The following is a 476720-nucleotide window of genomic DNA, read 5'->3' as shown; positions in this document are numbered from 1 at the left end:
CACAAAGAGCTGCACGTTCATATCCGGAAGCTGAAAAGAGAAAACAACATATTATTGACAGAAGACACGTACCCAGAGCAAGATGTTTCTCAGAGCACGTTCTGGCAAACACAATGTCCCCATAGCAGTTCCAAAAGCCTTATAATAACAGGAGCTATCAGGGCCAGGGCCAGCAAGCTTCAGAGGCAGGGGTTCCATCTGCCCAGATTCTGTGGGGGGAGGCTTCCTTCCCACCAGCCCTGGAGTCTCCCCTTGCCCCTCAGGCTCAGTTCCACTCAGGCCCAACTGACTCTTGTCAGATAAGTCACTGCCTACTGATCAACAATTGTGAGGGAGAAACTTCTAGCCTTTATTGGTAGAGTGAGTTAGCAAACCGGCAGATGATGAGTCTGCCAATTACACGCTAAAATGAAGACTTATTGTCCTCCCATTTCTCATCATACACTGACACTATGTAAGGGAATGTGAAAGCTTGCACACACACACACACACACACACACACACACGCATGCCTGGAGTTGGCAGATTGGGCTCTGCCACTTCTCTGCCTGTTACAAACTTCTCTGCCTGTATAATCTAGAACAGCAGTCCCCAAACTTTTTGGCACCAGGGACCAGTTTCGCGGAAGACAATTTTTCCACGGGGAGGCAGGGGGCTAGCGATGGTTCAGGCGGTAATGCGAGCAATGAGGGGGATGGTTCAGGCGGTAATGAAGGCGACGGGGAGCGACGGGGAGCCGCAGATGAAGCTTCCCTCGCTCGTCTGCCTGCCGCTCACCTCTTGCTGTGCAGCCCGGTTCCTAACAGGCCCCAGACCGGTACCAGTCCGGGGCCTGGGGGTTAGGGACCCAGATCTAGAACACCTCCATCCGAGACCTCGGTTTCCTCTTTTGTAAAGTGACCCAGATGACTGCTGGGGACCCACCTGGTTCTAACAATTCAGTGACCAGGAGTGCAACTCACACCTTTTAGAGGACAATTCCTTCGGGATGGGGTGGGGTTGGGGGATGATAAAAACAGCCCAAACATATGGAAGGTCTCTACAGTGGGGACAATGAAAGTGCTGGTTCCAGAACCCTAACCACCCCCTTGATCCACTCTCACCCTCCCGACTGGGGTCACACACGGCCGGTGCTGGGAAATCTCTTCTGACATTTTCATTTGGCGCCTTCCTCTTCAGAGCACCTTTCTGCCCTCATTCAGATCTTTTGATTAATATCTGAATTCAATTAAAGTCGTTTAAGTAGTTAGCAGATAGTCACTGTGGAAGAAAGGTATGGAAATTTTCCTGGGAGAATTTTTAAAGGATGATTTAAGAGGCTGAGGCCTGTGAAAATTAGAATTATTCTACTGGAATTCCCCAGTCAAAGAGCCCATGTACCTCCCAGAAGGCTTCCGTGCTTCCTATAGATGCCAAAAGGAAACTCACCAAGAAAGGAAGCCCAGCGACTTTTCTACCCAAATAAAGAACAGCTCTTGCAAAAATAGATATACCCCACTGTTCCAGTTATCTCTTGCTGCATAAAAAGCTAACCCAAAATGTACTGGCTTAAAACAGCAACCATCTTATAGTTCCCAAATATGTGGGTCAGGAATTCGAGCAGGGTGTGGCTGAGTGATTCTTCCATTTTCTGTGTTATCTGTAGAGGTCATTTAGTAATTCCTGGGGGAGGGGGTTGGGGGGCAGGGTTGAAGGGGGCCAAGATGGCCTCTCTTGCACATCTGTTGCCTTGGCAACAATGGCCGGAAGGCTGGGCTCACCTGGCACTGTTGACTGGAGCACCCACAGGAGACTTCTCCCAGTAAAGGGTTCACAGGATACTTGAACTTCTCACTCAGCTTCTCAGGGCTCCGGCAGAGAGTATTCCAAGAGACCAAGTAGAAAGTAAAGCCTTTCATCATTTAGCCTCAGAGGTTTCAGAACGTCACTTCCACTGCATTCTCTTGTTGAAGGAAGTCACTCAAGCCAACCCAGATTCAAGGGGTGACGAATTAAATTCCACCCTCTCAGTTGGAAGAGAAGCGAAAAATGTATAGCCATCTAAGAATAAAATTTCCCACAGCAGGTCCAGTGGGAAATTTTCAGGTGCCTCGTAAGATTGTCTGCCTCAGAGTTCAGGTACTCAATCAAGGACACAGAACTTTCACCTCCACGCCTATAACATTTAACCCAAATGCTGGTGACTTAACACTAATGGCTAAATCCTGGAGTCTGTTTTTTTCCTTGCCACTTGACCCAATCTCTTCCTCACTCTCCTCACTCTTCTTCTACTTTCTGTACTACTAATAAATAATATGGTGTTTGTCTTAGTTCATTTGGGCTGCTATAACACATATACCATAGACTGAGTAGCTTAAACAACAATCATTTATTTCTCACAGCGTGGAGACTGGGAAGTCCAAGATCAAGACACTGGTTGATCCGGTATCTAGTGAGGATCCACTTCCTGTCTTGTACGCACCTGACTTCTTGCTTGAATCTTCACATGGTGGAGAGAATTAGATCATCATCCCTCTGGTGTCTCTTCGGATAAGGGCACTCATCCTATTTATTAGGGCTCCACCCTCATGGCCTAATGATCTGCTATAGGCTGCAACTCCAAATACCATCACACTGGGGGTTAGCCTTCAACATATGAATTTCAGGGGGACACAAGCATTAGGTCTATAGCTGCATTAATCACAATGTAACACATGCTCATTGTAGAAAATCTGAGATAACCTGGAGATAACCACAAGTAACATATCCTTCCATTCTTTCTTCTGTGCCTACATATTTTATTTGTAGTTTACATTATTGGGATCACATTATATAGAGTTCATATCTCGCTTTTTTTTTAATTTTTATTTTTTTTGCGGTACGCGGGCTTCTCACTGTTGTGGCCTCTCCCGTTGCGGAGCAACAGGCTCCGGATGCGCAAACTCAGCAGCCATGGCTCACGGGCCCAGCCGCTCCGCGGCATGTGGGATCTTCCCGGACCGGGGCGCGAACCCGTGTCCCCTGCATCGACAGGCGGACTCTCAACCACTGTGCCACCAGGGAAGCCCCATATCTCGCTTTTTAAATATACAATTCATGACCATTTCCTTAAGTGATCAAATACTATTTGCATTATTTTTAATGCTCACATACAATTCTACCACATGGAATATTGTATTTTATTTAACAGTTTTCTAATTGTAATTCATTCAGGTTGTTTTCAAATTTTGACTTTGATAAGTAGTACTCTGAACATTCTCACACATCAAACTTGTTCCACATTTTTAGTTATTTCTTTAAGGGAGATTCTGAGAGGTAGAATTCCTGAGTCAAATCCCCTACCTTGAAATCTTCCTTCCTTTGACTTCTGGGTCACTTTTTTCTTCAGGATTCCATTATCTCTTAGATAATTGGTCCTTACCATCAGCCTTCATCTTTTCCTCTGCATATGGCTGGTCTCTCTTTCCATATGAGACCTGGAAAGAAAGGCCTAGGAGAGCTTAAAATCCTAGAAAAAGAAATAAAAAGATTATTTGCAACTGGCAAAAAAGTATTCCTAATAAGCCCAAAGAAGTAAACACAAACATTAGCAAAGACTATTTAAAAGTTCAATAAAATGGTTATGAGAGCCATCTCCAAATTTCAGTACCATATGTAAAAAGAAAATACAGTTAAAATAGTCTAATGTTCCTAAAATTAGGCCAAAAATATAACATGGTCGGGAATCATCTAAGCAATTGGGGCGAAACACCATGTTCCTTAAAGAAGGAGGAAATACGGTGAAGATAAGAGTTCTCTCCAAATGCAAATCAGAGTTTTAATTCTATTCCAGTTAAAACTCTAATTGCATATTTTACAGAACTTAATATAATAAATGTAAAATTCATTTGGGAAAATAAAGAGAATACTTATAAAAAGAACAGTGAGAGACAACAAGCTTTACCTGATAATTGAGTTTATTATAATGCTGAAAGAGTCAAAATAGTATTGGGGGGATTTGCTCTGAAACATAAGCCTAGACCAACAGAACAAAACAGAAATGGAACATGTTCTGAAAGAAACATAAAATCTAATATGGAAGAAACTAAACAAAACAATGAACAGATATTCTTAAAATAATGGCATCCGTGGGGCTAGAGATCAATAAGTAGAAAATTAATTGAATTCACAGTTTAAATCAGGGATATTAAAGAATCAAAATTTTAAATTGTGAAGATTAACAAAAATAGAATACAGAAAGAGCTGATTAAAGAAAGGGATTAATAAACATTTTTCAAGCTATAGAAGTACTTGCCCTCCTCAGAAAGGACATTTTAAACAAACTCTTAGATGATCACGGGAGGAGACTAGAGAAGGCTATGCTATATGTCACTTTTATTTTTATTTTTTTATATGTCACTATTAAATGACAGAATTTCTTATTTCATGATCTGAAAAGTTCTGGAAATCATCATACCTCTGGGTCCCTAGGAGCCATAGTTCCTTACTTTCAGGAGAATGGTATATATACGGAAGGGATAAAGCCTGCTCGTAGACTTTCCCCTGGTGACGGGGAACCGGTCCAACTTCAGGTACCAGTATCTGACACAGTCTTCGTGGCCAGCTTCGTGTCCAAAGCTTTCAATTCCAAGATAAAGTGGTACTATCCCAGGAAAGAGCAGAGAGCAGGAAAGAGGTCTGTGGAGCTGCATTTCAGAAGAACTCAGGGAGGTAGAGAGCAATTGAGGGATCTGTCTGTAGATGACAGGGAGGTCTTGGAGGAAAATTATACAACTGGGATTCAGATTTAGATTGTTTCTACATCATGCCTCTTATGAGATTCCAGAGGAGACCGTGAACCTCAGGGGCAGCTCAGATAGAAGAAATGTCATAGGAAGAGGATCCAACCATCATTAACCACGTGCTGACTGGGTGTCATCTTGGAGAATATGAGGGTGGAGGTACCAGCAGTGCTGGGAGCCAGGCTGGATCACACCCAAGTTGATCCCAGCAGTAATTCTGTGCCTACCAGAAGGCAGAACATTAACCCTTTATCCATTTCCGTTATTGGTTGAAAAGGGGAGAGGAAAGTGGAAAAGATACCCTGCGCCATTTCCCATCTCCACAGGCATCTTTAAAAACGCAGCAGCTTCACCTATAAGAACAACAAATATTTTAGGAAACCTGTCTTTCTTTATGTATCAGATCTATCAGATACATTCTTACCACTGTGTGCTATAAGATGGGATGCCATTTTAGATACACACAGGGGAGCTGACATTAAAGGAACCCTTTGGTAAAACCATTTGTAAAGCAAATAATCACTGAATAAATCTGTCTCTAAATCTGGATTTTCATATTCTAGATCGGATTTGCCTGAACGAAGAGCTTTCTACAAATTTATCTTCTGTTCAAATTAGAATTCATCTGTATCCATGCAACCTTTAGAATATTACTTCTATAACAAGTCACCAAATGCATATGCTATAACAGTCCAACTCCGTCAACAACTTTAGCTCATTTTTTTGCCTTTTTCCATACTTCAGAAAATGTAGATATCTTACTGAACAGAGGCATGTTCTGTTTCTTTGTTAAGGCTTAGGGCTTTACACAAAGAAAGATCCACATGGCAATTATTATGTAAAAAGCAACTCAGTCTCACTAGTTATCAGAGAAATGCAAATTAGTGTCCCCCAGACACCTGTCTCTTCCAAGTTTAAGTTCCGGGCCGGGTGCCTGACAAGTTTGAGAAGAGAGACCTCAGGGCACCTCTCTTTAAGCAGAGCTGCGCTTATATACCTTAATGGCAGACTGGGCAAAGCCTGTCGAAACAAATGCTCAGTAGTTTTAATTTGTGGAGAGGAAATGTTATTTGGAAAAATAAAGTTCTTAATGCTCTGCAGTATTTGTACACTGTGGTAGGGCTCAGAGTGCTGCAGAAAGCACTTTGAGATGAGAAATCCAGCCATGTTATTAGAAATTCATTTGCTTTAGCACATATGGGAGATAATGCGTTCCTTGGCCCTGTGGTCCAGGTGGTAGGCTCTGCCAGCAATAATTTGAAGCACTTTTGAGCAGAGGGCCATGTGGGCTGCTGCAGGGTGGCAAGGAGGCTGCCCTTCTGCTGCAGCTGCTAGAGCAGCTGGGATGGAGGCTTCCCATCCTTTTGTCTGGTTAAAGCAAATTTCCAGGTTTAACTGACAAGAGTGAACCTTGCAGCCCAGACCCACTGAACGCTCTTGGTCAGCCCTTCTCGGAGCAACAGCACGTTATCATTTTCAACATTAAGACCTGACTGAACTCAAATCTCACATCATCTAAATGTCACATGGCATCAGGGCCATAGGGTGGAGTGGGGCACAAGAGCCGCATATTAAAATCTCGAGTGGATTCCTGTGCATTTTCAGCATATTTTGTGCAGGTTATCCAAATGAGCCCTCTAAAATAGGAGACAATATTGCTTAGTAAATTCACATGAAGCATGAATTTTACTTATTCGTCTCATTTAATTAGAATCATTAGGTAATCAATCTGTCAAACATCAATATTTACTCAATGTACCTTCAGTTGTCAGTGGCAATGGAGGAGAGCAAAGATACCCAACACGTAGATAGCCAACAAATACTTTTCATTGATTGATTACATACAAATCAGTGTTTCATCCAAGAAAATTGTGGATACGTAGATATTCAACAAGTACTTTTCACTGGCTGAGTATTATACAAATCAGTGGTTGATTAAAAAACAACTCACCCACTAGTTCATCTGCAGACCGAGCTTGCACGCAATGATGTCCCCTCACAGTTGGTGTGCCCTTCTTTTAATTGTTCTGCTCAGGCTGGTGCTGAAATGAGCTTGCATTTCTCAGTATGCACCAATTAACAGTACAGAGAAGTGGCCGGGAAGTGTGCTGCATGAGAAGAGGAATTGAATTTGGGATTAGCATTCGTACAGCATTTGCTGGGGGTGAGGGCAGAGGCAGCTGGTTCTTTTCACCTATGCAGAAACCTGCTTTGCTCACACAATCGTAGCATTTTGATGCCAACATGCAAAAAAGTCCTTCATACATTCCCTTTCATCTGTTTCCCTAACAGGCAAGTGAAAGCTGTGAGGTCACCGTTAAAATACCCTTTACGTGGTCACTGATGAATGGATCTGTCAGGGACCCGTGTTATCTGGGCGCCCATCAATCACCCCTATTGAAGGGCAGGATTGAAGTCATGCTCGTCCATTGTCTAGCCAGAGGAGAGGAGGGAAGAGTCCAGACTCTTGATATGTCAACTCAGGATTCACCAGGATGGTGCTGCCAGCCCTTCCATGAAGTTTGCTCAGCCATCTTGCCTCCCTGATGCCCCCTTCTGGGATCTCCTACCACACCCAGTGCTTTGCATCCCCTCTCGATGTTTATCGCTGTGGAATATTAGCCTGTACTGGTTCCATGAGCATTTACCTTCACTCATTCATTCCGTAGTGGGGTAGACTGGATGGTCAGGCCTGTGAAGACGTAATGCTGGGCTGATATTTCAATGATGACTGTTGCCAGGTGGGTTGCAGATTCTGGGATGCAGATTCTAGGATGGAGATTAGCAGATGCAATGTTGATTAGGGAGTGCTCTTGGGACACATGGAAGGGAAAGGAAGCAGCATTGGGCCGAGCGGGAAGCTGAGCCAGATGAAGTCCCACTGAAAGCCTCACTCAGCCCCACAGGGGACCTGGGGCTGAGACGGCCTTCCAGAATTGCCCTGAGCTGGGGTCGGGGGGCAGGTATTTATGCCTCTGTATATAATCAGTCATTACATGTGGGCTGTTTCGAAAAGGAAACATGACCTTGGGAGAGGCAGCTCCCTTTGGCTGAGGAAACTCCCAAGGGGGCTGACAGCTGAGGGCTGTCTCCCGGAAACACTTCCAGCAGTTGGGGAAAATGTCCTTCACTTCTGAAGAGGGATCTCAGCGGTGTGACACAGCATCCACAAGAATGAAATACAATACCAATACATGGCAGGAACATTCCAGATAGAGGGAACAGCAAATACAACAGCCCCAAGACTGAATGCGTGCAAGCAATGGGAAGGAGAAATACAAAGACGTTGAAGAGAATGTGGTGGAAGCCGGGGAGTGGAGAGCAGATGGGACCTTCTGGGTTATGAGTTTTGTATTTATTCTGGTAGCAATGGGAGCTATTTGAGGGCTGTAAACAGGAGGGTAACAGGGTTTATTTATTCTTTTAAAGATCATTCTGGCTGCCGGCTGAAAGTGGGGAAACAGTAAAGAGTGATTGTAGCAGGTGGGGTGAGACCATAGTAACACGGATTAGGGTTATGGCAGGGGAGAAGCGGTCTTGCTGATCCGTTGGATATAGGATCTGAGGTTAACAAGAGAACTCAAGATGGCTTCTAGGTTTGTAGGCTGCCCAACTGAGGAGGTGGTTGGAGCTTTAGGTGGGGAAGACTGAGAAAGAAATATTTTGGGTGTGAGAATGTGTGAGTGGAGGACAGAGGGGCAAAGGAGAGTTAAGAATCATTCTGATAATGCCATTTGCAGCAACATGGATGAATCTAGAGATTATCACACTAAGTGAAGTAAGTCAGACAGAGAAAGACAAATATGTGATATCACTTATACGTGGAGTCTAAAAAAGAAATGATACAAATGAACTTATTTACAGAAGAGAAATAGACTCAGACATAGAAAACAAACTTATGGTTACCAAAGGGGTAGAGAAGGATAAATTAGGAATTTGGGATTAATAGATACAAACTACTATGTATAAAATAGATAAACAACAAGATCCTACCTTATAGCACAGGGAACTGTACTTAATATCTTGTAATAATCTATAATGGAAAAGAATCTGAAAAAGAATATATATATATATATGAATCACTTTGCTGTACATCTGAAACTATCGTAACATTGTAAATCAACTATACTTTAATTTTTAAAAAATTTTAAAAATTCAAAAAGAAGCATTGTTCTGGCCACGGTAAATTTGAGATTTCCTGTCTTAGTCTTGGTTCCCCAGAAACAAATTCTGAGACAGGCGTCTGAGTGCAACGGTTTATTTGGGAGATGATCCAAGGAAACACAAGTAGGGAGGCAGGGAAGTGAGGTAGGGAAGAGAAGGCAGCCAATAGGGTGTATTTTATCAAGCAAGTTACCAATATATAGACAACTGGAGCTTAATATCACAGGGGACTCTGGAAAACAGTTTAGAGCATGCGTTTCACAATGGGCCTACCCAAAAAGTAAGGATGCTAGAATGTTTGTCAGCCATTCCTATTAGTGCTCCTGGAACCATTAATTCCTTGGCACCTCCAGCCTGCTGCAAGCTTGAGCAGAGAAGGCTCTGACAGCCAGAGAAAGTCCTTAGTCAGAGACGCAGTAACCAGAAGCCAGGCTGGTGGGCACTGAAATGGTAAGAGCTGAAGGGATACTGGTGGGAAGGAAGAAATTCAGAGTCAAGGCCTAGTTAAGACACCAGATACCACAAGGAGGCGGAAGTATCCAAAGGAGCCAAGTGCAAGGGCCAATCTCATAGTTCAGTCTAGAGTCACGAAGAAAAGACAGGCAGCCACGTGAGGCAGCGGTTGGATCAGAGAGAAGCCCATGGGCAGAGCTTACTGGCACTGGCATACCTTTTGAAGACGCCAAGTCAATATGAATAGCAACTATCTACAGCTCCAGAATGTCAGTGGATTGATTGGGATTGAATGGATCATCAAATGATGTCAGAGTTGCTACTCTGGGGATCTTGCCTGAAGACTGATTAGGTGACTTTTTCAAGGTCGTCTATAGACCTGAGATTCTGTAAGTACCCCTCTTTTACAAATGCAGAAACTGTGATGCAAGAAAGATAAAGGTTTTTCTTAGACTCTGAAAGTTTGCTGGCTTGCTCTCTAGAGAACAGTGCACACGTAAAAGCTCATCTCAGTAATTTTTTCCATGAAGGGGCTTGAGCATTTTATCAATATTCATGATAAATGTTTTTAAAGGTAATTAGCTTGTCAAAACATCTCAAACCTGAAGGTCACATTATTCAAAATTCTTTTCTTCTATATCACGCTTTAATTCTGTCATGACAGTCCAGCTCAAATTCCCCAGGCAATAGTAATTACTCCATTACTTAATTGAGGTCCTAATCAATTAGCATCTATTGTCAAAAGTAATCATCTATTTATTTTAAATGGGCTCTCTTTATTGAAGCCACAAGTACTAAATGGAAGAGTTGGGATTTTCCTACAAGAATAGTTGAATTTAACCTCTTATTGTTTTCCTTTCCCAGCCTCGGGGTCATCTTATCTTCTAGAACTAGTAGCTATTTTCAAGGCATGGGTCTTTCTTAGACCAAAAAAAGTAAAAACAATGCAATTTAAATATAAACAGCAATCCAATTCAGGAGATACTCCTCAAGCAACTCCATGACCTCGTGGGATAGCTGCTATTTCCCTCTCACTCCAACTCCTGATTTAGCAAATCTCTACTTGTGTCCTTCGTGTTTGTTTGGCTTAACTTTGTTCTTGAAAAGTGTTTATGGTCCAATAAACTCCACTCTTTAGGTTCTCAGTCAGGTGTTCTTATCCTGAAGCTCAGGGAACCCTGAGAATGCTTAGAGCTAAGAATTTACAAGTTGGTTTCAAGGATTCCATGGATTATTTGAAATTATACAAAATTTGATGTGGCTCTGCATTTTGGCTTTTCTAGGGTAAAGTTCTTTCCACAGATTCTTAAAAATGACCTAAAACAAGGCTAACCACCATTTTGTTCTTCTTATCCCCATTTTAAAAAAGGTTTTGAAACCAAGTCCCTCTAAAACCGAGTTCCCTTCCCAAGTTCATGATTAATCCCTCTATCCAAAACTTTATTCCCTTTCTTGTCCCCTCTGAGAGCAATCCTGTGCTAAATGAACACTGATCAACCAGAGTTAGATGACTTAAATTGCTGTAGTCAATAACATCGCTAATGTACTAAAATTGCTATTATAGATGTCATCATTAACGTGCAAACTCAGGTTGTTTCTCCAGGGCAAGGTGAGCTCCTAGACCCCCAAGCCATGGACCATCTGGCCAGAGAGTCATAAACCAGAGACATCCTGACTCCCAAAACTATGATTAAGAAACATCACAAAAATGTCACAAGATGATGATTAACCCCAGCCTCTTTGTTCCTCCCGTTTGAAAAACCCTTAATTCAAAGACCAAGTTGGAGTGAATCTGAAGCTTATCTCCTACTCCCTTGCTTGGCGCCCTGCAATAAATCCTTATGCTGCAGCTGACTACCACTGTCAGAGCTTGGCTTTCTGCGCTGTGGGCACCCGAGCCCTTTGCTTGCTTACAGTTTCATACAAATAATTTTCCTTTGTTCAGTATTTTCCCTTTAAACCAGCTCTTCGGGGCATCAGCTGGGCTGTTCCCCTTCACTGAACCATCCCACACTAGCTTCCACCAATCTTCCTTTTGCATTCATACCGGATAACTCTCATTTATACTCCAAACCCACACAGTGAGGTAGAAAATTGTTCCTCACTCTCTGATTCATAAAGTGTTTAATTTTTTTTCTAGAATGAATATTATTAAGGGTTTGTCGTTGTCTTCATTTCCTCAGATAGCATTTCCTTCTGTTATTAATATAAGCAACAAAACACTATAGTCTCACAACCTTGTCACAAGTCAGATATTTTCAAATCATAGAGCAGTTGTTACAGACATTTTGAAATTAGTTTGCACTCCTTACTACTTTTAAAACTCACAGTAGTTATTAAACTTGCTGCTAGATCTTGTTATTTAAGCACACATGTAACTGTTGTTCAAGAACAGAATTCAACTGAGTAAAATTTAACAATCTAATTGGCTTTATTGAACAATTCGTGAGCCAGGTGGCATTCCTTCTAGCAGGTAGAGGGGAGCTCCAAAGGGTGACAGAGAGGGGAAGATTTTAAAGGCAGGACAAAGAAGTTATAAACAGAAAAAAAGGATTATTTCAGATTATTTTCCCTTTTGGGGAAAAAGGGCTCATATAAGGTGGGTTACCTCATCTTCCTGTGGGGGATGGAGAGGGCCCATGTGACAGATGACCTCATTGGTGCTGACCACAAAATTCCTGACTGACCAGTTAAGACTACATTTCTGGGGGAAGCTGAAGCTTCAATTAGATTAGGTATTAAGCCTTGGTTTGGTGGCATGGCCTAGCATGAGTAAGTTCATTTCAGGTCTATGGGTTGTTTTTCTTTTACTACTATATGACAAATGTATTTCTTGATGTTTTGTTAATTGTATTTCAGCATAAATGTTTTCCTTTATAATCCTAGACATTTTATTTTATGCATTTAAAAATATTATTGGGGCCTACCTGGTGGCACAGTGGTTGAGAGTCCACCTGCTGATGCAGGGGACACGGGTTCGTGCCCCGGTCCGGGAAGATCCCACATGCCGCGGAGCGGCTGGGCCCGTGAGCCATGGCCGTTGAGCCTGCGCGTCCGGAGCCTGTGCTCCGCAACGGGAGAGGCCACAACAGTGAGAGGCCCGTGTACTGCAAAAAAAAAAAAAAAAAATTATTGTGGAAAAGGGCTCATGATACCAAAAAAAGATAAGAATCTTTAATTTGAAAAATACGAGTTCCAGAAAGAAAACAAGATATTAGAGAAAATTAAAGAAATGAAAGAAGAAAATATTTTGCAGAACTGAAGGACATTAATTTCCAGATTGAATGGGGCCTGCATGTATTTAGATCAATAAATGAGAAAGATCTGCATCAAAATCTAGGATCATGCAGATGCAGAACATATGTGATAAAAATCCCCAAAATCTTCCAAAGAAGAAACAAAATAATATACAAAGAACCGGCCATCAAGAATTCATCAGATTTCTCATCTGCAGCACTGAAAGCCAGAAGACAATGGTGCAAAGCCTTCAAAATTCTAAAGGAAAATCATTTCCAGTCCAGAATTTTATATGCAACCAAATTATCCATCTTAAATGATAGTGAGTGTAGAATAAGAAAATTTTCAGATAATCCAGGAGTCAAGAAATTTGTCTCTTGCAAAAACACTGAAGCTTCTGCTCCAGCAAAATGAAGGAAGAAATCACAAAAGCACAAGACGTGGGATCCAGCAAACTGGTGATCCAACATGGGAAGAAATGAAACAAGTTCCCAGGATTATGGTGAAGGGTGGTCCCAGGCTAGTATCTCTATAGCAGTCTTAGAGAGCAAGCAAGAGGGTGAAGGGTTGTCCCTAGGAACAAAAGCACATGCTAGTTTACATACATGTTTATTTATTTATTTATTTATTTTTATTTATTTATTTATAAAATAAATGTATTTATTTATTTTTGGCTGTGTTGGGTCTTCATTTTTGTGCGAGGGCTTTCTCCAGTTGCGGAGAGCAGGGGCCACTCTTCATCGTGGTGCGCGGGCCTCTCGCTGTCACGGCCTCTCCCATTGTGGAGCACAGGCTCCAGACGCGCAGCCTCAGTAGTTGTGGCTCATGGGCCCAGTTGCTCCGCGACATGTGGGATCCTCCCAGACCAGGGCTCGAACCTGTGTTCCCTGCACTGGCAGGCAGACTCTCAACCACTGCGCCACCAGGGAAGCCCGTTTGTTTATTTATATATTTGTGTTTCAACATATTGGTAGAGTTCATCTTTGGCAGAGTTTTGAGGATAAATTAGTGAGAGTTATTTTTTGTTTTTTAACATCTTTATTGGAGTATAATTGCTTTACAATGTTGTGTTAGTTTCTGCTGTATGACAAAGTGAATCAGCTATATGTATACATATATCCCCTTATCCCCTCCCTCTTGCATCTCCCTCCCACCCTCCCTATCGCACCCCTCTAGGTGGTCACAAAGCACCGAGCTGACCTCCCTGTGCTATGCGGCTGCTTCCCACTAGCTATCTATTTCACATTTGGTAGTGTATGTATGTCCATGCCACTCTCTCACTTTGTCCCAGCTTACCCTTCCCCCTCCCCGTGTCCTCAAGTCCATTCTCTATGTTTTTTAAAACAAAACAAACAAAAAAAGAGAGAAAAGGAGAACGTTGTAGTTTTAAAAATTATTTAGAAATCTGGAGGTTAAATACACAAAGAAACAGCTGAGAGAGTGATTGAATGAAATAGGACAGGGTTTCTCAACCTTGGCATTATCAATATTTTGGACCAGATAATTCTTTGTTGTAAGAGGCTGTCCCATCTTTGGCTTCAACCTACTATATGCCATTAGCATCCCCCCTCTTTTTTTTTTTTTTTTTTTTTTTTTTTTTTGCAGTACGCGGGCCTCTCACTGTTGTGGCCTCTCCCGTTGCAGAGCACAGGCTCCGGACGCGCAGGCTCAGCGGCCACGGCTCACGGGCCCAGCCGCTCCACGGCATGTGGGATCTTCCCAGACCGGGGCACGAACCCGTGTCCCCTGCATCGGCAGGCGGACTCTCAACCACTTCACCACCAGGGAAGCCCAACATCCCCCCTCTTAATCATGACAATCAGAAATGTCTCCAGACGTTACCGATGTTCCTGGGCAGTAAATCACCCCTGATGAGAACAGAAATAGGGAAGAGAAAGGAGGAGTGTTTTTGTTATAAGCCTTGTGAAACTATCAGATTATTTAAGTTCACTTAAATGATCATTTACTACTATGATAAAAATCAAAATTAAACTTAAAAAGTCAATAGTATTCACAGATACCAATGATAATCAATTAGACAATATATTTAGGGGGAAAAAGATATTGTTGACAATCACAGTGAAAATTATAAGGTCCCTAGGAATAAATCTCAAACAAAGATGACAAAATTGTGATGGAAAAAAAATTATACCCATAATTAACTGATGGAAAAAAGCCTAAGTGAAGATGCACCATGCTCATATATGAGAAGATAGAACTTCATAAAGATGGAAACCCTTCCAGAAGCAATATATAAATTAAATTGAGTTCCAATAATAATCTCCACAGGATTTTCACTGGCTCTGACAAGCTGATCTTAAAATCCAGAAGGAAGAGGAAAAGGTTAGAAATATAGAATGAATGGAAGAGAACAGAGACAAATCCACTCATATATGAAACTCGGTTTGCAGCAGAGAAGGAATTACAAATCTTTGGAAAATGGATAGCCCATTCAATAAACAGCCCCAGGAGAATCATCTATCCATGTGAAGAAGTAAAAATGGAACGCTATCACATATAGAAATCAATTCCAGGTACATAAAAAGCCTAAATCTCAAAAAATTATAGATGAGTATATAGGAAAATATCTCAACAACATATGAGAACACATATAATGGAAATCATTAATACATTTGACTAAATTAAAAATTTTAATTTCTTACAATCATAATACATAGAAAATACATAGAAAGGGCAGGCACTCTGGAAGAAGCCACTATCATGCATTAAGTGACATAGGATTAGTATCTAGTGCCTTTAAAGAACTTTTACAAATCAGTAAGATAAGGATAAACTTATCTGAAAAGAATGCATAGGAATAAGCAGGTCATTTTAGAAGGGGAAAATATGAATAGTCAATAAGCCTATGAAATAGGGCTTCCCCTCATTAGTCTACAGGGAAATGCAAATTAAGTCACAAAAATCTATTGTTTCATACTTATCAGAGCCTTGATTCAGTTCTGATAACCATTTCCTCCCCCGTGTCTCAGGTAAATCATGATTTAAGGCAATCACACCTAACAAGCAATGAAGCCATGTCTGTTGTGTGGTTCTGGGAAAGCTTCTTCACTCTAAAAAGAAAAGATATCCGTGCAAGTAACAGTCTTGGATATTGTGGGGTCTGCCAGCAATGCCTGGAGCTATGGCAGCCATCTTATGAGTGTGAGTAGAGTGAGCTCGAAATGAAGACACTGAAGACAACACAGGAGAAAAATGGAAGAAACCTGGTCCTTAATGACATTGTTGAGCAGCTGAATTAACTAACCCTAGAACTGCCAAACCAGATTTTGGGAGGTTTGTGGTTGTGTGTGTGTGTGTGTGTGTGTGAGAGAGAGAGAGAGAGAGAGAGAGAGAGAACAAATTCCCTATTGTTGAAGACATTTTTAGTTTGGCTTTCTAATACTTGCAGCTTAAATCATCCTAAAATGACCCTGCAGTTTAGGGTCATCTTTGACCCTAAACTGCAAACTACTCAAGGAAAGGGGTGTGTCTTGTTTATTTTTATCTTTTGCACTTAAAACACTGTGAAACAGAGGCTCAAAAATTCCTTATTGAATAAATGAGAGACTTTGTAGTCAGGATGGCTCTGGACAGAAGGGTAAAGTAATGAATGTTTTTATATTCCTCTTTCTTGGTCCCCTCTTCTCCTTCATCCTTCCCCATCCACACGCTCCCACCATGCCCACAGGAACTCCCCAAATTTCTTCTCATGCAAAATGATAGGGAATAAAATTTTTCTCCCCTCTTCCATGCCTCTTATCAAAAACATACCTCTTGTATTCCCATTCCCACCAGAGTCCCACTAACTACAATGGTTGATATCATCAACCGATTGTACCAAAATGATTAATTTCTTCATTTAGATTCTTACCCAGATCACACTTTCATTTTTACAGCTATCTACCCTTAACCAAAGAGGAAGCCAGTGATGGAAAGATGGAGCCCAAAGCTAGTGAGTGAGATATTGGGGGTATCAGGGTATTTTTCCAGCGCCTCTTGGCACCCATCACGTAGGCAGCCATGACTCTCACTCACTACCTTCCCTGTGGAGCCCACCCCACACACGTCAGCTGGGACTCATGGAGGAGGGAGTAACGTAGAAACTCCACAAGAACCCCTGTGAGGAATGTCAGGCCGAGCTCATGCTATACCCCAGGTGGTGGGACACTTGCATGTTTCTTCTCCGAGTAAAGCTGAATGAGTTAATTATTTTTCTAATCTGGGCCAACACTTGAACCATGGCTAACCAGTCGCCCAACTTTAATTGGCACCATCACTGGGAGTTTCTAGGAAAGCCCATAACATAAAGTACAGGGTGAACAGTGCCCCCAGAAGTTGTGTGAGGGTAGGCTACTAGTTCGGACTCGACAAACAATTAGGAAACATGAGATGGCCTTGAGATGATCTCTCTTCACTTGGCGGGTAGGAGAACACTTCAGAAACTTCCAGTGCAGGCTCTTGCCAGCAGTGCTTTTGTGGTGAGCAGGAGGGAGATAGAAGCCATACAGAGTAGAGACCGGTGTCAGGAAACATCCTTCTAAGGCAGTGGATCTCAACCCTGGCTGCATACAGGAATCACCTGGGACAGAAAACACTGACGCCTGCGCCTGATGTAATAGGTCTGGGATGCAGACTGGGCATCTGGGAAATTGGAATGTTCCTCAGGTGAGCCAGTGAGTGGCCAGGGTTGAGAATCACTGCTCCCAGCCTACCTTGGCTTGCACCCCCAGGGGCCGGTCCATGGCCTGTTAGGAAAGGGGCCGCACAGCAGGAGATGAGTGGCTGGTGAGCGGTGGGCGGACGAGCTAGCGAAGCTTCATCTGTAGTTACAACCCATCCCCATTGCTCTCATTACCACCTGAGCTCCGCCTCCTGTCAGCATTATGGTGAGTTGTATGATTGTTTCATTATATATTACAAAGTAATAATAATAGAAATAAAGTGCACAATAAATGTAATGCACTTGAATCATCCCGAAACTGTACCTCCGCCCCTGTTCGTGAAAAAATTGTCTTCCACGAAACTGGTCCCTGGTACCAAAAAGGCTGGGGACCAATGTGTTAAAGGTTGAAACGGGTTGTTTTAGGGATCTTTTATAAGAAACTTTTATTTTATAAGAAACTTTTTGGGGGGATAGTTTAAGATATTCATACCTGGGTAAGAAAATTGTATAATATGTCATAGATTTTCCCACATCTTTGATTCTAAGAATGCTACACATACAGTTTCTGTTGCCCTCTGTGTTTCTCTCCGTAATGCATTTAGCAGGTGGGAATCTATACAAGTGTTTGTATGTGTGTGGGTCTGAATACGCCTGAATGCTCTTTTAAACCAACATTTACAGCCAACTGCAATAGAATCTCGCCATATTTTCTCCAGGATTATGCCTTTACATCAATAGATATCAAACCTTTTGTGTTTTAAAGCAGGTTAACCAAATCTTGCACAAACTGCATAAGATAGATATTTAATTATGAGTTAGTAATTTTTATTTATAATAAAGGTGACCAGTGAGGAGATTAAGGGTATTTTGATGAATACAAAAACAATTTAATTTTTTATTTGAAAGAAAATGTCAAACTTGCAAAAGGAAAAATACAGAGAATACTGGTAGATCGTCTTCTATGATTCACCTATTATAAATATTTTACCCTATTTGCTTTGTCATTTTCTCCCATTCTCTCCCCCCACCTGCCCCCCCAACACACAAATAATTTCTTCCTGAAGGATTTGAGGACAGGTTATATATGGGGTGACCCCTTTATCCGTAAATACTTCAATGTGTTCCCAAGGATAAGGGTATTCTATTAAATAGTCATAATACAGTTCTCAACTTGATAAACTTACGCTGATTCAATACCCTACCGTCCTTGCTCTAATTTTGTCAGTTAACCTAATAATGTCCTTTACGACATCTCCCCCTCCACTACACGATCCAGTCCAGGGTCAGATATTTCATTTAGTATTTCTGTCTTCAGCTTCCTTTAATCTGGAGCATTTCCATTGTCTTTGTCTTTTACACCATTAACATTTTTAAAGAATTCAGTTCCCCTTATGCCTTTTTTAAAAAAAATAGGACACTCCTCATTTTGGGTTTGTCTGATGTTTCTGTGGAGATAGATGCAGGTTATGTACCCTTGTATGAATTGATGAATTCCTATTTTTTTCAATGGTTTATAAACTGTTATTGTGTTTAATCATTTCGGTGCTCAGATTGTATCAGATTTAGCTAGTGGGAGACCTTCAAGCTGGCTCCTGTATCCCCGGGATACACCCCTCATTGTTTGGAGTATTTCCTTATTTTCCGGCATAAAGAAATGTTTCAGGCTGGTACAGCTCTCAGGCTCTGTCAGGCTCTGGGCCAGTACCTCAGGAGGCCATGTGCTTTCAGACAGTCATCCTTGAACTTTTCGAGGTCCTCCTTGAAAAGGAGCGGGTTCTGGGCCCTGCCAGAGCCAGCAGTGTTATGTGGGTGGGGCACCCTGTCTCATTTTTTCCCTTCAATGCCCTTTCCCAACTTCAGTCTGCCCTCCCCTTCACGAGATCACTCCAGATTGGGCCAGCAACATGGTGCTGACATGCTGATTTGGGGTGACTCTCACTCATTTGGACACAGGATAAGAACAGGGTTCTGGGCTGTCTACTGTCCACTGCAGGACCCTGGACTTCAGCCCGAGTATGGCCCTGGGCTTCAGCTCTCACCTGTCCATGTTTTGATCTACAGCACGTGGGCCTTGCCTCTCCCTGCAGAGGGTTTTTGAGACCCTTGCTCTGTAATCAGTTAGTTGACCTGCACAGTGTGAGAGAACAGCCCCCCACAAGACTCCCATCCCTTCTGACACTAGTTGCAAGTTTTGGAGGTGCTCACAACATCACCCTCAGGTTTGATCATTCAGTAGAAGGGCTCACAGAATTCACCAAAACTGTTACATTCACAGTTATGGTTTATTACCGGGAAAGGATCCAAATTAAAATCAGTGAAGGGAAGAGGCATGTAGGACAGGGCCCAGGAGGGGTCCAAATGCAGAGCTCTGGTCTCCCTGTGGAGTCACGGACAGCACAGCCTCCTCCCAGCCACAATGTGTGACAATATACAGAGAGACTGCTGACCAATGTGTGACTGCTGAGCCTTCGGTGTTTAGAGTTTTTACTGGGCTCAAGCACCTCCTGCCCACATGACTGACCTTTAGTCTCCAGCCTTCCTGGAAGCTGGGCTAATACCTTTAGCCTCTAGTTCCTCTCAGATCACAACTGATATGGCATGGCACAAAGCCTCCTTCATAGGTCACACTGCTGGACTGTCTGGCCAAGGCTCCCAGGCAAACAAAGACATCCCATCAGGCAGGACATTGCAGGGGCCGGGAGATCACCTCCCAGTAGCCGAGGGTAAAGGCCAGCCCTCTCTTTGCGTAAAGTGAATTCTTCACTACACACTCCACAATGTCAATGAGCCTTTCCATTCTATGTTGTTTCTTGCCCTCCAGGTGAGTCTTAAGCTGTGCTCGAGGGGAGATACATATTTCTTGCATAAATGGTACTGCTCTTTTCACTCTACCCATGAGCCCCTCATGCGTCCTCCCTGCATTTGGTGGTGTGTGTAGTAAGGCAGGGGTGGTCATTGAAAGAGAGTGAATTCCAGGAATGCAGTGATTAAGGCCTGGGGAGTTCAAAAGATGACATGATTGGAAGACATGTTATTCCACATTTAGGCTGTAATATTCAGAATGGAAAATTTAACACGTCCAGAAAACAGTTAGTTATGTTTCCTGCATACTTTAGGCATCATGGAGATGATCCACAAAGCACAGGAACGACCTTTGATTGAGTCACTGGAAGTCTGCGTTCACGGGCTGCCCAATGGATGATGCAGCATCATGAGTAAATAGTCCTAGAGACCTGCAGAGGCAAGAAAATCCATATTGTTTCAATAAGAGCAGGTTGTGAAGCACCATGGCATTGTGAGCAATAAAAGTGTTGCTACCCTTTATTTCGTGGTGAGAGATATAAATGTAGCCACGGATAGTGCTTTTGACAGCAAAGTACAGGAAGGGATGATGCTTGAACACCAGGAAGAAACCCCACGGGTAGTGTTTTTTTGTTTTGTTTCATTTTGTTTTGCGGTACGCGGGCCTCTCACTGTTGTGGCCTCTCCCGTTGCGGAGCACAGGCTCTGGACGCGCAGGCTCAGCGGCCATGGCTCACAGGCCTAGTCGCTCTGCGGCATGTGGGATCTTCCTGGACCGGGGCATGAACCCGTGTCCCCTGCATCAGCAGGCGGACTCTCAACGACTGCGCCACCAGGGAAGCCCTATTTGTGTTTTTTACAGTTTTTTTTTTCCTGTAACTGATTTCCAATCTCATAGCGTATGGTCAGAAAAGATGCTTGATACGATTTCAATTTCCTTAAATTTTCTGAGGCTTCATTTGTGACCCAAGATGTGATCTATCCTGGAGAATGTTCCACGTGCACTTGAGAAGAAAGTGTATTCTGCCACTTTTGGGTGGAATGTTCTATAAATATCAATTAGATCTCTCTGGTCTACTGGGTCATTTAAAGCTTGTGTTTCCTTATATATTTTCTGTTTGGATGATCAGTCCATTGGTTTAAGTGGGGTGTTAAAGTCCTCTACTATTATTGTGTTACTATCTATTTCTCCTTTCATGGTTGTTAGCATTGCCTTATGTATTGAGGTGCTCCTATGTTGGGTGCATAAACATTTATAATTGTTATATCTTCTTCTTGGATTGATCTTTTGATCATTATGTAGTATTCCTCCTTATCTCTTGTAACAGTCTTTATTTTAAAGTCTATTTTATCTGATACGAGTATTGCTACTCCAGCTTTCTTTTGATTTCCATTTGCATGGAATATCTTTTTCCATCCCCTCACTTTCAGTCTGTATGTGTCCTTAGGTCTGAAGTGGGTCTCTTGTAGACAGCATATATATGGGTCTTGTTTTTGTATCCATTCAGCCAGTCTGTGTCTTTTAGTTGGGACATTTAATCCAGTTACATTCAAGGTTATTATCGATATGTATGTTCCTATTACTATTTTCTTAATTGTTTTGGGTTAGTTTTTGTGGGTCTTTTTCTTCTCTTGTGTTTCCCACTTAGAGAAGTTTCTTTAGCATTTGTTGTAAGGCTGGTTTGGTGGTGCTGAATTCTTTTAGCTTTTGCTTGTCTGTAAAGGTTTTAATTTCTCCATCAAATCTGAATGAGATCCTTGCTGGGTAGAGTAATCTTGGTTGTAGGTGTTTCTCTTTCATCACTTAAAGTGTATCCTGCCACTCCCTTCTGGCCTGCAGAGCTTCTGCTGAAAAATCAGCTGATAACCTTATGGGGATTCCTTTGTATGTTACGTTTTGGTTTTCCCTTGCTGCTTTTAATATTTTTTCTTTGCATTTAATTTTTGTTAGTTTGATTTATATGTGTCTTGGTGTGTGTTTCCTAGGGTTTATCCTGTATGGGACTCTCTGTGCTTCCTGGACTTGGGGGACTATTTCCTTTCCCATGTTAGAAAAGATCTCTTCAAATATTTTCTCAGACCCTTTCGTTTTCTCTTCTTCTTCTGGGACCCCTATAATTCTAATGTTGGTGTGTTTACTGTTGTCCCTGAGGTCTCTGAGATTGTCTTCAATTCTTTTCATTCTTTTTTCTTTATTCTGCTCCTTGGGAGTTATTTCCACCATTTTGTCTTCCAGCTCACTTATTTGTTCTTCTCTCTCAGTTATTCTGTTACTGATTCCTTCTAGTGTATTTTTCCTTTCAGTTATTGTGTTGTTCATCTCTGTTTGTTCTTTAGTTCTTCTAGGTCTTTGTTAAACATTCTTGTATTTTCTCAGTCCCTGCCTCCATTCTATTTCTGAGATTCTGGATCATCTTTACTACCACTACTCTGAATTCTTTTTCAGGTAGATTGCCTAGTTCCTCTTCATTTATTTTGTCTTGTAGGTTTTTACCTTGCTCCTTCATCTGTGACATATTTTTTTTGCCATCTCATTTTTTTTTTTTTTTTTATGAGTGGGATTGTGTCCTGTCTTACTGGTTGTTTGGCCTGAGGCTTCCAACTCTGGGGTTTGTAGGCTATTGGGTAGAGCTGAGTCCTGGTGCTGAGATGAGGAACTCCATGAGACCTCACTCCGATGAATATTCCCTGGAGTCTGAGGTTCTCTGTTAGTCCAATGGTTTGGACTCAGAGCTCCCACCGCAGGATCTTTGGCCGGACCCTGGGCTCGTGAACCAAGATCCCACAAGCTGCCTGAGGTGGCAAAAAAAGCAAAACAAACAAACAAAGTAAAAAATAAAACTAGACTAGGAAACTAACAGATATGTTAGGAAGAATATAAAAGCAAAAATATAGATGAAGCAGCAACTGGAAGGTACCTCAGTACAAGAATAGTAAAAAAGAGGAGGGAAAAGAAAAAAAAAAGGGGTGGGGGGGAAGGCCTTGGCTGTGGAGGGCAGGGCCTATGCAGGGGTGAGGTTTGGGTGGTGGGTGGAGCAAATACTCAGGACCCACAGGGCTGGAAAAGGCCCTGGGGGCTGTGGTGGGCGGGGCTTAGGCTCAAGGAACAGAAGGGGCCCAGGCATGCCCCCCACCCCTGGTCTCAGAGGGCATGGGACCTCACATGGGAGCCCTGCAGGCTTCCTGAGCTCGAATGGGCAGGGCAAACTCCCTCCTCTCCTCTCCTCCCCCTCCCACCTGCCTCTCCTAATCTCCCCAGCCTCCCTCCTATGCCCTCAAGGACCCACGCAGCCTGGAGGGGGTCTTGGAGGGCAGGGGACCGGCCTGGGAACTCAGCAGGCTCCCCGCGCCCGAGTGTGTGGGGCAATCACCTTCTGCTCCTCTCCCCCTCCCCCTGGAGGGCCCCTCCCACCTGCCTCTCCTATTCTCCCCTGGGCCTCCTTCCTTTGCTCCCAAGGACCCACGTGATGTGGAGGGGGTTTTGGAGGGCAGGGGATCAGCCTGGGAGCTCAGCAGGCTCCCCAGGCCGAGTGGGCAGGGCAATCGCCCTCCACTCCTCTCCTGCTTCTCCTGGATGGTTACTCCTGCCTGCCTCTCCTGATCTCCCTAACCTCCCTCCTATGCCCCCAGGACCCACGTAGCCTGGATGGGGTTTTGGAGGGGGGGGGGTACCGGCCTGGGAGCTCAGCAAGCTCCCCATCCCTAGTGGGCCAGGTGATTGCCCTCCGCTCCTCTCCCTCTTCCGGAAGAGTCCCTCCCGCCTGCCTCTCCTGATCTCCCTGGCCTCAGGGGCGCCAATCCCGTTTGGCCTCCACTTCTCCTCCCTGCTCAGTCCCCCTATGTCCTACCGGTCCACTTCGGGGTTCCTTCCGTCTCCTTGGGCGTCAGAGTTCCCCACCAGTGGCTGGCAGGCACCCTAGTTGTAGGGAGATGCTAACTCTGCATCTTCCCCCACCACCATCTTGACTCCACCTCTCTTTTTATATTTTGAATATTAATGTCGTCAGATAGGTCTTTTGCAAATATCTTCTCCCATTCAGTAGGTTGCCTTTTCAGTTTGTTGATAGTTTCCTTTGCTGTGAAAAAGCTTTTTAGTTTGATGTAGTCTCATTTGTTTATTTTTGCTTTTGTTTCCCTTGCCTGAGGAGACATATCCAAAGAAAAAATATATATTACCAAGACTGATATCAAAGAATATAATGCCTATGTTTTCTTCTAGAAGTTTTATGGTTTCAGGTCTTTAATCCATTTTGAATTTATTTTTGTATATGGTGTGAGAAAGTATTATAGTTTGACTTTTTTGCATGTAGTTGTTTGGTTTTCCCAATACCATTTATTTATTTATTTATTTGCTGAAAATTTTTCCAAAAAAATTTTTGACGTGCTTTTTTTTTTTTTGACCTGCTTCTTTTTATAGTCTTCTCTATTATGGTTCATCACAGGATACTGAATATAGTTTACTGTTCCAAACAGTAGGACCTTTTTGTTTATCCCAATACCATTTACTGAAGAGGCTGTCTTTTCCCCTATTGTATATTCTTGACTCTTTTGTCATAGATCAATTGCCCATATAAGTGTGGGTTCACTTCTGGGCTCTCTTTTCTGTTCCTTTGATCTATGTGTCTGTTTTTGGTCCAGTACCTCTACCTTTGTTCTTTTTTCTCAAGACTGTCTTGGCTATTTAGGGACTTCTGTGTTTCTACACAAATTTTAGAATTATTTGTTCTAGTTCTGTGAAAAATGCCATTGGTATTTTGATAGGAATTGCATTGAAACTGTAGACTGCCTTGGGTATTATGGTCATTTTAACGATATTAATTCTTCTAATCCATGAGCATGAGCTATCTTTCCAGCTGCTTGTGTTGTTTTCAACTTCTCTCATCAGTGTCCTATAATTTTCCAAGTATAGGTCTCTTATCTCCTTAGTTAGATTTATTCCTAGGTATTTTATTGTTCGTGTATAAACTAAAAAATTAATTTTTAAGAATCATTGTGAAAAGTAAAATATGGATTATAGCCTCTATGTAGAATCCTCAGAAATCTGCTAGATACCGCAGCTCTCTCGGGAATACTCTCTCTTCTCCTGTTCAGTTTTTTAAATTGTACTTTTCTAGGCTTGGATAAAGCCCTACCTCCCTCCTGGCATCTTCCCTATATCCAACTGAAAGGGAATCTCTCTCTTCCATGTGCTTAGAACAACTATGTCCCTTCCATGGCAGAAAAAGAGGCAAGATGGGGTTTTCCCAGACTGCTCACCATTTGGGCTTGGATGTTTTAATTTTATTTCATTATGTGTATTCTTTTCTCAAATATATTTTAAGCTCCTTAAAGCTCTGAGCTAGTTCTTGCACACATATCTGTCACTTGATCAGTCTCAAAGTCCACGTTTGCCCTTCAGACCCATTTTTATGTATTTAGTGTAGTGTTCCCAATCCTGTCACCCACACCTCTCCCATATTGCCTCAACCTCATGCCACCTGTACTATTTTTGCTAGAGATTTTTCTGCAAATAAACTCAACTTTTTATCTTAATTCATTTATTTTAAGAAGAAGTTTTTCATAAATAGAAAACCAGCAATGTTTTTCACAAATTGAAAGTAGAATAAACATAATTTTTTTTTTTTTTTAAACAACACTGTTATCTATTACACTCTAACCAGCTAGTGTTGCCTTTGGGCTTTGAGCCTAAGGGCAAAGGGAGATCAGCAAGTGTTAGAGAAACTTCCTTGAACAAATCAGAGGGATTTGGAAGAGCATCGGAAAGGGAATGCCTTTCTTTCTCACAATGGCCTTCGATGTGATTTAAGTTACCCACGTCATCCCAGACCAGCTGGTGTCACGGGAAGCGGATGCCCTCCGAGTTGAGAAGCACTAATATCAGGTGAGCAGTTGGAGCCGGAGTCTCGTGCTCCGTCTGAGTTCTCGCTTTGTGTCTCGCCAGCTCACTCTGTAAGCTCTTCTCCATTCTCTCTTGCATTTCATTGTAGGACCACTTCTCATTATCTGAGCCTTACTTTTCTTATCTGTACAATAAGAGAATTCTAACAGACTTCCCTTCTGGTTGCTTCCAGCCCTGACTTTAACCAGAGTCTATGATCACAAGATCATAAGGTAAAGCGTGCTCCTGTTTACAGTCACCACTCAGTGCTGGCTCATTATTTATCAGTAGCTCAGCACGGGCTCATCTTCGCCATGAAGGCTGATGATGGCCACTATCTTCCCCCTTCACAAAGAACCCAAATGAAGTAGATAGAGATCCTTTCTCTCACTCAAAGTGCTCAGGGAATATAAGAGGTATGAGCTTGGCTCCACACCCCCGAGTTTCCATTGTTTCAATGATTGCTGGCTCTGTCACATTTTACTTCCATAAAGGGAAGGGAATCCTAGACAACCTAAATATATTTTAGCGTGTAATCCTAGTTTAAGTTAGCTAAAGGGCAACTGAGCTATAAAATCATGCTGAAACCACCCAGAAATCATGTTTTAAAAACAGAATGTGGGGGGCTAGTAGAGTTGATGGCAGTCAGGATATGCAGATTGCAAAGCTGGTCTTCCTCTTTCCTGGCAGCGTGAATTTCTGGAAGGCCCAGCTTTTTCATCCATTAGATGAGAGATTTGGGCTTTACCAAACCATCTTCATGTTCTCTCCTAGCAATCACCTTAAATATTTATCAAAACTCCTAGTTCTAAAAAAAAAAATTTCAGGAATCAAATTTGTAATTGGTCCTAAAGCTACTAAATAATTCAAAAAGGAAATAGGAGTTAAGATTTGGAAATTGACCTTTATAGAGTCGTTAAAAAAATCTTAGGTGAAAAAATAAATGGGAATTCCTTATCAATGAGAGAAAATATACTTCTCCAACATGGTTCATATTAATATATAAAGTCATCATTTCATATAATGCTATTTCTGAATGAGCACCTCATATTTCATTCTGAGCAATATTAACGATAAAAATATTTGCCTGCAAATATATTTTGGAAAACTGTTGACTAACTGCCAAAATATTGGCAGCGCTCAACACTTAAACCTACAAGCCTGTTTGTGAAGATGTCATATTTTAACACTAAACACTTAGGCCAACTCACCTGTCTAGTCATTTTCTGACGGCAAAGATACAGGGACCACTTGCTATCAGGCTGGCAAATGTTACACAGAGAATTTAGAGACAAACTACTGTAGGGAAGAAAAAACCTTTTTCTTCTACCCTCCTAGGTTCTCAGCTGGGGCTCTGTAACAAAGGATGGATTAACAAAAGGAAAGCATACACAGTTAATATAGTTTTACGTGACACTGAGCCTTCCTAGGGAAATGAAGACCCAAAGAAATGATTAAAGCTGAGTATTTGTATACTAGGTTGTATGAAGAGTGGAAAGTTCTGGGGAAATGTGATAGACAAATGGGTATGAGTGAAATAGAGTAAACTGGGGAAACTAAGCAAGGCATGTTCACTGGGATTTTTCTTGGAGTCCCTCCTTGGAGATAATGACGTTCCTTTCCTCTGAGTATAGGGAAGGCAGCTCTACACAAAGGTCATAAGACCTGCTTTAGGGGCAGGTCAAAGAGTCCCTCCTGCACCTACTGTTTCTCAAATTCCTTCAGCTTAAAATATTCAATACGGCACCATATTTGGGGGTAGCACGCTCTGAACTTGGTCACTGCAAAGCTGATATGCTCATCATCCTAGGAACACTGGAATGTTTCAGCAAAAAGCAAGCCTCTGTGATTCTTTGGCGTAAGTGAGCGGTGAAGCTGGAGCCAATTCTACACTATGGGAAATGAGAGTCCAGGCTTTTATTACTGACTCTCAGGTTACAGTCTCTATTGGAGAAGGCACTGAGAAAGAGCAGAGAGTCTAATTTTCTCTCAGTAAAATCTGTCCCTGTGCAGGAGCAAGTTTAAGACTGTCTGCAAAATGAAGTGGTCATTCTCTGATTTTCCTTGCAGTCCTATCCTTCCTAACTAGCTAGAGCTGAAAAGCTGGTTCAAGTTATATGTACTTTCTCTCCACTTTAAGGAAAACTTACCAAAAATATATATAACCTCATTCACTCAGACCAGAGCTGGGTAGACAGCTTTTTGACTTACCTATGCAAACAGGTTTTGTTAAGTAAGCTAATTAGGTAAATAGCACAGGGGAAATTGTGGGGAGGGGGAGGGGGGACTTTTCACTACTAAAGAGAAGCAACCTTTAATCGTTTTTTTTTTTTTTTTTTTTTTTGGCCACAGCACGTGGCTTGCGGGATCTCAGCTCCCCAACCGGGGATCGAACCCACCCCACCCCCTGCCCCCCACAGTGGAAGCGCAGAGTCCTAACCACTGGACAGCCTGGGAATTCCCTTAAAGTGCTTTAAGAAGCATGGATAACCAACAAGGACCTACTGTACAGCACAGGGAACTCTGCTCAATATTATGTAACAACCTAAACAGGAAAAGAATGTGAAAAAAGAATAGATACATATGTATGTATAACTGAATCACTTTGCTAGATACCTGAAACTAACACAACATTGTTAATCAACTATACTCCAGTATAAAATTAAAAGTTATTTCCTGGAAAAAGAAAGAGAAGAAGAAGCATTGACTTCTTTTAAAGTCATTGGTGCACTGACATTTTTTTGTTCAGATAAATTTTGGGAGCTATTCTAACTACTAAAGATTTATGCTAAATCCTAGAGAGATGACATGCGAGTGGAATTAGAGTTACAAAGTCTGAGCTGCTTACAGCTGTCTAAGGATCTAGTCTAGTTATTGAGTGAAGGGCTAGTGCCATTTAGGTGAGATGGCAAATTGCCATGGGGATATTAAAAAGCTTCCAGAAATTATATGATGCCTGAGGTTTCCTTCTGGGAGGAAGGGGAAGAGTAGGAAGACAGTGACATAGATGAAACCAGATTGGCCAAGAGTTGATCATTGTTGAATCTGGTGCTGAGTACATGGGCGTTCATTATACTACACTCGATACTTGTTTGAAATTGTCCGGGATGAAATATTTAAAAGTCATTAAAAAAAAGAAATCTCACAGATGGAACATGGTCAGGAAATTGAGGAGCATCAACAAAGACACAGACAACAAAGTGGCTGACGGGAAAGCTCAGGACTGGAGGGAGGAAGCAGGCCAGCGGAGCAAGTGCGGACACAGCCGCTTGGCTGCAGTCGCAACTTGCGTTTTCACCCCTGCTTAGCGGGCAGGAGGGATCCCGAGAGGTCTGCCAGTGCCTGCCCTGGGTCAGACTGGGATGGTAGCTAAAGACACCTTCAGCGCTCCTTGAAATGCTCAGCCTTGGATTCTACCCCTTCCCAGCAATGTCCTGTCTGCAGGCCTACCTCCTTATCAGATCCCACTCAGTGAATGTTCTAGCTCACAATATTAATATTCTCAAGAACAGGACGGTGCTTTCCTCATTTGCATGTTTGTTCATGGCCTTCTCCCTGTGGACCTGTCTGTACATGCATGTCGGGGGAGGCGGAGGGGGAATTCTAAGCAGTGGAGGGGGTGTTGGAACAGAGTGACAAGAGAAAGAGAGTTTGTATTCAGCTCTGGCATCTAAAATAGGATTTGTGCCCAAAGATACAGTGTTACAAGCCACGCTTTGTTGAGAAACATGATTTACATTTTCTTTTTATCTCCTCTGAGGAAAGAGATATCAAGAGCCCGGTCCCCAGCAGCAAAAAGTTTTGGATTACAGAGGTCCCAGTGGCATATACAGGGGAGAGGAGAAAGCCAGACCTTGCACCCCAGCCAATGTGAGGAGAAGGAAGGGGACAGGCGAAGGTAGAGGGGAAGGCAGATGCTAAGATCCTCATTTTCTCTCCCTGCCCCTTCAAGGAATAGGTTGGAGGCAGTTTTAGAAATATCTAGAAAGGTCTTAAAAACTAGAAGGCAGCAGGGCATCAGTCTTGCTTCCTGTTCACAGCTCTAGGCTGCCTGCTTGCACCAGTTTGGAGGTATCTCCGCCAAAGTGAACGCAGCCACATGGTAGGGTTAAGCAGAGGGGGGAAGGCTGTAGCTTTGAGACAGGCTGGGACCTGGGACCCTCTGCTGCAGGGCTGCAGTGCTTGCATCTGGACACACCTCTCCTGGAGCAACGCAATACAAAGAAACTATATGGGACTGAAAATAACTGCATGCATGCGCAGTTGGGGCAAATTATGGACAAGAAGATACAAAAGACCAAAAAAAAAAAAAACCCTACTGCCCCTTTTGAAGAGCCTGGAGCAAAAACAGGGGGTTGGGAGCAAAAGCAGCGTACTGAGCATGCGCCCTGCACTCAACACCAGCAGAGGGGTGGGCAGACCGCCTAAGCCACGCCTCTGGCCTGACCCTTGGACACACCCTTACCCTCACCCCATACAAGGAACAAGCTCACTCACCCTGGGGAAGCCAGCAAACAAGGGAACCTGTTGTCTGTTCTCACTCCCCGCTGCTACAGCAGAGGCTCCAGTAAAGCCTATCCGGAATTTCTTGTCCGGCTTCTCGTCAATTTCTATTGATTGGGAAAGGCCAAGAACCCTGGCCGGTGTCAGCTTCATGTGGCACTAATGGAACCTCGAGGGTCCCTCCTGTATGTGAGGCTGAGGGGAGCTCAGGAGACCTCTGGGTGAAAGTCCGTGAGCCCACCATAGGCCGCCTAGCCGAGGCCAAAAGGAGAACACGGCAGAAACTCAGCCACATCCACGGTGAAAGTAAAAGCAGAAGGTAGACTGGGCTGGAGTATAAGGAGAAAGCAGCCAACCTGGACCAAGGTGAGAGAGCGAATGGTCAGTTCCCAGCGCCATGATGCCCAGCAGGGCGAGCAGCAAGCAGGGACACAGGGAGCGTCACCCCAGGGTCCAGAGGCGTCCGAAGACTCCACGCAGACCTCCCCTCCTTTCCCAGGGCCTCAGGGGCTTATAATCCAAACACAAGGGTGCCGTCTCAGGAGGGGGCGGGGAGGAGAGGATTTCTGAGATGCTCACCGTTTTTATGTAAAGAAAGCTGTTAACGTTCGCATCATACTTAGATTACCAGATTAGATGGAAAGTTCATTCATTGTTTTGTTACCCAGTGAGAAGGGCTCTTGAGGAAGACCTTACATCTTATCTGAACATCTCAGGGCAGCATCAGAGACATTGGGATCTCGTGTGTATATTTTCTTTTTTTTTTTTTTACATCTTTATTGGAGTATAATTGCTTTACAATGGTGTGTTAGTTTCTGCTCCATAACAAAGCGAGTCAGCCATACATATACACATGTTCCCATATCTCTTCCCTCTAGCGTCTCCCTCCCTCCCACCCTCCCCATCCCACCCCTCCAGGCGGTCACAAAGCACCGAGCTGATCTCCCTGTGCTATGCGGCTGCTTCCCACTAGCTATCTACCTTACGTTTGGTAGTGTGTATATTCTGTGAACTTTGTTTCAGTCGTTGCCTTAGTAGAAGTACCCGCTGTATCTCTGTGACTGAGGAAGGAAAGGCTGTGGGCATGGGCTCTAGACCCCTGCTCCTGCCATCTGCCTCTTCTGGCATGCTGAGTCTTGCATCTCATACCTGGGGCCTCCCGTGGATAGACCGATTGTCCACCGCACACGCCACTGATGTGACTGCAGCCACCGCCGTTGTCTAGACCCTTCCTATTGTCCCTCCAGTATCAGTGGATCTGAATGCTGACCCTGCTTATGACGATAAGGACCATGTTGTACTGCAACAAGGTGCCAGGCCCTGGACCAAGTGCTTTGCATCATCATCACTTTTACTCCTTAACTGTTACCTTATGAGGTAGGTACCAATAACAGCAACATTTTCCAAACGGGAAAATTGAAGCTTAGAGAGTATAAATAACTTGATCCCAAATAGTAAGAGGCAGAGCTGGGCTTTGAGCCCTTAGCTCTTAACCACCACACAGCTCCCACTCAGTAGCCCTGCACCTGGGGAGCACAAGGGCCGAGCTTGCTATGTTGGGTGCAGTAGACATTGCTTGGACCTGGGCTCCATCAACGCCCAGCCAGTCACGTCCCCAGCTGCATCTCCCAGCTGTCTTCCTCATCCCACGGTCCTGGTTGCTGAGATCCCTGAACGTCTTGCATCCTTTGTGGTACTCCTACACCTTCATCTCACATTCACGACTCAGATGCTAGTGTCACCTCCTGATTGGTAGAGCCTTCTGTGACTCCCCATGGCAGTGAGTTGTTCCCTCCTGTGTGCTTCCACGGCGTCTGGCATGTGGATAGAATATCTCACGTGGAAATGTAATTACATATGTATAGGACAGTGGATAGAATATCTCACGTGGAAATATAATTACATATGTATAAGACAATCACCCGAGTTGAACTGGAGGGTCCTCAGTGATAAGTCAATGTCATATTCACCTCTGATATTCTAGCCTAGAGAGGACATGGCGGAGACTGTGGACTGCCTTGCTGAAGCCTCTTCCAATCCTCAGTGTGTCTTCCAGCACAGCAGAGGCCAGAAAGCAGAAAAATGACATTCAAATTCATTCAATATCATTCAAATGACATTCAAATTAATCATGGTTTCCATGATTAATTTAGGTCCTGCCAATCAAATGCATTCAGGTGAGACTGAGTTATGTTTGGAAAAGGCAAGGGGCCGGGAACTCATTTTGCTGGAGCGGATCTTAGTTTTTAAACTGTGACAGCAATTCCTCAAGTCAGACAGATCTGTACAGTATGTAGTCCACATATATTTGTCACGGGGAAAAAAAAGAATAAATTTAATGAAACTGCCCTCTTAAAGGTTGCCAACAACCTCTAAGAACCCATATCAGTCCCTCATCTCACTGAACCTGTTAACCATGACTTTCCCACGTGCCTTTTCAAAGAAAGTGGGCTTTGTATTATGTTTGATTTAGATCTACTAGAAATTCTGTTAAATTTGCATAGATTCTAGTTGATGGGAAAAGGGTGGGAAATAGTAACCCAGAAAGACAGTATAATCAAAAGGAAGGATTTTGTTGGGCAGCAAAGTTGAGACAGGCTAGGACCTGAGACCTGGGACCTGAGACCCTTAACTACAGTGCTTGCACCTGGACAAATGTCTCCTTGATCAACAGAATACAAAGAAGCTATAAGGGACTAAAAATGACTGCACCCACGGCAGTTGGGGCAAAGTATGAACAAAAACATACAAAATTGGCAAAACCCAACTGCCACTTCTGAGGTGTCGGGAGCAAAAACAGTGTACTGTGCATGACCCCTGCACACAGCACCACCAAGGGGGCGGGCAGACCACCTATGCCACCCTTCCGGCCAACCCACCGATCCACCCTCACCCTCACCCCATTTAAGGAACCAGCTCAAGTGCCACCCACAGAATCATCCTCACCCTGCCCTCGGGGAGTGAGCAAGGGAACATGTTACTTATTTTCTCTCCCTCATGCTTCGGTCCCAATAAAGCCTTGCCTGAATTTCTTGTCTGGCCTCTTATCAATTTCTATTAAGGAGTCCCAGAACCCAGATTGGTAACAAAGTCAACAGACGTCTGCTGAATCCCCAAAATCATACCAAAGAGGCAAGAATCTCAGCTTCCACGTAATGCTCAGTCTTAACTTCTGTTTGTGTAATTTTGATTGTGTTTCTCTCTACCTCCAGGATTCTATGCTTCTATGACATCTATGATGTACAGTAAACCGTAAAGTACACCAGGAAAACTCCCTGTGGCAGGGGCAGGAGGACAGAGTAGAAAGTCCTGGCAGCATTTTACCAGCCAGGCAAAGGGAAGCTCAGTGATTTGCTGAAGATCCCAGTGAGCTGGTAATCAAACCAGCTCTCTTTCTACCGCGCACTTTATAAAGTGGTCTTATTTTCAATAAACTTCTTGGTAGGAGCTGAGAATGACCAGAGCAGGAACCCCCAGAGCCAAGAGGCCAAGCATCCCGAAATGCTTCCAGCCTCCTGTGCAGTCTGATGGGGAAATAGACACCACCTCATCAGCAGAGCCACGGGAATTAGAAAGAGGCAGGGAATTGTTCCCAGCATGGCCTTTGGTGCATCCCGATGGACAATGGCGCCGGGGATGAACGAGTATTTGTATGAATCTCAGTTTAAGAATCATATAGGCCAGAGCGATCGGTCTTTCACAGCTCTGTACCCAACGCTAAAAATAAAGCCTTAGTTTTGAGGTGATGCCAACAGTTTGCTGCATTGGTATGCAGGAGCCTTCCTCCAGTGCGAGTATTTACAACATGTTTTCAGTACCACTGGCAGAGGGGCTGTAGCAGGCATCCATTTGCTGAGCGTTTAAAGATAACAATGTACCCACGCTCCGTCCTTTCTTTAGCGCTAATGGACAGGAGCAAGCTGTATGGCTTCTTAAATAATACAGCAGCCTTTTGTGACCTCCCCCTTCTCAGGCAGCTCTTGCCACCAACTCAATTATTAACTTACAGCTGCAAGGAACATTTCAGACATTACTCAAGTATTCATCATCCACCCCACCCCACAAATGATATAAAAGGAAAATAATCAAAGACCCTTAAATAATGACAATTTTTAAAAAATATAAAGTAGAACAGACGGTTTTGTTTTAAGCTGTAAGTGAAAGTGGATTAATGTTTTTCTTAGAAAACACTTATTTGAGAATTTCAGATCAATTCCTGCTTTGCCCCCTGGTATGCCTTCTTCAATTGCAGTCACTGCTGTAGGTTTGACCCTGCATGTCTGTTAGTGGACTAGATAACAAATGTACCCAGGAAAAGTGCGGAGTAGAAAAGTTTGGATGTCTTGATATCCCTTCACCATGACCATGACCAAGACCGCCATGTCCTACACCACATCCATCCGGCAACACTCCCCAGGTCCCTCCCGGACAGCACCAGGGACTACCTGCTCTCTCCCTTCTTGTCATTCCCATTGCCTGGGTCTTCCCTGTTAAGGTCAGTGCCAAGGACTTTTGACTTCTTTAGTGCATCTACATTTATGAAAGTGAGATTCTTATCCAGAGGAGTTAAAGGCAACGATCCAGAAATGTATTTAATTATGAAAGTAACAAATCAATGTGAAAACAAAAGTTAGAATGTTGTAGAAGACTCTAGAGTGAAGAGGAAACACCCTCCTCCCTTTTCCCCATTCTGGCTTCCACTCCTCAGGAGGGCTGCTTCCAATCATTTCTCTTGTACATAATTCTAAATAAAATATGCCCCTATTTCCTGACTTGTCTCTTTAAATGGTATCTCTTGACTTCACACCACGAAAACGAGAAATTTACTTGTCATCTCCTCTTTCCTTCCTTCACCAAATTTTTGTTTATTATGTTTTAATCTTTTGCCTCTTCTATGAGTCAACTGTGGAAATAAATGAAGACCAATTAAATGAGAAACCTGAGGGCTATAAATTCTGAGCTTGCTAGAGCAAGGGAGTCAGTGTCAGTCAGTTATGCTTTGGCAGAGACTCAAAAGCAGACTCATTAGGCAGAGGAGCAGGAAAGGTTTACAGCAGAAAAAAGGAAAGACTCAGACGTGCCCTGATTGGGGGCTGTTGGCCTGGGACACTGTAGGCGGACCAGCTAGAAGTGGGACGTCTTATGTGATTGGTCAGGAGTGCATTGACTTCCTCTGGTTGGTCTTAAGTTGAAGGGGGGGCAAAATTAGGGAAGCCATCAGTTATTAATCAAGTCCTGGCCATTTGGGGCTGATTGTTACAGAACTTATTGTTTAGCATCCTGGATTGTCTCTAGAGATAGGACTCCGGCTCCCTGCAAGTCTGACTTACAGCAGGCTGGCTTCCTGGTCGTTTATTGTAGATAAGGGCTTCATTTCTTAGGCAAGTTGCTGCAGGTTGTGAATCAAAGTTCTATTTTTGTATATGGCCTGGCCATTGTCTGTTTGTATATTCAGTCTCTCACAACTTAATAAGTTTAAATAATAGAATTAAACCTCTATTTTTAATTTTTAAACCGTAAACAGTATCTTTTCCTCCCCATTCTGTAAGATTCCCCCACCATCCTCTACTCTCTGTCCCTCCACTTCCCAACTTCTGCCAGCTACAGCATTATTTTTATGATATAAAAATTTACAATACACTATTATTATTCCTTTCGGTAAGTACGCAAATTTCATGATGTGTCTATAGTCGAGTCTGAAAATTAAGAGCCAATAAGCAACATTTATAATACTATAATTATATAAATAAATTAATAATATAAATACTCTTTACTACTTGAAGAAAAGTAGTGGGATTCCATCCAGAGAAAAGGAACAGTGATTTTATGTCTCTATACCTGTGCCACTGGAAGGGTAGTATTTTAAGTGTGAATAGTGTCAACAAAAAATTAATCAGTTGATCTAAGAAAGAAATGGAAATTTTTTCGAGCCAAAATGAGGATTATAATTTGAAAACAGCCTTTCAGAAAGCTCTGAAAACTGTTCTGCCTGTTACAGGTCAAAGCACAGTTATATAAGTTTATGAGACAGAGGGCTGTATATTAAATGATGTATTATTGACAGTTTACACAATCCAGATCTATGAGGACAGAGTGAGTAGTGGGTCATGGGTCATCGTGGCCCATTACAAGATTACGGAAGGTTACCTCCTAAAGAGGTCTGGTTAACGCAGATGCACAACACATACTAAAGGAGGAAGGCCCAAATAGGCAAAGAAAAATTTTACATTTTTCTGGTCTTGCCATAAAATATGAACTTTATTTCATCAATATAGAAAATTCATTCTTTTCTATTATAGTTACAAATATGTTTTCTCCCAAAGGGAGACATGTCAGGGAATTGTCTGGGTACTTAATTCTAAGTTCTAGATTCAGGACCTTGAAGGCATTGTTCCATTGTTATCTACTATTCAGTGTCATGCATAAAATCATCTGATATCAATGTGATTTCCATTCTAAGTAATTTGTTTTTAATTTTCTTTTTAGAAGGCTTCAGAATTGTTTCTTTACCCTTGTTATTTGGAATTTAATGAAGATGTATGTAGAAAGTCATTTTGGATGAAGATCTAAAATCATCCTACCCATTATTCGGCCTATGACTAGGGCTAGTCCTCTCACCGGGATTATTAGAATCTCCTCCCCTTCAGACAAGGAGTCTCTAAATATTAGTTGCCACGGTTGTCTTCTAACTCTGTGCTTTGACAATGTCATTCCTAGTTTAAGTGACTCCTTGAGAGACAGCATATTACATCAGAAAGCGAACCACTTTAGAGTCATGGGAACCTGAGTTCAAACCACAGCTGTATCCTCCTGCCCCCAGTTGGGTGTTTTGGGCTGTCTGTTCTTTAGAACCCGCCCCAGTCCTTCTAGCTGGCTGAAGAGCATAGTAGAGAGCTGAGGTGGCAACCTTAGTGTTTCTGCTTCCTCCCCATTCCCAACCCCTAGTGTCAGGGGTGGGGTCCCATTCAAGGCTGATGAGCAGAAGTGTCTATGGTTATTGGCAACAAATTTGGGTTTCCTCCCGTCTCAGCCATTTCCTCCCTGTATCATTTTCAGGAAAAGTTACTGAACTTCCCAAAGCCTCCATTTTATCATCCATTAGCTGGAGATAATAACTCTACTTCTTAGGGTTGTTGTGAAGCATAGATTAAATGAGAATTTGCATATAAAACACCTACTACAAGCAAGAATTGTCAATTTCGTCATTAGGGTAAACACTGTGTCTGTCCAATGGGTTTGAGTCTGACACTCATCATTGGGAGCAGGGGAATGAGGGAGCACGTGTAAAATGATGGGAATCGTGATGTGTGTGTGAGTGTGTGCATGGGAACTAAATACTCATGAAATACCATAAGATATCCAAAGGATGTACATATAAAAAGAAAACCTGGCCTGGTCGATGTCCCTAGATAAACGGAAGGAAGCTTAAGTAACAGCATTTTTAAAGTGTCGAAGCAGCTCCGGAGTGGTTTTCAAAAACACAAGTGAAGATTGCAGGCTCCAAAGCAGGTATAAATGGACTACCGAACCATATATAGGCCAAGCAGCAGAAACTATCATTTGTGCCAAGTGTAAGTAGACAGGCAGGTGCATGGACCCCATCTGGGAAAAACAAGCGAGAGAAGAAGAGGGAAGGTGGCATTCAGAGAGGAAGTGACCTGGGGGAAAAATAAAATTTCTGAGCCGAGAGTAACTAAGATAGAGAACATAGCGTATTTGGGCGTGTGCGTGTATCTGCATGCTTATGAACGTGTTACTGGCCAGGTCAAGGGAGGAGAGAGAGAAAATAATAAAAGAAGCATACACTACAATGAGTGATGGCAGATCAATTCTGAAATAGATTTGGTACTTCTGAAACATTATTGATAAAAAAGTGAGGAGGAGATTTTAAAAATTTTTATAAAGGAAAATTTTAAGCATGCATACAACATTTTAGAGAATTGTTCACCCCAAATATTCCCCACCCAGGTTCAAAAATTGTCAGCTCATGGCCAGCGTCAGCAGTCACCCACTATGTGGTCTTTTGTGTCTGCTTCTTGTACTTAGCTTAATGTTTTTGAGATTCATCCATGTTGTGGCATGTATCAGTATGTTATTCCTTTTTATTTGTGAAGAGGACTCCATCTTATGGATATATCACTTTGTTTCATCCATTCACCAGTTCGTGGACCTTCAGCTTACGTCCAGTTTGGGGCTATTATGAATAATGTTGCTACGCACATTCATGTACAAGTCTTCATGTGGACATATGTTTTCATTTCTCTTGGGTAGATTTACTAGGTATGCTTACGTTTAACTTTTTAACAATCTGTCAAAAGTGTTTTCCAGAGTGGCTGTACCATTTTTTCTGACCAGCGGAGTCCCGGTTTCTCTATGTACTTGGTATTGTCTCTTTTTTATTATAAACATCCTAATGGGTGTGAGGTGATATCTCAAAGTGACTTTACTTTTCGTGTTCCTAATGGTTAGTTATGTTGAGCATCTTTTCATGTGCTTTTTACCCATGTGTGTGTCCTTTTTGGTGAAATAGCTATTCAAGTATTGTGCCCATTTTTTAATTGAGTTGTTTGTTTTCTTATTGAGTTGTAAGGGTTCTTTATATATTCTGGATACAAGTCTTTCATCGGATATATGGTTTATATAAATATTTTCTCCCAGTCTATGGCTTGTCTTTATTTTCTTCATGGTATCTTTTAGAACATGGGTCCCCAACCAGTCCCGCTCCGTGCCCTGTTAGGAGCTGGGCCGCACAGCAGGATGTGAGCGGTGGGAGAGTGAGCGAAGCTTCATCTGCCGCTCCCCATTGCTCACGTTACCGCCAGAACCATTCCCCCCGTAACCCCCATCCCCGCTGAGGAAAAATTTTCTTCTACAAAACCGGTCCCTGGTGCCAAAAAGGTTGGGGGCTGCTGTTTTAGATCACAAATTTTTTTAATTTAATGAACTTTAATTTATCAATTCTTTTCTTTTATGACTCACCTTTTAGTGCTGTATCTAAGAACACTTTGCCTAAATCCAGGTCACAAAAATTCTCTTCTATGTTTTCTTCTAGAAGTTTAGTATTTTAAACGTTTGTATTTGGTCTATGATGCTCTGTGTATGGTGGAGGTAAGTGTCTAAATTCACTCTTTTTTTGCATATGGATATACTATTGTCCTAGTGCCATTTGCTGAAAAGAAACCTCATTGACATGTTTTGGCATCTTTGTTAAAAACCAATTGACTTAAATGCCATAAATGTAAGGTTTATTTCTGGACTGTATACTGTTCTACTGACTTATTTGTTTTTACCCAAATTCTACACAGCCTTAATTAATTGTCAATTAAGTAATTATAGTAACTTTTGAAATTGGATAGCATAAGTCCTTTAACATTGTTTTCCTTTTTCAAAATTGTTGTTTTGTGATAAAGTGATCATTAATACCAGGATACTCCTACTTCAACTTTTAAAATTTGAGATCAAACCACACTGTAATCAAGCTTCAGCATGGGTTAATCTCTCTGGCTTAGAGACATTTATTTCTTCATCCACCAACTCTCTAGTGGGTGCCTTCTCTGGGGCAAGCGCATGTATTCATCACGTATTCATCTGGGGCAAGTATTCATCGTGATTGAGATTCAGTCTCTGACCTGGAGGGGTTCGTGGTCTCAGACCCAAATATGCATGTTCACAAAAAAGACAGTACCTCTTAAAGCCTAAAAGATCAAGTGCGTGCAAATCATGCATGCAAGATGCCATTGGCGCACAGAGCATAGACCAACTCATTCTGCTGGATGGGGCCCTAGAAGGATTTACATAGGAGGTGACAATTAACAGAGGCTTTGACAAATGGGTTGATTTTACCAAAATGAGCTGAAGGAGTTCATCCAGGGCTGGGAAGGGCTGGGTAGAGGCAACGGGGCTTAAAGGCAGATCAGAGAGAGGTCGTGTTGGAGAAGGTGCCAGGGACAGAACACAAGGCTAGAAAAGCTGGGAACAGTCTTTAGGGTCAGGAACTTCAGGCAGTGTTGACGTGACTGAGGGAAGCTAGGGCCTAAGGGGATTACAGAGGAGGCAGCTTGCTTACCTGTTCTGTGCAAAGACACAGTCTGCCCTACCCTGCTCAGTCCTCTCAAAGAACATTCTTTTCTTGTCGGGAGGGAACAGGGAGAGAGTGAACAGCCCACACAAATCTACTGCTCCTACGAGAAAGATTACTAGAAGACACCCTACCCGTGTGAGTCACCAATATCATCTTCTGACTTAAATGACAAAACATTCTTATTATTACCTGCACACTTGAAACCTGGACGGTCTGAGGTTAACTCGGGCCATTATCCAGCTTGACCAGAGGATGAGCTTTGCACCCTCCTGGTCATACATTTTAATACCTCCCCAAGGTTTATGCTCTTCTCTTCCTCCTTTTCAAAGTCTGCTGGGTATTATTTAAGACAAGCCTTTGCCCCTAGAGCCTCCTTTCCAACCACTGTTTGGAAAATAGTCACAGCAAATGAGATCTCTCTTTTCTGGTAAATTTTCACTGGCTGTAGACTAATACCGAATCAATTATGTGTATTACATGAACTGTTGAGATTATTTCTGCTTGGAATGGAGACAGAGTCTATATTTCAGGAATGGCACTCACAGAACACTACCAGGGTCCTCATCATAGATTCCTGCCAACAGGAATCTGTCTGATAAATAAGTGGCCCGGTACTGGACATCACTGACCCCATCCCAACCTTCTAGGAGTCAACATAATGTTGAGGTGAGACTTGAGCCAGATACGTAAGGAGAGGACCTGGGCAATGCCAGAGACATCTTTCCTCCCATTTTATCATGTCTTCTACCTTTTGATCCCTTAAAGACTTTGAGTAGAGGTAAAGTTAAGAATTTTTGTGATTTAAGAGCTTTATCAGTGTCAAGAGTTATGATACATATGGTCAGTTGGCTAAGACACAGCCAGTCCAGTCTCTGAGATATCTACTTATTCAGCCACCCTTGTAGCTAAAGACAATCGTGTACAGTCAATGAGCTAAAGAGAGGCATGTGACAAAATCTTCTGCAAAACGTTTTCCTTTACTGAGAAACATTTGAGGAAATGTTCTTTTACTGTTAGTCCTTGTCCTTCCTCCACAGCTTCCTAGTATGTAGTTCTGTTGCAGTGTCAGAAGCAGTAGCAGCCATTTGGAGTAAAAATCGATTGGAATCAGGCAGCACCAAACCAGCAGACATGAGAAGCATCAGGAGAGCTCCAAGGACGGGACAGAGGAGGGGGCGCGGTGCATACAGAGAAGGTTCAGAAGCAAAGCAGGGAAATTATTTGATTGGCTGTAGCTTAAGCAGTTGCCTTATTTGGAAAAGATTAGCTGGTTGTTTGTGATTGGTTGTCTTTAGGTTTTGATTTCTTTCCCCAGAGGCATTTCCGGCTTAGATTTGGGTTTGCCTACATAGGCTACTAAGACCACCTCAACATAATGACCTCTTTGTTGAAGTCATTTAACATCAGTCAGGTCTTCCCCGCACTCTAACACTCCTATTCTCTGCTCACATCTCCCTCTGCCTCTCTCATGTAAGGATACATGTGATTACATTTAGGGCCCACTCAGATGATCCACGATAACCCCTCCAGCTCAAGATCCTTAACTTATTCACGCCAGCAAAGTCCTTTTTGCCATATAAGGTAACTAGTCACAAATTCTGGAGATTAGGACATGGACATCTTTGGGGGTGATTAGTTAGACTACTGTACCTCACAAATCCACTTCTGCCCCTGACCCTCTCACAGCCAATCAGACTGCTTCCCCTAAGCCCTGCCCACATGGTAATTCCAAAGCTGCCCCTGGCTGTGAGCTCGCGGAGTGGTGTTGAAGAGGAGTCTTGGAATGTGGCAGCTGAAGCGACCATGTTTAAATCAAAAAGGCTTAGGTGTGAATGATTCAGGTGTTTCATTGAACCCTGTTGGATACTGTGCCCTGTGTAGCTGTACACCAATGACCTGGTAATAGCAGAGCTGGTACTGCTGATTCTTTCTCCCATATGAAAAGAAGAATCAGATGCATTTGTGTGGTATGTGTTAGGGAGGGGTAAAACCAGTTAATACGTTCTATTCCTACAGGATATAACCCCCTTCACCTTGAGAATTAAGTAGTTTAAGGAACTCCTTTATGTCCCTGGGGCCCACTAACTGGCACTCTTCTGAGGACCCCCTGTGATTAAAAAGCAATAAGAAAAAAATAACGAGAAGGAGGTTTGCTTACCCCTAATAAATCATTCACATGGCTCAGCAGTCATACTGGAACACTGGGACTGTAATACTTGCTGACTCAGCATCAGAAGGGCTTCATATTTAAGCTGATTTTCCAGCAAAGATCAATTCCTAGTGATCCATCAATCCATCCATGTACCTGTCCCAGGCTCCCATTTCTAGGGGAGATCAGGACCTAGGACAAGCCACATGGAATGATCCTATATGCATTTTTATGCTGATGAAATCAAATTGATATAAAGGCTGAGAGATGCAGAAGGGAGAGGAAAGGTCCTATCTGCTTTGCTTTGGTGATGGAGAAATTTTGAAACAAACGTATATATACAATCCTCATGTGTTTTTCAAAAGGTCACCTAAGAGATAACCATGATCTTTTCTATTTTGAACTATTTTAAGATTTTTGGAATACTTTAGAGACTTGATTATTAAACACACATGCATCTTTAACCCAGCTGTCAGACGTTAACATTTTGTCATATATAATTTGTATTTCCCTTCTTTTTTTAAATTTTACGTCATTTTTATTTATTTATTTATTTTTATTTTTTGGCTGTGTTGGGTCTTCGTTTCTGTGCGAGGGCTTTCTCTGGTTGCGGCAAGCGGGGACCACTCTTCATCGCGGTGTGTGGGCCTCTCACTGTCGCGGCCTCTCCTGTTGCGGAGCACAAGCTCCAGACGCGCAGGCTCAGTAGTTGTGGTTCACGGGCTTAGTTGCTCCGCGGCATGTGGGATCTTCCCAGACCAGGGCTCGATCCCGTGTCCCCTGCATTGGCAGGCAGATTCTCAACCACTGCGCCACCAGGGAAGCCCTCCCTTCTTTTTAATAAGTAAAATATAACAGAAGATTTTTAGAGCAGTGAAACTACTCTGTTTGATATTATAGTGGTAGATACCGGCCATTATACATTTGTCCAAACCCATAGAATGTGCAACACCAAGAGCGAACCCAGAGGTAAACTATGTGCTTTGGGTGATTATGAGGTGTCAGCGTAGTTTCATTGATTATAACAAAGGTAGCACCCTGGTGGCGATGTTGATAATGGGGGTGGTAGTGGGGGTGGCTGTGTGTATGTGAGGGTAGAAGGTAAATGGGAACTCTCTATACCTTCCTCTCTGTTTTGCTGTGAACCAAAAACCACTCTAAAAAAATAAAGTCTATTTAAAAATATATATATACATATATATAATATACATATATATACATATATAAAAATATACATATATATATATTTGAAGTACCTCATGTACCTCTCTATAATACCATATTCCCCCAGAAGTAGCAGCTATTCTGAATTTGAGGTTTATTACTCCATGCATGTATTTACAGATATATAAATATATATGAAGAACGAATTGAACTTATAGTTTAGCATGTTTTTAACTTTGTTTCAATGGTATACTGTATGTATTCTTCTGAAACTTGCTTTTATTGTTTAAAATTTGAGATTTACCATGTTGATACACGAGGCATTCTAATTCCTGATCATTTCATTGTGGTCTTTTTTTTTGCCCTCTGAAAGTTTTAAGGTTTCATATCGTCCCAAGTAGTTTTGCACCTCCTGACGCAGAGCCTTGGTTGTGGATCTATTTTCGTTCACTGTCCTGGGCAGTTGCTGGGTCCTTTCAATCTGGAAATTCATATCCTTCAGTTCTGAGAAATTTTCTTGAATTATTTCATTGATGATATCTTCTCTTCACTTTTTCTGTTCTCTGTTCGTATGGTCATCCTGTACTAATTCTCTAATTTTATTATATTTTCTCCCCTTTCCATCTCTGTATTTTTGCTCTGCCACCTGAAAAATATTTCCAGCTATATTTTCTAAACTTCTCTTGAGTTTTTAATTGATGTCCCCATATTCTTAATTTCTAAGAAAAATATTTGTTCTCTGTTCTCTTTTGATAACATCATGTTCATGTTTCATAGTTGCAAAATCTTCCTTACCTCTTTAAGAATATCGATAGTTTTTTTTTTAATTTAAAAATATTTATTTATATATTTATTTTGGCTGTGTCGGGTCTTCGTTGCTGCATGTGGGCGTTCTCTAGTTGAAGCAAGCGGGGGCTACTCTTCACTGCGGTGCACGGGCTTCTCATTGCCTTTGCTTCTCTTTTTGTGGAGCACAGGTTCCAGGGCATGGGGGCTTCAGTACTTGTGGCTCACAGGCTCAGTAGTTGTGGCTCGCAGGCTCTAGAGCACAGGCTTAGTCGCGGCACATGGGCTTAGTTGCTCCGGGCATGTGGGATCTTCCTGGACCAGGGATCGAACCAGTGTCCCCTGCATTGTAGGCAGATTCTTAACCACTTCACCAGCAGGGAAGTCCTGATAGTTTTTTTTAAAAAACAAGTTTTCTTCTACCTGCATAGTTTCTGTTTCCTCCAGGTTGCATTTTTATGTTTATTCATTTTGGTCTGTCTTGTTTGAGGCTTTGGTTGGCAGGCAGTAGTATTTGGTGTTGATTCATATGTAAGAACTGTGGACTAAAATGTTCTTAGAAAGCTCTGGGAATGTGCTTGGGGTTTATCAACCGTTAATCTCACTGCGGAATGATCTGGCTGGACCGTTACACTGGGAAACCTGATATTATTTGTGCCTTTAGGTGTTTCCTCTTCATCTGAAGAGGTTCTTCACAGCAGACTCTTCCAGGCTCCTGCCAGGAAGGTGTTGGCCTGGGGGCTGACTTTCTGGTGTCCCAGAGGAGGCGAGCAGGGCGTCCAGCATGCTTGGATTTACTTAACGCCCCACGCTTTTCAGTTCAATACCGTGTTCTCCATCCAGAGACCACCTTCAGAGAAAACCCCTGAGTCTTCTGCCAAAGAGAGGGAATAGTGGGGGAAGAGCTATGGATCTGACTGCTTTTTCGACAGACTTCAGACAAGCCCCCTTACTTTAGCAAACCTGTGTTTATTCCTCAATTTCAAAAGTGGCTGCTGTCGCCAGTTTTGCGAGCTTTGAGGCATCCATTCTGTGCTATAAATCAGATCGGGTCTCTCTTTTCCCCGCTGCCAGCTTCGAATTCAGCTTTCTTGGCTCTGCTAGGCCCCTTCACCAGCCATTTCTCCAGCTTCCAAAATTTGGTAGCTGCAGTCTCCTCTCCCATGCTTCCCATTCTTATGGGTTTATGTCTTTTCGAGAACCTCTTCACTGTCGTTTTAGTGAGGTTTCAAGAGGCAACGAAAATAGATGTATAAACGCCCCCTCCTTGTATGTGCCAGATGGAAAGGCAGTTTCCTCTCTTCCTCCTCCATCCCTTGAAGCCAGCTGGTTCCCAAGCACAGTGCCTTTAATTACACAAACATTTATAGAGCAGACACCATGCGTCAGCCCTGGACTTGTCCCTAACCCATGCCATCCAAATGGATAGGTTCCCTGAATTGCACCGCAGCGACGCGAGGGTTCTAAAGCGAGGCCCCCAGGCGTCCGCGTCAGCCCCGTCTCCTGCTCGCTCCATGCCCCCCACGGCTTTGCCCGCTCTTCGTGGGCAGCAGCCTTTCCAAGTTCCGGGCTGTTCAGGATTAAACTCATTTGCCTTAAACCTTCTTAGCGCTCTGCTCGGACCCAGCGTTCAAACGCAAAAGAACAGATTTTGAATTCTTGCCCCCCCCAAATATTTTCCACAAACACCACATGAAGGAAAGGGCAGAAGCAGCGTATGCTAAATGTAAGTCTGTTGTGTCACTTTCATTAGTCACCCTGATTCCTTCTCATTTCTAACCCTATAGGGTTGAACTGGATTGTTCTTTGCCAAGGTAACCCATACAGTACTAAAGACTCGTTGTGGGCTTCCCTGGTGGCGCAGTGGTTGAGAGTCCGCCTGCCGATGCAGGGGACACGGGTTCGTGCCCCGGTCCGGGAAGATCCCACATGCCGCGGACCGGTTGGGCCCGTGAGCCGTGGCCGCTGAGCCTGCGCGTCCGGGGCCTGTGCTCTGCAACGGGAGAGGCCACACAGTGAGAGGCCCGCGTACGGCAAAAAAAAAAAAAAAAGATTCGTTGTGTGTAATTAATATAAAGTCCTGATGACTCATTTGTTTAAATGGCATATTCAATGTGACCTAAAACATAAATAAACCCAAACCCAGAGATATTGCTTCAGATCTCAGACCACTCTGTTTTTTAATCTGAGGCATATTTTTATATATTTTTCCATATGCCAGGTACTGTTCTAAGCACTTTACAAATACTGTATTACCTTATTTAATCCCTATAACAACGGTATGAGAGAGGTACTCTCAGTACCGTCATTTTACATATGAGGAAACAGGCCCAGAAATGTTAAGTAACTTGCCCCAGTTTACATAATTAGTAAGAGAAAGAGCTGAGATTCAAAGCTTAGTCCAACCGCAGAGCCCATAAAGGTGTAGACTGTGGTGTATATTGTTCTTAGCCAGTGCTATGCTCCCGACTCCAGATGGAATGTGACGACATCTTTAGTCATCACAACTCCAGGAGGGCCGCTACTAGCATGAAGTGGGCAGAGGCCAGGGGTGCTGCTAGACATCCTATAATGCACAGGACAGCTCCACAACAAAGATGTATCCAGGCCAAACGTCAGTAGTGCCGAGGGCGAGAGGCTTGCTGGGGTAAGTTGGTGTGCTAGTCACAGACACTCGTCACCCAGTTTTCTAAGTTCTTCCCCCAGCCATATGGTAGAATTTGCATTTCTTTTTAAAAGAGTTTTATTGAAGTGTAGTTGATTTACAGTGTTGTGTTAATTTCTGCTGCACAGCCAAGTGACTCAGTTATACATGTATACAGTCTTTTTCATATTCTTTTCCATTACAGTTTACCACAGGATGCTGGATATAGTTCCCTGTGCTATACAGTAGGGCCTTGTTGCTTACAGAATGTGCAGTTCTTGAAGTTCAGTGGCTACACGACTTGCTTTGGCCAATGTCATGTCTCTGGAAGTGATGTGTATCACTTCAAGGCAAAAACATTCAAAACCAGTGCATAAATACCGTGTTTTCTTTTTTCTACGTTGGCCATCTGGGAAATCTTGGAAACACAAAGGTGGAGCTTCCCTCAGCCTGTGTCCTCACATGAGGATAAAGCAGAATAGACCCGTTTAGATGACCCGTGACAGGTAAGCAGTCTGAGTCACCAACACTCTGTAGTTTTAAGCCCCTGAGATTTGGTGGTGTTCACACAGCATAACTCAGGTCACCCTGACTGATGGGTCGCCATCCTAATGTAAGTACAGTTGTCCCTTGGTGTCCGCAGGGGATTGGCTCCAGGACCCCTGCAGATACCAAAATCCAAGGATGCTTAAGTCCCTTACATAAAATGGCGAGTACAGCAGGCCCTCCTATCTGTGGATTTGAATCCAAGGAGGTGGGGTCCATGGACACAAAGGGCCAGGGCCAGGTGTATGTATCTGCCTGTCTCACGGAACCTGACTCTGCCCCTTCTACTCAGTTCCCACGTTCGTCCCCTGGTGAGCAGTTTCCTGCATCCGTATCACGAGGCTTGGTGACTCTTCCTATGTTAAGAGTTTTGCTTTGTGACTGGGCTGAATATATTTAGATTCCACGATGATGGTCTTGTTTCCCTTTTTACGTCCGTCATTGCAAACCTCTGACATAAGTTGTATAATACTAGTTGCCATGACAACCGTGCAACTCAGATATTTCAAGTTAACACACACATTTGCTATTCTCACTATACCTCAACCAGCTCTGGTGAGGTCAGAATTATTAACGTTATAACACCTAGGATTACGTGAACTTTCAATTCCAAGGGGTGTGGGAAGCCTTTAGTTGTGGTATTCAACCTTATTCAGAAGTCTCAATGCTTAAGAAGTCTGTGTTCTGGCTTTACAATTGTAGACCTTACTTCATAAATCAATTTAAGCTACATAGTGATGAATTGGAGTTTCACTGAGTATGGATTGATTTGGAATGAGTTGGTGGCAACGTCACAACAGATTAATAGATAACCCACACAATAGTTAATAAACATTGTTTCTACCAATGAAAAATCTGGGTACTCAATGTACAATATACCTAGATTACAGAGCTGGACATAGCAGATAAGCATGTGCTTGTGAAATCCGGTAACCACGAAAAGACAGTAGAATCAACAGACATTACTACCATTTCTCCCCAGAAGAGAGCTGACAGTATCATCTCTTTAAGGTCCTTAAGAGGCCAGTCTTCTCTCTCCTCCTCTCCACGTCTACATAATTTTGTCATGCTCTTCTCCAATTTGAAATATCTTTCTGTCTCCTTTGCTCTCACCCAAATCCAATAAATTCCTTCTTAATATCAAGTTCAAGTTTCCCTTCTTCTCTGAAGTCTTCCAAGCCAATACTACTCTGTTTCCTTTCCTAGCATTTATAATTGGGGTCTCACATTTCGGTACTGGATTTTAAGTTCTTCAAGGGCAAAGATGTCATACATATCTTTACTTTCCATTCAGCAAAATACCTTGTATCCATTTACTTAGTCATTCACTCCACAGATTGAGCATCTATATCCTGAGTTAGATCCGGAATTACAAAGGCACTGAGCTGGAGGAGCTTATGGGTAGATTGGGGCTAATACGGTAGATACAGAAATAGGTAAATACCTTATGTTAAATACATAGAAGAGGTGAGGCTGAGTGTGTTGTGGTCTGTCTGAATCTCACCTGTGCTCTAAGAATGGTTCTGTTGGATCAAAGTAGGAATCACATACAAGGTATGGGACACACAGAGAAGTCTGCCAGAGTGGTAACCAAGGTCCCGCAGCCAGAAAGCAAGACCTGATGGTGTTCAATACCAACAGGCTAGAAGCTATCATCAGAAGTTATAGAAAGTGAAGAAACACACCAGGAAAGGCAGGTCAGTGTAAGTGAGGAGCTGAGATGGGAAATTAACTAAACCTGCTTGGTCACTACGGCTGCGTAACAAATTATTCCAAAATTTAGAGGCTTTAAACGACAGCAATTTAAATTTTGTTCATGAATCTACAATTGGACATGGCTCACTGGGGAGAGCTTATCTATTCTCTACTATCTCTGCTTATCACCTGACGGGGCTCAGAGTCTGGGAATTGGAGTCATCTGAAGGCCACTTAACCTGTCTAGTGGTTGATGCTGGGAGGACTCCAACAGCTGAGGGTGGAAACAGCTGGGGCTCCCTGGGCTGCCTCTTTATCTTCGTGTGACCTTTCCATGTGGTCTCTCCATTAGGGTGACCCACGGATGCCCAGCAGATTCCCACACACTTTGTGACTTAGGACGCTTATCTCACAGTTTCTGTGGGCTTCGTGGCTTAACTGGGTCCTCTGCTCAGGGCCTCACAGGGCTGCATTAAGGCGTTGGCTGGGCTGCATTCCCATCTGGCTGGGCTGCATTTCCCCCAGACTCAACTGGGGGAAAACACGTTTATAAGCTCGTTCGGGTATTCGGCTGAATTCATTTCCTTGAGCCGTAAGACTAAGAGGCCTGGCTTCCGGCCATCCTGAGCTCCTGCCCAGAATCAGGGGGAAGGAACACAGACCCCACATCTGAATAGAAGGGGTATCTGTTACATTATGAGAAGAGCATGTGGGAATGGGTATCTGTTGGCATGGCCATCTTCAGAACTTAGAATCTGCCACTGTTTGCCCTCTGGCCACAACAATTCACAGGCCTCCCATGTGCAAAATACACTTATTTCCTCTCCCCCAGTCTTTGATTTGCTTACCAAGCTATGGCACGAGTGAGTGTTGCCACACGTTAAGAGTCGAGTGGAAGAGAATTATAAACATGGTCTGGGAGAAAACCTTTCCAATGGGGGTTTTACATTGAGGTGAACTTTGGAAGGGGAGTTGGTTGGTGCTGTAGGAGCTTGTTAGACGAATGATATTCCCTGTAACACTGGGTACGTAGAGTCTGGTACTGCTTTCTGCTTTAGGTGTGTCTGTTTTTATCTCCCTGACAAAACTAGAATAGAATAGAGACATTGTCCTTTGTGTCTTCTATTCTGTCAATAGTGCTGGCCCCAAGGGAGGGACTCAGCTCGTCCCTGCTACATACATGAATTCCTCAATTCTCCTGAGACCTCTGTGTGTACATTACTGCCAATTCTTGGAAAAGTCTAACCTGAAAATGTCTGTTTATCAACTTTGAAGAAAGAATTGTGGATTAGGAGACAACAGACAGGCTGTGTGATATTGGGAAAGTGACTTCATCTCTCTGAGTCTTGGTTTCACCATCTGCAGGAGGAAGGGACTGACGCTCTAGGTCCAATCCGGGGCGAATGATCCATATAATAAATGGGAACAGTTACATAATTCTTAAACCTAGTTTTCCCTCCTCATGGGTCCTCCATCTTTACCCATGCTGAAGGGAGTGTGTCCCTGACCATAGCCTCTATCCTTAGGGATGGAGCAAGTATAAACTCCTGAAGAACAAAGACGACAGCCTTTTACATCAAGAAACACAGTGTGGGAAGGGTAAGCTGGGACGAAGCGAGAGAGTGGCATGGACATATATACACTACCAAATGTAAAATAGATAGCTAGGGGGAAGCAGCCACATAGCACAGGGAGATCAGCTCGGTGCTTTGTGACCACCTAGAGGGGTGGGATAGGGAGGGTGGGAGGGAGACGCAAGAGGGAGGGGATATGGGGATATATGTATATGTATAGCTGATTCACTTTGTTATACAGCAGAAACTAACACACCACTGTAAAGCAATTATACTCCAATAAAGATGTTAAAAAACAAAAGAAACACAGTGTGATTTTGAGAAGTCAGCTGAATGCCCAATGAAATGCCTTCTTTTTAGGAATCTGCCTCCACAAGGAGTAGCAGGAAAAAGGAAAGAGAAATATGCTGAGGCCTTTGGCTGTGCTCACCTACACGTGGACCACCCTACGGAAGGTTTAGTCTTGAAAAATGTCTTCAAGGTCCTCCCTGCCCCCTGACCAACCCCAGGGGAAGTAGTTTCTAGTTGGACGAGTTAAACTGGTGAGGCGGCTTCAAGAGCAGGTCCGTGTCCTCATTGCATTGAATCACCTTTAAAGGGATTTTTTTGTTTGTTTGAGCGGTTTTTTTTTTTTAGGTTTTATTTTTATGTGGACCCTTTTTAAGGTCTTTATTGAATTTGTTACAATGTTGCTTCTGTTTTTTTGGTTTCTTGGCTGTGAGGCATGTGGGATCTTAGTTCCCTGACCAGGGATCAAACCCACACTCCCTGCACTGGAAGGCAAAGTCTTTTTTTTAAAATAAATTTATATATTTATTTTATTTTATTTATTTTTGGCTGCATTGGGTCTTCATTGCTACACACGGGCTTTCTCTAGTTGCGGTGAGCAGGGACCACTCCTTGTTACGGTGCACGGGCTTCTCACTGCGGTGGCCTCCCTTGTTGCAGAGCACGGGCTCTAGGTGCACGGGCTTCAGTAGTTGTGGCACGTGGGCTCAGTAGTTGTGGCTCGCGGGCTCTAGAGTGCAGGCTCAGTAGTTGTGGCTCACGGGCCCAGTTGCTCTGCGGCATGTGTGATCTTCCTGGACCAGGACTCGAACCCGTGTCCCCTGCATTGGCAGGCGGACTCTCAACCACTGCACCACCAGGGAAGCCCGAAGGTGAAGTCTTAACCACTGGACTGCCAGGGAGGTCCCTATAAAGGGATGTTTCGATTCTGAGGTATTGAAAAAACAATTTTTTTTTAAATCAAAGCTAACCCTGAGCAGAGCTTTGAGAAAAAGTTTTTTTCCCAGTGCATCTGACCTTTCCATTTCAGGTATTTTTTCCAAATTTACCTCTGCCCAGAACCATTACAAAATATCGTCCTGTATTTAACAAGAGTTCTCCTTCCTCTTCCTCTTAAATAAATACAACCTGCAGTAAGGACAGAAATCAAAATCTATTTACATGAATGTGTGAATGACTGATAATTGCGCAAAGCTAGATTCTCAAATTTGACAGTGTCTTGGAATAACCTAGGAAGCTTGGTGAAACCCCAAGTCCCCTCATTGAGAATATGTGCATGAAGGGATCCATCAGAAGCCTCCCAGCAAATTTTTTTCTTGTCTCCATATCCCAGGTTTGCCTCTGAGAAGAACAGCTCACAAAGTGTAGGACGAATTGATGTGAATCTTACCTGCTTGAATATCTATGGTTCTATTAATTATTCCTGCCCACAATTCCCAAATGTTCATAGCCTCCCTACAAGATTGGATTTTTCTCTTGAAACCTACCTAGACAAGCCATGTATTTGTTCTAATTTTACAGGTTCTGTTCCCTGTGGAAATGCTTTTGATCAAATCTAATTCCCAACTCAAATTAAAATTTAACATTGGGGATTAAAATAATAACTAGAGAGAATCCCAAATTTGCTAATTTTCTTCCCTCTTGGGGTCCTTAGCACCATTGAAGCTTTGCTAATAGCACCCTTTCCTGATTCATCTTGCATCCAGGGCTGGCTGAAAATGCCTTTCACTACCCCTCTGGCCATAGCTTCTGTGCCATCCACTGTAGACCTGCACAACTGCTCCTGGAGCTGCACATTGGCCACACAGAATTTAGTGTTTCTGATTATTTCCTATTGTCCTGTGGTAACACAATCACTCATTCATTCATTCATTTTACCAACTATTCAAAGAATGATGGAGGGAAGGATAGAACAAAAGATACTTTGTTCTTCAGGAGTTTATACTTGCTTCATTCATAAGGATAGTGGGCGTGGTCAAGGACCCACTCCATCACTGGTAAAGATGGAAGACGAACGAGGAGGGAAAACTAGGTTCAAGAATTTTGTAACTGTTTCCACTTATTATATGGATCATTCGCACCAGAATGGACTTAGAACATCAGTCCCTTCATCCTGCAGATGATGAAACCAAGACTCAGAGAGATGAAGTCACTTTCCCAATATCACACAGCCTGTCTGTTTTCTTCAAATCCACAACTTTTTCTGCTATAGCAATAAGCAAGCTGAGAGAAACCAATACTTAGCTTATATTGTCCAGTCTTTGTCATTAAAATCTTCCTGGTTATCCAAATGGAAAAATGGCTTTCTGTTTCTCTGGTAAAAATTTCCATCACATTTTTTGGGTAGGCAGTCTAGATTTAAAAAAAAATGCTAATTATCACCAACCATAAAACTTTAGAATTTAAGAGACCTCTCAGATCATCTCTTCCAACCACTCCCTTTACAGATGTGGAACTTGAGGCCTAGAGGGTTGAAGTCCAGGCTCACAAGGCTACAGGGCAAAGGCAGAGGGACACTGGAATCCAGGAAACCCAAGTCCAAGTTATGACCACTTCCATTCTGCTAGCATCTCCGAAAAGTACATTTCAGGGTTGACCTAAATATCTATTTTAAAGACTTGGTCACATTTTTTTCTAACCTTTGTGTGTTTGCGCCAGGACAGTGTTGAGCCTTTAGCTCTCACCCTTTGGACCCTAGTCCTGGTACGTAGTGACGTGTCTCCACAGTGGGTAGGAATGACATAAAAGGGGAAATGGCTTAAAGATGCTTTAAAAATCTCTCCAAGAGGATGGTCTGTAAATGAATCCCTTAAGCATTATCTCAAAGCACAAGAGCCTGCAGCAGATTCAATATTTGATATAATATCACAACTAGCTCAAAATCCATATAAGATGAGATCTTTTAAAAAGGCACCACCAATGATGGCAGTAATAAGCCGGGGAGAGCGACAGGGAGCACATAATCATCTACAACCTTATTATTCAGTATGATCGTGGACCAACTGCATTGGCACCAGCAGCAGCTTGTTAGAAATGCAAATCTTAGGTCCACCCAGACCTGCTGAATGAAATCTTCAGTTTCACATGATCCCCAGGGGAATTGGCTGCAGGTAAAGTTTGAGAAGCCTTGGTCTACGGTACGATTTCTCCATTAATGAACAGAGAAGTGGGCAGCCGTAAAGGTTATAGAGTAGATGGGAGGCCTGGCAGCTCAGACCTCTGCTGCTCCTTGCATGGCTCCTGAATGTTTAACCAAACTTTTCTGAGGCTCAGCTTCCTCAAGTATCAACTGAAGGTTTGGTTGAAAAGGCTGTTGTAGCGAGCTTCTGGCAGACAGCTTTTTGCAGTCCAAGTTGTGTGGGATGGTTTGTGTGATGAGAGTTGAGTGACATGTGTATCCCACGTTTGGTACGCGCGATGAATGCTATTAATAAAAAATGTGAATCACAAATTTTACTCCCATTTGCTTCCCGTCTCAGGGAAGAAAGAGTACACATCGCACAAGTCACTGAATTGGGCAGCCGAAGTCTGATTTTCCTTCTGAAAAAATCCCGAGAGCCACCCCAGTGTTTGCGTCGTCAGGAATCCTGGCTCAGACTTCCAAAGCAAAAGTGTTGCTGGTCAAAGTAGACATGTGATTTTTCAGTTTCCTCATTACATTGCTTTAGTTCCTCCCTGTCTGAAGCTTCTTTAATCTGCAGACTTTCAGCTCCACCCTTGAAGTTTTGACTTGCATTTTTGATCCCAAAGTAAACACTGACTAAGGTGGCCTGCAAAATCAACATATTCTTTGAAAGGCGATTAATCTGGGTGTTGAATGAAATCAGATGTCAGCGACCTAGACATTATGATTACAAATGCTACTACACAATAGGGCTTTGAAGAATTCCTGTCTCCAGGTAGTAACTATTGATACATCACACCAGCTATTCTGGGTGAGGGATGGAATCTATGTTTGGCAAGGACCGAGGAATATTTGACTTCATAAATCAATAACTATTCTCAAAGCCACTATTGACCTCTGATCAGCAAATCCGATAGCAAGGAGAGGTTATAGTAACTATGCTGCTGGTAAAAAGCAAACCTGTTGGTTAAACATTTGCTGAAAGCCCTGACCTCTGATAAAAGTGAACCTCATTTGGCCACGTGTGCTTGCAGTTCTCTGGGATGTCGGGAGACTTAACTGCCTGACTCAACACATCCTGGCTACTGGAGCAAGAGGGTGATCTGGGCTGGTAGGGCTGGCAGAGAGAATTCTTTCCTCAGTTCCTCTTTTCTACCACTGGGCCTCAGGTAGTGGGATGTGTGTTAGGAGATTTTCAAATAATGACAGTCATTAACCCTTCCCAAGAGCCTCAAAAAAAATTCTTGTCAAGCTTGTTCCCACCTCCACAGAAAGGATGCAAGAATTGTTCTCTCTCCTTATATCACTGCCTAATATAGTGTTTTGTACACAGTAGGTACTTAATAAATATTTTTAAAAATTTAATTACATTTTTATTTTTAAATGCTTTATTTTGTTAAGCAATGTTAGGTTCACAGCAAAATTGAGATGAAGGTACAGAGATTTCCCATACCCTCCCCCCCACATACACACACACAGGCAAAGCCTCCCCCGTTATCAGCATCCTCCATCACAGTGGTACGGTTGTTACAATCCCTGAACCTACATGGACACATCATTGTCATCTAAAGTCCGTAGTTTACATTAGGTTCACTCTTGATGTTGTACGCTCTATGGGTTTGAACAAATGTATAATATAATGACCTGTCCATCAGTAGGTTATCATATGGAGTATCTTCACTGCTCTAAGAATACTCTGTGTTCTGACAATCCACCCCTCCCCTCCCTCCAACACCCTCTGATTTTATTGTCTCCATAGTTTTGCCTTTTCCAGAATACCATATAGTTGGAATCATAGAGTATGCAGACTTTTCAGATTGGCTTCTTTCACTGAGTAATATGCTTTTAACTTTCTTCCATGTCTTTTTTTTTTCTTCCATGTCTTTTCATGTCTTGATAGTTCATTTAATTTTAGTGCTGAATAATATTCCATTGTCTGGGTGTAGCACAGTTTATCCATTTACCCACTGAGAGACATCTTCGTTGTTGCCGAGTTTTGGTAAATGTGAATAAAGCTGCTATAAATGTTCATGTGCAAATAAATACTTTAAAAAAAATAAAGACATAGAGAATGGACTTGAGGACACAGGAAGGGGGAAGGGTAAGCTGGGATGAAGTGAAGGAGTGGCATGGACATATACACACTACCAAATGTAAAATAGATAGCTAGTGGGAAGCAGCCGCATAGCACAGGGAGATCAGCTCGGTGCTTTGTGACCACCTAGAGGGGTGGGATAGGGAAGGTGGGAGGGAGATGCAAGAGGGAAGAGATATGGGGATATATGTATATGTATAGCTGATTCACTTTGTTACGCAGCAGAAAATAACACACCATTGTAAAGCAACTATACTCCAATAAAGATGTTAAAAAATAAAATAAAATAAAAAGAAATAAATTACTCTCTCCATTGTGCTTCAGCTATATATAATTATCTATTTGAACACTTACCATATTGAATTGCATTATTTATTTATATGTCTATTTCCCTTTCAGTGCTACATCTTTTTAAAGAGTCTGGGTCTTATTCATCAGTGTTTCTCCATCACTTGGTACAAAATCTAGTGGTCATAGGTTTGGCTCATTCTTTTGTAGATTCTGGGTAAGTGGGGTGGTGGTTGGAAGCAGGATAAACCCTCTTACAAATACCTTAGTGATGAAGTTAACAAGCTCTTCTTTAAAAATATAAATACAAGACCTCAACTAAAAGAGTAAGACTGAGGATTTCCTCATAAAAGGAAAATGAGGAGATTAAGTACTCTCAGCTATATGGTAAAAGAAGAATTGGATTCCCATTAAAGCGATTCTGTGAAAGCCTTTATTAATATTTTCTGAAATGAACAGAAAATGAACAGAAAATGAACAGCCAAGAGTATCCTAAATAAGAAAATACCAATGATGCATTCATTACACATCTTTTAATTAGTACTGATGGGTGCTATGTAATTAATTCAATTTACCATCCCTTCTTCAGTAGAAACATCTCCCTTCCCTGCAGTTTCCACGAGATACTGTACATTTGTCCTGATTTGCTGCAAATAAGATGCTTTCATTTCCTGATGCTGGTTCTCTGACATGCAAATGTTTGTTGTCTCTCTGATTTTATGAATAGGGCTCTGATTTTATGAATAGGGCTCCTGGCTCTTTTACCGGAGAGCAGCCCAGATGATTTGGATGTTTGATCTAGCTCAGTAGACATTTCTCAAACCCCTTCCCCAAGATCTAGGACTATGCATATTTAACACCATTCCTGCTAATTTCAACTTCAGAGGGACCCGCTCCTTACCCAGATCTCAGCTTCTCCCTCCTAATAGATACCAGGGTGAACCCCAGCCCCCTGCTTCACTTTCCTTCAGTACATTTAGCACCACATTAACTTCTTTCTTTATTTTCTACCACTAATTCCTATTCTGAGGGTTGTAAACTATCTCAACCCTAATAGTCTCTCTTCTGTAATATTTCAAGTTGAGCCATTCACCACTGTCCCTCATTTACTAAAACACATGTCATATAATGTGTCAGCTGATGAAATATCAAATTGCTCTTTTGACTAATGATTTCAGATCATACACAAGGTCATGGACAGTGATTGCCTTTTGGATATGGACGGTAAAGAAAAGAGCTTACACGTTTCAGAATGCAGTGATGCCCATATTACATTACCTATTCCAGGAAAAGAAGATGAAATTCCCCTTTCTAGTCCAAAATGTACTCAGGAGGGATGAGAAGAGAACAAAACAGCTATGGAGGAAGACAATAGCAGAACTCTGCATAAGGCAGAGTCCAGATCAAGGACAAAATGGCTTTAATTAACCTCACAGGAAACAAATAGATATGGAAATGTGTGTTTCTTAGTAGTGTGACCTTCTGGCTGCACATGAAGAAGAAAAGTCTCGAAAGCTGACCTTTGCAGAAATGATGAAAAACCTGATCTGATGACACTTTTCTTTGGGAAAAGCCATTTTCTACACTACATCCAAAGAGAAAAACTTGAAGCCCATTATGCCAGGGCCAAGACTGTGACTAGCCATATGGTGTCTCTGTGGGCATTAGAAAAATGCTTCCCTTTCTCCAGGCAGATGCAACCCCTCATCAGGCACATGTCCTGATAAATAGAACACAGGCTCCATTGCAGTCCCTTTGTCCCCTCAGCCAGACACCCTTGAAAAGTGAATAAACATCATCTTTCATAACAACCTGACTCAAGGCACTACTGAAAATCTTTTAATGGTTTGTTTTTGCTCTCAAGATAAAATTCATGTTCCATTTTGTAGCCCCAATCTCGCTCTCCTGTCCTTCTGAAACTGATTAGGCAAATGTGAGACCTTTGAACTCTGTCTTCTGTATCTTTTAATTTCCCATTTATATTTTCCATCTCTGTACTATATTCTGCATAATTTCTCCAGACCTGTCTTCCAGTTCATTAAGTCTTTCTTCAGTGATGCATAATATGCCCATTGAGTTTTTAATTTTAGTCATTGAATTTTTTTATTTCTACAAGCTCTAATTTTAAAAATCTGCTATGTTAATTGTTCCCACCACTAGAAGAAATTATATTTATGTGATGTGATAGTGTTAGCTTAATGACAATCATATCATAATATAAATGTATCAAATCAATACAGTAAGTCCCCTATGTACGAACTAGTTCCATTCCGGGAGCATGTTGGTAAGTCCCATTTGTTCATAAGTCCAACAAAGTTAGCCTAAGGACCCAACTAACACAATTGGTTATTAGTACTGTATTGTAATAGGTTCATAATACTTTTCACACAAATAATGCGTAAAAAACAAACACAAAAAATAAACATTTTTAACCTTACAGTACAGTACCTTGAAAAGTACAGTAGTACAGTACAATAGCTGGCATATAGGAGCTGACATTGAGTGAACAGGCAAGAAGAGTTACTGACTGGAGAAGGGAGAGGAGGTGGGAGATGGTAGAGCTGAAGGGTCGTCAGCAATAGGAGACAGAGGGCAAGCAGCAATTTCACTCATGCCTGACATTGATGGCACAAGGTTTTGGTTCCTTGCTGGATTCAATTCTATGTCTGGGTCATAGCTCTTTTTTTGTCACCGTAGATGACACGGTAGCACTGGATTGAGTTCTGAATGGCTGCTGCAACCTTCGTGTACCGTTCTACGTTCAGGTCCTTTGCCTCAAAAACTAACAGTGCCTCCTCAAATATAGAAAATCCCCTTGTCATTTCCTGCATTGTGAATCTCTTCAGTTCTTCAGTTACTTCTTCCTCTTGTCTCTCTTCATCCTTTCTCTGGGCCTCCAATTCCATCAGTACTTCATTAGTAAGCTCCTCATGTTGCAGAGCAAGGAGTTCAATGAAGTCGTCCTCCTGCAGATCTAGCTTGAAATAAAGATACTGTACTACTGTACTCTCTACAGTAATGTGAAGTACACAAAAGCACAACCACTTGTAGAGAATGCACGCACGTGACAATGTACGCCAGACACGTGAACTAACTTGCGTAATTGGACATGCGAACGCATGTTCGCATCTTTGAATGTTCACAACTTGAAGGTTCATATGTAGGGACTTACTACTGCATGTTATATACCTTAAACTTATACAGTGTTATATGTTAATTATATCTCAATTAAAAAAGAAAACAGGGAATTCCCTGGCGGTCCAGTGGTTAGGATGATTTCACTGCCGAGGGCCCGGGTTCAATCACTGGTTGGGGAACTAAGATCCCACAAGCTGTGCAGCATGGCCAAAAATAAAAAAATATATTTTTAATTAAAAAGAAGAGAAAACAAAAAATCTGTTATGTCATTTTTTGGTATTGTTTCTTATTCCTTGAGGATATAGTCAAGCTTGTCTCTTTGTTTTTGATCTAGTAAGTTTAGTATTTTTAAAAAAAATTTCTTTTGGATAATTTCAACATCTGAATTTTTTTTTCCTTTGGTCACACCACGTGGCTTTCGGGATCTTAGTTCCCCCACCAGGGATCTAAGTGGGGCCCTGGCAGTGAGAGTGACAAGTCCTAATCACTGGACTGCCAGGTTATGCCCAACATCTGAAATTTTGTAGGTCTGTTCTGCTCTGTTTTTTCTACTGTTCTCACTCAGGGTACCCTGTTTGCTTGAATGTTTATTTATCCATTCATTTATTACTGTGAGCTATGCATTTTCCTTAAGAAATTATTTGAGGGAATTGCTTGAAGCCTAGGATGAAAGAGTGGTTCTCTGAGATTTAAATTTGTTTCTGCCAGGTTCCTAAAGATATTAACAGTCTGGGGCAACTTTAAGAGAAAGCCATAGCTTGAGCTTTCCTGGTTTACCCAGGAAGTGAATTGGGGCCACAAAATCCACAGGAAGACTTGTTTTCTATTACAGATTCTCTGGGCCGGGGGTTTAATTCCTCCTGATCTACTCAGGTCCAAGAAGACTTTCCTGACATTAAGGGTACAGCTTCAGATTATTTTCCATTATAGGTTATTACAAGATATTGAATATAATTCCCTATTGCAATACAGTAAATCCTTGTTGTTTGCCTATTTTATATATAATGGTGTGTATATATTAATCCCATACTCCCAATTTATCCTTTCCCCTCTCCTCTCCCCTTTAGTAACCATGAGTTTGTTTTCTATATCTGTGAGTCTGTTTCTGTTTTGCAAATAAGTGGATTTGTATTACTTTTTTTTGATTCCACATATAAGTGATATCATATGATATTTGTCTTTCTCTGCCTGACTTACTTCACTTAGTATGATAGTCTCTAGGTCCATCCATGTTACTGCAAATGGCATTATTTCATTCTTTTTTATGGCTGAGTAACAGGATCCCAACTTTATGTGTGAAAGATCTCCTACTAGATCCCTGGTCTTTGGCTTTTGTAGATCTTTATCCAAGAAGCCTTGACAACTGAAGTTCAAGTTCAGAAAACACCCTCGATGCAAAAGCATCCTCACTGTTCTACTTATTTATCTGGGTTTCTGCCTTTACTTGGATTTTAGCCTGATAGTTCTTTATTACCCTATCATGTCAGTTGTTAAATGCTTTCAAGAAGATTTTAAAAAATACATATTTGACCTAGGCTGTTTTTAGTTGTTTTCTGCAGGAGGGCTGGTCAGAACTTCTAGTTAGTCTTAGTACTGGCAATGAAAGTCTGATCTCAGTGTTTGCCCTCGGGCAGGTTACTTAACTGATCTCTGCTCCCTTTGCTCCTCTGTAAAATGTAAACAATAATAGCATTGGGTTGGCCAAAAAGTTCATTCGGCTGTTTTGCACCATCTCACAGAAAAACCCTAACGAACTTTTTGGCTAACCTAATACCTAGCTCAAAGAACAGTTGTGAAACATACATAAAATAACAAATGTATAGTGCTTAGAACAATGCCTGGCACATAGGAAGTGACCCCTGCTTTTCCAAGCTCCAGTCAGCCCGGCCACCACTGTCATCTGTTCTCACTCTACTTCTCTTCATGCCTTTTTGTCACGGTTGAACTTAAAACCATGATTTCTGTAGCTATTAGGTAACATCTGTCTCCCCAGTTAGATTCATCTCAAAGAGATGGGATTTGTCTGTCACTCGACTCTGTATCCCTAGTTTCTAGCATATGACATGGCTTACATTAGGCACTTAGCAAACATTTGCTGAACAAATAGATGTGTATTTCTACATTTTTAAGAGAACACAAACAGAATGTGAACCCTCTCTAGGTGGAGAGGGCTTAATGGATATTCCTAACTCTGGTTAAGCACACTCTAGAATTGGGTCAGGGGTGAATATCCTAACCTTTGTATCTCAGTTTCCTTTTCTGTGAAAGGGAGATAACAATAGCACCTACTTTGTAGGTTAAATAAAACACTTTAGTAGGGAGGCTGCAGGTGGTAAGAACTCAGTAAATGCTAGCTGCAATTATTTCACCTATTTTTTTTTTTTTGGTGACTCTCCTGAAAACAGTCCACTTCAAGAAAGCATAGACTAAAAAAAATAGGGGCCAGAGATCATCTGGAAAGTGGAGTATGTCGACGTTTTAGCTTTTCCGCTTTCTGAAAATGTGTATGACACGGTGTTTAGATGAAAAGCAGAAAAGAGCTTCTCACCGTGCCTGCGCTGTTATTCTTTTCATTCTCTAGGGTGTTACTGTAGCACTTAACTAGAGAAAATGTACACACATTTATAGAAAGAGCTGGGGGCTCCTATACCCCCGTCAGGTTTTACCATTTGATTTACATTTAGTGAAATAAATTATAAACATTTATAAAAGTCACCAGAGCAAAGTAATGGAGTGTCCTGAGGAATAGGAGGAAGGGACTCAATTTCTTAGGTGAGAAATACACGCCTCCTGGGCCTGTGAGGAATAAAACTCAAGGCATTCCAGATACAGCTGGAAACACTGTGGATGTCTTGGGTATCAGCCTTCTGACAGGCCTTATAAACGTACAAATCTAGGTTACAGTTGATTTCCATTTGTGAGGACCTCATTCATCATCATTTCAAATGTTGCCATCACTATATATTACCAGCTCCCGCTGAGGCTTATACATCATATTGCCCAATTCACGGATGTTGTGGAAGTGAGTTTGGTCCTCAGGTATCTTTTAGGCCAGCTTTTCTTATCTCATGGTCTAAAGCCCAAAGGAGAAATAATGTTACAAAATGAGTAACGCTCTATATTGAGGCTAGAGTGTGGTGGTTATCTGAGTTGAAATAAGCAGCAACAAAGCCAAAAAAAAATTAATGAAAACATGTTTTGTTCCTACTGGAATAATACCCCTCTACGCTCTGTCGGTCAGCAATGGTAACTGCCAATGTGCTGTCAATCACAAACCTCTGAAGGGAAGAAGCAGCACACTGGTGGTTATTTGCATGAATTTTAAAAAATGCTCATTGAAATGGAGGTCTCATCATATTCAAACCAAATGAGAATAAACTGTCCTTAAAATTAACTGACTGGCTTCCCTGGTGGTGCAGTGGTTGAGAGTCCGCCTGCCGATGCAGGGGACACGGGTTCGTGCCCCGGTCCGGGAGGATCCCACGTGCTGCGGAGCGGCTGGGCCCGTGAGCCATGGCCGCTGAGCCTGCGCGTCCGGAGCCTGTGCTCCGCAACGGGAGAGGCCACAACAGTGAGAGGCCCGCGTACCGAAAAAAAAAAAAAAAATTAACTGACAGCAGTGCTTCTCACCTTAACTGCACATGAGGTTAACCTGGGGGATCTTTAAATGTTCTGATGCCCAGGCCCCACCCCTGATCAAAATAAATCAGTATTCTGGAGGTAGGGCCCTGATGCTGGTATTTTTTAAGGCTTTGCAGGTTGTTATAACAGGCTGCCATGGCTGAGAACTGCTGACCTAGACTCTTGTTATTAAGGAGGTTATAGTTCTGGATGACAATATCACTATCCTTTAGAAAAGAACCAGCCTATTAAGGAACCTAAAGGAAAGTGAGGATCATATCCTGAGTAGACAAACCCAGTCTTGGAGAGCTGGTGACCTCTCAACATGGAGATGGCAGTCATGGGACAGTACACATTGTGTTACTCATCTTCTAGCATGAACTTCTGGACGTGCTGCCCTGGCGCTGGGATATAAGTTCTATGAATTGTTGGGAAGGCATGCCTCACTGAATGTAGTCACTCCTCTGTCTGGACGTAGAGACAGAAACTTTCATGGTGTAAACTGCATAGACGTGGTATTGAGTCAGACGGGCCCAGGTGCTAATCCTGGATGTGTGAACTTGAGCTAGCTTCTTAATTTCTCCAAGCCTCTCTTTCCTTATCTGTAAAATACTACAGACTGTATAGGATAGTTGCTGCTATTATTATTTTTTTGAGATGTAGTAATTGACATTATAATATAATAACATTATATTAGTTCCAGGTATATAACATAATGATTCGATATTGTATATATTGTGAAATGAGGACCAAGTAAGTCTAGTTAACAGCCATCACCATGCATAGTTACAATTTTTTCCTTGTGATGAGAACTTTTAAGACCTACTCTCTTAACTTTAAAATATACAATACAGTATTATTAACTATGGTCACCATGTTGTACATTATATCTCCCGGACTTATTTTATAACTGGAAGTTTGTATCTTTTGACCACCTTCACCCAACTGTTACTGTTATTTTATACAAAAAAACACTCATTACATTCTCTATGCATAGATTTTTGTATTTGGTACTGAGATAAATAAAAGAGATTTACAAAAAAAGACGAAGTGAACTTCCTTTTACTCTGCATCTTATCTGGAATAAGTCCATAATGGAATCTGAAGATAATTAATATTAATTATGAACCCTGAGAGTACCTTCCGAATTGTCCATACAAAGGGTATTTAGTGTAGTTTATGAATTGATGTATTTCTATTGAACTCTCATTTTTAGAAAATTAATAATCTAAGTATGTTATATGAAGTCTTTCTGCTTATCTGGATATTTAATTAACCAGAAAGTCAAATTTTGAAACTGTGTTGAAGAATTCATGGTTGCAGATGTGGTCCCATGTTCTAAATCAGTGAAAAATGGGACTGGAAGCAAGAAATGTAATCAGAGCAAGGATTCTGGTCATCTCCCTGGAAGGATCAGGAAACGTGTGTGTTGTGTCTTTGTGGCTGACAGGGTGAGTGTGTGTGTGTGTGTGTGTGTGTGTGTGTATGTTTCTTAAACTAGGATTCTGGAGATACTGATAAAATCCCTCCAAAATGAACTTACAGTGGCCAAAAGAAAAAAGTTTAGAACTAATAGCTGAAGCCCATAAATTCTAGGCATAATGGGGGCAAAGTACATTTTATTTTTATTTATTTATTTATTTATTTATTTATTTATTTATTGCGGTACGCGGGCCTCTCACTGTTGTGGCCTCTCCCGTTGCGGAGCACAGGCTCCGGACGCGCAGGCTCAGCGGCCATGGCTCACGGGCCCAGCCGCTCCGCGACATGTGGGATCCTCCCGGACCGGGGCACGAGCCCGTGTCCCCTGCGTTGGCAGGCAGATTCTCAACCACTGCGCCACCAGGGAAGCCTTTATTTATTTTTTAATTGTGATAATGAAATTATAAATTATATAATATTTTTCATTGTACTACCTCAAAACACACTTTACAATCATGAGCTAATTAATCTTAAAACTACCCCTCATGACTTTATTTTTATGATCTGTATCCCCTGCAGGAGAATGAAAGGTAGAGTGATTACATGATCCATATATTGAAGCAGGAGCCAGGAGTCTTGGATCTCAGTCTTCAATTTTTACCTAATCATTGGAACATTATTTGGCTAGAAGAAACCTCTTGAATAACCTTTTTGAACCAATTATTTATGTCAGAATAGTTAGATCATAAAAAAGAAATCTAGCATTTCCTTCCCTTTATTAAAAACCGTTGTCATGGAAATCTTTCGGTTCCCTATGTCCTCCGGTAGCCTACATCTGAACAGGTCATAAACAAGCAGATTGACTGAGGTCCAGCAAAGTCTTTTATGATGGAAGTGAGGTTCCTAACGGGCCACATTACAGAAATTTTCCAAAGTCCATTTCCCAGGATAAGGAGATAATAAAAGAAATCTTCGAGGCTTGGCTGTGCTCTATAACCATGGTTTCCTATCCTAACTGGTTTAGCTGTCTCCCTCCTTCTACACCAGATACACTAAATCCATTGCTCTTTCCCCTGCAGAAGTCTTTTTTATTTTATTTCATTTTGATCGACTAATAAAAAGGAAGATCTGTTTACTAGAAGTCCCATGGTATCTCTTGGAGACTACTTACCTCAAACATTGGAAAGTGAAGATATTTCCCAAGCAGTTCAGATTTGTTTTTTGCTTTTTAACCAAATGATTTCATTAACAGATACCGTCATTCACTTCATTCTGGCTAGGGAATCTGACCAGTATGATTTTATATTCAAAACAAAAATATCCTCCTTACCTACCTCAGTGTAAGACTTAAGTATCACATTCTGTGAATTTGTTTAAACATAGTGGTGCAAGAGTGATCACAAAATTCAGCTCAGAGCAGGAATGTTTCATATCCTGAATGGGTAAGAAGAGGAAAATTGAAGGTGCTGTCTTAATTCATGCCGGGCTCTGGGCGCAGAGGCTTCAATAGTTGTGGCACATGGGCTCAGTAGTTGTGGCTCACGGGCTCAGTAGTTGTGGCACGTGGGCTCAGTAGTTGTGGTGCACGGGCTTAGTGGCTCCGTGGCATGTGGGATCTTCCCAGACCAGGGATCGAACCCGTGTCCCCCGCATTGGCAGGTGGATTCTTAACCACTGCACCACCAGGGAAGTTCCCAAAATTGGCTTTTGAGACCATGAATCTAGGAAATGCATCAGACTGCTATCTATATCTTCACGCTTATTTGTGGGAAGAAACAATACACCTACATCCAGGCACACACGTACATGTATGTACACAGAGCCGGTTCATAGAACCTGGAGCAAAACATGAAAAGGATTGTGTTTATGATCTAAGAGAAAGACCAGGATGGTTTGTGTAGACTTACAGCTTTCATAATAACATGATAAATCATTCATAAAATATCCTTTATAAAGCCAGAACTGAAGGGCAAGAACAAATAGCTTATCACACTGGGTCAGATCACTGCCAACCAAGCCCATATCCTGATGGTGGCTTGAGGGGGCTGTATCATGGGATGCTGAAATTGCCCCCATGGTGTAAAATTCCAAAGGTTGACGGGTCCTAGTGAGATCCCCCAAAGGTTGTGGCTTTGCTGTGAGGATGGACAGTACGAGCCCTCCCTGAATCTGTTGTCCACTGACTTAACTAAACACTGTCTTGAACTCATTTTCCTTCTGAGGCTATATCACTTCCTGGGCCAAGCTTCACAAGTTTACTGTCCATGGTGTCAAGACTAAAACCACCTCTGTTAAATTTCAACTGGGTGTTCCAGAATGTAATGAACAGACTGGGCCTGTTGGAAAGGATCCAGTGGGTTAGAGAGGGGCGGGAATGGGGTCCAGGCCCCCTTGGGATGACTGACCCATAATAGGAGTAGGTAGCAGTAGGATGCGGCTGTCGTTGAGGAGATGTTTCTAGGTGTGGTCATGGGAGGCCTTTTTGATGGTTTCTGTTTTCTTCTAGAACCAGGAATCAAAGTCATCTACTGGGAGTGAGGAAGTAGAAGGGGCATCGGGAATATGAGAGCACAGTTGAGTTGGAGACTATGAATTCACAGTGGGCAGGAACTCTTGGGCTTCTTTATTTTCTTCAATGATTTTCAGCTACCCAGGTTCAGGCTCAGATAAAAGAGAAACAGCAGAAGACAGAGAAACACAATTGGGGAGTAACTGCAAGAACAGGACTGAAATGAGAGACTGGAATTTGTTAGACCAGGAGGGTGGTGACATGATTACCAAGAGGTCTCAGAATTAGAAGACAGCAGAGAGGATAATGGTCTTGATGATGACAAGGGACATGTGGGATTCTAAATTGGGGTGTGAGAGTCTGTGATCAGAGTTGGCATTTAAACCATTGATTTTGGAGATGGGAGCAATTTGGATGTTGACAAAGTCTAAGATGTAGAGGAGAGGAAAAGGCAACTGGAAATGAGGAGGTCAAGGGCCTGAGAAGCCGGGAGGTTGGATGGACATCTTTGCATCTGTTCACTATATCCCAGGAATAGAGGTGGATGGAATAATCCACCTCTACAGAATCAGGCACCAAAGTCTTCACTCAGCATAGGTGTGTGTGGGGAGTGGGGGTCTGACGAGGCGGCAACAAGGAGGAGGAGGTAGGATGCCACAAGCCTGAAGGAAGTGCTTTACAGTTATTAAACTGAAACTTCAATGATAAACTGAAAAATATAATGGAATGTATTTTTAATGTGCTGCAGTTTTAACATAGGGTAGCCAATGCTATAAAATAACACAAGACTTCTGACTATGTTATAAAGAACTTGAGTTTACATGATTATGAGAAATTTCTGTTACTATAAGAGCATAGGAGCTTTGTTTGTTTTATATTAATTGGAGTTGAGGCTTCATGGGGCAGATCCCGTGGACCATGCAGAGTGAGTGGCCATTAGCTAGCAGGGCTTACTGGAATTATCTATCAGAAGGTAACAAGGCCATTTTCCCAGGCTCTGTTTCACCCATGAGAAAGAGAAGATTCCTTCCCCATGGTCCAAAAATACTCGGTTCTAGGAGAAAGGAAAAGAGAGGAAGAGAAATTGTTTTTGTGACATTCCCTAAGGGTAGTTAGTAAGAATGGTCTTAGAAATCTTCCCGCTGAAACAGGTGGGGAGGCTTCAGATAATCTGAAGTTCTTCACCATCACAGCCTTCGGATGCCCAGAAATTTTCCTTTCACTTGGATGCTTTGTCAGTCTCTGTAAATGCTAAGAATGGGCAGGCAGCCAGTGTGTACAAGGCTTGCTGCTTGCCCCGAAGTGCTTCGCTGGTCACTAGCCTCCTTTCAATAATAACACCTGCCCTTTTCTTGCAGCTCTCCATTACGGCTGGCCCCAGAGAATTCCAGAGGCATCCACGCTGCCTGGAGCAGAGGGAGAGTTCTCTGGGCGTGAAACAAGAGCTGTTTTGTCCTAGCACAGGCGTGAGTCCTGGTGAACTTATTCCACTTTTACAGTTCAGAATCACCTTCTAAACTCCTGCTTTGTTTCCGCGTGACAGGCTTCAAGTTCCCTGAAAAATCTAGTAGGGTAAGTGGAGGGACCAGAAGCAGACTATGATGCAATCCAAACATGAATTCAGTAAATTGCCCTGAGTTCTTGGATAGGAAGTTTTAAGAAATGCTTACAGCTGCTTCCATTTGATACCCCAGAGAGGAAGGCTCCCGATTAGCTACTATCTTATATAGTCCACAGAATTTTGAAATCTGGACAAACTTTGAGATTGTCTCTTCCCATCACCTCGTTTTGAAAGGTCTGAACCTGTGTGGGCATCTCTTGTCCTTGTGTGTTCAATGGCCCCATTTCATTTGCGGTCCTTCCCCGCTCTCATGCCATATGGTCCTTGTAGCACTGTCAACTACTCTACTCTGTCCTCCCCTCCCCCTTGCACTGGGGTGGGACAGTGACCCAGGCTGAACCTACCTTGGTTTGATAGAACAGCTTGGGCTGCAAGCAATCTTCTCATTTATTATACAGAAGGAACCAGGCTGTAGAATGAAGCCAAGTACAGACAAGCAGAGCCTAGTGCCAGAGCCCTGATGATATTGTCTGTACTTCTGGATTCAGGCATGTTTTCCTATTTGCATCCAAACGGTAGCCCAGGATAAACATGGTTCTGCACTTTGCTTTCTTCGTCTTTCAGTTAAACAATATAACCTTGAGATACTCCATATCAGTATAGAGAGAGCATCCTCATTTATTTTTACAACTACCTAGTACTTCATTGTTGGATGGATCAGGAATTGATTCAACCACTTCTCTATTGAGGGACATCTGGGGTTATTTCTAACCTCCTGATATCTCAAATGCATGTCACTTCATATTTTCCCAATGCTGTTGGTCTTAGAAGTAGGATGACTGGATTAAAGTACCAGTGTAATTTTTGCCAGATATGGACACATTCTTCTCCACAGGGATTGTTTTGTATTTTACCAGCAATATGGGAAAGTCTTGTTTCTCCACTATGTTGCTCACAGAGTATGTGGTCAAACCTTTGGTTTTTTTCCTTTCCAGTATTTTAATCCTGTTCTCTTCAGTTTTGCCCTCCTTGGCAAGGCAGAGCAGCTGCTCACCAACGTCCATAGTATTGACTTAATAAGACTGGGGAACATTCAGTGGGGTTGTTCTGGAAATGCTGGTGAACAGAATCTAGAGTAGGTGGAAGAGTCATCTCTGTTGGGGATCAAATTATGACGTAATCATTGACATTGAAAGAATAGCCCATAACACTGGAAGGACGTAGGGGTAGAGGTGGGGGGAGGGATGGCAGCGAGCAGTATGGGAGCTGCATTCAGAGGTGAGAGATGGGAAAAAGTATAGAGAACACTTAGGGCGTTTGTCCCCTGCTGTTAGCTGTGTGAGTTGGTTTGGTTGATCTCAAGGGCTAACTCATGACGTGTGGAGCCACTAATAATTAAAGAGGATTTCTAGTGTGTGAAAATCTTTCTCTTTTCCAATCTTTTGGGAACTAAATCATCTCAATGCCCCCACCTCCACTTCATCCCTTCTCCAGCACACAAGTGAAAGCTATTTCAACATTGTTAGGGAAAGCTTCACACCTGTTTGCTGTTTACTAACTTTGCCTCAATCGTCCCATTTTTAATACAAATAACAAAAGTAGAGAAAGTCATTTTAGAAGCATAATTTCAAAATTTGATCAGTGGGGTAAAGGAGTTCTGAAAAGAAAGGACATATTTCACCCTTTAAGTAGAGTGTTTTCAAGTCACTTAGATTATTATTTTTTTAAAAAATCAGTAAACTTGTCAAAACTGTTAATTAAAGCAGCTGTTTCAGAACTTCTATCACAGAGTGGAAGGACATAATTTACTGCTTCTTGCAAATGAAAATGCAATGTGAGGAGGGAAAAAAAATCATTCCCTTTCTACCAAAAAATTGGACTCAAATAATTGAGCATTTGTGGCATCCAGCAAAGTATAGACTGAAATTCACCACAACACTTCTTGTGGTTGGCTGAATAATGGGTTCCAAAAATATCTAGGTCCTAATCCCTGGAACCTGTGAATGTTACCTTATCTGGCAACAGGGTTTGCAGGTGTGATTAAATTAAGGCTTTTGAGATGAGGAGATTATCCTGGATTGTCTGCGTGGGCCCTAAATGACCTCACAAGTGTCCGTATAAGAGGGCAGTGGGAGATTTGACTACAGGAAGAGAAGGCGGTATGACGACCTCAATGAAGGGAGAGACAGATCTCAAGATAGAGGGAGGGGTCCTGAGCAGAGAAGTACAAGGAATGCGGCTCTAGATGCCAATGGATTCTCCTCTGAAGCCTCCGGAGGGGGCGCTAACATGTTGATTTCAGCCCAGTGATGCTGCTTTCAGACTTCCGGCCTCCAGAATTGTAAGAGAATACATTTCTATTGTTTTAAGCTATCAAGTGTGTGGCGGTTTGTTCCAGTGGCCATAGGAAACTAATTTATACACTTCCAAATTTCTAGGAAATAAGAATTTGGTGTTTGATTTTTTTTTTTTTTTTTTTTTTGCGATACGCCTCTCCCGTTGCGGAGCACAGGCTCCCGACGCGCAGGCTCAGCGGCCATGGCTCACGGACCTAGCCGCTCCGCCGCATGTGGGATCTTCCCAGACGGGGGCAGGCGGCAGGCGGACTCTCAACCACTGCGCAACCAGGGAAGCCCCCCTGGTGTTTGACTTTAAAGTTTACTAAGTTAATGGAGAGGAATAAGAACGTAAAGGCATTATTTAAAAGAACAAATATGACTGCCTCTTTTAGGTAGAAGAACACAACTGCGTTACATTTCAAGTGCCTCACTTGTAAATAAGGTCAGTCTAGCTACCCTGAAGGGTCTCCCTGCTGTAAACTATCCTGACTTTTAGAATGTATTGTTAGGCTTATGTTAAGTAACAAATTAAGGCCCGGGGGTTTCATATACTAGTCAGCTTTGGCTTTGATAATGATAATGATGTGTAGCAAAAATCTCAAAACTTCAGTGGCTACAACAAAAAATATCTATCTAGTTCACACTGCATGTTGGCAGCTGTAATTTGGGTGACCTTGCTCCAGGCTGCAGGTCAAGTTCAGGGCAGTTTCTTGTGTGTCCTTATGGTACCCAGGTTTAAGGAGTGACGCTCACCTGGGATGGAATGTTCTCACAGTGTAGGCCAGGAGCACAGAAGAGGTGTCAAAAACTTGCAAAGCCTCTATGATCTCTGTTTTGAACTAGTCACACGGCTACTTCGGCTCATATTCTATTGGACTAAGCACGTTACACGGTCAAGTGCATTATCATTGGGGCAGGAACATTTATTCCTCCTGGAGGTGAGGAAGTGTATATCTGTTGAACAGTTATAATGTGTTCCATACCCCTCCACCCTAAAAAAGTTACCTGAAACCAAAGAAAGATGCAGTAAGCAGCCAGTAAATGCCATATCAACACTGCAATTAAGGGGAGACTAATTGGGGGTGCTAGTGACTGAACCTCACTCAGGCTTCTATATGAAACCGAGGCTCCCAAATGGGGCTAAAGTGGTCCCAGGGTGGTAGCGTCCCCTTAGCAGAAACAAACACAAAGCCACTTTGGATTGCCATAGACAAAGATTAACCAAATAAAATCACAACCAAATGAATTCACATTAAACATACGTGGAATGAAGTCTCAATGAGCAAGGGTCAGCAAAAACTACAGAAGACATATTCCAAACTTTTAGATATGACTTAGCAAAATATAAAATAAGTTATGTTTATATTTTGTTAAGTTATTTAGTTATAACTAAATATAAAATTAGTTATGTAATGTTTAATGAAATAAAATTTGGAAACACAAAATAAAAAACTATAAACAATGACGAGGCTGGGACTCCCCTGGCGGCACAATGGTTAAGACTCTGTGCTCCCAATGCAGGGAGCCTGGGTTTGATCCCTGGTCAGGGAACTAGATCCCACATGCATGCAGCAACTAACAGTTCGCATGCCACAACTATGAAGCCCACAAACTGCAACTAAGGAGCCTGCCTGCCGCAACTAAGACCCGGCACAACCAAATAAATAAATAAAATATTTTTAAAAAAGAAAGAATGACGAGGCTGATTTGAAAAAATTTCAGTAGAACTTTTGGACATGAAAAATTTGATTATTGAATAAAAAACTCAACTGATGGGTTAAACAGTTAAACTCAACGAAATACTTATCAAAGTGGAAGAGAGATCTGAAGAAATCACTCAGAGTGCAGCATAGACAGAAAAGGACATGCAGTATGTTCAACAGGTTAAGAGATACCGACAACAGAATTAGAAGGTCTACATCTGAATAACTGGAGTCCCAGAAGGACAGATATAGACAATGGAGAAAGGGCAATATTTGATGAGATGACAACTGAGCATTTTCCAGAAAGGATAAAAGATTTAAATCCACAGTACAAAGTATAATTAGACAGGATAAATAAAAAGAACATCACATATAGACAAATTATAGAAAATTTAGAACATCAAGAACAAAGAGCAGCTAAAGATAAAGCAGATGACCTACACAGGAACAGTAATTAGACTAAAAGCTGCCCATTCATCATCAACAATGGAAGCCAGAAATCAGAATAGCATCTGCAAAGCACTGAGAATGAGACAAGCATTTACCCTGGGCAAGACTATTGAGTAGTTTTTCTTAAGGGTGGTTGCATTCCCCCCAAAACCCCCAAATAAATTAACTTCAGACCTACACTTCAGAATGGTAGGGGTGGGTAAAATTAGTGACACTAGTCACATTAACAGCATTGATTTACGTCCTTCTACATTCCACAATGGCTTTCAGTCTGCTTCTAATACATAATTTTCACCATCTTGCATGAATGATGGTAGACATTTTCAGATAGAAAGAAACTGAGTTTATCACCGATGGACTTTTACTAAAGGAATTTAAAAGGGTGTCCTTACAGAAGAAAATGATCTCAAAGGAATGTCTAAGAAGCAACAAGGAATTCTTAGAAACAGAACCACAAAATATATTGGTAAAGCTAAAGAAATTGTATATAAAAATAATATCTAATTTGGTGGTTTAAAAAAAGTACAGAACGAAATTGGACAGTAATACCACGGAAGGAGTTGATGAACAAAAAGAGTGTCTTAAGGTTCTTGTATTGTTCAGATGGGGGATTAGGATATTAACTTTTGATTTGTCAAGTAACGTATGCATGTAAAATGTCCAAGGTAAACAGGAAAAGAACAGTAAGGCAGTGATTAACATCCCAAATATAATAGGAAAATAAAGAACAATAACAGCATAATTCAATAAAAAGATGCATGAAAAATAAGAAAGAAAACAGTAAAAATGTGAAAACAAATCAAACATTTCATAAATATTAATAAATGATAAAAGTAAATAGCTAATATAGTCAGATAAAAGGCAGGTATTTTGTTAGATTGGAAAGAAACTGGAATCATGTACCTATATCTCAGATATTTTATTATTTTTAGGGTGCTAGAATGAATAGCACACAGGTGTTCAAAATGTGTTGCTTAAAAAGCCTAGCTATTTTTATACAAAATGATTAGCTATTTACAAGTCATTGTAAATTTTGCTACCCACCTCTATGTTTGTCAAAAGTTTGAAGTATGGTTTATTTGCCTGTATAATCATACACACCTTAAATCTGTGAGATGCCTCTGTGTGTCAATGAATGTCACTAAGTTCCAAGATGACAATGGGTTTTACAGGTACATGTCCATCTTCAAAATGTTTGCCTCATGAGCTTTCTTTTTCAAGAATACAAAATACCAAAAATTGAAAAGAAAAAAAATACAGTGTTATTTATATGAAACACGCAGATATGTGACACTGTGTGTTCTCTTTGGGCACTTCCCAGACTTAAGATATACACAGCTTGCTAAGTCAACTCAATAATTTGTAGAGGCTTAGCATTTAAAATGTTCCCTATTTGTGATTACCCATTGTACTTGAAAATTGTTCTTGCTAACTTTTCACTTCTGGTGATTCAACTGAATAGCATTTACCAAGCACCCACAGTATGAAATCTAAGATGTTAAAGGCAGCCTCCAAGGGCAACAAAATGGAAGAAATTCCAGAGATGAATCTACAAGTTAGGTTCTATATAATTGTTAAGTAGACGTGAAACTGATTGGAGGATGAAAGGACAGTTTTGCTTTGGATAAGACTGCAGCAAGAGTTTCTCTTAAGGGTTGTGCTCCCTGAACTACCCCCCTGCAAGAAATTGGACTAATCTGAGACTTCAGAGTGGTAGGGGGTGGGGAAAACTGCTCCCTGATACTAGTCACACCAAGTATATGTGTTTACATCCACAAAGGATTTGAGTATGTTTAAAACATGCAATTACCTCTAAACTGAAAAGAAAAATGAAAAGATCATGGAAAACTTAAAGAATATCAGTCTGAGCCAGAGATCCCTAGATTTTGCTGCGCATTAGAATCACCTGGGGAGCTTCTAAACCTTCTGATGCCCATGTGGCACCCCTCAGCAATTAAATGAGATTGTGTAGGGGGTGGGAGGTACAGAGCAGTGATTTTAAACATCCCCAGGTGTTCCTCTGTACAGCCAAGTTTGGGAACCACTGGCCAGGCCTGCCATTCTCAATCTTACAGGGACATTAGCATCACCTGGGAAGCTATTGAAACTACCATTGCCTGTGCTCCTATGAAAGTTACATCGGTCCTGTGAACCAATGAAATCATATTCTCTTAGGCTGGCCACTGGGTGCCTGGTCATTTTAAAGCTCCCCAGATGATAACTGTGTATCCAGGGGTGAGAACCACTGTACTGGGGGAAAGCTGGTACATGATTACACAGGGGATTGATTTTGTTGTTTATGGGGTTCTTTTATGACTTAGGGCCATAAAATGGGTCCTGAGTTTCCTGGTGGCCAAAGTTAATAGAAAAACAAAATTAGTTGAAATAATTCTTGTCATCCATCATGGAAAAGCTTACCAATTCCTTAGAAGAAAGCTTTTCCTCCTAGGTCTGAAATAAATGTCTTGTTTGAGTCTTCTTACAGGAAACACTGAACGTTAAAGATCATGATTTTTAAATTTTTTTGCTGTGAGGCCAAGATCATTTTTTTTTACATCTTTATTGGAGTATAATTGCTTTACAATGGTGTGTTAGTTTCTGCTTTATAACAAAGTGAATCAGTTATACACATACATATGTTCCCATATCTCTTCCTTCTTGCGTCTCCCTCCCTCCCACCCTCCCTATCCCACCCCTCTAGGTGGTCACAAACCACCTAGCTGAAAGATCATGTTTATAAACACCTCTACAATACATGACATAAGGCAAGTTTCATATTGTAGTTTCTCATAATCATCCCTTAGGGAAAGCCAAGGGCATGACCCCAGAGTGCAGGCAGGTGTAGACTGCCCTGGTGGGGTTGTTGGAGCAGAATCATGGCAACAGGACAGGGAGAGGAAGGAGGACAGCTCCTACAGCTCCCAGATGATACAGCCTCACCCAAAGATAAAGTCCAGAACTGTGCTCCTCTAGGGCTGTAGGAAGGGTGTCCTGTGTAATTAGAAATCATAATTTTCTATTAGAAAAATTTTAAAAAGGTTACCCTCCCTCCCATAATGTAAACTGTACAGAACTTAACAAAGACCTGGCTAGCGAGGATAAAGACGCAAGGACTCCTATACTATATAAGTCACAGGCACGGTGAAGAGCATATTAGAATAGGGGTGTGTGCCTGTGTGTGTGTGTGTTTGTAAATCTTCATGAAAAGAAAAATATTCTAGGCCTGAAAAGGTTGAAAAACTTTGGTCTGGACAGAATGTACAGAGAACTGTCTTTTGAACTGTGCCTCCCTAAAGATGATTTTTTTCTCAGTTGGGCTTTTGTGGCATCTAAGTACCGTGGACTTAATGGCTCAAGATAGGTGGGGAAGGCTTCTGAGTACGGGGTTGACTCCAAGAGGCTTTGTCTTGAAAGAAAATCCTGAGTATGGCACGCATTTAAGCCACAGTAATGTCGTAGGAGGCAAAGGAGAGCTTAGGTTAGAGGATGAGCGTTTCCCTTCTTTCGAGAACGATCTACATGGGCACAAACTGATACTTAGCAAAGTAGCTGCGGTTTGGATCACGTGAGTTCTGCTTTCTGAAACAACTAACTTGAATGAAAATCCTAAAGGCACCCTGCGAATACCAAAGAGGGCACTTTGATGTTTTTTCAGAGGCAAATGCATGTTGTTTCTGTTTTCTTTTTGAACCCACAACTGTACTTAACATCTAAATTTAAGGAAAGGCTTCCTGAAAAAGTCGAGTGACGAATTTCTCTCTTATTTAAACTAGTCTCTGGCGTTCCTATAAATCTGATGGATTAAATGAACTGCTTGCTAGAGAAACAGTAGCTGGGATGTGGGAAGAATTCCTACCGTGGCTAATAGGACGTCTTAATGGTTTGCATATGCAGAGGATTACCTTAAACTTGGGTCTGAGATTTCACGTTGCGGCTCACAAAAGAGCTGCCTTTTATTCAAAGAATCACGCTGTTTTCGAGTGGGTGGGTGTGTACTCAGAGCAGGCGCTGTGTTGGTTTTGTTCCGTGTAAGGTTGACAAGGCAGTAGCGACTTGCGGCCACACCGGGGCAGCCTCTTCCCGGCTGGCGGCCGGGCCGGGCGGATCGGCGCCGGGGCGCCGACAAAGCACCGAAGTTGAGCTTGCCAACAATTTAAAGGGGTCCAGAAACATCCATCTTCCCCCCTTTAACAATTACGGCGAGCTCAGGGGTCTTGGTGAAAAGACCTCGGGGAAGAGAAATGGACTTTCTTGTGGAAAATGCCTTCAGCGGCCCCAAATGCCCAACCTGCCCGCTCCCCAAAGAGGAGGGAAAGCGGGAGGGGAGGGTGGGTCAGCTCCGAGGGGACCCGCTTCACGGCTGGGGAGTCCGCGGGGAACCGCAGGGGAGCGAGGGGGTGGGGTGGGCACTGGGGCCGAACTCCACCACCCCCGCGCCCGCGGCCCGCCCCCCAGCCCGGCCTGTGATTGGCTTGGGGGGCGCGTGTGCCCGCCCCGGCGAGGCGGGGAGGATCCCCTCTGAGCGCGGGGCGGGAGGAGGCGGAGGAGGGGGCGGGGAGAGCGGGGGCCGAGAGGGAGCGAGCGTGGGGGCGGACGAGCCGGGTTCCAGAGATCAGAGAGCAGGCTCGGAGAGGGGCGGAGAGCGGCGGGCGAGCTGGGAGGGAGGGAAAGCCCGGCGGGCGCTGCGCCGCCGCCGCCCGCTGCACGCCGCGCTCTCGGGACCGCCGGCCCGCAAGGCCCCGCAGCCTTCCGGGAGGAAGCGGCGCAGGCAGCGGCCGGGGCGCGCGCGCTCGGGCTCCCTCACCTGCCGGCGCCCGGCGGGACGCGCGCAGGGCCGGACGGCCCCGGAGGAGGAGGGAAGACCTGGCCGCCCGCGCCGCAGCCCAGCAGCCCGGGAGCACGTCTGATCCCGCGCGGGGGGCCGGCTCCATGGCGACCGGGCTTGGGGAGGCGGTCTACGGACTTTCGGAAGACGAGGTGAGCTGCGCCCCCTTCCCGACGGGACTCCCCGGGAGGTTCCTGTCCGGCGGCGGCAGGGAGTGGGGAGTGGGACGACCCCTTGGGTGCGCGTCCCCCGCGCCTGCAGGGGGACCCCAAAGGCGGGAGCGTCCGGGAGCGGGGTCCCGGTGGGGTGCTCGCTTCTTCCGCCCCGAGCCTGCCGCCCCTCCCCCCCGGCCCTGCGCATTGTTTGTAAATAAAGCGGCGCGACGCCCAGCGAGCCTGGGGTTCACTCGCCGCTCCCCGCCTTTGGGTGGAAGGAGGGCGCGTGCGCTTCTCAGCCCGCGTGTTCCTTTCCTCCAAGCCGCGTCTCTTGGGGCTGTGGGGCAACTTTCCGCCTTTCGCCCCTGCAGCCCTGGAGTCCATGACGTGTGTCACGTCTGGGTCGCGGGCTGGAGACCCGCGCCGCGCGGGGGAGCCCGGGGCCGCGGCAAAACCTGGATTGTCTCCCCCTGGAACTTTCTAATGATGGTGTCAGCAAGTGTTCTGATGCGTGTGTGCTTGTTACGGTGGGAGAGAGTGAAACGTTCTGAGCTGTGCGTGTCCGACCCTCTGTCTTGCAGAGTCTAAAGCCAGGAGTGTGGATTTCGGGGTCTTTTTGGTGGGGGGAGGAGGTCTAGGATGGGGGCAGGTGCTGCTGGAAACTTGGGGGAAGCTTGCAGCCCTGCCATTTTTTTTTCCCTCTCTGGGATCCAGCACCTCCGGGGTGGGTGGAGAGAGGAAAGCTCAATTGATCCTTTTTATTGATGAAGCGAATTAAGTAAGCCACGCCCCCGAGGCTGTCGATTCGCCTGGAAAGGGCTTTGTTTTTACCCTCACTCTCTCCTCGCGGGTTCCCACTCCCCCCTTTTGAGAAGATCCTGCTACATCACTGCTTAGACCTCTCCCGACTAGCCACACTCGGGTCTTATTAGTGTGTTGCTCTGCCAAAAGTGGGGTGGGCGGCTGTCGCTGGCGCGGCGTGACGGGCAAGCTGGATGGAGCAGGTAGGAGGGGTTTGCCATCTGGCGGGGCGCGCGTTCAGGTCTGGCTCCCCTTTCGAGAGGTGAATTTACAACCCAAGAGGCATTACTCAGCGGGGAGGTATTTCCTATCCTGGTTGTGCATTTCATGATAAGTTAATGTCTGGAAATTCAAGGATTTCTGGGTTTCTCTTTCTTCCTCTCCTTTCTTTTCTGAGATCCCCTCTTTCTCTGGTGATAGGGGTGGGGTTAATAGACACGACCACGTTATGGCTTCTCTCCCACCCTGGTAGTGTGTGTGTGTGTGTGTGTGTGCGCGCGCGCGCGCGCGCTGCGGAAGTGTGTAATGGAATAGGTGTTTTAGGGTGGAGAAGGTGTTGTGGGTATGTTCCCCCCCTTAATGTTGCTAGGTAAAGCTTGCTGTGGTATTTATTTTATCAAAGAATGATCACAATGCAAATAATGTGATTGGCGTTACCGATCATTTTGCCATGCTGGGCTCTTGTAAAATATTTCCCCCCCTTTTGTGCACTTACCTGAGGATGGGTGAAAAGTAACAGTGTTTCACTTACCCAGGGGGATCTCCTCTCCCTGTTTTCTCTTTGGGGAGCTTACTCTTTCATTCCCTACTTCTCCATTTAATTAGTAGCGGTAGAGGGCAGGCAGTGAGCTTTTAGAAAGGTGGTGAGATACACATTCCCAAACAAAGGGGCTTGAAGACAGATGCTTTTCATCTTAGGTCTTTTTAAAAAAATGACTTATTATGATTATTATTAAAAATCCCTGGAAAAGAGAATTCTTAAAGAGCGTTTTGGGAAAAGCAGCTGGATAAATGAATCACATGCATGTCAGTGTAGTTTCTGCTTTGTCTGCATTTACAGTTAGTGTCAGAATCGACCCAGAGCACATCTTACCACTTTTGTCTAGGTGAGTTAATACTGATGATCTTAATTGGTGTCTAGGGCAAAAGTGAAGGATGGAATGTAAACAGAATCAGGGTGTGTGTGAGTGTGTGTGTTTGTGTATGACTGGGTTCACTCCTGTATGTTGCTGGAGGGGAATTTAGGGCTGTATAGGGAATAGCAAGAGGTGATGAGGACATTATATTGATTGATTGAGTGGTGGCCATGTTGGTGATACTATTTAGTTCCACACACTATTCCAAAAGACAGGTCACATCTGTCTTCCCTTTTCAGCTTGTCCTACCAGTGGTGAGGAAAAAAAAAAAAAAAGGCAGGGCTGTTTTGATGACTTCACATTTTTATGGTATTTGCTTTTTATGGGAGGTTTCATGCTGTCAGGTTGCCCTTCGGAAGATCAGGGATTGCCTTCGTGGAATATTAACAAGAAATTGTTGAATTTGAACAGCTTGTTTTGTCTTCCTGAGTTAGCCTGTGTAAGAAAACAAATGGAAGATTTTAACAGGCTCTTAAAGTAGATGCCTGATGAAACAAACAGCAGGGTTGTTTTCCCAAGGCGTTCGCTTCAGCTCATACAGTTGGTGTGCTGTAGATCATCACAAACAAAGATATTTTGATTGCTGTGTGGAAGAGTCACCTTATAAACCTCTTAGCTAAATAGGCATTCGTACCTAGCAAATTTCATAAAAGTTTGTATTTTCATTGAAGGTTGGTGAAAAGCATTATCGTGTGTTTGGCATGCACTTAGTTGTATCCCGTCACAGAAAGACGCTTTAGCTCTAAGCACTGCTGGTGATGAAGCATTGCATTAACCCAGAAAATCGCGGGATGCCAAGACAGAGGGCATTGTTCCTAGGTCTGTCCAGCTTGTCAAATGAAAGGGATTAAATGTGGGCTTTGCTTGTGTGAGTGCATGTGCTGTTTATTTTTTATTGTGCCTTTCTGGCTGGGGTTCCTTTGGTGAATTATAGTTCATATTCACCCGGATTCAAATTAAGTCCATTTAGGTAATCAAATTTGAAATTGCTATCAGACGAAGGGCTTTTGGTATTGGAGGGATTAGCAGATTAAGCAAATTTCTGATTCAGGGCCCAGGATCAGATTTGATTTGGAATCAGAACAGTTTGGACTAGTTTCTGCGTTTGGCTTAGTTCCTTGGTGGTTTTTTGTTTTTGTTTATTTTTTGGCAAGCTGCAGCCCATTTTGGCATAGTTTACTCGTGAATGTTGCTGTGAACCTTCTGAAATCTTTTATTACAGCATCTCAGAAAGGTATCCTTTATTTACAAGATTTTCTGGTGAGTGAAAGTTTGATAACTTTTTCCTTAGATATGGCGTTTACATTTTTGGCGGTTAGAATGAAACAAATGGCATAGAGATGAAGGCCAGGCTGACGTGGGATGATACTTTGACACCCTACCTCTTTATTTTATGCAAATAACGCAAAAAATAATGCAAAAAAAATAGTTGGCTAACGTTTCATATGTTTTCTCTACACCTGGCACTGTGTTAAGCCTTTATGCACTTACCGTCTCAATTAATTGTTGTAAGAACCCAGTGAGGTGTGCTATGATTTACAGATGAGTGGAGGCTCAGAGAGGTTAAGTGACCTGCATAAGGACCCAGAGCGAGTTAAGTTGTAGAGCCAGGATTTGAACCCAGTTCTGTTGATTCCACAACCCTAGTTTTTAACATGCTCCCTCTCTTCCAAGTACTTGAAAAGTCTTCATAACTAAGTTATTCAGGATAATGTAGGAGATAAATGTCAGGGGTTGTAAACTGATGGCTTCTGGCCACAGTTGACCAGGGACCCTGCTTAGTATTATCTCCATAGTGTTTTAAATCTTGGGAATTTTCATGGAAAATGGTAAAAATCTGACTTCATTGGGGCTACATTCTCACCTGGCAAGTTAATGGGTCTGAGTTGTGGCCCTTGAGATGAGGCAGCTGTGCTACAGTTGCCACGGTCTCTTCTTCTCCTGTAGTCTTAGGAGTCTTCTTGCTCATTTGCATATAGTTACCCGCTTCATAACAAACATTTAAGGTTAACCTTTGGCATAGATACAGTATTTTCTTTACTCCAAGATGCTGTCAATTTTAAGATGCACCACTGTTTTATCGACCACTAAGAAAAGAAAAGCTGTCAAGCTGTGATAATACTGTTGATTTCGTGAAGCATCATTATTTCAGAGATGTTAAAATATGAAAACAAGGATGTGTTAGAATTCATTACTTACTCTAACCGGAAGCCTGGGATAACCCTGGGTCATTAGTTTCAAACACCACGCCCCATCAGTCAGTAATTTTTTTTGTGACTGTGTTGTGTCTTCGTTGCTGTCTGTGGGCTTTCTCTAGTTGTGGTGAGCAGGGGCTACTCTTCTTCGCGCTGCGCGGGCTTCTCATTTCGGTGGCTTCTCTTGTTGCGGAGCACGGACTCTACGCGTGTGGGCTTCAGGAGTTGTGGCACACGGGCTCAGTAGTTGTGGCTCACAGGCTCTAGAGTTCAGGCTCAGTAGTTGTGGCGCATGGGCTTAGTTGCTCTGAGGCATATTCCCAAACCAGGGATCGAACCCCATCTGCGGGTTCTTAACAACTGCGCTACCGGGAAAGTCCAGTCAATAATTTAAAGTCAACTCCACTCAGATTCCTGCTCTTCTGTCTCAGAGAAAAGGGCTAGCATAAGGGAAATGCTCTTAAGTGGACATCAGCAGAGAAGAAACAGGGAACCTAGCTGCTGGGCCACCTGATTAGCCACATGTGAGTAATTGAGAATAGTCGTTAATTTATAGAATGTGGTCCATGTGTGTTTTCTAGAGATTACTTGAGAAACCCTGCAGGCCATCTTTGCAGCTGTGCAAAAAATGGTCACAAGATTGCTTTCAGAAATTACAGTTTGGGTATTGTTTGGATCTGAAGGAGGGTGCTGAGAGGCCACTTCTCAGAGGAACATAAGCCTTGTCCCTTCCAGCTCCAAGTGCCTGCCTGAGTCAGGCCTATCCCTGCTGGTCGGGGAGCTCTCTACCCAGGACATGGGCTACCCCAGTTACATGTGTCATTACTGCTAACATTTGAGAAACAGATCCTAAAAGGGCCTAGGTTTTATGGTGACATTTGAAAGCAGTTTTTAAAATCGGCCAATATAATGTACTGGTTTTGTTTTGCTTTGTTTTGCGATACGCGGGCCTCTCACTGCTGTGGCCTCTCCCGTTGCGGAGCTCAGGCTCTGGACGCGCAGGCTCAGCGGCCATGGCTCACGGGCCCAGCCGCTCCGCGGCATGTGGGATCTTCCCGGACCTGGGCACGAACCCGTGTCGCCTGCATCGGCAGACGGACTCTCAACCACTGCGCCACCAGGGAAGCCCTAACGTATTGTTTTAAATTCTCCTCTCTGTTGGTTTTTCTTTGCTTCAAGGAGTCTATGGAATTTGCAAGAAATTGACATTCTAATGTATAGTCTGCTGAATTTTATAGTCAGAATGTTTATTTGAATTATGTCCTCACTGAAAAGTAGTTTCCTTAAGGAATACAATTTTTTGGTCAAAGGCATGAGGAGAGTGGCAAATGGGAATCCTCAGATGACTGCAGTTCTTTTCCATGTGGAATGCAATTTAATTTTAATTTTAAAATTATATTTCATTTTTTTGGCCTCGCCGTGAGGCTTGCGGGATCTTAGTTTCCCAACCAGGGATTGAACCCTTGCCCCCTTCAGTGGAAGTGCAGAGTCCTAACCACTGGACCACCAGGGAAGTCCCCAGAATGCAATTTAAAGGGAAGTGATTGAATGGGGCCTGGGCACCTGTCTCTTCAATGCAGCGAGTGCCCACATCACCAAGGAAACTTCCTTGGAAAGTTGTTTGGGAATTGTGGGAGCATCTGTATGCTTGGTATACATTCAGGAGAAACATGAATAATCTCAAGGAAGAAACCCCTGACGTTAAGAATGGTTTCAGAATGTGACATTATCACAGCAGTACTTTAGAATTCCTGCTACATTGCTTCTGCACGCACCCCGAAGGGAAGAAACTGTATGTTCATTGATAATTCATAACCTTTCTGTATTGTGCAGTTATTTATATAATACCATAAAAACATGGTAGTATGTGACTGGTGGAAGAAACAAATTAATTTCTCTGTGATAGATTGAGATCATATTAAATTTTTAATTTTGAGTTAAGAAGACGTTTAAACAGGTTTTATTGCTGCTTTTGAATTTTGGGTCCTAGACAAGTAACAGCAATCAAAAGAGACCCTAACTGGAGTTTTTAAGCATTTTGATGTGGTAGGTCTTTGAGTAAGTGTTTCTGTCCTACTGATAGATTTGGGAATTGGTAATAAACCTGACTACATAGTGATCTTTTGACAATCCATGTAAAAGGATTAAAATAATAAACGAGTCATATGATGATGATAAGTATTAAGGTCGTAGGATTAAGGAAGAGCATGAGAAGTGTGACAGTGTTACTTTCTGTTTTTATATTGTTTCTCTTCCAGGTCACAGTATAAACAAATATATTTCATTTTCCGACTATAGGTGGCAACGTTTGTACTGTTTCTGTTTAACGATGTTACTGTTGGCGTTGCTTGTTGGTGGAATATAGAAATGGGAGGATAATTTAGAGATGAGGATAAAGAAACTAGATTTAGAAAACAATATTCTCCTATTAACTAAAAAGTCAGTTCTTTACTAAAAACACTTAAAGTGATATTTCTCATTGTGGGCAGTATCAGGAATCATCTGTTTTCCAAGTTTTTCAGGGTTCCTCTTATCCAGAACATATTAAAATTTGGGGGAGGGACACGCATTTGGATTTGGGGGAAAAAGCCCCATAACCTACAGACACACAGGAAAGGTCCTTTGAGAACCACTGTCACATCCTTTCTTCTTGGGTGCATAAGGACTTCTGAATAATTCTACTTGCATTGTACAGACCGTTTCATGATTGCTGTCATTGACTTTGAGAGAAACTAACAATCTTCACTACTCCCGGGTATTGAATTGCTGGAGATATTCTTGGTTCCTGAGGCAAGACCGCGGCTCAGGTTCCGGCAGAGAGAAAAGCAGTGCTTAGAGATCTGGGACACTTATTTCATGGAAATGTAAGATCTCCTATAGGCATAATGTTTTATTCTGAACCCGTGTGGCCTGAATTAGGCTTTAGGTGAGAAGAGCTGTGTTACATAAGCACGTCCCAGGTAATGAGCTTGAATTTGACGCTTTGGTCGACTTTTTTTCCCTGAGTTCAGAGTCCCGTATTGATTCAAAACTGGCCAAGTTTAATGGTGAGCCTATCAGATTCCCTTGCTGTCATCAAATTCACTGTTTGGTGACTTCTTGGCAGGCAAGCGTCCACTGAGAGATTTCGTATTCTTTTTATGCTTCCTATTCACCAGGAAAAAAGGGCCATTCAAAAATGACTTTTCTTTTAGTGTAAAATGCTGCGACGTGAAATCCATCCTGTGAAGATGCCCCCTGGCGGGGTTTGTAGGGATGGTGGCCCCATGCAGGGGATGAACACACCCAGGGAATAGTCCCATTGCTGGTTAGGGTGGTGGCCCATCACCCGGGACTTGTCAGGGTTTCCCAGATAATGCTGAAGTGAATTTTTTTTTTTTTTGCGGTACGCGGGCCTCTCACTGTTGTGGCCTCTCCCGTCGCGGAGCACAGGCTCCGGACGCACAGGCTCAGCAGCCATGGCTCACGGGCCCAGCCGCTCCGCGGCATGTAGGATCCTCCCGGACCGGGGCACGAACCCGTGTCCCCCGCATCGGCAGGCGGACTCTCAACCACTGCGCCACTTGAGTGGCTTAGGTCACCTCTGTGGTCACCTCTGTCTTCCAGATGGAGACAGTGTGTTCCATCTGTGTGACTAGGTCCCTCCGGACTGAGGGAGCAGACCCGGGTGGGGACCCTGTGGAACAGCGACAAGGGCCTGAGCTGTGCCTCTTGTGATTCTTTTTTTTTTTTTTTTTTGTGCCTCTGATTCTTGCCTTTGTTAATACAGTTTTCATATTTTAATTATATTTCCCATTTTCAGCCTTGTTCAAGGCCCGGCTCTTCCTGGTCTCCTCAGGCGCAGTTCTGGATCACACTTCGTGTCTTTTAGAGCACTTTGTAAAGCTGGACTTGCCCTTGTGGGTTGTCATAGTAGTGAGGCAGCTGCAGCGAGAAAGATGGACGATTCACGCCCACCTGGCTGGAGGTCACGTGGAGCAGCCCCAGTTGAGCATCTGTTTTAATGTTTAAAACTTCAAAGTTAAACAGGTTTTTGGCGATCTGTGTGACTTAAAGTTTTGAATGTACATATTGGCCACCGTGTTAGGTGTCACCAATGTGGGGACTCCAGGGAAGACAGGCTTGGGTCCCAGGTAATGGAGCAGACGACGAAGATCCTCTCTACTAACTTTTCCTGGTGTTTAACTGAAGGTGTTTGTATCGAAAGGGTTAGTTTTTATTTACATGTATTAAGTTTTGCTTTTTAGTGCTGGAAGTCACCTTGGTCTGGTTTTCCCAGAAAATGAAAGCAAGCCGATGGTACTTAGAGACTTATTTTGCTTCGTAAGCACTCAGTATTAACTATTCATGAGAAAAAGTGGGCGGATGTGTATCCCGCTCAATTAGAAGCTCTACATACTTCCGACTCTCCCAGCTACTATCAGCTCTCGAAGAATGGGAATCCGTTAAATATCCTGTGCTTTCTTTTCTAAGTCTCCATTTTTTTCCTCTCTCAGTTAATCAGTGGTTTATCTTTGGGTGTCACCAGAGTGCTAACTTCATCTTCATTGGCAATTTGGTAAGGAAAGGGGAAGGAGTGTGGGGTTTAAAAAAAAAAGCAAAACCGAGCATCAGTTTGCTTCCTTCTATCCTTTCTTCTCATTCCTTTTGTGTTTTGTATACTGTGTGTGATGATTAGGAAGCAGCTGTAATTAACAGTAAGTTGGTTTTTAAACTTGGAACTGGCTGTATTTCCTTCTCGCCTGTTAACTCCTGAGGATAAATGAACGTGGTTCTTGAATTAAGCTGTAACTAGAGTGAGCTGAACTCTGTTGATTTTGAGTTCCAGAGTATGTTTTTGCTGATAACTGAGAAGTTGGTATGGGCTGCGCTGCCTGCCTTTGGAATAGAGGTCTTAATTGTCAGTGCGTGTTATTAGTGAAAGAGAACATTTTTTTTTAGATGGAATTTCTTCAGGTTTATTGAGATATACTTGACATATAACATTGTATAAGTTTAAGGTCTACAACATGATGATTTTTTTAAATATATTTTTTAACATCTTTATTGGAGTATAATTGCTTTACAGTGGTGTGTTAGTTTTTGCTGTATCACAAAGTGAATCAGCTATACGTGTACCTATATCCCCATATCCCCTCCCTCTTGCATCTCCCTCCACCCTCCCTATCCCACCCCTCTAGGTGGACGGACACAAAGCACCGAGCTGATCTCCCTGTGTGATGCGGCTGCTTCCCACTAGCTAGCTATTTTTACATTTGGTAGTGTATATATGTCCATGCCACTCTCAGTGAAAGAGAACATTTAAGCTGGAACTAAGAGCTTTTCCTCCTTTGCTGGGAGAAGTGAGATGGAGAAGGGTATTTATTGTGCAGCCACAAGGATGGGAGAGGGGGTGGGGAGATATTGAAGAATATTTAATAACATGGAGATGACAGTAATATAATAGTACGTGGGAAAAGTAGGTTACAAAACACTGGGTGTGCTGTTTCTCCAAAACAGTAGAATCCTATTGTGGTTAAAAGTGTTTATGCATAGGGCTTCCCTGGTGGCGCAGTGGTTGAGAGTCCGCCTGCCGATGCAGGGGACACGGGTTCGTGCCCCGGCCCGGGAGGATCCCACATGCCGCGGAGCGGCTGGGCCCGTGAGCCATGGCCGCTGAGCCTGCGCGTCCGGAGCCTGTACTCTGCAACGGGAGAGGCCACAACAGTGAGAGGCCCGCGTACCGCAAAAAAAAAAAAAAAAAAAAAAGGTGTTTATGCATAGGAAAAATGACCAGGAATATAACCCATGATGTTAATGGCAGTTATCTTTAAACAAAGGAATTACAGGTACTTTTTCTTGTCTTTTTTGTTTGCTTAATGTTTTCTATATTTCTACAACAAACTTTTTTTTTTCTTAACATAAGGATAAGTCTGAAAATGAGGTAGAAAGAAACCTCCCAAATGCATGTGCTTCAGGCTTTGGGTAAAATTAGAGCACTTGTTCCATCCAGATATTATAGTGTTTGCTCAGTTGAGCACATTTTATCAACGCCCTGCTTTGTGCTTTGTATCTGAGGACATCAAGGTCATTGCGTTGCCACTTGTGCCTTTCAGTAGGCTCCCAAGGTGGGAAGTGGAGGGGAGAGGTAAAAGGTTGGTTATTTTTTCAGAAAAAGTGGCTGGTCAATCCGACCTTCTTTTCACCAGCAGCTTGCAAACTAGATGTTTCATTTTCTCCACTGTAGACACGTATGATTTTTCATCCTTCAGGGCACTACAGTTGCATTAAAGTCATTTAAATCTTTAGTAGTGTTCTGACTTTTTCGTGTGTGTACTATGAAAATTGTGACCTGTGATCAAACTCAAATTTGTTTCTCTGTATTTTGTCTTCTTGGGTTTCGAGTGAGAGGTCTTGTTGTTACCTAATTGCAGCCTTGAGTAGCGTTTAGATATCAAGGTGATAACTGAATAGCTATAGTCATAGGGACACATAACAGAGTGGCTGGAAGCTCTTCTTTGTTTTGCCTTCAAGCTAAGTAACGTCCCTTGAGTAACGTCCCTCAAGGGTCATTGTTTCCCAGGGTATGTTTCATTGTTGTTCGTTCCTCAACGGAAGGACAGAGTTGGCAAATACTATGTTACATCTAACCTGGGACATCACTCTATCCGCCTTCCATCAGCCTTTTAGTGTTTCTGAAATAAGGATGCATCTTACAGTTGATAAGTGTGTTTAATGTGGTGGTAGGTTCCTTGCACGCTTATCTCCTCCGTATCCCCCATCGTCCCCAAAGTTACAGCTTACAGGTGATGGTATCTTAGAATTGTGGCACTTGAGTTGGCCAATCTCAACTTGTGTGTTATGGTAGATCCTTGATAGCTGTTATGGCGACTCCAGCCTCATCTCTCTTGTTCAGTTATGATGTGTCTATTAAGAAGTACCCACCTGGACCGTAGGACAAGGGCCAGCTCAATGATATCATCGAGGAATCAAGTTTGTTTTTCACGACTCCGCTATCTACAGCCTGGCCCTGTTCAGAGGCCTTATTGGTCTGAGGGTGGCTGCCAGTGGTGCTTAGAGCTTTGTTCTCTTTTCCTCCTTGCAGAGGAAAGATAATCGCTTCCTGTGGCTTTCCGCTTAAGATAAATGAAATTTCATTCCCATAATCACCCAGGAAATCTCTCGTTGTCTCTCACTGGCCCACAGAAGCTTCGTTCTGCTCATCCCTCAACCAGCCAGCGGGAAAGAGGGGGTGGAATTACCTTTATTGCCTTACTGTTTCAGCCCATAGTGCACCTGTTGGATAATTCACCCACCTTCAGAAATGTCCATGACTTCATGAAATCACATGCTTCCTTTCCCCAGGGAGGCAACCCAGATATTCATTTAAGTATTGCAGGGATCTCTGGGTGATACACTGTCACTTCTCTTCCACCTGAAAGAAGGTGTTTTTTTTGATCTAGTGACTATGGCTTAATTGGTTATGTTCCCCCCAACCATCCAGCCTCCAGTGGTGAAGAAGGAACAGGTTATTACAATAAACCTCCCGTTTGGAGAGGGAGAAAATAGGGAAGCTCAGGGTGGATGGTTGCTGGCGGAACAGGAGTAATGAGTTGTTGCCCTGGTCAGCCAGTCCGGCAGCTTCCAGCTCTGCTGCGTTGTGTCCAGTGTGAGGATCCTCCTTGGTCCTTGTCTTCTGCAGCCGTGCCTGGATGGATGGGAACTGGCAGAGCGCCTCCTCTTGGGTCCTGCTTGGTGTGAGTTTGGGACTGCAGGGTGGTTTGTCTGGGAGTTGAGCAGCCATAGGCTGGCATCATCTGAGCTGAATACGTGGCAGTGTTGCTCCCATGAAAACTTAGGTTCCGGGTGTTTTTGCTTCCAGTCAATTCCATGGGCTGGTAGTGACAGCCAGTGATCTTATCTAGATGAAGTCGGTGCTTCTGGGAATTTCTGTGTCTTAGTGACAGGTCTCTATGCCCTACTCATCCCATTGTTTCTGCCTCAGGGTGATTCGAAAAATAGCCTCCGATGAAGAGGCACAAAGTTTGGGTCCAGCAGACAACAGGGCACTTAAACTCACTCTCCCTTTGCTTTACCTGCTCAGAATGACCAACTTCTCCAGCCTGGTACTGTGGGACTCACAGGACCCTCTGCCTACCCCACCCCCCTTCGGGCATTCCAATTTTATTGATAATGCTACCGTATCACAAAATCTGTGATAGTTAGGGCTCTTGATTGCAAGCAACAGCGACCAATTCTGATGAATTTGAGCAGAAAGGGATTTATTGAAGGCATTTTGCATAGCACAGAGGTACCTGTGCCAAACCTGGGCAGCCAAACCTGGGCAGTGGTCAGGGACTCAGGGAGGCTGGACACCCAGAATTGCAGCCAGAGAGCCTGCAGGAAGCATCTGACAAGGGCTCCAGGGCTCTTAGACGCTGAATGCCACCTCCGACAGTGTTCCCCACCCGTCTCTGGATGCCGTGTGGCAGGGCTCCACCTGCTGTAGCTGCATCAGCTCTCTCATTTCCTACTTGTGTTGCGGGTCCTCACAACCGCTCTCAGTCTCCATGATTCAGCAGAAGGACTCACAAGACCCAGAAATGGGTACACTGACAGTTACAGTTTATTACGTGAAAGGGTAACAAAGCAAAATCAGTAAAGCTGGATAAAGATGCCCGGAGTGACATCCGGAGGAAACCAGCCGGGAGCTTCCAAGAGGCCTCCTCCAGGGGTGTCACACAGGATGTGCTTAATTCCTCTATCAGCTACTGTGATCACGTATAGGAAACGTTGTCTACCAGGGAATCTCATTGGAGACTCAGTGCCCAAGCTTTTTATTGGGGACTGATTGTGTAAGTGCCCTCTGCCTACCATGTACTAAAATTCCAGGCTCCCAGAAGGAAGGCAGGTGTTTGCACAGTCTGGGCACGCCGAGGCACACTTAGCATTTAGGGAACGTTTATATCAGTGGAGGGAAGCCAGCCAATCTTGCAAGTGGGCTTTCTAAGGATAGCAGCCTCAGGCCCGCTACACTGATTCTTTTCTGCCCACTGTCTCTTTGCGTCCCTAGTGGGAAAACTCAGGCAGGAGCCTCTGATTGGCTCACCACAACCATGGGCTTACATCCTTGCTGCTGGGGGAGGGGTGCGACGAGTCTGTTTCTTCCCCTTTTAAACTTTTGGTTTCTGTAGTGGGAGCTGGACCCAGCCTCCCACCAGAACTCACGCTGTGGGAATCCCCAAACACAGGAAGTGGTGTCTGATGCTGGGAAGCGCAGCATCCCTCTTCCCAGAAGCAGATGCCTCTTAAGCATGAATCAGGCCCTTCGTGGTGAATGAAGGGTTGCATGAAGGGTTGCAGCAGTGAGGCTGGGTGGTGTGAACATTTGCCATCTCGGCATTAGGGAGAGGCTGTGACATGTTTTTGCAAATTTCACGTCCCTGAGGGGGGCAAAGTGCCCCCGCCGGGTGCCATGGGTGTGCACCTGCTCTTCAAGAACCTATAGTATACTATAACAGCAGTTCAGCTGAGAGCTGAATGAGGTGTTGACAGCTGCTTGAGGTTTGGGGACAGAATATTCCAGACAGTGGGGATAGCAAACACAGAGGCAACAAGCTTGAGGAACAGAGAGAGAATTAGCCTGGCTGGAGCATGGGGGGCGGGGGTACTGGCAGGCAATGGTCGGGGGTGTGGACAGGGGACCGATCCAGAGGGCTGGGTTTTCTCAGCACAGTTGGGGAGCCATTGGAGGGTTTTAAGCAGAGGAGTAGCAGAATCTGATTTGTGGCTTGAAGCACCTCTGGGGAGAAAGGACTGTTGGGGCAAGGACAAGAATGAAAGCAAGGAGACCAGTCGGTAAACTCCAGTACTGGTTGGTCGAGAGGTGGTGGTGGGCTGGGGTCCAAGGAAGGGCACAGCGCAGTGTGGTGACGTGGATGGATTTGGCCTGTATTTTGGAGGAATTGCCTGGCTCTTGACAGACGGATATGGAGTTACCACGCAGGATTATGGTGTGAGCAATTAGGTGGTCAGTTACCGAGAGGAAGATCTCGAGAGGAAGAAGATTAAGGGGAAATGGGGAAATCCAAAGGGCTGTTTTGATTAGGTTAAGAGTAACATACCTACTCAGCCTCCCGATGATGCCAGCGCGCAGGTAGGTATAAGCATCTGGAGCCCAGTGGAACTATCGGGGCAGGGGTGGGACGTTGGGGTCCTCAGCATGTGGTTAGCTTGTGGGGCCTGGGAACTCGGAGAAATGAGGACTAGTGAGAGGAGAGCACAGGCCCTGGGTCTGTCAGCCTTTGGAGGTCTGGGCGAGGAGGCGTGGCCTGTAACCACGTGTGGCCTCGGGAAGGCTGCGGGGGTGGGGTGGGGTAGTGGGAGTGGTCAGCAGCATCCGGTGGCAGGAGGACAGTGAGTGTGTGTGGACGTGGCTAGGTGGATGCCCTGCTGATCAGGAGTGGGGGAAGGGATGCCCCAGGCAGGAGAGGAAGGAAATGTGGGCATGCAGAGGCAACTCTTCAAAGGAATTTTGCTGTGAACAGGAGTGAAGAGACGTGGCTGCAGCTAAGCAGGGGCCAGGGTCCTGGAGGATGTTTTCTTTTCTCCAGTTGGGAGATACCAGTGTGTGTGTGGTTGTGGCAGAGAGGGAGAAGGCGATGCAGAAAGTGGATCGGCTCGTGCAGTGAGGTTGGGGTGAAGGCCGAGGGGCTGGCTCTTAGGTGATCACAGCTGTAGAATTTCTGGGCCTACATTTGACATCATCTTGGTGTCGCCGTAAGTGATCCTTCAGTGTCTCAAGCTAAGGAAATAGGACCAAAATTGACTTAATACACCAGTGATGTCCTGCTGCCCAGTGAATGGCAAATAATTGTGTGCCTGGCCGTGTGAACAGAAGTTTCCATTTGCAGTTAAAAAGGCGTGGGAGAGGGCTTCCCTGGTGGCGCAGTGGTTGAGGGTCCGCCTGCCGGTGCAGGGGACACGGGTTCGTGCCCCGATCCGGGAAGATCCCACGTGCCGCGGAGCGGCTGGGCCCGTGAGCCATGGCCGCTGAGCCTGCGCGTCCGGAGCCTGTGCTCTGCAACGGGAGAGACCACAACAGTGAGAGGCCCGCGTACCGCAAAAAAAAAAAAAAAAAAAAAAAAAGGCGTGGGAGAATTGAGTCGACATCAAACACAGCTGGTAGCAGACCCACATGGAACCCCCAAGGAACCAGTGTGGTGACAGCTACTGCCATAGACCGTAGACCTAGTTTTACACTTCTGTAAATGAAATATCAATCAAAGAATTTCAGACAGCACAGAGAGGAGAGTTGAGAATTTTTTAACCCTTTAAACTGAGCATCAGGCTTGAGAAGTACTGTTCTAATGAGTGGTTGAGAACCACAGTTCACTTTCTGGGGTCCTTGGACCTTACTTCTCCATTCGAAGCCCTTTTATAGTCTTATATTTTGTATATTGTTATTTTGTAACAATCACCTTCAGTCTTGTTAGAATGAGGCTGGTCTTAATACACAAAAAGAAGATTAAAGAGTACAGGAAGGGGCGGGAGTGACCAATAATGGACAATTTGATGGATGGGATGAGATGAGTTGGTAACTCCCAAATTTTGTAACATCCTGTCACTCCAGGGAGGAGGGACTTCTCAGCTTCCCAGTCTTTTTTTTTTTTAATGATTAAAAAAAAATTGAAGTATAGGGAATTCCCTGGCAGTCCAGTGGTTAGGACTCTGCGCTCTCACTGCCGAGGGCCCGGGTTCAATCCCTGGTAGGGGAACTAAGATCCCATATTCCACATGCTGTGCGGTGCGGCCAGGAAAAAAAGAAAATTGACGTAATGTTAATTTACAATATTATGTTAGTTTCAAGTGTACAGCAAAGTGATTCAGTTACACATACATAAATAGATGTGTGTTTATATGTATATACACTCTTTCAGATTCTTTTCCATTATAGTTTATTACAAGATGTTGAGTATAGTTCCTTATGCTATATAGTGGTTCCTTGTTTACCTGTTTCATACCCAGTAGTGTGTGTATGTTAATCCCAAACTCCTACTTTATCTCAGTTTCCCAGTCTTGTTGTGGTGATTTTAACACCTGGGCAACAAAGAACTTGCCCTTCTTTGCCAGGTGACCTTAATTCTAGAGTCTGCGAAATGATGGTTTCAAGCAGATGCTCTGGTCTGGGCAGTGGCAGTTTCAAGGATTTCTTTGCCCTTTTAAAGAATCTGTGGAAACTAAAAACCAGTGTAAAATGATCAAAGGTGAGTCTGTGCCCTTCTTCTTTGGAATGTGTTTGCCTTTTACGGGGGCTTAGAGAAGCAGGAGACCTTTTAGAATTTTAGGGAAGGAGGATAGTTAAGAAAATTTTAAGTAAGTAATGATATAGACTAGAAAAATGGAGGGGTAATCTGTATGGCATGAGCAAATAAGGGTTTTTTTGGACCAGCTGATCTGGTGAGATTGTCTAATCTGAGATTCTGTCTTGTGTGGGGCAGCCACGCACGGGGCCTGATGTTGTGCTGGGGACTGAGATGGCCAGTGGCACACAGCCCTTGCTCTGAGGGTCTGACCTGCTTGAGGCGGGCATGTAAACAGCAATCACTTGTGGTCAGTGAAGTAGTAGCAATAACTGTGCAGGACGGTGCTGTTGAGTCTGGGCTGTGAAGGTGGGTGGAAAACACTGGTGTCCGGCTTCGAACACTGACATCTGAGCTGAGTTTTAGATTAAAATAAGCCAGTAGTTAAAATTCAGGCACTTTTCATGTGCTAGGTGCTGATGTGTATATCTGACGAAAACTCGTGGAGTCTTCACAGCAGCTCTTGGAGGTGGGTACTTTTATCTCCATCTCACAGATGGGAAAACTGAGGCACAGAGAGGTTAGCTAACTTGCTTGGGGGTCACAGAGCTAGTAAGTGGCAGAGCCAGGACTCGAACCAAGGCACTCTGGCTGCAGAGCTTGTGGGTGGAACCACCACCCCATGGTGTCTCGGAGCAGTTCTCCAGGGAGTGGGGAGGAAGGACAGCAGAGGCATGGGTGGCCCAAGTCACAGGAGGAAGTGGCTCTGTGTGAATAGCCTTGTGGACCTTGTCAAGGAACTGGAACTTTATCTTCTGAAGTGCTTTGAGAACCCACGTAGATCTGTGCTTTTCTAATGCTCACCACGCAGCACCGGAAGAATGGATGTGAGGTTGGACCACAGTGGGAGGTCCTGCAGCTGGCTGGGCAGAGTTGGTGGTGATGACAGTGGAACCAACCAAGCCGGCGGGGAGGCGGTATAAATGCAGGAGGTATATAGGAGACGGAAGGCATTGGATGTGGTTACTGATTGATTAGCTGAGAAAAAGGGAGCAGTCTAGAATAAATCCCCGCCACCCAGGTTTGTTTCAGAAGACTATTGGATGAGAGGAAGGGAGAAACCCTTTTTAAAATTAAATATTTACTAAATACCTGGTACAGTGGTTTTAAACTGTGGAGTAAGCCCCCTGCCCCCTGAAACACCTGGCAGTGCCTGGAGACATTTTTGGTTGTTACAACTTAGGAGGTGCTACCGGCATCTAGTGGGTAAGGCCAGGGCTGCTGCTAAACATCCTATAAGGCACGGGATGGCTGCCACGATGAAGAACTATCTGGCCCCAAATGCCAATAGTGCCAAGGTGCAGAAGCCCTGCACTAGTATATACCAGTTTTACGTGGTTATCTAATTTAATCCATTAACCCATCATGTGAGATTGTTAAATATTCTTTTCCACGTTTTTCAGATGACAAAAGCAAGGCTTAGAGAGCATGGGTGGCTTGGCCAGAGCCACAGAGCTAGTTAAGTGCCGGAGTTGGAATTTGAACCCGGGTCTTCTGTCTGTCCCAGTGTAGACGTGCCCTTTTCAGTTCTCCTGCTGTTTTATTCCTTGCAGAGCTGCAAAGGAAGAGGCACATTGAATTGTGGGGCTCTTTTTTCTATAGTGCTGGCTCCAGACTGGAGAAGGCAGGAAGGAAGGTGGTTATTTATACGCAGCTCTGCACAGGATCGAATTTTCCAGTCCTGAAGGCCTTACAGCAGGGAGTTCACAGAAGTTATCACTGTCTAGATGTCGGCTTTCTCCTGCAAATATGAATATGCACCATCTTTTCCTTTTAAAAATACTACTGTTAAATTAAGGTAAAATAAAATGTGAAAATGATCATTTTAAGCCCTGTTTATTCCCTGTGCATATTAACCATTGCAGCTTCTCAGTAATTTAATTACTGAGTATCCCTTGGGGGAGAGATTGGGAGGGTCATTCGGGACTGCTCTGGATTTAGAGATAGCAGAACTGTTAAAAATACCTTGATTTGCCAGAGGTAAGGAGCCCTTTTGAGAATTAGTTTGCTTTAGTGTGGTCTGGAATGACAAGAGGGCTCTTGATGGCTCAAGAGAGAGTGTGGGGTTTAGAATTCTGTCAGCTGCTGTCTGCTTTTAATGGTTATTATCTGGTTCCCAGGCAGCCTTCCTTGGTGGCCCGTGATAGTAGAGGCTTAGGGACAGAGTTTCCACATTTGAACTCTCTGTAATGTCATCTTACCGGTGTTTTCAAGGTTATGCATTTTAAGATACAGTCTTTCGATGGTGATCTGAATGAGGCTGCCCTGCTGAGATAGGTTTTTGTGGGCATGATTTCTCTGCATAAAACAGTCTTTGTGTTGACCCCAAGTCCCGTTTTGTGTCTGGCCTCCCAGCGGCCTGGTGCTTGCTTGGTTGGACTGCTGGGACCATTGGGTGAGCGTGCAGTTTCTGTCCTTTACCTATCAGCTCTTTTGTCCTTAGAGGTGCTGGGACTCCTGCAACCAGGCAGTGCTTCTTTGGGGGAAACCTGTTTGCTGCAGCTTCCAATCTGATGCCGATTCTGCTAGAAAGTAGAAGCTTAGGCGGGCAGGAGTTTGGTAGGCAAACAGCAGGGCCTTCAGCTTTATGTTAGGAGAGTTCATGTTTTCATAGAAAATCAGAAAAAAAAAATGGAGAAAAGGAGGACTCAGAACTTTACACAGTGTGCTGGTTGCTGGCCTGGATTATACTACATGCAACATTGAACTCGAGTGTGGTTTTTTTCTTTTCAAATTCCTCGTGTAGATTTACACGTATAACACGAAAGTAGTAATAGGACATTTTGACAAAAAAATTGAAGGGGCGATCAATTAAAAGATCACTTCTAAATTTAACCCAATATTGAAGAATAATAATAAAAATAACATGTTTTATTCACTATATTAATGTTACTGTTTGCTCAGTGCTTACCTGATTGGGCTTAGGTTTTTTCTTTTTTTTTTTCCTGCTTCAAGATTTCCCGATGAGGAGTACCTTATTCTAATATTGCTTGCCTTGGGAAGGACAGTTAATCATGGGTTTCCTTTTCTGCAGTGGGAAGGCAGCAAGCAAAAATTATATACTGTCGGGGCTTCCCTGGTGGCGCAGTGGTTGAGAGTCGCCTGCCGATGCAGGGGACACGGGTTCGTGCCCCGGTCCAGGAAGATCCCACATGCCGCAGAGCGGCTGGGCCTGTGAGCCATGGCCGCTGAGCCTGCGCGTCCGGAGCCTGTGCTCCGCAACGGTAGAGGCCACAGCAGTGAGAGGCCCGCGTACCGCAAAAAAAAAAAAAAAAATTATATAGTGTTTTTTTAAAGGCTGAATAAAGTACACCCCCTTGAGAGAAAGGACATAAATGAGAACTTCACGGGTTGACTTAAATTATTTTTATTATAATGTTTCTTAAAATATATCCAAACATAAAAGGAGGAATGAATGTGTTTATAATGCATCTATCACCATAGCTATCACTGTAGCCAACGCACAGATTCATTACAAATCCAGTTCCCCGCCTGATTCAGTTCAAATTAACTGCATGGTGTTTGATGTGGCAGGTGATGCTGATTTGTTGAAGCCGCATCTGTCATCTGTTCAGGAAGTACTGGCTGCTGGGCCAAGTTTTCTTCTCCTGACCTACCACGTGCCAGGTGGTGGTTACTCACTCTGTTTTCCTTTACTCCCATTATTCAGACATCTATTATACCATGTGCTGGAGCACAAACACATCAGTCTTGTTAGCTGGACACACAGTGGAATTACCGATGCCCTCTTGATCATGAATACTAAGACCAGATTTAGCCCCAGAAATCGTGGCGAGCACTCCGTTACTTAAAGTGGTCTTGTTGATGATCTTTGTATTAATATATTAAGATCGTCATGGCCTGAGGCTTCCTGGACCCGATGTGGTCCGCTCTCATCCAGCAGGGAGGGTGTTGCTGTGGTGGGTGGTAGAGCCTCTTTGGACAGCCCATGTATTTTGTCTGTCAGCTCTGTCATCACGCAGCTGTGAGTCATCAGAGTACAGATGATTCTCACCTGGCCCAGTAACCATCTACATTGAGAATGTCAATCAGATCTAATACATCTTGTGCCATACTTGCTATTCGATCTTGCACTGGTCTTCTCTTTGCTTTTAAAGACAGCTTTGTACTGAACATTTCCCTAGTTAGAGAACGCAATTCAGTCAGGCTCTCATCTTTCCATTCCTTAGCAACCCTCTTTCCATTGCCACCATCAGATGACCTTGCTGATTTTCCAAGTAAGAAATGCTTTTGTTGTATTGTTTTCAAGGCAAACAGAACTCCATTTTTATTGGCTCTGGAGTCCCCTGGCAAGGAAGGCACCTCTCAGGGTGCTCTGCTCAGTGTTGAGTGGGGGCCTCAGCTACACACTTGGAGTTGTACTTCCCTAAGTTGAACTTTAGGATTCTTGCTTTAAAAAAAAATTCCTTTCGCCCTTTGCTTATCTTAGCCAGGGACAACAGTAAAATAAGGAGCAGTTTATTTATTTTAACAGACGTGTTGGACGTTGCCCATCCAAAGGAGCATTGCCATTCAAGGTGGTTTCTTGGGGAGGCCTTGCCTGTACTCTTAACAGGGTAACCAGGGGTCAGTGCATTTCTTGGTAACCCTTACTCTGTCAAAACTGCCTTCTCAGCCAGGCTACTAGGCACATTAGGCTCATTACCTTATAACAACACCTCATTAAAATGGTCTTAACCGGGTTGAACCCTCATCTTAGTCACTATGGTTCGCTTTGAAGCTGTTTCTAGAAGTTAAATTTATCCCCTGGGAAGGCACACTCGCCCACCACTCAGGGTGTCAGATGTAATGGACTTCAGTGGCAGCTCCTCCAGCAGAGAAAGTCCAATTCCAGGTGTGGAATGCTGACTGACTATTGAAATAGGTGCTTAGGGTTCCAAGGTGGCTGTACTGACACGCCACACTTCTAGTGTTACAGCAAAAGAATCAGCCACGTTCTTTAATATTCATATCTCGTAGAATTAGAATCAGGAGGGAAACTTGGTAAATCTTCTCTATGTTAACAAAAGTAAAAGCAGAAATTACTGGTGGGTTTTTAAACGGTAGAAGCATATACACATTTTCTTATTTTTTCCCCATAGTCTCTTCAGTTGCTTGTCTCTTTCCTGTTACATCTCATATCTTTTGAAGCCTTTTGTGAATGCTTTTTTAGAGCCTCCGTTTTCGTAGACGTTAGGAGGTTCTGGGGTTTACTTTTGACGTTGATTGCCAGGCGCTAGGAGATAACTAGTTGGGAGAGCTTTTCCTCCCTGAGTGCTGCAGCGTGTCTGGGGACTGGGTTTATTGGGGGAGGTTTATAAACTTAGATCCCCTCATACACACCCACACTGTAATTCAGAGTTTGTCATCTTTAAGTGTTTTTCTATTTAAGCGCTTAAGGCCCACTCTCTTAAAGTGAATATTTAAATCTAAGCGCATTTTGGTTTGTGCCAAGAAAGAACAGGAGTGGATCGAGTGAGAAGTTGGCATAACAAAATGTAGTTCCACAGAAGCAAATTGACAGTGGAGAATTGTGTTGCTGGTTTTTGGTTCTGATCAAGCACTATGGAGTCCTGGTATAAAACAAGCCTGGGTAAAAGTCCACGTTCGCACATCATACTTGGAAGCGTTTGGACCCAATATGGGGGAGCTATATGTGTACGTAATACCACTGCTTAGCTCTCTGGTACCCTTTTGCCGTTTGCATTGGAGGAATTATCGCAGAATGATTTGACATGTTCTGGTTAAAGCAATGGCTAGGGATAGGGTGGGGTGAACCGCTGCAAGGGCCTGCAGGGCCATACCTGGCTTACCTGGAACACCTCGCACACCTGACTGGGGGGCCCCTGAGGGTATACCTGGATTACCTTTCATACCTGTAGTTCTCAGGGAATAGCGTCTTTTAGCTAAGAAATGAAACTCTAAGCGAGCAAGTAAAATGAGTAGCCCTGTGGGACCTGAGCAACACTTTGAGTACTTCTGTGGCCGCCCACGTGTATTGTCCTTTCTGCTGTGTAGGTAGTGTCCCAGTGGAGCTATTTGAGTCGTGGAAGCTGGAGAAAGAGATGTCGCACAGTGTTTTGCAGGTGGGAGGTGAGGTGAGGCGGTTTGGGAAGTTGGCACTCCTTAGCCTGCCTGGGAATGCGAGGATCCCAGATGGCAGGTGATGGTGGCAGCAGGGGCTGCAGGTGGACTGGGTCAGGGCTGCTTGGGCTTGGGGGTGGACTTACCTGAAGGCGAAACGGGACTGCGCTGTTTGGCAACAGGGCTGCAGAATTCTTAAACCCAAGCAACAGAAGCATCTCTGTCCTCGCTCTTCTCAATCCCAATTTGTTTTTAGTCTCAGCAGAGACAAGAATGATCGTTACTTGCAAAGTGAGGGAGCTAGGTGAGGGAAGAGTAAATATGATTCAGGGCCACTCAGACACGAGTGAGCAAATTCTCTAAATGATCTTGTGTTAGGTGTTATCCCTTGCCTCAGAATTGCTCTGCGGAAGGCTGACAGAAGACCTACCAGGGGAAAAGGTCAGAATTCCCCACCTACAGTTTCTTTTCTCCTTTTCCATTATTCATTGAAGAAAGGGAGAAGCTTGAGGGATGTCCCTGAGGTGTGCATGGCCATGGACCAGGCTTGGCCCTCAAGCGATGGGGATACACTCTGTTAGTAGGGGACCGAGCGGGGCCTCTGAGGCACTGCCTCCCTTAATTTTCCTTTTGAAAAGGATGCTTTGCCCTGTGTAACCTTGTTACATGCTCTTCTCTAGGATGGTTTATCAGAAAGTATGACTGTCTGTCCATGCCCTTCCTCAGCAAGTGTGTTAACAGCAGGATAAGCACAGTTGTGAAGCCTTTATTTCCACAACTTTTCAAGTAGCTAAGCCCCAGCAGTGTTAGAGTTGAAAATGGGGCCATCTTATCAGGAACTGACTTTCAGATGTTGAAGTAAATATAAATTTAGTAATGTGGGAAACTTATCACTAAAAGTACTCCATATTTGAATCATTTTTCTCTTTTGTTAGCTCAGTTTTAGGAACAGTCCTAGGGGTTCCCCTGGAAGAAAGTTTGGCTGGAATAGAGGGCAGTGATTGTGAATTCTCCAGATCTTTCTTGGGCATGCTGTTAGGGGAGCAGCAGTCTTTTGGAATACGAATAGGAAGTGTTGATGTTGTAATGCTGACTGACACAGTGATACTGAGTTTAAAATGGTGGTTAATACCTCACTACAGTTTCACACAAAAATACAGGTAAGGGCCTTAGAATTCCACAATGGTGGAGTAAGGACTTCTGAAAATCTACTCCACAAAAGCATTGAAAACACTGGCAAGACATATCAATATCAACTTTTGCAAAACTTTGGAAACTAGCTAAAGACTTGGAACAATCTGAGGAATATTTGTTCAGGAAAAGCCATGTGATCTCAGCAGGAACGGTGAACTTTGTGTGGTGTTTTAACTTGTGCTCATCCCATCCCCCTGCCCCAGCTCCACTGTGGCCTTGGAAGCCAACGGCTTTGCAGCTATGGTAGCTGTGAAAACCAGCAATCTAGTAGCCACTGGATGTGGAAGAACAGAATCGGAGCTCCCCCAGAGGCCCACTTCCAAAGAAGTGTCAGCCCGTCTGGCAGCTTGCGTAAGAGCCCCATTCTTAGGGCTTGTCTTTATTTGATCTGACTCAGAGCACACTTTGTGTAAGGGCCCTACTCACTGAGCATTTGTTGAGAATGGTCAGTTGCAATTGTTTAATCCCAGCTGCCTGAGATGGTTTTGCTGTTTGGGGCCAACAGTAGCTGATCAAAAAAAGACTGAAAGAAAAATCTGGGAATGAAATGCCCCTCAGGAGCCTTGTACAGCTCCACCATTTTTCTGGGAATCTGCAAGACTCTGCAGATGCCCAGGGAAGACTGAAGAAGGCCCTGAATTCTCTTGTTGACCTTGAGGTTCTACGCAAGCAGAAAGTGAGACTAAGGTAGAGTTATAAACTGGCTGGCAAAGCATTGAAACCATGAGCCAACACATACACAGAAGCCCCTGGTAAGGGCTGGAAGATGTATTAGTTCAAGACATTTAAGGAAATCTCTGTTCACCTACTCCTGAACCACGAAGCGAACTAATCAGGGACTTCAGTGGCCACATGTGACAAAAAATACAGACGTCATAGACTTAGTCCAAGAAAATCACTAAACAGTAACAACAAACAACCCTGAGGTCCATAACAATAATTTTGGAATCTGATTTCCACACATGGACACATTATATTATTTTAAACGTCTAGTTTTCAACAGAAAATTATACGACAGCCAAAGACACAGGAAAATATGGCCCATCCACAGGAAAAAGTCAATCGATAGAAACCGTCCCTGAGGAAGCCCGGGTGTGGAATGTACTACAGAAAACTTTACATCAGCTTTGACAGACATGTTCAAAGAATCTATAGGAAACCACATCTAAAGAGTTAAAGGAAAATACGGAATGATACATCACCAAATGGAAAACGTGAAAAGAGATAAAGATTATTAAAAAGAAAAAAAAAAGGAATTCTGGAGTTGAAAAGTACAGTAACTGAAAAGAAAACATTGACAGCGTTATGATGGGTGAAAGAAGCCAGACACAAAAGGCCACCTTTTTAGTTAAAATGTTCAAAACAGGCAAATCCATAGAGACAGAAGGTAGCTTAGTGTTTTCTGGAGGCTGGTGGGAGGAAGGAATAGGGTGTGACTGTAATGGGTACAGAGTTTCTTCTGGGGTGAGGAAAAATTTCCGGCATTATCTAATGGTGATAGATGCACAGCTTGGTAAATATATTAAAAACCAATGAATTGTGTATACTTGAAAAGGGCAGACTTTATGATCTATGAATTAAACCTCAATAAAGTTATTTAAAAATAATGTATATAGATAAGGCCACATCCAGACGCATCTAGGGTGTAAGAAAACTGTGCCATAGGCTTCAGTATCTGGCTTGTGCAGACTTCGGGCGTTTTGTGCCTTGAGTTGGATTCTTTTTTTTCTTTTTTTTTTAAAATTACTTCTTCGGCAGGTCCTGAGGAGACCAGGCTCCTCTGCCTGGGGAGAAATTCCAATGGCAGGTTGGATGGGTGACACATTGTCTTCCTTAGCAGGGAGCAGCCTGGGAACTCCTGCAGAAAGTCCAGCAGAGCCCCACTCACACGGGGCCACCCACAAAGCCGTGGCCCCTCACTCCCTCCCACCAGCCCACTTGAGTTGGATTCCTAACTCTGCATCTCAATTTCCCCCCTCCACTCTACTGCCTCTGGCAGCGTCTGCTTCCGTGTCACTGGACTGAGGGAGCAGCGTGGCAGTGTTCCTCCATTCTGAGAGGGTGATGGGGGCCATCGGGCCAGTAGTACACTTCTGCCTAATTAACGCCTGAGCTTAAGCTTTCATCGATGTGGGATGTGTCAGTGTTTCTGCCCATTCTCGCACCTTGTACCTTGGCATTTTGCTCTTATCCTCCCAAGGTCGGGCTAAGAAAAACTTAAGTAGCACAAGGGGGAGAAATGCCATAGAGATGAGCTTGGCCAGTTTGAGGCGATCAAAAAGCATCTGCCTGATAGATGGTGTGCAACCCCAAAGTTGAGCAAGTGATTACAAAGCGATCAAGAATAAAACCAAACTCTTATCCTCTGCTGGGTACCTCGAGGGAAGAAATGGTGCTGCACATTAAGGCAAGGAGACAAAGCCCAAATGACACACATAGGAGAGAGGACGCTGAGAGGTCAGCCAGTGTTGGCTGTACAAGTCTCAGTATGTATTGGATGATTGGCTCAGAGTAAGAGGATGCTGGAAATGATGCAAGAGGTGGGGGCGGGGCATTGCGGGGAAGATAGCTCCATAGCTGAAGAGTCGGATGGACAAGCAGTTGTTTGGACAAAAGAATAATAACAATAATAATAGTAAAACCTGCATATATTTCAAATACTTTCTATTATGGATTCATTTCACCCATTCTTAGGAGGAGGGCGTATGTTTGCACAGATACAATTTATGAAAAGTGTCTGGACCAGAGAACATCATAGTGGCAGGGATTTCCTGTCCAAGAGAGCAAAAAGGAAGTAAAAAAATAGGAGACTCCAGGAGGCAGTTTTACGAACTTTTTTTTGGTCTGAGGTCATTGGAAATTGTGTTTCGTTACAGATTTTCCTCTGGTCTGGCTGCACAAAGTGATCATTAGGTTGGCGCAAAGTGCTATGGAAAACAGCCGTTGCTGACATCAAGAGAAATGGTTATGCCGTTTGGTAAACACAGGAAACTAGATTGCTAAGGAGCCTTTCCCTTGATTGCTTGAACTGTGGCTCAGTGGGAAAGTTACCTGTCTGCTTTTTGTGGTCAGGAGTTTTTATAAATCGAGAAGCCCACACATACGTGAGACGGAAGGTGTTGTACTTTAGGCCCAAGCCAGACTGGCCTGGTGCTAGTACTTGGAGTTGTGTAAACTGCAGTGAAGGGGGAAGAGCTGGTGGCTGGTGTCACAGGAAGAGCAAACCCCTAACTTTTATTCCTAACGTATAATAGGACACCTTCCTTTCTGACACTGGGCACAGTAAGGGATGAAAGACTTCAGCAGCCTGTGAAGAGCTCTGCCTCAGGCTTGGGACCATTAATCAGAACAAGTAAAATAAAATCAGGCAAGGTAGTCAGGTTTGTTTTATTTTAATGAAATAATAAGATATAAAACAAGAGATAGCAGGGCCACAGAGCGGGGAAAGCGCTGGTGGACTTTTTCTTAATCCTGTTTGAGGTTTGGCTCCATTTTCTTGAGCTTCTTCGCTTACCTTTGGCGAACTCCATAGTGGGTAAAGTGAGACGGCAAGATACAGCCTGTGTCCTTCCACCAAGAGAGGAGTTGGACTCATTCTTTCTTTACATCTTTTTTTTCTTAATTTAATTTTTTTGTGACCTTTTTATTTATTTAATTTATTTTTTTTTACATCTTTATTGGAGTATAATTGCTTTACAATGGTGTGTTAGTTTCTGCTCCATAACAAAGCGAATCAACCATACATATACACATGTTCCCATATCTCTTCCCTCGTGCGTCTCCCTCCCTCCCACCCTCCCTATCCCACCCCTCCAGGCGGTCACAAAGCACCGAGCTGATCTCCCTGTGCTATGCGGCTGCTTCCCACTAGCTATCTACCTTACATTTGGTAGTGTATATATGTCCATGCCACTCTCTCACTTTGTCACAGCTTGCCCTTCCCCCTCCCCATATCCTCAAGTCCATTCTCGAGTAGGTCTGTGTCTTTATTCCTGTCTTACCCCTAGGTTCTTCATGACATTTTTTTCCCTTAAATTCCATATATATGTGTTAGCATACGGTATTTGTCTTTCTCTTTCTGACTTACTTCACTCTGTATGACAGACTCTAGGTCTATCCACCTCTTTACATCTTTATTGGAGTATAATTGCTTTGCAATGGTGTGTTAGTTGCTGCTGTGTAACAAAGTGAATCAGCTATACATATACATATATCCCCATATCTCTTCCCTCTTGCGTCTCCCTGCCACCCTCCCTATCCCACCCCTCTAGGTGGTCACAAAGCACCGAGCTGATCTCCCCGTGCGATGCAGTGGACTCACTCTTATTTCAGTGGTTTTCAAATCCTGATCATAAGAAGTGCTCCAGTCCCCACCCACCCCCCACCAACATTTTATTATGAAAAATTTCAAGCCTATGGAAAAGTTGAAAGAATGTTCAGTGAACATCCATTTACCCACCACCTAGAATCTACAATTAATATTTTGCTGTACTTACTTTATCATCTTTATCCCCTCTCTCCATCTTATTTTTACATAGGTTTCAGAGTACACAGCAGACATCAGTACGCTTCAGTCCTACACGTTGAATGTGAATATCATTAGGTACAGTTTAATATTTGCTTGCAGATCACTTCCGGGAATTTTTTTCAAGATTAAATTCCCAAGCGCCATCATAGAGTTTCTGATGCAGAAGGGTGGGGGAGAGCCCAGGACCCTCTGCTTTGAAAAGCCCCCGGGCTTGGGGTCCTCTGCTCCAGGGAGAGGTTGGTAGGGGTCTTCTTCACAACGTCTCATTTGACTCCATAGAGAACGGCTTTCCTGGCTCTCGATAAAGAGGCATTTCTAGTATTGCTCTGGCTACTTATCTACATTTTACTGGTCTTTGGGAAAACAAAATGTAAAAACAGAAAGAGGGCTTAAAAAAGGAGGCGAGAGAGCTTTTCTTGAGGTGAGAATGGCGGGATCAGTTGGGAGACAGGGCTTGCGCTGGCCCTGCCAAAGAGGAGGAATATGAGGGTTAAAAGGGAGTTTGGTGGGCTTCTCTGGTGACACAGTGGTTGAGAGTCCGCCTGCCGATGCAGGGGACACAGGTTTGTGCCCCGGTCCGGGAAGATCCCGCATGCCGCGGAGTGGCTGAGTCCATGAGCCGTGGCCGCTGAGCCTGCGTGTCCGGAGCCTGTGCTCTGCAAAGGGAGAGGCCACAACGGTGAGAGGCCTGCATACTGCAAAAAAAAAAGGAGTTTGGGTCAGCCCATTCATTCCTTGTTGGGTTTGTTTCAGGGACCTGGGGCAACCTGGTGGGAATAAAAAGGCAGCTGGATTGGGTGAAACTGGACTTAGTCTCTGGATGGGTCTGTTCACTTTACCACTTCATGTCTCCTGTTGAGGAAAAATAACACCTTATATGACAGTGGTGGATTAGATGAGACCACGAATGGGAGAGTGTTGATAAAGTTTCCTGTGCAGCCCCAAATGCTAGGACTTGTTACTTCTGGGTGGAAGAAGCAGTTGGGGCTGAGTGTGGCAATGTGCTAAGACTCCTATACCTTCAAGTTGTGTGTAAGGTGTGCATGCCTAACTCAGGACAAATAACCTGCCGGTTGTGCTGCAAGGAACGCTGGTGAAGTTTTCTCCATGGGAATGCTGGCTCGGCTTTGGGGTTTAATTACAACGTATCTTTGGGCAAATTACTGAGTGTCTCCCATGTTAACTTCCTTCATTTCTTCATGTCTGAAGTGGAGGTACTTGGATGGTCTTAAAGATCCAGTCATCTTTAGCATTCTCTGCTGTTGAATTCTAGAAGGAAGGCTTATGGGAATGGGATGACAGTAACGAGTGGTAAGCGTGGTCATAGACGGGAGGGTGCGTACCCTTTCTCATTTATTTAACAAACACAGCGATCACTGTGTTCCAGGTCCTGTCCTCAGGACCTGACCTCGTTTTTAGTTTTTGAAACACCTTATAAAGATAGGTACTACTATTATCCCCATTATGTAGATTAGGAAACTGAGGCTCAGAGAAGTTTGTGATATGCTCCTAATCACAGCTGGGAAGTGGCAGACCTTGATGGCATGCAGGCAGTCTGCCTCTGGGATCTAACCAGCTGGCCAGCTCCCCTGCCTGAGGGCTTGAGAAGGCTGCAAGGGAGTCCCGGGGGGCTGTGGAGTAGGGGGGGCACTTGCGAGCTTCAGGCATGAGGGTGTGTGTTGTAGAACTGAGGAGTCGTTTTGCTCTGGGTGGGGTTATGGAAGTTACTTTCTGTTTTAAACTGCTGGGGTTGCAAGTGTTTAAATACTGAGAGGATGGGTCAGGGGAGAGGGCGCAGGGGCAATGAGGTGGTCCCTGGGAAAGCTGGGGGGCTGGAATCTGGTGCTTGCGGAGAAGGATTCATTTGGATGGGGAGTTCACCTGGACACTCGGCTCCAGCAGGTGCACAGCTGTCTCAAAGGAGCAGTAGTTGACGCAGGTTTCAGAGTTCTGGGAAAAAACTTCAGGTTTGACTTCCTAATCCTTGAGGTTTTTGGTTCTCACGCTTTGGATACACTGAAGCGGGTGGGTTTGATATGGAGAGTAAAGTGGGATTATTTCTGTTAGCTGGCCCTATTCCCTTTTTGGTCTAGAAAGGTGAGAAGCTGTTCGTTAGTGCAAGCCACCTCATGGATGATTTATGGAAGAAATAACTGTTACGGGAAAGCATCTGTTGCTCTAGAGAGCAGAGCCAGGCAAGGGGGACCAGGGGGATGTTCGTCATTCCTGTACCTGCTGCTTATTTGGAAAGTATCCCCACGTGTTTGTGGAAGTAGCCACACTTGGATGCTATAAATGCAGAACTTCCTTCACCTGTGTTGGTGTTATGTCCCAATAAACCCGTTGTAAGTCGAAAATATCCTTAAGTCGAAAATGCATTTAATACACCTACTGAAATGAACATCATAGCTTGGCCTCGCCCACCTTAAACGTGCTCAGAACGCTTCCGGTAGCTTACAGTTGGACAGGATCGTCTAACACAAAGCCTATTTTATGATGAAGTGTTGACTATCTCACGTAACTTGTTGAATACGGTATTGAAAGTGAAGAGCAGAATGGTCGTCTGGATGTAGAACGGTTGGAATTGTACCGGCTGTTTACCCTCGTGATGGTGGGGATGGCTGGGAGCATCACGAGAGGAGCGTACCGCACATCGCTGGGCCGGGGAAAGATCAAAATTCAAAATCCGAGGTACGGTTCCTACTGAAGGCTTATCGCTTTGGCACCATTGTAAAGTTGAAAAATTGTATTGAGTTGAACCATTGTAAGTTGGGGGACCATCTGTAAAGAGGGTTTCTGTTTGTTTTCTTTTAACCATCAAGTATAAGCAAACAAGAAAGAAAGAAAAAGAAAAGAAGAAAACAGTCATTTACTAGATGACAGAGGGAGCATGGGCGCTGGGGAGGTGCCTCAGGCTACCTGGCCTGTGTGAGATGAGACAGAAGGTTCTGCTGGTGGCTGGCCAGCCCTGTTGGTGGAGATCAGGGTCAGCTGCTCTTTTCTCAGTCCCTACCCGACCTCTGCCAGGAAGAGAGAGCAACAGTCCCCTAGAGCAGTCAGTCTCTCAAGCTTTTAAGGGAAAAAAAGAAAAAAAGCTGCTTCGGGGATGGGGAGAGGTAGGGGTGGGTTGAGGGCAGCCCTTGTTGGAGAAATGTCAGCAACCAGGCTTCTAAGCATGAGAACCCCAGGGATAAAGAGTTGTCTGGGCCTTTCAGCTCCTGTATGATAATCAATATCACCATGGCATTGTCCTTTGCTGTTGGCCATGAATTAAAAGCTTGTGGTGTTCTAGCTACAATGCAAGTTAAATCCAGAGTTGTGGACTAGCTTCGGAAACTCATTTATGTTTGGGGAGATGGATTCCAAGTTTCAAATAACTGGCCTCCAGATGAAATTCTGGAGCTCAGTCCGTGTTTTAAAGCAGGAGATTTACTGTTATTTTGTACAAAAGGACATCTGAACACATGTGGAATGACCTGAGTGCAAACAAAATAAAATACGTATATTAAGCCATTGTATCTTCCTCTGCCCTGATGTGAACTACAAGCTTTGTTAATTTTCCTGTTCCCACCCTCACCTTTGAACCTGTGTGGTACAGGTTCAGAAGTACCTACCTTAATTATTAGAGAAATAATTAAGTGTTGGCCAACTCTGCTGCACTTTCTGCTTTTCCCAGGCAATTTCTCTCTAGCATATGTGTTTTGCATAGAGTTCAAATTGCCCATTTCCCCAATGATCTAATAATCTCTGCTTGTATTTGACAGGCTGTTTATATTTTTGAGTGAAATAATGCATCTCTTTCACTTGAGAAAGGAATGGTACAGAAAATGATTGCAACCCAGGACTAAAAATGCAACATGAAGTCTCAGCTATTTGTTTATCCGGGTTTTGAAAACCAGTTTTAGCTTTAGCTCGGGATGTGTACTGTATTTGTAATTTATTGATTTCCTTCCTTATCTTGGTATCATACATTTCATTATTCTTTCTTGTTTGTGTATATTTGGCTTTTCTTACTTTTTGGTCATTTTTGCTCTGTTACTTGGTGACATCATTTGGGGACATACGACTTTTCCAAGAGTTGGGACTGCAAATTGATCTTTAAATCTTTATAATTTTACACTTTGTAAGATATCAGGTGGTGTTTTCATGGAGGGGGAGTTTGGAACCTGGATTTTTTTGCCCATGTCTAAAAGCACTTAACGTCATGACAGGAACAGTCATAGTTACATGTCACAGAAGAGTGTTATAATTTTTCAAGGTTAAGAATTGTTGTATAAAGCATTTATTAAGCGTTTATAATAAGTGTCTATTAGGTATATGTAGTAATTATTTAGGAGTAATTTACGCAAAGGATGTGGGAAATGTAATGATTTAATTTGAGATGATTCCTGCCCTTAAGGAGCATACCTTAAACATTTTTGGATCTTTTTTATTGTGAAATATAATATGTGGAAAAGTGCATGAAGCAAAAATACCCAGCTCTGGTGAGCCACAGTGATCCCCTGTGTCCAGTGCCCCCCTCCCATCAGTGCTCCTCCCCTTGACTCCTTTGCTCCTAAGCTTTCAGATTTAAGTAGAAACTCCAATTCTTAAACATGCTGATGTTTTAAGGGGTATGTGTTCATAGCTCCAAGTGTGAAGGAGAAAGAAAAAAAAAGTCTTAAGTAACCCAACCAGAGCCAACTGATGTTATTTTTTTTAATGCTTCTAGTAGTTTTCTAATATTCTTTTATACAGTGTACACTGCCTTTTTAATTTATACAATAAACATTTCCTTTTTTAAAAAAAGGTTTAGTAAACATTTTTAAAAAATTTATTTGGCGTGTCATGTCTTAGTTGTGGCATGTGGGGTCTTTCGTTGTGGCGTGCGAGCTTCTCTCTAGTTGTGGCGTGCAGGCTCCAGAACACGTGGGCTCCACGGTTGCAGCATGCGAGCTCTCTAGTTGTGGTGTGCGGGCTCTAGAGCATGAAGGCTTAGCTGCCCTGTAGCATGTGGGATCTTAGTTCTCTGACCAGGGATTGAACCCGGGTCCCCTGCATTGGAAGGCAGATTCTTAACCACTGGACCACCAGAGAAGTCCCAGTACACATTATTATAAATGATTATAAAGTATTCCATTATATGGATGTTCTCTTATTACTTGTCTGTTGCATATTCTTGGACTGTTTTTCCCTCATGTGTCCCATGTAACGAATAGGCTGTGGGAAGCAATTTTATTCATCATGATCTTTCCTTTTAAATTTACAACTGTTTTCTCTTAATGAGTCAAAGAGCATATACATTTTTAGGAGGAACTTAAATTCTAAGTCAGAAGTTAAGTAGTAGCATGCAATAGATTGAGATTTATAAGGGAAGAGAGGGTATCTGTTTTGCCAGTGGAGGATATAGATTTACCATGGTGCCTTAATATAGTAGATGCTCAATGAATGTTTATTGACTGAATGAATGAACATAAAAAGGCAGCGCTCATAAAGGGTCTGGTTAGTGGTATGTACAGGAAGTGCTGCGGTGGTTCATAATAATTAAGATAATAGCTAACGCTGGTTGTGTAACAGTTTGATTGAAGCAGTTTACATGGTGTCCCAGGGGGTTTGGGGAGTGAAGGGAATCCACATCTAATGTTCACACTCTGGGAAGAAAGTTAAGACTTTAAAATTAGGTGGGCTTAAAGAATGGAAACAACTCAAATGTCCATCCACTGATGAATGGGTAAACAAAAATGTGGTATATCCATCCAATAGAATATTATTCAGCAATGAAAAGGAATGAAGTACTGTTACTTGCCATAGCCTAGATGGACCTTAAAAACATGCTAAGGGAAAGAAGCCAGTCATAAAAGGCCACATATTATATTATTCTCTGTATATGAGGTGCCTGGAATAGATGCATCCATAGAGACAGGAAGTGGATTAGTGGTTGCTTAGGGCTAGGGGGAGAGGGAAATGGGTATGGTTTTTCTTTTTCTTTTTTTTCAGGTGGTGACAAAATTTGATGGTTATCTTGGTTGCATAATTCTGTGAATCTATTAAAATCCACTGAATTGGGCTTCCCTGGTGGCGCAGTGGTTGAGAGTCCGCCTGCCGATGCAGGGGACACGGGGTCGTGCCCCGGTCCGGGAAGATCCCACATGCCACAGAGCGGCTGGGCCCGTGAACCATGGCCGCTGAGCCTGCGCGTCTGGAGCCTGTGCTCCGCAACAAGAGAGGCCACAACAGTGAGAGGCCCGCGTACCACACACACACAAAAAAAATCCACTGAATTGTACAGTTCAACCCATAACAGTAGTTACCAGTTTGAGATGAGGAACCCAGGTGAATGGAGATGCAGGCATGGGCCATTTGAGCTGGCAAATCTTTCTGGAGCCAAAGGATTGACAGTAGTGGGAGGTGTGCATGGAAATGGGGGCTCGGCCAGTTATGGAGGGCTGTGTGTGGCAGTCAGCAGCGCGGATGGACTTGGTCCTCCAGGCAGTGAGGGGGTCCTTGGGGTCAGCTGAGGGTGATGGAGTAAAAGCATCTTCCAGAAAGTTAATCTGGGCTGCTTTGAAGGTGTGCTGCAGAGGGAGGAGGCTGGAAGGAGGGAGGTGAGTGTGCAGGATGATGAGGCAAACACGGGGAAGGTACAGGGATTGGAGGCCTTGCACAGGCAAGGTTCAGAACTGAAAAGTCTGAGATGACTTCAGAGTTTTGAACCTTGATCCTTATAAGAGCGGTAATGTGAAATAGGGAAATTAGGTAAATGAAAATACAGGTCCTGCCGTTGGTTAAGTTTTGTAATATGTTATCGATACTATAGTATGTTGTTTTAGTCAAAGTAAAAGTGTATAACAGCTCGCATAGCTTTCTTCCAAGCTGAATCTTTGCAACCAATCTTTTTTCCCTATTGAAAAAGGAATCTTTTATTCTACGCTAATTAGCCACAGATTCTCCTACAGGAGTTTTCAGGAACCGGACTCTAGTGGTTGGATGGAGACAAGTGTATTTGATAATCTTTTGCATTAGTTCATGTTGTATCATTCAGCAGGTTTTACAATTGGCTCCTTGGCAAGGGATGGTTGAGATTCCTACTGACTAATTATGATTTGGGGTTTTACCTTGTTGATAACTATCCGAACATGAGGGTGTACTCCTTGGTTTGGGTAAATTTTGCTTGTAGATATTGAGGTTTGGGCTGTTGAATTTCCTATGTATTTTATTTTGGCTTTTAATCCTTTAAAACATTTGACTCTGACTTTACTGAGCACTGTAAAAAATTCACCATCCAGACCCTTGTGAGGACAAGACCCTTGGCAGAAACCCTTGAATGGACAACTCTCTAGCTAATTTAAAGCTCCCTGAGATGCAGAACAGTCTGTGAAATAAACTAACTGCTGTGTCGGGAGGGAGAAAATAAGATGTGATTTTAATATTTTTGCTTGTAGCTGCGAAAAAGAACTTTGGAAGGATTCCCAAGAAACCTAGCAATAGAGGTGCCTCTGGTGCTTTGTGTGTGTTGTGGGAAGGCAGTGGAGAATGGGGGGCGGGGCTGGCAGGAGGGAGTCAGGGTGAGGGGATGTTTTTACAGTGTATCATCTGAGGTGTTTTTTTGAGTTATGTGAAGGTATTACAGTTGTCCCTTGGTATCCTCAGGGGATTGATTCCAGGACCCCAGCAGATACCAAAGTTTGTGAGTGCTCAGGTCTCTTACATAAAATGGCATAGTATTTGCATATAAACTACGCACATCCTCCCATATACTCTGAATCATCTCCAGATTGCTTATAATAACCAGTACAATGTAAATGCCGTGTAAACAGTTGTAAATACAATGTAAACAGTAAAACTTTCTGGAATTTTTTGGGAATATTTTTAATCCACGGTTAGTTGAACCTGTGAATGTGGAACCTGCGCACAGGGCCGGTTGTACTCATTTAGGAAAGCAATTTCACTTTCTAAGAATGTTAGGGAAAAACCCTTGTCCTTGGTTTTTCAGTCTTTTTTTTACCCCTTGTTCTGCCATATCATATAGGACAGATTGTCACATGCTTGATATATTTTAAGTATAACCAGACTTTGGCTAACTTGACTTTTCCCTACTTTTTTCTAATCAAAAAGCATTTTTAAATCCAAAAGAATTAGAGGAATAACCTTTACTCCATGTTTTGGGGAAAAAGTATATTATTAATTATATTAGTTACCTAATGCTAAGTAACCTCAAAATTTAATCACTTATTTAAAATTAAAAATTTAAAACAATTATTATGTCATCGTCATCCTTCCTTTTCTATGAAAGTTAGCCTTTGTTTCTAGCTGAATAAATTTCTCAGTCAGCTTCTTGCCAAAAGAATTTTATTCTGTACTGTTTCTGTGCCTTTCAGTCCAAGCTGTTGATGTTGCTGCGAATATCATTCTTTTAAAAATGTTGTGAATGTCCTATGAATCTTATTGGGGGTTCACTTCATTAGACAAAAGTCGCATCCCCAGATCTCCTCAAGATAAGTAGTTTCCTTCATTGGGCTTGTGCTGAGTCTACGGAGGGACCACACCCTTACTTCTTAGAAGCCTGTTTGTTGGTCTGAATGGTTCTGAGGCAATGCCTTGGAGTTTTTCTGAGTTCTTAACGCAGTCTTTATAGGTGGCACCTTCAACACTCTGCCTGGACATTTCCTTAAGTCAGGCAGGCAGCAATGCTGCTGAACTTTCTGTCGCTAAGTAATAAGGATTCTTTGCATTCCAGCTTGTAATGACATTTCCCTCCCTGAACGCGATCCCTTACAGCCTCCTGAAAGACCATGAGAGTTCTACTGAGCTTCATCAGAAAGCTTCAGCCGTGTCCTTTGCGTCCTTCCAGCTTCTCCCCACTGCCAGCTTTCAAAGCGCCTCACACATTTGGGGTTTTTATTACGGCAGCACACCAGTTGCTGGAGTATAAGTGAATCCAAAACTCAGTGGCTTAAAACAGAGAACATTATTTTTCAGTTCCTGCAGGTCCAGGGATCCTAGAGCAGCTCAGGTGGGTGATGATGGCTCAGGGTCTCTCCTGAGGTTGTCTTCAGTATATTGGCCTGGGCTGGAGTCCTCTGAAGGTTTGAATGGGGCCGGAGGACCTGCTGCCCGGTTGTGTCACATACGTGCCTGGCGAGTTAGTGCTTGTTGGCAGGAAGCCAGTTTCTTGCCATGTGAACCTTCGTCATGGGACTGCTTGAACATCTTCACGGCATGGCAGTCACCTTTCCTCAGAACTTGGTTCAAAAGACAGGTGAGGGACTTCCCTGGTGGCGCAGTGGTTAGGAATCTGCCTGCCAGTGCAGGGGACACGGGTTCGATCCCTGGTCTGGGAAGATCCCGCATGCCACCGAGCAACAGCCCGTGTGCCACAACTACTGAGCCTGCGCTCTAGAGCCCGTGAACCACAATTACTGAAGCCCGCGTGCCACAACTACTGAAGCCTGTGCTCTAGAGCCCACGAACCACAACTACTGAGCCCATGTGCCACAACGACTGAAGCCTGCGCACCACAACGAAGAGTAGCCCCGCTCACCACAACTAGAGAAAGCCCGTGCGCAGCAACGAAAACCCAACACAGCCATAAATGAATAAATAGGTAGATAGATAGATAAATAAAAATAAATTTATTAAAAAAAAAGATGTGGGTAAAAGGTGAGATGACGGGGGGCCGAAGTCAGGGCGGCTCCATGCCTTGCCGCCAGCACAGCATCTTCCTTTCCGGTTTGAGACACCTTAGTCCGGAGACCAGCTGGAGGATGTCGGCAACACGGGAGGAAAACGTGTGGACACACCAGCTAAAGGTATTACACGGGAGATGGATGATGGGAACGCGGGTCACAGATGATTCGGATCTGCCGGGAGTTGAGAGGTTGGGGTGGAGGGAATTGTGTGCAGGATGCAGGAAAGATGCCGAGCATCTCTTATTTGGAATCTGGAGGTAGAAGTGGGTCTGGTGGGGCACCACGTGCCAAGGCCCAGGGCACATGAGGGGCGTAGCAGAGATCACAGTGCTGAGCAGGGCAGGTAGACGGCAGCAGGCAGGAGGATTCTGATGGGACCAACACGGGGACCAGGAAGGAGGTGCTGCAGACAGCGCTGCCCCAGACGTCATGGAGAGGAGGAGACAAGTAGAAGGGAAAATTCGGGATCCAGAAGAGCTTGTGGTTTGTTTAGCAGCCTAAAAGCAATAGCATTTTACGTAGGTGCAGGGCAAAGCGTCAACATTTCAATTTATGTGGAATTTAAGAGTTCGCAGATTTTAAAAAGTCCTCTCCCTGGTACTAAAGGGAAAAAGATCCATGCATTCCCTGTTTTGAGTGGAGTCTCAGCAACGTGTGGACTGATTCTCTTTTAAGATACACAGTCAGGGATTCATATCATGAGTGTTGCTTAGGCAAGAGGCCATCTCAGTGAAACAGACGGTCGTATGTAGGTTCCTTCATAGGCTGCGAGCTCTTGGGAACGTGGATTTTGCCGAAGAGGGTGATTTTTAAATTTCACACTCTCTAGCCTGGTGCTTTCACGTAGGAGTTTTTCAAGAAGTATTCGTTCCGCAGCGATCTTGAGTAATAGCAAGCTGTTTGGTAAGAAATGCATAAGGCATGGTGGTAAGCACTTCCAATGTCTCATAGTTGGTTAGTAATAGCATTTCATAATGGTCCTTGTCCCTTAGACTAACTGGTATTGCAGCTTAGCAGGTTTTTCTTGAAAAGCAGGAATAACAAAATAGTTATCTCTAGGCTGGGTGGAAAAAAAAAAAAACCACCCCACCCAGAATGAAGCTGGGTACAGTCAAGTTGCTACAGCCTGCATATGTTCATTTTCTGTGGTGAGTATCTTGAGGAAACTGCCACATAAAGATGTGTGACACAGCTGGCGGCCCCGCCTTCCTTTGACCCGTGCTTTCCTGTTGTCCGATGGTATAACACAGAGGTCAAAGGTTGTACAACTTTTTCTGTGGGAGAATTCTCACATCCACTCTCCAAACATAGCAAACACTGACGCGCCAAGGGAATGGTCCGCGTTTTGTAGAAGAGTGACAGCAGGTCCGAAGTAGGTTCAGACTGGAGGAATCATACTGTGCAGTTTAAACGGGCGCCGTTCTTTAAAACGCGCTGCCGACCTCAACCTCGTATGATGTTAGCGGGGGATTTGCAGTCCCCACCCAGGGCGCTTCCAGAACAGTTGAGGCAGGACTGTAGCAAGGTTTCTTGAAGACTGACCGCCTTCTCTCCTCATTCCTCTGCGCTGCTGTGCGGCCGGCCTCCCTGTCCACTTCTTGTAGAGTAAAGGCCCGGTTTCCTGGCGCAGCCTGCAAAGCCCTTCTCACCTGCAGGGCAGCCTCACCTGGCCGCCCTGGCCCTACCAGCCTGCTGCTGCTTCTGTATTACCTGGTGCTCTTACGCCCCTGATGTGCTCTGGCCGTGTCCTCTGCCTGGAGCACACCTGTTCGTCCCTTGCGTCTCGACCGATCACACTCCAGGGCCCGTCTTGCTGTCCCCTTCTCCGCGCGCTCCACCCCTGCAGAGCTGACTTTCATCTTTGCAAGTGGATCACATGGCAGAGGGCCAGACTGGATACATGGCGGGACCTGGGAGGGCCCTGGAAACCAGGCAGCTGGGGGTGCAGGGGTGAAGGCAGACCCTGCATCTTTGAAGCTGGCTTAGTGACACGTGAGAAACGTGTAGGCTTGTAGGACAGCTCTGTTGCCTCCACCTCTTCCACGAACACCTAGAAAGAACATCTGAAAGAAAACTGCAAAGAGCGAATTTGCCTGTTCACGGCCTGGAGTTTGGAAACAAAGGCTTGGTGATGTTTTTAAATTTAGGCGTCATTGGGGCTTTCCTGACTGCTGGGTTGATAGGTTAGAAGGATCTAGGTGTGTCCTTAAGATTTTAGATTATCCATTGATTGCATATATACACAGACTTTAACATTTTTCTAGCTGTGTTGCAAGTTAAGCTGTAGTCTAGGAGGTTATCCTTATTTTGTTCCTTGTTCTTTTCCTTCCTCCTAGCGTGATGTTGCTGATCTGAGGTCTTCGTCCCCGAGGGGCTGGTTGTCCACTGGTGTTTATTGAGCTGTGAGCTGTGCTTGGCTCCCAGGGCTGTGGACCTGGGTGAAGAGGGCCACGATTACTCAGCAGATTGGTACTGGGGGCGTGGCTGCTAGGTGCTTGCTCAGAAAGGGAGAAAAGGCATGGATACTGGCTAGTCCTGAAGGAGTGCGCCCTTAGGGGAGGAAATTTAACAGCTGCCCCTCTCCTCTGCCAGCACTGCCCACCCACTCACTCTTCCGCTGTGACACTGGCTCACTCCCACACTCACTGATTTATTTGCTCTCACTCTCTTGTTGCTTCACCCTTTGTCTTGCATGTCTGTTCTCACAGAGCCCAAGGCAATCTGGGGCCTGCGCTGTCCAGGAAAGAGGGAGGCTCTGTTCCTTAAGGCAGGATTGTATTTGAAAGGGGAAAAGATAGAGGGCAGGGTGGCGATGGGGGAATTAATCCCAGGCAGCAAGTGTAGCACAGACACGGGTGTGAAGGCCAGAAAGTACCAGGATCCCAGCAGAGAATGGTGCATACTTGGATGTCCCCCTCGTGGGAGGGGGGCAGTGGGGGTGAGGTGAGGTCTGGACAGGTGAGCGGGACTAGATTGCAGATCCCCCCTCCCCCGTCCCCCTGAGCTCAGTCTGGCCTGAAGGGCAGAAGGGGCAGCCTCCGGGGAGGATCTGGCAGGAGGACTGCCAGTGCCGCTGCCTCCCAGAATCACATGGACTCCTCACCCATGGGTATTGAGACTGTAGGGCTGGAAATCCTCAGTTAGGGTTTGAATGTCTCTGTGGGTTCCCTGTGATAATTTCCATATTTTCTTCTATTTCTCATCGGGGACGTTTTCTAGTATTTTTATTTGAGCATAAAACAAGGTATGCCCATACACGTTAAATTCTGTCAGAAAGCTTTGACTTGTAGGATTAGAGTTTTAGGCCTTAGGTTTTGGGAATGCCAAGTGTTTACCTTTTGGGGCTGCTTTTACTGGGAAGAGCTTACCTCTTCCCAATGGGAACTCCTTGGTAAAACCTGTTAGCGTGCAAGTCTTTTTATTTAGGTTGTTTTCACCTCTACGGGGATACTTTATAGTCAGTAGCTATGGGAGGATTATTTTTGAATGCTGAATCACCTTTTCAGGGTGATTTGGTGACAAAAGTCATTCTGTGGCTGGCCTTACCTGAAACTCACTGCCCTGGCTTTTGTGTGAATCTAAATTTCACATTGTGACTAGTTTTGTTTAAAACAGGGAGCATCTGTGCATTCAGAAACCAGCTCTGTGCTTCCACTTGCTGTCATGAGTTTCTCCTTTACTAGTGGAACAATACGATCGGTTTGTCCTGAGGCCTGTCAGTCATGGAATGTGGTGTGTCCAAACATAAACTCTTTGCAGCCTTGCAAAATTATTATCAGTGTGGGAAATTGGCATGTGGAAGAACAGCAGGTGGCATTTAGAAGCTTGGGAGTTTTTCTCCTCTATGGATTTCACATCAGCCATTTAAGGCTCTAATCTTCAGAGCACTAAGGTCAGTGCTTCGTAAAATTACAGATCACACCGTGGCATCTCAGATGGCAACCCATTTAGAAATCGTCCTTAAATTACTGGGGGAAAGAAAAGAAAGAAAAAATGGTAATGAATGAACGATGACTGTTTTGTTTCCAAGACTTAGGACGGAGCCCTCCAGCTCTGTGGCTTTTTATTCTGATGTGAAGGTAATGAGACCATTGTAACTTACTGTCAGGCATGATATGTTAGTGCCAGCTCTGTGCTAAGTGCTGTTTAGAACACAGAGCTGCTGAGTCCTCGGCCAGACCACCGTCTGCAGTCTGCAAGTAGCAGGCTGTGGAGGCAGAGGCCATTCCAAGTAGGAGAAGCCTTCTGTTCCCCCAGGGAGTAAAGGGAGAACCCCAAATAGACAGGTGTGTAGTTGAATGGATACAGCGCCAGGCCAAGTGCCCTGCTTTTCATGCGCAAAGGATGTCAGAGACATGAAGTCAGAGCTCCGAGTTGCATCCTCAGCGCAGTAGCAGGAATCCTCGGTTCTTTATCTGGTTGGAGTGAGTCAGGGCGTGTGTGACATTCTATCTAAAGTTTAAAGTTAGTTGAGCCCCAGGACCTTCACTTCCGAATAGCACACACCGGAATCAGATCTGCAGATGGCAACAGGAAGAGAGGAGTGGTCTGAAGATACTGACCTGGGGTGGTGTCTGCCGGAGGAGGGTGACAGGTGTTAATGTTACTGAGTCCAAGCTCGCCGCACGACAGGCCAGTAAATCGAGAGACAAGTTGTTGGAGCAAAAGTAATAGTGACTTTATTCGGAAAGCCTGCAGACTGAGAAGATGGTGGACTAGTGTCCCAAAGAACCATCTTACCCCAGATAGAATTCAGGCTTCTTTTATACTAAAAGGGGAGGGGGTGTGGTTGGTTGGCGCAGACTTCTTGGGAGTCGGCATCCTTTGTTCCTGCGTCGTCGGTCCACCTAGGTCACGTCAGGATGTTCCTGTAAACCTCCAAGAAGACTAATGTTATTCTCTGTTCTGCAACTTTTTATCTCTCTATGAATGGAAAAGTGTTATATCTTTAAAGGTCAGAGCCTTGAGAATGTGGTACCTTGTATCTTTCAGGATATAGGCAATGTTCTTAACTCTAAGCAAAAGCAGAAGAATCCAAAGGTTAACGTTAGATCCAATATGGAGTCAGATTTGATCCTCCCTATTACATTAAGATAGGACAGTAGCAGAGAGAGGCTTTTCTCCCCCTTAGTTTTATGCAGAAAATGGTCATGGAATAATGGGGAGGAATCTGGCAAATGGCAGGATGCAGGGCCCCAGGAAGGGGAGAGTTCAGGTGTCAGGGCAGGGCCAAGCAGGGGAGGACTGAACTGAGCTGCAGAGAGAATTCTGTCCCGGGCTGAGCAGTGGTTTTGCAAAGGTGGCCCGTGGGAGGGCCGGCAGCAGGGGACAGTCGTGGGGGTCAGGCAGTGTCGCCTCCTCCTGCAGGTTTGGGAAGGGGCAACCACACACAGGGCACTCCCGGAACGGCAGATGTCACCCTGGTAACTCCTTTCAGGCCCCATGTTGCCTGTGAGGCTCAGACTCCTGCATCTAGAAGGGTCTGTAAGGCCCTCCTGGAGCCTCACCCCCACCTCTGGTCCCCTCTTCAGGTCCTGTTTCCCGTCATTTTCTAAACACATTCAGCCTCCAGGCGTTGATCACGGAGTGCTGTGAATGCAAATACAGAGGCGTCGTCCTGAGTGTTTAGAAGCAGGGACCCCTGCAGCCCCCCACCATCAGGATTCCAGTCCTGGCTATGCCACTTGCCAACTGTGTGTGTGTGTGCGGGTGGGGGGGTCCTCTCTGAGCCTCAGTTTCCTCAGCTGTAAAATAGGAATAGTAACGGTACCTATCTTATAGGGATATTGAGCTGTATAGGCGTTAGTTGCTGCTGTATCATCACCGTCATCATCATCGCCAAGCTCACACATTTCCCCCAAATCTTTATTCTAGATTCCCTGTCTTAGTCTGTTTAGGCTGCCGTAACAAAAATACCGTAGAATTGGGTGGCTTATCACAGAAATTTCTCACAGTTCTGGAGGCTGGGAAGTCCAAGATCAGGGTCCTGGCAGACTCAGGGTCTGGTGGGGGCCAGCTTCCTGCTTCATGGATCACTGTCTTGCTTTGTCCTCACATGGAGCAAGGGAGCTCTCTGGGATCACATTTATAAAGGCACTAATCCCATTCCTGAGAGCTCCACCCTCGTGATCTAATCACCCACTTCCAAATACATGGGGAATTGGGATTTAACCTGAATTTTGGGGGGAAACAAACAGTCAGTGCCCTTCCCTGTGGAGGCACAGAGGGCAGTAGAGTCAGAAGACGATGATTCACAGCTATCACTATGTACTTATTAGGCTTGAAGACTTATCAAGATACATTCCTGAGCCTCAGTTTCCCCATGTGTAAAAGAGGGATCGTGACACCCTACCCATCTCACAGGGTTTTGTTAGCAAATGCCAAGCCACAGTGTAAGTACGTGTTCTCAGCAAGCGCCAGGTCCCTATCACTAATTTTTTGTTTGTTTGTTTGTTTTGCGATACGCGGGCCTCTCACTGTTGTGGCCTCTCCCATTGCGGAGCACAGGCTCCGTACGTGCAGGCTCAGCGGCCATGGCTCACGGGCCCAGCCGCTCCGCGGCATGTGGGATCTTCCCGGACCGGGGCACGAACCTGTGTCCCCTGCATCGGCAGGCGGCCTCTCAACCACTGCGCCACCAGGGAAGCCCCCATCACTATTCTTATTATGAGTTTTACTTTCCAGCAAGTGTTATAGTTTTCCTGATCTTTTTTCCAATTCCAAATCGGGACCCTTGGAGTCAGGTAAACTTATTTGCAGATATTTGAATTTGGGACTGTATTTGACTATCTGGGACCTCTTTTTGTCCAGGTTCCGGTATTTTGACTTCATTATACCCCAGCAGCTCGTAAGGAGGCTTCCTTGAGGCCAGCCCTCGTGTGGTCTTTGTCATCTTTATTTCCCTGGTGGCTCCTAGCACGTGCCTTACTCATGGTAGGCATTCGGCAGATGTTCTTGAATGCGTTTAGTATTAATACATGTTCAGCTATATTTTATGGACAAACAAATGCTTGGATTCACATGTACGTAAGAGACATCTGTTGACTCTCTGCTGTGTACCAGCCATCAACTTGTTTCTTGTAATGTTATTCTCTGCTACAAAGGAATTGTGATATTCCAGGTCACCAAGTGACATTTCAGGACAATTACTCGTTAAAGGAAATGTAAATTTACGCATTAAACAGCGCCACTGAATTGCACAACGCCAGGAGGCTCTATCCACGTCGCAATCGGGAGCCCTGCTTCACTGGTTTCTTGGTACATAGAAAGAGTCGGAGGATCCGGCGTGGGCGTTTGAAGTAGACCCGAAGAGGTGTCAGGTGGTCCTTCAGAGTTCTGAGACTGAGGAATGGTTTGAGCAGTTACATTAGTCGCCACACACAACGGAGAAGAGCTCTTGAAGGACACCCAGCCTCGGGTCAGAGAGGTAATATTCCACTTCTGTTGCTTGATACTCTGCCTGCTATAGAAAATAATCTGAGACAGCTTATAATAAAAGTGCAGCCCCCATAAAATGAGAATGATTAACATACAGGAAGGAAAGGATAGGAAATGGATTTCAGGAAGCTCTGAGTCTCCTGGCAGCCAGAACAAAGAGAGCCCTTGCTGGGGTGATGCCTTCTCAGTTGAAGGAAGGAAGGGCCCCACGTCCTGCTGGCAGCTGTGGGTTCGTGGGAATAGATGTTGAAGTGTTGTACCAGCCTGTCGCTGGAGCATCTGGCTGGGGTTGGGTGGAGAGGGGCACATCCTTGCCCGGTAGAGTCATGAAGGCCCCTTAGCATCCGGTTGTTCCTGAAATGCCTCTTGGAAAGTTGAGGATTATAATGTTAGACTGTGGCTTCCTGAAGCCAGTTCTCCTGGAGGCCAGAGCAGTGAGTGAGTGTGAAGTATCTGCATCTGCTTGTGAGGGGTCATTGGTGGAAAAGGGACTCTCCCCAGGTGACACTGGTGCTTCAGTGAACAGACCTGGAAGGGCAGATCGTGTGTTCCTTCCACACCAGCACATTATCCTAAACCCAGCTTTTACCGGTGGGACAAACACAGTCTTTGGGAACCCCTCCCACCCTGGGGACACTGCCCAGTACGCCAGTCCTCAGTACCTCCCTGCGCAGGCCCCCTGAAGCTTGGCTAAAATACTACAAATTGCTCCACTGGGGGAGATTCTGACTCTTGCGTAAACCATATTTTCTGGTGGGAGTAAACCATATTGATGGTGGGAAAGGCCTAAAAAAACTTTTTTTTTTTTTTTGGCTTACTTTTCTTTTGCTTTCTTTTTTCTTTCTTTCTTCCCGCAGAACCACCGAACCACCTTTATTTATTTAACTTATTTTTTATTGAAGTATAGTTGAATTACAATGTTGTGTTAATTACTGCTGTCCAGCAGAGTGACTCAGTTATACATGCATAAACCTTCTCTTTCATATTCTTTTCCATTATGGTTTATCACAGGTTACTGAACATAGTTCCCTGTGCTGTACAGTCGGATGTTGTTGTTTACCCATTGTATATATATCAGTTTGCATCTGTTAGTCCCTGACTCCCAATCCAAAAGTACTTTGGCTTTACTTTTCTCATGAAACCTGAGAAAAGACCTTCCTCTTACCCACCTCACTGATAATAGGAGTTAATGGAAATGGATGTTAGTGTACGACATTCCTTTTAGGGTGTTTTTTAAAAAAAAGAAAAAATTGCTTTTAGATCTAAGGTGTTTTTCTGTAGCTTTAAAAAATACCAGCAGGGAATGCACATCTTATTCTTTTAGATGAAATGTCAGTTTTCATCATGATAGAGCCAACCAGGAAAGGAAAACGATTAAGGAGAGAGACTTAGGTAACTGGAGCCAAACACTTCTGGTTATAAAAGGGGTGGGCGTGGCTTCTGGGCATGTTGAGTGTGGCCCAGCTGTGTTTCTCCCAGGCCATGTCCTCCTTAGGGTCTGTGAATGGCTGAACTCAGAGCAAGTCTTTTGCAATCTGCGCCTTCTGAATACAGGTTTTGTTCTGTTGGCTTAATTTGCATTTGGTGTCTGGAGTGCCTGGTCATGGAAAGAGCTGATGCTTTGTTTTGGGTAATGAGGGCTGAGGTTTCAAATCAGTGTTTCTAGGTTTACCCAAGTGTTAAGTGTCATTTAAGTAACAAGCCACTGTGTTGCTCATCGAACTGAGGTCCTGCGGGACTCCATGTGCAAATCAGATTTTTTGTGTATCTCCAAGTCAGTAGCTAACAGAATGACATCATGAAAGAGAGAGCTACATTCAAAATTCTGTTCCTCTTATATGCATTTTTATCCCAGGACAGATGCCTTTTTAAACTTCTTCAGATGCTTGGTTCTGTCCTTGTCAGTTATTTTGTAGCAAGTGTCAAAGTAAAACCAGGAGAAAGGGAGGAGCTAGTGTGGAAGACTGTTTTTTTTCTGTTTAATTTGGTGCTTCTTGGAAAGTGCGTGAAATATTCATGATGAAGTGAATGGGGGTTTTATTTTAAATTAGTGTAGCAGCAAACGGTTAGCCCACGTACTGAGCTGCTGGTGTTGATCTGGCCGCCAGGAAGCTTGACGACCACGAAGAGCCTATGTGTTGTGTTCTTGGGTTGGCTGGTTGGTGGGCTACATAGTGATTTAACTCTAAGCCCAATTTTATCCTCCTTTTTTTTTCTTTTTTTTTTGAGTGGTACGCGGGCCTCTCACTGTTGTGGCACAGGCTCTGGACGCATAGGCTCAGCGGCCATGGCTCACGGGCCCAGCCGCTCCGTGGCATGTGGGATCTTCCCGGACCGGGGCACGAACCCGCATCCCCTGCATCGGCAGGCGGACTCTCAACCACTGCAACACCAGGGAAGCCCCAATTTTATCCTTTTCTGTTTTTCTTTTCCTAAACGGTGTTTTCCAAGCTCTCAATAATTCATTATGAAGTAAAGCTGGGCGTATGGTTTCCTTTCTCCTCCAGCTCCGCCTCTCCTCCCCATCACTGCACCACCTGGATAACATTCCCCTTGTGTCAGAGGCAGTACCGATACCAAGGGGAAGGTTAAGCTCTTGGAGTACTGAGCCCACGTGTATACAGAGGCATGGGTTCTATGAAGTCTAACTTAAAAAAAAATGCCTCTATTGTAATAGCTCACTGACCTGAAACTTATCGTTTTGTAACCTGAAAATTTTGGACCCTGCAAATATGTGACAAAAATTCTGTACTGTAAATAGTATGCATTTTTAGAGAGTTCTTGCTCAGGGCCCTCTCTTAGGCCCAATTCTGAGGTCATTTTGTTTTTCTTCCAAAAACATGTACTGTAAAATACAATAGGTCATACACAGATATAATCCTGCAAGTTTGATCCTATGGTAGGTGCTGTTCCAAGCTGCTCGGCCTTTGTTCCCAGGCTCAGAACCAGCTTGTGATCTCGTGTCTGAGATCGCAGGGAATGAGAAAGGTTGAAGATGCTCTTCGTGAGGGTAGGGCTCAGCTGGCTTGTCACTCACTGTAGTCAGTGGGCACTCAGTGACTGGGGGTCCAGAACCAACTGAATGGAATGGAGAGGAACTGCATCTTGTATATTTATTTCTCCGTGAAGCAACGGTGGCACTGACTTCGTGCAGAGCTACTCATCCTCAAACTATTTACTATGTATGACATGAGTTCTGCATAAATGTGTGTCTATATGTTTATATTACTATATGCCGACATGTATAGACATTCCTTACTTTGCACAGTTCTGATGCTGTAGCAGTTTCAGTTACCATGCATTAAATAATACCAGTCCCTTAACACAATTCAAATTTCAGTTCTCCCGGTGTGTTAACCTGTGAGCAATCATATAAAGTACACACACTTTAGTACCTGTGCTTCAGTTCACAGATTGCTACATAAATAACAGATGCACCTCACGATCAGTGACCAGTCACACCATTTCTTTCAGTCTCTCGGTGATCAGTCATTGCACACGTCACTCAGTTCACGCACAGACAGCAAAGCGTGTATTTGGGTTGCAGACTTGTCCTCCTGTGCTAAACCAGTGTGACATTTTACAGAAATGTCAAAAATTGAGAGGGAATTGGCCGAAAAGATCAAAGTGCAGCAAAGGAGTTAAAAATGATAACGCTGGAAGTGAACTTCAGAGTGGAGTAACTGCTTAATGGGCACAGGGTTTCCTTTTGGAGTGATGAAAATGTTTCAAAACTAGGTAGAAGTTGTGCTTGCACAACATCGTGAATGTACTAAAAGCCTCTGAGTTGTTCACTTCAAAACGTTTAATTTGGGCCTCCCTGGTGGCGCAGGGGTTACAAATCCGCCTGCCAATGCAGGGGACACGGGTTCGAGCCCTGCTCCGGGAAGATCCCACATGCCGCGGAGCGACTAAGCCCGTGTGCCACAACTACTGAGCCTGTGCGCCACAACTACTGATGCCCGCGCGCCTAGAGCCCGTGCTCCACAACAAGAGAAGCCACCGCAATGAGAAGCCCGCGCACCGCGATGAGGAGGAGCTCCCGCTCGCCGCAGCCAGAGAAAAGCCTGCGCGCAGCAACGAGGACCCAACGCAGCCAAAAATTAAAAAAAAAAAAAAAAAAGTTTAATTTTATGTTATATGAATTTAGTTAAAAAATACAGTTGTCCCTCTGTATCTATGGGGGATTTGTTCCCAGACCTGTGAGGATACCAAAAGACTGCCATGCTCAAGTCCCTTGTATAAAATGGCATAGTATCTGCATATATAGCCTCCATACATCTTCCCATATACTTTAAATCATCTCTAGATTACTTATAATGCCTAACACAGTGTAAATGCTATGGAAATTGTTGCCACTGCACCGCAAATTCAAGTTGTGCGTTTTGGAACCTTCTGGAATTTTTTTCCCCCCAAATAAATGTTTTCAATCTGTGGTTGGCTGAATCCAAGGCTATTGAACCCACAGATGTAGAGGCCCAACCGTATGACGTTTGGCCAAGGCGTAGAAAAGATGCTTGCTTTGGTTGCCAGTTACGCTTCGGAAGCTGGCACTTTTAAACTATTCGTGACATGTTGTTAACAAAGAAGTAAAACACTTCAATTCTCAATGTTTCTAATGTTTTCAATGGCAGGAGTTTTACTAGTTTTTGGATAGTAAAACTGTTTCCCTAGTTTTCTGGCTACACTGTAGATCAGTGCACTTTATTTTTTTATTTTGTATTTTTTTACTTAATTTTTTTTAAAGAAGATAGAATTTATTAGAGGGAAGGGTCACTGCCAGAACAGCGGGCTGACTTCCTAGTAGGCCGGGAGAGTCGAGCCCGAACATGTGCTAATGATCAGTTTTTATAGCCAGAAAACAACAAAGGAACAGTCTGAAGTGAAAATTTCGTTTACTGATTGGTCGAGGCACATATACCTTCTTTCTGTAGGGTGGGAGTGGGACAGGGCAGATGCCTTTCCTTATTTGGGACAGGTCCCGTTGCCCAGGCGGGCGTCGCCCAGGTGGGCTCAGGAATTTCGTGACCATTGCAACATGGTGGGGAGGGGATTAAGAGTCTGGTAGGGGGTGTAACCTTGAAACTTTTCCAGGCAGGGTCATCCTTTGAAGCACCATTGTCCTTGGAGTACCACATTCCCCTCTCTCTTTATTTATAGGGCCAATTCCTTGGCCCTGTTGGATACCCTGCTCATATCTACCTAACTGCCTATTCCCTCTCGGGCATTCGGGAACCCCTTTTGTGAGTGCAAAAGATTTCCCTGTGTACATTGTAACCTGACAGAGATTTTATGTTTTGACAAAAATAAGGTTATGGAACAATTGCAGTTTTTTCCATTGATAAGATAACCTTGCAAGGTTTCAGTTTGCATGGTCATTTTTTTTTTTAAGATGGTCTTTGTTTGTTTGTTTGTTTATTTTTGGCTGTGTTGGGTCTTTGTTGCTGCGAGTGGGCTTTCTCTAGTTGTGACGAGCGGGAGCTACTCTTCGTTGTGATGCTCAGGTTTCTCATTGCGGTGGCTTCTCTTGTTGCAGAGCACGGACTCTAGGCGCGCGGGCTTCAGGCAGCCCGTGGGCTCAGTAGTTGTGGCGCACAGGCTTAGTTGCTCCACACCATGTGGGATCTTCCCAGACCAGGGCTCGAACCTGTGTCCCCTGCATTGGCAGGTGGATTCTTAACCACTGCACCACCAGGGAAGTCCCTGCACGGTCATTTTTATGGTCTTGTACTACTGTACAAATTGAGGGCTCCCTGTACCCCTAACTTACCATATGCACACGTGATAATTGATGTGCATATCCGTGACAGCACATCGTGGCTGTAACAACCACCCACTCTGCTTGTGAGGATTCTGAGATGTGTCTTCTACAGCAGAAAGGTGTGCTGGGCTTGTCAGAAAAAAAGCAGAGGAAGATAGAGGTGGGATAGTAACAGGTAAGTGGGCTGACCCTCATCTCCTTCTAGGACAGGGAAGGTAAAGTTCAGCAGACATTAGGAACTGATGAAAAGTCCTGGCTTACAAGGTGTGGGCAAACATCCCAGCTGCCCAGGGAGGGCCTGGTAGCAGCTGTGTGGCCAGCAGCTGGAAGAAACAGTGGTCCTGGATGTGTCTTGGCTTCAGGAAATCTGGTGGCAAAGAGAGCACGGGCTGAGATGCCCGATGCCCAGAAATGCCACAACGGACCATGTTGACACTGGTTAGCATTCATTCATTGGGTGTGTTGCTTTTGAGGATCCCTCTGCCATCTCATTCTGCTTCCCCCGCGTTGCAATACAGGCTATGCTTGTGTTACGATTCAGTTTGCATGTGACCTTCCCCAGCAGACTGAGACTTTTGAGGGTAGGGAAGTGTGTCTTTTTCTTTCTAGAGGCTTCTGGGCCTGGCAGTGCATAGTAGCAGCTTAATAAATATTGTTCATGAATGTAACATAAAATCAAGATTGCAATCTAAATCTTTTAAATTAACAAAGGAGTTTGTTTGTTTGTTTTGCTTAGCGATCACTGGTATTGTTTTCTGGCCAGAGCTGTTTTTTTTTTTTTTTTTTTTCCTGGGCCATGTGTTTATTTTTTCACTCCTGTTTCCTATTTATATTGTGAAAATGGTTAAGAAAATAGGTGGTATTGGCCCTGGGCTCATGTCACAGGTTACTGTGATACTGTGAAGCCGATTCCAGCTTAGTTTATTAACTACACATAACAGCCCAAACCCTCTCACTCCATCTTAGTTTTAATAGACTAAATTGAATGACTCTAGGTTTTTTTTTGGTCATTTTCTCGTGTATTTTCAAATGGTGCTTTTTGGAAGAATGAAATACAAAAGGCAACTCATGAGAAATCGTCTGGTGTGGACCATAGTCTTTGACGTTGACTGACTTTGCTTGTAAAGCAACTTTTTGCATTTTCCCGGGGTCAGCCTTCCAGAGCAGTTAGATAACAGAACTGTCTTGAGAATAGAAAGCACTAGAATGCCCAGCAATTGATGGCGGCCTCAGCTAGCAGCGAAACAAAGGCCGTGTTGCCCCGTAGAGAGCACCATCCTTACGCTGGCTGTGGATGTGTCCAGTGGGAGGAGAGGCCTGCCTTTTCTCAGAGGGCTGGTCCAGGTATCAGGTGAGGCTCACGGGAACGATGTCGCGATGTGGTGAGGTCCCTGCTGCAGTGGTGGCCTAGGATCCCGAGATGCTGTCCAGATCAACTTTCTCACCGAGAGCTCGTGTCTAGAACTGTGGATGAAATTTATATGGGGTTGTGGAAGTTCCTTTGTATTCACTCTTAAGTCTTGCATCTTCAACTCCAGCTCAGGTTTTTAAAATCCTAGTGGAAGCTTCATTTAGGTATTTAAGATAATTTTGAATCTACCACTCTGTGGGGCGATTACCACAAAACCCCCTAAAAGCTGCTGCTCTTGGGGAGTTTACAGGCTCCCAATTGTTTAGTCTCCTGAGTGCCAGGCGCTGTGGATTCAAGAAGGAGTTAGACGCAGACCCCGTGCTCTGGGTGGATGAGTCTGGGGCAGTGGTCACAAGCCCAGTCCTGGAGCCAGGCTGCCTGGCTAGGGGGCCCGTTTTTACTTCTCACATGTGACTTTGGGCAAATCATCTGTAAAATAGGCTAATGAAGGACTCATGTCAGGGTTGTTACGAGGATTAAATAAGTTCTTAAATTTGAAATATAGTTGATATACAATAATATATGTTACAGGTGTACAATATAGTGATTCACAGTTTTTAAAGGTTATATTCCATTTCTAGTTATTATAAAATATTTGCTGTATTCCCTGTGTTGTACAATATATCCTTGTAGCTTATTCTATACCTAATGGTTTATACCTCTTAATCCCCTTCCCCCCTCCCTCTTCCCACTGGTAGCCACTAGTTCTCTATGTCTGTGGAGGCTTAAGTAATTTAATGTATGGAAAGTGTTGAGAGCAGTGCGTGGCAGATGGTAAGTTTTTTAAAACCACAATTATTATTATAGAAATATAGTGCATTAACATTTCTGGTCACATTTAATCCTCAAAACAATCACGCACGGCAGGTGGTTCTATTGCCTGTTTTTTTGTTGAGAATCTCCACCCCTTGCCCCAAGTCACAGTGTTTGAAAGGGGATCTGAACTTGTCCCCTAAATCCTTCCCTCTCTGTTTCTTGACTGACACAGCAGGAGAATGATAAGGAAAAGTATTATTCTGTTTGTGCTGCCATGACAGGGTGCTACAGATTGGGTGGCTTACACAACAGGAACTTACTTTCTGACAATTCCGGAGGCTGGAAGTCCAAGGTCAAGGTGTCAGCAGGGTTGAGTTCTTCTCTGGCCTCTCTTCTTGGCTTATAGATGGCTGCCTTCTTGCTGTGTCTTCACATGGTCTTTTCTTTGTGCAGATTTGCTGTGTCCAAATTTCCTCTTACAAGGACGCCAGTCATGTTGGATCTCAGGGCCTACGCTGATGACTTCATTTTAACAGTTACCTCTTTCAAGACCCTCTGTCCAAATAGTCTTCTTCTGAGGTACTGGAAGTTAGGATTTCAACGTGTGAATTTTCAGGGGATGCAGTGCAGCCCATAACAGGAAATGATTAGTAATCAAAACCAGAAGAATTGAACACCTAGATATTAAGAATCGATGTGAAGGCAGAGTCAGGGAGCAGTGGGGCTGACGGAGGCAGAGTTTTGATTTCCGACATGGTTTTCAAAGGAGTTGGTCACGGACAAAGAGGAAAGGACTCTGTGTGACGAGAGGAGCAACCCCAGGATACGGTGATCTGGGATCTGCAGGCCAGTCAGTTGTGGGATCAGCAGACGCATTAAGTGGTTCAAGCTTGGTGCATTGGAAGAGGTACTGAGTAGCTGACTGTGGGTGAGAAACCGCAGCCTGAGACCAGTGTTTTGTTTTGAAAGGCATTGGAGTCATTCACTGAGCACATCTTTATGGAGCACCCAATGTGCTGCAGACTGGGTCATGGCACAGTCTCCCCAGGGGAGACTTTGAGTCCCATGTTAGATCCCCGAAAGTGCCTTCTGACTCCAAAGTTGTTTGAGTCTGCGGTTGGAGAGAAACCGAGTATGTAACTTTTCTAAAATTAAACATCCTAAGTATGCCTTAATTTTATTATTAACAAATGTTATTATTTTAATCACCAAGTTGTGGAGCAGTAGAGGTTAAATTTCGAGGTAAGACCATCTGGGTTTAATTCCTGGCTTTGTCACTTGTTAGCTTTGTCAGATCTATCATATGACATAAACTGACAGAGCTTCAGTTTCCTCAGCTGTGAAAAGTGGACAGTCGTACATATTTCATGGGTTGGCAGAGTGTGTACATGCAGTAATATATGTGAAGGTTCTAGTACTGTGTATTTCCCATGGGGTGCACTCTTTATGATAATCCAGGAAGGCGGAGGGAATTCCCTGGCGGTCCAGGGGTTAGGACTCCACTGCAGGGGGCCGGGTTTGATCCAAAGGCGGATATAGTTATGCAAATTCAGGGCTTTTTTTTTTAAAGAGAGGAAAAGAAATGCCAGCTTTGGATTAATACTCTTATTCACTCAATAACAGGAAAAATGTCTGACATAGAAAAATTACCATTACCAAAGAGGAAAGGGGGAAGGGATAAATTAGGAGTATGGGATTATCAAGATACAAACTGCTATACATAAAATAGACGGGCAAAAAGGATTTACTGTATATCGCAGGGAATTATATTCAATATCTTATAATGGCCTATAATGGCAAGTAATCTGGAAAAAATATTATATATAACTGAGAAAAAAAAAAAGAAAAGGTCTGAGAACCAGCCAGTGGTTGGGTGCTGGGGATTAGAAAAAGACAAGCCCCCGCCCTCAGCAAGCTTCCAGGCCAGGTCGGGGAGACCAGGAGGGCGTGTAAGTACCGCCAGCCAGGTGTGCTCATGTTACCCTGCTGGTATTGCAGAGGGCTGCTTTGGGAGAAAGGAGTTTTGCAGGAAGGGTTTCACAGGAGAGCAAGTACTTGAATTAAAATCTGAATTTTGGGGAGAAATACATCACCTAGAGTGGAACATTTATTTCAGGCAATGGTAACAGCATATTCTGAAGTCTAGAGGTATAGGATAGAGGGTACACGGCATGGTTGGAAAGTAGCAGTTTAGGGGTCCGTTCTACTGGGGGGTAGAGGGTGGAGGAGGGCAAGACCAGACATGAAAGGGGGGGCAGATCACATAGACAGTGGGGAGCCACTGAGAGATTTTAATGGGCAAGTGATGATATTAACAGTTGAGGAAGACTAAACCGATGGTGACGCAGGATGGTTTACAAGGAGGCAAAGTGCCGACTGAAGAAGAGTTTTAGAAAGATTTTGTGATGATCCAGATGAGGTGGAAGGCCTAAACGTGGGCAGCAGCTACAGGAGCCCGGAGAAGAGGACTGAATCCAGAGCTTGTGAGGTGGCTGGTGTCAGGATAGATGTGGCTGGGCTGGAGGTGACGCTGGGTGTTGAGCTCGGGTGTCTGGGTGGATAATGGAGCCATTCATACAGAGGCAGGGGAGGAGGGCAGGCGAGCAACCACTGTGATGATCTTTGGTTGGGTGAGTTGGAGATGCGTGGGGACGGTACAGGTCCTTCTTTCCCATAGGTAGCTGGCCAGCCGCTGGGTCTGGGGTTGTGTACATATGAAAGGACAGTGAATGCAAGTGCCTCTTTCTGGAGGGTTGGCCCCGACGAATAGAGCTTGAGATTTGGTGTCTAGAGTCGTCGTCAAGATTGTTCACAAATGTTTGGACCTTTCCTCTTCAGGATAGATGGTGGAATTACATCTCTCTGCCCCACTGAGCCCAGGCATGGTCATGTGACCACCTTTAATTAGAAAATGAACAGGTGAGGCTCTGGTAGATTTTGTGCCAAAGCAGAACTCACAGGGGTGCTCTCAGCTGGGGTGCCTGAGGACGGTCCGGAGGGCAACCCAGCTGTGCTCTGGGCCTGGGTCCTCACATGAGGTCAGTGTCAGCATGGACCGGAGTCTGGTCGGCCTGTGATGGACCTACACTGACAACAAAACCTTTGTTTTAGGCTTTTAAGATGATTTTGAGATGTTAGTGGTGGTTTTCTAGCATCATCTAGCCCTTCCTGACTCAAGTTGTTTCATAAGAGGAAGAACCTTACTAATTTTAAAACTATAAATCAGTTTTGAACTTACTTTTGTCAGTATATGCCTACGAATATGTGAGTGCACAAACCGGTAGGTAAAGGTAGCTTGGACCAAGAACATTTCTTCTGTCACTGTTAGCCTTCCACTGTAGGTATGTTTAATGAATTAAATGACAGAGATGCACACGCTCTTTTTTTAAAAACGACTGTATGGAGAGAAAATTCCCAAACCATACAATTCATCCATTTAGAGTGTATTATAATCCCCTGGCTTTTTTTTTTTTTTTTTTTTTTTGCGGTACACGGGCCTCTCACTGCTGGGGCCTCTCCCGTTGCGGAGCACAGGCTCCAGACGCGCAGGCTCAGCGGCCATGGCTCACGGGCCCAGCTGCTCCGCGGCGTGTGGGATCTTCCTGGACCAGGGCACGAGCCCACGTCCCCTGCATCGGCAGGCGGACTCCCAACCACTGCGCCACCAGGGAAGCCCTCCCCTGGCTTTTAGTAGATTCGCAGAGTTGTGTGATGGTTATCATCACAGTTGTAAGACGTTTTCGTTACCCGGAAAGAAAACCCTTCTCCAGGCCTCCCACACATCCCCTCCCCAGCCGTTGACAACTTCTAGTCTGCTTTCTGTTTCTATAGGTTTGCCTGTTCTAGACATTTCATAGCAATTGAACCATACGCTATGTGGTCCTTTGTGACTGGCTTCCTTCACTTGGCATGTTCTCAAGGCTCATGCGTGTTGTAGCATGTGTCAGTACTTCATTTGTTTTTACTGTCAAGTAATATTCCATGGTGTGGAATGCAGTCTCTTGTAAAGCCATATATATGCCCACCCCTTTGTCAGTTAATGGACATTTGGGTTGTTTCCACCTTTTGAATTATGGATAATGCTGCTGTGAATGTCCACGTATGTTCTTGTACAGTCTTGTAGAAGCTATTCTGCAAACATGTTTTCGTTTCTCTTGAGCTTATACCCAGGAGTGGAATTGCTGGGTCATGTGGTAACCCTACGTTTAACCCTTTGAAAAACTGCCAGATTTTTCCGAAGCAGCTGTGCTGTTCCACCGCCCCCTCAGTGGTGTGTGAGTGTTCGGAATACTCCACGCCCGCACCAACCCTTATTATTGTCTGTCTGTGATTATAGCCATCCCAGCAGGTGGCACAGGTTGCTTTAAATCATCTAACACGAAATTTTGATATCACACTTCTGTTCTCTTTGCACATCCTCTCTTCTATTGTCAACTCATGCTTTTATTACTTTGTACAGGTTTATCAGTGTTATCAACATGTATGTTTGGTAGGGAAGTGCTTCCCTTCCATTATTGGACCCACATTTGCAGTTTAAAATGTGATATTTTGTCCAATGTTGGGTTCTTCAGCTTAACCAAGTGGCAAGTCCTATGGCTTTTCTTTGAGAAACTTTCAAGCTTAAACGGGAATGAGAATTAATCATGCTTTGCCACAAAAATCCCATCACTATCACTTCACTTAATTGAGGGACTTTGGTGATGGTTCCTGTTTGTCTTCTTTCTTTAGCCAACTTCAGTTTGTGATGCGTAAAACCAAATGGGATTTTCAGTATATATTTGAATATTTATATTTTAAAACCACATGGTTTCTAAAGGTGAGAACCTTCTAGAGTTTATGCATTCAGCCAACACGCTTTATCGAGTGACTTGTCTGCCGTGGTGTTGAGACCGGGTCCCTGCCTTCGTGGAGTGTGTCTTCTGGTTTGGGGACAGACCTTAAGGAACAGAGGCAGATGGGGTTACAGATTGAAACAGGGCTCAAAGGAGACCTCTCTGCAGGAGCATGGTAGGGGCTCCCAAGTTGTTTTGTGTTTGGTGGGGGATGTGTTGGGAAAGACCTCAGTGAGGAAGTGACACTTCAGCTGAGACCCAGAGGAAAGGGCTTTCTGAGGTGGGGAAGTTCTGGAAGGTTAGAGGAACTGAAATAGAGTGTGGGGGGCCATGGGAAGAGAGGAGGGCAAGGTAGAGGCCATATTGGGCAGTGCCTTGTGGACATGCTAATAATTTGCACATTATTCAAGATGACGCGAGATGGCGTTGAAGGGCTGTAAGTAGGAGAGTAGCGTCGTCTGATTCATAAAAAGAAGATCCCTCGGGTTGCTGTGTGTCAGATGGATTGCAGTGGGGGAGGGGGGCGGTCAGGGTGATGGCCTTCAGGGAAGGGATGCAGGGATACACGTTACGCGTTGAGGCAGGGAGGTTGGGGATCGGATCTACCTGCCTGGGAGCCCAGGTAGAGGTGTCATCAGAGCTGAGCCTTGCACTTGGGGCTCTTGCACCATTGCTTTATTCTTGTTTTCCAAGAGGATGTGTGTATTCTTGTGCCAGAAGTAGGTCCCACCTGCTTGCTTCCGTCGCAGGGAGATAACCTCCTTTAACATTGGTTGTTGTAAACCCACTGGCAAAGACGAGGCAGAAGCCACCTTCGAGCTTTTAGGGCCTTGCTTTTTCTCTTAAGCAAATATTTGAATGACCCTCCCATAATTAACATTTATCAGCCAAATTAGAAAATGTGTTTTCACAAGCTTCTAACACTTGGGCAAATCTGTTATTATTTACATGGGGAGCTGAAGTGTGGCTCCCAGGGACAGTTTTGCTGTTTGGGCAGTGTTTGTAGGGTAAAGATGTTTGGCTTGTTTGTTTTTTTTCTGTCGGAATCACTTGGGAGATTTTTTTAAAGCCTTCATCTTTTTCTCCTTTTGCTTTTTAAAAGCCAGTATGTCTTTTTTGCCTAGCACTTACCATAGATCAGAAGTCATTTTAGTCCTCGAGAAAGGAGCCACAGACCTTCTGGGGCATCGAAGAAAGGTTTTCCATGGTTGCTTAGAAAATCAACACATTTAGTGGCTTAAAACAATACACATTTGTGATCTTCTAGTTCTGTAGTTTACAAGTCCCACGTGGGTCTCATGGGCTAAAATCATGGTGTTGTCAGGGCTGCGTTAAGTCCGTGAGCTGCAAGGGTGAAGCCCTTGCCCTTTCCAGCTTCCCTGGATAACCTACACTCATGAGCTTATGGCCTCCTTCTTCCGTGTTGAAAGCCAGCAATGCAGCATCTCTGAACATTGCTTATTCATAGGCACGTCTTCTCACTCTCCTCTCCTACTTCCTCCCTCTTCCATTTTTAAGAGCCCTTGTGATTACATTGTGCTCACCTGAATAATCCAGGATAATCTCCATATTTTAAGGTCAGTTGATGACCAACCTTAATCCCCCTTTTCTCTGTGACTTGAGGTCGTCATGGGTTCCTGAGATTGGGACGTGATCATCTTTGGGGTCCATTATTCGGGGGTAGACTTACTCTTAAGCTGTCTGACGTTAGGAAATTGGCCCAGTGATTGGCTTTTCTCTTTTCACTGGATTCCTGTTGGTATTTACCTTAGATTTTTTTTCTCTTTTGGGCGTACAGTAGGTGCTTTTAAGATCACGGAGTGGAATTACCTTCTGGGAACATGTATAAGGCCTCCCTGGAATTCATCGGTAGCTGGAATGGTAGAGGTTTTTAAAGCAGCATTAGGAGAGATGGAGTCTGCTCAGGTTTGGATTTTCCACAGAGGTTATTTTGTTTAGGAAACATGAAGGGTTACCTTTTTCTCCTTAATGCAGGATATTAAAACACTGCAAGAGGAGCCCAGGAGTCCTCCCAAGATGAATTTAAAGGTTTGTCATAATTGTAGAAATTCTTGAGAAATAATTGGACTCTAATTTCCAGTGCTTGGGTCGGCTAACACCGTCCTAATGGAGAACAAGGAATTACGGTACGATTTTGGGAACTTTGAAGCAATGGCTTGTGCTTTTATTGTTAGTTCTGTTGAATAGCTCCTTTAATGGAGTGAGCGTGCGTCCTGGACGGAGGTGTAGAACAATGCAGTTGGGACAGTTGGGACTTGAGCCGTGGATAAATGGGGATAGATGCGAGCACAGGTGAGAATATTGTTCATACAAGGTTAGTAAGTTTTGTCTGAACTTGGCGTTTTGTGCACTCTTGACATCACAGGGCTTGGAATATGATTCTTTTGCCTCTGCTAAGAGGTTAGAAAAATCAGTGCGCTGTGTCTGTTTGCCAGGCCCTATTAGACAACACTCTACCTTTCTGAACTTCAGATTTGGGCTGGAGGTTGGGGTTTGTTGGGGGAAAGATGTGTTTAGACCTCAGCATCTTTAGGTAACTCGATCATACCCAGGATCGCCAAGTTTTCCGCCAATCTGCGGCGTCCCCTCTCAGCGGCCCCTGCCCGGTGCGCGGACCAGGCACCCTCCACGGTGCGCCTTCCTTGGGGCTGCGGGTGCCTAGGCTGACGTCCGGCTGAACACAGTGATGAACTGACGTGTCCGGTGATCTTAGCACACTCGGAATTGCATTTGCCACCTGTAGTCTTATCCTGTGAGCATTTTCTATGGGTCACTAAAACAGCCAGGAAATCGTTTCATTTACAGAAATGGAAAATCACATTTATTGGTAACATGTTGTGTGTCTTAAGCTCCCAAGCCTGTCTCAAAGGGTGGTTTTGGTTAAGCTGTGGTTGTCCGTGGTGCAGATTTCTGAACTCTCCCCAGGCCTGCTTCATCAGAATTCATGGGCCTAGGGGTCAGGAATTTGCATTTGAAACAGTCCTCTCCAGATGAGTCTTTGCGCTTTAAATTTGGAGCCACTCCCCACCCCCCCACCCCCGCCCCCGAACTCCTCTGCCTTGTATAGCAGCACAGTGCTAGGACTCAAGGGGGTCCAGTAAACGCATCCCATCAGAGAAGTAACAGAACAGTTTGGGGGGTGAGGGGACGGGGTGGAGGACCAAAGCATCATCTCGACTTGTGCCGGAGCTTGGCACAGGAGGACGTGGCACATGTGGCCAGGCCCGTGGACTTGATAACGTGGAAATGGGCAGACTTAAACCCCCCTCATGCCCACCCTGGAGAGGACCAGCACGGGCCTGGGCTGCCTCACCAAGGAGAGGGTCCATCCTTGGGCAGATCTCTGTATGGTGGGTAAAAAGGAGCCAGAGGAAGGGGCTTGGCCCGGCACAGCCAGTTTCTTATCCAAACTCAAGCCAAAGCTGGCGTTTCTTCTTGCCTTGGGTGGAGGGAGTGGTTTGGAGCTCCCTCCTTCTAGAAAGGAATTCCAGGGGTGGGAAGGAAGCATTGCCCAGCCCCCGATACCTAGGGGGACATAAGTGCTTAGTAAATATTTGAGGTATGAAGTAAGAGTTAAAACTGGGATTCTCCTAGTCCAGAGCATTTGCAGAACTGCCTCTTTTTTCCGGGTGCATATTTAAGGCCATGGTTCCAGATGCGAATTTAAATCAGCACATATATTATTGAGGATGGAGGCCCTGTTTGCCTTCGAGCGGGAAAAACAGCCTTTCCTTATTACTGCCTAGAATAATTTATGTTCAAGATAATATGCAGTCAGTGTATTTTTTTATTGTGTTCAAATTTGATTTAAGTACACGTTTGAGTTTGGATGTCAGCCACGTTGCTCCTGCACGTTAATCATTATTTATGGGGAAGCAGTTGGCCGTTTTTCACTCTTTTCACTCTTTTCACTCTTTTCACTCTAGTAGTTTTCTGGTAGCATCTTTAGGATTCTCTATGTAGAGTATCATGTCATCTGCAAGCAGTGACAGCTTTACTTCTACTTTTCCGATTTGGATTCCTTTTATTTGTTTCTCTTCTCTGATTCCTGTGGCTAAAACTTCCAAAACTATATTGAATAATAGTGGTGAGAGTGGACAAACTTGTCTTGTTTCTGATCTTAGAGAAAATGGTTTCAGTTTTTCACCATTGAGAAGAATGTTGGCTGTGGGTTTGTCATACATGGCCTTTATTCTATTGAGGAAAGTTCCCTCTGTGCCTACTTTCTGGAGGGTTTTTATCATAAATGGGTGTTGAATTTTGTTGAAAGATTTTTCTGCATGTATTGAGAGGATCATATGGTTTTTCTCCTTCAATTTGTATCATAGTGGAAATGGTAAAATTCTGAGCTAATGAGACCAAGTCCGTAGGTAGGAAAAACCATTCCTCTGAATGTGTTTCCCTCCGATCATTTGATGTGGTGTGACTGTGGCTCTGTTTACCCTGACGCCTTCGCCTGTGACCCACACAGAACGTTTCCTCTCTTTGGTAACACTGTCCTGGCCTCTGGTTAATGGCTGCCTCTCATTTATTCAGGTGTTTTTCTCGCCCTTTTCTTTCTTTCTTTCTTTTTTAAGAAGAGCTTCTCCAAACTTACTTACTGTGACGACCCCTCAGAAAGAACATACTTGATGCTGGAGGCAGCACAGCCCACAATCCTTTGTGTCCTTCCAGCATTGATAATTAGTTCCCTTTACTTCCCTTCTCATTCATGACATATTCCCCAAAGCTCGAACAAGAATTACCAAAACGTTCCAATAAGCCTAAAATTTTACATGAGGCATAGAACACATCTGCTTTTTTAAGTGATCCCACAAATCACTGTGGAACATATTGTTATCAACATGGACATACCCTTCTGTGTGCTGCGTCATTCAGTTAACATTTCCTGCATGTTTAACATTTATTTATCTTTTGGCCGTGCCGTGCGGCATGTGGGATCTTAGTTCCCCGACCAGGGATTGAACCCGCGCCCACTGTGGTGGAAGCGCTGAGTCCTAACCACTGGACCGCCAAGGAAGTCCCATTTCCTGAATGTTAATCATTGCTTTTCAGGGGCCCTTAAAGCTGCTGACCCAGTGTTCACTGTCGAAAAACATTTATGAATAGATCAGAACCGAGGTGGTGAAGCAAACTTGGGGCTCTTCATAGTTTTTTCATCTCATTTACTTGTGTAACTAGCAGTTCTGCTTCATCAATGACTGTGCTAAATTTGTTTATAGGTAGAAAATCATATTTTCTTGTTATGACAGATTAATTTAAAATCTTCCCTCCCTTTGATTAAAAAAAAAAAAAAAACCAAAAACCCAAACAACTAGTTGTAAGAACTGCCCTGCCCCTTTCCAGGCCTGTTCACGACTCTGGGAAGTTGGATTCCTTCCGTTTTGTTGCTGTTTTCTGGCTAAATCATCTTTTGCACCGCATCTTTCAAAATTTCCTGAAATAGTTATCAAGCTGTAGATCGTTAGGGCTGAAGGGAAGCCTGTCTGATTTGCTCATTTTCCAGCCAAGGAAGCTACTGCTCTTTCACCTACAGTAACTGTGGCCCCAGGACCTTGCTCCCTCCCTCTCTCCCATGAAGACTCCTCTTCCAGCTCCAGGACGCTGATTCCAGATCCCCTTTGGCCCCCAATACAAGCGGGATATCTTCTGAAGATCCTGACCTCGGCTCACACCACCTGCTACCACTCTCCTGGGGCCATACTTCCACATCTCTTGGTTTTCATCCGTACCCAGGCCCCTGCATCATCCTAAGGGTCTTTGATATCCCTGTGGATGGGCTAATACACTAGCCTCGTCATTTCTTATTGAAGTCAATTCAGTAGTATTTCTCTTTAATCCAAGCCACTGCTTCTGTTGAAGATGCTTGACCTCTAAGCTCTTAAATTCTGCAGTCTTCTCTCTCTGACATTACTTCCCTGTTTCATTTTTCTCCTGTCTACACCTTCTTCTGTCCCAGTGGTCTCAGTGGGACAGAGGTACCAGAAATACCTGGGAGGACCAGAATAGTGGGGATGTAGAGGGAAGGTGTGACACTCATATCCGTCCCTATGTTGAAAAGGTATCCAAGCCATTCTGACATCCCTGCCTGTCCCTGCCTGGTCCCTTGGCCTCCCTGGATTCTCCCTGCCTGGCAGCTGCAGTCTGGCCTCGTCTCTGTATTCAGCCTGGTTTCCTTTATCAGCTGCTGCCACAGTACCTTTGTACCCACTGCACACCCTTTAACCCCTGACCCACTGACCTCTCCTGGAAGACCTTGCTGTGCTGTTCTTTCTGCCCCTCGCTGCAGAAAATCGTTGGTGAATGTCACCAAGCTAAGTTGTGTAGCTTTATCACAAGTGCATGCTGTTCATATTGGCTGGACTTCTGAGAGTTTGCAGTCCTGCCTCCCTGCCCTTTGTTCCTGCCCAAGTTTTGTCCTCTCAGATGTTGGTTTGGCCCAGTGGTTCTTAATTCTGGCCACACCTCAGAATTACCTGGGGGAGGTTTGAAACTTTTACGGAGGCCCTGTTCATGCCCAGAGATCCCTGTTTCATTGGTTCAGGGCAGGCAGGCCTGGGCACTGGTGGGTGTGTTTTAAAGCTACACAGGTGAGTCTTAGAAGCAGCCAGTGTTGAGAACCAAGGTCTTTTCTGTTCCCCGGTCCTCCCTTAATCACACTTTACAGCAGAGCGTCGGCTACTGTATCATCAGACACCTGACAATCTTCCTTAATCCTCTACCTACTGATCCTTTGAGGAAGAAACACTCTTCTTGCCAAGGTCTGACCCTGCCTGTCTCTGGATCCTTCCTTCACCTGCTCTCTTTAGGACCCAGGCCCATGAACCATCTTTCTACCTGCATTGATGTTGGCCCAATTGGACAACGCAAATAAAAATGTCAGAATATTGTGAAAACCAGACAGCAAGGGCAGAGAGGGGCTAAGGATGGAATGAGATTCATGTCAGCAGTAAAGAAAGCACCATGTGATCCACTTGCCAAAGGCTGCAGTTAGAGAAGGTACAGATTAGACCTCAGTTTGAATCCTGGCTCTGCTACTTGCTGGCCAGCTGTGTTTCCCCTCCCTCTATAAGGAAATTCATGATAAAGTAGTCCTTCCTTATGCCTGTGGGGTACCTCCCAAGACCCCCGTGGATGCCTGAAACCTTGGGTAATACCGAACCCTATACAATTGACCCTTGAACAACACAGAGGTTAGGGGTGCCGACCCTCTGGCCAGTCAAAAATCCACGAATAGTTTAGAGTTGTCCCTCTGTATCCATGGTTCTTCCATATCTGTGGATTCAACCAACCGCAGATCATGCAGAACTATGGTCTTTACTATTGAAAAAAATTTATATATGAGTGGACCCACACGGTTTAAACCTATGTTGTTCAAGCGTCGATTGTATATACTGTTTTTTCCTATGCATATATACGTATGATAAAGTTTAATTTATAAATTAGGCACAGTAAGAGATTTAACAACACTAACACTGAAAAAAAAAGTATTATAACAATATGCTGTGATAAATGTTATGTGAGTGTGGTCTCTCAAAATGTCTTATTGTATGTACTCAGTCTTCTTGCAATGAAGTGAGATGATAAAATGCCTAAGTGATGAGATGAAGTGAGTGAACGATGTAGGCGTTGTAATGTGGTGTTAGGCAACGATTGCCCTTCCGGCCATACTTCAGAAGGACAGTCCTCTGCTTTGAGTGATCCTGGAGCCACGATGATGTCCATGTTGATGGTTGGATGCTGGGAGCAGACAATGTTGTTGGCAGTGGGGTATCCCAGGTGGGATGGCTTGAGATTTCATCATGCTACTCCTAATGGCAAACTATTTCAAACTTAGGAATTGTTTACTTCTGGAATTTTCCATTTAATATTTTCGGAACTCGGTTGACTGCAGGTAACGGAAACAGCGAAAAGCCAAACAGCAGATGGCGGGGGCAGTGGGAGGATGGGGGGTTCTGTAGTTACTGCATAGGATTTTGTGAGGATGGAATTTGGTAACAGAAACTACTTATAGCCCAATGCTCAGCCCATAGTAAGCACTCAGCAAATATTCACCCTTTAAAAAATGTCCTTTCCTACCTTTCACCTCAGGGCAATTTTTCTCAGTCCAGCAGATGGAATGTTTTACCACCCGTGGAATCCCTTGGTACTTGGATGATCATTACCCTATTCCCCTTGTACTGTTTTTTTTTTTTTTTTTTTTTTTTGCGGTATGCGGGCCTCTCACTGTTGTGGCCTCTCCCGTTGCGGAGCACAGGCTCCGGACGCGCAGGCTCAGTGGCCACGGCTCACGGGCCCAGCCGCTCCGCGGCATGTGGGATCTTCCCGGACCGGGGCACGAACCCGTGTCCCCTGCATCGGCAGGTGGACTCTCAACCACTGCGCCACCAGGGAAGCCCCCTTGTACTGTTTTAATAAACTGCAGGTGATTTGAAGATAAGGACTAAGTGGGAGTATCCTCTAATTGAGTGATGATTATGTTTTTCATCAAGAGATGAAAATGTCAACCAATATTTGTTAAAGTATAATTTAACTTAAGAAAGACATGCTGTTTCAGGTACACAATTTCTAAGTGTTTCCCCACGGCCCCTTTTTTTTGGCGGCGGGTGTGGGGAGTGGAGGGGAGAGAAGGGAGGTGGGAAAGATCCTGGAGAAGTAGAGAATTGACGAATAAACGCTAACGTTTTAATAGAGGATGAAACACAGAAAGGAGTCCCATGTATTAGGATCTGGGATGAGAGTTGGGTGTTATTTTAATTTTGTCACTGTTATTTGAGCAAATTACTTAATCTTTTGAGGGCTTATTTTCCTTTGGGAAAAAAACAGAATTAGATGTGATGGATTTTCGATCCCTGCTGAACGAACGCTGTTTGGGAGTCTCTCTGTAGTTACTTTGCACAAGGTTTTGTTTAATGTGATACATTTGCTATCTATATATTGGATCATTACATTTTTAATGCATTTTAAAGTTATACAAATAATATGTGAATGCATTCTTGAAAAATACTCAAACAACACAGCACATAGACTGAAAAGTGAAAGTAAGCCTTTTTTTGCGCATCAGCCCCTCCTACCCCCATATCTTACGTTGCCAGAGGTGAGCCACTGTTGACCAGTTTGATGTCAAGCCTTTGAGACCTTTTTATGTACATATCCATGCACATGGCCCCTCTGTCTTCTTACAGTATTCCATCTTCAAAATTCAACTAAGAGAATTATGAGTTTGAGTGAAATTCCAACCAGTGTCCGCTTCTGCTTAGCACTTTACTCAAATTAGTGCCTGGGAGTTGCTTAAGTCTTGGGGCTGTGTCACCCTCTAGTGGTGGCTGACTTTGGTGTAAAGCGGCCGTCCTGCTGTAGGGCTGGAGTGGAGGTGATGGCTATGTCCCAAAGAGCTGGTGACAGGCTTGGCTGTATTCAGTCACCGACACGTGAGCTCTGCAGTTGCCATCGCCTTTATACCTCCAGCTTGCCCTTCGTAAGAGGCTTAAAATTTATGGTAACTTTTTTTTCCCCCCCCGGCTGTGCCGCGTGTCTCGCGAGATCTTAGTTCCCTGACCAGGGATCGAACCTGGGCCCTCAGCAGTGAGAGCGCAGAGTCCTAACCACTGGGCCACCAGGGAGTTCCCTGTGGTGACGTTTCACATGAGGTGTGCAGAGGTATTGCTTATACCCAGCTGATTTATTTATTTTTCTCCACCAAACCAGTTTCAAAGGGGGGCCCACCCATTACAGTATGTGCACTGGCTACACCGTTCTTTCGCCTGTTCCCTTTTGGGTCCCGTCATCAGCAGAGTCCCCACGTCCTCTGCCTCCTGAATGTTCCCAGGCCTCTTCGCTCTTGTGAAAACCTGGCTGGCTGTCCCTGGAGGACCCTGCTTCCCTTACCGTCTCCTCAAGGAGTAGTTTTTCCCTATTGCCACTTCCCGCTAACCTACCTTTCCCCCTGTTTTAAATCTCAGCTCCCGTTGAAATGTGTACCCTCATTTGTAGCTTCCCTTCCCCACCTCGTTCTGGCATCATCTCCTGATCACCTCCTCCTCTGATGTCTCCACCCACCATTGTCCGTCCATCCACCCGGCAACCTGGCCTCTCAATTCTTGACCTCCCCAGCTCCAGTGACCTTTCTGCACCTCATTATTGACCCTCTTTAGATCTCATTATCTTTTTTTTTTTATTTTTTTTATTTTTTTTGATCTCGTTATCTTGATTAACCTCCAGAATCCGGAATCGTGATTTCAGGCATTCGCCTCCCAGATCTCCATGCCCGTCCTTCCTACGTGAGACTCTCCCTTCAGAATTTAGAGTTCTGCGAGTCTGTGGAGCCCCATCTCCTTTTCTCTACCCGTCGCCACCGTGGTGCCCTGAGATGGCAGCCTAGACTTCATGGGTCCCTCCTGAGAACAGCCACACCACTTGGATACTCTTATTCATTTGGACTGCCTGATGAGACCCCAGCCAGCCCCAGTTAGACTCCCCACCCTGGTTAAAATCATTTTTCCAACTATTGCAAGACTGTGTGAACCGGCCTCATCACATCTGTGACCACCCACCTCTGATTGGCATCTATCTTACTCCACTTTTGGGGTAATTTCACCAGTTGCAAGAAAACTGTTTGACACCTTCTGATCGGTCGTCAGTTCTCCCACATCTCCCTCCTCCCCTTCTCAGCTGATGACTTTGCTTCTTGTTTCATTGAGAGAAGCCGTGCAGTCAGTCTTTCTTACCACCGGCTGCATCCTCTTCCGCTGCCTTGGCCCCTACAAGAGCTGAAGCATTGGCTGGTTCTTGTCTAAGGTCAGTCCTCTCCCCCCAAGAAATCTTCTGTCACCTTCTCAAAGATGTCTCTCCTGCAGCTCACTCTTTTTGCTCCTGGATTCTTCATTTCTTCTTGTCTTCTGGATTCTTCCAAACGGCCTAAAAACTAGGCCTTATAATGTTTCTCTTTGAAAATTTCCATAAAAATTCTATGTTCCTCTCTAGCTGTTGCCCCCTTGTGCTTCACTGGATAGCAGGCACCCTTTTACCTAGATTTTACTCTCCACTGTCTACTTTCTTAGCTTTTTTCAAGCTTGTAACTGTGTCTCTTTCTACTCCAGTGACTAGGGTGACCAGTGGCTGGTACCTGGTTGGGATGCCAGCCATCGGTGCCCACCTGCACCGTCCTGGGAAAGCCTGCCCATGTGTGGTCTGCCCTTGTCTTCCTTAAGCCTTCAGCTGCATTTGAAACCACTGGCTCTCCTCCTTGAAAGCCTTTCTGGTCCCCCGTGTTGCCCACTGGCTCTGTTCTTCCCTTGCCTCGTGGGTCATTCCTTCTAAGCCTCCCTCTGGTTCCTCCTTTGCTTCCAGGTCTCCAAATCTTGCAGGCTCCAGGGGTCGGCCCCCATCTTCTTTTTTCCCTTATTCACTCTGTTCCCTGATGTTTCATCCAGGCCAAAGCTTTAAGCCCTCCCTGTAAGCTGATGAGTCTCAAATTGTATTGCCAGCCTGGACTCCTCCTTGCCTCTGAACTCACACTTAGAGAGCCAACTTCCCATCGGACAGGTCCCCTTGATGGCCCATGAGAAGCTCAAATGTAACCTGGCCAAAGCAGAACTAATTCCTTTCCTTCTCAAATGTGCCCCCCACCCCCCAAAGTCTTGCCCACTATCTCTTAACCAGTTTTTCAGTTAAAAACCTAGTTTACCATCTTCCTTCATATTCCCCATCTAGTAATAGTAATCACAGGCACCTGTTGAGGGCTTACTACATCCATGCCAGGCACTGTTCTAAGCATTTGAAAAAGCATGTCTTAAACTGTAGAGGAAGGCTGTTAGCATCCTGTTTTACAGATGAGGATGTTTGACACAGAGAGGTTAAGTGGTCTCTCCACAGTCACAAATTTTCTAAGTGTTGGAATTAAGATTAGAGTCCAAGCAATGTGACTGTAAGCCTGGGCGCTTAATAAAGAACCCAGCGGGAAGAGTGGCCAGCCTTGTCTGCAGCCGGGACTCCTGCCTCCCTCCCCATCTTCCCCCACCTCCTGTCCAGAGTGATCCTCCAAAGTAGAAATGAGATCACGTCACTTCCCCATCAGACTTGGGTCCCAAAGCCCAGGCCTGGCTCTAAGCCCCTACGGGAGCCGCCCGAGTCCCCAGCCCCGCCTCTCCCCTCTCTCTGCTCTGCTCTAGCGCTGCCGAGAAAAGATGCTGCGAGCCGTGAGTACAAGGCACATGTGTACCCTTCCTTTTCTAGTAGTCTCACGACAGAGGAAACAACAGGTGACATGAAGTTTAATGTTTCAGTTAACCCATTCTGTCAAAACGATTATTTCAACGTGGAATCAATACTCACACAAAAGATTAACGAGATCTTTTACATGCTTTTCTTTTTATGCTGGGTGTTTGGAATGTGGTGGGTATGTCACCCTTGGAGCATGTCTCAGTTTGGGCCAGCCCCGTTTTGGGGGCTCAGTAGCTGCTAGGGGCCACCCCCTTGCACAGGGCTCGCCAGCCCTTCTGCCTGCAGGTCTCAGGAACTTGGTGTCTGCTGTTCCTTTTGCTCAGAACAGTCTTCCCCTAGATCTTCACGACCTGCCTCCCTTTAGCCTGGGAAGGTCTGCTGCCTGGAGAAGCCTTGCCCCCAAACTGCAAGTTTTTCCCCTGAGTCATTCCATCCTTTTCAGGTTGCTGTGTAGCATTTACCCAGCCTGAAATCAGCTTATTTCCTTGTGGGTGCCTGTCTCCCTTCTCAGGAATCTCAGCCGCCTGAGGGTGCTCGCTCACCCCAACCCCTGAGCGTGGTTCCCACCCACCCAGCCTGTCTGTCCTCCCTTTCCGTTGACTGTGAGCTTCTGTCCATTGCCCTTCGGGTGGGGGTGAGACCTGGTGACTGACTACTTGCGCTGCTCCCATTTGTGACCTTCCTCTCTCTGCATCTCCCGACGCTGCGGTGCTTTTTCTCTGACGACACCGTGTATGCTGGCATCCTCCGCCACTTCCTGGGAATCAGAGCTGCACCTGCCGACCAGCAGGCGCTAGCTGTGTGAGGCTAGTCAAGTGAAGATTAATTAGAGCCAGATAAAAGTTAAAATCTAGGTCTTCAGTTGGCGTTCGCCACATTTCACATGCTCCGTGGCTGCATGTGGCCGATAGCTACCATGTCGGATGTTCCCGGCATCCTAGAAAGTTCTGCTGGGTGGTGCTGCTTTAATATTCAATACAGTTATTTGATGGCACGAAGGTTCAAGATACTGTTACCTTTCCCATCATAATTCATTTATTCAACATCCCTGGTTGTGGTTCGTTGTAAAATTCTTCTTATCCCAGGAAACTTAATGGGGTAAAGAACCCGAACTCTGAAATGGTTTCTGTGGGGGTGGATGGGAATTTATATGTCCAGCTGCCTCTGAGTAAATAATACTGACAAGGGTCTGGACAACTTGAGTCCAAAATGATAGATTCCATTTTGAGTCCAAAAAGATGGTAGATTCCATAATATAAATGACAGATTGTAACCTCAGCCATGTTGCCATTTCCTCCTTCACCGGATCCCTCTTTTTTTGGGTTCTGTTATCTTACCGCTTGACCGGAGACCTGATCTGGCCTTTCCAGGTTTGCAGGCAGGTATGTCTCAGTAGCACTTGCTGTTACCATTGTATAATGTTGGGATTCAGTGAATTAAAACCTTCTCTGCTTAACACACTGTGGTTGAACAGCCCATTGAGATGCCTGGAGCGTAAAATGCAGTCTCTCTCGTGGCTGTTGAGGGCAGTGGTGCTTTTGTTTTTCCTGGCTGAGTTTGGCCTTTGGATTACTGGGCACACACTCTCGCCGTACTCGGTTAATGATTTCCCACCTACAGTAACCTGCTCGGCTGCGTGCACCCAATACGGTGCGGTTAGTTCCAAGCTATGAAGCGCCTGTCATGCATGTAGAAGATTTCTGTTATTAAAAGAGGGTGTTTGTCAGGGGGTGAGACTTTCTGGCGTGTGTTTTCAAAATAGTAAACAAAACAAAACAAGAAAACCCAGATTACAAGTGAGAGATTTAAAAAAAAAAAGAGCCTTGTGCTCTATCGCCTTGTTGAACATGAATTCACGCTGCTGGCTCAGCTCAGGTTGCTGATGGAGAGTGTCCTGAGAAAGTTGTCTAGACAGTTGTTGTGCCTCACTGCACAGAGTCTAACCGACAAGTTCATGACCAGCCTTGGCTGCCACTCCTCGGCCTTCTTGGGCCTTGTCCGTGTTCGGTTATCAACAATGAGGGGAAACGGGACAGTTGATTCAGGAGGGGCAACGAAGTCCTCCACATTTGGCTTCCATACGTGTACGTATTGCCCGGGAATTTGAGCATAACTCTGTGCATCATGTCCTGGGATCAGATAAAAGAATGGAGACACACAGCGCATCCAACTCATCCTTTTACTTGGTCGTTGTCTGCCCTGCCATTCTAGAAGCTTCTCCACTAAAACAGAGGACCCAACTAGGGTTTCCACTTTCTCTTTTGGGCCCATCTCAGTTGGAGGAATTAAGTGTTAGGGTCTTAAATCTCCTGCAGCTGCAGGGAGAGTGGATCCACAGATGATTTCATTAAGCTCTATAAGTATGTGTTCTTCCTAGAGCTCTTGAAAGATGCATCACAGACAAACCCAAATGTGGATCCTGTGATCCCAGTTGTCCGGGATTCATTTCCTGCGTCTGTGGCCTCATTGTGACTTGCTTGGCACTGTTAGCAGAACTGCTGATGGCAGAGCAGTGGCCTGATGCTTTTCACCAGGTCATGCTCTTTGAACTTTTGTTTCGTATTTCACGTACAGTTGCTTCTTGGACTCTTGTGTTGAAGTGCACGTGGAGAGTTCTGGAAAGAACTCTCAACAAATTTGAGACAAATTTTCTCAACAAATTTGATTATATCATTTGAGACATGTTCTCATATAAATATATTCTGAAAAGGTAGGAGAAAACATCCACTTTCTATTCTAAGACACGCCCGCCTGCCTCTCTGCCAGCAGAACCTGCATCGGCTCTGCGTCCTTGTCTGGCTTCCTTTCCTCATTTCTGGACCAGAGGGATTAAGCCTCCAGGACTCTAAAAGCTCCACGTTAACTGGAGGAAATGGAAACCACAGAGTCAGGGCTGATCGGACAAGTCTTCTAAGTTCTGTTCTCCCTTCGCTGGGGTCAGGGTAAGGGTTAGCTAACCCTAGGTGTTCTAAAGCCTTTTAGCGTTATCCCGACTCTCGCCAGTTAAAGTGTTTGTTTTTTTGCCACCCACTGGAAAGGGGATTAGGAGAGGAAGACCTGTGGGACTTCCTTAGGATGAGTTAAATGTGAGGCAGCCACATGGGAACGGGTCCAAGGGATGTTGGATTTAAACAATTAGGTTGTTTTGCAGGTGTGAATTAACCCTTGCATACAGTACTGCCCTGGAGCCAGCATTTTCCTGTTTGGTTGCTGCATAACAAAGAGCACTTGAATAATTTAGGGTCTTTACTTTTGAACCCTTGGCAGTCAGGTTGGGTAGTGGTTAGGTTATGTTACCGAAGGTGGGGTCCGGCAGCTTGCCGCTCAGAAGCCGATAAAGAGGCACGGTTGGTGGAAAGGAACGTTTGCTTTATTTGGGATGTGCTGGCAACGGAGTGGGGGTGGTCGGGGTGGAGAGAGGAGGGTGGACTCCTGTCCAAAGGCCTCCTCCCCCCACCCCACCCCCCAATCAGTGGGCAAGAGCTTATATAGATGGAGGGAGGGAGCTATAGGCAGAAACAGCACAGTCGGCTCTGACAGTCATCTTGATATTGGTCATGCATTGGTCTGACCAGAGCCATCTTGATTGTTTTAAGTACAGTTAATCTTCAATTCCAGGGTCAGTTTGTTCCCATTCCTTTGAGGCCAGTTCTCGGAATTGTGGCAGCTTATGTCATGGCTACAGTCTAGTCATCAGTCATCATGTAGTTAACTTCTTCCACCTAGTGGGCATTTCAGTATCTACAAGGTAGCTCACAGGATACGGCTCAGAATATTATCTGTAGCCCTTGAGAAGGAACTAAAGGTTCTTGACTATGCTTAAGGACTAAACTATAATTATTTAGTCCTGTCGGACTGTTTCCCTTTGTTTCTGCATTTTCTCACTTCTCTGATTAAACTTATTCTTTGGCTAAGGTTTTTGTATAGACAAAAGGCAGGTAAGGACATTGGACGGGGGGCAAGGGAGGGGGCGTAAGGACCATAGCGTCCTGCTCTGTTTCAGTTACCCTGTTCCAGAATGCTCTTAGCAAGTTAATTAATCTACTGTATATTCCCCAGTTTCCTCATCCAGAAGGTGGCATAATCATATGACTTAGAGTCATGAAATTTAAGGAGTTAATAAATATATGGTGCTTGGCGTACGGCCAGTCCTCAAGCTGATCCCAGGTGCCTTTCTGAGTGTCGAGAAGTGTGAGCTGTTGGTGTTATTCTCTGGTTTGGGGGGTTTGTTTCGATTTGATTTGTTTCATGAAGGTGATGAGAGTATCTGTGATTTACTTGTGATTAAAAGCTTTTTGTCTGTGGACAACGTCAGGGTTACAAGGCAGTCTGTGAAAAGTGATTCTAACACATGTGGTGGGTAGAGGTTTGAGATCCCTCATGTATCGAGAGATCGGACAAATTGAGCAGGAAATCATTCAACTCAAATAGCGAAATGTTGGTTAACTCCTATTTAGGAGGTTAATACTTTAATAATGGGCTTAAAAACCATCGTGCATGTCCCCAGACCAGGTGGAGGGGCCTCTTTCAACGCAGATCTCAGTTATTCATGGTGCTAAGTGGCTTCGTCTTCTTATACGCCTGGCACGTGGTACTCAGTAAACGTCTGTCGAATGAAGCATGGAAAGAACACGAGTGACAGTTGAGAGCTGGGTGTCTTTTCTGATTTATTTGGGAGATCCTGGGGTTTTGACCCCAATAGAATTCTTATGGTTTTATGTGCTTAAATGTTACTGTTTATTTAAAGTTTTGAAGCTTTGAGCAAAGGGTTAATTAGGAGAATGAGCTCCTGAAATTTCTAGGCCAGCTGTTTTCATTTCTCTAGCATTTGCAGAGCTGCAGGCTTTACAGAGGGTTTCCCACAGTCCCACCTTGACTCTAGCCCCTGGGGTGGATGTCACTTCCCTTTTATAGATGAGGTCAGAGCTTGAGGAATATAAAGAAACTTGTTCACAGCTGATGTGCCAGGACTTGAACGCAAATCTTTTTACTTTGGATCACATGCTCTTAGCATTAATGAGTGTGTGTGTGTGTGTGTGTGTGTGTGTGTGTGTGTGTGTACATACGTGGGAAAAAGTATATGTATTTAAATAAGGAGCGAAACTCCTAAATTGCAAATTGATTTTTTTCTTAATATACTAATGTTCATAATGAAGCCAAGGTATCATTTCCCTTTCATCTACACTAGACTGCCTTATCTGTGTTTCACCATGAAGATGGAAAAGCCAGTGTATTAAATAAACACATTTTTGACCGGAGACGTATTACAGCCACAGACTAGTTTCTGCAAAAACACCCCGGTTGATGATGTGTTAGGCGTGCCCTCTGTGCTTGTCCATGTGCTAATTGCTTTATGAGTAGAGTGTGAGCTCATATAATCCTCATAACGAGTCTCGGAGAGAGGTATTAATTTTTATCTGCCTTTTGGGTGTGAGGTTGTGAGGTAAAGAGAATTGAGCTTCCTATTCTTAATTCTGCTGTCATTTATCACCCCAGTCAAGCTAAGGAATTCCACTTCCTAAGTGAAATCTCAGAATTACCTTTTTTTTTTCCCTTCCTTTCAGAACTAGGGTTGCTGTGATGGCAGTGTACCCTTTGTATCCTCAATTCAAGGGTTTCACATTTTATTGGGATTGCCTGCTTCTGCATTTCTGTTTCCTCGAAGGCAGGGACGGGCCTTCTTATTTGTCTAATACCAGCCTCCGCCGTGACGTCCATCCAGAGTAAAAGCCCATTGCAGTGCAGTGAATGAGTACGTGAAAGAAGGCAGGAGTGAGCGCTGAGGAAAGGAGTGATGATTGAGCGAACGTTCCCAGCATCTTGAGATCTGCAGTGACTCTGGCCTCATGCTGTAGTGTACTGACATCTCTCTTATTCAGGGAATGCGCTTTCTAAACTGCGGTCTGTCGTGAGCGTGAGTGTGTACATCTCCTCTTGGAGACAGGGTAGAGCTGTGTTATTGGTGCCTTCTTTTTTGGTTTGCTCTTCTGATTGTAAATTCCCATTGAGACGGAGGCCATCTGACCTTGAACTGAGAGATAAAAATCAGACTGTGAAATTACAAGTTGTGATCTCAGGCATTCTGCACAAACTAACCTTTGGCCTACTTGGCTGCAGCCAACCTCTTTCTAGTAAATTCCCCATTGGTTCTTGGCTTTTCTTGTGGAATTACCACATTGACAAAGTTTCCTTCATTGGTATTCCTGGTGCGTGGGCTCGAATATCCTTCACCCCTTGATTTGTGGGATCGTTTTGTTTTGTCTGTGATGAGAGTTTTAATGAGAGAGAAGCCAGAAGCCACACCGGGTATGGGAAGAACGGAAGCCTGTCTCTGGCAGGGAGACCCCAGGTTATTCAAACGGTCGTTGCCTGGGTTTCCTGAAGAAGACATCGGCTTTTCATTTTGCTCGTTGATGTAAATACCCCTGGAGTGACTGGCGGGGAAGCTAGATGCCTGCCCCCCCTGGTGGCTGAATAGAGTAGTTCCTGCATCCACTAGGGAATCAAAGGGAGATTATAAGTGTAAACTCAGGAATTTTTGTGTGTTAGGGGTAAACCAAGGAGATAATGAAGATAACAGCTCATCTGCTGAGGGTGTTTCCTGTGTTTTTATTGTGGTTGTTAGTAACAATTTTGGCTCTCCGCGGGAAGCCGTTTCCTAACTTAATCAGTTGGCACAGAAAGTGCTTCAGAGATGATGGTTCTCCACAAGCAGAGAAAGTGGGGTTTCAAGTAAGAGCCGAGTCCGAGTGGAGATGGTCTCCTTCTGACTAAGTTACCGATAAAGTGGTTTTAATGACAGATGGTCTGCTTTCTTGGGGGCTGGTGTGGACCCTTGTTTATTTACTAAGTGCCCTCCCTTCCCAAAGTTCAAGCTGGGTTGGCGGTGAGGCAGAGAAGACACAAAGAGGTCAAAGTCGGGAAATGGGAGGAGAACAAAGGGGTGGGAACCTTGGGGCTCCTGACTGGGGTTACAGGGGTCTTTCCGGGAGGGAGACTTTGAGTCTGGTTTGAAGTAGTGAGGGAAGGGTTTAGGGAGTAGGAGAGGTTTGGGTAAACTCCTCAGGTTTAAAGTAGATGGAAAGCAGAGGATCAAGGGCATTCCAGAGGGACCCAGAGAAGCCCAGGGAATTGGGCATTGAGATGTTGAGGATGTGAGGAGAGGCTGTTCCAGACCCAGCACTGGGCTAGTACTTTCCTGCAGGCAAGTTTTTCTGTTTCATCAACTGCCTTGAAATGTACAACCGCAAACTGAACAGGTGAACCCCCAAGCAGACCAGCCGGTGCTGTGTGCACTGGCTGATGGGTTGTGCCACTAAAATGGAATCATAGTCTGATTTTACTGATTCACAGAGAGGAAAAAAGAAGTAAAGAAACGGAGGAGATTTTTTAAAAATTTAAATAATTTCTCCCACGTTGTTTTTCGTAAACATTTGGTCCCCGCTACTGTGTATTTGTGTTGAAATCAAGGTTAAAATGATGTCTGATCTGGCAAAAACACAGCTATTTTAAGTGGGAGCAATATTTAGTGGCTTTCACAAAGCAAAGAGAAGAATTCGCTTTCTTCGACCCACACACCTCTGTCCTTGCCACACGTTGGTGAGGTCGGTTTTCTGTGTTTACCTTGTGATGAATCTGGAAATGCTCTCGACATGTGTCCTGGGTAGTACACAGGGATTACTCTCTCTGCACAGCTTTCCTTTTCCTGTCTTATATCTTGTTTGCTTCAACATTCCCCAGCTCTTCTGCAGCTGGGTAAATCCCACACACACTAGGTGGTCTGTCTTGTCTGCCTGTGTTTGTGAAAAGTCTTTCCCAGAGCCCTCTGATGTGGCTGACCTGGTCGGGGGCCCTCTGCCCGAGCCCGAACTGGTGTTCCTGCCGCGGCCTTCAAGATTGCCTTTACTTCACTCTCACAGCCGGGTCTCCGTTGGATGGCTCTTTTCTCTCTCTTGGCTTCTGGTATTTTCTAGTTCAGTGGTGCTAGTTTCCTCTGTTCTATTTTAATTTTATTTTAGTAAATAAGTAGGATCACTAGGTTGATTTCATAACCATGGGTTGGGTGAAATCACAGGGGAAATAAACAGCGGGCGGGTGTCACCCGCAGCAGTGTTGCCATCGCGGTATTGGTGACAGGTGCTTGGTGCTCCGGGGGCAGAGCGGGGTGCTAGGGCCTGTGCTGGGTTGGGTGGGGGGAAGGTGCTCCAAGCTGAGGGCTCAGCATGTGCCCATCTGATGCTGTGATACTTAACCCGGCTTGAGAAGCAAGCCATTTTCCTTAGTTTGTGGATAAATTAGTAGAATGTGGGAAATAAGCACTTTCATCCTATTGCTTCTTCCTCCTTGGCCAAGGGACCGCACTGGGCACCGTGTGGCTGACAGCAGGATGCCAGAGTCCCCGGAGCACCTCGCTGGCTCGTTTCACGGGGGCCGAGAGTCACCGCGGCCCAGTGTCCGCTGGTTCTCTGGCCGTTCTTCTGAGCCTGGGTGCTCTGCCTTCCGACAGCCTAATGGAGCCCTTAAAGCTGACATGCTCTGTACTTACTACGTTCACTTAGTACACTTGGCCGGTTTACAATGCAAATTCGGCTCCTGTTTGAAAGACGGGAGGTTGTGTTTTGTAGTGTTGTGTAGTCCGTGTGTGATTGCTGCAGATTTCCTAGGGCTGAGCTGGGAGGAGAGGAGGATAAGATTCCTCATTGTCTCCCCCGCTCTGAACAGCAGACCCTCAATTACATTCCTCTCAGTACCCTTGGCTGTTTGGGGGTAGAATCCTTCATGAACTGAAACTTTGGATGACATGGGGAGAATGGGGCTGATATATTCAGAGGATAATCCATTCTATCGATTTTATAATCAGAAAAGTATATTTAAACCAATGCATGTTTGTTTTTAAAAAATCAAATACACACACACAAAAAAGCCCCAACAAAGTAGAAAGTGAAAAATCCCCTCTATCTGGTGGTTGTTAGGAACAGATTAAGGGTCGAGGGTGTCTTTCGTCTGTGTTGCTTGATAATAAAGTCACTCTGCTTCCTGGTCGAGCAGTATAGATCTGGCTGATTGGAGATGTGTCGGGAGAGCTCAGCTTCGGAGCAGCTGTGTTCATACATCTGCTTCCTTGCTAACCTCCAGAAGGGGGGAGCCTATGACATGACTGTAGAGCTCCCCCAGCCCCCAAGAGTGGGGTGTGGCCGAGGCGGAGTGTCAGGTGGGAGGCATGGAGAGGGCTGAGGCCGGCCAGGTAAAGGTCAGGGGTCAGGGCCCCTGGAGTGGGAGAGTTTTCTGGAGGGTGTTGACATCAGATTTATATTTTGGTTCCATCGCCCTGGTTCAGCCTTTAATGTACCGGAAGAGGGCAAGGGCAGACAGAGGCTGGGGCATGAGATAAGAGCTGTCCAGGTCATCCAGGTGAGAGATGTTGGTGGCTTGGATAGGGTTGGAGCACCCAGAAGGTGGATGGGGCGATGAGGTACCCACACCTGGTCTCAGGCGGCTTCCCTCTGGTTAAGAACATAGCGTCCAGCCTGCAGTCCTACTGCAGATTATAAACAGGAAGTGTGAGGGGTGAAAATTCAGCTGCAAAGATCAAGGAACCTCTCAGGTTGGGATTGATGAATTTTTTTGCTTGATTAGAATCAAAATTCCCAAAGCTTATAAAACCCCACTGTTTGGGCCTTCCCTGGTGGCGCAGTGGTTAAGAATCCACCTGCCTGTGCAGGGGACACTGGTTTGATCCCTGGTCCAGGAAGATCCCACATGCTGTGGAGCAGCTAAGTCCGTGCGCCACAACTACTGAGCCTGCGCTCTAGAGCCCGCGAGCCACAACTACTGAGCCCATGTGCCACAACTACTGAAGCCCGCGCACCTAGAGCCCGTGCTCCGCAACAAGAGAAGCCACCGCAACGAGAAGCCCGCGCCCCACGACAAAGAGTAGCCCGCGCTCGCCGCAACTAGAGAAAGCCCGCGCGCAGCAACGAAATAAATATATAAATAAATAAGTTTATTTTTTTTAAAAGCCCACTGTTTGCCCCACAAAGGACCACGAGCACGAGGAAATACATTTTGTTCCCTCGTCATATGACAAAAATGCAGATTGGTGCCGTGTGCTGTAAAATGTCCAATCAGATTGGTTCCTTTGTAATCAGTGGATTCTTTTGTCCATTTCTGAGCACAGGATTCCTTTCCCCTTCAGTGGTGTATCTGAAGTGTTTTTTTTTCTCAGAGGAGGAATGCCTGCCTCGTGTAATCCATCCATTCCCCCCTTTGCAGCAAAGTTCCGATGAATGAATCCTTTGTGCAGCCCTCAGTCACCCGCAGGTCTCCACTGGAGATAACACAGGTGCCACTGCCTTTGCTCGGAGTCGTCAGTTATTTTGCTGAGGTTATTGGAGGCCTGAGAGGAAGTGTTCAGGATTTCACTCTGCTACAGGCGACTGTCACTTGGCGGCCCATGATTCTCGTGAGAGTGCCATGGGGAAGAGAGACCTGGGTTTGATTAAGGCCTGGCTCCTCCACCATGAGCCGTCCTTGGGCTTGTGGTCATACCCCTCCGGGCCTCGGCTTCATCCTCTGTAAGAGGAAGACAGGAACACTGTCCTCGTGGGCTGCTTGGGAAGCTGGTCTTGGCCAGGTGTGTCACATCTCTGGCCTCCAACAAAGGGCCGATGGGCTGGTTGGTGTAGATCAGCATGAGTGGTCACCCGCAGGTTAGGGATTCATGGGGCCGTTACCTTACGGGGGACTTTGCAGTGTGTTCTAAAAGGACCTCTTATTGTCTCTCCACCGTGAGGCTAGGAGAGAAAGCAATACGAATTATACAGATTAGAGAAAATACGAACTCTTGCACAGTATTGTCACAGAGAGACAAGTATGGTTTTGGGGAGAGGATGAAATGAGTAATCCTGAATTAGAGAAGAAAAGAAAATTCCTCTACAGCATCAGGGGTGAGGTGGAAATGAGGCAATAGATTGACCTTTTCTTGGAAAGAGTCTGGCTAAAGTCTTTTTTATTTTTGAAACCTTTAAGTGCTAGATCATTTGGCGATGGTTTACTCAGGTTTCCTTGATTGTATGTACAAATTATTGAAATTCATATAATGAAATTCTGTTTTTCCCTCTAGACTGGTGTTATGAGTGTGTCATGTGACTAGTGTTATGAATACATCCATGTGTTTGTATATGTATATATATCACTTAGATTGAGTGTAGCTAATATGAATATTGGAAAAATTGCCATCGCTTGTCCCCAGTTTCCAAATTAAAAGCGTGAAATAATCCTAGAACCCATGCCTGTGGTTAGAAAACCTGGCTGGCTGCTGTCTGATGAAGCTTGCAGGGGCTGTGAAAACCAGTGCAGCCCTGTTTTGTGAAAGCAAGTGTGAGGCTGTGGTCATGGCAGATTTCAGCTGAATGTCATGCTGGCAGGCAGGCACCTGGTTTATCTTTTCCCCCTACCAAAATTTCTAATTGAATTTGAATCAACCGCTTTAAAATTCTGATTCTAATGTAATGTCTGTGATTCTTTCTATTCGGTTTTCAGAAGGAATAATCTGTGTCCTCCGATTGGCGTGTTTAGGGAGCTGGTATTGACCGTTTCCTGTGACTTGTTATAGCCTAACAGATGGGCTCCCATGTAGTAACCCGTAGAGGATGTCTGAATGGCAGAGTTTGAAACTCAAGCTATAAAGCAGGGAGTTCTGGGAATCTTAACCTTGTACTCTGTTTTGTAGTGACAACTGTACTGAATATATTTCTCATTACTGGCTCAACCAAGTCTGTGTGTTGAGGAAAAGATCTTCCCACTTACCATTTTAATGCCAGATGTTTAAGGGACGTTGAGGCCCAGATAATGAGGTCTCTTGAAATGAGAATTTAATTTCACGTCTCCTTGAAAAGGAGCTTGAAAGGGAAGCTTGAAAGTGCCAAGCCTCACCTTTCCTTATTTTTCTAATTGTTTCTAACTCCATTTAAGAAGGACCCTCTAGCTCAGGTGTTGATTGACTATCAAGCCACCAGTATGTGGATACCGGCAGAGTCTTTAGAAATGGAGGTTGGGAAAGAGGAGACCAGACTACCTGATGGGGTCAGATGTAAAGTGGGGAAGTACCTGGTTAGCGCTCAGGAGACCTGGCTCCTGGTTCTGAGTTGGAAATGACATATATTGCTGTCCTCCTGTGTGCTAGGCACTGTCCTAGCTACTTTGTGTCATATCATCCCTCCTAGCAACACTTCCAGATAAAGGAGTCTATCTCTGTCCACTGATAGGGAAATTGAGGCTTAATAGTGCCCGAGGTTAAGGAGCTGAAAAGTACCCCTCCTCTCTTGACCTTACAACACTGACTCAACCTCACGAGAGAGATCACAGCTGCCTCTTCTTTCCAAAGCGTTGGGCTGTATCATCAGTAGTATCTCTTGAGCTAGAAATTTCCGTAGTTTTCATAATTATTCTTGAAAAAGGGCAGTTTACGTCCATATTTCTTCCTTATCAGCAGTGACGATAAGGCTCTAAGGGTCTCTGGGTTACGGTATTTTAGACCCAACGCCAGAAATGATGCGGTGCTGTTTGAAGGTCATACAGTAAAGCTAACCAGAGAGGAGGGGCAGAAGTTCAGCGGGATATTTATGCTCTAGGGCAGAGGTCCCCAACCTTTTTGGCACTAGGGACCGGTTTCGTGGAAGATGATTTTTCCATGGGGCTGGGGGGGGGGCGGTGTGGTGCAGGCGGTAATGCGAGCGATGGGCAGTGGCAGATGAAGCATTGCTCGCCCACCGCTCACCTCCTGCTCTGCGGCCCGGTTCCTAACAGGCCTTGGACGGCTACCGGTCCGTGGCCCAGGGGTTGGGAACCCCTGCTCTAGGGACTCCGACGGGCTAGGCCGGCCTGTGCTCTGCATTCACGTCCTCAGAGGCTGTGACAGACGAAGGCATCATCGAGGAGGAGAATCAATCCTTCCTGCCAACGGCCCTTACAAAGAAGTCACAGCAGTGGGCTGTGGGACAGGCAAGCCAAAGGACTCCTGCAGCTGTCCAAGGACGGGAGGAGAGAGCCCGAAGGGCCAGCTCTGGGGTTTTACAGATACCGGTCCTGGTAGCGTGAGGCTTTGTGCCGTCTCCACTTACGTAAGAGGGGAATTAGTTACCATTATCTAGAATTGGCCTTCTCCCTGTAGTCGGATAGTAGGCACCTAAAATAGTACTTGATGTGTTAGTAAGTGATAGCTTTCTGTTTAGAAATATACCAGGTGCTTCAGTAGGTTATTTTTTGCTGTCGGAATTGTATCTGGGATGGATCTCTTCTGATTTTATTTTTTGGGGGGGCCAGAGCAGAGAATATTCTGCCCCAAACATCATTTCATGACTGTATATTAAGAGCAGCGTCTTTTTTATTTTCCAGGTTATTCTTCAGCTCCTCTTACTGATCTCTGAAGCATTATGGAGTTCGGAGAGGCCGCTAGTTTGTCTACTTTATTTTAAAATTATGTATTGGCTTTTCTGATTATAAAAGTATATATTCACTGAAAAAAAATGTTAAAAACCATAGGAAAGGATAAAAAAGAAATAAAAATGACCCACCATCTCACTAGACTGAGGTAAGAGCAATCACTGTTGTAGCATCTGGACCTTGTCCTCTGCAGATCAGCATCTTGGTTGGGAGACAGGTGCTCTGAGGGCAGAGCTGAGCCCGGCGTGGTGGTGCTTGTCCTCGGCACCTGGAGGAGGCCCTGGTGCACGGCAGGAGCTCAGTAATTACGTGTTGAGTCGTATGTGCAGTGCTGTCAGTCAGGGTCCGACAGAGGGGACCTCACCCTGGGAATTGCCCACACAGGTGGAGGCTGAAAGAACAAAAGGGCTCACCCAGCGATAACCCAGAGATAATATCTGCAGGAAACGGGGCTCACCCCTGGGGGCTGGGGGAACCCAGGGGAGGACTGGGGTGGCCTGAACCAGGGGCCGTGGGAGACCCAGCAGGGATGGTTCTCAGCCCCTGTGGAGGGGATGTTGTCCAGCTGCGGTGGGACCTCCGTGGGGTGGGGTCTGGTGGGGACGCTGAAGGACTGGGGCTGGGAGAAGCTGGGGTCGACTGGTAATACCAGGGCGACACTGACCAAGACAGGAAGGAAGTCTGTCCCTCTCCTCCCAGCAGGAAGTTGGCCAGAAAGGGAGCCAGGAAATGTAGTTCATAGGGTGCTGGTCCCAGCAGCCCAGGGCAGAGAAGGGAAAGGTTGGGTTTGGAGTTGAGAAGACAATAAACAAGCACTGTCTGTCATTTTAAAGAACTAGATCTGGAATTAGATCTGGAATCCAATTGTGCTCTGTTCTAATGTAATTTACATTTTTTACTGCGAATAATACGTCATGGGCATCTTTCTGTATCAATAGATACAGCTCTACATCCTCTTTCTCTGTGGCACAGATTCCGGAGTCAGGTTCCAGCTGAACTACTCATTAAGTGTATGACTGGCCAGCTTGTTTAATGATTTAGGCAACATTTCCCTCATTTGTAAAATCTACCAAGTTGTGAGGATTTAATGAGATTATGTCAAAATACTAGCGCGTTACCCTGGCTGACGATGACGATGACGATAACAGTAATGAGAGTTATTCAGTTCAGTCAGTCCCAGATGATGTTTAATGAATTATTTGTGTTGTTTTTGCCTTCATGAATATTCGTGGAAATACATCTGTGCCCAGTTGTCTGGGTCTTTCTGCAAAAAGTGGACTGTTCTCATTGAAGTCTGTGCTGTTCGAGGTTGGGCTGTTCATATACTTTAGCAAATGGTTCTCTAGAACTCTTACATCAGTTTTTAATCCTCCTTCTATCAGTACCTGTGTCCCCAGCACTCTCACTAGTCTGGGTGTGGTTATTCTTTTTGCACTTTGTCTATCTGCTGGGTTGAAACCATATACTCTTGTTTTTTTTTTTTGCTGTACGCGGGCCTCTCACTGTTGCGGCCTCTCCCGTTGCAGAGCACAGGCTCCGGACGAGCAGGTTCAGCGGCCATGGCTCACGGGCCCAGCCGCTCCGCGGCACGTGGGATCCTCCCGGACCGGGGCACGAACCCGCGTCCCCTGCATCGGCAGGCGGACTCTCAACCACTGCGCCACCAGGGAAGCCCTACTCTTGTTTTTTATTTGCGTTCTTTCGGTTATCGATGAGCGTGAAGGTTTTTCCCAGACTCAGGTGGCGGCAGTTCTGCCCTGTGATCAGTCAAGCACCTGAGGCCTGGACTGCTCGCTGGCTGGTCCAGCAAGATCGATTTCCTCACACTCTCAGCATTGTTTTCCTTTCTGGAAAACAGGATTGTCGCAGTAGTACCCATCTCACGGGGTTATGGTAAGGACTAAGAGAACGTAAGAGTGTTGAGTCAGTGCCAGACTTTTGGTAGTTCACCTTCTAGTTTCCTGTTGAGTTAACCTCAGCTCCCACCCCACTGTTGGTCTGTTGATCTCAGAAAGGTGAGCTGGAGAGACCTGAGGGTTGAGGAGGGGACCCTGGGGTTAGGGTTTTCAGAGACAGAGCATTCCTGAGTGGGGGTGAAGTCCGGCATGGCGATGGGTGGCTGAGGTAGAAGGTGGGTGGGGGTGCTTGGGGTTCACGAGGCCATTTGGGAACGGAGGGCGTCCGTGGGCCCGGGCCCTGACGTCATGCAGGATCATGGAGGATTTGAGCCAGGGGGGAAGGTGGTGACCCAAGTTCCAGGGTCACCTTTGAAGAGGGGAGGGGGGTACAGGAACACGTTGGGTGACTGGCCAGGTGGGCTGTGGACAGCAGGGCAAGGAGGGCTCTTCATGACAGGTGGAAGAACCAGGGGTATGGAGGCTGCGGTGGAAAGTTCCAGCGTAGGACTGAGTCCTGGCCTCCCCGGGCCTGTCCTCTGTGCCGAGCCACGCTTGAGGTGTGACAAGGACGTGATGGGAGCACTTTGGAAAAGGATGCAGGCGAAGGGGGTCCCAGTGGGCCTGCTGCCGAGGCGGGGGAAGGGTGAGGAGTTGGTGCAGGGTGGCTGTGGCCACACGGGGCCCCGCCCTTCTGACTGGGTGATGCCCTGCGCTTGGTGTAATGCGCTAGAAATTTCGCCGGCTTGAAAGTTTCAGACAAAGGGTCCACATTTCCATTTTCCAGTGGACCCCACAGATTGTGTAAGCGTCCAGAAAGATGTGTGGGGGTGGGGGGAGAGTCGACCAAGTGGGCGTGGTCGGAGGCTGGGATTCACTGTCTCAGGATCCAGGTGGAGCCCTTGTGAGCTTAGTCTGGTGCCAGAAGCCCGAGGACTGGGAAGTTTCTCTTGATTGAAAACGGAATGTTTTGCATTGTGATCGACAGCTTTGACTTCGCGCCTCTCTGTCTCTCTCTAATGCCTTGGTGTGTGTTGGTAACATTCATTCATTCATTTATGGCTGCTTGGGTCTTCGTTGCTGCACACGGGCTTTCTCTAGTGGCGGCGAGCGGGGGCTACGCTTCGTTGCAGTGCGCGGGCTTCTCATTGCAGTGGCTTCTCTTGTTGCGGAGCATGGGCTCTAGGCGGGTGGACTTCAGTCGTTGTGGCAAGCGGGCTTAGGAGTTGTGGCTCACGGGTTTCGTTGCTCCGCGGCATGTGGGATCTTCCCAGACCAGGGCTCGAACCCATGTCCCCTGCACTGGCAGGCGGATTCTTAACCGCTGCGCCACCAGGGAAGTCCAGTTGGTAACTTTAAAAAAAAAAAAAATGATCTCAAACTTAGGGAAAGGTTGCAAGACTGTAGTTGCGCTGGCTTGGGTTCTAGATCACAGCTTCCTCAGGGTGGCACTGTCAGCTGTTGGGCTGGGCAATTCTTTGTGTTGGGGGCTGACCTGTGCGTTGTGGGATGTTTGCGGCGTCCCTGGCCTCTATCCAGTAGAGGGTAGTGGCACCTGCACGCGTGGTGACAATCAAAAATGTCTACACGTTGCCGAATCTCCCTTTTAGGGCACTCACCCCGGTTGAGAAGCACTGTTCTAGGAAGACCTGAGTTTCTGCCTGACCTCTGCCTCTCACAGCCCCATGACCTTGGTCAGGTCACTGCTCTCTGCCCCTGACCCCCAAGCTTCAGCGCTCCTGTCTGCAAATTATCATGCTCTGAATGTGCTGCGTCTGCATAAACAGCGTTGAGTGTTAAAATTTTGAATTTCTCCTAATTTAAGAGATTAAATCACATATTTTAACTTGAATATGGTGATGAGGAAGATGGGCCAGTATTTCACATGTGAATTTGCCGATTATATGTTGCCGGGTTGATTCCTCTTGCCCTTTGTTCAATTTTTGTTGTTTTCTCAGTTGGGGATTTGAATGCACGTGGCCTCTCCTTGCTACCCCTTCTTCTCTGCCAGCCAATCTCACCCATCCTGCTGGGCCCACCTCACCTGCCAGATCCTGTCTACAGGGCGGGGGGGGGGTGCTGCCCTCTGGCCGCGCTGCCGGAGGGGCCAGGCTGAGAATGTGGTTTGCGGGTCATGACATGTGCCCCCGGGGAAGGACCCAGGACCCACGGGGTTCATCCTTTTTTCTCCCCTAGAATCGCCCATCTGAATATCGTTTTCCCTGCTGTTATGTCTTGTACTGGTGTCTTGCTTAATTAATTGGTCATTTAACTCCAATTTTCTCTTTCCAACTCTGTGAGTTTGCTTGGGCTGCTGTATTGAAATAGGGCAGACAGCATGGTTTCAACAACAGAAATTTATTCCTCGTAGTTCTGGAGGCTAGAAGCACGTGGTCTTTCCTCTGTGTGTGGGTGCCTGGAGTCTCTTCACGTCCAGATTTCCTGTTAAAAAGGACACCATAGACATATACACACTACCAAACGTAAGGTAGATAGCTAGTGGGAAGCAGCCGCATAGCACAGGGAGATCAGCTCGGTGCTTTGTGACCGCCTGGAGGGGTGGGATAGGGAGGGTGGGAGGGAGGGAGACGCAAGAGGGAGGGGATATGGGGACATATGTATATGTATAACTGATTCACTTTGTTATAAAGCAGAAACTAACACACCATTGTAAAGCTATTATACTCCAATAAAGATGTAAAAAAAGAAAAAAGGACGCCAGTGAGACTGGAGAAGGGCCCACCCCTCAAGGCCTCATTTTGACTTAATCACCTCTTTAAAGGCCTTATCTCCAAATAGAGTCACATCCTGAGGGGCAGAGAGTTAGGGCTTCAACCTGTGGATTTGGGGGCAGGGGTAGAGGAGGAGGAACACACTCACTTCAGCCCGTAACACCGACTTAATTTTATGCTTTTTGTGACAGTAGGCCCATGTGCAGCAGCTTGTTAGATCTTTCTTAGGAGAAAGGTGAATCCGTGTTTTGGGTATTCGAAGATCTCATCATCTGATTGATTGCTTTAAGAGGTTGCTAAGACTTTAAATGTCCCTTGACCGGATGATAACACTGCTGATGGTCTCGCACATACAAGGAGACTGACATTTATCCTGAGTGAAACCATGCAGATGCTTCCTGAGAAACCTCCGTCCAGCTGTATCATTACATAAATGGGAAGGGGCAGAAGAGGAGCATTTGCACAGGGAAGAGATGACACTAAAAGGGTTACTTGAAGACAGGGTGTACCCCTAAGCATTAACCCAAGGTGGAGGGGCGCGGACCATGGAGTTTTCTGCGTCTAAGTCATTACGTTTCCTAAAGAGGTCACGTGTGGGGCTCTGAAAATCTGAATGGTGGTGTCGAAGGGGCAGGTTCCTTAGGTGATGTGACATGAGGTGGGACTAGAGCAGGGCTCCTCAGAGAGGCCCACACCTGGGCTGCACTTTGCTGGGAGGGAAGTTAAAGCCACTGTCTTTTTCCCTGTCACCGGCAGTGGAAAGTTACCCTTGGTGGCAGCCAGCACTTCCGCATACTCTTCAGAACTGGCCATTCCCTTGAGTTTTCCAGCTAATGTCACCTTTAATGTTTAGTTATTCACCTAAACAAGACGTCTTGCGTTTAAGGAATTAATGCCACTCGGTGAGACTTTTGTTTGGAGGGGTAAGGCGTTTTACCTTCCTGGGGCATTGTTAAATTCTGCGGATTCATCCAGAGTCATAGTAGTTTGACATTACCTTGAGATTCTTCAGCCGGTAATTCAACTCTAACATAGTTGACCTAGTTGACTTCTCTCTGGAAGGATTTTGTTCAAACTCAGGGTTGTGAACTTTTGTTTAGAAGCAGGTCTTAATGGGCCTGATAGGTTTTCTTAAAGGAGAAGTTACTTTGGGGAAAAAAATCAAGAAAATGAATGGCTTTAAAGTGTATGAACATTATGAAAGTAATGACTTTTGTTGTCTCAAAGGAAAAAGAAGTGGGCATCTGTGAAATGTTTCTCTTAAATTGTAGAGTGAGAAATGAAGCTTTACTGGGGATGGTCATTTATTTCTATGCAGTTTACCTGGGTAAGGCTCTTTCTGATGCTGAATATTGAGTACAGATGTTAAATCATTTGGGGGAAGAAAGATGAGTTTTCTTTTAGGTTTTGTAATGCTTCATTATTTGCCTGTTAAAAGGATTTGATGAAGATTTAAATATAAGTAGCTGAATTACATAGCATTCTGTGTGAAGGGATGGTGCCTTTTAATTGTGGAATCAGTGCATCCTTTTACCTGTTACTTGCCCTGCTGGTCTGTGCCACCTTCCTTTATGTTTCTGATAAATTTTAACAAATTTGAAATCTTTGTTCCTAGTGCTTAGAAGGAGAACATTGAGAGCACTAGTTACTCGGGCTGACAAAATGCATTTTAGACTTCAGATGGTTAGATTGCTTTGAGTATTTACTTACGGAGGGGTGGGAGTGAGGGTGCACGGACAGCTCCTTTTCTGAGGCAGGCACAAGGCATTCATTCCTTCAGGTGTAACCGCGACTTACGAGCTGGCCGTCATTGCCTGGTGCCCGGAGCTGGCAGGCACCAAGGCCAAGAGCACTGTTTTCCATACGGGGGGACCTTGGTTCAGTGGGGGTGGGAGTCGGAGGGACTCCCTGTCTACTGTGACCTTGCCCCGTCCCTTCCCCTCTCCTCTCCTTCCCTCAAGTAAGTTACTGTAAATCCCCACCTCCTCCAGCAGCAGAAGGACTTTGAACTTGAACTCTGTTAGGGAGCGCAGGCCCCGCCTCAAACAGGCAGAGAGTTTGGAATCTCATCTCTTTTTTAAAAGCCTCTCCAGGGGATTTCATAACTTTCCTGAGGGTCATTTTCTGGTGACTAACGACGTTGGTTCTGGGGAGCCCTTCCTTTGCCAAAGGTGCATCCCTCATGTGCTCTCCTAAAATGATTCTGAAAATGATGCCTGTCTGTACACACCGTTGGGACCCGGGCTGTGGGAAAGGAACTGCTCCTTCTGCCCCAGAGAAAACACGGGAGGGGAGAAACCCTTTTGAGAACTGCTCTGCAGGTTTCCGTCCTCCTGGCCCACCTGTTCTCTTCCTGTTTCTTTCTCCACAGAGTTTGTCCAGGCTCCATTGTTGTTGCCCATATATTTTGATGTGTTTTTTTGCATTACGGTTTGTTGCAGGAGGTCAGGGGTGAGTTGTGGTGATTCAAAATGTAAATTTCTGGCGCGTAGTAGGTGCCCAATGAGGGTCACTAAATATGAAGGTTTCTGTGTGTGAAAATACAGAAATCACCATAGCATGGTCATTTACGGGATGGTTGTGAAAGGGAAGGCTGTAGACTGGTGACGGGACTCAGTTGTGTGTGTGTGTGTGTGTGTGTGTGTGTGTGTGTGTGTGTGTGTATGTAGGTGGGGGGGGCCGCCTGCACTAGGCTGATGAGTATTTTGAGTCATATTGGACACATAGGGTCAAGTGTTAATAGTAATGGAGTTGACTCTGGGATTAGAGAGCAGAGAGGGTGGAATGGGGGTCCATGGTCACAAGAGAGTCCTAGACTGATGGTGACCAGGGCTGCCTGCGTGTTGATGCCTCAGCACAGGAAGAGAATGAGATTCTTCAGTAGGCGGGGGGAGGGGGGGAGGTCGATTTAAATATATATAGTGAAGTTGAGTATCAAATCATCTATACCATAGGGCAGAAAGAATCGGCAAGATTGGGTAAACGTGGGATGACATAAAAAGAAACTGTTGGCATAAAGCGCTTCTACCTCCTCGTGAAAACAGTTTAATTTCTCATTTTGAAAGTAAAATAAATACTCTTTGGAGAAATAAAGAAAAGATAAACAGAGCAACTCAGGCGTGATGGAGAATTACACTCCAAGTGAAACAGTCACTTTTTCTGCCATGCCAGAGGAACCGTTGGAAATGTTTTGGTGTCTGTTCTCTCCCACAGAGTGATTCTTGGTAAGAGTCATTGGGAAGCTTCGAGGCGTCGGGACAGAGGGAGGAGGTGAGCGCTGAGGATCTGTTCACTTTTGGGTTAGATCCCAGCTCCTCTTCTCGGCATTGCTGGCTCAGAGAGAGACACAGGGCTGGGATGCGGGAGGAGGGCTTAGGGTTGCAGGTGCAGGTCTGGGGTCCCTGCATTGAGAAATTTTGTTGGCGCCTCTCACACGTTTCTGTCCAAGTTTTCCCTGGGAGAGGGGACTAAGCTTGTCCCCGCAAATGGGAGATCTTAAAAACGGGTGCAAATTGCCCATTTTGCTGCATGATGCTTTGTTTAATATAATATTCTTCCGCAAACTTTATTGCACTTTAGGATCACCTGGGAGCTTGTAAACACAGATCACTGGAGCCCAGCCCCAGAGATTCTGGTTCTGGGGTGTTGGGTGGGGCCTGAGAACCAGCATTTCCACCAAGGTGCCAGGTGATGCTGTTGCTGATAGTTGGGGGTCCACACTCTGAGAACCGCTGTCCTATTCATCAAGACGTCCAGAAAAATTGGTACTCCAAGAAGATGCTCCATGCCGGCCCTTTGGGTTCCTGGCACCGCTTCCTGCATAGACTCTTGCAGGGAAGTAGCACCGGTCCAGTGTGGGAAATGCACAAATTCCATGGTTGTGAACGGCCACTTGAAGGGTGGGTGGCTGATGCTCTCTGCATCCTCAGGGTTTTGGGGAGAGGAGAGGTGGAATGAGCCGGTCCAGGCTGTGGAAGGGATCTGGCTCAAAGGCTCCTTTGAGTGGACCGGTTATATATCATGGGCTTTATCATCCTCTGGATGGATGGTTGGTTCCTGTCTTTCTACAGTCTCTCACTTGATAATAATTTTAAAAACTTAAAAATCACCCTTATAAACATAACAGGCTCTTTATAGATGGTCCTGAAGGACAGCAGAGGCCTTGTGAAAGGTATAAAACGTGTTGCTGCAGGGGAGGAGATCGCACTTGGAAGTGGGAAGAGGTTGATGTGGCGTCCCCTAGGCTGGCATGTTGGTAGATTCAAAGGAGAAGCAGGTTGGTAAAACTTTGTGAAATATTGACCGTCAAAACCAAGTGCAGGGCTTCCCTGGTGGCGCAGTGGTTGAGAGTCCGCCTGCCGATGCAGGGGACACGGGTTTGTGCCCCGGTCCGGGAAGATCCCACATGCCGCGGAGCGGCTGGGCCCGTGAGCCATGGCCGTTGAGCCTGCGCGCCCGGAGCCTGTGCTCCGCAACGGGAGAGGCCACAATAGTGAGAGGCATGCGTACCGCAAAAAAACAAAAACAAAAAAAACAAATGCACAGAGCTTGGCGTTAAAAGTAAACATGAATTTTGGGCTTCCCTGGTGGCACAGTGGTTAAGAATCCACCTGCCAGTGTAGGGCACATGGATTCGAGTCCTGGTCCGGGAAGATCCCACATGCCACAGTGCAACTAAGCCCGTGCTCCACAACTACTGAGCCTGCGCTCTAGAGCCCGTGAGCTGCAACTACTGAGCCTGCGAACCACAACTACTGAAGCCTGCGCACCTGGAGCCCGTGGTCCGCAACAAGAGAAGCCACCGCAATGAGAAGCACGCACACTGCAAGTAAGAGTAGCCCCTGCTCGCTGCAACTAGAGAAAGCCCGCGCTCAGCAATGAAGACCCAATGCAGCCGAAAAAAAAAATTAAACATGAATTTCAAAATATAGAAAGAAATAGCATCGGATAGAAATTGATCAATAAAATGAATGCAGTATTCAATAGAAAACTCTTAGGAAGTAAGAAATGGACATGAGACGTGGGCCTTAAAAAAGGCTGTAAGTCCAAGAAAAAAGTTCCCTAAAATGAAAACACTGTACACAGGTGGCCCTCACCTTGCCCGATTCTGTGGTAGCTAAACTCAGTTCTGTGCAGAGCGAAGCCTGCCTGTGAACTCTGCTTCAGAGAGCAAGGACTGGGGGGCGCAGAGGAAGATACGGGATTGTGTGCTGTAACCACAAGGGGCCTAACTAGGTGATGATCACAGCTCTAACTCTGAATACCCGCTGAGTCCCAGCCCCCATCTGGAACCGGGAAGCTGCAAACAGTTTGCCAAATGTTCAGAAGCTGCTGCCAGTGCAACACCCAAATATTATTCATGATACCCAGTTATCCATCACATATTGATGAGGACCTCCTATGTTTCAGATGCTGTTCGGATACAGGGAGATGTGTGTGTGTACATTTGTAGGTAGAAAAAACAATGAAAGCAGTTTTGAAGGGATTACTTCCTTTTGGAATTTCTCCCCTCCTATATTATGTGAAATCCATATTAGGACCATTCAAAAGTAATCAAACGTCATAAAATATTACTGTGAAAGGAATAAATATTTTAAAATGTATTTCACATGGTCTTTCAGAGAACTCGCTCCGTAACACCATCTAACCTCCTACAGCTGTCTGAAAAAAATTTCCTGAACCTTCTTGTTTTCTTTTTCCTCCGAAATCGTTCTTTTGGAAGTAACACATTTGTAATTTTAGTTCTGGTGTTACTTCACTATACCTCTCTTTGGAAGCAGCACACACCCACGTAGTAGATGAGATTATTTTGTAGTTTGAAAAAGGGCTAGAAAACTTGATTTTGATAGTTTTAAATAAAAAAAAAAGTCAAAGCACTGATTTTAAAATTATCTTATGTAGTTTTAGGAAGAAACTGGAAAAAAAATAATTTAGCACAATTCTGATGAATTAGGAAATAGAATTTTTGAGTCACCATCTCATTAATGAGTTGCTGATATGAGTTATGTCTTTGTAATAAAGTGGCATTGCTGGGTAATGAGGCTCAGCTGAAATATGAAATCTGATAGCACACATTTGCACATTTTAAGGAAGTACAGCTATTAGAAACAGTGGTTCTGCCTGACATGAGATTATTACAGCCAGTAAGCTTGTCTCCTTTTCAACGTGAAGCCAGTGACCCTGAAGGTTTTGCCTCAGGTGTCCAGATACCTGGTAGATAAATTACAGGTGAGCATCACTCATGGTGTACTGCTGGCTTTCGGCCACAGACGATGGTAGAAGGGGAGTCAGGAGGGAGGGATGCGTTCAAAGTAAGGGTTGCTATCTGGGCCTCTGGTCCCAGTATCCTTGTCCCCCCCCCCCCCCCGGATCCGCTGTCCTGTTGTTGACGCCTGCAGCTCTCTAGGTTTGTGGCACCGGGTGCCGTGGCTTCTTGACGTTCTGATGGGCCAGCTCCGTTCTGTTGGCAGCTTCTCCCTGGGTGGGATTGATCTTGACTCTCCCCTTGCAGCTGAGGCTTGTGCTCCTCCGTGGTGTTTGAGTTTAGCTCTTCCTGCAGCATTCAAGCTAACTTCAGCCACTCCTTGAATCAGTGACCTCCTGCCCTGTTACCTAGTCCTTCCCTTGTGTTAACTCTTGAAATGATTCTAAGACCAGCCCATTGTAGAAGTGTTGCCATTCTTCATAAAGGGATTTTAAACATCACATATAGAGCCAGTCGGCCACCGTAAATCCTTTATCGAATAAGAACAACAACAAACAAACCAAAAAGAATACTGTTTACAGATGCTCTTAGTTCATTTCTAAATTATTTCATTCGTGTTGTTTTGAAACTGGCTGAGAGTCAGGAAGCATCCTGATTTATGAATAGTCTTGTGTTTCAGTGTGTGGTGGGTGGGGGTTGTGATTCTTACTCCTTTGTTTTGTCTTAGAGAAGTTACACGTATCCATTCTGCTGGCGGGGTGTGATCTCGCATAAATTTCAGACGAGTTCTTCATCCCCGCCCCCCATGTACCTGTCTTCTAAAATCGCGGCATCTCGGAGTTGGGAAGGGGCGCCCGGGACCATTTGCTTCATTGTCTTCCTCCCTGGTGATACTTCTGGCAGGTGCTGATCTTTTCTCTCTCTCTGGGGCTAACCGGCCATCTCTCTGCCTCCGGAGGCCACCTGCTCCGTGTTTGACCAGGGTTGACAGCTGGAAGTTCCTTCCCTCAGGGAGGCGCATCTGCCTTCCTGCAGCTTTCACTCCTGGGGTTGGGGTTTGTCCTCTGCGGCCTCATAAGAGAAGATGACTTGGTTTCTGCCAACCCACCCACTTCCTGCAGAAAGAATCTGCTCTTAGAAATGTGTTTAACCCGTTTTTCTTTTTTTTTTTTAGTCTTCCAGTGATGTTTGTTTATTAACTATCCTGGTTACTTAAAAACAATATTTTTGAGTTGTTAATACATGTAAATGGTTTTAATTAAAAGCATAAAAAAGGCCATACAGTGATATATGTGTGTGCTTGTCTTCCTCTCTCATACCTGTCCCTAACCAACTAATTTCTGTCCTCAATATCAGCCAGTGGTACCAGTTTCTGATGTCCTTGCAAAGTTTACTTTATGACACGCAAACACCTAATCCGTGTGTATCCACATACACACGTGTCCGTCCATCTCCTTTTTATGTAAAGGATGGCGTTAACCCCACATCTCTACCTAGCTGTTTCATGTGACAGTACATCTTGGATTTTCAAATCTGTCCGTAGAGAACATCCTCATTCTTATGGTTGCTTAGTGTTCTGTTATATAGATTTTGTCCTATTTACTTAAAAAATCAAAGCAAAACGACCACCTCCCTCCCAAGTCATGCCTCTTGGGTTTGCACATAATGCTGGTCCAGGGCACCAGTGTGATGACGTTCCCTGCTCTGGACTGGGAATAATTATACTGTCACAGAGTTGAGTCATATTGCACCAAAGATGAAATAAAACCCCAAGAATTCCACCCCCCCCCGGCTTTTGATGCTCTCCCATTCTGTTTCTTCCATCCCTCGGCATTGACTCAGGCAGCTAAGCACACACAGCGCTCACCACTATAAAACTCCATCCTGTGAGCTTTGGCCCGTCACCCATTCTGATGAAATCTTGTTGGATTCTGATCCAGTTATCTGACATTTTATCTGGTTGTGTGTATCAACTACAAATTGGTTTAGCCTGCCATCAATAACCCCCTCCAGATTTTCCTGGCTCACAACATGGCCCAGGATGGAGCTAATCATGGAGCTCCACGACATGAGCCCCGTGACAGAACCCCCGGAGGACCCCTGGAGTTTTCTAATGATTAGGCTTTGGATAAGAGTGAGCAGCTGGGTGCAGCTAAGCCCCACCTCACTTTAGCATCACTTCACCTTCACATCATCATCTTGTCTAGAAGAATACAGTGTGTTTTGATTGTAAGCTGGCCAGGGTCCATGTCCACTAGTATGCAACATGCCCTTGAACTTTTCACCTTCTCAGAAAAGGGAATAAGCGTGCATGTCTTTTATTCTTAGCAAACCTTTGCTGGAGATCTTTCTTTTCTAAATGTTCATAACACATTTAGTGATTCACTCTAGAACATTGCTTTGGATGAATATCATTTATTCATTCCCCCTGAAACATGGGGTGCCGACCTCTTTGCTAGAGTCTAGGAGAACAGTCCTGAGCAAGGGGAGTGGTTGCCTTGTGTCTCTCTGGCGTGGGGCGGCTGCCCGTGGACCATTCTTCTTGTCAGTTCCTGAGATCTGTCTAGCCTCTGCCCTCCGAGAGCTTCGTCTTTGGCCATGGTAGCTAATTTAAAAAGCCAGTGACCAAAAAGGGTGAGAGGAGAAATACAGGGTCCTATGGGAGCTTATTGCAGGAGAACTTAACGAATCTAGGAGCCCTGGAAAGACATTTTCAGAAAACGTGATACTTAAACTGACACCTAAAGACAAGTAAGGAAGAGATCTGAGCAAAAACAGCCAATGGTGGTGCTGGTGGAGGGATGAACTGCCATAGCCCCGTCTGTATAATTTACAATGTGATTCGTAACTTCTTTAAACGCTGGGACCTTGGCCCATCTCTTGATATTTGTCTGTAATTTCTCTGAGATGACCGGCAGTTTCTCTCAGCCATGGGGAATTCACCTGGGGAATGTCTTCTTGGGGACCCTTGGGAGTCCCTGCCTCCTGAAACTCAGACCTCTTCCAGTTCCTTCTGGCCAAACTACACACTCCCCCCAGAAACCTAGATTTCACTTTATTGCGAGAGGTCAGAGTTATGACTGCCGTGAAAAAGACAGAATTTTAGGGACTTCCTTGGCGGTCCAGTGGTTAGGACTCTGCACTCTCACTGCCGAGGGCCCGGGTTCGATCCCTGGTTGGGGAACTAAAATCCTGCAAGTGACATGGCCAAAAAAAATAAAATAAAAATCTATGTAATTTTAGATTTGGAGCTATGATTTTTGGCTTTCAACAAAGTGCAGCTGTTTATTATCATTTTTAGAACTAGAAACACAAGATCATTCTTGTCTTAGCCATCTCAAAGGAATTTAAAAATGTTTCCTGTCTTATGATTAGGTTTGGAACAAAAAGACCATTGATAAATGGATTCTTTGAAGACCTTTTACATGGAGTTTCACCAACTCCTACGGTACGAAGAGAATTTTGAATTAGTGGAGGAGAGTGACGATGTCCTGGAAACCGGGACTCTTGCCAGCGCAGCCGTCTCGTGGACATCGTTCACTGGTACCCTCCCTGCCCCTCCCCATCGTCACTGAATTGCTGTGGATTCTTGGCCTTTAAGGATTTAACGTTTCTAACTGAGAGCCAGTCTAAAAACCTGTCCATACGTGGAAGAATCTGCATGCTTGCCGAGGCATATGTTTGAGTCATGTTAGGTGTGAGGCCTGTGGAAATGCAGGTGCCACTTAACCTGTGACTGACCTTGGCCTTCACCCATTGCTAACTCCTCAGCCTCCCGCTGACCCCTAAGCCCACCTGCTCCTCCATCGCTTCTTCAGGGATGTATTTCCAGGTGAAAGGATATAGAATAGTGATAACTGCAAAGGACTCGTGGTGACCGCTGGGAATGCCATGGTTCTGTTCTATTTGAGAGTCAGAAACAGAGACATCCAGTGCTGTCACCAAAAGAAAGAAATGTAATGCCAGCACTTTTCAGGCCAAACAGTCAACACAGTATTTGGTCGGAGGGGTGGGAAGGAGAGTATGAGACAGACCTGCGTGGTTCGGGGCAAGCCATGCAGAACTGGCATTAGAAGTGACAGAAATTGTATGGGTGCTCGAATGTGATTCTCGTGGAATTTGTCTTCTGTGACATCTGTGCTTTTCTGGAGCAGGTGGACGTGGTCGCAGCCAGTCTGCCCAGATAGAACTGTTCCATCCCATGCGCTTGCGGTCTTCTCCTGCGGGTCATCCTGTGGGCCTGGTCTGGCTTCCCTCTGGGTAGTTTTCTAGGTCATCGGCCACCCCCACTCCTTCAGCTGTGTTCAGTTCCACCAGCCCTTTGCCTCTATTGTCCAGGAGGTCCATAGTTCTCTTAAAGGGACCAAGAATCCCTGTTGGAATTTTACCTCTTTTCTTTCCTCCTGAATGCTTTTTCTGTGAATATTTTGCAGGACTTAGCAACCTTGTTAGGATACTGGCCTCATCAGCGAAAACTCCCAGATCTGTATCACACTCGCTATGAAGTCACTATCTCTGCAATTCTCCTATGTATAGAACGATTTTGTAAATGTCTAGACGCAGGGAGACCATGCTGTACTACATAGTATTTGCTTTATTAGTCTTCTCAGCTCTTAATCTATAGGTACATAATTTGCATACTGGTCTTTAATCTTTGAGAAGAAATCTTGATCCTAGAACATGTGATTACCATAACGCCTGTCTCATTTCCAGATAGCTGTGTTCCATAGTTTAACTCTTCTGCAGTGTTCTAAGTTATGACTGGGGTCCTTTCCTCCCTCCTGCCCTTCTTTCCAATCTTCCCTCTCGCGAGACGTAATTCAAATCCTGCTACCTTCCTGCATTGAGTTGGTGCCCTTAGAGCAGCACCGTCCAGTAGAACTTTCTGTGATTATGGAAATGTTCTCTGTGTTGTCCGGTGTAGTAGCCATTAGGCATATGAGGCTGTCGAACACTTAAAAGTGTGACTGATGTTACCAAGGAACTGAATTCTAATTGATTTTAATTAAATTTAAATAGCTTCTTGTAGGTAGTGGCTACCATATTGGACCTTGCAACCATGGGGTTTAGTTGAGAAAATAAGACTTACCTAACAAGAAAAAAAAAAGGACGACAGTGATTTATGACTTAAGTACCAGAATAAATGGTCAGTCTGAAGGCAGGCTCAGAGGCAGGGCCTCCCACACTGGGGGTCCACTTCTGACCTCTGGACTGAGCTCTGGTTTCTGACCCCTGACAGCCTCTTGGAGATCTCTACCTGCACGCTGGGAAGATAACCCCAGATCGAGAAACCCAAGTCCTTTTATTTGCCTGGCCTCAGACCCCGCTCTTCTTCCTTTGTTTTCTGTCATCTGACTGCATCTTCCCCCAGTAGCACCGAAACTGGAAACCTGACTTGATGCCGTCTCCTTGTCTTGCAAAGCCAGTCTGTCACCAATCCATGCTGCTCCCCCAGCAATAGCTTTGGAACCAGTCCCCTATCCTCCATCCAGGGCCACTGTGCTGCTCACCTGTCAGACAGTGTAGCAGCCCATGTCATTGCTTTCCCTGTCCTTCTCTCTGGACCCACCTGCCTTCATTCTGTCCTCTGCTTGTCACCTGGTGAACCTGTCCCTCACCTGCTAACCATGTTTGTCTTGCACAGCACAGAGGATGAAACCAGGCCGGGACAACTCTTCCCTTCCCCCATAGCCCTGCTCACTAACCTTCTTTCCATCTGGAGGGGCCCTCATGCTTCTCTCTTTGTCTGAAAGGATGCTTTTCCTTCTCCTCATTCTTACTCATCTGGGGCTTTACTCAGCCTTCTAGTCTACTTCCCTCTCCCCACCCGTCACACGAACACTAATTTCTTCCTCCTCTGAGTTCCCACAGAATACCATCCATTGCTTTTATTAAACTTACCATGTCGTCTTGTAATTACATGTGTATGTTGTTCTCCTGATACATAGGCAGTGAATTTCTGTGGGTGTGAACTGTCTTATTGATTCCTTATTCCTTATACTTTTTTCACGACAGAGTAAGCACTTTTGGTTGAATAACCACATGGACCTGAGCAGACCATGGGGCGTGAATAGGTGCTGTCTGGACAGGTGCAGAGGGGAGGGCAGTTAGGTCCCCATGAAGAGCACAGGTAGGTTGGGGATAGAGCAGGTTGTGGTGACCCTTCAGGGAGGAGTTTTAATTGGGTCCATTTGTCCATGGGGAGGTCCCACTGGAGCAAGGAGAACAGACATTTTAGAAAGATTGGGCTAGTGAGGCGGCAGGTGAATTAGGACGAGAGAAGCTGCCACACATCAACGGCAAGGACATAGAGCAGGGCACATAACAGGCATCCAGTAACTATTAGAAGAAGGAACAGTTGAGACTATGTCAGTTGGTTGACGGACCATCCCGCTGTTAGTGATAACTCAAGTTGAGGCTGCCAAATGAAGAAAACGGGATGAATTTAAATGAGTGTTGTTTTTTTGTTTTTTTGTGGTACGCGGGCCTCTCACTGTTGTGGCCTCTCCCGTTGCGGAGCACAGGCTCCGGACGCGCAGGCTCAGCGGCCATGGCTCACGGGCCCAGCCGCTCCGCGGCATGCGGGATCCTCCCGGACCGGGGCACGAACCCGTGTCCCCTGCCTCAACAGGCGGACTCTCAACCACTGCGCCACCAGGGAAGCCCTATCACCATTCTTTCTGGAATTTTTTTTTTTTAATGTCATACTGATGATCGTATATCTGAAATTTTCTGGAGTTGTCCCAGTTTCAGATTTTGACTGTACTAACAGGGCGTGGGGGTTCCATACTACTTAAAATAATATAGCTGATGCGCTTATATTGAGCAAGTCAACCAAATTCTGTTAATCCTGCCTTAAAAATGCCACTGCTTGTTACATGATAGAAAATACAGGCAATGGTCTTCTTCTCACTGGTGTTTCATTCCTTGTATTGAAACATTGTCCTGATGCACAGGAAAATCTCAATTTAGCAAAGAGAGAAATCAGGCTCCCATTAATTATTGCGTGGGATTCTCCACGTGCGTTAGTTCTTTATTGCCGTGTAACAGATTATCCCTAAACTCAGCAGCTTGAAACAACAAGCGTGTGTTACCTCACAGTTTCTGTGCGTCAAGAGATCAAAGACGGCTTAGCTGGGTGGCTCTGATTCATGCCTTGGTGGCACATAGCATGCAAAGATCTGTCATGAGGTTGAAGTATGATGTCAGCCAGGAATGCTGGCTGTTGGCAGGAGGCCTCAGTTCCTCGCTACATGGACCTTTCTTCTCATCGGGCTGCCTGAGCGTCCTCACAACATGGCAGCATCTGGTTCCCGCCAGAGTGAGTGATCTGAGAGGGGGAGTGAGACACAATGCTTTGCTTTTTATGACCCAGTCTTCAAAGTTACACACCGTCACTTCCTCCACAGTCTGTTAGAAGTCACCAAATCCACCCCCAGCAAGGGAGAGAAATTAAGCCCTGCCTCTTGAAGAACGGAATTTCAAGAATTCATGGACCTATTTTAAAGCCACACAACATCATTTCTGAAAGTCCGTCACCTTGTGCATTAAAATTGACTCTGCCCTGGAGGGCCATCCTTTCACTTCTTCCCGTTTGTTAACTTTTCCATTTGACATTAAGAATGGTTGTAATCTAGTAGAGGTTAAGAAATTTAGGTTGCACAGAATCCTGTATTTCTGTAGCTTTTTCCGGAACTGATATCCTTGGGACTTCCACTAGTTTCAGATGTTGTGTGTTGGGCGGACAGTGGTGAACAGCTACTGTGGATGGTCCCGTAGGTGCGGGCTGTTTGCTGTCATTGGTGTTATCTGAGGTTGAGCTGGATGTGTAGGCTTGGTATTGGGCTGCTCTCATTTTCCATCCTCTATCTTTGTTCTCCCCACACGTATCTCACACCTCTGTTTCACCCCTGTATTATAGGCATATTTCAGGTATGTGTGTACTAACCTCTGCAGCTGACTGTAAGGCCCCGAGGGGCAGAGAAGAATGCATCTTGTTCAGTTTTGAGCTCCTCCTTTCTGCTAGCAAAAATTCCTTGAACATAAATCACTCAACACATTTTTTTGGTTGAATGTGTCATAAGGTCAAAGTGGAGAACACACACACACACACAGAGAGAGAGAGAGAGAGAGAGAGAGAGAGAGAGAGAGAAAAGTTACCAGCAGTGTAAGGTTGGGAAACCCCTCGAGAGTGAAGAGGGGAAAAGGTTTAGGGGGCAGGAATTGGGGTAGAAAAGGCAGAAAGAAGATAAAGAGGACAGGATATAACAAGAGTTGGAGATGACAGGAACGTGGGGTGATTTGGGGAAGATGGGTCGATGTAGGAAACTTTAAAAAATGTATGGCCCAGGATCTTGTCTCCTAGTTAGGGCGAGAGCCAGGTAGGAATGGGGAGATTAACAGTATCTCTTGGGTAGCAGGCACTATGTGGACACTCCCCATATGTTGTTTTATTTTTTAAAGCAACTAAAATTAGTTGACTTATATAGAACTTAAGATATTTCAGTGGTACAAAAAATATCAATTATCTCTCTTAATCTAGAGAGTGGTTACTGCAAGTGTCATGGGTAATAACTAGAACTATAAATATACTGTAGAATTGGGAAGGTAAAGACATAAATTAATTTAGGGGAGAATAATCAAGATGTAAATCCCTGGCTTAGGACTTCCTCATCCACAGGGACAGCTGGTGTGTGTGTGACACATGGGGTCACAGTGGATCCCTATGGAGTAACAACACTAGTTCCCAGCCCAGATATCAACTTTCTTTTTTTGGGGTGGGGGGAATCTGCCGTTGTTAAGAATAGGGAATCAAATATCAATATAAAAGTTATCTTCTCAAGGCAGATTCACAGGAGACAGGGTGAATTCTAGTGCCTGTGTTGAGCTGCCCTTGAGATTTATTTTACCACAGGAACGATTTTGACAGATTATGTATTTAATAGGTTTTGTGGGTGGGCATGGGAATCTGGTAACCACTTACACACGGTTTATATGAGCAGGCTGCCGAGTTGCAAACAGCTGACTTACAAGATGAGCCTTCGGCATACCACCTGGCTTATGGACTTCCTCTGTGCCACTCATTATGGTTTGAGCACTTTATCTTGTTTAATGTCTTGATGAAGAATTAGAAAATTAAGTGGGAAAGAAAAACACCTGTCAAGTGCAGAGAATCCTCCCTGTGACACAATAACAATGCAGGGCAGTTGATGAATAGAATGGGAGGAGCCCCTCTAAGTCATGGGAAAGCCTGTGGTTATCTGGCCTCACCTCTTCTCTGCCTTGCTTTCTCTGCCTCATACAGGCCATTGCCAAATAATATTTTCACTGTCATAAGCCACCTTAGTTAAATATTTAATTCTACAGAGTCATAGCCAGGGACCAAAATGTCATGCGTAGATTTTATGAAAGTAATAAAATGCTTCAGAGAGTACAGTTGCTCGGCGTGGGGCCCGTTGCATCTGATAAATGAGTCACATGCCTGGTCATGTGTTTCCTCACAGAGTGACGATGGCTGCTTATCTGTGTGCAGCCTTGTTATTTGGAGGAAACAAAGATAAGAAGTTTTTGCTGTATGTGTGAAACCCACGTGTAAAAAACTATTTTTATAGAGTAGCCTTCTCTTTCCTGCTCTCCTGCCCCTAAATATTGGAGCAAAGTGAAATTTCCTGCAACAGCTGCTTGTAAATAGTAAGCGCTCATTAAAGGCCCTCTCTACCTTTTATCTCCCAGCCGTTGCCTCCGAATTACGTAAGAGGACCCTTTTCACATCCTCCAAATAGACAGCTCTATACCTTTGTGAGTTGGCTAAAATACAACATGTAGCTGTGTTTTCTTATGACAAAAGATTTATTCATTTTAGAAATATGGAAGTCTGTTTGCCTAAGCCTGTGATTTTAAATTTTTCCTTTTTTTCTTATGTATTTCCTGAAGTTTCTACAAAAATGTAGTTTCCAAACAAAAATATTTAATGTTTCAAAAGGAAAATAATGCAAATATGTAGAAAGATGTTATCCATTATCCAGAGGTAATCACTATTACCATCATCCTCTCTAGGGCTTTTCCTGTACATATATGTAATTGATATTTATTTATTTATTTTTTACATCTTTATTAGAGTATAATGGCTTTACAATGGTGTGTTAGTTTCTGCTCTATAACAAAGTGAATCAGTTATACATATACATATGTTCCCATATCTTCCCTCTTGCGTCTCCCGTCTCCCTCCCTCCCACCCTCCCTATCCCACCCCTCCAGGTGGTCACAAAGCACCGAGCTCATCTATTTTAAAATGGGACTGTATCGTATGCAAGGGCAGGCTAACTGCTAAAGCAACCTTCAGTTTTCAGTGGGAATAAACTGTACCAGTCTATTTCCACTTCACTGTCTGGGAAGGGGCAGTAGGTGGTGGTGGACAGGGCAGGGTGAGGCAGGGGATGCTCTATTCCACTCCCCTCCTTTCATGGAGTTCCCCCTTCTTGGCCTTCAGGATTTTCTCCATTGAGCGGGGGGAACAGGGAAGAGAATGGAGGTGGGTGAGTGGGGGGACCTTGTCTGGAAAATGTGTCCATCATTTTTGTCCACATCTCATTGGTCAGAAGTTGGTCACATGACTGCAATTTAGGCTGGGAAACGTAGTCTAGCTGCAGGTCCGAGTCAAAAAGAGAAACAGTCTGTTGAACCACGAGCTGCTCTCTAACTCAGTTGTGTAAACTGTTTTGAAACTTTCAAAAGAAACCAAATCGTTTATTTCGAACATGCTTTTGTGTGCAAAATCTGGTTCCCTCTCCATCTCTACCCTATGTGAAGCCCCACCGTCTCTTGCCAGATCTTCTTATAATTGGTCTTCCTGCTTCTGTTCTTACTCCCCTGTAGTCGCTGACCCCCAACAACTGAAGGGGTCTTTTAAAAACTGAAGTCAAATTTTATCACTCTCCTGCTTGAAACTTTCCAAAGATGGTTGCATTAATGCCCACCCTCTAATGAGGCTGGCGTCTCGGCTCTCTGACCCCACCGGCCATGCTGCCCTCCCTCCCTCTTCTGGCCCTCTGGCCTCTCCTCTTGGACTTGCCCTCTGCAGGCGGTGGGACTTGCCAGCGTCCCTGAATGAAACTCCCCCCACCCCATCACCCGTCAGCTTCAGTGTCACCTCTCCAACCACCAGTCCTAGAGAGCCTCCCCTCTCGCTTTACTTAGTTACTTCTATTTAACTGTCATGTTGTTGTCAAGGCACTCAACCACCATCAGAAATCATCTGGCTTGTTTGTTTGTATATGCTTGTAATCCATCTTTCTGTTTCCTAGATTGTGGGTTCCTTGAGGCGGGAGGAACTCCATGTTGCTCCCATCTGTGCCCCCAGATAATGAGTCCTGCACGCGGTGGCTACTTAGTACATACTTGTGGGATGAATGAAGGTCTTGACAGATTCTCATGTTTTTTTTTTTTTCCCAAGGACCTCTGCTTCATTTTTTTTTAATTTTTAAATTCTATTATTTTTTTATACAAGTTCTTATTAGTCACCAATTTTATACACATCAGTGTATACATGTCAGTCCCAATCGCCCAATTCAGCACACCACCCCCCCACCCCCACGCGGTTTTCCCCCCTTGGTGTCCTTACGTTTGTTCTCTACATCTGTGTCTCAACTTCTGCCCTGCAAACAGATTCATCTGTACCATTTTTCTAGGTTCCACATACATGCGTTAATATACGATATTTGTTTTTCTCTTTCTGACTTACTTCACTCTGTATGGCAGTCTCTAGGTCCATCCACGTCTCAACAAATGACTCAATTTCGTTCCTTTTTATGGCTGAGTAATATTCCGTTGTATATATGTATCACATCTTCTTTATCCATTCATCTGTCAGTGGACACTTAGGTTGCTTCCATGTGCTGGCTATTGTAAATAGAGCTGCAATGAATATTGGGGTGCATGTGTCTTTTTGAATTGTGGTTTTCTGTGGGTTTATGCCCAGGAGTGGGATTGCTGGATCATATGGTAATTCTATTTTTAGTTTTTTAAAGAACCTCCATACTGTTCTCCATAGTGGCTGTATCAGTTTACATTCCCACCAACAGTGCAAGAGGGTTCCCTTTTCTCCACACCCTCTCCAGCATTTGTTGTTTGTAGATTTTCTGATGATGCCCATGCTAACTGGTGTGAGGTGATACCTCATTGTAATTTTGATTTGCATTTCTCTAATAATTAGTGGTGTTGAGTATCTTTTCATGTGCTTCTTGGCCATCTGTATGTCTTCTTTGGAGAAATGTCTGTTTAGGTCTTCTGCCCATTTTTGGATTGCGTTGTTTGTTTCTTTAATATTGAGCTGCATGAGCTGTTTGTATATTTTGGAGATTAATCCTTTGTCCGTTGACTCATTTGCAAATATTTTCTCCCATTCTGAGGGTTGTCTTTTCGTCTTGTTTATGGTTTCTCACGTATTTTTAATGACAGTGTTATAGCCCATTGCACGGAATTGCTGTGAATATTTAACTGTCTACTTTTGTGGCTTTTTATTTATTTTTTTAATTAATTTATTTATTTGGCTGCATTGGGTCTTCGTTGCTGAGCACAGGCTTTCTCTAGTTGCGGCGAGCGGGGGCTACTCTTCCTTGCGGTGCGCGGGCTTCTCACTGCGGTAGCTTCTCTTGTTGCGGAGCATGGGCTCTAGGCACGTGGGTTTCAGTAGCTGTGGCTCACGGGCTCTAGAGCACAGGCTCAGTAGTTGTGGTGCATGGGCTCAGTTGCTCCGTGGCATGTGGGATCTTCCTGGCCCAGGGCTTGAACCCATGCCCCCTGCATTGGCAGGCAGATTCTTAACCACTGCACCACCAGGGAAGCCCCTACATTTTTAAATTAAAAAAATGTTTTGATGACTCCGTTTAGCTAGTTTTTGGGGAATTTTATGGATTTTTTATTTTATTTTTATTTTCTTAGGATTGATTCCTAGGTGAGAATTTGTTTACTGAATGGGTGTATGTACAAAATATTAAGGTGTTTAGACCCTCCTGGTTTGTTTCCCCATGTAGTTGAGGGATCTGGTATAGCACACTCTCAATAATACTGGAAGGTGGGCTGGGAGGGGTGGGGGTGGGAGTTTTGTCTGTCTTCATTGCTGTATCCCTAGATCTTAGAACAGATGTTCATGTTTACTAAATGAATAAATCAGTTTCCATAAAAAATTCTAGGTATCCCTTCATTTAAATTTATTTTTATTCATTTATTTGTATAAATGTTTCCTGATTTTTAAAATGTATGCTTTTGCAGAGTAGGTCTGTCCAATGTAAGAACATTCGCCCAACGTTAAACCTAAGGGGTGTGGGTGTTAGCTGGGCTCACCCTATTCCTTAGAATCCAGACAAGGTTCCTCTGAGCCCCCTCTGGAGTTGGTGGTAAGTCCAGGATTCTGCCCAGGATTTCCGAGAATCCCAAGGGCTGTGAGACAAAGAGACCATTTCTAACCAGAATTCTTGTCTTCTTCTCCGTGACTTGTGATTGACTGTAGTTTGGTTTTCATCACACCGTCCCTTCTTTATTGCTCCCACATCAGTCACAAGTGCAAGACTAGGTGTGTTGCTCTGAGTTGGTCATTGGAAGAGTTACTGCTTTGGAGACCCTCTATCCTCCTCCACAAAGGTCCTTTCACCCTTCTGTGGCCAGATCACACATCTGCTTCAGCCAGCATCAAGGACGGGCCTGGAGACGTAGCGCTTTCCTTTAACAGTATCCACCCTCTGGGGGTTGCAGCCGTTGTCCCCCTTCTGCACAGTGGTGTCTGGGAGAATTGCTGATTTGCAATATTTGTCATTGCTGAGAGGGGCAGAGAGTTGGGATGGGGGAGGCAGGGGGACAGAAAAAAATAAGTTCCTCTCCAGCTGTTCCTTTTCCTCATTTCTTCTTCTGAATGATTCCTTATTCCCCCAAGTAAAGTCTTAACCTCTTCGCCTTGCTGATGAGGATTTCATTTTAACCCATGGTTCTCCATTGGTATGCTAGGGGCACTAGTGGGTCATAAGCTCTTCCCAGGTGTATTAGGAACTGTCCACAGGTGTGTTGCCGAATTTTGATCCACGTGTAAAAATACTTCAACTGTGGCGTTCCTCGAGCTGAGTAGGCCTTAGGAGCTGTCGAATGATGGCTGTGGGGTACAGCCTGCTGTGAGAAACAGAAAAGAGCCTTAACCTAGATAACGTGCCAAGAAAGAATCCCTGGTGATGGGTGGTGAGCTGAGTGTGTAAGAGAAAGGGGAGGGCACTCAGCACCTGCTTCAAGGACCAAGGGAAGAGCATGTAACCCTGGGAGCTTTGGTAAACCACATAGTAGGGTCCTGCTTTAGGTCCTGTTTAGTAGGGTCTCTGGCTTGGCTCAATCCTTTCATGAAGGTTGCCAAACATATTAAATCCTGCCAGACTTGAATGCAGGCCTCCTTTGAAAGGGAATTATAAACACACACGTGTTGGTGTCCCTTGCTGTGTTTGCATGTGAGCAGCCTTATGTCGGGGGTGGATGGTTGGAAGGGTGAAGGATCCTGGAAAGTAAAGGTTCTCAAACATGGGTTCCGATTGCCTGTATGTGCGCTTGATCTGGGCGGCTCATCGATAAGGTTCAGCACCCTTTTCACTCCATGTTTTATTTCACCCTGCCTTTATCTCCTTTGACAGGACATAACGTACAGATCATTTAGGGTTTCTTTCCCTCACCTGTGTCTTGACTAAACACATTGGGTAGATGAATTTCCTATTACTTCTCTCTTGCCCCTCAGCACTTGGGTCCCCGAGGGCTCCATCCCTAGCCATTTTTTCTTCTCACTCGTCTTGGATAACTTCTCACAGATCTTGAACTCTACCTACCACCTGTCAGCTCTACACTGATAACTCCCAAGTCTCTAGCCCAGACTAGATCTCTCTCCCATTTATCTGTTTAGTCATCTCTTTTTTTTCCCACCTGGTTGTTTCACAGGGCACCTTGAATTCAACCGAATCCTCTGTTTCAATTTATGTTAAGACGTAGTGGCCCAAACTGGAAATCTGAGAGTTATCCTGGACTTCTGCCTGCCCTTCCCCCTAAGCCATCTCATCTCTCCTGAATGTCTTAGCCCTTAGACTAGACTTCTCCTGGCATGGTACCATCACAGGGTCCTGTGCTGTCGTCTGCCCATCACTCTCAGTAGACTGTAAGCATATCCATGTCTATATTTCACGTCCAAGCTCAATGCCCATAGGAGCTGCTTAGAAAATATTGGAATGAATAAATAAGCAGGTGGATGGGATGAATGAATGAATGTTTTCTGAGGTGTTTTGGGGTGACTTCCATTTAGGATGATGCTTTTTATTTCTTTTTACTGGAATGAGACATTATTTTTGTTTGCCAGCACCAACATTTTGAAACCGTAATTTTGAGGAAATATTTTACCATGTGAAATTCCTCTCTCAGGCCACACACACAAATATATTAACTTCAAAGGAGGAATTATTTATGAAATTTATGGTATGTTATTGCACTTGGTCATTTATCTAGGTGGTTTCGTGTGTGCGGTTGTGTTCTTGGTACAGCTGGGAAATATTTACTGTCTGTGGCAGGAATCATTGATCTGCATGACCTAGTTTGAATTAAACTTGAGCTTAACTTGGATGCTCTCAATGTCTAGGGTTGTAGGATTTCAGAGCTGGAATGTTGCTTTTTGAACTTCAGCGTAAGGAAGGATCGCCTATGCGTAAAGAGTAATCATTGACTTTGCATGTTGGCTGAGAGAACGATCGATTCAAAGTCCATTTTGTAAACTACTTTTTTTCCCTCTCCAACAGGGAGAGTCCCGTATCCTCAGAGTGAAGGTTGTTTCTGGAATTGATCTCGCCAAAAAGGACATCTTCGGAGCCAGGTATGTTTGCTTTGTTATCTGGTAGGCTTCTGAAGAGAGTTTAAGCAAGCGCTTTTCAAGTTCAGGTGCATCGGAATGACCCGGCGGGGGCGGGGGCGGGGGCGGGGCGGTGCTTCTTAAAGCAGAGATTGCTGGGCCCTGCCTCCCGAGTTTCTGATGGAGTAGGTGATGCTCACGCTGCAGCTGGTTCAGGGACCACGTTCTTGCAGGGGTGTAGACCTTGTGCAACAGCGGCAGTTAGCGGGCTTGGCCTTCCTACAGGTTGATTTCATGAGGAAATTCGATTCAGATGTTTCTGTTTTTCTGCAGTAGAAAAATAAGTTTAAGAACATGTCTGTGTTCATTTTAATATATTCCTGTTTTTTGGTTTTTTTTTTTTTAAAAAAAACCCTAGCTGAGGGAAACAAAGTATTGTTTTGTTCCTGGGAGAACTGGATATTTTTTGGCATGTGTAATTTTGGAATTAAGAGACTTGGTGATTTCTGTGGCATTTATGGAAGCACCCACAGCCTCCTCATTCTGGCTGTTTTAGTTAGCTTTTTTATTTTGCGTGTAGCACCTGGTATCCCTGTATCTTTCAGTCAGCCCTACTGGCTCTTGACAGTGTGTTGCCTTAAGTTGCTGGACTGGTAGCAGAGTGAGGATTAGAGCTACTTGGAACTAGGATTTGAACCAGATTTCGGAGAAGAAAGCCCTTTTGAACTTTTGACCTAAAGGATATATTAGAGATGATGTAGTCCAACTTCCCTGTCGAATGGAAACAGGAAAGGTTACTATTTAAATCCAGTCACTTATGAGGCCCCCGGTCCCTGCTCAGTGCTCTCTTCCAGTTGGGTACCTGATGGGGTTGAACCAGAGGGCCGTGCTGGCCGCTAGAGTCACCACATTGGAACACTGGGTCATCCCGTGAGTCTCTGGAACCATTGCCCGTAGTGACGCTCGGGTTCAGGGCCTCAGCCTGACACTGGAGACCCTGAGTGATGAGGCCTCGTTCTGTCCAGCTAACCTCATCCTCCCAACACCGCGCAGAAGCCCTCGTCTGCCGTTGGTCGGCACACCTCTTTTATATTCTGTCCTGTTACCATGCCCATTTTGAGTTTTGTCTAGCAAAGAAATCAGTAAGCTACTAATGGGATTTGCGTTAACGAGCAAAAATAAATCCAGGCGTATCTCACTTCGTTGCGCTTCCCAGTACTGTTTCTGAACAAATGGAGGGTTTGTGGCAATCCTGTGTTGTCAAACAATGGTTGACATTTTTTAGCAAGAAAGTATTTCTAAGTTAAGGTATTTACACTTTAAAAAAAAGACATAATGCTATTGCATATCCAATAGACTACAGTATAGTGTAAACATAACTTACGCACTGGGAACCCAAAATTCGTGTGACTCGTTTTATGGTGATATTCGATTTATTGCGGGGCTCTGGAACTGAGCCTGCAGTATCTCGAGGTCTGTCTGTAAATAAGTAAAATCGATGGACGTTCCAATATCAGGGAAATATTTTTTTTAATTTCTGATGCTTACGTGTGCCCCAGATGACTAACTGAGGGTTAGCTTTCTGAGTTGTGTCACTGGGAAACCGCATGCTTTGGGGCACTGCCATCAGCCTGAGCTGCAGGTGATGGGGTGGGGAGGGGCAGGGGAGGCACATCCCACCTGCAGGCTCTCTCTCATTTGACTGTGAAGCCACCCTGAGCGGTTTACCACGCGCCTGCGCTAATGCTGTAGCATTTCACTTGCCTCTTACTAAATTAGACGTTTATTGGAGACAGAGACATCTTACTTTTTAGCATCTTTCTTCTACTGCTTAACACACAGAGCACCACGAACAGGACTGGGTCAGTTGGTTTTTAAATTTCAATGTTTGCATGCTGGCCAGTAGACTGTGCTCTTACGTCAGAAATGCCTGTTGCTCTCACTGGCTCTTTGCATCAAATGTTAAGAGTTTGGAAGGAAGAAGTTGGATTTGGAATATTACAGTCACGTTTCCTTCGATTCATTTTTGGTTTGTTTTGTCCAAAACTCTTCTTAAAAAAAAATGAAATTGATTCAGATTGTGTTTTTTAGCCTGTTCAGAAGCTCTGAGGTTAAGATTGGTAGCAGAATTGGGCTCCAAGTCGTAAAAGTGCCGAGCAGATCTGAATTGTTACATTTATATGAAAAGAGGAGGGGTCATTTCTTCGGGGCAGGGCTGAGAGGAATTATAGATAATGCCTCAGGATGTTCAGTGTTGTGGCTTCATGAACCGACTGCCAGAAAATGAGCAGAAGCTCTGAATCTGCGTCTGCCCTTCACTGTCTTAGCTTAATAAATTCAACACACACACCCCTGCCTGCCTGCCTCCCTCCTTCCCTCTCCCCCTGTCTCAGGGGCCAGAGTGCTCAAAGCACCCATTTGCCCGTGAGTGGATGCCAGTTGGAGGGTCAGGTGACCCTGCAGCGTCCCGCTGCACTGGCATCTCCCTGGAGAGTGGCGACAGTTCTTGCCTCGTTATTTTGCCTAGTGACCTGTGGTCTCTTCCACGTTGTCTCATGCACATCCTTGCAACCCACCTCTGTCACAGAACGTTAGCAGGAAGCAAGGAGAGCAGTTTTCTCGTCACCGGCGGGCGGGGTCGGGGAGAACCCCAAGATGACTCTGGTTGGCTGGCAGCGCTCACGTGTCCTGGGGGAGTAGCCGTGAGTGCGGCAGGTGTTGTAATGTCTTCTGCGCTGTCCCCTGGAGTGAGACCCTTTTCTCTGTGTCCTTCCGAACCACAGGCCGGCAGGCCCCCCTTCTCCCCCAGCCTGTCACTGAATCTTCCCTCCACCTCTGTGTCTTCCAGGACCCTGATTCTCCCTTCACAGAAGGAGGGCTGGGTAGGCACTGGGAGCCCTGATGGATGGAGGAGGAAGGACAGTCTTCCTCAGCAGCAGCGTCAGGCACTTGGAAGTGGTAGAAATCAGATAGAGGCTTGGATGTGTTGGAAGACGGATTTACAGTCTCTGGAGTCAAAGGAGGCTGCCTGGGTCACGTGGCCTGAGGGTGGGGGAGGGCCGGGCATGTTGGTCGGAGTAGGCGATGCTGGAGGGTAGAGCAGTGCCCTCCTGGGCGCCTGAGGAGAGGCTGCCTGAGGCTCCAGCGCTGAGGACTGGCATCGGCGGGGGGACCCTGGCCTCTAGGCCTACCTCTCAGCTTGGTCTCATGAAGACCACCCTTTCCCAAAACAGAAGCGGGCGCCTTCTGTATGCAGTGTTTGTAACATGGTATTACCTCCCTTTTGACGTGTTACTGGCATTTTGCACATGGCCTACCTTTCTAAAGAGTCTGATTTTCTTTGGCCCAAGCTTTTAAAAAAGAAAGAAACTTTCCACTCACCGTGCACCTGAAATGCCCTTCTCCTTACCTGCTCTCTCTGTCCCAATCCAGTGCTGAGGACACAGGATCACTTTCCAGCTTCCATCCAGCAAAGTCTCACTTTATTAAAAGAGTCTTTATTGTTGGGAATGTCCTGGCGGGGTCCCATGGTTAGCACTTGGCGCTTTCACTGCTGGGTCCTGGGTTCGATCCCTGGTCGGGGAACTAGGACCCCACAAGCATCACAGTGCAGCTATTTAAAAAAAAAAAAAGAGCCTTTATTGGAAGAAGATTTGATAATTGAGCTGTTGCTCCCCTGGAACTTCTCAGCAGTTGGTCTGTGTGGAGAATTGCGGCAGTAGAGAAAGATGTTATCTTTTGGACCCTACCTTCAGGTGGAGAAGGGCAATCCTATAATCTGTCATCTAAACAAGGGACACTTTTGTTTGCAACACGTGCTGAATCAAATGGGAAGTCAGGACATGGGATGTAGGTGGAGACGGTGGTCACCTTGGGTCAGAGGCACCCAACCGTTAAGATCCATACTGTGAAAAAAAACGCTGTGCAAGGCTTTTGACCGTTTGTTGTTACTGTCTTAAGATTGGCCAAAAGAAAATCAGACTCTTTCAAAAAGTAGGCCACGTGTAAAACGCCAATAACACATCAAAAGGGGAGTAAAATCATGCTGGAAACACCGCATACAAGAGGGGTACCCACTTCTATTTTGGAAACAGGTTGTCTTCGTGAGACAAAGTGCAGCGTTAGGGGATCAGGGTGACACCGCCACCTGGGAGGTCCCTTGGATGCTGTGCCGGTGGATGGTTTGTCGCTACTCGCTTTCTGACGACCCACCGACATGTCCACACCTCCCACCCTCCAGCCTGCCGCAGAGCGTTTGAGCTGAGGCGCAGACCTAGCCAGAGGAATCCCCTCATCCCCTCCTTGCCTGGTTTGATCTGCGTTTGCCTGTGGGCTGAAATCCCAGTTTCCTGTTAAGGTGGAGGTTTCACATCCCTTTGTAACGCAGTGTGCCACGCCCTCTCTGGTTGGTTTGCCTCCCGCTCTGGTCCCACCCTGGCAGCTGCCTGCTTCACAACCCGCCCCCCCATCCCTACACACAGCACACTCTGCCTTTGCTCCCTCCGCCCCTCTGCACCCCTGGCCTCACCCTCACCTGCCAGGCAGCTGTGCCGGTCATCTCCTCTGCTGGTCCCTCCCAGTTCCCCAGCAGATCACTTCCTGTCTTTCATATGCCCTACAACCCGGAAGTATTATGTGTCCCTCTGTTGTTGTTTTATGATTATAACTATTTCTTTCTCCCAGACTACATTTTTAGCTTCTGACAGCTAGGGTTTATTTTATTTATTTTTTACTCTCCCTGCCTTACACGATACCGGCACATAGTGGATTCTCAAGAAATATTTACGGAAAGAGTGAACGATGACCTCATCTCTTCCCCCCTTCCCTCCTTTTCCTGCCCCTTCACTGAAAACTCACCTTCCTCTAAGTGCGCCGTGGAACGGGCTGCTTCTTGCCTTTGCGGGTGTTTCCCCCTCTGCCTGGAGTCTGCTTACATCCTTTCTGGCACTGCTCGCCCAGCTCTCCAGGTCCAGTTCATGTGGCAGCACCTCTGCTGGGCTCCCCAGCTCAAGAGGAGAAAGCAACTCTTGTGCCTAGGCTGTCCTGGTTCCACAAGTTTCCCCCTCCCTCCAGCCCCGGTCTCAGCTCGGAGGCTGTAGCTCTTGTTCCTGTTTGTAAGCCCAGAGAGATCCTGGCACAGGGCAGTTGCTTGAGTTGACTTCAATAGTAGAATCTAGTGATAGAACCTAAGCTATGGTGCAGGGTCGCCAGCCTGGAGGAAGGGTCACTTTTTTCTAATTCTCAGAGGTGCCCTTAGCTCATCAGGCATCTCCCTCACCCCCACCCTGCCATCCAGGGCAGGTGCTTTTTGTAATTCTCACAAAGGGTCTGTGTAGACCAGTGGAGGAGGCCCGCCTAGGACTCTGATAAAAGGTGAGCGTGGAGGAGGGATTGAGGGAAGTGAGCACGAAGGCTGGTGTCAGAAAAGCATCTCGGGGAGCCAGCGGGATGGCAGGCAGGAAGGGTCTCCGTTTGATGCTGATGTCTTTGCAGAATCACTGCTTCAAAGCCCACAGAAGGGAACACACTTGCTTGTGGTGGTGGATATAGAAACTTCTACTTGGGGGGCATGAGGCTGAGCTGGGGCTGCCATGGAAGGTCAAGACCCTGCACCAACCACTTAGTCTTAGGGTCAGGATGGAGCCATTGGCACGAGTCATGGGTTGGGGAGCACGTGGCTGTCATTCCTGACAGGAGAGGTAGAGGCAGTGGGCCGGGCTCTTCACGGGCAGTTACAGGTGGGGTCGGTGGGACCACTCTCACTTCCCAGGGAGGCTTTTAGGTACTTTCTGATGTGGCAGGGATGAGTCCTGCTGTTTGGCCACAACGATGTGTGCAGTTTGGGGTCCGTGAGTCATGCTTTCCTAAAATGGGGTATAAGGAAGGAGGGGAGCGAGTCATGATAGCTCCTGTTTATTGAGTGCGTCCTACGTGCCAGGCATGGCCTGACCTATCTACACGGGAGCTCGTTTGATTCTCCCCAAAGCCCTTATGCCGCAGGCCCTATTCTTCTGTCCATTTTGCAGACAAGGAAAACACGGCAAGAAAGAGAAGTTGCAAAGTCTATATTCCGCTAGTAAGGTTTAGAGCTGTGAGCTGACTGAGAGCCTAGGCTGCAAAGTCTATATACGACTAGTAAGGTTTAGAGCTGTGAGCTAAGCTGACTGAGAGCCTAGGCTCTCAAGTTCTTTACAGACTACTTTGAGTCCTTCCAGGTTGGCTGGCCTAGTGCACGGAACGTGCTATGAAGTCATCAGAGTCTGCCTTTATGAAGAGGGAATAATCATCTCCATTTTTAGGTGAGGAAGTTGAGGTTCAGAGAGATTGTCACCAGCCCGGGATGAAACCACTCTGTAGTGAGTGGTGGGACCAGCGGAGTCCAGATTTATCTGACTTCAGAGCTCTTTCCCATGGTGCGTTAATACGCATCTTGAACGGCCAAGGGTCAGCCATTGGATGGGCCGTTGGCCTAGGTGACTGTTAGATTGGATGACTAGGCATTTTTTAAAAAGCAGATTTAAAGAACTAGCCAGTGTGTGTGGTGGCAGCTAATCAAGTGCCTAGAATTGTGAGTGAATATCATCAAGTATTAGATTTCGAATAGATAAGTAAGATCTGTTTTTTTTTAAAACTTAAAATACCTCTTCGCGTTTCAAACTGTATTCTTTTTCAGGTAAGCTTGTATCTTAAGACATCTAACCTTTTGTCATAGGCTGAAGTGGTAACTGAATAGGATCATTTTAGTGCAAGTTTTAGATCTACCTTCCCCCCTTTTCCTCCTTAATTATGATCAGAGTCTTTATTCGAGGTTACAGCGGGTGGAATGCTTTGGAGACTATATAAAGCTGCTCCTTAAAATTGAGCAATGCTGGGGAAGACAGACCAAGTCCAGAATTTGATGCGTTCGTGCAGAAAGTTTCAGGACCCAGATTTCACAGTTGCTTCTCTATTGTGTGGGTTGAGCCTCAAGTTAGACCTGTTTGGGTTGCTCTCATTTTTTCTTCTGGCAGCTGGTGATTTAAAATTTAAAACACAGACGACTCGGGCATTGGAGGGATGTGGTAAAAAAAATCCTTCTGTCTTCCAGTAATTGAGACTGATGGGGACTTAGTGCCACCTAATGACAGCTCTGTGACACCAGCTTACTCCAGTCCCCACCGTCTGCATTTAAGTCGTTAACATTTTGCCGCATTGGCTGCATCTGTCTTTTTTTCCCTGAAGTATTCAAAAGGGATCATTCAGACCTCATGACACTTAGCCCCTAAATACTTCAGCCTGTGTCTCTAGGAGAAAAAAACAAAAACCCTGTGCCTTCATAACTAACCATCATGCAGTTTTCACAAAATTAACGATAATTGCCTGCTGGACTCTATTACCTGGTCCATTATCTGAATTCCCCCAACCTGCCCTGAAATGCCTTTTACAAGTGGGCTGCTTAAACCAGAATTCAGTTGAGAATCACGTATTGCAGTTAGCTGTGAGGTCTCTTAAGACCCTGTTAATCAAGAACAGTCTTCGCTCCCCTTTTTCAATGACCTTGAGGGGTCAGTAGGTCGTCTCTCTGACCACATTTGATTGTTTCCTGTGGTATCATATAATGTGTTCTTCTTTCTCCTGGGTTTCCTGTACCTTAGAAGTTGGATCTAAAAGGTTGATCAAATTCAGTTGAAACTTGTAAGACAGGAATGGGGGATGCTATTTGATCCGGAGGGACCCAACATCTGGTTGTCCCGTAACTGATGATGCTAAAATTCATCCCTGGGTTAAAGTCTGTTCCCTCCACTGTTAAATTACATTTTCCCCCAGGGGACCAGCAAGAAATGGGCGAGGTGATAGTTTGGCACTAGATACATGTAAATTTAAAAACACTAATTTGCTTTTTCTCCCAAAGGATTAGAAATTGTTTTTTCTTTTGCCCCTTTTGGAAAACAGCGCACAAAAGAACTCTCCTCCTTTTACAGATTGAGAAACGTTGAGGCCATAAGTACCTTGAGGGTCCCCTTGCTAACTGTCAGCACTTCTAGGACACGATGAGGCCAGGGTTTGTATAGTGTCAGGGTTTGTATAGTGTGGGTTCTAGACTGAACCCACAGGTGTGTCTCTGTGGCCCGTGGAACACTAAAACAAAGAAATAAAAAATTTGAGCCAACGTTTGGGAGACTTCGTATTAAAAAACCAGATTTCTAGGTTTCTGGAGAATCTCGACGACCTAGACATCCTGGCCCGTGTTCCTGTGAGGCCGCGTGGCTGGAGCTGTGTGCTGGTGGCGCCCTTTGGGTAGGGCCGTGCCCTTGGGGCCACCATGGACCCCACACCTCCTGCTGTGTTGTGTGTGGCTGGTATCCCCCACTGACCTGGCCCTGAGGTCCCTGGAGGGACCGCCTGCATTGGGTGCTGACCCTGCCCTGGGTGGTCTTCGTTGTGTTGAGCTGACCTCCCTGAGGCACACCTGGCCCCTTACGCTCTGCTGACACTGTGTTTGTGACCTGCCAGCTCTGTGCAAAGCTCCCTCTCCCTCTGGAGGCCTGTTGGAGCAGCCTTAGCTATCTAGGGCATTGCTGAGAATCACAACAGCAACACTAATGGCCTCTGGGCATACTTTAAGACAAAAGTATTTGTCTTAAAATCCTTGTACCTAAGAGCTCTTACAGAGCACAGAGCACCCAGCTCTCAGACTGTTTATTCTCATTGTTCTCCCCTGACCCCCAAACCCTGAAATGACGTTAAAAGGTATTAACCCTTTCCTCCCAAATAAAGACCTCTTCTAATTCTGCAGCAGACACACGGCTTTTTGTATATTTGTGCTTATCTCCTGGTCTTTGAATGGATGAACAGATGCAACCTCCTTTTTATAAAAAAAATAATTTTTAATTTTTTTTTTTTGGCCATGCCACGTGGCATTTGGGATCTTAGTTCCCTGACCAGAGATTGAATCCATGCCCCCTGCAGCGGAAGCGCGGAATCCTAACCACTGGACCGCCAGGGGAAGTCCCTGCAACATCCTCTTAAAATATGTCGATCACCGTTTGCACACTGTTCAGGCCACCAGGTTTCCCAGACAGAAACGTGAGGAGTGGCAGATGGGTCAGTGCGCAGGGCAAGCACGTCTCCATCCTGCCTTAAGCCCCAGGCTTGCTGTCCTAGAGCCAGTGCTGTAAGAATGGATGTTTAGAATGACCTGGACTCCCTGAAGAGGCTATGCTGGAGTATGCACTGATTCAGAATTCAGGGACTATCTGATCAGTTTTAAACTATACCCATATAGACTGGCCTTTGTGTCTTTCCAGTTTTGGTAAATAAGGGCGTGAAGTAGACGGGCCACATTTATGTACCATTCCCTGCTGTTATGTTAATGAGAATCCCTTGTTCAGAATCCCCCCCTTTGCCTCAACTCCTGACACATGAATGTGTTGGCATCTGTCACCTAAAGGGCCTGGGCTCTGCCACCTGCTTTAATACAGAGAGGAGGGAAAATTGCAGGATGTCTCGCCCTTACCTTCATCAGTGATGGACGATGCTCTGGTCCCTGAGTCTCTAGGGCAGGGAATTCGATGCGTTTTAGGAAGATGAGAGCGCCCCGCACGTAGCAGATGCTTGATAAATTTTGTTCATCTGGTCACAGTGGAGCCTGAGAAAATGGAAAAATTAAAAAGCAGCTGAAGAGCCGTGGGCAGTATTTTAATCCACTAACATAATGAATTACAGAGGGCACCAGTGGGGGTTGGAAGTCTGAGGATGCCTCTGGGGAGTGGTGAGGTTGGACCCTCTGCCTGACATCGCTGTGTCCCGGGGCTCCAGCATCCTTCCTCTGCCTCTCGCCCCATCTACCCACCCAACCCCGGCCAGGCTGCCTCCCTCCCCTCCTTCCTTCCTTCCTCTCTTTCATTCCTCAGCTGCCTGTGTCCCCCCCAGCTCACCCCAGGAGCCTTACTCTTGCTTGATCCTAAAGTTTATTCTATATTTGTCTCCCAGAAGTTCCCCTTTTGGTGATGGGAAAGGATGTAAGGAGCCTAAAGTATTATAAGGAAGGGAATGTTGCCAACTTGAGATGAGTCAGAAGTGAAAGCGTTTGGGGATGTGTAAGACAATGAAGATAATATTTATTTCGCAGAAATGGAGCCTTCAGGAGCATGGCCAGTAGGTATTGCATGGAGAGAGGTCTGACGTTCGGATGGTGTATGCTATAGTTTCACCACTAAAGGAATGAGGGAGACGTTCCTCTCTCTGTGAATGGTTCCCCAGTGTTTTAGGTGAGGGCTGACTCCCCAGCTCATTCTCAGTGGTAAAGCCTGGAGGAGGCCTTGAGGGTGGGCTCACTGTGCACCTGCACTGGCAGAAATGGCACGACTGAAGGTGAAAAAATTGTTATACCTAAAAAGAAATTTGCATTTCAAAATTTTCAACATTGCATTTCCATTTGCTTTTCAAAATGCACACTCCACAATCCATTTTGGTTTGCAAGGCGGAAACAGAGACACAGATGTAGAGAACAAATGTGTGGACACCAAGGGGGGAAAGCGGGGGTGGGATGACCTGAGAGATTGGGATTGACATATATACACTAATATGTATAAAATAGATAACTAATAAGAACCTGCTGTATAGCACAGGGAACTCCACTTCGCTGTACAGTAGAAACTAACACAACATTGTAAAACAACAACTATACCCCAATTTAAAAAAAAAATCCATTTTAGATGTGTCTCTCTGGAACCCCAAAATATTATTTTTCAGATCCAAATCTCGTATGTTGGATTATTGCATCTTCTAAGAAACATTCATAAAATTATTTCTATTTAATGTTTATATTTAGGGCAGGAACCTGGAAAATGAAGTTTTTCAGACTGCCTTAGAAGTTTAACCAAGCTGGCAGGTCCTCCAGTGGTAAAGACAACCTTTCCTAAGCGCTGCTGCAGGCAGTCTGAATCGGGGCCAGCAAACCTTTTCTGTAAAGGGCCAGAGAGTAAATAGTTGAGGCTTTGCAGGACTTACAGTCTCTCAAGATAGGACTAAAGCAGCCAGGACAGTATCTAAATGAATGGGCTCGGCTATGTACCAGTGGCCTGTGGGCCACAGAGTTTGCCCGCCCCTGAGAGTATAAGCTATTGATTCTCTATAACATATGTATTTAGAACTGGGGGTGTCAGTATTATTCGGTCATGATTTCCAGATTAACTGTTTCGTTGAGCTCTTGGTTGGTCAGTGGCAGACAGGAATTTAGCCAGTATTGACTTTTTGGGCATGAGGGAGCAGGGTTCCTAGATGCAGCGGTAGCTTTTAATTTTTTTTCCTTTGCTCTCCAAGGGCTGCATGCTTACGATACAGCTTATGAAACGTTTCACATAGGCACTGTGGATTTTAAAGTCTGCAAATGAATACCACTGAAAAATGTTTTTGTCTTAGAGAAAATGATTTCTCGGTGCTTTGTATATAACTACACGAGTAAGAAATAAAGTTGAATTTAATGCATCCCAGCAGATGCAGACACATCGTTTAACTTAGGGTGTGGCCATTAAAATGTTGCCTCTTGTCTCTACTGAATATTTCTTAAACTTATGACCTTACTGCCAGTAATGTTTAATAAGGAATCTGCAATGTGTAACTCCTCAGTAAATTATTAAAAGGACTGGCATTCCTACTGTATAATATCAACACAAGTGATGCAAAGTGTGCCTTGCCCCAGTGGGTATGTGCTAACATTCCTTCTGGCTTGCGCAGAGGGATGGGGAATAAATAAACTGCAAGGTTTGTTTCCAGGTCTGTCTTTGGTTATTACAGGTACGTTGTTGTGCTTCCCCTTTTGAAGAACTGATTATTGTTTCAAAGTCTCTGCTATTTTTAGATGCTCGAAATTAGGCATTCAAGATTGGAAGGTAGAGAAGCAGTTGAAAGAAATACTGTGTTTCAAGTTTGAGGGCAACTGGTTGTGAAATCAAAATGGATGAATCATAACTTTATCACAGTTTCTTTTTCTTTTTGCTAGTGAGAAAATGATAGTGTTGGTTATATAGCCGCTCTCTCGCACTCTCACTTGTGAACCCTTGGGAGTTCATTGCACTCAGTGGCTTTAATTTTGTTGAAGTGATTTTCAATGTTATCTGCAGTTTGGACAGCAGAAGAAAACATGCAAATTCCTTTCTTCCAAAATGGATTACTGGCTCCCTGCAGTGTGATTTCATTTCCTCTCTGTTATTAAGTATGTAGTCGAACCATCATGTGCTAGAAATGAGATTTGCGTGACTATATACCTCAGTCAGGCTCTTTTGTCTGCAAAAACAACAACAAAACCAGTCTCTTGGCCTGAAATGTCAAAATATTTGGTCTTTCTCTGGACTAATCTTTCCCAGCCGGTGACTCCACCGTCTGTCTGGGCATCCAGGTTAGGGACCCGGGAGTTGTCCTCGGCTGTCTCATCCCTCCAGCTCTGCCTGGTCTCCGTGTTTGTGCCGAGGGCTTCCTGAGCGGGGGTCACACCTTCACGTCTGTCCTCTGCATACAGAGAATGCTCCCTCTCAAACTGACCGTATTCCGCTCCTGGCCGACCCTCCAGCGGCCACTCGTGGATCAAGGTCCTGGCTCCTTAGCCCCGACTCCACCGCCCTCCTGGGCAGCCGTTGGCCTCGGCCTCCCCCAGCAGCCGTGCTCAGTCCGTGCCTCCCAGTGAGATCTCCTGCAGGCAGCTTTCCCGGTCTCTGCGCCCGCCTCGCCCAGGTGTGCAGCCTCAGCTTCGTTTGCACATCGCTGTGCTCAGTGGTCACACTGCACGGTGTTGGGACTTTGCTAGACCGTCATCTCCGCACCCCGCTGTGGTCCCACACTCCCAACCCTTTTAACGCACCTGGCAAGCTATGGTGCGTGCGCATGCCTCACGGCCTAGTTGGTTCTCAGGGCCCTCCCTGCCACTAGGCTGAATTTCTTTTTCCTGCTTTTGTACCCTCCCAGTGATTTGTAAATGCCCCTATTTTCCTTACCCTCTCATCTCATAATTTTTAATTTTATTTTTCTGTATGTATTGTTAAGCCCCTCATTCTTTGCAATACTCAGGTTATACATTTTAATAATATAAAAAGTCTCTACCAGCACATACCACATTACTTTTAGCTCCTTCCTACTTTGAAGTTACCACAATTGCCTTTAACTTTAAGGAGTGTCTCACCCTTAACCCCTCTGTCCATGTAAAGTTCGCTGGAGGAGAGGAATTGTGAAGCATCCCTAACCATCAAAGCTTCTGAAGGGCTCTTTCTTGTGTTAAGGGTCCACTCGGGTGTATGGGGGATTATAGCTCCCTCTGGTGGCCAGATCATCAGGTGCATTTTTTTCTGGATTTTTAAAATGGTATTCAAATCTAATAATTCTTTGGAGTTCTTTTTTAATTTTAAAAATAATTCAGATCTTGTTTGTTTTGGCAGGTATTTAAATCATTCTCAAGTAGTGACACTTACACAGAGGAATGAATAATTTTACTTTAAGCATCCCATACTTTTTACACGGTTGGGTTTTAAAGTAGACAGTGCATAGCGTTTAAACTTTATTTCCCCCCGTTTTCCTTCCCTTCCCCAACCAAATAATTTCCTAAACTTGTAGAATCATCAAAATAAAATGCCACGAACTACAAAGGAATAATTTACTAATACGGGGAAGAAATGAAATTCTTCCAATGAGGGTCCAGAATGGGCCCAAAGACAAAATGAATTTAATGCATTTTTAGTTTCACGTCTTAATGGATCAGAGCTTCAAAACACATTTCGTTTTCTTTATGAAAGGAACTTCCAGGCTGACATTCTTAATACAGAAAAATATTATAAAGAGTTAGCTATATCCACGCTAATATGGGAAACAGGTATGGATGGTCTCAAAAATAATTGTATTTGGCTTTGGAAATTTAAAAATATCCTTTAATATGGTTCTGTCTGAGGTTGTGGGAGTTGTTAGCATTACAGAGAAGTTAATGAAAGCAATCCATGACGTGAAAAACAGACCCAGGGAAGACTAGAGAGGTTTTACCATTTTTCTCTTGTCATCTCTTCTGTGTAGCTAAATTTTTAAAGATGCATGCTGACAGCAGTGCTTCTCAGATTGATGACAGTGACCCTCAAAGAACAATAATAGCAGCAATTTAAATTGTTTTAAATGCAGGATTGGCTAATTTTCTCTCAGGTATGCTTGGGGTTTTTTGAATAAAATCCTGTTGGGAGCAGGGGAAGGGGTCATGAGTCTTCATGGGCAGCCTGCCTGATTGAGTAGGTTACAGTCAAGGGCTTATTTAAACAGCAGGGAGTGGCTCAGACACCCCCAGAGGAAAACAGCACGGGTCATTTCTCTACTCATTTTGCAATAATGTTCTTTTCTCCCTTTGCCATTTCTCCATGTCTGCAAATACTGACAAAACACCATGAGGGCTTTCAGTGGGACAGAAAAATTGGGGAGGTACTAGGGAGAAAAAAGTGCGTGTCAGTTTGCGACGGTGTTAAAATAGTTTAATGTCTTTTCAGTTGAAGACATTCGGATTTATTAGGGCTGTCAGGAGGGTTCTCTTGAGATAATGTTCTCATGTGACAGCTCGTGAGTGCTGAGACATGAGACAAATACAAGGTCTATTGTGTGACACCTCCCCCTGCAAACAGCCAGCCTCCAAAGCAAAGAGGTGAATCAACAGCAACAACGAAAAATCCTAGAATCATCTCAGCTGAGGAGAAGATGCTGCTTAAGTGGAAGGGTCCTTCTTTTCGGTCCAGAAGCGTGAGAGATGTGATGCGAGCTCCACGGGCTGCAGAGAGAGGTTCAGCCGTCCGGAGGGTGTTAACTGTTATCACAGGAGACGTTTTTTGGTCGCCATGGGTCCCAGCCTCACTCAGCTTTCCCTGCCTTTTGCCTGCCTCTGGCTTCGTTTTATCCTCCTGGGCATTTGTGGTAGATCGGAGGCTTTCTCTGTGGAGTGGACTAGGTAGAGTGTCCCTCCTAACAGTGAGGACGGGAAAATAAACATCGCCGCGCCCGAGAGGCTGGTGCGTCCTGTAAGCAGGGCCTAAAGTTGGGTTGAAATGATAAGAATGTACAGATTAAAGAAAAGTGTGGCAGGCCATTGGAGAGAGATGGATCAATTCTGTTCCATCTTTTTTTTTCCCAAAAAAGAAATCCCACAGTGCTAATGGGCAGCACATGATAAATAGTTTTCCAGTTTGATAACGAGAAAGGCAGATGGGGGGGGTATTTACATATTGAAGTGGTATAGAAAACGGTGTGTATTTATTGTGGAAATCTCAGTAGACACGTAAGAGAGGAAATTAAAAGCCCCTCTCCGCCTTCTGCCCCAGGCTTGCTTACCCTTTGACCCTTTGAGCATAGCCTCCCCGTCCCCCCATCTTGGTGTGTGTGATGGGGGAGGGAGGGCATGAGAGTCCCACTGTACGATCCTATTAACTTGTTTTTAACTCCCCAGTGCCCTGTGGGAATGTTTCCGGGTCACCATAAGTATCTCTGTCTTAGCCAAGTAGAGTCTGAGAACGCTGCAGAGCCAGTCAGTTGAAGGGCAGGTCACCATCTCTTCAGGTCCAGAGCAGCCAGGACTTGGCTTGGTAATGGCCTCCTAGTTCATGTGGCCAGAAGTGACAGCAGCGGCCCTTACTGTTGTTGCAGCCGGACTCTTGTAGTTCGTACCTTGATTTTCCAGGTATTTTTTTGAGCGCCTCCAATGTTCCACGTACTGGGAAAGGCACTGGGTAGGAGGAGCACTTAGGGTGCCTGCCCGCTCAGAGCTTAAATTCCACATTCCCTTCATCATCGAAGTCTTTGGCCAACTGCAGAGGAAGCCACCGGGAAAGATGCCCCCACCTCCCCACCTTCACCCCTGGACCCCTTGCCACTGGGAGTCCTGGCTGGAGGACTCTTATTCCTGGTAACCTGGTTGCTACTGGTGCTACATGATGCTCCAGATGGAGGTCGCCTGTCGGGCATCCTTCACCCTTGGTGTGAACACTTGCCCAGACAGGTGTGCTTATGTTAGGACGTAGTGAATCCTTAGCTGGGCGTCCCCGGCAGCGCCATCCTCCAGCAAGCTCTCTAGGTGGGCCGAACGCCATCACCTGCGCCCTGAGCCACAGCTTCTCAGCCCGCTGGGGCCCCTCCTTGCTGAGAGCTCTTCCTGGAGCATGCTTTTTGGCTGATTGAGTTGAGTATTCCTTAAAGCTCTTTACTGCACTCATGGGCCTGTTAGCTCCCGCTGACTATTTTTTGCCCCTGTGGGTATTATTTAAGCTTGCTTCTTCAAATGTGAATGACCTAAGTTTTACTTTGGCTCACTCTGAGTTTGCAAAAACCTTTTTTAACCTAAAAACTTCCTTTAAAAAAAAAAGTTTGCTTCTACCCTCTTCCCTTTTCACCGTCTGTTTTAGTCATTTCAACTTCGGATGTCAGAGGAGTTCCGGGTTCATTTACCGAAAGAAACAATGAGTTATACGAGCGTTATAAAAGGAGAAACCACAACCGAAGGGAAGGAGGCTTGTGCTTTGCGGCCCTCAGGATTGAGTATGTTGGTAGTAGACTGTTGGACTTTCAGCGGAGGGGGTAGGTGTGCCTGGCCTTGGTGTCACCATCTCTGAGGACCTGCCGTGTTGCAGAGTTGCCTCTTGTGGGAGGAGGTTCTGGGGTCGGGTGTGGTTTTCCCTCTCACAGGGCTTCCTCGCTCTTGATTTCCCAGCCAGCAGCCTCCTGGGTGGTTTTGAATGTGGAGCTGAGGCTTCGCTGCCCGGACCATCTCGGAGGCCTTGTGGGGCATGTGGGACGGTGGCTCACGGTTTTCTAGAGGAGCAGGGTCAATCTTTAAAGTTTCTCTCAAGGATTAGCACGTGTCTTCCAGAAGTGTTTTTCAGAGTCTGGTTTTTTGGGTCCAAGAAGGTGTCCTTTTTTTAAGCCCTGCTCACCCATCTCCCGCAACAGGGAATCAGCCCTGAGTAGTGGTCGCTAATCAGTGATGCTAATTAATGATGGTCCTTGGTCTCAAGGCACCTGCGTTAGAGGGCAGTACGTGTGTGCAGCTGAGCAAGGAGCACAGGTTCATGCTGATGCCACGGGAGTGATGGGGAGGCCTGTTGTGAGAGGACCCTGGGGTGAGGTTACTCGAGTCTGTGGCCCAAATGTGACTCACTTCCCTGGAAGTTTCTGCTCTGGGCCTTGGAGTTAGGAAGAGTTGCTGGGACCAGATTTCAAAAGGAATGATCCGTTTCCCATAATACACGCTTTAAAGCTAACAGTATCCGCAAATCTTAAGATTTTTTTTTTTTCCAAAAGAGGCTCAAAGTGGTTTCATGTCAGTGACAACAAAAAATTAGAGAAGCTATGAACGACCAGACTGAATTATGTCTAGGGTATGCATGGCCAAAAACACGCCAGAAAGATTAAAGAAAGATTAACTGGGGATAATACTGCCAGTTTCTAGGAACAGAGAAAGAGCCAATTTGCTTAATGTAAAATGACAACCTACAAACCAGTATAACGACCTATAACCTAATTGAAAAATGATCATCAGAGAGTACAAATAGAGAGAGAAGAGGGGATACCAGTGACAAACGTATCGAGGTAGTTAACTTCACTTACAATAAAAGAAATGGCAATTCAAGCTCTAATGAAAACCCTTTTTCAGCTATCATGTTGTCAAAAAGTAAAATTTTTAATTGCAATATGTTGATATGAGTGTGAGGAAATGGCTCCCCTTTGACCTGTTACTGGAGGGTGTTGAAGTGGGTACAACCTCTAGCAATTTGGAAATGCTGATCGAAGTGACAAGTGCCGTAGAGCCAGCACTCCCAGTTCTGCCAGTTTATCCAAAAGATACACTTGCACATGTGTGAAGTGATCGGGATACAAGAATGCACATTCCCTTGTTGTTACAATCAGAAAAGATTAGGAATAACTTAAGTGTCTGTTAAAAAACAGCTGATTCCTGTGTTCCAGCCTCAGCCTCAGCTGTGCTTTCCCACCCTCCCTCTTCTTTTTTTTTTTTTTTTTTTTTTTTTGCTGGTTTCATTCTCAGCAAGGTTTCCTCTCTTTGATGGAAGCTCTGGGCTCACATTCGCAGCAGAGAGAGGGTAGCCCCGGCAAAGTTTAGGACTTGCCTTTTATTGGGTCACCCCCGACCTGTGAGCTGTCGAGTGGAATGTTCTTTAAAGTGACCTGTTGTGGAGTAAATCACTCCTTTATATTAAAGAAAAAATCCAGCCCAGTGAGTCACACGCCCTCCTGTCTTCATTTCCTCTTCGTGTTCCTGGGTCTCTCTGTCCCTTGTTGTTATCATTTACAGATGAAGCAACAGAGTCCGAGACGTACTGTATTTTGAGACATTGTGGTTTTATGCATTATAATTAAATTGTCATCATCACGTCAACCTTAGGAGGTGGAAACTATTCTTTGCGGTTTCCAGATGAGAAAAATCGAGGATCAGAAAGGTTAAGCAACTTGCCTAAAGCAAGGAAGTGGCAGAGCTGGGTTCCACCCCAGTTTGCACAGACTCTGTTCTCATCCTCACTGCCTGTATAGCACCTGGGGCACCCTGGCCTGGCTCCCAGACAGTCTGATGCAGCTGGTGTGAGGGGAGGCCTGGGCATCGGTGTGTACAGCCCCCAGGGGATTGGAATGAGCTGGGAGCCACTGGTCTATGCCACGAGCAAAGGATGAAGGTCCCTGATGGTCTTCACGTGGCAAAGGACTCAGACCCCTTGCTCTCTGCTTCCAGGCAGAAAACTCTTGTTCACACTGTCAGGCCTGTCTTTATACAAGAAAGTAGAATCTGAGGCAGGAAGGACTGGGCATAGTGCCCAGTGCTGTGAGGGTTCTAGAAAAAGCTGTCTTCCCTGTGTGTGTGGCTGGTGGCCTTCGCTGGTCAGCCGTTGTCAGTTTCACGTGAGGTGGCCCCAGGTGGCCTGGGGAACCTGGAGGAACTTTTTTTTTTTTTTTTTTGCGGTACGCAGGCCTCTCACTGTTTTGGCCTCTCCCGTTGCGGAGCACAGGCTTTAGGCATGTGGGCTTCAGTAGTTGTGGCACACAGGCTCGGTAGTTGTGGCTGGTGGGCTCCAGAGTGCAGGCTCAGTAGTTGTGGCGCACGGGCTCAGTCGCTCTGTGGCATGTGGGATCCTCCCGGACCAGGGCTCGAACCCATGTCTCCCGTGTCGGCAGGCGGATTCTTTTTTATTTTTTTATTTTTGCCGTATGCGGGCTTCTCACTGTCGTGGCCTCCCCCGTTGCGGAGCACAGGCTCCGGATGCGCAGGCCCAGTGGCCATGGCTCACGGGCCCAGCCGCTCCGCGGCATGTGGGATCCTCCCGGACCGGGGTACGAGCCCGCGTCCCCTGCATCGGCAGGCGGACTCTCAACCGCTGCACCACCAGGGAAGCCCAACCCGGAGGAACTTTGTGACGTCCTCACGTTTGTCCTCTTCTGGGCATTACGTTTCTGCACTCATTCCTGGAAAAGTTACTCAACCACATTGGCGGGTGGCGGACAGGAAACTGGGAGAGAAGTGCAGCTTCTGGATGGAAAATCAGACACATGGGGTGAGGACTGGGGGAAGGGTTAGGAAAAAGTCTTTTCTTGGGGTTCTTGTTGTCAATTAAAAAAACGCACAACATAAGAGCTGTGAGTTTCAGTTTTTTGGGGGGCCTTACTGAGGACCACAGCCCTGGAGATAGCCTCTCAGATAGGTCTGAGCAACTGTTCTGAAGAGGCGAGGGGCGGGGTCAGCATGTGTGTGATTTGGGTGAAGGGGGCGTGTGCAGCCAGGCCCACATCTGGGTAGAAGGTTGTCACGGTGAGCAGGTGTCTCCATTAATGATTTTAGTGCTTTTCTGGGCAGGAGAAGATGCAAGAAATTGGGGTCATGAAATCTTCTCCTGAAAATATCTATCTAAAGGCCTGTTTGGCCAGATTTCCCAGAGCACAGAGTGTCCTGTCCTGAGCTCCTTTCAGGGAGTGTGAAGGTCAGGGATGGCAGAGGCTACTGACTTCATTCCTGGAGGACCAGATGGCGAGCGACATTTTTTTAGTTGTCACTGTAAACCAGAAGAGGAATAAAGCGGACATTTAGAAAACTACATAATTAGGATTTAAGTTGAATGAGCTTCATGACGTACAAACGTTGTACTTCTTTCCGTAGGTGGGTGCTCACAGAGGCTGTGTGGTCCCGTCAAGGCCAGGACCTACATCCGATGAGTATCATTTGCTCCTCTTTTCAGACAGGGCTTCACTAACCTACTGGGGAAAAAGAGATGTAAGTCAAAATACACGTATAGAAGTTTAGAGCTGAAAGAGACCTTAGAACCAGCGGTTCTTCAGCCTGGCTCTACCTTAGAGGAACTCCAAAAATATATTGGTGTCAGGACTCACTGGAGACATTCATTCAGTTGGCCTGGAATTGCAGGTAGAGGCAGGATGAGGGCTTGGGCCTCCTGACCGTGCCCGGTCTGTATTCCAGTGACCACAGCAGGCATAGCGTCCAGCCCCAGGGCCCTCTCCAGGTCTGTGTCGCTCAAGTCCCACAATCTCTGCTCTTGACCTTCCAAACGGCATCACACTCCTGGGCAGGTGTGTGCACAAGCCTACCATCCTCTCACACCTACTCTTGAATGGTGGAAATTGAGTAAAGGCACACCTAGACCTGTACTGAGGAGAAGACGGTCTCTCTTCACAAGTAATCAGGATGTGTTAGTCTTGCAAGCGGGTTAATTCATTCATTGTCTTTCTAATGAAAATGGTTGCACAGCCTAATATTCTTCCAGTCGGTCTGTGTGGCAAGATAGAAGCAGGGTGTTAGTTCTTTCTCTGAACTGCTCTCCAGTATCAGAGACCGAACCCTGACCTTCCCTCCCAGGCTCCTTTGTTACGCAGCAGGGCTGGGATAAAAGACTTTTCTTTCAGCTGTCCAGGGTGCCAGACGGAGGAAACTGGACCAGGGCTTTGTACACCCCCAGTGACTCAGAGAGCCTTTATCCTCGTCTGATGTTTACTCAACACCCGATACCTCCTGGGAATCTTTAACATTGTCGCGGGAAGAAACCATTCTGCCTCGGGTGCCTATTTTTAGACTGTATATAAAGCCCACGTTGGATTTCTGCTCCCTTTCTCTCTCTCTCCGCTAAGCCTGCTGTTTGCAAGGCAACGGGATCTTTTGTCTTTAAAAGTTCAGCACCTCTGGCTAGTTCCCCATCTGAACCCCAAAGCCCTGGAATGCTCTGGGGTATCTCTCTTCTTTCTTCATTCTGACCAAAACCGAAACCACAGGTGATGACCTTTACACCAGAGCAGTTGAAATAATACAACTGACGGGAAGGAAGCTACTTCAAAACAATGAACCTTGAGTTAAAATGAGTATGAGTTGGTCTGTCTTGATCAGCCCCGGCTGTACTGAACCTGTTCAGTGAGACTGGTTTGAGCCTTGGGCTCTTCGGTGGGCTGTCCAAGTTCAGGACAGGTCCATCCGATGGTTATGAGCTGAAGGAGTGTTGCCCGCCATATCAGTAAACAATGTGACCATCGAGCCCTGGGCCACTGCAGCCGCCCTCACTGTGCACCCTGAGGGGATTCAGGATGGAGAAAAGCAGGATACCGGCCCTAGATAGTTAAGGAGCACGTCAAGGAATGATTTCAGTGAGTCCAGACTCTTGTGTCTTCCCATACGTAAACATCTCAAGTTAAATTCACTAACTTTTTTCTTTAATTAACAGTAATCTTTTGATGTCCTCTGTGGTTTTTGTTGCAAAAACTCTTATATATATCCCAGCTCCCCCCTTACCTCTTCGGAGCAGTCCCTCAAGAGTTATGTGACAGGCTGCCCCTCGGGCTTTTGTCCTCAGCAAAGTACACCGGATAAAACATAATTCTCAGCTTTTAGGTTGTGCATTATTTTTTAGTGGAGTTCAGTGATGAACTGTATATAAAACAGGATTAAGGTGTTGAGGGGGGGATCTTGACCGCATTCTCATCAGCCTGGGGTGATTTCCTCCTTGGCTAGGGGTTTTGGCTTTTTTCTTTATGTGAAGGTCACTGTGTGACTTTCAAGGCAGTGATGATTCAGAGAGAAGCCTGCAACCCAAGGGCAGTGGTGGGGGCAGTTTTACATCCTCTCTCCTCTTTTTGCTTTTTCTTCTGTTTTTTCCACCTTTTCCCCATCCTTGCTTCCTTCTTCCCCATCTCCATAGGGGGCCATACAGGAGAACTCAATATCTTTTGTATTTCCTATTGAATACAAATTTTATGATTCATGTTACTAAATTAAAGTAGACGAATTGAATATTTTATATGGAATTCTCTCTAAAAAAAATCAAAACTTCAGTAAAACCAAACTGAGTGTTCCTTTAGGCAAAAAAATTTTTTAAATTGTTTTTAAAAAAGGATATACGTATAGACATAGAAAAGACTGGAAAGGGTGCATAACAAAATCCCAACACCATATCAAGGTGGTTAAGATTATCTGTTACTTTTGCTTTTTTCATTTCCTAAATTTTCTTCTATAAATATATTAATGTTATCAAATACAGAGAAAGAAAAATGCGTGGGCCTGATGATCTAACTCACATACTTGAAAGGAACTCATCCTGAGAGAATACTGAAGAATTTATTATATCCTTATAGAGTTGAAGGATGTATGTTTATATATATCCTCTTATATATCCAAAGGTTTAGCTATAAGGATGAAGCATTGTTTGTCATAATGAAAGAGTTAAAGCAACCTAAATTAATTATGGTAAATGTCTAAAATGGAATAGTATGAAGCCATTAAAAGTGATGTTGCCTGGAAATATTTACTGATATGGAAACATTTTATAACATCGAGTGGAAAAGTAAGTTGGATTGGTTTGTATCATTTGATTCCATCTCTTTTGTAAGAGATCTTATAGATATGCTCTACACCTACGTAGAAATATAGAAGATCTAAAATATAAAAGATCTATTAATAGTGTTCAGAGAATGGGATTCCTGTGTGTTTATTTTATTCCTTTGCGTGTGTGTGTGTGTAATTTTTCTGTAAAGAATCAATATAGCTGTCATAAAAATTGGGAACGTTTATTTCAGTTTTAGAAAATCGCCTCTTTACCTGAGTGAGAACCTGTGGTTTAAACTCATAGTCAACCTTTTACCCCCATTGTTAAATCCATCTTCTTCTACCTTCAAGAGAATTAAAGCAGTGAGCTTAAATTGGCAGATGGATTATTGATAATTGTAATGGCTGAGATTTTTAATTGCCATTTGTATCAATGAAGTTTTTTTTCTTTTCTGTTGCGTTGGGGATTTTACAGGAGAGACAACAGTGCTTCTATCATACTTTACCGCAGATTAGAAGCTTCATCGTAATGGGAAGCTAAATAATGAAGCTTATTCAGAACGGTGTTACAATAAGTGAAGCTCTGCGCCCACGGGCCTGGCCGTGGTGCCTGTGATTTCAGAATTCAGAAGCTAGTTCTGTGTTCATTGAGGCTTTGCAGTTAAGTTGCCTGGGCCAAGGCTGTCTCCAAGAAGGCTGGCTCCAAAGTAATTGGTAAATTACTGAAGAAGACATTGGCCGTGCTCCATAGCAGTTTAAAATTTGACTGGTGCCGTGAGCTCATTACAGAACAGTTACAGGAAGCTTGAGCTTCGTGCGTAAGCAGCGGAAAAGCTGTGCACAGGTGACATTTATTTCAGAAAAATAAGACCTGGATGGGCAGTGAGAGGCCGTCTCCAAGAAGCCCTTCCACCCTGGAAACCCCAGAGCCAGCACGGTACTCGGCACACGGTAGGAGCTTGAAAAATTCTTGCCGAGTGAACTGCTGACTTGGCTTTTCAAACCTGGGCTCCTATGTACATAAGCCCGGATCATGTAACTGCAGGATGAGAAGGTGTTCCTTTACGTACAAGCATTTTGAGACTAAGATTAAATGAATGGTCCAGGATCACAGATGACTCCCAATTCTCAACACTGCTGACTGCGCGTCAGGTGCACCATTGATTCAGTACCAAGAGGAGAGAGTGGCAGGCACGTTCCTTGATGACTTTCCGGTCAGAGGCTTGCTGACTTGGGAATGGTTAAGATGTTGAGTTGCCTTAAATAGAGCAGAGAAGGTCGTCGGTAGCATCACTAGGGCTGATTCTCAGGTCTCCTGACTCCCCCAGTTCAGTTTAATGATTCTGGTTAGTCCTCTGACAGTTGACCTGATTCTGGTTAGTCCTCTGGCAGTTGACCACCCACTGTGCTGTCTTTTTTTTTTTTTTTCCTAGGCTGCCTTGATGGGCTTTGAAGTGTCCACCTGGGTCCTTTGTCCCCTGCCTGGCCCAATGCAAACCTCAGTGCTTTCTGCTCAATGCGTTTGTGGGGATACAGCCCACAAGTGCTTGTATCTGTCTTTCACTGGAGTTCTGCCACCGTCTTTTCGTGCTGAAAGGTGCTGTGCTGGCAGCAGGAGAGCACAGCAGCTTGGACCTCCAGAAACTTACCATCAGTTACTAATTTGAGCTGAGCCTGGCCCTTGAACGTGGGCCATAGATTTCTAGATTGGGGATCGGGGCAAGGGAGATCCTTTAGTGTATAGAGTTGTCTTTCTGCCTGCTTGCCTAATTTCTGATTGTTTCAAGGAATTGGCGTCCTAGTCAGATATTGTCATGTTCCACTGCGACATACCAGCCTGTGTGGCCTTGGCGGTGTGCTTGAGTTGTTTGCAGACGTTTTTAAAGTAAAGGACCTAAGAAGAGAGCAAGGCCAGTGTGTGGGGTAGAGGGGGTGGGGCGCTCCCGTGTGGCCTGTGTTTTTTGATACAAGCTATTTCAGGTATGAGCCATTTCACATACGAAAGTGTACCTCTGATGGAAAGACAGAATGTACTAAACTTTACCGCTTTAAAAAATAAAATGTACCTCTTGAATGAGTCTAGTGTAAAACTGAACTACATAGCAATCAGATACTTAATTTTATAGTTGTTGCAAATATCACCTTGGGGTAGTATGGGTGAAAAGGGCAGGACGTTTTATGTAGGATAAAGTCCTGAAATTTCGTATGTTCTTTTGTTACTGAAAGAGGCATCTTCTCTTATATGCCAAGCAGATGCTGACACTACATGGAGAAAGATTTGCCAGCTGTGGTACAGCTGGTCGCTCAGGCCTTTTCACAGCTGCCTGTAAAACCCACGTGTGTTGTCTTCCCCCTCAGTACTTGCTTAGAAATCGCTAGCAGCGTTGTAGAGCGTATCCCAGTGACGCCGCTTACCTATGAACTTTCCCGTTTCTTCTGTCTCCGTGACCTTCACTTCCTCTGGCAAATTCTTCCCAAGGTTGTTTGCTGCTCTCGGGGCCCCCTGGACTTAGATGTATTTGCCCAAGATGGATGAAGGTTTTGGAGGCGTGAAGTGCTTAAGAGCATTTCATGGCAGCGTCACCTGCTTGGTAGCTCTTTGTGTGTGACCTGACTTCCAGCATGTTCTGTCCTCCAGCTGCAGAGATCCTCTTCCCGGAACCCACCCCCGTCTCGCTCACCAGTCAGGGCCGTCTCTTCTTTGATCCGTCCTGGATCTTCAACTGGTCTGTTCACTTTGGTAGTAGAGGTGCCTTCCTCCTAGTTTGTCATGAGAAATGGCTCTTGGCTGTTATGTTTTGGGGACACACTGGTGTTTTGCTTCTCTTTTTTCCACCTGAATCACTGGGTGTTGGATGCGGGAATGAGGTGGTAGTGAATGAGGAAGGTTGGGAAGATGATTCGGGTTGGCAAGAACAAAGGTTGTCCTAGAGCGGCCAAAGCAGCTGAGATTCAGATGGGCTGCCTCTTGGAGAATGGACTGGGGACGTGTGCGTCTCACAACTGCAGTGTGTGTGAGCCACCACCAGAGGGTGATGGCGGCTTTTTGGCCCAGCGGGGCTCTGCGCTCCCCCTCCCCCAAGGTCTCTGAAAGCATAGCCTTGAACAGGTGGTTCTGCCATTGTCTGTCGCTCAGACTTAACAGTGGTCTTATAAGGAACCTGGGGGTTCCATTTTGAGAAATAATTGCCTTTTTAAAGGGAACGTTAAAGAAGAAAAAGAGCTTTGGGCTCAATTAAGAGCCTATTCTTTTCCTCAATACTCTTTGCTCTCAAACGTGGGCATGCTCTTGGCCTTAAAGTGGGACGTTAGAGGGAACTGGGGACAGAAACCTGCTCTAATGTGGGCTGCAACTTGGTGTCCCCGGCAGTATTGGGGCTGGGGGCCTATATGTCCTATCTTTGACTGTTGCATGCAAAAGTGATTTTAAAATTGGCCCCCCTAACTTATTGGAGACATCGGTTTAAAATAGTAGGAGAATCATCATTTGCTGTTGGCCGTGCATTGGATCAGTGTTTCAACGCAGGGAAGGTGACGGGGTGTCTGGTTGATTTAGGACAGCCTTTTAGAACCTCTGCTGCTGAGGGCTGATCAGATACCTCACAGATCCAGGAAGGACGTTTCAAGGCTCCATTTCTATAGATGAGGAAGCCAGAGGTGCGTTAGGCCAGGAACTTGCCCGGTGTCCCCCAGCTAGTAAGGTGGTAGAGGTGGAATCCAAAGTTAGTTTTGTCTGATGAAAATATATGCTCATTCCGTATATATAATGACAGTGGAGCCATTATTTAAACAGTAGTAACCAGAGGGGTTTCTTCTCTCCTGGAATGCCCTTCCTTTCAACATTGGCATGAACATTTGGGGCGGGGAGGAAATGCCATTAATTTTCAGGAAGGGACATTCCGTGTGCCTTGGGGTTCCAGAGGTTCCAGGGTCACCTGTGTTGGCTCTTAGAGTTCCTGTTTTGCTGCGGGGGCAGCGTTGTAGGGTGCGGCTTGCATTGTTTCTGGCATTGCTTGAACCCACAAAGTTCCCCCTCTAGTCTCTAGTTCTGCTGCCTCGGATGAGCCGCTTCTATCTCCCCCGCATCTGAATCTGCTGCCCATTTGAGCGAGGCGGCGGTGGCGGCAGCTCCCAGACCAGACCGGCTGCAGCACGGCACTGGCACCGACCGGTGCAGCTCTGGGGCGTCTGGGGTGGGCGGCTCTCAGCAGGGCCCTACCTGGGCGGTAGTTGCCGCAGAGCCGTCCCCTCGCCCCTCCCTCAGACGCGGCACCTCCTGTTCCAGGCTGTTGATCACCTGTCGACAGGGGGACCGGGCTGAGTCCAGGATTTCTCCTCGCTGCTGCTGTTGTCAGGGGAAACCAACAGCCATCTGCATCTAGACCAGCCTCGCTCTATCCCTCTCCCCTTTAAAGTGAGGTCATCCTGCCTGGCATCTGGTAAGTGCCACAAAGGATTCTGTTTTCCTTGGTTAACATCAAGAAAATGTTCTCTTATAATAGATCCATTAGCTTTAATCTAAGTGTACCAGGATTTGGGGAATTGTTTGATCCTTCTTTCCTTGTCTCTCTCTCCCTCTCTCTCTCTCTCTCTCTTTCTCTCTCCCTCCCTCCCTTCCTTCTCTTTTTCTTTTTTCTCTCTCTCTTTCTGTTCCTTTTTCTTTCACTCTTTTTTCTCTTTCCCACTCTCTCTTTCTCTGTTTCTTTTTCTTTCACTTTTTCTCTTTCTCTCTCTGTCTCTCATGTCCATTAAACATTTTTCTGCATGATTCAGAAATCAAAATATAGACAGTGAAAAATTATTTATGTTTAACCTGTGTCATCTTGTTTGAAACCTATTTTCTTTTCAGTGCGCTGAAAAATTATTATACAGCTACTGCTCTGGTGCCTCCCTCCCCCGTCACCCCTTTATGAATAAATTACTGCATTTGTCATCACTGTGTTCCTGAAATGTCAAAAATAGACACAGTGGAAGGGATCTGTCATGCAGAGTTTGGAAATTTGGTACAAAACCCCAGGTGAAATGAGGACAGATCTTTTATTTAAAAACATTTTTTTAGACTTCATTGTGTATCAAGTTCAATTTAAAGCATAGCGAATGCAGTCAGCGAGGTCGAGGTAGGACAGGTGTCCGCCTCTTTATTGGTTTAGATTTACCTCCTGGGATACAATCACCTTCCTTGTTTGTTTTATAACCTTCACAGGAAGTGCTTGAGGATGTCACATGACTCCTAACTTTAGTTTTCACTTGTGTTCAGAGATTACATGCTTTTGCTCTTATATGGATACTCAGTTACGAACTTTAAAAAGTTGTAGATGAGGTGCTTGACGATTAGATCATTGTTCATTGTCTTTTCCCCACGTTCCTCAACCTCCAGGCATAGAAACTTGTATTCCCTTTAAGAGAAAAGAGAAGCAGCCCTTACATTTTCTAGACTCTGAGTTAAAGAGTACTCGGGTTTAACGTCATTAAAAGAAATGAATCTCCAGGAACCTATTGTCTTTCCATTTGAGGTTAATCTCACTAACAGGAATTAGTGTGGTTATACATTTTTACACTTCAGTCACAAATAAGGCTCTGCGGCGAATATGTAATCGCATTATGTAATACCGGAATGGAAAACCAGAGCAGTGGTTGCTCTTTTAGGGTGAGTCCATCCATAAACGACGAGAAACTCGGGCTGCCTCAGACAAGGGATGAGCGAGGAGCTGGGGCTGATTGTTATGAGTCATGAAAGGAAGAAGGAGCATGTACAGAAGCTTGAGGCATGTCAGAAAGAACACTTGGCAGAAATCTGCACTTGCACTTCTGACCCTGTTTGTTTGATGGTAACTTCTTGTTGTACCTGAGAGTTGAGTGGCATTGGGTGCCTGGATGTGGGAGAGGCAGCACAGCCACTCTAATGGAGAGGGACCTGCCATCCTTTTGATGTGGGACCTGCAACTCTAGAGTCAAAACCATCACCTTAAAAGGAGATGTTTCCCTGGAGAAATGGGAAATCACAGACAACAGACCCCGCAGACTTCACCTGTTTATACTTCCTCACCTGTACTCTCCCTTGAATGTGAGGGGACAGTTGCACCTCATGAGGGGTAAGAAAGAACAGAAAGTAAACCCTAGAGAATGAGCTGCGGCTCTGGATGGAGAACAGTGGCGGAAGAAAGGCAAGAAATGCCCCCCTCCCTCCTGAGACGCCCCCCGTTTGTCTCTGCCCCTCCCGTGCTATTGCGGTGCCCTTCTGAAATGACCCAAACCGGGTGTTTGGCAACAAGAGGCTGTAACTTTATCTAAATGAATTTTTGCAACTTGTGTGAACTCTCATCCCTGCCAAGGGGCCCGGGCGCCTGGTTAATGATCTTTAATGTGAATGGTTCTGTGCCATGATTAGCATTTAGCTTGGTTAGTGCCCCACGGGCTGAACTCTGTGGTCGTCCTGTGTGACTGAGTCTCTGCCCGCCGTCTGCCCACCTGGGGGAGCTGGGCACAGCCGGTTCTCCCTTGATGTGTCCTCTTTCCATGGGGGTGGGGACTTGGTGGGAGCCGGAAGAGGTGGGACCGAAGATCTTCAGCAGAAGGATCAGCTGCAGAGCGCGTGGCGGAGGACTCCCTGCTGGCTCTCAGGCTCTGGGATCCAGAGCTGACCTTGTACGCCTTTCCAAGGAGCCTGCTTTAGGGACTTGTGTCCAGGTGGTGGTGATGTTGGGTGATCAGCATCTCCCAGCCGCAGGTGTTGACTGCCTGGGTCTCTTTAAAGTCACCTTGGCAACCATCTGTGCTTCCCAGCTTCTTTCTGTTAAGACACCCGTTGGCATCCTTCCATGAAGGAAGGAGGCATTTGGATGCAGTTTACAGGGTGGATAGAGTTAGCCCTTTTCTTCTGACCTAAATAGGTTGTGGAGGTGACTTCTACATGGTCACACTGACACCTACAGAAAGAGAAGAAATCAGCTTTCGTAATCACAAAAATGAGAAATGACCTTTTTTATTATAAGAAACAACTTTTAAAACCAGTTATTATAAATCCAGTGACAGCAACCCGCAATCTCTCAGGTTTCCCTTAAGAACTTACTCATCCAGTTCCACTGTTGCTTATAAAATATTCTTCTCCAGCCCACCCCTAAATTAAGCAGAGTGACGTAAAAAAAAACCTCGACACTTTTGCTGAAAGCATTTATAAGGAAAGCACCTACTCCCATTAGATCTTTCTTCTCTCCCTGGCCTTCATTTTCTTCTAGGGAGCGGGGTGTGTTCTAATTGCTGGTGGCAAAATGACCCTTGGGCAGCGTGTCCCCGTGGTCCTCGGAGGCGGAATGTGGGTGGGTTGGGTGGCGCCCAGTGGTCATGAGTTGTCCGTTTTGGCCTCCTTCCGAGACCAACTTCTGCCTTGTGCTTGGCTGGTCTGGCTGCTGGTTGTAGAATCTGATGTTTACTTTAGAATCCTGGGATGGAGAGGGTGACGAATGATCTCTAACCCTTGTTTCTCGGGAATTATCAAATCCTTCCTTTTTTTTTTTTTTTTGGTTTTAAAAATACTAACTCGTAACAGTTGAGGGGAAAAAACAATTTTGCTTCTTTGGTCATCCACAGTGATAATATTTTCTGAGACAAATACTGGTTTATATGGTCTAATAAAAGATTTTTTAGAAGCCATTTAATCCACATTGAAATCTTACATTGCTATTGAAATAATATTACATTTATTTATTTATATGTATCATGAATTGCTTCAAGGCACTGCTTCTCAACCAGGGTTGATTTGGCCTCCTCCCACCCAGGGGACATTTGGCCGTGTTTTGGAGACTTTTTTTTTTTTTTGCGGTACGCGGGCCTCTCACTGTTGTGGCCTCTCCCGTTGCGGACGGAGCACAGGCTCTGGACGCGCAGGCTCAGCGGCCATGGCTCACGGGCCCAGCCGCTCCACGGCATGTGGGATCTTCCCGGACTGGGGCATGAACCCGCGTCCCCTGCATGGGCAGGCGGACTCTCAACCACTGCGCCACCAGGGAAGCCCTGGAGACATTTTTGACTGTCCTTGAATGAGGACAGGCCAGGGATGCTGCCCAACCTTCTGCAGTGCACAGGACAGCCCTCTACTACAAACAGGTATCCAGCCAGCCTCAGTAGTGGCAAGGTTGTCCAACCTTGCTTTAAGGAATGTGCAGAATTAGAAATGCCATGGAGAATCTGAGAGCTCTGAGCAGCCTTATCCATAAAGAGCAAAAGTTTGATTTTTGCGAAAAGTGCTCAGTTGGGCCAGGTTGAATTAACAAATTAGTGGAGCATGTGGATTATATAACATAGCAGTAATGTAGTACATTTCTTTCAAGTTCAGATTATTGGCCCAGTGTCTTATTTTAACATAATTTATTTAGTAGTTGCTTGGTAGTTTGCTAATATGAACGACCTGAATGGAGGGTTAGTTTTCATTGTCAGGCAGGAAAAGCGCTCTCCATTTGTGGTGGAAATCACTCCATGGCAGCTGGTGGGAGGACCCTGTTGTGGTCATGTTGTCTGAGTCCCTCTGTGGCCAGTGACGATAGAGGGATATCCCTGGCATTAACCTCGCTGTAGAGACTGAAATAAGAAAGGATTGTGGAATTTTAGATACAGAAGGGGATCTTAAGAGTCAATTTAGTCTAACACCTTGTATTTCGAGATAAACTCTAGCCCAGAAAGATTAACTTCCCTTTTCGAACCACTCTGATGCGGTTTCTCCCTCAATTCAGTTCTTGGGGAAATTTTTGCCTGTTTATTGAATTCACTTTCCATTAGTCATGTGTTCATTTTCGACACCTTTTGTTGTCATCCTGCCTTTGCTCTTTGAAAACTTCAAGGTTAACTTTTTATGTGTTTACTTCTAGATGCCTTAATTAGATTAAACTAACCTTAGGAGTGGGACAATGGCTTACTCACTAGAGACGTGTTTTGTAAGTTTCAGTCCCCAAGAAGCTATTTGTTGTCCTGAGTTATATGACACCCAGCTTAGCGCGACTGAACCAGTTAACAACTCACTTTTCATACATGGAAGCTCATTATGTAGTTGATAAATGTAGGTGGTTACTGTAGCTATAGATCAGGATCGGTCTGTCGAAGAGCTGAGTCTTGACGGTGATTTCATCCAATCTTTGCATTTTTCTTGGGCTTAGCATGCCTTGAGAAGCATCATTTTAGTCTTTTATGCTTGTATTTATTATATTTGCTTAACTAGCCTTCCTATGGTTGAATTTTAAATTGAAAGAAAACCAAAATTGCATCCTGGAACAGGAAAAGGACATTAGGGAAAAACAGGACATTAGGGAATAAAGTATGGACTTTAATGATGATATATTAACCTTGATTCATTAATTATGACAAATGTACCAGGCTAACGTAACCTGTTAATCATGGGAGAAACCAGATATGGGATATGTGGGAACTCTGTGTACTATCTTCGCAATAATTCTGTAAGTCTAAAACATTCTAAGGTTAAAAGTTTATCTTTAAAAAATTGCTGTCATTCTGTTAAAGGATAGAGTAGTAAGTTTTATTGCTGCATTTTTCTTTGGGATAGACTGCTGCTACAAAGCTGAATTCCCTGTTTGCCTCTTAGCTTTTTGCTTAGGATAGCCATGAAGTGCCCCTTTCCAAAATGTGCCCAAATCAGTCTGAGCAGCTTTTCAAACCATATCATGTGATTTTAATTTGCCGGCCATTGCACTGACTCATTTCTAGGTGGTATATTTAAAAGACTAGACAGAATTTTCAGGTTAAAAAATTGCATCAACAGAAAGTGTATTTGTAGGTGCCAATTGAATTAGTATTGGCTGGGAATGCTACCAGCAATGTGCTTAGTTGGACAGTGGGACGTGTCCTCTTTTTTTGCTGGGCCTCCAAAGGCATCTGGGTGACAGATGTCCCTGTCTCATTGCAGCCTCGTGTAACTCAATGCCTCTAAAACTGGAATAAGGAATCATGGGTTCATCAAGCCATAAAATATATATGTGGGTCTATTGTATTTGATAAGTCACTAAAAATGTTATTTTCGTGTTAAAACCAACATGGGTATATTGTGGAGTAAATAAAAATTAGAATGAATTTTTAAAGTTCTGCCTGAAATTGGTGGCAGCGTCCTCAGGCCCTCAGGTGGTAACCACCACCCCGCTGCTCTGTTGTGTGGGTGCTGGGGACAGTACAGAAAGCACTGGATGTGGAGATAGACGGACTTGACTTTGAATCAGTTTGAGGCAATTCCTCAGCTATAAGTGGGCATAATTGTCATCCTGCAATTTTGTTGTGAAAACAGAATGAGATAAGATACATTTGCGTAAAGTAAGATCTGTACAGATGCTGAATATGTTACTTTATACAATAGTAAGAGGCAGCCTCCCTCTGCACTTGTAGGTAGAGGTCATATTAAGAACGATGACATTCACTTTGGTCGACAAAGGTTGGCTTTGGTGCCAACCCGTGCTCTCTCTCGTTCTTGCTTGGTGTGCATGTGTTAATAATGTTGGATAAAGAAGGTTACTTAGAAGGTTGATTTTTTAAAAATTATTCAAACATATACAGTAATGGAGAAAATTACATCATGGCAAACAGCATAATGAAATCCCATCACCCACCTTCAACAGTTATTAACACTTTGCCATTTTTATTGCTATGGAATGCAGTTTAATATTTCTTTGCAATTCTTTTAACCTTAGCATTACATCCCATTAGGGATGTAGGATTAAAAACATGTTTCAAAGGCAAGTAAAGTAATATTTCTCTGTATGATTGCACCACCAACTTGATACATTGTTGGTTTTATTTGTTCCACTTTGTTTTTTTCTAAGTTTAATTTTCTTTTCTAATTGACTGAGTCATAACTATAATATTAGTTGTATTAAGTCAGCCTTCCATCCCTATCCCCCTACAGGTAACCATTTTTTGTTAGATTTGGGGTCGTCCCTCCATTGTCCTTTTTGCAAATGTAAGCAAATATATGAGTATATTTTTTATTTCTCAGAAAGTAGCAGAATATATGTACTGTTTTGAACCCGAATTTATTTATTTTTTAACTTAGAACTGTATCCTAGAGCTCACTCTGTATATAGAGAACTTCCTGTGTTTTTCCCAGCTGTGTTAGTACGCCCTCATACAGATGTACCAGAGCTTATTCAGTCAGTCCCCTACTGATGGACATTCGGGTTGTTCCTAGACTTGTCCATTGTTTTGCAATAAATAGCCTTGTGTGCACGTCATTTTGTATTTTTGTCGAAACATTCCAGTAGGGACAAGGGGATAAGACGAAAGAGGCAAGTACATCAATTCCTTCTCTTGTCTTGTAGAAGGATAACTCCTCAACAGCCCTTCATTCCGTCCAGCTCTGGCCTCCCCTTTGATACCAGATTTAACAGGTGAAGCTCTTCAGGCTATAAACCTCCCTTCCTGCTCCAAGAAAGAGACCTTGGGGATGGGCCCATCTTCCTTGTGTTAACAGATGAAGAACCAGAGACCCAGAAAGCAAGGGGAGAGCTTTGAGCCCAGCTCTCCTGTGCCCCCCTCTCCTCCTCTCTGCCCTCCATTGGCCAGGCTGTCCTTGAAGGCAGTGTTACTCAAAGCTTGGTCCACGGACCGGCAGCATCACTGGGGAGCTTGCTAGAGATGCAGAATCTCGGGCCTTGCCCCAGACGTACTGAATCAGAGTCTACTTTTAATGGGATTCCCAGATGACTAACAGTCAAGTTTGAGAACGCTGATATGGTAGCTGCCTTCAGACACAGCTGTGGTTTATCAACAGGGATGGTACAGGTCATTTCCAACAAGTGGACTCACCCCCTCCTCCCGATGCACCCCTCCCGTCTGCCTGTCCCTGCCCTACACTGACCCCCCCCCCCGCCCGCCCCCTACAAGGGGTTCAGCATTGATCTCTTCAGGGGCGGGGTCTTTTCTGGTTCTTCAGCTTCCATTTCCCCTTCACATGCAACCTTTGTTCTGGATTTACCTCTGTTCTCTCAGCTCCTCATGTCAGGAAACTGCTCTTACTTTTGTTTCAGGACTCTGTTCATGCTAATTTGTGTATTTATTGAGTTTAGTGTGCATCTGCTCACCACTGATGTTAAGGGCTTTAAAATGCTTGCTGTTGTGTAAGAGTTCCATTATTTGTATTGTTATTGTTTACCATTATTAGTTCCATTTCTTCACTTTACTACTGCTGTGGGGTGTGTGTATCTATATCCATACCTATAACTATAACTGATGCTTGGCCCCAATGCATACTTGATACACTTAATTGGAAATTACTCCTTAAATTATCCACAAACTGAGTTGGCAGCTACAGTGACTACAAGTGGTGAAATCATTGTCTGAATAAAAATAAGATCCTTCTACTGTGGGATTCACTATTTCCAGTCTCTCTTACATTTGAGTTTTGGAAGGTCAGTTTTTGGAAAGTGGAAGTAATAATTTATCTAGATTCAGTGCTGAGGTTTAGTGCACCGGAGGAAAGATGTTAGTATAATAATACGCAGTGTTGGTAAATGTACAAGAATAAGTAATTTTTTTTTAAAGGCAGCTTTTTATACTAAGAAACAGATGATCTTTTTTTCTAAACTATGTCAGCTGCACTCAAATTAGTAAATGTTAAAATAACTATGACTGGTAAAAACATTTTTCAAATTCTTTTTACTTTTTATATAATTAAACGAAATTCTCCATTTAGTAGTTGATCTCTCAGATAAATTAAGTCTTGCCAGACTGTCTGAGGAGATAGTGAATCAGACCCTAAAATCTTGTAGCATTTGACAAATAACAACTATGTACTGCAGTTTATAAGGGCATAATTCAAGAAAAATTTTCAGTATTTTAAAATTTGTACTAGTAAATTGGATCCTGGTTTAGGTGAATCCAGTTCAAGTCAGCTGCTGTGAAAAAAAAAGTCGTGGCTTCTAGTCGCAGACAATAACCAGTGTCAAAGAACGACTTTTAATTTTTAAAAAAATTCCACCTTTTTTGAATTCGAAGGCCTAGGTGACCTTATTAACATCCGCACTCCACTTTTTAGGTACTGACACATTTATGAAATAGTTCAGGATGATTCATTTTTTTCACAAGCGTTGTTTTGCTTTTGGTGTGACAGGTGATTATCTGGAATACAAAGAGGATTAAGTCCTTTGACTTCTAGATACTTAGACTAATAGAAACCTTAAAATCTTCACTGGGCAAGGTATCTTGGGATCACTCCAGCCAAGTAAATGAATAGGCATCTAAATAGATGAAAGTTACTCTTGTTACAATATTTGACATTATGTTGACGGACAGGCTGTGATGTATGAGAATTGCATGTTTCTGAGCTTTAGCTAGTGTTTTGAAAATTAGGTTAAGAATTTCCATAATGTTGATAGCATTAAACATTCATCACATAAGAGGTTTCGTGAGTATTGTACATCTTGGTGAGAGTCAGTTACGTAAAATTTGAAGAAGGTACTAAAACACTGGAAAGGAGGTCAAATTCAAATAGTTTGTGAGATGAAATGAAACTCTCCCACTGTAAAATCTGACAGAGTACAATGAAGAAAGAAAAGAAAAAATAGATTAAAAGATAAAACGTAGGAAACAGGAACTCAACATTATATCAAGTAGAATGTGTATCAGATGCAAATATCCAATAGCCTGTGAGCGCTTCGATATATTTGGGTTGAGAGTTAAACTATTTGAATACGTAGTAGCTTATGAGTAATCTCAAGATGTTCTAAGATGATCTAAGATCCAGTATAGTAAGTAATGTAGACTCAATGGTAGGTATCCTCATTCGCTGTGACCCATTTGTGCTTTCTGCTAGTTAGATCATTAGTCCTCTTTAATTGCTGGTGAACTAAAGTGGTTTTATGGCCACCAGCATCTAGCTAGTACTTAAAACACTGAGCTAACTAACCCTTCTGATAATCTGTTATGTTCACAAATGGCCAGAGAAATAACAGAGATTAAAGAAAGATAAATACAGTCATCTGGCAAAGATATTTGGCCTTTCTCAAAATGATGGAAGTTGTATGTAGGAGAAGTGTTTTGGGGAAAAATATTTGAAAGTTTGTTTTATCGTCACAAGTAGCTTTGGGTTATTTTGCCTAGAAGGAGGGGTGTGTGTAAGAGAGGAACGGGGAGAGAAGGAAAGGAGCAGCTGTTACAGGCACTGTGGCATTTGTCAGCTGGGAGAAGGAAACGAGATGATTAAGTTAATTGGTGTCGAATAAGAATAGAAAACAACGTGGGAAGTAAAATCTTGAAATTTCAGGGCTTTGCATTAGTCATTAGTTGAAGACTTAGAAGAAAATAATGGAAACCACCAGTAATTAAGAAAAGAAAGAAAATTATTGCAAAAAACCATCCCATATCCTTTTCCTGGTGTTCAGGTAGCATGTAGTTCTGGTCCAGTCCAATTCCCCTCTCACCTCTTTTCCACTCACTCTGTCCTTGGCAGGTTGAACAGCCTGCGTTCCCTGTGTACATCCTGAGTTTCTTTTCCTCTGTGCCATTCTTCAGGCTATGCCCCGGGTCCTCCCCCTCCCGTGTGTCTGAGCCCAGCTCACCTGGTGAGCCCCAGTTCCATACCAACTTCTTCTGTATGAAGAATTATGAGGAATTCTTTTCATTACTCATAATTGAAATAGGGCGATTCTCAGAGGAATCAATGATGCTCCCCTATGCACTGAGTATGGGATTCCTTGAAACTTGGAGCATAAGCGTGGATAGTTGAGTTTGGTGAAATCAGTTTAAAGGTTACACCAAGTTTTCCACTTGGACAGACCCTCCTGTCTTCAGACCTCAGTCCTTAGAGGAGGGGATGAAGCCATCTCTGCCTGACGGAGTAATTCGAGAGTAGAGAGCTGGTGTTACGGTTTAAGATTTGTGGGAGAAATAATACCAAAAAGTGGAGAGAGGACAGTGAGAGCAGAGGCAAGGGGACAGGCTATACCACTGAGGTGACAACAGAACTGCTGGCTAGTCTGGAGGCATTACGGGTGTATATGTTTGTGGGGAGGCCTGGGGGTGGGGGGTCCGTCTCTCCTTGGCCTCATTAGGCACGCACAGCAGCACTAACAAGCCTGCAGGAAGCAATCACGTTCCCACCTGGGCACCTCGCACATCATCACCGCGGTCCCCATTGATGGGATGGGAGTATGGGGCGACCCTCAAATACAGTCCTCCCACCCCTCCCTGCCCAAGAAAAAGCCCCTCCGAGTGCCTTGCTTCCCTCTTGCCCTCTGCCCTATGAAAATACACTCTAGTTCTGCTGTCTCCTCTCTTCTTTTTAAGCCTTAGCATGTAATTATTTGCTAAGAATAGAAACAGAAGTATTTCCGCCAGAAAGTGAATTTTAAGTACTTCAAAAGATAATACGAGAATATCTGGAAATTCCAACACGCTCAGTCCGATTATTCCTTGACCATGACAAGTAGCTGGTTGCCATTGAACTTGGCAAACACAGATTACTCCATTTCCTTTTGACCCATGAAAACCAGAATGCCGTGCAGAAAAGAGCCGGCCAACCAAAGACCTCATTTTAAAGATTTTTTTTCTGGAGAACTGAAGACAATTGCTTGTTTATAGCCAGTACTGGGCCTTAAATATGAACCTATGACTGATAGTTCTGGAGTAGTATCCCCTCCTGAAGGATGGGTTAAGGCAGGCAGGGTTATGTGCATACAGGACAGGTATGTAGACTTGATAGCTTAGGGCCCCCAAGACATCCTGCACTTTTTATTTATTTGTTTGTTTGTTTATGGCTGTGTCGGGTCTTCATTGCTGTGCATGGGCTTTCTCTAGTTGTGGCGAGTGAGCTTCTTATTGCGGTGGCTTCTCTTGTTGTGGAGCACAGGCTCTAGGCGCACGGGCTTCAGTAGTTGTGGCACGTGGGCTCAGTAGGTGCGGCTCGCGGGCTCTAGAGCACAGGCTCAGTAGTTGTGGTGCACGGGCTTAGTTGCTCCGCGACATGTGGGATCTTCCCAGACCAGGGATCGAACCCGTGTGCCCTGCATTGGCAGGCGGATTCTTAACCACTGCGCCACCAGGGAAGTCCCTACTGCACCTTTTTAACACATCTGAGACTTAGTAGCAGTGGTTCCCATGCCAACCCCCCTGTAATATTCTCAGGGACCCAGGCACACCCTTGCCTTTGCCTCTGTACTCATACAGGCACTGGTGTCTCGACATCTGGCTGTTGATCAGGATATGCAGATCGCTTAGACAGGTTGTTATATGAGGTGAAATGGTGGTCCGTTCCCCGAAAGCAGTGCATAGGGAAGGGATGTATTATTTCCTCACTGGTTTCAGAGACCCTCGGGAACATTAAATGGTTCCTATTACCAAAGAGTTCCTGTTATAATGGGGTTTTAATAGTAACGTTTTATTTACTGGGATTCACTGGGGAAAACATCTAGGAACAAAGAAAAAAATTAAACAGAGAACATGTTAAAAATTTCTTTTGGGTTTTGGTCCTTACCAGGACTTAGGGGTAGCAACCCAAATAGAAGTATTTGCTTTAACCAACAGATAAATTATTAGCACATTGGTCGTTGACACGAGTCAGAGCTTCTAAAATTTGTTCCCATAAGTAGGTTGAGCCTCCTTCTCTGCCTGTTGTCCTAGGGTCTAAAAATGGAAACATGAGTCTAAACTCTTTCCAGATCATAAAAATAATTTTGAATTAGTAGACCATAAATGAATGTGGTTTTATTTGAGTGTCATCTTCAAGTTCCCCCAGCCATGTTGGGACCTTGTAAGTCTTCTAATGTTCCCTTTAGTGACGATTAAGGAAATGGTAGCTGCTTTGCTTCTGGCCTCAGACAGTTTTCTAATTAGGTCAGAGCCGCTCACCCTGGGATAAGCAGACACTTTCTCTGTCCCTTCGGCATTGATTTTTAAGAGTTGCTGTCTGAAGCAGTCACGCAGACAGTTTGCTTCTTACATTGCTGAACCTGGGCACAGAGTGGGTTCTGAATAATTAGTTCTGATCACCTGAGAGTTTTGTATCAACCTGTCCTGAAGATGCAGCTCAAATGCGTTAGGCCGCATTCTTGCATTACTTAAGTTCGCTATCATGACAAATCTCTGTTGATTCAGGATCTTGTGGTGCCCTAGATCTGGAACATTGTTCTGACTACAGATAGAAGTTTTAGTATTAGGCTAAATGTATACTGACTGAAACGTTTATTCTGGTCGTAATTTTTTTAAAAAAAACCTGTACATGAATCAAATCACTTTCCCCAAAATGTGAAATGCAGGGTGAAAACCTGCCAGTAAGGGAGATGATAGAATTTTGTTTAAACTTGGCCTCTGTTAAGGAAATGGTGATGACGCTTCCTCCTCCTTCACTGGTTTATTAACCCTCTGCTCGTCAAATGTCAGCTAGTGGATTAGTACCATTGCCTGCTTGTATTGTGGCTCTTAAAATTTTCATCTTAGCTATTTTTATTTCTTGTTCTTCATGAACGGTTCTAAATATTGTAGGAACATATCACCTAGAAAGGGAAAGCTACCTTCATTATTAAAGAAGATGAAAAATAAAAGAATATGCATCATAGGAAATTTGGGGGAAAAAAATCCCAACTAAAAAAACAAAAATGAAGAACTAGGAAGGAAGAATTAAGACGTGACAAAGATAAAAGTTAGAATTAATAAAAGAGAAGATAAGATTTTGAAGGATAAGTAAATCCAGTAGCTGCTTATTTGAAAGGACCAATACACTAAACTCCCATCATCCTAACTGAGGTAAAGGGAAGGCAAAAATAGCTAACAGGCATGAGAAGGGAGACACAGGAGGGATTAATTAGCTGTATAGGAAAACGCTACATGTAGCCCTCTGTAAACACATTTGAAAACGTCGAGTTGACTTCTCAGTAAAATACAAATTACCAGAATTGATTCAAGAAGCATGGAAAATGTGAAAAGACCAATTCATATAGAAGAGGTAGGAAACGTGGTTAAAATTACTAGTGAAAAAGGCACTAGGATTCCATGGGTTTCGAGCTGAGTTTTATTTGACCTTTAAAAAACAGAAAATGTTACAGACCAATATTTATGAAAGCAAATGCAAAAATTCAAAGTAACTTATTAACAAATAGACTCAATAGTTTATTCCAATAATGCTAGTGTGATTAAGTGTTAAGAACGCTTATCACCATCGTCCACTTTTGTGCCCCAGCATTTTAAAGGAGAGAGTTTATGACCAGGTCAGTAGAGGCTGAAGAGCCAGTTGATAATTTAAGCAGCCATTCCTAATATATTATAATCTAAAAAACCAATAGGAAGGGCTTCCCTGGTGGCACAGTGGTTAAGAATCCGCCTGCCAATGCAGGGGACATGGGTTCGAGCCCTGGTCCGGGAAAATCCAAAATGCTGCGGAGCAACTAAGCCCGTGCACCACAACTACTGAGCCTGCGCTCTACAGCCTGTGAGCCACAACTAGTGAGCCCGCGAACCACAACTACTGAGCCCACGTGCCACAACTACTGAAGCCTGTGCACACCTAGAACCCGTTCTGCGCAACAAGAGAAGCCACCGCAATGAGAAGCCTGCGCACCACAACGAAGAGTAGCCCCCACTCGCTGCAACTAGAGAAAGCCCGTGCATAGCAACGAAGACCCAACGCAGCCAAAAATAAACAAATAAATAAATAAAACCAATAGGAATAAAAATAAATTACTTAAAGGCTATTTATTACCCCCCCCAAAACCAACCAACAATAAATATTTTCTAAAAGGCAAAAAGCACTGTTTCAATTAAAATTAGGAATTATAAAAGGATGTCTGCTTTTACAATTATTTGACATTGTCTTAGGGGTTCTAGTAAATCTTGTAAGACAGTGAAATGCTTGCATGTCTAGAAAATGCAAGAGCCTATGGTGGGAAAAAAATCCAAAGTCAATTGGAAAAATTGTCATGGTAGCTGATAAAAACAAGTCTCTAAAATTGATCGTTTCTCTGTTTTGAAAACAAGCACCTGGAAATGGAAGTTAAACCTCTCTTTTCTCAATAGCAGCAAATAACCTAGGAAGAAGTTGACCAAGAATGGTGCCTATATCCTTTTCAGTGAAGGATTTGAAATAAAAATATATACCATGTATACATCAGTTATCCCCAAATTAATACATTTATTGCCATTCCCTTTAGAGTTTCCAAAGCAGTAAGTTTTTCCTGTTTGTTTTCTTTTTTTTTAACTAAATGAAATAATCCTAAAGTGTATGTAGAAAAATAAATGCATAATACCTGTGAAGAGCACATTCAAATATGGAAAATAAAACCAGTGAAGGGGGGGGCAAACTTGGTTGACAGGTGACCACAATATGCTAATAAGAGAGTCTGTGATCAAATCATTGTGTTATTGATACAGGATTACATAAATGGTCCAGTGGGACAGAGCAGAGGATCCAGGACTGTGTATCGGTAAGCAAGAGAGAAGTTAATCCATAATAAGACAGACAGTTCAATACTGTTGAGGAAAGAATGCACGAGTTATTCAATGGTGTTGGCACAGTCATCTGTTTATGGAGTGGGGGGAGATGGGCCTCTATCTCATAGTTAAGGAATTAAGTTAAGGAATCTTCAGCACCTTAAATGTAAACAAGCAATTCAAATTTACAAGGAAATATGAGAGACGACTTGTATGATCTTGGAATGAGGAAGAACTTCTTAAGCAAGACAGTACCTGCAAGCTAGACAGTTGGGGAGGGGAATGTATGACAGGCAAGGGGTTACTGTCTATAACTCTTGTGAACTGGCAAGACAAACATGACTCGGGCAAAATGGACAAACAATATAAACATGCGATTCCCAGAGAGCAAATGCAGACAGCCAGGAAGCCCGTGAAAAGCAATCCATATTTGCTAGGGATTTGCAGATTAAAACAACAGTGAGAAGTTACTTTAAACTCACCAGACTGGTTAAAAAAAAAAAGAGAGAAGAAACACTTCTTGCTAGCAGGGATGTAGTAGAAGTGGTATTCTCGTAATAGTGACAGAAATGTGAACGATCATGCTTTATTTGGAAAGTAAAGTGGTAAAATGCATATTAAAATCAAACATTAAGGAGAAATGAAACATTTCTCCTTAGCAGCCTTTCTGCTGGATACCTATCTGTCTTCTAAAAGTAGAAGTGTCTAGGGACTTCCGTGGTGGCGCAGTGGTTAAGACTGCGAGCTTCCAATGCAGGGGCCCGGGTTCTATCCCTGGTCAGGGAACTAGATCCCACATGCATGCTGCAACTAAGAGTTTACATGCTTCAACTAAGGAGCCCGCCAGCCGCAACTAACACCCAGCACAACCAGATAAATAAAATATTAAAAAAAAAAGTGTCTGTACACAAAGGCATATGTAAAAGGCTGTTTATTGTACCATCATAGTGGCAAGATGTGAAAACACAAGTGCCCGTTGCTTGAAAAATGGCTAGCTTTATGGAATATTTGTACGATGTCATATTATGCGGCCATTGAATGGGAAGCCGTTGAAAGCACTCCTTCTCCAAGTCAAGAGGGGCTGAGTGGAGGCTGGTGTGGATGACGGTGGGTTGGGAGGAAGCGGGGGAAAAAATCCCACCTGCGGTTAAGTGTTAACCACATTTCATGCTTTTCCTTGTGGAGCAAGCTGAACCGTACTGCGGTCTGAAGTTAAAAATCCTGGTTCCTTCTCTTAGACCTCTAATTCTTTTTCTTTCTCATACCAGCCTGTGTTGGTTTTGATGCCCCGGTGCCCTGTCGGATTTTGTGAGGATATTAATTATGCATCTTTAAAATTCTTCTTTTTCCGACTCTGTTTGTGTGCTCCCTATGCAAGCTCGTGCCCCTGGTGTTTCATGGCCTGGTTTTCTTCACGTGTTTGACGATTCTGGGTTGTCTGTTGGTCTTGGCACTTGTGAGTCCTGTTGGCCCCGTTTGCATCTGAGGAGCCTGGCGCTGGTGTGTGTCAGGTTGAGGCCCTGGGTAGGACTTGGTGGGATGGGCAGCAGGTGGCCTCTTACGTATGGCTGCTGCATGGCCTTCCTGGCCCTCTTTAGCTACCTGCACTTTCCAGAGTTAGGACCACTGTCCTGCTTTCACCTGCATTAAGAAGGCAGTGACCGTAGAAGCTAGAGGAAGCGAAGTTTCCTGATTAATCACCCTGATTGTTGCCCAGGTTCTCTCCAGTCCCTTGTGTCAATTGACTCCTGAATTTCTGGCACCCAGAAATATTTCCACCAGTTTGGCTCTCTCCTGCGCACTCGGTGGCTCTGGTTTTGTTTTTCTGTCCATTCAACCCATCCCATTTATGTTCAACTGATGATAGTCTTTCTGGGGGAATTCCCCGGTGGTCCAGTGATCAGGACTCTGCGCTTCCACTGCAGGGGGCCCAGGTTCCATCCCTGGTCGGGGAACTAAGATATCCTGCAAGCCACATGGTGCGGAAAAAAAAAAAAAATAGTGATGGCAGTCTTTCCTCCTTCCCCAGAACGTTTGTGGATGTGGTATTTAGTCTGGATGGAAGAGGGGGAGGTAGGAATGTGTGGTCAGAGGGCCATCTGGATACTAACTTCTGTTTAATCTCTCTAAGCCTTAGTTTTCTCCTCTGTAGAGCAGGGGTAATACCAGTACCTATCTCCCAAGGTTATTGTTAAGATTAAAATAAGTGATGCTCTTAAAGGGCTTAAAGCAGTGCCTGTCCTGTAGGAACAATTCCATCAAAGTTAGCTGCTGCTGTTTTCAAAACATGGGATCATGATAGAGATACCAGATTTCAGTATGTTTTTTTCTTCCCAGTTAATATATCCATGATGCCATCCAACACCATGTTTTAAAAGCTCTGTGGTGTCTATTGATGTATCTATGTGTGCGTGTTTCTGTAAATAAATCCCTGCAGTTGAATTTCTGGACGAAAGGACATGAACATATACAGTATGATGTTCAACAATATTGAGGAATTGCCCTCCGAAGTATTACACTAGTTTCCCTGGATCCATTAGTTGATGAGAGTACCAGTTTTTCCCATCCTCAGTGTTACTCCATTTTATCAATCATTTAATCTTTGCCAATATGGAAGGTAGAAATAGTTTATGTCTTTAATCAGTGAGGTCGAGTATCTCTTCATATGTTTGTATTTCCTCTTTTATTCAGTGCTAATTTGCAGTCCTAGTTCATTTTTCCTTAAGGTTGTTAATTTTTCATTGATTTGTAAGAAGTCTTTGAAGAATAGGGGGTTTAACTCCATATCTGTGATATGTTACACATGTTTTTGAAATATTGTATACCTTATATAGAAGCTTTCCATTTTAACATTGTGCTTTTAAATATGCCTTTTCTGTGGTTTCTTGGAAAGCTAACAACTGTTTATATAGCACTATTTCTTTGTTAAAAATAAGGGGTATTCTCCCTATAATTGTGAAAGTTACGCATACACGTTTTTCTCGATCTGAAAAAAGAAATCAGAAAGAAAAAGTTACCAGCAACAGAAAGAACATCACTGTTAATATTTTGGCATTTTCCTTTTAGTTGTCTTTTGGTAGGGAATGTGTATTTTTACACAATTAGCGTCATAATGTAGGTAGACATTATAGCCTTTTTTTTGGTCGCTTAACATCCCCGTATGTGGCATACAGCATTCCAGTTTCTCTGTGTGCAATATCTTAATCATTTCTGTCCTGTTTAAATTTCTCATTTCTCATATAAGAGAAGAAAGGTGCAGTGAATATCTGTGCAAAAATTTTTAAGTTGGATTAAGTTCTGTACCTCCCTGGAAATGGAATTACTGAATCAAAGAATGTTAGGATTTAAGTACTTTGATATGTATTACCAGTTTGCTTTCCCAAAGCGTGGTACCAGTTGATGCTTCTTTCAGCATAAAGACTGTCACTTCACTTTAATCAGAAGATGAGAACCAGCCTGAGCACGTAGGGGAAGAGCCTTCAGGAAGAGGCACAGCCAACGTGATGCAAGGCCTCACGTGGAAGTGAGTTTTTTCAGAGATTGAGGAAGAGCATTATGGCCGGTGGGGCTTTGGAGAGGAACGGAGCAGGCGGGAGCCGTGGCTCTTGAGGGCTTTGTGGGCCACCGTGAGGAATTTGCATTTTATGCCTAAGGCTGTGGAAAGCCAGCAAAGAGAGCTGCCAGACAGACAGGGGAGTGGCTTGGTGTGACTGTCTGTTGCAGGTAAGAGTGGCCCTTGAGGCCAGTTTGGAGGCGGTTGCAGTAGCCTGTGTGAGAGAGGATGGCTTGAACACCTGGGTGGTAACTAACACCCAGGATGGAGAGAAGGGGATGTTTGGGGATTTTTTTTGGCCATTGCGTCCTTAGGGCCTGCCAATGGACTGGTGTGTGAGGGACACACAGAGGAACAGAATCAAGGAAACTTTGGCTTGATCAGCTGGCCGGATGGTGGCCACCGAGATGTGAAGGGTTAGCTGGGAACAGATGCGGAGGCTGAATCACAAGCTCATTAGGTCTCTTCGCCCTCCGAGTGGACATGTGAAGGAGATGATGGTAAATGAGAATGGAGCTCAAGACAGAGATCAGGGTTGCATAGGTTTTTGGGGGGAGTCATTTGCATTTAGATGGTCTTTACAGCAAAGGACCTGGACCGTATCACAAAGGATGAGGTATTTCTTCCATGTGAAAACGTGTTCAGGTTCCTGAGTAACTGCCCTAAAATAATGAACATTAGGAACCACAAGCGCTTCGTGAATTGGGTATGTGTGTCTGTAAGCTGTCAGGTTATAAATGCTTGGAGGATACAAATAACTGGGTCCTGGCTAACGCCTTGAGCAGAGTAGATGCAGGATACGATGTTTACTGAGTGATGTTTAAAGATTCAAGAGACCTTTCCCCCTTCTTGATGAGACAATTTTCTTTTCAGATGTTTTGATAAAGTCACTAGCAACTTGATCGCTTGTGTTAATGGTTAATTAATTGTGTTAATGCTTGCTTCACAGCATTAACCTGTGAAGCATGTAAACCCACATCATCCTCTTTTTGTAAGGTGTTGGAAGAAAAGGCTAATCCAAGTTAGGAGGATTTAAGACCTTGTGAGGAAATTCAAGACTGCGTTTTAATCACCAAACCTTGCCTGTGTTATGTAAAGATTTTTGCCTGTGTCATGTCATCCTTGTTTGGTTCAATTTATTCCTCCCCCTCCAAGTGTCCTAGTTTCTTTTCTAACTGTAGCTGGATTTGAACAAAACAGAAACTTGGTGTTTTTTTTTCTCCCCCAGCATTTGGAGTCTTCATTTGATTACTCATTCTTTATAAATGAGTGATAGTATATTCTTAGCAATTTTTAAATAATTCTTTTTTTCCCTGATTATAAAAGAATTAGACATTGGAAAAGATGAAGTATAAAGCAATATCCACCTGTAATCTGAATAGCCCGAGAGAGATCGTTGGTTACCATCTTGTTTTATTTCCTTCTAGTCCTTTGGCTGTATTTTTATGTGCATATAGGAAATAGTTTATGTATTTGGAATAATGCTATAGTATTGTTTACAATGAAGCTTTTTAACAAATATTTTACAGTGAACATTTTATAAAAACTTGTATTATTTTTAGAAGCATGGTTTTTTTTTTTTGACATCTTTATTGGAGTAAATTGCTTTACATTGTGGTGTTAGTTTCTGCTGTATAACAAAGTGAATCAACTATACGTATACACATATCCCCGTATCCCTTCCCTTTTGCGTCTCCCTCCCACCCTCCCTATCCCACCCCTCTAGGTGGTCACAGAGCACCGAGCTGATCTCCCTGTGCTATGTGGCTGCTTCCCACTAGCTATCTGTTTTACATTTGGTAGTGTGTATATGTCAGTGCCACTCTCACTTTGTCCCAGCTTCCCCTTCCCCCTCCCCGTGTCAAGTCCATTCTCTGCGTCTGCGTCTTTATTCCTGTCCTGCCCCTAGGTTCTTCAGAACCTTTTTTTTTTTTTTTTTTTTTTTTAGATTCCATATATGTGTGTTAGCATACAGTATTTGTTTTTCTCTTTCTGACTTACTTCACTCTGTATGACAGACTCTAGGTCCATCCACCTCAGTACAAATAACTCAGTTTCGTTTCTTTTTATGGCTGAGTAATATTCAGAGGCTGCAGAGTATGGGTAAATTTATACTGGCTTTTATGGGGGAAAAAAAAATCTCTAGATGATCTCAGTAATTGACAAATCCTCCTAAGATTAAAACCAAAAGCAAACAAAGTAGAAACTCTGAAGTTTTTGGAATGCTACTCTGAAATTCAGGTTTTCTATTCTTAATAAGATCTTGTTTTGAAGGAAGTCAGTCTTTGTACTTTTTAAAAATTCTTTTTGCTTATGTGAACTTAAAATTTAATTACCTTTTATGTATTTCCTCTCCTTTCCATTGGAACATACTGATCCAAGATGACCCTTTGCGGTGGTTCATAAAATCCCATCTTATAAACCATCCCAGTCTTCTAAGTGTAGTAAGCAATAGTGAGCAAAATTTGGGGGTAATGTATCAGAAGTGCTAGGAGCCATATGAAGGTTATGCATTTAATTGTGTAAGTAATATAGAATTAAAGAATTGCCATGCAGTTTTAACATTATTTCAAATTTTAAATTTAAAAAAATAAACACCAAGGGATGGAAGCAGCCTTTCCTCTTGGCAGACTTCTGGTAGACCCACACCTCGTCATTCACAGGTGTGCCTTCCGTGGCCTCTCCTTGTCAGTAAGGACTGTGGGGAATTCTGAGAAAGACTGCTGTCCCTTCCACTCCCTTTGCTAACTGCATCCTGCCAACACTGTGAAACTCATGTATCTGTCTTAAGATACCAGCACCTTCCTGTTCATCAAATCCAGACAGGCCTGATTTGCTCAGCACACTCCCCTTTAACCTTATGTAGCCCTTGACCCTTGTCTTTCTTGGCTGCTGGTTCCCCTTCTTTCCTCTCTGACCACTCCGTCTGTTGCACCACCTTCTCCAAGACCGCAATCCCATTTTCTTGTGATTTTTTGTTAACCTTGGAAATCTCATAATGACTTCTATTGCTTTGGTGGAGACTGACTCAGGTGCTTTAAAAGTGTGTACATGTAAATATGAACAGTTTCTAAATTGGGCTACGTCATATATAGTTTAATAGCTCACATTTTTAAACATTATACTGTGAATGTTTTCCCATGTCTTAAAATATTCCTTGAGGACGTGAGCATATAGATATCTGTAATTTATTTTCTCTGTGGTTGGACATTAAGGTTGCTTAGTGTTTTTATTTTTGTAGTGAACTTCTTCTTTTTTTTTTTTTTTTTTTTTTTTTTCCGGTACACAGGCCTCTCACTGTTGTGGCCTCTCCCGTTGCGGAGCACAGGCTCTAGACGCGCAGGCTCAGCGGCCATGGCTCACGGGCCCAGCCGCTCTGCGGCATGTGGGATCCTCCCGGACCGGGGCACGAACCCATGTACCCTGCATCGGCAGGCAGACTCTCAACCACTGTGCCACCAGGGAAGCCGTGTAGTGAACTTCTTGATGCTCAACTCGCACCCCTGATTATTTCCTTGGCAAGATTCCGTGGGTTGGAATTAAGTCAAAGGGGATGAGTTTATTTAGCCCTCTAGATTGTCAGTAGGCTCTTTATTTCTTTTTCAGTGATACTCCATCTTTAGGCTTTCTATTGCAACAGATTCTAGCTGGTTTCCCTGTTTTCAGCTTCAGCTGATGCTGGGTTACTCTGCTCCACTGCTGACCACAGTGACCTTGGAAACTACAGCGCATCTGCGGTACTGTGTCCATAACCCTTGAGGAGCTCCAGTTACGTTCATCTAGCCAGCCTCCACACCTTCTTTCTGGATCCTCTGACTGCAGTCGGAGCCTTCAGTTTTGAGCCTGCTCGGGCCACTCTGTTTATGGTATTGTCTTCCCTTAGGCATCCTTGCCTCAGCCCAGCTCTGCACCCTTTCTGCTCTCTGGTGGTCCCAGACTTGGATATTCCCAACTCAATCTCTAATCCCCTTTCCCTCAGCTTATGACCCAGTCTTCTGCTTCTTTGGAAAAAACAAAACAATAAAACACAAAAAAGACCCTCGTTGGGGGAAATACTACACCCTGCCTTCCCTGTTCCTTTTTCCTGTGTCTGCAGCAGCACTTGTCCTTTTATTCCTCCGTATCACCTCAGATGCTACTTCCTCCTGCTTCTTTCTCCAAGGCCACCAACTCCTTCGCTCTGCACAAGGTTCTGTCCTTTTAAACCAGTGGTTCTCAACTAGGGATGACCTTGCCTCCCAGGACACACTTAGCTATGTCTAGAGGTATTCTTGGCTGTCACACCGGGGAGAGCTTCCATCTAGTGTGTAGAGGCCAGGGATGCTGTTAAACATCCTACGATGCACAGAACAGCTTCCTGCAGTGGAGAGTTAACGCCAAATGTCAGGGGAGCCCAGGTTAAGAAAGCCTGTAGCCTTAGTCTGTGACCTTGGTCATACTCCATCTTGTCATCCAGCGTCTGCATCCTCTTTTCTACAGCTGCTCCGTGGAGCAGTGGTTTTTCTTCGTGGGGCTGGAGAGATTTGATCATTTCAGGCTGTCCTCAGTGAATAGTGTAGCAGAAGCAGGGCTAGTAACACTGGATTAGGACTGCGCGTCTGGGTTGAATCTGCTTTAGCATTTATTCCGAGATTGTGGTGCTGCTCTGGCTGGGTCCTCACTTCTTTCTCTAGACAGAAGGACTTGAACTAAAGAGACTTCTAGCATTTCCTTCATTGTTAGCCTTTCCTAATTCAGTGCCAGGATTGTAGTTGCCGAGGTTTGGTTGCGTTGTTAGTGGAGATTGGGCAAGCTGATTGTCCGTTGGGGAGTAAGTAAGATGTGGATGGAGACCACTTCGTCGGTGAGCCTGACTGTATAAATCGAGGAGGCAGAAGTGGAGTCTGAAGGGCGTGTAGGCTTTTTACCCCCTTCGTCCAGAATAAGGTTTTTCTGTGCACTTTTCAAGGCAGAGCCTCTGTGGACAGGGAGGGAGTAAACACACTAAAAGGAGAATGGTCATTACTCAGAAATCTGAATTCTATCTTCATTTTTTTGTATGAACACTTGGAATGCAATCATCATTTAATTAGGGTATTAGTTTGCTGGGGCTGCCATAACAGTGCCACGGACTGAGTGACTTTAAACAACAGAAATTTATTGTCTCACTGTTCTGGAGGCTGAAAGTCTGAGATCAAGGTGTGAGCAGGGTTGGTTTGCTCTGAGGTCTCTCTCCTTGGCTTGCAGACGGCCGCCTTGTCTCTTCCCTGTCCCTTCACATTGTCTTCCTGCTGTACCTATCTGTCCAAGTTTTCTGTTATAAGGACACCAGTCACACTGGGTCAGGACCCATGCTCATGACCTCATTTTAGCTCAGTTATCTCTTTAGAGCCTCCAAACATAGTCACGTTCTGAGGTACTGGGGTTAGGACTTCAATATAAGAATCTGTGGGTGGACGATTCAGCCTGTAGCAGTTGGGTAATATTTCATGGGAAGTATAGGTGCCTTTTATCTTTAAGGCATCAGGAAAATTGTTATTCAGCTTGTTTAGGTATATTTTTGTATACTATATTGTGGTTCTTATTTTTTTTTAACCTCCCAGTCAGTGTGTGAATGTAAAACCTCTTAATTTTATAATTTAAATACTAATTTTAGTCAAGGAAGGTAGAGTTCCTGCTCTTAAATTACACTGTTTTGCACTTGTGTGCCCTTACCTGCTCAGTACTAAAAACTCAGGGTATTTCTCTCGTTGTTTAGAAAGTTCTACAGAAAATGGTTGGACCTGTCAGCCTGCGTCTCTGAGGGTGTGTTTGGGGACAGGGTTTCTGGATAACCAGGTGTGGACTTTCTCCAGCAAGCTTTCAGTGATCCTTCCAGCCACTAGAGGTCACTGGCTCCCCTGGTGACTTGTTTTGTCGTCCCAGCACCTCTGGGAATCCCAGCCTTCCAACACCTGTGGGAACTTGAAAGTCTAGATTATCGTTTCTCAGCTGACATGCCAGGAACGTTTGGGTTCATGTGGAAAGTTAGCTTTTTGCTACAAGTGGGAGCACTTCCTGTTGCAGCTGCACCTGCTGGGGTTGTAGAGTGGGAGTTGACTTGCTTCCAGTAAGAGCCCAGAGGTGTAACTGGTGCCGGTCACTAGCCAAGGAAAGAAGACATGTCTTAACTCGGCCTCAGGGGTTCAGTAAGGGGTGGTCAGGTGGCTGAGCTGTACCCCGTAAGGAGGACACAGTGCCGAAGAGTATCCAGGTGAGCTCTGCCGACCTCACTCTGCCCTTGACCTATACCGTAGGGCACCCAATGAGTTCATCTGAAGATGGGCTTGCACACCAGAGATGGTGGATTTACAGAGTGGTGCTGTCTCTCATGACACCAAATGCCCCCAACCTGTCAGTTCTGTTTGCCGTTGTCGTTTGCATCATAGTTACCTTTACTCTGCCCTGCTTCCCCCCCTCCCCCACGAAGACTTTGAGTTCTTGGTGGGCACGGTAGGGCTCTCAGCAGGTTGTGCTCTCCGCCTGCTTGGTGTGCAGCCTCCCACGCAGGAACGGGAGAGAAGCCGAGTTCACTGTAGAAGGTGAAGGACAGACCTCTACTGCCTGTCTTCCCAGAAAACTCAGAAACAGCTTTAAATGAGCAGCTTTAAATAGTCTAGCCCAAGTTACAGTTATTCACGAAACCACGTGCACGCTCGTTATTACCCGTCCTGTTTGGTAGCCCTGGGCTCCTCTCCCTGCCCGCTGAGAACTGCCACGGGGAGAAGCGGCGCTGCCGGTAACCTCAGGTTAGGGCACCTGGAGGCTGTTTCAGCTAATTGCCGAGCTGCGTGGAGTTACTTAATCCTTACGGTAGGGGTGGAGTTGACTCAACTCCTTTTCCACCAACAAGCATTTCTTTCTAGCTGTCGTTGAAGTGAATCATCATTATAAGTAGCCAGCTCGGGGGCATTCCTCGTCAGTTGTGTTAAAACTTGCTGGTGGTGGTTCCCGAGGATCAGCAGAGGTGTGAGTGGGCAGCCCTTCAAAACCGGGAAGGAAGCTGGGGCTGGGAACCCAAGGGTCGTGGCGGTAAAGTCCCAACCGTGACTGCAGCGCTAGCCCCCCAGACGCTTTCCGGCGGGAGAGATGGCTTGCTTTTCATGAGCCTTGAGGACAGCTCTAGGTAAGGATAAAGGCTCCACTGTCTGCTTTTATTATATGAATGCACAACGTCTGCTGCTGGCAGAGTTTGCTTTCGATGCAGTCCCTTTTGTATCGGTGGCATTATTCTAGCGCAAGATTTCCCTTCGTAAATTACTTCTTCTTGGTGTTCAGAGTTCCCTGTAGTTGGTCAGCTGTGCTCTCCGTATACATAGACAGGATGGCAGCAAAAAATGAAACTGGAAAAGAACTGTGGTCTGAATTCTCCTGATTCTCTCCTCTCAGCTTTCTTATCTCTGTCTTGGCTATTTAGAAAAATGTACACTTTCGATTCCGAAGATGAGAGCACCGTGGATACTCTTGTTTTCTTTTTGGAAATAATGGAAAATGTCGACCACTTAAGTTCTGTGACCGTTGTTCTCTGATTTAGGAATCACTGGTTGGGGAGGAAACAGTTATGTTTTTCTTCCTGTTTTGTTTTGGATCTCTGTTTTCTCTGAGTATTTCTGACTTAACAATCTCACTGGAGAAGAGGGAGACACCAGCTGTACTTGGCCTCAGATGAAATCACATCTTAGGTCATGAAATGGTTTGCTTGGAGAATGATTTATGGTTTATATCTGAAGTTTTGGTTGGTAATGATAGAAATCTTTAATGTTTGACTTACATGACTTATTCTAAATGCATTTATTATTACTGTTATCTTTGATTGGACAGAGCAAAAGTTTAAGCCCAGAACATATTCAGCTGGTTTCCTTTTAGGTTTTCTTATCATTTTCCCACCCTCACTACCCATACGTATGGATATGTGTTACGATTAACACGTGATTTTTGTTTCTTTACTGTCTCATTTGATGATGATTCATAAACTGTTAACTAGTTAGTGTATGTCTGTGTGTTGCTAAAATGGATTGGAGTGCAGGTCATACCTTTACATGAACGAGCCAGGTTACGTTCAAGAAAGTGTTCCTAATGTCAAATGATGACGAAAAGGTATCAGCAAGGTGAAATATGCAAGCCTGCAGTCAAATCAGAGTTATTCTTTATTTCACATTGTGAAGTATGTTGTTTACATGTGTTCAAGTTAGATTGTGCCCATCAAAGAAACAGCAAGCAACTAAACTATAAGAGGGAGTTTGAAGGACTTACGTGGTAGTGCCTCCCTCCCCCCACCACCTTTTCTAAATGTTTGTGAGGAAGAGGTGAACTTTCATTCCCATGGGAATTTGAGGAAGCTGATGGTGAAATTTTTAAGAAGACAGGAAGAGGAAATGCTTTCTATTTAGACAGGAGAAAAGCAGTGGGAACGATTCTCATGTACAGTTGTTGCAGGGTTTTTTTTTTTTAATTTAAAAAGGCTTTTTGTGTGTGTGGGGGGGAGTCTTGTAGTGCAACTAAATGTTGATTTTAGAAAACACCACATTTAGGACATTCTCTTATCACTGTGGACTGTAACTTAAAGATATCAAATGAAGGCAGGGACAGAATGATGGGAATTTGTTACTTGAGGAATGTAAGAGTTTTATTCTGACGTGGTTTGTTTGGTGGGTATGGGGAGCCCTCTGTACTTACTGACAGCATCTTAGAGGCAGTTGATAAGACTTTGGGGGTTATGACGGTTGTGTTGGGGCGGGAGGGTTGTTCTGATTTTTTGTGGTTCATTCGAGGTAGTACATCAGCCTGTACTTCTGAGGGCGTTTCCGAGTCGATTTTCAAGAGCTGCCACGCTTCTCACCTTGGCAGAAGTCTGTTCCGCCTTGTGATTTCCCTCCTGTGTGTTTTGAGTTAATGATGATTTCATGCTCTAGCAACGTCAAGGGCTTCTCGTTGTACAGGTGGGCTTGTAGCCTGCCTGCCGGCCTCTCCCCTCGGATCCCAGGGGCATCTGAGTTCATTCACCTTCACGGTGATGGCAGAAGCACAGGTTCCCAGGTGTTTTCAAAACCTATCTCAACCATGTTTTCAGTGGCTCAGAATTCCACCGAGGCTCACTTGGCATGCCTTCACCTACAGTCAATATTTGTGTGCCCTCCACCCTTGGCTGGGTTTTCTCTATATCCAGGTAGACGGGGTCACAGGTAGGCAGCTCCCCGTGCCATCCCGCCCGCTGGCCAGGACTTGGGGGTCGGGCCTGGCTGAGACCCCCCAGCTGCCCTCCTGGAGTCAAAGATGGCTGGCTTTGTTCCTGGCTCCTCTAAAGGCCTGAGGTCTAGATCGTAGAGAAAATCCTTCCTGCTTCAGTGTTGTCGCCAAAACAGCATGAGCCAAAAGCATCACGAGATCTTTCCAGATAACCACCAGCTGTACTCTCAGCTGTTGAGAGAGCTGTGAGCTGCTTATTCATCTTAGAAGAGTAGCTACTGGGAAAAAGGTTAAAGTGCCAACTCCCGGTTGACATTATCCCTGAAAACAAAGGCTTGATTCTCCTGCTCCTAGAGAACGGACATGTCCGTGGAAATTTTTGGAACAGCACATGGGCACGTGGCAGAGCGTCACCTCCCAGAGGCAGTTAGCGGTGTCGCTTCACACTAAGTGGAAACTCAGAGATGATAGATTCCGGTGGGGTAAATGTGGAGTTGAATAGGAACCCATTAAAAAAGCACCACCTGCAATGATGTAAGCTGTCCTGCTCACCGCACTGTTACTCATCCTGCCGCTGCAGGCAACCGGGTCACATGTGATCGTAAAGCACCTCTGACTCAGGTCAGTGACTGGAAACGCCGTCACATTACGGCGGGCATTTGGTCACAGAGTCTGGACCAGAGGCCAGGTGCAGTCCTGGGGCTGTGATCTGTGGGAGCATTTTCCAGTGCAGGGACTTGAACGTGCAACTCAATTAACAGGGTTGGCGAGTTGATTTTGTCCGAGATCTGCCATGCTAAGTAGACTAGCCTGAGACTCAAGGAAGTCTCCAGCTTCGTTAAAGGAAATGGTGTGGCGGGCTTTAAGGCATTTTAATATGTCCCACGTTTTCTTCCTTGCCCTGTTGTGTTGAGGTTTTTCAAGGGCATAATTGTATGTGAAGTTAGTGAGTGATATGTCTGAAGGACACTGTCCTGTCTGATAATATGGTGTGTGACTATTTTAACTCATCGACAAGGTTATTGAGGACATTTGTAATACTGTGTTCGTTACTTTGAAATAATTCGTCTTCTCCTTATTCTTTGAGTCTGTCAGTGACTGAATATTTATTATCTTTGTGCTAGACATTGAGGGGTACCTGTTTTTCACTTATGCTTGGCAGTTTTTGTGGACCTAAAATTCTTTTAAAAGGTTGATTGCTTCTTCCCCTGTCTCTTATTGTTTTCACTTGATTTTATTTATTTATTTAGATTTTATTTTTGAATACACACTTGAACAGCCCTTAAGCTTGGGGCTGAGTGAGGATGGCAATCAAAGACAATTATGATTTGATTGATGGGTGAGATTAATCAAACTGGCAAAAATAGGTCCCCTAATTTCGTTAGCTAGTTAAAACATTTTTTTCTTTTAAATTTTTTGTTCCTAAACGGGAGGCCACACACTGAAGATGGAGCGATTTTCCCTGCGTGTGTGCGCGCCAGTGGAACTCTGTTTCCAAAGGAAATAAAGAACTTAATGGCTAGAAAGATTATGTAAGCTGAAAGGTATGCCTGTCAGAGAAAGAGAGAGTGAGTGAGAACGAGAAGACCAAACCAGGGCCCTGTCGCTTACCCGGGACTGCAAATCCCGGGAGATGAGGCATCACCCACTGCAGGGCTGTTGCCATGAAAATTAGATTTTGAGCATGACACAGTACAGAAAGCTTTGATGACAAAGCCAGCAATCACCACCAGTTCAAGGCTGAGACCCACGGACTCCCCAGCGAGACTCAGCAGAGCATTTGTGGGTGAGGCACCCCAGCCCTCCCTGGCATCTGCCCAGAGCTGCAGGCCTCCTGCAGTTGCCCCATCCTAGGTATGGACCGCATCATAATTAAATCACCCTTTTGTCATGCTTGTGAACAATCTATATTTAGCTTGGCTGCTTTTTGTGGGGGAGGGGAGAAGTGTGGGCAGAGAACAAACTAAAAAGCAGTTTGTGAGCTCCAGATGAAGAGCACACCAGTAAGGGTCTAAACGGCCTCCCATTCTTGAGGCGAGGCTTGGTTATTTATTCAACAAATGTGCCCTGGAGCCCCTTGGGGGGCCACTTGGGAGCTGGGTGCTGGGGAAGCCAAGTGCCCATCGGTGCCTGGGCCCTCGGGCCGCATAGCATCTGCAGGGAGCTTCAGCCGATAGTAACCAAGGGAGCGTATAATAACCAAGCATGGGAATAACAACTGCATGGGTGGACAAGCCTTTTTTCCTTTTCTTTCACATGGTAGTTTCTAACATTTTCCAGTATGGCTGTTTTTGGTTAATTTGAAAGTTGTGGCCGACTCTAGGATAGTGGTTAGAAAACCTGCTTTAAAAAACCCTTTAAGGGCTTCCCTGGTGGCGCAGTGGTTCAGAGTCCGCCTGCCGATGCAGGGGACGCGGGTTCATGCCCCGGTCTGGGAAGATCCCACATGCCGCAGAGCGGCTGGGCCCGTGAGCCACGGCCGCTGAGCCTGCGCGTCCGGAGCCTGTGCTCCGCAACGGGAGAGGCCCGTGTACCGCAAAAAAAAAAAAAAAAGACCTTTAAAACATCTTTCCCATAGAAAGCTATGCATTATTGTGCCTAGAAGGGTAAAAATCCACCACTGATCTATTAGAGCAGAATGAAAAGATGTTTCCTGGAAAAAAAAATTCTGCCCATCAGACATGTTTATCTCATCTCATGCATGTTGGAAGCCAGGCACATGCTCATCTATGGAGTAGCCCAGAATGAACGAATTATTCCACCTTCTAAGCGGTGTGGCAGCCTAGATACAGAGGCAAAGGGTTGAACTTGGGGCTGTACCGTTGACATGACACAAGTTCTGTCAGTTGCCAAATGGAGTCATGTTAAGTTACGTGACCTCCAACATTGAGCTCTCATCTTTGAAGTCAAAATTTATTTTAGCGACTTGTGGATCCAAGCCTTGGAATGGCTTGTTACTATTTTGAAAGTATAGGTGAAATAGTGAGAGGGACGGGTGAATGTGAACACGCGCAGAACAGTACATTTATGAGATGCCGTCCATACTTCCTGCACTTAACCCAGCATCCCTGAGAACGAGACATTGTGTTCCGCGTTTCTTAGGTCGTCAGGGCCACAAGTTCCCGTGCTGTGCTCGGGGGCAGGGAAGCTGTGGGAGGACTGCAGACACCTGCAGCTCACCAAGCGCTGAAGTAAAGGGTTGGAGGCCTCCCTTACCATTTGATGAGATTAACTGATAGCCATCATGACATCCGATTATTTCCAGTTTCAGGTGGCGGAACTAGAAAGCAAACTTGGTGTGTCTTACTCCAGGGTGCATGCCCTCAATGACGTTGCTATGTTACCCTAAATCAAGTAAACCAAGGCAGCCATTAAAGAAGGGAAAAAAATCCTATATTTGTCAAATGTGCGACTGTTAAATTTTTGTGAGCGTCTTCCACTTAATGATTTCTCATTTCCTGCAAGTCATTCAAAAATCGCTGTTTCGGACAGGTCCCGGGACCACCCTAATAAACAGCAACCAGTGCCTCCTTCCACCTTCCAATGTCAGTCCCCTTTGCCTGCTATGTTTCTTTTCTCTTTAGTGTTTGTCATCTGTATGTTTACCACCTGTTTCCCCTTGCTAGAGGGGAAAGTCCACAAAGGTAGGGGGTTCACATGTTTTCTTCCCTGGTGTATCTCAGGTGCCTAGGCCAGTGTCTGCGATGTAGTAGGTGCTTCTGAATGTACTGAGTGAAGGATCCGCAGAGGAAACCAGACACTTGAGCCTTGAGGGGCCGTGAGGGGAGCCACCGGGTGCCCTTGTGGTCCTGACTTGGGTAATCAGGAGGCTGTAATTTCTTCTGAGTCGTCCATACTTTGAGGTGAGTTGTCTGCAGGTGGCCTCGCCCCACCTTTAAGCATTAGTAGAATGGAATTGGCTGGGTGGCTCTCACGACCCTGAGGGGAAAGTCTCACCGCCGGCCTTTCTTACGGACTTTCTCCACAGGTCAGGGTCGAGCTTCCGTCTTCGGTCACACAGAGAGCTCTGCTCACCGGGGACTGGCTCCGTGGGGCTCCTTGCAAGCTGTTCCTCGACGTGGCGAGGGTTTTACCCATCGTGGGTTTTCCCTGCCTAATTGCCACTCTGGTTTTCAGCATCCAGCATGCTGTGGTTGCATGTTCCACTGTGGTCTTACTTAGCCTTAATCTTTTATTAATTGCCTCTCATTCAGACTCCCTCAGAGCAGATAAGCCTTCACTTTCGGCTTCCGCTCCATTACTATTGGATTTCTTGGTTTCAGCCATGACATGAGAAAAAGAACCAAGAAACTGTGAGTGAGGCTGTTGTATTTCCGTCCGATTTACCCCTCTCAGCGGTATTATGCTTGCAAATAATAGAGACGGCCACTGCCCAGCATGTGAATTCTGGGTGTTCCATGATTCGTCTAGTGCTATTTTCCAGTCTTTGTTTACCACGGAGCTGGAGGTTTACCCACCGCACCACACATCACCACCACACACCCCCATGCCTAACCTGCCCTCGGGCCATCACTGTACCCTGTAAAGCAGTTACTTGTGGGAACCTACTGTGTGACCGAATGTCGTGTACGCAAGTGACCGGGCCATGGCCCTGTTCTCAAGGAGCTTCTAGGCCAGTCGCAGTAGCGGACACATAAGTAAACGACGGCTGTACTAGGCGGATTCTGCCAGCGGGCGTGGGGTTTGGCATTAAGAAGCCCTTCTCAGAGACAGTTGAGCTGCTCTTTCAGGTCGAGTGGGGGTCAAGTGCAGACCGGGTGGGATCAGGGCATTTCCAGCAGAGGAGAAAGGTCATGGTGTGATCGGAGAACTAAACGAAGTTCCCCCTTGGCTAAGTGTGGAAGGCACATGGAAGATGACCTCGGAGGGGCAAGCAGAGGCTAGAGCCAGGCAGACCTTGGATGCCACAGTCGTCTGGACTCTGTCTTTGAGGTTACAAAGAACCAGTTCAGAGTGGGTGATTCCCATGTGTTTGGCTTGGGTGATTAGGGTAATACTTGGCTGCATTAAGAAGATTTGGAACAGAGGAGGTGAGGGCTTGCGGCTGGGGTGCATCATCACCGGGTTGGGATCACCAGAAGGGTCCCCTCTTTGCTTTTCTGGTGCTCAAGCTTAGGGTCCTGGCTGGAGTCAACGTGGCTGCCACTTAGCAGTTCATAGTCATGGAAAAGGAGCCGGATGTGAGCCCACCCAGTGAGCACTGTAGCATGAAAAGCAGTCAAAGGCCTTGAGGGGCTTCCCTGGTGTCGCGGTGGTTGAGAGTCCACCTGCCGATGCAGGGGACACGGGTTCATGCCCCGGTCCGGGAAGATCCCACATGCCGCAGAGCGGCTGGGCCCGTGAGCCATGGCCGCTGAGCCTGCGCGTCTGGAGCCTGTGCTCCGCAACGGGAGAGGCCACAGCAGTGAGAGGCCCGCGTACAGCAAAAAAAGAAAACAAGATAAGGCCTTGGGGAGCACCAACATATAAACTTGTTTCTCCAGTCTGGACGTCCCAGTCTGAGCTCTTTATGCGAAATCCGTGCACTTTTCCACACCTGCGGTTCTCTCCTGAATGAGCTGTATTCTAATCACCCTTAGAGCCTTGCTACACCCACCTGCAGTATCGCCTGGGAAGTTGTTAGGAATGCAGATTCTCGGGGCTCACCTCACACCTCCTTCATCAGAATGCATTTAAACACAGTCCTCAGGTGATTGCTATGCATGGCAAAGTGCTGGAAGCCCTGCTGTAGAACATCTTTCCCCATCACATAAAATCAGGGGGCTCGTTTCTTCTGTGTTCTCCATAGGAGGACCTAGTTGCCTTTTAAAATTTTCTCAGAATTACAGACTGTCGAATATGTAGAGTGTAAATCTCATTCGCAGCTAATAAGCGGCCTCTGGCTAGAATGCAGAGCTTGCCCTCTCCGTGCTGTTTCTCGCATTCTGATCGCTCTGTGTTCCTTTATAAGGAGGCTTGCTGCAAACAGGCATGCTACCTGCATGCTCACTTGCTTGGGGTCATCGAACACACTTTCCCCCCAATGACCCAGTGAAGAGAGAGATTGCATCTCACTTTTGTGGTGACACCGGCCACATCCCCAAGAAGCTTCTATTTGATGTAATTATGATCACTGTTGGATGGTACCTTCATCCATGTCAGCTGCACAGAAATTATATTCAATATCTTGTAATAACGTATAATGGAAGGGAGTCTGCAAAAGGATATGTATATACATATACGTTATATATATAACGGCATCACTTTGCTCTACACCTGAAACTAACACAGTATTGTAAGTCAACTATACTTCAATGAAAAATTTTGAGGTTAATTACAGTGAATGTTTTCTCAATAATGTGCCTTTATTAAGGGCTGTTTAAGAGTTTGTTTGGTGTGTGAAAATTCACATCTACGATGAAGTTTACACATCTTTATTTTGAAAGGAAACCTTTTCAGGCTTGGGGAAAAGATCAGCAACAGACGACAAAAGCATGAAAAAAGACAGTGAGAACTTGTACAGTTGGAATAAAAGTTTATAGTGGTGCATAATGAACTAGTCATACTTTTTTAAAATTTATTTATTTTTCATTAATTTTTATTGGAGTGTAGTTGCTTTACAATGTTGTGTTAGTTCCTACTGTTACAGCAAAGTGAATCAGCTATATGTATACTTATATCCCCTCTCTTCTGGATTTCCTTCCCAGTTAGGTCACCACAGAGCATTGAGTACAGTTCCTGGTGCTGTCCAGTAGATTCTCATTAGTTATCTATTTTATACATAGTATCAATAGTGGATATATGTCAATCCCAATCTCGCAATTCATCCCAGCCTCCTTTCCCCGTTGGTGTCCATATGTTTGTTCTCTACATCTGTATCTCTATTTCTGCTTTGCAAATAAAATCATCTGTACCATTTTTCTAGATTCCACACATATGCATTCTCATACGATATTTGCTTTTCTCTTTCTGACTTATTTCACTCTGTATGACAGTCTCTAGGTCCATCCACATCTCTGCAAGTGACCCAATTTCGTTCCTTTTTATAGCTGAGTAATATTCCACAGTATATGTGTATCACATCTTCTTTATCCATTCCTCTGTTGATGGACATTTAGGTTGCTTCCATGTCCTGGCTATTGTAAATAGTGCTGTAGTGAACGTTGGGGTGATGTGTCTTTTTCAAGTATGGTTTTCTCAGGGTATGTGCCCAGTAGTGGTATTGCTAGGTCATATGGTAGTTCTATTTTTAGTTTTTTAAAGAACCTCCATACTGTTCTCCATAGTGGTTGTATCAATTTACATTCCCACCAACAGTGCAAGAGGGTTCCCTTTTCTCCACACCCTCTCCATCATTTATTGTTTGTAGATTTTTTGATGATGGCCATTCTGACCCGTGTGAGGTGATACCTCATGGTAGTTTTGATTTGCATTTCTCTAATAATTAGTGATGTTGAGCATCCTTTCATCTGTTTGTTGGCAATCTGTATATCTTCTTTGGAGAAATGTCTATTTAGGTCTTCTGCCCATTTTTGGATTGGGTTGTTTGTTTTTGTTTTGATATTGAGCTGCATGAGCTGTTTGTATATTTTGGAGATTAATCCTTTGTCCGTTGCTTCATTTGCAAATATTTTCTCCCATTCTGAGGGTTGTCTTTTCAACTTGTTTATGATATCCTTTGCTGTGCAAAAGCTTTTAATTTTAATTAGGTCCCATTTATTTATTTTTGTTTTTATTTTCATTACTCTAGGAGGTGGGTCAAAAAAGATCTTACTGTGATTTATGTCAAAGAGTGTTCTTCCTATGTTTTCCTCTAAGAGTTTTATACTGTCTAGCCTGAAATTTAGGTCTTTAATCCGTTTTGAGTTTATTTTTGTGTATGGTGATAGGGAGTGTTCTAATTTCATTCTTTCACATGTAGCTGTACAGTTTTCCCAGCACCACTTATTGAAGAGGCCGTCTTTTCTCCATTGTATATTTTTGCCTCCTTTGTCATAGATTAGGTGACTATAGGTGCATGGGTTTATCTCTGGGCTTTCTGCCCTATTCCATTGATCTATATTTCTGTTTTTGTGCCGGTACCATACTGCCTTGATTACTGTACCTTTGTAGTATAGTCTGAAGTCAGGGAGCCTGATTCCTCCAGCTCCGTTTTTCTTTCTCAAGATTGCTTTGGCTATTTGGGGATTTTTGTATTTCCACACAAATTGTAAAATTTTTTGTTCTAGTTCTGTGAAAAATGCCATTGGTAATTTGATAGAGATTGCACTGAATCTGTAGATTGCTTTGGGTAGTATAGTCATTTTCACAATATTGATTCTTCCAATCCAAGAATATGGTATATCTCTTCATCTGTTTGGGTCATCTTTGGTTTCTTTCATCAGTATCTTATAGTTTTCTGTGTACAGGTCTTTTGCCTCCTTAGGTAGGTTTATTCCTAGGTGTTTTATTCTTCTTGTTGCAATGGTAAATGGGATTGTTTCCTCGATTTCTCTTTGTGATCTTTCGTTGTTAGTGTATAGGAATGCAAGAGATTTCTGTGTATTGATTTTGTATCCTCTGACTTTACTAAATTCATTGATTAGCTCTAGTTGTTTTCTGGTGACGTCTTTAGAATTTTCTATGCATAGTATCATGTCATCTGCAAACAGTGACAGTTTTACTTCTTCTTTTCCAATTTGGATTCCTTTTATTTCTTTTTCTTCTCTGATTGCCGTGGCTAGGACTTCCAAAATTATGTTGAATAATAGTGGCGAGAGTGGACATCCTTGTCTTTTTCCTGATCTTAGAGGAAATGCTTTCAGTTTTTCACCATTGAGAATTATGTTTGCTGTGGGTTTGTCATATATGGCCTTTATTATGTTGATGTAGTTTCCCTCTATGCCCACTTTCTGGAGAGTTTTTATCATAAATGGGTGTTGAATTAATGATACATTTTAAAAGTATGAACTCCCTTTCCTGTTTATAAGTGGTTATCAACAGTATAATCAGGTAGCTGGAATTAACTGTTCTGTTATTTTCTCCCTTAGTCGTCAAACATTAATACTTTTTGTGTCCTTTAGATTTGAATATTTAAGTTTCTCACACAAGAGTGTGTGAATTCCATAAGTCATTTGTTAAAAAGTTTTTGCTTTTGTTAATCGTAAGTGACTTATAATGTTAGTTTGGGGTATTAGGTAATATTGCTGAAAATGAGGTTCGCTGTGAAGCTTTTTTTTTTTTCATTTTCTTATTTCTTTGCATTTACTTGAGCTCATAACTCAGAACAGTTTAGGAAATGACCCTGTGGCTCCCACCCTGTGGAAAAGTGAAGAAAATGAAGGAAGTGTAAGAAAATGAGATTTGCACAGAAAATACATTCTGTGTCTAGTTGATCAGTATCAGGTATGTGTTGAGAACTCCATGTTTTGGCAACTCAGGCAAGACAAAGTTTCCAAATGCGTGACCCTGGGAAGAAGTTACCCTATCATATGATGAGTAGGAAGTCAAGCAACGGAGAGATACTTATTCAGGGCGTGTTCTCTGCACAGTTCTATGGAGAATGCAGACTTGCCCAAGAAGTAGACAGTGGCTATAAGTGACTTGCAGCTAGTTTAAGAGTGTAATATTAAGATTTACACACTTGAAAAAGGACAAACAATACAGAAAGGCACGTGAGTCAGCAGCAGAGGAGTGGCCTCAGTAGTCACGACTTAGGAACGCAGAGCACAGAGAGGCTGGTTATTATAGGGTGGTTTGTTCTGGGAAGATGAGGAGGACGTGCTGGCTGCCTGGAGCCTGGAAGGATCGAGGATTTCCACAGGGGGAAGAGGAGAGAACAGAAGGGATCTCCGACAAATGAGTGTGCACCAGGGGTGAGTGGGCTGAAAACTTGGAAGGTGGTAGATAGGCATATTTGGGGAATCAAACGCATGTGGCTGTTACTGACAAGGAGGTTTCATTGGATTCTGCACTTATTGCCTAATAGAAATTCTGAAGCATAGGGCAAAAGTAAAACAAGAATCCTGTGCTGTGTTTAAGTGTGCCAGAGGTCTGACCTCCATAGTTGTTATGGGAAAGGCACGTTTTATTCTACGTAAATTGTCTTAATCTGTCCCTTGTGTTCTTACCCCATGATTATTTAACACTTTCTCCTTTAGGGTCGCAGGGACAGGGAGAAACACATATATCCGTAAAACAAAGTCATCTAGGGCTTCCCTGGTGGCGCAGTGATTGAGAGTCTGCCTGCCGATGCAGGGGACACGGGTTCGAGCCCAAGCGTCCGGAGCCTGTGCTCCGCAACGGGAGAGGCCACAACAGTGAGAGGCCCGCGTACCGCAAGAAAAAAACAACGAAAAACAAAGTCATCTGGTAGCATAAACTGTAACACCCTTACAAGGTGGGGGTGGTGTGGGTAGGAAACACACCTTCTGTAATTCTAGAACCTACCCCAGGCTCCCTTTAGAAGTCCTTTGGTATCTAGTCTCATCCAACTTGGTAACTTAAGGGAGGATTTAAAAATATCTGAACGCAAGGAGAAATCTCCTGGGTGTATCCAACTTTGAAGATGTGGTAAGGGACTCTGCTCTTCACACTGGTGAGGAAGTCAATCAAGATTTTTAATGCTGATGAAGGCTTCATTTCTTCTGTACATTCCCTTTTTGACAACATATGGGTCCTGGAGATCCGAATGCGAGTACCTACCATGTATTTATCTGCGTAACTGGGAAAAAAATATGTGCTCCGTGACATTCATCTTCCTGCCATTGGGGTGGAGCTTTATCATAACCCAGCCCTCTTTCTATTGCTCATAGTTTTTTCTTCCTGCCATAATGCTGTGAAGCATAATTGATGGTGCCTCTCTTTTAAAATTCTATTCCAAAAACCCTTATGGTGATACAGTACAGAACTCGCCGTAATGGGAAGGTCAAGTGTCTAGTGGTTTGTTTGTGTGTTTAACAGTCTTGAAGATAAAACTTGAAATATTTGGCCAATTATTTAAGAGTTGAGGGGATGTTTTTGTTTCCCTGAGCAATTCTAGGATTTCACACGCAGTTTTTTGCGCTCTTGAGAGCAGTGTGAACGTGCTGGGCAGGGCGGCATCTGTAGTAAACATATTTTAACTATTATTCTGCAACCTAATACGGGCCCATAATCCCGTGCAGTTCGAAAATCCAGAAAGCCCTGGAAAGAAAACATTGTTGTAGGTTTGTAGGAAACGAACTCATTTGGTGGCAAAATCTGACCTCAGTGGACTTGGGAGTATTTCTGGTTTTATCTAAAACACTTACGATAAGTATTTGTCCATGTTGGCTGTGGGTCCTGCCCCCAGGCCCCTACTGGGAATGTTATGCAGTAATTGGAATAGTTAGGACCGTCTAAAATGAGAACAACATCAGAGTTCTGGAACACATTTGGCCGCAAGTGTTTCCAATAAAGGGTGGCTTGTGTCCTAAAGCTGCCATATGAAGTACCACAAACAGGGTGGCTTAAAATGTAGAAATGAATTGTCTCACAGTTCTGGGGGCTACGGAGCTGAAATCAAGGTGTTGGTGGGGTCATGCTATCCCCGGGCTCTAGGGGAAACTTCCTCTTCTCTCTGGTGTTGGAGCAGTCCGTAGCATCCCTCCGGTCGCGTGGCAATCTTCTCCCTGTGTCTTCATTCCTGTGCGCATGTCTGCGCAAATTTCCCCTCTTCCGAGAGCACAGTCATGTTGGATTAGAGTCCAACCTAATGAACTCATTTTCACTTGACTACCTCTGTAAAGACCCTTTTTTCTAATAAGGTCACATTCTAAGGCTCTGGAGCTTCATATCGTTTGGAGGGGACACAGTGGAGCCCGTAACCCAGGGAATGGTTTCACAAGGAGCTGCTCCATTCTTGCTGCATTCAGACCAGTGCTGATTTCAAGACCCTTGCCTCCTGACTTTCCTGGTGCCCTGACAGCTGCTTCACTGAATGGCTGTCACTCGGGAGCTGTCTATTCAGACTTGAGAAGTTGCCACATCTCGTGTTAACCTCTTGTAGGGCAGGAATCCCTTCCCCTCAGAGAATCTTGCCCGTGAGAAGAAAGATTCTTGCATTGAAAACTGGACTGGGGGGCTTCCCTGGTGGCTCAGTGGTTGAGAGTCCGCCTGCCGATGCAGGGGACGGGGGTTCGTGCCCCGGTCCGGGAGGATCCCACATGCCGCAGAGCGGCTGGGCCCGTGAGCCATGGCCGCTGGGCCTGCGTGTCCGGAGCCTGTGCTCCGCAACGGGAGAGGCCACAACAGTGAGAGGCCCGTGTACCGCAGGAAAAAAAAAAAAGAAAACTGGACTGGGTACCTTTGGCACTACCATCACTCCCATCCCTGAGAAGTCTAGAAGGTTCCTACCTGCGTTAAAGGAAGGATTGTGCAGAAAGTCTTTAGGACAGTGCTTGGCACGTAGTAAACACTTAGGTAGAGAGGTCGCTATTGGTGTGCATAGGAGCTGTTGACCTGTCTCCTGGGCTGTCCTTGGATTCCTCTTCTCTCCACCACTTGCCCTGTATACCCAGGAATATTGGTCCCATAAGGCTGCTCTCGGCATAGTTGTTGTTTACTTATCTGCACGGCAGCTCCTTCTTCGAGACCTTTGTTCCTGAGCGCCGAGCCCTGCAGGTCTCAGCAGTGTCCATCGCTGCTGTTGAGGGCCCCTGAGAACCTCCGAACCTGCGCCCGCCTTCAGTCCTCGCACCCAGAGCACGCAGTGACAGTAGACGTTGAACGCAGGCTGTGCTCTGGACACCCACGGCTCTTCCACAGTTAATTAAAAGCATCTTTTTCTCCCTGTTTAGTTAATAAAGGCTGAATTCCCTGAGTAGTTCTGTGCCTTAGCATTTGCCCTCTTTTCTAGTTCCACACAGCTCGGTGTTGATTCCACTTTGGCATCAAGGTCAGAGTTCCTCTGCTTGAGCAGCGTTGCTTCTTTTCCACCCTAAGAGCACAGGTGAGATGAGCCGAGGAATGGGCTTCAGTGTTAGAGTCATGACTTTGGAAGTCTGTTCCTGTACTTGGTGATTTCAGTGTGATAATATGTCTGCGTACCTGATTTTTTAGGCTACCAACTTTATAAGTTGGGGGAGTGGAGGGAGCTAGTTTATTTAAAAAAAAGAAAGAAAGAAAGAAAGAAAGAAATATAATTGAGCAGTTACAAAGGTATCTTCACAAGAAGTTTGAATTGGCTAGACTTCTCTAACTATGAGGGAAGTAGATGAGTGGGTATCAGTGCCCACCAGACTCATGTCAGGAAAGAGAGACGGGTGAGGTAATCACGTCTCAGAATTTGTCCCCTTGCCTTATTTCCTTCAGAACTGAGTTCCTGATAGGCTCTTATAATTACAGGGTACTTGCAACTGTCCTCTTATTACAAGACGGTGTTTTTAAAACATAGACAAGAACTGACTTGCCTTTACTCAGCTGCCCCACCGCACCGCATTGAACTAATAAACGAAGTGGTGCTGATTGTAAATTGTAAATACAGGTAGGCCTTGTAAGTTGCCCTTTCTGTGACCCCAGTAAATGTGGGCAGTGTCAAGCGGTCAGAGAAAGCCCACCCAGAGAGGCAGGGTCTTGGGCACCCAGTAGATACGAGCTGTCTGTACCCTCCTCCCATCCTCTCAGGAGTGATGGCCTGGGTAGTGGAGACAAGTACTGAGTTGAATGAGCTCATTCTCCTGGATCCTGGAGAAAGAAAGAGGAAAAGACAGAGTCTCAGTGGTTCCCAAAGTGGGGTGCCCAAATGAGCAAATTGTTAGAAATGCAGATTATCAGGTTCCACCTCGGATCTGAATCAAAAACTCTGGGGGTGGGCCCAGCAATCTGTGTTTTAACCAGCCCTCCAGGTGATTCTGATGCCTGCCACAGCGAGAGAACCTCTGCACGGGAATTCCTTACGTCTGCAGGCCTTCTGCAGGCAGTCCAGCCACCGTGGTGATGCCGTGTGCTGGAATCCACACGTCTGCACTGCAGCAGAATCCTTGTCTTAGTGCACGTACAACGGGGAGGGTGTATGGAGGTATTCTGAGTTGTTCTAGTTAATCATTACTGTGAGCAAACACCATCAGAGTGTAGGTCCTGCCAAGTGAATGTAAGAACGAAACCCTCAACAGGTACTTGGAAAAAGGTGAGCAGTAGCCTGTTTTAAGAAGGGGGAGGGGCACTGATGGGGAATATTCGAATGTTTCCATGATACAGATTTGTGGTTACCAAGGAGCGGGGAAGGATTGGGAGTTGGGGATTCACAGACACAAACTATTATATGTATGTATAACTGAATCACTTTGCTGTACACCAGAAACTAACAGAACATGGTAAATCAACTGTACTTCAATGGAAAAAAAAGTTCCGATGATAAATCTATTCAACCTCATAATTTGTCGTAGGATTCGTAGTCTCAGCGACACAAGACTTCTGATGTGGTGACTTTGCCTGTGCCCCACGTAGATTGCCTTCTCTGGCCTGGATAGTTAATAGATTGAGCGCATGTCCTTTCTCTTTCTGCTAGAGGATAGAGTACATATTGCGTAAACAGTAGAACTGGACTCTGTGGTTTTCAAAGAACGTCTTTAGGGAAGATTTAGCATTTAGGTCCCACAGTCATTTCACATCCAGAGGACTCCTAAGATCCAAACCCGTTGTCAGCCAGCCCAGGATTCTTTTGCCAGGGTGGGGCCTGGAGGAAAATATTGGCAGAGGGTGTGGCTCTCCTTTCTGATGGTGATATGGGAGAGCCATGCACGGTGAACTCTTCCTTGATAGCTATTTCTGCATCTGTTATTAACACATTTGCCCCATCTGTAGAGCTCCTGCCTGACCTACCTCTTGGAATTCCTGTCCGTTTTACTTCTGTAGCGTTGTAGAAGTTTATTACCCTTTGTGCTAAACAATTTGCATAAATATTTTCCAGCTGATAACCCTTCTCTAGGCAGGAATTACGATAAGTCTGTGGAGCATTTGGTAAATGAATATACAAGTATATTAGGCATAACTTGGTGTTTGTTTGAAAACTTACAGCTTTGAGGTTATATTAATTATTCCAGTTAAATAGTTAAGATCAGTAAAAGCTGATAATGAAATAAGAATTTAGTTGTGTGGTAAATTTGGAAGTGTACATATATTATACTGATTCTATATTGTCCTGTGGATATATTTCCCATTGGACAGTCTTCTGGGACCTTTTCTTAATGAATTAAATGCACACAGGGAAATTTATTGACAAAGACCAAATGCTCTTTTAACTAACAATAGTAGGACTTGTGTGTTTGTGTGTATGTATGTGCGTGTATTTAAAAACACTTGTTTTACAGATAAAATCTCTGTTCGTGAAACCATGTCTGTGGGGCTGTGGTGGGAGGTAATGCGGAAATGATTCATTATACAGATTTTTGTTTAGCCAGAGCTTTTAAGGACTATTTAAAGTTTATATAAGTGAACTTGAGCGCTACATAGTCTTGGTGTGAGTACCTGTATATACTCCTGCGGTTTTAGTTATCCTGAGTCCTTAAAGTAGGTATCCTATGGGTTCGGATCCTACTACTTTATGCTGGACTAGTCCTCGGAAGGTAACAAACATGACTACTCGAGTAAAGGTTGAAGAAAGTGAGTAAAAGTACCTCTGAAGGACTTCCCTGGTGGTCCAGTGGTAAAGAATCCGCCTTACGATTCAGGGGACACGGGTTCGATCCCTGGTCAGGGAACTAAGATCCCACATGCCGCGGGGCAGCTGTGCGCCACAACTACTGTGCTCACACACCTCAACTGGAGAGCCTGTGTACAGCAAACTACAGAGCCCATGCGCGCTGGAGCCTGTGCGCCACAACTGGAGAGAAGCCCGCTCAGCGCAAAAAAGATCCCATGCATCGCAACTAAAGATCCCGCATGCCTCAACGAAGATCCCGTGTGCCACACCTAAGACCTGATGCAGCCAAAATAAAAATAAAGAACTAATAAATAAATCTTTAAAAAAATAAAATAAATAAAAGTACCTCTGAACTATCCTACAGCAACTTGAAATGAATGATGTATGTAATTATAGCATTTGCTATAATGGTCTCATTTGGCTGAAGATTTCCATAATGTCCATAATGTTTATTGCATATTAAGAGACAGGACTACTATACTACATGAGGAATCATGCAAAGTAGTTTTAACTTTCTTGTACCATTTCTGATCTGAGAAATCCACATTTAAAGCATCTCATCATGGGTTACTTTTGGGTACTCCACCTACATTAGGCAGTAAAACCCTCTAAGCTTTGTAAACACTCTCAGGTTGTTGAATAACACCTGTCTGTGTGCATGTGGTTTGAGTATGTGCACGTGCTGTGATGTGTTTCTGAACTATATTTTCAGAAGATACACTTTCGTGCAGTCTTGTCTAATCAATTTGGAAAATTGGTAATTTCTCTTACAAGTGCATGATTTGAATTGCTGAGTGGTGACATGGTAATTAAACATCACTTCACTGGCAGGGGTCCCACAAATAGACACTATTCCAGTGGTGATGAAGCATATTTCACCAACAGGATCCTTAACAGGGATACTAAGAAAGGGCATTCCTTTTTACTCCACTGAGTGTGTTTATATACCTTTCTTTAAAGGCTCTTTGAGATGTCTTGACCTTGTTACTTGAAAAGGAAGGTGGTGGTTCAAATAGAAATGGACGATAAATTTGTAACGTTTACCCCACTGTACTTTATCAGCACAAGTCTGGTATGTTTAACTTGAATTTTCTGGTTGTTGCCATTTGTTTGGGACCATTTCCAGTGAGACTTCCCTGGTGGGGAGGGGCAGAGAGGCTGGCCATGGGGACTACCTATGTCACCTTGCGGTCTCAGTGTTCCAGCCTAAATAGTGACCATCTCTATCATGTGGAATAGAGAGAGAAATGAAAGGAAGAAAAAAATCACTCATGGTCTCATAAATGCGGTAATAAACACTAGTTTATAGTTTGGTGTATTTATAATGCAGTAGGTGTATATGCTTTTACAGTTTAATTCTAATTGCTAATATAGTGTAATTAAAAGTTTTGAACTTTCTTTGTAAACAAAGTGTAGGCAGCTACATCAAGTTCCTCATCAATACCGTCTTAATGGCTCCATAGCATTTCATGTGCACGTATGTACTAGGATATTATCTTTTCTTTATCCATGAAATGGGGATTACTAACATCCCGCTTACCAGGGTTATTCTGAAGATCAGAGATGGTGTATACATAAGGCACCACGCACAATGCTGTGCACTCAGAAAGTGCTTAATAAATGATACTGGAAGTTATTATTTCTGTTCATAAGATGGTCCCTGCATTTCAGATCATCTAATAAACATAAAAATTTATGACTTTTTTGAGTTCTTAATATACATATATAGCCAACTTTCATAAAGGCGACGTCTGCATATTATATGCGTTCACTCTTGTCTGACTTTGGTTTCTCTGGAGCAGGGGTAAACAGCCTCTTTGAGGGCAGCATCTGTTTACCTCTATCCCCCTGCCCGCCACTTTTTTGACCTCCCCCCTTGGTGTCCACCACAGTCCTTTGCACATGGTGGACACTCTATTTGAGGAATTAATTACCGAACAGTTTCCGATAAGGGAGCAGTTTTTGGTTTTCCTGTTTTCTTATGGCTTTGTGAGTTGCTATCTCTCTTTTTTTTTTATTTTTTTTATTTTTTTTCAGGCCGCGCTGGGCGGCATGTGGGATCTTAGTTCCCTGACCAGGGATTGAACCCGTGCCCCCTGCATTAGGAGCATGGAGTCTTAACCACTGGACCGCTGGGCAAGTCCCTCTATTAAACTATTACTAGCATAAAAGAAAAGTGGTTTCTTAATCTCTGATGATTGCATGTATACGGGAAAAACACGTGATAGAAAATGCTGGAGACAAAGGCATGTCACAACTATCACTTCCTTTGACAGCTGTGTGAACGTTTTAGTAATTTGTAGGTGGACCTTTGCCTATTAGTGACTGAATGATATTTATCCTAGCAGAAGATAAGAAAACATTGGTTTTAATTCGAATTTTTAAAACCAAACTCTTCTGGCTTAAATATTTTCATGGATTACTGCATATCTACATAGATATAAACAGAACTGTGTATTTATGTGTCAGAGATAAACAGATGCACATGCAGTGTTCCCACCCCCCAACTCCAAAGGGGTCTCTAGGACCCAGGGTTGGGACCCCCGAGTGACTGGTTGCGGATGGCAGAGGACAAGGAGAGAGTTGGTCCTGACTAGCCATTTCAAGACTTGGGTGACTGCAAAGGTGCTGGGATAGGGGCATACCACAAGCTGCTCCAAACAGCCAAGTCATTCCTGAAATATCCAAAAGTATGTTTTCAGCAGCTTCACAGAACGCGCCGAAGCTGTAAAGTCGTTGGGGTTTTTTAGAGGATGTATAGTTGATGTACAATGTTGTGTCAGTTTCTGGCGTGCAGCAGAGTGATTCAGTTATATATACATTCTTTCCCATATTCTTTTCCATTATGAGTTATCACAGGATATTGAACATAGTTCCCTGTGCCGTACAGTAGGGCCTTGTTGTTTGTCCATTCTATATATAATAGTTGGCATCTGCTAATTGCAGACTCCTAATTTGTCCCTCCCCCACCCCCTTTCCTTTTTGGTAGCCGTAAGTTTGCTTTCTGCGCCTGTTTCTGTTTTGTAAATAAGTTCATTTGTGCCATATTTTAGATTCCACATATAAGTGACATCATGTGGTATTTGTCTTTCTCTGACTTACTTCACTTAGTATGATAACCTCGGGGTGCATCCGTGTTGCTGCAGATGGCATTATTTCACTCTTTATGGTGAGTAATATTCCATTGTATATATGTACTACATCTTCTTTGTCCGGTCATCTGTTGATGGACATTTAGGTTGTTTCCATGTCTTGGCTATTGTAAATAGTGCCGCTATGAACATTGGGGTGCATGTATCTTTTCGAATTACAGTTTTCTCCGGATATATGCCCAGGAGTGGGATTGCAGGATCATATACAAACTCTGTTTTTAGTTTTTTTTTGTTTTTTTTTAATTTAGTTTATTCATTCATTTATTAAACAAATGTGTTTTTTTATTTTTTAAAATTAATTTATTTATTTATGGCTGTGTTGGGTCTTCGTTTCTGTGCGAGGGCTTTCTCTAGTTGTGGCAAGCGGGGTCCACTCTTTATCGCCGTGCGCGGGCCTCTCACTATCGCTGCCTCTCTTGTTCTCTGTGGAGCACAGGCTCCAGACGCGCAGGCTCAGTAATTGTGGCTCACGGCCCAGTTGCTCCGCGGCATGCGGGATCTTCCCAGACCAGGGCTCGAACCCGTGTCCCCTGCATTCGCAGGCAGATTCTTAACCACTGCGCCACCAGGGAAGCCCTGTTTTTAGTTTTTTAAGGAACCTCCATACTGTTTTCCATGGTGGCTGTACCAATTTACATTCCCACCAACAGTGTAGGAGGGTTCCCCTTTCTCTGCACCCTCTTCAGCATTTGTTATTTGTAGACTTTTTAGTGATGGCCATTCTGGTGTGAGGTGATCCCTCATTGTAGTTTTGATTTGCATTTCTCTGATTAGCAGTGTTGAGCAGCTTTTCATGTGCCTATTGGTCATCTGTATGTCTTCTTTGGAGAAGTGTCTGTTGAGGCCTTCTCATTTTTTGATTGGGTTGTTTGGTTTTTTATTATTGAATTGTACGACCTGTTTGTATATTTTGGAAATTAAGCCCTTGTCGGTCTCATCATTTGCAAATATTTTCTCCTAGTCCCTAGACTGTTGTTTTGTTTATGGTTTCCTTTGCTGTGCAAAAGCTTGTAAGTTTGATTAGGTCCCATTTGTTTATTTATTCATTTTTATTTCTGTTGCCTTGGGAGACCGACCTAAGAAAACATTGCTACAATTTATGTCAGAGAATGTTTTGCCTATGTTCTCTTCTAGGAGTTTTATGGTGTCATGTCTTATATTTAAGTCTTCCAGCCATTTTGAGTTTATTTTTGTGTATGGTGTGAGGGTGTGTTCTAACTTCATTGATTTGCATGCGGCTGTCCAGCTTTCCCAATACTACTTGCTGAAGAGACTGTCTTTTCCCCATTGTATATTCTTTCCTCCTTTGACAAAGATTAATTTACTGTAGGTGCGTGGGTTTATCTCTGGGCTCTCTACTCTGTTCCACTGATCCACACGTCTGTTTTTGTGCCGGTACCACGCTGTTTTGATTACTGGAGCTTTGAAGTCTGGGAGGGTTATGCCTCCACCTAAGCTATAAAGTTTTAATGCCTCTTTACCTACCTTGGACAAAGGTAAAAATGCATCTGTCTGTAGTAGACCCATTGCTTTCTTGCATTTGTTGAAAGTTCATACATATTTAAGAGCAACTCATTGTCAGTGTTGGTGACAAGTGATGTATTTCAAAGTGTAATTCATGCCTTTCAGTAAATATCAAGGGCTAGAATATATGTGCATATTTCTTTCAAATATCTTCGTAGTCACCCATTTAAGGCAATTTTCTGGGTAGAAAAAACATCTGAAGCTCTTTTGTGTTTGTTATTAAGGTTTTAGGCTAGCCATGAAATTACAGGGTTCCATGGCTCACTGAAGAGTATGTTATAGTTGTAGCGTATGTGTAACTATTGTTATTTTCATAATTTTTGTACTTATAAAAGTAGTACTTGCTCACAGTAGAAAAGTTAGAAAAAAAATAAAAACCACAAAGAAGAAAATAAACATAATTCATAAAGTTGTAATCTAGAGAGAACAACTATTAACTTTAGCTGTGTGTCAGTTGCTTTGGTGCGTGTGTATATATATATATGTTACATATATATATGTTTTATATATATATGTTATATATATATGTTATATATATATATATGCTTAGTGTGGAAAATGTAACCATGAAAGCATGACAGATTTTAAGTGCTACCCACGTAAATAAACTGTAAGCATTATTGACTAACAACAACAAAAAAATGTGACTATATAGAATTAGTCACATTTTTAGATCATGCTTATTCCTTAATGTTATACTATGAATATTTTCTCCCAATTAATAATATTCTTGGAAAAGATGCTTTAATGGTTTATAATATTCTAGCGCCTGATTATACCATAAGTTAATCACTTCTCTCTTGGACTGGAAAGTTGCTTCCAGTATTTTCTTATATATGATGCTGTAATGAGTATCTTTTGCAGATAAATATTGGCCTGCATCTCTGATTATTTCTTGGGGATTAATCCTTACAAATAGATTTGTTGAATCAAAGGCATCAATTCTTTGAATGTTTCGATACCTCCTGCCATACTGCTTTCCAGAAACACTTGTGATAATTTCTTTGCAGTAGCAGAGTATTAAAATGTCTGCCTCTCTTTAGAAAGTGTTAGCTATTTTTGCATCTGGGACCACCTGTTAGATGAGAACTTCAGTTTTGATGTTATCACATATATTCATGTGTTTTATTCTCTCACACTTTCTAGGTAATTTTTTCCTTATTGCTTTGTAAGTGTTTTGCATTATTTCTTTATTACAGATACCAGTAATTTATGTAACACTAACTATGATAGTAAAAGTGGAAAGGTATGAGGGAAACCTCAACAAAACAGGTTTTCCAATGAAATTTTCTCTGGGTTGGCTAAGGTTTAGTGTGTCATACATGGGGTAGTGAAAATAAATTTGCCCTATAGTGTTGTGTAATATGCTACATTAGACCTCTTCTTTTTGCTCACAGGGAACAAAGACACAATCCTTTCACAGACTGTCCCAGCAGCATGTTAAGCAACTGCATTTTATGGGAAAGAATGATTGCTTCCTTCAGGTGATGGCGGAGTACTCCCTCAGGAGGCATGGTTGAAAAAGGAAGGCTGTTCTCACTGTTCTCATAACATCCAAGTCTCTTGGAAAGACAGGTTTACAGCTGGTAGACGAGGCAGTGGCATTCCAGCCTGGCCGCAGTCTGAACGTAATCCCCCTTGAACACTTTACCTGTGGAGGCAACTCTGCCCTCCGCCTGCCTCTCCGCCTCCCCCTTCACTGCCCTGCCTCCTTGAAAATAGTACATCAATCTCATCAAAGACTGGTCTGATGAAAATGAGTAATCAGTGCGAAAGGACTAGCCTCTCCAAGTTGTTGTTTGTCATGGAACACCTGGGTGACTCCGATGGAGGGGGTCACCCCATTAATGACACATCAGGACTAACTGCCCTTGTTCAGTGTGTCCTGGGAGGTTGAGCAACAGGGAAGCCCAGAAAATCTTATTTCCACCTCTCCCCGAGAAATGACCTTGTCTGTACTGTTTTCGCTTAATGGTGACAAAGGTAGAATGAGACCCATCTCTGAATTCTCGAAGCCTGGTTAAGATCAACTCAGTCCCGTAGTTCTGCAGTCTTTCTGTTAGCAGTGTTGTGTGCCGGGGTACCCTGCACAGTGTGTCACAATCATCGCTTTGCTTCTGTGCCCCATTCAAATGGGGCCAGGACAGTGTCTTTTATTTCTGATGCCTGTGTCCTTGCCTGGAATATAGCAGGTACTCAGTTAATACTAGGATGTTATTTGAATCCTAATAGCAGTTTGTCTCCTTATAAAGGCTGAAAAGAAAGAATGTAGTACCCAAATAGCTTCACTATGCAGAGAAAACAAAAGGTTTGGAAAACAGCATTTCTCTTCTAATCCACAAAGCGTTGAGCTTCCTAGAGAGCAATGTTAATGAGTTGCACTGAACACCAGCCGCTAGGACAGTAACTGGTTGCCAAGAGTGAATCCTGTTGAGTTTTGTTGTAAATAATACTACCAGTTTGATCATCTCCACCCAGATCCCCATGGGGCTTCCGCGCAGCATGAATAATGAGGGAGCATGGGATACTTAGTGTGCTGTGAGGCAGCATGGGATACTTAGTGTGCTGTGGTTGGCCGGCACCCAATTTATACTATAAGGTAATCAGTGTCAGATTAGATCAGCAATCACAGCAGAAGTTAGGGGGCTTGGAAGGAGCAACAGAGAACCTCAAAAGTCTCGAAAGAGAGGAAGAAACAGAATCAGTTACAACAGCTGTCATTCTCATGCTGTGTGTTTGGTGCGGAAGTGGCTACTAATATTAAAACATAATATTCTCTGGTCCTTACAATGATGCTCTGAGTTAGGAATTATCGTTTCCGTTTCATTCATGAACCACCTGAAGTTAAGAGTGGTTCAGTTAAGAGTGGTTAAGTGACTGTCTGAAGGTCACTTAGAGAGTTGGTGAAGTTGAGATTTGAGACTCCAGTGGAGATGGTCAAGGGCAGCAAATGAAGAAGTACCAGCCGAGGAGATAGATGGTCTTCTTGCCTACTTCCCTCCATGGCCCTCCTGCCTTTTTTAAAATTATAAAAGTATTATGTGTTACTGGTTAATAACAGCAACAAAAATCTTCAGAGTACAGGGAGTAACATGAAAACCGGAACCTCTGCCCCTAGAGCTGTACCCTGTGTCTACTCCCCATAATAGAAGCTGCTGATGAGCTTTTTATGTGTCTTTCCTAAACCTTCTGGTGGTCTAGCTGGGGGGAGGCAAGTCTTGAACATAACCTACCATTGACCTCAGGATTTGGCCGGCCTTTTGTAGTAAAGGTGTGGAGAGTGTGAGATCTGAGAAGTAGAGCTTCAGGGGGCAGAAGCTTCTTCCAGAGCTGCTGCCTCTATCAGACAGCTCAAGTCGGTGTGAAAAGGTCTCTGGGAACTGAATTCTTCCTCTCACCACTTCTGCGGAGCATCACGCTCAGATGAAGGCCATCAGCGGTTAAAACCACAAGCAAGCTTCTGAAAAGAAGCTGGTGATGAGGCTTGCTGTCCCTCAGCCTTGCCCCTCCCCCTAACACACATGCACACCTGCCTGCCTTTTGTTTCGGTTATTGCTCAGGTGATGTGTTCTTGATACCTCATAGATAAGTTGGTTAGAGCTGGTAACGTGTATAAGAAAATACCAGCCCAGTGATGATCAAGGCGGGGTTCTCATACAACTGTGGGCTTCACCCTTCATTCCCTGGTGGAGAGGATAGGGTGTTATTCCCTCTTCCTGCCATATCTTTAGGAAGCCAATCCGTATTTACTTAGGATGGACTGGGCTATTGTTATTACGAATGAAGAGAAGTGAGTTTGAATTATTCTCAGATTCAGAATATCCTAACCAAAAGGAATCATCCAGTCCACTGGCTTTAAACTTCATTTTTTTAAGCTATAGAACCCTGTCCAAAAATATTCTAACATGAACAACCCGTATATAAAACAGATTAAGGTGGAAATGGTAGCCTGTAGTTATCCTGAGATAGTTACGCAGAACTGCTTGAAAACCACTAATTTAGTCCAACCACCTGTTTGTTTGTTTGTTTGTTTTTGCGGTACGCGGGCCTCTCACTGTTGTGGCCCCTCCCGGCACAGGCTCCGGACGCGCAGGCTCAGCGGCCATGGCTCATGGGCCCAGCATGTGGGATCTTCCCGGACCGGGGCACAAACCCGTGTCCCCTGCATCGGCAGGCAGACTCTCAACCACTGCGCCACCAGGGAAGCCCCTGATCCTTTTTTGTTTAATCCTTTTTGTTGCCCACTCCTGGGAGTGTAGTCGGTGCTCTGTAAACATTTGTTGATGGGAGTGGTACTGCTGTACTGTTGGAAAGGGAGACGGATCTGGACAGCTGGCTCCCCTCCCCACTCCAGCCCCACCACTCTTGAACTTACAGCCTACCATCCTTTCACCAGCCCATCCCAAGCCCTGTGCTCCCTTCCCTTGAACTTGCTCCTACTGTCCTTTCACCAGCTCCCACCCTTGGCCTTTGGTTCTCTGTTCACCTTGAATTCTTTTCCAGGAAGTTTCCTGGTCAGTCTTTCACATAGTCGCCGTAGTACCTACTTCTGCCTGGATGAACACTCAAGACAGGCCCAGACATGCCTTCCTTGTCACAGCTGGGGGACAATGTCCTCAGAGACCCCACCCTCAAACCCCAACTGTGTGTGTCACTCATTGTGAACTATTCAGGGGATATGAACTGAGGTCAGTAAATGATTAGAGGAAGAATGTGGATGTTCATTAAAGTGAGTGCCTAGCTCTTTACTGCAGTTATATAACAGGCAGCAATCGTGACAGCCGGGGGCATGAAAAGAAGAGATGGCAGTCAGCAGAGTTTTTTGTCTTCTCTGTGTGTGTGTGTGTGTGTGTGTGTGTGTGTGTGTGTGTGTGTGTGTGTGTGTGTGTGTGTGTGTGTGTGTGTGTGTGTGTGTGTGTGTGTGTGTGTGTGTGTGTGTGTGTGTGTGTGTGTGTACGAGCGTGCATGCACCTCCATTGCATACTGGGAGCTATTGAGATAACAGATATCAGGCCGTGAGCTCTTTTTAGCAATAGCTTGGTGGCTGGAAATAGAAAATGGGTTTCTATAACTAGAAAATACTCTTTTCAAATACCTTGTAGAACAGTGGTTCTCAGAGTGTGATTCCTGACTCAAGAGCACCAGCATCACTGGGCGTTTATTTGAGATGCAAATTCTATGGTCCCACCCCAGACCTACTAGATCCTTTGGGGGTATTTGGGGCTGGGGCCCAGCAATCTGTGTTTTAACTACTCCCGCCCCCAGGCAGTTGTGATAGGCTCAAATGTGAGAACCACTGACCTAGAATTATACTCCTGGTCCATCACCCGGACCGTGGCTCTGGTTAGGAAGGCGTCCTTAGGGTCTTTAGACCTAGATGAGGTTCTGGTTCTTGGTTCATCTTTATTCTGAGGCTGAGGGTGATCTCCAGATAAGGAGAAGGAGGTGCGTCTGGTTAGATGTTCTTTAGTGAAAGAGCATCTGCGGTTTATGGTTAAGTGACAGAGGGTTGACTAATACCTTCTTCTAAACCAGAATGTTAAAAATATTTACTCAGAATATAACTGAGAAAATTCTATTGTTTTTTTGCGTGTTTGTTTAAGGAGATGGGGGGTGTAGCTTCTACTGAGATGCATCTTACGGGTGATAAATACTACACATAGGCACCAACAGTATTTTTCACTGACTTTTGATTCCTGTTTTTGGATATCAAGTATAGTCCTGTTAGTACTAAACTTTGCATTTTATCACACCGTTCTCTTTCCTTAAGGGATTTCACGGCATATTTATTGAGCTATCTAATAAACACCAATATAGTCTTAAGCATTTTATGGTACTCTGTATAATCTTTAGAAATACCCTGGAAGTTGCAAAATAAGGGTTAATGGTCGTGGTATGTATAACTACTAAAGGATAACTCTGAAATTGGATAGAAATAAATCATCCACTATCGATAATTAGATGAGTGAAAATTTGGGGATTGAATACACGAAGGCCCTTCCTATGACTTCAAGGCTCTCAAGTGTCAAACAGAAGAACCTGGATCCCAAATTCTTATCGTTTAACTAGACTTGAGCTCTCCCAGTGTTAGCAACTCCGGAACGTGTGAGGAGTGGACTTACCAAGCTCTTCGTAGATAATCACATTAAGTAATCCTTTCAATATACTTCTGGCTAAAAGTTTTCAGTTTCCCAAGGAAATGATAGGAACTCTGGAACTTGTAGTCAGGAAACCTGAAATTTAATCAAGACTTTACTGAAATCTGTAACTTTGGGCAACTCTGTTGACTTACTGGGCTTTAATTTTTTTGTGTGTATGTTTTTGTTTTAATGTATAAGATGATATATGTTGACTTAGATGAACAATGCCTGTTTTACCTCTACCGAAAGAAAAATAATTTTTACCAACGTAATGGAAATCAGAATATAAATAAGATGCAAACTAAATTTTCTAGCTAGATTTTACTAGTCTGAACAAATTTTATATGCCTTTTAATAATTTTTCTTGTGATCTTTTCAGAATCTGATTGTGCTTAGAAAAAATACTATGGGAGATTAATTCTTTTGCATTAAGAGTAGAGAAGATGATCTTTAAAATTAGAATACGAGTTTGATGTTGGTGTTGCTTTTAAATAAACATCCATGGTTCTAGGTGATAGAAACTTTCCTCAGTATATTTACGTAGTTATAAGCATGTTAAAAATGTTCCTGCTAAGTTTGTGAAATTTATACAAGCTGGTCATTAAGTGGTATTTTTGCATTTTCAGTTAGGTTATGGCTACTTTCCTTTTTGTATTTTTAAAATGAAAAGTATAACCCTGTTTTTTCTTACAGTGATCCATATGTGAAACTTTCATTGTACGTAGCAGATGAGAATAGAGAACTTGCTTTGGTACAGACAAAAACAATTAAAAAGGTAAGGTCCACCCTTAATTAAACATCTTTTAAGTCATAATTAAATCTCATTAAATTATGTCTCTGAGCTCTGTAGAAGTTTATATTTTAAGATGGCAGTATTTGCATTTTGAGCATCTCTCAGTATGAAATCTATAAATTCAATTCAGACTTTTCAGTGTTAACCCAAGATACCGGTTTTGGCTTTTAGTTAAATGACTATAAAAACAGTATTAAAATATGCATTATTACAAGTAGAATTTTTTTTCCCTGCAAAGAATAAAGCAAAACAAGGACTTGTTCTTGTTGGCTTGTTAGTTTATGAAAAGAAATTTAAAGCAATTTAAAATACATTTAATGAAATGGAGTGGCTTGTGGATTTGGTAGGCACAAAGGGAATGGTTTAACTTATAACAGGTATTACCAAAGGAAGCAAAATACTTGCTTAGCTACACAAAAACAAATAAAAAATATTAACAGTAAAACTACACATTTGTGTGTGTGTATGTTTCACTTTTCTAAATTTTACACCTATGATTTCATTAAAGATTTGTTTCCATAATTATACCTTAATTCATCTGTCTCCATGTTTTTATATACATCTATAAAATATATTAGAACATAGATTTATATCCATAATTATATCTTAATTCATCTATCTCCATGTTTCTGTATATCTATCTATAAAATATATTAAAACATATTTACTCCATATTTGGAGCATTTATTGAAGATGCATGTTTTCTATCAGAAGTACTGTTCTTATCTGTGCTTCAGTATTACTTATAGCTTCCTATTATTTTTCCCTCCCCACCTTTGCGGGGTAAACAGTTTTAACACTCTGTGTGATAAGCAGTTCCTGGAGAGCGTGATGGCTTTTAAAAAATGGTAATTCTCCTGCCATCGTGCAGACGACGCCAGGGGTCTGAAGCCAGGTCATTTTCTGTAAGGAAGACACAGCAGTCTAGCGTGTCTTCCACCTGGCATTCCGACTGGCACTTAAAATCAGTTTAGCGAACAGGAGCCGGTATTTTGATGAGTGGGGAGGATTCCTGTGAAGGACGGAGGCCATTGTTCCCTGTTGGGCGCTGCCGCTGGTTGAGTTTCCAGCGGGGCGGGAGGCCCGCCTTGCAGGGAAGGCAGTCGGGGACCTGATTGCCTGCCAGACACGGAGGGAGCAGAGAACCAAAGCCACCAAAGCCACCACAGCCGGCGATCGGGGATACTGAAATGTGTTTCCTTCCGAGGGGAGGTCCTCCTCCCTCCGCTCCACGGTAGAGGGTGTCGCTCCGTAGCCGGGGCTGCGCTGTCTGCCTCATTCGGCAGCCAGCCTCCTGGTTAGTATTTCTGTGCTGCGCCCGGGGTTTAAGAACTGTTTTCATCGTCCTCTCCTCGTGGCCGGGTGCCTGGTCCTTCATGCGTGTTGTGGTCTCACCTGTCTGTTTCCTTCCCTCACCTGTCCTTTTCCTCTCCCCCTCTGCATTTCCCTGAAGCTGGGCTCCGGACCGGCTGCAGCCTGTGGCGGACCTGGGCCTGCTCCCACCTCTCCCCCCGTCCTCCCCCCAGCCCTCTCACTCGTTACCATCCCCGGCTCGATTCACAGCTAGAAGTGTGAAACCCCTTGATTTAGGGTTAAACGCCCCGTTGAGTTGTGGGTGGGGAAATTGCTGATTTTTTTTTTCTTTAATGCCAGTTCAGTGTTTTACAAATTCAGTTTATTTTTTTATGGTGCTTTGTGTTGCTTTTATTTTGCTGCTGCTTCCTGCACTAGTTTTTAAAGGAAATAGATTGATAAAGACAAATAGCATTCTAAGTTTAAAATATCTGTAGTCCTTGGTGAGGTGGTGGTTTTTCAGTCTCAAATTTTTACATAGAATTTTTGAGAGACGTGTTTATTTCAGAGTGTGATGCATGTCCAAATGCACAAACTCATGTGTAAATGTATTCTCCCATAGTATGTTTCATCTTAGTTTCGAAGGCTGTTTGGTAGTCCATCTTTTATCCAAGCTGAGGACAAAAGTATCTTTCCATGTCCTTGTGAGATGTATATTTATATGGATTGATGTGGACATGGGTGGATGGATGGGTGTGGATGGGTAGAGAGGAGGATTGGAGGATAGGTAGATGAATATTTTTAAACCTGGTTATTTGGGGGAAAAGAGTTCACTTTTGGTTTATAACTGGCAGAGTTTTTTCATGTTATATAATCTGATCATCAGTATTGTTCTTTATAAAATAGTCTTCAGATTTCAGTTTTTGTATAAATAGTGAACACTGTCACCCTCCTGCCACCTGCTTCTTTGCTCTCCAAGACAGATTTGTAGCAGGTTGAGGGAAATAAGCAAAGTTCATTTCCTTCTTGATAGAATAATCATATCAGTGTTAATTTCTTGAAGAATATCTTTGTTTTCACGATGATGGCTCTTTGTTAGGTCCCTGACATTATTCCTTCTGGTTGATAGCATGAAATTTATGGTTTCTTACCTGTGAATCATCTGTTTCATAAATACATCCCATCCCCATCTAGTTTGATTGATAGAATAGTCTTAGATAATTGACTAAATGCTTCCTCTATTGCCATTTTGAAAATCTCTTAGCTGTGTTTTTAGTGGGGGAGAAAGAAAAAGTTTAAGCAACTGTGTGGACTGCATTGTACTAGTAACTGTTAATGTTTCAAAAGACTGTAAAATAAATTACAAGATGATTTCTCTTCCAGACGCTGAACCCAAAGTGGAATGAAGAATTTTATTTTAGAGTAAGTTTTTCTTTTTTTGGGGGGGGTAATAATTGTTATTGATAACTAGATTGATCTATTATCACAACAGACTCACATTGAGTGACATCTGTTAAATTTTTATTATGAAATTCCTTTTAAGAGGAGAAATGGTTGGGTAGCTTCCTAATGTGCCCCAAATTTTCAGAGACTATGACTAGTGGTAACAAAATCTGGACTTGTTTCATTTTGGGATGTTTGAGGGAAACAAAAAGAAAGTCATCCAAATACCATATTTTAGCTTTTCTATGCAAGTTTTTCTTTAAAAAAAAAAATAAGGTAAAATATAATTAAAACAAGAGCTTATTTATTTCTATGAGACACGAACCCAGTAGAAGTGACATGATTAAAAAGAAGCCTAAAGGTTGCCAATCATGTTCCAATTAGGAAAGAAAATTTTTACAATTCAAAGATTCAGTGTGAGTTTGTGTGTAATATAAAACTACTTCTGGAGTTTAAATATCACCAAATTAGGTAGATTTCCTCAACCTTTTATATTTAATATCTAGAAGAGCTATGTGTAGAGAGACTGAATTCTGTGAATTAATGGAGACTGTACTATTCAGTGAATTTTTGCAGTTGCTTTTTTTTTGTACTGAAATTTTGAAAATATTAAGCTGCTCAGGTATTTAATGGAAAAGAGGGTTTTTTCCTCTTCAGGATGAATTAATTTTTTTTTTTTTTTTTTTTGCGGTACGCGGGCCTCTCACTGTTGTGGCCTCTCCCGTTGCAGAGCACAGGCTCCGGACGCGCAGGCTCCGGATGCGCAGGCTCAGCGGCCACGGCCCACGGGCCCAGCGGCATGTGGGACCCTCCCAGACCGGGGCACGAACCCATGTCCCCTGCATTGGCAGGCGGACTCTCAACCACCGCGCCACCAGGGAAGCCCAGGATGAATTAATTTTATCATCTGTATAGTTGTGATATTAAAAACTACTCTACTTCCAGAAATGCTCTAAATAAGATCTTCTGATTCGTGTAGCTTTCCAAAGAACAATATTACCATTAGACTCGTTATAATTGGTCCTGATTTCTTCCTTTCAATCACAATGGTGTCTTATGTGCTCTGAACTTAGATCGCCATATACGACATCTGTTTTCTATTATGTTCAGAGCTAAAATATGGCATGGATATTTTAATGCTTGGTGAGATCCTATGTGTAGCCTCTACCAGATGTATTTTAAATTACTTCATGAAGGACTGAAAAAGTAATGGGGGCAGATAGATATTATTGGCCCGTAGCTAACTCTCAGATACAGCTTTCCACTTGTAATACTCCAAATTACTTAGACTTCTTTCAGTTTAACACCTTGGCCACATTTCTGTAAATTTTAGTACATCCAAGGTTTTTTTCAACTTATATAAGCTCTAAATATATGTAAACTCTATTTTTTTGGGGGGGGGCATTTAAAAAAACATTTTTGTTGTATTCATTGCACAAATCTTTATTGAGTGCTTACTGTATGCCGGCTTCTGCAACAGCCTGTGGATGCACTGGTCAGCAGTACAACCCTTCACTGAGCTTTCAAACAGACACTAAGCCCTCTGCCCACCTGCCTGCTCCATCACTAGGCTAAGAGCAAGCCAAGGGGTCAGAAGCACAAGTCGTGTTCTCTGTACCATCAAATGTTATTTCATTCCCTTCTCCCTCCCTCTACGTAGTGATGGTGGACCTGGGTCCTACCACTTACATCCTTTCCAACCCTGGAGATGGCCCCCCCCAAGGACTCGCACTCCCCACAGGCTCCTTGTCTCTCACTAGGAGAGAGGAATCCTCACTTGGTAAGGTTGTGTTCCAGGATTTACGTACAATGATAGAAATGAGAACATTTCCCACCATGTCCCACACATGGTTGGTCCTTAACTAAGTGACATTGAACACTTGAGTCCGAAGGATGATTTCTGCCATTTCAGTGAGGTTTGGGTAAAGAGACAGAAAGAAGCAAAAAGACATCGAAAGCCCAGTATCTCTGACATTGACCCCACAGTTGCTGGAAGAGGGGCCATCTTTTATTTCTTTGTCTCTCTAATGGCTCGAACCATGGGCTCTGGAGACTCGCAGGCCAGACCTGGTGGGGCTCCTGGTTGCCCTGCATAACCAGCTCCTGGGCAAGTTACTTTCCCCTGCTGGGCTCAGCTCCTCATTTGTAAAATTGGGGTGACAGTTATACATCATAGGGCTGCTTTGAGATAAATGAGATCATGTGGTTTTGATATTTAATAAAGGAGATAGTGCCTAAAAAGTACTCGTACAATGGTAAAGAGCCACTTTTTACTATTTTCTTCATTATTTTTTATCATTGCTTTTATTATTAGGCCTAAGAAATTTCCTCAGGCGTAGACCTTTGCGAGGATGTAGCCTTTGGTGTACAGGCACGAGGATGCCTTTTTAGGGGAGATTAAGCAACTGTTAAAAACTACTTAGAATTATCCTTTCTTATGTTAGAAAAGCAGCTTAAAATTAAGCGTTTTATTCTTCTGATATGTCTAAATATTAGACATAGAATAATAATAGAAATCAATAATAGAAAATTTGATTTAGTTGATGAAAGAGCAGGTTAATTGTTTATATTACACAATTTATTTGGGTGTGTTATAAAGCATTTTATTCTTTCAGTCTCTTATTTCATTCCTTGAATTATTTCTGCCCATTTAAAAAATATTATTTCTGTCCCTCATAGGTAAACCCATCTAATCACAGACTCTTGTTTGAAGTATTTGATGAAAACAGACTGGTAAGTGGGTCCCAATTTTTAATTTTTGCTTCATTTTTTCAAAACCTGAATTTTTAGAGCAGGATCTTTTAAAAACCTGTATTTATGTTGTACTTCTGCCAGTATACATGTCCCTCAATAAGACCATTTTTGTCCCATTACTAGTTCAATGTTCATAATTCAAACATTTTTACATGGGTAGGACAATTAATTTGTGTATGTGTATGTTTGTATCGTAGTTAATATTTGTGAAAGTCACACTGGTGATTTATCAAACCATGTATTTATGCTCTTCTTCTGGGGATACAAACGATAGGCAAATCTGTCGCCACCATTACTCACGTAAATGAACCTTTCAGGGTTTTTATGTATAAGCCAGACCATGTGACTGTGACATGTTCAGTAATGAATCTCTCTGGGAAAACAAAACTCTAATTAACAGTATATAGCAAAAAGTGAATCTATATTTAGGAGGTACAATTAAGCTGTTTTTTAAAAGTGGGACTTTCTCGAGGGAAATTCATAGATAGTAACTTCAAAGAACCAGAAATATGCCTGAGGCATAAAACTGGTACCTACATTTTATGTAGATTGATAGGTAAGTAGGTATACCTGTGTGTATGTATGTAACTGATAGAACTTACATTTCATTTTAGAAATGGAGTTTCAGAAGCAAATCTGGCTTAAAGCACTTTGCCGGATTTAACTCCCTAGAATGTATACATCAGATACCTATGAGCCAAGCGTTCCAACTATGAAAATGAATATTATTATGATATGTATAACGTTTTAAGGTGCTCTCAGAAGTGGTATTATAACTCAGTGGAGTCAGTCATACTCAGATTTGCTTTCCCTGAAACTTATGTACAGTCGTCCCTCAGTATCCACGGGGGGATTGGTTCCAGGACCCCTGCAGATACCAAAATCCAAGGGTGCGGAAGTCTCTAATATAAAATGGTGAAATATTTGCATGTAACCTAAATGCATTCTCCTGTATACTTGAAATTTATCTCTAGATTACTTATGATACGCAATACAATGTAAATGCTATGTAAATAGTTGCCTGTATGAGGCAAATTCAAGTTTTGCTTTTTGGAACTTGCTGGAATTTTTTTCCCCTGAATATTTTTGATTCGAGTTGGTTGAATACGTGAATGCGGAACCCGCAGATACGGAGGGTCCAACCGTATATTATTTGCTTCAAAGAAATGTTCTTATGGACCCTTCTTTCTGCAGAATTCAACTGAAACTTACAAGTTTTTGAATAGCTTGAGTTTAATAGAATATTTGGTCTGGAGGAGCCTTATAATGTTAACTCATTTAATTCTCTGTCCTTGCAAATGAAGAAAGAGAACTGAGGTCTAGAGCCCTTATGTAGTTATGTAACTACTGGTCTCCGAAGTCTCAGGCCAGTGGTGGTGAATAGCCAGGCCTTTAACCCTTTGGGAATTTGGGAGTATATTTGATCTCCTATGCCTTGTGTTACTCTCCAAATTAGAAAGCCAACAGATGCTGGCCCACCATCCTGATAGCTTTTCTAGTAAAATATATGGATTCTCGGTGGTTGCATTGAACTGGACATTTTGTACCTTAGGTGATACTTAGTAGTACTGAGTAGCTAAAATCACTTTTGCTTTGTGTATGCAGTTATTTTCTTGTTAAATCGAATGAGAAATTCTGCTTGAGGGTGTAGTTCTTAGCACTCCATCTTTCATCCAGCAAACACTGAATTCAGCAATGTTCAGCAGAGTAACAGTAAGTCCCTGGAGACGTAGATGCAGCCACAAGACTAATCCTTACTCTCTCATTTATTGAGCATAATAACACTTCAAGGTGAAGAAATGGTCAACTTTGAGGAAAAATTGCCTCTTGTCAGATGGGCTTTAACTCATTATTTTTCTTCTATTAAAGGAAATTCACTGTAAAAAATTTTGTTTTCCAATATCTAAAAGAATGACTGTTGTTGAGATGACCTTGCCATGAGCCCTAAACTATACTTCCAAGCCCAAAAGGGCTTTGAATCTATGCAGAGCTCTAAGAAATCCCATTTGAATACAAACTTTATCTGAAAAATGGTGTTTTATGTACCTAGCTTTGCCCCAGGCCATCTGCAGTGTTGTTACTATGAAGTGAATGCTGCTGGCAGTGGTTTTTTCTTTGTTGGCTCTTAACCCAGCTAAGACTATCCGTGACCGTAGTTGACTGTAGTGGTGCTAGGCGGTTTTCGCATTAAACAAACTGGCTTCCACTTCTCTCATAGAGATCATTTTTGGCATTTAAAACACATGCCTTTAGAAAACAGATTTGGATGTATGTAAACACAGGTTAATGCTCCACACCCTGGACTCCAGAGCTGTTGACACAGTCATGCTTTGCGGATTTTAAAATAAACTTTTTGTCACTCTTTGCAGCTTGGTGTTCCACCCCCCGCCCCCTATTTTTTACTCCCTCCTAAATAAACCTCTTTGTTAAATAACTGATGTTTCTGGATCATGGAAAAGAGTATGTTTAAAACACACAGAATATAGTCCAAGTTAGCTACAAATCCGATGACAGCTTTTTGAACGTGGACTTTCACTTTTATTGCTTAGGTCCTTTTTGGCCCTTCAAAAACAGCAAGATTCTATGTTTGTATCCCAACTGGGGTGATAATGCTGACTTCTTACCGGAAAACAGTCAGCTCCAGGCAGCCTTTCTTCTGCATGGTATTTAAGTTAATTTATTACCGAAACCACATGCCCACCCTTCTTCAACTTTCCTTCCCCTTTCTTTCGGGGGGGGGGGGTGCGGTGGTGGCACAAGGGTGGCTGTTTTTTCTCCTGTCTGGCATAGGGGAGAGAATGTTTTCTCCAGCTGAGCTCCTTTCCTCTGGTACCGCCATGTCTGAGAATCATATTACGTATGAGATTGCGTCTCCCCCCCCCATCTTTTAAATGAAAAATGTTGTAGTAGCCAGAGGCAGACCTTAACTGGCAGTGTTGTAAGTTGTACCCCCCTCCATTTAGCTGTTTTGTTACTTGTAGATCATGGTCTAATTATTTCGTGTTAAAGGGACACTCATCCTGTGGGGCGTGTGATCGTATTTATAGTACATTTTGTTAGTCTGCATTCCATCATGGTAGTGTGATGACATCAGAAATAACAGGGGAGCATCACATCCGATTGCTCGTGAAAGAGCCTTCCAGCGGCCATGGCATTTTTGCTTGTCGTTATCTGGTTCGGTGGGGAAGTGGGCGGATATACTGCGTGTGCTTCTGTGTTGGATGCCAGGTTTCTCTCACATTGGTTAGAGAGAGTCGCGGTGCCCTGCTTGGTTCGGAAAGAACTGTCCGGTGAGCGCCGTGCGGTTAGATTTATAGCAGCATGGCTTGGAGTGTGTTTGCTGCCTTAGTCAGCTGTGAGAGCTCCCTGCTGGGGCCACTCCTGTCTGATGGAAAAGCAGCAGCTGGGAAGGTGCTGTTTCAGGCTCTTGCTGTTTAAAAAAAAAAAAAAAAAAAAATTGAGAGCGAGAGGGGGGAAAACTCCACTAAGTCCACAAGCTGGCATTGGAGGGGGAGACCGCAGTCATGTGGTTCTGGCCATCCTACCCTCTGTCACAGTGTGGATGAGAGCTTTTTGCTCTTATCCAATCATGCCTGGAATGCCGCTTGCCACTTGGGTTATTTCTGCTATCTGTCGCTCTTGGTGCTGCAGTGCTAACGGTTTGGCAGATGGGACACTTTTTCTTGGAGTTTGTGACTTTGGTTTTTGACTTCTGGCAGCACCAGGCTTCTTGTTGACGCTCGTCCTCTCCCTCCCTGGCCCTCTGGGCACCATGGCCCATCGGCTTCGGTTTCATTTTGGCTCAGGTCGCAGCAACACAGCCCCTGAATCAGAGATTCTAGACCAGGAGAGAGAAGACGACTTTTTCATGGCATTCCACACGCTCCCGCGGCGGAGCGGCCCTCACCCCTTCACCCCGAATGGAGCAGAGGACGGCGGAGGCGGCCTGCAGGGAGGCATGGGCGCGCTCAAGCGCAGCACGTCCATGTTCATCCCACAGCTCCTGAGCCCCTTCGACGCGCGGCCCACCCGGAGCTCGTCCGTGCAGATCTCGCTGCAGCGCAAGGCGGCCGACGGGGCCCCTGACGGGTGCGGGCCGCCCGAGGCCCTGGACGGCGACGCGGGCTCGGTGCCTCGGGGCGGCTGTCCAGAGCCCCCGGAGCCCGGGAGTCCCGAGAGCTCCCCTCCCAGAGCGGCAAGGGTTCTGGGCCCGCAGGTCAATGGTATGTGTGGCCGCCAAGTGCCGGGCCCTGTAGCCCCCGACCGCCTCAAGGAGGCCGAGCCCTTGGCCGTCGGGAGCCGGGAGGGCGGCGGCAGGCTCCGCATCCAGCACCGCGCCTCCAGTGCAGACGTGCGACAGGTGAGGCTGACGCCCTTCGGGGCCGACGGCCAGAGCGGCCCATCGGCGCCGGAGCCCAGGCGCTGGTCCCTGCAGCATGTTCCAGATGCTTCTGGAAGTTCCGGGAAGCGGTGCTTTGTCTTCCAGTTGCAGCAGCCGCAAGCCGGCGCGCCAGGGCTGGCCGGTGACTTCAACTTCGGGTTCACTGGCACCAAGGGGGACAGGTTGGTGAGGTATCCCCGCATTCGTCTGGAGAGGAGCACTTCATACCCCACGCAGCCCCGGGCCGAGCATGGGAGCCCCACGGAAGAGCGCGGCCACCCGGAGACGCCACCTCGGGGCCGCAGGGTGGCTCCCGAAATCCACAGGACCAACTCCGTGGAAAGGACGCCACAGGGTCAGGGCTGCACGTTTAAGATCAGGCAAGATCAAAATGCGGGGCAACAGCATTTCAGAATTCTTGTGACTCGGGGGCCAGAGGAAGCCCCTCTGAGTCCCGAGGAGAATAACGCTGCCAGCCCTGGTTCCACGGGAGCCTGCGCCTCGGTAAGTGAGCGCGCGTTTCCATGTGCCGGCCGGTTGGTAGGGACTGATTCAAGCCCAGCAAGCTTATTCTCCAGTGTAATTAAAATAAACTCCATCCTCCTCCCTCCTGGGAGTTTCCCTGTTTCGGGTCAGTGTAACTTAATGTTTGGCCGGCTTCTGGGACCATGATTTGTGGTCCAGCCTTTGGTAGAGGTCCATGAAACTAATTAGCGTTTTAGCAAATATCCTCAAAGTCGAATAACTCTGTTTTGAAAAATCCAGACAACCCCTTCCCACCGCTTTCGTCCCTTCTGAATAAAAGAATTTTTTAAATGTATTACTTTTAAGTTAATCTGCAGTGCCCCAACGTGTTGACGATGGAAGTGCATTTAAAAACTGCTTGCAGATACAGCCTGTGACAACACACGCCTTTAAAAAATAATCAGTTCTAATGAAGGTGAGAGGATCTCACGCTAAACTTGTCTAGTTTCTTAATAATTGAGTGTTATGTCAAGTTGGACCAGTTCTTCCTAATGGCCTTTAGCTGTAGAGGGCCAGCCCTTGTTATATAATGTATCGTCTTTGTTTTTTTGTCCCATTAAGTAATACTGAACAAGCGTAGTCACACTCGTGGGACAGGAGGAAATGTGTTTTTGAAGCAGATTGGCTTATGGGCCAAGGCAAGGCGAAACTGACTGGGGACTTGTTAATGGTCAGATTGCACAGCCCTGCAATTTAACACGGCCCACTTGAGTGTCTAAGCTGGACTGCTGTATATAGAATAGTAAGTGCCCGGTCTCCAGCTGTGGAAACGGCGCCCTGCAACAGATTTTGGCCTTTATTGCTCCTGTGTTCGTGCTGTCTCCCTTTCAGTGAAATGGAGCACAGAAAGACAGCTGCTAACTCCACCATGGCAAATGATGACTGCAGCTTTCATCGTTTGTCGTGGGATGAAAAGTTTCATCAGTTAGCTTTCTTTTACTAGTAGTCACTAGCCATTGAGTGCTTTTTTTTAAAGGACAAGCTCCTTATATTTTGAATTGGGTGTTTTCCCTTGAATTTCCTGTGATTGCTGGTTTTGAGGATACAACAATGAAATGTCTAGGAGACTTTTTGTTTGGGTTTCAGTTGTGAATGGTGACTTTCCAAACTGGATGACTGAGTATGACTGTGGAATCGTATCGCCTTTTGTGTTGAGAAATATTTTGCGCCACTTGAGTAAGTTTTATCACTGCTCCATCATTGGTTTTCACCATTTTGAAAGCGTAATCAGGAGCTAAATGCAAATATTATATTTTTCTTGGTGTTATATAACTGTTCCTTCTTCTTTTCCCTTCTATAAACTCTTTTATTATCTCTAGCCCTTCTATTAGGAAATATCTGAGCACATTGTCTTGGTCTGAACCAATACCGTTTTTATACAGTGGTACAAATTTCAATAAAATTTTGATAATAGCTTCTATCCTTCAACTCAAGAAAGTACCATCACAACAGGTGTAGGCTTCAATGGGCAGCACAGTTACATGCTGAATTTGGACCACCTACCACATGAAGACTGACGAAATGCATTTCCTAAAGTTTTGACAACTGTTCAGTTATCAGAATTTAAATCGTTTCGCAGTTAGATGTTGAGGACAAACGCATTTATATAATTCCAGTCTCATTTGGCTTGAAGTTTCTCATGAGATTAAAAAACAAATAGAACATACCAATTTACATGCAAGGACCATTCTAACTTGCAAGGGCTATTAGAGTGGAAAATGAACTTCTTCGAATTTGGAAATGCAAGTTCTAGAATCAAGAGCTTTTCTTGGAAAGTAAGTTCCATTTGTGCACAGTAGTTTTTATTTCCGTATTTGTATTTTTGTACACTTACAGAAATTTGTAAATGGTTGGTAGGAAGCTGGTCTTCTTTTAAGAGAAAACTTGTTTCTTCAAGAAGCAAAAACAAAACTTGTCTCATAACAAAACCGTCTGTTCCATTCAACACTTTGTGCGTGCTTCATGTGGGCAGGGGTGGCGAGTGTAGACGGCAGCTGCCACAGCCTTATTTATCTTGAGGGAAAACATTCACTTGGGCGTCTACAGTCTGGCTGCCACCAAGCTTTTTTGACGTTTCAAACATCTGCTGCTCTGTACAGAAGGGCATTTCATTACTAGTTTACGTGAAAAATCGATTACAGTGTGGTTTTTGACTGATGTCAAAAATCTTTCTCGGAGAAAACCGTTCAAGATTCTTTTTGTGAATGTGTTCATATGTCATGATCTATGCCTTAGACTTTATTACCAGGTTACCTTGTTGAGAAATTTTCTCTGTGCCTCCCAAACATCCTGTTATGACTGTCGTGAATAAATCTAAAATGCAACGTGATTCTAAAAAATGCTGATCAGATTCCTGGGACCCCATGTGATCCTTGATTTTCTACCTGGTCTGACACCTCTGTAAAGTAGAATTGCTTTTTAGAGTTATCAGTTATAATCAGCTGTAATATTTCAGAATTCTTACAACTCGTCAGTCCAGTTTGTAGCATTTTTAATGGTCATTTACGAATAATTTAGTTATTTTCTTAAATTAGTTTTTTGGGTTCCTTGGTTTGGTTATGAGCTGCTTAACTGCATGACAGTTATTTTGAGGAAGTGGGATCACTGTTTACCAGGTGTTTGTGTCCCCTTTCACCATGCTGTCATGCCGGTTTTCTAATCCCACGTTACACTGGGTCCTTGGAAAGTTTCTGGGACTATCTCAGTTTCTTGCTGATACAAAATTCATAATGTAAACAGAGTTAGAAGGGCCCACGGCGGGGGCAAAAAACACGTATTCTGACACCCACTACATACACTACAGGGAAGGAGTGTGCCTTCTTTCCTTCGTCCCAGGTTCTCTGAATTTTCCTCGTGCCCTCTCCATGGACTTACACTTCCCAGAAGTAGCATGGTAGTCTTCTGTGATTAAAAATCCATTTCACTGAACGACAAAGGAATACCCAAACTATTTTTGTTTGGGGGGGAATTTTAGTTTGAATCTCTTTCAGAGAAGGTGATTTGACTCTACAGAACAATTTGGAAATTAGTATTAGTTGTCCCTTTTTTACCTTAAAAAATAACGCTAGGAAAATATGTATAAACCACCCCTTTATTTAAAAGCACCACCACAACAACGCGGTGGATAAAAAAAGCTAGTATTCCTGTCATTGACCTGGCCTCTGATTGGATTCTGTAAACTTTTTCTCCTTGGCTGTCTCTCTGAATGTGGTTCTGTACGGGCACATTCCAATATTCTGGAACTTGAAATTTCAACTTAGACAGATGTTTTGGAAAGTGTAGGTGATGACATCAGTAGGTTTGTATACACACAAACACATAGGGCTTGCAGGTGACAACTCCCAACCATCACGGGAAATAGTGTTACTTTACTGTTTCCAACCAAGGTATGTGGTGCTATCATTCGGTGTGATAACTCATGACAGTATCCCATTCTATCATTTTGCGTATATACAGAATAGGAATTTTAAAAATATGTATATCTTTGCACAGTTTAGAAGCCTGTGTAGCCAACATGCAGTTTAATGCGTTCTGTGATGTGATGTCTGAATGCTGAGAATTTTGGAGATGGCCACTCCATTTGGTGCCTTGGAGCGCTGGCCTAATGGACTGGACTGTGCAGATTCCTGACGTGTCCCGGGGGAGTTAAGACTCCCTCTCTGTGTGTTCTCTCTCGGCAGTGAAAGAGGAGGCTAAAAACGTCCAACTCACAGGTTTAACGTGAGGTTTAAATGAGGTGTTATGTTGTTTTTTTCCCTTCTTACCCAAGTCTCTGTAATGTACAAATCATTCTCCAAGGAAGGTAATTAGGTTAACGGTGAACAGTCGGTTTTTGATCACAGGGTATTAGACACAAGGCAACATGAATTTAAGGCATACCTGGAAATGTTTACTTCAGTAACGGGCTTTGATCTCCTTTCTGCTGTCATCTCATCTTTCCTGAGTATTTGCCCCTCGGATAATTAGCATCACAGAGCCTTAACATTGCCCTGCGACGATGCGGCCCTTGAAAAGACTTCAATTAATTCGTGAGCTGTGCGTCGTAGAACAGGACCTTTAGTTGTATTTGCGCTATTGAATTTTGAAACTTAAAAATAGTTATTTCTGCTGGCATTTCAGACACGTTATTTGTTTACCATGCCATTTTGGTTATATATATACACACACACACACACATATATATATTTTTTTTTCCATGCCATGTTTCCAGTTGTTTACTTTTCCTTCTTATGGGCTGTGGCTTTTGAGCAGCAATCTAATGTTATCTGTACAAAATTTTCACGTTATGTGGTTTACAAATGAGGACAGAATTTGGGAATAGGCCTTATTAGATACTGACTTTTAGAGGGTTTTCATAAATGCTGCAGCTGCTTCTCTTGGCTAAGCTTGGAAGCAGAGTTCCTTGGCACTGAAATAAAACTACAGTTTTATAACATGTGCTAATAAGAAAATTGTTATCTCTACATAAAAGTTCACGATACCAGAAGAAATTTACTCCATGTAAGAATTATCTTAAATTTAATAAGTCTTGGCTGTCTCTGTATAGTTGATAGTTTAAAATTAATTGAGGCTAATCTAAATGGTAGTCTATAAGCAGATTTTTTAATAAAACTAATTAACTGCATATTATTACTGGAGAGATGGTTGAATGCCTAAATATACTGACCTTTTTTAACTCCTAATGATACTACCAAGACATTTGCAAAAATGAGGAAAAAGCTGGAAATTCATGGAAGGTGTTGAAATTGTTGATTGAATGCTCGAATACCGGAATATCTGAGTTTCCACTCTAAATGCCAAAAGAAGCTCGGGAAACCCAGTCCAGAATCGGCTGGTGATTATTGAGAGGTTTAGTATCCTGTCTGCGATCAGCCAGTTCCCTTGATTCATACCCGGCAGCGTAATATTCCATGTCCTACACGAGAGAGGATGCCACGACAGTCCACCCGCGATGTAGACCCAGCTCCAGTTTAAAGATGAAAAAGGGCTAAAAGGATAGAGTGTTGAAAATATTAGCTAAAATATGTATTGCAAGAGCTTGGTGAGTTTTCTGGGTAGATGGAGATTATGGAAAGATTTTTAGAAATTATCTTGACTCAGTATGCATCACGGACGTATGATGTTCCCAATGGGTTTTCCTTTTTAAATCTCTTGTTTACTTATTTATTTTTTTGTGCTACAGCTTACTTGGGGAAATGGGGATGCAGAGGGAATATAAGAAAGTCAGTCAGTGACACAGGTGGCCTGCATTAGTGGGCCCGCATGAAGTTGTCAGTGTCCTGCCTGTTCTGTGCTGTGTCCTGGATTGACACCTCGGTGGTCTCTAGGCATCACCACGTTTTAACAGGAAGTTTAGCTTTCAGGGTGGAGGATGAAGTAGATTGAATTTCAAGAAGCCTGCTTTTTAATCCCTGATCATTTTAGAACCAAGAACTGTTCTGACACTTTTGAATAGAGTGCTTCATGTGAAGGGAGAGGTCATAAAATGAAATCAAAGTAACATAAATTGAGTTGGAAGGGACCCTGCCTGCCTTCTCTGGGTTGACTGTTGTGGCCACGCTTAATGTCACAAATACTTTGTATTGGTTCCTTTAGGTGGCTGCCCCAACTACCTATTCTTTGAAAAACTCTGTGTTTGTTTTAGTGTTAGGTATTGTTCCCTGTACTTGGTAAGCAGAAAGTGAGGAAATTCCTCCGGGGAGGAAAAGAGCAGTGCTTCCCCAAGCAAATCTGCCTTTCAGAATTTACACAGCCTTCTTTTGGGACTTAATTTGGGACTTAATTTTTATAGATCAAGGTAAGTCAGGTGGCATTTACTTCCCTCATGTAATAACTGAGGAATCTGCTTTCAATCCGTCCTCTTTTCTTATGTTGTTTACCTCTTTCTTGGGGGCTGGGATGGGGTAGGGAACGTTATCGTTCCGTATTTGATGACTCAGATAGTTTGATAGATTTACAGTTTCTCTTTCCTACTCTGTGGGTCAATCCAGAACTGACAGACTTTTAAAATATATTTCATGACCCACATATGTCATAACTCATCCACTTCCTTGAGAGACTTTTTAAAGCTTCATAATCATACTTGTTGAGGTTTTTTTTTTTCATTTTCTTTTAAAATACACGACAGGGTATTTGACTGTTCAAGGAGGACAAAAAAGCTGCTGTGGTCCAATTGAGTTGAATAGAAGAGTTGAGGTGGAAAAGAAATACTGAAACACGTATACTAAGCTCCAACCAGAGAACCTAGTACTTCTTCAAAGCGGGGAGTTTTTCAGGCCGGGAGTTCTGTTGTAGGACTAACAGCTTTCTTTAACTTTCCTGAGGAGTTAGGCTGAGTTAAGCAGTGCATGCTAGCAGCCTAGCTCTTGGTTCCCTATATTCTCTCTCTCATGAGTAAAAGTGCCTTAAGCTCAGTATGTATTCATTATGTACTTACCAGTTATGCTTTTCCACTTAAAAAAAGAGATACTAAGTTGTAGTGTAACTTTAAACATTTTAATGCAATTTTAATATTTAAGTTTATTTAATCTCTTATCTTAGTAGAAACTGTTTTTTTAAATCCTGATATAATATTCTACACGTTAGCATATATTGTGAGGATGCCCAGATGTTGCAGCAAAGGACAAAGCAATGAAAATAGTTTTATATAAACACAGCCAGCCTGCCTAAGGGCCTGCCTGCACCCTAGGGTGAAATTATACTAGCAAGAGATGCTCCTGTATTCTGCAGTTATGGCACTCTTCTCCAACGAATGTATGCAGGAGCCATTTTTTATTTTACATTCATAAACTTAGAGCTGTGAGTTTCCTTAGGAATTATGTAGCCCAATTCCTTTCCAGTTTAAAGATGAGGAAACGGAGGGCATTATTTTCACACTTACAGAGAATATTCTTTTTATCTCACAAGTGTGCAATAATTATTTTTGAATATACAGCATGTGAAGCGCTGTCAGCAGCCTGTCACCCACTGCCTTTGCTGGGTGTCAGCACTTGCGTGGTGCCTGTTCTCGTGAAATCAATGCTTCTGCTGGATACGCATGCCTCATCTGAGCCGTCGTGTCCACTGAACAGAAAGTTCTATTGATACAAACCAGGTTTCCCAACCTTTTATATTCCAACATTAAGGCATGCTTACACACAGGACAGGATACCATGGGTCCTGATGGACAGGAGTGATGTCATGCAAAGGGAAGATTGGAACCGGGTCTGGAAAGATGACTAGGATTTGTCCTAGTGGGTCAGTGGGAGGGACCGTATTTTGAAAGACTGAAGGTAGAAACCACCAGTGATGTGGTTTCTATATCTGCCCAAGAATTTCCTTGATCATGTTTAGCAGGTTTCAACCAACTGTTTTTTAATGTGAAATGTGGCTGAAGAATTTGGGGGTATGGTTATTGGCATGAATAATTCCTTTCTTTCCCATCAAATGTGGAGTTGAATGAATTCCTTCCTTGCCTGCCTGCCTGCCTTCCACAGAGCTATTCTTTGAGCACCTGCTGGGAGAGTAGGAGGTCCAGCGTGGAGGTGAACGTGGCTAAAATGGGCGCAGTGGGGTGGGATGTGTAGGCTTTGAAACCAGTGGTGATGGAGTGGGTATGGCACGGAGGGAGAAGGCTGCTGTGAGGATGCGAGGCTGGCAGGCAGTGAGCACAGGAGTGATGGACGTGATCCCATTTATATCGTCATGGCCCACGCTGGCTCCTGTACGGGGACTGCAGAGTCGGAGGAGTGAGGTCACAGTAGTCGTAAATGTCACCTTAGAGGGTGGCAGAGCCCGAGCCCTGGCCCTGGCTCTTGTCCCTGTTCCACACATTTATCCTTCCAGATCCTAGGAACAGTCATCACTTTTCTCAGGAGTTAGTCTAACCTCAATTCTTAGACTGTCAAACCTTAGTACTTAGACTGTCATGTTCATGTTGCAGTGCCTAGGAAATGGGAAGCATTTATTCTCCTTAAGCAAGTGTTATTTCAAGATGCTTTCTGCAGCCTGTGTCACGGCAGGATGTGGGTGGATTTATTTTTGCAGGTTTGCACCAGGGAGTCTGCTTCTGATTTGCAGATTGCATTTATTATAAGGCGTATTGTCCATTGATGAATAATGTGTGGGCTACAAAGGAGATATGCAGCTTTTAAAATAGCTCATTTATTCTGCAAGCCTCAGCCTCAGAGACAGGCAGTCCCTTCAGAAGTGGCGTCCGGGAGAGGGGTTTCTGCGTCTTTTCCCCCGATTCCTGAGGTCATTGGTTTTGCCCTCTGGTTCATCGTGTGTTTCCTTGACGGGCTGAGGCCTTGAAACACGGTCACAGTCTCAGTTCATGGAGAAGACATGAGACGGGGAGAGAATTCTGAAGTCACTGCTAAGGAAATTGATGCTCCTTTGTCTCAGCCACTGGCAAGTTCCCTGATAATGTGGATTGAGACAGAGGGAAATACCAGATGTCGTGCTTTGTACTGATGTCCTTCCTGTGGGCATCAGAAGGTGGCCACAGCCACTTATCCTCATTTCTTTAAACTGACCTACTAAGGCCTGTGCAGAGGTTCTGGGTTTGGAGAAGCCAGTGGAGTCCTCGGAGAGTGTCAAGTTTCATTGGAGAGAGCGGGCCTGGGAACAGTCTCTCAACGTTACAACCAGGAAAGGGTCAGGGCAGGACGCGAAGTGGTTCAGAGGTGCCTCCCTTACTAAGTGGAGCCCTGCGATCCTCTGATCTTTGCTCCCAGAACCCTCCCTCCAGATAGTTTTTCCTTTTGAACAGGTTTCTTATTTTGCCGAATATGTTGCAATCTTCTCTCAGTGGCCAGGTGGCCTGTGTTGGAATGCTGGTGTGTGTTGCCAAGCAAAACAGATGCAGGAAGATTTGCCTGAAGTGGGGGGAAGGCGGGGGCAGGGAAGGTCGGTTGGATTGAGGGCAGGGCGGGGCAGGACTAAATGGTGTTTATCTGCAGAATAGAGGGTCTAACACAGGTTTAAAAAGTCATTGCTTCACAACTCTCAAAAATCGTCCTAGGTTCCTGCGAGCATTTCCAGGCCTATCGAAGGCCTCTTTTTTATTTCCCACCCTGCATTGAGAATGGGGTTTAAATGGTTCAGTACAGCAAAGAATTAAGCCGCTGGTTATCAGATTTTTAATTTTATTTTAATGTATTGCTCTTTCTGCTTATTAATCAGTGGACTCTTAATGGAATGGAATCTGCCAGGGATGATGCAGACTGGGTAAGGAGAATCTCACTGATTCTGATCGTTCAGCTCATTCAAGGACCCCTGGGCTAGGAGCGGATTGACTGTTCGGGGGAGAGCGGCACCCCAGTAACTCTGACGCGCCCTCAGGGTTGAGAACAGCTAGTTTAAGAAGTTAATGCTAGTGACAGCCTAAACCTGGGCTTTGACTTGGTCAGTAACCCCTGGTGTAAATACTGATTTAGCGCGTTGATTCTCACATGTTCTTTCACTTTTGCTTGTTCCTGCGGTGGCTCTTTCTGGAGGTGGGGGTGTTCTTCTGTGGCTCAGCCCACAAGGTAAGTTTCCGTGCAAAGGAGGCTGTGCAATACCTATGTTAAGAGCAACAGAGTGTTCCAGTTGGATATTTGCCATGTATATGGAGCAAAGCTTCTCTCCCAAAATAGCTTAGAAATGAAAGCAATAGTTTTCTCCTCAGTTTCCAACTGCAAGAAGCAAGTGAAAGTGGGATTCTAATTCTAGACCGGCAAGACCGGTCTGTCCTGTTGTATCTTACCTGCAAATATGACTTTTCTCCAGGTAACAAAAGTTATCTTCCTTCTGTAAATATTAACTGAGCGCATTTTTGTGGCTTTTGAAAACTCCGCTTCTTGAAAGTGTTGACCGGGCGTCAGACTTTCATGAATTTCAGAGAAGTGGTAATAGGTGCACACTTCCCTGTAGTGTTTAAAAGCAGAAGTGCAAAGGACTTCAAAGGTTACCTGGGCCAGTGTCTCATTTTTTTAAACAGGAAAGTGTGTGGCTTGTCCAGAGACACACGGGAAGAGGGTAGCAGAACTTCAGTACCAGGCGGCTTGATGCCGGAACCGCCCTTCTCCGTGCTACACTCCAGCTACGTCTTAAGGGTCTTTTAAAAGCGAACTGTCCAGGGGTGGTTCACATGATTCTCTTACTCCTTTTCATGCCTTCTTAAGTAGAACATTCTGAGCATATCTCAGTGGGTTTTTTTTTTTTTTTGGACTCACTGTTACCCTCACAGCCATGGATTATTGTATAATCTAGTCATTCTTTATGGAAATGTTTTATTAATGTTGCTATCAGGGCTTAATAAAATCATTAAAGTTCTCAAGACGTCCATCATCTCTGAGATGAGTTTGCTGCTTATTGTTGATTTCTCATCTCTCTTGCTCGTCAGTTACCACTTCTTAGAGCTGTGAGTATAGCAGCCCGCCTCCCTCTTACCTGCTAAGGACTTAGAAGGTGTTTAGGGGAGTTTGTTAGGATTGTTTATGAACTGAGACTAAATGGACTGAGAGTAAGGATTTGAGTCGTTCTTTTTGAATAAAGAGCACGTGGTCTGTCTTTTGTCTTTCTCCCCAATCCCTTTGCCTGTTTTATTCTTCTTTGTCCTTGGAGCATGTCTGGAATCAGATAGATTATTTTAAGGTTTAAGTTTAAGAATTCAGTAGGATAGAATCTATGCCAGCTGTTTAGCATAGTTCCTGGCACTTAGTGGTTAATAAGTGTTAGGTGTTTTTATTATTATTCCCTCTGAAGAAGATGAAAGTTCTTCACAGATGTTTAAGGATTGGATACCCAGCAAAGCTGTCAGCTGAATTCATATTGGCAAACACGTTTGTGGTTCATCTTAATTATTATTGCTGCCTGGGTCTTGTCCTTATCCTTTTAGAGTTAATGAATTTTCTACTGGACTGTATGGAAGAACTATGAAAAAAAATGAATAAAAAGTATTCTTAAAAAAACATTTTATGATTCACTAAACGACCAGGTGTCAGCCAACTTTAGACTTTAAGTTAAAAGGACTTTCAGGGCTCTAGTGGTTTATTTGTCTTTTTTTTTTTTAATTGAAGTGTAGTTAATTTACAGTGTTGTGTTACTTTCTGGTGTATAGCAAAGTGATTGATTCTCTTTTTTAAAGGCCAAACCAAGATCACTTTATGACAGTGGCTACCTTTCCCCTAGAGGTATTTCTGGAAGAGTTCTTTCTGATTCTCATTAAACCCAAACAGAGTTGTCATAATTTAAAAGTTACCCTTTAGATCTGTAAATTATGAAAACCAAATTATAAACCAAAATGTACAGTTGATTACAGATCAGTAGTTTTATCAACAGTTATGTAGTTGCACATATTAATTGTGTATTTTGCTATTGAGTAGAATGAAAATGTAGGAATTGAGTAGTTTCCCTCATTGATTACCATGTTTGTTTGGTAATAATTAAAATCAGTCTTTATTTTTCTTTTTGTGTATTTTCCACGCTTCACACCGAGTGTGCTTCTCTCTAATCTAATCTGTGAATTTCAGGAGTCTATTAATAAGTATGTGTTAAAGAATTAGTTGCTAATTTTGGATGTGCTTGAAATGAGATTGTCAGCAAATTACAACTTCAAACCTAGGACTGTGGTTTGTTATAGATTGGACATCATCCCTGGTGTAGAAGAGAAATTCCAAACGTATGAAAGATACAACAACTTCATTACTTCTGATATTTTTTTCATATATTAGACTTTTCTTCTGTGCCTTTAAGATACTTAAAGTCTAACATAATATCATGGATAGTTTTTCACCCCAGACATTTTATTCGTGTTAAGGTTTTGCAATGTTAAATTTATTGGAAATTAGAGACTAGAAAACAAATCTTTACCGATGAAATAGTAGCTGTTTATTTACTAAGCCCAAGTCTCTCGGTGACAGCTGTGGAATAAGCTACAGTTCAGTGGTAATGCTGGCAGGAAATTAATATTATTTAATGCAGCCTCCGCTGCTTTAACAAAAAAATAATTAACTCCAGAGAGGTTGTGTGATTTACCTGCTGTTGCCTCCTTTATGAACATGAAGGTCAGCAAGGATAAGTGACCCTCCTGAATTCCTTTAACATTCCAGGTGCTGTTCTGGAGATGCAAGTGTTGAATAAGAGAGACATGGCCACTGCTCTGGGAGGCGTATGTTCTGTGGTTATTACAAATAGTAAAAAGACACTACTAAATAGTTATTTCCATAAATATGCCAAAGGACGTAAACAGGAGTCTGAGACAGAGAAAGTAATAGGGAGGCCTCCTTGAAGAAGGGCGATCAGGAGAACCCCCTCTCAGGAGCCAGCTATGACCGAGGCCTGATGTATGAGGTGTGGGCTGCGTGGATGGAAGGGAGTCCAGGAGGAAGGAACCTTGCACCCGTGCACACGGAGGTCCTGCATGGGGAAGGGAGTTGGGTGCATTGGAGGAACTAAGGGATCATGATGAGGCTGGAGTGTAGAGAATGAAGGGGGTACTGGCCCAGGGGGAGTCGCAAGACATGCCAGGACCCCAGGTCTTTCCCATCAGAGAATATGTCCTGTCTCTAAATCACATGGAGGCACCTTGGTAGATACAAAACTTGAATTAACCCAGCTTCCCTGGAGCCTAGGAAAATAAAGCCGCTATTTTTAAAAGTACAAATCATCTGATTTTCTAGAGGAAAAACAATCAGCTTCTAATATCACCTTAGAAATTTAGGAAGGGTCCCTCCCTCCAGTTGTTCCTCTCACAGATGATAGGAAGGCACCTTTAAAAAAAAATTTTTTTTACTGAAGTATAGTTGATTTGCGGTGTCGTGTTAATTTCTGCCGCACAGCAGAGGGATTCAGTTATACGTGTGTATACATTCTTTTCCCTATTCTTTGCCATTGTGGCTGATCACAGGATATTGACTATAGTTCCCTGTGCTATACAGCAGGACCTTGTTGTGTATCCGTTCTGCATATAGTAGTGTGCATCTGCTGACCCCAGCCTCCCACTCCATCCCTCCCCCGCACCCCCCGGAAGGCACTTTTTGTTTCCTTTTCAAAATTCTGTGTCACATATTTTGCCTCTGCTGAGATATAAAGACAGGACAGACAGGAATGTGTGAGGACGTAAAGGTTTCCTTACGTGTCTTTAGATTCCATCTTCACTCTTGAAATGTTTGACAGAGAAGCGTAAGCTGGTTTTGTTTGGTTTTGGTTCATCAGACGCTGTGTGGTCGTTGACAGTTGGGTGTTGCAGACAGGGCTTTGTGACCTCGTAACAAGTTGGGCTAATGTATGTATCCGTTCAGTGAGCTCCTTGCACGGTGCTGTGTTTCAGACCAAAATGGTAGGTAGGCTGTGTGACTTTAAAGCACAGATTTTAGGTCTGGCCCTAAGACCATAGAGATTATATCAGCATATCCTTCTTAGAGTGAACATGGGAAGACAGTGTGGCGGAGCAAGGCTGGCTGCAGATGTTTTCATCCCTCCCCCATCAAGAGGTAGCGTGTAGGGCTTCCCTGGTGGCGCAGTGGTTGAGAATCCGCCTGCCAATGCAGGGGACGCGGGTTCGTGCCCCGGTCCGGGAAGATCCCACATGCCACGGAGCGGCTGGGCCTGTGAGCCATGGCCGCTGAGCCTGCACGTCCGGAGCCTGTGCTCCGCGACGGGAGAGGCCACAACAGTGAGAGGCCCGCGTAACGCAAAAAAAAAAATGAGGTAGCGTGTATTCCCCTCCCCTTGAATCCGGGCTGGCCCTGGGAATGCGGTGGCAGTGAGGCTGGGGTCCTTCTACATTTAGTCTTTAAAAGCCCTGGCAGCTTTCGCTTCCTGCCTTTGTGGGAGTGTGTGCCTTCAGGATCCGGCTGCCGTGTAAAGAAGCTTCAGTTAGCCACATGTAGAAAAGTTCCGGCTTTCTGCCATCCCCACCAGAGTGCCCAACAGGTGAGTGAAGCCTTGGACGTTCCAGCCCCAGTCCCCATCTAAATGGCTCTGGTGGGTTTTAGACCCTAAATTTCAGGGTGGTTTGTTAGCAGTAGATAACCAAAAGAGACAGGGTCCTTAACTTAATATTCAGTCGTGGGGAATTTAAACCTTGCTTGTTTGTCAGAGCCGCCTTCTGTAGGTGAGCTCGGCGGGGCGTGGGGTGATGGAGTGCTTGGACAGCTGTTTGCCCGGAAGCTGGAGGAGGGCCGCCTCGCACACGATGGGCAGACCAAATAGCTCAGGGATGCACTTGCTTAGACAGCTGAGAAACAACTGCAGTGGCCCAAAGGAGTGGGGAGAGTGGGTGTTTTGCTATCAGGAATGGAGTTATTCAACTTGAAGGGAAAAAGATGTATAGTTTAAAGAAATCCATCACGTTTCTAGAAGTTGTACTAAGAGAAGCATTCTTGGCCTAGGCCCTGCACCAAGATCCAGTTATTTGTTAAAATCTAGTTTAGGAGGTGGGTGGTGAGGACTTCTTCCAAATAATAAAGAATGGTTTAATATAGGATGACAGTCTCAATTTTCTCCCCTCTGAATTGCTGGTGAATTTCAGGGTCCAGAAAAATTTCATTTACCTTGTCCTATAGGCCCTTGTGGTCATAGCAGTTGCTGAAGTGTTTTTGTTTTTGTTTTTTTCTGTAGCAGGTGCTCAGTAAGTGGGATCAACTTAGTTTCCATAGTAATTTGATTCATGTTACATGTAATTTAGCTCAGTTTGCTCTAAAGCAAAATCTGTTGCTATGTTTAAAATCACAACAAATGACGTCAGTTACAAAGCACACCTGCGCACTTTGGTGGATTTTTCTCCGTGTCCTGTGATTAACCACTACACACACACGTGTGTGTGCGACCACACACACAAACACACCCTCAGACCAAAAAACAGATTTGACATGCAAAGAATTTCATGGTTCTTGAGTAATTTGAAAAGATACAAAGCCCAAATTAACCATCCTGAGCACGACCGTGTGCAAGTCCTCATTTCGAGGGAAACCACAGCCTGGCAGTCGTGTCAGCCCCTCCCCTTGCCGGGGCCTGAATCACCTACACGTTATGGGGGCTGCTGATGACCGCCAGCGTTTCTGTCACTGCAGCCTCAGCAGCCTTGGGCCACACCCCTCACCCATTCCCTGCCCCAGACTGTGGGGCAGAGGGACCTCATCTCGAGAAGGATGGAACCGGTGAGGACAGGGCCTTTATTTATTTATTTTATAAATCTATTTATTTATTTATTTTTGGCTGCGTTGGGTCTTCGTTGCTGCGTGCGGGCCTCACGCTGTGGTGGCTTCTCTTGTCATGGAGCACGGGCTCTAGGCGCCTGGCTTCAGTAGTTGTGGCACGTGGGCTCAGTAGTTGTGGCGCACAGGCTTAGTTGCTCTGCGACATGTGGGATCTTCCCGGACCAGGGCTCGAACCCGTGTCCCCTGCATTGGCAGGCGGATTCTTAACCACTGTACCACCAGGGAAGCCCTAAGGCCCTTTTTCTGCTGCTGACAGTTTCTGTGACCCCTGGTCATGTCACTTTTCTGAACCCACTTCCTTATTTGTTAAATGACAGTACCTGCATTAGACTTTCTGTGAGGAATAAATGAGGTAACTTCAAGAGCTCTGGTGATGCTAACGTGCTGTACAAATGTGGTTGATTATATTATTAATGATAAAATGCTTACTAGAAAAAATACAAAAAAAAATCTTTTTCCCCCTTAAGATGGCTTGAGAAGGATTTCAGACTTAAATGATTAAGGAAGGCCCCACGATGTAACGAACAACGTCTTTGGTTTGAACTGTGTATAGGGCTGGGCGCTGGCTGCAGAATTGTTGGAGTGTGTTGGGTGTCCACGGTCACCAATTCTGATATCACTGTGCTCAGGCATTTTGCTGGAGTAGACCATGTCCTGCTGTTTATTAAACATTTCTGTGTAGAGAGAATTGTTTTTTTTCCCCTGGAGAGGATTTATGTCTTAGTGCCAGGCTCCAGGTTGGCGGTACTACCCTCGGCTTTTTGCTTGGCAGACGTGCAGCCAGGTCATAAGGGGGAATTTATGGCAGGTCTGGGTAAGGACACTAGACGAGGAGAAGAAAAGGGACTTGGCTGTTGAAAGGGAAGCATGTTAGCCTTGGCATCTCTGGGCCCGCTTTGCCCTGGGGGCTTGGATTTGAGCACTGGATCCTGTGGGTTCCCTCCGGGGGGAGGGGAAGGAGCATTAAGAAGGGGAAAGAAAAAATGCTTCGGTGAAAACAGAAGCAACAAATAAAATAGAGGATGGTAATTCTGGCGTGATCCCTGAGGCAGCAGAGAAAGGCAGGCTCTAGGCTGAGTGTCAAGAGCTCGGTTCCTGGGGGTGGGCGCGCTTGGCTGGGGTCGTATACTCTGGGCACGTCGGGTTGGTTTGGGAAGCCTGGCAGCAGGGAAGGGAAAGGTTGTTGACCAGGCCTCTTGTTCACATGGTAGATCTTGAGTTGGGGTTGTGACAGATTGTCCTCCTCCAATAGGTAGTTGCTAGATGTTAATTGCTGGCTAGATCATTGGTTACATTTGCATTTTTGGCTTGTTTCTTGGTGGGTATAAAGGAGATAATTCAAACCTATGGCTTTTAAACTTTGCTCCCAAGGCTGATTCTGAGGTTCTGCAAACGGTCACCTAAATGTCATTTTTATTATTTTTAACTTTTTACAACTCTGAAAATGTGATCATAAATTCAAACGTACAAAATGTGTGAGATAAAATATCTTATCAGGGGGCTTCCATGGTGGCGCAGTGGTTGAGAGTCCACCTGCCGATGCAGGGGACACGAGTTCGTGCCCCGGTCCGGAGAGATCTCACATGCCGCGGAGCAGCTGGGCCCGTGAGCCATGGCCGCTGAGCCTGCGCGTCCGGAGCCTGTGCTCCACAATGGGAGAGACCACGACAGTGAGAGGCCCGCGTACCGCAATAAAAAAACAAAAAACAAATATCTTATCCGTATGTTTTATATTCTGAGATTATGTTCTGTGTGAAATCCATTGGCATATCCTGCTGGCTTATTTTTAACCACTTCTGGATTCTTGTTATATCTTAACTGGTTGAATTGGCTAGGCAGGTTATGGTCAAAAACTTCCGTTTTTATAAGCATCACGGGTGATGCCAATTCAGGTGGTCCATGACCTGCTTTGAGAAACCTTAGGCTGAGAGATGTTGAATGACGCCTCACTCAGAACTGACAACCTTGGAAATACTTTCTCCCTAGCTTAGTTATTTTCATCTGCAAAGCCATTGTTTGAGAAATATCAAACATGCTTTCTTTTTCATAACCAAAAAAATGCTGAAGTGTGTTCATAATCCTGTCTAGTTCTTTGAGAGCATTGAACCTCAGGTAGGCCTGTGAAATTGAGAGAGGCATTCTCTCCATTATATACGCTGGAAAGCTATGTATTTTGCAACTAACAGCGTATAATGTAGTTCGTTCTGGAGTTGGAGGTCTGACCTCTCCGTATGGCCAAAGCCATTTGAAGATCAGAAACTTTGGAGGCACCTTGTACCCTTTTCCACATCCACCCGGTGGCCAGGCCCTGCCCCTTCTGCCTCCTGCGGTGACCCCTCCCCTCTTGTCCTCCCACCACTGCTGTGGCCAACTTCTTACCCAGGGCAGTAGTGTCCTAACTGGTTAGATGGTTAACCACCTCCAGACTGACTCTTCTAGTCCATCTTCCTAATCGCCGCCCCTAAGTACTATCTCGTGAACTTCAGATCTTATCCTGTCACATTCTGCCGAAACTCCCTGGTGGCTCTCTTACCGCTGTGATCAACCTGCTTGCATTTCTCACCTTACGTATCTCTTTGGTTCCATCCCCCCACCCCCCTCAAACATCCCCTGGTACAGGGCACTTCTCTAGACCTTTATTCCCCGTTGCCCCTCGAGGATGCCCTCCCCCGCCTTCCTGACAGTCCCTGGCTAACAAGTCCTTTACTCCCTTGCTCTGTTTCCTCTACCCCCGCCATCGTACCTGCATGTGTCTGCAGATCTGTCTTCTCTCAAGCAAGGTTGAAAATTTTTAAATTCAAAGACAGATTTTCAGAATAATCTGTTCACACAGTGATTATATACTTGGCTTCTTTTACTTTAAAAATGTTTATCAACGTGAGGGAGTCCAAAGTAATCTGGCCCTTGCTGTCAGAGAGCTTACAGTCTAGGGAGAGAGACAGGTATGGAAAAGATACATGCAAGACAGTATGTACCAATTATGGAAGTAAGAGTTCAAACCAAGAGGAAGACAGAAATGGATGAAAGCTACTGCTTCCCACAATTGAGAAAGCCTGAAGGCGGCAAAGGAAGAGAGGGGTGAATGGGGTCTTGAAGAATGCGTGGGGCTGAGGCGGCAGGCAGAGAGGGCATTTCTAGCAAGAAGGCTTGGAGGAGAGAAAAATCTCAGGCAAGTGGGCCTGTGTTAGTGGTTAGGTGAGCGGTTGAGTAGAGAGGAAGTGGGGCTGGAGGGGTGGGTTGAAGCAGGTGCGTAGATGCTATTTGCTAGGGTGTCAGTAGGCATTTCTCGTTCGTGCAGGGTCTGGGGGAACGTCTCTGCCATGTGAGGGCTGGGGTTTTGCATTGTTGCCGCGACACATGACACGGTTGACTCTGCTTGATTTAATAAGAATTTGTTTTATGCTCTAAATCAGGAGTCAGCAAACTTTTCCTGTAAAGGGCCAGATAGTAAATATGTTACGCCTCTGTTTAGAGCCTGTCTAGAACAGACCGCATTATATACTGTTAGTTGTGAAATACACACATTTCGAGTGGAGAGAAAGCCTCTGGATTGCTTGGTCTCTGCTTTAAGCTGGGCGAAGTGTTCTTGGCAGGATTCCGCACCCCATCCCTGAAGCCTGCCCTGCAAACAGGCCTCCCGTTCAACTCCTCCAGCTCGGAGTGTGCGGTGCACTAGGTATGCCTCTGTGTTTACAGTGTGATTGTTTGCCTGTTCTCCTGGGTAATGAAAAGAGGACCTGTGGGGCTGGCCTGGTTAGGAAAGCTTTCCTGGCAGGGGCAGTGGGGAGGGTAAGTGGCGAGAAAGGGGGAACGTTTGAGCTGGTCTGTAGCGTTGAGTTTAATCTGAATAAACAGTGAAAAGCTGGCGGGCACTGCAGAGAGGTAGCTTGGGTGGGAGGACGTGACACGGCAAGGATCGAGGAGGCACAAATAAGATAGGTCTCTGGGGGCTGGTAAATCGTGTAGACTTTTCCTTAAGACAGGCTGACTTCTGCAGCCTTTCCAGAAAGTTGCTGGTGTGTTTTCACTAGGAACTTACCAGTGCCAGGGATGGGGGCAGGGGGGCGGCAGAGGGAATTGGAAATGAGGGCTGAAGCTGAGAAACAGTCCTTTCAACTTATTGTAGGTACATTGTTTTTTCCTGTATTCAACCACAATTAATATATGTTAATTGTGGAAACATTCAAAAGTAAAAAAAAAAAAAAAACCCACAGAATCACTCGTAGTCCCACCACCAGAGATAATCACTGTTTATTCTCTGCTACCTATGTGAGAGGCATCGAAAAGGTGAACAGAGGAATTTGGTAAAAGGATAATCAAAAAATGACTTCTTTCATAATTAACTGCTTTCCACTTATGTGCCACTTCCTGAACTCTGCTCTAATTCAATTCTTTTTTTTTTTTTTTTATTAATCGGGAAGGAATAGCCCCGATGGAAATGGTGAGACTTACAGTGGAATACGTTAGCACGGCTGTGCAATGCAGAATGTTAAAACCTTCTGAAGTGGCTTTTGTTTCTTGTTCTGTGACTCGCCCACTCTGTGGCACATTTTTCATCATGTTTTTCTCTCAACTTCTACCCTCATGTTTCCCTTCCTTATATTATGCAGTCTCTTTTCATCACTAGGTAATGAGTTCTCCTCCTCTCCGTGCCTACAATGTTATAGATAAGCCATGTTTCATAAACAAGTCAATAAAAATTTCCCCTCACCTTTGGAAAATTGTTTTAGAGGAAAAATAAAAAAGCCTTATTCCCCCTTAGTATATTACAACTGACCTATTGGAGCAATATTAAAATTAAGAATTTTAAGAAACATAATCTTTAATTAAAAGGTAAAGTTGATAGGCGTGTCTATTTTACAATTCCAACAGTATACCCATGTGAGTAGTACATAGTTTCTGCTTGCTTATTTTTCCATCTGATCCTCTCATTTCTGGCAATAAGGAGTATTTTCTAACCTGGTTAAAATGCTGTCCATTAGCTGGTAAATCTGGTGCTGCCACCTCAGAGGAGAGGCAGGAACTCTTTCTTAAAAAGGAGGATTGAACTACTTCTCATTATCTTATGTGGCCCATTATTCATCTATCTGATTTTAAAATGGCACTGAAAAAAAATAAAATAAAATGCCACTGAAATTTATACTCCAAGAAATTTAAGTGAGCCTGGTTATTAGTTGCAAAAAAAAAAAAAGGTTTGTGGAATATTAATTGCAGTTATTGAAATTAAATAAAAGGTCAGTCAGTCCATTTTGGATCAGTCCAGTGGATTTAAATTAAAAAGTTACACCTACTGAAAGGTCAGATGAATGAACAAGTGAATTTTGCTCTGTGCAGCTTATCTCAATGAGCTGACCCGACGGGCTGGGTCTATTTAGCTCTCTTGCAGGCTTTGATGTCTCAGTTGAGTTTGAACACTCCCAGTGGGTGGGGCACAGTAGCTCAGACTGGTGTAACATTCTGCAATTAGGCCTGTTAACTTTATATGAGCTCATGAAATGGATTTCCCTCTCCTGGTTACGTATAAAATAGAGAAACCCAAGGCACTATGGAGAGCGTGAATTCAAAGTAGGAAATTCCCATCTGTCTCAGGTTAGGTTGTACTGCAGAAACAAAATCTCAGTGGCTTAGACCGCGAAGATTTATTTATTTGCTTTTGCTCATGATAGATGTCCAGCATTTGTTAGCAGGGGAGCAGTGCTCAGTGTGGTCACCAAGAGTCCCCAGGATGACGACAGGTAATCCCTGGGATGGTGTGCTTCCACCACCCCTGCCATGGGGGAAGGGAGCACAGCGAACTGCACGTTGCTCTTAAAGGCTCTGCCTAGAAGCCGGAGACATCACTTCGTTGGCTAAAGCAAGTCGTGTTGGCTGTGCCTAACTTCAGATCGAAGCAATGCATGTCTGCCATTGCCCAGATGGAGGAGAAGTGGGATATTGGAGAAGAGCCTTTAGGACTCAACTGCTACCCTTTTATCCACCTTAATGGTCATGAGGCTTTGGGGCAATAGCAAAATCCTTCCTCTTACAAAGGTCCCAGCAGTCAGTCCCCCAGCCAGCTGTTGATGCTGCGCACCATACGCTTGACTTGTGAGAAATCCCTTTTGAGAAAGTGGCTTCCCTACCCATTTCACCATTATTAATTGTTATGGGCTGAATTGTGTCCCCACCATAAGATATGTTAGGTCCTAACCCCGAGAATATAGAAATGTGACCTTATTTGGAAACAGGGTCTTGGCAGACATAGTTAAGATTGAATCGGGTGTGTGCTGATTCAGTATGCCTGGTACCTGTATAAAAAAGGGAACTTTGGATACAAACGGGGAGAAATGCCATGTGAAGCTGAAGGCGGAGCTCAGGGTGATGCAGCAGAAGCCAAGGATGCCAGAGGTTGTCAGCAGACCGCCTGAAGCTTGGGGAGAGGCCTGAAACAGAGCCCGCAGAAAGAACCCACCCTGCTGACACCTTGATCTTGGACTTCCAGCCCCTGTGACAATGAGACAATACATTTCTGTTGGTTAAGCCACCCAGTTTGTGATACTTCGTTATGGCAACCTTAGCAAACTAATTCACTAATCAATATACTTAAAAAAAATTCTTCCTGGGCCTGGCAAGCAGACCTACTGGGGAAACCAGAACAAGGGCCACCTTGGGAAAGTTTGATGAATTCTAGCCAAGATGATGTGTGAAGCTGCTTACAGAGAAATTCTGTTTGCATAACCTTGATCCCCCTTGATCCCCCCCCTTGATCTCGGAAGTAATTTTTAGCAAATGTTTCTCATGTCTCAGCCCTGGAAGCAAAGAGTAAAATATGTTAGCAGGAACTCCGTATTAATAAGAAGAGGAATTTAGGGATGATAGTAGCAATATGAATAATCTATCTTAATCATACCATTGCCGGTGGTTATCAATGTTAGAAAAAGTTCCTGTGGGCTAAAAAGCTTTGGGAACTGGAATTGCTTTTGTCAGTGATGGGGGAAGGGAGAATTGTATATCCGCAGACATGCCGGTAGCTTCCATCAGTGATTATCTCCATTGTTGTGGCAACATCTGGTCTTTTGGACAGGGTGATTTTGCATCATCTTGTTATTCTCAGTAAAGATGGTTTGTCGAATACTTAATTTTATTGCTTTGAAAAACTTTTATATAATTGATGCTTCCAGTTTAAACTATTTTGCTAAACCATATGTCTGGATATTTTATTTAATTGTGGACCTGCTTTTTCACTGTTGCCATAGAGAATAATGCCGTGGACATTGTTCGGTTATGGGTAACTCAGTGAGTGATTGGTACTGCTGCATGGCTGGGTACCAGGCTGGTACTTGTACTTGTAGGCGCTGGTGATCTGCTGTGCTTCTCCGTGTGTGTGTTGTTGTGGGGCGTTCTTATGCTCGCTCTCCCTTCTATACATGCACTACACACGCGTGCGTGCACGCACCTACACACACACACTGTCCCTTGCACACATGCTACTATATTTCAGAGTCAAGAGCTATATAATTTTAGGGACTTCCCTGGTGGTCCAGTGGTTAAGAATCCATCTTGCAACAACGCAGGGGATGCTGGTTCAATTCCTGGTCGGGAAACTAAGGTCCCACGTGCCTCGGGGCAACTATGCGCACCGCAACTACTGAGCCCACACGCCACAACTAAGACTGGATGCAGCCCCCCAAAAAAGAAAAACAACTATATAATTTAAAAAATTCTGAGCAGATGCTTTAAGCAAAGGATTTCTTAATTGATCCGTGCTAGAAAAGAAGGTGCTAAACGGTCGCCAAGATATCCTTTTTGCAGTTTCCCCCTGCCTCCTGCTTGTGAACCCCAGATTGTGTGTGTGTGCTTACCACATGCTTCTGGTGCTGAGGCCTGTGGACGGGTGGTCAAGTGGTTTATGTCTCCAGTAAACAGACCCATTCAGAGAGTTCCTGAGAAGCCAGCTCACCAGGGAAATGATGTACACCGGTGTGTTTTGAAGCACAAAAAATCCACATCAGTCTAATGCACTCTTGATGCCCTTCTATGCACAGATTGGTTGTGCTGTGAAATTTCAAAATGGTAGAATTCATATTCAAGTCCACATGTGTTCTAATGATACCTTGCTTTTTTTGTGAAGATTTGTGTTTCTTTATTTTACTGGATCTTTTAAAAAAGGCAAGTCATATCTGCTTATGTTTGCATAACCACCATAAGTGCTTTTCAAAGTCAGTACATGCTGTTCTGTTAGTAAATCCTTTAACTGTTTTAAAGTTAGTAAATTCTAGTCTTTTTTGCGGATACATGCATTATCCTGAAATTGCATGCTGCCCAAACTGTTGTTGAAATACTTTGTTCTAATTGACTGAATACTTCAGACTTCCGTTATAGCCACCAAAGAAATGAATATAAAGCAAGAATACTTTTTGAAAAAATTTCTTATTCAGGGGTTAAATAAATGCTGCAAGTTGGTTCATCTTTTGCTAAAGAGTAGTAAGAACAGAACTTGAACTCATTGGAAGGGAGCCGTTTTAGGCAAACATAATTATCCTGCTTTTGAAACTTAATTGCAAAGCGTCTCTTGGCCGTAATGTTGCAAAAATTGACTTAAAGATTCAGGTCGAGATTGGAAGTGGCAAAATAATAACTGGAAAGAATCAGAGAGCCATTTCTTTGTAATTTGGGATCGTAGAGTTTCTCTTGACAGCTAACATGAAAATTGGTCTGCAGGTCTGTGGCTGGGTGGTTTTCAACACAAAATCTCAGCGAAACGACTGATGGGCCCTTTCTCCTTCTACCCCTGACTTAGTTTAGGGATTCTAAAATCTGTTTGCTTTGAGAAATGGAGAACTTTCTGTTCTTACACCGTTGCAGCATTTCCTCCGGATACTGTAGTATTGTTCGGAATTATAGTTAAACAGTTTTCGCATACTTCTTTTGGCACTACATAGTGGTTGCCCCTGGGCACGTGTGTCCATGACTGATCCTGCAAAACCATCCTCTTTGTTTACAGTGAACTTGGACCATTGCCCCGATATCATCATGTCGGTTTCCAGGGAGGCCCTGCTTCTGCCTCATGTATCTCTAGTGGATTATTATGTAGCAAGGATTGTAGAATTTTTTCTCTTCTCTAACCAGATGACTGCTTGGGTTTATTGTTGACTTGCTTTTCCATTTTCTCTCTGTTTGTTCCCATTATGTAACCAACTAGTAGAGCCATCTCCCTGTTACGAAGCTGCTCTGCTCAAGTAACACTGCGCACGCTCACAGGGGAAGGCTTTTACTTCAGTTATAATGAGCAGTTCTTCATCAGCATTCTTACTTTACTCTAGACGCTGATTCAAAGAACTGTGATTTGTTCCGTAAGTTTCACTTTTATTTTGTTTAGACATTCTCTGAATTGATCTGGATAGCAATATAGTGAGGGAAGCAAAATATGAAACTTAAGCCATTGGAAAGACTGTTTTGGACCCAGTGGATTCTAGCTTTGAGTGGCTCACTGCATTTTTCATAGCAGAGAAGTCATTAGCAATTTACTAACGTGAAGTATTTCTAAACATCCTTCCGTGTGTCTGGCTCTGCTAATGGCTATGATGGGGGGAATTTAAGTTGAGTAAATGGCCTCTGCAATCAGGAAATGCACACGCTGTTTGAAAAGATAAGACTTGCCTCCCAAACATTAGATAATAAGTCTTTGTTTCTGGAATTTTATTAAAATTAAGGCTGAATATATGTATATACCTGTGTTGAAAAGCAGGTTAAGACGTATCCTGAAAAAGTTTTGCCTCAACGATGAGAGTAAATTAGTGCTCTTAACTCTACTCTTAGCCTTCTTGTTTACTTAAAATAAATGAGGAAGAAATACAGAAACTCAATTCATAGTATAATAAGTTACCAGAGCTTTATAAACAGCTCTCCTGACAGCTGTAAGTTTTTGCTTTTTTGAGTTTATACTGATTTATTATATTTTCCCTTTCCAGTAAGCCTGTGGACATCTCTTTGCAATCCGATTGATTGTAGCAGAGTTCCTGTGTCATTTTTGGTCACGTGCAGAAATATCCTCAAGATGGTATCCTTGTTTGGTTGGCCTATGGATGTTTTAAATCCCCACTCTCCCCTCTGTAGTTTTCTTCCCATTAATTTTTTTGGTCTTAAGGAGAAGTCATAAGAGGATAGTTACTTGGGGCTCCTTGAATTAATTTGTAGTTAGCGAAATTGCTCACCAACTTCCATTCTTACTCGCTGGGTAACAGCTTTCAGGCGCGCCAGATTTCTTTAGATTTATCTCAATTTCGTGATGATTCTTAACACTGCTGCTTTTTCTTTTCCATCTAATTCTGGGCCCCTTTGAATCCCCTTAATCCAGCTGTGATCGCATTATTAGATATGGCAGGGTCATTGTGGTGAACTCCAATTAGCTTTCTTCTTGTTAGAAACATCAGACATATTTCTGTTTTCATTATTCTGCCCACACCTTGAAAGAAGTTTGTAAATGGAAAAGGTGTTTGTGAAGATGCTGGGTGACTTTCTGGGTTATATGTTGGTTCTTTCTTGCCTTTTCTTTGCCTCATTTTCACTCATTTGCTCAGACTTAACATCACTTACCACCTAGTATTTGTATTGAAGGTAATAGACAATAAATGCTTGTTGACTGAATGAATGAGTTAAATATGCCTGAAGTACTTAATAGAAAAACTCAGCTCTTATTACTTGTCAGTTCCAGGGAAGATGGCCTTTGTATATTATCAACTTTTTCTGTGAATGCCTAAATTTTGCCATGGTATAGGACTTAATATAGTTGTTACTGTTGTTTTGTTTTCAGGAAGGTCAGGAGTAGGTGTACCTCCTTGGCTAGATGGGGTTCAGTATTCTGAGTTGTCTGTTGGGAATGTTTGGACAATCCTAATTGTCCGGATTGTTAGGGCAAAAAGTCCACTAGGCAAATTTACATGTTTTGCCTTCTAGGTTTTTCTAACCTACGGTTACTTCCCACCCCTTCAATGAGGCCTTTCCCTGAGACCAGGCTCAATTAAGATAGAAAGAAATTGGTAATAGATTACCTGTAAAATTGATGGAATGAATAGTCAGCTCTCATTCCGTCCCATTCAGTCATACTGGATGTTTCTAACTCCTATTTAGGAGAAGTTCTAGATCAGTCCAGTTTTTTTCTGGAAGTGGGGAAGTCAGTTTTGCATAAATATTAAAACCTGTCCTCCTTTTTCAAATGATTCTTTCCAAGAATCAAATATTTTTAATGAAGCAAATTTACGGAAGCAGAATGTAGAAATTAAATATTAGAAGAACTGTATTTCTAGTGGGTCGGTACCTCGTTCTTTCAGCCCTTTACCCTCTAAATCTTATTCAAACAACGTGTGTTAATAAGCGGTTTTCCTGCTTACACAATAAATAGAACATTATTTATTAAGGTGCAGTCTCCTCGCCTCTGAAAAAATTTAACTTCTTTTATAAGTAGCTATACACAGTTTCCATACCTTACATTCTTAATTATTTATACGATATTTCAGAAATATTGGAATATTTTGCATGTAGGTGCACATTGTTGCCCACACAGGGTCCATGTTTACAGTCATCACAGGTATATTTAAGTATAAGGCACGGTGGTGAAGAACAGAAATTGTATTCATCAGAATCTTTACATATCCAATTCTGGAGTTTTAAAAATAGTATATAGTCATAATTTAGGTATATATAATGAACTCTACTAACATTCACTGAGTATATGCCTATAAAAGTACTCTATTCTGCAGACTGTAAGCAGATACACCCTGTTCCTCAGTGTTTCAACAGTGTGGTCAACATTCCAGTAAAGGTGCCATGTTTGAGGCGTCAATCTGACGTCTGCAAAAAGTGCTGTCCTTTTCCGAAAAATGAGTTTTATATAAAGTATTTTAAAAATACTTTATATACTTCATATAAAACTAATTAATTTTAATTTTGTTAACTTGTTTGCACTTAATTTTGTCACAGACTTCTGTCAGTGGATGGTGTCTTAAAGAGAAAGGCATCCTATGAAAATAATTAACAGTCCTTATGTAGTCTATACTCTTTATCTCATGGACATAGTGGCCCCTAGCAGAAAACAACCTGTTTCAGTATGTGGAAGAGTGAAGCCCAGCACACTGAGGATTTCCTAAAGGTAATGATAATCCCAGCAGCCTGGAATGTTGACTTGGTGATGCGTCGCATACGGTAGTGCTAATTGAGACAGGTCAGTTTGGGTAAACAGTCGAATATGGGACACCACTAAGGGCTCTGCTGGACACTGGAGCTGCAGTGATGAAAACATGAGCTGTTCCTCATGTGCATCACCTGCGTTTGGAAATTTCCGTGGGTTGAGGGTCATGTATGGGGGCCAACAGAAGTTTTCCCAGAAGGCCAAGCATACAATATGAGAACATTGGATTGTTCTGTGACCATAACAATATAACCTTTTTATTGGCCCAGAATGAGCAACTGCAGGCTAACATTTACACAAAAGGAATTAATGTGCCGATAATATTTAATTGAAGAACTAGAAGAGCTATTTTAAAACATTTCCTTCTATGACTTTTTTACTGGACACTTCTGGTTTGACATTGTTCAGGTTTAACTTTGTCCTCATTTAATTTTATCCTGTACAAATGCTAAGGAGCTTAATAAAGGTCTATATGATCAAAAAGGCAGCTCTTAACCCAGCATGAAATTCCAGTCTCATTTATTTTTGCTTGCCCTCTGCCAAAGAATTCAGACAACTGCATGCTTGACTTACAAATAGAGGACAAAGCCTTGATCAGCAATTGTGTTTAAAATATGGAGTGGAAATAAGTTTATGTAAAGTAAATCCACAAGAAGAAAGAAAGTGGAATATACGTATCTCCTCTAGTATGTGCTTCCTGCCCACGGAGTCCACTGTGTGAAATTGGGGGTTGGGATCCTACAGGGGCCATCAGCCCTGCAAGGTGACGTTTGCCCTCATGATCATGAGTTCACGTCTATACTACAAGGCATCTGAATAAATTGAAGTAATTGAGTTCTGACTTTACATAGCAGAATCTAAACCTCTGTTCACACTGCTTTTCATGTTCTTAGGCTACACATAAATATTTGATACATAGTTTTGCAGAATGAGGTCTAACAGAGTTTTGTAGGGCAAATTTCCATTGGCTTCCTTACGCATTATGTTTTGTCCAATAGAAAATATCAGACTTGGTAGACAGTTGACTCATTGTGTTGGGGTTTTAATTGTGGTGAGTGTCCTTTTACATAAGTTTTGTGTGTGTGTGTGCCCATGTCTGGGTTTTGCTTGGAAGAACGATGAGTAAGGTAAGGGCAAAACCCGTTTGCTCTTCCTAACACAGATGGTGGGAAGAAAACTCTTACAACCGCTAACACAACAAAATAACGCAAGAAAAAGGCAGTAATCATGTGCCTAGTTCCTATTCCAGATTCATTTACAGCTGAGCATCGTCTTGAATATTACAAGGAAATAAGCTTTAAAATCAAATGACTGTAGAACTTTGCTAATTCATGCTTGACTAATTTGCCCACCCCAGTCGTTCTCACTGAAGTCTTGCGGATCTTCTGTGACTTTGAGAAAAATTTGATAGTAGGCTGTGGAGAAGGCTCCTGTTACTTCTGTTGTTGTTGTTGTTGTTGTTGTATAATTAGTTTTTTTATTTTTGGCTGCGTCGGGTCTTCGTTGCTGCACGCGGGCTTTCTCTAGTTGTGGCGAGCGGGGGCTACTTTTCGCTGCGCTGTGCAGGCTTCTCATTGCGGTGGCTTCTCTCATTGTGGAGCACAGGTTCTAGGCACGCGGGCTTCAGTAGTTGTGGCTCGCGGGCTCAGTAGTTGTGGCTCGTGGGATCCAGAGTGCAGGTTCAGTAGTTGTGGCGCACGGGCTTCGTTGCTCCGCGGCATGTGGGATCTTCCTGGACCAGGGCTTGAACCCGTGTCCCCTGCATTGGCAGGCGGATTCTTAACCACTGTGCCACCAGGGAAGTCCCTCCTGTTACTTGTTATCTCTGGGTTCATTGTGGAAAATGTAGTGATATACCTTAATGTATCATAAACAAATAAAAAGAGAATATACATCTATCTGCCAAACCCTCAAGAGAGGGAAAACATGTGCTGAAAAGCTTGGATTCGATTTTCTTCCTTATTTTTGATTGTAGGATTTTTTTTTAATGCACAAAATAGAAATGTGAGTAATTGTGAGTAGTCTCCTAGTTTAAGAAAACCTACCATAAAATTTCATATTGTACAGTAAAATTTCATTTATCTATTTATAAAAATTTTTTACTGTCTTGAATTTGTTACAATACTGCTTCAGTTTTATGTCTTGGTTTTCTGTCCACAAGGCATGTGGGATCTTAGCTCCCTGATCAGGGATTGAACCCGCACCCCCTGCACTGGAAGGCAAAGTCTCAACCACTAGACCGCCAGGGAAGTCCCTGTACAGTAAAATTTTAAAAGCACTAAACTATGGAGAGAAGTATCAGGCAGTTTATGTAAGGCCGCGAGGTGGGCATTAACATGATTTAGTACTAGTTTTATGACAGAATTTTGTTTTGTAAGGAAGGAAAGAAAAGGGAGAGACTTAACTGTGTTGTACAGTTCAGTGTATTGTCTACTTAGACCTTTGGTTTGCTGCTTGCAAAATAAAATGTTTTGGTTAACTATCGATTTTTATTTCCAAAATCCTATGATAGATGCTAACCAAATATATACCAACAGCACCGTTGAGGGCTTTTTAATGTTGAGGTCCCAGTGAAAATGTGTTTTAAACCTTGAACATTCGCTGCATCACTTTCTCCGCAGTCTAGATAAATATCACTAACTTGCCACCAGAATAACTGAAAGGCTCAGCTAATGACTGGCTTGTACCCTGTCCAGTTATAAAATCGGAGTGTCAGAGGAACAGTGTTCCAGTTACACCGTGTTCTCAGCGTAAATTCAGCTTGATTCCTTGCACCGCGCATCTAGAGGTACAAATGTAAGGAACCACACAAAAGACCGGACCCATGATTCGGCACCTGGGTTTAGGTATAGTTATAATCAGAAACGTTTGCTATTTTATTCTGACAATTGAAACATTCCTACTGCAGTACCACTAAGTTAATGTGCGTATTCATTTATCTAGATTACATGTAAAAATGAATGAGTGGCCCACGTTGCTGCAGTGATGAGTGCTAGATCGGCTGTGAATGTTTTCCCAAGTAAACATAACAGGTTGCTAATGGTTACAGGTGATTGCTTTGCGTATCGGCTAGCTCCGATTCAAGGCTTTGGGCCCAGTCACTGCACTCTCAGGTGCGTCTCGGAAGGCTCTGCTGGAGAGCGGTGGGAGGAAGGGGCAGCTTTCTGTCTCGGGGAGTTGCTGATGACTCCGGGTGCTCCTGGCTTGCGTCCCTGGGAGGCATGGCCAGTAAGACGTCAGGTCTGGAGAGGGAAAAAGGTCAGGAACCAGTGAGCCTAAGCATGCCATTTACTGAATTCTTAATATTTTAATGACAAGAATCTGCATTTCCGAGTGCTTTTAAAATAAGTTTCCGGGCAGAAGTGTGCTTTGCACACACTCTGCAGAGCGCGCCTCTCGAGGTATAAGATGAATCAGTCGCGCACACTCAGAGCCTGTTCCTTCAGCTCCGGTAACCGCTGATGGTGACAGCAGCTGAAGCAAGAGAAGCCTTTAGTGAGGAGGGGAGGAAGCCGCCACGGGACACCTCGTCACCACCAAGTCTTTATTGAGAGTCCTCAGTGTCCAAGGCAGGAGAATGTCTTCTGCGGATTTTACACGTTTTAGGGTTCCCGGAGTTGTAAAATCCCCTGAAATCTGTAGGTGCTAAGTGTGAATATCTGTTCAGCTCTTGGCGAGTTTTCAGGTTCTCCCTTAAATTACCTGAATTTGCTCTCCTGAACTTGAGGTCTTACCGCAGCACTGTATCCCAATGATACTCATGGTTTCCATAATAAAATTAATTGACTTTCATGCACTTCATTCCTTATTCATCAATTTCCCATGTAACAATTAAAAGTGGCATGTTTAATATGCATCCCTCTGTACTATTAAAACATCCATAACTGCTAGCTATCCTGCTAGCTAGCTAGATATTTTAATAAATTAATACTATTATAAACCCATATATTGGCATTAGACTCTGGTTGCTTGGAGCCTGTTACATGCTTGGCACAAAGCAGGCACTAAATAAATATTTGTTGAATGAATAAATGATTGAATGAAGAAGCAAAGAAATGACTAATGGACCAACCACTTATCGTACAGTTTAGTAATCAGGAAGTTCAGTAGGGAAGTACAGTGACCAGATTTCTTTTGCAAATCTTATTAGTGCAAAGGATTTGTTATTAAATATAGATCCACCTTCATTGTTTGACTGGATAGTCTAAAATAGATCCAAACCCATTGTTTGACTGGGCTTCATAAACGTAGGATAAAATAGATTATACTTCCCGTCATCTGCATGAGGCACTGCTATTGCTGACGAAATCCCACCCTTGGCAAATGTGAAACAATAACCAGCATGAAAGCTTGGAGGTTCCTCCACATGTATATAAACAACCTTGGCCAGGCTCAGAGCTGGTAGAGCATCTAAAAATAGATAGATAATCCCTTATCTTGTTGCATGTGAAAATAGTGTTTATATTAAGGCAACATTATTAGAAATGATGTGTGAGAAAAGAATCCTGGCAATGTCTTTTACAATTTAGAGCGAGAAAATACATTGATGTGACTTTGAAGCACAGGATTAGTACTGCTGGAATGCGGAGCAGAATTGTAGCCAGTTTCTCTTTGATGAAAAACTGTTTGTTTATGCAGACATGTAATATTCTGTCCCACGGAGACTTGTCCCTTGCCCACAAAGTGGCACCCTGTTTTTCCACTGGATGTCCACTGAGAAACACACTGGTGGTGATGGTCCTTGAAAAAGAGAGGTATATTAGGATACCCCGAAATCTTACTGGCTTAACACACTGCAAGTTATTTCTCACTCATGCTACATGCCAACATGGGTCAGCAGGCATGCCCATCCACGTGGTCACTCGGAGACCCAGACAGACAGAAGGTTGCACAGGAGCCCAACTCGGAGGTGCCACTCGTCACCTCTTCTCAGAGTGCACTGGCCAAAACTAGTAACATGGCTCTGCCTGAGGCCAGGAAACGTAGTCTTCTCTGTGTCAAGGAGGGAGAGAGAACTGCTCAGTGCTGAGCGATTTTTGCAATTGGTGAGTAACATTCTCATATTAAAATCAGTTAATGAGAGTGTGGTGTAATAAATCCAGCACCATGTTTTCCAGGTTTAAATGGACTAATTTAGTTTGTCTAAGTCCATGTCAAGTGGCTATTTCCTGAGCCCCGAGAATAATGGGGTCTGGGTCATTTTCCCACTGTACCAACTTAATTGGCATACAATGCGTGGAATCTGACCTGTGGTAGAATCCTTGCCTAAGGAAGGCAGCACTCATTTTTGTTTGGTATTTTCCGGTAAGCTAATTTGATATATCAATTTTTAAAGCTAAAGCGTAGCTGGGTGAAACTAAGGACCAAACAAAAATTGCCGCAAATGATTGTTGGTAAGTGAAACAAGAATTTTCAGGGGTTTTTTTTGCCCCCGTGGATACGGTGAACATGGCCAGCAGCTGGTTGTAACCAAGATAAAATGTATTTAATTTTCCCCTTCCCTCCTCTCCTTCAAACCACAGCACGCACGCACACACGCATGCGTGCACGCACGCGACCTGCTTATTTAGAACGAAGCAATCCAAGTTGTCTTCTCTTACCTGGGATATAACCAATTTGAGAAGCTAGAGTGAATAAGCCATGTAGCCATGAATTGCCTATCATCTTCAAGTGCAGAAAGTAACATGAAAGATCACAGGTCTGGGGGTTCACCAGAGGCACCTCAGTTCACAGCTCTAAAGCAGAGTTAGAACTTGAACTCGTAGTTGTGGGGTGCCGACCAGTGAACCCGGTGGCCTTCACCCGTGAAGGCACACAGAAAATTAAACTGAGGAGTGTATCCCCCTCAGTTCCAAGGGTCCGCCGGGACTCCTCAGATGAGCTACCCTTGAGTGATTTTCTGAACCTCGTCCTGCCTTCTCACGGCTGCCTCGGTGACTCCCCATTTCTCTCCAGTTGGACTCTGGATGCCTTTGGTGCTCCAGGCCTTCCACCGTCAGGTCACCGTGCCTGGGGGTAGCACTTTCCCTTGGGCTCTCCTGGGTTTTCCCCGATCTGCAGAACGCTCCTCTGGCTCTGCCTGGGAGGGGGCCTCCCTCCTGCTCTCTTCTCCCCGGGCGCCTCACCCCTCAGCGCCCCGTGGGCCATCCCCACCCAACTCAGTGCTTTATTCTTGCCTTGCTGGTGCCTCATATTACACTCTGTCTTGCAGTCATAGATATTCCTATATATATTTCTCCCTTTACATCCCTTTCTCTAAGCTCTTAGGAGGTCAAGGATTTTTTTTTATGCATTCTCTTATACCCTTATTGTCTAGTATAGTGCTTTATATCTGATTAAATGCTCACTAAGTATTGAATGAATTTATTATGTTAGTTTTTAGTACAGACAAGTGTATGGAATGTTAGTTTCCCAATATTAATATTCTTTGCATGGTTAGATTACATACAATGTACTTAGTAAATGAATGCTTATAAAATGTTGGGTTGGCCAAAAAGTTCGTTCGGGCTTTTGGCAAGCGGTTACAGAAAAATCCGAACGAACTTTTTGGCCAACCCAATAGAATTTAATCTGAAAAGCGAGATCTTTTGATCCATAGAATATTTATCTTAAAAACCAATGAATTGATCCTCGTGTATTTTTTTATTCTCCTTTATAAGTTTAGTGTATTGGGAGCCTGAAAATAACACTGACTTTGGAGAAGGGTGTACCTAAAGTAATATTTTTCTCTGAAATCATTTTGCTGGGTTATTTCATATCCATCTGGGTGATGTCCAGGAATTTGAGACTAGTGGTTCAGACAAACTTGTCAAACAAGACAAGAAAAATTGTACTTAGCCAGAGAAAAATGAGTTGATGGTTACCTGGTACATGCTGTGCATGGGTTTGTTTTTCATTCGGGGGATAATTGCATCCTTGGATTCTTCCTTAACTGTTGAATCATGTTTCGTAATAAAATTATTTTATGAAGCTAAGATGAGACATGGCTTGTTCTGTTCCTGGCAGAAGCAGTGCCAGTGTAGTTAATGCACCAGCCTAGCTGGGTTTTAATTTAAAAAAACAAATTATCTTAAAAGAGTAATAAATACCCCTTTGGAATAGCAAGAAGATGTCAGCTGTTGATATGGGGTTATTATTGTGTGCTCAGATGTCATTAGAAAGCACAGTAATTTTAATAACCCAGGTTGTGTACAATAGAGCTCTTGCTTTTTAAGCATACATCAGCTGTGTGCTCTGATCATGTAATGATAAACTGCTTTTTATTTATGCTGTTATTTATTTAAAGTTTTAATTAATATAACCTAGTCTTCGCAAAACATCTTATTGCTTCTGACTCATGTATTCTCTGATGTGTAATAATGGGTTCTCAGGATTTGTTTATAAGATCTCCTTACTCTGAGTAAGGGTTTGGGCATTAGGAAATATTTCATGTACTAATTGTGTTCAGTGACATGAATTCCCATTTTATACCGACCTTTGTGACCTTTATACCAACCTTCACATTAGCACGTGGGAAATCTGATCATGAATCAATATCTTGGCAATGCACACCACACCTTCTGCTTTTTCCCAAAATAAACGGAAGGGTTCTCCTTCCTGCCACCGTCTGGTAATATTTTCTCATTTAATTTAAATAACCAGGATAACCAGGAAGCTTTTGTAATCCTTGGTGGGATGTCTTATCAAGCCTGTTGAATTTGGTTTGACGTGGGTTCATTTGGTTTCGCCTTTTTTTAAGAACAAGTTGCATCTGGGATTGGGGGGAAAGCACTTTCACTGAATGGCTCCAGATTCAACCTCTTGAATTTTTTTTATCTCCCTGCTTTTTTAAAGAAATGGAAGTATAGTTGATAGTCTTTTATTTTCAACCAAGCAGCTGTTGACACAGATTTCTTAGCAAGTGGCTAAATAAAAACATGGCCGTTCTGAAATGAACAGAAACGGTTGCTCTGTCAGAAACTAGCACCTGCCAGCACGCGCTTTCTGTGCCACAGTGCTGGACTTTCTTAGGTTTATTCTCATTGCGAGACATTGGATTAAACTGCCCGACCAGCTTCCATTCTTCCTTTCAACTTTTGAGGTCGGAGGTAAAAGCAGTTGAGAGGTTTCACACTGTGTACTTGTCTTCCGTTTTAAATTAATTATTAAATAGTATTAAAACTACAACAGTAAAAGCAGCCACAACAGAACCTTCAAGCATTCAGATGGCCAGTGGAGCTTTATTTTAAAAGAAACCGTAGTTCAAATAAAATTTAAGTACTTCAGTATTTTAAATATCTCACTTAATCGTGCGGCTCAGAAACCACAGTTTAATGAACTCAGAATAGTGAGGGATGTTACAGCATTTTGCTTCGCGTTTTTGTATAACACTGTGAAGAAAGACAATTGCAGCAGACGTGTGTGTAAGTAGATGTACAATCGGCCAAGCTGTGCCTGGGCTCTCAGGGCAGGCACATAAAAATGGAGGAGGATTTTGGATGTTGAGAGAGGAAATTACTGGCAGGTAGTAGAGATTCTCTTCAGAATCGTTTAGGTTTTATGGGGGGAAATAGTTGTTTTAAGCAGACTTTGAAGGGGTTTGGAAAAGAAAGGTATTTCCTTTTTGCCTGTGTCGTCTTCGTGTTTCCAGGAAGAAAGCACCTCCTGGTGTGTGAGCACAGACCGGAAGCATTGGGCAGGGCAGGGGAAATGTACTGTGTGTGCATCTCAACCCGATTAATGAGTCAGTTGTAAAATAATGTTGGGGGGCAACCTTCGGTGGTCCCCTGATCGCTCTCATGGAATCTGAGTTTGGCCCATGAATAGCATTTTTATTTCTGGTGGTGCCCAGGATAAAGGTTGGAATGGAACCTCACAGGGCTGTTGGTCAGGAAGTTCTTTGGGTTCAAACAGGATTCCCCTGGCAATTCAGTCTCTGCTAGTTTCACAGAAAACATCCCTGTTGGTCCAAGGGTGAGGCATCCTCCTAGCCCTCCGGTTCTCTTCTCCTAAAACAGGTTTTTGGACTGGTCTTTGTCCATGTATGAGTTTCCTATGGCTGCTGTAACAACTTACTTGCAGACTTAGCCTAAAAACGCAGAGATGAATTCTCTCACAATTCTGGAGGCCGGAAGTTCAGAATCGGAATCACTGGACTAAAATCAAGATGTCAGCAGGTCTGTGCTCCTCCAGAGGCTCAAGGAGAGAATCAGTCCTTTACCACGTCCAGCTTCTGGTGGACGTGGCATCCCTTAAGTTGTGGCCACATCACTCCAGTCTCTGCCTCCAAGGTCACATTGCCACCTCCTCTTCTGTCTTCAGTCTCCCTCTGTACTTCTCCTATAAGGACACTTGTAATTCCATTTAGTGCCTGCCTGGATAATCCAGGATAATCTGCCCATCGCAGGACCCTTAACTTAGTCATATCCGCAAAGATCATTTTTTAGATAAGCTGACATTTACAAGTTCCAGGAATTTAGGACCTGATATCTTTGTAAGCCATTACTCAGCCTATACACCCCATTTTCAACACCTGGGACAGTTTACAGAGAAAGCCAAAGGATTCACATTCTATCCTGCAGGGGTCGTTTTACTCTTGAAGTTAAATCAAGCAGTTATTGAGAACGTACCATGTGTTGTTGCTGTTCCTAGGCACAGTGGGAGATAGATACAAAGATGTATAAGACTGTGTCTGTCCTGAGGCTGCTTGTGGTTTTGCTGGAAGGGAAGACGTACGTGTAAAATGAGTCATAAGAAAAAGGTTAGATCCAGAGAGCCAGGGGGTGGTACCAACAGTGGTTGTTCTAGCCCTGAGCCTGTGTGCTTGGCGTGGATGGCTCTGTGCGCTGGAACATTAGACCTAGGAGAGATTTAAATGATCACGTCCAACTCACCACTTGACTGTTCCCCGTTGCGTTGTTTTCTGCTGTCTGCAGGTCTTTTCCCAAGAGCTGCCTCCTGCAAGTGTGCCTTCCTGGGTGTCTTATTCTTTCCTGTTGTACTTTGATGGTGCCATTATCTAGGCTTCAGTGTCTCTTTCTCCAATAAAACAGCAGTTCAGATTCTTGAAGGTAGTGCCTCTGTGCTAGCAAACACAAACAGAATCACTTCTGTGAATCAGTGATACAGAAGAATAAAATCTAGGAAACTTAACTTTACAGTAGAGTCAATCTGTTACAGTATCATGTACTGTCATTTGGGGTAATTGGAATTTGCCCTAGCTCAATCTGTCTACATGAATGTCACATATCTTGGTGAAAACTATGATAATATCCCTTTAAAAAGAAACGTGATTATCTTTTCTGTATATATGTTTTAAGAGGAGCTGCATGTCTCTGAGTTGTAATTCATGATTTTGATAGGAGTCCAGGGCTATCTGCTGTTGAGTTTATCTCTGCGACCCTGGTTATCTTAACTAGATCCACAGAGACAAAACATGGAGAGATGAGCCAAGCCCGAGTTTGAATCCTGGGCCCATCACTACCTGGATCCTGGCCCTGCTTAGTGGACCAGGTGGTATGAGCAGGTCACTGAACTGTTCTAAAGCACAGGTCTCACATCTTCAAAGCGGGGCTAATGATGGTACCTCCGTCAGGGTTATTAGGATGATTAAATGAGATAATGCATATAAAGTGCTTAAAACATGTCCTTAAAGTCTGTCTTTTCCATCTCTCTCCCCTTTTTTCCTTTCCAAAAAATGTCTGTGGACTGGGCGAGTTTACTGGTTCTGATTAGCGCACTGCCCTAAGTAATCAAACACTGCCCCACCTGGTCCCTTCCAACAGGCACATGATGACAAATGGAACATTTCTTGGGATACCGTTTCACCTTGGATGTCAACCAGGCTTCTAAATTACTTTGGTTTTTTTAAAGATTTTTTTTTTGATGTGGACCATTTTAAAGTCTTTATTGAATTTGTTACAGTATTGCTTCTGTTGTTTATGTGTTTGGTTTTTTGACTGCAAAGCATGTGGGATCTTAGCTCCCTGACCAGGGATCGAACACATACCCCCTGCATTGGAAGGTGAAGTCTTAACCACTGGACCGCCAGGGAAGTCCCTAAATTACATTTTATATGACAACGTCTCCCCGTATTTTTGTTCCCTGGGCTTCTTGAATTGCTACGTAGCATGTTCCTTCCAGTAAAAATCAAAATTAAATAAGTAAATGGTTCCGTTGCAGCCTTTGTCTAAGAGTGATTCATACCATGATCGCAGATTGGATAGCCATGACAGTTGTCTTCTAAACATTATCTTTAATCAAGGAAGGTGTGCATGTACTTTTGCTTCTAAAATGCGTGTGTGCGCACATGCACACACACACACATACACACACACACACCCCCCCGTGTGTGATCAGGTTGAAGAAAGCATGTGGCTGGGCACAGTTTGGTCTGTTTTGAACAGAGTCATTCTGGAGTTGATCATTCTATTTTATTAAAGTTCTTACCTGAATTTTCAGAATAAAAAGATTCCTCCCACACAGAGGCGCTGATTGTTCACACAGCATGTGCACCCTGCATGATAAGCGACTGGGGAAGGTGCCACATCCGTGCCTTTGTTCAGTTACCATTTTTTGTCTCCTTTGCAGGGAGAGAGGCATAGACTGATATGAAAAGCTGTTAGATTTCTTGACTGCAAGATACCAAGATTTTTTTTTTGACACATTGATGCCTAAAAAGAAAAACGCAATATGTACTAGTGAATCAAAAACATTTTCCAGTGCCTTTGTATAAATTGGATATATTTTGTTTTCTTTTTGAAAATTTAACTGTAAAGCTAGTCTCCATTACTGTGGCTTTGAAACGCCCGAGATTGTTTTCTCTGGGTGGGTAGAGAAAACGTGGACAGCTTCTAACAGACAGGGTCTGAAACAGTTATAATTAGGTTATACGTATTTCATAAATACATTGCTTAGAAAAGCAGTGTCCTCGCCTCCACTGGCCCCTCTTGGAGATGAATTGGGATGAGGGTGGTGGAGAGCTTAGAAAAGACTCTCTGGCTTTTATACGATTTTAAGAGTCATAGTTGTAACTCTTCTCAGTTTTTCTCAGAATGGCATCCAAAGTAAGGCTCAACTTTGTTATTTATTCTCAAAATGTAATTAAGTGGGTCCCTTAATGACCTGCCACATGTCCCACGGGCTCCTGAAGGAACAGGCAAGGATGAGCTAGCGCCTGGGTAAGAAGACTTTTTTATCCAGCAAGAAAACAAAGGACATAAGAATTGGGGATTATACTGTGAATACAGGCAGCTAAGCCTGTGTGACTCTTCAGAGACTGTAGGTGTTGGGTGAGAGTTCAGATCTGGGCTGAGCTACTTACCAGCTGTCTGACCTTGGACAGATTACTTAGCCTTTCCATGCTTTAGTCTGCATGTCCGTAATGTGCTTATCGGGAGGATTGAGGGAGGTGAGTTACGTGAAGCACTTAGAATGTGCTGGGCACAGAGTGAGTGTCCCCTGTGTGCTAACCGTTGTTGTTGCTTTACAGCTTCAAAGGAATTGTGTCATGCACACATTCGGGAGGGTTACTACCCCCAGCTTAAAAGAAGTTTTTGCTGCGCTTTGTACCTGAAGAAATATTTTTGGGTTTAATACCCCCTTCCGTCTATTGGTCCTGATGCAGCTAACACTCTCTGGGTTCTCTCCATATGAAAGTTACTGCTGGTTCGCACACCACATCTCAGTGTTGCTATTATCATCCCCGCTTTGCAGATGAGGAAACTGAGGCTTAGAGAGATTAAGTAACTGCATCAAGTCACCATCAAACTAAGATGCAGGGCTGGGAGTAGAGTGAAAGTCAGAGACAGAGCCACTGCCACCCTCTCTCAGTGCTGCCGTGCACAGGTGTCTGGTCCTCAGAGTCATGCCAGAAGGAGAAGAAAAGAATTCGGTCTGTGGAAGTCATGCTTGTAGTTTCTTTGGACATGGTAGTCAAAACAGCCCCAGCTCCACTCAGTGTAATAAACACGATTGAATTCCAGTGTATTTTGGGCTCTGCTGGGTGGGAGGGGCTCCACCATGATGCAGTGTGAGGTTCCAGTGGGCAGGGTTTGCGCCATGTGCCACTCTCTCTACTGTTCTAGGTTTTTCTGTCAGTTTCTAAATTGAAAGTAGGTGCATATTGCTTGATTTACAGATTACTATAGAAACTTTCAAGTTAATATTTTATCCAAAATTGTCACTAAGGACAAGACAGACTGGTACAGTAAGTTTATCTTGTTAAGTTCTGGGACTTGTACACACATAAAGAGCCTTAGAATTACTGTAGTTTATAATGGAGATAATAAGGCATAGAAATCTAAGAATTCTCCTTAGATCCATGATGAGTTAGGGCCCCAGGTAACTCCTTCAATACTTTTTCCTTTGAAGTATGGAGAAAAACTCAAGTAAGAAAATAGATAAAATAATGACAATTTGGGGAATCCCCTGGTGGCACAGTGGTTAAGAATCCACCTGCCAATGCAGGGGACACGGGTTCGAGCCCTGATTTGGGAAGGTCCCACATGCCGCGGAGCAACTAAGCCCATGCGCCACAACTACTGAGCCTGCTCTCTAGAACCCGCGAGCCACAACTGCTGAGCCCACGTGCCACAACTGCTGAAGCCCGTGCGCCTAGAGCCCGAGCTCCGCAACAAGAGAAGCCACCGCAATGAGAAGCCCACGCACCGCAACAAAGTTAGCCCCCGCTCGCCGCAACTAGAGAAAGCCCGCGTGCAGCAACGAAGACCCAACGCAGCCAAAAATTAATTAATTAATTAAAAAAATAAAAAAGAATGACAGTTTAAAGCTCATTTAAGTGTTTACCTTATATCTGTTTACCTGAGAGCGTTCAAATTCCCGGGGCCATTGCTGTAGATTGACACCCACTTCAGTGTTCCAGTAATTAATGTTTGGCCCAGGAAGGTGGTCACTAGAAGTTTAATTTTGATGCAGTCGGATGCTCTGATCAATGAGAAGGTTAAGAATTACATGGGAATGTAATTATATTTTTATGTGCCTTTTTTGTATAGACCTCTGTACAGTTTATGGCTATGAACACATAGACCAGCTCATAAAGGCAGTCTCCAATTTGTGACTCTTCCTGGTTTTCTTTCTGGGAAGGGAAGTATACTGTAGAATAACAACGGTTTAATTTACTTGTCAGGCATCTCCTTTATTCAGTGTCTGGTGCCAGGTTTGCACGTATTGTTTTCACAACTCCAGTAGCTAAGTAGCTCGCTCGAGGTCAGAGAGAGAGCACTGCTCCCCAGTTCTGCCTGGGTCCCTGCAGTCACTGATGTAGCCTATGCTTTTTCAAGCTGGTACCTGCACATCCCAAGGTAAAGTAATGACCTTAGTTTTACTTAAAGATTTTTGTAGGGAAATTTTAACTCCTATTAAAATAAGCCATGGAAATATGATGGAGGGTAATGCAGAGTGCTCATTAACATTTAGGAGGACCTAGAACGTTGCCCTGGCCCCAAACCCAGCTCCGGAGGTGACTCACCTCTGCTGTTAGAGTCATTGCCCCCACGCCCTGCCATTCCCTGCAGTGTGCAGTTGGAGGGGTGACAGTGGGATGATGTCGATAGGGGCTCGTCCTGGCCCCGTGTCGCCCCAGCTAGTGAGGGATGTTAGCCGAGAAGCTCAGGGTGGAGGCAGAGGGTAGTTGAAGCCCCCAGGTGAGTGCTGCTTCACGCTCCGGTCACTTCATAGATGTCCTGAGCCTTTGTAGTCTAGCCTCGGGATCACTATTTATGATACAGTTTTCTTTAGGATTATAGCTTTCCTGTTCCGCACAACCAACATATACATAAATGGATTCTTTTGTGTAACTTCTTAAAAGTTGTTGAATAGCCTCACTGCAGATCATCTTTAAAAAAAAAGAAAGAAGTTGTTTCGAAGCTTAGACTAACCTGTTTATGCTTATTTAGTCTTCCTTCAGTCCTTGACATTGCGTTCCATTTTCATGTATTTATTCTTTAAGGGATAATTAACTTTACAACAGTTCATTTCGTTTTTAAGGCTCTTTCATGTGGGTTGCCCTCAGGATGGAACAGGGTTTCTCAGACTGTCTGTGCTGAGCTCTTGGCAATACAAGAAGTTTTCTGATCGACGACCAGACTGATTGAACGATCGAGTTTCTAAAAATAGCCGTGTGCTTTACAGTTGGCTGGTTATTGGCAGGGATCCTCCCGACTCCTCCCATTTCTCAGCTCTCAAAGCGTTCATTAATAGGGCAGCTTAATCACATTCCACAGTAGCTTGCACAAGTCTTCCACACACACGGACGTTTGAGGTGTGTGATGGTTTATGAAACAGGAAGTACAGGTGGTCATTGCCCCATTTTCCAGATGAGGAACCTGGTGCAGGGAAGGCTTAGTGCCCAAGGTCATGCAGCTAGTTGGTTCCTGAGCCAGGACTAGCACCCAAGGGGCCAGCCTCTGGGATTCTTTTCCCTGGCGCACTTCACGTCCACGCCTGTAATTTAGAACCCATGCCTCTAGGCCGTGTGCTTCTCAAAGGCAGTACCTCCCCTTCCTTGGAGTCATTGGTGCAGGGCATACGTGGCAGCAAAGGTGGGTTTCAGGGCAAGGACTACGGGGGAGCAAGAGAGGCATCTGGGGTTCAGCATTTAAGAAAGCACTTAAATCAGCATGAGCAACCCTGCTCTCGGGCCTCGCTGGCCTCATCCTGGTTCCAGCGCTAGTGGGGTTTACAAATAACATGAATATTCGACCACTTCTTGCACCGCATGTGGGCATTTGAGTGTTAGTGCCCCGTGATTCTCAGGAAAAGTCACAGCTTTCTTCTCCCAGGTTTGCCTTGTGTTTTGAGACATCAGTTGAAGACTTAAGGTTTGGCGCCCGTGATGCTAACTTCCGTCTTCGTTGGTTTGATTGTTCAAGACTTTTGATGTGACAGGGAAGGGAGTATTGGGGGCATTTTTCTCCCCTGTGATTTTTATCTAAAGTACGTGCACATTCTCTCTCCCATGTTCCTGGGCCTTCCTGGCTTGGACGCCAGCCCAACTGTATGCTTTCAGTTTATAGCTCTTTACAACACGGTCCCTTTTTCTGGAAACGTTTTTGGCCCAGAGCTTCAGTTCCTTCCTGATAACTGCATAGCTCTTGCTGTTGATCTTAAACACAGCTCACTCGGAGAAGGAGCTCAGCCACCAGTCTCAGCTTCTCAGGGATTTTCCTGGCGGCCATCTAGTGAACTCTGTCCCACTCTCTGTTTTACACATTAATTAGGAAATAGTCCAGTGCATGAAGCTTTGCTCTCGGGGTGGGGGGAGGGGGAGAGGGAAACCAGCTAGAACTGGTAAGGACGGAACTTTCTTCAAATGAGCGATTAAGCCACTCACATCCCCCTGTGAGAGATTAGCTAGCCCCTAAGAGAACGTGGTATTGTAGAAACAAATGTTAAGTGCTGCAGTCAGGGGGACTCTTGTTCAGGTCTCAGCTTTGCCACTTTCGAGGTACAGAAACTTAACTTACGCTTCCTTCTTCCCTGGTGCTTCGGGGGGTGGGAGTTAAAGAAAAACGAACACCAGATCACGAGAACATTCTTACAGCATTGCCCAAAGATGCCATGAACGCCTTACGGAGTACAGGGGGGGAAGTGGCTTAGGACAGCGGTTCTCAACTGGGGGCAGTTTCGTCCCATCCACGACCCCCCCCCACAAGACATCTGACAGTATTTGGAGCTATTTTTGGTTATCATAACTGAGGGGCAGGGGTTGCTTTTGCATGTTGTGGATAAAAGCCGGATGTTTCTAAAACCCTATAATGCGTAGCATAGACGGTCCCCTGCAACAAAGTATTATCTAGCCCCAAATGCCAGCGGTGCTGAGGGTAAAAAGCCCTGGGTTAGGAATTATGCTTATTGAATCCAATTGTCCCATTTAATACCCAGTGACTGTGCAAAATAAAGTTGTTTCTATCCCCGTTTTACAGATGAGATGATCAGCCTTTGATGGTGATTAAGAAACTTGCCTCTAGCTATTCAGCTGTTTCTAGATAGACATGGGACTTCTAAACTAGGCGTATATGCATCCAAAGCCTATACCCTTTCTCCCGACCCAGTAGGTAGTGAGCTCCCCATCACTGATGGTGCTTAAAACTAGGTGGGGTGAGCACCCACTTGAAGGATGGACAGAGAGAGGAGTCTCAGATATTTTGCACTGAATGACTTTTGAGGTCCCTCCTAAAGACCACATTCTCTGATTCTATTTTGAAATGGGATTTGTCTTTTTAGCCCTGGTATTAGAATGGCAAGCAGATAGCCCTTGGCCATGACCAGTGAAATCTCTGTGCTTTGTCTGTGCACCTGTGAGTCTCATTCCTATTAATATCTCAGCCCTATCAGGCCAGAGGGCTAGGGTTCTAAACAGGGGTGGCCAGAAATCGTCCCCCTCCCCCATCTCATCCACATTCCGGGCCCGGGCAGTTATTTTTACCAACACGTGTAAATGGGTGCAGCTAGTTCTCCTCTGGGAGGACAGTAGAGGCACAAAGGAGGGGAGCTCTGGGGTTGGGACGCAGGGAACACGAACTCTCTTACACCTTTAGAGGCTGCGATTTAATATTAGTTTGCTAATCAGTATAATTCTACCAGTTTAACAGGTAGTCACAGTTGCTCTTTCGTGAAGAAGGAGAACCGAGAGGTTTACTCACTGGTTGTCAACCCGGGCCTCAGAGAAGCATGAGCTGGAGAGCTTCTAAAACACACCTGGGTCTGGGCCCCTCTACCAGAAATTTAATTGTCTCAGGTGAGGCCTGGGTATAGCAGCGCTTTGAGAGCTTCCCAGGAGATCGTAATGTCCAGCCAGGCCAGGGGCCCCTGGTTACCTCCACACTTGAGTCCTGGTGCTTCTGTTCAGAAGAACTGCACTCAGGTACCCGTGGATGTTAATCTGTCCTAAAGAGCCCAGAAGGAGGAGGTATTGGGCCATTGTTTCCCAGGGTGTCCTTTGTAGGTGCCGGAGTGGAAGAGGACCCATACTCTGCTGCTCTTAAATGTGCACCTGCTAGAATCTGAAACTGACATTCCTCTTCGTCCTTCAAATTCCTTATTTTAAATGGTGTAATCTGAAGGTGCATGGAATCATTTGCTTAATTTTTCACAAAGCTTTGAAGGTTTCCTCTCCAGGCTGTTTTTCTCACCAGCGTAGTATATGGAAAGGAGAAGCCTTTCCTTTTCATGGCTGCAGCCCTGTCCCCTGGAGGAGGAAGCTTTAAATACTTAATGAGTTTTGAGGGAAACTTTTTAATAACAACCCAGTTAATGACCTGACTTGATGATCGATTGTGTGCTTTAAACTCTGGTCTCCAAACGTCTCTGCTCAATAAACCTTAGAAAGAATTTTGAAGAACTGTTTCTCACACGTTTTTTTAAGATGACATCATAATTTATCAGTAACTTGATACCTTATTAGTCCACTAGTTGCAAAAGATGTAATTTTTAATGTATTGAGTACTTTGTGTGTGCTTTAAATATATTTCATAACATATCCAGTATTTTGGTTCTTTTTTATCTTGTGATCGCAGATACAGCCCATTTTATGGAAAATACCTGCCATGAAATTGAATTAAACCAAATCAGTCCTTATTGCTAAAAACACGTCAGCCATATCAGGCTATTTCCTGTCATTTAAAAATCTGACTTCGTTTTTTAAATCAAATAAACAACAAAATTAGTTGGATGGATGGTAAATATGCAAGACATTGTCATTCCGTTAGCCTAGTCGTCCAGGGGAAGTAAGAGTCTGTCTCATGTCCCCTCAGCTCGGGAGCTGTGCCTTTTCAAACTGTACCCAGAAAACCGCACGGTGGTGAGATTAGGAAGGGTGAGAAGTACGCCTTTCTCTGGAAAGTGGGAGAAGGGGGTTGTGATTTAGGAAAGGCGAGGGAGCAGAAGACAGACTGTGTTCTCAGGCACATCGAGTTTAGGGAAGAGGACCTATGGAGGGGTCTAGAAACTGATTTCTTTAAAACTTCGCATGCCCAAGTTCCCTGGAAAGTCTTTGTTTATCCTCCGAGGTCTGCCTGCTGCAGTTTGAAGAGCTCAGCTTTAAAAGATGTTGGGGCAGGGGGAGGGGATTAATCAAAGAATAGGAAGTCTTTAGCTCCATTTCATTTCTCTTTCAAACGTATACTTCACTCGTTTCATTTTTGTATTAATATACAGGTAAGGAAAGAAGGACACATGTAAGAATAGGCACAGGACAGACAGTGCTGAGATTATGTTCCATGGGAGTTGACAGATTGCAAGAACTGTATCTGGCAAGTGTCACCTGAGGGGATGTGGAGTTGGGGGCAGCAGCACATCAGACTAGAGTCTTCTGGGGGTAGGGGGAGCCTGTTAATGTTCGCTTTTAAGTCCGTGGAGTGTGACGTCACTCTGTGGTGGTGACGGCATGGACCCTGGAGCCGGCCTGCCTGCGTTCACATTCTGGCGGCCGTTTACTAACTCGGTGACCCTGGGCAAGTTTCTTAACCTGCTAATAACAGGTTACTGAGACACGATTGGTGAGCTGCTCGTAAGCTTATTATTCTTTGCGGTCTTGAGGTTCTTACCAGGGTATGGCCGGATGGAGCTCTCCCCGCAGCAAACTTTGATAGAGGCCACTGGCCAGAGATGTGGTTTCAGCCAGAACACAGCCATTGCAGAAAAAGCCTTATCAGGACCGACCTGGGATGCCAGAGCTCCTCTGAAAAGCCAGTCAGCGTCCTCCTGTAGCTCCAGTACCTCCAGTACCTCTTGTAGCTCGGAGTCGTCACTCGTTAAAATTCCAAGAATGATACCATACTGCATTTATGTTACATGTGATCTGTTTTTGCTTGAGGACGATATTCCGCACACCCAAACTACTGTCCAGCGAGACAAGGAGATGGGCTGCTAGTCTCAAATGCCTTGAAGTGTGAGGAAGAGCTTTTAGCAGTAAACCTGTTAATGAAATCAAACTATAAGAATGACTTTGAACCCATGGTGTCCCTAGGTGCCCTTTTCCCCATCCTGCGATCCTTCTTTTACCCGCTTTGGTTACTAAACGTGTCTGGCGTGGATCATTTCATTCAGATTATTAAAGTCTATTTATTGGTAGCTGAGTTCACAGATAAACAACAGAATCTAGAGGTATCTTTACTTTCTTTTGTTCTTTATACATTTAATCTATCATTAAAATTGCTTGCAGAAAAATCGATCGTGAAACTTCTCCAGAGAAGAAATGACCCTGCATGAAGACTTCATCCTTCGTAAAGTCATGCCTGCCCTTGACCCTGGACAGAATTAGTCACTTCCCCCGCTGTATCCCTGCAGCGTTCTATTCATGCCTCTGAGATGCGGCAGTCATGGTCAGTGTCTGTACAGAGATACCCAACCACCTGTGGCTATCGAGCACTTGAAATGCAGGTGGTCCAAAGCGAGGTGTGCTGTAGGCGAGAAGCACACACCAGATTTCAAAGACTTAGCACAAAAATAAGAATGTAAGACACTTTTAGTAATAATCTGCATATTGATTACATGTTGAAATGAATATTTTGGATATATTGGGTCAACTAAAATATATTATTAGAATTAATTTCGCCTGTTTATTTTTTTTATGGGACTTAGAAATTTTCAAGTTCTAGATGTGGCTCATGTTACTTTTATCTATCTAGTACAGGGCCAGTTAGCTTCTGCCCCTAGGAGGTGAGGGCACCTAGTCTCTGTGCCTTTCAGGCCGGGCACAGTGTAGCATCGTCTGCCTATGGGTGACCCCCTGCCTGAAGGAGCCAGTGACCTCAGCATTGCGGCTCCCATTTTGTGCGTCTGGTTCCCAAATCTCTTTCCCAGTGTTTGCATTCCCGGAGTTTATTGGATCTTAAGTTCAGAGTATCAAGCTTGGCAGAAGGCTGTAATTCCTGTGGCCCTCAGTTGACCCCTGGCCTGGAAGATGCTTACATTTGGAGGGGGGAGAGGACTGGACTGTGCCCAGGAGCTTCCTCCACCCACTTGGAGGGAGGAGGGGGCGTCAAGCGCACCTCATCCCTGATGTGGTAGCAGGACACCTGGAGCAGTGGGGACTCCCCTGGAACCTGAAAGTCCAGTTTGAACCGGTCTTGTTATGCTCCTGGTTAAAGCCTGGCGGCTACTGCCGAGCTACCGTAGCCTTTGCCAGCAGGACGGTTCTCTGCTCTGTCTGCCCCTTCTGTTTTGTCTTCTGTATTTCAAGCAAAGTGTCCCTTAAAATAGAGGGCTTCATGATCACACATCCAGCCAGCACGGTTTCATTCCGCCCGCCTACCCAGCGTGATTTACAGAGCCTGTAACAGTCCTTTGAGTTTGCGCTGACATCTTGTTGACAGGGAGGTCTTATTTGTTGTTAGAAATAACAGCCGGTGTCTCCAGGGCACACCTTATTCCGTTTTAGTGAATGGGAGGTTTCAGCCCTAAGCTCTAAACGAAATGGCAGAGAGGCTGGCGGAGTGCAAGCTCTTTGTGTTTTGCAAAAAAAAGTATCTGAATTTCGTTTGGGTTTTGTGTTCTGGCGCTTACCAAGTGGATTTTGGTAAGAGCGTGTGCGTTCAGAGGATGTCATCACTGGACCTTTTTCTTTATTTTTAGTGGAATTCCACTTGGCTGTTTCATTAAGGTAACTTTGACATTGCGTTTTGAAACAACTCACCTTGAAAAGCCAGAGGCACCAGGTGGTAAGACGTTAGATTATGCGATGGGTGGTGTGGGTGGAGGCCAAACTCATGCTCTCCTCCTGAACCGCAGCAGCTCCGCTGTCGGAGGACAGGCTGGAGTGTATGGACGGAGAAAAAAGAATATTCCTCCGTCCTTTCGTGTGTGGTGGTAAAGCTGCCTTCGTGCTCTCTTGAGGAATGAGACAGCACCTAAAACTGAGTGCATCTCGACACCCAGGTGACTCTCCAGACAGTAGACTGTTGAAGAGTCACTATAGTTATAACATTTTGTCCAAAAGCTTTTGCAAAAGTTTCTCAAGCCATTCATTATTTAGATAATTCAGAGTGCATGCTTCCAAAGTCACTCTAAAAATAGAACCCGTTTCCCCTGTCTGGTCGGTGCTGGTGCCCGAGTGTGGGCTGCGTGCCTCGCAAGGAAGAAGCATTTACTGGTTTAGCAGCAAAACAAAGGTTATTCTTCTCTCTGTTTAGAGTTGGGAGATTTACCTTGATCTGTAATACATGAAGATGTAATCATTCCATGTCTTTACTCTTAAATTCTTTTTCTGTGGCTTACGTTCTAATGCCTCTGGTACTTCTCTTCCATTTGTCTTGAGAAATTCTCAATATAATCTTCTTGGAAGTTGCTCCTTGATGCTTTCTAGGACATGGGTAGCACTGGATGGCTATCATTTGCTGGAGTTAAGTGGCTTTTAAACTCGTGATGGTGACACGCGAGAAGAAATTAATTTGACATCACAACTTAGTACACGCACTCACCTGTGTATGTAATTGAGAGAAATTCCTCGGAACAGTACTTACTTACATTTCATGTGAGGCTCTAATATTTTTTATTCCATTATATCTAGTTTGTTTTAATGCTTCTTGTGAACTACTAGTGGGATTGCAACTCACAGTTTAAAAAGCGCTGCTTTACTGTATAGCTCCTGTATTACACACGGGTCATTTTACCTTCCAAGAATCGCCCGTCCTTTCTGATATACCTTTCCTAAAGAGCCTTCACCACCCCAGCTGTACATGCCAGCACCCCTTACTTCTGGTGATGTCCTCCCCACATAGTCCCCCTCCTCCCCTGCAGCTTCGATGTGAAATGCACAGAGTCCTAGCCTAGCTCTTGCACAGTGACCTCTGTGGTCATCAGTACGTAGTAAGATTCAGATCATATCCTTCGAGTGCAATTCTAACCTAAAGATCAAAAGTCTGTGGTGTTTCTTGAATAGATGTGTGCTTTGAGAAATCGTCTCTCGTTTATTTTGTGAGGACAGCTAAGCCTGGTGTCCACTTCAGTGCTGGCATCTCTGGCCCGGTGCGCACAATGAGAAATGCCCGAGGGCTGTGTTAGGGTTTCACTGGAGCTATTGTGATCGTCCCCAGGCTTTGGGGTCCAGTGATATTCACACATACCTCTCACATACCTCTCCATGGCCTCTCAAGGGCACACACTTGTCCCTTTCCTTCGGAGGAATGGTCTTGAATGTAGTTAATCGTCATTTGGAACACAAACTCTAAGAGAGAGACTGTTTGGTATATTTATTTCACTTTTCCAGTAATGGAATATAGATTTTTGTTTCACCTTATGTGACACATTTCAAGGGCTCCATTTTGCATTGTCATTATGTTGGGAAAATATTTGATGGCTTGTCAGAAGGGAACATGTATAATTGTGTTACTAACCTGCACATTTTCAGCCTCTAGGATAATGTGACAGGTAATTGAGGTTGAAATTGACAACAGTTACCACTTAAAAATAAGCACAAGAAATGCCAGTATGTACTGTGTGAGTTGAAACTAATTTGGTGTTTTGTAAGCTCTTAGGGTTAACATGGTGCCTGATGGAAATAATTTTGTAATGGAAATTATTTAAGTTACTTGATTAATGTATTTTTATAAAATTGGTGCAAGGTGTCATCCTGTGGCAGTGATAACCACCTAACGGTGCTCTGAGGGCCTCAAACCTTGGCTCTCCAGGGCCCGCAGGTAGGGATCCTGCCATATCAGCACAGCCAGGTGGCCTTGATATACTCCAGCTTCTCATTTTGGTGCAAAGGCCACTAGTAGGCCCTCTGGTCCCTCCTAGATGTCCTCTGTGGTATTGAAGACACATTTAATGTTGGTGTAGTGTCACTAACCTAAATATTTTACATCGCCTGAAATGTCTGTACTTTTGGCAACAGTGGGATGTTTTGAAACCTAGATCTCACCAACGTGTTCCACTGACTGGCGAATCACTTCTTTAAGCCAATACCTCTTGACCGTGTGCTGCTCTATACACTTGATCCCTATTTTATTTTTAAAATGATTTTATTACAGTCGCCCTTGTTGTAAACCAGAAAATAAGAGCCTTCTGTTTACTTTAAGGGTGAGGTTGCTCTGTCTTCGTCTGTTTTAGGAATTGTTTTTTCAGTGTAATGAGAAAACGTGTTAAGGTACAAGTGAAGCCGCCTAGCTTTGCAGTGAGTACCACTGGGATCCCATAAACTTCGGAACAGGAGGTTGTGTTAAGGATAACATCCCAGATGAGCGTTTCAGCAGAACCCCCTTCCCCGAAGTCTCATAAACTGTGCTCTCATCAGAGTCCCTTCTCATCCACACTGTTGAGAGCCAGCATCCTGATGAGAAGCCCAAAGCTGGTACACAGCCACGCTTTCCTGCCCATTAGTGAGATGGGGGACAGTGTATTAGTTAAGAGCCCAGACTCTGGAACCAGTCTACCCAGCTAGGAACCTCTCTGGTCTCTAGGCTCCCCCTCTGTAAAATGGGTATAATAATGGTGCCCACCTACTACAGCTGCCGTGAGGATGAGATGAGGCCTTGCCACAGCACTGGCTTTGCTACTGTAGCCCTGAGCTGCAGGTGCCTGTCTCTTCTTGGTTCAGATGGTGAACTCATCTGATGGGTTTAGAACTCTAACATCTCCCAAGCAAAACAACACGGGCACGTGGATGTTTTGTGAATTTTTGTTAAAATGCACTTAGGTTTACCATCGATAGATAGCTATTCAAAGAGAGCAGATTATGAAACGGAGCTTCAGCTAAGACTGTCTTCTTCTGATGGTTGCATCCCCGTGTGCTGTTCCTTCACAGCATCAGTACCAGTAGCAGGAGGGGAGAGGGGACAAGTGGTAGGACCTCACTACTCTCATTAGGTAGACACACAATTTATGGTCAGGAATCAGACATTTCTGTGTGTGTGTGGTTTTTTTTTTTTTTTTTTGGCTGTGTTGAGTCTGGCTGTGCAGCCTGCTGCACGCGGGCTTTCTCTAGCTGCGGTGAGCGGGGGCTACTCTTCGTTGTGGTGTGCGGGCTTCTCATTGCGGTGGCTTCTCTCGTTGAGGAGCACAGCCTCTAGGCACACGGGCTTCAGTAGTTGCAGCATGTGGGCTCTAGAGCTCAGGCTCAGGAGTTGTGGTGCACGGGCTTAGTTGCTCTGCAGCATGTGGGGTCTTCCTGGACCAGGGCTCGAGCCTGTGTCCCCTGCATTGGGAGGCGGATTCTTAACCACTGCGCTACCAGGGAAGTCCCCATTTCTGTGTTTTTGATCGTGGAATTAACTGACATTTACATTGGCTTTACAGTTAAATCAGACAAATTCAGAATGGGACTGCTCCCTAATTCTTTGGACAGTGAAGAGGTCCACTTTCTGGGCCTTGTGCTGACCACTGCTTGTTAAGATATACAGCATCGGCACCTGACGGCCACATGCTCGGTGAGGTATCCATGGTGGGCTGAGGCAGACGTAGCTGAGAAAATACAAGAAAGCAGAGTCTTGTCAGAAGGATGGGGGCTCTTCTCCTGCTTTGTGCACGCTCAGCCAGTAGTAACTGATTTTTCATTATCCTTCATGTATTGCTTAGAGGACACAGATCGTTTTCTAGTTAATCACATAAAAGGAAATTCTAAGCGTGGAGCAAATCATTTCAGTAAATCTTGTTCACATTTATCTGCTGCTGCTTTTCAAATGCAAGAAGAGAATGTTTCCAAGTGTGCTTCAAAAGCGTGTTGTATAAATTAGACAATTTCATAGGAAACCAGTAAGGAGTGAAAACAAGAGTCCAGGATCCGGAGTGAGGAGGTCAGGATTGTCTCTTGGGCTTTTCCCCAGGCTAGCAGTAGGACAAGTCTGATATGTCTGAAGAACTTTCCAGCTATAATAGGCATTTGGAATGTGGTAGAAGCAACTGCGTGTTTTTACGGGTAACAGAAGTCGTCGTGTTCCTTCTGGTTCACATCACAGGTCATCTAAGCATCAGAGGCTCTGACACAAGCCCTCCTACAGCAGGACATTGTGTCAGCGTGACCCACTGGACACCCCGTGGTCCAGACCAGGGACCCCTGACCCTGAGTTATGACTTCCGTTGCTTCCCAGAGTCTGAAAGGGCACCTGTGAGCTTCTCCACGTGCATTTCATCAAGGTCTGTGTGGGAGATGGAGAGGGGAAGAAGCACAGTGTGTCCAAAAATGTAACCAGTGGCTCATGCGTGATCTTGGATTCTGAAGCAGTGTACTTACTAGACTGAAAGTTCAGTGCCATTTTTTAATAAGTAATGTATAAGATATATTAATAACTGGACTCTTTCCCAAGACTCTCAGCTCTCAAGGAGCTCTTTTGTTTATAACACTTAATAAATATTCGTGAAAATGGTCCCAACATTTCTTTACCATCTTCTCTTTAAACTGGGCCAGCTGTGCCCCCAAACCTTCTGGGGTCCCAGGTGTCCCTTCCCTGACTGATCGCATGCTCTCCAGGTCCAAGAGAGGATTTGTCTCCAATGGGTTGGGTGGTAGATGCCCTGCAGAGTCTCAGGCAGCTCAAGGTCAGGTGTGTGAGGCCTTGGGCTCACTGGTCTCCGAGGCGACGGCTGTCTGTGCCTCACCTGGGTCTCTGCCTTCAACCCATCCCCCCTGCTCTCCCATGTCAGGCCCTGGACCTTTCTCTATTTGTAAAGAAACACTTCTAAGAATGCTGACACTCAGCAAATAGACGGAAACATTAATTCTTTTCTCTCTTCTCAACAGACACGAGACGACTTCCTGGGACAGGTGGACATACCCCTTAGTCATCTCCCGGTAAGAACGGTCACCTGCTTTACAGCGCGTGCTCTGAGCAGCAGTTTCTAACCGTCTGCAGTTCGGGTGTGTTTTCAGGGCGGCATTTCCTCAACACAGTGGAGAAGCGTGTGTACCCTGGCCCTGGCCCTTTCTAGAAGGTGGTCCTTTCAAGGGGATAGGAGATAGCTTAACTGTAAAAATCAAGTGCATCTGAGCCATCCACGGATGCCTGGCAGCGTCACTGGCTGCTTTCTCGTCTGCTCCTTAGTTTGTCTTCCTTTGTCAGCTACCTGCTTCTGTCAGACCCCTCCTCCTTGTTGTCACTGGAATGTCCCTGCTTTCAAGTTCACCTCTTGGGTCTAATCAAATGTCTGTTCCCTTTGTCTGGAATGGTACCTGCTGTTTCTCTTGGGCTACATCTATACAAGCTAGTGTTTCCATGGCCTTTCTCAGTTGGCACAGAGACAAAAGAAAAGATGCTATTGGTACTGAGTGAACTTGTCTGCCGGAAACGCCCACTCTGGCTTCAGAAGTTGTACTGGGTTAGCATGTGTGGCGTTGCTACTATTCCTCTCCACTCAGACGAGCAGCAAAACAGTTGGGGCTGTTGACATTAACTGAGCTTAAAGGTGACTCTCGCACGTTCCAGTATCGATAGGATGGGGGTCCAAGACCTCCTTGGTGAGAGGTAGATGGTCTCGTGTTCCACCTCCCGGCCCTCCTTCCCCGGGGCAGCACAAAGTGCCTAAAGTAGCACCTGAGAGAGGATAAGTCAAACATTTCTGCCTTCCAAGGGCATTTTATTATGTTTTTAAACGCGTCATGTGAGCAAATAGTATAAGTGGTCTATACACTAAAAGGACTCAAACCACCTAGTGTGAGCCTCCTGCTGTGTTGAAGCTCTAGCTATGGCTGTTAAAGACCAAGAAAGACTGTGTCTCACCCAGGAAGCTGTGAAGCTCTGTTGGGAAGAAACATGATGGCAAGCACTGTGTTCTTGCTTACTCAGGGGAGCTGTTAAGGAAGAAAGGTTTTAAGCGCCTTCCCTTCCAAAAGATCGGAAGCAAAAGTAATATCATTAGAATATTTTTGTTTGTTTCTGTATAAAAACCTGAAGCTCCAAGGTGCTTGTGGAAGGTGGGCTTATGCTTGATGGCATAAGCCATCAGAGCCCTGACTGTTCTTTTATTTTAAGTCACATTGATAGCGTATGGATGTCTCAGCCTTTGTGCAGGAAGACTGTTCACGTATTTCTCCATCAGTGGGTCTTCTCTTCATGCTGTTCAGGTTGAAGCTGTAACCGCCTCACATTTTTCGTTAGTGTTGGCTGGTTGGCCAGTTCTTTCACGGGTGTCCCCAACCTCCCTTTTCCCCAACATGAAAACCACATCACAGTCAAGGCAAATTATGTATTAACTGTAAGAGGTGTAGGTGAAATTTTTAAACAACTTGCTCCAACAATCCCTTGAGTGATTGAGTGCAGATTGGTTTTGAAAGGTTGAGTGGAACTCCCAGAGAATAGAAGAGTGTTCCTCTTCAGAGACCACATCAGTAGTGGGAACATTTTACCTTTGGATTTCGGTGGAGGCAAGAGTGAGCTTTCAAAGAAGGAAGCGGTGCCAAGGCTCCAGGCTGGAATAGAAGCCAGCCGGTTAAAGAGTGGAAGCGGGAGGGCTTCCCTGGTGGCGCAGTGGCTGAGAGTCCGCCTGCCGATGCAGGGGACATGGGTTCGTGGCCCGGTCCGGGAAGATCCCACATGCCGCGGAGTGGCTGGGCCCGTGAGCCATGGCCGCTGAGCCTGCGCGTCCGGAGCCTGTGCTCCGCAACGGGAGAGGCCACAACAGTGAGAGGCCCACGTACCGCAGAAAAATAAAATAATAAAGAGTGGAAGAGGGAGAGACCAGAGAGGACTGAGGACTTTCACAGGAGCTGAGCCGGTTGAGAAGTGGAGCCTCCCAGTTTTCAGTCTGTGCCCAGATGAGCTTACACTGGAGTGCTATATCTCCTCCTTAAAACTGACTGGCTTTGTGGAGCCCACTGCAGTCTCCAAGATGGACCACAGAGGGAGCAGAAGGAGAGGTGAAGGTGCATTCTTTATCCTCTTAGTGGTAGGAGAACCCAGCCGGCATATTCTGAGTGGATATATGGCTTTGGTCCCAAGATTTGAGGTGCTCTCATATGTGTATTTGATCATATGTGTAGGACACTCATGGGGAGATAGCACAGTTAATTTTGTATGATAACACAGGTGTGGGCATGTAAAATGGATGTTAGCATTTGAATATATTTTGTGGATAAATCATGGTTGCTCTTTTCTTGATAGCCATATGACCACTGTCAAGGCAGTTTATATATACATGGCTATGTGGCCTGTGGATTCAGTATTGTTTGATGTCATCGAATTTTAGATCAAAGAACTTAGGTCTTACTAATAATGAGGGAAGGTAGTGGAGAGCAGTCATGTGGTGGTGAAGTTACTGTTGCCCACCCTTCCAAGCCTTCTCAAGGTTTAACAAATCGGACTGGGTATTTGGTTATTAATTAATTCTTTACAGCCCCATTTGCTGATAGAGAATTTATTCCTTTAACAGATGTTTACTGATAGGCATAATTCTACTCTCTGATGAAGAATCGGTGAAGCAGGTTCCTCACTCATGTGGCTTAGCAGGGCCACCATCACGGTAGCCACATGTGGTAGTCGAGCATTTGAAATGTAGCTAATGTGACTGAAGAACGGAATTTATCTATTTGATTTCATTCTAATTAATTAAAATTTATATTTAAAAAGCCACACGTGGCAAATGGCACCCTATTCGATGGCTCAGGTGAGATGAGACCAGAGTTCTCTGGCTTAGGTGAAAAATACATGATTCTGGATGCCCTTTTCCTAAGATAATAATTCTGGCTGTTGGAGGGAACTGGGGGTGGAGGGATTCCCACACCAAGTTTTACGTGGTGATTTTTCATTCAGCTTTTTTCCCCTACCTGAGGCTGTTTCTCTGTAGTTCTACCTATTTAATATGCCAAGAATATTTAATTTAGGTAGAGAAAAGGCCCAGAGATTTGGAATCATAGAAATTAAGATAAAGAAGAGAAGTAATCTTTTGTTACTATCTTTAAAATCTATATTAGCAAAATACCTAATTTGCATACACTTCCATCTTGACATATATACACACTTATTTACTACAAGGCATTTTAAGCTTTATCTTGTTGCCCCAAGATAGCGTGAACCTTTCTTCCTTTAGAAAAGAGTCATCTCTGCCTTGATTCTGGTCTAAGAAGTTGCAGCCTTTGAATGAAGCTCTTTTCTAAATCAGGAACTTGATGGAGAAGATTCAAGACCACAAAACTGAAGTTAATGTAACCTCTCACGATTGTTAGGAAGTTATCTTTAATCATTTAAATGCCCTACTTTGTGGGTTTTGGGTGTGCTTTTTGAAAAACATAGTTTAGACCTAGTAACTGATGTTCGCTCAAGAGCCTTCTTCCCTTGCTGCAGTCCTAGAGGCCTGTGGGTGCAGCTGCTGGTGGAAAGTGGCATTTGCAGGATCAAACCATGCTCTTAAAATCTTAGGAATGGCTCTCCTAAGCTGTCCTTCCTTGCAGCTATAAAGTCCCTGATCCCGAGAAGCCTACCAGGAAGAGCCAGAGGGTCAGGGCGCTTGAACACCTCAGACTGGGCCACCACGGGTCCTTCTCGGCCCACTGCCCACTGTTGGGTCTCTGGACAATTGTGTGCCCTTGTGAGCATTGGGACCGTCCGGGTTGGAGTTCTGCCAGGCAGACGAGTGAAGGAGGCCACTTGGCACAGAGGGCCGGGGCCGGGAGGGTTGTGTGAAGCTGGGGTGTGCTCTGCGTGTTGGAGCCTCACCACCTCGATTACCGAGGAGGCCAGTGTTGGCTAGGTTTTTGTCCCCTAAACAGGAAAGAGTAAAGAGTGATAATGGAAAGAAAAGAAACTTCTTTTTCCCCCTTCGATCATGGATTCCTCGGTGCTTTATCAGATGCTTCCAGATGAAAGAAAATAATTTTGACTTGTCATTCACTTTCATTCTTGGCTCTCAGACCAGTTTTCCCAGTTTTATTTGTGGAAGAAAAAGGATAGGAAATTAGACCCAAGGCATTTAGAATGGTAGGGATCTATTTCCTCTGCTTCTCTTCCAGATATGCCACCCGTCTTTAATATTTTTTTCCATTTTATTTATTATTGAGTGTGGATGGGAGTGAGTAAAAGACGAGGAGGGAAGAGGGAGAGTAAATAAGGTTAGTCATCTGACCTTTTATGCAGATCTGAGCATTAAGAAAACATAGATTCATATTCACGGAAGTCTCCAAATGTCAAGCTTTAAAAGATCTCTCAGGAATAGTTGACTCCGAGCTTGGAGATGGGCAGGTTGCCTTGGTAACCTTAATAAGTTAGCAGTCCTTTTTGGGCCTCTGTTTTTCTCCCCTATAAAATGAGGGCATACACATAGGTGATACCAAGTTTCCATCCAGCTCTGTGAAACAGCACCTTGGCTGTAAGCAGAGGCACGGCGACTGTGATGACGTACGTTGTTACCTGGGAGACTTGGGCAGTGTGACGAGCTGGAGGCACGTGGAGGAGCGAGGAGGTGGGGACTGTATTTTAAGCAAGGTAGTCCCACCAGCCTGACGTCTGTAGTGCAGCTCAAACTGAGCTCCTCTATTTTATTCTTTCACGGTGTGGCATCAGAAGTGAACTTAGCTGTAACTGTCCTGTTCTTGTAGCGTTTTCTTTTCCTATTTCAGGATCTACTCTGTTTCTGGCCGTGCCGCGCGGCACGCGGGATCTTAGTTCCCCGACCAGGGATCAGACCTGTGCCCCCGCAGTGGAAGCGTGGAGTCCTAACCACTGGACCACCAGGGAAGTCCCTGTAACTGTCCTATTCTTACTGATTTTTTTTAAAGAACACTATCATTTTTACATCTGTCTGTTAAATCCTGTGTCATTGCCCAGAAGTTCATACAGGATTTTATGACTTGTCTTTAATAATTACTTAGAGACAAAAATAACTCCAAGACTCGTATTAACAACAGAATGACATTTCTGGTGGGTGTTTGCCTTTTATGCCTCGGAAACTTTCCTTGCCTCGTCCGTCAGTTGCGTCTCCCCTGCCCTTTGCACATTACCCCTACCAGATGCAAAATCTCTGTATCTATGGGAAACACGCTGGGGTTGAGAGAGCTATTTTAAAAACATTAATTTCTCCTATTTTAGTCAAGTGCCACTCAAGGCAACTGAAAAAATTTCAGTTTTCCTACAGTGAGACATTTTTGGGGTGGTGGTGATATTATTTGGCACCTTAATTGTGCTTGAAGGTAACTCAGATGATGAACACCCCTTTTATAATTCCAGCTGGTACCAGGGTAATGGTTCCCTCTCACGTGTACAGAATTCAGTAGCACAGACCTTAGAGGGACTTTAAAGACCATTTATCCACTCCCTGTATTCTACAGGTGAGGACACCTGGGCCCAGAGAGGGAGCTGACTTGCCCAGTGATCAGAAGACCGACCAGACCTTGGGTCTTCAGCCTTGATCTGTGTTGCAGTCAAGGGCCGAGGAGGCAGGGGGGCTCCGTCTAAGGCCTGGGTGCTTTTAGCTGTTGCATCCCTGTTTTGAGTCTAAGGTCCTGATAAGGCCATTCCCTTCCACTTGCCCACAGAGTTATTTACCTCATTACATATATGTCAAAGTAACTGCAGTTCTGTTGAAAGCAACAGATCTTTTTAAGATGAAATTGCTGTGTAACCAGAAGATTTTCTTTTGAATGCCCACAGGACATTTAAAAGGGACAGGGGGTTGCAGCATCTGTTTTGGCCGATAATACTGTTAGCATCAACCTGTTTGAGATGGCTTTCTATCATCTCAGTGCTGTCCTGGGAGTCTCCTCTGGGCTTTTCTCCAGGGAATAGGATCCAGCAGGAGCCTGAGTAGTGCCAGGAAGAATCCCGTTGTTGTCTGCAAGGTAACAGTCTTGTTCACACTGGAGAATGTCCATGGAGGTGAATTTTCATTTTTTAACGCCCTGCCTTTTTGCAGTGTTGAGTTGGCAGTGCTCACAAGTGACATGAAAATGTAGAATTGGCTGATGATGACAATGGCCAACGTTTGTTAAGTTGCCAGGAACCCTTGTGAGAACTTGCTGCGTATTGATACCAGCTCAGATGATTGGTTTAATCGTCACAACTCTGTAAGATCCTGTTACTGCCCTGCTCTGTAGGTGAGGGCACTGAGGCACAGAGAGCTAAGGAATTTGTCCTTGGCCACATGGCTCTTAGGTAACAAAGCCAAGACACAGACCCAGGACGTCTGCCTCCTGATGTGTGTGGTGTCTGTCATTTAAACTACGTAGTGTATGGACAGTTCCATTTTTAGAGTCCCGGTAAGTTCTCTGATTTTTTTTTTTTTTTTTGGTCTGAATTTAGAAAAATGTCTAGAGAATATAACTGACTTTCTTGAGTGATGGTGAATTTCTGTGGCCTCGGTACTTTACTGTAGATCAGGTGGGTTAATCAGCTACTTGTACAGGTACTTTGTGTCAGGCAGTGCTCTTGGCACTAAGAATACAGTGGCAAGCAAATCCAAGTCTCTGATCTCATGAGGTTATATTCTACAGGTGATGGATGTTAATAAACTAGTTAATAAATAAATCAGCAAGATAATTTCAGATGGTGAAGAGGGGGTGTAAATCAGGATGTTGTGACAGAGGATAATAAAGGGAGGCTATGGTGGCGATTTAGGATGTGGTGTCTGAAGATGTGACTTGGGATCCCAGACCTGGATGACACAGTGGAGACCGCTGTGGCCATCTGGAGCCAGAGCTGTTCAGTTGAAGGACCTGCTAGAGCAGGATTAGATGTGATGTGCACGCGGGACAGAGGAGGTCAGGATGGGTGGAGTGTGGGGTCAGTGGAGAGACTGGTTCACAGTGAGGTTATAGGTAATTAAGAACCACATCAGGGCTTCCGGGGTAGCGCAGTGGTTGAGAGTCCGCCTGCCGATGCAGGGGACACGGGTTCGTGCTTCCCGTGTCCAGGAAGATCCCACATGCCGCGGAGCGGCTGCGCCCGTGAGCCGTGGCCGCTGAGCCTGCGCGTCCGGAGCCTGTGCTCCGCAACGGGAGAGTCCACAGCAGTGAGAGGCCCGCGTACCGCAAAAAGAGAAAAAGAACCACATCATGTTTAACCTTATAGGTCCATAGGAAAGAATTTTCAGCATATTATATAAGCAGAGTAGGAAGCCATCGCGAGTTTAAAGCAGAGAGTGACATAAACAGATAATGTTACAAATATAAACGCATATATATACACACATACCCTTCTGATACATAATAAATCATTTTGTGGTTTGTCTCTCTTGCTACAGAAGTAAATGTTTTTAATTGTGTTTAATTAAAGAGTCTAGGTATTTGAAGTTTTACTGCACATAGTATTTTTAAATTAATGAAATAGTAACATTTATTTTTCCAGTTGCCTGCTTGCTTTGACCATCTGATTTTGCACAATAAAATACTGATTTCTTTCAAAAATGAATAAATACCACCACTACATTCATAGCTTCTTGAAATAAGCACCAGCAAAAGGCTGATGGATGACGCCACCTAGGACAGTCTCTGTGGAGGAAACCGTCTTTCAGATGACATGATATTTTAATGTTAAAAGTATAAAGTAAAATTGCATTCACAGATTGATCTCGCATGTTTTCCTATTAACTGCATTTTAAGGTTTCTTGAGTCACAGGGACAAGCAGGCAGGCACCAGTGACCCCTGGTTCTCCAGAGTTAATCAGCAGCGTGAGATTGAGCCCTGCACCCAGCAGCTAGAAATTACACTTGGCAATGACGACTACAGTTCTGTAATTTGTCTCAGGCTGAGGTTGGCTCCTAAAAATGGGTGTTGATAGTGACATCTAGTGGATCTTGAGTAAAGCTTTGTAACCTATGAAATGTGTAATTAATTGTCAAGTACTGGGTAAGGAACCAGCTCTGTTTTCGCCAGGCTCACGTTCTAAAACCTGCAAATGTATTCTCTGTAATCCACTTGGGTGTATCTGAAATACGACACTATCAGGAGTATTGACACTTACTTTTTCTTCCTTTAGACAGAAGATCCAACGATGGAGCGACCCTACACATTTAAGGATTTTCTCCTCCGACCAAGAAGGTGAGGCTTCGGGCCGCTGCCGTTTCTTATGCTTTGGCTCTTGGTTTTCTCTGAGGAGAATTCCAACTTCTTTTCCTATTGCATTTTTTTTTAACGCATCATAAATATGAGCCATCATAAAGATGTAACCAAGTCACATCCTTTATAACCGATTTTCTTCCATCGTGCAGTCATAAATCTCGAGTTAAGGGATTTTTGCGATTGAAAATGGCCTATATGCCCAAAAACGGAGGTCAAGATGAAGAAAACAGCGAGCAGAGGGATGAGATGGAGGTAAGCTACAGGGCTGCGGGCCTTGGTCTGTTTTCCTTGCCTAAGAGCATATTGATGTTTCACTTTAAGACTTTATAATTTAAGGAAATAAAAGTTTATCAAGCTTAAATGTGAAGAAACTTCAGTGTGTCCGTGAATCTACGTCTTTGACAGATCTACCGACGTGTTTGGTTTTTAGCAAAAAGGATAAACTTTTCATTTCATGTTGTAACACTAATAATTGAAGAGGGGTCTCTTTCTAAACTGCGATACCCCTGTTTTATTAACAGCCCACCGCCATGTGAAATTCTCCCCACATATCTAATTCTCTTACTTCTTTGGACTTGCAGCTCTTTGTAAATTCCTTTTAGCGCTTGGAATTGCTTCAAGTGGCGAAAATAATTTAGGGACTCATGCAGGTTTCTTACTCATCTGGCCCACAGGTGAGAGCGTGCACGAGGTAGAAATGCCGTTTTGGAATTAGCTGTCCAGAGGAATTTTCTTTTGTTCCCTCCCGGCAAGGCCACCTTTACCTCTCTAGTCACGTACCTCTACCATGGGTACCTTCTCAGCTCAGGCTTCAGATGGTGCTGTTTTGTTAGACAGATTCTCGTATTGTTCAGAAAATGTCCGTTTACAAGACCTCTCTGTGGCTTATTTGCACATCTGTTTGCAGCTGTTGCATATACATGATGTGTGAATAATGCATTATGGGCAAGTTAACGGAACCTCCCTCAGACCCAGAGGTCATATTACCAGGCAGTGTTTCATGTGCAAGCTTTCATCTTTCTCTGTGAGAAGGACTGAAGTGGGTGGTAGGCAGTCTTGAATGTTAAGATTTCATAAGCACATCCACAGATTTTTATCTCAAATCCAAGGAATTTTTTTTTTCACACTCTTCCAACCTTCCAACTGTAATAATCAGTGAATTACTTAATTTTCCAGTGACTTTACTAGGGAATGTCAGGAAGGAATACTTAATGCCGAAAATATGTGTTGCAAAAAAAAGCACCTCTGAGTCTGGTACCAGGAAGCCTGTTGATGCGGCGGCAGCAGGTGGGGAATGGCTGAGTAGGAAGCAGCAGCTTCCAGGCTGCTCCTGGCTGTCTGGCGGCTCGTCCTTCCTGCAGCCCAGGAGCTTCCCCTCCTCCTGGAGCCGCCTCCATGCTGTCCTCCCTGGGGAGCGAGAGCGCCCCGGGCCTCCCAATGCCCGGGCAGGCCACGGATTCTGCGAGAACACACATGCTGCAGGGCTCATCTTCCCAGCTCCCTCTTACCTTACGGAGGTGTTGAAAAGATGACAGCTGTAGCGTGACCCGTATCATCGGCAAGGCTTTGTACGGCCCCGGAGGCCGTCAGGTCAAAATAACAAACACGAAATACGAAAAGAGTGTAACGTGACTTAGGTAACGTGACAGCCTGTGCAGATCCCCATCCGAGTGGCACCCTGCAGTGTCATCTTCTTAGAGGGCAGCGCAGTTCATTGGCCATGGCTCAGAATATTTTTGAGACGCTCCTAGAATTGATTTTTTTTTTTTTTTGCCCTATTTTGGGAATTTCTTTAAATGTGGCGCAGGAAGCCACCGTCAGAGCCGGAGAGCACAGGAGCGAGGACGAAGGGCACAGACGCACTGTAGCCATCAAAGCAGCCTCACCATCTCCCCTCTGATTGTGCTCCACAGCCCGGCTGGGAAGTTGTTGACTCGAATGACTCGGCATCTCAGCACCAGGAGGAACTTCCCCCCCCTCCCCTGCCCCCCGGGTGGGAAGAAAAGGTGGACAACTTGGGTCGCACTTACTATGTCAACCACAACAACCGGACCACCCAGTGGCACCGACCCAGCCTAATGTGAGTACCGTCGATGGTCAGGAACATGTCCCCATGCTCTGCAGTCAGGTGCACACGTGGCAGCGCTTTGGGATGAGGTTGGGAAGTACATCTTGTACCGGTGAAAGCACGTGGTTGTGCAGCACAACAGGATTCCTCTTCGTGGAGTTAAAGAGCGTGGGAGCCTGAGTTTGTAGGTTGTAAAGAAGCTCTTGCCTTCGTATCAGGTTCTCCTGTTGTAAACATGCGCTAATTAGGACTTCTTCATGTAGATTCGTGAGATGTAGAGCAGGGGTTATTTTTCCTTGGTTTATCTTATGTTTGGTGATTACATCACTTTCCCCTTCTTCAGCTTCCTCTCCTGGCTAACCAGTCATGGAAAATAGCAAACATACTGGCTCTTTAACTTTTCTGGATTTTTATTCCATAATTATTTGATTTGGAAACTCTCTCAAAATTTTTCTTTTCCTTTTTGGAAAATGTATAGATCACCCCCTTGATATACTTACAAGCACATGGGAGGGTTGCTAACTCACAATTGGTAATTACAGTTTGTTCTAATCCCTTGCCAGCCTCAGGGATACAGTGAATTGATTACTGTTTTGTTCACGCGACAATTTTTGGTCTAATGATGGCAAATAAACACTGGTTAAACCTCAACTACTATAAAAAAAGGATTTGAAGCAGCTTAGTTTTTGAATGATAGTATACAGCAAGACCTCAAACTATTAATATACAATAAAAGGCAAAAACAAAATATTAAAAACAGAAAAGGAAAAAATTGTCCTAGAAATCATGACCTCCCTAGTAGTCAAGACAAGGAGGTAATTACCACTAACTTGTATAATTTTCAATATGAATAAAAGCAAGTATATGAGGTGAGATAATTTTCTCTTTAACCCAGACTCTGAAGGAAATTTGCTAATGATGGTTTTTAGCAGGTATTAGCAATGGGATGGATGGTGTTGTCAGTAACCCTTTTATCTTAAGAAATTGCAAAGATGACCTGCATAGGTAGGAAAGGTGGCCAAGAAGTATAGTCTAGATTTTGTTTGGTTTAGAGAAAAAGCAGAATCTGCAGCAGTGAATAGCTAATCCTTCCTAAGCCCCTACGTGGGTTCTCGTGAATATTAGCCGTCCTTGGTCAGCTTTGGACCACACGGTGTGTGATCAGTTCCTTGTTCCCAGGACAGCATAAATATCCCAACATCCAGATGACGTTGAACTCTTTTTTGTTGTAATTTTTTCCCATAGAAATATAAATGGAAATGGTTTAGTTGATTCCTTTAATTAATTAATTAATTAATTTAGTTTTTACTATTTCCCTTTGATTAATGACCATAGCTGTTAAAACTGTTGTAAGCCATTTGACTACTCTAGATATTTGTAGTTTAAAAAAAACAAAGTAACCGCCTTGGGCTTGGTTATGTGTAGTGATCAGAAGAATCTTGGTAGCAGTACCGTAAGCCAGGTACCTTAATCTACCTTTGCTAAAGGTCATAGGAAAGGAATACCTGAAAACAGCACTCTCTGGGGACCACAGTGTCATGACCTCTGTAGAAAAGTGCCTACTAGCAGCTCTCAAAGAAAGACTGATGGCCAGTACATATATAGAAAAAGGTTCACTTTCATTAATAATGATGCAACCGAAGTCTGTATTTAGGAGGGAACTGGAGACAATTGCTACTTTCTCTGCCGCACAGAGTTGTGGAACTCTAATGAGGGAATTTATACAAGCTCTCACTTGTATAAATGCTGGCTCAGCAGTGGGGAAACTGTGGTTCTTCCGAGCTCATGTTCACCTGTAGTTTAGGGAGAAATCAGTGGCATGATGGTCCACATCAGTGAGGCAGCTGAGCCAGGAAGGACGTCTGCAGAGCTCCGGGTGGGACCTGCCAGGTACCTCCTTTCCACCAAGCATGACTTCTAGAAAGCAAGAGAAAAGTTAGATGAGGAAAAAGATTCGTTTTTCACAATAACCTCCTCATCCCGTCTGAACTGTTTGAGAATTTGGGGGTGTTTTTCCTTAAGTTTATTTGGCTTGACCAGAAGCCCTCAAGCCCTCCAGGTTATTTTAATGTGTTGTTTTAATTCAAAAATGATTTTTTGCGTAACTCAGTTTTCACAGAATACTGCAAGTTTGGGTTGGGGGGGAATGGATGTTAAGAAGGGTCTTTATGGGCTTCCCTGGTGGCACAGTGGTTGAGAGTCCGCCTGCCGATGCAGGGGACATGGGTTCGTGACCCGGTCCGGGAAGATCCCACATGCCGCGGAGCGGTTGGGCCCGTGAGCCATGGCCGCTGATCCTGCGCGTCCAGAGCCGGTGCTCCGCAGCGGGAGAGGCCACAACAGTGAGAGGCCCGTGTACCGCAAAAAAAAAAAAAAAAAAGAAGAAGGGTCTTTATTAAAAGGCTGTATCTGAGGAAGTCAGATGAGAAGTGATCACACGCTGCGCAGAGAATTAAGACTGTAGTGGAGACTCTCATTTCTTAACCGATTTGCTACAGACTTGCGCTCCAGACTTCAGCCCCTGAAAAGTCCTCATTGACATCCCGTTGCCCTCAGGCTGTTCTTACAGGGTCCTCCTCACCCTGCCTCTTGCCAGCCACAGTCAGAAACGTAGAGCGGTCTGATCATGCATAGCTGCTTTCTGATTACTTTCTCTTCTTCTTGGCCCCATGGATGTGCTAACCCCCAATCCCCCCCCCAAAAAAAAATAAAGCCAGAACGTGCCCCTTCCCCTGGTAACCTTCCGATGTCACCCTACTATCCCTTCCTCTGGGAGCACCGGACGTCTTCTGTCCCCGTCTCTCTGAGAGCCCTGTGCCTCCCTGTCAGGACACAGAGCGCATAATACTCTTACTGCCTGTATGAGCAGGGACTGTGGTTTCCTACTCACAGATCAACCCCTAGCACCTGGCACAAGGTAGGAGCTTTTAATTGAACGAATGACTACAGATGAGTCACTTCTGAAAGTGGGTACAGGCACGTGGTTTAGTGAGCTGTCCAGGCCTGGATGCAGAGCTCTCAGACGGAAGGCGGCGACAGAACACTCCCCAGCCCTCTCGGGTCAGACAGTGGCCTTTAACATGCCTCTAAATTCAGAATGGTCCTTATCCTATTGAAATGTAAACTGTAAACATTTCACTGTCAAAAGCACAAGTTTAAAATCGTGAAGGAATTGCATTAAGACTATAGATGAACTTGTGAGACTCAAAACACTTTAACTCTTCTCAGTACTTCTCTTTCTAAACCACTTTGGCAGTCTCCCATCTTAGCAGTAATTTAATCATGTCTTAATGACTCCGGTCATCATTAGTCACTGATGTATATGAATGTAAATGATCAGACGCACTGATCTTAATTGGCACTGAATTTGATAAATTTATGGGTTTTCTTCTCTTTATTAATCTGTATGTTTCCCATGAAAGTCAAATGAAGAATATATATGTGAAATTAATGACTGAGGAAAATTGAAATAGCCACTTTTTAAATTTTTTCCCTGCCTCTAATAAAATCATGTTTCTGTTTTAATTTGCCAGCTCAGACATATTTTTAAATGTTCATCTTCCTATTAGTGACCGTTTACACTTCCTGTCAGTTTCAGCAGCCCTCTCGTTCAATTGCTTATTTAAGGGCAAAAGGCCTCCCTTGTATGAACATTTTCATTTTATCACTAAAGACCATAAAAAAGCCCAGGGTTGGAATTTCAGAATCAGAGATATCTTTCTTCTTTATGCTATTTAGTTGTTTCTGGTTCACACTGATTACTAATTATTCAAGCATGTTGGATAAGGAGGATTAGCATAATTGATTTTAAATGCCCCTTTTAAAAAAAATAAGTCCTTCCAGAAAAATGGAATTTTTATATACTTCTGATAGAAAATGCAGACATAGCAATATTAAAGCCTTATTCTTTTCAACCTCTCTGAAATCCCTGTAACAATTCAAGTGTGTGTTATAACCCGGAACACACATTCGGTGTTGACTACGTGACACCTGACATTTCAAGTGAAGATTTAAAATTTTGATGCAACTTTTCTATATACAATATTTTAAAGTAAGGCCAGTCATTATAAAGTGAAATTGAATGTCCTATAAAAATCACGGCAGCAGTATAAAATCACAAAGACAATATTATATTTTCTAACATATCCAAGAGAGTGTTTTTTTTATCATCCTGTTTTGGTGGTTTCAGAAATTGTGTTAGTATACTTGTGTGTCCCTTGATTTTAATTAGTTTCTCTATGGCCTTATGCGATTTTTTCCTGAGGAGTCCTGCTTAACATACTATTTTTAGTCCAGTTATAGTTTAATACAACTATAAAGTACGCAAAACGTATATTTCTGTTAGGTTTTAAAAATTTGTATATTGGGCAGTAAAACTTCATTCAGATCTTAATAACAAGAGGTTTTCTTTTAATGTGGATTAAAGAAAGCTAACCTTCATACTGTCCCTTTACCAGTAAAGCTAAAAAATGTAAAGCTCTTTGGTGGCAATATTCAGACTCTCTTGGAAACTGGCATTAAAGAGTCACCTGTTTATTTGCAAACAGTGCTGCTTATTGCAGACTGTTCACTGTTACAGGGGCCCAGCATGTTCTTTGGGGAGAATATAGGAAAAGAGTATAAGTTAGCTTGAGAGTCATTAGAATGCTTTAAAACCTATGTTTTAGGAAGGGTCTATAATGAGGGTCCTTGATTAATACTGGATTTCATTTAGTCTGAAATAATGTTTTCAAATATTTTGAAATATTAATTTGCAGCGTCTTCTCTTTTTTTTTTTTTTTTTTTTTTTTGCGGTACGCGGGCCTCTCACTGTTGCGGCCTCTCCCGTTGCGGAGCACAGGCTCCGGACGCGCAGGCTCAGCGGCCGTGGCTCACGGGCCCAGCCGCTCCGCGGCATGTGGGATCTTCCTGGGCCGGGGCACGAACCCGCGTCCCCTGCATCGGCAGGCGGACCCTCAACCACTGCGCCACCAGGGAAGCCCTGCAGCGTCATTTTTTAACTGAATATGGCGTCTTATTGAAAGAGTCTGTAAGGGTTTTCTCTGAAAAACATTTTGACATTTAAACTTCTACTCTAAAAGCCTCCAAGTAGTATTTCTCCCAAAGGAGAATTGCCTGTAATTTAGTGCAAAAGTTTTCAAGATTGACTCAATGCTTTTCACATCCTGAATTCAGAGAGTTACATGACGCCCCACCCCGCCACCCCCCCCAAAAAAAAGAGACTATGAAGTTGCAGCATTCCTCAAATCCAAGTTGATTTGGGAGGTTATTGCCTGATGTTTGTGGATTTTAAAAAGGAGTTTAATGGGGAGAAATGCAGTGTCATGCATCTGAGAGTCTGTCAAAATGAGATCCTCAGAGGCCGAAAAAGTTCACGTTGGGTCAGGAGCATTTCCCTCCAGACCCCAGCTTTGAGTTTATACTATTTGTACTCATTGGTTAATTGTTGGTGACCAAAAGTTGTGGCCCTGTCATTGCTGGACTCCTAGAGAGGGGTCACCACGGGCTGGCCATGAGTGTGAGCTTACCTGTCACCTCTCCTTCAAGAGGCCTCCCTTGTCACTGGGGCAGATGGATGGAGGACTTCGATTTCTCTTCTTTCTTAAACACTAAAGTACATGCTGCAGTATATGCCTGAAAGATACTCAAAAATATTGGGACAGATGCATTTAAAGACTGTATTTCAATGAAAGGGACCTAGGAGAATGCTTTAGCCAAGAGGTGGTGGCAGAGTCTCCTGCTGAACAGCCAGCTGATGGTCAGTGTTGCGCGAGAGAGCACTGACACTGTGTTAGGCGTCAGGCCCTTGGTGGGTGTTGGCTGGTGTTGAAGGGCCAGGTGTCAGTACCGGTTCTCCTGACTCGCACCCTCACCCCGCGCTCCCAGGGATGTGTCCTCCGAGTCCGACAGCAACATCCGGCAGATCAACCAGGAGGCAGCGCATCGGCGCTTCCGCTCACGCAGACACATCAGCGAGGATCTGGAGGTGGAGCCCGGTGAGGGCGGAGACGGCCCTGAGGTAGGACTTCCCGAGCTGCCGGCACACTCCTTGGAGCTCCTCCTTTCCGTGTTCTCCAGGTTGATCCTATGTCGTAATTTCTTGTCTCAGTAAATCTGTGTAAAAAGGAAGGCTCATGGTCTCGTGGCTGATTGATGACCATCGAGATATTTATTAACTTAGAAAGTGCTTACAAAAGCCACCTTTGACGAGTACACATAGTTTACATTACTACAAAAGGGAATGACATTATTTTTAGCATGGAAATCTTAAGATGTTTTCACTTTATACTTCATTTTTCCCCAGAGTCTAACCACCTCTTGTTAAATGGCAACATGGTTATCATCTTTGAGCAGTTGAAGTAGCCCTGTAACTTGTTTGGGTACCAAATACAAGTTTTTACTGAGTAGTTTTGACATAGTGAAAGAGGTTTGTTACCAAGAAAATAGAAATTTGGGTGAATAGAAATGTTCCTAAGTTTACCCTTAAATGCTTATGGTAAATTACTGTGGAAGAATGTATATAAATTGAACAGCAAATTAGCAAGGCAGCAAACCGTAACTTCCATGCTGCCTTAACAACTCTGTTTACTTATTAGGAATCCATTCTTTTGAGACATTGCATTAGGAAGATCCTTCACAAAATGTTCCAGTGATCAAAATTAGAAAAGCAACATGATTGATGCTGGAATAAATTCACTGAGAGTTACTTCATACCAGGGCTTACTTACAGCTTATAGCATCTCTGCTGTTTTCATTGTGCATCCTCAACGGTTAGAGTAAAAGCAAATTCACGGAAATCATAAACCAATGCCTGAGAATATTTTTTTAACCCACGCAGGTAGTATCAAGTGCTAAAAGCAAAGCACTGCTCAGAGAGGCGCTATTACAAAGGGACTAAGAGCACAGCCCCTGGGACCAGGCTTCCTTGGCTCAAGTCCTGACCCCACCACTTCCTAGCTCTGTTACCTTGAGCAAGTTATTCCCTCTGCGTCAGTGTCCGCATCTGTTGATCAGGGTAGTAGTCTTTATTTCCTTATGGATCCTGAGAATATTGTGTGCCTCCTGAGTGCTCAGTAAATGTGAATTACAGTTATCATAAGGGTTATTACTGGGGCGGGGAATGAGAGGGTCCCTCGTCCTAGCAGTTACCACAGCGTCTTGTTCCTTGGTAGCCTTGGGAGACCATTTCGGAAGAAGTGAGCATCAGTGGAGACTCCCTCAGCCTGGTGCTGCCTCCACCACCAGCCTCGCCTGTGTCTCGGACCAGCCCCCAGGAGCTGTCTGAGGAACTGAGCAGACGGCTTCAGATCACTCCGGACTCCAACGGGGAGCAGTTTGGTTCTTTGATTGTAAGTAATAGTGAAAATCTTTCTTGATGCATAAAAAAACTCAAATCTGTGACTTGTGTTTTATCAGCTTTAACCTTGTAGAATTTCTTTTCCCAGCCAAGGGTTCATAAAGAGTACCTTTGTCATAAAGGTGGTGTTCGCACTGGGACCTGGGAGACATTGGGTCTCCAGGTTAATCCTCTTACGTCATACTCTGTGTGCTTTACCATTCTCGTTTCACAGATGCAGACGTGATTTTAAGTGACCCATCCAAGACAAGGTTAGAACAGGAGATAGACAGACATCTCCCAAGTCCCAGAGTACCAATCCTTGAGAAAGGTTGTGAAATTGTGACACTGTCACCGGGGTAGCATTTGAACTTGGGTTCTTAACCATCAGGGAAATTCATTGTAGACGCTTCAGGTGGGGCTAAGCCCCAATGAGAACAACAGAATCAGCCATGAAGACCTGTGTCTGACAACACAAAGCTTCGCAGAAAAAGCCCACAGAAAGTTCCTGCTCATGCATAAAACTGAGAAGCAATGCAGTCTCAGTGTCTCTTGAGAAATTGAACCTACAGATGTGCTGTAGTAAACGATGGTAGTCCCTCTGCTGCAAATGGCATCCTAGAAAAATAGTCATCATTACAGCCATATCAAATGTAAATGAATAGGACGACTACATAAAATGTAAAAGCCAGTAAGTACTCGCAAAATTGTTACTCCTTCAGTTATGTGTTTTTGCTTTAAAAGACACCATTGGTCCGTATCATGAGTTGCACTGATTACTCAGTTAATGAGCTTTTGTATAAAAATTCTATGAATGTCCTTCAGAAAGAGAAATATCACTGAGACGAAAATTTAGTACTGAAGAGGCAGGGAAAAAAAAGAGCTTGCATATATGGGATATTTGAATTGATAAAACTGTTGCTACGGAAACAACATAAGCAAGGAAGCCATATATTTTAAACATTATAAAAGGAAGTAAGTACTGCCAGAAGCATAGCAGTGGTACACCTTTAGTCTACCAAGTGAAAAGCCATCATTTTAGGCAGCACTGATATTAAGCTATCATCTCTTATTATTTGTATAGGGAGCTTCTGCATTAATCTAGGTTCATAAAATATCTTTAGGATCCAAGTGCAAGTGTCGGAATTATGTTAAGTTCATGTTGAGTCTGGTTCAACTATTAAATAACAGTGCCTAGGAAAGAGAGGAGTAGGGGAGTAGGGGGTTCTTCTCCAGTTTTGCTTGTCAAGGTCACTCTGTATTCATGGACAACAGCATGAACTTTTACTGAAGGATGAATCCTTCATGCTAACCGTTGTGAAGAGACTTGAAAAGCTTCCCATTTACTGCTGCAGAGTCTGTCTTTGACCTGACCCCATTCTCCTGATTGCAAAATATTAAAAGCGAGGAGATGCTACAGAGTTGTGCCATGTACCAACCTGTTGCTAATTAGACCCCTGCCTTGTGTGTGTGTGACCCGCTGCTGATCTGTGGTCCTTTTTTTTTTTTTAACAATATAGATTAATACAAACAAGTGAGAGGAACATATTATACATTACACTCTATAGATTTTTTTCTTTTAGTTTAGCCGTACCTATTTTCCTTCATTCCTGTTCTGTACAACTCCTGAACTCCATTCAGAAGCTGAAGCTATAAATACCTAACCCTTCAGAAGGAGCCGAAGATTATATTTGAGTTCCCCTGGAAATAGAATCCAACTGATGCTTTGTCATTGGTCACAGTAGTCAATAAATGTTTAATAACTGCATGTCAGTATCTCTTCCTCTATTCGTGTTCCACTAGAATTTACCCAGAGGTTGCATCTCAAAGCAGAATTCAGGCCTTCTAGCCTCTCTTTTCCATTATTAGAGCAGCACTCCAATGTCATCTGTGGAGCCCCCTTTCCTGTTTTGGCCTCTTATGTTTAACGTTATTTCTATCCCATCTGCTTAAGACACTTGAAAGTGACAGTGGAAGATACTTGACTCCTTAAAAGATTACTCTCATTACCCCGAAAAGATGGTGTTTCATTTAATTATACCTTCTGATATTAAAGAGCAGTGACTAGGCTTGAGTGATATATTTTTTAATCCAGTGCAACTCGTTTCTCAGAATATGTGTCCCTGATGCTCCGCGTCCTTTCCTCCCCTTCAGCAGAGAGAGCCTTCCTCGAGGTTGAGGTCCTGCAGTGTCACCGACGCAGTCGCAGAGCAGGCTCATCTGCCTCCGGTAACCCATGCTCATTTCCAGCCGTGAATTGGTTCTTTGGGCTTTTATTTAAAATCATCTGGGCTACTGAGGAAGAGTTTTTCCTGTGCCAATCCATTTACCGTATACGTAAGACATTAAAATGTCCTAGCAAATTGCCCAAGGAGAGTGAATTTCCAATACGAAGAGTTGTCCTTGTCACCAAAGTCTCTGAACTTTGCTAAAAACTCCATTGTTTTGCTTTTCCATCCAAATTAATACCAATTCTGATGTGCTTACTTGACCTAAACATTAACAATTCCTTGTTTAAAAAACTTCATTTGGTCCCTGAAGCTGTGTTTGAGTGACCTGTATCTCAAGGACATAGGAAGAACTCTTCTGGGTGGGCAGCGAGAAGTCCTTTCCATTACTAATGCTCTTAACCCACAAAGCCTCTGTCCCTTCTCTTTAAAGCCAGCTCTGCTGACTCAAGAGTTGGCTATAATTTGTTCCCACTTTCCCACAGTTTTCATAACTAGCAGGAAATATAGAAGTGTAAAGGGTATTTAATAATATAGGACATAAATAAAAATGAATATTCTGATTGGAAAGCAGGCCAGAACTGCTTTGGGAGATGTTTAATAAACACATTAAAAGTAAATTTTATGTAAATTTGTATTACGACAAATCCTTGATCATTGGTAGCGCTTGTTTATTGCATATGAAATTGTTTGCAATGAAATGATCATTGTTTATTGCATATAAAGTTGAAGAAGGGAAAGAAAGATTGCACTTAACAGTTTTTGCAATCATAGTGTCTTCCCTATTGTGTACATTTTTGCTCAACTTCAAAGGACCTTTTTTGCCTAGGCTTTAAGTCTTTTATGTTTACAGAATGAATAGTACATTAGTCAACTGAGTAATCAACGTAATAGATGCAGTTGTGACATATATGGAAAGGGCTGGTAGGTCAGAAGCTTGACAAGAGCATCCTTTCTGGGATCCTGTCAGGCCTCCCCCAAAACAGAACAGTCAGCTGTGATGGACTAGTGGGATACTCTTCAGATGATGCTGTGATTTTCCTTGATGAATTAATGGTGCTTTCTCTCCTTTTCCAAAATCAGTGTCAGTTTTATTGGCCAAAAGAGCTCACTTCCCTGAAAACTGATGATTCTTCCCTCTTTCCTTGTGCTCCGTGAAGCTGTGAACTCACTGATCACCAGTGGCCTCTTACTTGAATCTCTGAGTTTGACAGATTTAATAATCTGCTAATTATTTAACAGTGGGGGCACGATAGTGGTGCTTTCCATTTTTTTTCCATAAGACATCTCACATTGTTGAGGTTGTCAATTCATCGCTTACCCAGGTCAGGGCTGCAACCTGAGCCTTCTCTGGATGGGAGGGTCATCGTGTTCCTCTTTTCCTTCTGGTCATCAGTGGTTGCTCAACTTTATTTGGACCGGGTGGATTGCACAGATTTTGATTCATGTCACCTGCCTTACTGGCTGCACCAGCACTGATTCCTGATTCAATAAGCAATGGGTGGTCTCCCAAAACGCATTTCACTGATGTAAATTATCATTTAACAGCCCAGTGCCCCAGCTGGGAGAGCACGTTCATCAACTGTCACGGGTGGTGAGGCGCCAACGGTAATGATACCCTCGTTCAGACATGAATGGCAAAACTGGGGGTTGGTTTTCATATTTTGGGTCATAGTGAATATACACTTTCTTCTTCTTCTTCTTTTTTTTTTTTTTTGCGGTACGCGGGCCTCTCACTGTTGTGGCCTCTCCCGTTGCGGAGCACAGGCTCCGGACGCGCAGGCTCAGCGGCCATGGCTCACGGGCCCAGCCGCTCCGCAGCATGTGGGATCTTCCCGGACCGGGGAAGAACCCGTGTCCCCTGCATCGGCAGGCGGACTCTCAACCACTGCGCCACCAGGGAAGCCCTCTTCTTTTTTTGATAAGAGCAGCTTCTTATGTGCCACGGAGCTGCATGCTTCTTATTTTAAACCTCTCACTTTCACATTGTTTGAAGGTACCGGGTAAAACGAATTGATTTTCAGTCCCGTATAGTTTTATGAGGAATACTGTCAAGCTTTGTTTAAAGTGCATTTTAATCTGATCATTTAGAGTCTGTTTCTGCCTTTTAGTGTTTGTACTCCTGATAAGCTTTTCCCGTGTGTTCAGAAGACTTGGATAAAATATTTTGGTTGGAAGAGAATCAAGGAAGCCACAGGAATTGCATGCAATTATACATGTGAATTTTCAGTTATACATTTCCCGCACCACGTTTCAAAGGCTGGGTTAGATTTTTTGTATCACAAGCGTGAACCAGTGACCTTTCTCTGCTACCAGGGGCCCCTACTCACAGGTTCACAGGTATGAACAAGTGTTCATATAATTTAGGAGGAGAGAGGAACGAGTATAATTAAGAAATTGAAAAGATCTAGAAAAATGGTGTTTTTAAGCCAAGTATCTGTTATTCTTATTACTCATTATTTTAAGTAATTTCTACTGTTCGTGTTTGTGGGTAACTTGGATGACTGTGTACTAAGTTGCCTGTTTTCTCCTTGATCCCTAAAGACAGGCTAGTTGATAGTTTATGCTTGGAGCTGCTATAGCTATTTGAAGAATTTTCCTTACTGTTTTACCTTTGTATGTTTGTTGTAACTGCTTATTACTCGAGAACACCTTTAAATACATATACGATTGCTGATTCCTGTAGGATGTTGATTTAAAGGAACAATTTGGTTATATTGTTAGAATTTACTGCTCAGCATTGTACACTGGAAAATCGAAGTGGCAGTCCGCAAAAATCAGCCCAGTTTAAAGTATTGAGCTGCAGTGAAGGGCATGTGTTGGGTGGGCCAGGCTCAGCCTCCAGTAGAATTCAAGAAAGTTCAGATAAACTCGTATATTTCCTATTGTGCGCTAGTAATTTCCATGGGAGTAGAGCTGCGAGGCGGACAAGATCACTTCATGAAATGATTCTAATAGAGTGCAGGGCTGCTGAGCATCTACTATCATTTTTGCATTTTGTTGGCCTTGGAACCTGACGTGAGTGTTGGAGTGTTGCGAGAGCTGATGATATTAAATGACAGGGTAAACTGAATTATGATCGTCCTGGGATCCATGGTCAGAATCACCTGGCAGGACGAAGTGATCCATGTGAATGAGCTCCCCGTGGCCCTGCCACTGTGCTTTTCTTCTTGCCTGTGCTCTCTCCCTCCCCCAGCAATGAATTAAAAATAGGAATTTGGTTTTGTTTTCTATTTTCAATGACTGGGTAGTAATATTTCCTAAATGTTTTATCTACTCTCATGCTTTCTACGTACCTGGTAATCTTTCGCCTGGAATAAGCAAACCTTATGGCTGCATTAGAAATTATCACGTCTATTTCTTTTGCACCCTCACCATCCCTCGTGACGAATAGCCTTTACTTTTGCTTTTCCAATTCCATCTCCTACCATGTGTTTTCCCCTCTTTTACACCTTCTCCCTGTCAGCCGCAACACTGAAGTGTGCTGTGTCATCCTGGAGCTACCCTGGGACTCCCCATCCCACTCCTTCCTCTGTGCTCTCGTAAACATACACGTGGATGCATGCGTGTGCACATACGCGCGCGCGCACACACACACACACACACACACAAGTGGGATCTCGTATACGTATTAGTTATCAACTTGATGTTATTCACTTGTGGTCATTTTTTCGGGACATGCTAATTATTACATAGTAGTCAGTGATGTGAGTGCACCGCAGTTCACATCGATGAACATTCAGCCTCCACCCCCTGGGCACTGCTCGCCATGTGGCTTTATTAACCATCCTGGTGTTGCTCTCTTTCCATGGTAGTGCTTTTATTTCTACGGTATAATGAACAAGCCCTGATTCTCATCTGCGGAGCCGCAACCCTTTGACATATGACAAATAAATACGCACTGGTGCCATTTTCCAGCTGGCTAAGCATGAGCCCTCTCTGTGAGAGAAAATGAGAGGCATAGCACAGTTTGGGGGTTTTGCTATATATACCCTAATAATACACTGAGGTAAGAGTGTGGCAGGGTTTGAGTGAACCTTGGAGAATCTGTGATAGCACCAAACATTTATCATCTTTAAAGGCATTTTGAAACTGTTACAGCTCCAATGTAATTGAGTTCTTCATTCTAATGAAATAAATGGAGCTACCATGAAGCTGCAGTTAAATGGCTCCTTGGCTTTGTGAAACACGGCGGTAGAATTCAGATGAAAAGCTGTGAAGTGTTCAATTAAGCTGACTGGCCGTTTTCTAACTTGTCTCCTGATTAATTCACATGTTCTCGAGGTGGTAAGGAATGCACGTGTGCAGAAGCACGCGCACACCACAGGAGAAGGCTGACGTTGGCTCCAGGGCTGCGCCCCTGCCATGGTCTGTGCCCCTACCATGGTCTGTTCGTAGAAGCTGAGCCCCACCCGCTCCCCAGCTGTGGGAGGTGGTTTTGAGTCACAGATGGAATCATCAGCACAGGCTGTTCTTCATGGACACTTGGAAAGAACCCTATAAAGAACCATTTTAATAACACCATCTTGCGTAAATGGAACTAGATCGTAGGTTGCCAATTCAATTCTCAATAGAAGGTAGAAGGAACATTTTAATCAAATTCAGTGTTCTCTACAACACTCCTAGTTTTCCATAAACTGATTAGCCCTATTAACTGTGGATCTATGAAAGTAACCTGGTTGCTGGAATACTCTGCTGGAACTCAGTCCTGAGATTATCCATGACACATCCCAGTTATTTTAGTTTATTAGCCTCCTTGTAAATATCCTTTCCAGGGATACTGTGACTGTAAAACTGTCCTTAAGGTTTCCAAAATGGAGTTTTCTGAGGGCACATCTAACTGCCTCTCTGCAGAAAATAATTCAACGGGGAGGCCGAGAAGCAGCATTTAGTATTTAGTATTCCATTCAGCCAAAACATTTTTGGTCCTCATATAAACAAACAGTATGTCAAGGCTTGATAGCATGTACTTGGCCCAAAATACTAATCAACCACTAACTTAGGTTACAGAGTCCATTGGGTGAGCAGAATCCATTGCTGTAGTGCCCAGATAAAAAGTAGCCTGGAAATAGCTCCTTTGTGTTGGTGTCACAGCGAGAGGAGGAGAGTGGAAAGAGCTTTCAGCTGTAGACAGATTCATCTGTCTTTAATACTCATGGAAGGATCAGGTCTGCATGTTGATGTTTCTTCCACTCTTGTTGTATCCCCACAGCTAGATCCAGGACTCTACGTACTCAGAGTCTTGGAATTCCCATTCTGGGCCCTTGGGGACTTTATCTGGAATAATGCCAAGGAAATAGTTGCTGCAGTTTTAGCAGAAAGTTGTCTTTCAGATAAGTACACTTGCCCTGCTGGGTAAATGTGTTTTAGAAATAACCATTAAGGCAGCTGCTTCCTGGTCTGTTTTTCTCTGGAATGTGCTATTTGAGCTCATGCAGTAAGATATTAAGCCTCGTTGCCTGCAGTCCCCAAATGACAGGGCTGCGTCCCTGATCTTGCTTTTCAGTTCAAGGACTTGCAGTGGACTGGGGGACCCTCTTTGCCAAGGTACATTGTTGGCAGAGAAAACGAAAGATGGGATGAGTACAAGGAGAGATTGGGCTAAGAGATTGACATCTTCAGCCTGATCAAGAAAACTGCATCTGGTAAAATGTCTGGACTTTCAGAAGATCCTAGTTAGGCAAGACGGTGCCCTAAAAGGAGTGGTTTCCTTTTGTAACCTCACGTAAGAGATTATTCCTGATGCTTGGCCTCTTGTTTCTTTTACGCTCTCCCAAGAGCCTTGGTAGTCATGGTTGGCTTCTTGTTCCTACCCCCTTCCTTAGAGTAGCAGCCCTTTCCCAGCTACCGATCTCATGCGCAGCACCCCGACGTCCAGGACGTCCTGGACGGCACTGGCCTCAAGCAAACATCCCCTTGCCTCCGTGAGTGTTTGAGACACCCTGCTTTCCAGCAGCTCTCCACCCCGCCTGCATTTCTCCAACTGCTTCTTACAAGCAAAAGTGTCGCAGGAAGCCTTTTGCAATCTACTTTGAACTATCCAACCGTAGTCACTCTGTACTGCACATGTCTCTAAGCCCAGAAGCTACGTGTGCTCCATTCACCCTTTAAGGAGACAAACTCCATATGGGAGGACGGGGCGGGGGAAATATAGCCTCAGTTATCACGCTTCTTTGGAATTCTGGCCTCAGATCGCCAGGTGGCGTCCCGGGCTGGAATAGTTGAGATACTCTGGTCAGTCACTAGCGTGAAAGCAGGCCTCGAAGAGAGCAGACTGTGTGTGTGTGTGTGTGTGTGTGTGTGTGTGTGTGTGTGTGTGTGTGTGTGTGTGTGTGTGTGTGTGTGTGTGTGTGTGTGTGTGTGTGTGTGTGTGTGTGTGTGTGTGTGTGTGTGTGTGTGTGTGTGTGTGTGTGTGTCCCGCCCCCGTGCCGAAAGCTACGTAGTGTAAGGGCCCTAAGCTGGTGAAGAATTTAGGAATAAACTAGGAGAGCATCCCTGTGACAGCTAGATTGAGGAGACAATATTCAGGGCATCCCTCTCAGAGTCGGTAACATTTAATAATTTGAAATACCTTTTAGGCTCTCCGTGGTTTGACAGTAAAATGCAGCAACTAAAACGAATTGTCATATTATTCTCTTTCCTTATGATCACGTTGGCAGCAACCCTTTATGTTGAAGGCTGCATGGCCTGGAACGGAGTTTTGTAAGATTTTTGACCCTGTGGCTTGTGTGGGAGTTCATTTCACAGTAGGTTTAAAGCTATTGGAAACCTATTGCTGTTTTCCAGGAACTCGTGTTTTCGGTACCATTAGAATTAACTCACTTTGTCTAGCACAGATAATTCTGGGTACGTATTACTTTATTAAGTTGATCGGAAAACAAATGCAAGATATTAAATAATAACAATTTCTTACACAAACAGCCATCAGTGGCCTATGTACATACCACGCCGGGCCTACCTTCAGGCTGGGAAGAGAGAAAAGATGCTAAGGGACGCACATACTATGTCAATCATAACAATCGAACCACAACTTGGACTCGACCTATCATGCAGGTATGCAGATCGCCACACAGCTTATAGTCACAGGCAGTAGAAGCCAAAACGGACGCGAATCCCATGTTCCCGATGTTTATGTGTTGTTCTGAACCCATGTTTAAGAAAATTTTTCTCGCAAATGCATTCCTTTTAAACATAGTATTTGCCCTAACAAAGAATTTGGTCCCTGACTCAGTCTCTCCCTAGATGGTCCATTTTAAAAATGTGACGTGAAAGGTTATTTTCAAAGTAAGAGCCTGCTTATTACGATGGGTAGCATGCCTCCGAACCCCCTTTTTTTCTGAGGCTGGTTTTTATGCCGGCCGGTGATTCACTTTTTATTTCCTTGGAGTGTTTCCCCATCCTTCCCCCCATTATTATGCGTAGTCATTTCCTCCGTGCTTTAAACAGGCCAGACCTCTCCTAATCGCTGGCTGTGTTGTTGGGTCCGCCCTCCAGTCACGCGCGCAGGGAGAGCCTCACACGAAGCTAACTTGTGTTTGCCTCCAACGTAGCTTGCAGAAGACGGTGCATCCGGATCCGCCACAAACAGTAACAACCATCTAATCGAGCCTCAGATCCGCCGGCCTCGTAGCCTCAGTTCGCCAACAGTAACTTTATCTGCCCCACTGGAGGTGAGAAGGCTACGTCATCTAACTGGGGTCACGTCTGTCCTGTGACTTCTCCTCATCCTCTCTTCTATCTGAACTGGGACTTGGGTTTTGCATCCACCTTCCGCTCTGATAATCAGTCTCTGTGTCCGTGGTGAGGGGTGTCCCTGTGCAGCCTCACTCCATGCTGCCCATCCCTGGACTCACCTGATTCTCATTCTCATTGGGCTGAGGCCATGGTGGCTTGTACTGGACACGGGCTCCTCTCTTCAGAACTTTCTCCATTCGTGTTGTGTTTCACTCCTTACTGCCTGTTACCTCATGAGACTCGCATAATAACTCGTATTGGTTCAAATACCAATGCTTACGTTGAGTTTTTAAACATAGCTGTTGCTTTGATCTGTTTTTCCTTTCGACCCTGAGGTCTTCCATTGTATCAGCCTCCGTGTTTCTGATGCCTGTTTGCGTCTGAGTCACTGCCGGGCACCTGCTTTGCGCCCTCCTGTTTGTGTGGTTTTAGGGACATCCCTTAACATCACAAATACCAGAGACGAAAGCTTTGAAGTTCTAAACGTGACTGCATCTTAGAGATGGCTGCGGGCTTCTCCATGCCCGGGTTGAAGATGTTGATAAGTGGGAATGGGCGATATCTCCTCCAAACTGTGATGTAAATGTCCTGGGTAACAACTATGCAATTCCAGGTGGCTGTCTCGGTTGATAGAGGTTTTGCTTTTCTGCTCTAAAAATTGCCAGTCCCTCTTCGTTAGACTGTGAGCTCATTGAGAGCAGGGGCCTGTTCTTCTCCACCTTCTGTAAAATATCCATCCATAATGCTCACTACAGAACAGTATTTTGGGTACGTACCAAGTAGCTGTCAAAGGATGGTGGCTATACATACTTCATATTGTTGTGTGTTTAACCAGTAGAAAAACCTTACAGTTAGATTAATTTTAAAAGTAAACCAAGCAGGTTTTTTAGGAGCTTCCCCGTTGTCCCTCTTCAAAGAGGAGTGTTCCGTGACCCCCAGGTACATGTTGACCCCTCTGGACTAGCACCTGATAAGACTTCTAATGCTCATTATTATTCCTTAGGGTGCCAAGGATTCACCCATACGTCGGGCTGTGAAAGATACCCTTTCCAATCCACAGTCCCCACAGCCATCACCTTACAACTCCCCCAAACCACAACACAAAGTCACACAGAGCTTCCTGCCGCCCGGCTGGGAAATGAGGATAGCGCCCAACGGCCGGCCCTTCTTCATTGACCATAACACAAAGACTACAACATGGGTAAGGTCGCTACTTTTATTTGGCTCCATTTTCATCCTGAGGTCTGGCATTCATTCCTTTATTTCCTTACCCAGTATCCATGGTTCTTGCAGAGAAATTTCCTGGCAGTGAAGCATGTCCCCAGAGGGTCTTCTCAGCTTGGTCTAGACTCCGCACATGGGGGCTGGCGGGGAGCAGGTGACTTACGGGCGCAGGCTAATGGCCACCTTTGGTACTGGTGCCTTTTCTTCAGAGCACTCCAGGAAAGCTCCAGTTGTGACAATTTACCACATATGGAATAAAAAAGGTAGTGCTACATATAGCTAGGATTTTGATGTTACTGCTTCCCATCTCAGGATGCTGTAACCTTATTAGGAATTCTAATCTTTTTAGAAATGATGTTTCTTTGTCACTTTCTTTTTGCATCTGTGTTGACATTACCCATCTTTATTTTTATTTGATGTGTCATTTTAGTTTTTACTGTTTACATCAGATAAGTATTTTGTACTCTGTGCTACATTACTTTCTTTTAATTGTGGATCAGGAGGTATACTAAAGACTTGGTAGATTTGATAGCTCTTTTTTGTGAACATCTTATCACAGTTGGTTATTTCTTATCACAGGGCTCTTCCATGTGCCCCTGAATCATGCATGAGAGAGAATCCGTGCATTGTGTTAACCTGAGAAAAATGAGATTAACGAAAAGCACATATGTGTATCTTTATGTTCCTCTGTTCACTCTTCATTTCTTCAGGGGAGTCAGTGGTGGCTCATTTAATGTAGCATAGAGTTCTTTTAAAAGTCATGGTATCTTTCTACTGAGTGGTCTCTAGACCAATGATTAGCCTGAAATGCATCCTCATGTTTCTATTTCTGATGCTACCGAAGGTTTGTTTTCCTTCCTCTCCCTTATATCCCCATCTGATTGTCTGGGTACCGAGCGTAACTCAAGTCTTTCTGTCCTCTGGGCTACTTGCTCAGAACTGATGGTATGTGAAAGCTGGTTGAGTTTTGGTGATTGTCACTGGCCCTAGCTCTGGGGTCTTGGACCAAGAGTGAACACATGCTTTAAATTCCCATTTCTAGTGTAGACACCAAGTATACCCAGTTGAAAGAACAGCAGTATCGTGTTAAGGAAGAGACCTGGACCCAAATGGTCTGGACTGTCACTTACACTTTGCCCGTGGTGTGATGGTAATTCAGTCCCTTGAGAATTGGATTCGATGGCCCAGCAGACTCTCTCAGACCTCATGGATCGTGGTACAGTGTGTCTTCACGAGGACAATCTTAGCATTTGGGGCAGGACTGTGCCTGTTATTTGCAAGACGTTTAACATCCTTGGCTTCTGCCACTGCATCCTAATAGCCACTGTCGCCGCCCCCCCAACCCCTATCCTAGTGGCAACCCAAAAGCTCCCACGCATTTCCCAACACCCCGTAGTGAGAGCCGCTCCAATTTTGAAGTAAAGGAATAACCTGCCAAGAGAATTTATCATCCAGATCTGGTAACATTCATTTGGTAAACGCGTCACTACTGCTAAGGCATATATGATAACATGTAGCTTTGAAGATAAGATTACAGGTCTCTGGCAAGATGAGAGTAAAAGATAGGTCGCTCCTTGGGAAATAGAGTGAGAGAGATTGGTGTGAAAACCTTTTTTCCCTCGTGGACAGAGAACCTGTAGCAGTCCTGCTAGTGTACCCATTTCTACTTACTACAGCACTGCTGGGATTTCTGTTCCTCAGCCAGGAATGGGAGCTCCAGAAATAGGGGGTAAATATTGTAAAAGGAGCTGGATTCGTGTGTGCGGCCACTGTGGCTTGCCAACATAAGCTATGATTTTAGTCATTTGAACTAGCTTAGTAATCAAATCCCCTAACCTTTTCACAGCCTTTCACACCACAACTGCAGTGTAATTGCAGCTGGGCAGATTTTATTTAAAATAGCACCAGCTTTATTTATTGCCTGCATTGGTGCTGAGTGAAACCCAGTTTCAATTTTTAATTGCCCCTTTCCACCAGATACTTGTGATTCACTGATTTAAATTTTTAATTGGTTAAAACAACATTTTGTTGCTGCCGCTGTCGTTGAAAATCCTTAAGGTAACAACTGGGAATTCCACAAACCGCCACGCTTCTCCTCTAAACTCGGATGTGCTGACACAGCCGCGTTATCCCTGCTAAACAAAGGCCCATACAAAATTCTCGCTGTGGAACGCAGGCTCTAAATTGCTTGTTTATTTTGACAAAAGGTGGAAGGATGGAGAGAACTGTAAAGATAATGTTCTGCTTAAAACCTGTGTTGACTTCGTTTGGGGTTTGCTTTGTTTTTTAAAGAGAGAACAAATAAGAGAGAACAGCTGTTCTTCGATTTGATCATTATCATAGGAAAAGGAAAAAAAAACAAATTGGTCAGACGGGTTGAGAATAATGAAAATTGTACTTCTTCCCCCAGCACCCTGTGTCCTCTTGATTCCTGCACCAACCAGAAGCAGGAAAAGGTTCAGGCCAGCATTTCCCTCGTATACATTGATAGAGGAAAATTCCCTTTGAAGTCTATTTATAAAACACGGCCTCTCGCACACACAAATGATGGAGGCCGCGTGCCAGTCGTCTATCAGGAATAAAGTCTGACACAGCAGATGAGCATCACTTTGTCCCCACCTGGATCAGGCGGGCTGTGGATGCACGGCAGAGACCGGGGAGCTGGGGAGAGATTACAGGAGGGCTTCAACTCATGCATTCATTCCTTCTGCTGAGGAAGCAGCTCAAAGCATGTGTGTAAGAGTATGTTTATGTCTTTTATAGGACAAAGCCTTGGCTTATTTTTGTAGCAACAAAGATTATACCTCAATTAAGTTTCAGGTTTGTTTTCTACCCAGGTCCAAACTAATAAAACTCACTGTAGTCTAGCCCTGGTGGTTGTTCCCTTCCAGGATCGAAAAAGCACAGTTGTCTTTTCAGCTAGCTAGCATGCCCATATTTTATATATTTTTAAATGATTCCACGAAGAAACTTTTTTTTGGGGGGGGTGGGGGCTGAGCGGCATGTGGTATCTTAGTTCCCCTACCAGGGATCGAACCCGCGCCCCCGGCACTAGAAGCGCAGAGTCTTAACCACAGGACCATCAGGGAAGTCCCCAAAGCCTTTTTTTCTTTTTTTTTTTTTTTGCGGTTCGCAGGCCTCTCACTGTTGTGGCCTCTCCCGTTGCGGAGCAACAGGCTCCGGACGTGCAGGCTCAGCGGCCATGGCTCACAGGCCCAGCCGCTCCGCGGCATGTGGGATCTTCCCGGACCGGGGCACAAACCCACGTCCCCTGCATCGGCAGGCGGACCCTCAACCACTGCGCCACCAGGGAAGCCCCAAAGCCTCTTTTTTTTTTTTTTTTTTATTAAATAAGATGTTGATCTTTGCCTTCTGTTTAAAAACGCTTTCAGCTGTAACTGTGGGAAGCAGCTGTGAAATACTGGTATAATTGCGAAGAAGTGCTCCTACTATGCTGAGGAAAGGGAGGAACAGCCAAGTGTGTTGTGTATTTCACTCATTCACATGTGTATCGTTTGAGACCTCATTAGGATTCCAGCTGACTGTCATTCCTAAAGCTGTCCCAAGTCCTGTGGAGCCTTGGCTGCCCTTCTCCGCTCGTCTAGCTGCCCCTCTGTCACTCAGGGGATTCCGGGGGAGGCTGGGTTCCGTGCTGCCCCCCAGCTCAGCCCGCAGAGCCTGATGGATGGCAGCTGCTGCCATTATTGTGATTTTTGTTGGTATAATAAAATCACGTGACCCCCAGGGGCCTCCAGCCCTCACATTCTGTGAATTCCGGGTTTCCGTGCAAGGCCACGTTAGCAGGCCTGTGAAACTGAATTTACTTTATGCCTCATGCTCCTTCTCCTACGCCCCTGTCACTTTTCTTTAATTTCAGCTTTTTTTTTTTTCTTTCAATCACCAGCTCTTTACCAAAAGGGCCGATTGTCTTTCACAGTAGCCTGTGTGTGTGATTCCAAGGCATGGCCGGCCTCGCACGCAGCATGCAGAAGCCCCTGTCCTCACCCGTGGAACAGCAGCCTCAGCCTTTCTCTCATCCCAGCGTGAGCAGTGGCTGTGCTCTGCCCAAGCTTCCCGTGCAGTGGTGGCGTTACCTGGGCCAGCCCAGACATGGCCTTAGGTAGCTTTAGTGGGGTTCGGGGCTCTAAGGTTTTCCTTGGTCCATGGCCAAGCGGTCCCAGATGTTTACCAGGTTATCAGCTTTTTAGACCTTCTAAATCCTAAATCTACCTAGCATATCTGTTTACACTGTAGGTGTTCCAGTATACTACAGAATACTGGACTATTTTATGCCTCTAATGAGCAAAGGTTGATCTGTATGCGTATGATTCTTGTCGTTCTTGCCAGCTCCAGAAATCTATCACTTTGTTACTACCCCTTGATACTAATGGTTTAGACTGTTAACTTGGGGAAAATAATTTTAAAGCTTTATCGAGGTATAATGCACATACCATACAGTTCGCCCATTTAAAATAATACAACTGAATGATTCTTAGACCATCACACGTGTGCAACCATCACCATAATCAGTTTCAGGCCGTTTGCATCACCCCCAGAGAAAACCCCATAGCCATTAGCTGTCACTCTCTGTAATCTAGGAGATGTTTAATACAGTCTTGGTATATAATCATATGTAATTTCATATCCAAACAAAAGTGAGTTTTTTTATTTTCCCAGTTTTATACCAACGATTTCATTTTCTTGCTGACTTGGGAAAATGCTGAGGCAGAAAACCTTTTAGTAGTTTGACAGCTTTAACATTAATGAAATAAAGGGGTTTTTTTTTAAGGTTTTAGGGAGTTTTTTGTTTTGTTTTTTATTATCTTAGGCTTCTTTGGTTAATAATGTGTTATTCTGAGTTTTATCATTTTGTTTTCTAATCTTTTGAGTTTCAAATAGGGATTCTCTGAGTTACACTGCATTTTAATTGGGTCTGTGTAAGTGAAAGACAGCTGCCAGACTCTAAACCAGAACCTCTGGGCAAGTTCTCGTTCTCTGTGAGACTCCGTTTCCTCATCTAAAGGAGCAGAGATTACGTATCCAACTCCATAACAGGGTGGTTGCAAGATCACACACCTGACTGTTCTTTGTAAGTTATAAAGCATGACCCAACATGTCAGAGTATGTATTTTTCTGTCATTGGTTCTGTGTGGTATCTTATGAAGCATATCCCTTAAGAAAAATAGTTTGTAAACTTTTTGTTTTGTTTTGTTTTGTTTGCGGTACGCGGGCCTCTCCCTGTTGCGGCCTCTCCCGTTGCGGAGCACAGGCTCCGGACGCGCAGGCTCAGCGGCCATGGCTCACGGGCCCAGCCGCTCCGCGGCATGTGGGATCTTCCCGGACCGGGGCACGAACCCGTGTCCCCTGCATTGGCAGGCGGACTCTCAACCACTGTGCCACCAGGGAAGCCCTAAACTTTTAAGATCTAATTTGTGGAACTTGATCAAGAATCCCAGTAAAGTTCTCTCATCGGGATGCCACTCTGTGATGTTGCCGACTAACTCTGGGGCAGGACGTGCCTGGACAGTCAAACCAGATTCAGATTTTCGGCTTCGGCTCAAGAGAGGGTGGAAGGGAGCAACAGCAGATGCAAGTGCTGATGGAATGGGTGTTTCTAACAGGCTAGCTGCCCTCAGCCCGAGCTCAGGGTCCACAGGGAGCTGTCCGACCGTGTCCTCACTCCCTCTCTGTGGAGTAGATCCTCCTTATCTTCACTGGCATCCTCTACTCTGGTCTCCATGATAGCGTCACTGCTGGAACCCTCTTCCTCTTCACCTGCTCAGGGTCTTGGGGAAATGGTTAACCTTTTACTTAAGCATTCTTACTCTCCTCCTTTCATCAAGTTCAAGGAGGAAGAGTAGAATCTTTTTGGAGAGATGGTCAGCCAGGCCTCCTGTACGGAGGTGGGGTCCTCCACTCCCCACTGCAGCAGCCCCCCCCCCCAAACACACAGGCAACCTGCTTGCTGTGGAACACACACCTCCAGAAGGGGAGGACCAGTACCGCTCACAGAGATCACTCCTAACATCTGCCTCTTACATTTTTCTTGCAGGAAGACCCACGCCTGAAATTTCCAGTGCATATGCGGTCAAAGGCATCTTTAAACCCCAATGACCTTGGCCCTCTTCCTGTGAGTACACTGGAGACACACGGACCAGTCTGAAAATGTTTACTCATTCATGGGCCCAGTGTTGATAGGGAAGCCCTGTGACCTTCTCCTTCTCCAGGCGTTTTGAGTCCCCTTGGTCTGTCATTTCTTAATAGAATCGGGTGTATGACTGAACTGATAGCTACAGTTCACACCACACCTAGCTCTTCTGAAAGAGGTTTCTGAATGGCTGACTGCTAGTGAAAGGCAGACCTTGCAACTAGGATGATGGATGAGGCATTCTCTACAGGTGACAGTTTAAGCAGCACACATTTATTTTGTAACTTAGCAACCAGCTAATTTCCATCCATATTGCTTGCTGATTTAGTCATAGGAACAAAAAATTTTTTAAAAAGTGGAAGAAAAGGGCGTACGTAATCACAGAAGGTTTCTATAAGTCATTTATCCAGCAGATGTTTTAAATTTTTCTCCCTTGTCAGCGACTGTTTATAAATCTAATTTTTTATTAGTTTGTTCTCTTTTGGGGCCTGAGTGAGAGTCAAGCTATTTACTCCAAGTTAGATTTTGAATGGAACCTTCACACATGCTTTCGTGTGGACCCACCCCCAGTTTTTTAAAAACCCTTACAGGCTAGAAAGGTGGGATGGAAATGGAAGGGTGCTGGGAATTTTTGGGGTGTTTGTTTTCCAAGAACCTTTCTGTTGCCTGGTGTATGGTATATTACAGCAAAATTTGAAGCTAGAAAGATTAGGGTGCGGTCTTTATTCATCAGGTTATACAAATACCCCACACCCTCCAAATATTTGGTTCTGGGGTTTAGATGGAAGGAGACTGGGGAGAGACTGGAGAGAGAGTTTAGTAAGTGAAAGACTGCAGGTTGTCTAGATCTGTTGGATTCTTGACTTTCAGGTAACAAGTAGGCACAGTTCAGATCATGAAAGCATACCAGCCTGATCTTGGAAAAAGTATCCAAGTCTGGTTCCTGAGTAGTGAGAGTTCACAGCAGAGGATTTCAGTATTCGATTGTTCAACCACCTGATGACATGAGTAAAGCGTCAGTCTCTCACATTTTATATCACCCTTCATCCTCCCTTTAGTACTCAGTAAAGACTCATTTAATTCAATGAGCTATTCAGCCCCAGGCTCAACTGTTTCACAGTGTGCTGGGGTTTCCCTTTGAAGCTTTTGAAATAATAACCCCTGTTTTTCTTGTTCATCATACAGTGAGTGCATCTGAGACTGTAGAACATGTGCTAAAGTGTGTTGCTGGGTGTTGTCATTTGAGTGAGTTCATTTGAAATGTTTCTATTTAGTTTATTCTTTACGTAAAAATGTACCCCAGGGGAGAAGAATAAGGAGGTGTCCTAGAGTCTTTACCTTTTGCCTTTGATTTTGGAACTGCTGGCTAATGTTTGTCTTCTCTTCCTCTCTTCCCCTGATACCAGCCTGGTTGGGAAGAAAGAATTCACTTGGATGGCCGAACGTTTTACATTGATCATAGTAAGTAGGTGCCGTTATGGACGCATAGGTGTTGCAGGTGAAGGGAGGATGAGGGTAATTCAGATATGACAGTGAAAGCTGTGTCATTTTACTGTTTGTCTAGGCAGCCAGGTGTTATGTGGCGAGGATGATACCAGAGACTCAGTGCCCTCGTACGGTACTGTGCATTCACCCCAGTTTGCTTTAAAGTAGCCCATTCCAGTTTGACCTTGTGACCTATTAACGGTTTTTTTTAATTAAAAAAATTTTTTTTGATCGATGACCCCTTGACTTTTGTGCTTTTAATAAATACACTCTGGTAATAGAAAATAAGATTAGAAGTGATAATTATGTCAGAAATCTGTGTATGAGCAGTGCTTGAAGCAGCCACTACGTTTTTTAAAAGCTGCCTCCAGAGGTCTCAGGGCAAGATGCCCATTCTGACTTATTTTCTATTCACAGCATGTTTCCCTGCACCCAACACACTAATACATGTGCAGTTCTTTTCTTGAAATTACATTTGCTGCAGACATTTGCTCCAGCTCCTATGAATAAATGTGTGGTTTCTCATGCCAACTAAAAGTTAAACTAATAAAGGTTTGCTTTTAGCCAGTGTTGTTGGTTTTTTTTTCCCCCTTGTTGAAGTGACATTTTCTCCATGGGATCATATTAGTATATCCCTTAAAACTTCTGAAAATGTATATTGAAAAGAAGTCTGCAAGTAGATTTAAAGTTCACATACGCGTGCGATCTGGTGGAATATATTTATCTTTGTTTTCATTTGGTTCATAAACATGAGCATTAAGTCTACACCAGATTTCCCAGCCTCATGTTTTCTTAACTGATTGCATTGGTTAGTTAAGCATGTTGCTGAGCTGACCGGGAAGCGTGGCCTCGAGGGGTCCTCATGTGGGTGGGGCCTGTCACTGTCTCTCATTTCAGGGCCTCTTCCTGGGTTCCTAAGCGACCAGTGCATGGTAGAGACACCTTCGCTTTCAGGCACGGGAGATTGAGGGGTTTTTAGAAATCGAAGTAAGCAAGAAGCCCAACAATTCAGAATTAAACCAAAAGTAGAAGTCCTGGGTGTATTTAGGGGTGTGGGTTACCCTTGCTTAAAATTAGATAGTTCAAAGTACATAGGCCTAGTTTTTGTCTTCGACCAGTGAAAATGCTGATTCTTGCCTACGTTCCAGAATTTTACAGTGAGCATAGAACTGCTGCCATAAATGCTTTACCATATGCGGGTACCCCCACTTCCTTCCTTCCTGTGCTAGTTATGATTCTCTTTCTCAGCAGAATTTGCCGAAACAGAAGAGGAGTCACACTGCCTTTTTCCCACTAAAAACAAAAGTTTCCTTTTCAGTTTTTTCATGCATTACAATTTCAGTTTTCAAAGAGAGGTATGAGTGATAATGAGCATTTTATTAAAGGAAGGTCTTAACCGGTAACACAGCCTTGGTCCGCCACACGGAGAGTACTTCACACAACATTGTGGCCATGTTCCGGCTGGTGGTCTGATGTCAGGTCAACCTGAAAAAGAACTTTATGAAATGTTCTTGATGTACCGTAAGGACCCAGAAACAAGAAAAACACGATTGCAAAGGGCCATCCTAGTATACATTAGAAATTAGAAAAATCATGGACTGTTCTTCTGTAGGCGTGCATAGACCTAGTGTAATATGCGGTAAACGCTTGTTAAATGGTGACTCGGAGTCCATTCACGGAGGGCCAGTGGTGCCGGTGTTGTGTTAGGAAGTTGATGCCCTTGGTTGGGAAGTGGAGAGAACCTGCCTTGAGAGGCAACAGCAGCCGTGCCTCCAGCCTCAGGCCTGCCCAGCTCCTGTTTTCCAGGCGATGGGAAAGGGTGGTTCCTTGCTAAATGCCTGGGTGTTTCCCTTATTCCTAATCAGTCCCTCCAAGCTCCTCTCAGACATCCCCCATTCCTCTTTTCCAGACCACACAGCACGTGGGAGGCTCCCCCTCTTCACTCCTGGGAATCAAACGATAGGATATAGACCACGTACAGAGCCTTGTTGATCTGAGCTATGCCAGTGTGAGATCTGTGATCCTTTACGTGGAGATTAAAATTTGCCTTTGCTCAACTCTACTGAAAAGTTCTCTTAACCAAATTAAATGACCAAAGACTGTGTAAGAAAAAGGTCTGTTTAGGAGAGCCTCATTAGCTGACAATGTAACATTTCTGCCAGGTCTTCCTAATTCATCAAGGTTTATTCAGTGGAAAGCAATAGAGCAGTGTACATATCAGTGAAACAGAGTTCAATTCATATGCCTTTTTTAAAAAAACAAATTCCAGTCTGTGAAAAATGAAGCATATCTGTCTTTTTTAAGACGCTGTATCAGGTACTCAAACCCACTCCAAAATGGGTTTCATTACCTGGAATTTCCTTACCTTCCGAACGAGCCTCTGCTTCTAAACATTTTTCCCAAATCTTATTTCTAGCAAAATTCAGCATCTCATTTTGCTCTCCTGCTGCCTGCAGGACAGAAGCCAGGCCATCCCTACTACACCATTTGACCGTGAAAGCAGCCATCTTGTAAGGTGCTCAGTCATCCGTCTTCCACTTCGCTGGGGCATGTGACCGCACACTGAATATAAAAGGCAGCAGTGCGCTTGTCTCCTAATTCATTAGGTTTTTTTAATTTTCTGCTTCATAAATTCTTGAGAAGTGAGACATTTTCAAGGTTAAAAATGTTAAAGATTTAATTTCAGAAGAGCATGAATGCTCAATACTAATCTGCCCTTTAGACTTCTAGATTCATTTGATTGACATTTATCAAAAAGCTCCTATGTCTCAAGCCTGGTGTTAAAGGGTATGGGAAGGTCTTGAACTGAATCCCTACCTCCCTTAGGAATAGCGTAGTTCTTCTTAAAGACCCGATATGCCCAGCCACTGAGTACTTGGCCACAGGCAGTTTATATACAAAGCTAGAAAATAAAATTCCAGGGATGCTGTAAGATCCTGTTTTAATCTTTCCTGCCAGCAGTCTTACCAAACCTGTTAATAGTAGCTAAATGGACTGAGTTTTTTATTCTTCTACTTCATTCTCGCCCCTTTATTTCAAATATTACGTCTCAAAGACAAAAAGCAAGTTTAGATTCAAAAGTTTTAGGACAAAATGGGTAACTGGCCACCGACAGTCATATGTCGATAATTCTTAAGTGCAAAATTGATCATTATTGTAATCATGCGCTTCTGAAAGCCTAGACTGTTTTAAAAAGAATCTGTTTTCGCCATCAGCTTCGTTTGGTCATTTAAAAAGTCAGGCTCCTGCTACATGCTGGGAAATGTGTTAAGTGGTGGAGAGGGGGCTGTGGAGATGAACAGCACACAGTTCTGGCCCTCAAGGGGCTTAGGTTCTAGTAGGGAGTGCCAGGAGGTATTTAAGTGTTGTCTTAGGGGAGTGAACCAATTGTTACGTAGAAATACTTGCTGAGTGTCTGGGCTCCAGCAGTGGAAGAAGACTGCAAAAGAGCCTTGTAGAACTTTTCAGGTGGATCCCAAATAATGAGTGAGGTTTTAGCCAGGCACGCCCAGCAAAGAGCAATTCTAGGAGGGAGAGAGCGTGCGCAGGTGTGTGAAGCCGTGCAGGTGACACCATGTTCAGAGGAGCGCAGTGGGATTGCAGACGGCCGGTGTGCCGGTGTGCAGGTGAGGCTGGCGTGACACCGCGTTAAGTCAAAGGGAGTCTGCTGGTACGGCGACTCGGGTCCCTTCCGCAGCCAGGCGGGAGCGCCTAAGGGATGGTGCAGAAGGGAGTCTGACGCGGTCAGGTTTGTGCTCTAGAGCAGCCGTCCCCAGCCTTTTTGGCACCAGGGTCCTGCCTTGTGGAAGACAGTTTTCCCACGGATGGGGGTGGGGGAGGAGGGGGGGTTCGGGGGTGCTGCGAGCGCTGGGGAGCCGCAGGTGAGGCTTCGCTCGCGGGCCCTCGGCCCGGGGGTGAGAGCTTCAAAGGAAGTTTTGAACGGGGGTGAGTGAGACTGAGGCCAGGGAGACCTAGAGAGTAGTCCGGGGAGAAGATGAGCGCTCGGGAAAGAAGCCTTTTCAGAGAGGTGGGGACAGGTGGTGACCACCGGAGTGAAAGGTAAGCGAGGATGGAGGGTATGACAGGTGCCGAACCTGAACAGTGGACGGACGGACTGTGGTGTTGTTAATAAGGAATCCAGGGCTGTATGAGCCATTCTGGTAGTGGAAGATTATGGGTCAACTTCTGGCAGAGGAGGGTTTGAGGTGTTTCCCAGGGGAAATCCAGGTGCAGGTGTCAAGGATGGAGCTTGAGGTTCTGGTTTGGACAGATGTGGGGGTCATCATATGGAGGTAGCAGGTAATTTATTTTCTGGTTTGATGATGGTACCCAGTCTATATATAGTCTAAGGCAGTTTTTACTCAGCTATATTCTTTTTCTTTTATTTCCTTTTCTCCTGTTTTGCATCACAGCAACAGCTCTTAATTTCCAAAAACTTCTGTCTTCAAAGTAAGGGACCCAAAAACACCTTTTGCTTCGTCCTTCAGCGTTCTCTGAAACAGTCGAAACAGTTCTTGTAACTTTTCTGCCAACGTGAATCTAGAATCGTCATGTGCTTTGGTAGCTTAATTTTAAAACTTTACCACTGCTTTTGTTAAAATAATTATCATACCAGACTTCGAAAAATTCCTGGGATAGTCATTAAAACCAAATGTATTAGTTATTCTTATCAGTCCACTTACGAAGTATACCAGAAAAAAACAGACTGTTCTTCTCAAACAGATCATTTCCTTTTTTACAAACCAACTTAGATTTCCTAACACTCCAGAGAGAAACCTATTCTTCCCCGTCTACCCTCCCCATATCTTTCGTGTGAGTTCATTCCTGCGCCCCCCCCCATATATACACATAGTAGCATAAAGTCTTTTTAAGTAAGGCACAGTCACAAATCCCAAGTGATCCAGGTAGCTAATGTGTGTTTCCACCTACACCATTGAAGCAGTGGTATAGGTGACATTTACTAATCTTATTGACGTTGACTCATTTGGAAGAAAGAACCACTTCTCACCAGCTTGACCAAAAGGGAATCTTTTCTCTGGAATCCTCCTCTGCTGTATCTAATTCTCATTTTTTCGACTGCCTTAGCTGTTTCGATTTTCGTGTGCCTATGAGTGACACATGTCATGGATTATTCATTTGTTCAACTTAAGCTTTTTAATTGAAAGCCGTTTGCAACACCATAAGCAAAGGAAAGAGTATTTGAAATGAGAAAAAAATCGTGTGTGTGTTAACTTTTGGGGAACTAAAATCTTTTATGCTTTTCTTTAATTAAATGAAAATCAACCTCAAGTTATAAATCCTTGAAGGTGCAGGGGTTTATAATTGAAATTTCAGCAGATTGCTTGCCCAAAACAGTGTGAGTAGATGGTTTTACTTCAGTTGTGCATTTTTGATTGTTTTTAACTAAACGGTATGGGGGGCTGTGGTGCAGATTGCCTTACAGAGTATAGTTCTCTTCTAACCCTGAAATACTAAGTTATTTATCCTTGGGAGTCAGGATGGGGAACTGGGGGAACTTTTGGAAAATCCAGAAATAATTCTTTCTAAAACATTTTGGACATGAAATAGATTGAACTAATAAGCTGGCTTTTGTGTTTGTTTTTAAATATTTCCAGATAGCAAAATTACTCAGTGGGAAGACCCAAGACTGCAGAATCCAGCTATTACTGGTCCGGTTAGTATTCTCAAGTTCTGACTCTTCAGTATAATATTTTGGTTTCATCTAAACACACATTTCTTGTATATTCCTGCTCACCTTGATGCCAAGGGCCTGACTGGTGTCCTTGAGAAATTTAGCATTACTCCCGTCTCCTCCTTCCCGGAATTTCTGGGTGAGGTACAGCTACATTTGCCTTTTCACAGGGCTTTCAATATAAAGGAAAAGAAAATGGTTCGCTAGTGGTAACAAAACTAAACATCCTCTTTTGTCTTTTATAAAAGGGTAGATTAAAAGTATAACAAACAAAATGTCCTCTCTTCCTTTTTTTTTTTTTTTTTTTTTTTTGCGGTACGCGGGCCTCTCACTGTTGCGGCCTCTCCCGCTGCGGAGCACGGGCTCCGGACGCGCAGGCTCAGCGGCCATGGCTCACGGTCCCAGCCGCTCTGCGGCATGTGGGATCTTCCCAGACCGGGGCACGAACCCGCGTCCCCTGCATCGGCAGGCGGGCTCCCAACCACTGCCCCAGCAGGGAAGCCCCCCCTCTTCCTTTTTATATGAAGCAAAACTTTGTCCTGTATTTGTAGAGTTTTAACATCTCTTGAGGCCAAGGGTAGTATATGTATGCTAACAAATTTAAATTGGATCCGGAATCTCTTCCGGCTCTAAAACTCTGCAAAGGTTTGGGTGAGGGGGTCTGCACTCCAGAACTGGCAGTTAAGAATCTTATCTCTGCTGACCCACTAACTTTCTCATAGTCCCCTTATGTGTGTTCATAAGGAAGAGTGACACCCTGGCACTGGTCAGCAGGCACCTGGTATCAAACATCTGAAAGGAGTCTGTGGAATACTCCAGAGTCTTTTGTCAGTGGTTACATGAGTTCAAGGAGAGACTCTGGAATTGCAGGAACTGTACTGGGATGAGCAGAAGATTGCAAATTGGGGAATCTTTTAATAACTGGAGGAGCTAAAGGAAGGGAAGTTTGTTATATCAAGTGCTGAGCTAAGACACCAATAGGTATATTTAAAATACTAATTCTGTGGCTTTAATCTGATTTGGTTCAAATTACATTTTGAATTATAGGTCCATTTGAAAACTTGAAAGATAATACAGTGCAAACACACCTTGATACCTGACATCCCTTTAGCTACTTGTTGGATTTGGATTTGTCCAGCTGCTTTGCTTAGCGGTTGATGCAAAGTGCCCAATGCCACGTGGGTCAGAACAGGCGTCAGCTCCTCTGCATGTAGCTTAACAAACACCTGCTTCACTACCACAGCTCCTTTTGTTACATTCACAGTCACAATAAGTTAGAGTAGTATTTTCTCTTCTCCATCATGAGAAACAAGGTAAATTCAAGAAAGGATGCTGTTTTCAAGCAACAGAAGACTTTTGACAATGATGAAGCCTTTTCAAATATTTCTATTGCTTATTGATCATGTCTTCATGCAACACTGTTAGTTTTTATAATTACTACTGAAAATTATTTAGCATCATAAATCCAGGTAGATTTGCCCTGAAGAAAGCTCTTTCTTTGTTTTCTACTAACAAAAGAGCCTTGTTTACTCTCTTTTTATTATTATTGGTAGTATTTCTTTCAATAAGAGCATGTGTATTTAGGTAATTATTACCTTAGTGTAGATATTTGGTCTTCGTTTTAATTCAGTTCTAAATTTTTGGTAATTTCCATAATGATTTCTTTCTGTCCTTAACTTACAAATTATTTAGAATATGCTTTTTAGTTTCTGAGAGTATGAGACGGTTTTTACCTGTTTCTTACTGATTTCTGATTTTATTGCATTGTGGCCATATAACATTGTCTATGGAATATTATCAGACATTTGAAACGTCTTTGGAGGCTTGGCCATTTTTTGTTAATGTTCTTTTTGTGTTTGAAAAGAATGTGTATTCTGTCTTTGCTGGGTATAGAGTTCTTTATATATGTCTGTACATCAGGCCTATGGTGTTCAAATTTTCCATTTCCATGACAACATTTTTCCTGGCTTTTCTTTATCTAACTGAGTCAGCTGGGTCAGAATCTCCCATGGTGACTGTGGCTTTGTCAGTCATTATGTTCAGTTTCTCTTCACTAGTACTTGCCTAGTATATCTTTTCTGTCCTTTAACTATCTCTGCTTTATCTTTTTTCTTGCTTTCTGTTGGACTGATAGAGTACTCTTTATTTTCTTTCATTTGCTATACTTGCTTGGACGTTGTATTTTCTATTTCTGTTCTTTTGGTGCTCACATTAAAATTTTTAACCAATATACTTGACCTTTGTCAAAATTAATCACTCTCTACCCTTTTCCTGGATAATATACGACTTTGGGGAACTTCAGTGCTGTTCTTCCCACTCCTACTTTCCATTGTTCAGTGGAATTTTAATAAAACTACCTTGTCTTTAAACTTGCCAAATAATCATTAATATTTTCTCTTTTTTTCAACAGTCAGTGCTTGTTTAATTTACTTACATGTAAACAAATTCCTTTGCCCACCATTGTTCTTTTTTTTCTAACATCTTTATTGGAGTATAATTGCTTTGCAATGGTGTGTTAGTTTCTGCTGTATAACAGAGTGAATCAGCTGTACATATACATATATCCCCATATCTCCTCCCTCTTCTGCCTACCTCCCACCCTCCCTATCCCACCCCTCTAGGTGGTCACAAAGCACTGAGCTGATCTCCCTGTGCTATGTGGCTGCTTCCCACTAGCTAACTGTTTTACATTTGGTAGTGTATATATGTCCATGCCACTCTCTCACTTCGTCCCAGCTTACCTTTCCCCCTCCCCGTGTCCTCAAGTGCATTCTCTACGTCTGCGTCTTTATTCCTGTCCTGCCCCTAGATTCTTCATGACATTTTTTTCCTTAAATTCCATATATATGTGTTAGCATACGGTATTTGTTTTTCTCTTTCTGACTTACTTCACTCCATATGACAGTCTCTAGGTCCATCACCTCACCACAAATAACGCAATTTCGTTTCTTTTCATGGCTGAGTAATATTCCGTTATATATATGTGCCACATCTTCTTTATCCATTCATCTGTCGATGGACACTTCAGTTGCTTCCACGTCCCCACCATTGGTTCTTGCATCTACTTTTCTCCAGGTTAAGTTTTCTTCTTAATAAAGTTTAATCTCTAGTTCATGGTTCTCAAAGTGTGGCCTATAGATCAACAGCATCATTCAGAAACTTACTAGAAATGTAAATTTGGGGCTCCCAACCCAGACCTACTGAAAATCAGCAACTTTGGTTGTGGGCCCTGCAGTCTGTGTTTTAACATACGCTCCCAGGGATTCTGACGCTGACTCAAGTTTGAGAACCTCTTCTCTGGAGGCAGTTTCAGTGAGGGTCTGAGAGGGGGGCGCTTACCTACCTCTCTGTTAAATGATGGTTTAGCTGATTATAGAATCCTTAGTCAACAATTTCTTTCCTTCAGTACTTTGGAGACTTTTTTTTTTGTCTCTTCCGGCCTCCATAACTGATGATGAGAAGTTCGTTGTCACTCTAATTGTCATTTTTTTTTTGGTGAGTAAATCTCTCTTCTCTGGTGATTTTGAATTTTTCTCCGTGTCTTTGATTTTCTACAGTTTTACTCCCATGAATCTAAGTGTGGATTTCTTTTTATTTATTCCGCTCTGGATTCATTGTGACTCTTCCATATGGGGATGGTGTCTCTCCTTTATTCAGGAAAATTCCCTGCAGTTATTTCTTCACATACTGTACCTTTCCCATTTTTATTATCTGCATCAGTAATTCCTGTTGGGTATTTGACTCAGTTTTACATTCTGTCTCCCTTATCTTTTAGCTTTCCCATCTTCTTTCTCATTGCTGTATTGTGGGCTCAGCTCTTCCAGTTAATTATCTTTTAAGCTTTTTATAATCTACTCTATCAGTTCATTGTGTCTATTATTTCAGTGACTGGATTTAATTGCTCAAAGTTCTCTTTGGTCTTTTTCAATTTGCTTGGTCTTTTTAGTTATTGTTATTTGGTCCTGTTCTTCTCTTTTATTTATTTTTCTATTCGTACTTACAGCTTTTTAATCATTCTTAAAATATTTGTTCCAGCGCCTCTTCTAGATTATTTTATTATCTCTGCTTCTAGCGGCATTAAATCTCCCACTTGTTATGTCTGTAGACTCTCCTCAGTGGTAGTTGATTGCCTAGTTCAGTTTATAATTTTGTGTTTTTAAGTGTGTGTGTGCTCATCTTCATTTTTTTTCTTTATGGAGCTTTTATACATCCTGACTTGTATTTACCGTTAACTTCTTAGCTTGGGTTTATGCCCCCTTAGTTACTATAACTATGGACCTCCTACCTACGTTGGTGTAGGCTTGGGAGTCTGAATTTATTAGAGGTCTGGTTTTTTTGTTTATTTTTCTTCCGGTTACCATCCTGGATAGAAGGGAAGCTTCCTTGCCACTCTCCCAGGCCTGTGGGTAGAATTTTCTTGAACCCTGTTCAGATGTAGGTCTTAAGCAGGGAACTCTGTCTGACTCCCCTGGTCATACAGACTGTAGGCCATGCTCTGTGTCCCCATGTGAGGATTAAAAACCCAAGCCCAACCCCCAAGTCTAGGTCCAAAGCCCACTTCTTTAATTTTGTCTTTCTGCATATCTGGTACCTAGAGTTTTTTCCCCAAGTTTTAAAAGTACCTACATATTAGGGGCGAGGGGACCCTTCTGTGGCATTACTGTGAGTCAGTATGCTCTCTGTATGATGAGCATCACCATTAAAAGCATCAGAAACATGAAGTGCTATTTGTAGTTGCTACTCAAGAACACTATCTCACGCTTGTGTAACACTTCATACTTCAAGAACTTTATAATCAACTGCTTTGAAACTCACAGCCATCCTCTCAGTATGGTAGGGAAGAAGTTGGGATTCCCAATTTGTCAGCAGCTCAGAAAGCTAATTGCCAAAAGTTTGGCACATGTCAGAATCCAGGCCAGAGCCCCAGATGTGCTGGAATTACCGACGTCTCCGTGTCAGGCCTGAGCCCTTCTCTGCAAGGAGCTCTGGTGTCCGTAATGGACAATAATGACATGAAAACCTTTAGACCCCACTTACACAATGTCAGGTTTTCACTTTGTTCAAAAAAGAAAGCATATTTAATAGAGAGCAACTTTAATCAACAGATACGTTAATTCTTTAAATAGCTTATTTTACACATTATATTGCATGTAAGAAAATAAGATGCCAGATTTTCAAGAGAGAATAAATAATTTGGCCTGTCCAATGCAGAAATGTAATTCTCTTCAGAGGCTGCAACGTATGGATGTCTTTATCCTGGTATGTTGTTGGAATCTTTTCAGGAGAAGAATATAAAAACCTACTCTTCTTAGGCCATCATAAGAACGACCCCTAGAGAGAAAAGATGAGTATTGCAGGAGGAGGGGTATTTCTCAACTTTCATGCATCATTCCCCAGAAGAAGAAAGACCAGAAATATCTCAGTACTGATTTCCACCGACATCTAGTCAGCACCCACCAGGTTACACGCCAGACAAAGGCAGAGATACCATGGGCGGGGGGCAACACTTTGAAATAGATTCCTTGGGAAACTTGTCATTTAAGACAGTTGAACTTGCATTCACAGTGATGAATGTTTAACCCTTTTTTCAATGTTTTCAGGCAGGGAAACAAAAACAAAAAGTAATTGCTGGGAATCACAGATTTTTAGAAAGGGAAGAGCCTTAAAATTTGACTAGTCAAGTCTTTCTGCTTAACTGTAAAGGAATTCCGGAGTGGAGAAGTTATATCACAGAGCTAGCTGGCAGTCGAGTCTGCCCTGGAAGTCATGTCTTCTGAAGCTGGCATGAGATAATAAAAGGAAATCTTTTCTTTTTTCGGCTTAATTTTCTTCTCTTACAGTTAATCATAGCTAAGAACATCAAATCCTTTTCCTCTTTTGAGAACTCACTGTTCCTGTCATGGTTTGTTCCCTCCTGTCATTCTGGTTTCTGCTCAGGTTTCCCTTCCTCAGAGCTGCCTTCCCCAACCATCTCATGTAAAACAGCCACTGAGGATCTCTATCATTTTTCCACCTAGCGTTTACCACTATGTATTCATTTATTTCTTATTGCCTATTGCTCACAACAGCTTCTAAAAAAGCTACAGAGCAAAAAGCATGATAATGCCTTTATTGGCTTATGTCAAACCATTGTATCCTTTTCCTTAGGTTGGTGGTTGTCCAGATAGTGATAAAATGTCTACCTTTTCTGGAATCAGAATTCTTACAGTGTTTCATCAGACTAAACACTGCCCAAAATAAATATGATATGTAGTCAAATCTAATGTTTAGTGAAGAGGCACATGAAGACTCGCTTAAAAATTAAAACCTAAGAACAGACCGTAGGTAGTATTGTCTTTAGAATGTTCTTAAGATACTTAAATATGTTGTCTTTTGCTCTTGAATTACAAAGCAAAATACTGACATGATCATTGTTTTCTATGAGAGTGGTAACTTTTTTTTTTTTAACATCTTTTTTGGGGTATAATTGCTTTACAATGGTGTGCTAGTTTCTGCTTTATAACAAAGTGAATCAGTTATACATATACATATGTTCCCATATCTCTTCCCTCTTGCGTCTCCCTCCCAGCTACATGTTTTTGTTTTGCCTTACTTATTATTTGTATGACCATGTCTTAAAACAGTCTGAAGGGAGGGAGCTTTTGTTCTTCATGTCTCCTCTTTCCTGTCAGGAGTAAGCATGGTGAAGGTGTAAGGTTTCGAGGCTGGAGACACTTTGCAAAGGATCAGTATATTTTATTAATGTAGCACAAAATGATATCAGCAGAAGTATTCTTGCCCAAATTCACAGTATGCGCTAAAAAGCAACGAGTTGTTCTGACTGTGAGGCTGTCACAGTTACATCCAGGTGTGTGCATAAGCAATCCTTTCTGCTTCATAAAAAAATTGTAAGCCTTTTCCATCGCCTGAAGTCACAGCTCCGACTCTCGGATACTGTAAGCTACTTGACATCATAGCAAGTACCGAATATTTAAATGACTATATAAAAATGTAATTACTTTGCCTGAAGAGATTCCAGAACTTATGAATAATGTTAGCTCAGTGACTGAGCTCACTCCTGTGGTATCATCACTCTGCTCCATAGATACAGCATTCCAGATTTAAAGAAATCCTTGCCCACGACCTCTAAATAGTCAACTCCTAAAATGAGGACTTTTCCAACATGCTGTTTACCCAGTTTTTTTCCTTGACAAGTGTATCAGTTCGCTTGCCTTTCTGCTTGTTGCTTTTCTCCCAGAGATTTTTTTTTAACATTTTTATTGGAGTATAATTTCTTTACAATGTTGTGTTAGTTTCTGCTGTATAACAAAGTGAATCAGCTATATGTATACACATATCCCATATCCCCTCCCTTTTGCGTCTCCCTGCCACCCTCCCTATCCCACCCCTCTAGGTGGTCACAAAGCACCGAGCTGAGCTGATCTCCCTGTGCTATGTGGCTGCTTCCCACTAGCTATCTGTTTTACATTTGGTAGTGTATACATGTCCATGCCACTCTCTCAGTTTGTCCCAGTTTACCCTTCCCCCTCCCCGTGTCCTCAGGTCCATTCTCTATGTCTGTGTCCTTATTCCTATCCTGCCCCTAGGTTCTTCAGAACCAATTTTGATTTTTTTTTTTAGATTCCATATGTATGTGTTAGCATACAGTATTTTTTCTTTTTCTGACTTACTTCACTCTGTATGACAGACTCTAGGTCCATCCACCTCACTACAAATAACTCAATTTCATTTCTTTTTATGGCTGAGTAATATTCCATTGTATATACGTGCCACATCTTCTTTATCCATTCATCTGTCGATGGACACTTAGGTTGCTTCCGTGTCCTGGCTATTGTAAATAGTACTGCAGTGAACATTGGGGTGCATGTGTCTTTTTGAATTACGGTTTTCTCAGGGTATATGCCCAGTAGTGGGATTGCTGGGTCGTATGGTAGTTCTATTTTTAGTTTTTTAAGGAACCTCCATACTGTTCTCCATAGTGGCTGTATCAATTTACATTCCCGCCAACAGTGCAAGAGGGTTCCCTTTTCTCCACACCCTCTCCAGCATTTATTGTTTGTAGATTTTTTGATGATGGCCATTCTGACTGGTGTGAGGTGATACCTCATTGCAGTTTTGATTTGCATTTCTCTAGTGATTAGTGATGTTGAGCATCCTTTTATGTGTTTGTTGGCAGTCTGTATATCTTCTGTGGAGCAGTGTCTAGTTAGGTCTTCTGCCTGTTTTTGGATTGGGTTGTTTTTTTGATATTGAGCTGCATGAGCTGCTTGTAAATTTTGGAGATTAATCCTTTGTCAGTTGCTTCATTTGCAAATATTTTCTCCCATTCTGAGGGTTGTCTTTTCGTCTTCTTTATGCTTTCCTTTGCTGTGCAAAAGCTTTTAAGTTTCATTACGTCCCATTTGTTTATTTTTGTTTTTATTTCCATTTCTCTAGGAGGTGGGTCAAAAAGGATCTTGCTGTGATTTATGTCATACAGTATTCTGCCTATGTTTTCCTCTAAGAGTTTTATAGTGTCTGGCCTTACATTTAGGTCTTTAATCCATTTTGAGTTTATTTTTGTGTATGGTGTTAGGGAGTGTTCCAATTTCATTCTTTTACATGTAGCTGTCCAGTTTTCCCAGCACCACTTGTTGAAGAGGCTGCCTTTCGCTATTATATATTCTCGCCTCCTTTATCAAAGATAAGGTGACCATATGTGTGTGGGTTTATCTCTGGGCTTTCTATCCTGTTCCATTGATCTGTATTTCTGTTTTTGTGCCAGTACCTTACTGTCTTGATTACTGTAGCTTTGTAATATAGTCTCAAGTGTAGGAGCCTGATTCCTCCAGCTCCGTTTCTCCTTCTCAAGATTGCTTTGGCTATTCGTCTCCCAAAGATTTTTAAAGCACAGTCAGTCTTTTCTGGACGACAGTGTAGGTCATTTGGAGTTGTGTGTTAAAGTATGATAGCCAATAACTTACCTAAACTACAACCTATAAGAAGATTACAATGTACCCTGATGCATATTCAGACAGAAGTCACATGGAAAGTCTATTCAGTTTATGTATAATACCTCTAAATGATTTCTTGAATATCTGTATTGTTGTTTTCAGGGGTGAAAGCCCTATTCAGTGCTGATTAACCTTAATCATTTCTAGAACGTTCGCATGTGCTACATAGACATTATGTAAATTTCAGTGGTTATGTGGAGAGTGACGATTTTAAGGTTCATGATTCATGAAATTTTCTGAACGTTGGCTTAGTACACATAAAATTTCAAACATGTTGTTCATATTATCTATATTTATACATTTGTCTTCCAGGCTGTTCCTTACTCCAGAGAATTTAAGCAGAAATATGACTACTTTAGGAAGAAATTAAAGAAACCTGTGAGTACATATCTTCCAAAAATGCTGTTTTAGTCATTTGTAAGTTACCCAAATTACTTCACTGAGAACACCTCGTTTCTTACTGTTACGTGTATACTAAAAATATGACCTTCCTTTTCTCACTGCACTTTGATCCACCTGGATCTTCAATCTGAATTTTCTTTTTAACAGACATGGTAAGTGAAGATTAACTGAGTATTACATATCAAATCACCTGAAGGTAATTTCTTATGTAATACATTAAAAAATAGAAATGATTTTTATGAGGTATAAAATAATTCAGGAGCTAGTGAAAAATTGTGGAGAAGCCTGTGCAATCAATTATGGCTATCCTATTTAATAAAATCTAGATCCTAATTCGAAAAATGTTCAAGTCCCTTTACATTCAGAAATACAGTTTTAATGATGATATGTACAACAAAAATATAATTTATAACATTTGACATATTAAGACCAAGTGTAATTTTCAGATTAAAATTCTTACTAGGAAACCCGTTAAGATTCTGACAAAACTGAGAAACCCTGTAAGGCTTTTTACAGGCAGTGTTTTAAAACACAATATTATATTTTCTACTGACATCTCTCCCCAGATACTTTAATACTGTGTCTTCTGTTTTACTTTCTGATTTCACCTCTCTGGTGTAAATTTTACCAGTTTTCTCCTAAGTTTGTGCCTTCACTATTTTGGGGGTGTTTTTGTTCCCGTCACCATTTCTTGGCTTCCTCATTGGGGAAAGCTGCAGCTCAGATCACCCCCATTTGCCTGTGTTCCTTCCCCATCTCCCCCACCCCGCTCCACTCCCTCAGCTGATGCCTCATTTTCCTGGCCTCTGCTATGGACGAGGCACTGGGGATGCAGAGACGCTTGGAACACAGCCTCTGCCTTGGGGAGCTCCCTCTTACGGGTTCTGTTCTCTCTTCTAACATCCTGACTCAAGGAGCTCCTGGGTAACTCCTTCTGAAATGACTCACATTTGAACCTGTGGAATTCCAGTGTTTCTTTGTGCGCCGCCTGCATTTCCTCCAGTGATGTGATGACTGTGGACATCACGCTGTCTCACTTTGTGGCACTTGCACCGTGGTACCTTCTGCCTGGAAACTGACTCTGTAGATCCATCATCCTGGCAAAGCTGACCCTGGACCTGTTTTGCCAGGAGGCAGTTATTCACAACTTCAGTCAAGTGCTTTTTTATTTTCACGTTTAGTAACTGTTGCCTTTGGGATGCTTTCCCACAACTTGGCCGTGATAATCAGGGTCCCACTCCCCATGGCAACAGAACTAGCTTGTAGGCATCATGGTCACGGCTACCAGCTGGAGTCCCTACCAGGGCTGAGGGTCGTCCCAGCCTGGCCAGGTGGGGATTGTCTATGGGTTTTAATCCCCTGGACTATAGTCCCTTTCTTTGACTAAAACAGTATACAGAGTTGACCATATTTCAGTTGCCAGTGGGCAGATAAGTGCCCCACGGTTGCTTATAAAAGGGAGAGAGGATGACTGTCTTCACTCAGCGTAGTTTCTTCTGCAGCGCGTGTTGCTGGCTCAGTCTGACACCTGCTGGTGGATGCTGTGTGTCTTCTCCTGACATAGGCTTTCTGTCTGTGTGAAGAACAATCTAGAAAGGAGAGAGTTTCGGTTGGAACCATTCATCATTGCTTGTTTATTTGAAGGCTGCCGTCATTGCTGCTCTTTGTTTTTGTTTTTTTTTCTGTTAGGAAGTAAGGTGTATATTTACTGTCTGATGGTGTGTGGGGTTTTTTTCCTCTTGTTTTTAGGCTGATATTCCAAATAGGTTTGAAATGAAACTTCACAGAAATAACATATTTGAAGAATCCTATCGGAGAATCATGTCTGTGAAAAGACCAGATGTCCTGAAAGCTAGGCTGTGGATTGAATTTGAATCAGAAAAAGGTCTGGACTACGGGGGCGTGGCCAGAGAATGGTTCTTCCTACTGTCCAAAGAGATGTTCAACCCCTATTATGGTCTGTTCGAGTACTCTGCAACGTAAGTGTCTGGAGTGCATTCAGAAGGTGTCCGCACTGAAGCAGTTTTATTCTTCATGAATTTAAACTTAACGAAAGAATAAGCAGCTCGCTCAGAGGTGAATTAACACTGCTGATTTCAGCCCCTCCCCGCCAGCCCTTGTAAGTCTAGAACAGGTCTGATTCCGCATGGTGAACTAACGTACTCTGTGAACACCTAAAAATAATTCTTCTCTTGTCTGTTGTGTTCATGTAATTGAGATTGAAAATGTGTTGGGTACTTAACGCTAAGGAACAAGGCAATTTTCATTCATAACGTTATGTTAATTTAGGAGAATTTGTCACTGTCAGAATTCAGAAGGTTGTTGTCTTATGAACAAGAATAGTTTCTGAAGTCAAATTACTTAAAGGCAAACCGAGGACCCGTCCTTTAGGATCCAATGGACCACGCCCACCCCACCTTGCATTAGGATTTCATCACTGCCAGGCGTGCAGACCGAGGCAGAGTCCATTGCTTTCTCGGGAATCAAACACTGCTACTCGCAAGGCCACCCTTTCCTCCTCCAGGCTGTGGCTTCTCCAAAGGCTTAGGCAGGACCCGAGCCCCCAGTAAAACAGTTGACCTTGAAAAGCAGCCTGTGCTCTGCAGGGACAAGGGTTCTCCCGTGTCTTCCCCCTGGTGCCGGTCTCCTGGGAGCTCTTTTGGAAGGCAGCCTCAGTGTTCTTCTCCGATGCTCCGGCCAAGAATTTCCCATTTTGTAAAATTGATAAAAGCCATTGAAGTGGAGGGGAGGATCCAGAGGCGAGATCTGCACCTCTTACCCACATTCCCAAAGCTGCCCCCAGAAGAATCTGGCCCCGGAGCCCCTTTTGCAAACCACCGATCCTCCTGATGGTGAGATCAAAGAAGGGCGATGAGGTGCACGTCAACGTCTTGAGGTTTGCACTGTTGGGACAGCCGTATGTTGCTACCAGTGGCCTCCAGGCCTTTCAGGGCACAATGCTGGTCAGATGGATCAGGGGTTGGACCCCTGGGAAAAATTTTAATCCCCAAACCAAAAGCTTCTCAAGGGAGTTAACCCCCTTTCTCACAGAGACAACCTGTTGCACTCACACGTAGCTGGGAATCCCTGTCCAGCCCCTTTGGTATGTGGGGCTTCTCAGCTTCCCCAAATACCTGGCTGAACCGTATGAAATTGAGATTTTTGTCGATCAACAGTAGTCAGAGATCCAGTTTCTCACGGTTTAACATGACGGCATATTCACCAGCTCCAGTAGACCTCCGTCCTTGGTCACGGAAAAGGGCTAGCCAAATAAGCCCCGTTGTCTGGCTTTTATGCCTTACCTGTCAGGTACAGGATGTTTGTAGGCGCACTGTAAAAGCTTAATGACAGGCAGCACTGGAAAATTCAAATTCTTGCATTTCTTATTTATTGCATTTATTTACCACCTTTCTTTTTCTCTCTCTCCCTCCCTAAAAAGGGACAACTACACACTTCAGATCAATCCCAATTCAGGCCTCTGTAATGAAGATCATTTGTCCTATTTCACTTTTATTGGAAGAGTTGCTGGTCTGGCAGTATTTCATGGGAAACTTTTAGATGGTAAGTTATTAAAAAGTGTTGAAGTAATAAAAATTGGACAGTGCTGTCTGTGGTCTCTTATCGGGTGTCTTATCTTTCACATCATAGGTTTTAAGCAAAAGTGCTTCACTGGTTCTCCCTCTGTAAATCAGTAGTTTCTTTAATGTTTTGTCCATAATGAAGGTGCTTTTTTTTCCTGGTGTCATCTTAATCTGAGCACTGAAGACATAGTGTCTACACACAGTTTGAAAAAGGTTTTTTTTTTTGAAAAACTTAAGTGTGAAGCACAGAACATTCTGTATTTGTGCATTTTCTGTGTTTTCCAGAATAACATTTCTTTAGCAGGAACTAGATTTGATGACAGATAGAAAGTATTGATTGAAAAGTTCATTAAAACGGTCTAATTCAGCCAGTATCCTGCCATTGTCCTGTTTGTCCCCAAATTACCATTTTTTTGAATGTGAAGAGACTGTAAATAATTTCAAAGCAGTGTTAGAACTCAGCTAAGACCTTGACCCCTGGGATCACTGCTGAAACAGATGGCACAGAATAATCTCATTATTATCTAAAGCATGTAAGTCATGCAAAGTACCAAGAATTTCAAGGGACCTTGGAAGTCAGGAGTGAAACCCCCCTCCCTGGCTGAATCAATAGGCCTATAATAGAGACTTCTTATGGATTTGGTCATTGAAAAAGTAGTGCCCTTAAGAGAACATTACAGAAATCATCAGCGAGGAAAGAGAATCAGAAATATTTTTGAAGAATTTAGGTGTGAAGTGGTTGAGAGTAGAAGACAGATGAAGATTAAGATTGACACTGCAGTTACTGGAGAGAGAGATTTCCAGGAGAATTATGGGAATTGCATTTGTGGAACCTTAGCTATGCTAGTTGATGTACCCTGTGTACTTTCTCCTTTAATAAATTTTTACTGGTCATGGCTAGCTGATGTTGATCCTCTAATTTCAACACTGTATTTTTTACGGGGGGCGGGGCTGGTGGCAGGAGTAAACACTTTTTTTTCTGATTAGGGGGAAACTGTTCTCACTCTGTATAGGTATATACAGTGAATGTATTTTAATTTGCAGCACGGGAGTCATGCCATAGATTATTAGAACGGCCGTTATGTACCTTCTGCTGAGAAAGAAGACGTTCTTAGTTGCTACAGGGGAAATAGAGAGAAGTTTAAGCTGAGATCCTGACCTCAGGGGACCGATGTTCTAGTGAGGGTACGGGAAACATGGGTCCAGAGTCCGGCAGAAGGGAGCACACGGAGGTCTCTGGGGGGGAGCGCTTTACCGGCATTAGCCTCGCCAGGAGGCTGCGGTGGGGTTGGCGCACTTAGAAGCTGGGATCGTTTCAGAAGAGCGAGGACGGGCCAGGAGTCAGGGCTGCCTGGAGTAGTGATGGGAGCATCTAGGTCCCTGCTGCAAAAGGAGATATAGGAGGTAACCGTGTCCTCGGGAATTGCAAGAAGAGCCCGAATGACCCCAGCTGTGTGGCCAGCAGTGTCTTTGTTTCCCGGGACCATGAACGGCCCTGGAGGCAGAGCAGACACGCTGCACATCAGATCAGCCCCTACTCCCTTCTGTGGCTTCACCCCCCAGACAGCAGGGGCTTTGAGCCGCAGCCGCAGGGCCGCACTGAGCCAGTGGGAGCGGGAACGGGCTGTGAGGGAGGCTGGTTAGACCTGGAGGGGGCGCTGAGGATGCGAGTTGAGGGTGAAGGGAGAGGACTGAGGTTCCGGGGGCGCCTGTGTCAGGAGGCGTGTGACGCTGACTTGCCTGGGACGGGGTGAAGTGGGGTCCCTGCAGGGCACCTGCGCAGTCGTGCCGGCATTGCCACCGCCCTCGCCTCCCTCAGGCCGTCATCACCCGGCCTGGGAAGACTGCACAGCCTTCTGAACGGCCTCCCTCGTTTCCTTCCTGTCTGTCCCTTCCAGTTGCTCTTCCCATTACTGCCCAAGCGATGACATTGAAATGCAGGTGGAATTGCCCCCTGGCGTTTCAGTGACTCCCCTTGGCCCTGGGCAGCGTGTAAGCTGTACACTCCCTGCCCAGTCCCTCCTCTGGCCTGTCTGCCCGGGACGCCCTGTGCTTCGGTCCTGGCGAGTCCCGGGTCTTGTCCCTCTGCTGGGAGTGCCCTTTTCTCCCCCCGTGCGTGCGCCCTGTTTGCGCTACAGATTCCTGATTGTGCCTGAAACTCGTTTGTCACCTCCAGCAGCCTTTCTGACCTCACCCCTCTGCTGTGCCATCCCTGTTAGTGTAACTGCCCTCCTTCCTAAACCCCTTCCCCCAACCCTGCCCCAAACCAGGCCCTCATCTTACTGTAGAAAACCCTCGACTGTTCTGTCCCGGCCTCTCATTCAGATGAAAGCAGGTTAATCTTTTATTTCATGCTCGGATGCACAGCATCGTCAAAGATTTGAAACTAACGCAGTTTTCACCGCGTTTTAGGTTTCTTCATTCGACCGTTTTACAAAATGATGCTGGGGAAGCAGATAACTCTGAATGACATGGAGTCTGTGGTGAGTAAACAGAGGTCACTCCCGCGGGCCGCACCAGCAGCTTGTGCATTATGGGAAGGCAGCCGAGACCATGTTGTAGTCACAGCAGTTTTTATGGGCGTCGCCATTCAGTATGGACAACAGGGATTGTTCAAGAGGCTAACTGATCTCCCTAAATTTTTTAATAAGCAAATCATTCTTCACATTTCCTAGAGTCGTGGTATTTAGGGTGGGTACACCCGCATCTCAGTTACCTCTGCTTACTCGGAACTGGTTTGACCAAATTAAATCCAAGGGTCATTTGGAGACCTCATTGCTGCCCTTGTTTTCCATGGAAAACTGCTAATACTGCACACTTAGAGGTTCATCCGCTATCCCTCTGTTTTCCGACCTCAAAAAATGGCAGGGAGCCAGACGAAAACAGTAGATGAAGGGAAGACTGTTTATACTCATCCCAGATACGGAAGAAGGGTAAGGGACCACTACAGTGTAGGAGAGGAATGAAAAGGTAGAAAATAACTGCTAACTTTTGATTTGCGTTTTCATGTTGCATTTAACTTATTTAATCTAGGCTGACCATTTTAGAGTTGAAAGGCTTTTCTATAAAGAACAAAAGTTGATTCTCTTTTCCTGGTATACTTTTGCTTCTGTTTTTCGTTTAATTTACCTGTACTCCCACCATTCACCTCTCACCTCTCACCATTCACCGGCCACACACGGGGCCATCAGGAAGCATCTTCGTCCATTTGGGGTGTTTGCAGCTCTGCTCTCACGTTCTGTCACTTGAGTCAGAAAGCATCTTCCTCCCCTCAGCCTCGCTGCCGTGTTGACTGTACGCGTTGTGTAGTTGGCTATATGGCCGTGTATCCCTCCCTCACAGCTCATCCTCTGGGTGTGGAAGGAGAGTAGAAGGCCAGCAGTGCACACAAGTCCACTCAGCTGGGTTTTCCCCGGGCGGGCAGCTCTGTGTATGCATGGTACCCGTGTCGAGTTTCTCTTCAGCGTTTACCTTTAGCTTAGCCTTTATGCTTTTGTTACTGTATGGTGAGGAGGCTAGGAGTATAAAAATCTCTCTTCAAGTCTAAAGTAATTTTATTCGCCACGTTGACAGTCGGTGCACACATTCTGTTTGGTCTTCGTCGAGCCCCTGGGGCTGCCCAAGAGACAGAGGAGTCCAGGCTCTCGGGGCCTGTGTTCCGGGTTTTGACACCAGGGCAGCCTCTTCCTGTTGGCTCACAGTGACTTGCAGAGAGTGCTGGAAGCACAGGAAGGGGCATAACTTGAAACCACTGGTATTTAAGTAGAGCATTCTCTATCCTTCCTCCTCTCCTCTGATATTTTCACTCTTAAAAGATGGGGAGTATGTTCATCTCTACATGTTCAGTTCCGTAATGTTATGACGGCCATCCAGAGCGGGCTGCTTCCTCTTGACAGAGGACAGGATCCAACTACAAACCCCTGTTACTACCAAAGCGGTTTTTTAGTTTGTATTTTTAAATTAAAGTGGAAGAGAAGGTTTGGGGTAGAGCTGGAAACATATGAGTGACTCATGCATTTCTTGAGATTCTGGATGGAATTACATTTAAAGGACATAATTATTTAAAGAAATGAGTGTGTGTTTTGGGAAAAAATGCTTAATTTTAATTTTTGTGTCATTTCTGTAGGATAGTGAATACTACAACTCTTTGAAATGGATCTTAGAAAACGATCCGACTGAACTGGACCTTATGTTTTGCATTGATGAAGAAAACTTTGGGCAGGTATGTGTGGGTAACCCCACGAGCTCCCCCTGGACTTTCAAAGAGTCTTTGCTTCTTTGAGTCTTTGCTAATTATCATCTGATTGTATCAGTATCTTATTGTCATGCCAGGAAGCCAAGTCCCAATTACAACTGCCTCTCTTCCTGCAAAGTTAGAGAAATTCTAAGGCCTCTGGTGTGTGAAGTAGCACCTACTTCTCACATCTAAAGCAGATCTGAATGTGAATGTTTGTGCCTTGGTTTTTTGGGGTTTTGTTGTTGTTGTTGTTGTTTCTGTGGTATGCAGACCTCTCACTGTTGTGGCCTCTCCCGTTGCGGAGCACAGGTCCACGGCATGTGGGATCTTCCCGGACCGGGGCACAAACCCGTGTCCCCTGCATCGGCGGGCGGACTCTCGACCACTGCGCCACCAGGGAAGCCCTGTGCCTTGGTTTTAAAATTTAGATACTTCAAAAAAATAGTGTAAATGTTTACTTAGTGATATAAATACATGACCAGGAGTAGGTGATGCCTGGGGGGGGGGGGCCTTGGTTTTTTCCCTCTGCTTTAATGGTTCCCTTGTCATGGTGAAGTTTGTCTTTGGGGCTCAGCAGGCTCAGGGTTTTCTAACAGTCCTTCTTGCTTTGCACCAATACTGTCTTCAAGGCTGGATTAACCATAAAGATCAATTTCAAAGATAAAGTTGCCTTCTTGGAATTCTCATCCTCGTCCTAAAGTTCTGTAGGATGTGTTTGTCTTCAACCTGAAACCTTTGGTTCATTTGTCCCCCGGTGATAACGATGCTTTTGGGAAGGACTTCTCAGGATTATCCAACCCCTGGTACCTGTCCTTTCACAAAAGCCCAGAGAGAGTTCCCATCTACCAGACCAAGTGTACGTGGCCTTGGCGTTCATGAGATCATGGAGCCCGTTTTAAGGCTTGCTAATGGAACATGACATTGATCGGTTCTTTATTGCTTCAGAGATTATTGCAAGTGTGCTCCGCTGTCCAAAAAGTGTGCTCACGTTGGCTATCGTTTCACGATGCTGTGCTCAGTTTTATAGGTGAGGTAAGGAAATTGGGTCCCTGCCCTCTTGGGTTCGCAGTCTTAGAACAAAGAAGCTGGTGCCGCTGGATATAAAGAAATTAATGACACCTGGGGTAAAAACTGTTGCGAAGGAACGTGATCACACATACCAAAATCACTTGTTACATCCGCTTAGGCCAGGAAACCGTCACTCGTGTGAGTCCCAGAAGTGGGTGGGTCTCAGGGAGTCTGTGTTTTCTTTCCTTCCTGGTTGGTTGAGTTGAGGCACCAGGAATGAGAGAGACCCTGGGATTAATGGAAATCATCAACGAGTCCATTAAGAATCCCATTTTGCCCTCCCCATCCTTTTTTGCTCCGTACTGTGTTTCATGCCCCCAAACCTTCACAGACCGATGGACACTGCTGTCCTTGTGGGAGTCCTTTCGTGGGGTGAGGGAGGGAAATCTCTTCTGCACCACGCCCAGAGCTGTCCCCTCCAGGTTAGCGGTGGCCCCCCTGCCCAGGACTGAATGTAAATGGGTTCTGGCCCTTGTCTGCTTCCTTCCTCCACTGCTCCCTCCCCTGAAGCCCCTGCAAGTCACCCCCACTTCACCCCTTCTCCCCACTCCCCACCCCGCTCCGCTCTTCTCCTTCCACCTCCCCTAAGCCCTGCTGCTCTGCTGGCCCCACCACGCTGATGCTCCCCTGCCCACTTCTTTCCTTGTCCTGCCCTCGCTCGCTGGGCGGCCTCACTCTGCGCATCTCTGCGCTGCTCACCGCCAGCCTCTTACCTGCAGCCCACACCCTTCCTCTAGCGTCCAGATTCCCCCTGCTTCGGCTGCCTCCCGAGCCGTGTCTCCTGAAAGACCCACAGGTCCCCGAACTGAAAAAGCCACTTCCTCCTCCCGACCCCCCATCTCCACTCCAGTCTAACCAGTGGCCACACCCTCCCCTCTGGCCTGAAACTGGAGTCCCCTTGGAATCGTCCCTCTCCCTCCGTGTCCAGCCGGTCACTGCGTCCTCTAGCCCCAGCCTGCTCATCGCTCCCCTTGTCTCCATCCTTCCCTTGTTGAGGCTCTGCCGGTTCCTTGGCTGTGTCGGGTAGCAGTCTCCCTGGTCCCTACATCGCCCCTCGCTCCAGTCCGTTCTCTGATGCCTCCACACATATGCTCTGGATGTAGTGGTTCTGAAGAGCAAACCTGGACCTGTAACTCTTCTGCTCGACACACATTCTTCACTGGCCAGCCTGTGCACTTCAGTGTGAATTAAAACCTTTCCTGCACGGCTTAGGACCCCTCGCTGCCCACCTTTACCTTCCCTCCCAACACCTCCGTCCTCTCACCTTCACAGCCATGGGGGGCCTGCCTCGGCGTCCCCCAGGATGCCCCGTGCCCTGTCACTGGCTGCGTGGCGCCCTCTCCTTGTCGACCCATCCTCCCCTCCCCCGCCATAACGCTCTGTCCTCCAGCCATCCCCGGCCTGCCGCCCGCTGTGAGCCCCCTGAGGCCTCCTTGGTTTCTCCAGTGCCCGGTGTGTAGCGATGGCTGCTAAATGCTTAGTGAGCAAAGGAATGAATCATGCTGCCTAGGTTTTTTTTTTAATGTTATAAGTAATGGAAGCTCCAAGTGTGAGACAACAAAATAATTGGAATTGCAATGACTTTTTTTTAAGCTGGACATATTTAAGGGTCTTAACTGCCAATTTTCAAAGGATAACACATGGCTAACCATCCTAGAACCGTGTCTTCTTTGCATTTTTAACACATGTAGGGAGGAGTAGGGATAAAGAACTAAGGAAGATTTAAAATCAGTCTTGGGTGTCAAATGCAAAAAAAAAAAGGTCTCTTCGTATTATATCCACTTGTAGAAATCCATATGACTAACTTAACACAGTTCAGAAGACATTAGTGATGCCAAAGTTAGAAGCAGACTAAACCTTCCTTAGTTACAGGTAAATGTAACTGTTTCCACCTAATAAGTACAAACCAGACAAGATGTTTGCATTTTTAGGTAGACTTCTAATAAAGATTCTCATGGTCGTTATAGCTCATGTCTATGGTTCATTCAAAACAATTCTTAAACCTCCTCATTTAATGTGGGTTTTTCTGACTTTGGATTGAATCAGGTAGAGTAAAGGCAGTAATCAAAACAGACTCACGAGATGAGTAAGATAATGATTAGGTGCCCTATTTGTGAAATTACTGGCTTTCCTTTTTAGGGAGTGAAACCTGATTAACGAGGAGCTAGCATATCTATTTTGTGTTCTGGGAGGAAATGTAGAGTGAATTAAGCGGCCACACATTGATCTCATCTCCCACATCCAATCCATCACCAGGCCCTGTTCATTTTGACTCCCGACTATTCTTCAGTTCTCTCTGTTCTCCTTGTCTGTCCCCCCAACAGTACCCAAGCCTAAGCTACCATCTTCTCTCGTAGATTCCTAACTGGTTTTTTATATCCACCTTTGGCCTCCTACAATGGCAGAGTGGTCTTTTCAGAATGTGAAATGATCATTCCATTCCTCTGCTTAAAACATGCAGAGATTTCCCACTTTGTCACTGTCAAGATAAAGACCCAAGTCCTTAATTTGCCTCATGAAGTCCTGCGTGGCTGGGCCCTGCCTGTTCATCTCCAGGTGCATTTTGCATCAGTGCTGCCCCTCATGCTTTCTGGGTCTGGTCCCACAAGACTTCTTGCACACAACAAGCTCCTTCTTGCCGCAGGACCTTTGCACATGCCATTCCTTCAGTGGGGAACACACTCCCATCGTCAGTTCAGACAAAGCCAGCTCTGACCCAGGACCACAGTACTTCAGAGTACCTTCCGTGTCTCCCCATGGCAGGTACCATAGGTGACTTTGCATGTATTTGTATGGTTATGTGTTTAGCATCTCTCTCTCCCATCAGAGTCAGTCTCGGTGCTCGCTGCTCTGGGTCTGCCTTTTGCTCACCATTGTGCACTCACCACCTGGCAGTGCCTGGTACAGGGTAGACACTCAGAATAGAGGTGTTGAACCAAAAATGTGGACATCAGCAAGAGGCCCGCGCAGGCCTCCCCCTCCCCCAGCCCTCTGCAAAACTGCTGACCGTGCATTGCCATTTTCTAACCCAAGAGGAAGCCCACGCCTCCTTGTGCAAAAAGATGAAGTCATTTCTTCACTAGAGTGAAGTTACCACAGAAGTGAAATGTGCGTGCAGTCGGCCTGCCTTAGTGCTTTTAGGCTTCTCTCTTTCTTATTCCATGGTTAGAAATACCAGGCCATGAAGTTCGGTGGTAGCTGTCACTTCATGTAATGAAATTGCAGCTGTTGCCATTTTTTTCCAGTCTGCTTTTTTTGTGGTTGGTGAGAATCTGCAGCTGCTGGTTTCTGGGGCCTACTAACAATGTTTCAGATGAACAAACTTCAATATTTGAACAGTCGTCATATGCCAGACAGAAAGAATCAACCATACACTCACGTACAGCCCTGCACACGCATGCCCCACCAGGAGGAGACATCCTCTTAGAGCTGCGCCAAGCAGAAGTTCTTGACGGCAGAGTCAGCAGAGCAGCCCCTGATTTGGTTGCTTTGAAGAGGCGCTAGCGGTGTGGACTTCCAAGAAGCTGGCAGTAGGGAGGGGAAGAGAATGGGCAGCAGCCTGTCGGAAAATTCTTGAGGACCTGGCCTGAGTTGGGTGAAGGCACGCATTCTCAACTGGGGAGACGACACCCCTAGGGGGCAAAAACTGGGCAACTTTTTGTCTTGGAGGACAGGAAGTCTCAGCCATTACAATGGCTTGTGGGCCTCCAAGGGGGCCACGGAACATAACACGGTGCACCGTGGGTCTCTTTGGTAAGATTGCGTGGGAGGGAAGGGGCAATTGGGGGGTCTAAAAAGGCTCCTGGGGGGTAATTAATGGGGGAAAAGGCTGAGAAGCACGGAGTTGGGGAGAGGGAATAAGGGAAGAGGCAGAAGCTGGAAGTAGGAAGGAGAGAGAGGTGAGAGGCAGAGCGAGGTCATGGCTGGAGCTGGACAGAACCAGACCAAGACCCCAGTGAGGAGGTAGTTCCTCAAAGACCAGGTGAAGGAAGTGGGGCTGGCGGCAGCTGCAGGAAGCATGAAAGCAGAAAGGTGGGCCGGCCGCCGGGAGAGGCTGGGGAGGGTGAGGACAGCGCCCAGTAACACGCGCAGAAGCAGTCGGGCCTTCCTCTGCCTGGGTCCCGGATACCCGATTTGACCTAGCCAGTTTTCTCGGTGGACTCCTCAGACATTTGTCATAAAGCATCTGAGGAAGATCGGGGAGATGTGTGTGAATCTGAAGTTGTCACTTGCCACAGAAGAGGGGTCCAGTTCTGTGAGAGCTGCATCCCGGAGCTTCCTCTGATCTTTGTGGTCTTTACGAAGAAGAGAGAGGAGTTCATACTTGGGCCAGGAGATTTCAAGAAAGTGCAGTTTTTTTCTACGAACACTTATTAATCCCCTTCTGTGTGCCAGGCACTGTGTTAGTGTCTTCATGTTGGGTCCTTGAGGAAGGAGTTCAGACACAAGACGAGAACTATATTTAAAAAGTGGAATTTGGGACTTCCCTGGTAGCACAGTGGTTAAGAATCCGCCTGCCAGTGCAGGGGACACAGGTTCGATCCCTGGTCCAGGAAGATCCCACATGCCGCGGAGCAGCTATGCCCGTGTGCCACAACTACTGAAGCCTCCGCACCTTAGAGCCCACGCGCCACAACTACTGAGCCTGCACTCTAGGGCCTGCATGCCACAACTACTGAGCCCACGTTCTGCAGCTACTGAAGCCCGCACTCCTAGAGCCCGTGCTCTGCAACAAGAGAAGCCACCGCAATGAGAAGCCCGTGCACCGCAACAAAGAGTAGCCCCCGCTCGCCGCAACTAGAGAAAGCCTGCGCGCAGCAACGAAGACCCAATGCAGCCAAAAAAAAATTTAAAAAGTGGAATTTGAACAGCAGCCCACAAGTGGTGTGTAAGGAGAGGGAGATGGGGGTGGAACACCAGCGGAAGCCTGACTGAGAGGCCCCTAGGGCTTGGGGAGGATTTACTCTAAGGGAGCAGCTTAGGGAGCAGGCCTGGAGGCCCCCTTCCCTGCCTGCCCGGAGAAACCATGTGACCTACACGTGAGCCCCAATCAACCACGTGACCCGCGGCTGCCCCAGCCGATGATTCCTTACTCGGCACAGAGAGTATGGTCCGGTCGTGTTATTTTTTCTTTTTTTCTTTCAAAAACAATTTTATTTATCTGATTGCAAAATATTAATCTTAGTAATAAAAATAAAGTCAGTACAATAAACACATATTAAAATCACTCATAGTTCCTACCACCTAGAGAAAAATCACGAGTAAAATTTTGATTTGTATCTTCCAGAATGATTCTCTGTAAACACACACACAAGGTTTTATCTTTTTAACAGAAATGGAATTGTACAGTGTATACAGTTTTAACTTAGTATATTGTAGGTACCTTTCCATGTCAGTAAATACCATTTTTTTTTTTTTTTTTTTCCGGTATGCGGGCCTCTCACTGTTGTGGCGTCTGCCGTTGCAGAGCAGAGGCTCCGGACGCGCAGGCTCAGCGGCCATGGCTCACGGGCCCAGCCGCTCCGCAGCATGTGGGATCCTCCCGGACCGGGACACGAACCCGCGTCCCCTGCATCGGCAAGCGGACTCCCAGCCACTGTGCCACCAGGGAAGCCCAGTAAATACCATTTTAATGGCTACACCAAATTCCGTTTCATAGACTGTACCTTCTTTAACCGTGCCCTAGTGGTCAGCATCGAGGCCATTTCAGTATTTCACTATGTAAACAGTATGATGAGTGTAATCCTGGAATATACATTTTGTACACTTGACCAATTTCTTTCTCTTGGTATAAGTCCTAAGAGAGAAATTATTATGAAAAGGCATATGCACATTAAAATCTTGACTCCTGTTGCCAAATTATCTTTTCAAAAGGTTGAACCAGTTAGACCCTCACCACCAGCATTGATAAGAACCGTTTCTCTACGCTCAGCAGTGCTGGCTGATTCTGCCAGTTTTCATCACTGGGGGCTGCTTTTGGAGGCGCCAGAAGTGTTTTTCTCCTTTCCCCTCCCCACCCTGTCTCATCTGTGGTTGACCCTCTCATTCAGTAGCTCTGGAAATTGCAGCTCCCAGAAAACATTCTGTTCTAGTACAGCTGAACTGTACTGAAAGCCTCTCAAAATCCAGAACCGGGCTTGGATTTATTAACTTGTCAGTTGGTGTGGATCTGATAGAAAAATCTCATCATGGAAGGGAACAGCAGGACAATCTTTGAGGAATAAATGGGGGGAGAAAGAAAAACTGTCTTATTAAAAAATATTACAAAAGTGTAAATGAATACTGACTACAGACCCCCAAACAATCGACTACAAAAGTGTAAATGAATACTGCTTACAGACCTCCAAATAATTGTCAAAGAACTAAAGATGTGTTACTATAAGAGACCTCCCATCCCACTCCCTAAGCAGAACTGTTTAATATCTTCAAAAAAGTGCCATGACCTGCACAGGACAGGAGCAGGTCACCACGGGGGGCAACTGGATGGAATGGAAGACAGCAGCCGGAAGGGGGCACCCGGCAGGAGGGAAGGATTTGAAGAAGAGTGAAAATACAGCAGCAATTAAAGTCCGTACTGCATTTGCAAATATTTTCTCCCATTCTGAGGGTTGTCTTTTCGTCTTCTTTATGCTTTCCTTTGCTGTGCAAAAGCTTTTAAGTTTCATTAGGTCCCATTTGTTTATTTTTATTTCCATTTCTCTAGGAGGTGAGTCAAAAAGGATTTTGCTATGATTTATGTCATAGAGCGTTCTGCCTGTGTTTTGCTCTAAGAGTTTTATCGTGTCTGGCCCTACATTTAGGTCTTTAATCCATTTTGAGTTTATTTTTGTGTATGGTGTTAGGAAGTGTTCCAATTTCATTCTTTTACATGTAGCTGTCCAGTTTTCCCAGCACCACTTATTGAAGAGGCTGTCTTTTCTCCATTTTATATTCTCACCTCCTTTATCAAAGATAAGGTGACCATATGTGCGTGGGTTGATCTGTGGGCTTTCTATGCTGTTCCATTGATCTATATTTCTCTTTTTGTGCCAGTACCATACTGTCTTGATTACTGTAGCTTTGTAGTATAGTCTGAAGTCAGGGAACCTGATTCCTCCAGCTCCGTTTTTCTTTCTCAAGATTGCTTTGGCTATCCGGGGTCTTTTGTGTTTCCATACAAATTGTGAAATTTTTTGTTCTAGGTCTGTGAAAAATGCCAGTGGTAGTTTGATAGGGATTCCATTGACTCTGTAGATTGCTTTGGATAGTATAGTCATTTTCACAGTGTTGATTCTTCCAATCCAAGAACATGGTATATCTCTCCGTTTGTATCGTCTTTCTTTCATCAGTGTCTTATAGTTTTCTGCAAACAGGTCTTTTGTCTCCTTAGGTAGGTTTATCCCTGGGTATTTTATTCTTTTTGTTGCAGTGGTAAATGGGAGTATTTCCTTAATTTCTCTTTTGTATTTTTTGTCATTACTGTATAAGAATGCTAGAGATTTCTGTGCATTAATTTTGTATCCTGCTACTTTACCAAATTCATTGATTAGCTCTAGTAGTCTTCTGGTAGCATCTTTAGGATTCCCTATGTATAGTATCATGTCATCTGCAAACAGTAACAGTTTTATGTCTTTTCTGATTTGGATTTCTTTCATTTCTTTTTCTTCTCTGATTGCTGTGGCTGAAACTTCCAAAACTATGTTGAATAATAGTGGTGAGAGTGGACAACCTTGTCTTGCTCCTGATCTTAGAGGAAATGGTTTCAGTTTTTCACCATTGAGAACGATGTTGCCAGTGGGTTTGTCATATATGGCCTTTATTATGTTGAGGTAGGTTCCCTCCATGCCTACTTCCTGGCATATACCCTGAGAAAACCATAATTCAAAAAGAGCCATGTACCACAATGTTCATTGCAGCACTATTTACAATAGCCAGGACATGGAAGCAACCTAAATATCCATTGACAGATGAATGGATAAAGAAGATGTGGCACATATATACAATGGAATATTACTCAGCCATAAATGGAAATGAAATTGAGTTATTTGTAGTGAGGTGGATGGACCTAGTGTCTGTCATACAGAGTGAAGTACATCAGAAAGAGAAAAACAAACATCATATGCTAACACATATATATGGCATCTAAAAAAAAAATTGGTTCTGAAGAACCTTAGGGCAGGACAGGAATAAAGACGCAGACATAGAGAATGGACTTGAGGATACGGAGAGGGGGAAGGGTAAGCTGGGACGAAGTGAGAGAGTAGCATTGACATATTACACTACCAAATGTAAAACCAATAGCTAGTGGGAAGCAGCCGCATAGCACAGGGAGATCAGCTCGGTGCTTTATGACCACCTAGAGGGGTGGGATAGGGAGGGTGGGAGGGAGGGAGACGCAAGAGGGAGGGGATATGCAGATATATGTATACATACAGCTGATACACTTTGTTGTACAGCAGAAACTAACACAACATTGTAAAGCAACTATACTCCAATGAAGATGTTAAAAAATAAAAAAACAAAGTCCGTACTGCAGACAGTAAAAACGTTGAATTGATGTTGTGGAAAGTGGAGCTCAGTCACGTGGGAGGGAAACGAGATCCCTTCCCGAATAACAGAAAAAAGGACAGAGAAGAAAATATGAAGGGCCGAGACAGAGGACCAGTGGGCTTTGATTGAAAAGGCTGTCTCCATGTGAAAAGGAACAATAATCAAGTGCATCATCAGAGAAAACGTTTGGAGAGGAACAGGATCTGATGTTGAGGCCAGAGAGGCCGTCTGTCCCGCGCGTGTGTGGCAGGGCTGGGGAGGGGTCCCTGGAAAGGGGCCTCTGCCAAAGCAGGAGATCTGCTGCAGGTTTGAATCTGTGTCCCTCGTGGTGGATGCCGCCTGGAGAACCCTCTCCCTCAGGCTTGGCCTGGCTTCCTCTCAGGTGTAGCTGGGTGGATGTGGGAGAAAAGACCACAAGGAATCCCACCAGAACACACATGTGGTTACCTCTGAATGGGGGAGCTGTGAGTGGTATTTTTTTCCTTTTTATTTCCCTGGAATTTCCATGAGAGTAAACATTTTATTTGTTAGGTCAGTAAGCCTCTTCCTTCCCTTCCCTTCCCTTCTGCTACTTATTGCTCTATACCCTTTGATGTTAAGCCAGGGCTGGCTCAGAGCAGAGGAGAAGGCTGTGCCTTGAGTTCAGCTGCTTTGCTCTTTTCACTCCTGGCTCACGCTGGGGGAGGGGCTTTCGGGGCTGACAAGCCAGGAGGTGGCGTCTGGATGCACATCAAAGCCTGGGCTTCCCAGGGGTGGCAGGTGAGTCATCCCTCAGCCTGACTTTCTCAACATCTTTCTTTTTTTAAGTCCCTGTGTTTTGCTCCTTTGAAAGAAATTCCACATATCTTTTTTTTATGGCTATAAAATCTAATTTTCAGCAACAAATCTGGATCTCTGCAGTCTTGATGGTTGTATCCTGTCTTTTCCGTTAAAGATAATTAAATTTCTTGATAAGTCAATAGCAGATGGAAAAATTGTTGTTCTCTGTTGTTGCTAATGTATGAAGAATAATTAAAACTCATCAATAACCATAAAATAATTTGCCTTCAATGATAACATCTTTAAGTGTGTAGCATCTTAACAATTTATAAAGCCTCATTAGACATTCTCTTGGACACAGAGCCCATTTGCTGGGAAAGAGTTCTGAATAAATTTTACTTATCTTCCTTTTACAGTAAGACGTTATTACTCAGTGATAATATGCAAAGTAACTTCATGATGGTGATGTTGTTTTATCTTTGTAATTACAGACATATCAAGTGGATCTGAAGCCCAATGGGTCAGAAATAATGGTAACAAATGAAAACAAAAGGGAATACATTGAGTACGTACACACTTACTTACAGCCTTTTCTTTCATTAAATTGAACAGCATGTTCGGTTGCCGTCCTTTGCCAGAACAGTTCGTGCAGATTGTGGACACGCTTTTAACAGTATGAGTTCCTTTCTGGCTTGGCCTAATAGGAAGCTGAATTATGGGATGCAGAGTTTGGCTTGTGTCATGACTTCGTGTTGCTGCCATACAGAGGAGCAGTGGGAGGAGAGAAAGGGGCCACTGTTGAGTAACTTGGCAAATACTCTGGGAGCCTGTGGGCATCTCGTCTAAAATGGAGAATTACAACAATGGAGCAGTGTCAACAGCCGGTTGGGGTAAAATTGGGAACAACCGAAGAGAACATATTCCATCTCTCTCCTGACCTCTTTTCCATAATGAAAATGTAGGAGAAGAGTTAAAATGGATATGGAGAATTCAGCACATGCAAACATGAAGGATTGTTCCTGCTGTTTGTAATTTTCTTAATCTCAGCGTCCTTTGGTGGGACAAAATGTTGAGTCCTTTGGAAATCTAGCTGTTGGGTAACCCTAGGAGTCTGTACTGGGCAGAAGGTACAGTTGGGCAGCTTACATTTTCTTCTTTGGTATATACGTATGCTTTGAGCTCACCGTTCTGGTATCTTCCAAGGATTGCCAGGTTGCCCTTGCTAGCCCTCGAACAGGGATGAGGTCAGCGTTAACGGTGGTCGGCTCCCGGATCCTAGTTTCTGCTCATCTAGTGGGTTACAGCCATGGCCTGGGCTCCATGTTTGCATTCAGAACTCCATTTCAGCAAGCCGGGTTCCGTCCTCTCTCATCACAGTTGATCACAGGACCTGAATTCAGAGAACTGGCTGAGGATCTTAGCATCCTTCCTTAGCATCTGCCAAAAAAAAAAAAAAACAAAACAAAAAACCTACTCTCCCTTCTAATCAGGAAGAATTGGAGAGTGCTGGCGTCTCTACTTAGAGACCCTGACAAAGCATGGACTTCTCCACTTGCAAGTTGAGAGCTTGCTACACTTAATCAGAAACTAGAAGTGAGATACTACATTTCTTGCCTGTTCACCTTAATTGGCACTTGTGCTGAGCTTGGACAGTCTCAGCAAGCAGACGACGTCCTGACAGGCACCGTTGTCTTCATTCAGAAAGTGTAGACTTCGAATAGATTTTTAGCAACACCCCCGGGTGACTAGGTTTGAGAGACTGAGTATTTGCACCTTGTGATACATGTTGTGCGTCATTCTTTGCAGTTAATTCTTTTAGGTTTCAAATTGCGGGGCGCCTCCACTAGCTTCACTGCAAAAGGGAGGATAGAAATCCCCGGCTGCTCCCTGCCGCCCGTATCCTCTGGTGCAAGTAGGCTGTCGGGCTGGTGCTTGCAGCACAGCCAGTAAAAACCCGATATTCTGAGCAGTGAGTGGGCAGCAGGCTGGTCCTCGAGGGCCGTTGCCATGGTGCCACCTCGTATGTGAGAGCCCTTCATGACAGGGTCCTTGTGCTATTTCATGGCAGAATGCCTTAGGTGGAATCCAAAGTGGATACGCCTGGCAGTAAATTCTGCTGTGCACTAAATATTGTCACAGGGAATGTGGTTTCAGTGGCTGTCTGTGACTCCAAGAGGTTTTACCATTAATCCTCCAAGTGTTGGTATAAAAGTATTCGTGGTAAAGTACTGATAAATTATGTCATCCTTGAAAATCAGTACGTTGAATACTAGAATGAATTATCACATGATAAAATACGTTGTAGTGGGTATTCCCCTTAAAAATATGTACATGTCTGTACATAAATGTGGGTGTGTACATATGTGTGTGTGTGTGCACGCGTTATGCCCAAATACATATGTGTTCAAACCCCATTTTCCCTTTTTCTCCAAACAGTCACGTTTATAAAGCAGCTTTGATAAACGAAGCCTCGATCTGGGGGGAGAAAAGAAATCAGTCTTTCTTCTGAAACCCTTAGTGAGATTTTAGGTTCCACATGTGCTCATTATTCTCGAAAGAATCCGTGAATGAGCAGCGCGTGCCACAGCATATGCCCTCCCTCTCCTTGGCCGCCGTCGGGCTTTTCTCCCCGCCCCGCTTAACGAGAAGCAGTCGCAGCTGGGGGGGGAAGAACTGCACACGAGTGATGAGCAACGTGGTTAAGGGCTGTCCATTTTCCTCCCACAGCCTAGTCATCCAGTGGAGATTTGTGAACAGGGTCCAAAAGCAAATGAACGCCTTCTTGGAGGTAAGTCGTGTTCTCCGGGAGTCTTGCCTGTGCCTTTAGGTTGAAAGAGGACGGTTCTCCTCCTTGGCGGGCAGGGAGGGTATTAGACGCGATCACACACCCAGAGACAGGCATGGGTGTGGGACCCAGGGCAGGAACGTCAGGCCTGCACTGCTCACAGCATCTCCAGTCTCCAGGGCAGGAGCGTTGAGCCACTGCACTGCCACCTTTTCGTCTGTCTTTTTTTGGTCAGTGTTTTCTGGCTTTGCTGCTCTTATTTTTTAATTTGCCTTAACTGTTTTTAAAGAGAAATCTTTACAGACTTGACCCAGAAGGGCAGGTTCCCCCACAGAGGCTAGAACCATCATCCTGTAGCTTTTGGTGGTACCCAGGGAAGGCTGGGAGCATCTCTGCCTTTTGCTGCAGTGACGGGTTCTGAGAAATGCGAGGACTCGGGACAGTTTCCAGTCACGCCATCCCTCCGTGATAATGCCTTCCGCCTCATTGGTCGAACTTTTTTTTCTTTTTTTTTTTTTTAAATCCCCTGCCCTTTCCTCGTGGCTGTCTGAATAATTCCTCACCTTATTAAAGTGTGAAGTGGTTACTTCTCAGACCCAAGTATTTAATGTCAGTGATACTCCCAGGCCCCTGAGGAGGGAGGCCCCTCGCAGAGAATAGGGGCTTCCTCATTTTAAAAACCAGCTCCCTTGGACCCAAAGCGCAATTCCTTTTTAAATCCTGATACTGGGTATTAGTCACTTAAAGCGAACAAGTCCCAGCTGCACATTACAAGAACCGATCGATGCAGGGTTCTCGCTGGGCGATGCTCTCTTCAGTTCACCCCAGTTCAGTTACCTGCTCGTGGTGAATGTAGCGCCAGCCCAGGCAGAACACTCAGAAAAATTCCAGGACTTAGGGTGAAACGTGTGAGTTAGAGGCGCCGGAGAACAGCAGGGTTCATACTGTATTTACACGAGAAACCTACCCGGCCCTGTCCCAGGTGATCACACTTTCAGAAACTGGCCACACGCGAGGCCCAGCGACACGGAGCGTCCGTCCTAGGTCACTGCACTAGTCAGTGGTGCCTAGCCTGGGGACCGGGGCAGGCTGTCTGTGCTCCCTAGCTCCTTTCCACCCATCACACCGCCTCCTCTCGTATTTCATCTTTGCCTTATTTTTAAATGGTCCACTTGCGCGTCTGTGGCCTGTGCCTTTGAGAACACCCTGACTCACAGCAATGTGTCATAAGTGGCTTTTGGAATCCGCCTGCCTGCAGCAACCCATATTTTTATAACATTTCAAAAATTACTCAAGTACCTGGATCTTCTGGAGTCTGCTGTTTTTTAAACTTTTATTTTGTGACTCTGCTGTTTTTATCTGAACTAAAATTACTGAATACTGTCCTATAAACCATCAGTGAACAGTGTATTTTTCCTGGCTAACCAAAATAAGCTTGTTTATCCTGTAAAATTTGTCTCTTTCGAGGAAAAAGGTGTTGAGAGTGCTTTTCTTTTTTTCTTTCAGGGATTCACGGAACTGCTTCCTATTGATTTGATTAAAATTTTTGATGAAAATGAACTGGAGGTTTGTACTGTAAACATTTTGTGTAAAGGAGATTTTTTTTTTTTTAAGTATCTCATTACTTCCCAACTTGGTATGTTAGTATTCTCTGATCCCTAATGTCCTAGCGAGTAAGCTTAGGTGAATTCTACTGCGGGTCTCTTAGGGGCTTGCGTGTTTGCCGATCAGGGACCAGGGGATAGCAGAAGTGGTCACCTGTAGCTTCCTTGCCCGGGAGAGGGCAGATCAGGGACGCAGCAGACAGGGGGAGGCCCGCTGAGCTGGGTTCACGGCCTGGAGCTGGGGTGGCAGCACCCTGCTCCCAGGGTGGGGCTGGCTGAGGACCCCGGTCCTCCACGCACCCACCGTGGCAGCCGAATGGGGACTCGGCCAGGGGGTGGGTGTGAGCGCCCCCGAGGGGCTGTAGAGCAGGGGGCTCCGTGCGATCGAAGTGGTCTGTGCTGCGGAGTGAAAGCCCGGCAGAGGCAAGAAGGTAGTGGCCGGGGGTGGTTTCATGGTAGCTTGCGCCAGCTTCTTTGTGTCGGTGTAGATGAGAACTTGGAACCTGAAAAGCGGAGGGGGCGCCCCGCCTTACGTTGAGAGAAACAGGAGGAGGAAGGCTTTGTCTGCGGAGAGGCTGTTGACAGGACTCCGGCCATTCGTCCAGTGACGTGTCTCCCGTAGACTGGCTTTTGTTCCTTTACCTTAAAATGGAAACGTCCAGATAGATGACGTCGCAGACATCACGTAGAGGAAGCCCTTTGTTTGGCAGGTGGGGCGACTGAGGCAGGGAGAGGTTAATGACCTCACAGGGTCTCGTCACAGTCAGGCCCATGAACCCGGTTTTCAGGCCTCTGGATTCGTTCTCTTTCCACTGTGCGCTGGCGCCTCTGCGGGAGTATCATTCCTTCGTTAGGAGGGTTAGGTGATAAGAAAAGTGGACCCAAGACTGGTGAGTCAGAGCTGCAATTATAGCGCTAGGACAGGTCTGCAGCCATGGGCCACCAGGCAGGTGAGGTGATTGCCCTCACCTGGTGGATCAGTCCGGGAAGATGAGTTCTTGCTGTCATAAAGCACTGATTCTACTGTGGGTGGGGAGGTTATTTTCAACTGTTGAGACAGATAACCTCTCAGAAGAGGAAACAGCCAGAGTGATGAAAGGGCAGGTGTAAATGGAGCATAAGAAAATCTATGAGCACCGAGCTGCGACTTGAGGGGCGGGGAAGGTGATCGATTGGGACTTCTAATTTCCAGCATGAAACGTGGCGGCCTGTACAAGCTTTAGAGTCGGGTCCCCCTCGTTACCTCTCAGTCTCTGATCTGCAGAGGCAGGTAGGATGTGGAACACGTATTCCCCGTCATTTGTTTTTATGGTTCGCTGGCTTATCTTGCTTTGCACGTGACATGATGCCGGCACTGAGAAAAGGCCTTTTCTCCGGTGTATTTCTTCGGCTTTCACGGTGTGCCCTGTTTACCTCTGGGTAAATCTGGTCCATCTCCCTCCCAGTTGCTGATGTGCGGCCTTGGCGACGTGGATGTGAACGACTGGCGACAACATTCTATTTACAAGAACGGCTACTGCCCGAACCACCCTGTGATTCAGTGGTTCTGGAAGGTAAGGCCAGAGTCCGGGGTCCTGTGCTGCCTTCCCGTGGTCTTGCTGCTGCATTTGGGGCTGTGTTGGTACCTGGTCTCCTGGGGGAGAGAAGAGGCCCGCCGAGCCAGAAGCAGCCCTCACCGCTGCTTTTCTGTAACTGTGGTGGATGGCTGTCTTGAAGAGGCTACACTGTCTTCCTCGACCACCTATTAAAGTGCTTTTGTTTGAGGAAACCACTGAGTAGGACGATCCTGAAAGACAGATAATTGGATTCAAGAATTAGAACTAGTCCTCCAGAGTGGGAATAGGAATGGGAGGCTTCTCAGGGCAAAAGCATGCTTTGGGGCTGACTTTTCCAAGATGCCATGTTGGTTTCAAAAACCATTTTCCCAACTTTTTTTGTTAATTCCAACAAACATTTTGATCTTTACATCTTCCAATCAAAGATGCAAATGAAATCTGATTTACTCTCTAAAGACCAGTGTTTACATCCTTTTCATTGCAGAAGAGAAGTGAAATAGTAACGAGCGGGTCCAAAGGAGGGCAGTAAACTGACTTTGAAAGAATTACAGGGGGAAAAGCGCTGATTATTTACTTACAGAAATAAGAAATCATTGACCTTGTCTTAATTTTTAAATGTCTATTATTAATAACATTTCAAGTGCAGCAGAGAAGCAGAGAGAAAAGGAAGTAAAGCAGAATCTTCAGATCCTAACATCTTAGTCCAAGTTTTGCTCAGCCTTGATTTTGGCTATATTTTTTTTAATATCAGTTCAAGTAACTTTACCAGTGAAGCCAACTCGATTCTTAGAATAATTCAGATATGTAAGATACACAGATTATTTCAGAAGCCTAGCCTGGCCTCTGTTTTTCTTTCTTTTTCTAAAATGTTGTCTTTAGAGAATTTAGCTACAGTCAAATATCCTGCCTCGTAACCTGGGTTCCCCCTCTCAAACTGTGTGTATTTCTAACTGGCTCAGGGGGACCGTCAGCCCTCACATACAGAAACATGAGCCCGGTACCATCAACAAGTGTGCTTTTTTTTTTTTAGTTTACTTTTGGCTGCGTTGGGTCTTCCTTGCTGCGCGCGGGCTTTTCTCTAGCTGCGGCGAGCGGGGGCTCCTCTTCGTTGCGGTGCGCGGGCTTCTCATTGCAGTGGCTTCTCGTTGAGGAGCATGGGCTCTAGGCGCACGGGCTTCAGTAGTTGTGGCACGCGGGCTTCAGTTGTGGTTCACGGGCTCTCTAAAGCACAGGCTCAGTAGTTGTGACACACGGGCTTAGTTGCTCCGCGGTATGTGGGATCTTCCCGGACCAGGGATTGAACCCGTGTCCCCTGCATTATTAGCAGGCAGATTCTCAACCACTGCGCCACCAGGGAAGTCCCAAGTGTGCTTTTTTTTTTACCACTTATTTTGACCAGTTGGCAGAAGAAGAAAGAGACATTGTGATCACTCAGTCTGAGGTTGCAGAGGCTGGTATTGTGATGTCCATAAAAAAAAAAAAAGTTGCAGAGTCAACTGTCTAGGTCTCCCACTGCACTATAAATAAGATGAAGTTTTGCCCATCTGCACTGCAGCAGACGTGCCTCGTGTTACATGAGCATAATGACCTTCTGCCTCCGTTCATAGGCTGTGCTGCTGATGGACGCTGAAAAGCGTATCCGGTTACTCCAGTTTGTCACGGGGACGTCCCGAGTCCCTATGAATGGATTTGCCGAACTTTACGGTGAGCAGGGTACCGTTAGACTTCGTCCTCCCACCGTGAGTCTCTACCCAGACATCAGCTGTGGCCCCCGAAGACTGCCTCCCGGGCTTCTAGCCATGTATGTGGGTTTCGCCTGGACCCAACAGACATACATCACGGAAAGAGATGGGGCGGCGTGCCGTCACCTCAGCTGTCTGTGCAGTTACCTGTATATAAAAGCAGGGGGTTGTTTTTGTTTTTATACAGAGAGCCATAAGATTGGTCTCTTTTTTCTTTCTGTTTTTTGGTATATATTCAAAAAACAACTAGATTTTGCAGAATCATCCGTGTGGTTGTAAACTGAGCATTGAAAGCCCTCCTCCCCTCCACGAGGCAGAATTCCTCAGGGCTCACTATAGATGAAAAAGTCACTCTCTGCTCGACATATTAAAGGTCATCACGGTTCAGTTTCTCCCCCGGAAGCAGTTTTAAATTTAAACTTCCAGGGCTGGATTGAAAGGCTGTGGTTGTCTGCACATCGTTACGTTCTTGTGTCGGCTCTGTTCAGCTTGGTGCGATTCCATTCTGATGGCGACACAGAGTCTGTGTCCTGAGGTCGTGCAGACCCTTTGCGTCCCCCCCCCGTTGTTAAGTACTGACTGTGACGTCACAGCCACAGAGGGTGTCCCAAGGCTCACCCCCAGGCCCGCCCTGCCCACCCCTTCCTTTCCTTCAGCCCCTCCTTCGTCTTGTTCTACCGCCTTGAGCCTCTTAGCATTTCTTTTTCTTCCTTTTTTTTGTCTAGGTTCCAATGGTCCTCAGCTGTTTACAATAGAGCAATGGGGAAGTCCTGAAAAACTGCCCAGAGCTCACACATGGTGAGTGACGGAAAACCACACAGTTGTTGACAGACAGTATTTTAAAACACTTAGCTGAGTATGATGCTGGGCTACAGGCTAGAGTGCTACTTTCCCTGACCATTCAGCGTTTAGAGTATGAACTGTCAGTGATACAGGTGAAAATACAGATCGTACAGTGATGCTGGTGAAATTAAACCACCCAAGATTTGAATGGGCCTGGTGTTTTTGATATGTGAAGGGTTAAATCCCCGTTCCTGCTTCCTGAGGGGAGTTCCTCCTCCAAACCCCGTCCTTCCCTAATTCTTCTGGGAAGCAGAGATTTCACTATATATTCTCCCTATGTGGATACGACCGCTCCCAGCCTCTGGACAGATTGAGTTTTTACCCCAACAGTAAATGGTTTAGAACCATGGATGAAATTCCCTTTGGCAACAGTTTTTAAAAGGCCTCCCATGGCCATCCAGAACCCGTAAGTCTGAGATTTAGCAACGTGCGTGTGGCCAGAGGAGTGTCAGAGGTCCGACCAAGGACCCCTGCTCAGGGAGGCACATGCGGGGCGCGGCTGTGCTCCGAAGGCCTCCGGGTGCAGGGCGAGAGGGAGGCCTTCCTGGAGGGAAACCCCAGGAGTTTCGTGAAACCCAGCACAGAGAAGACCTCAGGAGCTCTCCGGGAGCTCCTGTCACTCGGGCTCCCGTGTCCCCGGGGTTGGTCACCCCACAGGATTTGATTTCTTGCTCTTAGGAAGCAGGTGGAGGGGGAGCCCTGTGGCTGGTCAGCACCCAGCATCCTCCTTCCCCACGGGAACTGGGGCTGCCGGGGCCGCTGGGCCGTCCTGTGCTGCCCAGCACAGCTAGGAGAGAGGTCTCATCAAGGTGCGTTTGTGGAAAATGGACTGTGAAAGGCCTTTTGCTTCTCTTTGACTCCCTCGTCTCGCCGGAAAGCACGTTTTTCCGCATTTCTACCATTCGTAGGACTCTGAGAGGAACGGATGTGGTCCCTGCCTGCTGGTACCGGGAGAGCGGGCTGGTTCTCGCTACAACTGGCCGATCGCCAGAGCAGGCAGTGCCCCTTGATCCTCTGCCTTTATTCTTGGGGGTAGAATGTTCTGGCCGTGGAGCTTTTGTTCCAAACGATAATCAGTCAGGTGTAGCTCTCCGGGCTCAGTAGCCTTCATTTGGAAGGCAGCCAGCACTGACCCGAGCCCCAGCACTGGCGGGATGTGGGGGGAGAGCTCCCAAACTCAGCTGGAGGAACAGCTGCTTCACTGGGCGCGGCTGTCCTGCGTGGGTCAGACCCTCAACCTTCTGGCAGCCTGAAGTGCACTGTTAGCCTTCCTGGGGGCTCTGGGGAAGCTTCCTCGTGATCCCGTAGCGCACAGGCTCCCAGATCCTGTGATTTGAACTCGGGTCTGCCAGGATTCCAACCCCTGACCACTTCAGTTAAGCTACTGCCTCTGTGATACGGTTCACTTTCTTTCCAGACTCTTCAAAGAGAACCGAGTAATTGAGTGTTCATCCCATGACCCTCTGTGGCCCTATAGACAGATATCTTGCAGTTGGATTCTTCTTCTATTTCGGAGTTCACGTGCTGAGCCACCAGTAAAATACGGGGCTGCCCAGATAAGACCCTGAACTCAGCGGTTCTCAACCTTGGCTACACGTTGGAACCACCTAGAAAGCATTAAAAAAAAAATACTGGTGCCGGGATGGGTCCCACTTCCAGAGATTTTGACCTAGTTGGCCTGGTGTGTGATCTGGGCCGTGGGGTTTTCAGAGCTGCCCAGGCGGTTGGTGAGGAGAGCTAGGGTGTAGAATCATTGCTCTTCCTTAGGCAGCACAGAGGTCTACACACAGGAGGAAAGCAACCCCGCCAGCTCTTACCAAAGCCTGGCTTCTTCTCTGTGTGTCACAGGATTAAAGCATTCAAGGAGTTTTTCCTTCAATGATGCTCTCCCCAGACCAAGAGGAGAGCGCTAGTTCTACTGAAGCCACACCGGCTGGTGGGGTGGGACTTACTCTGTTTTCTCTGCTGTGGCTTTCCTTCCATCCAGCCCCGCCTCCCGCTGTAACGTAGGAAACAGGCGCTTTGCTGGCTGCTTCACAGCGACAGCCGTATATGTGGCGAAATAAAACCTAGCCACACGTATGTTTAATCTCTTCCATGTTTTATGAAAACATAAAATATACAATTAAGCTTCAAAATTAAAACCTGATTTACCAGGAGAGCAAGGGCGGGTGGAGCTGCTTCTCTCTGAGCTTTCATGAAACTCTCAGACGTAACTGCTGAGTGTCTCAGCGTTAAAGGGCTTCATTCCTCTGTTCTGTCAAAGGTCACATTCCGCTTTACTAAGAATCACAGACCCACCTAAAAATAATCTCCTTTGGCCACACGACGAGGCTGAAGCCACTGAGGTTAATGAGGTCACACAGCTAGTTGGTGGCAGGCCAGCCCTGTCTCCTGACGTCAGAAGTAACGGTAACACTTGTTAAGCTCTACTGTGTTCCAGGCATCACCCTAAGCACTTCATGTATATTAACCCATATCATCGTCACAACGACTCTAAAAGGTGGGTCATGTCACTGCCCTCTCCTTACAGATGGAGAAACTGAGGCACAGAGCGCTAACGTAATTCCAGACCTCAGCTCTTAACATTCCCCTGTTTGCCTTTCTCTCTCCATTACTCCAGTATTTCTCAAACTTGAATAATGTATGGACCTTTTTTCAAGGGAAAAAATGGCCACAGATCCTTGAAACCCCACAGGGATTGCAGGCCCTGGACTGTGAAATACCAACTTAAAATCAAGACGACAGCCACCTCTTCTCTTAAGTATACCCTGCAGAAGTGGAATTCTGTCTCTGTCACTGGTGAAATGATGTTTGAAATCATTATCATGATGAAAACCAAAAATTGAAAACTTCTTTTAGACTTACGCCTTCAGGATTCCTGGGTTTCTGAGACCTCTGGTTTGAGAAGCACGGTGTTCTGCTCTGCTGTGTCTTTTGATGTTTGGTGACTGTTAAAAAAAAAAAAAAACAATCTCAGAGCTCAGTGTGTCTTACTAAATACTTTAGGGGTTGTTAAAGGGCCCACCATGGACATGTGTCTGTTTCCTACTGCTGCTGATAATCATTAGCTTTTAAAACATAAGAAGTTGTTCTGCTCGTGCTTGGAAACCTATGTCAGTGCCAGGAGCGAGCACTTTTAAATGCTGAGGCAGCAGAAGCAGATCTGGGCTTTGGAGCCAGCCTGGGGCTGAATCCTGGCTCTACCGCTTACTGTGTGACCTTGGGCAAGTTACCCAACCTCTCTGTGCCTTGAATTCCTTCTCTATAAATAGGGATGAGGCAGTACCTACCTTACAGGCTGGTTGCTGGGATTCACTGAGGTGATAGATGAAAAGTCCTTAATGGTTCTAGCACGGGGCAAATGCTCTACAAATGTTAGCTCTTACTAAAGCATCGTGAACGAAGGCACGTGTGTACGTGTGTGTGTGCGTGTGGCTATCGTCATGACAGGTGCCCACCAGCAGCCCACCTGCACGGACACCAGTTCTGTGTCTGGGGCTCTAGCTCCTCATGCCCAGTGGGGGCCGGCGGTGAATGGTGTGTGCGTGATGGCAATGGTCGCTGGCTCTGGGGCTTGCTGTGTGCCAGGCCCCCTTTATATGTTCTGATCTGACCCTCCCAGCACTCTGCAGCAGTCTCCCCATTTCACAGAAGAGCAGACAGATTTAGGGACGGAGGCGACTTGTCTGAGGTCACACAGCTGGCCGGTGGCAGAGACAGACTTTGAACTCAGTCCCATGGACAAGTGCAGTCCTTTGCTCACAGAGGTCGCATGTATGTATGGAGACCTCACTGTCACCGAGGTGACTTGTAACGCCCCTGCCAAAGCCTCAAGGTATGTAGGGGCTTCTTATAAGTGAGGCTTTTCACTCCACGTGTTGATGACTTGCCTGACTTTGGTTAGAGGGTAGCTCAGTGTTGGGGTCCCAGAGCTGCAGGCAGCCTGGGTTCTGGTCTCGCATCTGCGGTGCTGTCAGGGGTGAGACCTGGGGCATGCTGACCCACCGCTGGGCTCCGGGACCCACATCTGCAGGACTGAGAAAACGTAACGTGCCTCACAGGGCTGCGCTAAAGACAAAGCGATATGTTACGTGGAGAAGCGCTGGGGCTTCCTAAAATAGTGTCGAATGAAGGAGAGCGTTAAAAACAGATGCAGCCTCGGTTCATCCTGCTGCGGAAGTTCTTTGTGTTTCAAGGGTTTTGACATCTCTGTGTGTATGTCAGTTACGTTGCCTGTCTTGTCTCCCTTCCTGGCAGGGTTTTCCAGGATCCACGTTTGGTCCCAGTAGAGAGGGTTCATGGACGATCAGAAAATTCCTTTCTCTTCCCCCGTAGGTTACTATAGCATGTTTGGTGTGGGCAGTGTCATCGCTGGAATTTACTTTTCGATAATCAGAAATATTTTTGCGAGTTGAGACTTTGACATCCTCCTGCTGGAACACCAAGTGCCCCCTTAGCCAGATCTAGGAAGTGCTGCGGTAACTAAAGGGCAGTGATGATGGCTTTTTACCTACGCTTCCTTGTTAACTTTTGCAGCTTTAATCGCCTTGACTTACCTCCATATGAAACCTTTGAAGATTTACGAGAGAAGCTTCTCATGGCTGTGGAAAATGCCCAAGGATTCGAGGGGGTGGATTAAGTGCCCCCGGCCTCGGGAGGGTTGTTCTTCACGCAAGTCCTGCTTGCACTTTTGCATTCGCCTAACAGACTCTGCAGAGATGCTGGCAGAGAGCAGCGCACGGCGCGGACTCCTGGAGCAGAGCCTTCGCCCGCGACTTGCCCACGCGCCAACATGGGAACCCAGTCCCAGGTCGCGTTCCTGCATTTTCCACCACAGATTACCAACTGGTTGATGTGTATACTAATTACATTTTAGGAGGACTTATTCTATTTATGTTGTGCCTCTGTAGGCCAAGCCCTTAATAAATATTTTACATACTTTATAATGACAGCGAATGGAATTAATCACTCTACAGGTATAGTATTACAACTCATGTTTACTTTTTAAAATGATTTAGACCGATTTGCAGATTTTATTTCACTACAATTAAAGATGTCTCATGTACTTGGAAAAGTGAGCATATTATTTTTTTGTATTTGAATTTCACGCCAGGTTTAATGTCAGTGACATTTTTAAAGTACTTGGACAGCCCCACGCCCTACCTGATTAGCATTGGAAGAATGACTTTTGTCCGAAAGCCTTCTACAGACAAATACTTGGAGAGAATTTAAACCATAACATTAGGCATCATGATGATTTTTTCCATGCTCAGAATGAAAACAAACTGGATAATTACGTTTTTTGTACAAATTTAGCATAATAGCTGCAGGCTGAGAGCATTGTAACATAGCATGACAAACTTTGTGTTGACTTGAAGGAATCACACCATTATTCCTTAGAGGCAATTACGTGTGCTAGAGCACACTTGAGGCAGGGTTGGACTATCGTTTCTCGTAAGAGAAGTTATTTACTTAACCCTTCCTGCTGCTGTACAGTCCTTCTTCTGTCATGTCTTCCTCTTTGCTGTTCTCAGTAGAGACACTTGAACGAAACTTGGCACTGCGCGATTTGAAACTGTGGGAACCAGCCCTGTGCAGTCTCCTGTTCGTACACGTTTGCTGACGGTAGCTAAATAACCAACTTTTGTTCTAACCGCGCCAATTCTGAAGGCACTTTATGTACGACATGGAGGCCACATCTGGTTCCTGGGGGGGTTTTGTCGTGCGCGTTGACTGTGAGGCTGATTTCTGCCCTCTGCACACACCTTTCCGGTGCAATAGCTATCAGTCGTGAAGCTGGCTGCTGGCGTATAAAGCCTGGCTATAAAGCTCAGCCTACAGACCCGTCCTCGCCAATCGTTCTGTGATTTCTGTGCCGCTGCAAAGATTCACAGACAGTTAATCTAACCGGGTTTTGTTCCCAGTGACATGTTGCATGCTTCCATACCGTGAACTGCCCAAGTCGTGTCTGTCGTGTGCTGGATTAGACGTGCGAGAGAAGGCTTGATCCCTGACGTCCGGCTCTTCAGCTGGTCCTGGCGGGGATGGAGGGCTCTGTGGGATTCGATCCTTGGCCGCTTGTGAGTCCTCGTTGCAGAATTCTGTCATGTTTTGAAAGAACGCCTGAGGCAGGGCGGGAGTCCAGCAATCCTGCTGTCCTTCTTAACCTGTGTTGTCCTGGACCCGTGGTGGCAGTCAGGGGACACTAGCCTTCTCACCTCTTGCCAGTTGTAGATAAGACAATAAAATCGTGGTTTCAGGGCCTCCATTTAGGATCTTTTGGCGTTACAAACTCGGTTTACCCCGGCTCTGGGTGGCTTGTGGGAAGCCACGAATGTTTGTGCTTGTCAAGGAGTTTTCTGAAGCGGCGCAGAGGCCTAGGTGTCTAAAAGAAGGTGGATTTCTGCAGAGCTGAGGATTGTTCCCTTTTCATATTGATTTTTTAAAATCCAGTAGTGATCAGAAAACCTAGGTATTGCATAATTAGAAAAAAACGATATTGTTCATTATTTTTACCTATTGGTGGGATGTTTTTCCCATCACTCAATGTAACAGATGTCTCAGTGGCAAACCTCCGCCTTCCTGTAGCCCCTCAAGTCCAGACTCGGCTCTCTTTTTATGACTTATGCCAAAGCCTGGGAGAGCAGTATGCTTGGATGGGTTCTGAGAATGAGTGTGTAGTTTATAGGGGGAGAAATCCAGCGATTCTTGTCTAAGAACTGGGATTCTTCTTTTTGTAAACTGTATATTCCAAAAAATCAGAATATTCACTAAATGCAAATTAGGCAAAGTATTGAAAATAAGAAAGAAAACCCATCCTAAGATAATTTCTGTGCCAAGAACAGATAAGAATTACCGAAATAGACCCCCATGAATACTTGAAAGGCAGTAACTGTGAATGACAATTCAGCTCATCTATCCCTTAATATCTGATTTCAGTGACCGCTCAAAAGTGCCGGGTCTAGAGTTTGTTTGGGGGTTTTGGTTTTCTTTTTTTAATCCAAATAACGTTCCCTGGCTCTCATCAATTCTCAGCGTTTCACTCTTTGTCTAACATAGTCGTCACCCATCTTGTTTCCTCTCAACCCTGATGACCACTCTCCATCACCTTCGCGACGTAACCACAGAAGGCAGTAAGGAAAATGCACTGCATGGGGGCAGGCTGCCGGGCGGTCCCTTGGGCCTCTGCCTGCTCCAGTCAGCGGGCCTGGGGGACGACGGCAGGACGGCGGTGTCACCTCATCTAGTCCTTAGCAGCGACGCTTCTCCGCAGTCCAGGGTCTCTTAGAGCTTCTGCTTTCTTAGAAGTTACCTGAATCTAGCTTCTTCAGTTCGCTGAAACAGAGTTGTTACGGGCCATTTTGCCTTGAGGTTAAGAAGTGCATGCCAGGGTTTACATACATATCGCATGTTGAAGGTCTTTTAAACCTCGGTTATCACAGCCACCTGTAAAGTCCTGGGTATTTCTATTTCTGACTCCTGTCATCCTAAAGATGAATTTGGAAAGTCCACCCAGTGGGCTTAGCTTCAGAGAGTGTGCTGCTTTTCTACCTGCTGCCTCTGGAACGGGAAACAGCGAGGCATTCGTCTCAGCGCTCTTTCTTTTTTCCTGAAATACTTGCCATTATTTACCAAAGGCCCATTGGTAGCTAACGTCAGATACTCCCTAAGGTCAGATGACAGATGCTTAAAGCAACCTGACGTGGATTATTCCTCCCACATAAGGATGCAGTGACGGATTCTGAGAGAAATGGTTTGCAAAATGTTTGAACCACTTTCTACATCTCATTGTTAAACAGAACAGTTAGATTTGCTGCATATGAACTTGCTCTTCAAGAGAACCAGTTTGGAACTGGCAAGACCACACAGCAGTGGTACATGTTGTCTGACAGTTACTAATTGTTCCACACGTGACTCAAGTATTTTCCTAGCTCTTGTATCTCACCTCTGAAATTACAGACTCTATGAAGAGAGCCTGGGTTAATCAATTCTCAAGCCCCTACCCAGGCCCTGTGCTAGCGCTTCTCTTTGTTTGCTCTTTCCTCCTCACCCTGACTCTGCACCCCTGTACTGACTCTGGTGTCATTTTCTGCCTTGCCAGTAGGGGGCACTGCTGTGCAGGGTAATTGCCTGGCCTGCTCCCTTCCTGACCCCCCCCAGGAGGTCTTGCACTACCTCCATCTTATTCAGACTTCAGGGTACATCTTGATAAGTCAAAACTGCCAATTTTAGGGCTGAGATGTGTTTTTTTAAAAATCCTTATAGACTCCACTTTGTACTTTAGATTTTGAAACTGGGAAGAAAATGTGACATACTTTGGACCACTTTTTTTAATTTATCGAAGCCTTAATGAACAGTGTATATACATTTGCATACACACACACCCCGACCCAAAAGTGTTTTCAGTGCGTCGGAGACAAAGCTGTAGCATTAGGACGTGAGCTGGTATGTTTCATAGAAAAGGAGAGCTTTCTGTTGGTATGGAATTTTCCAAGAAAACCTCTCATTAGACTGCTCCCCTTCGTCAAAGGTGTTAGGTGCAGAGCAACGCATGTTTAAGATGCATGTCTTTGTGTTGGTTGGTTTTGTGTTTGTATGAGTAATGATAGAATATAACAACATTGGCGACAGGCCTCTGTGTACTACCTTCTCAACTTGCATCAGTGCATTGTAAGCCTTCTCATGACCATGACCCTGTGTCCACACATCTGTGCTCCTACATAAACCAGTCTGCCCCTCTTTCTCAGACTAATTTCACCTAGATTGTCACGGTTTCCTTCATGTTAACTTTGCATATCTTTGTGCTTCCTTCACTACTATGTATGTAATATATATACGTACATATGCTGTCCAAATATATCTTCACATATTTGTATAGCATTTTTACACCTACCTTGAGGAATCTGGTTTCGAAAGGGAGTGAGAGTTTAGTCCCTTCTACAGTTTTCTCCAAGCTGTGTCCTGAGAATTCTGACCCTCAGAGCCTGAGAGCACCCCAGGAAGATGATGATATAATATGCCGTCATCTCTTAACTCAGCACCTATTATCAAACGAAACATGAAAAAACAGTGACTTTTAAGGTGAAAAACAGTTTCAAGCATTCCAAATGAATTCTCAATGTTTCATAACTTTTTATTATAAACCCACCTCCGAAATAAAGCCAAGTACCATTTGATACAGTGATTAAAAACCAAACAACTTGGAAATTTTTTAAAAGACAACGTATGGATAAATGCTCATTTTCACAATCAGAATAGCTGTAAAATACGGTTGAATTTGATACAGACAGAAAACGTTTAGTTGAAGGACAGATCCTTTTTGCTTTTCGTTTTTCTTGGGAGATCTAAAGAGAAATTGTGGATTGTTTTCCTGACAGCAAAAGAGTAATGTGACAAAATGAAGTCGTTGTAAAGAAGTGATGCAACTTGTCAAATATTTAATAAAGAATTATGGAAGCTGGAACTTTTTCTACATCACGTATTACGGGTTGTCTGATTTAAAGCTTCTTTGCGAGCGCATCGCCTTGATTGTCTCGGAGGTTATTTAAATGCCTGCGGATTTATAGATAGTATGTTCACTTCCTTAATCTCCCTAGAAGTTCCACATCTTTAAAAACATCATTAAAGGCTGCCCAGAACCCATGGCTTGAGCTTAATGGGATGCACCTCTATTCTTAGCCGTCTGTCTTTTTATTACATTTGAGAATTAATGACGATGGATTACCCAAGTGGTAATATAAAGTCCATTCCTGGAAAGGCATATTTCACCTCTAGTTTTCATCTGACTAACCCTCAATTTATGTCAGTTAATGAGACTCAGTAATGAAGCTCAAGGTGGTTCTCAGAAGGGAGATGCTATCAGAATCCAGATCTCGTGTCAATTCCCTGATAAAACATGTAGACTCCTCAAAATTTTTTCCCCTTTTTCTCTAGTGCCTAAGCCTCCTCTCGATGGCCTTAACTTGCTCCCTCTGGGACTGCCAGGAGGTAACCTCCGAATCAGGACATAATTGCATCCTGGTTTCTTGCTACTTGTCTGTTTCAGTCAGCTGTAGATGGTATCTTGCTGGAAAGGTATCGAAAGCCTTCTGAGTTCCTGCGGCTTCCTCCAGCCTTACGGGAACAGACAAGGACGGTACCGGCAGATAGAGCCACTCTGAACTTTGTATACGCTCACAGAGAAAAACACAAATGATGAGATACATGAAACAGGAATAAATCATCATACATCAGTTACACAGTTGCTAAGTTAGTAAGCTCTTAACCTGCTCTGAAGTCCAAGAGTGATCTAGGCACTTCTGAAACTCTAATGTCCCTGGTAAAATGGTGAGCGTGGGTATCCAGGGCTTCTCATCGCTGTGGCTGGCTCTGGGGAGCCACGTTCAAAGGGGTCCCTGGACGTAAGAGGGCAGATGCCACTTTCCCGTCCCTTTGGTGCGCCCTCATCTGGGAGACGACACTTCTCAAAACTGAGTTTCCAGAGGACTCGGGCTGTGGGATGTCTAAGCAAGTTTTTATAGGGCTTAAATTGGACAGGAAAACAAAATGATGGTGACTTTTAATAAGACCCAATACGGACCCCTTCGTAAGTGGGCTGCAGGACCCTGGCCCCAGCTCGGGACACCCACTGGTGGGGACTGAGAAGGGGAGAACCAAGATTCCCTTTGTAGGGCTGACCTCAGGCCCAGCCTGAGGAAAAGGTGAGTCCAGTCAGCCTGTCACCTTCCTGCTCAGCCCCTTTGTAGCACCCCAGCTCCTCCCCAGCCAGTGTCCCCAGGCTGTGCCTCCTTCCCTTTCCCTACGAATCCCACATCCAACCTAGCAGCAAGTCACAGGTGACAGAGGACGAATTCGATGGAAAGCAGTGGAGCGGCCGCCCCCTGCCCCTGGGCAAAGCGGCATCTCCCCTCAGCTGGGCCTTGGGGTGCCCTCAGCACCCAGTGCCTCAGGGAGGAGGTCGGAGGCCCCAGCTGCCCGTGCGTCGGCCCAGCCCAGGCCCCCTGGCTCGCGGCTCCTGTGTGTCCGCCTGCTCGACTTGCCGGGATCTTGAAGTCTGAGCTGCCTGTTCTAACTTAATCCCGTCCTTGGCCGGGTGTCCAGCCAACTTGCCGCTTCAGGTGCTCCCGTAACACATGGATGGGGCACCGTCACCTGCATTTCTGCAGCCTCAGGGCATCGCTCACCGTAGGAACAGGGCACAGAGCCGCAGAGACGGGGGCTCGGGGCCTTGATGGTGCGAGGGGAGAACACACGTCTCCTCCCAAAGCTCTCTGCTCGCCTCTCCTCACCCTAATGCCTGGGGAGAGCCTTTTCTTCTCTCTGCAGAAGAAGTTTGCTCGCAGACAAGTTAGCTTGGGGGTCGTGTAAGGGCCTTGCAGCAAGGAAAGCTCCTGCCTGAGCACTGAAGATGACTGAGTGACAGCGGAGAGGCGCATCCCACTGTGCTGAAAGGGAAATGATACATTTGGGCAATTTCTAAGCAACACCGTACGGTGGGGGTTTGACATACAGTTCCCAGTTTTCAATCCTTCGTGGCCTTGTTCAGACTGAATAACAAGACCAGCTAAAGGCAGATGATTACTCTGCACCGTTATGTGCCCGGGGCTCATCAAGCTTCAATCCCACGATTGCGGAATGTTTGACTCAGAAGGGCCTTGGCCGTGTGGGTCCCGAAGGGCCTTGGCCATGTGGGTCCCGGCTTCTTGCCTTCGATCACTCCCTACCTGCCCAGGGCTGTTAGCTTGGAGGACCAGGGTTGGTCCTCACTTGTTGCCCTCGGGAGAAGCCAGGGCAGCCCTGCAGAGACTGAGTGATCCGCATTCCTGGGAACTGCACGCCCCCAGGGAGGGGCGATTAGCTTCTCAACGGTGCCCCTGTGGGTCCCTGGGGGCTAGGGTGACCTCTCACCCTGTCCCTTCCCTCCAGCGGCTTGTCTGCCGCAGAAGGGCTGCTCGTCACTGAGCCCAGGGCAGAAATGAGGGCAGGGGGGGCGCTAGCGGCCCAGCTGGGGACAGGCAGCCGTCAGGGTCAGGGTCAGGGTCAGACCCGTCAGTATCCACTTCAGGCAGAAAACCTAGGTTTTCAGGGGAACCCTGGAAACACATCAAGCTGGTCTCATTCCCTAAACCCCTCGGGGGGAGCAGAGTGCAGGAGGCCCCATGGGAGGGAAGGGCCCGAGCACAGAGGTGTGCTGGGTGAACTCCAGGCAGCCTCTCGCTTCCAAGCCGACTCGACACCAGAATGATTTTTAAAAGCTTCAATCAACCTCAAGTGACATCATCCGAGACGGGAATAAATCTTGGTAGACAAGCGCAGGAAATTTTGTCTCCTCCCACTGCTCCCTCTGGATTTCCCCACGTCTTCCTCAAAACACAGGAGAAGCCCTTGAGCAGAGTAAGGGCCCCGACACGCCGAGCCCAGAAGCTCTTTTTAGAAACTGGAGCTCCGCCCACCCGAGGACATGTCCACTGTCTGCACAGTAAACTCTAAGAGTTGGAGGTGCAGGGGTCTCTCACCCCACCTTCCGCAGCCCCCAGGCAGAGCCCCACCCCCACCCCCGCCTCGCCTAGTCACGTGGCCACACCTAACCGCAAGGGAGGCTGGGAGATATCCAGCAGCGCCCCGAGGACAGGGCAAGGAGTTTGGGAACAAGCAGCCTTCGGCATCGATCTGCAGAATGAATTTCCCCTTGGGATAGTGGCCTTGCTGACATCTCCGAGCCTCCGGAGTCTTCAATTTACTCTCTTAGGTTAATAGTACTACTACGTCCCGTAAATCTGCACATCAGTCTAATACGATAGATATTATCACCCTCAACTTACGAGGAAACAGACCGGGAGAGCAAAGAGGCTTACAAAAGAGAGATCTGAACCGGGGTTGTCTGACTCAAAGCCTCCATGCAGCCACTCACCCTGGCCCATCCTCTCCACCAAACCTCGTCTCGGAGAGAAGAGCCCAGACACCCATTTACACTAAGATGTACATGACCGATCCGACGACATGCATGACCCCTTCTAGAAGTATTCAAACTCCAGAGGTGAAGCTTGGCTTCAACCAACAGGAATAAAGATAGAAATTATGGCATCTACGCATCAACAAACTGAGTGGAGGAGGGCTTTTGAGGGCAAAGGCCCTGTCTCAAGCCACAAAATCCAGTGTGCATAAGGGACACCCACCTGAAAAGACAGGCCTGTTCCAAGAAAAACCCCAGCCCCTCACGGGGAGCCGCTGTGCCTCTCTGGCCGCCGCCCCAGGACAGAACTCTCCACCGTCAAAAGCAAGGGCCCCGTATTTTCCAGATCCCAGGGCAACACGAGCATCCCTTAGTCGAACGGAGTTGAAGGGCCACAGGGCTGGGTTCTCTACTCTCAGGAACTATGTGATGGAGCGCCAGGATGTACATTTCCTAAAGAGTTTCTGTTTGATAAAGGATTTTAGATATTAACTTATACTTAATATTATTTGTGGTGGAAAGTTTAGGTTTGGGATTTGTCTTTTGAATTCCAGTTACTCAGCTCTTACAAATTTGAAGAGGCCCTCTGCCAGTGCGGTCTTCTCCTCTCCGACCCCCAGCCTCACCCCGCTCTGGTCCACTCCGTCTGGCCTTCTGCACAGCCTATATTTACTCAGAAGATCCTTGCTTGTTCATCAGTTGAGGTTATCAGGGGACATGCCCTCCCCATCCTAATGAGTGTTTAAACAAAAGTCAGGCCTTTGAACCCCTGGACTCCAGTTAAAAAGTAACAGGCTGGGGATTGGATCAATAGGAAACAAATATTAGCTATGGAGGCCAGAGAGCCACAGCATTGGGAAATAACCGTTGCTGGTGACACGGAGTGAGCAATGGTCATGCCTGTCTTGGAGGTCCGGGAACCCTGTGGACCCCGGTGACCTTGGGCCAGTCATTTTCTTGCTCTACAAGTTAAACATGGAAGCCACCAACCCCTACGTTCGCTTGCAGGCAACTCCTTAGGTCTGGACGGCTGCCGTATCATCCTAAAGCGTGTGTCCACTTTCTTTCCCTTCCCCAGTCGTCCTACACTCTGGTTAGCCTGCCTCCAGAACAGGTCTGGTCACACCACTGGGCAGTTCACTGTGTCCACAACTTGCCCTTGAGCTCCTGCCTGGTGCTCAAGGCCATCCAGGGCATTTGGGCAACAGGAGAGCAGACCTCTAGGTGGTCACACCTAACACCACTTTCCCAGGCTTCATCCTGCCCCGCAGTGTGCACTGTTCAGTATCATCAACCATTTCTTCTTCCTTGAAATTCTATCTCGGCTTCCATGACATTTCAGTCTCCCGGTTATTCTCTCTCTCTTGAACTACTCGCCTAAAGTAGGTGTTCCCCAATAATTTGTTCTTGGTGTCCCCTTTCTCTCTCTCTCCCCCCACCTCCCCTTGTGGCTTAAAGCCATCACCGCCATGTAAGCAATGACCAAATCTACATCTACTCCCGACCTCTCCCAGAGCCCTCAACCCTCATATCCAAATCCTGCCGGGTATCATCTTAGGATGCCCCCCAGGTCACTCAAACTCAAAACGTCCCAATCTAAACTCACACTGTTTTCAAACTTCTTTGTTTCTAAATTTCTTTAGCATTGTACCCTGGTATCTTCCAGGCATCCACATTGGGACTTTATCTTTGGCCTTTCACATGGCCTTGTTCCCCAAGTCCAAAGAGGGACAGAGTTCAGTTTTCTGTTTACTCATTCATTCAACAAACATGCACTGAGTGGCCACCATGCACCACACACTTGCGGCAGCTGGGAATATAGCAATTCAAAACAAAACAAAAATCCTTTCCATCAGAAAATATATATTCTAGTGGAGGCAAGCAAACAACAAATATATAAATAAGTAAAATGTATGTTGCATGAAATGTTGATGAAAGCAAGCAGAAGGAGGAGGTAGCATGGGAGGGCGCAAATCTAGATAGAGTGGGTCGGCATAAAGATCTCAAGGAGGTGAGGGAGCAAGTCTTGTGACTACTTGGGGAAGAGCATGTGGGGACAGAGGAACAGCAAATACAGAGGCCCTAAGAAGGATTGGGATATAAGGTCAAGGCCCTTTTGGAATATATGAACATTGAGTCAGCTGTTAGACCTCCAAGTGAAGGAGTCAAGTACAAAGTTGAAGGTACAAGTTCAGAGAGAGGTACAGGCTGGGGATACCAACTTAAGTACCATCAGCATGTCGATGGAATTTAAAGCTGAGACTGAGAAGGAGGGATGCACGGACTGGAAGGTGAGACAATCAGGAAGGAAGGAGAGACCAGAGAGCTGGGAGGACAGCAGGAACCAGTGGTGTCCTAGAGGCCGGGAGAAGGGAGCTTATTGATGAAGGGGGGGAGACCACGTGTGTCAAGTGCTGCTGGTAGGTCCCCAGTAGGAAGACTGAGAAATGACCACTGGAACTGGCAATGAGGGTGTCACTGGGGTCTCAAAAGGGGGAGGTTTTGGTGGAATTGCGGGAGCAGATGCCTGAGGAGGGGGAGGGGCTGGGACGGCAGGCACATCCTTATGGGCTCCGCACCCGTACTCTGATCTCCAGTCCCACGCCCCACACCTTACTTGCCTCAGTAACTTCTGCCCAAATCATAAGAAGCTCCTGACCGCACCCCCCTCTCTCCCTCTCCTGATTCCCAGTCCAGTTTGCACACAGCTCCGAGTAGAGCCCAACTCTGATCACCGTAGTCCCCTGCAGAAATCCTTCAAAGGCTGCCAGTGTCAACCCAAGAAAATCTGAATTCCTTAGCCACGCACTCTGGGGTATTGGTGATCAGGTTCCTGACTCAGTTTCCCTTCTGGCCCCCACATTCCCTCAAACGGACTATTCCCCCCAAACACACCCCTTACATTCCTTCCTTCTTGCCTTTGCTCATACTGTGGAGTGACCTCCCCACATGTCCAAATCTACCTAAAATTCAGAGCCCATCTCAGTTGTCACCTCCTCCAGGGAACCTTTCCTGATTGCCCCCACCGAATGAAGTTTCATCCCTCCTCTGAACCTACAGCACTTTGCCCCTTTTGTCCTCTCACTGTGGTTATTTGTATAATTGTCTTCTTCCTCTACATCTCTGTAAGCAACCTGCAAGCCAAGGCTACATCAATGCTCTCTGTACCTTGGATGTTCAATAAAGCTGGATTAAAGGGAACTGGTTAGGTGCCTGGGGAACAGGGTGGCACTAGTTCCAGCGAGCCTGGAGGTCGTCTGTGGGCTTCAGTCTGGAGGATCCTCACTGCTTCCTGCCTCAGTCTCTTCTTGAATAATAATCAAACACTGGCCCGGCGAACAAGCGTCCTCCACCTCGTGACCCTGATGAGGGACCCAGACCCACCTGATTGTCTGTAAGAAAGTCACCTAGGGTCTCTGGCAAGAGAACAAGAGAGGAAACAAGGAGACGGCCAGCAAAAGACACTGAAACTGCAGAAGATGATCTGCTAAGAGAGTCGTGCCGCCTTGGCCCCAGTGCTTTGGCGCCTGCCAACTCTCCTGGTGGCCTAAAAAATAGTAACTGAACACCGTGCCTTTTTTGCTCTGCTTCTCATCCTTTCAGACACAATTTTCAAGCCTCGTAGTATCAGCAGCGCTTTAGTTCTCAAGAGGTGGCAGTTTCCCCGGAGGACCTCAGGCATCTGAGCCGCGCTTGGCTGTCTAAGCAGAGGCGCGGAGCAGGTGATTCCTGGTGGCTACCCAGCGATCTCCTTTAGGTGCTGGCCCAGGGCGTGGGAGGAGGCCTCTGCGTTTGGAAAAGGAGGTGACCCCAGTGGAGGCAAGAAGCTGCAAATGAGAGAAACAGCCTCCACGTGGGATTGTCGCAGCTCAGAATATGATTCCAGAAAATGTCAGGAACTCACAAACCCACTACTCTAAGATCACAAGACGGGACAGCACCCAAGATGTATGGAGACAAAAGTTGCAATCTGGGGATGGGTGGGCCATAACTTGATTGTCCATGATCTTACTTTGACCTTCCTGGGATTTTTAAGATAGGGACATTTCACCTAAAAATCAAGGTTTCCAATTTCACTTGAAAAATGAGAAGCCCTGGCTCTAATCAGCAGGAGCTCAGTAGGGGCTGCTCTCTTTAAATGAGGCCCAAACTTTCCCGTTCGCCACACTCCCCTCCTCTCCCTATTGTGTCACATGTGGCTCACTTCACACATCATCTGCCTGGCCAGGTAGACATTTGAGTTTGCAATCCCGGCACGTGTTCATAGGCAATTTGAACCAATGTGAGATTTGGGCTTGAATTATCTAATAACCATCCCATTTCTCTTTACTTAGAATGTGATTGTTCTCACATTGTCATGATATGCCACAAGGGCCAGGGGCCTTGAACTCACGTACCATGGAAGCTCAATCTCTTATAATCCTGTTTCTGAGTCTCCTCATCCCCCTCTTTTCTAACAGCTCTGTTGGGTTCGGAGTGTCTTTCCCAGTTTCCTGCCCTGGAGTTCTTGCCTTTATCAAGCCCGGGAGGGGTGGGTCTGGAAGAGTATTCTCCCCTTTAGATAGTGTACAGATAGAGCTTTGTCCTGGGGACAGAGAAGGAAAAGAAGAACTCAGACGTGAAGCCTTCAACCTGTTCCTCAATCTTGGAAAATTCTTTTGTTCAAGACATTCCAATGCCCCAGAAATGCTCCCTCTTTTTCAAAAACCCTGCTCAAACGGAGAGTGGAAGAATCTAGCTGTTTGAAACAGTCTTTTTTTTTTTCGGTACACGGGCCTCTCACTGTTGTGGTCTCTCCCGTTGCGGAGCACAGGCTCCGGACGCGCAGGCTCAGCGGCCATGGCTCACGGGCCTAGCCACTCCGCAGCATGTGGGATCTTCCCAGACTGGGGCACGAACCTGTGTCCCCTGCAGCAGCAGGCGGACTCTCAGCCACTGCACCACCAGGGAAGCCCTGAAACAGTCTTTTGAGGTCCTTATCACCCCAACTTGGAGACAGCCTACCCAGCTACAGGCCTGGTCCCAAGGAGGAGGAACCAAAAGAGCCATGTGAAGTTAATTTTACAAACTCTACCACGTATGTCACAGAGAGTAAGAGAGACAGGTACAGTTTCCTCTACAAGAAAGCATTCATTCATTCAAGAAACACCAACTGATCATTATTTGCACCAAGAAATGGGCTAGATGTGGAGGATGCAAAATGAAACTCAGGTCTTTGCCTTTAGGGTTTTCACTTAGTGGCAAGGCAGAGGAGAAAGCCAATAATCAGAGCAAAAATGTGCTACAGATCCACAGTCCAGAACTCTTGGGGCCAGGTGTGCTTTGGAAAGCAGAAGGTTTTTTTTTGCATTTTATTAAAGTACTATGTTGTGTGTGTATATATATATATATATATATATATATATCTCATACATTATGTAACACTGCCAGTAGAGGATAGGGCAACACACTGTCATCAAACCCATTAATATTTCTACAGCCAAGCATGTGAATACACACACTAAATGGAATAAATAAAGACTATAAATAGCCTCATGTCCGTTCAGGTCAGATTTTTGCCATCAGATGAGGTTTTTGCCCCAAATGGGATTGCTTCAAATTTATAAAAAATGAATGTGAAATGGCAGATAAGGGCTTATGCCTCCACCCAGAGGTCAGGGTCTGTCCAAAAGTCAGGTGAAGATCTACTGATTCCATGCAAACTGTATCAAAATCCCAGTGGCATATTTCACAGAACTAGAACAAATAATTCTAAAATGTGTATGGAACCACATAAAAGATCCTGAACAGCCAAAACAATCTTGAGAAAGAAGAACAAAGCTGGAAGTATCACAGGCCCTGATTTCAAGCTACACTGTAAAGCTACAGTAATCAACACAGTATGGTCCTGGCACAAAAGCAATGGAAACCACGCTTATACGGGCAGTTAATATACAACAAAGGAGACAAGAATATACAATGGAGAAAGAGCACTCTGCTCAGAAAATGGTGTTGGGAAAACTGTACAGCCACATGCAAAGGAATGAAACTAGAACTCTGTCTTCTGCTATACACAAAAGTGTATTGAAGACTTGAATGGAAGACCTGAAACCATAAAACTCCTAGACGAAAACATAGGCAGTACCCCCTTTGACATCGATCTTAGCAATACCTTTTTGGATATGTCTCCTCAGGGCAAGGGAAACAAGAGCAAAAATAAACAAATGGGACTAGATCAAACTGAAAAGCTTCTGCACAGCAAAGGAAACTATCACCAAAAGGGCAACCTACTGAATGGGAGAAAATATTTGCAAGTCGTATATCTGACAAGAGGTTAATATCCAAAATATATAAAGAACTTACACAGCTCAACAAAAAACCCAATTAAAAACACGGGCAGAGGATCTGAATACACATTTTTCCAAAGAAGACATACGGATGACCAACAGGCACATCAAAAGATGTTCAGCATCAGTAATCATAAGGGAAATGCAAATCAAAACCACAATGAGATATCACCTCACACTTGTTAGAATGACTATTATCAAAAAGATAAGAAACAGCAAGTGTTGGGACTTCCCTGGCAGTCCAGTGGTTAAGACTTCACCTTCCAATGCAGGGGGTGCATATTTGATCCCTGGTCAGGGAGCTAGGATCCCACAGGCCTCCCGGCCAAAAAACCAAAACATAAAACAGAAGCAATATTGTAAAAAATTCAATAAAGACTTAAAAAAAAGAAAGAAAGAAAGAAACAGCAAGTATTGGAGAATATATAGAGAAAAGGGAATACTCATGCACTGTTGGTGGGATTATAAATTGGTGCAGCCACTACGGAAAACGTTACGGAGATTTCTCAAAAAATTAATAGAAATACCATATCATCCATCTATCCACTTCTGGGTATTTATCCAAAGAATGTGAAAACACTAATTCGAAAATATATATGTACCCCTATGTTCATTGCAGCATTATTTACAATAGCCAAGACATGGAAACAACCTAAGTGTTCACTGATGGCTGAATGGATAAAGAAGAGGTGGTACACACATATGATGGAATATTACTCAGCCATAAAAAAAGAATGAAATTTTGCCATTTGCAGCAACATGGCTGGACCTTGGGGGTATTATGCTAAGTAAAATACCCTATGATTTCACTCACATGTGAAATCTAAAACAAAGCAAAACAAAAAAAACAAAAAAGCCCTTATAGATACAGAGAAGAGATTGGTGGTTACCAGAGGGACAGGGGACTGGGGGATGGGTGAAGGGAGTCCATTGTATGGTGGTGGGTGGTAACTACACTTTTGGGACTGATCACTATGTAAGGTGTACAGATGTCAAGTTACAATGCTGTACACATGAAAAAAAAAAGCCAGGTAAAGAATTTCTCCTGCAGGAGATATCACTTGAGCTGAAACTCAAAAGATCAACTGGTATAGAAGGAGATCTTTCCAGCACCCACCAGACAAGCCACCTGCAAAAACTCGAGAAGCCCATAGCGCAACTAGAGCCAGTCCCAAGGGAAGCAGGGTCCTGTTGCTCAGGTGGGAGATGCAGGCATAGCCGGGACCAGGCAGTGCTGACCACCTGCCTCAGATTCACCTGGGGATGGGTGATAAAAATAAAAAAACCTCAGGCTCTCACCTAAAGCCCCTCAGAAAATGGAGCCCTGTAAACTCCACTTAAATAAGTTATCCTGGAGATTCTTATTCGTGCTGAAGTTTCAGAACCACTGATTTATTTGAAACACCCTATGTGCCAGGCAGTGTTCTAAGCGGCTTTAGAATTATGAACACATTTGATCCTCCTGACAACCTTACTATGTAGGTGCATTGTTATTTCCATTTTGCAGATGGGGAAATCAAGGTACAGAGATTTTTTAAAAACTCATCCGAGGTCACGGAGCCTGTAAGGGATAGATCAGGTGGTCTGGTTTCAGAGTTTGTGCTTTAACCGCATGCTGTCTTTGCATTGATTTGGGCGTCTTCCCCCCACGTGCAGCCAACAGCAAACCTGGGGCTCTGGCAACCTGGAATGCTGATGAGGCGTCTCTGAAGGTGCAGATCACGCCCTGTGTCCCGCCCACCCCATCCCGGGGACTGGACCACACACAGAGCTGTCTCAGGGAAGAGAGGAGCTTTGGTCTTTCACCCCTGGGGGCTAGAAGCCACAGAAAGAAGTTGACCAGTTTGCAATAAGCCTTTTGGCCCTGGGGTTCAAAGCCCATGTTGCTCTACTCTTTATCTGTGTTACTGATATCTGTTTCAATAGCTTCTGTTTGAGTAGATGGAGCCAGAGAGCTGGGATAGGGGGTTGGAGTAGACTGACCGGATGGTCAAGCCTGGAGAGCAATTTGCCCTCTTCTTGTGTCAATTCCAAAAGGCAGGGTTTGGAAATCAAGTCAACAGAGAGCTTTTCTTCATCTCCACACAAACAGCCGTTATGCAGTGTTTGGAGAGAGTTGGGCAATGCTGGACCCAGCTAGGTCAGAGGAAAAGTCAATTTTGCCTTTAAATCCCTAAAGCCAGGTTTGGTTTCCATGATTCTGTCACACGCCTACAGCTCACACCAAAAAGAAAAATGCTCCAGGCTTGTGTATATCCCCCTCCCCCATCCACCCACCAGTGAACTACTGTGGGCATTAGAATGTTCTGGAACATTCTGCCTTTCCCCTCACACTGAGTGACTGTCATCCCTGCACAAACCGTCGCCAAGCAACCTCTTTTTGATGGCCCCAGAGTTCTTGTTCAAGGAAAACTGCTCTCAAGCTTAAGCCAATTTGGAAAGCACTGGAGTCGCACATGAAGCAAGAAAAATGGCCAAATGCCAGGGATAGGCAGAGCAGCCATCTACTCAGAGGATTTTAGAAATAGAGGGGGAACATGAGAAAGTATTTGCTCCAAACCCTTTGCTTCCTCAGATGAGGAAACAAAGGCTCAGAGAGGGGAGGTTTCTTGCCCAAAGCACCCAGCTCGCACACGGAGAGGCTAAGTCGGAGCCCCTTCCCTCAACGCCCAGCTGGTTGGATTTTCCCACCACACTATTTAGCCTCTCGTCATTTGTCTTCAAAACTTCCCAGTTCACATTCTTAGTCATCCATTCGGCCTTTTATTTGTTCTCTGGAGTATCTTCTATGAGCCAGTGAGGGGCTAGACCCTGAGCACGAGCCAATAACAAGGGGCTCCAGTAAGAACTCTTTACGGCTTGTCCTCCCTCCGTCTTCCCTTCAGAAATGGCACTGGGTGTGGTGTCGCCCCTAACCAACTAAAACAGACTCTCTGGGGCTGAGCTCCACACATGGGGAGTTTAAAAATCTCCCTGAGAGAATCAAATTCTGTAGCCAAATTTGAGACGTACGACTTGAGAGCACAGCTTTGGGGAGGTCACGGGCCCCAATTCCACAGAGGCCCAGGGAACTGGGACGGTGGGGCTGTCCTCGCCTCCAGACATAGCACCCTACACCCCATGGCACAGGCACCCAGGGGCACGCAGGCTGTGATCACACAAGCTGCCAGAGGGCACGTCAAGCCGTCTGGCTCTCTCACCTCGTGCCCTGTGTCCTCACGCGGCTGTCGGTTCTGGGGCAGCAAGAGCAGTGCGCACCCCACCAGCTGACCCCTTGCCTCCTTCCAGCCCCAGGGCTCACCCCACATAGACCAGGGTAGGGGGTGCCAGGACCTGATGGGAGGTCTCCTTCGACTGTCCGGACACCGGGCATCGTTCATGGATAGCTTTGTCCCTTGGCTGCAATTCCAGAATAATGGGAAAAGTTCCACACAACAGTCTATTTTTCAACCAAGAAAAGAGAGAGAAGAGGCTCTCTGTGCACTGGTACTAAATGATCTCAGAGCTATGTTATAAAATGAAAGGGCAAGGTTCAAAACCCTAAATATTACGGCCCCAGTTTGTATTTCAAAGGTGGTTACAATATACACGTGTCTGTGTTCATAGTCTATACAAGAAACATAACAATGGTTGCTTTGGGGTTGGGGTCTGGGGTCTTACTTTCCACTGGGGGGCTCCACGGATGGTTCAGAGCAGGCACCCGGTAGAGTTAACCCCATCCCCTAGGCTGAGAAGGCCCAATTTAATGCGCCTTTACATCCATTTAGCAAAAGTAAGAAATGAACAAAACAGTGCGGTGACGGACATCACCAATGCATGCTGCATACCAGAGAGAAAGGGGGCGTAGATGCCAGCAAAGGGAAGAGCACATGTTACTTTTACAAAAATAAATCTGCTAGTCATGCATCACCAGCTTCTAAGGAGGATGAGAGGCAGCTTCCAATAAAAGATACTGGTGATTACATACCCTTAAAAGCCAGTGGAAAGGTGGAGAGGTGGCAGAACGACTGCATCTAGGACTTTAGGCACAGGTCTGTATTAATTGAGGTAACACTGGTTTATAACATTATATAAGTCCCATGCGTACCACATTATATTTCTACTTCTGTATACACTACAGGGCGCTCACCACCAAAAACTGAGTTTCCATCCATCACCGTACAGTTTACCCATTTTGCCCTTCCCCACCCTGCTCCATCCCCTCTGGTAATCACTACTCTGTTCTCTACATCTGCATGTTTGTTTTTGTTTGGTTTGGGCTGTTCATTTGTTTGGGATCTTGTTTTTTATATTCCACATACGATTGAAGTAATATGGTATGTCTTTCTCCAGCTGACTTATTTAACTTAGCATAATACCCTCAAGGTCCATCCATATTGTTGCAAGTGACAAGATTTCATCTTTCTTATGGCTGAGTAGTATTCCATTGTACACATATATACTGCATCTTTTTTATGGCTGAGTAGTATTCCATTGTACACATATATATATATACCGCATCTTTTTTATGGCTGAGTAGTATTCCATTGTACACATATATACCGCATCCTTTTTATCTATTCATGTGCTGATGGGTGCTTAGGTTGGTCCCATATCTTGGCTATTGTGAATAAGGCTGCCTGTATCTTTTCAAATTAGCATTTTCACATTCTTTGGATAAATACCCAGAAGTGGGATAGCTGGATCATATGGTAGTTCTAGACTTAATTTTTTGAGGAATCTCCATACTGCTCTCTGCAGTGGCTGCACCAACTTATAATCCTACCAACAGTGTATGAAGGTTCCCTTTTCTCCACGCCCTCTCCAGCACTTGTTATTTGTCTTTTCGATCACAGCCATGCTAACAGGTGTGAGGTGATGTCTCATTGTGACTTTGATTTGCATTTCCCTAATAATTAGTGACACTGAGCATTTTTTCACGTGCCTGTTGGCCATGTGTACGTCTTCTTTGGAAAAATGTCTATTTAGCTTCTCTGCCCATTTTTTAATCGGGTTGTTTGTTTTGCTGTCGTTGAGCGGGGCACAGGGTTTTCTCTCATACTCATGTACAAATTACTTGGCTGTACGACGTCTCATTTAAACATCACAGCCACTGAGGGGTGGGGTGCTATTACCAGCCCCACTTTGTAGATGTGGACACCTGGGTCAGAAAGCTGACTTTCTCATGTCACACACCAGTCAGTGGCATAGGGGCCCCAGGCTCAATTTTTTTTCATATTCTGACTTTCTTTCTTCCACACACATTCCCAGAAGTCTCATACCCTGAGATAGTACCATACGAGTACTATCAAGACTGCCATTTAGGGCTTCCCTGGTGGCGCAGTGATTGAGAGTCCACGGGTTCATGGCCCGGTTCGGGAAGATCCCACATGCCGCGGACCGGCTGGGCCCATGAGCCATGGCCGCTGAGCCTGCACGTCTGGAGCCTGTGCTCCGCAACGGGAGAGGCCACAACAGTGAGAAGCCCGCGTACCGCAAAAAAAAAAAAAAACACTGCCATTTACTGATGCCACAGGGCACCCCATGCATACATTGTAACCACACCCCCGAACACGCACTAAATCTATCCTCTCACCAACTGCTGTGTGCTCCTTTTTATTATTTCAATTTTGAACCATGTGAACATAATACCAACTCCAAATAGTGTAAGCGATCTTACTACTGTCTGATCCTTTTTCATTCTGTTTCTGGCTGAGACTATGATCAACTAGTCCCTATTGAAGTGCTAATGCATTAATGGGCCACACACTCAGAAAAGGCGTTAGAACTTTATCTGGGGCCTTTGGAGATGAAGCCTCAGCTGAGAGGTTTCTACCACTCTCAAACCCCAAAGCACCACTTTCCTTCCCATGGCAACCACCATGAGCAACTTTCTCAGACGTCCTTCCAGACACAGTTTACTCCCTTCCCTGTATTTATTGACATGGAAGCAGGTTATACACGCTGCTGTGTATCCTGCTTTTTTTTTAAACCTCATACAGCTTTAAAAGTGTTCTAAGAGTTTTTAAAGAATAGATCTTTGAAATTCGTTTATCAGTTTGTTTAAAAATCCACACATTTCACGATTTTAATGACGCCAGAATATTTCACTCTGTAAATATACCCTATGTTAATTTGACCAGTGCCTTTCTAATAGATATTTGGTATGTTCTTACACCTTGCTGTACAAGCAACGTTGCAATTTTGCACAGTGTAGGATAACTTCCTGAAAGTAGAATTGTGTGTCAAAAGCTACAGGCATTTGTAATTTGAGAGCTATTTCCAAACCGCCTTGCGGTTTGTAGTGATACGCACTCTCACCTGCAGCAGATGGTGCTTGTTCTCATGCCCTTGCCAACAAGGTAAAGCTAGCAAATTTGTACAAAGAGGCAAGCGTGGGATGCTTAGGCCCTGTGTGGTGTCTGTAGGGGCTCGTGGCACCTGGGGAGAAGCTTAAAGGTGCTGGTGCTGGGGCACGAGAGGTCAGGCTTCACAGGGGACATGAGAAGCTCTGAGACCAGCTCCCCTCACCTCTCAGTCCTGCCAAAGACGGAGCCAACAGAAATGCCCCATGATCCACAATATCACTGAGGTTAGTGCCAAGATCTCTCTGCATCTCATCGAGGAATGGTGAAACCCAGGTCTGTGACTGAATCCCACCTGCTCAAAGGCAACTGCCCAGGTTTGCTCATCTTCATGCACAGGTGGTCTCTTGATAGTCGACAGCACATGTGGGGACAGTAGTATAATTAGTTCCCACTCTCCTGGCAAGAAACTGGTTTCTCCAACAAGGTTGTGAAGTTATGAGGGGAAAGCTTCATCTTTGCCTAGCCCTTCCCCCTCACTGTGCCCTGAAAATGTGGTTTGATTAGTTGGAGCCTCCAGTGGTGGCCTTTGACCAGTGTCCTCTGGGCTTCTGGTCAGAAGACAGACACCTCTTTAGCTTTCTGAGGACAAGGCTGGCTGCTACCCTTGTTCAGCGTCAGGCAATTTTCTAGCCAAAGTTTACTATACTTCTTTGGGGCTTAGATACTAATGTGACGTGTCAGTTCATGGTCTCCCTTATCTGTGTTATGCTGTTGGCAGAGATATGGCCTCTCTTCCCAGCAGGGAATGACTAGAGTGTCTGTCAGGATCTAAGGGATCCTGGTGCATCTTGATCTCCCCTGGGATAAACCCTCCTTGCCCAGCTTGGCTGGAAATGTACAGCCATCCCAAGCGACCGACAGTCGTGAGGAGAAGGGTTGAAAGGGAAGCTATGAAGCAGAGGATGGGAAACTGTACTTGCCGCGAGGTAACTGAATCAGAAAACCCCAATGTCAAAGCTTCAAAGAGGTTTTGTCAACCAGCCTCTTAGTTTTCCCAACAAGAAAACTGAAGCCAAGCAGGTAGGAGAACTCATCACAAAGCCAGTCTCCACTGAGTTTGGGAAGCCCCATCGGAAGGTGGTAGGAATTTCTTGGAGATTGACCTTTCGCCCTTATAGGGAATGGCGGAAACATTCTCCCTCACTTAAAGTTTGCTACAACGCCAACCCAACCGACGACGATGAGCACAGAAGGTTTGTGGAAGGTCTAGAAGCTTTTCTCGTTTCCCAACCAAACCAAAGTCGGCTGCACTCAGTTCAGCCTCCCTCGGAAACACGTGGCTTGGCAGATGGGTCCCCAGTGGGAGTTTGGTGAATGCCTTCCAAGGCGATAATCATTAACAGCAAAGTACACTTTAAGGCAGATTAATTAGGAAGAATACTCTTCAGGTTGATCCCCCCCGAATTTAAAGGGTATCGATAGTCTCAGAAAGTAGAGAAATGATTCTTTGGTGCCAACTCTACTGGTCTTTTCTACATTTCTCCTCTTCTCCTTTCCAGCCACTTTGGCCAATAACTCCTGGTGCCTCTAGACAGCTAACCAGCCTGGTCTGCCCCTTCCACGAGTTACTCCAGCAGCTGCGGGATCATCTCCACATGCCATCTCTTACCAGCCAGCTGGGTCCCAAATTCCTTTTCATTTAAAAAAAGATTTTGGTTTCTATTTCCATTATTGGTAATATGACCTTTCCCATGTCTATACTGTGCATGTCAGGCTCGAATTCCAACTGGCTACTAGCCAGCAAAAGGGAGCATCTTTCCTGACCCAACGAGCAATATTTTCACATTCTAGTAGCATTCAGGATGCAACTATATTCAAAAATATATTTTGTATATTTTTAAATATATGAAACAAAGTCCTCTACATAGGCACAGCCTATAATCAATATCAGATATTAAGTGGTTAACATATTGATGATATTGGGCACTAACATAGTTTGAATACTATTATTTTAGGAAAGGTTGTAGTTTGTCTTCCAATCAAGCTCTTTAAATGGCTTTCTGCAGCCTGCCAAACTATTTCCTGAATTTTCACCAGTAGAAATTCAGTCCTTTGTGTTTACCCTTCTAGAGGCTCCTCTTTCAAAATGTGTAGCCCTCAGGAAGGAGTAGCATTTTCCCTACAGCTTAAAACTCAACTGATCTCCAACCAACTGCTTATCTTCTACTGAAGATCAGCTTTCCTCTAGTGCTCCAGTTACTGTCTGTTTACTAGTATTACTATTTTGAGGATGGGGGCTATGTCTATGTCATTCATGAATATCTCCAGGGCTTGGAATGGGTATGCAATAACTACTTATTGAATGAATAACACATCAGCCTGCTATGTCAGATCCTTTGCCATAAACTAGCAGTTCTTAAGTATTATAGCCCCTTTTTAAAAAAATCCACAAAACTTTTAAGATCTAGTGATTAAGAAACTGCATAATCACCACAAGTTATTCAGACCTGAATTATTCTCAATGCAGTAGAACACTGAGATAAATGTTTGTTTCATCAACCACAACAGCACCCACATGTATTCAAAGGCTTGGTGTACATGTGGATTTTCAGGCCTTTGCAGCCTCTCTGAAGCACCCCTTCCTTATATCTGTAGCCTACAAGAGGGGATGGAAAACTCACAATTTTGCCGAGATGGTCCTGTTCCTAAAGATTAATGAGAAGTAAGAATGATGCTGAAAAGGGGGGATAATAAGGTAGTCAGTATCTGGAAATTAATTCCCCCAGAACACAGTGGTTATTATTCTAGTGGTGGGTCAATATTAAAGTCTAATGTTGACACATGGAAATAATCACCATGTTTGTGCACCCCTATTCCTGGGAGTGGAGGGAGGCCCAGAGCACAGCTGGGAATATGGGCCGCAGACCCATGTCCTACAGAGTCTGGAACTCCCATGACTGCTGTTCAGATCTGCGAATCTTTCTCACTTCTTTTCACTTTGGTCCCCATCCCCAACCCCACAATGAGAGGCAGCTCAGAAAGGAAGAGGTGACAGCTGGTGTGGCCCTTTGGAAGCAGAGATCACAAGAGGCGCCCAGAAGCTTCTATCCAACTTCAGCTCTAGCTCTGTCGCCCCCACTGTGACCATCCCTCACATGGACTTCACCAAAGCCTCTTAATTTCCTCTCTTGCCCTTCTCCATCCCCCTCTTCTCACTGCTGAATACATGATCCTGTCTAGATACAAGTGATACCCTTCAATAGCTTCCCATCGCTCTTGGGATAAAGATGAAACCCCAACCTGTGCCCCCGGGGCCTGCTGGATGGTACCCTGCCTACCTCGAGGTCTCACAGGGCGCCTTCTCCCACTCTATCTGCTCCAGCCACGGGGGCTCGCCTGCCGCTGTTTTACACCTTCACACGTGCTGTTCCCTCTACCTGGTATCTTTCCATCCCCGTCCTTTTGCCTAGACAATTCCTATCCCTCCTTCAGAGCTCAGGCCCAACATGGCTTCCTGGAGGAAACTTTTCATGACTCCCCTGCTAGATCGGGCCCCCTTCTTACACCTGCTTAACAGCCCAGACACCTACGCTGCAAGCACTCTGAGCTGAGTGACTCCCTTCCAGGATAAGTGAAAGCTCCCCTAACTCCAGCCCTGACTGGCCCTCGGACTGCCGAGGATCAAAGCCCTCAGCTTCCAAGGTCCCTTCTGTTGGTGCTTGCAGCTTTACCAAGACCGCTCATGTCAAGCCAGCAGGCCTGCGTCTGTACAGAAATCCTAGTCCTTTGATGTCGCGCTGCACCTGTCCTCAGCTTTTGGACGAGAGACCATGTCCTCCTCATCTGTTGCCCGTTCAGCAGCCTTGGAGCTCTGCTTCTGATCACACCTCCAAGCAAGGTAAAATCCCAAATGCAAAAGGTCACTGCCCCCACCTCCAACCACTAGCCCACTCCCCAAGGAACCACCATCAATGATATTCTTTGTATCCTTCAAGGAAGAAAAAGTATGCTATTACCACCGAATAAATATATATACAGATGCACACAAGTATTTCTCTATTTTTACTTATACCAAATGTATTCTGATATATTTTGGACTGGGGAGGCATGGGATACACCATCCTGCTTACCCCAATTCCTGGTCTTTTTCTTTTTCTGCACAATTTTACATTGTATGGCTGTGCTATTACATTATTACTTCGTATGCTGTATTATTTATGTAACCAGTCTACCATACAGTAGTCTGCTTTTCAGTTTTCTGATCTTACAAACAATGCTGCAATGAATATTTTTATATACATGTCTTACTTTCCTTTTGTGAATATAAGTTCCCAGTAATAGAATTACTGCACCAAGAGGGATGTACTCCCAATTTTAATAGACACTATCAAATTATCCTTTAAAAAGTAAACCATTAACACTTCCAGCACAGCCTTTGAGAATGGCAGCTTGTCCACAGCATGACGAATCCTGGATATTGACCAACTTTTTAGTTTTAACCTATGAGCTCACTGAGAATTGCTCCTCATCGACCTCTCTATAATGATGAATGAAGTTAACCCTGTTTTCATGTGTTTATTTTGCTCTAAATTCCGTGTTCATCTCCTCTCTTTTCCTCATTTTCATCTTGAATTATTCAATCTTGTTTTATAAGAATGTTTCCTAAACTGAAGAGGTGAGGCTGTGGTATAGACTGCTATTTTTCCCTAGATTTTTTTTTCTTTTGACTTTTATGATTTTAATCATCTAATGTTAAAAGTCTCGATTTGAGCTCTGTGTGCTGCTTAAGAATGCCTTCCCTGGCCCAAAACTATATACTTTTTTTTTTGCGGTACGCGGGCCTCTCACTGCTGTGGCCTCTCCCACCGCGGAGCACAGGCTCCGAATGCGCAGGCTCAGCAGCCATTGGCTCACGGGCCCAGCGGCTCTGCGTCATGTGGGATCTTCCCGGACCGGGGCACGAACCCGCGTACCCCTTATCGGCAGGTGGACTCTCAACCACTGCGCCACCAGGGAAGCCCCTATATGGACAACTGCTACTGTCTGTCCTAAAGATTCATCTGGTGCCTACTGATCCCCAGCCCCCTTGAGACACCACAGTTTAACAAAACACTGACAGTTGATCTTCCTTTTGACAGTCCTTGCTGAGATCTTCCCCTACGCACACATTCAGCCAAAACAGCCAATATACTTGAGGTTAATTCAATTGATGTTTTTTCCTGGTTCCAAACTGTTCTCTGGGTTATTGATTACTTCCAAATGCCCTTTGCACAGCCTGGATTGAAGAAAACATCCCATAAACTCCGGTCTAATTAAGCCCTGCTCTTAAAACACAAGAATCTGTTTGAATGCTTTCCCTAAAGCTCTTGGCGAAGCTGACTTCCCTGGTTGTCTTTAGTCTTCTGCGTGCAGCACCATCAGCTAAACCATTCCTAAGAGTAGTTGGGATTTTGCTGATGGCCTGCAGGTGAGCTTTATGTGTGTGGGGGGAAGGGGTAAATGGGTGTGAGCTTCACAGGTGACTGGTAGAGGAGATCACAGCAGCACAAACCTGGGAAAAAATCAATATTTCTAAAGCTCTGGCTTCATGGGACTTTCCCCCATGATTTTCAGCTCATAATGTTTTAGAGTTTATAAACCCTTTCATGGAAATCAGCCCATTGTTGTTTTACAGCAATACTGAGGAGAGTCATAATGTTGTTCCTAATATTTTAATGTAGGAAAATAGAGGCTCTGGGAGACGAAGCTAACACAGCTGGGAAGTGTTAAGCTGGGTTGCAAATCTCTTTATTAGGACTCTGAGTCTACTGGTCCTTCCCCAGTTCTCCCTGTCCTACCTAGTTACATCAACTTTCACGCAACAGAAGAGCTAAGCTTAAATGCAATGCTTATTAAAATAATCATGTGCTCTAAGGAATGAAGAAGTAACTCTAAGGAAGCTGACTTTCAACCTCCAAAAAGAACTGAGCCAGGTCAGCGTAGCAGCAGCACAGGATCCGGCAGCCCCCTGGAATACATTCGGAAAGGACTGCCATATAAAATATAGCATCCCTAGTTAAATTCGCATTACAGATAAACAATGAATAATTTTTAGTATAAGCAAGCCCCAAATATTGCATGGGACATAATTACCCTAAAAAATATATATTTGTTTATCTGAAGTTAAAATTTAACTGAATGTCCTGTGTTTTTAGTTGCTAAATCTGACAATTCTTATTGAGGAGAGACAGTTTGTCGATACGTATAACAAGATTTGTGATATTCTTGGTCTGAGGAGGTATTAGCTGAGTCGTAGCAGTGACTTTCTAATACAGAATCGAGAAAGGTCACCTTGTACCACTTAAGATCTCATAGACAAGGAATACTTTTGACCATTTTCCTTGGAACCAAGCTAAAAAGTTAATAATGCAATGTATCAAAGTCTTTTAAAAATTACAAAAGATGTGCGCAATTATTTATCTTTAAAGGTGGTCTTTGCATCATTCTGAAAAAAAATAATAATTCTGAAAAAAAGGAACCAACTTACTTCAAAATTCCCCGGTGGCGCAGTGGTTTAGAGTCCGCCTGCCGATAAGGGGGACGCGGGTTTGTGCCCCGGTCTGGGAGGATCCCACATGCCGCGGAGCAGCTGGGCCCGTGAACCATGGCCGCTGAGCCTGCGCGTCCGGAGCCTGCGTGTTCGGAGCCTGCGCGTCCGGAGCCTGCGCGTCCGGAGCCTGTGCTCCGCAATGGGAGAGGCCACAACAGTGAGAGGCCCGCGTACTGAAAAAAAAAAAAAAAAAAAAATAGGGTTTTAGTGAATAATAAATTCAGTCAATGGAACACAATGAAAGAAAATGGAATCCAAAATTATTTTTAAGAGTGTTGATACAAGATATTCCTTGACGCAGAAGTATGTTGAGGATAGAATATTGAATGAAAAATACAGGTTGCTATATTATCATATTTTTGCAAAACAACTGCATTTTGTCTGTTAAAGCACACCTTCCCCCCTCATGTTTTAGCATCTCTGAAATTAGGATGCCTTTAGGACTTAATGGCATGATCAGTGTTATTGGCCAGGCAGCAGACATGGTGCAATTGTCATCTACGTGCATGTGAGAACTCAGTGATCGCTGGTCGTGGTGTCAGCTCACTGAGCTATCTGCATTGTTGGTACAACATCTTCTGAGTTTGCCATTTAAAATATCTTCCAAGATTACACTATGATTCAGCATTGAAATGAAAAGTTATTTTCTGTGCAGAAGCATGGAAACAAAGCCGAAGGGACTAAATTTGATTTTAGCAATACAAATTTTCTTTTTGTCTTGGAGAAACAATAACAGTTATATATTGTTTTGCAAAGCAGCAAACAAGCAAGCGCATTACAAAACTCAAGAAAGGAACAGACTCACAAGTAGATGAAGGGGTGCTGGATTTTGTTCCTGAGAAATGTGCAAAAGGATTGCCAGTTACAATCTGGCCAAGGAAAGCAAGTGAGGACAATTCATTTGTTCCTGGGCCAGTTAACCAGGGAGAGGGAAGCCTGGGGCAGAGCTCGGGCGAGCAGCCCAGCCAGTCTCTGGGAACTCTGGCCGCCTTGTCTGTCCTGTTGGCTTTTAATCCAGTCCAGGCAGCTAAAACAGAAGGCAGGGAGAGATCGAGGGGCTTCCACACGGTGCCTGGGACTCCCCTGCTGTCCCTCTCGAGGGCCAAGGCAGCTGAGTGACAGAAGGAACGGTTGTGAGTGAGAAGGCATGTTGCCGTCACTTAATTTGCATTTTATCTGTTATCTGGAACTTACCCTGGTCACTTGGGAGCCTCAGGCAGAAGGAAATCCTCAGGGCTCAGGCAAATACCTGGATTTGCCCTCTGAACTGGCCCCAAACCTCTGATCCAAGGACCCCAGCAAGGCGAGGAAGGGGATTTAGAGCAGCTGGAGTCTATAGTCCCAGCTGCAGAGGGAGCAGAAGCCATGAAGGAAAAGGCCTGTGGTCTCCCAGGATTATAAGCCATCCCATGCCCCGCCCCCCAACAGCCAGCTGAGCGTCTTTTCTCTCAATACTTTCTCTATTATACCTGCCCAACAACAGTAATAATAATATTTGAGTCCGTACTACGTGTCAACCACTATGCTAAGTATTTTATATACATCGTCTCATTTAATCCTCACCATAGTTTGGGAAGGTAGGTTTTATTATCTGAACTTTACAGATGAGGAAATTTAGGTTCAAGTTCACCCAACAAGTGCAGAAACAGGAGTCAAACTTCAGATTCTCTGGCTACGAATCCCCTGCCCTGAAGCCCCACTCACAGGACATTTCTCTGGACAAAGACCCCTGGCTGCGGGCTGTCCTCTCCCGTCTAATCCCACGATTGTTGCTTTACTGCTGCTCCTTGGGACTGCTTCCTCTCTCCGCTTCCCACCTACATACCCAGCAGCTATCACAGAGCCATCCCACATCCCTGTTCTGTGCCCACAGTGGCTGCTCAGCCCTGGGAGTCACCCCAGGATCCCCTGTGCTCACAGAGAGGACACTCAATAGCCCTGTGTGCCACCCATAATCCCCTGTGCCCACAACTAGCAGATACTGTCTTCTAAACACCACCTTGGGTCCACTGGTTCCCCATGGCTGGATGAATTAAGTAAGCCCTTTGTCTCAGCATGCCCACTGAGGAACGCTGGGACCTGTGCCCGTGTTCCTAGGGCCTGGCCCAAGCCCAGATCTAGCTTTATGAAGCCCCCCTCCCACCGAAGGCTGGCAGGCGCTAGGTCTGAGACGCCTGCCCTGACCCCGGAGTCCCACCTCTACTGCTCACGGAGGGGATTATGCGCACGTGATCTCAATAGAGTTAATAAGCAATTCTAAAGCCACGTCTCTTCAATTCAGCTGTGAGTTCCTTGAGGCCTTGCCCCTCACCTGATACGAGCAGTCATCAGTGGTCTCTCTCTCTGTGCTCAAGAGTCCACCACCAGGCCCAGGATGGGGGCTCAGCAGAAACACTCCCGGACTGGATTTGTGTCTCAACCACACTAATCCCCCTGCCTGACATCTGGACTTCAGGAGGTGATAAGGGAAAGCTGCGTGCGGCAGCAGCACAAGAGGCACGAAGGGGACAGCGTGATACTCCCTCAGGGGTCCAGGTGTGACAATAAGACCACTGGCCAAAGAACTGGTCTGGCATCTGGCTCAGTGGATTCTGGAGCTGGTGGCTCTGGAACCGAGAGCAAACTGAGTGCCGACTCCATTCTCTGCCTGACTCGAAAACAAAAGTGAAACCGAAAGCAGCTGCAGCCAGGACAGAAAGCAAATTAATTAACTTGACTTAAAAAAAATTCTTTCCGGGCTTCCCTGGTGGCGCAGTGGTCGAGAGTCCGTCTGCCGATGCAGGGGACACGGGTTCGTGCCCCGGTCCGGGAAGATCCCACGTGCCGCGGAGCGGCTGGGCCCGTGAGCCATGGCCGCTGAGCCTGCGCGTCCGGAGCCTGTGCTCCGCAACGGGAGAGGCCACAGCAGTGAGAGGTCCGCGTACCGCAAAAAAAAAAAAATTCTTTCCATTGAACATTGTTTTAATTCAGAGTCATTCTTGAGTTGATTCTACCAATACCTAAGTGTACCAGAAAGTGAGGGTTGAAGAGGAAACTGGGTAGAGAAAGGTTTTCGGGAGGTGCCAATGGACAGAACTCGGGGGAGACCCAGGGTTGGAGTTCAATGTTTGTGAATGCGCAAGGGGTAAAGGCCACGGGGGCAGGGAGCAAGGAGAGAAGGGAAGATAGTGACCTGCATAAAATGATGGGGCAGTGTATATATGTCCATGCCAGATAGCTAGTGGGAAGCAGCCGCCTAGCACAGGGAGACCAGCTCGGTGCTTTGTGACCGCCTGGAGGGGTGGGATAGGGAGGGTGGGAGGGAGACGCAAGCGGGAAGAGATATGGGAACATATGTATATATATAACTGATTCATTTTGTTGTGAAGCTGAAACTAACATACCATTGTAAAGCAATTATACTGCAATAAAGATGTTTAATTAAAAAAAAATAAAAAAAAATTAAAAAAATGATGGGGCAGAGTGTTTCCCTGGAGAACGCTCCATCAAAGTGGGGTCTATGAGAAACACACTCAGGGATGGGCACGGAAGCCCCAGTGCATAAGAGGAACACATACCCAGGATTTGCACCCTAACTTCTCAGCCTAAGACTGAACCTAGAGGGAAACGGGAGGAAACAGAGGAACATTATTACAGTGCCTCTGTAAGTGGCTCTGAATTTCCTGCCAAGTTTCTATTTCAAGGATTCCACCCAAGAATATATGTTACAAACTATTTCACATAGCTGGCCTTGGCCTTTGAGAAAATTATAGCAGAGACCACCAACCCGGGGTGCATTTGAGATTGTCCAGAGTATGTAGTTAAGATCCTGGCCACCAATTAGAATGTGTGGGAAAGTTTTCCACACCACCAAGCAATTCTCGGACACCAGCTGGGTGTCCTACAGTTCAATTTTAACACTATCTACTCGGAGACAGCATCAGATCCCACAGGATAAGGGCTCAGTCCCACGACCTTCCCCCTCACTTCAGACACCAGTTGCAAGTCCAGTTTGTCATCTGTGCTTCTGAGCCATCACAAGTTCCCATGACCCATTCCTCGGGTTGCATTAATTTGCGAGATTGGCTCATGGAACTCAGAGAAACATTTTACCTACTAGGTAACCTGTTTATTATAAAAAGATATATAGCTCAAGAACAGCCAGACGGAAGAGGTGCACAGGGCAAGGTATGGGTAAAGGGCACAGCACCCATGCCCTCTCACAGCCAGCCATTCTTCCCAAATCCACAACGTGTTCACCAACTCAGAAGCTCTTTGAACCCCATCGTTTTGGATTTGTATGGACGCTTCTTACATAGGCATGACTTGTTGAATCATTGGCCATTGGTGAGTGATTCGACCTCTTACCCTTCTCCCCTCTCCGGAGGTCCAGGGGTGGGACTAAAAATGCCAGCTCTCTAATCACGTGACTGTGTCCTCTGACAACCAGCCCCCATCTTTTGGCTACCTAGGTTCCAAAAGTCACTCCATTAACATAACAAAAGACACCTTTAGAGCTCTTACCACTTAGGAAATTTAGAGTTTTAGGAGCTCTGTGCCCGACTTGGTGATGAAGACCAAATACATATTTATTATTAATCATAATATCACAACAGTCATTCTGCTCCTTTACCCCTTAAGCATCTAGATGACTTTGGGGTTACACTTAGGAGCTTCATGGTGCTCCTGGGGAGGTGGGGTGGGGGGAGAGACGGTTCTGTGATGCCAGCCCACGCCTGGGTAGAGAGCTACCTAAGATAGACCATGAACAAATATATGAATGCATCAACTAAATCCTGTTTTCATGTGGCATTTCATGAAATGACTTTTTTCCACATGAAGTCTCTGATGATGGGAGAAGATCGTGCCATCAGAACTCCTTGAAAGTCACCAAGGGCGAGAGGAAGAGCTGGGATTGGCCCCTCTCTCCTGAGGACCTGTCGTCTGTGACTCAGCACTGGACTCGGGTGTTGGGTCCCCTTTCAGGAAGGACTCCCTAGTCACAAGGCACCGCTAGCGTCTCCTTCTCAGGAAAGAGGCCCAGAGCTTTGCGGCTGCCGAGATGCATTCTCAGGGACCCTGTGCGAACCCCGGCAAAGGCCGGCTCTATCCCTCCACATTCTTGTGCTCACCAGAGTAGAAATGCTCAAGGCGACAGGTTAGTGGGTTGTAAAACACAGTGGAGCATCTGGGCAAAGATCATGGACCAGGGCAGAATCGGTGTAATGCTCAAGAGTTTGTCCCCAGTGCCCAGAGTTTTGAGCTACTCTTGGAAAAACAAAGTCACGGATGTTGGAACCCAGCCTCCTTAGGTAGGGCAGCTGCAGAGAGAAGTAGAATTGCCCCAGAAAAGTGAGCTTTGAGTCCCAGCCTTGACCTGTACTAGCTGTGTCTCTGATTATTCTTGTTTCAATTTTAAAATCAGAAATAGCTCAAAGAGGTTATGAGGATTTAATAATAACACTTGAGTGTTTCCTCTGTGCCAGGCACTCTTATAAGCACTTTATGTATATTAATTCACTGAACCCTCACAATGACCTTATGAAACAGGTACTACTAGTAACACACATTTATAAATGAGAAAACTGACGCACAGAGAAGTTAAATACCTCTCAGAAGATCACACACTGGTAAGTGGGAGGGCCAGGGTCTGAACCCAGGCAGTTTGGCTCCAGGGTCAGTAACTACACTAGGTAAGAATACGGTCAAATATAAAGGGGGGCAGATAGGAAAAAGTATTCAGATGACTATATTTCACTGATTTTGAAACACACAAATTTCCCCCACGTTTTAACATCTTGAAAATCTGAATGCGTCATATTTGAAAAATTCTTAGATTCAATTCATTAGGGAATGAACTTGAGGTGGAACTGATTCCTGGATAATTCTTCCAGTTCCAATTTATCTCTTCTTTACTGTAACAAATGTTATTAAAATGAAGCATTTATCTTCCACCTACTGTGAATAGTGGGTGGCCAAGCCCACACTGGAACTGTAAATACCATGTGAGGCCACACGACCTCATCTGGTAACTCTCCCCTCAGACCCACCGCACTGGTTACGCTGGCCTTGTTCCCGTTTTGAGACATACTTGAGCGTGTAGGTCCCTCTGCCTGGAAATTCTCTTCCTCGTGGTTCACTCTTTAACTTCCTTCTGTTCTCTGCTCAAACGGGGGGCCCTGCCTATCGCTATTTTAACTTGAGTCCTTCCCCAAAACCCACTATCCACTTCTGACTTGCTTTGTTCTGTTTATTGCTCACCTCCTTCTGGATGTAAATTCCATGAGGGAAGGCATTTCAGTCTGGTTTTCTTGGTTGGTTGGTTGGGTTTTGCTGCTGCACACCCAGGATCTAGAATAGTGCTAAGGACACTGTGGCTTTCAACAAATATTTCTTGAGTGAATGAATGAATGAATGAGGGCTCACTGGAGATTCTTGTTGGATATTGAAGGAAGAATTACTCAAGAGTATTTGCTTATCTTCAGAGCGGGGAGGCCATGTGGAGAGAGGGGAAGCCAGGCAGAAGGTTTAAAGGACCTGCATTCTAGACCTTCTCTCACTGCAAGTCCTAGAGGAGTGGCCAATCTTTGGAAAAACTAGGATGGAAACATAACATTTTTGACAGACTGCTAGAGAGCATCTAGATTAATTTTGTCATTTACAAACCAAATGCAAGGCATTAATCTTGCCTGGATCATAGTTTTTAAAAAGAAAGAAAAATTTCTAGTATCATGGGGAGTGGGAAGGGTAAGCTGGGACAAAGTGAGAGAGTGGCATGGACATATATACACTACCAAACGTAAAATAGATAGCTAGTGGGAAGCAGCCGCATAGCACAGGGAGATCAGCTCGGTGCTTTGTGACCACCTAGAGGGGTGGGATAGGGAGGGTGGGAGGGAGGGAGACGCAAGAGGGAAGAGATATGGGAACATATGTATATGTATAACTGATTCACTTTGTTATAAAGCAGAAACTAACACACATTGTAAAGCAATTATACTCCAAAAAAAAGAAAGAAAGAAAGAAAAAGCAGCTCTAAAGAGATTTTGGAGATAATTGGGAAATTTGAAAATGAGCTAAATATTAGACACTATTAGGGAATTACTGTTAATTTCACTCTGATAATGGTACTCGGGTTAGCAGAATACTCCTATTCCTTGGGGACAAGTGTTGAAGTGTTTAGGCAGGAAGTATCATAATGTCTGCAGCTGGTCTGCAACTGCCTCCCGGGAGTGGTTACCACTCACTCAAATGATGACCCTTCCCCTTGGCCCCTGCAGTCAGGCCCCTCCCCCCAATGCCTAACGGTGTTCTGAGCCCATTTCCACCCATAAGAGCAGGACCTTTAGTGGGAGAAGGTGTCCTGTGTGTGACTACAGTGGTGAAACCAGGACTCGCTGTCAACACTCTATGTTTTCACTTGGGTCCTGGATTGGGATGTTGGTTTGAAAGTGGTTTTGATTCTCTTGATGGCCAACCTGAAGCTGTGGCCACTCAGCAGCCTGCCTGTCCTCCTGTGCTTGGCCCTTTCCCTCATGGTAAATTCAACTCCTTTGGTCTCTTTCTCTTCACTACCCCAATAAATAACCAATTAGTCGATACAGCTCAAGACCTTGGTAATTTCTCTACATCCATCTTTGTTTTTCTCTATTATTAATAAAAACAAATTCATCTCCTATTTCACCAAGGTTTCAGAGCAAATGACAAGCTAGTATCTTCAGCTTTGCTACACAGAGAGGAAACTAAAGGCTCAGAAATATAAAGTGTCTTTTGCAAAGGCAAAAATTTGAGCGGCAAAAGAATCCCGAACGAGGCTCTTTTGAGATTGGATTGCAAGTTCTCAAACTTCGGCCTCCCTCCTGGCAAAAGTTTGGCAGTCTTCACTGGAACTGATTCCTTTTTTTTTCCGTCTCAAAAAGCCTGCCACTCAAGGAAGGAAGAGAAAACCACTGTCAGTCACCCACGGGAGGCGGAGCCTGCTTCCAGCTGCAACCAGTGGAAAGTTACCCGATTTTGTTTTTCTCTGTTTGCAAAGCCCCGTTTTGCAGCCTGTATCTGAGTACAAACATTAGGGATTTCAGACATTCTAAGCTGAACTTCAACCTTGCAGGATTCAAATCTATCTTATCTTAAAAGAATGCATCCCCTATAATTTAAAAAAAAAAAGTCATTTTAAAGCAGCAGAGGCAGGTGTTCTGTGATTTGCTGGAAGAAGTTTGTTAAGGATTATAAATAGGGCAAGATTTACCCTTTCTCTGAAATTCAAAATCCTTGCAAGTACCATGGCTGGGAATTTAAAGGAAATCATCTGAAAGTTGAACATTTGTCTTCACCATGGTTTTCCAAATGAAAGGGAAACTGTCTCGGCAAAAACGCATCAACTTTCAGAGACCGAGCAAAGCTGGTGAAAGCGACCCGGATGTTCATGCGGTGAGGCCTGGGTGTGGGGGGAACCTGTCCTGCTGTTTGAAAGAATATCTATATTGGGGACTTGGGACTCTGTGTCACTGAAAAGGTGAAAAACCAACAGTAGTTCTGAAAAGAAATACGGTTGCTGCAACCAGGAGAAGCAGATTTAAAAGTACAAAGCAAGTTATCCCAGGCAGGACCAGCGAGGCGTCAGGGTGACACCAGAGCCACTGAACAAAGCTGGAGCCGGGCGACCTCCACAGGACCCACGCCAATGTCTTTGTCCCACTTCAGGATGAACATTTGGGCTTTTACCATATGAATCTGCCAGCCTTCACAAGGCCATGGCCAATCCCTCAGCCCTCCCGGAGCACCCTGGTCTTTTCTAGGAACAAGTTCTCAGTTTGATCTCAGGTGGTTGGAGGGAAGGGACCAGAAGCAGGACCAAAGATAGGGGCAAACTTGGGACTCATTTCTTTTTTTTTGCGGTACGCGGGCCTCTCACTGCTGTGGCCTCTCCCGTTGCGGAGCACAGGCTCCGGACGCGCAGGCTCAGCGGCCATGGCTCACGGGCCCAGCCGCTCCGCGGCATGTGGGATCTTCCCGGACCGGGGCACGAACCCGTGTCCCCTGCATCGGCAGGCGGACTCTCAACCACTGTGCCACCAGGGAAGCCCGGGACTCATTTCTTGACATCAGTTCTTAGGGAAGAAGAAGAAACGCCAGAGCATATTTGCTTTCCCTTCCAATTCTGTGTAGGGCAAAATGGCAACATACCCACTAGTTAAGGCTGCCTCTTCTCCCCAGAGGGTCATGAGCTTCGAGCAGGATAAATGCGATCTGAAGTGAGGACTGGTTCTTACTAGAGAGGATAACAAATAGCTTCTTTTCAAAGCCTAAGAAGGCAAAACAGCAAAGTGGCCTGAGGAGGAAAAGAAATGATCAGAAACATTAAAGATAATAGCAGCTGACAGACTAGTTTAGGGCCAGGGGCAGCCTCCAGTGGTGGTGGTTGTTATTGCCTTTGTATGGCTCTCTCTTTTATCTGTCTTTTTTTTTTTTTTTTTAACCAGGATGTAAACTCCATTTGTCTCGCTCACCATTGTGATACCAGAGCTGAACAGGTAAGGAGGGGCTTAATAAATCATTGTTGGCGTGAACAAGTAAGTAGATTGTAACTACGTCAGAAACGATTGGTTCAAGAGGAGCGTGAGATTGGCTTCCAAATATTGGTCGAGAGCTTGAAGTAGGATGAGCCAAGGATATATTTAATAGGTTCCTATGATCAGGTGACTTTTCTGGATCTAGAAATCTGAGGAGGTGACAGTGTAATAAACTGCGGTCTTCCTGTGAGGAAGGAGTTAAACGGGTTTAAACCTGGGTTTCTGAGGGAAATACTGTGCTCAGCAGGGGCAGGGCCTCCATTTCGGCCACAGGAGGGGGACGCAGGCCTTCCAGTCCTGCTTAGTGAGCTTGACCAAAGGTGACGATGACTAAGGGCTAAGGTCGTGCCCTCCCTCCCTCCAAATCGATACTTTAATGTGACTTATCAGAAAGAGAAAGAACTGTTTACTTTAAAACCCTGGATCCCATAAAGGGAGCGAGGAAAGGCCTAAACCCCACAGAAGCTCAGGGCTGGCGCCCATGGCCACCCCCATACAGCCAGGAGAGGGGAGAACAGAAGGCACCATCCCACTGGCAGAGAAGGGGCCCTGGGCCCGGAGAAGACATGAGGTGACTGGAAGGTAGGTGCCTCCCCACACACATTCCAGTATCTTCCAACTCCCCTGTGTGATTTAGGCTGTTCCTCTGGGGGGCCGCTGACTTTGAGAAGTGAGGGTGAGCTGCCACCCAGGTGTTTAAAAACACCCTACAGCACCTAAGCAATGTGACATGTTACACACACCACAATGGAATCTGTCTGCCACAATTATTCTGCTTCTTCAGAGAGCCTAAGAAAACTGGAGACTCTCCTAAAGATGCTTCTCCCCCCAGTGGAGGGAAAGAAGAAGGTGAAGGAGCGGGGAGGAGTCTAGGGCCTGGAGGTGGCATGGCCTTGGAGTGGCCGTATATGAAGCCATTGCCTGTTTTATGATGGTCTGATTTAACAATAACACCAAGGCCTTCAAACAAGATTCCACCCGTAGGATACCTGGAATTAGGAGGTTTGTTTGCCCAGAAGTCCTTCCCTTCCCCCTGTTTCAGGGCAAGCACAACCGCAGGGCTCCCTACATTTTCTTTCTCAACTTCTAAAACTCCAACATTGGAGCTCTTCCTCTGTCCAACCGGTATTGTTCCCTGGACAGCACTGGAAATAGCTGGACACCTGCATAGAAATGAAACTGGTTCCTAGGAACCCCCAGGCCTCAGCAGTTCTCTTTGAAAAGAGTCTATGAAGACCTCAACTTGGCTGAGAATTTGCTCAGTGATCCCCTCTCACCTCTGGTTGGCGATAACGGGCGTAATGGACACATGCATAAACTTTCCTGATTTCCCCTCTAGATGGATTTCAATGAGAAAAGAAATGCTTCCTTGCTCCCTATGGAATAGAACATTCTATTTTAAAATTTCCATGTGCTTTCAAAATGACAAGACTCAGGCATATGCAACTGACTTCTTTTGTCTTCTAGACTATAATAGTCTAAAAGAATCAAATTGACGTCTTTAACACATCTATTTGAAATGACAGGAAATGTGGATTTGGAATTTAAAAAAAGCCTCTCCATTTATCATTTGCTTTTTAAGAATCTTTCTTAGGTGCTGAAGGGTTAGGTTTGCAGCAAAGTGACACTTCACGGTCCTCAAGGCACTCTTTTCTCAGCCCTCTGGAGTTGGCCCTAGAATGTTCCCAGACCCTGGGAAATAAAATGTGAAAGCAAAGACAGGCCGCTCGTGCCCATATCTGACCTGAGAAAGCATAGGGAGTTTTGTGATATTCCTGGTGCTTGTGAATCTCAGACATCTTACAGGGAGGTGTGATGCACGCAGAATACTTACAGGTTGGTGAATTCGCTAGAGGATTGGGCTTTGTAAAGGCTTTCTTCTCAGTGAACTCCCCCTTCCTGCCCCCTCCCCATTTATGAAAAGAAACGCCCAACTTTAAAAAGAGTAAATCCAGCCTTGCCTGTTTTTCATACCCATGAACTCAATGGGGAAACTGCAATCTGAATTGACCACAGCAGCTAGAAATGTCTAGAGATTCTGTCCAGGTTGGGAAGGTGAGGGAAGGGAGCCTGGGACACTGCACAGAAGTTTCATTTTAATAAAGAGCCATTTAGGAATGCCTGGTACTCAACCTCTCTCAGGAAGTAAGGCTCAAAGAGAGACAGTGGGAGATTTGTGAGGCTGAGATCAGAGGAGAGAAATTAAACACGATCCCCCAAGGCCTTTGCCAGCTGTGGAAAACTGCTGGCATTTGGACACATCACCCTGAATTAATTTCCAACCTCTTTATCTTTAAGGATTAAGTTTTTCACAGGAAATAACAGGTGTAGTTATTTCCCAACCAGCTTATAAACTTTTTGAGTTTTTTTTTATTAGCTGGAGCTATTTAAGTTCAGTTGTTAAATCTGAAAATATGAAAGATTGTTTTAAACCTGCAGAATGAGAAGTGACTATTTATATTTTTAAAACTATATCCAAGTAGATACTGGCATTAACCACTTCCAATTTTTTTTATTAGTGACATATTATTGGATGGCATTTGAAAAAAATGAAAACATTCTACTTGCCCATTTAAACTGCTTTGCAGGTTGACAGAATTCAACCACTCCTGCAGAAACCATCAACGAAGTAATAAAAGATGATGATTGTTACATTTTTAAATTGTTCCCAATCCAAGAACACAATAGGCACTCAATAAATGTGTCTGATTGATGCCATAATACCATAAAATAATTGTACTGCCTAATAATGCATTTTGCTAATAATTTGCTAGGAAATTAGCCTGTGGCCCATCTCTCAGCCCAGCGCTAACTTTTCAAGCTTGTTGACAAGCAGAGTAGGAAGAGGGTAAATTCTAACCTCCCAGTTTCAGAAGAATGTTTTGCAAGAAGGAATTTTTATTAGGAAATCCACACCAAAAAAAACTTCTTAAAAATGTTTACATTCTAATTATTTTTCTCATTACAAAACTATTACATTAATTATAGAATGAATAAATGCAGAGAAGCAAAAGGAAAAAACAAAGCCATAATTCCATGGTTAATAGTTGATGTTTTTGCCCTAGGCATGTATGTCTTTTTTCACAGAAGGGGGCTCATACTGTGGATATAGTTTTGTAAACTACTTCTTCATTCGATAACATCTCTTGAATCTCTTTCCAAGTCAATAAGCATTTTTCTACAACATCACCTTAAATGACTAGCGTGGACTATGAATATATCACACTTCCCCTATAATTGGACATTTAAGTTGTTTGCAATTCTTACTGTTATAAACGATGCCTCTCTGGACAACCTTATAGGTAAACTTTCTACAAATGGGTAGAAAAGAAAATCTTTTCTACAAATTCAAGGACTTTTTCCTTGCCATGAATATCCCGGACCAAAGAAATAGAGGTTTATTTGGAGGAGGATTTTGGTAAAGATTTACCATTAACACATTAACTACCTCCTCTCTTTTCTTCTTTCCCCTGTTTACTCTTCCTTCCCTTTTCTGTCTTTTGCAGGTTAATGAAAGCTTCAGGCTTTCAAGGCATACAAGGCCCACGTGGAGAAGTGCAGGAGGGCTCAGACATTGCTATGAGCTTCTGAAGTGAAATGACCCCAGGAGCGTGACCGATAGAGAGCTCTCCAAGCCTGTCCTACCAGGACCTTTGTCACTAGTGAATTGATCACCTCCCGATGATTCTTTCCAACTGAGTTAAGAGATTTCTGGAGCCTCTCGCCATGGTCAGAACATCCCAAGAGTGACCAAGAACGGGGGCTTTCTGTTCTAGTCCCTCGGGCAAAGACAAAGCAGATGAGCCCGGCTAAGTTGTTAGGAGGCGCTGTAGGGAAGGGAAGAACCAGGGATGGTTAATCGCACGAGTGTGTCCCCTGCGGCTGCACCCAGCGCGCCAGGGGTTTGCGGTAGCAAAGGGGGCCAGCTGGAACTCTAGAGCTGGTATTCGGTGTGAGTCTTGCCAAATGCCCGGGGGAAAATTCCCCCTGAAGACAGCAGGTCTAAGAGTGAGACAGGTAGCGCTTTCCTGCCACCTTGCACCCTGAAAAGGCGAGCCAGGGTCACAGACAGGAACCAAAGGAGGTCAGTCTCTTCGTAGGAAGATGAGCAATCAACACAGTGAAAAAGAAAAGAAAAAACAAAAAAAGTCTGATGTTTTACACCTAAAATGAATATGCTAGATATCTCGATAAAACCGGAGAGAAAAAAAGAGGCGGGGTCAACACTCCAACCCCGCGGGAGCTGAGTGGCTTCCGTGGTGTGCTCTCAACCGCACGGTCCAGGTTGAAGAGGGTTGTTTCACGGTCTGCATGTGAATAAGGGACATTTTTACTGAAAAAAAAGGCAGAAGGATTCATTCTCAAGTTAAGAATGGGCCCATTTTACGGCCGAAGCAATGCTCTGGTTAACAACTCAGTTATCTTGGGGAAAGAGTAAACTGGCCTCCATCCCTCTCCATTTCCAGCATTTTGGGGAAAAGAAAGCCTGAGATAAAATGCTTTATTTGCTCTCATGCTCCACTGTGGGCAGGAGATCATACATCAGTCAGAAACCTTTTTTTTTTTTTTAAACAAGAAATCAAGTAAACCAGAAGGGATTTATGCACAGGAGGCTCCGTTTTGCTAGAAAAGGAGTATTATTAACAAAAAAATGGAATGGTCCCCCTCTCTCCATTTTCCTCTTGTCCTTCCCTCCTCTCATCTATCACCCGCTACTGCAGTGGGAAACCACTGCGGTGAGTAAGATGTGACATCTGAGCCCCGTTGGATGCCTCTGTATCCAACAGCTGTTACTGAGAGTGGATTACAGCTCGTCTAAATGGTAGGTTCCCATGCAAAAGAATTGTTCTTAGACTGCAGAACTGACCACAGTTACTGATGATGGGTTGGGATAGATCGTGAGGAGAGAGTCAGCGAGGATCAATGAATCCAGTCATGTTATTACAGTTTATAATGTGGGCTTCCACTAAGTATTTGTTTCCTAAAATTGATTCCCTCTGGGGATTCTTTCTCTCTTAGCCCATTTATTTATTTATTTATTTATTTATTTATTTTTGCGGTACGCGGGCCTCTCACTGCTGCGGCCTCTCCCGCTGCAGAGCACAGGCTCCGGAGACGCAGGCTCAGCAGCCATGGCTCACGGGCCCAGCCGCTCCGCGGCATGTGGGATCTTCCCGGACCGGGGCACGAACCCGTGTCCCCTGCATTGGCAGGCGGACTCCCAACCACTGTGCCACCAGGGAAGCCCCTCTTAGCCCTTTTAGAAAATTGACACAAACAGATTTCTCCTTCATTTCTAGAGGAAGTCTTCCTTCCAGTTGCTGGGAGGACATTGCGGGTGGCAGCATACCACAAGGCAGTGGGTCCCTTTATTAGCCTGTCTGTTCCAGCGCACAGAAGTCCGACATCTTTGTTTCTTTCCATTGCTCAAGATGCTCCGACCCGTTATCCCTCTTTTTCTTTGCTCAGGTCTCTCTGTGGAGCTGGCGAGGCTCTCTGGTGATGCTCAGTGGCTATGGTGGAATGTGCAGGTGAAATTAACACTTTCACGGCTACCGATTTTCCTTAACAGAGCTGTGGAGTGTGACAATGGTGTTTGTGTCCAAACCATCAAACGCCATTATCACACTAAATAGCTACTGTTAGGCCATCCTTCCGCTCACTAAAAGCCTTGACATCTGTTTGGTAGGGGCAAGAAGGTTCATCTTATAGCAGTGCTCCCAGGCAGGCCTGTGTAACTACTGAGGAAATTCTGGTCCTTTTGTGCTCATAACCAATATGTCATCTGAATGTTGCCTCTCATATGCTGTTGTTAAATAATTTAGCTGATGATGAATTTTCTTGTCTTCCTGAGTCAATAAAAAGATTGCAGCGTCCCCCAGAGCGCCCAGCACAAGGCTAGGCATGTGGTAATTGTTCAACCCATGCTTATGGAAAACTAAAACCGGTTTATATCTAGGTTTCGTAAAACCCATGCTTATAGGTAAAAAATTAAGTTGTGGGGGTCTTCTACTTGTCATCATAAAAAGACAACTTCTTAATAAACTTATACGTGGCCTAACTGACCTTTCAGAAATTCTAGAACATGTTTGATTTCTACTGATTTTAATCAATTACCAGGCTGATTACTGAATTTGTATACAAGGTCATTCTTCCTTATGTTTCGATGCATTTCCATCAGGAAATTATACATGAACTGTGTGTGGGCTGTCATAGCAAATCCAAACATTTGAAACCCAATGTAGCTTCTGGGACACTTGGACCAGCCGGGTGGTCTGGTTTGAAACACATTCTTTCTCTGAGAGGTGTTTAAAGTAAGAAGTAGGTTCTGTTTATGCTGGGCTAAAACTTCTCTCCCGTGACTTGGCTAAATGAACTAGTATATGTTTAATCAAAATGAAAGGATTGGAGGGACCATCAGAGGCCAGTTCATTCGACCCTTCATTTATCAAATAAGTTGTGTGTCGAGGGGCTACCATGTGCCAGGTGCTGCCCTAGGCACTGGGGATACCTTTACGTTAAGCGTGTCTGATATCTCCAGGAATGGGCGTTCACTGGCTCACACTCTGCCTGGCACCATTCTGATTGTTCCAGTTACATTTATTAGGGAATCAAATGAGCAAAACTTTGCAAAATAATTCCAAGTCCCTTGCTGGAAAAGACCACGTGAGTGCAGTCCACATGCCTATGATACACGGTAAAGGTCCTGAGAAGCTTCCATCTGGAGAAGAGGAGGGCCATTCCTGCCTGGCCTGCGCCTCCTTCCCCTCCCATGTCCTCCCTCCTGGCATCATCCACGCTCGAGAGGAGACCCAGACGCCCCTGAAATAATTAATCCACTGACGTTCCTTTCTTGTGTTTTTCTGGAGTGCATGCTAATGGAAGGAGAGTTGATAGAGGGTTCTACTGTTACACAAATCCCCCCCAGGCACACTGTTTCACTTGACCCAGAAAAGGCAGGGCAGAGATGCCCGGGTCGGGGCTCCTCCCACAGACAGCAGACTAAGAGTGGTCTGGTCATGCCAACCACAACTGAACGTGGGTCTCCTGAATCTAAGGTTCTATCGTTTACCTGGGTCCTTCCCTGGCCCGGTTATTCCACAGAACCTCACGCTTCACAACTGAGGCTGTGTAGAAACTGGGTTAATCCTACCAGTATTGGATCAATATCTTCAGGCCCCCATCTGCTTTGTCAAGGGATTCTGAGGGAAGCGTGTAGAATAGGAGAGGGATGAGTCATAGGATAATCTTTCCCTGAGAGTACTCTTAATGCAGGGAAAGCCAAATACTGTGAAACTCTGGAACGGTGAAGTGAAAGAGAAGGGAAGGGAAGGCACATCTAAGCAGTAGTTTGGAATCAGGAAGGGAGTGGCCAAACTATGAGGACACGGACCAGCCAACTCAGTGACCCAGCCACCTGCTGCAGCGTCGGCTGACGCAGAGCCGCAGGCTCTGAACCATTCCCAGCCTCAGCGACAACTCAAGGATGGCCTCACGCATTGCTCCTCCCTCCCACTCACCCTGAGATTTTGCTCAGAGGGAATTAAACAGGGAGCCGAGAAAAAGGGCATTCTGTATCTTTTCTACTAGGTTGACTCACATAAGAGCTTATTACGATTCCTGCCTGGGTCCGTGCTGCATTCAGGGTTAGGGACTCGTTCTTTCTGCAGATCTACATGTAAGGAACACACATTGTGAAGCCATGTCTACCAGTCCCACCACTCCGATCTCTGATCACAGCATCCCTCGCTAGCCCAGCCTGCATCTCTCCAACTCCCCCTGGGAGTATTACTGCTGGTTGTCTGCAATAAGCAATCCTGGGGACACTTACTGACTCCGAATGTGGTTTGCAAGATGAAAGCGTTCACTAGGAAGTGTTGTTAAAATCACATGCAATCTGGGAGGCAACAGAGAACCCAGGCAGCCACGTTAAGATGTTTTCTTCCACTCGAGACAGGCCTTACTTTGTGACCCATGCCAGTGAGGACCTGTGGATCCTTTCACCTTAGAACAGCGTGTACCTTGAATGTGACAGTTGTCACTCAGGGCCTGTCCAGTGTTCCATCCATCCCCAAAGGGGGTTCTGTGAAACAGCATAGCGGTTTCATATGTACATGGCTAGTCTACACCTTTTTCCTGGATGCTTCTTAAATCTGTGTTTTCTTCTTTGTATACTTCCTTGAATCAGAAGACAATAGATTGTTAGAACTGGAAACCAGTTTCCTCTTTGTTCCGATGAGGAAACTGAAGCCCAGAAAGGTTAAGGAACATGGCCAAGGCTGTCCCATCAGTCTGCGCCCAAGGTGGACCCAGGCCTCGCCACTTCATCCTCGTGGTGGTCTGTTGAGTGTCACCGCAAAGGGTGGGCACAAAAGGAAGTCAAACAGTGCTTGCTGGCTGAGTGACTAGATGCCACGTAAAGTCCCCTGCCCTTCTGTTCATCTGAGAAGTGTCTCCTTCCGGTTTCAAGGGGACGCTCCCTAATTTGGTATTTTAGACTTTGGTGGATGGGTCCGTGATTACATGCTCTCCTTTCCCTGCGTCATCCACCATCCACTGGACAGATGTGGGTTGTGTGATGACTTTGTGTCTGGTATTGTCCTGGGCTCTGGGGACACAGAGGAGGAGACCAGGTCCCTTCCCCAAGTTGCTCTCAGTCCAGGAATTGGATAGTCACCTAAACAAAGACATTGAGGCCTCGGGGTAGTAGATGGCATCATAGAGCCATAGTCAGGGTGCCCACAGACTTTAATTATGCCCTTTATTTCTTTTCAGATGAAGAAACACTGAATCTTTGAATAATTTTTTATTACTGTTGGGAAAGTAATCGCTCTTGTTTATTTTGATGATTCAGTTGCCAACAGGTTGTAGACTGAGGGCACTCTGTTGAATTTGGGGGCAAAGCTGTAACGGGAAGATCTCGTAGCTTTTACTGTACCACTTGCTGGCTGCATGAGCAGCGTGGGATCTGTGGAGGGGCCTTAGGAGGAGTTAGGGGCTGGATTAGAATGCTTTTCAGGTATGTGTGTGAAGAATTTTTCTTTCTCACAGGCGCTAGGGAAGCTGTGAACTGGTTCTTTCACAGTGCAGGATGGGTTCACGTCACAGCACCCCGTCATTAGGCCATTTCCTCCCTTCCTGCCTCTTTCGCTATCATGAAAAGCCAACCCCGGAGCCACCAGTTGGATGCCTTACTGCCCCTCTGTTTCCCCTCCCTTGGTGCAGGCTCAAGGAAGCTGTTGGGTGCAAAGCCATGGCAGGAGCCCCCAGGGCCTGTGGGGAGATAGAAGGAGTCCCCAGGGCCTGTGGGGACATCTACTTTCTTTAATATTCAAGCTTCCTTCCAAGCTTTCCGAAGGAAAAGGAAGGGTTTCAAGCCACATACAAGTTCACCAAAATGTAGTTGGCTAACGAAGATTCATTCCAAAGGGTCTGGTCATAAGATAACCTGATTTAGAAAGCAGGCCACCATATGTGTTCCACAGAAATGGTTTACGTGATGCAAATTTATCACGTACCGAGAATATTTAAACACTGTGCATAGGATACACCAAGATGAGGAAGACATTCATTCAACCGACATTCAACCATGTGTTCCTACTATGTGTCAGGTGTTAAGCTACTCACTGAGAATTCAAAAATAAGATATTCTCCCCAGAGTACAGTGTATAGAATATGCAGTCTAGTGAGGATGCAGGCAAATGAATAAGAGAAGAGCTGAGCTGCAGATTCTTTGAAGTAGATACCGGATAACACGGGGGCGGGAAGGAAGAAACGCCATCTGTGGTGTGACAGAAAGGCATGAATAAGAATAAGAGACAGCACGCTGGGCCTTCAGGCAGCCACCCAATTAAAGAGAAATTCAGTCGTGACCTTGGCAAGTGAAGAGTAGATGTTTTCACCTCGACAGAGGTTGAGTTACCTTCGCGTTTCCAAAGCATTCCCCAGCAATTCCCTCCATAGAGCAATGGAACTACGAACCTGGAGTGTATCTGGTGGGGAGTTCCCCTCTCAAAAATACAGCCAAGTGTCTTTAATCGTTCTGAGATAATTTAGAAGTTTGAGTTTATTTGAAAAATAAATGTATAAAAAAATAACAGCCACACAGCTACAGAGAAAAGATCACCTTTTAAGCAAAAGAAGCATGTCGTGCTATCTGGCAGGTGACTGGGGGAGAGGCGGGTTGTGTTGAGTGCGCACGTGTGAGTGTGTGTGTAGTGCACGTGTATGTGAAGAATTTTAATTTCTCCAAAAAGCCAGGTAAAATGCCTTTTACATCTTATTCAACTGGGACTTTTTCTTTCTTTCTGGAACCAGGGAAAAGCCAGTGCTATGATCTCAACTAAAGCGCTCAAGTGAGCATCCGCCTGTGCCCAGGGCTCTCAGCCCGGGGCCCCTCTCTTCTTGGGATACTGCCCCCTAGAGGTAGGATGTGCCCCTGCATATCACAACTGCAGTGGTTTGAAAGGATTTCAAGTGCATTATCTGAGTATTCCAAACTTATTCATTAAGAGCTTCCACTGACAGCAGAATCTAGCTTTAATTTTGATAAAGTAAGTTTTCAAAGGCCTGAGGGGGAGGGGGAGAGGAGTGGAATAACTTGTTCTGTTGAGTGTCTGTTGACCCAGTAAATATGCCAGACAAGAACCAGTCTTGCTCCACCTGGAGAAAGTCTCTTCCTTTTCACTGTTCTGGCATATTTAGCCCAGTCGAGAACTAATTAAAGTCCTTCTCATTTCTTAAGGCTGCCCGTCTTCCGGGCAGCACGTCCTGTCTGGTTTCCCACGTGGCTCTCGATAGTGGCTGGATACAAAGAAGCGAGACCTTCTCGTCCCCCCTTTGGATGTGTGGCTACTGTGTTTACGGTCCCTCTCCCTGCACCCTAACAACCCGTACCTGAGACTTTTCTGGTCCCTCCTATGTCTCTGCATGAGCTCAGGCTCTCAGATGGGATCCTTTGCTCAGCAATTACAGTGAGTGATGTGCTGGGCTGCATAAGGCATGGAAAGGGCCCTGTATTCATCCCCAAGAAAGTGGCTACACATCACAACCCCAAAATGTAGGTAGTGTGTTAGGAAATTTTGATTGCAAGAAGCAGTTTTTTCTTAGATCATCTCAAGTGACTCATTCTTACAAATTTCACATCTTACAAATCCTTGCATATTTCTCAAGTACCTACTTTGTGCAAGGCACTGAGCTGGGGAAAGTTTTTTTGGAAGGGGCCTCATGGCAGGAAGGAGACAGGAATCACACGGGAGCCCCCAAACAGTCGTAAGGCAAGGCCTCGTGTTGAGTGGACAGTCAGGATTCATGAGCACGCCAGAGTCTGGGACGTCTGGTCGCTCCCCAGACTGTAGAAATAGATCAAGTCTCAACTGTGACGGTGATTCATTTGCTCCGTCGTTCTGCTCTTCCTGCTGCCTTATCTGCCTCCATCCTTGCCTACAGCCCTGCTCACCTGGAACTACTGCTGACTCATGCTCTACAAACACTGGGCTCTCATGGCCCTGCTACTTCATGGCCTCTGCTTGCCTGCCTCCTTGGGGTGACTTTGCAGTTTCCTCATGTGCTATCAAGTGACTTCTCCCTCCCTGTGTCTCCAGTTTGAATCCCTGAGCCAGAGAACTGGTTATATTACCATTGGGGCAGCCTTCACTCCAAGCCAGGACATAGGCTGCTGGTCAACCTTTGGGGCAGAAAAAACAAAGGGCGTGTATGAGAAAGTCTAACGCAGAGAGCAATATGTAACCTTCACTCTGAGTAGCAGCTATCCATTCTCCAGGTGAAAAGGCAGGGGAAGAATTCTCAGGATAAAGGGACAGCATGTGTCAAGTCTTCAAGTGGGTGGAGTCTGGAACAGCCACAGAACCCAGACCCAGCTAGTATGGCAGGAACATGGTGACCTGCAGGGGATGAGGCTAGAGAGGTGGGCAGGGGCTGGCATCAGGATGGAGGGGAAACATAGGAGGAGGGAAAGCGTGAGTAGCCATGACTTTCACTGATGGGTCCTCAAGACCAGGGGTTGATAACTTACAGCCTGTGGGTCAAATCCAGACTGCCACCTGTTTTTGTGTGAACTAAGCATGGTTTTTGTATTTTTAAATTATTGGGGGGAAAATCAAAAGAAGATTATTTCATGACATGTGAGATATATATGAAATTCAAATTTCAGTGTCCATAAATAAAGTTTTCTTGGAATTCATCAACCATCCCCATTTGCCACACTATCTCAGCTGAGCACTGAAACTCTTAGATCCTGGAAAACCCCTATGGCCCAGGCAAGTTGGGATGGCTGGTCACCTGGAACACAGCCAGTTTCATTCATGTACATACTGTGGAAGGCTGCTTTCAAGCTCCAGAGGCAGAGTGGAGTAGTTATGACAGAGGCCATACGGTCCGCAAAGCCTAAAATATTTACTATCTGGCCATTTACAGAAAAAGTTTGCTGACCCCACCTCAAGATCAAGGAAGAGTGGATAATTTACCTGATAACACAGGAGAATATGACTGATTGTTACTCCCATGAGAGTGTTGACCATGTTTCTCCACTGGGAGCCGATTCATTTTAGAAAAGCTAAATTAGATCATGTTACTTCCCTGTTCAAGATCCTTCAGTGGCTTCTCATCACACTGGGAACAAAACCCAAGGATCCCATACCTCCCTTCAGACAGACCTCGTCTCCTACTGCCCCTCCCCTTGCTCATCCTTGCCATGCCCATCAGCGTGCTGATCCTCAAACATGCCAAGTGTGCTCCTGCCCCAGGACCTCTGCACTTGCTGTTCCCTCTATCCAGAAACTTTCTCCCAGACATATGCATACTTCACTCCTTCAGGTTATTCTTGTATATATTCAAAGTTGTCCTTTCAGTGAAACCTTCCCCCTCATTGTAGCACTCTTCACCTGACATCACTTGTTTATTTTCTGTGTCCACACCGTGTCCACACTGTGTCAGGCACGTGAGGACAGGGACCCTGCTATATCCCCAGCTCACACATGGTGGGTTTGTGATAAATATTTGTTGGATACGTGAATGATTGGTAAAGCCAAGAATTGCATGCATGTCTCCAGGGACATGTCCCCATTTATTGGACCATATAATTGCTAATCAATATTTCATTTTGGCCAACATCGTCCTGTTACAATTATGCGGCTGCCTGTCTCTGTCATCCACTGGCCTCTTTTCCTGACAAACACCTTGTCTTTAATCATCTGAACACCTGCTCTGTGGATATCTCATGCCAGATGCCAGCCTGAGATGTTGCCATTTCTCTTGCCCTAAGGATGGATGCATTAAATCCCAGGTCCAGGGATGGAATCAGGGTGATCCTTCAACCTCCTGAAACTGACAATGACATTTTACGCATAGATGCACTTTTCTAGGGTGAGGGTCCAGAACTGTCATCCAACGCTCGCGAGGGTCCCCGACCCCCAGGAGGCTGAGGGGCTCTGATTTTAAGCAACAACAGTCCATCTGCCTAAATATACGCCAAGCTCTCTAGTCTGTGTTTCAGGCCCTCCTGTGGGGGCACCTCTGCTCTCCGATATCTTGTGATCGATGCCTGTGTTCTTAGTCCTCAGCTGGTTCCACTGGGATGTTCTCTTTGCATCTCCGGAAAGATCTGCCTTCTGCCACGTTCTGAAACCGTGTGAAGAACCAGCCGGCTCCGCCGAGGCTCTTGGGCCCCCCCTAGTGGCAACTCCACGGAGGCCATTTTCCTCCAGGCAGTGAAGAGTTCTGCGCTGAGCCACGCACACCGCGTCGTGGACCAGAGAAACTCTTGTGAGGAGAGCTGCTGGCCAGGCTCTGGCAGAATGGCTTCAAGCCGCTTGTTCACGAACATACTCTGTCAAATATCTGTGCTGCGAGATTCATGTCCTGCCAAGGTTCCCTGCCCATTTCCCAGGGTAACTGAGAGGAGGCCACGCAGCTGTGGAGGCAGAGACTCGGGCTCCTGATGGGGAGGTACTCCGAGGGCACCCAGGCGCGGTCCTTTCTAAGAGGAGCTTGCGGGGGCGGGGGGACACCCTAGAGTATTTACTGTGTATCCGTAAATGGTGTAAATATATGCATGTAGTTATACGAACTGTGGCGATTCTTTTAAGCTGTTATGCAATACAGATAAAAGGATAAAGATAGAACAGACTAAAGTTATTTGGTGAAACATCTCGTAAGCACCCTTGAAAGTTCAATGTTGACTAGTGGAGAGATCCACCCAGTGAGGTGTCTCTGTCTCAAAGACAGTAAACATGCCCGAGGCACTGAGACCAGAGGCACTGAAAGCCAGCTTGAGGGTAGTGACAGCGGGACCCCAGCAAAATGGGGGCAGGGGGCAACCAAGATGGTCTGGGGGCCTCTTCTGCACATCCCTTCTTTGCTTTGATATTCTTCCTGGAGGTTGCTAGGGCTCAGATAAGCGAGGGCTTTCGTGCTTAAAATGACTGTCCAGGGGATTGGAACTCTAGAAGCAAAATGGTGAGGGCAGATCGCAGGAAAGCAGAGTACCATCCCATTTGGTTCACTACATCCTCTGGGGTAGAGGTGGTTTTTCTTCCTTATCTCAAGCTCATCATTGGGAGGGAGGCTGAAGGAAGATGACTCATGGCTGCAGGACCACATCTAATTTAAACCCTCCTTCTGCTGCAGTGAGGGGTTTGATTTATGTTTCCTGTAACACAGACCTGGAAACAATAGCAAAGATCCTATCGATCTTCAAGACTGTATCACAAGGCACTGTTAGCAAGATGTGTAAATACAGACATAAAGACAAAACAGGACACCCTCCTGGGAAGCTGCAGCAGTGCCAAGTGAATCAATAATCGAGGGCGAACTTTTCTGTGGTCTGTTGATTCTGAGAAACAGCTGGACTACCTGCAAACAGCGGCTGCCTCTGTTGAATTTCATCTGCCAGGATTTTCCCACCTTGGCCAATTGCTACCCTGCCTGCTCTCCTTCCGGGTGGCGATGACCTGTATGCAGGGTTGGTCCCTGCCCTGTAGAGCCCTGGGAAGAGCTGCCTCGAGAAGGAAGTTTCCGGATGCTAGAATGGAACAACCTAATTTGGTTTCTGCCTCGCCCTTGTGTCCCCCCTCCCTCTCTGGGTCCCTCCAGGCTGCCTGTGACTTGCTTCTGAGCCCTTTAGAAGCGATGTCTTTCCGGTTTCCCGGTGCCCTCCCCTGCTTCCCTCCTCTCTGCTCCTCCCCCTGACTCCTTCCTGGGCAAGCACTATACTCTCCGTATTCTAGCTGCTCAAGCTGTGTCTGTGCTAAGCCTTCAGCGCCTTATAAATCCACAAAAACAAGCCGGTCTCTGACCAATCAGCAAAGCCCCTGCCTCCATCATGCCCCCAGCCTGCTCCTCCTTTCTCCCTATTCAAAGGAAACCTCCTGTGTTTTCAGGCACATTCGCTTATTGTCACCCAGGGGTGCTCCTTTTCTGCTTGCTTCTGAACCCTGGCCCTTGAGATTCTCCCCCATGGGGCTACCTTCCTTTCTTCTCTCTGTCCATCCATCACTTCTTTTTATGCCCTGCTCAAAATTCACTTCTTCCAGAAAGAAGGAAGATGAAAGAGGAACTGGTGGTTGGAAGGGCTACTGATCAAAGCCGTGCTTATCTAAAAACATCAGGAAGATAAGGCAGCTGGGCTCTTCAGCAATTCCTGGACTGTCTTTAGGCAGCAAATGCTCCTCGATGCTTGAAAGGGAGGGTTTTTAAGAGACGTGCAGCAAAATTATTAACACTTTGATTTGCTCAGCCCCCTTCATAGAGGGACCGTATAGCCTGGGACCAATCAAACATTGTAAAATGACTTGAAAACTGAAGCCTGAAAAAAATGCATGACATCAATCTACTGTATGGCATGATTTCTCCTCATTTTCCTCTTTTCTGAATATCAATGATAAGGAAAAATATAGTTTATTTACGGTCGTAAGTCATCTTTAGGTGATGTTTTATTGTACGATTTTTGCCCTCGTGAATAGTAGAATGATTCGTGAAACTCATTCCTTTATTAGGAGTGAGATATAGATATTTATAGACAAATAACTTCTCCAAGCTAAGAAGTATATAAAAGCTTGGAAGTTGTAATGATTCATATTTATTGAAAGCCACCCTTGGTCAGTTATTTTTATATGTAAATTAATTCTCATATCTTTGCAAGTTAGGTATCATTACTCATTTTGTAACCAAGCTGGACCCTGCTGTGTTCTCTGCCTCTTGTTTGTAGAAAAACCTTAGCCTCCTAAGCCTTCCCTGAGTTCCAAAGAGCAAATTTAGTCGGACAAGGGAAAAATGCAGAAACCAAGGAAAACAGTGAAGCAAGACAAAATAGGAGTTTAGTCATAAAACAAAGAATTTTAGTTCCTCTTCAGGGGCCATAACATTCTGAGCCATATCCTTGAGCTGTTTTGCAGATACTGAAATCGCCACCAGGTGGAGTATATTAACTGCATGCTGACCTCAAGCACATAGACCTAGAGTGGTTGGAACCAGGAAGTTGATGATGTTGACTCTCGATTACCTCACCACCAACCAATCAGAAAAATGTCCACGAGCTGAGCATGCACCCCACAACTCTCCCTCAATCTGTCTTTAAAAACCTTTCCCTGAAATCCACCAGGGAGTTCAGGTCTTTTGAGCATCAGCTGCTGGTACTCCTTGCTTGGCAACTGCAATAAATACTGCACTTTCCTTTATCACAACCCAGTGTCAGTAGATTGGCTTTACCACAGGAGGGCGAAAGAACGCAAGTTTGATTCAGTGACAATTTATCAGATGAGGGAGTTGGGTTCAGAGAGATAAGGTCACTCCCAACTCCTTTATTAACAAGTGGTATTGGAATAGGTTTGTAGCAATCAGATTCTCTTAAGAGATAAGAGTTCAATGGATGTGATGCAGATGGAGATGTTGACGAGGCTATTACGTAGATGGGTCTGGAATTCAGAGAGATAATTTGGGAATTGTCAGTGTATAAATATGCTTGGCTGTGACACTCCTCACTTTCACAGCTGACCCGCTGCACAACTCAAGGGGGCAACAGTCCCATTTCTCCTGTGTGAAAGACAAGGACACAATTTGGGTTGAACTGTCCCTGCAAAAACTCATACGGTGAAGTCCTAACCCCCAAGGACCTCAGAATGTGACCTGTGTTGGAGATAGGGCCTTTACAGAGGTAATCAAGTCAAAACAAAGGTCATTAGGAAGGGTCCTGATCCAGTATGACTGGTGTCCTTATAATAAGAAGGGAAAATGTGGACCCAGACACGCACCTGGGGAGAACTCCACGTGAAGATTGGACTCATGCTGCCACAGGTCAAGGAACTACCAGAAGCTAAGAAAGGGGCTGCAACAGAGCTTCCTCTATCACCGTGAGAGGGAGCATGGCCCTGCCAACACCTCGAGCTGGGTCTTCCAGCCTCCAGAAGCATAAGACAATCCATTTCTGTTGTTTAAGCCACAGTTTGTGGTACTTTGTCACAGCGGCCCCAGGAAACTAATACAGACACCAAAGAAAGTATTGTGGACAACGTAACTCTGGGAAGCAACCACTACCTTACCATTCATGTAGAGGTAGACGGAGAAAGAGGAAGGGATGGGCTGGAGAGGAAGATGGAGGTGAAACATCCCATCAGAATTGCTTCTGGTGCTAAAATGAAAGTTTGCGTCCCTAAGAAGCTGACAGACTGGTTTTTCTTAGTATCTGATGAAGACATGTAATGTTTGAAAAAAGCCTCTGAGATGATTTCTACCTTGGTCCATGTGGGCCTCTCATAAAAAGTAGAATTTTAAAAATCCTTGATCCTGTGGTACCATTTGCAGTTTAAATATTTGTTCACTGCATCTGTCAAGTTGAAGTCTGTGCTCACATGACCACACAGATGAACCTGGCAGTCCATCTTGCCTCTCAGCTCTTATAGAACAGTCTAGAACAAGCCAGTTCTCAGAGGATTTCAGAGCTGCTACAGCAGAGAGTTGGAAAACATACCCTTTGCTGGAAGGCAGAAGAGGGTTTTGTGTCTCTTTGATTTTTTAGAACTATTGAAGCCCAAGTGGCGTCTGCAGATCTAAATGGGGGAGAAATGCCCGCCTGTTCACATTTGCACACACTGGGCCAGCAGAGCAGAGCGTACACGAAGGAAGCGAGCCAGGACCGGGCCGAGGCCAGCTCCTCCCATCTGCAAACAGTTGAACACATGCCCGACACACACAGAAAACAGGATGTATATTTAGAAAAGAGAACACTGTATAATTAGAAAATCATTGTTACTTCTTTCGGCACTCTTTTTAATAAGAATCTATTGAAACCCTTTGCTATTAGGAGGCTTATCAGAAGCACGGCTGGGGAGGCGCTGATACAACAAGATAATGTGAAATATTCACACGATCCCAAACCAGACGTCTCCAGAACAGGACGCCACTGGCAAGAAGTCCTCATCTCTGCCTTCCTCATTAGTGATAAACCTGCTGTTGGAAACACCAGCCCATTTTCATGAGGTGTCACCTGCCCTTCACGGAGCTCTGCCTGGAGCCCTTTAGGCAACGGAGGTGCTTGCGTGCATGTGACAACCCTGCAGGCATCAGGCACCACATCTCCAGCTGGAAAAACCAGGCTGTTCCAGCTCCATCCCGGGCTGAGTGTCTGTTGTGTTTATAGACCTCCTAGCACCTCACACTTCCAGAGGCAGATGGGAAAAACCATAGGAACTGGATGTGGTGCAAAGTGAGCTAGAACAATGGCAACGGGTGTGGGCATTTCCGAGACCCCAGAGAAACTCCTTTGGTGTAAGAGCTCACGGCACACTCAGCCTGTTAGTTGACGGTGCGAGGAAAACTGCCATTCATCTCAGAACAGAAGGTCAAGGTTTGGGTGGCTGGACGGATGGCCAGACAGCCCCACAAAGGCCATCCCTGGGAGCACTGGCTGCGACAAATCCGACTGTGGGCACCCCTTCTGTCCTTGGTCCTCCAAATGTTTATAAACAGATGAAATCAGATTATTATAAACAATAAGGGCACTTTGAAAAATAAGCTAAGCATCTGTAAAAGGAGGCAGGGGCAGCTCCATCCAAGCCACCCTGTGGGCTGCCTGCAGAATGCCAAATCCGGGAGAAAATCCTTTCCTTTCCACTGTCTCTCCAAGTCCAAATTCAAAGCCAGCTCGGGGTGGGTGGGGGGAGGAGGGTTACAGGATGACTTTGACTTTTCATTTTGTACCTTTCAATAATTTTTTTGAACACTTGTGTTGATTTGTTTTGGTTTTTTTTTTGCAGTACGCAGGCCTCTCACTGCTGCAGACTCCCCCACCACGGAGCACAGGCTCCGGACGCACAGGCCCAGCGGCCATGGCTCACGGGCCCAGCCGCTCCGCAGCACGCGGGATCCTCCCGGACCAGGGCATGAACCCATGACTCCCACATCGACAGGCGGACTCCCAACCACTGCGCAACCAGGGAAGCCCGTGTTGATATTTTTATAATTACAAATTATTACCAAAGAGAGGGTCTTTGGTCCCACCCACACTGATGTATATACACTAATTCCAATCAAAATGTGCCCTGCGCTTTGTTCTTATGGAACTTTCTAGAGCTCCACTGCCAAATACATCTGCAGGATCTCTGCAGGGAAAGCAGGCTATAGGCTGCCTCATAGAAAAAATGAGCATTTTGTCATCTGTAGCTGGGGGAGTCATTTCAGAAGAAAAGTTGGAGATGACAGATTTTCTGAAAAGATGGGCTGTGAGTAGCTGAAGAGTTCTCTCCTTCAAATCTCTTTTCAAAACAAACATCACATCATGTCCTCTTCTTTATCTAAACCCCACGCCCGTGGAGAGCAGTATTCTCAGGCGGAAGCAGCCAGGAGTCTCCTGTGGAAGCCTGCTGCCTCGGAGGGACTGCACACGGTGACCAGCCCGTACTGGGAGTGCTGCTGCCCTGTTTCTTTGTCTCCAAGTTGCTCCCTCCCAGAACTGAAGCAGCTGGATGCCTCCTCCAGCCGACTGCTGTTTGAACTCTAGGCCTAGTCACTCCCCTCAACATTTCAGGCCCTTTCTCCCTGTGATCTAGACACCCCTCCTAAGTGTGGTCCCAGGCCAGCACGCAGATCCCCTGGGAGCGTGATGGAAATGCAGAGTCTCAGGCCCCACCCCCGACCCACCGAATCAGAGCCTGCATTTTCACAAGATCCCAGGAGGTTCGTGTCCACTTTCAGTTTGAGGAGCCCCCTCAGAGGAGGCCTAATAATCCTCCCTGGTCAGGGAGTAGTTGAAGCATCTTTGAAAACAACCAGCTATCTGAAAAGGCTACATCCTGTAGGTTTCCTCCTTTGCGCCCTTCTGGAAAAAAGCAAAACTATGGAGGCAGTAGAACAACCGGTGGCTGCCAGGAGTTGGGTCTCCAGGGAAGGAGGGAGAAATCGGTGGAACACAGGGGATTCTTAGGGCAGCAAAACGACCGTGGGTGATGCTGTGATGGTGGATACACGTCATTGTATGTGTGCCAAAACCCAGAGAGTGTGAGCACAAAGAGTGGACTGAAATGTAAACTGTGGACTTTAATGAATCATAATGTGTCAATACTGGCTCCTCAGTGATAAGAAATGTATCACACTAACGTCAGATGCGAATAATAGGGGGACATATGGAATGGCGGTAAGGGGCCATATGGGAACTCTTTGTACTTGCCACTCATTTTTTGGTACATGTAAAACTGCTCTAAAAAATAGTCTATTACTTAGACAATAACAACAACGCACTGTTGGGGCTTGAGATGTTCTTATAGTTTGGGGTGCGTGAAACAGTCGCTGAGCTGTCCTTATAGCGTTTCCTCCTGCCCAATGTGAACTGCTGTGGCCATTCTGCTCCACAGCTGGGCAGGACCCAGACTGGTAGGAAGGAGACCCCTTTGGAATGGGTGGATGGGACCAGGACCCTGTGAGCTTGTGTGTCCCAGCCAGGATTTGTACGCATCTTCCAGAGTAATCC

General features: G+C 44.7%; 1 protein-coding gene and 1 non-coding gene across 10 annotated transcripts; one reads left to right on the top strand and one right to left on the bottom strand.

Annotated features, from left to right (window-relative positions):
- Positions 1-78439: 78439 nt before the first annotated feature.
- On the top strand, positions 78440-418984 carry NEDD4L (NEDD4 like E3 ubiquitin protein ligase). Of its 9 annotated transcripts, XM_060121798.1 has the most exons (31): positions 78440-78614; positions 189086-189159; positions 271256-271337; positions 274032-274070; positions 276771-276824; positions 335780-335830; positions 343939-344000; positions 344171-344273; positions 345935-346101; positions 351976-352108; positions 353262-353438; positions 355580-355654; positions 357202-357261; positions 362575-362706; positions 363204-363323; positions 364391-364588; positions 370664-370741; positions 372166-372220; positions 377860-377918; positions 387242-387307; positions 389081-389310; positions 390771-390892; positions 393325-393395; positions 395039-395134; positions 405997-406070; positions 408233-408293; positions 409797-409856; positions 411340-411447; positions 413058-413154; positions 413918-413990; positions 418575-418984. In XM_060121798.1, exons 1-31 carry the CDS (start codon positions 78567-78569, stop codon positions 418675-418677), a joined length of 2928 nt encoding a protein of 975 aa, XP_059977781.1. In that variant the 5' UTR covers positions 78440-78566; the 3' UTR covers positions 418678-418984. The 9 variants fall into 9 exon arrangements, with proteins under 9 accessions (XP_059977781.1, XP_059977782.1, XP_059977775.1 ...); XM_060121799.1 differs by lacking the exon at positions 357202-357261 and having other exon boundaries at positions 78441-78614; XM_060121791.1 differs by lacking the exons at positions 78440-78614; positions 189086-189159; positions 271256-271337; positions 274032-274070; positions 276771-276824 and adding exons at positions 280459-281730; positions 372324-372377.
- TRNAE-CUC (transfer RNA glutamic acid (anticodon CUC)) lies at positions 146333-146405 on the bottom strand. Its single transcript has one exon. It is a non-coding gene; the product is annotated as a tRNA-Glu (tRNA).
- Positions 418985-476720: the final 57736 nt, after the last annotated feature.

This window comes from Lagenorhynchus albirostris, chromosome 14 (assembly GCF_949774975.1).
Source record: "Lagenorhynchus albirostris chromosome 14, mLagAlb1.1, whole genome shotgun sequence".
NCBI classification, from domain to species: Eukaryota; Metazoa; Chordata; class Mammalia; order Artiodactyla; family Delphinidae; genus Lagenorhynchus; species Lagenorhynchus albirostris.
Note: the sequence above shows the minus strand (reverse complement) of the source record. Positions and strands in the feature narration are given on the sequence as shown.

Bases quoted from the DNA above. Each gene is read 5' to 3' on its own strand.
- NEDD4L (XM_060121791.1), top strand. From the start codon at position 280,618: ATGGCCCATCGGCTTCGGTTTCATTTTGGCTCAGGTCGCAGCAACACA. The intron at 344,274-345,934 runs GTAAGCTACAGG...TGTGCTCCACAG, and splicing joins AGCAGAGGGATGAGATGGAG to CCCGGCTGGGAAGTTGTTGA. The intron at 355,655-357,201 runs GTAACCCATGCT...ATCATTTAACAG, and splicing joins AGCAGGCTCATCTGCCTCCG to CCCAGTGCCCCAGCTGGGAG.